Raw genomic sequence first — 551,399 nt, 5'->3', positions numbered from 1 at the left:
GGCTAGATCAAAACTACAATCCTGCAAGCCAGAAATGTACAGTTAGACACGGGCGGTTCTAGACAGGGGCCAACGGGGGCCAGTGCCCCTGTAGATCATGTCCTGGTCCCTGTTGTGGCCCCTGTACTGAAGACATAATACTCAAAGAAATTCCAATGATGATGTGTACTGGGACAGACATGGTTACTTAAAAGTCCTTTAGATCTATTTCAATTTTTTTGTGTGCAAATCCTGTTTTACTAGTTATTAAAAAACAATAAGGTAATAGCTTCAGTGGTATTGAGATAGGATCTCAGTTTTACTCTATTAAATCTTTTTTTCAAATGAATAAAAAAGAATAGTCAAATTTTTACAGATGATTTTCATCAGTTTTTCTTGAATTCAAATTCAGATTTTAAATAAATCTTTATTTTTAACTTAAGTCAAAAATAGGTAAAATTCCTAAATTATGAATGTTTTTATTTTTTACCTAATAAGACATAGAATTTTAATTAAACCTAATTGAATAGAGATTTCACTTCATACAGATATCTTAATATATTTGAATCCCTTGCCCTGTTTTTTTTTATTTCATGCTTTTCCGTGGCCCCCATGAAAACCCGCTGGCCCCCTCATGGCCCCCTGGTACGTTTGGTCTAGAACTGTCGCTGTATAAAGCAATCCTAAATTACATTTTCCTTGTAAGAATTACATTTCAGCTATTAGCAATGTATATTTTAGATAGGGGAAATGTTATTTTAGATATCTGAAATGTTCCTTTTGACTAGGAAGAAATGCATTTGAGACATCTATAACGTATATTCAGTTAAGCTAATAAATGTTAGAACGGCCTGCCATATAGCACTGCCCCGCCCTGCGCGCGATCGGAACCGACGCTTCTGTTCAAGATCGGATCAATTTCTCCATTCTAAAGGGTAAACAGCTCTGATCTGATCCGTGTTGCGAGTCCTGTAATATGTTAAAAACATAAGTCCGTCAGAGATGATTTAAAGTTTGCTTTTTTTTTTTTTATCCTCACAAAAAAAATTACAGTTATCCTTAGTCTGTGTAATACCATGAGGAAACAAATCTGCCTTTCACTATGACAAGAAAATAAATGATTTTAAGTTACCACAGGAAGAAAAAAAAAAACTCAAGAAAGTTAGTAGAATTTAACAAATAATATAAACTTCTATTTACATAACTGAAATAATTTTTAGGAAAGTATGTTTTCCAATTAATCTCAACTGATTTGTTTTTTATTGTTTGAATTACCTTTTTAAATCCTTATATTCTTCTGAATTCTTTTCATTTTAGTTTTTGTGTGTATTTTATCCAGTTTCATATGGACTGTAAGGAAATATGACACTAATGTCATGTTGCAGTGCTTATAAACAATGAAACTGTTTTCTGACAGATGTGAGAAGTAAATAATAGATATTGTCCATGTACACTGTTAATATGCCTGGTCATAAAAGGCAATTTCAATTAAAATGTGACATCTATAATGCCAACTATAAGTAATTATGAAATAAATCCAGCTCAGATTTGCTCAGATCGCATCAAAGTGATTAGTCCTTATTTCTGTTGCTTTCTCATTTCATTTTGCTTCAAAGGTTAATAAACAAGAATTTTCGGACAAGATTGTAACATATGTTTCTGGCATTAAAGCCCTTAAACATACAGTACACAGTACCATGGCAAAGCAACAAGAATTTTTAAAATCCAAATCATCTCTAGTAATATTTTTTGCAAAGAGTGCATTCTTGGAATTAATACTTTTGATTATCTTTGGGTAATTCTACCATACAGAAATATGCATGTTAAGTTAATTGATATTTAAATCATAGACTTGAGTGTCTGCATCATTGCTGGTTCTGGAAAGGGCCGACTTTTCAGTTTATTTTACCTGGTGAACAAGGAAGATACATAACTTCGTATCAGAATTTTCAAATTCAAGCTGAATCTAATTTATACGAATGATCAAAATAAGTCAGAACACTAAACATGGAGTACCTATAAGCACTATTTTTGGCACTGTGATGCCATAGCTGTTGAAATAAGAACTTAAAGGACTTGGGTAATTATAAAAAAAAAGGCAGACTGTAAACAAATGTTTCTTTAGTTGTACCAGACATTATAATGGAAAATAAATTAAGATAAAGTAGGAGTATAAGGTAGGAGTAATAGTATTATAATATTGCTTTACTGTAAAATAATATAGACTTATTGGTTATTTATTGGCATTTCTGTTTGGTTTTATCTGGCACAAATGATACTAAAAAAAAAATGTCCTTTCATGTTTGGACACACAGAATGTAAATAGTCACCGTAAGAAGTTGGCACAAACACAAATCCCAGTTCTCCAATTGGCAATTGCAACACATTTAACTCAGTGGGGAGTCGGGACACCAAGTCCAGCTAAAACTTCTGAGACATCCTGAACACGGCAATAAATATGTTAATGAAATCATACCCAGCCATCTTCTAGCTACAAGTTGGAAAACTAGTGAGATTTGGTAATAAATTTGATCAGTATCTTTTTTCATTTTAGAACATTGTGGAAATATGTACATTACATACTAAATAAAGTTTATTTAAATTCTAAAATGCCCTTTACTGCATGCAGATATTTTGTACATAGCTCTATAGGACCCAATATTCAAAGTATGGGTTTGAAAGTTATATAACACATCATAACTGAGAAATGAAATCGAAAAACACTACAGTTTTGTATATTATAGTTTATATTTTGTATGATTATAATCCATAAACAGAGGAGCCATGCAATGAGCATCAACACAGAAATGCATGAGTTATCCTTAATAGATGATTTCTATATTATTATAATAGATGGTCCACAAACACTGTATATGATTTAGATTGAATATATATATATATATATATATATATATATATATATATATATATATATATATATATATATATATATATATATATATATATATATATTCGGGGAGCTTATTGTCAGATAACACTTTTAAAAGCAGCCCCAAAAAATATCTTCCTCTGTGGTGGTGATTTATGCACCTCTAGCAACTGAGCAAAAACACAATACTTACACTGCCACAATGCATAACACAGCCTATACTATGCATTAATATCAAAGTATAAACACGTTATACAATATTGAGACGTGTTAATAGCAGGGGCAGGTCACAGCTTAAGTTATTTTTCACAAGTACATTATTAAATATCTAGATATATAATAAAACAAAACAAATTAGAAAGCCTAAGATAAGCCACCCATGTGCAATTGTAAAAGATAAAAGTTTGGCACTTTGCTACTGCTCTTATGCGTTAAAAAAGGGATATGTTGAGGAAAAAAAATACAGAAAAGTAGCATATGGCCTGGTATATTACCTTCCACTCTAGATGTCACTATAATAAACCTATAAATTATAGTAGCATTTGGGTACTGGAAAAAAAGGATAAGGTTTAAGCTTGGCAACCTTTTGCAAAAGTAAATCTTTAACAAACAAAAGCCCTCTGAGGGTGTCAACGAATTACAACTTCCATCTCCTACATTGTGCGACTTTTCTAAAATTATCAAAGCTGTGCAGAAACATTCAGCTCTTAACACCAATTCCTTGAAAGTTAGAGCCCAGTTACACTAGACAAAGACTGGCCCCCAACATTAAATATGAACCAGAATACTCTTGGTCACCAAAATATCTTGGAAAGATCCTTAAGCTAGCATTAAGAATTCAGAGCAGTCCCTACTATGTTTGATGAATTATGAGAGTCTGCAGATTGGTGACAGCATACAAATAAAAGAAAAGCTGGATATGTTTCAAGAAAACTGCTCACTATGCAAAAGGGTTCCCTGCTCTGAAGAGGCGCACACACCTCCAAACTGTGCATATAAGGCTGAGTGAAAGTGCACATTTTCCAGGCTATAGTTTAAATGCAGAGGGTTTTATTGTATCAATCAATTAAATGTCCTGGCATTATATTTAATGCGGAGGAGAAAAACGTGCAAGTAGTCACATATTGAAGGATTAATATCTTTTCATGATAATCACACCTCATTTAAAGAAAAACTAAACTTAATGGCTCAAAAAAATGGTGAAACCAGGTTAGAGTGAAGAGTAATAAATACTGATTGTAAATTTTGGGCACATGATGCTTTCTGACAGGACTTGCTAAGATATGCAGCCAAAGTGCTGAGACAGGTTAAAATGAATGTGCATTATTGGACTCTCAGTGGTGGCCAGCACTCTGTATAGAAAAGCCCCTGCAACGCATAATTTCATTCTGCCGATATGCTGATCAGATCCCTGTTTTTTATTCTTTTATCTTAAGCTGAAACTGCTAACAGAGGTGCAGAATCCTCCAATTATAGGAACATTTTGCAGTATGTAAAGAGAAATCCTAGAGCGTATGATGCCTGAGAAGCCTAGTAAAGCAATATCATACTTCAAAAATAGATTTTTCATATTCGCCATCAATCAAGAGATCCTGTAGGGTGGTCTTTATCTTGTGGAAATGGGCCTTAAGATCCAAAAACTCCCAGGATATTAAATGTCTCCCTCGTTCCTCGTTGTCAGTGTTTTTTTATATTGTAATCACACAGCAACTTAGTTATTTCATAATTTATCATTTTCAGAATACCTGAAAAAAAAAATATTTCTTAAGAAAAAGGACACATTTCATATGCTTTAACATAAGACACAAAAGGAAACTTTAACTTGACAACTGACACAAAATTCCTGGTATTTTTCAGCTTGATTCCAGTCGATGGCTTGCATATATGGTATTCCCCATCATGTCAAAATCTTTTGGAGTGCAACCACGTACTCAGTATGACTACATCTACAGTGTTACACCGGTTAATGCAGACTGGAAGAGAAGGATGTGGGTGTAGGACAGATACAGAGAGTGAGAGCTTGACTACAGGAGACGTTTGGGAGGCTTGGAGACATGGAAACACCCAGGCACTGCTTCATTTTCAGGTTCAGTAGGAGCTGGTGGCTGCTGCAGCGATTCTTTTCCCAATGTACACCCTAAAATAAAATCAGCAAATTGAACAGCCTTTGATTAAAACATAGAAAATACTTGGAGAATAACTAAAATGACATCATCCTAATTAATATAAGGTCTGTTTCATTTGATTTAAATGTATTTTTTCAATCAATGGTCATTGTAAATTATATTTTCTAATCCCTTTGTTTAAAATAATGGACATTACAATTACATTGTTTTCATTGTGAGAACCACTCATAAAAACAGGAAACCTTTAGGAAAAAAATGAGCAATACAGGAAAAGTGGGTTAAAATACTTTTAAACCAGAAACAGGTGTTCAAACGTACCCAAGTCCAAGAGCCAGCATGTGTGAGATGAGCAGGGAAGGGATGAAAACTTTTAGAAAGTCAGCAGAGAAGATTCCACCTTTCTTCATGACGCCCCTCTTCCTCATACTCAAAGAAACCGAGCGTCTGGGATGTCTAAAGTGGAACTCCCTGTGAAAAACAAACAAGCAACCAGTTAGCACTCCTTCCGATGCAGAGGAAAATATACTGAAGGCTACTGATTAGGACGTTGGCGGTCTACTAACTTTGGTGGGATGTTTTCAGGCCTACTGGACCAGTTGGCCACCCAATCAACTGCTTTGTTCATCAGAATGTCCTCCTCTCTGTCCTTGTCTGAAGGATCATCCTCTGACTAGAAATATAAAGGCAAAAATATGTGAAAAACAAACAGAAACTGCTACAGTCTGTTTATTGTATAGAAGGTGTGTAAGTTTTCATACTAAATTATATTTTTAATATATTTAAATTTGACATAACGGTAACAAAGAATTGTAGAGGTTGATACACTTTTCCAATTAAAAAAATCAAAAACTTTCTTACATTTTTACTCAATAATTTTCAGAATAACAGCTTTAAAATAACAGAAAATACAGCTACCAGTATTTTGGACTACATATACACTATATTGCCAAAAGTATTTGCTCACCCATCCAAATTATTGGAATCAGGTGTTCCAATCACTTCCATGGCCACAGGTGTATAAATTCAAGCACCTAGGCATGCAGACTGTTTTTACAAACATTTGTGAAAGAATGGGTCGCTCTCAGGAGCTCAGTGAATTCCAGCGTGGAACTGTGATAGGATGCCACCTGTGCAACAAATCCAGTCGTGAAATTTCCTCGCTCCTAAATATTCCACAGTCAACTGTCAGCTGTATTATAAGAAAATGGAAGTGTTTGGGAACGACAGCAACTCAGCCACGAAGTGGTAGGCCACGTAAACTGACGGAGCGGGGTCAGCGGATGCTGACGCGCATAGTGCGAAGAGGTCGCCAACTTTCTGCAGAGTCAATCACTACAGACCTCCAAACTTCATGTGGCCTTCAGATTAGCTCAAGAACAGTGCGCAGAGAGCTTCATGGAATGGGTTTCCATGGTCGAGCAGCTGCATCCAAGCCATACATCACCAAGTGCAATGCAAAGCGTCGGATGCGGTGGTGTAAAGCACGCCGCCACTGGACTCTAGAGCAGTGGAGACGCGTTCTCTGGAGTGACGAATCGCGCTTCTCCATCTGGCAATCTGATGGACGGGTCTGGGTTTGGCGGTTGCCAGGAGAACGGTACTTGTCTGACTGCATTGTGCCAAGTGTAAAGTTTGGTGGAGGGGGGATTATGGTGTGAGGTTGTTTTTCAGGAGCTGGGCTTGGCCCCTTAGTTCCAGTGAAAGGAACTCTGAATGCTTCAGCATACCAAGACATTTTGGACAATTTCATGCTCCCAACTTTGTGGGAACAGTTTGGAGCTGGCCCCTTCCTCTTCCAACATGACTGTGCACCAGTGCACAAAGCAAGGTCCATAAAGACATGGATGACAGAGTCTGGTGTGGATGAACTTGACTGGCCTGCACAGAGTCCTGACCTCAACCCGATAGAACACCTTTGGGATGAATTAGAGCGGAGACTGAGAGCCAGGCCTTCTCGTCCAACATCAGTGTGCGACCTCACAAATGCGCTTCTGGAAGAATGGTCAAAAATTCCCATAAACACACTCCTAAACCTTGTGGACAGCCTTCCCAGAAGAGTTGAAGCTGTTCTAGCTGCAAAGGGTGGACCGACGTCATATTGAACCCTATGGATTAGGAACGGGATGTCACTTAAGCTCATATGTGAGTCAAGGCAGGTGAGCAAATACTTTTGGCAATATAGTGTATGTTACACAGAAAACAGATTTGGGGTTAGCACTGCCCCCTATTGGTGAGGCACAGTACTTTTTTGCCTAAACCTCTCCTTTTTCTCTCTGAATTTATGGCAGATTAGAAACATTAAAAATCTCACTCATATTTATTACATATAAAGGACAGATTATGGAACATAGATGTGTTTTTTTGCCATGTGAAATCAAACTTGCAGGTTACCAAATAAAAGAGACTGTAATGGACAAAAATTCAAAATTCCTATACCATTCACTTAATGTGAGATAACGACACAAGAGGTGAGGCAGACCTATTCCCTGCCTCCCTGTAACACTCTTTTTTGTATTTTAATAATTTAAGCGTAAATTCAGGGATTTTGGCCAAAGAAAATCTTCCATTCATACAAAACCATTTTTATGGTACAGTTAAGAGTTGGAAAAAATAGATTTTTCACTCTCATCTAATCAATTACAGTCATGATAAAAGATGAAGTTAATGCTTTACCTGCCTTCCCATAAAACCCCTCACTGAATTGAATTCACACATACATAAAGATAACTTTGTGTAACCGGTTTACTGAAATGTCTTTTATAGGTTTGTGGGAGGAAACAGAAGAAAAAAATGACCCAGTTAACCTAATGATCTAATTTATTTCTTGTAATCTTAGTAAGTTTGGGTTTTGTTTTTTTAATGGGGAAAAAAAAAACCACAAAGCTTTTATATTTCCCACCAACCTTTGAATGCTCTATCACATAAAATGCATTCAACGCTGTTGTTTTAATATTTGAAAATGTGAAAAACTTTGAGGATCATTATTGCTTTAGCTGAGTCAAAGTGCTTTTACCTGACTTCCTCTTGGGCTGGACATCTCCACATCAAACATTATCTGGCCGTCATCCTGCCCAGGACTTGGTGGTCTGTGTGGACTGTCAATGCATTGGTTAGAATAAAAACAATGTAACACTTTATGCAATACAACTACTATTCATTCATTCTCACTCTTTATATTTCATTCATTCAAAAGTGTGACTTTCCCCACAAAGGTAAAGAACATATGTGGCCTACCTCTCACAGGATGAGTTACTAGGGCTGGACTCGTGCTGGGCATCCAGAAGTATTTTTTCCATGTCTCCATTATGAATAGAAGATGATGATGGCACATGCTCCAGTCCTCCGATTAGGGTTTCATCACTTTCAACCTCGTCTAAAGGCTGGACACTTTGACTCAAGCCTGCATTTGCGTTGATTTGGTCTTCAGCAGGTGCTGTAAGCAGACTGCTCTGCCTGCGCTCTGCCCCTGGATTACCATTCAGCTCCAGCTCTACCCAGGAGCCTTATAAACAGAAATAAATGTACCAAAAATAAAGAGAAAATTACTTTATTGGGCTTAAATAAAAACAAGCACTAGTGCTATCCTTTACATGAAAAGGTTTGATCTACATGTAAACCTCAATAAATCAGAACTATATTTGGTGATCTGAATTAAAAGGCCAATTTAAGATCTAGAAGGTTGCTGACTTGACGGTTGCCCAGCAGGCAGTGATGGACACTCTTCACAAGGAAGGCAAGCCATAAAAGGCTTTGGTTAAAGAACCTCGCTGCTCAGTCAGGGCTGCATTCAAGCAGAGGTTCACAAGCACACTGGGACATAGCATGGATTCTCAACTCAACAAGGACTGTGGAAATTTTATCCCCGGATCTTTGGTTAGGTACCTCTTCACTCTTCCCTCGGAGTCTGGAGTCAAAATTAAAGGAAAAAATACCTTTAACTGAAAAGAGGACTGCAGAGCAATCCTTTTTTTCAAGAGGTAATATGCTTTTGATGTTATGTTTGGCTCAGGAAGGACTCGTGAAAGTCACTTCCTGTGACGCCTCCTAAACTTTTGAATGGGTTTTTCTTCACTATCCACTCACCATTGTTGAAAAGTGTCTTTGGTCCAGTATGAATTACACAACATTCATCACAACCATCTATACTGGAGTTCTACTGACAAATTTATGGGGAAGCAGATTTTATTTCCCTGCTTAACTTGGCACATGTATGACATAGGTCGGTTCTTGGAGATTTTTTCCTAAAATGTAAGCGTATGTTATATTTCTAATTTCTGAATGGAGAATTTTGTTAGGATAATTATGATTGATGATGTGTGAGTTTATTACACCCTAATATTACCTGCCTGCTGTATGTCAGAATTAATGTTCTTCTATTTAGGACAGTTCCTCTGTCCGGATATACAGTTACCATCTTTATTATGTATGGAAAGAGAGCGGTGTGCTTGATCTAAGATATAGTGTAATATTTTTATAAGGCTGGAGCCATGGATGTGTCCTCATCTGCTAACGTGTATGATGTAATAATGTCATAATGTGGCAGAATGTTGTATAAAATGCTTCTCAAACTGTGAATCGTGGCTGCCTCATGAGAAGTGAGCCCGGTTGGTAAGCAGCTGCCTTCTGTAACTTAAAGCTACAGTGTGTAATTTTCAGCGACATCTAATGTCCAGACTGCAGACCGCAGCAACATGAACATCTCCCCCCCACCGCTTCTCCCCCCCAACAGTACGGCGAGCGTTACGGGACAAAATGTCTTCCACAACGGCATCACCTACCTTCTCAAGTGATGAGGTTTGTTTACATAGATAATTTTACAGATAGTATTTCATTAGTCTGTGTGTTCAGTACCGTCTCAGTTCATCTCTCTCAACTTGCCGTAGTTACTTTCGAGCGTAATGGGCGATCTCGCAATCGCTAGTTTGTTGGCTCTGCGCTGCCGTAGCGCAAAGATGTCTGCCTCCATGGCTGCGAGACCCGCTCCTATGTAATTATAAATAACGAATTCTAAGGCAACGCAAATATTAAGGTTAAGAGGCTGAGCTCGTAGATGATGATAAATAACATAGTTATGTATAATATATTACATTTCTGACTGTATATCCCTGTAATTATTACACACTGTAGCTTTAAAGCAACTTCTCCGGTCTGAGTAAGATTACAATTGCTATCAAAATCTGTTGTCATGTCTCATGGTTATTTAATACGCACACATAATGAAGTGTTATTTAAAGAGTTTGTCCCAAGTGATCTCTTTTCAGGAAAAAGAACCAGAGAGAGAAAGTTTCAAGGTGTAAACATAGAGCTTTACTTTAACAAAATTTCTGAAAGGAAAGTTTTGTTTGAAAACTACCATTTGAAGACCATATGACATTTTGCTTTATTAAAAAGAAATTAAACACTTTTAGATTTAAAAAAAATTCTCATTTATTCAGATGCACTGGTTGAAAGAAAATAAAAACTGCCAATTCATCCGAATAAACAGGAACCGTTGCAGCATGTATGGAGGTTATGGAAGAGGATTAGCGCCACTGAAAAAAAAAGTTAACTGATTTTTTTATTTTATTTCAGTTTAATATGAGAAAAAAGTCAGATTTCCGACTTTTTTCTCAGAATTCTGACTTTTTCTCAGAATTCTGACTTTTTTTCTCAGATTTCTGATTTTAATCTCAGAATTTTGGATCTTAATGTAGATGGGCACCATGAAGGGAGAGGTGTGTATGGAAGAGGATTAGGGCTTTCTGACTTTACTCTCAGAATTCTGAGAAAAAAAGTCAGAATTCTTAGAAGAAAAGTCAGAAATCTGAGATTACAGTCAGAATTCTGAGATTAAAGACAGAATTCTGACTTTTTTCTGACATATTAAACTGAAATAATATTAAAATATCTGTTAACTTTTTTTTATTTTTTCAGTGGCCCTAATCCTCTTCCGTAGGAGGTCGTTGTGCCACTGCCCCGCAAAGTTATGTAATCTGTTGAGGCCTGCACTCTATACAACGTCTCGACCTTGTGATGGCATCAGGTGCCTCTCTCTCCCTTTGAGCCAACCGTAAATTAAAAACATGCTGCTGAGTCGACGGCGCATCTGACCAGTTTGACATCACTGCTCTCCTGGGGTCTTGCATAACTGTGGTGAGCATTGTGAGCCAATCTGCGGAGATGTGTCGCTGCTCCGGCTGCATTTCAATACACACAGCTAAGCTTTCTCTCCTGACACACAGAGCAGAGTCCATTCAAGCCTAAAATACCCAGTGGCATATTTACATGCGTGTGTTTTTTAAGCAGACAGAATGCGACCACTCTTCATGTGGTACTTATGTTGCCATGAAACTGTCTTTTGAATAAGCGGATGTTTACATGTCGAGATCAAAAAGCTAGCATCTATTTGTGGACATTTGAGGAGGGCCAGAGACAATATTCAATCACATTGGCCTTTTGTTTCCCAACTTGTCTTCATGTTGGCTAAAGCTAAACCCAGCCCAGACCTCTTAACCCGATTGGCTGCTTAAGTTGTCAATCACCTGCGTTCTGAGCCATGGTTGGACTATTTCGCCGTGACGTAAGCAACACGTTATTCATCCCTACCAGAAGACAAGGAACTCCCACCACGAATATAACTTTTAACATAAAACCCGTACAACTATATTTTCAGACATTTGCGCATTTTAATTAATAATACAAAGCGGGATGTATTAAGGAGACACGTACCAGAAATGATGACGACCTACCTTGAAGTCCGGGATCTTCGTTATTGTTTTGGGGAGCAGGAGCGGTAGACATGTTTGTTGACTATAGTTCTGACGCTAAACACGGGTCTGCGCATGCGCAGCATAGATAATTCAACGACAGTCTCTGGATCAATGAGACCGCCCCCTCTTCATTTGTTTACTCGAAAGACTGAATGTATATTATGGAGGACCAACTCTGCCATATTTAAAAATGCAAAAATAAATAAATAAGCATATAATTAATTGCCCCCAAAATACAATAAACAAATAAATCTAGGTAGAAATAAAAACATATAATCAACTTTATTACTTATTTTTTAAAGTATTTATTTATGTGCATATGATAATATTTTTGTCTGTTATATTCTTCCTTTGTATTTTTTTTCACCCTATTTATTTCTTCAACGTTATTTCTGCCTGTCATTTTTTGCATTTCTGCCTCATGATGTAAATGAGGAAGGGCTGTGTCTTAGAGGGTCAACTTCTGCCCATTGGTTGGTTAGCATTTTACTGCATCGTCGAATCTACAGGAGGAGAGGAGAGTCTGAAAATATATCATGCACATAAATACTTAAAAAATAATAAAGTTGAAGATTATAGGTGACAATAAATAAGGTAATTATTACAAAGGCGAATAAATAAAGAAGCTAATTAAAAGAGATAAATACATTTATGTCTCAGTGTATAATTACATTTCTACCTATATTTATTGGTTTATTGTATTTCGGGGGGCAATTAATTGTATGCTTATTTATTTATAGAGCATTTATTTCTGTATTTATTGTCAAATATGGCAGAGTTGATCCTCCACAGTATATAGTTAAAGAATTTTCCTACAAGTCAAATGTATTGTATTTTTTTGGTAAATGTGTGCGATATGCTTGTACAAAAACATTTATCTTTGGAAAAAAAATCTTGTCATGATTTGAAAATTGATGTTCAGGGATGCCTCTCAGCTTAATATGAGTTTCTGCTAATCTGCAGATAATTTGTACAAACGTCAATCTCCACATGTGCTACTTTCTATGCAGTTATCACATACATTTCTATCAAATTAATCGTAACCACTGATCTAGAGAGGTGTACGATATTACTATAATGAATATCCTTGTGGGTCATGGTCCTAAAACCAGTATTTACTTAATTGAAGATGATTATGGAAGTTGTGATTTAACCCAAAATAAATTCCAAACAGTAACAATACAGTAGTACAGTAATTTAATTATGAATTCAAATGTGAAATCCTTTATTACATATCTAAACTGTACCTTATTCCATTTTACAAACAATGCTGTACAGTGAACCCTCTGTAGTTATTCCCAAACAGATCACCCAAACTCCTTGTCCCCTTTAAAATAACAAAAAGTAGATGTAATACACAGAAAAACAGTGCATTTTCTTTACCATTCTCATGACACAGACATGTATTAATGCTCTGTAAAGAGGACAAAATCTTTCACTTTAATATGCAAATTGGGCAATCTACTTAACCCTGGGTTGTTGTTTTTTTATAGCTATGTGGGAAAGAGTGTAAGACAGAGCAAAATGTGAACATTGTTTCAATTCTGAAAGTTCATTTCCTTGAAAATAACAATTTTGGGAGAAAGCAGCAAAAGATTCCCCTGAGCAGTCTACTGGGTGAACCAAGAAGGTTAATCAGTGTAGCTGATTATACTCTTATTTATTCATAATCCTACAAAAAGGGAGCAGGGGTCTTGTGAACTTCCATTTTGTTGACACCATCGCTTCGAATGAGAGCTGGTATGAAGAGAATTTAGCAAGAGTTATAAAAATCTTTTTGTTTTTAAATTGCAAAAAAAAAAATTTTTTATTGTTAGTAGTACATTTTAATTCATTTTATTGTGAAACAAGATGCTGATTTTCTCAATAAATGGAAGAAAATAGTTGCAATAGAAAAGATTCATTTATCCAGGAAAACAGCAGACAAAAAAAAAAGTTTAGCATTACAAAAAAAAAAGTTTCAACAACATAAAAATACTAGAAACTTATCTCACCATCAAAAGAAACGACCCAGAACCCTGAGAGACTGGAACTCAACAGTAGTTAATAATCATACTGAAAAAGGAGCGACACTTTCACAAATATGATCCAGTAGACGTAGTCTCAGTGGCTCGTTTACAAGACATATTTTACGAAGTGGAAAAGATAACCTTTATCTTCTTCATTACATTTTTACAGTTCACAGATGTTTTCTACTAAATATGACGGTGAGCCAGAATAGGTAACACATCAACCCTAAATTTCAACCGGTGACCCTTTGCTCCGATAACAAGCTGCACATGAAGTGCTTCACAGATTATTTTGAATAAAAGAAGAGCCACAAGTGTCGCATAGATCAACAAACATCACTTAAAAGTAGTCAGCTGATCTGGCTAGCCTTCAATGAAGAAAAAGACAGGGGGTTTTGTTATTCTAAGCCAAAAAAAAAAAATTATCCATCAAGCAAACCCATGGCACATAAACCAAATAGGTTTTACATTAACTCAAATTCTAACACTGAATCTTCTAAATAAATTAGATAGAAAACAACTTAATTGGCAAAAGTACAGTATAGTGCTCATCAGGTAGGAGGTACTGAAACCCGTAAATCCCAACCCTGCATAAACCTGATGCAAACCTTTGATTCATCTACCCGCTATACTGACCAAAAAGCAAAGGGAAACCTGACTTTGAAAAGACCCATCATGTAGTCAGCCTGAGGAAGATAGGTCAAGAAACTACAGTGATCAGACTGTAATATTGTCTTAATTCATAAAAAAATAAATCAGCTATAGGGATTCTTCTTCATTGATCAGGTATAGTACAAAACATTCTACAAATAAAATCTAGATGCAAGTAATAAGTTTTGTTTTTACTGCAACAGCGCATCTATTTTAGATAAACTAGACGCAGCACAAAGTTTTGGTGCCAGAGACCACATGAGAATACAAATAGGGCACGTGGGATCATTGAGGCCTTTAACACAGGTTCTGTCCTGAGTTTATAGTGGTTGCCCACAAAACAGCAAAGGGTGAACCTGAACCGCTGGATCAGGGGCACTTCACTGTGTGTAAAAACAGGACACTTTGGCATGATCAGCCATCGTCTAACCAGGCAAATTATGGTAATATGAGACTTCAATTACTTTGACAATACAAGGTAACCAACAGTTAGACTTGGGTTTTTATTAGTTATATTTACCTTTAGAGGAACGCATCAGATAGCATAAAATAAGCTAGAGTGATACCCATAATCATTTGCAGCTTTTTCTCCTCCAATCTCAAAATAAAATAATGACATCAGAGATTCCATCAATCCAATTCTTTCTTTCAATTGGCTCGGGTGGTGATAGGGAGGTCAACAAAGTAAAGAGGCAGACCCCGAACACATCAAAACTCAGAATTCCCACCATTTTCTGTCTAAGCAATGCATCAACCAGCAGAAAGTACTGTGACAAACTTCATTTTCTGTTACAGCAGCACGTAGCTCCTATTTTATGTATACTCCCTTGGGGAATTTGTGTTTAAAAGTTAACCAAAAACCGTCTCAGCAGGTTGGAGCAGCCAATGCCGGCTAGGAAAAGCAACATTGATCCATCTCCACCAAACCTTCTAGTTTTAGGTAGCCAAGAGCTAAAGTGTCTCCTACCTATACAATATAAATAAAAATGAGGAAGGATGCTCAGACAGGCACATGTAACCTGGCACGGGTAAAGTGATGTAAAGCCAAGCAGTACCACAAACAGACACACATAGAAAGGGAAGAGTTCAACAACTTCCATTTACTATAAACTCAACCACAGCAGAAATACAGTGATAAAACATACTTCTGTAGGAAAACCTGTCATACATTTTGGTTTTACACGCATTTTTTTCTCTAGTGCTGCCCCATAACCTGAGTGAATAAAAATATCAACGACATCTTATGGCTCTCCCTGTCACTGATATGGGTACGCTTGCATTAGACTGATTAACATTAACCCTGAATGACAGAAGACTTTAAGACAGACTCGTGTATCCTAAACCTCAGGGAAAAAAAAAGGTCAAAACTCTGGAAATAGAGGTTATAAGAATGTAAAATCACAGCCAGATTTTCATACAGAAGGGAGATGAATGTAAACAAGCAGCTGCAGTGAAGTTAATTTTTTTTTTTTACTTTGTTAGCTTTGATATCATTTCTCCAAAGATTTTAATGAATTAGCTAAACATAAAAATGGTTTGCTTAGTCCGTTAACAGTACAATCATACAGTACATCAGGAAAGACGGGAAAAAACTTGGCAACTTGAAACTCATTCAACAAATAAAAGGTGTTGACAGCTTGTATTAATCTATCAGGGCAGTACAAAAATGAATTTTGGGACAAACACAGAGAAACATTAAAGCCACAACAAACTAGTAGCGATAACAGATAACTTAATCAAGTCAATATGGCACAAAAAGTGATAAAAAGGTATGTTTTCCCTTTGGTTTGGGATGTAGTGGAGTTACAAATGGAAGCTCAGGAGGATGGATTGCTCCTAATGGAGGAAACTAACAGCAGACTGATGGCTGGGTGTATGGTACCATTTACAAAATAAGTCTTCTCACAATATTATAAGGACAGATTTGATCAATTTCTAGGGGCTTGGCTTAAGACGGATTTAGATATATTTTTTTCTGAGAGCAAAAGGGTTTAAGAAGAAACCGTGATCTGAAAGGGTTAACAAACTTTAGTTCATCTTATCCTGGAATATGTACAGATTGTTGGTAGTTGCCACGGCAATGATGTTGTCCAGCGGATGCCAGGCCGTGTGGAGGATCTTCTTGTTAAAGTCCAGACTGTCTACACTGATCTCATCCTTTTTACGCTTCCCACCTGTGCTTATTTTGCGAGGCTTCAGAACCGATCGCGGCTTGCTGTTTTCCCGCGACGCCTCAAAGGTCACGTCTTGTCGGTAGTCCCTGTCAAACATCCTGAAGAAGTTGTTGTAGGAACCAGTCATAACAACACTGTGGGAAAAAAATAATAAAAATCAGTCATGATCAGCTTTTTAGAAGCCGTCTCAATACAGATTGCATTTGTAATCCTTCACATCATGCCATGTCTGCTGTCAAGTTCATTGAAAACTGATACTAACCTGTCATTTCCATTCCAGCAGCATTCGAACTTGTCGAAAATGCAGTCGTTCTCATAAAGTGAACACAACTTACTCCTGAGATATTCATGCACCTGGTAAAACAGAACCGTGATTAGTTCTAATTCAGTGAAGCAAACCTGAAAACGACACATAGGTGTTTGGTTTCAATAAAAAAAAAAAAAATAAAAAAAAAATAAGTGATCTGGTAGAGATAAACAGAGAAGTCGGTTAGAGGATGAATTTGGCTCCGTTTGAGGTTTACAGACCTCAAAGACCTCAAGACCTCAAGAGTAAGGCTGAAATCAGCTGGTTGGAAATGGATTTTTTTTTTCTAATAATAGATTCTATCAAAACACTAAATGGTTCTGCCAACAAAGAACGGTTTGTTTAAATGATGCCCGAGATGACCATTTAAACAGGAAAGGGTTTACTAAACAGGAGAAGGAAAAAAGAAAATGGAAACAACAGTCAAGATAATAATCATTGTTTCCTAGAGAATGTTATTGGATTATACTATATACACATGGCGCCAGTGTACGGCAGCCTCACTTCTGTCAATGAGCCCCAGGACAGCTATGGCTACAATGTAGTTTGCCACCATCAGTGTGTGAGTGTGTGCATGAATGGGTGAATGACTGAATGTGGTGTAAAGCGCTTTGGTCTAGTCTTCTGACCTGACAAAGTGCTATATAAGTACAGACTATTTACCATTTATCACTGGGTTGATAAATATCCAGAAATACATAAAATACTAATTGCTATTAAAATTCCCAACACCAAATTATGTCTCTTTTTAATCAGTGAAACCATTTTTTACAATGACTGTAAAGCATACATTTCTGGATCGGTGCATCTTGACCAAAAAACACTTCCAGGGACAAACCTGATACGTCTCCACTGGCCGAGTTTCCATGTTCAGATCCCATATTTTGACGGACAGATAGTCTCGCGTCATCATGTAGCGTCCACTGTGGCTGAACTTGACATCAGAGATGGAAGAGATGATCTCAGAAAAGAATGAGCGGTTGTTCGGATCTTCTGGCTCCTCAAACACTTTGGTTAAAAAAAAAAAAAAGGAATGCATGTTAAGAGGATTTATCTTTTCTAAACAGCATGGTTTCATGTTAGAGCAACAACTGGATAAAACAAAGATCCGATAATCAATATTTAAAATAAGTTTGGAGGAGCTCTTTGTTTATTTACTACTTGAATATTTGGTAGTGATTTTAAAAGCATACAGATTTTTAAATGTGTCACATGTGAGGTTATCTCTTGTGAAAATGCATCTTATAGACAACATTTCATTTTTATCCACTATGTTGCCATACTAAAAAAAATGGCAACAGAACCAAACATCTATAATCTATTACAGGAAGATAAAACATTTTACGCTCTTTGATGTAGGACACCAAATCTTACAGATTAAAGTTAGTTCAGCAAACAAGCCAAAAAGTTATCGTATTATTGTTCATGATATGTAGTTATAAAAACCTCCAATCAGTTATGCTGGTCCAAACCTGGCAATGGGTGAGGGACGGCTCTGCAAGATGTTTACAGTTTATACATTCATTTCTAATAAGTTGAGACTATTTCTTGCAACCTTTTTATTCTATTTTACCAATTTTAGGCTAAGAAAAAAAAAGGCACAGTTTTTGAACCCAGTATAATATAACCACCTTATTGTCCAGCAGATGTAGCCACTGTAAGTGACTTACGTTTAGCATGCTGGTCACACAGTGCCGATGCCCTCATGTCACACAGACGGATGGTTCCTTTGCTGCTGCTGTAAACAAAAGTGTTACACTGGTCGGGGTGGAACTCTGCTGCCGTGATAACCTCTGTCAGCTCCTCCATATTGGCCGGCTTAATGTCAACAATATCTGAAAAGCAGAGGTTAAGGCCCAAAACAATGGCTGGAAAGAAAATCAAATTGTTAAGCTTTTTAACTACTTCAGCAACTGTCTGGGCATTTTATGTTGAATGGTGACTCCTGGTGGTGATATAAAGTATACAAGTCCATTATCACCTGTTTTTTTCCAGCTTGTAAAAAAAAAAAAAAAAAAAAAAAAGTTCAAATTATTAAACTGAAATATCCAAATATATAGAGTCTCAAAAGAACCAGTTTATTTATTGCCTTTGTGGATGTCCAGATTAAATTAAGGACCTGATTAAAGGGTGTTTATAATGTTGAGGACTAAAGGGCCTTTATCAAGCAGCTTAACTTTGAGCTTTCAACTATGTCATAATGCCATTTGTTATCAAAGTAGTGCACAAAGTGGTATTCCACTTGATTTGTGCAATTCTGAGTAATCCTCATGAATTTAACCAAAACTAAATTGCATCCGCCCACAAACAGAGTTCAGAACTGAGATCCGACCATTTATCCGCAAGTATCCCCATTTAAGACCCGCCTGGGACTGCACGGACCATAAATAATAAGGTGCAACCAGACACATGATCCAATGTGTACACAGAGTCGTTTATAATAATAGAGGCAGAAACGAACATTGCCTCACATCCAGTGCTTACAGATTAACAGCTGGAAATAGGCCGAAATAAGAAGGCTTGCCTTCATATACTGTTATCTGGATATTCTTGAATCAAGTTGTTTTTTTAAGATTTAGAGTTCATAAATAAGAAAATATAAATAGGTTTCATTGATGCTGTAACTCTTTGATACCTGCATTTTGTTCATATATATACCCGTGGATATACGTTTTATACGGCTACCCGACCCGGTGCAGGACTCTGATGTGAGGAAGAAAGAGAAGACTTTCGCTCTTATAATGCTGACAGCAATAATTTGTTTCGTCAGAAGCGGCATAATGCAGATGCTGCAGCTGGTCAAAGGCGACATCATAAAGTAGGCGGCACCCAAATAGAGAATCAGCGTCACAGGCAAGGTAAGCGCCTTTTATATGGGTTGGAAAAACAGCACAAGAAAACAACTAGTTTTAATTTGATTAACAAATTAAAACTCTTTAGTTCCAAAGCAATATTTTACTGAATGTACGCCTATAACTGTCTTATAGGCTCTTTCCACACCATTTCAATCAAACAACTCACATCTTTAGCTGTTTAGAAGAGCTGCTGAAAAATGCATTATGCATTAAATTGTATAATCTTTAAAGTAAGAAGTCAAGTAAGGAGCAGAAGTAGGGCTTCGTTTAAGTATGAATCGTTTTAGATGTCATTTCATTGGGGACAGGGTTGGACAATGATTCCTTGCTGCTTATTTAGGTTACAGCAACCAGGATGAAGAAACCAAAAGGATACTAAAGCTGCGATCAGTTATCTCCAGATGCCAGAGGTTTATCCGCAGGTCGTCTGCAGACAGATAGGTCTCATGATCACTGTTGACTGATATGGAGTTGATGTGGTAAGTGTGAGCATTTGCAAACACCCGTCTGGGGCTGGCTTCCACCATCAGGTCCATGGGCCTTAACACCGGTACCTGGAATACACATGTGACCTTAGTGCAAGGGAAACATTTTTTTTTCTTTTATGTGAAATGTAACAGAGCAGCTCCTACACACCCGTAGTGTTGTGACAGTGTTGGGATCTCTGTATCGCCCATCTTCTTCCTTCAAATTGTAGCCCTCTGGTCTCTTGTCACGCTCACTAATTTTCCACAGCTTGATTGTTTTATCTGCCAAGAAAGAGCAGATATCAAAGAATAATGTGCAAATATTAGCATGTCTGGAATAAAAGAACAGAAAACATCACAAGATCCTGTCTAAGGCAATTTCAATTATTCAGAAATCAAGTGATTTACTAACCATTTGTGGACAGAAGGAACTGTGCTGCATTCTTCTGAGGTAACCATCGAATCTTGTTGATCTTCTCTTCAATTTCAAGACTTTTCAGGTAGTCGAACTCAGGCTCATGGCTCTGGAAGGTGCTATAAACATTGTATTCTCCTCTGCACTGTGGCTGGTTTTTGCTCTACATGACAGACAAAAAAGTGTCATGAGGGAAAACAAATGTATTAAATACAAAATTTTTGTTGTTGTGTCTCGTTTATATTTGCTAAAAATAAAATTCTGACTTTGAAAGATGTTTCTGCCATTGATCTGTCTTGGAAAAGTTTTTACAACCTTGACATTTTTTACATGACATCACACTGTGGAGGCATCAGGGAAAGAAACACAAAGCATTGCATAATTTGTATGATTAAAAATCTGATTCAGCCATGTTAACTATCTAGTTCAACCAATAACCACTAGAACTCAGACTAGTTAACAGAGTCCCTTTGTTTATATTTTAAGATAATACAAATACAACGATTGCTGGAATGTGCAGAGCTCAGTGGAGGTACAGCAAAATGTTAGAACTCATTCATAATGGAGCCCAACTTCCATCAGGCCAGAGTGGAAGGATCATACAGGAACCATATGTATGAAGGATGTAATGCAAGGTCATAGTTTCTGTACAATCCTGTAAACACAACACTTTGTAATGCCCAAGAGGCAACCCGGCCTGTGCTAATCGGTCCCTGTTGCAATGCAATACAATGGATTGCAAATAGCGTCCTGCCTCAGGAATCAAGAAAACTTGACGTATATAAATAAAAAGTTGGCACCAACATCCTAAAATTCTAAATAAATCATATTATTGTTCTGTGGTGCATATGGGACAGCTTGGAGTCAAAAACAGTTCACGTTAGAGTCAGAGATAGGAAACACTTGCAAAAGTAATGTTTAGCTTAGTAAAAACTACACAAAAAAATCTGATTACTGAAAAAAATTTGAACATTTAGACCTGCGGAAGGAACATAACACAAAAGGCCAAGCAAGTGAAACAAAAATGCAAACAGGCCAGCTGACTTTTGGTGCCTCTGGAGGAGCCAAAAAGATCCACAACTCAGGAGGACAAATTAGTGAGTTGAAGACTGTCACCATACTTAAAATAAAACATGTGTTCTCTATTGTAAAGAAACTTTGGCAACATGATCCTGTAGAAATACTTTTCATCAGTTTCTGGTTATAGTTGTTTGAAAAACTAAGACGGACAGGTCAATGCAGCGTTAAACCCTCTACTCCCACAGTACACATTCTTAGACTGTTAAAAAGATAGTTGCTTTGATTTTGCAACGAAACCATGGAAAAGTTCAGTTCTACACAATTGTGTTTAAAAAAAAAAAAAAAAAATATTTAAAAGGGAGTATAGGCCTTAAAATTTGTGCAACTATGTCATATTTTTAATACATTCTGAGTTTTCAAATATTTATCCGTATTATTTTGTGATTTTATTGTTCATCTTTGGTTTGATACTTTTTAATGGCACATTTTATGTATAGATTTTTAATACTAGGGCTAAAGGATTTGTGAATTAATCTATGATAACAACTACTATGAGTTTAAGTGACCAAGCAAAAGTTTAGACCAACATTTAATCAAGAGGTTTTGAGTCCAACTAAACCATTTTTCAAAGGTTTCTCTAAAAAAAAAAAAAAAAACACAGAAATGTCAATACCTAAATGGGCAAAACAGGTAGATTACCCCAAAACACTGAAGAAATATACTGACTTCACTTGAAAATTCACACAACTTTCAGAATTTCTTCATTTTGGCTTCTGCTTAACAAATATGCACTAATTTGGGTTGATGTAAACTTCAAAGGAGGCCTTTTTACAGTTGTGGTTGTAAAGAGGAACTGCAAAAAAGTTCAAGGAGGAAGAATACCTTTGTTGGTGACTATAAATGAACCACATACCTCTGGTTCCTGCTGAAAGATGACAACACGACCTCCTTTGTCCCCAGTAGCAAGGAGCTCGCCAGTGTGATTGAATTCAACAGTAGAGATGATGTCAGCTGTAGAGGTAGTCACAATAATTAGACACAAACAAAACTGCAATGTAATTGATTTTATTTTTTAAGCCAGCTCTTTCTTAATTTCTTTATTTTCTTACTAAAACTAAACTGTATAAAATTACTCAACAGTAGAGTATTTTTTATCAACTATGATGGTAAAAACTAAATCAAGCATGAAGACACAACATAAAAGTGCAGCATTGACGCACTTAAGTGTAATTTATCTATATATCAGTGAACACAACTGGAAAAAAAAAATTTGATTTCCCATTCATGCATGGAGCATTTTAGAATAACGGCTTTTTAAAGTTCAGTGATGAAACTATTAATATCCATTTACAGGCTGGCACTAGCATATCTGAGAAACCCTTAATGAAGACAATAAGTGTTGTTCCAGTGCAGCGCACTAAGTGCCAGATACGACCCGACTCCGTGCAAAGCATTGTGTACAACAAAAAGGGGCTGGCAGAAGGAGACGAATCTTTGCAGGGTTTAAATACCTACGACTGTAGTGTCTGTGCAGTAAAAGCTGTCATGCATTGACACAAGGAGAAGCTCTCACATGTTCTTGCTTTCAGTAACGGCTTACCATAAACAACTATTGCTTCTTTGTTAGCTAAGTACTGAACACACACATATATAAACAGTTCTTTTCTGTATGCATTAAAGGGGATGAGAAAGGACAAAAGTAGCTAAACCTACATTGAAAAGATTAAAATCTGCTTGGCTATAAAGTAAGAGGGCAAAGCATGAAAAAAAAAAACACGCAAACAGTAGTAAATAATTTTAAATCTAATTTGCATCTGGATCTCTTGGACAAACAGATTAAAGGGATCATGGACGTCTGTAACTACTAGACCTTAAGAAAGTGTCCCTTTGAAGGAAACATAACTATCCTTCTTCAACATTTTGTAAATCCAAGTATAAATGTTAAACTGTTACATCAAAGATTGTTTATGATCATTAATCTCCCCACTTATTGAAAAGACACATACTCAGGACACAGGAGTGCAGCTATACCAACAATTACCTTTTGTTATATTTGTAATACTACTACAATCTCCATAGATTGTGGATTAGTAGGAAAAAAGCGCCTTTTAAAGATGTAATACCATAGTTTGAAAGAAAAGTAACATATATGCATGCAAGTATAAATATTAGGCACATCTGTGCAACCAGAGCATAAATGTTAGATCGGAGTTACTCTACGAAGAATAAAAAAGACTTAGAAGAAATAGTTTGATTGCATTTTTTTGTATGAAATACGTTGCTTGTGTTATTATAATAACCTTCAGGAAATATGTATGTTACAGGATTGCAATGTGATGGCAGGAAATGGGGGTAAAAATGGGCCCACATGTAAGTGCAGGGAGACAAACTGGAAGCATAATTTTAAATAAATGAGACACTAAAGTGCTTACCTTCAGCCACATCGTCATCCATCGCTCCTTTAACTTGAGAGAAGCACCACTGCACATCACCGCTTCCACCACCGGGCCCTGCACACAGCACCAACACAAGTTTTGACACAGCAACGCCATAGGAAACACATCCTGAACAGCTAGAAGCTAATACAAGGCACCACGACAACAAGGTCGTTTATGACTTGGCACAAACTGAACACCAAAAGTGCAGAGGCAATATCATCCTAGACAAGAAGTTGGGATATGTGTGGTTAGCTCACTTTGAAGCTGTTAGGAATCACACGGGATCTCGCACTAGCCTAGCTTGCTAGTTAGCTTCCTGCTATGGTTTACCACAACAGATGGACATTAAAGCAGCATATGTGCGAATAAGCATGATGATTAGTAAGAATGGCTCATACGTACGTTCTGACAGTTTTCTTTTACCTGCCATGGTGAGGGAATGGGCTCTCCGTAGCAGGTTCAGGCCCTGTACTGAAGCAGTGCTGCTGACCCGGGTCGGTTGGGCTAGTTCTGACCGAGCAGCAGTGGAGGTATGAGGCTGTTAATAACTCCAAATGCCCTCAGTCTGGAGGGTACTGTAAACGCGAAGCTACTTTTCTCCCCTTTGTTTTAACAAGAAAAAACAACGCACAGCGTATAGTACTGGTTTGAAGACTTTGTACTTCACTTCAAGATTTCCCTCGCATCTACCTCCTCCAAGCTTTACACTTTTAAAATGGCGCTACGCGAGCCGTGCTCGGCAGGAATTAGTAAGCAGACTGCACCCCACTCATTTTAAATCAAAGCCTTAGCAAAGGATGCCCCACTCTTGGCAGAATTTCCAAAATGCAACTAATAATGGTTTTGTTACAATTTTAATTGTTTATAACAAAAAGTTCACAAGACATTCTTATTTAAACAACATTATTAATAATCCCCGCCCTTGTAAACTATGCCGTTAACAAAATCGAACTAACCTTCTGCACACGCTCGAACCGTTAAACTCTTGTAAAGTTTAGTTCACTGAATTCGACTTCATTAGATATACTTGGAACTTCCAATTATATTAACTGCAGAATGAAGTTTATCAGCTATAATCTGGGAATAAAACGTATTGTTTTTAATTGAATGTGTATCGTCAGATTGTATTAAAATATATAGTGATTTCATTGGAGTTTAGTTCTTATGATGCACAACGTGTGAACACTTCTGTTGACCGGTATGCAAACTTTTTAATGCAGCTGCAGAGAATAGGAATTTTACTGAAGCAGCATCATCTCACAAAATAAAGAAATCCACAAAATAAAATAAAAAAAATAGAAATCCCACACTACTATTTAATACTTTGCCAAAAAAAAAAAAGAAACACACAGTTTGATGCATTAAAACTAGTTTTCCTTTATAACAATCATATGAATATAATAAACGCTCAAGGTTGGGGCATATAGAGGGAAGTAATGCCTTTGATGCATCACAAATACTCCATGGTTACATACCAGACCCACTTAATGCATTTTTTGCTCAAAATATTACTTTCATCATTCTCTCAATTTTTTATTTAGATCAGAAAACACTAAATGTTGCTTACCTTATAAAATCATCAGACATTAAAACAGCATGGCCTACTAACCTGAAGATGTAATTTTTTTCTGCAGCTCTTTAAAACTTGGGTTTAGATTCTTTAAACTGATAAATATAGGTGTTCCTTGAACAGAGTGACGAGGGACAAAAAATAGACCCTCTGTTTCGTATTTGTACCAAAAAATAAAAATAAGAAAATTCAAATTATGTTATTGACTTCAATAGAAAAGGAATTGGGACACAAAAAGGCTACTGAATTCTGATTTTATTCTTTGAATTTTGACCTTAATCTTAGAATTCTTACTTTAAATCTCAATCAAATGTTAAATTACTGAGCAATCTATCGCCAAATCCCAGGATTGACAATATGATAAGGTAGGAATATTATAAGTAGTCATAATTTTATAAGAATACTTTAGAGATTAAGGTCAGAATTCTGTGACAAAAGTGAGAATTTGTAAAAATTCTGAGATTAAAGTCACAATTAGGATTACTTATATAGCACCAATTCACAAAACATATAATCTCAAGGTGCTTTAGTTTAACCAGGTCATACAATTAGATTGTTTCAAAGTTTTGTATCTAAGGAAAACAGAAACAGAAATCCCTCACACTGAGCATGCATGGAGTGACAGTGGAGAGGAGAGACTTGCTAAAATAAAGTTAGAATTCAGAGATTAAAGTCCCAATTCAGAGATTTTAATCTAAATCCTGAGATTAAAGTCAGAAATCAATACTATTTCTTGTTTTATTGAATGCTTTAAACTGAAAGCATTATGATTGTTAAGGAGATAATTAATGGACCTCAATACTGGGTCTGTTTTGTTTTTTAGTACAGCTTGTTCCTATGGGAAAGGAAGCCTGGATTGGACCATCATCCACCTTGCTGAGATACTAAGAAAAACCATCTGGTTTAAAAGGGTTGCATTGTTGCGTCTGGTGTCTGTCATATTCTTCATGACAAAACTCTGCAAGTTCGGCAAATTTGCTGACCAACCGAGCACAAAACAACATGGCCATTAAAGCTGGTGTTGGTACCACTGATAATATGGGCAGAAGCAGCATCTCCATAAAGCTTGTAGGAGAAGAAGGACATTACATGGCTTGAAATATATTGTTGGACTTCAGAACCATCCATCCATCCGTCCCTCCATCTGTCCTTCCTTCTACCCATCGATCCATCATACCCACTTCTCTGTGGGGTTGTGAGGATGTTGATTTATCAATAAGTTATTTCTAGAAGCCCTGTTTTAAAAACCAATGGAAACAATTCGTTTCAACAGATTGTCAGGAAAACATTTTAAGTTCAGTAACCTTTTGCATTTAAAGGCTTCTCTGTCGCTTCTTTTATTGTAACCTCTTTGTAATTCAGTATTTTCACATTTGATTCTAACAAGTATTATGGTTTCAGAAACAACCTCTTAGATGTTGCTGCATTTTGAAGACCTAATTTGAAAAAGAAAAAAAAAGACAAATTTATTAGAAACATATAAAATATCTATTCACAACCATAGAAACATGTTTAATAGCATCCATTGAAGCTGTCATACAATACATGAATTATAAATTGCAAATGTGATCTCAACATTAACAATCATACATTACGTTGAAGCTGTAAAGGCCAGTTTAAAAAAAACACACAAAACAGAGTCCAAATTAGACATAGAGGAGGAAAATATCACAAATCCTTTTGGCTCTTTCTCTTATTTTCTAGCAACTGCATTAAACATTGACTCCCAGGAGGGCTGGTTCAATCAGTCTCAGCTCTAACTCCAAAAAGAAGACCATTCTTCTTTTTTCTCCTTTCACTTTCCCAATATAAAGTAAGTGGTCCACCTGGCCAGAAGCAAAGCACCAAATATCACTGTGTAGCTGAGGAGAACAAATTTGAGGACTTGTTTGAGTGTCCGAAGGAATCGCATGAACAGAGGTTCCACATCCAGGGGCTTGATCTTCTCATCTCGATTCATCCTGCAACACATATTTTATCATAAGGGAAAAAGAAACATCTTCAAAGGATCATGGAACATCTTGGAGGTCATAACATCAGAAAACAAAATAATTTACCAGAAAACTCCATGATAAATAGTACATACATTAATACACATTTCATTTAAAACTTTATACATTTCCAGACTCAAACTCCTGGATGTTTGAGTCATCTTTTAATAATTATAGCTTTTGTTTATCCTCTTGATATCCACCTTATTTTGGGAAATTCTCACCTATTTTGCATACCCAAATGGAAAAGCCATTAACTTAGGAACTGTAAGCTCAAATTAAATGTATGAGACATTTGAAAACTAACACCTTCTAGTTGGTGGACAGTGAATATATACATGAAAAAACGAGTGAGTAAAACACAGCCCAAGCTGCATCACTTCAAACATGACTCAAAGTTGTTTTTTTATTCTTGAAAATAATAGGTCTGTTTTGAACAGCAGTTATAAAGACATGCTTGCTTGTTTTTGCCGTTTTGTCATGTTTACATTTTGACATGTTGCTATATCTGTGGTAATTGTGCTTTGGTGCTTTCTGTGTCCATAAAATGAACTTGGTGGTTGAATTGTGGAGAATCTAAGCTTTCCAACAATATCTAACATGTCTATATTTGTAAAAATTTTACTGGTGTAATTTTCATGCATTCTGAGTTATTAATTTTAACCGCTGGTGACCCGGTGGGTTTTGAGAGGATATGCACAGAAATTAAACGTAATCATACTGATTCCTACAAAGATGTAAATTCCAATATTCTGACAAAGAAAGATAAAATTCACTTTGTGCTAAATTCATTTTAATTAAGCTGTTTTTTTTAATTCCACCTAATTTTAGTGACTTGATGCATTACAATGACGTGTTAATGATGTGGTTGTGAGAGTAAACATATGTTCATAATATATTCATCTTGTTTGTGAAAATGTAGCCTACCTAACAAGAGGAATTAACCATCCTGACAAATAGAGCTTTGACAGATTTGAGCCTGATCTTTTGTTTAATGACGTTTTCATACATTGTGAAGTTTCCTCTGCATTGTTTTTATGCTTTTTTATAGTGACACTACTTTTTTCTAGCAAGCTTTTACATAGCTGCATGATTTTCTGAACCTTTTAGTACAAAACATTAGCATTTTTTGAAGGTAGACTGTTCTTAAAATGATGCTGAAGTTCTGCTTGGGTAGTTTTATACTGAGTAGCTTCTTTGTTTATGTAGCATCAGGAACTTGTTAAAGCCAGTTTAGTTAGGAATAATTAAAATATTTATTAAAGATATTGAATTTCTGATGTCTGATGCTTTTATTCTGACTTTCAGAGTATAAAATTACAATTTAAATTCTTGGTTTGAGATCTAACCCTCCAAAATTCATCCATGGTTTTAGACGAAGCAAGCAGCAGTGAAAAGGTCCCAGGTTTAAATCCTCACCTGGGGTCTTTCAACTTGAACCTGGCATTTTTTTAAACTCCCGCTCATGGTGAAAAAACATACACTTACTGTTAAGCCACAGTTTCCAAAAAATAAATAAGGATGGCTGAAATAATTAATCCCTTTAATGATGCAGTAAATCATTGACGGTGTAAATGATTGATGGTGTAAATATTAAATACAAATAGCAGTCCTCTAAGCACCAACTCCCCTGCAGTTGGTGGGCCCACTGGGGGAATAGCTTGAGTCATCCCTGGCTAGGTCCCGCAGGGAAGAAGCCCACCACCAAACAATCATCAAATAACTCCTGACCTTGCTCCAGGGTGAGGTCCCGCCTCCATGTTACCAGGCAATATCACATTTCGACCAGGATGAGAATCAGCTCCCCCAAGTCCAAGGCCATGGTTCTAAATCTGAAAATTGGAGTTCATTGATCTGTTGTGTTGGTTTACCTTCCGAGCCTAAACTATGGTCATAAAATCTGGATCAAGACTAAAAGAGATCCCAGATAAGGGGTGGCAAGGCACTCGCCTTAGAGATAGGGTGAAGAGCTCAGGGGGCTGTGAGAGGCTTGGGAGTAGAGCCATTTCCCCTCCACATCGAGTGAATGCCGCAACCTAGTCCTGGATAAAGCAAAAGACAGCCACAATACATTTTCGAAGTTTAGGGTTATGGCCTTCAGCTGCTCAGCTGTCTGTAGGTGTTCAGTTAGTTTCTTTAGCAGAAATGCTACATTACTGCAGGTTTTGTTCTTAATATGAGAATCCGAAAAGGAGGAGGATTCCTAAAGACCTATAAGATCTGGATGCATTGTGTGATAAAAGCGTGTTCAGTGAATAAGCCTTCCATCCATCCATTTTTCTTCACGCTTATTACTGCTGGGGTCACGAGGGGTGCTGGTGCCTATCTCCAGCTGGGTGAGAGGCGGGGTACACCCTGGACAGATGGCCAGTCTAGCACAGTGCAACACAGAGACAAACAGGACAAACAAACATTCAAGCACACACTCACACCTAATGAGAATATAGAGGAGCCAATTAACCTAATGGTCATTTGTTAAAATGTGGGAGGAAGCTGTTGTACCTGGAGAGAACCCATCCATGCACAGGGAGAATAGGCAAACTCCATGCAGAATCGAACAGGAATCGAACATGGAACCCTCTTGGAACAGTGCTACTCACTGCACCACTGTGCGGCCTCTGTAAATATGTGTAGCTGTATTATAAAAGCTTATTAGAAACACTTTAAAAAACAACTTCTACATACAGATAGAGATTTGTGAAACAGAAATGAGGTATAAAATAATTCTTCAAAGTCTGCCCTGAACAGAAACAGATAAGCTCTAGCAAATATCTGATAAAATTTCAAGGGAACATTTTTTATGAGGTTTAAAAAGAGTATAATCAAATATGACGTCAAGATTTTTAATTTGTTTTCGATATTTTTTTGCTTTACAGTAAGTTTCTGTGAGGTTATAGAGTAACAAGGTGTGATTAATAATTTATGTTTAAATTGGACTAAGTGGGTTGCATTGATCCGCTTTGTTTGTGTGCAGTCATCAACAATGTGTTGAACATTGTTCATGTCTTATTTGCAGATAGTCGTAGGATGAAAATCAATGTCAAACACTGAGCTTTTGCAGAGGTTCAGAAATAAGGTAATATGTATTTATAGTTAGAATAAAAGCCATAGCTGAGCTGATATTAAATGTATTTAATGCAGAATACAATACACTGGTATAAACATAAGTTGTTGTTTTTTTTTTAATCAGGAAGAACTATTTAACATATTTATAGTACTGCAAGATAATACTTTATATGCAGCCAGAAAAATACTTAAAAAAAGTCAAAGGTTATATTAGTGTAAAGTAAAAACAATCCTACCTTGATTTTTGCTGGGAGAGAACAAAAGCCGACCAGATGCTGAACTGGTGTCTCTTCTGAAGTTCAACAAAGTGTGTCCAACGTTGTGCGTTTTGAGCCCTTATTGCAGAGGAGGAGCCAAAGGCAAAACAACTGATCTCAAGGATCTAAATCTCCCTGGATTGATCTAATGGGAGTTTACGTCTTCTTTGCACCTGCTCCAAACAGAAAGACAACTGCAAGATTTTAGCAATTGAAGAAAAAACAAATCAACCAAAGCAGCCTCTGAGCTTTTTAGCCAATCAACAAGAGGTAAATTAACTTTGCCTTGACAAGGGTCTTCCAGAAATAAATCTCAGCAGGTCTCTTTCAGTGTACAGTGTAAGGCAAGGAGAAGGTATTGACTGATACAGATATCAAACACCCTCCTGCTGCACAGTTATCCTCTACCGGAACATGGAGCAAATGGCCTCCTAATTAAATCAGCGTCCTGCTCTGTCAAATCATGGGCCGCCATGGGCTGAGCTCTCCAGACAGCGCAGGGCTATTATCGGCTGATCGGGAGGCCTGTTACTGTGCTAATTGCTCCTTCAGAGAGCAGGATCACTGCTGACGGATACACTGGCTTAAAAAAAAAAAAAAAAACTCTAAACAGGACAAATGGCCAAGCAGGTGTTGAATACTGTTTTATTTACCGTTGTTCTTCAGCAAAAGAGACGACAAAAAAAAAAAATCTTCAAATGCAAATGAAATTGCATCATTATTCACAGATCTGATCCTTGACAATGCATATAAATATATATATATACAGTATATCTGTGGTTGAGCAACCACGTAACAATAAAATAAAGTGTGAAGGAAGTGGAAGCATTAATCCAGATTTATCTTGTAAGATTTATTGATGACAGATCTTGACTGCATGTCAAGCTGAAAACATTCACACTATGACGGTCTCTTAGCATGGGCAGATTTTTCTCTGGTGGACGGGAATGTGTTGTAGCTTGCTGTATATCCCGGAGACTCAGGAAGTCTGGGATTGTGGTCGGTCCATGAGGGATTTCATCCAGTTTGTGCCATTGATGAGCTTTGTGGTGGCTATGATGTACTCCATCCCGCTGTCTTCCATCTGAGAGAGGAAACGCAGAGCGGCTATTTCTGCATACGTCACCCCACCCAGGAAGAAAACCAGCGTGGTTCGGTTTTCCCCCTGTTGGCCTGAGAAATCAAGCAGGAAAATTTAATCAAAGGTAGAAAAGGAGGGGAAAAAAACAAAACGTGTATCGAGATCATCAATCATATCCAGTCCTACCAACCAAACTGTTCTTGTCACATTAATACCACAAAGTTTGAAGGCATCTAATTAGTCAATAAGTGTATAATTCATTCTTAGCATAAGTCCAGCAGCTATAGAAAGGCCTCATAGTTTTGGAAAAGTAGTAAACAAATAGAATCATAAAAAGAAAAGAACCCAGAAGACAGATTAGAGATAAAGTTATGGATTCTAAAATAATATGCCAAACTTTGAACATAACATATTTAAAAGTAAAGTGTATTATGCAAAAAATAAAAGACTGCACAAACTGCAAATCTACCTATGAAAAAAAATCTATGCTGAATGGAAGACAAAGAATCATTTATGTTGTAGTTTACCACAAAAAAAAAAAAAAAATTACGAGACGCAGCAAAAATATGGAAGAAGGTGCTCTTGTCAGAGAAGAACAGAACGAGACATTTTATCCTACATGCAAGGAAAAATAACCCAGCAGCACATTATCTAAGTAGGTCAAACCTGATGGGAAGATTGATAGTTAAATACAGGAAAATCTGTAAAAGGCAAACGAGACTGGTTTTGTTGTTATTATTGGTTGGTATTATTCTACCAAAATGGTTGGTATTATTCTATTAAAACAATTAATAAATAGAAAAACTCTGGGTGATTGCAGACCTCCGACAAGCAGCAAAGGTCTGCATTTCCCCCGACATATGGAGACTTGACCTTAAGTTAAATACCTGTATTCACAAAATCTTTCAAACAATTACTGGATCCAGGTGGTGATCCAGATCCTCACTAAATGTAATGGATTGTTCTTTGGACTGAGACGCCCCTTTGGTAAAATCTGTTCATAACTTTATAAGTTATCCTGTACACAGACGGACAGAGGGACAAATGCTCCTAAAAACATAACCTTGGCAGAGATAATAAACACAAAGGAGGAGCTGCAGTAGAACAAGTTAGATGGAAATTGATTTATATTCTACAACTACTACCACTATTCTACAAAATATGCAAAGAGTAGTTTTGTTCTATTACATTAAACCCACTTCACACATACACACAATACAAACACTGCTAAGATCCAAGTGATAATGATTACTAAAACATCAAGCAGCCATATTCGCCTAAATTAAAATTTTCTATTATCACCTCTACAAATCAATTGTAAGGCATGTAAGAACAAGTCAGCCATCTGATACCCAAGCTCACACTTCTAATTAGCTCATTTTAAACCAAGCATCTAATCAAAAACAATATTTAGATTTTCTCTGGCGTCTAACATACACAGATTCCAGGTCCCAGCGTAAAAGCCTTCTGTTCATACATGTTCTAAGCTCTCTTCTCTTTACTGTGTACACAGGGGGAACCAAACACTGATGGCTACTCTGGTGGATTGTCAGGTCTCAGCCATCAATCTTCCACTGCTCAGCATTTAGCTTCACCAACACAAAGTCTGTTTCTTATCTACGCAGAGCAGGCAGACCACTGTTTTCATTCTGTGACGAGCAGCAGGGCGAGCGGCGGCCCGGCAACACGGTTTTTGTCTCAGCACCGTAATTCAAGGTTCAACTTTGGGGTTTTGCTTTTTAACCAAGCTGGATTACAGTGTTTACTTTTACAGGAAACCAAATAACACAAATGTGTTCAAGAGAAAACAACAGATAAGCGCACAAACACAGCCTACAGACATGGCTATTATTTTAATTAAACAATTAAATGAACAATAATTCAACTGCTGATCTGCATCTATAAAGCATTTTTATGAAGCCTGTCAAATCTATAGCTAGTTCTTCTATTTTATCTATTAAGGTGTAATTCAGTATTAGTAAAGGCTTCTTTCTTAGGAGGTATTAAGATTAAAAACCCATTTGTTTAGAGCTGCCTTTGAATATTGAAGTTAAACTGTTAACTGAGGTATGATTATAAGGTTGAGGTCCAACAGTTTTATTTGGTTTACTACCTGCTTTTATCACGTTTTTATCTCCATTTGATTTTATTCTGCCTCTATTTTATTGTTTAATTCGTTTAATGCACGTTGAATTGTTGTTGGACTGTGCGAAACAAATAAACCTGCCTTGCATTGAAACGATCTCTATATAAGAGTTTACTTTCTGGACAGTTTAAAGCTTAGATACAGATCAGGGTTCCTCACTGAATGGTGAACATTAAGCATATTTTCCTCCCTTTTATATTTATTTTACCTGAAAATTTCAGTACATGACGGTAATATTTAGGGAATCTAAGATGAGAAAAGGAAATATTTTGTGAAAGTTAAGTTAAGGTATACGAGCAGAAGCTCTGTAAGGAGAACTGAAATCAAGCAACATTAACATACCAGCTGTAAGCACATTTAAAGCGCTCTTCTTCTGCATTATCTAATAACTAGTGGAACAAAAACGCTAATAAAAAACCCCAAAACAATAAACAAAAGCTTAATATGAGATGGAAACTTAATTTTTAATGAATACAATGCTTTGATGGAAGCAAAAAACCAGAGGCATTACTTTCTTTCATGAGTATTTATTGTTTCAGATAGGGATGCACGATATAATCGGCCCCTTATCGGTATCGGCCTTAAAACTGAATATCGGACATCGGCCACCCCACCGATATTTAACCCGATATTTGATCAGCTTCTGAGTTTCTACTTCTTCTTCCTCAAAAACTTCTTTTTTACAGACTTAAAAACTTCTAAAGACGACGGAAAAAATATTGATACATTAAAATATCCCAATATCTTCATATGCTGATATATTGCCATTTAAAAACACCATATCAATCTCTTTTACTAATAAAATATTGCTATATGTCATCGTTATGCTACGAAATCCCCCGAAAATTCACGAAATTTTGCCATATTTTTATATTTTGATATATTGACGTGGTATCGATCTATTTTACTAACAAAATCTCACAAGAATTTGCAAAATATCACGAGAGTTTGTAACAGAACGATGAAATTTCACGAGATTTTGAAAGTAAAATAGATCGATACCGCGTTTTTAAAAATCAATTTGATATCAGCATATGAAAATATATTTGAGTATATTATTTTGTCAGAAATGGATAACAAAACTGCTATTTTCAATGACTACTTATTTTTGTCCAGCTTTAACATCGGTATCGGTTATCGGCTACATGAGTTTTAAAATATCGGCATATCGGATATCGGCTAAAATCCCAATATCGTGCATCCCTAGTTTCAGAGTCTAGGTAGAATCTGGCTGCCAGATTTGACCCAATGTCGTCTCATCTTGGAAACAGCTGAGTCCCGTAATGGAGTACTTTTAGGTCATTAACAATTTAATGTTTCATTGTCGCTGTGGGGCTCTTGGGCCACTGACTTGCGATCAATGCAGAAAACAATCCCTTGTCAGAGCAAATGTTATATTTATCTGTAATCATCTGAATGCTGCCACAAGAATACACAGGTGAAGATGATATTGAAAGCCTTGTAATTACATCGAAATTGTTTCCTTGTTTTCTATTTTTTTGCTAACTTAAGGGCTAGTTATACTCCCGCAGCAGTGTGTCGCAGTGAGCTTATAGTGGCTTATAGTATAAACCAGCCTTTAGTTCACATTTTAATTAGCAACATAAGTGAAATGCTTTACGTCACAAAAGTATTTCCACCGCTTGAACCTTTTCAAATGTATCCCGTCACAACAATAAAATAAAGTGAGTTTTATCAGGTGATGAACCAATAAAAAGTAGTGCATCATCCAGATGTGGCTTTAAGGATAAAAACGTGCATCTGTATTCAGATCCCCTGAGACAGAACGCTGCTGACAACACTGTGTATCACTGTAGGTATAGCATGTTATCAGGAAGGGAGCTTTCCATTACACGTTTTTTTCCTCCACATATTTGCAATAAGCAAATATGCAATAATCCATTTAGGTAATTTATGCAAAAACCCTCTTCCACCACATCTCACCTCTAACACCTTCATGGCTTGTTGCACAAAACTCAGTGCTTTTTTGCAGTAATTCAGCAACCTTGCTTTTGCTCCATAAAAGGTCAGATTTGTTGAGTCCCTAACTAGTTGTTATCCTCCCTGCAGATGCTTCTTCCTCCAGCATGACCATCTTGGCTGTTTCTTTGATAAGTGCCTTCTTTCTTACTTTAAAGCTGTGCCACACTGTTCAATTTTCAATCAGGAATGAAACAGAAATCCATAAAATAAAGAAGTGTAGAGATTTTGTTTTAAAGCTTAAACCATAGCTTAATTTCCACATAACTTTATTGCTGAGCTTTTTTTTTTTTTTTACCAGCTTGATTTGTTACAATAAGTTTATTGAATGGTGCAGAGCTACAAAATGCTCTGACACACCGCGCTTGAAAACCTGTATTTTGACTCTTTATCTGTCTTTCTCTTTCCTTCATTAAAATCTAGATGAATTGAAAATAATCCCAGGGTAAAGTCAATCCCCATTTCACCCTGACTCTTACGTTTCTTATGAAGTCCAGATGGGAGCTGCTGCCTCTCCTCGAAGTGAGGACCTGGGAGCATCTTTAGGACCTCTTCGATGCTACGCCATCCTGGTCTCGCCAGCACCTGAGTCAGTCGGATGCTGAGTGGAGCGTAGCCGCTGTACACGTACGAGATGTCATTCGGGTTCTGAGGACATCAACATACAGATATTAAAGGCCTACTCTTTAAAGCTACATGAGTTTGATCGTCACTTTTTCTTTTCTTCTCATTCACTGACCTGCTCGTTCGCGTCTTCCATCCACAGTTTAAGAGTCTTTCTGATAGTTGGGTAGTTATTTCTTGAAGCTGTCTGCGGCTTTAAAAGACCCGCCTTCTCCAAGTTGCTCAATGTTAGTATATGCTCATAGCCATACGTCTAGAAAAAAAAGAAAGAAACCCTTTTAGCACAACAGAATAAGGATTTTAAAATCCTTTTTTTTTTATCTAACCCCACCTGGAGGATCTCCCTCTTGTAGTAGTCCAGAACCTTCTGCTTGAGGCCATTGTTACAGACTGACTGCATGCACACCAGGCGCAGAATCTTGATCAGCGGATCCTTTTGGGCGATGCTGTCCTCTATGTATGTGTTCACCTGGAAAGTGGAGTTTGTCACAACAATTATGAGACTTCAGGGTCAATTTGGCACAAGCAGAAGCATGAAAATAAGGTTTATTTTACCTTGTCTGTGTCAACACCAGTCATAAACTCCTGCTCCACTGTCAGATTATCAAAGAAGGCCTCTGATGCTGAAACAAATAATCATCAGATTTTAACTCATGCTTTCACGTCAATACAACCAAAAAGTTACTTGGTTTAATTACCTTCTGTACAACACCCAATATTAGACATCTTTTTTTTTTTTTTTTATTCTTAAAGAAACATTTTTTAAATACTTTTATGAAATATACCAACAGAAACCACTGCAAAAGAAGCATTTAAAACATGCGGAATAAAGGTTTATTTGGCCTTCTTCACGCAGATAACCTTCAGCTGTTACATTCTTACACACCCTCCCGTTCCCTCAGGTCAGCTGATCAGTTGCTTCTGAGGGTCCCAAAGACAAAATTCAAGCTCAGAGGGGACCGTGCTTTTTCTGTGGCAGCTCCTAAGCTATGGAATGATCTGCCTCTGAGCATTAGACAGGCCCCTTCTCTTGCTATTTTTAAGTCCCTTCTTAAGACTCGTCTTTTTCCTTGGCTTTTGGCACAGTTTGAGAGGTTTTACTTTGTTTTATTCTGTTTGTATACTAATATGTATTTTATACTCGATCTTTTCTATTTTATTATTTTATTTTATGATTGTGTAAAGATCCTTGCCAGTGCATAAAGTGCTTCATAAATAAAGTTGGTATGGTAACACATTTTCTTTAGTCACTATATTATTTTCTGCCAGAACACAAGTAGAAAACACAGAAAGCAGGTCTAATCTGCAAAACTGAGCTGTCTGGAAAACAAAGTTTTTGATACACATATTTGACAACAAACTAACATAGATCAACCTGTACACATTTTTCCCACAAAGCATCACATGGGGTTGCAGCTAGAGCTGCAAATAACGCTTATTTTGCAAATCGAATAATCTGACGATAATTTTTTCCATTAATCGATTTTTTAATCGCATAGCCAAAAGGTTCCTTAAAGAAGACGTTTTACTAAATTGAACCAGATTAAAACATTTCCAATTGAGGAGTTCTGAGCATATTGACAGAAATTTTTTTTTTTTTATCTTAAATGCAAAATGTTTATATATATTTTTTTTTACAATCTTGGTATAATTACCCTTCTAAACAGGTCACTCTGTCAGCTAAAGGCACGTTTTAGAGTCTTTATACTCCAGTTAAGGATTAATCGATTACTAAATTAGTTAAATAATCGATTAATCCCGATGAATTGTTCCAGCCCTAGTTGCAGGACTAACTGTCGAGATACTTGTCTTCAGTAGGAAACAGAAAACTGGTTAGATTGATTCGATGGTAGAAGCTAAATTCAGTAAACTTGAGGAAAAACCTGCTAGAAGCGGCACATGATGGGGACAGGGGCTGATGTTTGAGCAGGATGGCGGTAAGAGCCAAGAGCTACTGTAGAAAAAGTTGGCAGTTTGGCCCAATCAAAAGCCAGACTACTTGAAAAACTAAAACTAATGTTGAATGACCATCTATTACAACAAATCCCAATAAAATTTAAAAAAATGGGTGATTTCAAAATGAAAAAACAAACTAAATAAAGACAACTAAAAGTGTATGAAAACTTTAAAGAAACTATAAGTGTGCTACTGGATTTTCAGATGCCAAAAGTGTAAAAGTGACAAAAATACCCATTTCAGTTTGAAGCTTGCTTCCATGGCGATATATACATACTTGTTATATCTTTAACCAGCTCAGCAATAGAGGTGTGGTTAGCCAGTGAGCTTCGTGCTGCCTGCATGTGAGGCAACTGAGACACGAACTGCTTTATCTCGCCAACTGTTTTAGCATTATGGCGTTCCTGGAACATAGAAAAGAAGGAGAGCAAGATATTTATTTTCCATCGATCTTGTTTTCATGTAAAGCTCGCTTTTTAATGTTACTATTTTGTAAAACTGTTATAAACTTGTAACAACTGATAACATTAAAAAGCGAGCTTTACATACTTCTCTGGCTGTTTTTGTAAGCATTAAATTCTCCTACGTTGTAATACAAGCAAAATAGAGCTGAAGCTAAAAACTTACCTCAAAGGCTGCTGATATAATTTTGGCTTTTTTGCTAAGTGCTGCACCAACAGCATTGAAGTTTTTGTCACGGATTTCAGCGTACAGCTCCTCAGCTGAGTTCAGTTGCAACTTCTTGGGCTCTGTGGGCAGATCTTTACTACCTTCACCTTGCTTCTTTTGTGCAAACTTTTCAGGAGGTAGCTTGACATAGCCTGTAAAAGATAAAAAAAAAAAACAGCTATTATATTTCATACCACTGTAATCCTCCCAAGCTCTAAGCTAGCTTAAATAAGCATTTTCTGACCATTATGAATTCCATAGATCTCATCAATAAGACCCTCGTAGGTGAGCTGTGTTGCAAGAGGGGTCAGCAGGTCAACATTACGGTCCAGGAGAAGAAGGGTATCGAAGACAGGGAGGATCTGATTCTGAATGCCGGCAAACTCTCTCTTCATCCGCAACATCATGTTTGCCACATGCTGGGGAAACACAGAACAGTACTTTTCAACAAAACGCTATGATGCACATCTCTAAACATCCAGTCAGATGATTCAATTCTGCACAAATCTTTACGTTAAAGACACTTACCCGTGCGCAGTCTCCTTTCCCAAATATCTGAGGGATGGTACCATAGAGGGCCTGTAAGGTCATGAGGCCTTTGGCTGTGTGGTACAAACTGGTCTGGTCATTTTCTAAGTAGCACTCCTAAACAAAAACAACAAAAAAAATCTTGGTAAATTGGCTCACCGGGAGGAGGCCGGACCCAGGACAGTGACTATGTTTCTCCGCTGGCCTGGAAGCGCCTTGGGATTCCCCCGGAGGAGCTGGCCGAAGTGGTTGGGGAGAGGGACGTCTGGGCCTCTCTACTGAAGCTGGTACACCCACGACCCGAGCCCCGATAAGCAGAAGAAGATGGATGGATGGATAATGGAAGATTTTCGCAGACTTTTGAAAATACCCGCCCACTCCACTTGAAAAAAAAATACACATGCACAATCCTGTACCCGCTCCTGAATGGAACGGCTATTAAATGCGTGCGAGAGCATGCACAAGTCCATTTCTTATGGAGGATCACTTATTTTGATGATCCACCCATAAAAAGAACATCCTCCACTATACCTTTAATTTATAGGAAACCTAAATTTGTGAGGATGCACTAAAACATTAACCTGACTCCGCCAGATGGATTTGCTCTGCGTATCCATCTGGAAACCTTCCGTAGAAGTAATTTTGGGAAGGGGCGAAAATACTGGTTAGCTGATTGGCCTATGTTGGTGATAGATGGGCCAAATAAACCAATCAGATCAACGAAGCATATGATGTACTAACAGAGCGACGATGAAAACACAACCACAAGCCAGGCTATTCTTGCCGAAACCAGTCGGGAGAAGAGCAAAAACATCTTTTCCTCTGAGAAAAGCCTCCAGAGCAGTGTTTTGCTCTTCTTTCAGTGAAGAAATACTCTGAAATTCTGATAAAACTTGCTCGATAGCCACGCTAACGCTAGTTTCATCGGCTGAAGCCGCCATGTTCTTTAGACTGAACTGTCGCACTTCTCGTTGCGTCACACCTCAACCCGCCTCAAAGCCAACGCTGATTGGACGTTCGTTTGGTGAACGGCTCCAAATTTTCTTTAACGGAGAGTCTCCAGACTGATTAGCGAGTGAAATCTTGAAAGCTCGCGAGATCAGGATGGTCTCACGAGGCTACTAAAACATAGAGACTATGAGGTTTTAAAGAAAAGTTAGTATTATTGTCGTGGATGCAGCAGCATATGCAGGGTGAGCTCACCCTAAAAGCACTTTCATACTCCATGGAGAGCAGGTCACCATCAAACGGAATCAGGTCCAGGATATACTCATCGATGTTGACGAAGGAGCCCAGCACTCCCTGCTCCTTCAGCCGCTGTTCGCACAGCATGCTGCGCCGGGGCACGAACAGAATGTGAAAATCACGTGCTGGATGCATCTTGTCTTCACTAAATATATTCTCAGCAATGATGTCCATAAGTTCCAGCCTGGGACGGACAAAGAAGATGATGTTTTTCACATCAGCAGGGGGGAGTCTGCCACCCTTCAGGGTAAACATCTTTTCCACTTCATGTTCCTAAAAACACAAAGGGTGTAAATTAAAACCATGGCTTCAGTGAGCAACAAGTCATTAAAATATCAACAGAATTAGATGTGAACTTTTGGGGTTTGGTGAGTTAAAGTTTACATATTAATTTACAGATGAGGTACTTACCTTAAGCAAAGAATACTGAGCTATCAGACCAAAAGGTCCAGTCAGGTACTCATCCCAAACTATGGCCTGAAAAGCATGAGAATGTGTTACTATGCAAGCTGGATGTTTCTATGCACTCAACATGACATGACAGCCACCATGTTTTAGGATGCTTTAAGATGCATTTGGGCTGCTTTTGTTTAAGGTGCACAGTTTTAAATTATAGATTTACCAAAATATAGTAGTACAATCGAAAGTGATAAAATGGGACTAAACCGATCGCACATAAACTAAAGAGTGTCTAGCAATCAAGAAGAGCTTGGCATGATTCCAGGCAGATATTTGATCAATCTTCTGTTAGGGAAAGGGAGATTTAATCGAAATGATTTGGTTAAACAGTTTCAAATCCACACATTTTCAATAGGGTGTAAGCCATGGCCTTTCCACTAGGGCAGGGGTCTTCAAAGTTTTCCAGGCCAAGGACCACCAAACTGATGGCAAGATGGAACGGGGAACCCCTAAGAAATTGTGTTACATTAAACTGGTCCTATAGTCACTCTATTACAGATGGAGTCATGTAACGAAAGTAATTTCTCCCTGTGATTATTAAAGTATTTCTGATTCTGATTCCTGGTTGATGGGACAGGTATTGTGAATGAAACGATGCCCAGCTTGAAAGAGCTCCTGTGTGTCGCTGAATGTGTGCATTGATCATGGGCAGTTCTAGAAAGGGGCCAACAGGGGCCAGTGCCCCTGTAGATCATGTTATAGCCCCTGTACTAAAGACATAATACTCAGAGAAATTCTAATTTGGGCTGGAACAGACATGATTACTGATAGGTCCTTTGGATCCTTTTCATTTTTTTCTTTACAAATTCTGTTTTACTTATTATTTAAAAACAATAAGGCGATAGCTTCAGTGGTGTTGAGATACGAATCAGGTTTTCTTCTGCTCAATGTTTTTTTCAAAACAAATTGCTATAATTTTTATGGCTGAATTTATCAGTTTTTCTTGAGTTCTAATTCAGATTTCAGAGAAAAACAATAATTTTAATATAAATCAGGTCAAAAATATGTAAAATTCCTAATTCATGAATGTTTATTGATCCAATAGGAAGTAGAATTTTAATAATTAAACCTAATTAAATAGAAATTTCATTTCATGCAGCTCTCTTAATATATTTGAATGCCTTTTCTGTTCCCCCATGAAAACACGCTGGACCCCCTCATACATTTGGTCTAGAACAGCCACTGGTGTCGAATTCATGTGTATTTAAAGACATTTCAATTAGTGGAAAAAATTGTAGGGGGGAATATAAAAAAAAAAAACTAACAAAGCAAAACTTTAGTGACCTCCAAGCAATACCTCTGTGGACCCTCTAAGGGTCACGGACCCTCTGTTGAAGACCTCCGCATTAGGGTAATGGATGAATACTTTATTCTTTTCAAAAACTAGAATATGTAGAAGTACATGCTGCTGTCCACAATGAAGTTAGTTCAATGTCAAGTGGCCACAGGTTTAGAAATAGGAGCCTGCTCCAAAACCATCATCATCCTTTTATTTTTCAAATAAAAAAAAAAAGGATTTATGGTTAAACTACAAAGCTATTTCTATCTCAGCACAATGTCAGGTGTCTTTTTTTTTTTGATGGACTCTTGGTAGGGGAAGCTTTCCAACCTCAAAGGGCACAGAATGGAATGTGAAGCACGGTGGTGGTAGAATCATAACGAGGCTCTTCAGTTGTTTGCACAGAGATAATGTTTTTTGCCTTTTGTTCTGTGCATTAATAAATTTTTAGGCATTTGGCCAGAACCTCAATATAATTAAAAAACTTTTTTTTTTTCTCTCTCATTTTCAAGGGATGGTTAGCAACCCTATGCACATCTGTTACAAAAGCGTTAAACAGTAAGAAAAAACCTTACTACTGTTCTGACAAATTCATGATTGAAAGCACAGATAAAATGCTGAATATAGACAGATAAAGCAGACTGAAATAAAGCGTCTGAAATAAGTCTTATCTCCAATCTTTAAGAAAATATATTGGACTTGGTGCAACTAAAAGGACGTTTTTAACCGAATGGTAGGCTTAAGATTCGAATAAACGTACACCTAAGTGAATGCAAATAGGAAAAGGTTTTATCTTAAAAAATAGGAAGTAAGAAAGCAGTTAATATGAAAGCTGATTAGCCAGGTTCTGTCACTCTATAAACTCGTATAATCCCTGAAAAACGTATTTGAATTAATATAATTCAGAATAAACTTGTTTAACTAAAAACTGTGCAGCGAAAAGCGATTAATGCCGTACAGGCTTGGTTCTGTGATGTCAGAGGAGATAAAACTGCTCAGTTATGTTTCATTTAGCATCTTAGTTGGAATCTGAAGGGAGACATCCAAACACAACATTCTGTATTTTTCTTTTGTTTAACCGCATTAAACGGCTGCGGAAGAGTTTCTCACCTTAGTTCCTGCACATTTGTCCAAAAATTCTCGAAGCTCTTTTCGTGCCGCTTCTCTCAAGATGTTTAAATTAACTCTGCCGTAGGACAGATGGGCCGCCATTTTTTCCTTCAACAACAACAACCTACTGAAGTCAGGTGACTCCAGCAGGAAGTCTTCTTCTTCCTCTTTGTTAGATTGGCGGATTGTAAACAACTACTAGGCGCATACCGCCACCAACTGTACATGAGTGTGTAGCTCTATAGTTCCACCTACTATATTCTATTTTTTTATTTTTATGTTATGTAAAAATAAAAACAATGCTTTGTTAATAATCAAAATTTCCTTTAATACTCCATTCTCTCCATTGTTGTTAAAAGAAAAAGTCTCCCTTTTTCTATAATTACTTTCCTCATCTTCTCTCTTTCCAGCAGGAAGTCAAGATTTTCTTCTTCTTCTTTTCTATTATTACGGATCGCAAGCAACTTTAAGTTTAATACCACCACCTACTGTACGTGAGTTTGTACCAACATGACTTCACATCAAATTCTATTTTTTTTTTTATTTTGTATTCTGTATTTATGAACCAGAAAGGGAGAAAATTAGAAGAATGGTTGGAAGGACAGGCCAAGAATGGAGTCTTAAAGGAATATTGGGAAATGAAAAAATATAAATGATATTTACAGATTAAGGAAAGCATTATTTATTTATCTTCAGAATACAACATAAAAATATAGAATTTGATGTAAAGTAATGTTGCTACACACTCGTGTACCGTAGGTGGCGGTATGCACCTTGAAGTTGTTTGTAATCCTCCATAATAGAAATGAAGAAGAAGAAGAGGGGGGGGGGGGGGGTCTTTCAGTAAGCGAGCGGTCAAGATAGTTCACACCCTGTTCCAATCAGTATAAATATAAAGTTTTTTTTTATTCTTTCCAATATGACTTTGCAATACAATGATTTAAAATAAATGTAAACAAATTAATAATGTAGTGCATTGCGGTTAAATATTTGCTGTTGATATGTCTTTTTGTAAGTAACTGTCTAAAATACCACAACTAAAAATAATAAAAAATGAAATATAATAATAATAATAATAATAATAATAATAATAATAATAAACAATAAAAATGAAATATATATAATAATGATATCATTATTATAATAATAATGACGTAGACAGATTTATTTGTCATTTTGTTTACACAAGTGTAAAACAAAAAGAAATTTCGTTTAGAACAGCTCTCTGGACAATTTCATTTTTTTTTGTGCAGCCTTGAAAAATTGTAAAAAAAAATATATAAAAACAGTAATATAAACATATGACTGCAAATTTACAGTTCTAACATTTTCATTTTTTTTATGATAAAATATAATAAATATAATTAAATACTATACAATAACCCATTTTACAAAACAGAGAAATGTTACGGGCTCGGGACACGCATAATAATAATAATATTAATAATAACAATAATAATAATAATATTAATGCATAACACATGAGTCTACTTACAAAAAAGGAAGTAGAATAGTGGAACTATCTTGGTAGGTCGGACATCTATGATCTTTTCTTGATGTGGGCGCGGCAGTTAGATGTGCGTAGAAGTTATTCTAACAAGATTAGTTATTAGTGGGGAAATTAGTTAGTTCACTATAGCATCAAATTGTGCCTCCAATTCGTCAAGTGTGCAATCTAAATAAGGCTTAGATAATAGGACTTCATTTTATGATGTAATAAAGAGTAGAAACGTTAGATGGCGTAGTGGCTCCGTTGTTCAAATAAACTCAATCGAAAATGTTTCTCTGTAGGATATCTTCAGATAGCCTATTTGTTTGATTAAAAATAGATAAAGTGAAAGCATACTTTCCCTACGTGTGTTTGACCAAGAATATGGGATTTAAGCAAATAAAGGAAGAAAATAAAAAATTTAGAACGTGTGCTGCCTGTAAGACACATTTAAATGGGTTCTATTATAAAACAGATAAACGTTTTCCCTCAGTTAAAGTTCAGATGCTGTGATAAATATGTGATAAATAACTATAAATAGTAAAAAAGAACTTGTTAGGCAGTATAATGCTGTTAAACCGACATTGATCTCTCAATAGAGCTGTCTGGATGCTGAGATAAATTTAGTCCGATCTTAGGAAAACTGGATGAGGTGCTGACTGCCCACTTAAGCATCATACTGTTATCACTTCAAATCCAGGGGTTTCCTTCCCACGGTACCAAGGGCTTTTCATCTTCCACGCAGGAAAGAGGACCATCTCCCCACGCACTGTGATGCAGGGTGCGTGTGTTCAGCCCCATAGAAGAAGGCATCTCCTGCAATCGATGACTAAATATATAATAAATAAATAAATCAGTCAAAGAGGCAGTGGTTTAGTGAGTGGCACCATGCGCGATGATTAATCAGTGTGTAGCTGGATCCTGGCAGCGCACAGAAATCCAGTCCGCATCATTCCCTGACAGCACTACGAGAGAGGGGAGGCAGAGGCACGGCTCGGATCTCAGGTAGGCTCCAGCATCTCATTGATGGCTTCTCATCCTATCAATTTTTTTAATCTTAATTTGTTTTATGCAAGTTGAATGAATGCATCACTTCATTCAGAGAGTGGGAGACAAAGAGAGAGGGAGACGCGCTGTGCAGCTCTTAGGATGGACTGCATCTCATTGCTTGTGTTAATTTGATGGAGGAAATCATTTGAGTGAAAAATTTATGAATGGGTGTATTACAATCTGTATGCACAACGGGCTCCACGGTTAAACCTGGAGCAGCAGCAGTGCAAATGTAATGCAAGCATCCTAACTCATGCAGAGGCTCTGATGCTCATTGACTCCTTAAACGTTGTCAAGTGCTTTGATTCTGGACCAAGTTTATTCACTGATAGCTGGTTGTTTTGAATGTAACTCACAGTTAAGCAGGTCATGCTTAAACTCAAGCTTTAAGTCTCCACTTAAAGAACCTAATTTCCTGATTAAGCAGTCCTTTCTTAGTGCAGATCCAATATGAGGAAGCAGCACTGGTCAGTTATTTTGGAGATTGAGTTGTTGCAGTCCCTGGGCGTTGCTGCAGGATTTTTTTTTTAAAGCACATGCTGGTGTTTGATCTGCTTGCAGCCTAGAAAGGAATGACATTAGTGTAGCCTCCAAAAATCAGCAGGGCAGCTTTAAACTCCAGCTGTGGCTCTGAACAGGTGATTCACTTGTTTACAAGTGAGCTCCTTCATTGTTAAGATTTTTGCACCAGAAGTGTGAGAAAGGCCCAGCATGGATCATTGACACTGATGTCATAATTGAAAAAACAAAACAATGTCTCCTCCATCATCTCCAACCTATGGACTTGAACTACTGGGATTAGATGGGGGAGGGGAGAAAAGACTGAATGAACAGTCGGAGGCATATCTGCTGCTCCCTCCCTTCACATGAGCAACCACAGTATGGGTACTGGCCGACACCCCTCTATATATTTCTTTGTCTTTGTGCTAGCCTCTTGTCATTTTGTGGACAGAAAGGGGTATACAGAACAAAAGAGCAGAGTAAAGACGAGCACACATTAGGGACAGGGAGCTTCTGTGAAACAGGAGTATTTGGGTAAAACATGGGAATAAAGATGGAGGGATGGAGTAAGTGCTTTGCACATCAACTGCATTATTTAAAGCTGGATGCCGCTGTACCCATAATCCCATGTTTTCACAGTGTCTTCCTTTAAAACCGTCCTCTTATTTCATTTATGCCAGCTGCATCTATGACCTGTTCTGTATGGGCTTTGAAATTAGGTGCAGGTAGCATGAAAACACAGATGTGTGGAAACATGGGCAGACACACATGTATGCAAAGCATTTCATCACTCCGACTGTCGTCTTTTGATTTTGCTGTTACCATGGCCACAATTGGTAAAGGTGGGTGACTCTGTTCTTCTGTGGTCCTCACTCTCCATAAAATATACACTCTTGATGTACAAATTGGGGAGTCAAACTTTACAGCTTTATAGATTTTTAGTGACCAATTTGTTAAGGGGGATGCATAATGTAATTTGTGCTGGAGTTTCAGTAGGGAGTGGCTTCATTTTCACATCTTAATAAAATAAATAGATAAAAAATCTACACAATATTTTGTAGTGTTTATTTTATACAAATTTCCCCCCTTTGTTAAATAGTGTAAATGACCAAAACTTCAACGTTTCCACAGTTATTTCTAAGACGTTTACGTTTAGAGTCAAATGGTAATCTTCAGTTATTCATTTAAATTTTTTCAAAAGCTGCACTAAAGCATTTCCAAAACGTTCTACAATGTGCAACCAAAAAAAAAAGTTAATAATCATCATATTTTGGTCTATATGCAACACTGTGTGGCTGGAAAAATGACAGCAGATCAATTGGATTTTATTCCACTATATAACATGGTATTGAAGGCAAGAGGGAACGCTGAAAGCGGCCAGAAAAAATCTATAAATAGACAAAAAAAACTTTACAGAATTACTTTACCTATATGGTTTGTCTTCCTCATTTTATTTTATGTCAAAAGCTGGGACAAAGCCTTCTTGTCTCCAGACCAGCTGTCAATGTAACATGCTTCTGTTGCCCCTTTTTTAATAATTTATAAAGCATTTAATCATATTGATGTCAGGTTTCAGTGGTGGTTTGAGGACCCAAAAGCAGAGGCAGAGGCTGAGAAGATTTCTTGCAGCTTTAATGAAATTAACAGAGGTAACAGAGGAGGGAATCCAAAAATCCAAAATCAAACATGAAAAATATAAAGCAAACCAGAACTATGGAGACATCTGGGGAAAACCAAACACGAGGAGCCAGGGAGAGACGAGGAACGTAGACCACAGCATGGGAAGACAGCTAAGACAAGGAACCAACAAAGAGTGAGAGCAGAGGGAGAGCATATATAGCAGAGAGAGACAAAGGCAGGGCTAACGAGCAGATAAGGAGCAGGTGTGAGGGGAGACAACGAGGGAGCCAAGGGGAAAGGAACACACACACAAGAGGGCAATAGAGGACAACAGAAAAACACGAGAACTAATATAAATCTAGAAATTACAACAAAACTGTAATTAAACCAATAAAACTAGAAAACAAGGAGCAAAGTAAAGAACAACAGAACCAAGACCATGACAGTTAATAATATTGAGCATTTAAACATTTACAGAGATTTCCAAATGAACATATCTAAAAGAGCATTAGAATAGAAAAGAAACAATAAAAATATGTTTATCATGTATGAAGTTTTGGTGAAGGCTGACTCTTTCAGTTCATAGGTCCGTATTGGTCGCCTGCTTCAGACCATAACACCTTCTTCTTATCTGAGCTCAATTCATTGAGTGTTTCCCACTTATTCAATACAGAAAACTAATGCTGCAAATCAGCCTGATTACATGGAGAAACCTGGTAGCGGCAGCAGCATGTGGTGAGGAAGCTTGTTGGTTGAGTGGAGGAGTTGTGAAACACTAGAATTACCACCTAAGTGACTGTTCTTTATTATTTATTGGATGGTTATGGATTGTGAAATGAAACACAATAGCAATCAATGTATTCATTAAACAAACTGGGATGGTATCCCATTTATCCAGTCACTCAAAGTTGTTGTGTTGTTTTCTCCAAAAAAGCAGAGTCGAAACTGCAGGAAGGTTAGTCTATTGTCTCGATAAGGAAATTCTGGACGGAGACTGTAAACTATTCTGTTTGGGCGAGCTTTGACATCTTGGAGAGCACCAACTCAAAGAGAGTGAGGTTTTATTATTTAACTCTTATCTGTTTGCATTGATTTTACCTCCAACGAGGACATGCCTTGTTTTTCCAGTGAAGGAGATGTTTGCACACATCATCACACTGCCTCCACATAAGGCTGTTGGGCAAAGGATTTTGGCTGTTTTTTTTTTTTTTAAAGGATGCAACCTACATGCACAATGCTACAGCTCAACTAGCAGATGGATTTTCCTTATAAATATTGCATAATATAGTCGGAAATAAGCCGATTTTTTTCAGTCTTGTGACACCAGTGGCCGTTATTAATCAGCAGCTTAAAAAGAAGAGGTGCAGTCAGAGAAGGGCAGGACATTCATTAAATAGTGCAGGGTTGGGAATTGAACTCATAACAGTTTTATGGAGGAACATAGGCGTCATTTATAGTACACCTGCTGACTGAGTCACGTCCCCCCTCCAAAAATAAAGAGGCCTTATTACGAAGAAGCATTATTATTAGAAAGAAATCAACCAAAATACATCTCTTTTTGGGAATGTTCATGATACAATCTAAAAAAAAAATGCACCAAATCTTTTTTCTAAAAACGTTTCACACTCTGAACTACATCAGCTTGCCAACTGAGATGTGTTGAGAAATACCCAGGGGTATTGTAACTGCTAGTTCATCTCCAGGGCTGGATGGAGAGTCGGATAACCCGCAGGTGAAATTTGCCAACAAAGATTCCCTGAATGTGGAGTATCTCCACATTGGATGCTTCAGTTTACAAGGGGAGCTGCTGAGTGTCTTTACAAGCAGCCCCTCTGATTTAAAGCTTCTGTCTGCTGCCTGTTTCCCAGAGATGGGAAAGGATCATGGGAGGGAATTAAAGGAGCCTGACTGACCAATTCATCAGCAAGCAGTCGTCAGAGTCCCACCTCTTCCCTCTGGGGCATACCAGAATGAATTACCATCAGCCCTGCAAATATGAGACTTTCTGCAGGCTCTTACTGAGTGCAGTTAATTCACTGCTTCATGTCGTATTGCTTTTTTCAGACACACTTGAGTTCCAAAGAAAGGCTGCGACACAAGTTCTTTCTGAATCACATAAGACTAATCCTAGAAAATGACGGTCAGGAGACATTTTCTGATACAGATCTTAGGTAAATCCTATTGATTGCGGTGCACAGTGTCTGATATGGATTTGCTGTGCATTGAGTTGCTTTAAGAATGAAAAACCTAGCAAAGTAGGTCTGTTAATTAGAGCCAACATTTGTAGCAGGGTAACAGCAGGGTAGATTGTTGGTCACTGGACGGTCTTTTCCTGTTTTTTCTCTAGCGAGGCATGTCCTGGAGCCGTGCTTGCCTAGCGGATGTATCTGTGTTTCTTAAAGCGTTACGGCTCCCTCACATTTAGAAGGTGAAGAGTCCTCACAGATGGTCCCGCAGATGGTCCCCGTCACACCAGCACTGTGAGCACAAAACATTGATAATTTGTCAGCGCAAAGATCAAACAGACTACCACACATACTGTCACCCAAAACAGAGTTTCTCAATCTGTGGCGCTCTATGATTCACCCTCCTTTCACCTAAATCCACTTTAAGGTGCAGAAGGCACGTACTAATGCTTTAAAGAGAGAACTTACTCAGAGCAAAGGGCCATGTGGTTGAGGGTTGTAAATAATTAAAAAATGCTGAGTGATGAGTTCTTTCTGCAGTGGAGGGCTCTGTGTGGTGCATTGCTTTACAGTCTTGCGTCGTTCCGAGGCACAGTGTGTTACCATGTTGGCATCTCAGCATTTTCTTAAAAGATGGAAGGAGCTTTGCCATCTCAGTGGGAGTGGATGGTTTCCTCATGTTGTTTTTCTGTCGTCTCCATCATTCACTCCAAGTGACTAATGTTTAAGCATTAGACATCAGAGACTAAATCTGTGAAGTTGGCTTAAAAGGCTGTAATGCCATTAGATGGATAAGTAGTCTTCCCACCCCCAGAAGTTTTGCTACAGATTTCAAATTTGATTTAGATCACTACTTTAACTAGACCTTTCTAACACTCTTTTTGTCAGCCACAATGGAAACTGTCCCTGCAGTCTCATGTGTTTGGCAATTGTTAAAAAAATTTCTTCACATATTGTCTTGTGTTTAGCGTCATCCATTTTCCGGTCAACTTTAAACAAACTTCCTGATCCCTGGTGAGGAAATGTATCCCCACAGAATGACACTGCCATTACCATATTTCGCTTTGGCAAATGTGGGTTCGAACCAATGTGTCATATTAGTTATCAGCTGCATATAGCATTTTGCATATAGGTAGATTAGATTACAGGGTCAGCTACTTTATTCAACACCATTGCTCTTCGTGATACTCCTCCTCAAAAGCCAGATTTGTGGATTCTTAGAAACCTAGAGCTATATTTTGCAGCCCCATCAGACTAACAATAATCCTATTGACTGGATCTCTATGTAAACACTTTCTCAGTTTTTTCATATGCATATTTTATGAAGAGAAACAGAACAACACACCAAAACATTTCGAACGGTTCTCTTCTTTTTTTCTTTCAGAACAACAAAAAAAAACAAAGATGGAGGTACCTTTTTACCTTGGCATTATCATGCTCAACAATTATTTACAAATCTATTTCACATAAAATCAGTTCGACATATTAAGTCAATTTCCAACAAGTTCTATAAAGCGAGTGCATTTGCAAATTTAGCCGAGAAGAAACTATTTCTATCATAGAAATTTCTTGTATAATGTTGATCCCACCCTCACTTCACTCTTCCACCGTTTTCTGGTGATGCCTCTTTTTTTCAATGCATTGTAAAATATATTGTAATTGTTTATCTCTCTTATTAAGGCCATCATATTACCAAGATACACAGTTTCAAAGGAGAAGTGGAAGACAGTGATGAATCCTCACCCAGTATTTCTCAATCATTTGACAGTTCGAGAAAATATGAAAAGGGTTAGTCCCATCCATGCCACATCTCCATATCATCTGTATCTTTTTGGAATTGGTGAAATGAAGAATTGCATTAAAACTTTTTTTCCAGCACAACTCCTGCCAGATCTTTGAATAAGTTGAGATATATTGAATTTCACATATGTGCTTTTAATTTTCTACAGGTATCATTATAATCCCTTTCCTCTCCCATTTTTCTTGCACATAGTATTTTCTCTCCCCCTTATTCCAATTATTTTGGAAGGGTATACTCATTTTATTAGTGCCAAATGTATGTGTTAGGCCTTGGTCAGACAAAGGTATTTCAGTCTCTGAATGAAATAATGTCTGACTTGCAGGTGTCTACAAAACTCAAGTATCAAATGTTTGGAGATCCCTGTTATGAACTAGTGAATTTTTATTGGGTAGCCCTTAAGAAATTCATGTTTTCAATTGGTCATCACATATTAGGAGTGAAATCTGAGGCATATTCTCCCTTTCATAGAGTTTTGGATTCTTCTAAAGCTCTTTCTATTGACAAGCACTCAGGAAGAAGCTCAGCATGTTTTGGTAGCTTTGCAGTTGAGTCATTTTTATTTAATTTTCTGATGCATTCAGATTGAACGGAGGTCTATGCTTCAAACTCCTCCACAACTTTATCCTGAACTTTTCTGTTTCCTTGATAAAAAGGAAACCATGTATACTCTAAGGTGGCGTGATATAAGGAAATGTATTGCTTTTTTCTTCATCACTATAATCTCACCACTTTTCATTAGCTTTAATATCCTACCCACCAAAAACAAGGAAACTGACAATCTATCATTTTTTTTAAGTGAAGGGGTGTGTTTTTTTTTATAAATTTGCGATAATCCTCCTCTATACATATAAAGGTTGTGAATATTTTACAAGGTTCTGTAGGATGTGGCACAATGCATTTATTCATTCAGTTTGATCAACATGAATACATAGAAATGATTCATTTTAGTGAAGCTAAAATTGCCGTTTGTTTATATGAAACCCTTTGATGCAGTGTAAAGCCTAAATAGAAGTCACTGGGCCGACTTTAATATTACCAGTGTGATGATATCTGATAGGTTTGATATTCGATGTGGTTGGTTATAAGTCAGCATGTTTGTTCAAAACATAAACTGTAGGAAGGACATTATTTAATTTCTTCTCAGGGTAAAATAGGTGCACTACGTAAAACAATGCCACCAAGCTGACAAGAGTTTACATTTAAACATGTAAATATTGCATATATCTTTTTGTTTTGTTGAACTGCTTCTGTGTAATAGTGATAAATGGTGTAAAATAATTTGAATAAAAGACCAAAATTAGTTTCCACACTGCAATCTACTGTTGTATTTTCCTGCAAATAGTAAAGATGAACTGTCTAGAAAAAAGTCTATAGTTAGTTAGTGAGGTTTAGTTTGACACAATTTTTTGCAAACACTCTTTAAATTTTAGTTTGAGCTAAAAAAGGTGGATAAATAAAACAAAAATGTTATATTCTGGTTACATTTTTAACATCTTTTAACATTTGTAAACCAGCCAAAAATAATAGAAAGTATTTATTTTTATAACATATCAAATACTAAAAAGGAAGAAAAAGGTGCATATAAATATATATATGTATTTTGTGTTATATTTCCTTAAAATTCTCTTTTTTATTATTATTAAATTGAAAGTATTATTTTTATATATTGATGCACATAAGCCTATCCTAACAAATCAATAACCAACCAATTTGGAGGGACAAATAAAATGTTTATCATGTTGCCTGGATTGGAGCATGATTATGTAAGAGGGCTGCAAGTCACAAACATATATCTATCTTCCTGGCAGGATGTGGATGTTCATAAAAAGTAAAAAGAGTTCCCAGCTGCAGTTGTGATTAATTAATGTCTTATGGCAGATCCCAGCATGTGGCCCATTTCTGCCCTAACACCAACTAATTTACCACATGTAGATTTATATGCGGTTTTATATCAGTGTGCCATGTTACATCAGTATGCCGCACAGTATGTCGGCCCTTAAAGCTGCTTCATTACAACAAAATCTCATGGAATTGATGTATTTTACAACCAAATTTACTGACACCTGTTTCGTTTTGTGTTTCTTTCATTGCACCCACCTGTTTTGCATGTAGCTCTGTACATTGTTGTTGTATTTAATAAGTCTTTTCTGTTCCCTTGCTGTCTGGTTGTCGTCCGTTATCATTCCAGCAGCTCCTGATTTCCCTTTGGATTTGTATGTTTACCCTCTTCATTAAAACATATCCATTCAAGATGAATCCTGCTGATGTTCTGCTGCTCATTTGTTCCATTTTCGTCAAAAAACCCATAAAACTAATGCCATAGAGTCACTGGTATCTCAGCATGGCTATTTATTTATTATTTTGTTCTAATCAAGGTTTGCTTTAGTGTTATGTTTTGGATTTTTTTTGTAGAATCAATGTATTGATCTTATATTTATTATAATTACAATGTAATTAAATTTATACAAAGTATTCACCGAATAAATAACATAAGATAAAATACTAAACAGAGAAGAAAGAATTTAGGCATCTGTAGGATCTATTTACTTATCATTAGTTACTTTAATCAAATTATTTCTTGTTTTACAAATAGGACATTAAATATTAATATTAAGGTAAGATCCTAGAACTATATCAGATTCCCAAATTATTTTGTGAGATGAGCTTTATTGTTGCATATAAACAATTTTTTCCGGGTTGTAGGGATTCTTTTTTATGACGTAGAATGATACATGGAGAAGGATGTAATTAAACATTTATGTTAACTGCAGCTTGAAAAATCTATAGCTGAACCCAGATTATTGAATCACACATAAAATAGATATGCTGTGTTGACATGAATAGAAAACACTCCAACATCAACTTGGCATCAGAAAATGGTTCAGAAGAAACTGCTGATGTGGAGCTGCAGGGATATGGCGTTGCCAATGATGAGTGCTGCTGATGAATAATTGGGTTTTTCTACTATATCAGAGCTTAAAGTCCACTTCAGTTGTACATAAAGTTTTACACCAAGGCATCAAATACCGACAGAGCCCTGATGAAAGTGAGATGAAAGTGAAACCAATCATTGGTTCCAATTCTCATTAACCTATTTTAGCAATATCCCTGGTGGAGGGTGAATGAATCTCAGGGAATTGAGAGCCATTATCATCAATACGGTTGCAAGTAGGACACATAGTACACACACACACACCAACTTCTTTCTCTATCTTTGCAGGGTCTTTCCATTGACTTCCATTAATTTCCACAGCCTGACCACAACCCTTACCCTTAACTTAGCCATAACGGGGTCAAGCCTAACACCAAACTAAACTTAGTTCACATTTTTGTCTTAAACGTGACCCCTGACCCTGAAGCAGCATTCCTCCAATGGGGTCCTGGCATTGGGTCCCACCAGGAGCAGTCGGTCCCCACAATGTGCTGTTTTTCCAGAAATGGACCCCACAATGTATCACATCCAAGAACACACACACCAGTTTGTATTTTTATCCATATTTAGACTTCACATTGACTTATACTAATTTTATTTACTGCATTTGGGTGGTGGTGGCCTACCGATTAGGGCATTGCGCTTGGGTCCCAGAAGCACTGATTTCAGGCCCCACTCTGGGTCCCTGAGCAAGACCCTTAACCCCACACTGCTCCCCGGGCACCACACTATGGCAGCCCACTGCTCCCCAGCGGGATGGGTTAAATGCAGAGAGTAAATTTCGTTGCTTCGTACTGTGACATTGTAATGACAATAATGTTGAATTCCTATATATTTTTGCCCTACCCTAACCAATATTAATATATTCCTAGCCTAAACCTTTAACTTATTTTAACTCGAATCATTCCTCTAAACTGACTATAAAGTTAGAAGTGGGGTCCAGCACATTACGACCAGCCTTTGGTCCCTATAATGCCCGCTGGTCATCAGAAGGTTTGTAAATATACCAAAAAGCATCCTAAATAGGTAACACAAACAAGTACACTAGCAGTTCTAATAACACTGGTTTAAAAGACGACAGAAACATTAGCATATTTTTATACACACACTAGTTATACCTGTCTTGAACCATCTTTATCTTTTAGAGCTGAATCCATTTTATGTAGAATATATTTGAAATGTTGGAAACATTCTCATAAAGTTTAGTCCCGTATCAGTAAGATCACAGATTTGCTGGCTGCAGTTCAATGACTCAAATCTTGTTTCACCACATCCCCAAGATGTTTTATAAAGTAGACATCTGGTGACTGTGGAGACAACTGGAGGAAAGCAAACCTGTTTTCATGTTGAAGAAACCAGTAGAGACTATTTGCCAACGTGGAACAATATCTGCTGGATATTCTAAACTATTACACCACCGACAACCTGAACATCTAAACCTAAGCCAGGATTGATTTATGCATGTTTATACAAAAACAAATCGGACCATAGCATCTATAAGGTGCAGCTGAAACTAAGACTGATTGGAGCACCATTCTTCTGCTGTAAACTGTTTCAGTTTCATGCTTTCAGCCAAATAAGCTTTATCTGCTGTGGTCTTCTGCTCCTAATCCCAATTTACTTCAGCTCTTAACATTTTTCTTCACTTATTGTATTTTTTAAACATCGGTTGTAAAAAAAAAAGTGGTTGCATTTGTCGGCCCATTTACCTCTGATCACTGACATCAGGAAGACAATTTTGATGCTGAGAAGAAAAGACACTGGTTCTGTAATGAAAATCACATGCATCCATTAATGAGTGAATAACATTATTTAAACCTGAAAGAGAGACTTTAATCCCACTTTGCTTGTTTCAGATTACTGCAGCGATTGTCTTTTTCAGATGTGGATGAAGAAAGACCTACAGTTTGCATCCACCTCAAACATCTCTTCACTGAATTGTTCATTTTAAGCACATCAATTATTTACAAAAACATAAAGGCATCCTAGTAAAACCCCTCTGTTTTAGACGGATGTCAATGAAAGGAGATGACGTCCCATCCCTTTTAAAACTCTTTGTGCTGTAATGATCCATGTCAGATCAATCCATCAATTCCCTGCTTCCCTGCCTGCTTTTTCAGATCTCATTTACTCCAGCATGTCTCAAAATCTTTAATTTCCCCACTGAGGGACAGTAAAGGATCATTTTAATCCATTCTAAAACCTTGAGCTGTCACCGTTTACATATTCTACACCCAGTGAGTCATACATGTGCTGCTGAGCACCATATGAACAAAATTATCTTTGCATGAACCTGATAAGACTTCAAAGTGCAGAGCTTTATTTCACAAATCCACACAAGATTGAACAGCGTGTGTCTAAACCCCACCTGGAAGCATATACAACATTACACATTAACATAAGGAGGTACATACAGACAGGTTCTTCTGCAGAGTGGTGCCCCAATAGATAGAGTTTGGATTGGCTGAAGACAGCTGCATGCCACATCAGTCAGAACTTTCTATTATTTTGTATTAATTTACTGGTCAATCTCATCAAATCCAAATAAAATGTTCCACTGTTGTGGCTTCATACTGACCTTTAAGAAGAGTTTTTAGGAGAATAAAAAATGTTGCAATTCACCTAAGATGTTTGCAGTATAAGTTAATGTGTGTTATGTGAAAACATCATCAAACATTATTTGGCTTTTACCCCACAAGAATATCAAACATTTATTATTGTTATGGGTTAAATAACAATATATTTATATAACGCTTTTCCAAGTCAGGAGACTTAACCAAAGTGCTTTAAACTACTTTCAGCCATTTACCCATTCACGCACACACTGATGGTGGCAAACTAAATTGTAGCCACAGCTGCCCTGGGGCTCATTGACAAAGCGAGGCTGCCGTACACTGGTGCCACCAGGCCCTGTGACCACCGTCAGTAGACAATGCAGGTAGAGTGTCTTGCCCAAGGACACGACAACACTGGAAGCCGGGACTCGAGCTGTCAACCCTTCGATTTCTGCTTTGCCTTTTTGTTTTTGCTTTGCTACCTCAAGATTATGGGTCCCCACAGTTACTGCATGGATCCACATACAGTGTTTAGTCATCTTTGTCCATCTGGTCTGTGCTGTTGTCGTCTCGCAAATTATCTGTGATGTGCAGTTGCTGATGTGTACTTTGGGTTTTATGCACAGGTGTTGTGTAGCTCCTTTTAAACACTTCTGAAAGCATCATTAAAAAGATCCCAAAATACTGTCATAAAAAAAAGACAAGGAGGATAAAGATAGGAAAATATTAACTGCTCTCCAGGGAGGAATCCACCAACTGACTGAGTCATCTGTTACAAGCAGAAGACATGATACAAGATGACTATGAGACTAAGTTAGGAGATGACGCAGATGATGCCTTTATGGTCTCTGTAGCTGAGGAGACAGAGTTTGAGGGCTGCAGTGATGTCATACCTGCAGAATAACGAGGTCCAAAATGACAGCAGAGTCTATTATAATTAGCTTAAAAACTGAGCAGGACCTTCCTGCAACTGAAGCATTACATCTGATAACTGCACAGGGCTGCAGAGGGCATTCACTGACTTCAAACTGCAGCGAGCCACCAGAGAACTCAAGCTAAGTTCACTCTGAATCCAAATTAATTCTGCTGTCTTTCCCCAAGACAATCACATTAGACAAAAGTGAAATAATTTAGCTTCGGCCGATGGAGAAAGGCAGCTCTTGAGACTCTTTAGCACAGTATGGTTGAGAAAATGTGTGATCTGTCAAGATACTGCTGGGAAAAAAAGAAAAAAGACAGAGAGACAGAGATAGTAGAAAATAGGATATAAACAGCTGACTGAGGCTCAGAGGAAGACTGATAAAAAAAACAAGGTTTAAAGGAAGTGAAACTAAGCTTGACAAAGTGGCAGTAGAAGAAAGGAAAGCAGACTGAGAAAAACAAGCCCAGAGTGGAAACAAAAGAACATTACAGAAACAAAAACGAGACATAATATAAAGAGAAATAAAGATTCACAAAATTTACTATGGGTACCAGAGAAAATAAAACTATAATGAAATAGAGACAATTCCTGTTTTACTGTAAGCAGCAGTAGCAGCATTGGAGGGCAAAGCCCCCACCCAGTGTCTATTGATAGCACATCTAATTAGCTGCTTATCTGTGGGCCCCAGAGGCTGACAGATGACAGATTAAAAGTCAAAAAAGGTATGTTGTCTTGCATCACGTTGCCTAGGCACAGACAGCTTTAGGATGGAGATAGTGGCACAGCCCTTGTTTTTCCCTTTTGGTATTATCTCCAAGGTTCCAGGGTTTTTTGTTTGACTGCCTTGTAAAAGCAGATATTCTTATCCATCCATCCATCCATCCATTTTCTGTCATGCTTAGATATTCTGATATCCATTTTGTCATGATTGGTTTCAGAGTAAACCCAATATGCAGAACACACATGGAGGCTGGATGAAAAGTTTAACAAGGTTTATTGAAAACACAAGCACAAGAATATTGCACTGGAGCTGGTACTGGTCTGGGGGCAGGTTCACTGGAGTCTGCAGGGATGACAGTTCAGTTAGCAAACAGACTGATGAGTTATGAGTCTTAGATATTTCTGAGGAATACCTTGAAGGAGTCCGGGTTTCTCTTTGAGAGAGGAAACTGTTGGGTCCAGAGACTGTTTGTTCATCAGAGTCCAATAATTGCTTCAGCGTCTTACTTCTGACTTTGAGGGCAGACCTTGATTTGAGTTTCCAACTCTTAGCCAAGAGCTGCAGGGGAATCCAGAGAAGAGTCTTCAGGTTTGGCTCACGAGGGCAGGCTCGGCAGGTTAAGCTCATCCAGAGCTTCAAGGAGAGACAGGATTCCTGTGAGGCAAAAACAAGGAAGAGTTAGAATCTTATCTCAACAGGAGAGAGCTAAGATTCTCAGGTTTACTAGGCTCAGGTTGCTAACCAAACTAGATCAACACTGCGGCGTTGAAGCAAGGTCTGAAGGCAGGTTATATAGTGCTGGGGCTCTGATGATGAGATGCGCCACAGGTGTGTTGGAGGCTCAGCTCAGGAGGACCCACGGCGCACTCTGCTGGAGGAAGGTGGTACAGCTCCAGATCCCAACACATTTCTTTTTCATTCTCACCAATATTATTCAAATTTTTAATTTTTTGCAGATTTCCCTTTAATCCTCACCAGTTTAAAATTATACTCAGGGTCTTAAATGTAGTCTAAAACTATTACTACTTATATTCAGATGCATAATTTTTAATATTAAATGTTTTTGCATCATAACTGTGAATTTGAAGTTGTAGAGAGAAATAATTTTGTTTTATAATGGTAGATTGTTCTTCTAACTTTTACAACTACAAATTGTTGATTCCAAGTAAACAAACTGTTCCTCAAGTCACAAATGAAAACCTCTAACATTTCTAGAGAAACTACACACTTTTTTGTCATCATCAAGCTATTTAGGCACCATTCTGGAGAAATATTCAACCACTTATTGGAATTGGTGCCATTTGTTAGATTTGATTGGTTTCTATAAATGTTCAATATAGCGGAACTTTTCTGTCATCTTAGGAGTTACTAAATGTTCTATATTTCTCACTTTTGTCTCGTCGGAGAGCTGAGTTTTGTCCAGACTTCTGTAGATGTTGATTTGAAGCAGGGAAGAATTTGATGATAAGCATCCTTCTTTAATTCCCTCACCATGATGCCACCATCACCATGCTTTTAACAGCTGATAAAGTGTTTTTTTATTTAAAAGCTTTGTCTCGAGTATATTCTTTTTGTGATAGAAGCCTTATGGCTAAATATTTGTCTAGTGCCTAAGAATAAAAGCTTCTTTCTGAAGACATTTGGCATGTCTATATGTGCAGCAACAGATTTCAGTAGGACTTGAAGGTTTCACTTTTGGAGGAGGAACTTGTCTCTCTAATTAACTGTTAATAATGAACCCGACAGTCTAACAGCATCTTCTGATTACTTAAAAGCTTGAACCCTGGGGGATTGTGTGTAGCTCTTTGACATCCTCACCTATTACCCTACATTTAAGTTAGACAGCTTTAAGTGGGATGACTAAACACTTGAACACAGATGGATGTTCCCACAGGAAAATGAGCCTTATCCTATAAAACATATGGAGTATGATTGAAGGCATGTCTCTGTGAAAATAAAACTGCCAGTGTCTATGTGCTCTACGCATCCAGAATCTGTTTCCTATAAAATTCTAAGTTTTTTAACAGTATACCCTCATGAAAGGGAATTTTTTCAGAACACCCTAAAATCCCTATCAACAAGAAAAGCATTCCTCCCTGAGACAAAAACAGCACTCTACCTTATATCTGAAACTCAACAGTGGCTTTGATCTCATCAGATTGATCTTGTTTGGGGTCTGCTGGCCTTTGAGTGTCAGTATTTCCCCTCAGGACACAATTCAGCTGCAGCCTCCCGCTGAGCGCTCTCTGGCAGAGACCTCAGACAGGCTTTCACTGGGGCTACTTGTGTACATGCAGCAGACTCGCCATATTTTCTGTTGACGTCTTCATATTATCCTCACCCCATCGCTTTGAGATTGAATTACGGTGCTGGTGTATGAAATACACTGGGCACTCACTGTCTCCCATTGTAATTATTATCACTCTGTCCAGTCTGTGCTTGAGGTTTAAATCATACAGCAGCTGCTGCATCATATTTTCCCTTTTTACACTAAATCCACTGCCTTGAGCGCCAATGCTTAACCCCAGATCTATATGTCTCCCTAAAAAACAAACAAATCCCCCCCAAAATTTGAGGAGTCAACAAATGTAACATATTCATCAGTCTGTGAAGCCATTAAAACTGTGAAAATAAAACCTAATAGCCCTACTTCCTGTCAAACTGGAAGTAATTCTTAGAATTTTAATACCAGCTGCTGAATTAATTGACCATACCTCTCTAATTTGCTCACCCTTATCTCACAGGCCTTATAAATTCAACTCTCTTTTCCTCTTTGGTTACTTATGCATCGCTTACCATCCACACAAGGTCATGCTCTATTAGAACAACTACCTCTAACTCAGGGAGATGTAAGCATACTTAGCCCTCACTGTGGAAAGCAAACACAAGATAACTACCTTAAATTTGTTTTTTTTGTCTGTGTTTTGGCACAAGTCATATGTTTCAGTGGAATTAATTTGCCCAAACAGGCTTGGCAGGATGAGATGGTACCAATTAGGCAGTGAATTTGGCATGAGGAACTGAGCATGTGCTCCCACTGAAAGCTGCAAAATCTTTCATTCTTGAAGTGCTAATTCATAGACAGTAAGCAGGCTTTTTCTGAAAGTGACACTTGACTTTTAGTTATGTTGTTGTTTCTGTTGAATTTAATAGTTGTCGCTTGTGGTAATCATGGGCTATCTTTTATGGCTCCATCACTGTTGCATCAGGAAGGCTTATCCTGAATCTTGGATGATCGTTAAGCCAGTGCTGCAGACTCAGGGAAAGCCATTGCTTGTGATCCAAACGGAGATTACCTCTGCTCAATGCGGACCTCTTTCTTTTCTGTTTTATCATTATCTTATCAGACTGTAATTGAGCAGCATGACAGACACAGTGATGAGTGGCGGATCAGGTCGCTGGGTGTCCAACGACAGGCAGAGGAACATGCGTCCAAGGTAATCCTACTTTGCAGAATTTCTATCTTTGTACCGCCTCGGAGTCTCTGCATCATGTTTAATGGTGTCATGTTTTGTTTCACCTGCTTCTTTTTCTGTCGTGTGGTCTGTGGCACAGTGATAAAGAGCAGTAAGTACAACAAGCTCATTTTTTGTGCTTTGAACGCTTCCATTGTTTGTGTTTTAAAGCCTTCCTCAGGTTTCTTGCCTTTTCTTTTTTCAAAAGCCTCATGTTAGAGAGCATCCACTATACTTACTGGCAGCTTGGCTATCTCATATTAAATATAATTTTAATATTTAATTGCAAATTTAACTTCATTAGGTGTGGAAAACTCTACACTAAGACATAAATAAATATTTCTGTCTGTCTGTGTGTGTGCATGTCTATATGTTTGTTCTCACCAAATATATAGACACTCAACACACAAGTTTTTGTCAGTTTTATTTTACTTTTTGATCTTTACCACTATGTCTTTTAAATCTTTAATCTGGATATAGTATAATATATATAAATTACGTTTTGTTTTGTTGTAGCTAACATGTAGTTAGTTCATTTCTAATATGAAAGTCTTTAGTGGTTTCTACAGGTTTGTGTATGCTCAAATTTTTCAGCTCAAAACACCTTAAAAAAACTGTTTTTTAACAATATTTAGAGTATAAATCTGATTTTTTTTCTTTTTATTTCATTACTCTTTGGCTAAAAGAGCCAGATGTCAGACCCACAAAGACAATCTTTAAAAAATACACAAACCTAATTTATAATACCACAAAAAACACTTTAAAAATAAATAAATGCCTGCTTTAACCATTAAATTCAGTTTTCCATGTAGTGAAATTAGTAAATGGATTTTACTTTGATTTACCTTAATGCTGATTAAATTATTGTAATTCAATTTAGAGGCACTGTCTTAGTTGATTTTATTTTTCATTGTAGTTTTTTTTTCCAGTTTATCTTATTTTAATATATATTACTTCTTTGTTGTCATCTGTCATTTTCCTATAAAAAATACTGCTGTTGCATCCCAAAAATATTCTTCCTTATGCAGCAAAATGGGAAAGAACAGAGTGAACGTTTCATTCAATTAAAGCAGATGTGTGCTGATTAAGAATTCAGGAGATATCTCCAGGAAAATATGGATTAATAATATACCTAACATTATCTACATAGTGCTTATATAGCGCTTTTTCAAGTCAGGAGACTTGACCAAAGCGCTTTACGCTAAAGTCAGTCACACTACATTCAGTCATTCACCCACACACTAATGGTGGCAAGTTACATTGTAGCCACAGCTGCCCTGTGGCTCACTGACAGAAGTGAGGCTGCCATACAATGGCGCCACCGGGCCCTCTAACCACCATCAGTAGGCAATCCAGTTGAAGTTTCTTGCCCAAGGGCACAACGACATTGAAAGCCGGAGCCTGGGCTTGAACCGACAACCCTCCAATTGCAAGGCAAACTCCTAAACCTGAAAAAACAAAGACAAAAGACAAAAAAATTGACTACCTAACATTATCTACCTAACATTACCTACAGTCAGGGCTATACTAAAAGGTTAAAACAGCTTGAAGTGTAAAAAAAAAAAAAAAAAAAAAAAAAAAAAATAGAGTAATAGTGAGATCCCTATAATAAAAGTCAATAGGATGATGGAGGTCAAAATTATTAAATAGAAATATATCCAATGTTCACTGTTATTAGCCTCATCTGCCCAAAGCACACTTTCTACCTTAAGTAAGGTGGTGACTCTAAGGAGCAGTAGGCGTGGTTCTTCTCCAGCAGCTCTCAGAAAACCCACTGGGACCTCCATGGTGCATCCTGTCAGTGAACACACACCTGACACCTTTAACACGCTTTTTGTTCTTCTCAGTCATTGATGCAGACAAACCTAAACACCACTGGACATCAGAGGTTTCACCGCTTCTAAATACAGCAATGGCTGCTTCCTAACTCACAGCCTGATGGATGCTGTCCACTAACCATACATAAACACTATTGATGTATTGTTAGTTTTGTAATTTTTACCAGTTGAAGATTACCTACTACCTACCTAACCTACTCATCTGCCCAAAGCACACTTTCTACCTTAAGTAAGGTGGTGACTCTAAGGAGCAGTAGGCGTGGTTCTTCTCCAGCAGCTCTCAGAAAACCCACTGGGACCTCCATGGTGCATCCTGTCAGTGAACACACACCTGACACCTTTAACACGCTTTTTGTTCTTCTCAGTCATTGATGCAGACAAACCTAAACACCACTGGACATCAGAGGTTTCACCGCTTCTAAATACAGCAATGGCTGCTTCCTAACTCACAGCCTGATGGATGCTGTCCACTAACCATACATAAACACTATTGATGTATTGTTAGTTTTGTAATTTTTACCAGTTGAAGATTTATATAAAAAAGTGAAAGTAGAATAATTTACTATAAAAAAAAAAAACCTTTTTCATGGCCTATTTCCTCACACCTACATCATAAAGGAAATCTGTGAGGTGAGCTAAAGATAAGAGAGAATTTTAAATGAGTTTGAGAAATTGGTCAATGTTCCTCTGTCTGTTTCCAAAACTGAAATGTTATTGGAGAAGTTTGAGTGTTTTACCATTGACACATAAAAGCTAATGTTAACCAGTGATTTAGTAAGGATTGGGGATATAAACCACTCAATAAATGCAATAAAATTAAAGCTATATGAAAAAAGTCAGTAAAGGCAATAATAAAATTGCTTTTTTTCCCCTCAATTTCTTTGGAAATGAATGATCTGAGATGTAAAATCTTAAACTAAGGTAAATATAGGATTGTATTACACCAACAGGGGGAATTGGACAATGCAGCCTGGTTCTGGTCCTGGTCCAGACCTAACAGATGAAGAGAAGAAGATTATAAACAATGTGATTGCCCGTGCTGAGAAAATGGAGGCCATGGAGCAGGAGAGAATTGGGTGAGAGACGCTCGAAGAAGATTTTCGTTTTTTTATTTCATTTTTTTATTTTAAGTTGAGCAAAATGAGTTGCATAATTTCTACCTGCAGTAATTACCAGTGGCTTTGTGAGTAAGACTTAACTGTGTGATGCTGCAGGCACCTGATAAACCGCCTGGATGACATGAAGAAGACCGTGTGTGGAGACGGGGTTTCTCGCTGTTTGTTGTGTGGGGAACAGCTGGGCTCACCTGGGGTCAGCTCCGTCGTTTGTGAGGACTGCAAAAAGGTAGCAGTTACAAAAGGCAGCAACTGGATGAGAAAGTGCAATAACTTGTAGTCTTTAAATATGCATTTGTATTAGCTATCTAAAAACAGAGCGGCTGTTATCTACTTTTTCCCCTGGATTGTGTAGAACATGTGCACAAAGTGTGGCACACAGTGTGGCAGCCGACCACACCCTGTGTGGCTGTGCAAGATCTGCAGAGAACAGCGTGAGGTGAGAGAAAAGCAAAAAGAAACAGAGTTTTGAACATCCTATGATGCTTCCATTCACTTCCTTTGAGATTTAACAACTAAGCTGTTCTCAGGTGTGGAAGAGATCCGGTGCCTGGTTCTTCAAAGGTTTTCCGAAGCAGTTCCTCCCGTCGCCCATGCCGTTGTCTAAACAGAAGGAGACAGCTCCTAAGGAGGCAGCCGAGCCTCGGAAGCCGACAGCCTCTGTGACAAGGGAGGCGACAACTCAGCCAAAACCACCTGGTAAAATTGTCTTCAGGCATTGCTTTGCTAAAAAAAAAATCATGACAAATGATTAACAATAATTTTCTCTTAGTTTCCAATCAGAGTCAGGCTTCAGCATCTGATGAGCAAAGTTCAGGCAAGTGTTTTCTCTTCTTTGTAAAGTTAATTTATTGGATCACTGCTGAAAAAGCCTTACATGTTATGGCTATAAACATCACGTAATAAATGTCTCACACTGCTTCCGGATCTCTTGTTGCCATCTGTCTTAAACCTCCTCCTTAAAAGTCCCCACCTACAGTAGGGCCTCAGTCTGCTCTGAATGATTGACTAATTAGTCAGATATTGTTAAGAGTGATCAGCTGCTTATTTTGTGTAGGAGTGAATGGAAATAACCAATACAGCGAGAAAATGAAAACATTCGGCATTGTGATACAAACCTCTTATTAGTGATCCACTAGTTTCCGTTTCCCTGGCATCTGAATATGAGAAGACACATAAACCCATTTGTTTTAGGTTTGACTGGGACCTATTTTGATCTTCCCATCACAGCACACAGCGAGGAGGAGGCTTCTCCATGTTTCCAAAGCAGTCTGTGGAAAATCTCCTTCTGTTTGAAGGAGAAGCTCCATTTTTACAAAACGTCCTGGAAGCTCACGTTAAAAGTTGGTTACTTCAGCAGAATGCTTAAACCATTTTCATTCAGTTTTTTTTTTATTTAAAAGCTTTCATTGATCCGTTAGATTCAATGATCCCTGGCTTATGTTTGTAGAGATGTTTGAACACTGTTCTTTGTTTGCTCGATCGTTTGTATTTTTGCCGAAAAAGTTTAAACAAAGACAAAAAGTTAACACCTGACAAATATCATTTTCAATGTTTTTATTAAAAAATATATTTTCTCTTCCTCTCTTAACACCAAACCATGTCCTCAATGAACTCTTCTAGGTTTTTTAAGGAAAAGATTACAATGAGGTATAACATGAGGTGATGTGTGTTTTCATTCATTTTAACCTTGTGTAAAACAGTAAAAATGAATGAACGACTGAAAACCTCTCCTTTTCTAATGTTTCACCTTACCGAATATATTGTGTTAGATTTTAACCCTTTACAGTAAATCTCAGCAATACAAGTGCAATAATCCAAGTCAACTACTGTGTAGCCTGTATAATTTTCACTTTTATATGGTCAGGACATTTCAAGGTGCAAGTGCAATAATGCAAGTCAACTACTATGTAGCTTCCTTTAGCTCTCTACTGTGCAGATATTTTTATATCTAAGGGAAACATATTCAAGGACATTACAACTTTTTTCTGTTATGCTTTTTTTTATATTATAAACACTCTTTTTATATTTTCTGTCATGTTTTTATCTTTAATGGCATTTTGCTTTAACTCTTAATATTAACTCAATATAGGTTTCTGGAACTGGAATTTCTCTAAAGGAGTAATCCCAAGGGATAAATAAAGTCTCTAAGTCTCTTTAAAGGAAATCCATTTTATAGATTTTATCTGATAACACCGTCACTGCTGTATACCAGAGGATAATATTCATAAATAATCATAACCATCTATTTCCTTTAAACAGTGGTGGTTTTAGCACTAATTGCATATTTGAAAAATCTCTCTGTCTGTCCCATTATAAAGGTAGATTTGTTTCTTTATCATTCAATCAAAAAAAGGTTGCTTCAATCAAAAAATATATTTTCAATTAAAAATGACCTTCACTTCAATGAACAAAAAACGTATTTGAATGCAAAAATATATTTGAAACTCAAAAAAATACATTTGAACACTGCTTTTCTTTGATTGAACATGTTTTATTTGATAGAAGTTCAGTCTTTATTGATTAAAGCAACTTTTTAAATTGAAGTAACATTGTTTTTTGATTGGACCATATAATGGGTAGGACATTTGTGTCAAAAAAGAAGTGGCTTCAAACAAACAACAGAATCAATAAAAAAGTAACTTCAATGAAAAGATAAACATTTTTAATCATAGAAAATAGTTTTTTAATGCAATTAAAATATTTGAGACTCAAAAAATTGCATTTGAACACTTTTTTTTTATTGTTGAAAATGTTCTCTTTGGTTGAAGGGATCTATTTTGGGTTTGGGCATATATGGGTAGGACATTTGCGTCTTAATCATTCAATTCCCAAAAAGTTGTTTCAATCAAAAAAAAAAAAATCAAAGAAAAAACATTTGAAGTTCAATTCAATTTATTTATTGAATTTGAATTTATTTAATTAATTTATTTATTTATTAATTTATTTGAATCACATTTTTTTATGTGCAAGAAGGTTTGAAGTTTAAATTTTTTTGATTGAATAGTTTTGACGCAAACGTTTTGCAGTGGGCGGGTGCTTCTCTATTGGTCAGACATGTTTGATTGACAAGTGTCTACACCAACGACATCTTTCTGACAAAGAAGTCATGGTCGCCACTGGCCAACAAGCTGTATGCCAGTGTTAAAATGTGTTTCGTCGAGCTGCGTTTCCCCATCAGACATTTTCAATCAAAGAAAAGCAGTGTTCAAATGTATTTGTTTGAGTCTCAAATATATTTTTGTATTGAAATACTTTTTTCTTTGATTGAAACATTTTTTTGTTCATTGAAGTGAAGGTTTTTTTAATTGAAAATATATTTTGTGATTGAAGCAACCTTTTTTTTTTTTGATTAAATGATAAAGAAACAAATCTACCTTCATATCCCATCAAACTGCCAAACTTTTTCTAAGGAATGTTTTACCTGTGTAGAATTATCTAGTTGAGAGGTGACCTTTTGTAAGTCTTATAAGTTAGTCTAAAGATAAGCAAATGTTCAGTTTTATAACCTTCCTGATCTCTAAAAAGACGTATTTCCTCTCAGTGCTTAAACAAATCCCAGTCCAACATAACAACACGTATATAGGCCATATTTAACCTACCGTACTCAGCATGCTTGTGGCGCCCTCTGGGCTTTGCTTCCCTGGGCAGTGTGCCATGTTGCCCATTTATAAAAGGAAAAAAAAAATTGCCACCACTTTCAGATTTTCAGTTTGCTGAACCAGATGTGCTGATTTGCAGTTAAAACTTCAAGGCCACTAAAAATTAAGCATTGTGTCGACATTTAGACACGGCTGTTGGAAAGAGAACTAAAAGTATGCTTTCTGGGTCTCACTCAGAATGGTAGAAAAGTTGCTGCATGGCTTGTCACCTTTATTTAAACATGTGCTGAGTCATTGTTGGGACTTATTCACTCTGAAAGAAAACACACACACTGGCAAAATATAGCTTTATTTTTTATTATAAGAGACCAATGTTTCTTGCTGTGTCATTTTTTACAGGTTTGTCACGGCTTGTTGGTTTCTTTATGGGGTTTTTTATATTAATGCACCATGTTTTATGACTGATCCATTTCCAATAGTCCTACCTTTTTTTCCGTAATTCCCCTAAGGTTGCAGTGCCACCTATTGATGCTGCTGACTGAGATGAAGTCCTTCAATTAGCCAGTCAGGTGTTGCATGCTGGGATTTGGAACAAGCCTCCATGTGGTGCTGATCTAATGGGTCAAACAGCTAAATTTCCATCTCAGTAGGATTTGTGTTGTTTTACCCCTCAAAAACACTCCTGTAGGCTGCCTGTAAAGGCAATAGCTCACCCAACTTACTGTCGTATATATAGGTCAACCCATCTGCAAGTAAAACTCTGTGGTGTTATGTCTCCAGGAGGCTTTTACAGAATACATTTAGGGGGATTCAGCATTTCGGGAGTCTCTGTGTGACATTAGTTTATGTTTACCTTTAGGTGCGCAGACACAGGCCCGTTCTGCTTATCCTCCTGTGGCTCCTAAACCAGCTATGCGTATGGCTGCAGGGGGGGTCGGCCCCGAAGAGGCAGGTCAGGGAAGTCCAGTGGTGATGAAGAAGATGGTGCCTGTACAAAGCTCCAGGGCACAACCGGTTCAAGCTACCATGTCCCAGCAAGGTGAGAAAAGGTTAATTTCTCAATAGAGGAAAGTGATTTTTTTTTTTATTGATGATGTGGGAGTCTGTTAAACCCTAATTATATCTACCTGTTGTTGTCTAACTAATGTTATTGCCAACCAGTTTAGTTAATTTGGACAGTTCCTCTGTCAGGATGAATAGCCATCCTTATTATGTAGGAGAAGATTTGGGAATGGAATGAAAGCCATGTCATGGATTTAAAAACATAGTGACTTAGACTTAGACAAACTTTCTTTTTTATTTTCTATACACAGACTGTATACAAAACAAAATGTCTATGCATAAAGCTTTTCAAACAGTGAATGAACAGCTTAACAGGGAAATGAACATTTCCATTTATAAAGTGCAGCAGTGATCAGAAGGTAAACAGTGTAGAAGAAAAGGAAAACCAGTTTAAAGTCATGTTTTAATGGCATTGATATGGAAAGGTTCAGTGCAGTGCAAAATCATTTATAAACTTGTATGATGTAATGATGTGATGATGTGGCAGACTGGAGTTGTATAAAATTCTTCTCTAACTGTGATTCGGGGCCGACTTCAACAAGAAGCGAGCCCTGTTGTTAAACGCTGCCTTCTGTAACCCTAAGCAATTTCTCTGGACTTAGCAGATTACAATTTCTGTCTAAATCTGTTGTCATGTCTCATGGTTATTTAATACATATACATTATGAAGTGTAATTTAAAGAGTTTGTCCTGAGTGATATCTTCTAAGAAGAGAATTTGAAAGAGAAAGCTTAAAGGTGTAAACACATTGCTTTTCTTTACAGAAGTTGAAAAGTATTTATCTTAAAAATCCTTAAAACTCCGGGGTTAAACATGGTGGTGGCTGCACCATGCTGTGGGGCTTATTTTCCTTCAGTAGGCACAGGAAAGCTGATGAGAAGAGGGTTGAAGTTTAATTTAGGTCGATCCTAAAGTTTTTGGTTGGAGCTAAGAGTATCAAAGTCTAATCTGCTTCAGCCTCGGTTTCATTTAACAAAATGTATTTGTAGGTCCTATGGCAGGAGATGTAGGTGCTTACGCTTCAGAGCAGAGAGGAGCGCCTGCTGTAAGAGAGGAAAGGAGGCAGCCCACACCCTATAGTGCACCCCCGCCCCGACATCAACCCCCTCCAGCTGATGAGGAGGAGGAGACCAATGACTATGACTCCGATGAAGCCAGTGAGTATGCCATGTTTTAATGCCGCAAAATGGTCAAAAGTGTCTTATTCAGTTTCTGTACAGATAATTCAGGCTTTAACACCTTTTCTAGCCGATGTCCTTAATGCAGTATAATCTCCACAACCTGCTTTGGGAATTTTCTACCTTGTCAACAAATAGGAAATTAAAACACAATATATGCTCACATATAAGGATATTATTAACAGCTAAATCACCAATGATTGTTCAATTATTCAGATATTTTCTATAAACTCTATTTTAATGAAAAAGAAAGGCATTAAGCCATCCATTTAAACCAAGAAAAGACTCAATTATTTCTCTAGGGAGATTTAATTTATTTTTATTTAGGTCCAGGTCTTTAAAGCTGTGCAAATAATTCTGGATTCAATCAGGCTATCGGGTTATAAATTCCCTTAAGTTGGGTCCCTTCCCTGGTGCAAAGAGGGGATATGGCAGAAATAGCAATACTTTTATGGACCTAATCTCTGAGGAGATGGGATGGTTTGAATATTCAGGTCCCTGGGGTGATGATTGGTTTCTGAGGCCCTCGTAAATACTGGAGAAATACGTTATCTTGGTTAAAGACTCCAATACTGTTATATACATGATGTTCAATTTAAAAAAAAAGATTAATGGAGCTTTAAAAACAAAGATAATAGGCACATGTATTTGGGCTGCTCAGTGTGTGAGTGTGTTTTTTTTTAAATAAATATCTTACTAAAGAATGGGCTGATCATGCTTGGTATGATGGTTTTTTAGATGAGCCAGCCTCTTGCTGCCAACAAAACCTTTTTGTTTTAAAGCAGGATTTTTATATGGAGAAATTGACTCACTTTTTAATATAAAGGAAATATATGAGTTCCTCTATTTACATCAGAAAATAAACATTGGGCGCCTGAACATGTTCGAACAGCACATGACCTGACAAGACCATCACGTCCTGGGAAGAGTTCTTGAATTCGCCCCATTTTCCAGCTCTGTCTTGGTAGATTATCCTCTCCGATTAGCACAACGTCTCCCACCTTCAGCAGAGAGGGCTGCTGGGAGTCGCAGCGATGGGCTGACTTCAAGTCCAGTAAATATTCTCTTCGCCATCTGTTCCAAAAGTTGGTCATAAGTCTCTGCCTGTAGCGCCACCTCCGTGTCATCTCCTCCTTATTTGCTGTTGGATGGATTGTTTCAGCTGGAAATGGCTTTGGGGGTAAACAAGTCAGTCTCTGACCCACCAAGAAGTGAGAAGGTGTCAGCGGCTGTGGTTCATCCACGTCATTGTGCACGTAAGTGAGTGGCCTCGAGTTTATTATGGCTTCAGCTTCAGCTAGAATGGTGCACACTTCTTCAAAGCCAAGTTTAGCTCTGCCAAGCACCTTCCTAAGAATTACTTTGACTGACCTTACAAGCCTTTCCCAGAATCCCCCCCACCAGGCTGCTCTTTCAGCGATGAACCGCCAGGTGATGCCCTTCTCTGAGAAAAATTCTTGTAGCTGTGGATCTTTGATGCCTTTCCAGAGTTCCTTCAGATCCTGATCAGCTCTCTTGAATGTTTTGGCATTATCTGAATAGATCACCTTGCATAATCCTCTTCTTGAGACAAACCTTTTCAGTGCCAGCAGAAAGTTCTCTGTTGATAGGTCTGAGACCAGTTCTAAATGCACAGCTCTGGTTACAGCGCAAGTGAACAGCGCTATGTACGCCTTGGTCATGGAGTTCTGTGTCTTCACATAGAGTGGCCCTGCGAAGTCCACACCTGTGATCTCAAATGGTGGTGACTCAGTTATTCTGTCCTTGGGCAGCGGTGCTGTTGTCTGTTGCCCAGCCTTTGCTTTGAATCTTTTGCAAAATACACATCTTGACACCACCTTCTTAACTACTTGCCGTGCTCTCAAAATCCAAAACTGTTCTCTCGTGTGCACTAAAGTGTCTCGCACCCCTGCATGCATTACCTTCTCATGTTGATAATGTACCAGCATTTCGGTATATCTGTGATCGCTGGGCAAAATCCATGGGTGCTTTTCTCTGTAAGAGAAGTCGGAATGCTGGAGCTGTCCTCCTACACTAAGCAGCTCATCTTGGTCCAGAAAGGGTTTCAGCTGTCGGATTCTGGAGTCTGCATGTGTGCATTTTCCTGTTTTGAGCGATTGAATTTCGGAGCTGAAACTCTGGTTCTGAATAACCTTTATCCAATATTTTCCTGCTTCATGCAGCTCTTCTGCTGTCAGTTCACCACTCATTTTTGTAGTTGAGCGGGCGTTAGCGATAAACCTTTTCATCCAAGCCGTCACTCGGAGCACGGTTTTCAGTCTACTGTACTTCTCTAGACACAAAGGAGGTTTTAAGAAGTTTGTGTCTTGATTAACAAGCTGTACAACAAGCTGATATTTGGATCTCAGCTCAGACTTTACCTCATCTTCCTGAATGTCTTCCTGACTGCTCTCTAACTGATCAGGTGATATCAAAGCACAAGGACCATTCCACCACAGTGTGCTCAGCTTCAAGTCCTGTACTGTTAGACCTCTAGTGGGAAGGTCAGCTGGATTTGTTTTTCCCTTACAGTGAGACCATGACTGTGGATCTGTTAGAGTCTGAATTTCTGTCACTCGATTTGCTACAAACTGTTTCCACTTGTGAGCAGAACTGCGAATCCAGTGTAGCACTATCATTGAGTCTGTCCATAGTCTCACCTGGGCCTTGTCAAGCCGCAGTGTTTCCTTGAGGGTGCTCCCCAGCCTGGCTGCTATTACAGCTCCCATCAGCTCCAGCCGTGGCAACGTCATTCTTTTCAGTGGAGCCACTCTGGACTTGGATGCAACGAGGCTTGTGGTCACTTTTCCGTCACTCGTTTCTCCCTGAAGATAAGCAACTGCACTGTAAGCCCTTTCACTTGCATCACAAAACACATGCAGCTTTAGATCCTGACCATTTGGCCGTTGTGTGTGTGTTCTATACCAACGTGGGATTGACAGCTGGTGCAGTTGGGGGAGCTCCGAACACCACTGTTGCCACTTCTTAGTCAAATCGGGCGGCAGCTCCTCATCCCATCTGAGTCCCCTCTCCCACATCTCTTGGAATAAACATTTTATCCTGATTGTGAAAGGGGTCAAGAATCCAAGAGGGTCAAAAATGCGAGCGGAGGACTGCAGAACACTTCTTTTAGTGTTTTCTCTCACCTTCAGAATGTCAAGCAGCCCTCTGAGGTCGAACACAAAATCATCAGTGGCAGGCCTCCACACCAGGCCTAGAACCTTCAGGACCGACCCGTGTGTTTCTGGCTGTGCAGTGCAATCCAACGAGATCTCCTGCCATTTTTCTCTAAGCTCAGGAGAGTTCGTCATCCATTTACACAGCTCCATGCCTGCCGCAGACATAATATTTTTGACTGTTGTTGTCACTGCCTGAGCTTCTGCCACCTCCTTTGCACTTGAGATAAAGTCATCCACATAAAGTGAGGAACGGACAATGTCTATCACTTCTGGGTGTTTACCCTCATATTGTCTCAGGTGCTTCCTAATGGTGGCAGCCAGTAAAAATGGGCTGGATGAAGCTCCAAACACCACTCTTGTCATCCTGAGGACACGCAGATTATCCTCCGTTGGTGGGCCTGTGAACCACAGAAATCTTACAGAGTCCCTGTCTACTTCTGAGAGTGAAATCTGTAAAAATGCCTTCTTAATGTCTGCCATGTATGCAATTTCATGCAGTCTAAACTTGATCAAAACACTCATCAGATCTGGATTCAAATTGGGACCTGTTAAGAGACAGTCATTGAGTGAGGGACTGCCATCTTCGTGGGATGAAGCATCAAAGACAACTCGCAATTTCGTTGTCACCTTATCCTCCCTCAGTACAGCATGGTGAGGTAAGTAGTAAATCCGACTGCTTGGTGGTGGTGTACACTCCTTAGGGACATCTTCAGCCATTCCTTGTGTTAAGTAGTCCTCCACCACATCATTGTATCTGCTGTAGAGCGTAACATCCCTTTGTAGTTTCCTTTTCAAACTCTCAAGACGCCTTTTTGCAATGCGGTAATTGTCTTGAAGTGGAGGATGAGTCTGTCGCCATGGCAACTCCACTTGATAACGCCCATCCTTAAAGATGGAGGTTTCTTCAAACCGCTGCAATGCTTCCACATCATCTGGATTCTCAGATTTCTCGCTTGTGATACCCAGGGACTCAAGCTCCCAAAATGCATGCAGCTGTTTGTCCATCTGTGCATCCTTGCTGAGCTGAATATGCATGCATGTTGTCTCTGTTATGCTGGACATGGCCACTGGGCCCTGTACTGCCCATCCAAAGGTGCTCTCAAGTGCCACCAGGCTCTCTGTCAGTCTTTCTACTCGGCCTGATACGATCTGCCAGTAGTAATCTGAGCCAATTAGCACAGAAAGTTCAGTTTCATCCCCTCCACCAACGAAGTCTGCGAGTTGAAGCCCTTTTCTTCTCATTTCGTTCTGAATGTGTTCACCAGGAACTTTCATCAATGCTGTACACACATTGGGGGTCACAACTGCTTCTATTTCAATTCTTTGCTGTCCATCCCAAACATTTTCCAAGCTGAGCTTCACTATGTTACGCTTCACCGTTGTGGGAGCAGAGGAGCCAAATGTGTGGAGGGTAAGCGTCCCTTGTCTGGTAATAGGTAGCTGCAGTGCCCTCACCACATTTTCATGCACAAAGCTTCCCTGGCTGCCTCCATCCAGCAAGCAGCGAACAATCTTCCTGCTTGTGGGACCTACCACCCATGCCTTGGCGGTTTGTAGCAGCACAGTGTTCTCAGTTTCAGTTTTGCCCCTTTTTGTTTGGGGAATTACAGAAGAAATGACAGTGTCCATGTTGGCAGAAACGACAGGCGGGGAAGCCTCATTTTTCTCACAGATGGCCACATGATGCCTGCCTCCACATGTGGCACATGACATGCCCTTTAACCTGCAGAACCTTGCAATGTGTTTGGGTCCCAAACAGATAAAACACCTGCCAAGTTTCTTCAGCCTTTCTTTACGTGCTGCCACCTGGTGGTCTGGGCAGCTTTCAGATTTGTGTTCAGCACGCTCACAGAACAGGCAGTTTTGTGTCTTCTCATTGGCAGCGTGTAGTGTAGCTGCAGATGTCATGCTTGGTTTCTTTAGTTTTACATCACAGGTTGAATATGATTTGCTGCATGTTTTGTGAGCAGACTGGTTCTCTCTCTGGTTGTATGATCTGGTCATTTGTAAAGCTCTCTCTCGGCTGTTTACCTCTCTCTGCAGAAACTTTAGCACATCTGGCACCTTCCACTCATCCTGTTCTCCTCTCTGTCGGCTGTATTCAAGAGCCATGTCCTCTGGCAGCATTTGGAGGATTATTGGACATAACATGCCTCCATACGTGTCTGATACTACTCCCAGTGACTCTAGGCTTCTGATTTGAATTTCACAGTCATCATATAACTGCCTCAGCGCACTGACATCGGATGACTTCTTTACAGGAGTGAGATTCAAAAGCTTTGACATGTGGGCATTTACAATAAGATCCTTCCTTCCGAATCTGCTTTGAAGTATATCAACTGCAGCATTATAGTTACTGTCTGTCAGTGTGAGCCCTGCTACTGCCTTTGCAGCCGTTCCAGTGAGGTAAGTTTTCAGGTAGGTAAACTTTTCTTTACTGCAGAGAGCCTCATTGTTGTGAATAGCAGTCTCATACTGACTCCAAAACTCCTGCCATAAACTTACGTCTCCGTTGAATTTCTCAATCATAAGCTTCGGCAGTCTTACGGTTGGGTTGCTGCGCTGAGAGCCAGCGGTGCTTGCGCTAACGTCACTTAGCCGAGCAGGTCGGGGGTCCTCTTTACTCACAGTCTCCTGTGCACGGATTACTTGGTGAGCCCGCGCCTTCATCTCGATGATACGGTCTCTGTATTCCTCTGCGAGTTCAATCTCCGCATCCATGGCGTCCAGCGGCGTGTATTCCTCCGCTATGCGGTCCAGCTCGCGCAAACTGTCCTCTTTCGCCGACAACACGGCTAACATCTCTCGCACACGGTTAATGTCCGGGTCTTCCTTTGATACTTCACCGTCAATCTGGTTCAGCACCTTCGTTGTGGAACTCCGTATTGTCCACCGCTTCCGTTTCGCTCTTTCAACCAGTAGTTCCTCAGCGTTCGGTTGCTCTTCGGTGCTTCTAGCTTCGTCAGCCATTATCTCCTTAATATTTCCGGGTTTTCGGCACCAAAAAATGTTATGACTTACAACCAAAAATGACGAAGCGAGACGGTCAGTTTCATTTGGTTTAACTTTAGTGAAGAACGGTGAAGGAAAAAAGTAACATACAACGTGCGCCCGTCAGCTCGGCTCAACAACACACTCTCCTTTTTTTTTTGCTCCTAGAGCATCCTGGGTAATAGAGTCCACTTCAATACAACTACAAATAAATGCAGTCCCAAATTTAACCACGGTTTAAAACATGAACTGTGTTATCAACATTAATGTTAACTTATATTTTTAACTCATGAACTTATCATTCAAAGGTTATGAAATAATAAGTCCTCAACAAATAAATTCACAACAGTCTTTTGATAATTTATCTCTAGGTCATGGTTATATAAGTAGGCCTAGGTGTGAGATATTTCCACAAGAATTAACAAACCATATTATATAAAAAGATTAAAATGAAAATGATAATACTAACCATTCTTTCCTATTTTTCTTATATAAATGCCTTTTTTTTGCAGTTCACAACACGTGAACAAGCATATTGTGTTTGTGCTTTGAATTTAAGCATTTACCCCAAACCCCCAAGCTTTTCACCAGATAAAACGGTGATTCCCTCCTCCATCCTTTAGCTCTGTCAAGGAATAAAACCACTCTAAATATAATATGTGTGGGAAGTATCCGCATTCCTTATACAACTATATGTATGTAAAGAGACAGACTTTTTCTCTGTGGTTTATATTTTTCATTTTAATTCACTAGATTAAACTTGTTTAATCACATTATGACATCCACATTTCTATTTTTTATCACCTAAAATAAATAGTCGATATTAAACTCTAATCTACTTTAATGCTATGACTGATCTGGGTCTCTTTCAGCAACTCTCGGCTCTCTGGAGTTCGGGCTGCTCTATGATCATGAAAGCAACAGCCTCCACTGTAGCATCCTCAAAGGAAAGGTAACGTTGGCCACATTCATGCTCACAAAGGGGACATTTCTGTCAAGTGGTTCATGCTGAAAAGCTCACTAAAAGCACTTTAGCTAAATTGCGCTTTACTACTTGTGATCTGATGAGCAAAATGGGCTGTTTCTCTTCAGGGACTGAAGCCCATGGACTCCAATGGGCTGGCAGATCCTTACGTGAAGCTTCATCTGCTGCCTGGAGCTAGTAAGGTAAAAGCCACGACTCACGGCTGTTACTTTCAGGGTCCTAAAGGGGACTGAAAATTATTTTTATTCCCTGAAAAAATTTCATCCATCCATCCATCCATCCATCCATCCATCCATCCATCCATCCATCCATCCATCCATCCATGCTTCCAACATCCATCCATCCATCCATCCATCCATCCATCCATCCATCCATCCATCCATCCATCCATCCATGCGTCTATTCCATGCATCCGTCCATCCATCCATCTGTCCACCCATCCATCTATGAATCCATCCATCAATCCATCCATCCATCTATCCATCCATGCATCCGTCGATCCATCCATCCATCCTTCTGTCCGTCCGTCCTTCCACCCAGCCATCCATCCATGAATGTATCCATCCATCCATCGATGCATTCATCCATCCATTCATCCTTCTGTCCGTCCTTCCATCGATCCAGTCATCCATCCATGCATCCATCCATCCATCCATCCATCCATCCATCCATCCATCCATCCATCCATCCATCCATCCATCCATCCATCCATCCATCCATCCATCCATCCATTTTGTAGAAATATCTGTAGTAAATTTGTCGTCAACATATGGATTTTTTCTTTGAAATCAGACCAAAAACAGGATATTTAAAATTAACAAAAAAGGTATTATTTGTCAATAAAAATATACAGGAATCCTATTTTCCATGGAAAATGAATAGAACCTTAATATCATACATTTTTTTAAATAAATGCATGACATAAGGGAGTTTTAGATCCTTTCCGCTTTGATGGGAACCATCTGGTGTAGCTCAAGTCTGACACCTTGTGGTGGTTTAAATGTAACAAAACCAAACATGATGACTTAAAGAAGTTTTTCTTTTTTTTGTATCTACTTGACAATCATTAGTCGAACAAGCTGCGCACAAAGACCCTGAGAAACACCCGTAACCCTGTGTGGAATGAAACACTCACCTATCATGGCCTGACAGACGACGACATGCAACGTAAAACCCTCAGGTGAACAACTGACCTCACACAAGCATGCCAACCAACCACTTCAGTAGCAACCACCTCTTTTAATTTGCATCCTTTATTGATTTGTCACAGGCTTTCTGTCTGCGATGAAGATAAATTTGGCCACAATGAGTTTATCGGCGAAACCCGCGTTGCACTGAAGAAGCTGAAGATGAATCAGAAGAAGACCTTCAATGTTTGCCTAGAGAGGGTTGTGCCTGTGAGGAAGCTGATTAAATAATTTAAAAAACTGAAACAAAGGCTTTCTTTTCTCTGCTTGTTTGAACCATCTAATGAACTTTTTTGGTCTTGTTTCTCGACACAGACTAAGAGAACTGCGACAGCCGGATCAGCTAGAGGGATCTCTCTCTACGAAGATGAGGTAGTGATCATTTCGAAGCATGTCTAAACGTGACACATTCCTTCCGAGGTTCATGCAGATGTTAATAATCAGTCTTTCCCCCCCTTTCCTCTGTCTCAGTCAGGGAAAGAGGGCGCAGAAGCAGAGGAGCGCGGTCGCATTCTGATGTCGCTCATGTACAGCACCCAGCAGAATCGCCTCATCGTGGGGGTCGTTCGCTGCGTTCACTTGGCTGCCATGGATGCTAATGGCTACTCTGACCCATATGTCAAAATGTAGGTTGAACTGGTGGAGGAAAATATCATTTTGCACTGTAATTAGCTGACACTAGTAAAGGCGTAAATTACATTGTGCCTGTGTTTAATTTGCAGATGCCTGAAACCTGACATGGGGAAAAAGGGCAAGTGCAAAACACAGATCAAGAAGAGGACTTTAAACCCAGAGTTTAACGAGGTTAGAAAGAAACTGAAGCATCAGAGAGGATTGTTCTCATCAAGTGATTTCATTTATACCAGTTTGTAAAGCCTTAATAACTGCTTCAATCTCTGGATCGCGTTTCAGGAGTTTAGCTTCGACATCAAACACAGTGAGCTGGCCAAGAAGACCTTAGACATCTCTGTGTGGGATTATGACATCGGGAAGTCCAACGATTACATAGGTGAATATCTGCACTACCTTAGCACCTTGCAAAAGTATGCATGTCCCTTTAACATTTTAGCTTCAATGTATCTAAACCGTCGCATGGAGGCCTTAGTTCTAATTTTGGGGATGCTTTGCTGCTGGAGGGTAAAAATCATCCCAAATCTATTTATTGCTATCCAACAAGGTTTTGTTTTTAAATATATTCCATACATCAACTCAACTTTAACCAGGTCTCTGCTGAAGAAAAGTATCACTACATCAGATGCTGTGACCACCTAATTCTATATTTCTATAATGGTTTGACCTAATGTCCTCAGCAGCTTCTCCTACATGCTTTTTTAAATCTACTACATGGATTGTAGTAGCCTTTAAACTGAGTTTCACATGGCTTTGTGGTTATGCCATGCCTCTTCCATTTTCAATGAAAAATTCCCAGATTGGAATTTTGTGGTATATTCTAACTCTGCTTTAGATTTCCACACAACTGTCTTCTGTAAACTGAAGCCTCCACAGAACACTCAAATTCAGATTAAATAAAATGAAGTTGGAATCTGTTTAGTGTTTGAGGAACTGGTCTAGGGAATTCATTGCATTTAATTTTTGTCAGGAAGATTAATCTTGAAATGGATCTGAATTACTTTTTATTTTTAAAATGTATACACAGTCATATATTGTAAGTAACTAAGAGTGAAATTTGTGGTTGTGATGTGCATAAAAAGTAATAGAAAGCGAAGGGGGGTATGAATACTTTTGGGATGTGCTATTTAGGATTCTGTGATGCAATGAAAGCTGGAATCTCTCACCTGCGTCTCACGTCCCCCTCCTATCTGACAGGTGGCTGCCAGCTGGGCATTACCGCCAAAGGGGAAAGGCTGAAGCACTGGTATGAGTGCTTGAAGAACAAGGACAAGAAGATTGAGCACTGGCACACCTTAGTGATTGAGAATCATGTCGCTAGTGATTAACCATGCACCAGTAGCGCACAACGAATCAGATTGCATTCATGTCTTGCTGCACTTTTAAAAATGAAGTTCTGGTTTTTTTTTTTTATTAATAATTGGATCATACCTGAACGTGCAGGCACTGTTTCTTCCTTCTCTGTATTCAGCAGTAATTCCCTAATTTTTCTTTGTAGCGCTTTCACTCCTGATACCCAATTAGCCTATGGCACAAATCCCATTATGTAAAAAATGAAAAACAAGTAAAGCAAGTTTAAAAAACTTTCATCAAAAAGGCCTTCAGATCCGTCAGAAATCCTTTGCAGAGACACATTTATTCGCTGAGGGAAATTAAGTCTGAATCGCACTAGAAAAGATCAGGAAAAGCAATATGTTATGGCATTAGAACCATCATCAGCGTTCACAAAGGCCATAACTCAACCCACAACCTAAACTCCTTACACAGTTGCTGTTTTAATCATATAGAGCTCTATAAGCATGCCAGGCCCCAGCTGCACTTTAAAATAAATCAGCTGTACGAACACACTGTATATTTACACAAAGAAATGTTTACATATGATACATTGCTCAGGTTAGGATAGACATCTGATTTAGATGATTCATATGTGAGTGAACTATGAGCTAGAATAAACCGTAAGCAGTTGCTGTTAATTTGTGGTTTAAAAAAGAAATAAATATGGCACACCTGTTTAGTTTGACAACTGTTTTTCTGCTGTGTTATTCAAGATGTGTGTGCTGTTTTATGTTTGTAGGGCGTAATATCTATGTGTAAAGAGAAACTGGAACCAAGATATTGATTCATTTAATTTCTTTACGGGGGGATAAAAAAAAGAAAACAAACAGAATCGCGTCCTGCTACCTCTGCTCGTTCAAAGCTCGCAGTTCACTCTGACGCCTCAGAGGGTTTTTTACTGTAATGTTTACACTGAACACAGACGGTAAAGTGTCCTAGTCGTTTACAGGAGAGAGAAGATGGAGCAAGTCATGTGGAAAGTATGTGCAGCTTTTACCTGCATGCACTGTGCTTGTGACTCTCATGTGCCTGGGGCAGCTTTAGCCCGCTTTTAGCCTGATCATCAGCCCCCCCCCTCTCTCTCTCTCCCTCCCTCCTCCCCACCCTGATTATCAAAAGCTTCAGTGAGTGTTTGTTCACTAATTAAAGCAAATTAAGCAAAGCACACCTTAAACAGTGGAATGACCTCTATTTATACAGAAAATTGTCTGCAAGTTATTCCAGTGTTAATACAAAGACAAAAAAAATCCTATGCATGATGTTATACTATATGTGTATATATATAATATACATATATATACATATATACATGTGTGTATTTATATTTGTTAGAAATAAATGCTATTGTATCTTCATTAATGTTTACACTCTTCACCATAACATTCCTTTTGACACAGAGGCCATACTCTGCATGACTATAACAATATCGACAAATCCAGATAAGCTGGTTTGCTAGTATACATGGGATTTAAAAAAAAAAGCAGTCACTGAGCATATATACATAGGAGGTCTATGAGTAGCAGATTGAAATCTTCATGTTAAACTGAGAGATTCTGTAAATGCACACATAAAGCTTACCAGTGTGTTGTTTTCTGAGTAAATCAATGCCCAGATGTGACAGTGACCTTGTACTACACTGTGCTACTTCAACAGCTGATCATGAAGATATGATCGATTGCTTGTAAAAACAAAACAACTGGCTTCTGCCTGAGCTCAAGTTATAGCCGCCTTCTACTTGATTCTGCCAGTTCAGTGGAATGTTCCTTAATCTCTGTACTTGTACATAGATAGTGCATGAAGTCGAATTCTGTATGTTTGCTAATGACTTTGCATGTAAAGGTTTTGCAGAAAGTTTACACAGACCAATAAAATTTAATGCAAATTGACGTGTCTTTGGAGTTTTCCTGTAAGATTTTATCATTTCAGCTTTTTGGAAGAAATCAAAACAAATGACTTTAAAATGTTGGACAATACGTAATAAATATGTTAGATAAGACTGAGCATTAAGTGAAGGCAATAAAATTTCATGTTCATCCTAGAAGAAGAGAAAAATGTGTCAGTTTTAGAACATAAAGAATATAAAAGCAAGGAAAAGTTTGTATTTTCAGATTTTATCTCATGCCTTCTTTGTATCCTTCATTCATCCATTGTGTCTTAGCTTTCTTCCTTGTATTCTTCTATTAATCGCCCTTTCCTTTTTTCTGCTGTATTTGAGATTTAAACATTACCGGACGAACTCAGGGAGGTTTGGGTAATTTGTTAATCCACTTCTGGCTCCAATGAGGATTTAGACAGCCCCAGTTTGATTAAACACAAAGAGAATATGTTTAAAGAAATAACTCAGACTACTTAATAAGCCATATTTGTGTTCAAAAGCTTAATTTTTATTCCTGTTTCATTTCTTCATTTTAAAAATTAGGGTAACAAACCTTTTTTACTGGATCTTTGGTCAGCACCTTAGTATGTCTTAATTTATGGCTCTCATCTAACCTAACACATTTTTTCTATCTAATGTTTAGTTAAAACTATACCCTCTTTACTCTCTCCTTATCTAGTTTATTTTCCCATTGTAAACGATTTGTAAGGTAGGGTTAAGTAACATTAATATTTTAAAATAAAAAATACAATTATAACAAAATACAATTGTAATTAAACTAGATGAAATGGAAATGTTTCTTCAGGGCAGAGCCAGAAGTGGTTATACTAATATATTTTAAATGATAAACTATTGCTCTGCTTTTGTTTCATGCTTTTCTGTTTCCCAGTGATAACACAGGCACACCCTTTATAAATCTGGTCCTGAACCACTGCTGCATTCAGCCATTTAAAAATAGATCCCCTACACCTGAAGCCAAATACATTATGGAGCTAATGTAGACCCAGATTCTGAAGTTTAATGAGACTGGGATGCTGGAAAAGGTAGAGATGGCATGAGTTAATGACAATAATAACATAACGTGATGATAAATTACTAATTAATCTCCTAATACCTGTGGAATTATGGATAAAGACCATATTTAATCTAATAAATAAGTCGGTGCAGGACAAATAAATAATAAAAAACACCCTTAAGACATGCAAAACTAGTTATTATTAAAACTAGTTTAGAATTTCAATGTAGATGATTTAGAGCTCATTCTATATATCAGCTACATAAATCATTAATTCAATTATTTGATTTTCATCTTCCACAAGAGCTACAAAATATTTTTGTTCCTAATTTCGGCATAAACAACCGGTCAGGTTATGCTGTGATCCCATTTTTAGGACCTCACAAGTATAGCCCCAACTAGAGGAATCATTAAAGGCTTACACAAGATTTCACAGCCTTGTGCGTAAAGTGTCAAATTTCTCCAAATCCACGGACCAATAAGAACACTTTGCATTTCTACGTTGTCTAAGTCAGAGAGACTGAAATTTAGGAGTGCTCTGCAAAAAAAGCAATCCCCAAACCAGGTATCTCAATCCTTGCAATAGAACATACCCATGCAGACATTAATTATAAACTAGGACTTGTTTGCCTATAGATTGAAATGGAAAACGGATGGTTCCTTACAGCTTTTTTTGTCTTGTCATGGCTCGCTTTATCTAAAGCACAAAACACACCTGGACCAGGTGTGTCCTGCCTCAGGTGGAGTCCTGCAGACGGACACATACTGCTCACCTTTCTGCACCAGGACCCCACCAGTGAGCGCTCTTTGTATCTCACCAAGTGGTCTGATGACCTGCGGCTTGCAGAGTGCGAAATCAATCCAAATCCAGATGTTACCGAAGGATATCACGCCTATTGCAACAGAACACAGACCTGGAATCGGGAAATTGTCCCCAGGTTTAACATCAGTCTGCTGCTGTCCCCTGATGCTCCGTGCGCTCTAGTGTCTTCCAGGAATGAGGAGACAGGGAGGAAAACCCGGAGGAAACGCTCCTGGATATTCCCAGGCACGCTGTGGTGTGGAACTGGAAGCAAAGCGGCCGAGTATGAACAATTGGGTAAGGTTGTTTTATTCACTTAAATACATTCTGACTTTGCCTCACTTATTGTTTTTTATTTATTTGTTTATTATTGTCTTTTTTTTATTCTTGCAATGTTTTCTCACATTATTATTGAATATAGTTTTTATGATAGCCTTGAGCCACATGTGCTCTGAATGAATGGAAAAACTCAGAGATTTTATTGACATTCCTCACTTATTCCGCATGACTGCTAAATAGTTTAACTACTTTTGCACGTTTACACAAGACACTGCAGTAAATCTAAAGAACAAACCAGCAAGTATTTCCTTTTTTCTTTTTTTTTTTTAACAAAAAACGTCTTTACAGTTCCTGACGTTTTCCATATTTGGTTATATTATAACCCTTTAATCAGGATTTTAGGTGTCAGACCCAAAAGTTGAACAATATGTTTTTCTTGAACCTTTCCAAAGATAAGAAAAAGCATGCATCCCTTTGGTGAAACAGGGATCAACCAAACACTTCTTGATATTGAATAACTGTAACTAGAATCCAACTTAGTGTAATTCAATCTCAACATAAATCTATCTCTGCTGTAACGGAGTCAGAGGTCTGTCAAAGCTCATGATTTGTTGAACACAATGCACCAATAAAACAAAATAACACAGCAGATGAAAATATAAATGTTTGAAGCCGGGTTAGGTTTAATAAAAAAAAAAAAAAACAATATCCAGAGCTTATAGTTTTCACAGAAAATCTTGCATCCAAAAACTGAAAAAAATTGGGAACAACTGCAAATCTACCCCAGGCAGGCACATCCCTTGATAAACCGACATGTTAAACACAGAGAGCACAAAGTAGTATCCATGAGGCCTATTGTAACATCAGAGAAGATGAATAGTAATCAGGACAGTTAATATTCCACAAATTGGGCCTTCAGATAAGGCCAATTGCTCCAAGAAAGACAAAAGGGGTCTATATCTGAGGCCATGAGAATATCATTAGTGACTTTCATCAGAGCTGGTTCAGTGCTATGATGAGCTCCAAAACCAGACTGAAACTCTTCAAAAAGTTAATTATGGTATAGTCACAGAGGTCTCACACTTGTTTGGCAACTACTTTCTCAATAATTTTAGATAAGAAATTAAGATTGGATATAGGTCTATAATTGACCAAGTCAACTGGGTCAGGAGATGGTTTCTTAAGTAAAGTTTTAATTGCACCTTAAAAGCCCGAGGTACATATCCCTGTAATAATGATAGGTTAATTGTAACTAAGATGGAGGTGGAAATCAGGGGAAATAGTTCCTTAAATAACTTGTTTGGAATGGGATCTAACACAAGTTGAATGCTTAGACGAAGATACTATAGTTAGGTGAGATGCTGCCTCACCATCCGGAGGTAAACCGATTATATTTAGAGGGGTGCTAATGATCTAATTTTTAATAGAATCAATTTTATTTATAAAGAATCTGATAAAATTATTGCTGCTAACCTGTGTTGTGGAGGACTAATAAATTTGGCCAGATTTCAAATGATAGATCAAATCAATTCAAACAGAATGCAGTGAAATTTTTATTAGTGACATTAAATCACACACACAATTAGCTTTTTAGCCATATAAACAGCATATTTATTGGAAAAAATAGAGTTGTTCATATTTTAAAAGACAAATATAATATGTTATATCTTAGAATTATCCTGAGACCCTTATCTCCCTTCTCAAAATAGCTTTTATTTAAAATCAAATCAACTCTTCGATCCTAAACCTTGAATTCTTGTCATGCAAACAGCTTTGAATCTCCTTTTCTTGTGCCCAGGTATGTTTGAGAGAGCGGATAAGTGTTGCCGTGAACATGACCACTGCTCGGACATCATCCCAGCTTTCACAGTAAATTATGGAGTCTTCAACCCAAACTTCTTCACTGTCTCACACTGTGAGTGTGACCTAAGGTGAGTCTCACAATGACCCAGAGAAACATAGAAATTGAGTCTGGATTGCACAGATGTGTCCCTTCCAGGTAAACTCCTGCAAGTGGTAAATCACTTCCCCTCATAATGCTCTGGAGGTTTAAGGAAATATTTGCTTGGAGCCAAATTTTTGAAAGCTTTACTTTCTCATATTACATGGCTGGAATGTGCCACATTATTTGTTTTTTTGGTGAAAAATTTAAAAGAGCTTTTAAATTTAAAAAATATCCTGGACTGTTATTGGTAAGTTTTACTTCATTCATTTAAATGAGTCTTTCAGGCATAGTTTTTCTTTACGAGTAAATTATTTTTATTCGTTTTATCATTTGCTGAGCATTTCTTTCCCCCCATAAATGTCATATATATTGATGGAGGTGCATATTTTGATCTGACATCCCCTCTAATAAATTACATAAATTGTTACTTTCCAAGTTAAAATTTTTCACAGTTGGTTATTCAACTCAAACAAGTAAGATCTTAAAAAAACAACAACAATAAAATAAGTAGCCTAAGGAGAGAAGAATTTTGAGGTATTTGAATGACTGCATAACTCCTTAAGCTTCTCCTGCTCTCTGTGTGTCAGGTTTCGACAGTGCCTTCTGGGCATGAATGACAGCATTTCGAGTATGGTGGGCTACAGCTTCTTCAACATCCTGAAGGTTCCTTGCTTTGAGCTGAAGCCGGTGAAGCGCTGCACCCACATGTACTGGTGGGGAATGTAAGGGAGACAAACACACTGTTGCTTGGAGCTATGATTGTATACTTAAAGGCATAACATTTCCTTAAGGGAAAACAAGATACTCTTTAATGTAGTGTAGTTATGGTTATGCTGAAATAGGTCATATTTCTTCAGAACTCACAAAATAAACTCCAATTAAACTATCTTGGCTCAATTACTACACCTGTAATCATGAGAATGATAAAAGCGTTACATCATTTTTGAACGCAGCAGTGAATCAAGTTTATCAAAAGGATACAAGGGGATCTGTTATTAGATCATGAGTGCAAGGGAGATTTCATATAAAGATGAAAACTCCTGGATTCTTTTATCTAGCTTATAAATAAGAACATTTAGGACAAGAGCTTAGATGTTTTAGTCCTCTTGTAGCCATCTCTTAAAAACAAACAACAGAACGTTTGCATGAAAGTAGTTTTTAATAAAGTTTTATTCATACTAAAAAGAAAAATAACATGAAAAATCAGATTAAAATTTTTTCATTAGCATCTTATATCAACAACTAGCAGATTTAGCCCTTCCTGTGTAATCCACACAATAGATACTTATGGATTTCCTACTGGCTGTCAATATTTCTTATTCCATGACATAAAGCAATTTAATGCTCAAAAGGACAAGCAGAGCAATGTTGCCTCATTCCTCCTTCCTGTTATCAACGACCACTCTCCCTCAATGTTAATCACACTGCAGTCATGTAGAGACTTTTTATACTAGTCATTTTTTTAACATGCTAACAGCTCTTTCTATATAAGTAATTTGAAATTTGGATGAATTTTAACCTCTTTGTTGCAAATAGTTGAATCATCAGCAGAAAGTCCTCCACCAGAGGAGGTGGAGGACACCGGACCAAAACACTGCATAATTGTACCATATATATTTAATGCTCTGAACTTCCATATCAATGTGTTGTTGTTTTTTTCACCATTTTTTCCCCCCACTGTTTACATTTCATCACTGCTGCACTTTAAGGAATGGAAATGTGATTGGAGCTTTTCAAAACGCTACATTGGCACAGTGCTGGGTGCAGCACTGCCTCTAGCTCTGGAGCTACAGTTGGCTCTTTAGACATTCCATGTGGCTCTAAAGAACTTTGACAAAAAAACAACATCTAAGCTTTATATTATTTATAAATATCAACATATTAACAAATTCACATAATAGCAGATTTATTTTTCGAAAACAGCACCAGAAAAAGTACCAGTCCCAGTCTTTAAATCTATTTCTTTGCAATTAGGTTGGAAACTCAGAGCTTTAACTATCTTTGCATAAATTTCAAAATCCTATCAAAAAGGAATTGTACCTGTATCCTCTGTTTGCCAAAATATTCTTTCTTTCTTTTTTCTGAAATAAAAAAAATACAAATAAAATAATAATTATTTAACAAATCATGTTGTTTTTCCTGTAGTAATTATTCAGCAATAATTATAAGTTGCCTTTTTTTGTAAATATCATTTTACATTAGTGGTTTTAAATGAGCTTTAATAAGCGATCTGAGGAGATTAATGGCTGATTGTAAAGTCTGCAGACCTCTGATATAATGCCTATCTGGCTTTCAGCCCTTCAAGTAGCCATCATTGACTCCTGATATTCTTTACTTTCCTTCTCCCTTCTTTTCTAGAATATGTCATACCCTATGAATAAAATCCTCTAGATATACAAAGAAAATTTAAACCATAACACTTTTAGCACAGTTTGTTTCTCTTCCCCATCAAAGGATCTTACTGGGGTCAAAAGAAGGAACCAGTTTTCTCCGGAGCTCATGTAGGGCAACAGTTCATACATTTAAATATCATCAGATTGCTCTAGTAAATTCTGCTTAAAATATTAGGTTTATTTTTTGCTGATAGTGTAGATATTGGATGTTAATGAAACTGAAATAAGCTAAACACTGGTTATTGTTTAAAAAAAAGATTGAAAAGTTCGACAGGTGATATTAGAACCTGTTTGCAGTAAAAGTGTGAAAAATTATGTGATTTTCTCTATTGAATCATTAAAAGCGGACAATGACAGTCTCATACTACTGCTACTACTACTACTACTACTACTACTACTACTAATAATAATAATAATAATACTAACAAAAATCCATTTTTTTCTTCATTAAATTGTTCGACATGCATCTTTTCTCACTCTAGGTGCAAAAAGGCTGAAGAGGCTCCATATGCCATCTTCAAAGCCGCCCTGCCTTACAACAGCTCTGATTTTACAGGCAAACATGTTGATAGCAAGAATTTAACAAGCAGTAAAGAGCAGAATGTATCTGAGACGCCTTTGTTAAACCCTCAGAGGAAGGCTTCAGAATCTGAACACAGATGTGGCCTCAGAGACCCACCCAGAGGAGATACGTTTCACCGCGGAAGGACAGAGGGAAGGGTCTGCAAAAGGAACAAGAAACTGTTCGAAAAGGAATCTTCTCAAGTGTCCACAAAACCCACAAAGATATCTAATTCTAAAAGTAAAAACTGGACAAGAGATAGAAAGAAGAATAGAAGAGATGAGTTTTCTGGTTTTACTCAGAAAACCAACATTCCAACAACCTTCCCCACCACCACCTCGGTTCAAATATCACCAGCAACTACACCGTCAAGTGTCTCAGCTTTAACACTGAGACCGAGTCCTCAGAAAGACTTAACAAAAGTTAAAGAAGAGTTAAAGAAAACAAAAAGTAAGAAGAAACAACCAAAGCAGAGTAAATGCTGTGAATCCAACAGGAACACGTCTCCCCTTCAATGCAGGAGCTGTTTACAACCTAGTGGATCTCCCTCAACAGCTGCCAAACCAACAAAAACAAAACAATTACCAGCCCATCATAAGAAAAGACATTTTAGAAATAAAACAGGAAAACCCAAGCAAGAAGCTCTGACCACTATTAGGAATGCAGCCACTTTTGCAACACCCATCACAAAACAAAAGAATGCATCTTCTCCTCATCCAAGGGGATCAGCTTCGAAGAAAGCAGGTCAGAATATCTTTGGTGGTAGTTCCACCCAAAGGAATCTTTCAGAAAAAAGCCTGGAGAAAAATAAGAAGCGGAATATAGCTGGTGAGTAAATTTGGCTGCTTTTTTCAGTCTCACCTTTAAAGCTAAACGTTCACAGGCCTATTGAATAGAAATAAAACCACATGGGCCATGTTGATTTCTGGTCTTAAAGTCTGGTCTTCCAATATTTGTATTGATTAATTATCTCTTTGAAGGTCCAAATAATTGTAAAAAAAAAAAAAAAAACCTTCTAATGGCCTGGCTTTTAGGAGTTATGAAATAATAGATGATCTGTAATTAAATCACATCAAAGTCAAATATTACATTACTTTTTATAAGCAGTATTTGGACCTTTTTTGTTTTATTGTAATCAGGTCAGGTAAAAGATCTTAGCAAATAATAATCCAGGATTCTCTTTCTAAATTTGATCTAATTCTCAATAGAATAAAGAGTATTTCTGACATGCCTACATCCTGTTGGTTTGAGCATTTAGTTCCCAAAAATTATGGGGCATAATTAGATGAGATTTCAGCATTTGACTTCCTCTTTTGATCAAAATCAGTTAAGGGGGAAAACGGTCTACTGATTAATTAAATGGCAACTATGAAAGACACTTTGACTACCAGAGTTTAGAGCTGTAAGATGATAAAGTGACAGGAATTTAGAGGGAAATTTTTTTCATATCAAATATAGGTTCATGACAAAGGCAGTTATTTTGACTTTATCAAGAAAAATCTAGAAAAAAAAACAAATAATTTAAATGTGTATAGATTTAAATGCATAATTTAATGCTTTAATTGGATTAAAGGAAGCAACTAAAAGTTATGGTTTCTTTAAACTACTTGGAAAACAAGGAATCTTTCATCTGCAGTCCTCCTTCAGTGCCGACTAGTAAATTCTGCCCTTCGGTCGCTGGTAAAGGTCTGTGCAGCAGCTATAATCAGCTAATTGGTATCAGTGATCAAAAGGCAACCTAAGTACAAAAATATGGGGGAAAAAAATATGTCTTACTTGCAGAGACCAATAATTAAACCATAATTTCCTCCAACTGGCAATTTTCTCTGGAACACGGAGTAAAAAAAAAAAGTCTTGTTACACAACCAAAAAATGAAATGCCTGCATATAAACCTTTATGGCCTGAGGGTTATATGTACTAGTTACACTTTTGATATGGGATTTATTTGGTAGATGAGTTTTTAAACACTATAAAAAATGTAAGAATTGCTTTAAAGAACAAAACATTATAAAACTTTGCCAAATTTTTTATTCTGACATGCACAGTCCCCAAAAATGCAAAAATGTGTACTTAATCATCAATAATTTTGTTTTAATTTGATGATTTAAAATACCTGTTGTTTTTTTTATTTGGTATGAGAACAGAAAAATGAATCCACAAAGTTGAAATAACAGTTTGCGTGTTTAAATGTACTGCAGATTTTCTCAAATTCACATACTACACAGCCCAAAGCATGTATCCAAGGTCCAATAAACAGGTTCATCTCAATATATTGAAGTGTGTTTGAATAGTTTGTTATCTAAGTAGCTTACCTCTATGAGTAAAACACATTATATAGAATAACACACAGACTGAGCTTTTAAAGCCTTAATTTTTATTTAAAAAAATGTTGTCCAAAACTAATGAAAAAAAAGCTACGAATATTAATTCAGACAAATGAAAGAAACTATTTATCACAGAAATGTTGATTCATAACAACTATGCTTATTCGCTTCAATTCAAAAATACTTTATTTTTACCAAAGATGTGCTCAAAAGTTATTATCAGTTTACTTTTAATTAAACTACTTTTTAATAACAACACTCATAAAGACCTACTCAAATTTACTTATATGCACCTGTTTATAGAGCCCCAAACCATATTTGCATAAATAACTAATAATTCTCTCCAGAAAGTGATTGGAAACATGTGAACAGCTGGTGATATCTATTGTGCTTTTGGACCTCATGTTTGGAATAGGTGCTTATTTCTTGATTAACATCCTCTAGGTGCATGCTAATGATAAACTTGATTCTCTATGTTTGAGTATCTTCCAATTATGAGGCTAAAGCCTCGATGGTTCCTGGTTTTTGCAGATAAACTTTTTCATTTTAGAATGACTGTTTACTTCAATGCCTGAATCTCTCTGAAAGAAAAACACGTTCATTTTTTCTGTCTGTTTAATTATGCCAGCAGGTAAAAACCTCCAGTGTAGAAGCCTCAAACACCTGGATGATTGTGTGCTTAAAATTCCTCCATTTGAGAAGAAATATAATCTTACAAACATGGGGTCCAAGACTGCTTATCACTGTGAATGCACAACCCGGTAAGATGCTTCTCTCACTTTTCTCTATATGGTGCATCTTTTTTTTTTTTTGCATTCCTTTATGTGAATTGATTAAATTGGCCCTTAAAACTTATTTATTGAGCAGATATCATTTTGAATGCCCTGAAAAAAGCCTGAAACTGTTGTCATTTAGCAGATAGCAACCTCCATGCTTTGAACCTGGAGGTTGTCTTGATGCCATTATGAATAAAAATTAACAGGGAAAAGATCCTCCTTTCTTTGTTAAATGATTAGAAATATCAAGCAGTAAACTGTAATAAGAAGTGATCAGTAAACCACGACTTAAAAGAGAAATTTCAAATAGCAAATCAACATATATTTTCTTGCAAAAAAATGAAATTTTGCACTGATTAATGATTATTTTTTCCCTTGCATTGTTTGCTGTCAGCCAAAAAAATGTGTAATCCTTTCTATTCTTTATTTTATTTGCTTTATAATGAAACAGTGCAGACATTGTTCATACCAGAGTACCCAGAGTAATCCCTAATTTCCAATCTTCCTTAGAATAACTTTTTTTTACACAGTCTAAAGTACAATTTGTTGTATGTTCACAAATTTATTTTGTCCATACAGCAGTATGCATTCTGCTTGAATTGTTCACTTTTTTATGAAAACACAATTGTAAATGCATTTAATTGGGATGTTTTTTTGGTCTGGAGAAAAAAAGCATGGTAATTTTTAGAATCACCATAAAGCAAGAAGGTCCTAGATTCAAATCTCACTCCAGGGTGTTTCCGTATGGACTTGCATGGTCTCTCCATACATAGGTGTGGGTTCTCTATTGATACTGCTGCTTCTGGTTAATATAAGTTTCCCTCAGGTATGTGTGCGTGCATGCGGAGGTTTATGATAAACTGGCAACCTGTCCAAGGTGTACATCCTCTCCTCCCCAAATACAAAAATAGTTCATGGTTGTGATTCCATAAGTATCATTATTTCTATAATACACCATGAGTCCAATACTTGCTTGTTGTATGCTTTCATTATTGATGACTTTATTGCTGTTTGTAAAAATTGTCAAATTGAAGAAAAAATTAATCATTTTTCTTGCATTTTTTTTTTTGCATCTCCATAGTTTGGCCGTTCGAATTAGAAGCTTGAAGGAACCAGGTCTTCTTCGCCCTCTCTTGGAGGAATTTGTCTCTCAAGACTGCTTCACTCTGTCAAAGGAGAAAAAATGTAGTCGCATAAAAAGGTGTGAGGCTCTGAAGTGCTTGTTTAAAGCTATGTCTCTGTTTATGTTTAATAAGAGAACGAGTCTTTTGTTGTAAAACTTTTTTTTCATTTCAATTTCTTTGAGGAACAATACAAGAAAGATTTACATTGAGATGTTAAGACATTTTAGTGCTCAAAAGGAGTAGGTAGAAGTTCAAGAACTTAAAAGGACCTACCCCCAACAACAATTCATGTCATGTAACATATAAGGTCTTGTGCTGAAAGGAGGCATTACAAATTAAAGCACAGTTAAACAAATACAGTGTCTTATTTTGAAAGCTTAAAATCTTTTCAAACATTTACAAACATTGTCTGTAAAACAGGTTATTAAGCTGGTTTAACTTTATAATTTTTGATATCTCTTTTTTCTAGATGTTCTGGAGGCTTCTCTAAAGCCTCTGACCTACATCAAGCACTTAAGAAGACAGAAGACAAAGACTTTGCTGCAATGAGAGTTTCAGCGAGTGGCAGGAAAAAAAAGATTCCCATTCATCTTTATAAGTATTGCCTAAGGCTGAAGATGAGAGCTGATATTATGCCACAGATCAAATGATAGAAGACTGAACTATGCACACTAACGACGCTGCTTAGATCTTCATCACATACAGAGCTATTATTTTGAAGATCATTTCATTTTTTACTATTAAAATAATGAGATGCATTTCCCTCATTTTTCCCTCACAGAAATGTGTTCATTCTTTTGATACCTATAAGACCATTGGCCGCCAAACAGATGTGTCCAGTGTTGGTTTCTTGATGTGAAGAGTGAGTCAAAACTTTGATGAGCATCTCTGATGCATACAGAAGGCCAGAGAGGCCAAATGACTTAAATTACAACTGATATTTTACACATCAATAAAATGGGAAAAGCTGCACGTCTTTGACCCAACTGACCCTCCATAAGGATGTTTTATCTTTATGTTGTCACATTTTGTGGGTTTTGTAGTCCAGTCCAGCACTGCAAACCAAAAAAACTTGCCAAGAGGTTTTCCAAGAGGATCTGTTTTTCCACAGACAATATGCTGTTTGCGTTTAACTTCAAACACATTTCTTTGCAGAATCATCAAAAAGAAAACATGTAGATAAAATGTAATTAAAGCAGAAACCACTTTGATTTTCGTATAAAGCTTATTTATACCCTTTTCAGGGGACAGCATTTACAACATGGCACTTTATATACATTGTAAAATAGCCAGTGCACAGCAAATCTTCTCTCCCATCAAAATAAGTCAACATATTTATAACCGCTGATGTCTTTTTTTTTTTTTTTACAAGGTCTCAGATGTGGATGGGGTTAGATGTCATGGCTTTGGTGTTTCGGCTCTAACAGTTTCTCATATTTGCAACCAGAACTGTGTAGAAACTATTTATTCACATTTACTTGAGTACACTTTTGAAAATGTTTTTTTTTATTATTATTTTTTTTTTAGGGGCTATGGTAGCACTGTTGCCTTACAGCAAGAAGGTTCTGGGTATGATTCCCAGTCCAGAGTATTTGTGCATGGAGTTTGCATATCTGCTCAGCAGCTTTGCTTGTTGTAATACAACCAATCAGCACACAGCTCATCTAAATATTCATGAGCATACCATAAAAGAAAGATTCTGTGGCTTTTAACCAGGCTTGCATTAGGGCTCATAGAACAGCAAATTTGCCATTTTCAGCCCAACCAATGTTACAAACCCTATTTAGAGACCTTAAGGACCAGCACCATATACCCTATAGAATCATTCTACAGTATCAATCCTTCAATATGCATCTGAGACTTATTAAGCCTTGAGCTTTGCACTCTTCTTCCATACACTTTATTGTCAAAAGTATTAGGTCTTAACACCAAATCAAAATATGTTCCAATTACTTGCTGTTCAGTGGATAAGGTTTGGTCTAAAGAAACTTGACTGGCCTGCACAGTCTAACCATAACCTTGTAGTAGAACAACTTTGGGACTGACTAAAGCAGAAGCTTGAATTCTGGTTTCTATGTCTAACTAGAAATTATATTTGGCCACTCTAACCACCTCTGATGGTAACTGGAAGGTTAGCATGGCACTTCAACTCAAAGAACTCTCTGAAGAGCTCTACATAAAGATAGCCATGCTGTAAGAGGGTTGCAACATCCTGAAACTGAGAGGCAACACAGTTGCCAAGACCATTAAACAGTTCAACAGGATGGGTTGACTTCAGACCAGAACCCACCATAGCTGACCAAAGAAACCGAATGAACAGCGTAATAACCACAGGTAAATTTTTTGAGAACAGATAAGAGCTACCAGCATTGCTCCGGAGGTTAAAGGGGTAGCTCTGCATGAAAGTTCCATATGCCACTCACTAGTTCATGCAAAAAAAAAAGTGCACAAGCAGTGTGCTAAAAACAAACTGTAGCCATGTCATATGGTCTGATGAGACCAAGATAAACTTAGTTGGGTTAGATGGTGACAAGTGTGTTGGGCAGCGATCAGGTGTCCACAACAATGACAAGTGTGTCTACGACAGCCTACTATGGTTGTGCAAGTATAGCTGCTGGTTGTTGGGAGCTAGAGTTTAATGATGGAACCATGAACTAACATGTACTATGACTTTATTTAATTAATTAGAAAATTACTTGTTGGAATGTTAGGATAAAATTATAAATTAATGGTTTATGATTTAGATCAACGTGACAAGATATTTATTTTATGGTTATATTGGAATTGAGGCAAAGATTCAGCAGAGGCATAGGCAGAAATTTTTTATAAGGGTGGCCAGGTAATAACCTATGTAAACTGGGGGGTGGCCAAAAGTTGATAGGCATCAGAACCTCAGGGTCAATCTACAACAGGAAAATTAATGGGCACAATAACAATATTTTCTAAATAAAGAATAACTATACTTTTCTACAACCTTTGCAGACAAATAGACACATAAATATTTAAACATCTGTGCTTTCTAGATAAAAGGTATAGTGGATACAATTCTGTGAGGTTTGAGTTTTGGACGAACATCTTTTCCATTGTCATTACTTACCAACTTTTATCAATAATCATTCTGCATAAAATTGATATTTACAAGTACTAATATCTACATAAATTGATTATGTAATACATTTTATTAAAATAGCTATTTTTCAATTATTTTACTGAGGACTCTGAGATGACTTGCAGAGATACATAATTTTCTCTTTACTTCATATAGCACAAAATATAGCTCTGAAAAAAGCATGAATTCTGTACTTATCATCTTGAATATTAGTATATTGATGTGCAGAATTAACCAGTGTTTTGCTTGTTAATATATGAAAAAAATGTAAATGTCGTAATTATTCCATATCCATCTGTATTAGAGGGAATAAAATGGTAGGGGTGGCCATTGATTGGCTAAGGGTGGCCATGGTCACCCCTGGCCCCCCATCTAGCTCCGCCCCTGAGATTCAGAGAAAGCTTTTTGATTTTTCTGCATCTTAACTCTGTTTTGAACAAAAAAAAAAATATCCTGTTTGACCTAAAAGTGTTTTCTTACTCCGGAAAAATATACATGCATAAAAAGCATCATAGCTTTGTCGTAGGTATGAATGAGTTCATGAATATTTGACAGCTAGACAACGATTCTTCTGGCGCGATGCATGCTGGGAGCCGCCATGGCCTGGTAACTGCCGTTTATCTTCTGCAGACTCCTGACACAGCGGCTGGAGCGGCACCGGAGCTTTCTTTGGTGATGGTTTAAAGGTGAAACGAGATAGTGAGAGATGCAGTTTGGGCCATGAATGGACTATTCTGCAAACAGCGACGCTGTAACGGATTTTAGAGCGAGTGTCACGCCCACTGTGGTCAGTAACATTAAAACGGTACCGTACGGTAAGCTAGCTCAGCTAATTAAGGCAACCAGGCAAAAGCAGCCCTTAGCTCGGCAGTAATGTAGTGGAAGTGGAGCTACCGCCCCTGGTTGCACACTGTCAGGCTGTCGTGTTTATTCCTCTCAGCGCCGGGTTCTGCTCCGCTGTCAGATAAGACTGCGACAGGGCAGTTATGTTATTGTAGGTGGCTAGCAAGCTGACTGGGGCGTTTCTGACTCTGTCACTGAATTTTTAATGTTTGCCTCTTTCGGCATCACTGTCGGAGGAGAGAGTGATGGGCTCCGGGGCTGTGGACTCGTCCCAATGGCTTTCGGTAAAGGAGGAGACGATATTTCTCCATGACGGACTCATACGGGTGACGGATCTGGCCGAGCTGCCCAGCGAGATCGGGGTGTCGGAACAGGGAGATACTGAGCAGGAGGTATGTGGACGCTGTCTCTCCCACAGCATGAGCCGCGCACTTTTATTTACATATAAGCGGACCTACGGGTTTTTTTTTTAGTTTATTACATGGTGAATTGATTTGCATGTTTGTTGCAGGTGTTATGTGATCACAGCGGTACCTACGTTAGCAAGTTTTCTGCTCTGCTTGTTATTGATTCGCTGTCATAGCCCAACTGTTCACTACCATTTCCTGCTGCTTTCAAAATAAAAGCCTTACCGCAATTGTAACTAGTTAACATTTTTCTTAGCGCTTACAAGCCACCATACAGATTCAACAAGCTGACAAGATTACTTTTTTATTTTCTCGTGCAATCGTTAAAAAAAATCCTATAAAATCAATCAACCCGTTACAATTAGAATGTGGGAATTATATGTTATAGGTATGGGTACTTTACATTAAATATAGAAATGGTCCTGTAGAATTTTAATGGTCGTCTTTATACAGATTTAGGTAGGTATTAAACAAAAATTCGTTTCGCAATTTTCTTTAGATCGTTATTGAACTGTAAAGCAGCACTTACTGATGATGGATTACATTGTTATAGCATGTTTTCCGTGTAATATGTACTTTTGGGCCCCAAAACGCATTTGAGTCAGTTTTAATAATTTAAAGAGTAGATTCTTATATCATCAAATTTTTACAAACGTTTACAAATAGGCTTTTATTTTGAAGCGAACCGGAAGCTATATAAACGGCTAGATCCGTCTAACTTTGTAATGATGACTCTTGAAACTTCTAGCTGCATTAACAATGCCATTTACAGCCTCGGTGTTTCTGCAAACTGCTTTAAAAATCACTACAAAGATGACTAATACCTAAAAAAACATGTTTATGTTATGCAAAAGGCCATAGAATGAAGTGCTTTATGAGGCATTGTTAGTTGTGCATCTCATTGTTATACATCTTGATCCAAATCTACTTCTATAAAGCATTAGTTACACCTCAGGTCATTGATTACTTTTAGCACATGTATGGGATTCAAACTCCTCATTTCAATATTCAAACCTCAGTTCATTTATTTGGAGCTTAGCTGCAGTTGCTGATATTATTTAAGGTATGTTAAGCAGTGGAAACATACAAAGGCCAGGCATTAGGTATCAGTTATAAACATGTGACACCATGTCCTTTTCTTAAGCGAGACATCACTCATGCCTATTTAAAAAACAACTTGCCATTTGTTTTACCTAATTTTGAAATAATAACAGTGTCCGATTGTGTTTTGTTTAAGTTACACGAATGTTGGAAGCAAAGTATTGTTGTGTACAACTATTTAGCTGGCTATAAATACCAACCTTTTAACTGGAAGTTTCTCTATATATGGTGCAATATTATTTGGCTTTTCTCCAACTTTTTATGTACCGCCTTCTAAATACCAATATTGTCGCCCCCCCCCCAAAAAATACAGCTCTACAAAATACAGCGCTACAATACAAAATCCATCAATTTAAGTTCCTGTTTGTAATCAAATCAAAATGTAATCAATAATCTTAATTTTTTAAGTAAGTCAAATTAACAGGAAACATCATGGAAATCAGAACTGAAAAAAAAAAAGAAAATAAATGGAAAGATGTGTCTCATCGATGCTGACACTAAAAGTTGTAATTTGCTGGATTTTTTTTCTTCAAAAATTAAGGATGAAAGCTCAATGAAGGTTTTTAGCAAATGGGCTAGTATCAGGGGTAAAAAACAAGTCTTGTTATTTCAATGGTTGTTTCTCATCTTTAGCTTTTCATGATAGACTACCATATGCTCATTTTGCTGATAGCTGAAACTAAAATCTCCTTTATGTGTGTTTGACTAAAGGCAGCCCACTCTGAGGGAAAAAAAGTTTTAAAACAGGCACATTGATGATGTCCATTTCTATGAATTATTCACTATCCATGTTGCATACAGCACAATTTATACAAGAGGGGTGGATTAGATATAGAGCATTGTTAAAGTGGGAGTGCAGTATTAGTTTGACATGAGTGCCAATTACAAGGCAGGCAGGCGATATTTGATCAGCTCACAGATACAGTAAATTAATTGCCCGTTATAAATAGCAAGACTTTTCACATGTAAACCATGCTTCTGAATTTTTGTCTTTCATGATTAAAAAATATATGTAGTGATTCATAGCATATATGAATCATGCGGGAGGGAGGGTGTATAATATAGGTGCTTTGTCCTCTTCTTCAGTTATTGTGAAATTCATTGTGTATTTTGCTCCAGTGTCCAGCTAAAGGTTTAGTCTTATAGTTCCCTTTTCGTAAGTGTTGTGATTCTGCCTATTTTTATCTGATGCATAAAATGAGTGGCAGCGGCGTTTTGCAGAGCAGGGTGGAGAAGGACCAGCATCCAGTTAAAGTGTTACTGTAACATAAGAAGCATTGCTGAAATCGAATCAATACAAATTGTGCCTGCTAAATGGTATAAATGGATTTTCTCTTCTGGTCTATGACTCGTGTGCTGCAAAATGTAATCAATATGTGAAATGCTGCCTAAGTGCACATTGTTTCACTTTTGATACACTATGCCTAATGATCTTTGCTTTCTCTGACCATTAGTCAAAAGACCTGTAGTCACAAGATTTTATTTCCTTGAAATGATTCCTTACCTTTGTCTGTGTAAATGGGTTAAGTTTTGGCCTTTTGCAAAGAATTGTCTTTTTTCTGCAGCATTCAATTGATTGCTTTGAACTTGTGCTAAAGTTTGAAGATTTGTGAAATTCTTATAAAAAACTTTTCTCTCAGCAAAAAAGACAGATACACTTTAGAACCCCAAATTAACTGGATATTTGACAGACATGTATTGATAATAATTTTACTTTTTTGCTCTGGTTCTGTAAGCTCTTTGTCCTTCTTTTTTTAAAATCATATTTAAAATATTTTTTTCTTCCCCAGATTCTTACTTTTGAGACAAAAAACCCTGTTGAGCTTGCAGAGCGTCTTCGGGCCGTCTGTGGGAATCAGAGCAACGCATACGCTCGTCTACTGGAGTACCGTCTCAATGCACTGCGTGGCCTGTGGGCGGCGCAGCGGCAGCTGGCCTTGGAGGAGCAGCAGGATCGTGAGGGAACTGGAGGGGCTGATGAGGAGACCCTGGCCTTGCTCAAAAGGCAAGGTCTCCTCCAGCAACCTGAGCAAGCTCCTTTTACTTCCCGTGTTGCCCTACTGCTGGTCTTCCCCCTTCTGCAATCCCAGACTCGCAGTGATCCAGCGCTCTGTGGGGTAACAGCAGAAGTACTTCTAGCCTGCCTCCGGGACTGCCAGCCTCTCAGCCTGAGCAAAGAACCTGCAGACTGTCTCAATGGCCTGGAAGGCTTGCTTTGCTCCTGGCTAGAAGATGATCCCCAGGAGTCAGGCCAGGCTCAGCCCCAGGCTTGCTCACAGATTCTTCACTCACACAGACAGCGGGAAAATGCTGCTGCTGCACTTGTGGCACTTGCATGCGCCAGGTGAGGCAATAACATCTGTTCTTCACGCTTGTCTTGTTCATTTCACTCTTATTTCTACTAACATTTCCTAAAGTTAGCCAGAAATTTTAATCTGATCAGGTATTTTCCACAAGAAATGTCTTCATATGTAACAATGCTTTAGTACAATTTTTAAACAGTCTATAAAATGTTGCCTTGCTTTGAAAATACGAGATGGGGCATTAAATTAATCATGTCCAAGTTTAAGGTAAAGAAATTTGGGCATGAGCGGACTCGCATGCTCCCTACATGCAGCTGTTCACAACCAAAGCTCTCCGTGTTCTGCAACATGCAGTCTGCTAAGCCTCTGGGACTGATTTACACCTAAATGTGTTGCTTCTTGCTACAGCTTTGCTCAGTGTTTTATAGAAAAATTATCCGTAAATGTGGGTTAATGTGTATGTGAGGGGTGTTGCCCTGAATAGCCGATTGTACTTGTTTATGTTCACATTATTTCTAAATGCTAAATTCTGTAGGTGGCAACAAATATTATCCAGTCATTTTCACAACAGGCCACTTTTTGTTTAACCTGTGCTGATGTTCACAGCTGCTCAGTGCCTGGTTTTTGTTATGTGGAACCATCCAGCTACAGCCCCTTTATTTGAGTTCAAGCTAATCAAAGAACAATCGGGTTTACGCTTCCTGAACTCTGATAGGGCTGGTTAGGAAGTCACTAAATGTGAGGGTTGCATAACCTCGTGGGCTCCACTGTATTGTGCTTGAAATGCTTTGTGCATCACAAGACATAAACAAGGTCACTGTTATTGGGAGTAAACATGTTCCAAATAAACATGTGAGACTTTGATTCATATGTTTAGATCTTCATGTCCACCTTTAAAGTGGACCTTTTTAAATGTTGTTTTTTAAGTGTTTTGCTCTATACATTATTGTTGCATAAACATAATTTGCAAAAATATTCTACTAGTTTGATAAATACTTATAATAAGTTAGGTTCATGCAGTCACTGATTGTTCAGCCCTAAAGAAATTCATTCTAGAAAATATCTTTCACATTAAAACAGTGTTTAGATTTTAATTGACACCATAAATGCCGTCCCTTTGGGTAGATATGTCTTCGTTTAATTGAGTACCTCTGCTTCTTTTTACCTCTTTAAAAGTTCTTAGATTTCTCACCTGTGTTTTTTCTCTTGGGTTTTTTAAGCTGTGGCCCAATTTTTAAATCTTGCTAACGATTTTGCAGGGGCTCTTTGAAGACTTTCATTCACACAGTTCATCTGCTGCAAAAACAAACTGATTTGGGCCATCTTCCTGTGTCAGATGTGCTTTACAGGTAGGACAAACCATTTAGGTTGTCTAGAAAACAATTCAGTACTTTATATAAAAATATAACCACTTTGTTTCTTGTCCTGCACAGACTTCTGCTCCTTGAAGGAGGCCCTGGCTCCCCATCCTGCCTCTTAGGGGGCAAACACAGTGTGTCTTGGGGTTTTGAGGATATGCTACCCACTCCTGATAATTCCACTGGAGGAGCAGAAAATAAAGGTAAATATTTGTTTGGGGCTATTTTCTGGTTGGTTATAAAGTTCAGTTTACTGATACCAGTTGTTGCCAAGCCCAGTATCTCTTTCTAAAATAAGAAAACATTTTTCACAAAGCTGTCTCCCTTAAACAAGTTATGGGACTCTTATAAATTAGCTCCCAGCTCCCTTCGTTTTCTTGCTTTCCTCATTTAAAAAAAAAAAAAAAAAAAAAAAAAAGCTCAGTAAAACAAAATCTCTTTAAAATAAAGAAGAGCTTTTTTCCATCTTGATAAATGATTGGAAATAGTTGGGATTTACTGCCTGATGCACTAGATTGTTAAATTCTTTCACTTATAACTACAGAAGTCTGTCTGTAATTGGTCATTCCTTTTTTTGCATTAAGACTTGAGGTATCATCACTCCCTCTGTGTGAAATTGAGGAGTCTATTGCACAGTTCTTTACTTAAACAAGATTTCACAGTTTGTTGATGTCCTCAAAGCAAAGCAACATGACGGAGTTGACATTTTAGACTCTTTAGTGTCATATTTTTGCCATTATCACGGTTTTCATTGCCAACTGAAAACAGCAGTCAACATGGATTTTAAGTGGAGTCATTTTTCAGTTCGTTTTTACTGAAAATATCTTTAATAAAGCCTTTTTATTTTACCCTTTACAACTAAAACATTGTTTTATGAGGCGACTGGCATCATCTATTTATATGCCTGTCACCTATTTTCCTTGATTTACCTTGGATCGGATGTTCTCATGTGTTGGGTGGATGTGATGTCAAGCGTGTCCTTGATGAATGAGTCAGACCCAACAAACAATCAAATGATTTTTTTTTCAAAATGGATTTTGTGGATATTCAAATGTGACCAGCATTCAGCTCTGAAACTTCGTAATGCCTATTTAAGCCCTGATCACAGCGATAGCGTCAGACTTTAAAAATCTTTGATCCGATTTTCTTTTTTTTTTTCCAGCTAATAGACAGGCAATAAAGGCTGCAATGTGGCACCTGACCACAGATCAGTAATGGAAGAACGTTTAAATGAATGTGTTGCAATTGAGCAAGTTGTTCTTACGTTAACATGTCAGCTAGTAATGGCAGTGTTGCTTCCGGCCATGTTTATGTGCATAAAAGAAACGTGGGAAGCAGAAGAACAGCAGAAACAGTTGATCAGTCGTGTAAGGTAAAACTTTTCTACATCGGAGCTGATTTGAAATTGTTTCCATCTCCAGATTTTTGCATCAACCCTTTTTTGCAAAAACCACCTAAAGCAAGCATAAAACTTTTTTGCAAATTTGACGGAATATTTTTAAATTTAGCCATACTGAGCATTAAACAAAGCTGATGGAAACACGCCTATTGAGTGTGTAAAGAGAGGCTCTCGCTACTCACAATACGCAGATCCCGATCTGTAAGATATTTTTTCACTTTTTTCTCTGCGCCTTATAAATTGAAAATCAACTCATATTTGCCTGGGTTGGATTAAAATTTATGTAAAAAAAGAAAAAAATATATTATCCATGTGATAATATCCCACTATTATTGAATATTAGTTGTTAGATCTTCTAGTGTAAAATTCCACACTAAGGAGTGTTGCTGTCACCCTGACATGCTGGTATAAAAATACAACTGCCTTTCTTTAAATTCATTCAGTTCTACACCCAGAAACCAGCCTGCTTTAGTTAGATCACTGATGAGATTTAAATTCTTGCATTTTAAAATTCCACCATTGTAGTTCCTTATTTCCCAAACAGTTCTTTTGATCAATATCACTACTTTTAATTTCCACTGCGTACCTCTTGTCTTGCAGACACAGATCTTGGGCGCTGTCTAGCCACAGATGGTCTATATCTGTACACCACCAATTCTTCTGGGAGAGGACTAAGCAAGCTTGGCTCTGGTTTACATGGAACACTTAGGTAACGTGACACTCATTCCACCATGCATCTCTTCATCCACTGAAATATGTTCCCTGATCCATCTGGATATTTTATTAAAAAACAAATATAAAATTAGATGCAGAGGAGATGCAACAATGTTCTTTTAAAGCTGACTGTAGAGGATAGTTTGAGTGAAATTCATTGCTGCAGCCTCATTTCTTCTAGCTGTTTCCAGCATTTTACAACATGACAGATTGCTAACTGTAAGTAACTTGTCACAACCGGTTCTTATTAAATAAAGTAGTCATTCTAGCTGTACACATAAAGAAAGCATGTAGGACACATTCTACACTGATAGTTTTTCAGTTATTTGTTCACTTATGATCATAGGCGGCCAGTCAAATTAGAGGGCCAACACAGTGACGCCAATCAGCCTACTTTCTAATAGAGATAACAGTTAAATCACTAACACTAAGCTGCAAAGGCTAAAGCAAATTAGAAATGTGTCATGCCTAATTGTAGAAGTCTCAGTCCTCCCAAAGTAGGACCAGAATGTGGGCTTAAACAGAGGACCTACATGTCACTTAATGTCCCTTATCACTATGATTAAATTGCACACATATTTGGAGGATGTGAGAAAAGGATAAAGGGAGAGAGATGTAGATAGAAGCAGCAAAACCCAAATAAGACAAGATAGAAACCAGATGCTCTACTTCTCTATGATAAACAGAATATGCAGCTTCTCCATATTCAGGAGAATTGCTTTGTACAAACTCTTGAGATAAAGGCGTATTAGGTCCCCGCTCAGAACATAACAGTCACACGATGTACATATTTCACACTTATTTTAAAAACCTTTCATAGCACTTAGCATAGTAATCACCATTAGTATCACTATGTGTAAGCCTCGCCTTCTAAATTCAAGATCTAATCTATTCTTCCCTTGTGTCAATGTCTTTCACTGAGGTTTCATCATTTCCTGATTCTTCATCCTTCATGGCTAATAGAAGTAAAAAAAAATGTATTCCTTTCCTCTGTTAACTGTCCTCTTGTTTTCTGGAATTCTTTCCCTTCTGTGGTTTTCTCCCAGGTTAATATCACTTAAGCGGTTTAAAATATTTTTCACTGCTCACAATGTTTGAACATGACAATTATCTATGTTGTTATTTCTTCTTTAAAATAATGAAATGATAAAAATAATATCAATTATTACAAATGCAAAGTGTGTATATAGGCCTATACCTTATTTAAGTTATAGAGATGTATTTGTATATTTTATTCATGTGTGTAACAATGTTTTGTTTTTCTGACATCTGAGACTCAGAAGTAAAACTGGTCAAATTTAATGCTTAGCAACAGGAGACGTGATATTATTTGATTGGGTTCTGAGTCGCCACAGATCTTTTAAGGAATTACCTTTTGAAATATGTAAAGTAGGGTTTAAGATTTAAGTAAGACCTAAGTATTTATTATTTTAGAAACTATAGAATTGGTTTAATTTGTAAGCTTCAAAGCCAATTAAAGTCTTATTTTGACATGTATGTTTTTGCATATGCTTGCAAAAACCAAAAATAGGTTTTCTTTGTTTTAATTAATTTGCCACATAAATGTTTATCAGGTGTGACTGAGGTTCTCAGTCCTGCCCTGTTGATATTTGCCTTATGTCTTTCCCCCCGCTTTAAACCAAAAGTCTTGACAGGATACTTTATTATAAAGGCCAGTAGTACCAAAACAAAAAAGCTATAAGTAACTTGTCCAAATATTTGCAGTACTGACATGTTAGCTCTGCCTATATGCAGGGGTTTTGTGTATTGTCGAAATGAAGAGTTGGAGCCAGGCTGGGTCGTGTTCAGCAGTGGCCGTCTTCTCCATCGTCCCTCTTCCTTTGATGCCAAGCCTCATCAGCTGTGCCAGGTTGTTGACCCCTTCACTCTCCAGGTACTGTCTACTTTAAGTTTACTGTGAAAAAATGTACTCTTAAATTTCAGTATTGCAAGTTTAAAAGGGTCATAGGATGATTCTATAGGGTATTTGGTGCTGGTCCTTAAGTTCTCTGAATAGGGTGTGTAACATTGGTTGGGCTGAAATGGCATATTTGCTGTTCTATGAACCCTAATGCAAGCCTAGTTAAGAGCCCCAGAATGAAACAAGGTGTTGTTCCTTCTGTGGTATGCTCATGAATATTTAGATGAGCTGTGCTCTGATTGGTTGGTTTACAACGAGCGAAGCTGCTGAGCAAAGACGCATCATAGCAACGAGCACTCACTCACTGAAACATCAAATTGTTGATATGGAAGGGGGACCAGATGTCCTCTTTTTCCCGGACATGTCTTACTTTTCATACCTAAAAAATTTCAAAATCGTCCAGGATATTGGTTGACTACAGTGATATATATTACCAGAATATGCAGAAAATTCAGAGTCTAAAAGATATGCTTTTGATATATTTTGTTAATTTAATTAATTTTAATTTTATTTAATTTCTACCAAACTCACCGTGGCTGGGGAAATCCCAAATGTTTCTTATTCCATTCTATTATTTGTTGTTCCCCTTTCAGGTGTGCCAGATTGTGCCCATGCCAGCCCATCACTTCCCAGTGGGCAGTAGCATGACCACGCTGCATCTCTGCTCAGATGGAACCTATCTCTACTGGGTCTGGTCCCCAGCAAGTCTCAATGAAAAAACTCAGAAAGGCCACTCTGTCTTCATGGATGTCTTTCACCTGTCGGTGAGGGCCACAGACATTCAGTATATTCTGTTACATTATTGAAAAAAAAAAAAAATGTATTCATCTATGTGTTCTTTATCTTTTGCATGGCACAGACACAGACAGGGTTGTGTGTTGCAGACATCTTGCAAGAAAGAGTTATTCTAACTCGCAAAGAGGGCGAGTCTTCCAAGTGCTTGAATGAACTTCTCTTGAGTCGAATGTCACGTTTCCGGGCCTCCCATTCTGCCACACTGGCTGCTCTCACAGGCTCCGCAGTCACCAACACCGTCAAAGAGGAACAGTCAGGTAAAGGCAGAGGATAAGACATGATGTAACATGTGTTTGCCCTAACCCTGTTTTTTAACCTGTCACCTTATTCCTCTCAAGCTGTAAACACTAGTTGCGGCCTCCCCCTGAAGACGCTGAGAAAGACCCCCATGTACGTGTGTGGCACCTATCTAGTAATGCTTGTTTCCCCCCCTGGTGTGTCTGGTAGCTCTGCCACTCGTTCCCTGTTTGGAGGCACCAGCAGCCTGTCTTCTCTTAAAAGTAAGCACAAATCCACCAGTTAGTTAGTATCTTTGTAAAGCATTTCTGTAAAGCATTTCTGACCTGTCAGGATATTCCTGCTATAGATTTATAATACGCTAAATAAAATGTATTATTATACTGTTTTTGTCAGTTTTCTAGAATCCCTTCAAACGGATGTCAGATTTTTTTTTTTCACAAGTCAGTTTGTTAGATGCGATCCAACTACCTAACCTGTATATTTTGTAAAATTATTGGTCAAATATCCATTGTCAAACTTCGTAAATGTAGTTATTAAATTCCAATAAATATACACAAACATATTCCTAATTTAATGAGTGTGCTGCGCATTAATCAGCTGTTTATTCTTCTCTCTGGCGAGATCTTCCCTCTGCTCTGGAGCAACATTTCTCTGAGAAATCCCTGTTGAGGTTTAAATCTCGGTCTATTGAGGGGCTCTATGGAGCAGGGGGGGTCGTGAAACTGTCTGCACGATGCTGATTGGCAATCATACTTAAGGATTTTTGAGAGTGAACAGACAACAAGAAGTTTTTCCTCATGAGTTGAGAGGCGCTATATAAAGAAACTGAATAGAATTATTACGTTTAGTATGTGCTTGTCCTGAAATTATATAAACATGACACATTTGTTTCTCTTTTTAGTTTTAGCTTCCAGCCTGGTTTTTAACTTGGCTGATGGCCAATTCAGCAGCCGCGCCGACCTCATTGATGCTCCTGGCAGTTCTCTTGGCAGGGGCGCCCAGGTAGCAGGGCTAGGTAACTTCAAATGAAGTCATTTAGATTGTTTAAAAAAAAAATATATATATATATATATATATTTATATGATATGAATTTATATCAATAAATGTGACCTTTTTGTTTTTCATCTGCATTTTTTGATTAAAGGAGCATGTTATGATGCATTGAACAACTTGATATGGACCTGCTCCAGTGACTACATAGATCAGTGGTGCAATCCTGGGAACCAAGCCTTTCATCATGTGTGCCATAGACTCGGTGTTAGCCATGTCATCAAGGAACCCAAAGGTAGACCCAATCAGAACCGACACCACTTCATATTTTTACAATTAGGTCAAACATGGGATTAATGCAGAAAAACATTTTTTTTTACAGAGGAAACAGTTGCCACTGGGGAGGTAATCAACCAGCTACTTCATCATGTAGGTGCTATGTGTATCCACCAGCTCAACCTACTGGCCGCCAGCAGCAACAGCCTGCCCCTGGAAGCACTGCTGGGTAAACAGCATCCCATTGAAGCCCGTCACTTTAGCAGCATCTGCGACATCATGGAAAAGGCCATGGTCAATGGAGATACTTGCATTATCCGCTGCATTTTGGTAGTTTTCCAGGTATGCTACAGAGCCGAATGACTGAAGTTATGCTACGTTCAGACCGTAAGCAACTGGAGCAGCAGAAACGCACGTGCTGCTTCCTTTTTAATGTTGTACAAGTTTAGTTCTGACGCGTGGCTGAAGCATCTGTGCTGCTCTAGCTGCACGATCAAAAAGTGGGTCTGATGCGAGTTGGGCGGAGCTACCTTCTTTCTTTGCCTGTAACAATGGCAGCTATATTTGCTGTGATCAGTGGGTAAAGTAGTTTTAATATGTTTTTAATTGAGAAAGTCCACCTGAAAACTTCATCTGTGCAATCAGTTCAAGATTACGATCCTGCCTTCAAATATTATCCTGCTGTTGGAACTGCTCAGACCTCATACACCGGCGGTGCGCTGTCACTAGGAATCCCTTCAACTGCAGCTTTTGGCCCGGCCACCTCTTTGCGGTTTTCCGCTACTGTTTGCTGCGGCCGGAATGCGTGTTTCACGTAAATAATCCAAACTGCGGGCACCAGAATAATAAAAGCGAACATATTTTGCCGACAGGTTTCGAGCTTTTAAGTTCATAAAAAGATCATAGCGATCTGCATCAGCAGCGCTACGACCGTCTCCCTGCCAGCCTCAGATCAGCTTTTTTGATTGATTTATCGGGTACATCAAGCTTCAAAAGTTACATTTTTCCAACTCTAGCAACTGCTGCTTCTGAAAGGCGTCAGATGCTCAGAAGTTTGTGAGACGCTGTTTCAGCTGCTCAGATGAGCTGCTCCTGCTGCTCAAAACGTGTTGCGGGACCTTTTGCTGGGCCTTGATGCGCGTCAACCATTGACCTTGCATGTAAACTAGCTGCTTCTGCTACTGTACCTCTGCTTCTTGTGGTGTGAACGTAGCATTATCCAAAAAGTGACTTAAGATTTCTTATAAGCAAATGGATAGGTTGACAACCATTTCTTTTATTGTTATGGTTGTGTTTTCTAGGTGGTTTTCAGGTTCTTTAATCCTCAGTCAGAGCAGGATAGAGAGAGTGTGAGGCGATCAGGCCTGCTCCTGTGGCAGTTGCTCATGGCTCCAGTTGATCAGATAGGAACAGAGATACAGAAAGAGGTGTGCCTGGCCATCAGGTAATTCTGCACTCACACACTATTTATTAATGGTAATTGTTATTTTTCTCTAACCAGCCTCCTTGTTCTCTCCCTATTTAGCTCAGGCCTAAACACTCTGTATCAAGGAGAGACAGAACTGAACAAACTTCTAAAACTGGTTCTAACTGAAGGTGATATTATATTAAAAAGAAGGGTTGTGCTTTTAATGGTGTATGATGGTACTAAGGCTCATGTTTTGCATGGAAAACTCAGGTGAAAGAAACGGTGGCCTGTCTCAACTTCGCGATGTAATTCTTACCAACTTGGCTGAACAACTACAGAAGAATAGATTTGGGAGTGAAGATGATGACCACTACAGGTTACTTATGTCTCTGACTCAATAAAATGGCCATTTTAGTTAAACATGATTTTTATTTGTATCCCATTTTATTTGTCTCAAATATCCCTTTATTTCCAGACTAAATGATGAGCTTCTGCATTGTGTCCTGAAGACCGTAGTCCGGGAATCCTGCCTCCTTATTACTAAATGTCAGACTGTCGCCAGAGATGATTTCCTGAAGCTGCTCTCCACTGTGCCAGTATGAAAAACAGTTCAGCGGCTCCTGAATGTCAACAATACAGACAGATGACATGCTTTGAAGTTTGAGTATTACTACTCATCTATGTGTTTTTTGCTCTTGTTTATTTTAAGGTGGTCTCACCTTGTCTGCGCTACCTCATGGCTGTTCAAAACCACCTCCTCAGTAACACCATTCTTATCCGCCCAGATGAAAGCGACGATAGCGATAGCTCCCTGCAAGGGGAAACAATGAAGGTACAGGTAAACATCCCCTTAAACTACCCTACCACTGTCTAAGCTTTGCCTGTCTTTGAGAAGCCAAGCTATGACTTTACGCAGTGGATGTGGCCGCTTTAAAGTTTTGCATTTGCAGCTTACTTGTTTATTGTAACAAAGTATTTCATGTAAATTGTATTTTAAAGCAAATAACCTTCTGCAGAAGGGATGATTTTTTGTGGGTTCTATTTGAGTGCTCCCTCCCAGCAGCTCAAAGACAAGTTAGTGGAGTTGTACAGTAGATATTGTGGAATATGACTTTATAAGTTTATTACAGTCTATAAAAATGTGTGATTGATTTAGTATCATTAAAAAACATTAAGGCAATGTTACGTAAGTCTGGGCCTATTCTGTGTTGTCCTCAGGAGCTCCAGAGCAGCATCTTGTCTCTTTCAACTAAAATCCTGGTGGGTTGTGATGAAGTATTGGAGACCCTGCAGCAGGTGACCACAGCTCTGATTAACAGTGACATATCTGACAGAGAGACCAGGTGAGTTGACTACAGATTTGAGCTACTTTCTCTAAATAAAATATTTTAAGAAGTGATGAGAACAATGTGTAGAATAGAATATGAGGAACAGAGGTGTGCTCTAACTCAGGGTTTTACTATTCTTTTAGACAATTTCATTATATAGTTGACTTTCACTCCCTCTGTGGTATCATCAGTTAGCAATTGGCATAACTAAATGTCGCTCTTCATCTGTATGGGTTGTATAGAATACAGATCTTTACATTGAATTATGTTTCCTAAAGCATGCTAACATTGATTTCTCAGCATGCTTCTTGAAATCCACGTGCTGTAGGTTAATCAGGAACTTTAAGCTTCTGGTTATCCCTTTCCCATTAACTTCTTTAGATATTGAGGCAAACGTTTCTACTCATATTTTTTGAAAATGATCTCCTTTTAAAAAGCTGGTTAAAGTTCTGGGCTTTTTAATTCTCCACTTTAAAAAAACAAACAAACCAAAAAATACTTCCTCATTTGTAAAATGGATAAGACTGAATATTTATTGTAAAGTAGCAGCTTCCACCCCGAAGACTATTGTTGCAGCATGATATGGTAGTACTTGTATATTGTCATTATTTATTGGGAAAATGTCACATTTGAGTTACTAACCTCAGCAGTCAGTCTCCCAGTGAATTTCTTCTGATATAAATTGTAACAATTAACAGAACCTTAACCTTTCACCCTTTTTTTGCTTAGCATGTAGCTTAGCTATGAGTGTACCTATTTCTTATATTTTTGAACCAACCACTTTTGATCAGTATTTTTTTGTAACAGGTTGTAAAATGTTTTTTCTTGCTTGTATAATTATGATACACCTTCTCTCCCTGTGTTGTTCAGGTTGAAGGGCTTGGAGCAAGTAACCAAGGCAACAATGCTTGGGCACCTTTTACCTGTGCTACTCACCTCCCTGATGCATCCCACCTTGCAGACTCTCACCCTGGCTGATGCTCTCATGCCTCAGTTGGTGCAGTTAGTACTTTATACCAGCCAGGTTAGTTTGGCCAATATTATAGAGTTATTTCATTAGATGGCGAAAGGGGGAGGATAAGCAGAAATCCATGCTCACCTTTTTTGTATTTCTTTTGTTTTGTAATAGACTGCCTTGCTGCTTAAGACTCAGTCTCTCCTTTTCATTGAGGATCCTCTACCTGTAGGCGGCTCTCTTGCTCAGGGAGCAAAGGCATGTGCTGCCGATGACAAGTGAGTTTCCCCATGCAGAGGAATAAGTAGAAAAATAATGAGCATTACTCAGTTTCTTTCTGTGTATATTACCACTTTAATACAACCAGTTTTAATATCTATTCAGCAGCATATTCACAATACTGTGCAAATATTCATAACCCCTGAACCTCTTTTCAGTTTGCCACATTAAACCACAAATTGACCACAGTTTTTATTTTAGGAGGTTAGGTGGTATACTAACAGGGGGTAGCTAATAGTTTTGAAATTGAAAGCAACGACACCTGGCTGTCCAAATTTACTGGGAAAAAAACCTCCAATGTTTAACCAAAGATTGTCACAAACCAAAAAATCATGGAATAATATGCAAAATGCCATGTGTTTAAAAAAAACCCCACCATTATCATCATTTGTGTCTTTGAAACAAGAATCCTTGATGAACGAGAAGAGGCAGGTTTCTTGACTGGGCTTAAGATCCCTGCTCCGTGGGCTGCTGGGAAAACGGTAGAGACAATGCATCCTGTGAGGGATAATTACAAGTTTAAAGAGACCGTTCACATCCCTGGAGCCCGCTGCCTGTACCTGCGCTTCGATGCTCGCTGTTCCTCGCAGTATGACTATGACAAGGTAATACCTCTTTATAGCTGTAATATTTCTCATTCTTTGTGTCTTCTTCACAGATTCTAAGCCATTTCTTACTCTGTATGTTGTTCTGTATTTTAGCTGGTTATCTATGCTGGTCCTAACACCAACAGCCGTAAAGTCACAGAGTACGGAGGAAACACTCTGGGGTATGGGAGTCGCAGTGTCTTAGGAACAGGATGGCCCAAGGATCTTGTAAAGGTAAATAATAATGATAATTAAAATCTTAAATCTGTGACACATACATGTTCTCATCAGGTGTTTGTCCTACATAGGTTGAAGGAGATACTGTTACATTTTCCTTTGAAATGAGAAGTGGACGTGAACATAACACTCCTGATAAAGCCATGTGGGGGTTCGCCTGTACAGTCAGAGCTCAGGTAACAGCTGGAAGTGCTTGACTTCCATATTCCCAGCTAGTTAGAAATGCTGGCAGTGCAAAAGTCATTCCTGATCATTTGTTTTGTTAACAGGAGTCATCTGAGGATGTCTCTGGGGGCCTTCCATTTCTCGCAGACCTTGCATTGGGTCTGTCAGTGCTAGCTTGCTCAATGCTCCGCATTCTTTACAACGGCCCAGAGGTGACAAGGGAAGAGGAAGCTTGTCAGGATTTGTTATGCTCAAAGCTTTTACAAAGGTGATGCAGCTAAATGAAAATCCATTTATTGACTGAAGTAATTATATAAGGAATATTTGACCTTATATGAAGTTATATGGTTAAACAGAGCAGAATTATTGTCTACAAAGATAATATGCTGACAGGCATTTCTTTTCATTTAGATGCCAATGGCAGGTGGAAACAAATGGTGCCATTTCGCCTGCTCTCACGCCAAGTCCCTCACCACTGCCACTCACTATAGAGGAGGACCGGGAGTTTACCTACCCCTCTGATGTGCTCATTCCTCCTCCAGGCCTCATGCCTGGGTCCTACTTTGATTTGCCTCGTATCCGCCTTCCTCCGGGGATCATGAGCAGGCTGAGGGAGGTCTCTGGAAGGGCTCGACCCCAGTTCCGCCCCAGCATTAAGTAAGGGAGTCATTCCAACACATGAAGAGGATGATTGGGTTAAATTCTTATTGAATAGCAGTAAGTTTACAGTATTTTCCAGACTATAAGGCATTAGGTTTTTTCCACACTCTGAACCATGCAGCTTATTAGGGGGAGTGTTGGCCTAGTGGTTCGAGCAGTGCGCTTGTGCTCTAAGAAGTTTGCAAATACCCGGTTTAATCCCCACAGCCTGCACTCCGGGTTCCTAACCAAGACCCTTAACCCTCGATTGCTCCCCGGGCGCCGCACAGTGGCAGCCCCTGGGGATGGGTTAAATGCAGAGGTAACTTTCTCCAATATGAGAAAGTTCAATTATTCTTATAATTTTTATTATAAGAAAGTACAGCTTTCCTGTTGATTTTTCCTAATTGCCAGTGGGGGAAGTCAAAGTTGGAAATGAAAGACTGTGGGGATAATTTTCATTTATCACACATTTTTCCCATTAATTTGCTGCAATTAAAGCTGCCGAGTGAATGAAGAGAATGAGCTCAACTCCTGCTGAGCTGAAATAAAGAGCTGACGAAGCCCCATCTTTGAGTAGAAGCTCTTACTGCTGTGAGCCAACAGAGCTAACGGGAGCTAGCATTTTTTCTTCATCCCTACTCCAGGGGCTTAATGTAGAGCTCCCCCTATAGGTTTGGTGAGGGATAGTTCATTAGATATCAGCGGCTTATAACCTGGTGTTGCTTATAAATTAAAAAAAAAAATTAAAAAAAAAAAATAGTGGGTGTGGCTTATAGTGAGGTGCCCTCTATAGTCCGGAAAATACGTTTAATTTTTTTTCCCTCAATTAACTTTTTCCCCCCTTTACGTTGTTGTACATTAGGGAGGTGATCCGGCCAGATGTCCTAGAAGAGGTCATTGTATCCTGCGTCATTAAACATCTGAGTCTAGTGGATGGTCTCCAGTCACTTGTGAACTATCAATATCGTGAAGATCACACTGAGGAGTATGACCTGGTCTGTAAGATTATGGCTGAGACCTTTAAGAAGATCAATGCAATGGAGCGTCAGCTGCAGGTGAGCCAAAGATTGGAAATTACTCAGCCTTATTAGTTTTAATGTTTACTGCTCAAAACAACCTGCAGTTAAACAATTTATTTAGAAATATTATTGGGATAAAGTTGATCAGATGCTGGGACAAGAAAAAGAAAATAATATCTTATGAACAACTCTTGAAAAAAGAAAAGAATACCAACTGTGGTTGATTAAGACTTCCTTTGCTTTCAGAGTGTTGCAGAATTGGAACAGAAGTGGCAGAATGAGGTAGAGGAGGCTCAGCAAGGAAAACTGGAGAATAACACTCCTTTCTTTCATGACTATCACTTCTTTGAGGTATCATGCACCATGTTATGCCATGCATATTTTAAGCTATTAGAAAGAAAATCGTGATTGTTAATTTCAAAGCTGCTAAAGTTGTATTTTTCCTGCTAGAACAAAATGAAGGAACTGGAATTACTCTGCTCACTGAAGGAGGTACCATTCGACTTCAGTGATCTAGAGAATGTTGTTCTGGCATTGAGGTCAGTAAAAAATGATAGTTTAAGACTATGCTTTTATATTAGGGGGACTAAAGTAACATAATGCAATGAAATCACACACATCATGCTTACTCCCTCTAAAATTTCCATATATACTTCCCATTTAGGGTGTAATTAACTCACATCATCAATGGTAATTATCCTAACACTAAATACATGTAATATAAATGCATGAGATAACTTGATTTTTGGTCTAAGTTATACATTAGACGAGTGGTGATACAAAAAAGAAATTAAGAACTGAGGAAAAAACACAAACACAAATAAAGATCAAAAGCAAGATGATTTTAGGGTTTAGGACCAAAAAAACAGTAGAAAAAAAAATCATATATATTTATTTGTATATTGGGGAATGTTGTGATATGACATGAGTTTACAAACAAACCATTAATAAAAAGTCTTCATGTCTTTACTCTTCGTGTTCTTAGCTACCATAAATTGTAGATTCAGAGTAATTTATTTATTCATCTCAGTATCTTCTCTTTTTATCCTTTAATTGATATTTTACCACGCTATTAACCTCTAAACCTTATACAGCATGTTACATTACACAACGATGACGGCCACAGAGAGGCTTAATGGATAATTATTGAATAATGGACTACTGCTTATTGCTGCTTTTTAAAAATATTACATAGATGGATGTTTCCATAAATTAGCCATGTATTGCTTTGCTCTAAATGCTTTACTGACTGAGAATATGAATTAATTGCAAAGAAACATAAAATCTGTATCTTGTATTGTAAATCTAAAGTTTAAGAAGTGTGTAAATAATTGATACAATTTAGAAAAATACTTTTTTATTGAAATTATTATTTAAGAGTGTGAATAGAAGTAAAGCCTTGATTTTATCTGTGGGCTTTACCCTTTAGAGTCAGTAGGTGGAGTTATCTGTAGTTTAATCAAGCTTTAGTTCTGAAGTGAACTTACTGTGGAGTGTTACTAAGTGTGATCGGGTCCATTTAAATAGCCAAAATTACTGCAGCTAAAACAGTCTTAAATCTTAATTCACTAATTAGTGAACAAAGAATCAGAATCAGAAATACTTTAATAATCCCAGAGGGAAATTACTTTTGTTACACGCTCTAGTTACAGTTTTACATGATATATACACACATCCAACTATACAATATAATAAAGATAAAAATAAGAATAAAAAGAGATAAAATATATATACACATATAGCTCTTCTATATATATATCTGTACGTATATCTATGTATATGTAAAAAGGTATGCTATTTTAAGAAACATTGAGAAAAAGAATGTACATTTCTTTCTGTATGTTATTTAAAGAATGTACATTTCTTTCTGTATGTTATATTAAGATGTTGATATAAGATGTTGAAGTGTTTTATATCAAGTTAATTGAAGGTATTTATTTATGATCATTGTGAGTCCTGCACTGACACCTTTTTTTTCTTCTTGCACACATAGAGAGAAGTTCTTCCAGGAGGTAAACAACACGCTCATCAGGGGCATGGTCCCACTGGCTAAAACCAAAATGCTTGTAAAAAGTCTGATGAACCGCTCCGAGCTACTTCTCCATGTCACCATCGCTCCACACTGCAGAAGCCTAACCACCACACCAGCTGGGACACCAGGTCCAGGTAGTCCACTACTTTTTTTTTTTTAATCTATGTATGTTCTTTTGATCCTCTGGAAGTCATTATTTACTGACACCAAGTGGTGCTGTTTTTGTGACAGCGTCCAAGTCTGTATCAGATGCCAAGACGGTGATTCCTTTGGTTAAGCAGCCGGTCTTTTTACGCAGCATGTCTGCTCCCTCTGACCTGGAAATGATTGCAAACCAAGACTTGGAGTTTAATCATGCTCAACAAAGGTTTGATTTTTTTTCAGGCTATTACAATTGATACAAACATTAATTAAAAGACTGCAGGTTGAGTGTTTTACTTCAACTATTTGCAGAAGGCGCCACCATCCGACTAGTCATCGGAGCAGCTCGTTTACTTTGCTGCAGTCTCTGGCTATTGAAGATGGCAGAGACAAGCCGACTTACAGTGTACTGCTGGGACAACTGTTTGCTTTCATCGGAACCACACCTGATCAGGCTGTAAGTGGTGTCAATTTATCGATTATCCCTCACCTGCCTGTTTGAAATGTTTTTTGCTGGATTCATGTGGTGAATTCGGGTGCGTAATGTTTCCCTATCTGGGGTGTGCTTCAGTGGCGCGGTGGTTAGCGCAGGACCCATGTACCCAGGCCTTAGTCCTTGACGTGGCCGACCCGGGTTCGAATCGGACCTGTGGTCCTTTGTTGCATATCTCTCCCTCATACCCCCTTTCCTGTCAGCCTACTGTTGAAAAAAATGAGCTACTAGTGCTGTAAAAACTTCAAAAATAAAAAGTTTACCTGTCTGGTTCAATAGGTGTCGAGCAGCAGTTTCCTGTCTGCTGCACAGACGCGCTGGAGACGAGGCAGCACACGAAAGCAGGCGCTTGTTCATATGAGAGAGCTCCTAACTGCTGCAGTCAGAGTGGGCGGGGTAACTCATCTGGTAGGACCTGTTACCATGGTGCTGCAAGGAGGCCCAAGGTAAGAAAAGATGACCAGCCAAGTTCTATCTTATTTCTGAAGCTGTTTTATGTGTTTATATGTCTATCATCTGTTCAGGATTGAGGAGCTGACCTGTGGTGGGATGGTTGAGCAGGTGCAGGAAGCTTTTGGAGAGACCATGACCTCTGTAGTGTCATTATGTGCTCGCTACCCTATTGCTTGTGCCAACAGTATTGGCTTGCTTTGCACAATTCCCTATACCAGGCAAGTCAATCAACTTTGCAGCATCAGGCTAAGACATGAATACATCAGTTTTGATGAACTAATCTAATCTGGTATTATAGGAGTGAGGAGCAGTGCCTTGTTCGGAGCGGCCTCGTCCAGCTCATGGATAAACTTTGCAGTTTAAGTGGTCAAAGAGAATGCAGCTCAAATGAGAAGCAGACCAAAAAGCAGAAAGTGGCCACCATGGCCTGGGCTGCTTTTCAGGTGCTGGCCAACCGGTGCATCGAGTGGGAGAAAGTGGAAGGTTTGTGATCTGCTAACAGGCAAACCTTATTCTATTGCTGTGGTTGGCTATGAAAGGTCAACTCATTCGATTTGTCTCTAAAAGGTGGTTCAACAGATGCAGTTCATTCTGGTCTGGCAAGGCAGGTTTCCAGCCTGCTGACCAATCATCTGGCCAGAGCAACAGAGTGCTGTGGGAATCAGGCAGCTGGCAATGATGCCTTACAGGATGTTCTCAGTCTGCTCAATGATCTCTCCAGGTAAAGCTAAAGCTCTTTTTGCATATCTTTAATTCGTCTTCCTTCCATATACCTATACGTTTCTTTGTTTTTATCACAGGAGCCACATAGGGAAAGCTATTCTTAGCCAGCCTGCCTGTGTTTCTAAGCTCCTATCCTTGCTGCTTGATCAGAGACCCTCTCCAAAGCTAGTACTCATCATCTTGCAGCTGTGCCGAGCCGCACTGCCTCTCATGAGTGTTGAGGACTGTGGTAATGTAGCCCTGCCGTCATGGAGTTACTCGATCAATACCCTGGATGCTGAGCAGCAGGATGCCAGTGACCCAGCTTCACGTATTGCTGCCTTGCTACTGGCTAAGCTGGCAGATTATGTAGTACCAGGTTTGTATCTACGGCCAAGGAGGAAAAAAAAAATGTGTCCCTCCTTTTTTGTACATTACTCTTGAGGTAAATTTTTCCTTTCTTGTCTCAGGTTGTCAGACACTCCTCTCCCCCAGCTCCTCTGAACCAGATACCAGTCTTTCCCGGGCAAGCTCTAAAGGAGCTCTCAAGACGGATGATATCGGGGAGGAGGCAGAAGCAGTAGATGGAAAGCTGTCGATTTTCATCCACAAAAGAGAAGATCAGTCGTCCCATGAGGTTTTACAGCCACTTCTTAGGTACTATTCATCTTACCAGATGATTTATATTTTTGTTGCCATTATTAATGTCAGTTTCTCTCAGTTAAACATGTTTTCACTCACTCCAATTTGTAGCAGCTCTGAGGGTCGACCATTTCGGCTTGGCACTGGGGCAAATATGGAAAAGGTGGTGAAGATGGACAGAGACATGACAAAGGCAAGTGTTTTGGTTTAAGATAAATAAAATAAGATATTATAAACTTGGAAATAAAACTCCATCGGTTTCAGCAACAACACACTGGAAAAAATCGGAATATAGATAAGTACTTTTTTCTAAAATAAGTGCGTTTGTTCTTGGATTGAGGAGGTAAAAGTGACATTTTGCCAATGGAACAAGACAATTTACACGTAATATAAGAAAACGTAATTGCATTGTCTTATTTCAAGCACATGTTATCTACTTATCTTTAAGAGTAAAAAAACTAATTCCATTGGCAAACTCATTTACCTACTCAAATTAAGGCTAAATACACTTAATTTAAGAACTTTTGCTTATTTCTAGATCGTTTTTCCAGTGCAATGTTTTACTTGGTATAGTGGAGGATTTTCTTTTTCTGGATGGATCATCAAAATAAGTGCTCCTCCTAATTTTCAATCATTCTGGTTATATGTTTATGTAAGGCGGTTCTACGTGCTCGTCTCCATTTTCACTACCGGTGAAGAGTCTGACATAGTGGAAAAATTGCAAATCTTCTTTTAGAAAGTAAGCTTGTATGAGCGATGCAACTGCAACTGCCTCTCGGAAGCAGGTACAGGGTTGTGCATGTGCATTTTTGTGCAGGCTTCCCTTCCCCTTGGTCCAGCTTCCTTATCTCTGATGGGAGGGGGCATCCCTTTAGTATGATGATGCCCTCACCATGTGTCCCCATCGGTATGGTGTGTTGAGGACGATGTTCAGAGTTAGATTTTTAGAACTCAGAATTAGTATTTTTTTTGCCAGCGTGACAATCAGTATAGTGATATCTGCTAGATTTCCAACTGGACCATACCCTTTTCATTTTCAGCTGGTTGATTAAGCAGTGCTCTTGTTAAATGTTAAAATGTTTTTGTTTTATAGCTTAACCCGGTGTTGAAGGTCCTCCTGACATTTCTGCTGTTTTCCTTGTTCTTGATGATGCTTTTGTCCACTAATGTTCTATTAGAAACCTATTAAGCCTTTATAGTCAGTGGATTATACTGAGATCAAATTACACACCAGTGAACCTTATTTACTAGGTACTTGTGAACACAAATGGGTTTACTAGCTCCTATTTGGAGGTATTAAAGAGAGCTCATACAAATGTAAGCCAAAACATTACTTTTTTTTTATCTAAACCACATACTAATCTCTTTTCCAGTAATAAGTTTCTTTGTTTTGGTCTATTACAGATAATTCCTGCACTGAAGATTGTGATTTCAACATGATAAAATTGGTTTAAATAATCAGAATCAGACATTCTGATACTTGGACAGAGCACTTAATACATTTAAAAATGTCACATATCTTTTATCAAAATTAGTTTTCTTGTTGCTTATTAACCTATTTATATTCTATTTTTTGTAGAGTGGAAGCTGTGAAGTCATCACTGAAGAGGCATCTGCTGCCCTGAGGAAGGCTAACAAGTGGGCTCAGTCTGGCCTGATAGTGAGTGTTGGTCCACCTGTGGAGGCTACGGCTCAGGAGGCTGCAGGGGGCATTACGACCGGTGACAAGAAGAAAACTGCACAGACTGCTGTTTGTAGGGACAGGAATGCTGAATTGGCCAGGTGCTGTTTATTTACTGTAGTGATGCAATATATGAAGAGTTCAATGTTAGGAATGTGCAAAAAAAAAAAAAATAATAATTTTGGAATCAAGTTTGTGACAGTTTTTGATTTAAACTGAGGTTTTACTTTTCTTCTTACTGCCCAAAATAGGTCAGATCCTGTCCGGCCATTCATCAGCGGTCACGTTGCCAACAGCATGGCTGCTGAGGTTATTGCTCTGCTGCATAGTCTGCTGACCGCTCCAGAATCCAACACTGCTCAGATCTGGACTAGTACTGTTGAAAAAGTAAACTTACTCATCCCTATTTTTTCATTAATAGTTTCCATGATTCATATTGGTACTGAAAGCTACACTTTGTGGATAATTCTAATTATATGATCTTCAGTTACTCTTACTGGGGTTTAGTTATTTATTGATTTTTTTTTTTCCTAAGAAATCATTCCTGTTATGCTTTTTGTTTTTTTTTCCCTCTTTATTAGGTTCTTTCCCGAGCGCTGATGTTTATTCCACAGCTGGGGAAGTATGCTGAGAGCATTTTGGAAAATGGTAGCAGCAGTGGCAGAAGACTAGCGAAACTGCAGGCCATTGGAAGACAAGCTGTTGCTGCACTGTGTGCACTTGGGGGCTTCAAGGAGACAATTAAGATTGGTTCTGAAGTCCAGGTCAGTAAGGCAGTCAAAGGGCTATTTTTGTTTTTCATTGTATCTCTTGTGTTGTTCTGCTTCTGTCTTTATAAACAATACCTTCACTGTTACCTACTACATTAGTAGTAATGACTAAAAGCATATTTAATGTCATTCTTCTTTTCTATAGGTGGTAGGTAAAGGAGTTATGGGAAGTGTGGGCATAGTTATGTCCATAAATGAGCAGGAGGGCATTGCTACTGTCAAATTTCCTTCCTGTGAGTACAGGAGAGCCTGCAAAGCCTCAGACATCCTTACAGTACCGATATCACGTCTCTGCACTCCCAGATCTGAGGTAAGTCTCAATGCTGTTCATTATATTACATCAAATACCAAACAGATTATCTCTTATCTTGCTTTTCCCTGTTTCTTGTCCCTACCAGGCACTCCCCATCTATAAGCTCTCCATTACAGAAAAGGTGGTTCAAGCAGTGCAGTCTATGCTTCTGCCACAGGAGGGCAGTCTCTCCATACATACATCGCTACCAGCTACAGGAGATGGCTCCAGTCCAGTAATGGCTGCAGTACGTTTGCTGGCTGAAATCAGGACTAGGTCAGGAAGCTCTATTATAGTTCATAAAAAATCATAGCAAAATAAAGTGGATGTAAAGTTTCCTTTTGAATTTATTGGACTTCATATATACATACATCTATATTACACTTGTGCTTGAAAGTTTATATATTTAAGAAGCCTGATGGAGCTCCTGAACAAAAATTTTGTTGAGCACTTTGAGGCAATCACTGAAATCAGGTGTTTCCTGAAATGTTCAGTCAGACTTCTGCACCTGTCAAAGGAACAGAAGGTATGATGGTTCACTGTTCATGAGCAAGGTACTTTAATGGATCAGTTTGTTTTTACCTCCACCAAGGACGTTATGTTTTTACTTGAGTTTAGTTTGTGTGTTTGTTTGTTTCCTGAATTTTTGACTGTCTGTATACAAGGTAAATTGAAAAGTTATGAACAGATTTTAATAACATTTTTAACACTAGTGAACCTCAGTCCAAGGAACAATTCATTAAATTATGGTGATGATCCACATCATAATCCAAATGCAGGAATTTTTCAACAGATTCTTTAACATTATTTGGCAGAACAAGCAATTCCCCCCCAAACCAAATAGTGGCAGCAGTGACTATTGACAGCTTCAGCTTCGGACTCCAAAAACTCCACAGGTATCATACTGAAGACAAAAACACAGGAAAGGTGAGCCATGCATCGCTCAAAGTCCCGATCTGCTGATCAAAGAAGAGAGCAAAGTGAATGAAGATGGTGAGAGCAGAAAAGAGACCAGAGGCTGAAGTTGTGCCTTATTTAGAAACTTATGAAAAGTAAGGCTGTTGTTACCAAAGGTGAACCTCGCACTAAGGAACAAAATTTGGTAATGATCCACAACGGTTTTAGTCATGGGCGTAGGTTTGCATAGGGACCATAGGGACATGTCCCTACCAAAATTTTGGACGGACCTATTTGTCCCTACCAATAATTGGATGTGAACAACATGTTTATAATTTACTATACAGCAGGCGCTTCTTTTCCTCTCGCAGCTTCTCTGCCTGGTAGCTGCAGCTGCCTGCTCTTTCCTGTCCCTTTCACATAGCAGCGCATCAACTGTGCTGCGCGGTTTAACTCTCTGATTATTGTGCCTTAAGTTCCACCTTCTCTCTCTCTGATTGCGTGTTTTCTAGTCTGTATGTGCGCGCGCGCGGGTGCTTGGAGCGCGGAAAAAAAAAGACGCTAAAATAAATTAATATTGGGCTACGAAACTAGTCAGAATTAAAAAAACGTATCTACGCTAAAACAGGCGAAAGCTTCTGATTGGAGTTCTGTAAAGAAGCAGGAGAGAGTTTTTTGATTTGTGGAACTTGAGAAATGTAAGTTAACAACGTTAGGATTTCTTTTATTTTATCTTTTAATCAGATAGCCAAAGGCTCCTTAAAGAAGATCTTTTATGAAATGAAACCAGGTGAAACGGAAACGTTTAAACGTTTCCTTTGGCGGAGTTCTGGATGGAGAATATTGACAGACAAAATCTATTTTTTTTAACTTCTTAAATGCAAAATGTTTACATATTTTTTACAATCTTGGTATAATTCCTGCTCTAAGTGGGTCGCTCTGTCGGCTAAAGGCACATTTTAGTGGCCCTATACTCCAGTTTACGATTAATCAATTACTAAATTAGTTCACGATTATTTAAATAATTTGTTAATATGATTGTTTCAGCCATAGATAAAATACATGAAATTAGCTACACAGAGTAACTACAGCCCACATGCACAACTTCTAATATTAATACTTTAAATGCTCAGTGTCAGTTCCTCTTCTAGTTCCAGTGCACATGTAAATACAATACATTTATTTGCCGTCCCTTGAATGTATTATTTTGCATGACCCAGAGAGAGCATATTAGATAAAAAAAAATAAGAGTGGGGTTTACCTCTGTTTACCTCTGCACAATTCTATATCTTCAGAAGAAAACACAGGATAAATCCACATATTATAGACTATATTTGGTTAAAAAGACACTGTCTTAGTCGCAGGTAAATCTAAATGCAATCCTTTTCAAAGTGGAAAAAGTCCTAATTCCACATTCATCAGAGCCAGTTATGCTTTAAATATTGATAAACAGCATCTAGTGCATGTAGTGCTTATAAGATTTGTATTAATGTAGCAAGAAATGCTGCTGTTCTCTTTAAACAAAATGAGCCCTGAAGCTCACATTAAGCATAAAAAAGAGCATGCATATTTTTTGCAAAGGACCAATGAAACTGAAGAATAGTGTCCCTACCAAAGTTGAAATCAAACCTACCCCCTTGGTTTTAGGTATTGGTGTAATTCACAACATGAGGCAAAACTTGCTTCTTGGTGGAGTTCTGTGTTCCCAGAGGGTTTTTCTAGTGTATAGCTATTTTTTAAACAAAAATTCCTATTCTATTATACTAAATTATCACCAAGTACATTTTAATTAATTATAGCTTTTTCAAGTTTGGTATTATTTGAATTACTGTTTCGAATGTATTATTTTCTTTTATTCTTGTATGTAAACTTTCAAGCACAGCTGTAACATTGACTCCATAAAACATCTAATAAGTGGAATTTATCCATCAGTTTCATTTGGACCAAACGAAAAGCTCTTTCTATCATGAGGTAATCGGAAAAAAAGCTTTTTTTTTTTATGTATTGAAAGGAACTATGGGGCAAAGTTCTCCTTTTTGGAATTTCCGTCTTTCATTTCGGTTCTAGAAACGGTCCAAGTTCTTAGAAAAGCAAACAAACATCTATCTGCTTTTTTTTGGCAGTACATCTTTTCAAAACCTTCCCAAATATTCCGTCAAACCTGCGGGCTCTGCTCCGATCAAGCAAAGTAAAACTGTGACATACAAAAATATGGTGTTTTAATTCATTAAATATGAATTATTATTCATTTTTTAGTTAATCAAATACATAACTTGGCGGCAGGATTAGAACATGCTGAAAATTGTGAGTATAATTTACTACACTTAGTCAACTGAAAAAACACAAAAGTTTGCCTGATATCATAGGAATGCTAGTGCTGTTAGTGTTGGTTTGTTCCCATATAAAACAAACTAAAATGCTCACTAGAAGTATTTTACAAAAAGCAACACTTAAAGGATATAGCTATAAGTTTGCCTTCTACCGGCCATTAGGTTTCACCCATTGTTATTTCAACCTTTTTATTCTTTGTCAGCTGAATGCCCGGTCCACCAAGGCTAAACCTATGAAGTCTGCACAAAAACTCAAAAGCTTGACCGATGTTCACCCTCGTTTTTTTTTTTTTTTTTTTTTTTCCTTTGCTTCAGTCTGAAAAATGTGACTCTTGGGGGGAAAAAAAATATTTCTGCATTACTGTAGACATCCTGTGAATGTTTTTTTAAATTATTTTTTTAATTTTGCGTTTTATTTTAAAGATTCGTATCTATGACCTTGAATGAAAGCATCAATCTCACTGACTGTTTCTATGCAATTGACAAGATATAACATTATATTTTAAAACGGCAGAATCCTGGGTTTAGCTGTGGAACTCTCTACGGTAGTCCTTTAGTAAAGCCTACATACTTACTAATCACAAACCACATGCTGCATTCATACTGGTGATGTTAGAGGCTCCACTGGTTCAAATATGTGCAGTTGCTTCATTGTGAAACCATTCCGCTTTGCGTAAAGTTGCAGTGCCCTCAGAAACTGAGTTTTTAAATGTTAATAAACATATGTTTCATATAGCTCATAGACCTATTCTAGATGTTTTAAGTGCCATAGAACCCCTTTAAAGTTAGTTAGCATCAAGTTTTTATTATTCTTTCTCCAAGTCTTTTTAGAAATCTTAATTACAGATGGTCCATTTAGTTCTTTTCAAATTGCAAACTTGAAACCCAAGCTCTTTAACATGAACCTTATTTATTTATTGTTTTATTTAAGTATTTATGTTAATATATTTTTACCTTGTTTAGTATTTGCCTTAAAGAAGAGAAGTTCTTGTCCAGTTTCATACTTTTTTATCTCCATATGCTTTGAACAAAGGGGATCAGGAGAAGAAAAAACCTTTATTAAAGATAATTGGCTTTTTTTGCTTCACAGTTGATTTTTCCAATTTACAGCAGAGTTGATTTAATGGACTTCCACTAGATAGAGAATCTGCAGCTAGACTCCTCTCTGGAAGTCTCCCTTCTACTCCTCAACGTTGATTTAATATTGAATAAAAATAAATGAATCTCAGAGTTTATCTGATATATTAATTTTTTGTCTTTCAGGGCATGTCTAGTGATGGCACAGCTCTTAGAGGATAGCTCCTTCTGTGAGGAGTTCATTCAGCAGTGTCCAGCTGCTGTGGAGGTTCTGAACCTGGTTGCCCAGGAGTGCAGCCCTGGTGAGTTAATGAGGAGCAGGTTCAGGAGCACTTTTCACCACTGGTCAGTATTTATCTGACGGACAATCTCTTTTTTATTTTGTGTAGGTGAGCGGCTTGGAATGGTTGAGGCTCAGTGTAAGAGAGTAAGAATGCTTTACAGGGACTGTGCTCGGCCACCGCCTCCACCGCTGCAGACAGACAGGCGGCAGGTAGGCGTTAATAAATGCACTTTACCTTCTTAAGCTGATATTTGACATAGAGAGAAACTTCATAATCTCACATAACACACATTTGTAGTTTATTTGTATAAATCAGAAAAATATCTTGATTTTTTTTTTCTTTTATGAGGCTTTAGTGTTAGCTAATCTGTTGTTATTACTAAAACAAAATCTTAATTAAGTGTATTTACCCTTACCTTTAATTTGAGTAGGTAAATTAGATGGTTTATCAATGAAATTAGTATTTTTGCTCTTAAACTAAGATAATTAGATAACATGCACTTGAAATGAGACAAGGCAATTATGTTTTCTTTAAGTGTCAATTGTCTTGTTTCATTGGCAAATTGTCTCTTTTACCTCTTCAATCAAAGAACAAATTCACTTATTTTAAGAAAAATGACTTATCTAGATTGCAATTATTTTTTTCCAGTTTGGTTAGCTGAATAAAAGTGTAGCATGGCATCTTAAGTTTACAGTTTTTGTTTAGAAGAAAAGAAGATGAGACATGGTAAACATCCTTTGCTTTTCATATGAGAACTTGTTGAAGTTGCACTTCTATTTTTCCAACCTCACTTATCTAGCTTTTTCTTGCCTTAATCTGCTTGTTTACTAGCCCAAAGAGATCACTTGGTGTCCATCCAGAGTGTTTCCTCCAGTCCGTGCATGTTTGTTCTCATCCCATCTGACCTCCGTCACTTTCCTGGCTGATCCAAGTGCAGGAGGAGGGCTGCCCCGAGGAACTTTCATCTATGCCACCTCTCCTGTACCAGTTCAGGTTACAAAAATTGTCTTGTTTTTATATATGCCATCAAAACGAGTTCTGTTGAAGTGATCTAATAGAATGGAAGTAAGGAATAACATTGTCAGTCTCTCCCCGTCTACCGCTGCAGGCACCATCCTTTTACTGGGAGATAGAAGTTGTTTCCTATGGAGACTCTGAAGAGGACAGCGGGCCAATTGTGTCCTTTGGTTTTGCCACCGAGGCAGAGAAGCGAGACGGTGCATGGACGAACCCTGTGGGCACATGCCTGTTTCACAAGTAAGATCAGCTATATAACAAATCTTAGACTCCCATTTGTTTAACCTGGTGTTATTTGCTGACTTATGTTTTGGTTATTTTCTCTTTGTGTTTTTATCTCCTGTCTGTGTCTGAATTAGTAACGGTAGGGCAGTGCATTACAATGGTTCCAGCTTGCTGCAGTGGAAAAGTGTTCGTCTTGATGTGGTCCTACTTCCTGGTAAGACAGGAGAATGAATATGCTTCTTACAGTGTCTGATTTAAAATCTATGTTTAACAGCTATAAAACCAGATGTTTTTCCAAAAACTTTTTTTTTTCTATTTGATATGGGTGATATCTGTGTAAAACAGTGTGGTTTATATTTCGCAGTAATATAGATGATGACCTTTTGATTTGGGTAAATACAGGCGACGTGGCAGGAATTGGCTGGGAGCGCTCTGAGGGCACACCACCTCCCCCTGGCCAGGCTCCTAAAGGAAGAGTCTACTTCACTTACTGTGGTCAGAGGCTCAGTCCAAGCCTTGAAGACGTAGCAGGTGGAATGTGGCCTCTCGTCCACATTCAGAAAAAGGTCAAATATACCCAAACAAGTTTAGAAGCAGTTTCTGTCTTTTTGCCACATGCAGTATTCATTTGGTTTTTCTCTATATTCTTTGCAGAATGCAAAGATCCGTGCCAACTTTGGAAGCCGGCCTTTCGCATTTGCAGAGGGCCAAGCACACAGGAATGCAGCCGACTTGTGTGTTGACCTGGCCGAGGAAATAAGTGCAAATTTTGAAGCACTCCCTTTTGCCATGGCCTCAGACAGTGATAATGATGCAGGTGCAAGTGTCACCTCAGACTCTGGCTCTCATGGTCCACCTTGTCGGATTGCAGCTGTTGCCGTTCCTCAGCAGCGTATGTGCCTAATGATCATCTCACGTTTCCTTTCAATCCTATCGTTTTAGCTAATGATCCAGTTTCTATTGCCTTTTTCGGTTTGTACAGAGTACAACAGTGACCTGTCATGCCATTATAAGGTGGAGCTAAGCTATGAAAACCTGGTTACCTCAGGGCCCGACCCACATCCCCCACCTATTGCTGATGACGAGAGTGATGATGATGATGACGACGATGTTCCTAGAGTAAGATTAGTCCTGAGCTCATTTTACTGGATCAAAACGCTTTCTTGCTGGATTTTGTTTTGTATTATTTGATCTGTTTGACTTTAGGAGGATCACTACGCCCTTCTAGTGAAGGCCTGGGAGACAAAGGTATTCCCTACCATCCGTAGGCGGTTCCGTAACGAAGCTGAGAGAAAATCTGGCTTGGATCAAATCAAGGGAGCCCTGCAGCTGGGTAAAGAATGAAAATCTTTTCAAACAAATTAAAATGTTTGCTATATGAGCATAAAACAATTCTGATAAAATATTAAAGCTACAAACAACAAATTAAGTTTATTCTCTTTGAAATCAATCTTAGAAAGTATTAGATTACACTGAGTCAGCGTCCATGTCGGATATATTTTCAGTAAATATTACAATATTTACTGAAAATACTTTAATAGTTGTTATTTTTCTAATAACATTTCACAGAAAAACTTAACATTGTAACACCTCAGAAAAGAAAAACATTATGAAGATAAATTAAATAAAATTATATTGGTTATATATCATATATATTTTTTAAATGTTTTTAAATTTTTTTATAATTATAATTTTTATTTTTTCTGACACTTTTTATGTTTTGTACGGTGACCCTGAGTGTCCAGAAAGGCGCCTTTTTAAATAAAATGTATTATTATTATTATTATTATTAAATTATACAAAAACAGAAATATTAAAATCCATTGCTGTGTTGCAAAAAGTAATATTCTTTCTAAATCACTCAGCGTTTCTCACCAAATACAACCCCATGATCATATCATACTTTACCTGTTGTGTTTAGATTTTGGTCATGAAAAGCTTTTGAACAGTCTGTGCATTTTACCAAAATGGGTTCTGAAAGCTTTTGATGACATAGATCCCATAGTTGATACCTATCAAGTTATGGTAGATTATATTATTATTTAGGTTCTGTACAAAGCAAATAAAAGAATGTTGCCATTTAATTTCCAAGGAAGGTTTGAAAATTGAGAAAGCAACTATCTCAGGCCATCACCTGGGATTCCTAGAACCGTAGTTCTATACGTAATTTTTCTTGTGTGCATAAAGTTGTTTCTATTTTGAAGTCACTTCTTAATGGTAATAGAAAATCAGTTGAAATGAAAATAAACACACACAATATAAACACAAGAAATCATTAATATTTTCTAAAAACTATAATTTTTTTTACCCTAGACATTTTTTTTTTTCTAAGGAACATTTCTTTTTCCATGAAAACAGGCATGGTTGACATTGCGAGACAGACGGTGGAGTTCCTATATGAAGAGAATGGTGGTATTCCTCGGGATCTCTACCTTCCTACTATTGAGGACATCAAAGATGAGGCCAATAAATTCACTATAGACAAAGTCCGCAAAGGTAAAACGTTGCATAAATAGAAATCCTGCTAAATTAAAACATGAATATATACTTGTATGTTATCATTTATTTGTACTGGATTAAAGCACTTATCCTCAGTTGCATCAGCTCAATGATTGTAATGCTGATACTGTTCTTCTAAACAGGGCTGACTGTGGTCATCCGCTGTCCGGACAGCAATAACACCAACAGCACAACTGGAGGAACAGCGCTGCCTAAGTTTGCTATCCGTGGAATGTTGAAGACGTTTGGTTTGCATGGGGTTGTGCTGGATGTGGACTCTGTTAGTTTATTTGTTCTTTGGCTTCATATCATCATAACAGATTTATCCATATGCTAAGCTGATTTATGTGTTTGTTCAGGTGAATGAGCTGGTTCAGGTGGAAACCTATCTCCGCAGTGAAGGCGTGCTCGTCAGATACTGGTACCCCATTGAGATGCTGGAACGCCCACCAGCAGGTTCACGACGCACTGCTGCTAACGGCTTGGTGTCATTGGACAGTAGTAATATTCAGATTCATAGGTACTTTAAATGCAGTGTTAACAAGCATGATGGATCTGAATTGAAGACCTGGGCTTCATGTCAATGCCACTGCTTTCATTTAGGGAGCTCCTTCGATGTGAAAGCGCGCTGGCTCGGTTATACTGTCGCATGGCCCTGCTCAACATCTTTGCCCCCAAGAATCCCCACACTTTCACTCGTCTCTTCCACATCCCCGCTATCCGTGACATCACTTTAGAGCACCTGCAGCTTCTTTCCAATCAGCTGCTGGCTCCACCTCTTCCTGGTAAGTGGAAAAGTACATTTTAAGTAACTCCCATTCTTTTGGTAGTTGGAATTTTCTAAACAATGCTTATTTCCACCTCTCCTACAGATGGCACCATTAGCTCCGGTTCTATTCTTTTGGCTCAGTCAGTGCTTCATAACCTCGAGGGTCAAAGTTGCTCTCCCACAGACCTGTTTTATCAGGGCAATGCTCATCCCATCCGGGAGTGGTTAACCGTGGCCATCACCCGTGCCTTGCATCAAGGAGAGGAAAGTTTACTTGAGCTCACGAAACAGATCTGCTGTTTCCTACAGGTTAGCTCTAAAGCACTGAATTCCTTACATTGCCTTCCAAATGCATTTACTCACCTTAAAGTTGCAACTTTTTCAATGCAAGGGTGCTGTTACACTTGGCTGATTTAGCCAGCGTATGCCCGACGTCCCAGAATCTCCTAAAATGCTGGCATACACTGAACTTTGTATGCATTTTTTCTATTTTGGGCATATACATAGCGTATTTATAACGAGTCCAGAACTTATCTCTAACGACAGCCTAACTTATACATTGGGCACTACAATGTCATGCACATGAAATGATGAACAAGAGATATTTCATGGACATTACAAAGCTTCAGATAAAGCTGCGGAACAGAGATGCGCCCGGAGGTGCCCGGTCTGCATAAAAAGATGTCTTTGATTGCAAAGAAAGAAGGTTTGCAGTCGCAGCAGACTCAGCATCACATCTGCTAGGAAGTTTGTCGGTCGTGGCCATGGGCTTGAACGCAGGGAGGATCCATCACACTATGTACAAGTTACTCATAGGTTCTGGATAAGCTAGACGCCACGATTTATGAGTAATTTACACTTAACATATGTCAACGATCAGATAACTTACCTGTAACTTATGCCCCACCTATGAGCATACGCTGGCATATGTTGGGAAATTTTTAGCATGCTCAAACACACGTTGCCATATGTCAACGTGTGCCAGCTTACTTCACCATGCTCATAACTAACTTACAAAACTGACCCATAACCTGTCCAACGTATGCCAGCGTCTTTGCCAGATTTTTCGTACATCAGGGATACGCTGTCTTAAATCGTTAATATGTGATGGTGGCTTTATAGCAACCAATCATCCCCCTCAGAGGCAGAGGGATGTTGCATTGAGGATAATATACATATAATTTTGCATGAAGCCTGAAGGCCAGGTGGGTCTTATCTTACTAGAGGACCTGTTTCCATGTATTTCTCTCCACTTAACAAATTAGTGAATGTAAAGGGAAGAAATAAGAAAAGACCGGAGTTTGAATGTTTTAAGAGTAATTCTGTAGTAATGTTTCTGCTCATCACTTAATAGACTTAAACTCTAATGTTGAATGTTTTTTCCAGAACGCTCCTGAGCAGTTTACATCAGAGGAGTTTCCTGTCACAGAGTCAAAAGTCAGCATGGATGTCAGTTTTCCTGGAGCTGCGTTTGTGATCGTCTCCTGCAAAGAAAGTCAACTCGGTTGCCGCAAAGAGTAAGCCCCATCAAATAATCAACGGCAGACATCTTAAAAACTTGTTCCTTAGCTTCACTTGTATGTCTTTGATGTTCTTTCTTATATTTTCCCCTCCTTCAGTTCTAGCTTGTACAAGGCTCCCTGGGCTCGCGTCATGGTCTATGGCTTGGGTCACAAAGTGCGAAGAAATGGTCAGCTGAATCTGATGGAGGCGGTATGTTATCCTCTAGATGCTTCTCCTACCAACACAGGCCTTACGCCCCCTCCCACCACCAACCAGTACCCGTCTGTCATCATCCCTACTGATAAAGTCCACATTAAACTGGGTGAGTATTTCATTTTAAGAAAAGCATTCTTAAAAACGAAGCACTTCTGAGTCAACTCGTGTTGTGGTTGTAGGAGTGTCGCCCCCTCCTGGTGCTGTGTTGGTGCTCCACTCATTACCGCTAGAGTTTCCTCTGGCAATGGCCTTTGCAGAGCAGCTGTTGACATGGAAGCTAGGAGAAAGCAGTGAGCGAACCGAGGATGAGTTGGACACTGTTCCCTCCTCAGTGCTGCTGCAGGTGGTAGAATTACTCGGTAGGTTTTCCTTTATTTAACCCCAATAGAAAGCCACACGTTGACCAACATAGATGCAGTAAATGGTTGCTATAGTTATTTGTAACATTAAAACCTTTATTTTGATTTTGTAAGCGTTTATTTGCTAAATAGTTGGATTTTTTTTACATTTTAGTTAAATAACTTTTATACTGGAATTTTTAAATTGAATAATAATTCAAAGATGCTACTCTTATAAAATTACAAGACTAGAAATTTCCTTAGATGTGAGTTTTCAAAATTCCTGTCTTGTCTATAGGCGGATTACTTTGGACTACAGATCTGGCTCCCTCCATCAAAGAGCTTATCTTTCACCTGTTAGCTGAACTTTTACGCAAGATCCACCACTTAGAGCAGCGCAAGAGCCCCGCTGGCCTTTCAAGCTCCATTGCTCTGCTGCTGAACCCCTGCCTGGCTGTCCTAATGGCTTTGCAGACAGAGCTCCGAAAGCTTTATGACAAGGAAACTCAGGGATGGACTGCAGGAGGTGCTGCAGGAGGAGGGTCGTCCTCTGGGGGCATTGCATTGGCTCTAGGTGCGGAACAGAGCCGGTTCTCTACCTACTTCCATGCCCTGATGGAAGTGTGTCTGGCTGTTGCAGAAGTGACTCTTCCCCTCAATGTTGGCAGCTCTTCAGTGGGAGCCCTTTCCTCTACCAGCGCACCGAACCGCAGTGACTCGTCTTCATCCTCTTCATCGTCCCCAGGCCAGACACCTCAAAGCCCCAGTCTGCTATCGAAGCGTAAGAAGGTGAAGATGAAGCGCGAAAGGGCAGCAGCTGCAGTGGCTGCAGCAGTCTCTGGGAAGAGAACAAGTGGAGGTACCAGGCTATCGGAAAGTGACAGCGCCCTTCTGAGCATGGCGGGTAGTAAACCAGAAGACATGCTCTGGTTCCACCGCTGCCTCACTCTTCTGATGATCCTAAGACATCTTGCCAATAAAGACCCACAGGGCTTAAGTGTGACCAGTGATGCAGTAACAGATGCTTGCCAAGCTCTGGTGGGTCCAACCTCTCATAGCCGCCTGCTGGTACTCTCAGGTATCCCTACGCACCTCGAGGAGGCAGTTGTTCGAAATGCCATCCGCAGGGCCTGTAATGCACATGGAGGACTGTTCAAAGATGAGGTCTTCATCCCTCTACAGGAGGAGGACCCCAAGAAGAAATCAGGAGCTAGAGTTTCAAGCCCGCTTGATGGCAAAGTTGCTGCAGAACCTGATCGTCCTTTTCCTACCAGTGGAGGACCTGAGAGTCCTGACAGCTCCAGCAGTGTCACTCCAGCTTTAAGTGTGAGTGCGTCAGCTTCCACCAGCCAGACCTCCATTTGCAGCTCCTCTCAGGGAGTCTCTCGCACCGTCAGCGAACTTTCTGTTGATCAGGACCTGTTAGCTGTTCCCTCGCTCACCCCTGCAGCTGCCGCCACTGCTGTAACATACCCCCAGCAAGGTCCTCAGGACTCTCAGACGGTTTCTAGCCAGGAGAGTCTGGACACCTCTCTGTGCAGCACAGGAAGCCTGGGGAGTCTCGGCAGCTTTGGGGAGCCGCTCGACAATACAGAGTCAGCATCCGTGTCAGATGGAGCCTCTATGCAGACAGTCACTTCTTTTGAGAGCACTGCAGCCAGGCTCATCAAGGGTTATGCTGTCATTGAGGTGAGATGATTTCAGATTCTTTCGGGTTACAACTTCTAAATTAAATGTATTTAAGTAGTATCTTATATTATCAATGCTATGCTGTGCTTAATTTTGAGGCTGAATGATACTTGGTTTTCTAAATTGTTTTACCATCTACTTACCCTCTGCTTTCACATACTTAAGTAAGAGCTTTTGTATTTAGAAAATTCAGTCAGTGTGCGACTAATTTAATCTTTATCTCAGAAGTCTGTTAGAAAGCATTGCTGATGAATCATCACAACGAGCAATAAACATGGCAAACAGATCAGATTTATCAATAATCTGATAAAAAGCTAAGGAGTTTCCAAGGAGCTGCAGAGATCCACAGCTCAGAGGAGAAATCTTTCTAACGACAACTATAAACCACTGCTCAAATAAGCCGTATACAGTCCTGTTTAAGTCTTTGCCACAAACCATGTAGGGAACACAGAAATCATGTGGAGGAGGGTTCTTAGGTCTGATAAGACCGAAATTTGGCATTAGTTGTGAGGTGGAAAACGAGCTCTGCACATCAGCCTAAAAACATGGCTCCAAGTATGACTGGGAGTTCTGACTGGAAAGCTGGACAGAGCAGATGGAGGAGAAGAGGTTTTAGCTGAATGTCCCTAAAAAGCAAAAATAGTTCCTATTAAATATCAATATTGATTTAGAATGTGTTCAAATGACTTGAGTCTTGTTAGGAATCTTTGAAAAGATTTGAAAATGATGCTCACTGGAGCTCAGGCAGTCTTCCAGAGCTGGATTTGTTTTCAAAAGAAGAGTGTGTCAAACATTTAATCTGTAAATGTGCAAAGCCAATGAATACATACAGTGTTATGCCACACTTTTCAGATTTGTTTATAGTTTCTTTGAGGGGGAAAAAACTCCTATTACATCACAATGCACTACCTTGTGTTTATCACCTAAAAATAAATATGAAAACAAAATGTGAAATAGTTTAAACTTTATTATTAACTTTATTTTGTAGGAGATGCATCAAAGATTGCTTGAATTTGTGATCTGATAATTATAGGTCCGCTCACGAGCCAAGGTGGAAAAGATCCGAGCCAGTCTCTTTAACAGCAGCGACCTGATTGGTCTGTCGAGCCTGGAAGGTGAAGAGGAACTGATGGAGTTGACCAACGTGGAGATCCTGACCGTTTCCAGTGTTAACCAAAGCCTCTTTGACACACAGGGAAGCTCTGCTTTAGAAGACTACTTTCTGGAGAAGTCAATCAAAGGTTGGTCTGAAACAACAAGTTTTACTTCTCTAACAGAGCATCTTTCTTTCAAAACTAATTTACCTCTTTGCTTCCAGGCGACAAACTTGTTACTGGGGCCAAAGATGTCCTCACTGATATTTTTAAAAGCTGTGTGCACTCGGAGCAGATGTTGAGCCTCACACCAGCTAAGCCTGTTAAAGTGTCTGATATTTACCTCAGCAAGGAGCAGATCAACTCTCAGACCCCAGGGAACCTGCTGCACACTTTCTTTACCAATGTTCGACCTCCTAAGAAAGTTCTCGAAGATCAACTCACTCAGGTATACCAGTAGATGCATTGCTGCTTCCTATACATCTCACATCATAATTATTAGTTTGTATCTAATACTGATAATACTAGATGTGTGGCATTAAGTGTTATCTGTAACTTCAGACTAAGTAAGTTGTCTGTGAGCGATCTGTAATGTTTTTGTTCACAAACACTGGTAAGGATGCTAAGAAGCAAAAATTGTCTTTTTTTTCAGATTTTGAGAAAGTATGGGACACCCAAGCCAAACAAGAACAAGTACAATAAGGCAGGAAAAGAACAACATCAGGGTAAAGTTGTGAGCACGAAAAGACCCATCACAAAACCCCTCACCAAGGAGAAATCGGTCCTCAACAGTGTTAGGTCTGTCCTTTTTTTTAATTAAAAACCTGCCTGTCTTTAGATGTGTAAAAATATTGCTATCATGCCTGAAACTCATTTGCTTGTTTCCAGGACTGCATTGAGTGAAAAGAAAACTGTGCTAAAGCCAAAATCTCCTGAGAAATCCAGACCTGATGAGAAAGACGTAGAAAAATCACCGGCTAAAAAAACTGAAGGTTGGCAAAAATCCTAAAAACCAATCTGCTGATTCCTTACATAATACACCAGAAATGTTCCTGCTACTTCATTTAGAAGTTTTTTTATTTTATGTCACAGCCTTTAAGTCCTTAGATTAACAAAGACTTAAATGGTCCATAAAGCTTTCCAGTCCATGTTTAGATTTTCCTTTTTTCTCTTAAAAGTAAGCTCTTTTTTGAAACAATGTTTTATAAGCTGTGCTACTTCTTGCTTAGCCACAGAAGAGAAGTACCTGACTCTGGAAGGCTTCCATAAATTTGCTGTCGATCGGGCGAAGCAGGACATCCGCAGCGTGTGGAGAGCTCTTTTGGCTTGTGGTTATGACCTTCATTTTGAAAGGTGAGGGGCTAAAAAGTACATTTTAAACCTTCTTAAATAAACTACCTAACAGGATTACTTTAAAGTGAATCATGCAGTTTCTTACTGCTAAATTGTTTCCTTTTCTTAACATCTGTATTTAGATGGTGATGTAAAGTGAAACTTGTCTTTATTTCTAAAGGTGCACGTGTATAGACACCCGGCATGCCCAGAAGGCCTGTAGAAAGTGGAGCTTAGACATGGATGTGGCGTTGGTGCAGTACATCAACAGACTGTGTCGTCACCTGGCCATCACACCAGCCAGGCTGCACCCCCATGAGGTCTACTTAGATCCCAGTGATGCTGCAGATCCTCGTGTCGCCTGCTTGCTCAGTAAGTAGCTGCTTGCTAGTTTGGTTAATTGTAATGAATGTATTTTTAAAAATTAAAGGACACAGAATTAAGGTCTGGCCTGCCAATTTAGATTTTGACCGTTTTCTTTTTTTCTAACAACTGAAATGTTTAAGAGTAAAAAGTACTGCAGGTTAAGGTAGGGGCTGTAATTTCCACAGAAAACTGAGATGTTTAGCTTTGGCAATAATGTCATGTTTGCAGATGTACCCGTGGAGAGCCTGCGCCTGCGCTTTGCTTTACTGCAGTCTCTTAATAACACCCTGGAGAGTTTCTTTCTGCCACTTGTGGAGCTGAGACAGACGCATACATATCAGAACAGTATCGCTGCGCTTTTGGGCGAGGCAAAGGGTAAGTATGACATAAGAACAACTCTAGCAGGCATAAAAAGCATGAGATGATGTCTAATGAAAGGGTGAAAGCTAGCTTATAAGTAAATTTGAGCAAATGAGCAAATACTAGTAACTGCTAATACTACTAACTAGGGAGACGAAATTAGGTGTCTCGATTCAACTTTTCCATATCCGATATGATACCCATATTGCAGCTTTAGAACTGACCAATACTGATATTGACCCAACACAAATCATACATGCTTTTATTAATTATTTTGTAATTTATTATTTAAAAAGGGCTTGATCAAATGACATTACTAAAACGGAGAACAACAGCAGGTATGAGAACAACTGACCCATGTTATAATAACCAGTGGGTTAAACTTTAAACAGAAGCCGTTTCTATCAACATGCCAATATTTGTGATTTTAGATGCCATTCAATAAAATCTGTTATAATCCGGTATTAGTTTTTTGGCCAATATTGAACCAATATCTGATATTAATCGGATCGAGACACCCTTAGAGAAAAAGTGCCTTGGTCTACCTTTATGTCCGATCAGTGGTGAATAGTTTTATTTTGTGGACTCAGTCCTCAAAATTTAGAATAAAGTTTTAGGCAAACCTCTACATTGGCATTTATAACAAAAACTATTAATTCTGAAATAGTTTCAAGTGAAGGATATCCATTCTTATAAAGTACTTTTATGTGTTGATATTTAAATAGGTTTTAGGTTAATTGAAATTACGGTATAATCTTTGTACTTCTGTCTAGATTCATGTCTTATTAACAAATTTATGACTCCATTTCTGCGTTGTCTTCTGGCAGGTTTCGTCTTCTACGACACCAAGTTGACTGTAATGAACCGAGTATTGAATGCTACAGTGCAGCGTACAGCTGACCATGCCGCTCCAGAGATTACACTGGACCCTCTGGAAATTGTTGGAGGTACACTTGCCTCTGTGTTATTTTTCTCCACTTCACCTTGCAGCACATCGGGTGAACTTTTCTGAACATTTCAATATTTTTTTCCCCACAGGTGAAATCAGATCATCAGAAAACACCTACTTATGCCAGGCAGCACGCCAGCTGTCCTGTGTACCATCATCTCAGCTCTGTGTAAAACTGGCCAGCGGAGGAGACCCGACATATGCCTTCAACATTCGTTTCACTGGAGAAGAAGTTCACGGCACAAGTTAGTAGTTCTCTGACACACTCTCTTGAATCCTGCCCTCCTGTTATCTATTTAAGTTAATAAGGTTTTTTTGTTTTTTTAAATGCCTAACTGCAGTTGTGATAAATGTGTCTGTCCAGGTGGCTCCTTTAGACACTTTCTGTGGCAGGTGTGTAAGGAGTTACAGAGCTCTGCACTCTCCCTGCTGCTCTCCTGTCCCAGTGCTGCAGCCAACCGTAACAAGGTAACAGTTAATTCAGCAAGGCTTATCTAGTTTAATTTTACTATTGACATGCATATACGCTCAGGCCTACTAAAGGCTTAAAAGACAACAGTTGAAACATTAGGTATAGACAACAGAATGACTGACTATCAAAATAACAATTCTTGGGTTGTTAAAATAAATGTGACCAACTAATAAAGATATAAATTAAACAACCATTTCATGTCAAAATTTCTATGGTAACTGACTGTTAGTTGTACAGTTTATCCACCTGTCTGAAAAATGCTCATGTCTTTTGGGGGAGGATTAGCCTAGTAAACTAGCCCCACCCGCCAGTGGCCAAAATCATTTTTGCCTGCGTTAATTTTGGTTTTATCAGTCTAAGGGAGGATCAGAAAATGAAAATCTGTTAGGCAAGGGAAGTTTATTAATATTTCACCATTAATACATACAGAATGTAAAGGGCTTTACAGGACCTCCAACCAGGAGCTAAAAAGAGGAAAATAAGAAGGACCTTTAAAGAGAGCTTAGGATGTCAAAGACATTTGTAAAATTGACTTTTAAAGGCTTTTAAAGAGCTGTAGGTCCTTTGACAGGAAACTCTACTACTATTCTGGAGGCTCAATATAAATGCCCACATTTCCTGTTAATTATTATTTTTTTAACTGTTTATCGTTTTCCGTTATACTCTGCTTTGTGCCGGTCACATTAAATCTTAATTAAGCAAATTGAGGTTAGTGGCTTTAAGTTGGCAAATTTTTAAAAAAGGTGAAAGGTAATTAATCCAAGGCTCTGTGTTTGTCACTGTGGAATCAACGTTCTCTCACAGTTTTTAGCAAAACGGATGGTGGAAAATTACTTGCATGCCTTCATGAAAAAATGAATTTAATCCTACCAGTTCTCTCTGTTGTTATTTTCAGGGGAAGTACATCCTGACTCCCTGCCCCATCAGCTATGCAGAAGAACAGTTGTTGCACTTTTTTGGTCAGCTCCTTGGCATAGCCATCCGGGCAGATGTCCCCCTTCCTTTGGATCTGCTGGGATCTTTTTGGAAAGGCCTCGTTGGAGAACCTCTTGACCAAGAGCAGGACCTGCAAGAAGCAGATGTGCTCACCTACAACTATGTTAAGAAGTTTGAAAATGTAAGTGTTGTAATAGAGTATTCCCAATTATTATCCACTAGTCTAAAAATATGTTCGTAGACAAGTACATTTTAGATAGAATAAAAAAATAATTTCTAGTTTTTTATTATGGTCTTGCAATGCTCATAGTAAATACATGCCATCTGAGTTTGTCAGCTAATTTCCATTTTTGCACTGATGCTTACTGTGATTCTGATGGTGTGTTCTGTTTTCCGTGCCTCTTCAGGTGACTGATGAGAGTGAGCTGGAGGCCCTGTGTGCTGAGATCTCCTCCCAGCACCATTCAGGAGAAAGCCCAGACTCCCCCAGCAGGCCCTGCTGCACTTTCACTTACTTCACTATGACGGGTGAAGAAGTGGAGCTTTGTCAGGGAGGACATGGCCTCAGTGTCAGGTACAGAGCAGCTGAAGATTCTACCTCCTGTTCAGTAACTTGGCTTTAAATCTGCTGCTGCAGCATATTTCAATTTTTTTTCTCATGCTTTTTGTCGTCATGAAGCTGGGAGAACAAGGACGTGTATGCGCGGGCGGTGAGGAGCCTCCGTCTGAGGGAGCTGGAGAATGTGGAGTGTATGACAGCAGTGCGTGCAGGACTAGGATCCATCATTCCTCTGCAGCTGCTAACCATGCTCAGCCCTCTGGAAATTGAACTACGCACATGTGGCTTGCCTTACATTAACCTGGAGTTCCTCAAGGTGGCGTGTGCATATCTGTACCTTTGTGATTAATTGTGATTCTCAGCTTTTTACCAGAATAAACCATCCTTCCCTTTTCTTCTTTAGGCTCACACCATGTACCAAGTTGGTCTGATGGAGACCGACCAGCACATTGAGTTTTTCTGGACCGCCCTGGAAATGTTCACTCAGGAAGAGCTCTGCAAATTTATCAAATTTGCCTGCAACCAGGAGCGCATCCCATTTACCTGCCCGTGTAAAGATGGCGGACCAGACACGGCCCACGTTCCCCCGTACCCCATGAAAATCGCCCCTCCAGATGGAGCTGCAGGTAATTGCTACCATGCTTCCTGCAGGGCAGTGCTCAGACTCCAGCTCTCCTATCTGTGTACCTCCTTTCATATCAGCAGTTATAAAAGTGCTCATCTTGTCATTTCACATAGACTTTAAACTTGACCTATTTTAATGCAAGTAGACAAACCGATCCTTTTCTACTACTTAGTTGTTTTTTTTCACACTAAGGGGATTAAGTTTGAGCTCAATGTTTATGTTTTATGGTAGATATACGATTGTTGATCTTTACTTTTATCTCCAAAACAGCCTGATTACACAGCCTTGCGAAAGTATTCACATCCCTTGAACTGTTTCCTGTCTTGTCTCATTATAACCTTAAACCATTCTGTATATGATGTAATACAGCAGCATAAAGTGGTGCTTAATTGTCTCCCCTCAAACTAGGTAACTTGTTGGAACAGATTTAGCCATTTGAAAATGTCAGCCATTTTTGCCTCTAGAAATTCATTTTGTTTTAGAAAAAATAAAATAGCTCAAGATATTCAGACATTAATTCAGAAGCTTTGTAACAGATTTTAGCTGGACTTTAGGCCTTAATATCCTTCGATGCAAACCATTCTATAGTAGCTTTGGTTATATATTTAGGGTCTTTGACCTGTTGGAAGGAAAAACCTCAACCTCCCAAAGTTTGTTTTGTTTCTTTTTAGGATTCTTCTATATTTAGATCCATCCGTCATTCCATTAACTCTAAAAAGCTTCTCTGTGCCTGCTTCATTGAAAGCCTTACCATACCATCCTGAGTTAAACAGTGTAGCTTTTATGTTCAGAATGCATTCTTTCATTAGTTTTCCACCACATAAAACATTTAGCATGTGTGCAAATAATGTAATTTTGGTCTCATTTGACCAGATAATCTTTTTCAACATTGTGCTAATGGTGGCGCTTCCCTATAAGGCCTTTAACAATACTTCTAATGCCTTTCTTTTGCATTTATGGATGGGCATTTAGAAACTTTATTGTCTTCATGATGTGTTGCTAGTCATTATGAGAATTTTTATTTATCATCTAAATGATTAATTAGAATAAATAATGGATAAAAACTTAAGAAACAGTCAATTGTCAAGAATTTTATTTTAATCTTTGTTCTTTTTCTTAATTTTTTTTCCATTGGGGTATTTATAAATTTGAAGAATATATCAAATGCATTTACTAGGAGATGTTAAGCGATATAAATTATACTTAATATTATAACCATGTAGATTTTGATTAAATAAGAGCTAAGACATTTCCATTTTTTCTCCAGGTCAGCCAGACTCGCGCTACATTCGAGTGGAAACATGCATGTTCATGGTGAAACTGCCACAGTACACTTCTTTGGATGTAATGCTGGAGAAGCTGCGCTATGCCATCCACTACCGCGAGGATCCTCTGAGTGGCTAAGAAGACTTGAGAACCAGACATTCCCAGGCAGTAGAACCCACCATTATCTTCTGCCCGCTCCCGGATCTTCCTCTGAGACAGACTGCAAGTCAACACTCTGCTTCAGCAGCAAAGTCAGACACTTTTATCTTAAAAGGAAGTCAACATTTTGGTTTTCCTCCTGTTTTTTTTGTTGCCATTTGCCGAAGTTCTGCATTTTCTTTCATTCAGGGAGGATGTATTTAATCAGCAGCTTTGGCTGCATATACTTCTGATTTTTGTTGCACTGATTGAGGAGGGCATTGAAGTGAAACAGCTGTGAAAGAGATTTGTTCCCATGTTCCTTTTACCTTTTTTTGAGCCAGCTTTTCAACTTTAACAAAAGTCCATATCAACCTTCAGAACAGCACTTTACCGTTTACATGCTACAGCCCAGTGTTCAAAAACAGAGCTCTACAGAAGCTGGCAGTGCCCCTGCTAACCCTTAGTGTTAGCTCCACTAAGCTAACCCTTAGTGTTAGTTTAAGGGCAGGGGTGCTCTGACCCTCTCCTTTGCTGTAGAAGCCTGTTGTGTGATGAGAACCAAATGGGTTTTGAAGGTATGATTACCAGTCTGCTGAATTTCCACCTAATCTACTGTAGGGGCAGGTGTGAAGAAGTGCTGATCAGGGCTTTATGTAGTTTACTGCCTGTTTAATTGTACGATCTGTTAAAGGACAAGCTAATTTACGCCAATAAAATAGTACATGTTAGGGAAGAGCCTGAAAAAAGGCTGTTCACTAAAAATTCTTCCTATTGTTTTAGTTCCATCTAATCCAAACACAGACATTTAAGAAGTTGGGAGTAAATAATCTTCAGTTCTTCCTCTTATTTATTAATTTTACTCGATGAAAGAAGAGCTCGTTTATTTTATTTTACCCATACTCCAGTGTTTTATTGTGTAATGAAAATTAAATAATAATCTAGAACAATGTAAATAGACTGAGGTAATGTTTGCTGGCAGTTTTTACTTGCTTCTCTTCACCTTCTGATTTTATTTATGAGTTTGCACTACTCTGAGAAAAGAATCTAACATGAGCAACTTAGATGATTTCTGTCGGATTTCCAGTTTGTTGTGTTGCTACTTTTTATGAATTTTTTGGGAATACCAATCTCCATCACCTTTGTCTTGAACTGAGATGGTTTGAACTTCATGGACATGTGGTGAAACATGTTCTGTGTGAGTAAAATCACCATTTTACTTTGAGAAAGCCACAAGACTGAGTGCGAATGCAGTGAAACTGTTTTTTTATTTTTGTTTTTTTTTTGCAGGATTTGTGGGGTTTGTTTCTTCTCTTTTAAAGGATGACATACCGCTGCTCTCTCTGTCTCTCTTCTGACTTCTCCTCCTCTGGAGGGGTTACATAGGTTACTAAAAGGACATATCCGTACAAAGAATTGTTGCGATGAAACGTGTGCTGTACATTTACTTGATATTTATTAAAATTATTTATGGTTGCATTAACTTAACTTTTACTGTCTTACCTCTGCACATGATACGTAACATATCTAAAATGGATTATACAGATGTAAAGAATGAATGGCATTTGAGATTTCTCTGTCATAATAAAGAAATGTCTTCATGTACCAACAGCTTCCTGTGGTTTGTTGAATCCTGTAGTCATGGTTACTGTGGAAAAAAGCACAGAGAGCACATTTCTACACAGTAGACATGATTAACACACGTCTGTCATATACTTTTACACTCATTAGGTAATGATGTTTTATCATGTGAACATATACCTGCAACGTAGGATTTGATATCCTTTACAGCATGTTATTAACATATGGCCCAATGACACACTCTGGTTGCATCATTGCAGACTGTAAACCAGACACCTTGACAGAGCAGCCAGGCCAGGCCAGATCCAACTGGATCCTCATTCATGTTGTTCAGGTCTTTATCAGCCCCAAATGTTCTAGTTTTACCTTTTGTCACGTTACAACCACAAAGTTCAAAGTATTTTGTTGGGATTTCATGCAACAGGCTGGCACAAAGTTGTGCATAAATGTGAAAGTTTGGTTTCTAAGTTTTACATGTTTTGCTGATTATCAGAAAATGGCTGTAGCTCAATCTTGTTAAACTGAATCTGTGAGCATCAAGTTTCTCCTCTGATCCTCAACTACCTTTACAGTATATCTGGACTTTGGGCCATTGTAACACAGTTAAGCTTATATCCAAACCATTGTATTCTTATGTTTATGGACTCCATTGATAGAAGGTGGAACTCTTACTGAGTCTCTTATTTACTTTCAACACATTTTCTTCCTCTAACTTCATTCATCATCCCAACAAGTTATATGCAGTCTATTAATGTATAATTTTCATCTTACCTGACCCAACCTCCCTCCATGTTATGTGTCTCCTACCTGATGTGCTAAACATCATCAGACTCAGACATACTTTAATAATCCCAGAGGGAAATTACTTTTGTTACACTCCAGATATACACACAAAATTATATAAATATAAATATTTACATATATAACTCTATATATTTCTATATATAACTATAGATCCAAATAAAGTAATAGTGACGTGCAAAAACAGTGGAAAGAATGAATTAATGTCAATTACAGGGGGGGGGGGTCTGAATCACTTGAGGGAGGCGTTGTAGAGAAGGCTGGACAGCATCCATCATGTGGTACTTATTCCTACTTTTTTATTCTTTTTAACAATGTTCACAATGATCAGATATCCTGTCAGCTGTTGGTTGCACGGCCTGAGCTGTGGATCTTTCCTGTTAAGACTTATAAGCTGCTACGATAAAGCAAATCTATCAAACGAGTGGGACACCACAATTAAATACTGCATTTAAAGAATGCAGTGACTATTTTCTAATTTGTATCTCTTCAGGTTTTCCTGGTTTGTTCCCAACCAAAAACATTTTTTTATTGTATTTTACTTTAAATAATAAAACTATTTTAGTTTGGATTGTTAAATAAAATAACTTCATCACTTGAATCAGGACAACATTTTCTAATATACTGTAGTGTATAGTGATATAATAGGATAAATATTCAGGACACACTGAGGTAAAAAGTTCAAAAAAATTTCTTAATTTGAGAAGGTAAATAAAATGATTTGCCAATGGATTCAGTTTTTTTTACTCCTAAAATAAGATAATTAAATAATGTGAACTTGAAGTAAGACAAAGCAGTTGTTTTTCCTCATTTTAAATGTACATTGTCTTGTTCAATTGCCAAGTGTCTCTCCTGCCTCTTCAATTCCAGAGGAAAATGGTTTAGATTCAGGAGCAGGAAGGCAAAGAGATAACAGGACAAAGAAATATAATTTATTGATCTGTAATCCAAGTAAAAAAGCTGAACAAAAATACACAAATGTTTTTACAAGTAAGGACATATAAAACAAGCAAAATGTGTCAGTTTTTTTATAAATGTCTGAACCTTATAAAACTGAACTGTCATTAGTAAAAAAAAAAAACAAAAAAAAAAACATTAGCATCTTTTTCAAGTACAAATATTTTCACAATCCCACCTCACCATTTTAGTCAGTTTAGGTGTTAATGAGAGTTTTTTTTTGGAATGATTGAATCCATGGAGCTCATGAATACCTGTGTTTAGAGAGTAAGGTTGGCTAATGGGCAGAGACACACAGAAACACAAAGGTCAGGAAGACCCAGGGTAGTCACTGACACTAGATCATGCTGAGCTGTTTCTTCAGCCTGTGAAGCTGCTCCATGCTGATGTTGTTACCACCGCACACCACCACCACCACTGGACCCAGGTGCTGTGGCAGCTTGTCCTCAGCCTGCAGCCTTTTGATAGTGTCACCGTACACAGCTGCCAAAGCAGCACCGCAGGCGGGCTCCACCAAGATCTTTTCATCATCTGCACAAAGAGAAAAACTGCACCGTTCAGCTCAATGCCACATGTGCCAGATATTTACTGTATACACAATGATTTTCCTGGTTTGGCTTAGATAGGATTATGACAGTTATTAGCTGTTGAGCAGACAATTTCCTTAGAAATTGATGGAATTGACTTGGGTTAGGTTTTTTGGATGTCCTTACGCAGTATTTTTATACTACTTAGCTGGATCTATTCATCTAGACTGTATTAGACTAGAACTGGATCAGCTGAGTCATGGTTTATAGCCACACTCCGGTTGAAGACCCAGTTGTACCAAATGTTAAACGTCCTGCAAAGTATTGATTCAGTATTTGACCATTTTATTTCCTTATTTTGTAGTTTTGAAAGTGAGCCAAACACCTCCACAGCATGATACTGCCACCACTGTACTTCACAACTGGCCTCTCCCTCTCTGAGTGGCCTTTCAGCCATCCCTTTAAAATGTTGATTAAACAGTGGTTAATGACTGCAAGACAATATGTAAATGTTAGTTATTTACATATTGTCTTAGGCTGATTCTGACATTTTGGGTCGAGAAACATTAAATTCTGAGACACAGAAACCTTATTTTTTTTCTTGAACAATATGACAACTTCACCCTAATGTGTGTTTTGAGGTTTGGGTGAACCATATTATATGGTTATTTCCTTCTTTCTTTTTTTCAGTAATGGAAATGCAAAAGGAAGGAGTGTTTTTAAGATGCTGCTTTAACCTACAACTACGGGAGGGCAAACATTTCACCCAAACGCTATGAGAAGCAGTATCAGAAGCTTGTGAATCACTGCAGAGTAACCTCACTCTTTGTGACTTTAGATAAGCTATTTTTTAAGGTCTTATTTGACTTTAACAGTAAAAGTTAACTATGATTTACTTTCAGACAGAGAGTTTTCCTTCTTTTTAAAGAAGAAATGTAGTGTCAGTTGATCTTTAACATAGGATCTGCTCTGGTACAGGTTCCTCTCACCTACAAAGCGTTCAACGGCTCTCACAGCCTCCTGGTCAGTGACCACCTCAGAGAAAACTGTGTGTTCGTCCACTAGCTTCATGGTCTGAGCAGAGACCCTCACCAAGCCCAGTGTGGTTGCAATGCTGTGGCAACAAACATTATAACCGTTGTTTTAGTAGGAAAAGCAGACATCCAATCCAGATAATGGTGCAGAATGGCCTATAAGCATATGCACTACCTTGTGATGGCAGGTAAAGTGACAAGCTCTCCAGCTTTCATGGCTGCATTCAGGCTGTGTGCCCCTATGGTTTCCATGGCTACGATGGGGACATCAGCCCAGTCGGCACGATGGAGTCCTTCCACCACTCCGTTCAGCAAGCCTCCGCCTCCCACCGACAGCACTATGGCTCCAGGCTTCTCCTTCAGATCATGTTCCAGCTCCTTCACCAAAGACGTGTGTCCTTCCCTTCACAAAAGGCCGCTCAGATTTACAATAATGTGGACAATCCGTAGAAACTGCACCCAGGTTTCAATTTTTATTTTCAATAAACAAATCAACTTATCAGTTGCTCCATTGTCAGATTGATTCACTTATGTGTTTGTTTGACACCTTGACAGTGATATTCAGAATGTGGGAGAACTATCTGACATGCAGTTAATGTTCGCTGTGTGATATCTGAAATATGGCCCCTGCAGCTGTTTGTGTGTGGATGAGGGTACATGATAAGCGTTAACATCAGTTATGAAAGCAGTCTGTTTCCTGATGGGTTGCATTTTCATTTTTATCAGCAGAAGGCCAAACCCATTTCTTTTTTCTCAAATCTGTTTAAATGCTGAAAGCTCGAACTTAACTGCATTTTATTGGGATTTTCTGTTGTAAAACACAGTGAGTTAACAAATAGTAGTTAATTCACAGGAAACATTGTGGATGGTATAAGATTCTGAAAATGTTCACTGCATTTGTATTTGGAGTTAAGTCATATGGCATCTCCTTCAGGGTGGATGGAGGCTCTATGTCCAGTTATTTGCAAATTTGGTCTCAAATTCTCATTCGGATTAAACATGATGGTGCTACCACCCATGCTTCAGCAGGAGGATGGTGTGTTCAGGATCACAGGGATCTTGTAAATGTTAAAATATCATCAATTAACATCTAACCAGAGCACCTTCTTTCATGTTTTTCAGCAAACACCATGAATGCAATTTAATTTAGGGTTATCTGATTAACAAGGTACTGTAGACACATTCACAGCCCTACTTTTTTATATTTATTCAAAAGAGAACATTTAAATCATCTGTCTTTTTCTTATTAATTTTCACATTTATGTGCTACTTTGTTAAAGTGTTTTGCATTAAATAGCAACAAAATGCCCTTATTGGTTTCAGTTTAAACATGACAACAAGGGAGGAGATTTTGAACGAATGAATATTCTTGCTCGGTCTCACCATATGAGAGGGTCGTCAAAGGGAGAGATGAAAATCCAGCCTGGGTTGTTTGCCACAAGCTGCTGCCCGTATTCAATGCTTTGATTCAGAGCCTTAAAAAACAACAACAAAAAAACAAGATGCAGCCTTATTTACTCAGTTAAACAGACAGAGAAGCCTTAGAAATCAATTTTTCAATATATATGTATATTTATTTTCATTTTTCATTTCAAAGTTCATATCATGAGCTTATTTTATACTCTGTTTTTGTTGGGTGTGAGAATTCATCCACACCTTGAATCCTTCATCAGATGTTTACATTTAAGTTTGTAGTAAAGCTATTGGCTTCTCATGTGATTGGGTTTTCTAATGCTCAATGAAATTATGAGTTATTACCTATTACTAACACAGCCTAAAAACTTGACATTATTGATCTGATTACTGCTGTGATGACAAACCTTCCCATGAATGATAACATTGGCCCCCTCGTCCTTCAGCCTCTCCACCGTCTGGTTTGGGGTCACACTTGGGACAACGATGGTTGCAGGAACCCCAAGCTGGCGTGCAGAGTAAGCGGCCGCCATGCCAGCGTTACCTCCTGTTGAGACTTTAACCCTCAGAATCACACATTCAAAAAACAACAGTGATCATACTTTGATAGAGTGCTTACCTGAGCAGCAGACAAATCTTTCACATCCTCGCTCTGCCCACTAAAAGAAAGAAAAACAACTGAGTCAGCACAAGTTCACAACAAGCCTGTTTGCACCACCTAAACAGGTACATACTGGTTCCTTTGCATCTGCTTCTTGTTATCATCATAAACTGGAGATTACTTACTGTTTTACAGAGGTGGCCGATGCCTCTGATCTTAAAGGAACCTGTAGGCTGGGATGAATCCAGCTTGAGGTAGATGGAGGTTCCAGCCACCTTGGTGAGAGCAAGGCTCTGTCTGACTGGAGTGGCAACGTGGAGAGGCTGCTGGGTCTTCATCTCACTGATAGCAGAGAAGAAGGAAAATGTTTCATGAGGAAAAATGGTGAAACACTCTTTTTTTTTTAAGCCTGCAGGGTCATTTGGATCATTTCTCCATCATTGCTCACTGCCTCCAGCATGCTTAAACTTACCAGACAGCGTTGATGACAGGGAATCAGCTGGGCTGAAGGGTAATTATCCCTAAAACTCTTACTCTAGGCTTCCTGTGTGTAAAATAAATATATATACCTGCTTTAAGAGTGGGATTCCCAAAAGAGACACACCTCCATCCAATCATCTGCAGGCATTCAGACAAGCAGACCCCTCCCAGTTATTTCCAGGATGGGATGGGTTGAGGATCAATGAGTTTATACCCAACACATTTTATCCCATTCATTCGGGCTAAAGGCAGTTTACTGAAAGCTTACAATATAAGACATATTAATGTATTTTTAAAAGCAATTTATTTGTCCCACCTTTCATCTTCACCTGCAGGGAACAAAAAGATAGATAAGAAAGGGTTTCTGGAGGCAAAGCCCATTTTTAAACGACTTCACCCTTGGTTGACTCAGCATAATCTTAACTACCCCACCTATGAAGGAATCCATGACAGTTTTACTCACAAGCATTTGCATGTTTTCCCTCCTCTAAAGGAATCATGCTCACAGCTGGCATTGCCAAAAAAAAGAGTTGAGACAATTTTAGCAGCTGCCAAAAGCAGGCTCTGGGCCGCCCCCTGAGCGAGTGGACGGTTCAAACCTGAATGAGCCGGAGTTCAGGCTGATGAGCTGGACACAGGGCTGTGAAATCTGTCTACTTGGCGGCTGAAAATATCTGTCCAAGCTAAAAGCAAATTTGTTTTAAACATGGTGCAAGCAGTGCTGAGATTTACTCAGCTTTTCAGTTCTGCGGTTTTTGTTGACATGTTGCATTTGCTTTGTCTCTACCTTAGCCCTAATTACGCCTTTTTTTGGTCTGCTAAAAAGAAAAAAAATTAAACAAACTCTATTAATACTTAGATAATAATATTCATATAACAATGCTTTATTTATGCCAAGAATTTTATGTATTTATCATTTATTAAAACATTATTTAGCAATTCAATTATTCTGTGTTAAAGAAAGTAAATTTGTTTTTTACTTATTTTGGAATAAATTTCATGCCTAAAAAAACAATTTTCCACATTCATTTACTCTGTCCTTTCTCCCAATGAAAAAAATTTAAATGTTATGTTAAAACTGAATGAATGATCTAAAACAGAGGTTCCCAATCCTGTCAGTCGGGCGACCCACTGAAAATAAATCGAATTATTTCACTATATAAATCTATACACATAAAGCAAAGTATTTATATACATTTTGTAAAATCATTTATTTTTAAATTGGCATTTAATCATTTAATTCATGGCTGTAAATATATTCCTAATTATGCAATGGAAAATGTATTTTGTTGTGCATTGAAAACTGAATAGTAATTTTTTTAAATAAATAAAGATTTCACCTATTTATAACTATAGTACATTTATTCCTTTCATGAGACATTCACATTACATATTTTATCATATCATACAGAAATGCCTCTAGGATCAGATCACAATGATTGTGGAAATCTCCTGACCCCCACTATGCGAACCCCCGCTCTAAACCACACTAAGCATCATAATAATTTATTAGAATATTTATGGAAATCCCACAGTATTGTTTAGATCATACATTAAATCATCATAGAAATGAATCCTTAAAAACACGGCTGTTAGATGTGTTTGATGGCATGGCTCATCGTCCAGAGCGATCTGTTCAGGTGGGTTTGGAAAGTCTGGGGTCTCCAAACCAGCGTTCTTCCCAGCGGCCCTGTTCATCACAACCAAGGTCCTTATTCTATATCATACGGTTATGTATGATATACTTCTGTAACATCTGACATGAGAAAATCAGAGGCCTTTTCTTCTAATCCCAGTGAGACAGCATTGATATTGAGAAGGCGCTAAAGCAAGTGGCTTCACTGGAAACCTACTGTCAAATATCATTCAAAAACATTTTTGTGTATTTTGTGTAATCTTTATATTTTTTCTTTTGGAACAGTTGTTCAGTTTAAAAAATTTGAATGAATTTAACAAATGTGTCAATGGTTTCGCAGTTAACGCTTCTCACAACCCCTCCTGGTGAGGTTCTGCATTTGCAAGAAACGTATTCATCTGATTCCATAATGTAATATACTTCATTAGTCCACCATATTTCCTGACATCTTCATTCCAGTCCAAGGAATGTGCAGTGATTACAGGTTTGACATGCAATATTGCAAATATGATGACCCGAAGCTGCTGTCTTACAGCAATTCAATTCAATTTGTTTATATAGAGAATCAACATGTCATCTGAAGGGTCTTTACGGTCATCAATCAGATGCCCAAGGTCAGATTGGTAAAAGTTTCTGTCTAAGGAAGACAAGCTGATTGCTACAATTGCATCATTGACTGCAGGATGGTAAGGGAAGCTTCTGTGTGACTCATCTCTGTGAGGAAATGTGCATCTGTTATTTTTCGCCTTTGTAGAATTTCAGTTTTTCTTTTCCATCTGCACATACCTAAACAGGGGAAATTATCAATCTAAGCTGAACTGAACTGGGAATGAGTGTTCATGGTTGTCTGACTTCTCTGGACTGAAATCCAGTTTGGGGTCAACCAAAGCACTTCTTTGATATATGAAAACAGCAGGGCGAATGTATGAATTACATGAAACCTTTCCATTAAGTGCATCTGCAAATCAGACCTAAAGTGGCACCTTCTGTATAATCCTTCCTGCATTTTAAGGCCACAGATCCTTAAACCACAGACCACAGCTAATATTATTTTAGGTACTCTCTTTCCATGTAAGTAGCCGTAAATGAAAAATAACTGCTTACTTATGTCTTGGAGACGAATGAGCTAAAGCAGCAATAAAATATCAACAACCATGAACACAGTTATCACAGCACAAGTCCTTTTTTATACATTAAACTGCTTGAACTGAGTAACCTTTACCTCTTCACACTACAAGGGAAGAATAAACACATAAAGTCTAAGAGCTTTAGAAGTTATATAATTTTTTTAAAGATTCATTTTATTAACACAAGCGTTTTCAATATATTTACCATGTATAGCAAGCATTTACAGTTATATTAAAAGTATTATTTTATTAAACAAATTTACTGATATATCGTCTCATAGACACACCATACAAGGAAGATGATTTTAGATTTTCTTTTTTACATCAAAAGAAAATATAAAATACTTAAAATATAAGGTTGGCTATATATAAAATATAAAAATAGAAGAAGAATAGAAGAACCTGTAAAGGGTTCATTTTAAGCTGGTCCAGGACGGTTCACCCCACCCTAGAGCCAATTCCATGTCTATGAAGGAGTCCCAGATTTTTTCAAAGATTGCATGACGAAAAATCCATCCATTTTTCGTCACCCTTAACCCAAGCAGGGTCACAAGGGGTGCTGGTGCCTATCTCTAGCTGTCTACGGGCGAGAGGCAGGGCACACCCTGGACAGGTTGCCAGTTCATCGCAGGGCAACTCAGAGACAAGCAGGACAAACAACTATTCACACACACCTAAGAAGAATATAGAGAAGCTAATCAACCAAACAGTCATGTTTTTCGACTGTGGAGGAAGCCAAAGTACCCGGAGAGAACCCACGCATGCACAGGGAAAACATTCAAACTCCATGCAGAAAGACCCCAGCATGGGAATCAAACCTAGAACCTTCTTGCTGCAAGGCAGCAGTGCTACCCACTGTACCACTGAGCAGCACTTTCCTATCACATTATAGTATCTTTTCAAGTGCCTTACTGATGGGGATTTCCAGTTATTCAGGATGCATTTTTTTCACTCCTGTGCAAGTAAAATAAAGTATTTCTGGTAATAATTCACAATAATCGAGCCGGTGTCCCTGAGAATCCACAGTTTTTGGTCCTATTCAATTTGCATTCCTATTACCTATGAAGTTATTGCAATGACACATTTCCAAAATTCTGAAATGATACAATTTTTTAAAGATTTTTGATGATAAACAATTTACATTCATTTGTTTACTTATCTAAGTAATATACATATTGAAGTTTTCATTTAATGTATGATTATGGATAAGACAAGTTCAAACATACAGTAGGATGTTGGATGTTGACTCATGTGAGCATCCATCATCTTATGACACAACACAAGACAACACAGGGGTGGATCTAGAAGGGGGGGGCGAGGAGGACATGGCCCTGCCTAACCAATCATTACTGCAGACAGCAGTGATACGATTGTGGAATGTCCTACTTTGAAAGTTTTGTATGTTAACCAAAAGCAACAATGATAAATTTCATTAGGAAAGTTTTCTGGAACCGGCAGAACTTCTGATTGATCTGTCTTCCTTTGAAACATTGAACTTGTTTTAGTCTAGAAACCAAGATAAAGACATGACTGAGACCAAGATGTCATTTTAAAAACCTTTGCTAAATGCTGCAGGATACCTCCCAACTTATCATAATTCAACACAATATGCATATTGGTATGGATAGGTTGACATGTGATAAATGTTAGCTTGCTACTCAAAAAGTATGCAGGCTTCTGTGCCTGTTAAAGTATTTAGAAAATTCATTCAGTGAAGTATCAATAGTTTGAGTGTTGCAAAATGGAAATTATTATGAAACTACAACTAAGTTAGACTTAGACAAGCTTCACAAAATCACTTTTGATGCATATAGCTTTAAACAGTGAATGAGCAGCTTACAACAGTGAAATGAACACTACCATTTATAAAGGGCAGCAGTAATCAAAATGTAAACAGTCTAGGAGAAAAGGAAAACTAGCTTAAAGTCATGATGCAAAAGGCATTGATATGGAAAGGTTCAGTGCTGTGCAAAATAAATAATTATGGTGCAAAATGCAGTAGAACATTTAGGTGTGTTCTATTAAAAAAGATTTAAAAAAAAACTGTCATTATGCTGGCGTAAAGATGAGGTTTTTAAGTGTGATGCAGAGTCTTGATTAGAGTTTCAACAGTTCAACATTCTGCTGACAGCAGGGAAGAAGCTGTTGCAGAACCTGCTGATCCTGCAGCAAATGCTGCAAACCCTCTTCCCAGAGGGCAGCAGAGAAAATAGTATATGCTGGGGTTGTGAGGGGTCATTAATGATGTTATGGGCTTGGGACACGCAGTGCTGGGATGAAATGTCTTTAATGGAGGGAAGAGGAGCCCTGATGATCTTCTCTGTTGTCCTCATCACTCTTTCTTCCAGTTCTTCCAGTCTGAGGTGCTGCAGCCTCCTCCTTGCCTGAATGCTAAAACTGCACATGCTTCACAGCAACTTTATCTAAACTTTTTTTTTTTTTGTTGGAATGAAAAATAAAATCAGTCTCTGGAAAAACTAAACACTATCTGAGGTCCATGCTTGCAATAAACTCAAAGCAGAAAGACATTTATATTCATTGTTTGACTTTATTGATCTCACATTGGAGAAATGTACTTGTTAAAATGGCTCAATAGTAAAAAAGAAGAAGAAAGTGCCAAAAGGAGAAAAGGGTGCATGGAGTATATACAGTGCATCCATATATATATATATATATATATATATATATATATATATATATATATATATATATATATATATATATATATATATATATATATATATTTGACAGCTGAAGTCTCTTTTTTAGCAGGATTATTATACATATTTATTGCACAGGGTATTAAAATGAGTATTTATATAGAGGAGTATTTTTATATATATAGCTATTGCACTGAATATCAAATATAAAAAAGGTTATTGCACAGGGTATTAAATAGTAATTCCACACTAGATATTGCACACGTTATTGCCGTTATAGTGTCACATTGCAGAGTCTGATGGCAGCAGGGATTAATGACCTGTGGTAGCGCTCTTTTTTTTTTTTTAAACGGGGTGTAAGAGTCTTTCACTAAAGGGGCTGCTCAGCTCCTCTACACTCATATGTTTTCATGTTTATTCATATTTTTTTTATAATGACACCCACGTCATTGCATTTTAAATGTTTTCCAAATAGTGGAAAGCCAGGTTCATAATAATGTATTTCTTGCTGCAAATGTTTGAAAAAAAATCTGCAAATGATCAGTAAGCCAACTTGAACAGTTCTCCAGACTAACCTCTCCCATCAGAAACTCTGCTCCAACATTTAGGTGAGGCCAAACATGTACAGAGGGAGCACAATTGATAGGCTTTATATGTTCAAGGAGTTGGTTGCATTTAAATGCACCAAGATACTGTGATCTGAACTCATACATTATGCATGTTTACGAAGACCAAGAGCTGAAAGATATTTTTTGACAAGACCAGTTTGTGGACCCAAATCTCCAGCACAACAGCACTAACTTCTGCTTTTCAAGAGGTTTCTGATGTTCAAAGACTTGACTTAAAGTATATCCACTAATTCCTAATTCTGATAGAAGGGTAGGTATTTATTTAAGCACAATTTTAAAATAATATTTCAGAAAAAAAAAAAAAAAAAAACAGTTTGGAACAAACGAAGCTTGGATATGATTTATAATGTTTTTGTCAGGTTGAGTGGAGGTTTTTGAGGACCCAAATACAGAGATGAGTTTGAACATTGCAGATTTAATAAGATAACCCAGGAAACTGGAAAAAACAAAACTAAAACCTAGGTGAACATCAAGGAAAAAAACCCATGAGGAGCGAGGAAACGAAAGAGCAACAAACACCACAACAAGAAACCAGCACGAAGTGAAGTCTCTGCTGCTCTTCCAAGCCCAGCACTCTGATGAGCTCCACCTGTAGCCTTCACCAGGTTCTACACAAAGATCCTCTCTTCAGGAGATATATAACTAACACATAAGATACTTTTTAAAAAACATTGTGCTTCTGTAAACCCTAAAATCCAGTGTAGTATTCTTTTTTTACTTAACATTTCTGTGAGGTTTGGATGAGGTTTTTAGGACCCAAATGCAGAGGCGAGGAAGCAGAGGTGAGTTCTTGTATTAGTAGATTTAATGAAGTTATCACAGGTAACAGAAGAAGGAATCAAAAAGCCAACATAAAAATGCTAAACAAACCAGAACCATGGAGACCTTAGGGAAAACAAGCATGAGAAGCCATGGAAAGATAAAAAAAAAAAAAAAAAACAGCACTGAGGAGCTGATAGGTGAGAGTTTAAATGGGAGACTGAACAAAGGCAGGACTAATGAGCTGAATGGCAGCAGGTGTGAACAGAGGATTCTAGAAGGGAGCAAGAGAAAAGGAGACCAACACAAGAGGGCAGCAAAGAAAAAAAAAACGAAGAACTCAAATATATCCAGTAAACACAGCAAAATCGGAATTAAACCAATAAAACTAGAAAACAGGAAATTCCTATAAGTCCCCTTTAATATCTGATGTCAAAAAGTCTGTCTAATGCTTCATTTATTGATATATACATTTTCCAATGAGCAGAGGAAAGCATCAAAGTTATTTTCAAGAGTTGAAGAAATAAAAACAGTTTCATCTAAACTCCTGATTAAATGATTTTATGCAAATTATTGAATAATCGGTATATTTTTTCATTGTATATTAATTATCTTGTGAGGGTTGAGTAGTTCAATGCATCTTATGCTCTCTACCTAAATAGACATTTGGAAACATCTCTGAAGGGGACTGAAAACTTGGACACTAATATCCCTCTTGAAATAATCTGTGCATCAACACAATTTAAACACTTTACATAAATGCATATCATTGTTTCTGCACACCTAACTGATGCATTTTATTTTATTCCCCTGACTGCAGACCTTGATCCTTCCCCTGCGTGCGCAGCAGATCCGCTATGGCAACAGGGGGAGAGAAGGAAGGAGAAAAAAGGAAGAAAAAAAAGGAAAAAGGTTTGACAACATGGCGCACTTTCCTAGAGGAAAGTTACTTTTGAACAGCGCATAGAACTGAGCTTTTTGTGGACTTCCTTTTTGCGCTTCTCTACCTCCTTCTTCAAAGCAAAGAGGACTATTTGGAGAAACATCAGAGCGCTTCTTGATGCAAGAAAAGCCCGACACTAAATCTGCAGAGATTGGGATGGGATGAGACCGATAAGCCGTTATACAAACACACGTAGTCAGCCAGGATGGAGAAACAAGCGACTCTGAAAGAAAAGGTAAACACCTTCCCAGAACAATAGATTTTTGCGCTTTCCATTTTTTTATCCCTCTGATTCCCCGCTTTATATTTCGCCTTGCGTCTTGGGAAGGAAATTCCAAATGAGCTCGTAAAATGGATCGATTTTCCAGCCGTGCGTCCTCAGCTGCGCACTGGACGTCCTGGGACTGTTACAACAGACACTATCTAGCAGGAAAGTGATTATGTGACCAGGAATTCATGCAAAACACTATTGTTTCAGAACTTATCATGACTTTTATAGCTGATCAGAAAGTTATCTCCTTGATCAATCTGCTGAGTGGATCTTTTGATCACTTTGTGCGTCCTTTGGTTGGTGCTGGCTCTTCACACTTCCTGCCAGTGCTGCCCACATACAGAAGGCAGCCCCCAGTTTGCTGCTGCAGATTCCTGGGAAAGCATGGAGACAAAGCGACATGTTCCTGAGCCTTGAGGCCACAGATCCATTATGGATCCTTCTTCTGACACCTCTTTGGGTGCATGTTGGCATGGATGTGGAGTGAATGCTACTCTTACCCCCCACCCGGCTGTGTTTGTGTTTTCTTCTGGCTTGAAACATTTGCATAGAATGTTACCCTAAGTTTTATAAAGGCTGTGAGTTTCTGACCAATATCCAGGAACCTCTCATGCAGAGAAATGAGTCGGGTCTTTTCATGTTGTCATAAAGCATTTTAATGCTGTATTGTAACTGTTGAATTTACTTGATCCACACAGGGCTCTCATTTCAGCTGGTCCTCTCTCTCTCTGTGGGCCTCTGGAAGTAATTACCAAGACTGCCCTATCCCACAATTCAGCTGGAGGAGGTGTGGTGAGAAAGAGGTGCACTGGATGCTGGCTCCAGAAACAGCAGGCCGGAGATTGATTTCTGAATTTAGTAACTCTTACTGGTTCAGTGTTAACAGATCGAAACTGTCAGTATTTACTGGTTGGCTTCAGGTACCAAAGGACTTGAGTCTGTTTAACTGCTCCTCATGTTAGGAAATAAGGCAACAGGGATAAACGGAATGCACCAATGCAATGGATGATTGTTGTGAGAGGAAATCCGTCTGTGTCTTTATTAAATTCAGCTTTATTCTGCTGATGCTTCTTTAAACAGTTGGAATTTGAGAAATAAAATTTTTGCAAATGGGAAAAGAAGAAGCATTTTGAGCTGAGCCGCAGTCTTAGGCAGTGTTTTATTGACATGGTAAACGTTGAAGGTGCGCTCCACATGTATTGACACCTGTGATATATGGAAAACATTAAAGTGAATATCTTTTGTTATACATGTGCCAAGATTAAAACCTACTGAAAAGTATTTTTATGTACTACAGTATAGATACACTGTATGTCATGGAGGAGATCAGGCTTTCGGGTTCTACTCAGGTTTTCAGGAAGGCCTTTGGCTTAAAGGAATAGTACACCCAAAACATGATTAGCCTTCATTTTCTACTCACCCCCATGCTGAACAACACTCTGGAGTACTTTTTTGATATCTCAAATGCATCTGGAGATCTGGGAGGCTTCTTGCTGTCTGCTGACATTCAAATAATGGAGGTCTATGGTGACCGAGACAGAAAGGTCCATAAAAGTCCACAAAAAACGTGTCAATATTCCTCCATACTGCTCGTCCAATGTATTCCAAGTGTCCTGAGTGGGTAGCATCCAGAATTTACTCGAAACGAAGTCATTTAGAATGTTTTTAGAGCACAAACAGTAGTGTATAGGATTTCCTGAAAGCGCGCACATGCGCGCTCACGACGCTACGGAAGCCGGCAGACCAAACCAGATGAAAGTGCGCATTCAGCGTCTGCTCTGCCAATAATGCAAGCGTAGAAGAAGAAATGTGCTGTTTACCTGTGCAAAGAAAGAAACAACGAAAGAAAAATGTCTGAGGACTTCAGTGTTGAGGAAGAGCATGAGTTCTTTGCCGAGCTGAATGCGCTGGTTTGGTCTGCCGGCTTCCGTAGCGTCGTGAGCGCGCATGTGCGCGCTTTCAGGAAATCCTATACACTACTGTTTATGCTCTAAAAACATTCTAAATGACTTTGTTTCGAGTAAATTCTGGATGCTACCCACTCAGGACACTTGGAATACATTGGACGAGCAGTATGGAGGAATATTGACACGTTTTTTGTGGACTTTTATGGACCTTTCTGTCTCGGTCACCATAGACCTCCATTATTTGAATGTCAGCAGACAGCAAGAAGCCTCCCAGATCTCCAGATGCATTTGAGATATCAAAAAAGTACTCCAGAGTGTTGTTCAGCATGGGGGTGAATAGAAAATGAAGGCTAATCATGTTTTGGGTGTACTATTCCTTTAATGCTATTGTTTGCTCTCTCATCTTTCTTTTGTAAATATCCTTTAGCTCGTCTACACAGATTTGGGTCAGGCTGGTTTCTGTTTAGTACATTTATGTCACTCAATAAAGCAGTAATTTGTATTAAAAAAAATCAACCAGCATCTCCATAAAGGATGACAACAGAAGGATGCCTCAAATGCTCCTTAGATTATATGTTTTTGTTATTACTGTATGTGTGGTTTAGGAGTGGCTAAACTATAGGACGGTTGTAGCCCAGGACCTGGATACATCTGGGTGTGGTGGCTGTTGAAGCTCGGAATGCAGCCTTAACACACAGCTATTAAATATTTACCAAACTCTTTATTGGGCTTTGCAATCATCTGATGCAGGGGTCTTCAAAGTCTTCCAGGCCAATGACCCCCAAACTGATGGCGAATGGAGTGGGGACCCCTAATTATATATATATTGTATGGAATTGTGTTATATCAAACTGGTCCTATACTGTAGTCACCCTATTACAGATGGAGTAATGTAACGAAAGTAACTTCTCCCTGGGGTTATTAAATTATTTCTAATTCGGATTCTGATTCCGATTCCTCGTTGATGGGATAGGTGTTGTGAATGAAACGGTGCCCAGTTTGAAAGAGCTCCTGTGTGTCGCTGAATGTGTGCATTGTTGACAAAAAGACATCTACTGCCTCCATTTATCTGTTTGCTACAGTGTGTTGAATTCATTTAAATGTGTATTTAAAGACATTTCAATAAAAATATAAAAAAGTCTAATCAACCAAAACTTAGGGACCCCCATGCAATATCTCTGTGGACCCCCTGGGGGTCACAGACCCCCTTTTGAAGACCTCTGATCTATCTCCTCTTTCTTTCATCTTTTCTCTTTTTTTTCTTTTTTCCTTTTTCTTCTTCTGTTTTTCTGCTCTATTTACATTGCAGTCTCCATATAAACTGTAAAACTCCCTGCATAATTATAATAAAGCAATTTATATGCATGAAACAAGTGGAGCAATATGGCAATTGCCATACTGTTACACTTGTGAAAGTAAAATCTGTTGGGCTCTTTTTGGCATCCAGACAATTATTCTTACTGCCACATTGCCAGACAGGACGCCGTAAAAAAAAGAAGAAAAAAAAGAAGACCTCTGATCTAAAGGGTTCAGTAATTTTTGTCACATATTCACCTTTTTCCTCGTACATTTTTTAGACTCACCAAATGTTTCATCAATTTGAGTGAGTGTGACAGTCTGCTGTCACACTCTGAAGCTGTGTGGTAACTTTCACATTTTTCATTTTCAAAATCAGTTGCACATTTCATATATTTTCAGTAGCCTGACTTTAAGTTAACTTTTTGCAGTGCACACATTTAGTTAACTTTATTTGGCAGGTTGTTTTTTTTTTTTGTTAAGATGCAATTGATTAATTTCTTTCTTCTTTGAGTTGCCAGTTTCCTTGAGATCTGCTGGTGGAGGGCTGCAGTGAGCTCCAGCTTTCCTAAATTGATGGTTGCAGGCTAATCAGTGGGTCAAACCATTTGTAATAGGAAGGGACATTTGTTTATCATTTGTTTAAATATTCTTAGTTTGGGTAAATTTAAAAAGTATTTAGTGTCTGGCCAGTATTTATCTGTTTAATTAAGTTTATTTGTTTATTAATTTGTTAGTCAGTTACCCCCCTTGTGTGTCAACAGTGGTCTGATCAGCCACTATTTAAGTTTCCCTAATGTCCTGTTTGTTAGGTCAGTTTGTGCTGGAGTTGTTTATGTTAAAGCCTGAATTGAATTCTGTTTTGTTTACCTCTGTTTTTGGGCCCAGTTTATCATTTTTTTTAAAAACATTTTTGGAATAAATTAAGACTTTTTTTGCAATATTTCAGTGGTTTTCTGGCTGGTTTGTGCAAATCCCTGACAGTGGGTAACCCACAAAGGGAACTGCATCTCTAATTAGCAATGACTTTTTTTTTTTTTACCCACCATTGACTCTATACCGTACAACTATCAAATCAGCAGCCCTGTCCACCTTTAATAAGGACATCTGAATTCATAAGGATGCACCTACAATACATATAACTTTGTGTTTGCCTTTGGTATAGATATGAAAAAAGTATTTTTCTGTTTCTTCTTCTTCATTAAGGAAAGGCAAAAGAGCCTGGCCTTCAATTAAGATCTTTAAATGTTAATAAAGGAAGAATTTGTCCGTAAGAACCTCATGCCCACCGCATTGGTGAAGTCTGTGACTCTATTGGGATGCATGGCTTTATGAATTCCTTGAAATACAAGAACATTTGGGGAAAAAAACAGTAACAATTCCCAGACACTTGAAAATGTTTTTTTTGTGTGTGTTGTTTTGACAGTGAATCAAAACACGTGGTCAAATCATCACAGAAATGATTCGACTAACAGAAAAAAAGCCCAAAAGAAATCTTCCTTCTTTCATAGCCGCTTCTGTCCCCAGACCTAGATTTTAAGAGACCATGTTTTAGCTGAAGCAAAGAGAGCGAAAGAGAGAACCCAGCACTGCAGGATCTCTGGGGAAAGAAGGGAGAGAATAGAAGATCCCGCTTTTTTACTTTAACCTTGAGAAATGTTATCGGAGAAAACACAGGTTCTCTTTTATTGGCAGAAAGGGTTTTGTAAAAAGCTAATCACTCGTATAAAAGGGGGGATGTCTATAACATGGGGTTGCATTGTAGCCCAGTTTTTAGAACCGCTGCCTTAATGCAAGAAGGTCCTGACTTTGATTTCTGGCTTAGGATCTTTCTGCCTGAAGTACTGTATGACTTCTCTCCGGCTTCTCCACACTCCAAAACACAAGTGTTAGGGTAATAGGTGAATGCATAGTTATTAATTACCCTACATTGGTTGACCAGTAGGGTAACCAGTCCAGGGTGAACCCCGCTGTTCACCTATAGATTGCTGGAGATAAGTACCAGGCCCTCATTATCCTGAGATAAGTGGCAGAAGATGAATGGATGTTTCTAAAACGTTCATTATGAGATTATGCTACTTCAAGATGATGCTACGTACTATAGTATTATTTTATATAATTTACTGGTTGTCTCAACAAATACTACGTCAAAAATGTGCTTCAACAAAGATGGTAATACTTAGATTATTTAAATGAAACAAGTTCTTTGCGACCCCAGCCGAGATAATGCATGACGGAAAATGGATGGATGGAAGAAACTATTTCTATAAGCAGAAAATAACTCATTAAAAAACTAATTTCTATTTTTAGGTAAACATTTTCAAAGTCTGTAAGTTGAAAGTTTCTGTAGTAATTAAAAATTTCATCCTGTATGGGTCTGTTTTTTTTATTGTTTTTTTTTTCCCAGTAAGCTTTCGTCTTTAAAACTGAAGGAGAACAGATGGAGAAAACAACGCCTCCACTTGGGTGTAGGATTGGGCATCATTTGAGGTTCATTAATGATGCTTTTGCTTTAACTTTGCAGCAAATCAATTCTTTTTTTAACTAAAAGTTCTAATTTTCCACAACTGTTGCAAGTGGGGAAGGAAGAATGGCTGAACTTCTTTGATGCTTTCCTTCATTAACATCCCCTCCCACTTCAGCTGCTGTTTTTGCCAGTGTCCATTTAGACATGAAATAACCAAAGCGTAGCACATTCACACAAGTTTATTAGGCGTCTCAGTAGTGCTCAGTAGTGGCTGGCTGTTGTAGTTTCTCAGGATACTCTTTGGAACAAGGCCTTCATTAACAAAATGAGTTCCACCTGAGCTTTTTGGGAAAATAAAACGTGCATGCTGTGTTTGTCCCACACTTCTTTCCAATCATGCCTGTTTTATTGTTTTCTGCCTGTTTCTCCAGTTTTCCGTCTTTGGCTCTCGGACGTCGGGAAGGCCTATTCGGAGCATTGCCAGGGACGACGGGCCTCGGTGTGGCCTCAGCAAGGCCGAGTTCATGGAGAAAGTGCGACAGAGCAATGAGGCATGTCAGAGGGGTGACTTCCAGGAGGCCGTGCGTTTGTACGGCGAGGCTTTGCAAGCCGATCCACAGAACTGCATCCTGTACAGTAACCGGTCAGGAGCGTTCCTCAAACTGGGCCAACACCAAGCCGCTCTGGAGGATGCCGAAAAAGCCTGTGGGCTCAATCCAAAGTGGCCAAAGGTAAGTCCTCCTTAAACTGCGAAAACTCACTGAAATAATCTTTCCAATGCTGATACAGACACACATTATAATAAATGGTTCTGCTCCCCCCCATATAATATAATTATGGGGTGTACCAATACACCTATATCACGATTCATACTCACTCTAGATATTGAGTCAAAATTCAGTGCAGTTAGAGTACAACAGCAAAATGCAGCTACCATTTACTTGCTTTGTTTACACTTAAAACAGGGAACATAACAGTAGCATCTAACTATGGGACAGGTTTGGTATCCTCAAATTCTCTTCAAAATTGTCTTTAGAAATGGGTAAGATTTTGTTACCTGCCAACATTTTCTACTTATAAGAGCAGTTAGCAAAATTTTGTTGAGCATTGTCTCTCTACATCCACTCCAGCTGCAAAGCCCCAAAACTCGCCTTCACCTGCTGCCCTACTGTATATGCTCATGTTTGCTAAGGATAAATACACAGTAACACAGCCTCAGAGGTAAATCTTTGCAGCCAGTTGTATTTTAATTTCCTCAACATACAATTTTATTTTCTTTTAATTATACTATCATTTTGGTAAATGAAAATTTTTTATGCTTTATGTTTTCTAAAAGTCGTTTGTTGTATTCCTTTTCCTATCGTTTGGAAAGTTGGCAGAGGGTGATGCTGCCTGATGATGGTGAATAAACAACCTGAAATGCATCCCTTCTTTTATGTGACCTGTCTGATAGTGCCAGATGTTATGGTTCTCCCCTCTAGGGACTTTGAGTTTTTAGTTTTCAGTTATCAGTAATTCTGTTTTGTTGATCTTTTGGTTTATTTAAGCAGTCTTAAGTTAATCTCTGTCACCCCCTTGTGCCTGTTTCCTTTCCCCTAGCTCCCTTCTAGTCTCCTCCATCCACACCTGCTCCATATTAGTTGATTACCCCAGTCTTTGTTCTGTCTCCCATATATACTCTCCCTGTGCATTTCTTCAGTGCCGGTTCCTTGTTGTTTAGTTGCTTTCTCATCTCTGGTTCCCCACGTGAGTTTTCTCTGACATTCTCTGGTATTTGGTTTTCAGTATTTCTTTTTTTTTTTTATGTTTGCCTCAGTTTTCTTCATTAAACCTAAAAAAACTCATCTCTGCATTAGAGTCCTCAACCAACCTCCAACCTCACGCTGACATCAGAAGGGTCTTCTGATTCATTCTTGACCAAATTTTGAAGTAAAACAGCCATTTAAAAAACATATATAGTTTGGAAGTAACTCATGACTTTATGAAGCTGCCAGCAAGACAACCTTACTTTGGGTAAATAATTGTCTTCAGGCAAATTTTTCAATCCACTGGACACACTCTCTGTCATTTTGCTCCTGAACTACACTACTCACTCAGCCCTGAGTAGCAGCTTCTTAGATGAATGTGAATGCACATGGAGCTGGCTGGATTTTAAACTGGTGGTTTCATGACACCACATTCCATCACATTAGGGTGTTTTTAGTTATTTTTGTCTAAAGTAAGAATTCCTGCCTCTTGCTCCATTAGGCTGTTTGGACAGTTAGAGTATCAGCGTCCTATAGAAATCTGTAAATCTTAAATCTAACTTAGAGCTCTTATCTTAACATCACTGGAAATCTGAGTCTCCCCATGACTCAGTGAGACACTGATTATAAAAGTATAACAGGAGGTCACATCTTCAAAGAATAGCTACTAAGGATGTCACTTCTGAAAATGGAAATATTGATAATCGTCACTGCGCAGTTACAGTTATTGCTGCTCTGTAAGTTATTAGGTTTGTTTTTCTAAACAGGTAAAGTCGATCCATCTTCACTTGCCAGTGTTTCAAATTCCAGTCACTCCTCAGCTGCCGCTCTGTGACGGCTGATCAATACGAACTTTTCTGGGCTCTTGTCTTTGATCATGTCCGGGCCACGAGCGCTAACCTGCGATGGATTTCACATTACTCGCCCGCAGAGATCACTAGAGCACCGATCCCTCTCAGTAATAGAAATGCATTGATTTCATGATTTAGAATGGAGGGATACTTTTGTCTTTCAAAAGAGAGATTGATGGTAATGTGGTGGAGTGCTATCGATGATAATTTGTCGCTACCAGTGATGCATCAGGTGCCTCCAGGAGCTCTGGTGGTTTTCTTACTCTGTGAAAAGGTTTAATCCCAGTAAGAGTTAAAATAGTGGTGTTTTTTTTTTTAAAGCGATACTAAGAACACTTATCCAAATATTAATGATTGTAATGGCTTAGAATCTTTGCCTTTGTGTTAAATTAAAATGTGTCTGGCGTATTTAAAGGAGATTTTATAGGCGGCTATTGCAGTGAGAACAACCTGTAATTGAAATTTCCAGCAAAAACAATTCAACTTCGTTTTTATATGCCATCCAAGTACAAAGAAGCCTTTGTGGTCTGACTGGGGGATGGTTCGCTTAATCTAGGCTGTGTAGCTGTGCTTTTTCCTGGATTTAGAGCCTGACAGCTTTGATGCTCGTTCGCAAGTTTGGATTATCAGGCTCGCTGTCAACATATAGCTTGACCCTCATGTTTTAGGCTCTAACATGAGGCAAAGGGATTAACACATCTTTGCTGTTGGCATTTGTGCACAGAGGTGTATATAATTCCAGTGAAGTTTCTTGCATCAACGCTAGGGGTCATTGTTGCACAAGAGAAGCAGCCAAACTAATTTTCCCAAAGCTGAGGGAAAACAAATGTCCTTGTGATTGCTGCTATTTTAATTTGAGAAAATATATTTTTAAACCTATTATAATTGAGGCTGTTATTTTTATACAGTTTCTCATTTTTATATCACTTTAATCATTGGTTTCTATTTAATACTATAAACAAATAGATACCCTCTCACTGGTTTATTCTGTCCATTTTTCTTTGCCTGTGTTAGATAATTTAGCATTTAACATATATATATATATATATAAACAAGATGAATACAAAAAAACAGTTTTAACATGTTTTTTATTTTATTAAAAGGTACAATGTTATCTAAAACAACTTTACACAGTGTGAAAAGGTAAAAAATTAATATTTCAAACTGAGATACTTCATGTTTTAATCCCCCCCATTTGTGTTTAGAGATTAAAGGGCCTGTTTAAGGTCATGCCACAGTGTCTTAGAAAGTCTAGACTTATTTTTTTTTTTCTTTAGACATTCAGAGATGGACATGCTGTGCTGTTGTGTTTTATATCATTTGTGTTTAAGTGAGCTGAGCTTTAAATCTCAAACTAACAATCTTTTTTTGTTTTTCTTTTTGTTTTGTTTTTTTTGCTTTGTTTGGGTGGAAGTCATAGTTTCATGAATTCTTCTGTGCCATTAAGGGGGAAAGCTGCCCCTAAACATAACACCCCCACCACCATGTTTAACTGCAGGACGACTCAGTAGGATGTACTGAGTACTGTCAGAAAAGTCATTTTTGAACTGGATGTAAAACCACACAACGCTTTCAGAAAGTTAAACTGTAGTTAGTGGGTAGATGATCTCTCAAAACTCAAAGCAATCATCACTTGATACGTCTTTTCATGTTTTTTGGTCAATAAGGATTTTGATCATCTAAGCATTTTTTGCCCAGCCTTTTTATAAAACAGAATCGATAAGTCCAACTCTATCTGGGACAGCTGAGGTCTGCAGTAGTTTAGATGCTGTTCTGGGATTTGAAGGAGTCCTTGATTTGCTCTGAGTAATCTTGCTTGGCCAGCAACTCCTGTGAAGGTTTACCACCATTCCATGTTTTCTACATTTGGAGATGATGGCCTTCGGTATGTTTCAACACAGTCTCAAAACACTGCAAAAAATGTAAATCTAAGTAATTGTTTCTTAAAATGAGTGCATTTTTTCTTGAATTGACGAGGTAAGTGAGATACTTTTGTCAATGTAATAAGACAATTTACATTTAAGATAAGAAAAACAAACGCAGACTCTTATTTCAAGTGCATATTATCTGATTATCTTATTTTAAGGGTAAAATGCTAATTCCATTGTCAGATCATGTTATTTTCCTACTCAAATGAATGGTAAATATTTAAGAGAGTTTTGCTCATTTTCAGAAACTTTTTGGAGTATATAGAAACAGGTTGCCAACCGTCCCCAGACTGTTAGAGGCCAAAGGCTTTGCTTCGCATCTATTATTAAAATATCTTTTATAAGGGACAGTATGTTGCTGTTTGAGATATTTTAACCTACTTCATGAGTTGCTTCCTGGTAATTTCATGATTCTTTTGTTTGGGCAGTAATCAGAAATTGGTATGACAACTGAAACTGATAGAAACTATTTGATTAATGAGTTAATTCTTGAATTAACACACAGAGCCAGGTTGGTTAAGATAGTAGTTTTTCTTAGAAACCGAAACCATCATTTCAAAACGTATCTATTCTGTCTACCAATGTTGTTTGGATCTGAATTAAAAAAGGAAACAAAGCTGAAAAAGAAAATAAACCCATGAGGTGTGTAAATAGTTCTTTACTCGTGTTGGAGCTCTTTATATTTTGATGTATTCTGAATGAGACGTCTCTGAAAAACAGTTAGGAATGTTGGTCTGGCTTCTGCCTCGGGGAAAGCAAGCCTAGATGTGTTACAGTCCATCTGCCGTGTCTGGATGTTTAATGAAGAAACGGGGATTAAATCACAGGAGTGTACTGGCATTCGGATCGTGCATGAGTACATAATCTCATCAATCATACCTTCCTGTGACTGCACTCCTGCGCTGGCCCATCAAGCAGTGACAGGCATGGCGCTGCTGCCCCCAGCACCAGCAAGCAGGCCCACCCTCCTGAAGCCCATAGCCAGCCTGTAAAGGAACTCCCTGTCTAATCTGTCACATCTCTGTGCTTTGACTGCCAGAAAACACATTCTGAGAGAAGAAAGAAAATGTGTGGTTAAATGACCCAAGACAGCTTTAGGCCCCTTTTGTGCCTCTCCTTCCTACTGAATATAAAAAGCTTAAATGGAACAAAATAGAGTGCTGTTTCATAGACAAGGGGCACACTTCTGTGTCTGCTCACATTCAGCCCATGCTGGATGGAAAATCTGTGGTGTATGACCAAGCTTTCCTTCCTGTGCTTTATTCATTTTGAAGTACAAAAGGAATGCAGACTCTTACACTTTAGCTTTTGGACTGATGGAAGAATGGGCCATTTATCTGTGGTGGGGGAGAAACTCAGCATTAGTTTGCTTCGTGATTCTTTGGTTTGCCTCGAGTGTCTTTAAGGTTCACATGAGTGATTGGAAGGACTGTGCTCTTTCTAGACTGAATCCCAGTGAGTTCTGCTCCTCCATCTGGTCCCTCCCTCTCAACGCTGCTGTTCCAGTGACAAGTTAAACAAACAGCCCTCTCTGCTATCACTCTCAGTCCCCAGCTTGAGCATTGACAGGAGGGTTTCAAGGGACCTGGAATAAAAACCTGGCAGCGCGGCATCAGGGGAAACATCACCATTACCATCATTTTCATAGCTTCTGATTATGGACTATAATGGTTCTCATCATGGAGCTTTCTGGCTCCAAAAATCTTCTTTTCAGAGTTGATGATGAAACCCAGTAATAAGTATAAAAAACACCATCAGGTCCTCTGTTTTCAAATGAGGTTCAAACATATTTTATCATTGATTGTCATCTTCTGGATCAATCTCTCTTTTTTACCGCCATAAAATATCAATTTACATCCCAGCAGAGGTGCCCTGGGTTTAACAGAGACAATGACTGTTTGCACTGGAAAAGGTCACAATGTGTGAAGCACTGAAAGGGGACTTTAATTACAGAAGCACCATATCCAGTAATTGTGCAGGGAATGAATGCTGACACCCTGATGGTGCATAAAGGGTATGTTTCTTGGTCTGCCGAGTGTCACAGCTGGATTCTGATTAGAATGTATGGGAATGGGGGGACTTATGTACTTTTATATTTACTGCTGATGCCCCTAAATAAAATAAACAACAAATTGGCTACAGAAATGCTCCAATTAATAAACTGAATCCAACTGCATTGAATTAAATCTCATTATACATCATCTGTTCTTGAAAGGTCTGTTGTTAAACCCTGAGGGTTTTGGATGTAATTTTCACAGAAAATACACAACTGAAATAAATCAAGAATAGTTCCACAGTTATTGGGTCTCAAGTAAACTGAAGGCAAAATAGATTATATTTCCACTGGATCAACTATTGGAAATGTGATGATATCTAAATTATTTGAGATTGAGAAAAGAAAAAGTGATTTTTTTTCTTTTTTTTCTTACTGTGCTAAAATGTCTTTGTAAAGAAACCCAGGAGGTGCCTTAGATTCTACGATTCAACATCTTGACTATAACTGCAGCAAATCATAATGAAATCAGGTGAAACATATTTGTCCCACAAAAGTTATGATTAAGGCAGAAAAAATGTTACTTTGTTTATCTATTTTTAGAGACAGGTCTCTATGATGCACGTGATTTAATTTCTGTTATGAGTAATGAAACCTCTATTACACACAGATGTTCCCTTCCCAGCATAGTTGATGCAAGGACTGTTGTTTATTGGTGGAAAAGTGAATTTTTACAGTTTATGATACCAAAAATGACTGTTTTAGCAAGAGGTTTAGTGTTTATGAAGCTTTTTTCCCCAGATAGCCATATATGAAGGATATTTAAATGTTCTCAGTGGTGCTTTAATTATGCAGAACTTATTTGGTCACCTTTGTGAGGGATTTACGAAAGCAAAGAAAGCAAAAGTTTGTTTGACCTACTTTTACAGATACAAACAAAAAAGAAAAGCAGGTCTAATATCCGTGTAAGAGTTAGCCAGATGTTTTAGTATGACTCAGATATCTAAGTGTTGAAATGTTTAATCAGAGTCCAGAAGTTAATCCAGCAAAAACAATCGTAGCAAGAGTATGAATTTGCTTTTTACGCACATCAATACAATCTGACTGAACTGGAGCTACATACTGGCATAAGTTTTAGCCTCAAGCTGTGTGAGTTGGTCAGGCCATTACCACCCTAGAAATAGAACATTTGGTTGTTAAAGGGAGTTATAAGTATTGACTAAAGGGCACTGAAAACAAATGCTTACCACACTCTTCAGATTTTTATTTTTATACATAACTTTCTTTCCACATCACAATAACATGCAGCTTTGTTACACAGATTGCCCATTATAATCTGTTCTATATTAGGTGTAAAGTAGTTTTTCATTGCAGTAGACTGAAGGCAAATTATACTGCATACAAATTATAAAAGTAAAACACAATGGACCAAAAAATCTAAAGAACTTCACCTGAAATCAAGGTACATTGTCCACTTCTATAGTAATAAGAAGTAAAAAAGAAAAAAAAATAGAAAAAAAAAAAAACATGTTTTACTTTTATCACTAAAAGATTCAATTGTTGATTTAGGGGCAACTTTTGTCCTGCACATAGGCTGTTTATCCTGCCCATTAAGCTCTAAGCTCCACAGAGATAAATAGCTTTACTGGACAGCCGTGGTTGGGCTGGGGAACACTAACAGATAAACTTTGCTTTCCCAGCAACACACCTTTCAGAATAATGTATTAGTGTTTAGTCCAGCTTATATATCAAAACCAGGGGAAATAAAAACATATTTACTAGATGCTCCCAGGTCCTAGCTGGACAGAATTCACTTGCAGTCACAGGAGTTGGGTAAGGGGGGGGGGTGGGGGTGGGGGGGTCTAACCATGTAAATTAGATGCCTAAAAAAAACCTAGAGAGCTTCAAAATCGCCCCCGGCTGGTATCTCCTGAAAATCTCTTCTCTCTTCTTCAAAGCCTATACATGCTGAAAAATGTTACAGAAATAGTCTTTTAAACATCTCTTGGCCTTTTCTCGATTTAATATCATTTTCCTGTGTCATCTTTACTCAACAGCAGGATTCACACCCAAATTGTTGCTGTAGTGCGAAGTATGGTGTCATTAATGATTGAACAAATTTTTTTTCTGTTCTTCACACCCATGTTCCACCTTGAGATGTAACTTCAGAGCTGTAATGGCACCAGAGCTCAGATGTGATCTAGTGATGAAACACTAAGACTGCAGTAAGTCCATGGGTGCAGAGAAGAAAGAGTCACTTTATGATCCTCTAGCATCTGCATCACCTGAGAAAGCAGTTTAAAAGGTGGAGGATGTTGTATTTTTGGGTGGATAATCAAAATAAGTGGTCCTCCTTATTGTCAATCATTCTGGTGAGACGTTTATGTAAGCCCATCCAACGTACTCGTCCCCGTTTTCACTTAGTAGTGGTGAGTCTGACAAAGACGTAGAGAAATTGCAAATCTTCTTTTGGAAAGTAAGCGTGGATGAGCAATGCAAATACAGCGTGCAGGAGGAGAAATTGACTTGTGCATGCTTATGCACACATCTTATAGTCCTTCCTTCTGGGCAGTACAGGGTTGTGCATGTGCATTTTTTTTTTAGAGGGCGGGTCTTTTAAAATATTCGCAAAAATCCTCTACTATAACTTTAATATTCAACTGATCTGATGAGGGTAACGTGTTCGGGATGGTAGGAGAAAAAATTTTGCTTTTATTCAAAGCACTAAATTAATCTAGACAGCCTGCATGGGGACCCCTTACACAAAGCTCACTGAATTCAGGGGAAATTTTTCAGGGGAATTTTACAGAGTTCTATTTTTGAGACCGGTTTTAAAAAGCAGGTTTACTCTATGTTTTCTGAACCTGATATCAGGAAAAACTGAGTTTCACAAAAGAGATTACTCAACCTCTTTAGGTTGCCATAGTAACATTCCCATAGAGGCAACCTGTTCTGGAGCAGGTTTTCTTCAATAAACTCTGTGACTTCTGTCCCCGCCCAACTCAAAGCCAATCACTTTGTTTTATTTCCTTTTTTAGTCCGGATATTTCAGTTGTACTTTTGTGCAAACAATAAAAAGAAAACCATTCACTAGTTCTGTTAAAGACATTAGGTGTTATTAGCGCAATTAGGCAATGAGTGCCATTAATTTGCAGAGTTAAATCATTATAAAGAGACGGTTCTTAGACCTTTCGTGTTCTGAAAGTTCTCTTGATGAGCGTCTGTCACCTCACAATCCGTCACACACGTCCACAACTTATCCGTTCTCACATTTGCAGCATTACAAGACTGCTTTAACAGATATTTAACAGAACTTAATATATAGAAAACATTGAGTGTGATAACAGTATTATAGAAAACAAGTGCACAGTCAGACAGCCACTTAGTATTTACTGTGAATGGGTATGTATTATGTAATGTAAGATGGAATAAAATGAGGAGGAACCCCATTCGATGATGCATAGATGCCCCCTGGTTGAATGTATTTAAACTTCATCTTCATCTGCTGACAGTTGTGCTTCTGTACTGTGAGATTTCACCTAAATATAATACATTGATATACCACCATTCAACCAGTAAACTAGTTTCCCCTGTAATGTTATTAGTTTATTTGAATATGTAATTTTGATAAATGAAATATGTTATTTTCAAAATGACATTCTTCAAATCTAAAATATAAATTCTGGAAGTCTAGAAATTAATTTGTAATAAATTATTTAATTATTTAATTCTAATCATTTTGATAAGGAAGAAATGTATTTCAGATATCATGAATACATATTCAGTCAGGTTCATAAATGTCAAAACTGCCTTTTTTTCCTGAAATCCTGTTTTTGCTGGCAAAAATGCAATTTAGAATATCCATTATTACAGTTCTTAGTAGGAGCGTGATTCTGATCAGGAAGAATCCTATTTTAGTGATCTAGAAATGGAACAACACAGAGGAAAGTGCTTTTAATAGAGGTTAAAATGGTCTGTGATATTCTTCTACTCCATCTCCCTCTCCTTTGCAGCTGAAGCCCTGTCTTTTAAATACATTCTCCATTTTTTTTTTATTTCTGCATTAAAATCTTTAGTTTAGTGTGAAATTGGCACTTCCTGTTGCCTGTTCCCATGGTGATTGTCAAATCCGTGCTCCACTGATAATGACTTTTCATAGTTGCTATGCACGTGCTCAACTCTGAGTGGACCTACTTAGAATTGATTTAATTAATTCATAGCAGCCTATATGAAACTGAAAACTCAGTGTTTCCAACTTTAGGCTTGATCAATTCAGAGTTGATCAAGCCTTAAAGTTTGTAGGGAAGTCATATTTAAATTTTAAATCATTCTGGCTTACACATGTATATAAATGTACTCTTTATCAGACTACAGTATATTGTCCCAAAAGTTAGAACATTTCTTTTTTTATTTTTTTTAAATCCTGTCTTAAGATAGTTTTTTTTTCTTCGTTATCTTATGCAGGCCATTTAGTTTAAAGTCAGCCAATCATATATCAATGTCAATGTCATCTGTTAATAAAAATTTTTCGGTCAAAGCATCTTGAGTCAGTTGAAATAAAAATCAATTTAATTTACCATTGAGTTCCTTCCCAGTGTTCACAGGGATGGACATCTGTGTCTTCAGCAGGTGTAGAGCTAACAGAACTGGCAGCGTTGCGAGGCAAAGGCTCAAACATGGACGGCTCTAAGCGTTCTACACCAAACCAAGCTTTATTCGCTTGTGTAAAGTCGGGGGAATTCTGAACTGCAACTGTTGGAAAAACTTTAAACCTGTGTGGTAAAACAGGCCCCGAGTTCCATGTTCCAAGTTTTATGTCAGAGCACACACAGTCTGTGTGCTCTGACATTGCTGACTCTGTCATTGTTATTTATACTTGGCAGAAGAATTATCCTATTTGTTCTATGAAATTATTACGAATCAATCAAATTGCTTAAGATGTTTTAAATGCAACAATACTTTTAAATCTGATAAATATTTCATCTGTAAAATGTCCTTTTATCGATGCAGTTTTCTTCCATCCTAATCAGATGTTTTTTACTACCTTTATATTTGATTAATTAAAAAAATGATCCACTTACACCCACACATTTATTCTATTAGTAACTTGTCAACATGATCAGATCAGTATTTGTTTATCGGGGTCAATGTAGGAGCTGCAGCAGTCCTCAGTATTGGAGTGGCATCTTTCTTGTGATCACCTTTCATCAAGGATGGTATAGTTTAAATGGGAGATGGAGAGACAGATTGAGGGCTTTTCTTTTGCAATGATCCTGCAAACTCATCCTGTTGATTATTCGGTTCTTCTATGTGGTCAGGGGATTTGTCTTACAAATAAGAGAAATGGATTCCAAATTGAAGTGGGTTCTCTCTAAGTTTGAAGGGCTCAAGCTTAGAAAAAGGATGAAGGTCTTGGGGGGAAATAAGATCCTAGATAATCTGGGTATCTGATAAGGATTCATCCGTAAGATTATGAAGGGTTGTATTTGGAAAATACAAAATGTCGTGGAAGCCTCTTTGGATTCCTCAGGATGAGTTGGAGTGTTACTTAGGAGAGGAGCACCTGGATTTCCCCCATGGACCTGTTATCCTTCTGACCTTATCACAGATAAGTGGAAGACGATGGCTTGCTGATTGGATAACTTGATAGATGGATCTTTGTAATGGTGGATCGATGGATGTATAGTAGTTTTCAATTTTTTGAATGATTTTTTTGGCACTACTGGCCTTTATTGAACGTTAATTTGACGTAAAAGAGGGTGGAGGGAGAAGGGGGAGACATGCAACAAATGGCGTGAGACTTTGAATAGAACACAGGACAGCGGCGTGGAGGGATATAACTTTTATATGGTTCGCCAGGTCGCCATGCTTCTCTTATAGCCCCTCTTCTCCAAAAATCTCCCCACATGCTGCAAGCAAACCCTGCAAACATTTACATAAAAAAATTTAATGATTTATCTAAAGCTTAAATGTATTCTGCAACAATTTATAACTGTCGCTCGAGCCACAGCGTTGTGGTGAAATATTTTACATTTTTGTTTTATTCTTAAGCAATATCTCATCTTATATTTTTTTCTGGAACCTGTGCAACAGGAATTCTATTGAATCTATTCTGCAATAAACAGCATTACAATACCATATTTTAAAAAGAAGCAAAGAGAATACAATGAATAGAATCTAGATGAGCTTGACAGATGTGGAGGGAAAATGATGGACTCATTATGATTTTATTGCTTAAAGAAATGTGTTAGGCTTTGATGGCCTAGAAAATCTAGCATAAGTCCCAGATTTAAATCCTTCCCCACTGTGTGGGATAATGAAACTGCATATTATATTCTGTGATTGAAGTCAGGATCAAATTTAAAAGAGTGCAAGGAAGAAGGAGAAGTCAGATTATAACACGCATGGAAAAGTAAATCACCTCCGCCAGAAAATATCATGTTATTCTATAATTTCTGGTTCCATGTTTGACTTCTTGTAAATAAACTGTTATTCCTGACTGCCTCTCCTTTTAAAAGGTGGGTTCTTTTTTCTTTTTTCAAAAAGAGGGAAAATCTTCCTGACAGCTTCAGCTTCCGACTGCTGCTCTGCTGTTTTTCACCAGAGCTTCCAGTGCTAACCATGGAGAGAGTGGAGTCATGAACCACTAATAAGAGGGTTCCGTTTTGCTTCAACCCAGCTGAGGCTTGACCTAATGAACAAATCAAATGAATGCCATTTAATTATAGGCCAGAGAGACCGGCACGGATGGAGGGTTGGCGCTAGTGGGCACAAACCTGATATTATTTGTCTGGAAAATCTGTGAAATGAGCGGGAGCAGTTCAATTCTGCCTTTTTTCCACTTCAACCTGCTAAGCAGTGCAGCACATGTGAGCTGGCCATGATAAAGGAAAAATGACCACACATAACCACACTCACACAAGTCTGCTGTTTTGATTTGGACACCACTTCCTTCCCACTCTCTCCGTCCTATAGTCCTATAATCCTCAGCTTGTCAGCTTGCTTTACCATGCTGTTCTTATCCGCTTGGTTTCCACAACACACCGAAATGTCCTTTGGTTTTTTCTTGCATTGTTTTCTTATTTTTTTCGTAATAATTACATTTCCACAAAACATAGATTTTAAATTACTCAACAACTTGTGGATTAGCTGCTACTCACAGTATTTGCAGCTGCATGCTGCCTATTTAAAACCACCAAGTGTATTTTGGACAATCCTTTGATCAACAGAAAGTAGTGGATATTTAGGAAGAATTGACAAATAATGCAAAGTTTTAAATAAAACGATATTAAAAGCACTTAGTGAAATAAGATGGAGTACAAAGACTACCTTTATAAGTCACATAGTAAATTTAGTTGACTCAAACTAAGTGTAATTGATCAGTGTAAACACAGCAGTCTTTAAGAGCCCAAGAGTTACATTAGTGAATGTAATCGAACAAGATAAGTTGGGAAATATCGCACAGGTCAATAATAACAAAGATCAATTTAAAGCAGTTAGATTATAAAACAATATTCAAAGGTTTGAACATATCTTCAATCCATCATCTGCAAAAGGAAGGAGTTGAGCACAGCTGCAAAACTACACTGAGACACAGTCACGCTGACAGAAACCATAAGGCTCTTAGAAACATGTATTATCAGAGAATCAACTTTTCCCAGAGGTGCTGGAAGATCTTGCTGACTCACATGTAGAATATGTGGCAGGATTCTCACGCAAACAATCTGAAATAAATGATCCCTATAATGAAACATGGTGGAGGGGGAATCATGCTGTTAGGATAATTCCCTTTTGCAGGAGTAGGAAAGTTGTTCAATGTTTATAGGAACACTGATGAGGCTAAATACAGAGTGATCTTGGACAAAAACCCTTTAAAGGCTGCAAATAACTTTAGAGCTGAACTACCTCAAAGCCAGACAATTGTCCTAAGCATAAAGTATGGGGGTGTTTCCTGAGGGTGGTTTCCAGGGGACACATCAGCAGATGCCTCTCGACGCAGAGGGGCATAACATTTACTCCGTTATAGTCAATAAGACGGTTTACACAGCCTTAGCAGGACAGTACTATGCTTACGGCCAACCATCCAAATTTCACCTTAACTGATTTCTCCTGGAGTCAGTTTGCACAGATCCCTTTGCACCAACAGAACATTGAACAAGCAAATCTGTGTTAATATATTTATAATTGTAAATATACAATAATAATACAAATAATTTACTGAAGTCAGAATAGATTTTCTTGAAGACTTTGTTAAATTTATGAAAATATGCATGTATTTGTAGTTATGCTGTTTAAGTTAATCATTATTTGTTATGCACAATGTACTCCTTTAATGCACCAAAAAAGACAGAACATATAGCTTCTGTGTTGTCAGTGTAGTCATGTACCCTCAAAAGAAAAAAAGAGAAAGGCGAGGCAGTTTTTACTCTTGTTCAATGACCCTCTTCCAATTGTTTTGGTCTGGTTTCTGCATTTATTACTAGGGAAGGGGAGGGGGTTGGTTTGGTGTGATTTGTGGAGACTTCTTAGACCTCCAGGCTGCAGAGCAAAGTAGATCAGAGTGCATGCTGGGTAATTTAGGACTGAAACGAATGATAGCAAAGTCTGGAGGAGAAGAACAGAGCTGCAAGCAGTGTGAATTGGGGGTTCCTTGAGGCAGCAACCAACCCCTGACCTGGGAAGTGCAAGCCACTGTTTTCTAGAAAGGGGTGGCTTACATTGTGTATTAGAATGATCCAGTCTAAGGTTAGACCTAATTCCCGCTGAGAACCTGCGGTAAACCCTGGAAATTTTTTACAGACACTTTCTAATCAGACTGAGCTTAAGTTATTCTGCAAATAGACAAAATTGTCAGTTTAGATATGCAAAGGCAATAGAGACATTCCCTAAAATGTCTGAAACTGTTACTGTAATAAATGATAATTTTAAAGAGTATTGACTCATGAAAACTCATTACGACACACTTTTCACTATTTATTTTCACATTTGAAAACCCATGCTCTTTTTCGCTTCAAGTTTTCTGTTATTCACTACTTTGCGTCAGTCTGACACCTTAAATCCCAATAAACCCCATTTAAGTTGTGGATGACACATGGCAATATGTGCAAAAGTTAACAGGAGAATGATTACTTTCGGAGCATACTCTATATGGACTCTCATGTTTAGTCTGCAGTCCAGGCTCAATATGTCACTGATGTCTGATAGGATTTCAATCCAGAACTGTGCTAATTTTTTTCTGCTTGAAAGGCTGATTTAAAATCCATCTTACCCAGGTTGTTGTTACAGAGGCCAAGTGGTTTTCCTCTCTGCCACCCAGGCGCCTCGGCAAATTGTAGTGTTTAGTAAAATGAAACTTGCTCTTGAGAAAGACCAGACTCAAAGGCAGAAAATTGAAAATTAGCCTGCTTTAGAGTTACATACTGTGAGCTATGTGCAATGCTTCAGAGCTGAATTGTTAAATGGCCTTTTAGTTTTTGAACGTAACTCTTTAGATGATGTAAGTTGATTTGAAATGTAGGTGATGACCCTCCTTTCACCACAAAGCAGTCTGTCTCTGGGCTGTCCAGCTCAGTAGGAGTGAGTCAGAGCTGATGTCACTCTATTTATAACTTGTTAGGTTTCTCAACACCCCATCAACACGTTATATCAGACTATTTCTGATAATCCCGTCTGAAAATATTTCTGCTATTCTTGTTATCTTCTGGCCCATTTGTAATATCTGCTCACATTACCTTGCAAGACTATTATATTGTTAGATAATTTTGTGGTCCTGCTGCTGAGGATGTTAAATTAGATTGTATTTTTGTCCCAAAAGGACTGGAGCAGGCTTAGGACGAAGTAAGCAACCCAAACGAGAAACTTTCAATCATGTTTTTGAGCATTTGCACCTACAAAGTGCTTTTTCTTCCAGAACAGCCAAATTGATTACCAGCTTAATAGCTTTTCTTCTGACTACTATGCGGGCTGAACTGTCAAAAGAGCTGGAGAAAGCAGCCTCATTGCCATGCTCATGGCATCACAGTCTGCAGGTGATAGCAGATCAGCTTTACAAGCTTGAGGAAATGAAGAAAACAATTACACTCTGCTCCTAGCACATGACCTCTTGGGTTATACACATGCTCCTTTTTTTTTTCTTACAGGGCTTCATCTTTCTGTCAGCCTCATATTGTGTTGCCCTCTTCCACCTGGGAGCTCAGCAAGACTCAAGCCCAGAGACCTGGCTGTCTCTAGATTTAGCACAGCTTGGCTTTGCTGCAGGGACCTAGGACTCCCATTGAGGGAAACGAGGAAGGCAATACCCATTAGTACACACTGCACAAAGTAGGATAAAATAGCAGAGCTGAGATTTATTTTTGTGATCTCCTTCTATGAGTCTTTTGTCTTCACCTCTGAGCCTTAGGTGACAAGCATACTCATTTCCTTCCTGTGACAGAACTAGCAGCTACGTCGTTAACTTTAATGTAATTCCACAGACACTATGTCAAAGAACATTCATGTTTTTGAATTGTAAATGTTGTTCTAGTTGTTAGTATATATCCATTCCTGCAGGTCAGTTCAGTGGCACATTTCCAAGACTTTTACACAGGGAGTTTTACTCACCTTTGCTTAGAAATAGACTGAAGACCTCTTAAGACTTTTGTGACTCCCTGCTTAACCAACGCAAAACTAGCAGATGTCCACATATAAGCCAACATGGGACCCACCTCTGCCTTAATACATGCGGGCAAATTCACTCAACAACAATGGCGGACTTGGGAGTTGCAGTGAGTTTCTGAAGCTTTTAAGGTTATTGTGGATTATGAACAAACATATTTTACTCTACAGCCTGTTTAGTTCACACAACTGTCTCGTTTCTCACTCCTAGAGGTTTTGTTTTCTCCCTGCCCTTCTTTATTCTTTTAAAGTCTTTACTTCTCTGCTGTGTTACTGTGCCCCTCGCTTGGGTTTCATTGCTGCACTCAAACTGCAGTGTGAATACAGTCTTTGGTGCCATATGGATGTTGCCTCTGAGAGAAAAAACTTTACCTCAAAATGTTGTCACATGAGCTAAATCCCCCCTCTCTGGGGTTATATCAAACCAGCTCATCATCAAACTGGTCCGAGATCCCTAAGTCTGTCAAGTATTTCCCTGAACAGAATTCCTTTGTAATCGATTTAAGTGGTGTCGAGAGGAACTCGTTTAGATTCTGAAGGCCTACTTCCAAATGTCACACCCTGCAACAAATTGAACATAGGCATTGAGTTGCCTCAGCAGCAACTATCCTTCACAACCCATAACTTTAACAGCTGCTATTTCCCATGTTTCACAACATGCACTTGGTCCCTTGGCTAGAAAGACTTTAGTGACGAGTACTAAGTCCCATTGATGTTGTTTTAACATGTTTTGGCTAAAGCAACCATTAAAAAACGTAATAATAATTTATGAACCATGCTGATGCTAAGGAACTTTAAAATGAGGCTTCAGGGAAAGGATGATCTCCCATATCCCCTATGGAATTACTCTCATGGCAAATTACTTGATTTCTTGGCTGAGAGGCAAACTGTAATTCATGGTCTCCCCTTTCTGAAAACAAGCGTTGATGATCAGGAATATGCCCATCTCAGATTTTGTGAGACCACTTAAAATTTGAAGAGGCTCACCCAAGCAGTCTAGGGCTTGTAAAGCGTCTTGTCTTCACAGCTCATTGGATGCTAGAGTGGAAGGTCAGAGGTTAACGAGTCGGGTCCCCCCCTGAATTCAAAGCAAGCTTCAAGCTCCCAGGCTGACAAACGCAGGTGCAGGAATATCAGTTGGGAACCAAAGCTCAGATGCTTGAGCAACCACAGGTGAAGTTATGACTGTCAACCCTGGAACAGCAGTTAATTCTGGAATAGTCAGGGTCTTTTTAATGACCAAGTCATTGTCTTTCTCCTTTTTAAGTTGTTTTTCAAGCTGATGAAGAGATGATCTAAATCTGGAACTACAGCTTTCCACATCAGGTAAAAACTTTTTGAGATAGAGAAATACCCTCAGCGTCCCAATCTACCATAAGAAAAGTACCCTAGTTTTGCGTTTTTCTTCTTCTTCTTATCCCTTTTTGCAGGCTCTGGGATGGGCTGTTTTTTCATCCTATTATGGACTGATGTTTGCTGATTGATCCATTTTATACATAATACCTTTTTAGCCTACCTTCCCTCACAGATGATATCTTCTTGTATTTGAAAATTCAGTTGATCCTGGACAAGGCAAGCTTAGCTTTCGCCTGCAGTCCAGTCTTAACTAAGCAAATTCCTCTTTGACACTGCGTTATCTGCAAGCTATAGCTACCTCATTCAGTTCAGTCGAAGTCTTCCTCTATTATTTTCTTGACTTTGTCCTTATTACTACATGTTCTTCCTCGAGAGTTCATTTTACGCAGATAATTAAATTCCAGTTGACAATTTCTACAATCAGTTACACTAAAATATGACAGCATACCCTTTAGAAAGTAGATAGTTGCCCCCTGGCACTACAGGTGAAGTTGAGAAAATACCATCTAGTTTAGACAGGGGCTCAATCACTTTGATAGAGAACAGTGACTCTCACCTGAGGAGCACGCCTCAAGCAGCAGGTACAGCCTAACTTTGCATCGCTTTCACCTACAAACAGACCACACTCTGTGCAGTCTGCCATCAGGTTGTTAGCACTCTGATGGTGCTAACAAACTCAACAGTTTCTGTCAAGGATCTGTTGTGTATCTCTGCTAAATGCAGTTATAATAGGGAGGATGATGTGTCAGTTTGCCAGCCTGAGAACAACATCACAACTGTGTGTACTCACTTTAAAAGGCCTTTTTGTTTTATTTATTAGAAGTCCACAGCACTTCTGGGATTGACATGACCAAAGCTGTTAAAGGATACAATGGCTATCTTTTTTTTTTTTAAATAATAGTATTTTTTTCCTAAATATTCAAATAATATTCTAGAAATTCATCTTAAAACTCAGTAGCAGCTTCCACCACAAAGACTGCAGTGATTGTGTGCAATCTGGTGGGAAACTGACTGGATGCATTTACTAAAGGAAAAAGATTAGATAAGATGATTCCTCCAGAGAAGATTTTTTATTTCAGTTATTTGTTAAAAATATGGTGCCCTTTATTTTTCTCCTTGATCTTTAAAGCATTTTCTTTATTTTGGTTGAATTACTTGTCTTTAATTTATAAATGTCTGGAAATTCTTATGATTTTGATTAATAAGGTAACCAAGACCAAAAACGAAATACAAACGGTTCTTGCTATATGCACAAAGCAAACATCAGAATGTGTGTAGCTTTCTGTGTAATTCTAAGGTTTTTCCATACAGTCCTCCACTTTTTTTGATTGGAGGTTATATATCTCTCACCTCCTTAAAGAGGTGTGAGGTTTGGTCTGGATTTACGCTTTAGTGGAAAGTACTCCTGTCTAGGCTTGTGGTCTGTTTTTATACAGCTCCCTTTCATGATGTAAATTCCCTTTGTGAATGAGTCATGTGCCTTGTTCCTCCCAGAGGAATGAAACAGTAGGGACGTAGGTGCCATTAATTTTGCTCCCAGGCGGCTGACCTTAGAAACAAAAGACCAGTCTGAGTAATAACCAAATAAATTCTCACTTTAAATGAATGAACTAATGGAAATGTAGATGCATTTTACCCTCTTACGGCACAGGTTTGATATTCTCCATTCATACTGCCTACAATATATCCTTATATTTTTTACGTTTTCTTGCAATTAGTTGTTTGTTATTATACGTTTTTTAAATATTACATTCCCTGAAATGGTCTGAGCAGTCTTTCCCTTATAAATATCTGTCTTTCTTTTTTTTAATACACAACCGTTGGTAAAGTATGTTTTATAAGACCACATATGTTAGTATAAATGAGGGGAACGGCTATCATTTATTCTATAGAATATTTTTAAATCACTTTTTTTAAAGTGGTTATTTTTTTAAAACAGATTTAAACCAGGTGAGGCTAAAAGTACACAACTTGAGCACTTCTGGGTAGATCATATTTACAGACAAAATAAAATTTCTCATCTTACATTGAAAATTTTCATATTTTTTTTACAGTTTTGGCTTAATAATTGCTTTGTGTAGGACTTTCTTTTAGCAAATCACATCTATCGCTCCATCTATCTATTCACTTTAATTATTGTTATTTCAAAAAGTCTTTAGTTATAATCAACCCAATAAATTTTTCATCCATATTATAAATGCTTTAAGGCACTTGTGTTTGGCTCCAGTATGCTGTTCATAACAGTAAAACTAACGACCCTCATTACTATTACAAACCATTAGCCCACTACTCTTCATATTAAAGTAGGCCAGGTGTAAAAATGTCGGTGCTCATTAATTGAATAGTTATATTTCTCCTCAAATGGGTAAATGCTTTATTCAAAAGCAATCAAAGTCTGTCACTGGAATACAAAGGAATATTTGTCAGTGTTGCTCATATGGAACCAAAACATGACATCTAATCAAGCTTTGGGTTAAGCATGACCTAGTATGTGCCCTGTGCTTGAGTGCTGCTTGGTCACATTTCTCCTGCAATTACTGACTTAGCTGGCAGGTTAATAAGATTAATGATAGATGATTGCTTATAAATAATTGATGTTTTAAAGGGAGACAAGGGCAAAAAAAGCAATATGAACAACATAATGTTAACTTACCTTGATGATAATCACAGATTCTCTCAGAAGACAGTGGGCAGAGGCATTTCATATTTAAATCTTACCTAGAAACTTTTTATTTATTTGAATTTTCTAGCATGTAAAGGCCTCTAACCCGACTCCTTCGTGTTAAGTGCTCCTTCAAGATCTCAGGGTTCTCTTTAGGTAGCTGAATTACTCATTTGTGCGATGTTATTGCAATTAGATGTTTTGAATGCTTGCATTGCCATATCTTACCTGGATACATACCTCCAATTCTACCTCCTCATTATGAGTTAGACAAGTAAACAACAGCAGATGCTGCAACAAAATTGAAATGCCTGGGGAGATGTATTTACACACGTAAATACACTACCTGAATTCCATTAATGTTCGCAAATCTCACAAATGTCTGGTTATGGATACAATCTCTGTTTTTGACTTGAGGCTTAACTGTTTCAGTCAGATGGTAAAATTGGTTTGCACACACATTTCAAAGAATTGCCATTTTAATGACTTATACAATTAAATACACTGATGTTTAAAGGTTTCCCCAGATTTCTGCATAAATATCACCTAAAGCCTTATTAGAATATTCTAACCTTTAACAGGATGAAAACAAACACACAGTATTTTGTCAAAATACAGTGTATTTTACTTTTTAGCCAACCTGGCCATTTGCAAAAAAAATATATAACTGCTGTTTTTCTTCAATTCTTAATTAACTGTTATTACTAAGAATTTTTTTGTCACAATCAAGAGTGATCGGTGTCTGGCATGAAGAATCGAGAAATCACATTGACAAGAGGTAGGCTTGATGATCTTTGAAAGCAATTTAAGATAAAACGAATTGACTGAGAAAGAAATGAGTTTGTCGTCTGTGATGTAAAAGACTTAACTACTGTCATGATGTTTCAAAGTTCTGACCCAAAAATGCAGAAAACCGAACAGAGAGACCTGGTAAAAGGTTTACTTGGTTTTATTGAAGAAGTAAACAGGGGGAGAAGTGTTGCTCAGAACACTGCTCAACCGGAAGTGCAAAGTTAGGGGAAGACACAGCGGTTAGTTCAGGCTCAGTGGGGAATTTGACTCGTGAAACTTGGAGAAGAGGTTTTGGTTGCCGACTCACGTTTCCAGTGAAGTTGTTGAGTCCTTGACTCCTATCAGTCTGCTGTGGTTCCAGTGTCTGTCTGATTCGGTGGAGGGCGGAACAGGTTTTACCCAGAATGCGGTTGATTGTTGGATAACGGAGATACTGACTGCCACCCAGATTTCCTGCGGTACTTGAACGGGTCGTTGTGGAGATTAATCCTTTTCTCAGTGAAAGCTCAAACGATCTCTTGGGGAAAGTGGATCCAAACCTCCTGTTTGTATCCCAGCTCAGTTTGAAGCTCAGTTTATCCTTCCAGGGTGTAAAGGTCCGAGAGATCCAGTTAGCAGGACAACTTCCCTAAACTGGCAAACACTCTGGCGTCGAAGTAGTGGCAGTCAGCAGCTTAAGAACACTCCGTTTAATGAGGAAACCATCCACAGGTGTGTGAGGAGGCGGACCAGAACCAGGCGCCTCCTGGTGGATGAAGGGAGACAAACACAGAAAACACAGACACAAAACAGGAGTCCTGACAACTACTAGTTAACTCACTTGCCACATGGTGGCTGTTGTTACCAAATTTGCATATGTAATTATATATGTACTAAAGAAATTCACCTTTAAACTCTTTAGAAGTTTTTCTGGGCTCTTCTGTTATCAATCATATTACCCATACTCTTTGATTTGTCATCCCATTTCCTCATGCGGTCACAGTCTGTGGATCTTAAATCTCTTAATGATATGTTAAACTGTCACAGGAACATCGAGCTGCTTGGAGATGGTCTTTTAGCATTTATGTTTAGCATGGTTTTCTGTAATTTTCTTTCTAATCTCCTGAGATAACTTTTCCCTTTGCTTCTGCTGGTCCATGTTGAGTGTGGAACACACCAGGTCACCAAACAGCTCAGTGACTACCTCTAGCCCTGTATATGGGCCCACTGATTGATTACATGACTCTAGACACCTGAGATGCCAATTAGTGGACAGAACTTGATTTAACACATTTTTTTGACTAAATTATTTTCAGTCTTTTCTAATAGTATCATCACTTTTTTAGGTCTCTCTCATGTATCTATACACTGGAAAAAATCTAAATCTAGATAAGTAATTTTTTCTTAAAATAAGTGCATTTGTTCTTGGATTGAGGAGGTAAAAGACATCTTGCCAATGGAACAAGACAATTTACACCTAAAATAAGAAAACACAATTGCATTGTCTTATTTCAAGTGTGTGTTATCTAATTATCTTATTTTAAGAGTAAGAAATACTAATTTTATTGGCAAATCATCTAATTTACCTACTCTAATTAAGGGTAAATACACTTAATTTAAGAAATTTTTACTTATTTCTAGATCGTTTTGAAGCATGATTGACCTTAATTTGCTAATTTTCACATTTTTCTTTTAGTATTATTACTTTTGTCAAATTCAAGTTAATTCTGTTTCCATTGTGGGTTTTCTTCCATTAAATGAGGGGTACCAATAATTTGGTCCACACGTTTAACTACAATTGACAGTGTTGTTTTCATGTTGCCAGTGTATCTGTAAATGAAATCTGTTTATTGTATATTTTTAATAATGCTACATATAGGAAGAATAGCAAACCACAACCTTTGCTTTACTTAAATCCTGGAATCATAAACTGTATAATCATGACCTCTTCAAACTCAGAAGTAGAAAGAATTAACCCCTATTCAGATGCAAAACTACTTAGATTTCAACTGTTTGTGCAGCGATGCATATGCACATAGCAAGCACCACTCATGCTTAAGGAGCAGGGTTTTTTTTTTTCTTTTTTGGATTTCTTAAACATTTTTTGTAGAGCTAACCCAAAAACAGAAGTTATTGTTAAACTGTTCTTTTCAGATTCACAGTTATTTGTATTGCTTAATTCAATAATAAATCAAACATTTTTATTAAGAAATGGGGAAAACCTCCATGCTTCAACGCATCTCTGACAATTTAAGAAGGCAAAATCAACAGAGCCAGATGCTAACTCACCAGGACATCCATTTTAATGGCAAATGACATCAAGAAAGTCAGAAGAAAAAGCAACATTTCCATAATCATAATGAATTTATCAAAGCCTCATTACACCAATCAGTCTGTCACCATGGGCAACAAAAGTTAAACTGCAGTCTGCCACTTCACTGGCTTCTCACCCCTTCCAACAACAGCTTTTTTCTTGTGAAAAATAGGGCTCCTCATTTGTTAGTGTATTCCTTTGAAAAGCAAATTGAAGGAAAAAAAAATGCTATCAATAATGCTAAAAAATCTATTTTCCCATCAAACATGAGAGAAAAGCAAAATGTGTTTTACATTTTGTTACTTAACTGTAAAGACCTGCTAGGTTGTAAATTTAAGTTGGCTCTTGTGAGGAGGCAAGTGCCTCAAAATTGCATTTTTGTAAGCTTTCATTTAACTTATCTCTATAAGGTTGAAATTACGCTTTTTTCCCCTCATGTCAGATATTAAATGAATAAAAAAGGTTTCCTATCAGTTAGTGTTACCGAAATTATTTCTATTTGGTAAATGTGAAAATATTGACAGACACAACCTCTTTAAGTGGCTCCAGGGTGGGTTGCAAATTGACGTCAGAACATCACAATTTACTTAAATAGGTAAATTTACTTAAATGTACTTAAAATAGTATTTTCATACTCTACAGCCAAAATAGCTGGCTTCTATTTTATTTTTGTTATTGACATCTTTCAGCCGGTTTGATCCATCAATGGTCTCACCAATCACACCAGGGGAACATTGTAAAGATAGAGAAAAGGGGCTGCACATAATCACAGGAAAACCACTCTGTCTTTGTTGAGTTATTGTTAGAAGATTTGAGCTTTTAGTAGGTAGTGCTTGTGTTTAGAGCATTCTTGATCCACTAGTGTATGTATGTATATATATATATATATGTATATATATATATATATGTATATATATATATATATATATATATATATATATATATATATATATATATATATATGTATATATATATATATATACATATATATATATATATATATAAATGGTAAACAAAATTCAATGTAGATGAGGGAAAACATTTGAAATTCATTCTGTTTGTTTTCCAATAAAAAAAAAAATGTTTGTTTATGTTAAACATTCAGGATTATGTTTACATGTGCTTGAAATTTTCAAAGAACGGCAGACGGCAATGTTCTGTCTGCAAACTTTCTTTTGGACTGAGATCAGGGCTTTTCTATAGCTGCTATTTTACTTCTATAGTACGTTTACGGTATTTGCCAGCCTGGAGGACGTGTTTTTACAAATTTCTAAGTTCCTGTCTAAGATTTTTCTTCAATGTTTAACAAAATATTCTTTCTGTATGATGTCATTTGTTTTGTGAAAGGAACCAAAACCTTCTGCAGCAAAATGCCCGTATGACATGTGTTGTTTTTCACAATAGGGCACATGTTAATGCACATGCAAATTAACGATAGTCAATGTGACCAAATGCTTTAATCTGAGTTTCATTAGACCATAGGGTATGTCTATAAATAGGGTCTTTTTCTGTGTGTGTATTATGTATAATCTAACAGATGGTATTTTATCTCGCTTTTGGGTATTCTGATTTTTCCTCTTAAAGTGACCGTTCAGAGACATGTCAGCACAGGACGTGTTGAGCTGGATTAATAAAAACTCTCTAAGCATCCAAGACCCTTTGCCTTTGTTTTGGGGCTTTATGTGCAGATGTGCAGAAAACATTAAACTCTGTATCACAGGAACTATCTGCTTCCTGGAAAATATGGAGGGTGGACATGCTCATGGTGTTAGTACTCAGTTAAAATTATTTGTACATATAAATTTATCACTTTTACCTTGGTTGTTATTTTAAGATCTCAGGCTTGTGTGGTATTGCATCTAATAAGACATTTGACATGGCTCCATATAGAAAAAAATTACAGCACACTCAAACATCAACTCCGTTCTCGTACATACTTACATCATAAATGAGCTTTAGCTTTATTATTGGATTTTAGCTTTTCTAATTTTCCAAACATAATAATTCACTATCTGTTGAGTTAAGTTCAGTGCTGTAGACACAGACTCGGCATGCCCCCAGGGGGTCAAATAATTATTTGCTGAATTAACGAGAAAATAAATTCCACTTCCTTAATTTATTAGTTAGTAAATTAATCTTTATCTGCAGAGACTCTGCATCTGGATAGCAAAACATAAGGCTTCTGCCATTATCGTCTCATCGGCATGACATTTGCATAGTGAATTTCCTTGTAGTAGCACATATGTGGGATATAATCAGCAGCTTTAGGTTATGGTGCTCCTGCAACATATTTTTTTCATGCACTACGAAACACAGTATTTAAGTTTCTTCCAGTATTATGATGTATACTGGAAGAAATAAAATTAAGATGATGATATTTTCCAAACCAGAGGATCATACATTAAGCTTTAGAGAAAGAGAAAATGAACACCGCATTTTACACACAACTATTTGCTATTCTGAACAATTGGAGCATGTAAAAATCAATAAATCATTATCAGTAAATACCACCTTATTGAAAACCTTTATTACTTAGAAAATACTGTATTAATGTTAAAACTAATGAAGGCGTCAGCTCAAGGTAGTCAAATTAAGGTTTAATAGAGCATTTTTCCAATATACTCGTAAGCTGCTTTTTGCTAAATTAATAGAAATCTGTATTTAAATTTGGATTTAGTTATCATTTTTATAACTTGAAGTAATGTTTACAGTTTATCTTCTGCATTTTAGCTTGCAAACAGGTCTAGACACGTCACTATTCATCTCCTTCCTTTACATCTCATGCACACAATGTACAGTTTGCAATTACTCTCTTTCAAATGTAAACCTTAGTGCTCATACAGCGCTTGTTATCGTATATTGGAGTGCCAAATGGGGTTCCTCAGGCTATATCCGGCCCACAAGCTCATTCCATCCAGCCAATAAAGTGTTAAAATATTAATAGATTACGCACAATCTGATAAAGGAATCAGTTACAGCTAAGACCGCAGCGCCTTGGCCAATCAGAGCCGTCTTTAACAACATGGGATTAGGTCCAACTGAGATTCTAAGGCTGCAGCAAAGGGGATTTAGCTGACATGGTTTTTTTTGGGACTAAATGAGCTACTCTTTGCTTAAACACCCTTTGAATCGTGACTATGCCCTGATTTTAGTGATTTCTCATTGGAGTGAAATCTATTTCAAGTAAAAAAAAAACATTAGTATCCCTATTACATGTTTTATTTAATCTGCTGTGTGTGATGATAGATTATTTTGAGTTTTGAGCAAGAACCTTTTTTTATTAATCTGTCTGACCAATATTCTTTTGTAGTTAAATAAAATAGACTTTTTACAAACAGCCAAAGCTTACAGAGCTTTTTCTCTCTGCCTCATTGAGAATTTACTATTACAGTAAAATCTTCCATATGGTGGGACATAAGTATCCATGAAAAATATGAAAAAGCAATCCAACCTAAAAAGAAAGACCCCATATCTCTCTTATTTATATTGAACAATGACTTGAATACCTCCATTCTGAGATAAAATCTTGTTTTCTGAATGATCTTTCTACAAAACAAACAGTAAACATCTCCATTTGCATTTGCTCATAGTAATGCTGTACCCTAATTATAACTCAACAGATTGCTAACTTTTCCAAATCAGCTGCTTCACTTTAATAGGATCAGCTTTCTGTCATCTGTCAAGGTCTCATTCCCTATTAATAAGTATTATTACAGCCCAGAAGCCTCTATAATAAATACACTCTCCTTTCTAGAAGGTGTTACATTTTTAAAAAGTCTGTAAAAAAAAAAAAAATCTTAATTAAAATTTCTCCCTCGAGTAAAAACTTCCACACCAAAGAGTTCGTTAGTAAGGATGTGCTAATCATCCATCTTGTCCAGCGGAGTTTAAAATTGACCAGTTCTAACATATATATCAACACCTCGTGTGTCGCACTCTAGCTCAAATAGAATTGGGAACCATCAACTTTTAATGCACCGGTCACACCTTGCCGATTTAGCCAGCGTATGCCTGCCGTCCCAGAATCTTGTAAAATGCTGACACATGCTCAAGTTTCTATGTATTTTTTCAATTTTGTGTGTATACATTACATACAGTGTTCATAACGAGTCCAGAACACATGATTTCTGCATAAAGCCCAGGAAATGTCACAAGCTAGTGTCCTGAGGGGGCAGCGATGCGCCCAGAGGCGCCGGGCCTGCATAAAAAGATTTATTTGATTGTGGTTCAAAGAAGGTTTGCAGTCGCAGCCGATTCAGAGTCATATCTGCTGGGAAGTTTGTTGGTCATGGCTGTGGGCGTGAACGCAGGAAGGATCCATCACACACACACTCACCTTCTTGCTCACCCTATGATGGGGAGGAAGTCTGGAGGAATACATACAGTTTCCTCCTGTGAACCGCCTTCTATACCAAAATGCTGCCAATACCTCATTAAACAGTAGCTGCAAGTTAGAGGCACGTTCAGCGGTCGTCTGGAACACATCAAATACGCTGATTTGCGTTGGAGATAAGTTCTTGCTAAGTTACGCAGAAGTTATGCACAAGTTCCTCATAGGTTCTGGATAAGCTAGACGCCACGACTTATGACTAACTTACACTTAACATATGTCAACAACCAGATAACTTACCTGTAAATTTTGCCCCACATATGAGCATACGCTGGCATACGTCAAGTCTCGACATACGGCAAGTATGTCGACGTGTGCCAGTGTGCGTGTTCATAACTCATACAAAACTGACCCATAACTTATGCCAGCGTTTTTTTCGCCAGATTTTTCGTATGTAAGGCATATGCCGTTTAAATCGTCAAGGTGTGACAGGGGCTTAACTAATATTTATTTCAATAAAAGTAAAAAAATACTAACTGATGTATGAAAACAGTAAAATTGGTTTTGCCAGATTGAATGTGTGACAATGTCGAAAGTAAGAGTTGAGTCCTAAACTAAGCAAACAAAAACCCTGCAGAACAAGCAAGAAAAGGAAGGGGAACAAATTTTGTCCTGCTGCACAGCAGCACCCAGGTATTTATATAGGGTGAATGTTAAACTCAGATGTTCTCAATCAATTTACCTGCTTCAATCTAGTTGATGGATCTGTTCCTTTGACAACCAAAAAGCTTATTAACCAGAAAGGCTAAAACACATCTTTAACAAGGAGATAACATCAAGGAGCAGGGAAAACTCTACTTACTGATTTAAAGCAGCACTAAGTAACATTTTTACCTAGGTAAAGTTCCTGTGATGGTAATCTAAGTGTTTATGGGAAGATTGAGGGGTCTGTTTTCCCCCCCTGCTGTCTTTGGCTGGAAAACCACACATGCAGTTTTTATGCCACTGATCTGGTGGCAGACTCACAGCTTTGTTCTTGCTTTCACGGAAAGACAAACAGCTTTACGGCAGCCCGATGTAAGGCCCTTGGCGTCAATAATCACATGCCCCTCGCTCATTTGCAGGCTATCATAGATAACTTTTGGGTTTTATAGGTTTATGACATGGCAGAGCCAGCAAAAAAAAAAAAAAAAAAAAAGACCAAGAAAACCTTTGTACAATGACCAAAGGAAGAAGACAGTGTTTCAGAATGGCAGGTGATCGCACAAACGTAACTTTGGAAAAGCAATTTTACTTCGTAGCAAGACCTCAAACAAAAACACAGATGCAAAACTGATATAGACGTAGCAATGTTAATATTGGACTTGAAAATACCATACTTGCTAACTTCTCTTAATGTAGCGACTTCAGAGTGATCAATACTTAGTAAGCCCCTTTAAAAAATAGAGATGCTCTACCACATTGTGAGAGCAATTAAAAATTATTTAATCGAAAGGCAGACTTACACTTCACTGACTTTACAAAAATCGATTTGCAACAAAAAGGCTACTGTACATCAGACAATGTTCATTACAGCTGCTTTGACAGTGATGTAAGTTTGAGGTGTGCGACTCATGGAGGGAAGTCTCTGTTTTCAGTAGTGCTATTTTCAAAAGGTCCTGCAAGGGGAGCGCCACTCGAAAATGACTTCGTGCTACTTTAACTACAGTGACTGAAATAGATAATATATACTGCTGGAAATGACCAGATATATGGCTCATCAGAACCTGGACTCCAAACTGTTTACTTTGGATGGATTTGGGAAGGATGAACAATTTAGGATCACTCTGTTCTGCCTCTTATTAGGCAACATTTTAAAACAGATGTTTGCTAAAGTATAAAACTCACATATTTCTTAATGGAAATTACAAATACTTGGAAATTCTGTAGTTGGGATATTAGGTTGAACCTCTCTATTTATGCAATACATTTTTATCACACATCTGTTGCTGGTTTTCTTTCTGTCAACATGTTTCCAACTCTGAGTGCGTTTTAGCATCCAACCCCCTATGGCAGACATGGGCAAACTACGGCCCCCGGGCCGTATACGGCCCGTTAGGCTTTTTAATCCGGCCCACCGAACTTGTCCAAATTACCCTATTTTCACGACTGTAAGGCGCACATAAACGTCTTTTTTTTTTTTTTTCTCAAAATGTGCGGTGCGCCCTATGTGTGTTGTAACTGCGACTTTTGAGACCACCATGCACCATGCAGAACTTCTCATCTCCTCATTGAGGAGATGATGAAAGCGTGGCTGAGGGAGGTGAATGTACGGAGACCAGGTGTTTTTTTCCACTCATCACCATCTCTGGTAATCTGTGACTCCATGCGTGCCCATCTCACAGCTGATGTGAAAAACATGGTGAAACAAATGAATGCTGTGCTCGCTGTTATTCAACCGCTTGACATCGGTGTGAACCGGACGCAGCAGGTGCAGCAGAAGCAGCGAGTTTACATGCAAAGTCAATGGTTGACGCGCGTATAGGCGCAGCAAAAGGTCCCCTAGCGCGTTTTGAGCAGTAGGCGCAGCGCGTCGGGAGCGTTTATCTGACGCGCCGGAAACGCGCTGCTGCTGCTCGAGATGGAAAAATTGAAGTTTTGCTGCTGGAAGCGCCGCATCAACCAATCAGAGAAGCTGATCTGGGAGCTGACAGCGAGACAGACACAGCGCTCTGATGACAAATGATATTACGGCAAATCAAAAAGGCTGGATGGATGAGGAGATGATGAAAGCGTGGCTGAGGCAGGTGTATGTGAAGAGACCAGGTGGTTTTTCCACGCATCACCAACGCTGTTAATCTGTGACTGAATGAACGCTGTGCTCGCCGTTACCCCGGGCGGTCTGACAAAGAAACTTCAACCGCTCGACATCGGTATACACCGGCCGTTCAAAGTAAGGCTGCGAGCGGCGTGGGAGCGATGGATGACAGACGGAGACCACAGTTTCACGATAAGTGGAAGGCAGCGCCACGCAAGTTACGCCACAGTTTGCGGATGGATTGTTGATGCTTGGGGTAACGTGTCTGCTGGCACGGTTGTTCAATCTTTCGCAAAAGCCGGCATTATTTCTGAGGAGCCGCCCAGCACGGAAAGTGACTCTGACAGCGAAGAAGGGGAAATTGGCATGTCTGATTTAGCGCAGCTGTTTAATTCAGAAACAGAGGATGATGACTTTGATGGGTTTGATTAATACTTTGTAATAAATATTTGAATAAATCACAATCATACTCAGTTTTGCTCCCGCTCTATTTTTCTACCTGAAAACTTAATTCAACAGCAGCCTCTGGGCGGGTCTCCTCCGGTTTCACCGCAGCGGCTGGCAGGTGTTTTTTCATCTAAATAATCTAAATCTTGCAGCTATATTTGATGCGATCAGTGGGAATAAAGTAGTTTTAATATGTTTTTAAGTGAGAAAGGCCACCTGAAAACTTCATAATTGCAGTCAGTTCATCCAGATTATCATCCTGCCTATACTATTTCTGTCTGAGGCGCTCAGACCCCGACATACCAGCGGTGCACCGCCAGTAGAAATCCCTTCAACAGCAGCCTCTAGGCCAGGCAGCCTCCGGGTTCACCGCGGCGGCTGGCAGGTGTTTTTCATCTAAATAATTTAAACTGCAGGCACCAGGATACCGGCAATAAAAGCGAACATATTCCGCGGCAGGTTTCAAAATTTTAAGTTAATTTAGGAGTGATCACAGCGCTCTGTGTCATCAGCGATGTGTCTGTCTCACGGCCAGCTCCCAGGTTTGATTAATACTTTGTAATAAATACATGAATAAAGCACAGTCATACTCAGTTTTGCCCCCGCTGTATTTTTAAATACGCAGTAGAGCTATTTAAAGGTAGTAGAGGACATGTACCTGTATATAAGAAAACCCTATAGTCCGGTGCGCCTTATGTGTGTGTTAAATACAGAAATGGGACACATAACTGAGACTGCGCCTTTTAGTACGGTGTGCCTTATGGTCGTGAAAATTGTCTGTTTTTTTATACATTTCAATCCCCAGGTTTAATTAATGACATTGCTTGTCCAAATGCTCCTGGCCCGGCCCTTCTGTCAAATTTTAGAACCCATTCTGGCCCGCAAGTCAAAAAGTTTGCCCACCCCTGCCCTATGGTGTAGCTGTTGCAGTAAGTCTGTCTGACTTCTAATGTCAGATATATTTTTGAATCCAGATTGGAGATTTATTGAACCTCAAATTTAAAAGCCTACTCTGTCAAAGAATCTTGCTACGCTATTAATATTTGTATACTGATATAGGTGACAGTATATTATCTATATATTTTGCAGTGCTAGTTATAACTGCCCTTGGGCTTCTGTGTTACTCTGCCATTAATTAAAAAAACTTATCCTATGATTTTCCCATATTTCAGCCATTCAGACAACCTTGTCTGAAGGACACTTCAGGCACATGTGTGAAATAAAGCTGTGAAAATGCCTCCATCCATAATTGTGGAAAGCTGAGCTACACTGCTTCTGTTTATTATTGATTCATCCTTTCCAATTAGCGGTTGGCACCTAACAATGTTGGTTAAATGATGCAAGTTTGTGAAAGCTAATTTAAAATCTGCAAAAGGCATATCATAAAAAAAAAAACCCATAATTTTCTTGCTAAAGACTCGGTTTCTGCAAAGACAAAATGATAAAGCATCAAAAACACACCAGGAAGGCCCAAAGGGCACATTTTTTAAAAGGGTTATTTAAAAACAAACAAATATCTTCTACTTTGAACATCTCACAGAGAATTATTGATTCCATCTTTTGTATGGAGCAAACTACAAAACTTTAAAACATTTACAGACATTTTTATTGAAAGAAATTAGCAGAAAGCTGTTGTTGTAGCGGTGCACACTGCACATCAGAAAGATGAGGCTCTGATCAGGAGCAATAAAACCTTATTTTCCACGTGCAAGCCGTTATTTCTTCTGCCAAACTAACTCTTCGCATCACCATAAATGCACCATGCCAATGGGAGCGTGAGGTGGTGGCATCATCATAATGTGTGGATGAGCCTCAGCAATTTTCGCATATTTACATATTCACAATACTGTTTTGGGGGGAAAAAAACAGTATAGTACTGTATAGCATTGTATGCACTGTGGATATGTACACGTCCTTGGAAAATTCATATCCAACAATGAGCAGAAAACAGGAAAGTATCTGGGAAGCTTGTCAACAAAGCTCGGAAATGACCTCCCTTAAGAACCAGGGTCACAGTTGTAGCTACAAAAATAAAATAACTCGGGAAGTTTTTAGGTTTCCCCTGATAAGGTTGAAAGAGGCCGTAGTAATTTAAGAATCAACATCAACCATTAGTGATGGTAATGTGTAACTCAGGATTTAAAGGTATGTCAGATTTATTTTCATGTATTTACAAATAAAAACACATATTGGGGACTAGAATATGCCTAATTACTTCCACAGTTTGACATTAATTGTAAATAGATTCAATTATGCATTAAGACTCAAGCATGTTTATTTATGATACAATCTTCTTTGAATGTTATATGTATGCTTCAAATAATTGCATATTTGCATCTGCAGTGGCACCATGGTTGTTTTTCCCCGAGCAGCTTTCATGGCGGAGCTCGTTCATTAATGCCTCATGGGATTCAACAGTCTCACGGTCTGGGGAGTAGCACCTAGTTTTGGGCTATTTCTAGAAAAGTACCATTTTTATTTAAGGGAAAATAGGTCAACAATTGTTAAAGCTACTTGAACTCCTAAGTCAAAATAAATTATTTATGAATGCATTTTATAATGAGCATATATGTCCTTTTTTATTATTTGAATGAATAACCCGTTTGTCATGGTAAACTGTTTGACTTTCAGCCATTAGACCACTGAGACAACAAAGTAAGTGACCCTTAAGAGCAATTGACATTTATAGCGATACCCAACTAAAGAGGATGTATTTGTGACCGTTCAGGGCCTCAGGGGAATAAAAGTGCCTTTCTGGTGACATGTTTGATTAATAAATAAGCAAATTTAGAAACTAATGAGATGTGCAGAGGTCAGCAGCCTCATTCAAGCTCTACAGACAGCAGCCACTTTATTGGAGCAAGACGTTTGCTTTTAAACCCCTCAGGATTTTATTGTGTGTAACTGTATTGTACAGTACTAGGGTGTAGAAATTCAATAAGGACTGTCGGGGGATGTTTGTGGCTTTGCAGCTATACTCAAAATCCACATTTCGTCTATACTCTCCTAGTTCTTGCAGGTTCATGGGGTGGGGATTGTGAGGGAAGCTAATTGCAAACTATCATTGGGCAAGGAGCAGGGTACCCCCCAGACAAATGACCGGTGTATAACTTGTTTTATTTAACAGCTAAAATTTGCAGGTAGATACTCCTAGGTAGAGAAAACATAAATATGAATTAAAATGTAAAAATTTAAAGTTTTAAGATAGTTTATTTTAGCAGAAGTCATCATACCTTCAGAATGCCTTACTCTCTCATTGTGAACTCTGCTACTGTATGTGCACAGAATCACCTGTATTTATAACAGCGCATAAATACATCCTGTAATTGCCTTTATTTGTTCAGTTGATTATATGCGCTGCAGTAATGTTCTCAGTGCACATAAAGCACCCTGATAAACTATGTGATATTTTGATAGAAAATTGATTCCCAAAAATTGATTCCCTTTTATTGCTTTGCTGCACCCAAACATGCCCATCTTGCTGCCCATCCTTGCAATAGAAAGGATAAAAGCTTTTTATTGCATTCCTTTCACTCTGGACATTGTTGATAAATCGCAGCACCGTGTTTTATTGCTCTGCCGTTTCTCATCTTTATCTCGGCTGTTGTGTTCTGGTCAGTACCGTGGACCATTCAGTGCCATTTCAGAGAGATGGGTTCCATTATGACAGGCAGAATTTAATCCATCTGTGTTCTGTCTGTCTGTAAGTGTGTTTGTATGAAGGTTAGTGTTTGTCTCCAAACACTGAGAAAAAAATCCACACAAATACAACACAGGTTTACTTTAAGTCGAGCTTAATAGATGTTTTTCTTCCTCTCTCGGTAAATACCCTCTTTGAAGTCACCTTTCTGAAGCACACATTTCCTCTCTGCAATTACTGTTGGCATTCAGGGATGCAGATGTTTATCAGTGTTGATGATGAGCCTATTAATTTGTTTTACTGACTGAAATGATGCATCTTATATTAGCTTGGATTATAATGAAATAAATGGCTGACACTTTATAGAGCCCATCCTTTTTCTGTCAATCCTATGTGATTATTTCTGAAGCCATAAACTTAGCTGAACAGATGATTGAGGCTATAGGGTCTGAAAACATAAAACCAAAGATGAAAAGATTGCTGCTGATGATGAACTGACAAACTGGTTCTAAAACATTTCTGTTTCCAAAAGGCTCTAATTAAAAAGGCATCAGCTTTTCTCATGAAAGCCTCTCATGAAGTCAGGGAGTTTTTCCACTGAGTCATTATGGTGTCATTAGCTAAGTGGCTTCCTTCTGATCAGCATGCTTGAGGCTATTCCCAAAATAATTCAAAAGTTAATTAGGCATCAGGTATACCTCTCCTGCATCAATATTTTATCCAAAAATTGTCACCTCTGGATCCTAAAATGCCAGAAATGACAACAACCAAATTACAAACTCAAGGTTTCTAAACAGAAGTCCACAAATCGATAAACCACATCAAACGCTCTAAAAGTATGACCTACCCTGCAACAACTGGAGAGATTTACCACTCTCAGGAGAGTGCAGAGTACAATCAATCTCATCGAAGGTCTTGTGTTGTCATACTTGGTGTGTTAATTTAGTGTTTTAAGACTCTCTTAAATCCTAGATGTATTCAACCTGTATGTTTTATGTTGAAAACGCTCTCTTCTTAAGAATATAAAAATCTAAAGGTCCTGTCTATCATAATCTCAGGAGAGCCAGTCATGGTCAGTAGCAGGATAACATTTTTGCTAGACATGCAGTTTTTTTAATCTTTTTTATTAAATGTTATATTTTTTTATGATGCATTTTATATTTTGAGTTCGCATGTCCTACTAATTTTAAAACAGTTAAAAGCTTCTTAAGAATCTCTACTAAGTAAATATCGTCTCTGCACAAAGGACCTATATTGACATTTCTATAAGGCATTATGTATGCACACACATAAATTTAAGAAGAGCCATGATGGGTTCTACATCCTACAACACCAGAGCTGTTTACTTTGTAATTATTGGGCAGAACATTAGCGTGGATTTTTCCTAACTCCAAAAAGAGAAACAAAATAAATGCACACTTCTGTACTGTAAAAACATTTCTGTAAAAACACACCCACCAAAAAAAACCCAAAAACAACTATAAGTAATGTAGTATTAGAAGTTGTGGAGTTCTTGGACTTGATAAAAACACTAATTTAAACAACTGCAGGAAATCTACCTTTTAAATTATTTTTATACAGACAAAACTAACATGTAGGAAGTTTGGCTAAAATTCAAAGTTTAAAGCCTCCTAATGTCCCTTCAGCTCTTTTTATTTATTAGACTATGAGTGACAGTATCAGTCTATTTTCTCAGGCGCCTCTATGCTGCTGCCCACTGTCGACCGGCTGGCTAAAAGTAGTTAGGCAACAAAAACATAGATAAACATAAAAGAAGAAAGAGAAATTATTTTTGAAATATTTTAAGTCAACAGAAATCCTGTTGTTGAAATTAAACAGGCACAACATCTCAGCTTATTAATATTATTTATTTCATTATTGAAATGTTAGCATTAGGGCCGAAAGAATTGATTGGATTAATCGTGATTAATAGATTATTGAAATAATCATCAACTAAGGAGAATAGAGACTCTAAAATATGCCTTTAGCTGACATAGCACCCACTTAGAGAAGTAACTTGACCAAAGTTGTGACAAAATATAAAAACATTTTTGATTTTGGATAAAAAGGAACCTTTTCTTCTTTCACTATGCTCCATCCAGAACTTAAAGTTGAAAAGTTTTAGTTTGACCTGGTTTAATTCTGTATAAAAACTTCCTTAAGGAACCTTTCCCTATCTGATTATTAATCGATTAATCAGTTATCAAAATTATCATTAGTTGCAGCCCCAGATATTATACAACTGAATTACTAAGCTGTAAAAATCTTTTGAGCAAAAAACAATTTACTTGAATACCAACTATAAAAATATTAATATAAATAAACATAAGTTCTAATTACAATGATTTAATTGTAATAATCATTTTGAGACACTGAATTAATTTAGGTAGGACTCAGTGTTGCTTTGGTGTAAAATAAAATACTTAACAAATCATTTTAACCCTACTCATTTTACTTAATGTCATATCATAATGTGTAAATCCTTGTCCCAGCCAATACATGCTTAAATATAAGCATATATAAGCCTATACATAAGCATATCTATCTATCTATCTATCTATCTATCTATCTATCTATCTATCTATCTATCTATCTATCTATCTATCTATCTATCTATCTATCTATCTATCTATCTATCTATCTATCTATCTATCTATCTATCTATCTATCTATCTATCTATCTATCTATCTATCTATCTATCTATCTATCTATCTATCTATCTATCTATCTATCTATCTATCTATCTATCTATCTATCTATCTATCTATCTATCTATCTATCTATCTATCTATCTACACTATATTGCCAAAAGTATTTGCTCACCCATCCAAATTATTGGAATCAGGTGTTCCAATCACTTCCATGGCCACAGGTGTATAAATTCAAGCACCTAGGCATGCAGACTGTTTTTACAAACATTTGTGAAAGAATGGGTCGCTCTCAGGAGCTCAGTGAATTCCAGCGTGGAACTGTGATAGGATGCCACCTGTGCAACAAATCCAGTCGTGAAATTTCCTCGCTCCTAAATATTCCACAGTCAACTGTCAGCTGTATTATAAGAAAATGGAAGTGTTTGGGAACGACAGCAACTCAGCCACGAAGTGGTAGGCCACGTAAACTGACGGAGCGGGGTCAGCGGATGCTGACGCGCATAGTGCGAAGAGGTCGCCAACTTTCTGCAGAGTCAATCACTACAGACCTCCAAACTTCATGTGGCCTTCAGATTAGCTCAAGAACAGTGCGCAGAGAGCTTCATGGAATGGGTTTCCATGGTCGAGCAGCTGCATCCAAGCCATACATCACCAAGTGCAATGCAAAGCGTCGGATGCGGTGGTGTAAAGCACGCCGCCACTGGACTCTAGAGCAGTGGAGACGCGTTCTCTGGAGTGACGAATCGCGCTTCTCCATCTGGCAATCTGATGGACGGGTCTGGGTTTGGCGGTTGCCAGGAGAACGGTACTTGTCTGACTGCATTGTGCCAAGTGTAAAGTTTGGTGGAGGGGGGATTATGGTGTGGGGTTGTTTTTCAGGAGCTGGGCTTGGCCCCTTAGTTCCAGTGAAAGGAACTCTGAATGCTTCAGCATACCAAGACATTTTGGACAATTCCATGCTCCCAACTTTGTGGGAACAGTTTGGAGCTGGCCCCTTCCTCTTCCAACATGACTGTGCACCAGTGCACAAAGCAAGGTCCATAAAGACATGGATGACAGAGTCTGGTGTGGATGAACTTGACTGGCCTGCACAGAGTCCTGACCTCAACCCGATAGAACACCTTTGGGATGAATTAGAGCGGAGACTGAGAGCCAGGCCTTCTCGTCCAACATCAGTGTGCGACCTCACAAATGCGCTTCTGGAAGAATGGTTAAAAATTCCCATAAACACACTCCTAAACCTTGTGGACAGCCTTCCCAGAAGAGTTGAAGCTGTTCTAGCTGCAAAGGGTGGACCGACGTCATATTGAACCCTATGGATTAGGAACGGGATGTCACTTAAGCTCATATGTGAGTCAAGGCAGGTGAGCAAATACTTTTGGCAATATAGTGTATCTATCTATCTATCTATCTATCTATCTATCTATCTATCTATCTATCTATCTATCTATCTATCTATCTATCTATCTATCTATCTATCTATCTATCTATCTATCTATCTATCTATCTATCTATCTATCTATCTATCTATCTATCTATCTATCTATCTATCTATCTATCTATCTATCTATCTATCTATCTATCTATCTATCTCTATATATATATATAGATATATATATATATATATAGGAATTTGTCACACTTAAAGTGATAAAAGGTATTTTTTCCTCCTGCCTACAATAATTCAGTTTGTAAGCACAGCTCGATGGGCTGTAAGGTAAAAGGAGAAATATCTATATATCTATCTATAAAGATGTCTCAGCCTCTTCTTTGGTACTTCCACATGAAAAGGGAGGAGGTTGGTTTCATTGTCTTATCCAAGGAGGATTTTATTGGATGTGGCAGACTAATAAAGAGTCTGACTTTAGAGTTGAGGTGAGGGGTCAGAGCAGAAGATAGGGGAGGGAGATGAGGAGGTATGGGGTTGTTTTTGTGTGTCTGTATGAGCAAGTGGGTATGCAGGATCCATCTTATATTCTATAAATTCTCAAGGGACTGAGGGGAGAACTGGACTGGGATTATAGCAGCCCAGTGCTGTGCTCCTGTCACTCAACAAGAGATGCATTCTATGCTGGAAGTGTCTAAGATGGATGTGTGATGTACAGGAAGACCAAGGGTGATGATGAAAAAGATATGGTGCATGTTATCATTGGAAAAAAATAATTTACAGATGACACAGTGTAGCAAAGATGGGATGAACCATAACATTTTAAACATAGAGACATCGCTTCTTATGTGACATGAGTGAACTGAGAACAAAATCAGAGTCTTCCTTGTCATACTTTGTGGATTAAGTGTGTGCTTTATTGGGTTACATTTGAGTAAAAAATGACAAAATCTGAAGTATTTGTAGAGATGCTATGTTTGTGTGACAGCTTACCAAAACATGTACTAGTTTTCTTCTAGAATAAATGCTAGAATTAAATTAAAGCAAAGCTGAATTTGCTTCTAACTTTCATTTCTGGCCTACATTAGCATTTAATCTGCTCATACATTATGCAGAACATTTTTTAATGATGATTTGAGGCTGTCATTACAGTATGCTCTAAATCACATTAGTATGGTTGCAAGATCTTAAATTTGTAAACTGCAGCAGGGACAGTTTCAATTAAAGTTAATTAATTTCTTTATATTTTTTCTATATATTATATTTATATTATATTTTTTCAAATCATCGCTCATTAGGGGCTGCTCAGTGGCGCAGTGGGTAGCACTGCTGCCTTGCAGCAAGAAGGTTCCGGATTCTTCCTGCATGGAGTTTGCATGTTCTCCCTGTGCATGCGTGGGTTCTCTCCAGGTACTCCAACTTTCTCCCACAGTCTAAAAACATGACTAATCGGTTAATTGGCTTCTCTAAATTCTCCTTAAGCTGGGCATATACTTTTCGAGAAGGTTTTCCAGTCATGCGAGAATTTTTCGATCTGGCTGACTTTCAGGCTAATCGTGGGTTGTGTAGTGTACAGGGGGTAACGAGGGGCGCTCAGCCTCTCATGACCACCTCCCGATCAGGAACCATGAGGTCGGGAGAAAATCAAACATGTTTGAAATTCAGTCGGCTGTAGTACGGTGGACATGGGCAAATGGCTCAGGGGGCATGTGCGAACAAGGACTCTACTTCTTCTTTCTCAGACGAAAACACAGAAGCATGACGGGGGTGCAAATGAAATGGAGTACTTTCTGTAAAATTGACAGGCCGTAGTTGCCATGTTTGCTTAGCCATGTCTTTGTCAAAATACGCCTTTTCTTTAGGGCTTTCAGCACACAAAATTGCACAAATTGCCAAGGCAGCACGTTTCTCTCTAGTGAGCTTCATATTCCTCTTCTACTCGTTTGGCTTCTGGAAAGTCCGAGTAGCAACATCTCACGACGCCCGGAACAAAATCTGCGGAGCTGATACCGACGTGGTTTTTAGACGCACAGTGTGAGCAGGTATATTGCATCAGGTCGCACAGTGTGAGAACATACATCATGAGCTGTGAAATTTGATACCTTGCGGTTTCGTCGTACAGTGTGAGCTGTAGCTGCGTGCAACAATAATGTATAGTGTATGCCCAGCTTTAGGTGTGAGTGTGTGCGTGAATTATTGTTTGTCCTGTTTTTCTCTCTGTTGCTCTGCGATGGACTAGCAACATGTCCAGGGTGTCCCCTGCCTCTCGCCCGTAGACAGCTGGAGATAGGCACCAGCACCCCTTGCAACCCCAGCAGGGATAAGCGTGACAGGAAATGGATAGATTGGAAGCAGGATTCGTTAGAGAAAACCACCTATTTACACATAATAACACCCAAAGGTTGCTAAAGAGCAATAAGGAGTTACAATGTTAGACTCTGTAACAATGAGTTACACAATACAAACTTCAAATTGGGTTCACAATATCAAGGTCTGCAGCTCAAATGTGAGCTCATAAAGTTAGCCATAGCCTGGAGACTTAATAAACCGACAGCCCACCCAGGGACTCAAGTGCCCTTTGGTGCATCCAGTCGGCCTGTAACTCACCATTGTCATGAGTGTCCAATTGTGAGACAAACTGGAAATCAACAAATACAATTCCTGAAGCATCGAAATTATTTTAATTGTTGTTCTGCCATTCATAACAAGGCACACAGCGGATCTGCAATTTCCGGTTTTCTAAAGTCTTTTTTCAACTGCGCTATAAAAATGGTACTGACAGTACTGTCGCATTTTCCAATTCTATAAGTTCATCTGCAGTGTAACAATTGGCCCTGAGTGCCCTCAACTGGTTGTTGTTGTTAAAAGATAAACAGCATCTAGCTGCAAACATTGAAGGACCTAAGCGTCCATAAGAAGTACAGACTGTTCTGTTCCTTCCTGTGGATGGTTTTACATTTAAGTCTCTAGTTTGGCCTGTTGTCCAAGAGAACTCTATAGTGTTTATACTCCTCCACCATCACTTCTTCTCCCAAGATGCTAATGGCATTCAGACAGCACCAGCAATTAGTACCTTTATTTTTAATGTGGTTCAAAAATTTAGGAAGCAAAATAGTTTAGGTAAATCTTGGCTTTGGATTCAATGCAATCTGTGCACAACAGAAGATGTTTTATGCTGATAAACTGACACAAAATGTAAAAAAAAACTTTAAAATACAGTACATCATACCTGGCAAACATTATGCTCACAAACATAGACAGTGTTATCTATGGTCTGGCTGTTAACTCACTGCTTGATCCATCTGTCCTCATCCTGCAAGTTTGGATTATACCTTTCATTAATCCAAGATTTTAATGGTTTTATTATCATTGAACACTTCCTAATGGGATATGTGTTTGAAACACTCCTCTTCTTTAGATTAATTCCACACATTTTTCTCAGCATATTTGAAAGCTCTAGTAAGCATGCTATCTATCCATACTGCTTATAGTTGTCAGTGAGAAGTGGTCGCACATGTTGAACATTGTTTTTGACAAAACTATTTATGTCTAGCCAAAAATGACAGGCTTCAGGGTAAAAAGAAAGACCCAAATTAAATTGTGTTATTTTAATTATATAACCAGTTTGGTGTTTATTGTACAAACATGTATGTTTCAATATTGTTGAAATAAACAGTTCTTACTTATTATTGTAAGTAAGGCCTGTTGGCTTATTGGAGGTGTTTTAATAGCATTTAATAGTATTAACTGTACAGCTCAATCATCAGAGGTTGCACTGCATATTTTCCTTATCATCAGTCCCTGGAGGTAAGAGGGCTGCTGCTGGTCTGGGGGTCTACAGGCACATAGGGTTAGACTAATTACAACTCCTCTGCAGTTTTTGTGACATTTTCATTTGCATGACTCTTTTGATAGCATCTTTATAAAAAAAAAAAAAAAAAAAGTTAGACATTGCCTTAAATTATTCACAACACAGTTGTTGAGCTGACCTTCAGCGACATCAGCCAACAAGAAATTCCAACAAGGAGCCTTCTGGATGTAGTCATATATGTGGAGGTAAAGATGCTTAGGATTTAGGAGCTTTCTTGTATTTCTGCTGTTGTTTAGAGCTAATTTCTCCTCTGTCTGGGTCCTGTCTATTCAAATGAGGTTACATTACCATACACGTACAGTCTCATTTATTAGATGAAGCATCGTCAATATTCAGGGGGAATTTCATTGCTGGAGCATCTTTTCGTGAACTCCCACTGAGGGACATGGTCATCAGTGCCACAGCTGCCCACCCAATTAGCTGCATTTGTTCTGTAATTGCTTGCTTTGTTGTCCTGTAATGAATATCCGTAAACAAATGAGAAATGTCATCATTTTTGGGTCTATTTGGGAGATTTATTTATTGTAATTTCTCCTTTGCTCCTGAGACTCTCCAGTCAGCTGGGGGTCCGGGGGGACAGTTTTTTCCTCGATGAACTCCTAACTGCTTTTTTTTATTACTTTGTTTTTATTGGTGTTATTGTGAGTCTGTTGAAGAAATCTAGGGTGGTGTATGAAGTGCTATTTGTATCGAAGAAGTCATTTTCGTTTACAAATAAGGGACAAGAGAAGGGCGTTATTATTAATGTTTCCTAATCTAATCTTACCTCCTTCTCCGTGTTTTACTATGCGGGGATATTAGTTCTGTGCCTCCCGGTCTGCATTTATGTATTCCTCTGAAGAAAGGTGTGGCGGTAAAGTCAATGATACAAGTCAGAAGATAAATTTGAGTACTCCTACAATTTAAGATCTTATTTATCATATTTTTCCATGCAACAAAGTCACCTCCCTTTGCCCTGAGCAACATTGAATCAGTCCTTCTGAACCATCCATCACCACGATGTTGCAGCCTGGTCAATAGAGGTCGCTTCCAAGCAGTTACCTGTTAACAGAGCTAATGGGGGTCTGTATTTGCATAAGTCTGAGTAAAGAGCTGGATTGCATACAAGCTGGGCGGGGTCTCTCTCTCCCTCATCGAACAAATGAGACCATTCATCACAGCTTTGTTTGCCTGTATGCTCCCTCTCATGAACAATTAATGTGCTGCAGACATTTGAGTGCTTTTCTGCTCCCCCTTTATCTTAGTTTCTTCCTCTCTTTGTCTCACTTTTAGGGACTGTCTCTGAAGTGCTAACTCTGCTTTAGATTGTTACAAAGAGTACATGTAGTTATTTTGTTCTCTATTCCCTTGTTTGAAAGTGTGATGGTTTTCCTTTACAGTTCAGAGGTTTCACCATTTTCTTCTCGAGGAGGGGTTCTATTGTAAAGAGGCTTGTGTGAAACTCCTAATCTGCTTTAAGCAGACACTTCAATGACTTAAAGGGTTTAAAAAAAAAACATTTATGTTTTAAGAAGTATTTCTTTAGGTGTCAGAAACTCCAACACACACAAGCTTTTTGTTTTACTTCCTTTAAGCCATCGATCTTTAACATCCAGTTAGTCACTGAGACTAGTGATGTGAAAGGAATTTCTTTTGAGTACACTGAATCACCACAATCAGCTTATTAAAGTAATGCGTTCAAAAGATTATTTTACCAATTACATTTTTGGTTTCACAGACAGTTGACTGGGCATTAGGCATGGATTTGGTTATTTTTGGATCTTTACTTGCATTTTCTGTTCATTCCCTTTAAAAATTGGAAATAAATATGGCTTTAGTGATAGATTGGGAAATTAGTTAATTAGTATATTTAACATAAGACGACATTTACTTAATGAATGCCAGTAATGTCAGAGCGGGTTTGTTGCCACACAGAAGGGAAGAGAGAGTTGCATCTAGCACGCATATCAATGAATGCAAATTTTTATGTGGTCCAAGTTAGCTTTAGTCGTTAGCCTGGAGCAGCAGATGCCACGGTGTGAGGCATAAAACATGGAAGTTCCACTTCTGACCGACGTGCCGACTTAAACTGAGAAAGTAACATGTGAGTCCATGGAAGTGATTTGCTTCAGTTTGTTCAAATAAATGAGCAATGTTCTTGGACTTGTTAATGTGCAACACAACACTAGTTCAGATTTACAGTGCACTGCCACTTGACCAGCTCAAATTTCCCATGCCTCAACCAAAAAAGTTCAGATCTGAGATTTAAACTTGCTCTCACAAAGTTGTTGATTTTCACTCAGATTCTCCACCTGTCTTCAGCGTATGATTAGATCATAAATGAGGCACTGGTAATGCATTATGATTCTCAAATTGAGCATTTCTTCTGAATGCTGCATTCGTTATGTACAAAATATCTGTAAATCTCAAACCTCTATTAGATGATAAATTACTGCGGAGGTGTCAGGAGCAACAGACTTCAGACAATTATGTCACTGATCGGTAATACGTTTTATTTTTTACTAAGATTGTATGAAACTGTCAATAAAGATTAGAAATACAGGAGCTTCAACAATTATTCACGACATATAGTCTGTGGCTTTTGTCTCCTTTATACAAAATAGTGTGGGCACCTTTCTCACAGAAATAATATACCCTTTTTCATTCTACAGGTTCAGAGCAGCTTTCAGTGGACATAAGTTAACTCTGACCACTCTTAAACCTCCCACTGGTTTATTGATTAGAAATATCTGGATTAATACTAACACCTGCAGACTAAAATTCTAGCTCCTTGGGGCTTAAAATAATGACCACAAACAGGTCAAGTGACTGACAATGATTATTATTATCTAACATTCCCACCAAAGGTTCTGTTTAATATTCAGCAAAACAAAACAAACAAAAACTGTTATTCTTCAAGGTTCATGTGAAACAAACAGGAAAAATAAGGAAGCTTTAAGATTTTACGAAAGCCAAACTGTTCTGGCCAGCAACCACAGCGCATGTATTTTGGCGTCATTTTCAGAAATTAGTTCAGGAATTGCAAACTTTCCACAGAATATTTAATCAATGTATCATCAATTCAGTCCAGGCTTGGTCTTTTTTTAATATTTGTTTGTGTGGGCTTTTGTATTGCAAAATAAAATACATAAAATAAAATGAAATGCTCCCTTTTTATGTTTTCACCAGCAGAAATAAGGTTTAAAAAGCTTAAACAAATTGTCATGCATATCTATGTATTAAATTATTTATTTCTGATATCCTAGCTCAATTTATCTTATATTTTCAGCGTATTAGAAAACAAATGTATTCCTTGATATACCCTTGTTAAAAAACTGTAAAAAAAACCAATAACAAAAAAAAAACACAAAACTTTGACTTGAGCTCCAAAATGAAGCTGCAAAACAAAATCCTCCCTTAAATGTTGTTGCTGGCAACAAATGAGTCAGCTGTGATACAATCAAAGACCTTATAAAGTGTGTGCCAGCCTTGTTTTTCTGCCATCACAAATTCTTGATATGACTTAATCTTCTTCAGCGATACTGCAGCTGAATGCTGTCAGTCAGCCTGACAAGCAATCTTTAACATTTAATTTTATTCTATCAATATCTCAGGTCAACAGCTAAGGAGCTATTCTTTTTTAGCCTAAAATACTAGTCTCAAATATAATGCTGTTCCATTAAAAGAGCAACTACTTTCTGAGGAAAAAAAGATCTAGTTTGCTCAGATATATCAATTGCATTACTTCATGGAACAAGAGATATCTCCTCACCTTGAAAGTGTGGAGAAAATGTACCTGTTAAATTGACAGTGGTCTTAAAAAGTTAAATTTGAATGAATAATTCTGTTCCATTAATTATAATTTATAGATGATGTTGTATCACTTCAAACTTCCAAAGACCTGATGAGAAAAGATTATGGATTGGTATTTCTTCAGACACACTATGTTCTCTGCAGAAGATAGGACCATTTCTTTTTCAGAATAAAACATTTTTGGTTTATGTTCATTATAATTTTGCCCAAGTTTTTCTTATACAAAATATGGTGTAGATGCTTCTGTATAACTCTAACTCATGCCACCTTTTCCCTTTCCACTGCTGGCTTTACTTTAAAGCCTGTGTGACCTCATCTGCACCTGTATAGCACACTAGGAGTCTTTAGGCATGTCCATTTACAACCGTGTATGCTTGTTTTCAGGTTGGCTATGCACAATGGTTGCAACTATAATAAGTGAGAGGGTGTCACTTGTTTTAAAGAAATAAAGTGAGAAAATATCTACTTTTTTCACAGTGTTGATAATCTATCCCTCATAATCACCAAAGACCCAAAAAACTGCACAGTTGTCCTGATGAAGAATCGCTTTTACTTTTCTTCTTCCCTTTTTATCGGTACAGAGCCAAACACTCAGTGTATTATCTTCCCTCTAGAGGCTGCAGTGAAAACTTTAAATCTTGGAGAAGAGTGCAGCTGTCCAGCTGACCCAAAAAGGGTGCGAATAGGATCATGTTTCTGTTTTTAATTTTTTATTTTTATTTTACAAGATCCATGCAGTTCACAATTTTTACCATAACAATGAGAAGTGGGTTAAGCCCCTCTATGATTTTATTAATGGATAGATTGGATAGATAGGTTGTCAGGGGTGGTATTTGATTAAAATGTATTAAATTAGATTTTAGGCAACGACTCTGTTCTAGTTATTCACTTTTTCTTTATTTCATAGACTTGTGTTTACGTGTGATCAATATATATGGTTAGATATTTACTGAGGCAATTTGGTTTAAGTGCTTTGTTGTCATTGAGGCTTCACTGACAGAAGACCACCTGGGAATAAATGCCAATATACTTTTAAAAGAGGTTGTCAGGATAAATCAGCCAACACTTCATGTTTATGGAAAAAAGAAAATCCATTCAAATATTTGCAATCTTTTGTTAGATTGTTCAATAATTTCTTAGCTGTTACTCTGAACAGCTTTTGTTTGTTCAAATATTAAACAGAAGAGATGAGCTGTCTGTGTAAATGGTGGCCATGTTTTCTATTCCCATCTGTGCTTGAATCTTAAAGTCATATAAATAAAGTAGTGGTAAACATTCTTATTTGAGTTTTTTTCCTACTAGCTCAGATAAGGCATATATAGCCCTGATGTGTCACCTAGGGAATTATTTCAAAATGATCAGACATTCGGTTTTACGAATGAAAGGGACTGAAGGCTGAAAGAAAAACTGTAGGAAGAAGAAGAAGAAACGGAAAAACGAAAAATTAGGAAAGCAAGGCGGAAAAATGAAGCACAGAAATAAATTATGTCAAATATAAGAATTGTAGATATTAGTACGATGTGTACTAACCCTCTTAGAAAAGTCATTATCTTTTAAACTCAGGTCATTTCAATAAATCAGTTACAAAAGTACAAAATATTTAATAAACACTGACATGTTTTGTTTGGCCGTTTACCTTGGAAAGATCACTAGAAAACTTTCTTGCATGTTCAAACACATGCGCCACAGACACAGTCGGTCTGTTCGGTGTCAGTTTCCTCTTCTTTGTGGCATTGTTCTCATCTATATGTCATTTTGTGCTACTGATCTGAGCGCTGAATAAGACAGATGTGCAGCATTTAAAGTCTCACATCCTCACTCAAAACCTCTCTGCCATGTGCTCAACTCTGACAAACTCTTCTCCGCCACCTATGCTCTCTTGCCTTAGTCCTTTTCTTTGCATGCTTGACAACATTTCTGCATGCTAGTTGTGCTGTTTGTCACGTCGTAAGATTCAGCTGTGTTGTTTTGGTGTCAAATGTCTATCGGCCGAAAATACTGTGCATACCTAGTTCATATAAATTTTAAATAAAGAATCATACAAGATCATTAGGGGCTTAAAAAATATATGTTATGTTTTAGGTTACAAGATCATGGAGAAGAGTTTAGACCTGACTTTGGGCAGCAGACAGTCATTACCAAGGAGCAACAGTAGAAAAGCTGATTGTCAGAAAGCCTGGCTATTCAGCTGTTACCTCACATAATAAAGAAAGGTATATCTAAAGATATATGGAAAGAAGATAAATGAGCTGGAGAAGAGGCATAAATACCAGGGATATATGCAGCCATGAGGTCATTGTCAGGTAACCGCCGTTGAAGAGTATTGGGGGGAGATTCATAAGGTGGGGACCGCAGCTTAAGTTAGCTGGAAGGAGTAACTGAGCGAGCGTATTCTTGAGATGGGCTCCTACTGTTGCATTTCTTGTGTTAGGTCACTTCTGAATCACCATGACATGAGGCAAATACAAGGACCAGTCTGTTCCCAAGATGCCAAGGTTCTCTTTTTAGTTGGAAATCGGTGCATTTCATTGGATAATTAAGGTCCCAGAGTTTGGAGGAACAGTAGAGTCACAGCATCCAAGCTGCTTGAATTTCACAGTGAATTTTCCACAGTCAGACATGATTTGTGGTGCCATGTGTCATCTGTTGGTCCACTGTGTTTTCTTCAGTCCACAGTCAGGACAGCAATCATTGGGAAATTTTAGAGCACTTCATGCTTCCCTTTGTTGGCGAGCTTTATGGAGATGCTGATTTCATTTTCCTGCAGGACTTTTCTGCTGCTCAAACTGCCAAAGTACCACTACTTGATTTAATGGCAATGGTTTTACTGTTCATGATTGTCCAGAAAACTTACATCACCTAAGAGCCTATGGATGATTTTCAGGAGTAGAATGAGAGACACTAGAGTCAACAATGCAGACAAGCTTCCTAGAGACCTAAACTAAAGCTACAGGCTGAGTTCCTACCATAGGAATTCATCTTAAATGAGAGAAGATCAAGTTTTGGGTGTGCAAAATTTACCGTACATGGAAAGAAAATCTTTTTTTTTTTTGCATCATTTGTTTAGGAGGACTGATTTAATATTTTTATTTTATCAGATACTGAGATTTAGATGCTTCTTAGAGTTATAATCATGAAAATAAAAATAAATAAATGCTTGTAATCTTCCATTAGTGCAAACAAATCTGTATCATATGCAAGCTTCCTCTTAATTGAATGGCTAATAGATTTCTTGTTGAACAATGTTATTCAGATGCTTGAGTAAATTAACTCCTCTGTAATTAATTCATAATAAACATAAAAGTAAATTAAATAAAAAGGTTATTCTTTCTTCAGAGTCGTGTGGATGGTTCTCTTATTTCATACTTTGCCCCCACCTTCCCCTTCTAAACCTCTTCAAGGCAGAGTGCTAAAACATGCATTCAGAGACCTTGGGAATTCACACACATCTGTGCCTTCTCTTTGGTACGGATGGTTAAACACATTGTGCAGACACAGATCTGAGGATGAAGCGTTTAACAAACAACTTACAACAGCTGTTTGAGCTCCCCGTTTCAATTTTTGGCACAAGGCGCATTAAAGCATTAAGCTTTATTGATGTTTAAATACCATGTTTTTTTTTTTTTTTTGCCATCTGAGCTTCAATTGCACTACAGGTACTAAAAGAAATATCAGTACATACAGAGGTGGAAAAAAGTGGGTTTGCTTTAGGCATTTTATTGAGGATCTCACAGCAATAAAAAAAGATTAAAAATCCTAGATTTGTTTCACAAAAGAAAGCAATTGATTTAAATGTCAGGGTGCATCTCTCCCATCCCCCTGTTCGGCTTTATTGGATATTGTCGCTGAGATTGTGTGCAGTGAGTGTTCCTAGGAGACTCAGTCAAGCTTGGAGATCCTTGCAGAAGGCTGGTTTGTAAGGGACTGTGGGAGGAAGGGAGACATGGTGCTAACATCAATAATTCACACAGCTATTGCTAGGGAAACAGGATGTGAAGGTATACGAATAAGACCAATGTGAAAAAATGAACCTCTACCACATCATGCAAATGAATTGCATCCAAGACCCACCATTTGTTTTCAAAGCATTTTTACTGCAGCATGGATGCATTGAGGCCATCAAAATGTCCAATGATTGCATTGATTTCTATGAAGCTGTTTTCCCTGCTTGAGTCCCACAAGTAGAGATTTTAATTTACTGGTGTCGAGCCTGCTGGTTTTATACACCTCACAGTTTAGAGAGGAACAGAAAGCTACAGCCTGGCTGAAAGAGCACAGGGCTATTTCCCAAGCCTACTTATTAGATTTCCAATCATAGCCTGTGGTGCAGTGGCATTACCAACATAAAACACCTTTTTGCAATGTAGCCATCTGGGCAGAAATTGCTATTGCTCAGAGGAAACTTAAGTGTTTCCCTAACTTTGATTTTTGTTGAGATGGGAGCGAGAGAAATAGAGTTTAGACTATTATTAAAATAGAGGCACAGAGGAATTCATATGAAGTGCACACATTAGCTGCGGCTTCTGCAGCCTCCAACACAGGTGCTGAGTGGGCTTTATGAAGCATTCCCTGTTGTGTTTTTGGCTGTTCATTTTCGCTGCCAGGAGCCAGTCCCTGTTATGGCTATAGGATCAATCCATTATTATGCTGATTGCCAATGTGATTTCTCTGACACCCTTCCCCAGGCCTGGGTCAATTACAAATCGAATTATAAATGCATCGGTTATTCATGGAGAGTCCATGATCAGATGAAGAGTAATAAGTCGGATGATTACCTATTTGATAACCGGTATATCTGATTAAAGCTTGATTCAATGTAGAGGTGATGAAATTTAGATTATAATTTTTATTTCATAGTGTAACATTAGATTACCTTTACCTGACATTCACTGCAGCCTTGTCTAGCTTCTTTTTCATCTTAGCCCCACTCCCTTATGCTTCTCTCCCTCCCCACTTACCCTACCCCAATTTTCTCATTAGTGATTAGAGCAGAATTTCCATTTCCAGCGTATTGACTGTGCCGTTGGAAGCTGAGAGCCCATTACATACGTTGCTCTCGCTAATTGTTTCCAGTCATAATGAAGTTCCATACGGTGGAGGACTGGTACTTAAAGAGCAGAAAGTTGTTGACACATACAGTGAATTATTGGGAATACAACAAACCCAATGTTTCCTCTCTTGTTCCCTTCATGGTTCTGCGTTATTAAAATATGGCCACAGCCATTCATGGTTGTATTAATTAAACACGTTCTCTCAGAAAAGCCAGCTGTGATTGGTTTTCTCCCCTCTAACGTTTCTGCTTGTAACAAAGATCCAACAGGGGAAGAGTGTCACATCGATGCTGGATGTTGGTGGAGCCCAAAGCCTTCAGAGTCGATTATTAGATTAAAGTCAGGCTGCGTGACAGAAGTTCCATTTTCTTCCCATTCTATTAGAGCGACTTAAAGTATTCCCAGTCAATCACAGCCTGTTGTTGTTCAGGATGCTTTATCTTCAACTACAAAAACAATGAAGTCTAATGTATTATTTTCATCTTCCATCCATCTGCCTATATGTCCACACAGCTACTCATTGAATTATCATATTTTTTACTTCATCCTATGTGTGGGTTTGAGTAGCTTTGCAGTTTAAATTCTAAATGTCCTATATATGATTTTTTGTCCCTGATCGCATCTGAGATTCTTCTGTTATTAGAATCAATACAATCATTGGTTTTGTCATGATCATAATATGAAATAAAACTGCTCAGTTGTACAGTTGTTAGCACTGCTGCCTTGCAGCAAGAAAGTTCTGGGTTCAAATACCAGCCCGGGTTCTTTCTGCATGGAGTTTGCATGTTCTCCCTGAGCATGCAATGGTTCTCTCAGGGTACCCTGGCTTCCTCCCATAGTCCAAAACCATGACTGTTAGGATAATTGGCTTCTCTAAATTCTCTTGAGGTGTTCCTGAATGGTCATTGGCCCTGTTTGCCCTGCGATGGGCTTGCGACCTGTTGAGGGTGGACCCCGCCTCTTGCCCGTAAACAACTGGAGATAGGCACCAGCACCCCTTGGGATAAGAAATTGGATGGATGGATGGATGGCTGGATGTAATAAGGAGATATTTTTACTTCTATGTCAAAAAAAAGTTACAATATAGATTTTTTGGCTAAGTTTAATCTCTGTTTAGATAAGACTGTGGTAATTTGAGTTTTAACATAATTACCAGTTCCAGTTAATTAGGGATCAGCAGCCTTCACTGGGCAGAAAGGGCTTCAGCTGCTATCAATGAGGGACCTTTCCAGGCAGCTGTTGACTGGACCCAGGGCATAGGTCAATTAACACGGTCAAAATGGAAGCTGCAGCCCTCTTTAGCTTTACAATTTCACTGCAAACACAACGTATCAGATCAACAAAACTAGCACTGCCTATAACAGGTTCATTTATAGATTAGTTTATGTGTTTTAAACTGCTGCTCATACAGACATGCACCTTGCTATGGTCAGCACATTATCATTAAATTGAAATACAAATAAGGATAAATATCTACATGATCAGTCAAATGTTATGTCCATATGATCTGATTGAGAGTTGGTCTACTCTTGCTGCAATAAAATGCTGACTAAATGAGACAAACTCTCCCGGACCCCTAAAGATGCTCTGGTATGTGGTACCAAGATGTTGACAGGAAATCTTTTAAGTTTTGTAAACACAGAACTGACGCCTTTATTACTAATTACTAATTTAAGTATTTATTTTTTATTGGCAAGGTGTATTTGTCGGTTGAAAGAGGCCACAGTCATTAGGAAATGCTATTTTAAGGTTTGATTGGTCTGCAGCTTTGCAGCCACTTACATTGTATCACAAGTCTCAATAAACCTGTCCCTGGTTCACCTCGATTCCTTCCTTTGACCATTTTAATAAACGTGACCAATGTTGACCAGGAAAAACTTGGCATTAAACTAAATGTTTGGAAATGTTTTTTTCTCACCCCTCGTGGGGTGGTATGTGTCATCCTCAAGCTCGGGTCCTCTACCAGAGGCCTGGGAGTTTGAGGGTTCTGCGCAGTATTTTAGCTGTTCCTAGGACTGCGCTCTTCTGGACAGAGACCTCTGATGTTTTACCTGGAATCTGCTGTAGCCACTCTCCCAGTTTGGGGGTCACAGCCCCCAGTGCTCCAATTACCACTGGCACCACTGCTGCTCTCACTTTCCACATCTTTTCTAGCTCCTCCTTCAGTCCTTGGTATTTCTCAAGCTTCTTGTGTTCTTTCTTCTTGATGTTGCTGTTGCTTGGGATTGCCACATCTATCACTACTGCCTTCTTCTGCTTGACCATCAACACGTTGTCTGGTTGGTTAGCCATCACCTGTTTGTCAGTCTGGATCTTGAAGTCCCATAGGATCTTAGCTCGGTCATTCTCAACTACCTTAGGAGGTGTCTTCCATTTTGACCTTGGGACTTCCAGCCCATACTCATGGCAGATGTTCCTGTACACTATGACAGCTACCTGGTTGTGGCGTTCCATGTATGCACTTCCTGCCTGCATTTTCACCCTGCTGTTATGTGCTGTATTGTTTCAGAGGCATCTTTGCACAGTCTGCATCGGGGGTCCTGCCTGGTGTGGTAGACCCTGGCCTGTATTGATCTTGTACTGAGTGCCTGTTCTTGTGCTGCCATGATTAGTGCCTCTGTGCTGTCCTTCAGTCCAGCCTTTTCCAGCCACTGGTAGGATTTTTTGATATCAGCCACTTCTTCTATTTGTCTGTGGTATACGCCGTGCAGCGGCTTGTCCTTCCATGATGGTTCTCCTTCCTCTTTCTTGTCCTCACTTTCGGTTTTCTCCTGCCTGAGGTACTCACCGAGCCATTTGTCTTTGGGGGCCATCTTTCTGATGTACTCCTGGATCTTAGTTGTTTCATCCTGGACAGTGGTCTTGACACTCACTAGCCCTCGGCCTCCCTCACTACGCTTGGTGTACAGTCTCAGAGTGCTGGATTTGGGGTGGAACCCTCCATGCATTGTGAGGAGAAGAAGGCTGGAAGCCAAGATCAAGGCAACACGAAGAGAGGTTAGTCAGCTCTCAGAACTGCAGAAAGGTGTAGGGAAGAGGTTACCTAAGTACAACAAGCTGTCGATTCCTGAGGCTCTGGAAACTGCCAAACAAAGACTCGCCGCCCTGGCCACCCGCCTAAAGAGATACAAGGGAGAAGCAGAAGCCAGGAGAATAAACCAGGTGTTCTCCACCAACCCATCCAAAGTGTACTCACAGTGGCAGGGTAATTCAAGATCAGATCCACCCAGGGCTGAGACTGAACAGTACTGGAGAAACATATGGGAGAAGGAGGCATCCCACAACACCAATGCTCAGTGGCTAGAAGATCTAAGAACAGATCACAGCAATCTCCCAGAACAAGAACCAGTAACCGTTACAACGGCAGATGTCCAAGAAAGAGCGGCAGGTATGAAGAGCTGGACAGCACCAGGCCCTGACATGATCCACACCTACTGGCTGAAAAAACTAACCGCACTTCATGCACGCCTCGCAGCACAAATGAACCAACTGCTGATGAATGGGACCCACCCAGAATGGTTAACCCAAGGACGGACAATCCTGATCAGGAAGGATCCGCAGAAGGGAACAACCCCATCCAACTACCGGCCAATAACTTGCCTATGTACAACATGGAAGCTCCTGTCAGGCATCATAGCGGCTAAGATGAATAGGCACATGGCTCAATACATGCACCCTTCCCAGAAGGGAATAGGCAGCAACACCAGAGGAGCCAAACACCAGCTACTAGTGGATAGAGCAGTCACCGAGACTGTAAGACCAGGCAGACAAATCTGTGCACTGCCTGGATTGACTATAAGAAAGCCTATGACTCAATGCCACATACATGGATACTGGAATGCCTGGAAATGTACAAGATCAACAGGACTCTAATAGCCTTCATCAAGAACTCAATGAAGCTGTGGAAAACAAGTCTGGAAGCGAATGCAAAGCCAATAGCACAAGTCACCATCAAGTGCGGCATATACCAGGGTGATGCACTATCCCCGCTGCTGTTCTGCATAGGCCTGAACCCCCTCAGCCAGATCATCACAAAGACTGGCTACGGATACCAATTCCGAAGCGGAACAATAATCAGTCACCTCCTCTACATGGATGACATCAAGCTGTATGCCAGGAGTGAGCGAGACATCGACTCACTGATCCACACTACCAGGATCTACAGCAACGACATTGGGATGTCATTCGGACTGGACAAGTGCGGTCGCATGGTCTCAAAGAGAGGGAAGATGATCAGAACCGAGGGGGTTGAACTACCAGAAGGCCTCATAACAGATGTTTAGGACTGCTACAAATATCTTGGGGTGCCACAGGCTAACGGAAACCACGAGGAGATGGCAAGAAAGACTGCCACAGCTAAATACCTACAAAGAGTAAGGCAGGTCCTGAAAAGTCAGCTGAATGGGAAAAACAAGATCCAAGCCATCAACACATATGCCCTACCAGTCATTAGATACCCCGCTGGTATAATAAACTGGCCAAAGGAGGAGATAGAGGCTACTGACATCAAGACGAGAAAGCTCCTCACAATGCATATATATATAAATATATATATATATATATATATATATATATATATATATATATATATATATATATATATATATATATATAATATTATTATATTAGGGATGGAACGGTTTATGAAAACAGTCCGAAGCGTTTGGTTCGACTGCCTCTGTTCGGTCCGCGTGTGTTGCGTTCGGTTCATGCGCTGCTCCATTTTTTTTCACAGGCGAAGCGCCACTCCAGAGCAGAAGGTGGCGGTACTGCGACCAAAGCCAACCACCAGTAGTAAACAAGAAGAAGCGAAGCAGCATAGCCGGGTGTAGCAGAAAAAAATCATTCATCCCCACTGTAGATGAAAAATGCTCCTTTTGCTCTTTGGAAATAGAAACATTAGACCATTTATTTTATAGCTGTTCACATAGCTCTTCTCTGTGGAATGATATGCAATCCTTTATTAATGGTCACTTTGGCTCAAACATACTTTTATCCAGTTTTCACATCTTCTTTTATTTTTCTGACTCAAACCCCTTTATACAATATATAGTCAAGTACTTTTTATTGTCGGGAGAGTACAAATTTAATTGCATTTGCCCGCCGGGCAAGTGCAGTGATCGCAAAAAAAGTATTTATCACTCAAAATTACTTTAAAATCACCGACATTAGCTGAAAACGACCCAGCCGGCGCCATTTTTGTTGTTTTGTACACATTCTCGCGTGATTTGCAAAAGACGTGTGATTTGCAAAAGACGCGAGATTTTCCGCCAGATGGCGTGATTTTTGACAACCTAGTGGTAATTTTGATGTAGTTACCAGACCGACAAACAAGCTAGAAAGCGCTATCATATGGCAGTCTTCTGTACAGTGGTCATACATAAAAAAATGTTCAGTAATTTTTCTCTCTCAGACATTGGAGAGGTGCATTTAAATGTTATAGAGCTAAACATGTTAAATTGGTGACCTGTTATGTTAATATTATTGTCTTGTTGCTGCATTTATTTCGTCAGGGAAAACTAATCCTGAGTCAGTTAAAAGTCAGGGAATTCTGAAATTATGTAAGACTGTGGAAACCCTGTATAAAATAACTATGTATAATGATTCTCTAGAAAAATCACATTATATTAATAGTATTATCTTGTATAAACATACTGTGACTCTAAAATAAGTTATTCATTTGTGACATTGACTTCTATCTTGTGATTTATCTTAAGTTTTTAACCTGTCAAGTTTTTTTTTTAGATTTTTAACGTTACAATTTTTATTTTTCCCAAGCACTCAACAGTTTAAAGCAAAGTTTAGTTTGAAAAGAATGTGCAGGAAGGATTGAAAGGCATGTTAACACGGTAATGTAGGCTTGAGTTCATTATCTGAGGCCTGCATATACACACCAGGATCCTGTAAACTTAAAAAATACTGAATTACAAAAAACGTTTAAATTGATATACAAAAATAAATATTAGGAACTATATTTATCAAACATTATACTGGGCAAGTAAAAATTGTTTGTAGGCAAATGAAATGGGAAAGTTTGGGAAAGTGGTAAAAATCCTTAACCTCAACCCCTGACAGGAGTTGGAAGACGCGCCAGCAGCACTTTATAGGTCTGCTGTATGGGACCACTTTGCATTTAGGGTGACCTACGATGACGGCGGAAAGAAAGTTGTGGATAAAAGTGCAACAATGTGCAAGCATTGTGCAACACGTTTTGTTTATGCTAACAGCAACATGATCAACATGTCATGCTAACCCCGAAATCCCACATACTCCGTCAGCGCTCCGCCCCGCTGCACTCCAGACCGCCTGCACAAAGCAAAGCCTACAGCCTCCACTGTGGCTCCTGTCCGCTCCGCTCTGAGTTCCTAGTAGATCGTAGAGGGCATGCGCGAGATGATTAAATACAAAGCAGCAAAACATGTGGAAATGATCCATGGTTTCCACGAATCATTAAAAATAATTGCAATTCATTAATTTTTTTGGATTTTTTCATTAATTTCATAAAAAAAAATTTTCATTAATTTTTATAATTTTTATAATTTTTTTTTATTTTTTGGTGTAACAATAAACATATACCGAACCAAACCGAAAACCGTAACCACGAAACCGTGAATCGAACCGTGGATTTTGTGAACTATTCCACCCCTAATTTATATATATATATATATAATATATATATATATATATATATATATATATATATATATATATATATATATATATATATATATTAGGGCTGTTTAGGGCTGTTTATATATATATATATATATATATATATATAAATAAACAGGATTATCCCTATTATCATGTCATTACCACATATAAGAGAAATGTGTATAGATTGATGCTGACATCCTCACATTATTGCCATTGAGTAGATTGATGGAAACTTCTTTTCAGTTCAGTTACCCTTGAAGCCATTAAAGCTGAAATCCTCGGCAGTCTTGAATGAACAATAACTGCATTTCTCCACTTCCAGTGTTAAACCTTTTAAAATGGTGTGAGAGCAGAATGATGAATTGTGTTTGAGTTCTCTGCTTAAAATATCTGAATAAATATATTTTTTTCCATCTGTGGAAGTTGTGAAAACAGTTGTGAAAACTTTACTGCTATATTGTAAACAGGAAAGAGGCGAATGACTATTTAAAAATTAAGGTTATTTACAGTCGTCTTCCACTTCAATCCATTTTAGACCATTAATCTTCTATTTACATTTATTTCATTTTACATTTGATATATCCCGCTCAGAACTTTAGGCTTTGTGTTGTTTAAACACAAGCGCTCTGGATGACTGGATAACAGGCTGTGGGAGAAGGCACAAACACAAATGCAAAGGTCGTTTTGAGATTACCCTCAAACATAACAAAACACATTCAAGTATTAACTGAATGTTTTATAACCTCGATCTCAATGCTGGCATTGAATCACCACTACAGATATCTGTGTGTTACCTACTATATTAACATATTTCACTCCCTCGTACTTACATTTCCTTTTGCACAGACAGACATTGTCATATGGGTATTGATAGATAACTGAAATCATACACCTTCTTATAGTCTAAGGACCTCATAATCTTGAACTGCATATATCAGCATAGCACTTCTAATCTCAGCATAGCTACAGGGTGGAAGCTGGTGAGCTGCAGTTAGAGGATGCAGTGCTTTGCTGTCCAAATGATTAAGTCTAGTATTTTGTCTTAGAAATGGACAGAGTCATAGTCTCATCCATCCTGCAGCCTTTCTTCATTCTTCCTTTACATACAGCCTTATCCATTTCTGCAAAAAAATGATAAAACTGATAAAACGGTGCTTTCACTTGTGCAGGTAAATAACCAAGCTAATGAATTATTGATGGACTATAGACCCCTCTCCCCCAAGAAACCCACATCCAATCTTTTACTTGAGGCTCTCGGTTGCAGATTTCCCTGCAGTGTAAGCATTTATTTTTGTGGCCATGTTTACTGTTTTTTATGTTCATCTGCATGAGCTCTTAGTTTAAAACTGAAGCCTCAATGTAAGGACCACTTGTTAGCGGCATGCAATGTTTTATGTTTTCAGCTTGCTGGGGATGTAAAGGGTTTGTGAACATTTCTTGATACAATGACATTATTTTAAAGAAAATACTATTTGTAGATCTTCAAGCATAGAAGTAGAATTTTAAAGCTGTAAACTGTCCTAGAATAGGGTACTGGTAATTATACAAGTAATGATGAAAAACTATTTATTACTTCCTTGTTGTTTTGTTTTAGGTTACTGTATGGCTTTAGCTGCGTAGCAAACCTCAAAATCTCAAATTCTGCTGTTGAAAATTGTATCTACACCAGTCACATAAAGAATGTTTTTTAACCGCTAAGTTGCAAATATCAACTGTATTTAATAATTTTTAAATGTATCTGTGCTCTGTCAAAACAAATAGTAAAAAAAAAAAAGTTGAAATAATTCCAACATTTCAGCCAAGGGGGTTTTTAGAGTTTCATTCACTTTAATTTGTTATGATCGATCAAAAATAAGAGATTTACTACAGCAAATGATAAGATATTTGTGGAGGATTTAACAAAGAAACATTTGTCTGTATGCTTTCGTCAGATTATAATGATTAATGGTATGGCGGTATTCTTTCTTATAAAGTGGAGAGGCTTAATTTACAGCTTCATCTTACCAATGAACTTTGTTACATCTTATAAAAAACAACTGAATTTGAAAATGAGCCTTTAAATTAGCAATAGTTAGTTTTGGTGTATTATGAGAGGAATTTAATCCCGTTTGACCTGACAACATAAAATATTTCATTTATATCCAATTACTACTTTTTTTTTAATTCAAACTACATCAGTTAGCCTAATTTATCAGGCCAGATGAAGTGGAGATTTACAATTAAAGTGACATCTAGCTCTTGTTTGAACAGCTTAACAAAAATAACCTACAATTGACAAATGAGAAAAGTTTTCAACAAATTTTCCATCACCAGTAGCAATCAAAATCAAAACAAGCACTACTGAATCTCTTTTTTATTTTTATTTTTTTTTATTTTTTACATTTTTGGTAGCTCTTTCTGTCTCTGTCAGTCAGCACCCTAATGCTTCTATGAATAACTAAAATTTCACACTGAGATAGAAATATTATATTATTAATATTAGAAATATTTGCTTGCTTTTCTGCTTTGATTTGCTGTCACACTTAAAGCAACCGTTAGCAAGGCTTGATTTCAGCCTGATTGATAGAATTGGCAAAGCACTTCAACAGAACCTGTCTGACATCATGAAGTAGGCTCAAAACACATCAAGGTCTGATCTTAGGAAGTATGACAATTGATTAGAAACAAAGTCATTGAAATTAAAGGGTCAGGAAATGACAGAAAAGTCATTTCTAAGGCTTTGTTATTGCATAGAACCACAGTAAGAACTGTTAACCACTCATGAAAAAATAAAAAACATGAAACAGAGCATTTCCTGGACCTGCTAGCCTGCTAAATGAGCATATCTAAGACTCATACAGGAGATCGTAAAAAAAATAAATAAAAAATCTAAGGCTCTCCAGGCCTAACTTGCCTCTGTTAAAGTCTCTATTCATGATAAAAAAAAAAAAATAAGAAAGACACTGGGCAAAAATAAATACATTTTGGAGTTCCTATGTGAAACATAAAAGCATGTATCAGCATTCTTAAAAGCTAGATGATCCCAGAGTTTTGGGAAAATATTCTGTGTACTGACTAGAAGCAAGTGTACATTTTTAGAAGATGCATGTCATGTTACATTTCTCATAAGAGACAGATGACATGGCATCAACGTTTGGTGGTGGTGTGGTGGCCTGAGGCTGTTCTGCTGTTGCAGGACTCTGACAAACTGCCTTAATGATGGAACCATACATTCTGCTCACTACATTTAGGTGTGGCACAATGGCAAAAACACAATTCTCCGTATAAATAGTGCATCATCACCAAATTAAAAAAACCAAAACAAATTGAGGTGTGTCCAGCAGCACATTTAAAAACTAAACTTTAAAGCATAATGTTGCATGCTCCAACTGACTTTTGGAGAAAGAGAAGATTAACTTTGGTCATGGGCTCACGTAATAGTTTGCCTTTTTGCAGGAATCCTTTGATGGCAGATAAATTGCCAGTTTTGCAGAATACAATGTTATACGCTGTTTTTGGGCTTAAAGCCCCGTTTTTAGATGAAGTAGTTCTGACAGAATGTTTTGGAGGGTTTTTGCAACTGCATCTTGTTATGTGTATGCAGTTTTTAACTGGAAACAGAATTTAACAGGGCAGCTGTGAGAAAGATGATCAAAAAGCTGATGCAAACGCTGACTGTAATTTAGAGCACTGAAAGAACAGCATTGTGTTGAGTAATTCTCTGAGGCTGATATTAGCGTGAACTGTTTTTCTCGCTCGCTGATGCAAGTAGAGAACTGTTTCAGCAATATCTTTCCACTTTCTAGCATATGTGCATTTAAAATTATGCAGACCTTTTTTTCTTACTGTACATTTTTTGCATAAGTTATATGTAGCCATGCAGTCTTTAGCTGATTGTTTGGTTACATAAATTCAACATAGAGAACTTATGTGAAAAGATAAATCACTATTTTTCTGTTTTAATGTTCTACTATTATAGGCTAATGTTTGAAACATCTATTAGATTCTGATATATGGGCTCCATGATTTAGCTGTTTATTTCTCACACCTTTTAGCCTCCTTCATTATAAAGACCCATGAAAAAAGGAGAACTCCTCACATGTGGGAATACATATCTTTTTCAAATTGTTGCTGTGTTCTGGATTTTAGTCTCGAAACACAAATAAATAAAAAGACAACTTAGAGCATGATCCAAATGTAAGCAGTTGGAATATGCTGGTGAAGATTCTCAGTCATAGTCATTCCAAAAAAATAAAATAAAAAACAATCCACTGGACATTTTTTCCAAGTTTGAAGACATTTCACTTCCCACCCAGGAAAGGTTTCCCTTCAAAATGTCTGAAATAGCGTTGAGTTTGAGGTTTTATACAGTAGCTCATCAAAACTGTGTTTTTGTTTTGAAAACATGCAAATTGCAACGGACGAAGAGGTCCACCCCTTTGGAATGGGAAGCCAGGCCAACAATTCCCTTTAAGTACCCTTACTTTCAGAGACTTAGACGGGTATGGGGAATTGCAGGCTAAGATAATAAGCCAGCCGGCCTGAGGTGGGCGTTGGGGTGGGGTTCAGGCATAGCCTTGAGTTCGAGGTTGGAACTCAGCGCTATTCCTGACATTTTGAATTGAAAAAGCTTCTTGGATGGAAAGCAAAATATCTTCAAACTTGGAAACAAAGTCCAGTAGATTTTTTTTTTACATTTCTTTATTTGTAATCACTGCTCAGTGGCACAGTGTGTAGCACTGCTGCTTCCCGGCTCAGGGTCTTTCTGCATGGAGTTTGCATGTTCTCCCTGAGCATGCGTGGGTTCTCTCCGGGTACTCAGGCTTCCTCCCCCAGTCCAAAAACATGACTGTTAGGTTTTTGGCTTCTCTAAATTCTATGTGTGTATGCATGAATGGTTGTTTGTCCTGTTTGTCTCTGTGTTGCTCTGTGATGGACTGGTGATCTGTCCAGGTTGTACCCTTCCTCTTGCCTGTAGACAGCTGGAGATAGGCACCAGCACCCCTCTTGACCCCACTTGGGGGAGGCATGACGGAAAATGGAATGATGGATGGATGGAGTAGTCTGACAATTAGGTAAAAGCTGTTGCCCTGATTCTCATTAGATATCCAATAGGCCAGTAATCAGTAACTTAACACAGGTGTGTAACTTGTTGTAGCATAGACATGGCTCCAGCAGAGATCTTCTGTTAATAACATTTACAACCACACCCACACAGGTATCCCAACTGATGTACACTAACCGGCCACTTTATTAGGTACCCCATGCTAGTAACGGATTAGACCCCCTTTTGCCTTCAGAACTGCCTCAATTCTTCGTGGCATAGATTCAACAAGATGCTGGAAGCATTCCTTAGGGAGTTTGGTCCATATTGACATGATGGCATCACACAGTTGCCGCAGATTTGTCGTCTGCACATCCATGATGCGAATCACCCGTTCCACCACATCCCAAAGATGCTCTATTGGATTGAGATCTGGTGACTGTGGAGGCCATTTGAGTACAGTGAACTCATTGTCATGTTCAAGAAACCAGTCTAAGATGATTCCAGCTTTATGACATGGCGCATTATCCTGCTGAAAGTAGCCATCAGAAGTTGGGTACATTGTGGTCATAAAGGGATGGACATGGTCAGCAACAATACTCAGGTAGGCTGTGGCGTTGCAACGATGCTCAATTGGTACCAAGGGTACCAAAGAGTGCCAAGAAAATATTCCCCACACCATGACACCACCACTACAAGCCTGAACCGTTGATACAAGGCAGGATGGATCCATGCTTTCATGTTGTAGATGCCAAATTCTGACCCTACCATCCGAATGTCGCAGCAGAAATCGAGACTCATCAGACCAGGCAATGTTTTTCCAATCTTCTATTGTCCAATTTCGATGAGCTTGTGCAAATTGTAGCCTCAGTTTCCTGTTCTTAGCTGAAAGGAGTGGCACCCGGTGTGGTCTTCTGCTGCTGTAGCCCATCTGCCTCAAAGTTCGACGTACTGTGCATTCAGAGATGCTCTTCTGCCCACCTTGGTTGTAACCGGTGGTTATTTGAGTCACTGTTGCCCTTCTATCAGCTCGAACCAGTCTGGCCATTCTCCTCTGACCTCTGGCATCAACAAGGCATTTCCGCCCACAGAACTGCCGCTCACTGGATGTTTTTTCTTTTTCGGACCATTCTCTGTAAACCCTAGAGATGGTTGTGCGTGAAAATCCCAGCAGATCAGCAGTTTCTGAAATACTAAGACCAGCCCTTCTGGCACCAACAATCATGCCACGTTCAAAGTCACTCAAAACACCTTTCTTCCCCATACTGATGCTCGGTTTGAACTGCAGGAGATTGTCTTGACCATGTCTACATGCCTAAATGCACTGAGTTGCCGCCATGTGATTGGCTGCTTAGAAATTAAGTGTTAACGAGCAGTTGGACAGGTGTACCTAATAAAGTGACCGGTGAGTGTAAGTTAGTGTAGCAAAATTTATTTTACTATTAAATTTAGTTGACTTTTCCATAGTTGTCTACAGTCTTAGTCCAGCAGGTTGAAGGGGTGGCTGGTACCAATCTACAGAAGTCATTGAGGGAAGAGGGTACTTAGGAGGGTACATAGAAAAAGGATAGAGCTTGAAAATAAAGCTCAGAAGCTATTTCCAGATCTACCAAAGTGCCTATGGTATCATTAGTTGCTTAAGTAGGGAGACATTAAGATCCGTGTTTTTGTTAGTTATATAACCCATAGAAAGAAAACAAGTCTGTGCATAAGATCTAAAAGAAAATCAGGGACTAGCAAATGGGGGCAATGGTATCCCATCAGTTCTGTCAACATCTCCTAACTGTCAAATGGACAAATGTGGAGCAGGAGTCCACTGCATTAGTATCAGAAATGCTCCTTTTTGGTTCTGACCCTATCTGGGTAAACATAGACTGTAAACAGAGCAGTACGAGTAAAGAGGGAAGGACTGTACTGCTGGTTAATGCCATAGTGGATATTTTAGAGTGAAGAAGCTGCTCTGCGTCCTCAGTATTTTCTTCTAATATTCACTTTTGACATTTAGGAAGCCGTTTAAATATCAGCTTTACGCTTTTCCTTGATCGTGTGAAATCATCAGCTCAATTGTTGCCAGGATACTAACCTAACACCCAATGCATTCATGACAATCTCTAGAGATCCGAGCCACACCCCTCAGTCCCTTTGCTTCACTTCCAGCTTTTCAGTAGCTTTTCAGCTGCTTTCAGCAGAAAGCATTAGATTATCGCATGGTTTAGCAGAAACACATAGACTTAGAGCTTTGAGAAGGTGGATGCAGGATGCTTGAGCAGGGATGCTTAGAGGCAAAGGTATGAGATGTGCTTTATGAGCCACATAGTGTGTAAAGAATTAGACTACATAAACATCTCCCCACCAGCACAATGTGGTGTGTTCCTGTTCACAAGCATGCTATTATCAGTGATATGAACCTCTGACGAGAGGGATAAATAGAAACTTAAGAATAAAAACATATTTAGAAGTTTTTTTGAAGTATCTTTAGTTTGACATAGAAAGAGGGAAAACAGATCCATCTTGAACTGAACAAGATTCATGATGTAGGGTTTAGATCAAGCAGATGGAAAGTTGGAGAAATCCAGGGAGCTGAAAATCTTGTATTTAACTAATTTAACCTTAAAGGATGATAATGATAATTGAGCTTTATTGATCTCACATTGGAGAAATTCACCTCTGCGTTTAACCCATCCCCTTGGGAAGCAGTGGGCTGCCATTGTATGGTGCCCAGGGAGCAGTGTGGGGTTGACGGTCTTGCTCAGGGACACAGAGTGGAGGCTGTGGGGACCTTCTCAGAGCACAAGCGCACTGCTCTAACCCACTAGGAAACTCCCCACTCACCATTCTTCATCCTGGGTGAGGTTACCCAGAAATTACAAGGATTTCATGTTGATATTTTTTTCTTCACTCCAAAAATGAAAATAAAGAGAGATTAACCAAGACCTTTACCCTAAATACTCCTTCTTCTTCCGCCTACTCTCAATACTCAATCCACAGCACTCAGTTTAAAAAGGAAGTTGTAGAGACTTACATTGAAATGTTTAGCGACTCCAGTTGACATAAGCCTTAGTATCCTGTATCATTTAAACTTCAAGAATTTTTATATTTTTGTGTCTCCTTTAGGGTGATACTTTTAAACCCATGGTTAATGTTTAAAGCATGTTTTAGAATTTGATGTTCTATTTCCTTTTCTGTATGAGCAGTTTTTGAATTTTCCTTCCCAAGCTGAATGGGAGCCACTGGTATATAATGAAGTAGTATGCCTTAAAAGACTACTGTACCTTACCAGTAGCAGTTCATTAACTACTTAATTATATAATATAATAACACAATAACAATAAAAAGCTGGGGAAAAAAATATTATTCTCTGTTGGCAACCCCAGCTGGGATAAAGTGTAACAGAAAACGGATGGATGGATTATTGTCTGTGTAATAAAAGCTGGTTAATTCTTTACCAGTGAGCCAAAAGGTCTAACACTCTTTGCTCACTGGTAAAAGAATTTACCAAATATGTCTTCATAGGATTGCACTACTATTAAACACTTCCACTTGAAACTGTAAAATTATATTGAATCTATTTGCTAAAACAATTGGTAATTAACTAATTATTAATCACACCATAATTTCTAATGATTAATTAGGAAACGAGAATGAGAAATATAAATTCTAGCAAAGAGGGCACATTCTCAAAATGAAAATTTGTATTATCTCCAGCTTAAGCTTTAAAATAATTATGATTTTCTAAATACCAACCTTATGACATGAGATAGTTGTGAAAAGAATGAAGAATGAGTTGGTGCCAAAAACCGGCCAAATTCAGGATAAAGAGTAGCTATCAGTTGGGTCAGATGCTTTTCAGGAATCAGCCTGGCTACTGCTCTGGGCTCTTTCTTTTCTGTCTGTCTCAGCAGGAAAGATTGTGAGTGTGATCTCTGCCTATGGAGGTTTCTCTGCGACTCAAAGGCTGTTTGATAGCCTCTCTTTGAAGTTCTGGATTGTATCACGAAGAAAGACGATGAATGTAATCCAATTTTCACCAAGTTTTTTTTTGGCTTGGTCAAGAAGCCCAACTTTTTGACTCTATGCTCCTCATAGCCAGTCCAGAAACATGTTTCCTTGTCTGGCTTCCCCTCACTTCACACCCTTTTTTATTTTTTCAGCTCTCAGCAGCAGACAGAAGTTACAGAGGAGTATTTTGCCTCATGTTTTTGAGACATGCCATCATACTGAGGCCAAAAGAGACTCTATTATCATCTTTGAAATATTTTTTGTTTACATTTTCAGAGGGAGCGTAGTGTTTCAGAATTAATGAGGAGAACCATCTGGAAGCAGGTGTTAATGTCTCAGAGTGCACTAAAATATTTAAGCAGGCTTTGTCATTTTTGAAATCATCCAACATTTTTCATAATCAAACTCTCCTTTAAACCTTTCCACAACTTGCTTACTGTCCTGCCTGCTGTTCTTCTGAAGGCAACCTGAAGGCTTGCTTCTCATTTTGTGTTAAACTAAAGACTGATGCCTCATAGTTTTCCTTTAGGTTTTTTAATTGTAAATAACTGTGAAATTTTTTTTTCCTTAATAATATGTATAAGAAAAAATATCTGTATAAGAAAACACACAAGTCTCTGAATATTCAGTTCAATTCAGTTTATTTATACAGTGCTAATTCACAACACATGTCATCTAAAGGCACTTTACAGAGACAATTCAATCAGATCATAAAGTCAAACTGATTCAAAGTTTTCTATCTACGAAAAACCAGTTGATTGCATCGACGCATTGACTCGAAAGCAATCCCTCATACAAGCATGCTTGTAGCGACAGAGGAGAGGAAAAAACTCCCTTTTAACAGGAAGAAACGTCCAGCAGAACCAGGCTCAGTGTGAGCGGCTATCTGCCGAGGCCGACTGGGGTTCAAGGAGACAGAAGCAGAGATACAGAAAGAAGCAGAGATACAAAAGGCAATTGTAAACCAGCTTCAGAGAAAGCCCCGTTCAGGAAACACAGCCAGCCAGACAAGCTCAGAGCCAGCTCCCATGTCAGGGGATGAAGAGAGCACACCAGCCAGTCACAGTCAGAGAAACAGGACTACACTGAAAAACAACATCTATAAACAAAGGTGTTGATGGTAGCAGCACAGATGATATTTCTCTCCAGGATGGTGTCATAGCCAAACAGCAACAGACCAGATGAAGCTGATTTGATGAGAAAAGCAGAGATAAAGTTAGAGATTTATCTAACAAATACTGCAGAATGTAAGAATGGAGATAGAATGCAGCAGAATGATGAAAAAGGGTCCCTATGTCCTACAGCAGTCTAAGCCTATAGCACGTAGGTCTTCAACAGGGGGTCCATGACCCCTAGGGGGTCCACGGTGGTACTGCATGGGGGTCGCGAAAGTTTTGGTTGATAACACTGTTTTTTTTATATTCCCCCTGCAATTTATCCACTAATTGAAAAGTCTTTAAATAAACATAAACATGAATTAAACACACTATATTAAACAGATAAATGGAGGCAAAAGATGTCTTTCAGTCATCAATGCACACATTCAGCGACACACAGGAGCTCTTTTAAGCTGGGCACCGTTTCATTCACCACACCTGTCCAGGAATCAGAATCAGAAATACTTTAATAATCCCTGGGAGAAATAACTTCCGTTACATGACTCCATCTGTAATAGAGTGACTATAGGACCAGTTTGATGTAACACAATTTCATTCAATATATATAATTAGGGGGTCCCCGCTCCATCTCGCCATCAGTTTGGGGGTCCTTGTCCTGTAAAACGTTGAAGACCCCTGCTATAGCAGCATAACTATAGAGATAGGTCAGGATAACCTGAGCCCCTCTAACTATAAGCTTTATTAAAAAGGAAAGTTTTAACGCTACCTTTAAAAGTAAACAGGGTGTCTGCCTCATGGACTGAAACTGGTAGTTGATTCCACAACTGAGGAGCCTGATAACTTAAAGATCTGCCTCCCATTCTATTTTTAGTAATTCTAGGAACCACTAGTAAACCTGCAGGTTATCTGTTAGGAACAGAAGGAACAATCTCTGATAAAAGATTGAGCTTGACCATATACTGCTGCAACATGAGGAAAAGTTCAAGAAGTGTGTTTTTGTTTGCCACACGCAGTAATTGATGACTCCACCAGACTGCTCTATAGTCTTAAAGAAAATGAAAGAAGAATGTTGAAAAGGCTGCCTCAAATAATTAACATCTGTGAAAGTAATTATCTGTACTGTCCTGAAAACAATAACCACTATCCTTTATTCTAATTTATATTACTCTGAAATGTAGATGAATCTCTCATTGGGTACTTGTTTTCAAATTATTTCTAAAGCGCTCTTGAAAAAAGACAGATTATTCTATGGTTAATATTGCTACGGTGTCAGTACGTTGTGTGGTGAACATTTTTTCCCCTGGCAAAATGAGTATTTCTACAACTGAAAAAAAAGGAAACATTTTTCTTAGCAAGTATTTTTTTATCTTGATTAAGCTCTGCTGGAATTATGAACACATTTATTTAAAGTTATCTCTAAGACTGCTTAAACGGCAATATTAGAGTACTCGGGGGCTATAATAATATCTCTCTACATTTACGGTATTCATATCCTTAATTGAATTTTCCTTCTCCGCCAATAATGCATTTCAGAGGAATGCATTGAGACAGCATTTGAAATTCATTATCTGTATGATAAACATTTTTTTGCATACATATTAAACCTTTTCGTGTGCTGCCTACCTGAGGTCCTCTCTGGGCTTTGCTTCATTTGCATGTGCCTCGTATTTGTTTTAGCCTGACGGAGCGTTGACGTTGGCTAATGCGATGCACATGAAGACAGACACCCTCACACGCCTGGCAGCTCCTCCGTATCCATCCGTCTGTCATGTTAACAACTTTAAATGCTGGCGATTAGAATTTCTTTCATGAAGGGTAAAGAGTCCTGTGCTGGTTTCCCTGTGGTGCTGTGTCTGAGAGCGATGAACCAGGATGTCTGTTTAATTATTTAAAATATCAGTTGATTAAATAACTTTGCCTTAAATTTTATATTGTTTTTTTTTACTATGCAGCTTGTGATTTTGATTGGCGAGTCCTGTAACGTATTGGCCTTTGTGCCCTACAGACTGCCTTGTGCTGCAGCATTTAGATTAGTCATTAAGTTTTATTACACTGATCATTTATTCAAACTTCTACTTCTACACTATTCTTCTTCACATGTGCTCTAAGCGGCTCGTTTATCCTTTTCCTTTCATTTCTTTTCATTTCCTTCTTTGGCAGAAACTCTCCCATTGTTTCTGGCTTCATGCAACTTCCTGGAACTGGAAGGGTTTTTGCCACCGGGTTCACACATTCTTTTTCTTTTTAAGTCTCTTTCACTTGTTCGCTTCACTTCGCCTCTCACTTTCCTCCCCTTTTCCACTCATTGTTCCTCCTATGAGTGTCTTGGCTACCTTTTCCTTCAGCCTCCTGTTCTTTTACCAGCCGGTATGAAAATAAACAGGGAGGCGGTTTGGCAGCGCTGCTAATTTTTAGTGGCTTGTAGACAGCACAGTGCTGCCTGCCGCTCCAGATGCTCCAGATCACACCGTCCGCGTTTCCTTTACTCGTTCAGACCCCTTGCAGCTGCTGCTGAAAGGCTGGGATTTCATAGACGCTCAGTCTGCATTTCTTACACAAAATTATGCTGGATTACTGCTGTTTCAGCATGCCGGAATCCTGCTCAGCACACTTTTTTTTAAAGACTACACTTGACACATTTGAGTAAGATAATGAATGAAGCAAAAGTGGGAGCTGTCATGGTGGGTTCACTAAGAGCGACCCAAGAATGCAGAACACCACTGACGGACACAAGGATGAAAGTTTAACAGTTTATTTATGGACAAACACACAGAATATACTGGTTCAGGTTCGGGGCCTGGATTCTGGTTCACCGGAGTCTGCGTGAGAGACAGTTCAGTTAGCGTTGTCAACGGAGGTTTGATTTCCTGAAGTTTACTGATTGTACCTTGAGGGTTCTTGAGGTTAGCTTTGGGAGAGTCACTGTTGGTTCTGGAGAAGAGTTCATCAGCAGAGTCCGTTTGCTGCTTCAGCGTCTCACGTCTAATTTGAACAGACCTTGGCTTTGGGTTTTCCAGCTCTAGTCCAGAGCTGCTTGGAGGTTCTCTGTGAATCTTCAGGTTTGGCTCTGAGGGTCGGCTCGGCAGGTTAGCTCTTCCTGAGCTTTCACAGAGGAGGCACAGGTTTCCTGGAAAACAGAAACAGGGATTAGAATCCAAGCTGGATTCAAAAGTCATCGAAATACTCTGAGGATCTAGGCTTAAGCGCTGACCAACTGGAACAACACTGCGGCGTTGAGGCAAGGTCTGAAGACAGCTTAAGTAGTGGATCCTCTGATGATCTTGACGAGCTGCAGCTGTGCAGGAGGCTCCCTCAGAGGATCCACGGCGGACTCTGCTGGAGAAAGGTGGAATTTCTCCAGCTCCCAACAGGAGCACAGATGGGTTTTTAATGTTTAAGTGCTTCACAAACACGACTCGGCCGCTAAAATGCAGATAAGTTCTGAAGGATGCTCTCACTTTGACGCTTGTTCAACCATATGGTCCCTACTTTGGGTCCAGGAAGAGCTCTTTGATGGGGGGGTCAGCTGGGTTTAACACACCAATTAATCCTGCCACTCATCAGGAACTTTATAGTGGAATTTGCTCCGTGCTAATTGGTCCTTAGCAATGACAGTGCCAAGGAAAAACAGTGAAGTGGAGCATTACTACTGTATGTCACAGTGTACAGAATAGAAGTAGCAAATGTAGTATTTTCAGGAGCAGGAGAGGCCTGCTGTCAGTATCACCTCAGTGGATTCTATTAAATGTATTCATTCATACTTTCTTCTTTACAAATGTCCTCTTTCCTGTGTGCCTTTCTCCATCCTCTTCTCCTCCGCCCTTCCCTTTTATTGTCACCCAGCCAGCCCTCTGGCTGTGTGCCTCACAGTTGCCATGGTAATGATATAGTTTCTCATCTCTGTAATGTGATGTCTTATTAGCTTTCATTGGGACGCGTGTCACTGTTTTATTTCACGCATCATTTGGCGAGTCTTGTGTTGAAGTGAGCAACGTGTTTGCCCAAAAAGACGCCAGTGTGTATGCGTGAGCAAGGGTCTTGGAGGAGCAGAGGAGGACCAAACTGGGAGAGAGAGAGAGAGGGGGAGATATGTGGGGTAGAGCTTCTCTAGCTGCATTACAGTTTTATTCCTGGTTCGCATTACAAAAAAGATAAGTTGCAGGATGAGTCTGACTTTGAAAAGCATTGTTGTCCCAGGAGATTTCTGCTCTCTGAGGCTGGCTCATCGGGGAGGGGTTTCAGCTGTTACCCAGCAGGAGGCACTGTGTGTGCTTTCAAGCATCCACTAAGAGACAACTGGAGTTGTAATGCAGTGCTTACTCTGTCCCCTTGTGTCTTCAAAGCCTGCTTTGACCATGTTTCATTTGATATTCTGTAGACTACAGATATTTTTTGGTTTAGAAGTCAGCGTTTTACAAAGTGCCTGCTTCTTTTACAGCCTTTGAATCTTTTTCACATTCTGTTTTATTAAAAACCAACAAACTTATATGTATCCCATATAATTATTATATATAAAACCAACACACATTAGTATGTAATTATTAAGTAGAAGTAAAAGAATAAATAGTTTTAGTAAAAGAAATCTGAACATAGAATTGTGGTGAATAAAAATGTTGAGCCCACCTGCCAATAGCAAAAGCCTTGCACATCTATAGACCCTCATTTTTATCTGTTCCACCATTGCAACATATTCCAAGCTCAGTCAATTTGGCTGGTGATGTGTCTGTAAGCATAGGTTTACTGGCACAGAGACTTGATTCAGGTCTGGACTTTGAGTGGTCCAATTTAACTCATGGATTTGGTTAATTCTAGACCATTACATTGCTGCCCTAAAATGATTGCTTTTTTTAGTCGTTAAAAGCATTTTACTCACAAGGGAAAACAGAGAATAATTTTCCACTACTATTATATAAAGAGGTAGGAGATCTCATTTTTTCCAACAACAAAATCCTTAAACACATTTTTATCCAAATACAAATGGATATTTGACAGTAATATTTGTGCATTTAGATTATAAAAGTTAAAAAAAAAATAAAATCAGAAATGTGAATAAGTTGATTATATTAACAGCTTTTACTACAGTCTACATGCAACTAACCAAACGGAATACTTTTTGCGACATAACATGGGAATAATTTTCGTTGTTTTGAAATTGAAGTATCCGGCCTCCACCATCATGTGTGTCCATAGAATTAGGATGGTGTGCAGTGACAGTTTTCAATCAGATTCTTACATGAAATCAATAACGTATGTTTAAGGGACTATGAGCACTTTTACAAGGCACTATTGTGAATTATTTATCATTTTCAACTTTATTTGTTTATTGTTTTATAATCCTGTACATTTGCATAGAAAGTCTGCGTGTTTGAGGAGAGCGATATAAGTCAGATTTTGTGCTGTGCTTACTTTCCTTCTCTCTTTATTTCACTGTGTGTGTCCATTTATACACAATGCTTTGAATGCATTTGATAAAAAGCTGTGGGAAGAGTGCTGCAATCAATAGTCGATCAATATAAGCCCAGATGCTACAGTCAAACACATCAATAGAGTTGCTCCAACGGCTCTTTGTATCCCTCAGTGTATATTAAAACCCTTATGTCAGCCCGAAGGACTTTAAAGATGACCTTTTATGCTTCATCTGTCCCTTCTGCGCAGCTGTGACCCACCAAAAGTAGCTTTGTTTTAAGATGGGGCAGTGACCTGCACTGTTGTGATCACTGACTCTGAACCTTCTATTGGGTAAAAATCGCATCAGGTAGGAGTTGTAGTTGCTAGGAGTTGTTCATTTCAGTATATATCTTTGATTTTTCTTATTAGTCATTTAAAATACTCCACTTTTTCAGTGGAGCCCCATTAGAGCTACATTATGATGTGAAGAATATGCTAGAATACAGTCTAGGTTTGAAAAGTTTAGAAGTTGCAGTTTTATACCTGTTTAATCGGTGTTGCTGGAGCACAAAAAGGGTGCAAAATAATGTTTTTTGTGTTTTGATAAATACAAAAAATGTTTAATCAGTTTAAAACTGTTTTAAAATGGCATGCCTGGCCTAGAGTTTTTCTGTTGTTGTAAGTCCCAATATTTTAGGTTTTGAAATAGAGATAAAATTGTGAAATTAGCCTTTCTGTGCAAACTGTGTCCTATAAATCCTGCCACACTAAGTAATCAAACAACTTTAGTGCTAATGTAGCCAGATGATAAGTCTCTACGGTGAGTTTAGTTTGTCTCATAAAGTCAGAGCTCTGATCTGGGAATCATATGAAACCTAAATTGAGGACCTGCTCCTTGAAGCCTGGATAACCAGTTGGGGTGGCAACAACTAGGATAAAAAAAATACTAATAATACATGTCTCTTAAGGTTATGCATTCAAACAAAAAATACTGTAAATATGTCTACATATAGCAATTTTATAAATTATTTGACTATTATTTGACAAGATAAACAAGATAAAACACTCCAAAGTACTGATAAACAGTCTCTGCCTATATATAACATATTCCAATTGTGTCATGCACTGAGTTTTTAAATTAATTTTTGCAATAAAGATAAATATTGGAAGCTCATGGTGTAAGTCCTTAACCAGCTCAGAACACCTGCAAAGGTTTCTTCTTAAGTCTCTATTTACACGGCTTACAGCTCTACTCTGCTACATTACAGTTTGAGCCACAGAATAAATAATATGTTTTTCCTTTTACTCTTAAAACTAAATTTTGTGTTAAATGATCTAACCAAAATAAATGACGGCTATGCTGTACATTTCAATATTTGTTTTCATGTAATTTATCTTACAAAAAAAATATTAAACATTCACTAATGGATCTTTAACTTAATATATAACAAAATATAGCAGTCAAAGAAATATATTAAAACATTTTATCGGCATCTTGTTTCCTCGGTTTTTCAACAAAACAAGTTACCCAGTAATAATAAAGTCCATCACAAAAAGTGAAAATATGACCTTTTCAGCCGTCTGCATCTTCGTAAGACTAACATATAATTTACAACATCTCAACCCATAAGCCAGCTGTGGTAGGAGATGGCTTTGAAGTTTTCTTTCAAGTATTTCTTAATAAAGCACTTAGAAACCTTCCTTTGGCACCGTCTGACAGGAGGCAGGTGACAGAAATAATAATGCTCACCACATGCTCACCACCATTATGATCTGATCCAAAACATACAAAAACATCGTTCAACAGTGTCCGTTCAACACTATGTGAAGGTTTGAATTTCTTCTCTTGAGGTGGGCTCCTTTTTGATGTATCCTCAGTAGGCTTATTGAGGAGGGATGATGTGCTCTGGATGACATCTGTTGTGTTACCTTCTCCTTCGGGGGCTGCAAGCCAGGCATGTGTTATTCAGTGCTGCTAAGATGAAGGTTTTTAATTTGTCTTGACACGCTTGCTGTTCACTCCTCTTCACTGGACCAATCATAGTATTGTGAGATGCTGACAGGTTATAATTCAAATCTACAGTCATCATAATACAAATTGAATGCTGTCCTACTCTATGAACCATATTTAACAGTACTTAACTCTCATTGCACTCACCAGAGACTGTATCAGCAGAGCTGTATCATTTGGGTCAGTATGATTATTATTATTATTTTTCTAAGATAATTGACTTTCAAAAAAATCTAAAATAACATTCATCATTAAATTGACCGTAGCTTTATGAATTTGAATTTCACAACCTGCCAGACAGACATTTTTATTTTTATTTGTTCCAAACGTTACTATAAATGCATTAACCCTTTATAGGGCACTCAGTGAAATACTTTGAAAATATAAATTTCAAGCCAAGAGTGTTATTGGAATCCAGGACACGACCTTAAAGGCTTCAAGTTCACACTTCTGTGAATTGTTTGGAAGACACTCAAGTGAAGACTTAAATTTGGGTTTCATTATACAGTTGAAAAATACACTAAACTAACCTTCTAAGTTTACAGCATATCAGTCAATTTTACTCGTAGACCAATAATTAAACACCAAGGGCTGAATCTTGGTTATGTTAATTTAATAGCATGCTTAAAACGGATGTATTAACTATGTGCGATCTGAGCTGCATGTCGAAACTGAGCAGTGCAATCTCTAAGTGTGTTTGCCTCTATGATATTGTAGAACAAACGCCAAAACATACAAGCTACTGAGGGAAGGATATGTAAAGGTAATTCCTTACCACCTATCAAACTATTTGGCAAAGGTAAAACAGGTTGTGGGGTCCATTTCTGCACCATTTGCAGGTTTGAAAGTCAGATGCAAAGTCACATACAGAAATGTCTGCAGTCATTGTGGTGAGAAGAAGTTCTAATGACAAGAGGATAGAGAGAGAGAGAGTCTATTACTACACTTGGGTTTCTTACAAGATCTGTGGTTTTTAGCTGACTGCTAAATTTAAAATGTGCAGATATAGGGCTAAAAACAATTTAGTTTGTTTTTTTCTTGTACATGAAGCCGATCTGGTGATAGCCCTTTGGGCACTGATAATATGGATTTACTCCCTATAATACACGGTATGTTGTAATAACCAACTTGCAGGTGTTCTACCAGAAAGGAGAAAATTATTTTAAACTGTTTCTTTCACCTGTAATTCAACAAATGCTATTCCCAACTTCAGAGTGAATATTTAGTTACATTTCTTAGTGCAGTTAAATGTGTAAAATCGTTCACACATTGTTGTCTCTGCCCTTGATAAAGCAAATTTAATTCTTAAAATGAAATACTTGCATTAGGTTGCAGATATTGCAGAACATGTATCTTTTTTCTTTTCTTTTTTAGCTGACCAAGATTTGAGCCCTGAGGAACACCAAATATGTATTTATGTTTGTTCAGGTGTGATTCAGTCACAAGTCTGGTTAAAAACCTGATTGAAAGCCTGACATTGGTTTCATTTGATCAAAAAAATAGTTAATTGTTTGTAAACTGGTCACTTTTTTATTTGTTATGTTTATGATATGTTATAATTTCTATATGTAATATTTATTAGGCTTATTTAAAGTATTGATCATTGCAGTTTAACTGGCTTGAGTTAAAACAAATTTTCTGAAATACATGATTTAACTCAAACATAAACAAGCTAGATTTAAATTGGAAACAAAAATAGAAAACAAGCCTGACAAGTCCAAAGGTGACCTGCTACACAAAATGGTACTGCTAAGTAAAATGAAAAGCTACATACCTTTTTCTAGTTTAATTTGATGCACTTTTAAATTCAATTAACACAATCAATTAAGTTAGGTGATTTCAGTTTCACATGTTACGTATATTTAAATCAACTACACAGACTAAATCCGTATGTATTTTTTTGTGGTATGAAATATAATTTATTATTTCTTAAACCCTGTATATAATTGGTTTCTTTCAGACCAAGCCTCATGTGGCCATATGAGGAACTACAATCTTCTTCCTTCTTCATCCTTGAAGGTTGCAGAATAGCCACAAAAACAAATAACTGCAACATCAAGATAATTTTTGCAGCTTTTCATGCTGAGCAGAAATTAATTGGGCTGTGAGCGTCCACTGCTGAGCTCTCTGCTCTGCACCAGAGAAGCAGATTTGGGTCAGGGAGATTTGGGATGGTGAAGAAGCTGAGGAGCTTGTTCCAAACCATAAAGGCTGCCCCTAACACCAGCTGGATGGTCTGATAGCGCTAAAGAGCCATTTATCCTCTTTAGAGTACTTTGTATCTCTATAGGAAGGCGCCGTCAATGTTCCTCTACCTCAGCTGCTCCCTTTTAAGTGACTGAAGTAAAGATCAGCTTCACTGTATACTCAGTTTTCATCACATTTCCAGTAATATATATCCAAGCTTATATAAATGTCTTGTGGTAATCACCTTATGTAAAATAGGTGCATCCCAGCAAATTAGAATATAATCTAAAAGTTATATTAATAAAATGATGTTCTGAAATTTGCATTTTGAAATGTATAAATTGATTATTAAAAATTACTGAGTGTTTTCGTTCATGTAAACCAAAGACCATCCTGGAATCTTGTAGGGGGGATTTACAGGGTTTGAACTGCAGCTGCTGTTAGCTCTTCAAGAATCAATCAAAACAGACCTGTCCAGAACATGGTCACATTTTATATGTTATGTCATATAGATTAGATAAATGCATTTTATTGGCGTTAATGGGGGAAAAAGACCTGTCCAATGATCTCATTTCAGATTTAACTTATTTTTTCGTTAATAGAGCTCATATTGAGCAATAAGTGCATATGCTGTTAAGATGTTTTCAATGTTTGATTTTTATTTTGTACTATTTGTTGTCTTTGGAACATGTTTTCATTTTGTTTATTTATGACAGTCACTTGGAGTCATATCAGTGGTGAGGTGGATGATAAGAAAAGGTGGCAATAACTGCAGCCTTGATGATGGAGCTGTAAACTAAAGACCATCCTAGAATCTTGTAGGGGGGATTTAGAGGGTTTGAACTGCAGCTGCTGTTAGTTCTTCAAGAATCAACCAAAACAGACCTGTCCAGAAAATGGTCCTATTTTATGTTATGTCATATAGATTAGATAAATGCAATTTATTGGGAGTTAATGGGGGAAAAAGACCTATCCAATGTTCTCATTTCAGATTTAACTTCATTTTTTCGTTAATAGAGCTCATATTGAGCAATAAGTGCATATGCTGTTTAGATGTTTTCAATGTTTAATTTTTATTTTGTACTATTTGTTGTCTTTGGAACATGTTTTTATTTGCTGAAATAATGAAACTAACAATTTGAAATTGCATCAGTCCCATGTAACGCCTGCCTTCCAGCAGATCTGTTAAATCACCTGAATGGTTTTCGGATGCTGTTCTATGTTACATTGTATATCTAGATGTTTATTGACCCACCTTTTTTGGCTTAGTTTTTTTTTCCTCTAAGCAGCTCAGCAGTCCCTTTGCTCTCCACTTTCTGTTTGTGCAGTCAGGCCTAGCATGTCCAGACTATTTCCACCGTGTGATCCAGGTTTCATGCTCAGAAACACCCTCACGCTTCAGTAACAGCTAGTTGGTGTGGATTGATAGAGCCAGTAGATTTCATATTGGCAGCTCTTTCCAGCTGCTGTTCCCCTGTCAGTTTTATGAAGATGGAATGCACCTTTTCTTTTTCACATTAGTATCTGACACTCAGTTAGCACTGAGAAGCACTGGCTTTGTTACCTTTTAGGTATTCTGCTCAAATTTTTTCATTATTTATGATAAACAGAAATGCTTGATAAAAAGAAAAAGATGAATAAATGTCCCTCTTTATTCACAAATCCTCTTTTTGTTAAGATGCCATTCATTATAGTACCGTAATCGTCGTTCAAGCACCACTTTCCATGTTCCTGTTGTGGAGCACTCTTTCAAAGCGGAAGGTGAAAATGAACATTCCCACCTCTCAATTAAAGCTGTGGCGTGAATTGGTGCGTTTGATTTTATCTCAGAGCGTTAATAAGTTTTGAGTCCATGATAATAAGCATATAATCCATGGGTAGTGCAGAATGCCAGGAAGCCCAGACAGTGATTTACACAACTTTGTAAAGGTACACTTTTAGCACTTTTATCTTGGCAGTTAAGCTGATAACAGAAGCGAATAACTTGATAATAAACAGATTTTAAATTTTTTTTATTATTAGACTTATTATTAAACTTCTTGACCAGTTAAGTATCTATCTTTTTAGGCATTCTTAAAACCCGCAAAGTTTTGCAATAAAGAATTTCTTAAAACTTAGTATTTATGTTGTTTTTTTTTTTTGTATTTTTTGTTTTCTTACAGCTTTCATTTAGTTTATGAAAGATGCCATTGTTTGCGCTTGTGCATTACGTCACTTTGCTTATCTCCGAATGGACCGCACACCCTGTGTTGTATGTGTGATGAAACACAATGGATGATTGAAGCACACGGAGGATTTGCACATCTGCTGTGCTTCACAGGGGGAGGTTTTTGAGGGATGCCTGACCCCTTTCAGCAGCTCTGAGATGTGGGAAGCTGCAGTTGGGTCACAGTGTGGAAACTGCAATTCTCAAACCCATCTTTCTGCAGCATTGCATCATATCTGGGCCTTTTTCTCAAACCACATCAAACATTTCCGAAGAGAGGCCTTCTATGCACTAAAGGCAAGTTGTTCAGAGGGCCTCTGGTTGATCCGAATAATCGTTTTCCTGCCTTTATGTTTTCTGGCTCTCAGAGACTGTATATATATATATAACTTAAACTGGATGTGATGATTGAAAGTTTAACAGTTATTTAAAGTCTGGAGCAGGAATGTCGGTTATAAACCAGATAAACAATAGCACTGCAGCAAATGTTCAGTAGTGCTGCTTCGATGGCAGAACAGAAGTCCCAGAATGGAGAGCTCAGAGCAAACAAACAAATAAACAGAAGAATCTGGTTTAGCTGCGGGTGCAGATCAGTGCAAAGATCTTCCTGTGTACAATAGACAGATGTCCCTTCACTCTAGTGTACGAACAGTTATACATTCTAGTTTTATGAATAAATCTAAATTTAAAGCAGCACTGAGTAACATTTTTACCTTAATATATCTTCTAAGCTTGATTGTAATCTAAGTGTTTATGGTAAGATTGAGGAGTCTCTACTGTCTCTAGCCGTGAATCTACACTGGTGACTTTTGTATGACTACTTTGATGATGGTGAGAGACCAACATTAAGCTCAACATACACATCATTATAATGTTGAAAATTCAGCTCAAGTCTAAAACTAGCTGCTGGTAGCTTAACCAGCCCTACAGGAAATTGGAGTCTTAAAGGGACCTAGTAGCATAAAAAAAACACAGATTTATCTAGAAACAGAATAATTAATGTTAAACATTTCAAAGTGTTTACTTGTCCTTTTTTTTAGCCCGGAGTTTATGACTGCTAACAGCAATCATAAACTCTTTTCCGCACCATCTGCTGTCTGCTTATGTTACCAGATATGAAACTTAAACAATGGCAAATATCATCATTGCATAAAGTATAAACTTATCTCCTAAGGATGGCATTATTATCACTTGTCTCAGTATTGTTTACTAACAAATAGAGCAAAAATAAAATGTAAAACAGTGAAATGAATTTTGTGGAGAGAAAATTTCATCTCTCAGTTTTTGATTATAAGATTCTCTTCTGTGGTGCATTGAACAGCAACTTGTACACTGGATTGTCTCAAAGAAACATTTTTATTTCAAATGCCAGAAAAGTGTCAGATAAAACCTCCAAGTCAACAGGATGAATTCAATTCAGTTTATTTATATAGCGCCAAATTCACAACACATGTCATCTCAAGGCACTTTACAGTTCAACCAGATCATACAGTCAAATTGATACAAAGTTTTCTATCTAAGGAAAACCAGTTCATTGCATCGACTCAAATACAATCCTTCACACTAAGCATGCTTGTAGCGACAGTGGAGAGGAAAAACTCCCTTTTAACAGGAAGAAACCTCCAGCAGAACCAGGCTCAGTGTGAGCGGCCATCTGCCGAGGCCGACTGGGGTTCAAGGAGACAGAAGCAGAGATACACAGCCAGGCAGACAAGCTCCAAGGCAGCTCCCATGCCAGAGGACGAAGAGAGCACATCCAGCCAGTCACGGTCAGAGAAACAGGACCACTCTGGAAAACAGGCCGATCTCCAACATCTATAAACAAGGGTGTTGATGGAAGCAGCACAGCTGATGTTTCTTTCCAGGATGACGTCACAGCCAAACAGGAACAGACGAGGCAAAGCTACTCTGAGGAAAAGCAGAGAGAACAGAAGGTTAGAGATTGAACTAACAGATTCTGCAGTTAGGAGAACAGAGAGAGAATGAAGCAGAATGATGAAATGGGGGTCCCTATGTCCTCCAAAAGTCTAAGCCTATAGCAGCATAACTATAGAGATAGCTCAGGATAACCTGAGCCACTCTAACTATAAGCTTTATCAAAAAGGAAAGTTTTAAGTCTAGCCTTAAAAGTAGACAGGGTGTCTGCCTCACGGACTAAAACTGGTAGTTGGTTCCACAGGAGAGGAGCCTGATAACTAAAAGACCTGCCTCCCATTCTACTTTTAGAAATTCTAGGAACCACTAGTAAACCTGCAGATTGAGAGCGAAGTGCTCTGTTAGGAACATAAGGAACAATCAGATCTCTGATATAAGATGGAGCTTGGCCATTTAAGGCTTTATATGTGAGAAGGAGGATTTTAAATTCTATTCTTGATTTAACAGGAAGCCAATGAAGAGAAGCCAGGATAGGCGAGATATGATCTCTCTTTAATTTTCATTAGAACTCTGGCTGCAGCATTTTGGATCAGCTGAAGGCTTTTAACTACAGTTTGTAGACTTCCTGATAGTAAAGAATTACAATAGTCCAGCCTTGAAGTAACAAATGCATGGACTACTTTCTCAGCATCACCCCTGGACAGGAGATTTCTAATTTTTGCAATGTTCCTCAGATGAAAGAAGGAAATTCTAGAAACCTCTTTGATATGGGATTTAAATGACAGGTCCTGATCAAAAATAACACCAAGATTTTTTACTTTATTATCTGAAATCAGTTTAATCCCATCCAAATGAAGTGACTGGCTAATCAGTTTCTTTTTCAGAGACTCTGGTCCAAAGACTATAACTTCTGTTTTATCTGCATTCAGAAGCAGAAAGTTAAGAGTCATCCAGGTTTTTATGTCTTCAAGACATGCCTGTAATATATGTAATGGGTTAGCTTCATCTGGATTTATAGCCAGATATAGCTGGGTATCATCAGCATAACAGTGGAAATTAATCCCATGCTGTCTAATAACTCTACCAATTGGGAGCATGTATAAAGTAAAGAGAATTGGTCCTAGCACTGATCCCTGTGGTACTCCACAGGTAACCTTTGAGCGTGTTGAAGATCTATAATTAACATGAACAAACTGAATTCGATCAGATAGATAAGATTTAAACCAGTCTAGTGCTGTTCCTTTAATTCCAACAAAATATTCAAGTCTTTCTAAAAGAATATTATGGTCAACTGTATCAAATGCAGCACTAAGATCCAACAGGACGAGCACAGATACAAGTCCATTATCTGAGGCCATGAGAATATCATTAGTGACTTTCACCAGAGCTGTTTCAGTGCTATGATGAGCTCTAAAGCCAGACTGAAACTCTTCAAAAAGTTCATTATGGTGTAAGTGATCGCAAACTTGTTTGGCAACTACTTTCTCAAGAATTTTGGATAAGAAAGGAAGACTGGATATAGGTCTATAATTGACCAAGTCATCTGGGTCAAGAGACGGTTTCTTAAGCAGAGGTTTAATTACAGCAACCTTAAAAGCTTTAGGTACATATCCCTGTAACAGAGATAGATTAATCACATCTAAAATGGAGGAGGAGATCAAAGGGAATACCTCCTTAAATAACCTGGTTGGAACTGGATCTAACATACAAGTTGAAGGCTTAGATGAAGACAATAATTTTGCTAATTCAGAAAGTTCAACTGGATCAAAGCAGTCTAAACCCGGTTCAGATTCCATGACTACCTCAGGTACAATCGCGGATAGAGGAGTGCTTATGATTTTATTTTTAATAAGATCAATCTTATTTATAAAGAATCCCATAAAATCATTGCTGCTAAGAGCAGGTGGAATGGACGGTTCAACAGAGCTATGGCTCTGGGTGAGTTTGGCAACTGTATTAAAAAGAAATCTAGGATTATTCTTATTCTCCTCTATTAATGAGGAGAAGTATGCTGCTCTTGCTTTACAAAGGGTCCTCTTATACAGCAGTAAACCATTTTTCCAGACTAGGAAGGACTCCCGCAGGCCTGTGGAGCGATATTTTCTCTCCAGTTTCCTAACATTTTGCTTCAAAGTACGCAGCTCTGCATTAAACCAAGGAGCAAGCTTTCTATTTTGAACGGTTTTCATTTTCAAAGGAGCTGCGTTGTCTAAGGCAATACGCAGAGAACTAGCAACCCCATCAACAAAATCCTCAACCTGTGAAGGGGAATAAGCTATGCTTTTGCACTCTGCAGCACTGCTCAGCGACACAGAGGAGAGAGAAAGTGAAGCAGATTCTTTAAAATTTATAACTGCACTATCTGATAAAGATCTACTAAAATTGAACCTTCTTTTGGGGGAGGAGAACTCTGTTAAAGTAATCCTGAAGGTTATTAGAAAGTGGTCAGAGAGGACAGGGTTGTGAGGAAATACTGTTGTTTCTTCACATTCTACGCCGTATGTCAGCACAAGATCCAAAGTATGAAGATGAGAATGTGTGGGACTATTCACATTTTGAACAAAGCCAATAGTGTCTAAGATAGCATTAAAGGCTGCTCTTAAGCTATCGCCTTCAATGTCAGCATGGATGTTAAAATCTCCCACTATGATGACCCTGTCAGTATTTAATACCAAATCAGAAAGGAACTCTGAAAACTCATCTAAAAATTCAGAGTAAGGACCTGGTGGACGATACAAAGTTACAAAAAGAAGAGGTTTTCTTGCCTTGAAATTTGGATCAGGGAAATTAAGGGTTAAATGTTCAAAAGAGTTGTAGGTATTAACTGTTTTGGGAGTAATCAGTAAGTCAGACTGGAAGATTGTTGCTACTCCTCCTCCTCGCCCAGAACTTCTGGGTATGTGAAAATTTAAATAGCTTGAAGGAGTTGCCTCATTTATGCTCACATAATCCTCTTGCTGCAGCCAGGTTTCTGTAAGGCAAAACAAGTCAATGTGATTATCACAAATCAAGTCATTAACTAGTAGACTTTTAGGGGAAAGCGATCTTATGTTAAACAGACCGCATTTAATTGTTTTAACTTTTTCCCCAATTGGAGTTATTTTGATTTTAATTAGATTATCATGGTTTACTCCTTTGGGAATCTTTGCTAATTTATTAGATTTTGGTCGTGGACAAGACACTGTCTGGATGGAGTAAAGAGTGGGTAAAAGTAGAGAAGCTGCAGAGATGTGTGTTAAACTACAACTCTGCTTCCTGGTCTGCACCCTGGGTGGTCAAGGTTTTGGAGGACTAATAAATGTGGCCAGATTCCTAGAAAGAAGAGCTGCCCCATCCAAAGTGGGATGGATGCCGTCTCTCCGAATCAGACCAGGCTTTCCCCAAAAGGATTGCCAATTATTAATGTAGCCCACGTTGTTTTCAGGACACCACCTAGACAACCAGCGGTTGAATGACGACATGCGGCTAAACATGTCATCACTGGTCAGATCAGGGAGGGGACCAGAGAAAATTACGGAATCCGACATTTTTTTGGCAAACTTACACACCGAAGCAACACTAATTTTATTGTCCTCCGATCGGCGTAACCGGGTGTCATTACCACCAGAGTGAATAACAATCTTACTGTATTTAACCTTATCCTTAGCCAGTAGTTTCAGGTAGGATTTGATGTCGCCCGTTCTGGCCCCCGGCAAACATTTGACTATGGTCCCTGGTGTCTCTAATGCCACGTTTCTGACTATGGAGCTGCCAATCACCAGAGTGGGCTTCTCAGTGGGTGTGTCACTGAGTGGGGAAAACCGGTTAGAAACGTGAACGGGTTGGTGGTGACCAGTGGGCAGAGATCCACGACTACGCTTTCTGCGTACAGTTACCCAATCGCCTGGCTGCTCAGGCACTTTTGGAGGACAGCTACGTGGGGGGCCTACTTTAACTCCTGGATGTTCAACAGCCTGAAGCCTGGATTCTAACTCTGACACCCTCGCCTCCAAAGCTACAAAAATACTGCACTTATTACACATCCCATTATCACTAAAGGAGGCAGAGGAATAACTGAACATCTGACACAGAGAGCAGGAGAGAGGAGAGGAAGAAGGAAGAGTTGGAAAAGAGTCAAGGGAGGGAGAGAGAGAAGCCATAGCAATGCTAAGCTAGCGCTAGCCTAGGCTAGCTACTCCTTGCTATCAGAAATAAAACCGTGTGAAACTGACAAGTGCTCAGTAGAAAAGTACAGCAGAAGGTGCTATGTTTTAAAGTAGTCAGTTAGAGTTACTTAGATACAGAGATATCACAGAGAAAATAACTTAACTTCAGATGGAGTTCCTCTGGACAGCTGAACAATTTCCACGTTAATTTATTGTTGTATAATACTTTTATTTTTGGGAAAAAATAATTAATTGCTCTACAGACAACTTTTTAATCCATACAAGTTGACCTTTTTATGCAAGAGCGTTTTAATTAAATTAATAATTGACATAAACCTTACCAGTCTTTGGTCACTATCAAATACGAATGTCCTCTTCTATTCCTCAGGGTACCAGGATACAAACCGACTCATTATCGCCCCCTGATGAGCTGTAGTAAAAACTAATCTTTGAGAGGAAAGGTATAGCTCAACTGAGCTAAAAAAACAAGAAGCTACTTGCATTCATAACCACGTAGAACAATTTCTAACTTAAGTTTCCAACATGTCACTGTTTCTGAAAAAAGCAACACCTCTGCATTCTTCAATGTGTATCTTCATCAGTAAAAGAGCAGTTAATAGATCCAAAGATATTGAAAAGTCAGTACAATCTTGTAGAAAAGCAGCACAAAATGTTCAGGAAAAATAACAAGAATTTGGAAGAACAGGTTAAGAAAAAGAAGTTTCAGATCAAATTAAAGTTGTTAATAGTCACAAAACAGCTAAGAAGTTGATTACAGAGTTGGATAATATTAAAAAAGTCCCTATACTTTAGATTCAGGATTTAAAACCAAAATCTGAACCCCAGGACCTGTATAAGGTCTGCCGCTCTGAATGACGTAAAGCAAGACGAGAGGAAACCAAAAACTTTGACAAAACTTGAGAAAAATAATTACTTGGGTGGTTGGTCTGCAGTGCAACAAACCCGGATGATTCAGATGATCAGATAATTCAGCAGATTAATATTTCAATTTTGATGACATATGACATAAATTTTCTTCAGAACCAGTCCAATATGAAAGAGAACATGTGCCTGCTTACCCAGTGGTCCCCAACTTTTTTTGCACCACGGACCGCTATATGTCAGACAATGTTTTCACGGACCGGCTGGGGGTGGATACGATCAAGTAAAATGATACGACTGGCATAAAATCAAATACAAACAGCATAAAAATAAAACAACAAGCTGGTCCCATCTAGGCGTAATCGGAGAAAATGACAGACGAAGTGTGCTCCTGATGCCCAGTCAGCTCCGTAGCTTTGTTTTGGACGCTGTAACTGCAGAAAATCCGGCTTCACAAAAGATAGGATGTTATAAAGAGGACGAGTCTTGAACTGAATTAACCTGTGTCAAGAGGCACAGATGCACCGACTGATGTAATTGGGAGAGAATGCCGCAATTTTTTATATTTTTCAAAATAAAACATCACTCAGACTCTGATCGTCGATAAATTATTTATATATATATATATATATATATATATATATATATATATATATATATATATATATATATATATATATATATATACCTTTTTCTGTGCGGCCCGGTACCAAATGACCCCCGGAGGTTGGGGACCGCTGTGCTAACCAACAAAGAGAGAAACAAGAATTTTTAGAGTCTGGTTACACAGTGTACGGCAGAAAGTGTGGGGAATCAGGCCTCTCAGCAGTAAGTGAGACACATCAAGAAAAACAATCGGAGCACTCAACAGATTAATATCCAGATTCTAAAGACATTTCAATCAACAGCTTTTTAGAACAAGTTCAATGTGAAAGGGAATCATTGCCTACTGATCCACAAAACATGAAATTTCAAATTGAGAATGTAAGATATTTGACAAAGGGTGTGGGGAACCGTGTGTGGTAAGGACACATAACGAACAAGCAGCTTTTAAAAAAAGACCCACGTAAAGTAAAGATACTCAAAAAATAATTTAAGTACAGTTGTCGTCTAAATATACTTTATTATTTTCCACCACTGCTAATGATCAGTGCCTGTTAGCACTTTTGTAGATATGGTGCATTTATTGACCAAGGTCCAAGACCTTTACTGAAATACCAGTCAATTGAATAAGCAAACAAAAAAACAAACAACAATAATGGAGGCACATGCACTCTCATCTGTAAACAGTAAGGTTGCTGTGCTCATTTCTAAATATAATTCCGACTGCAACAGAAATAGGGTGATAGCTCAGTTTTAAACAGAAGCATCATTAAGGATCTTAAAATCTTCTTCCTCTGACTGTCATCAGCAGCAGCTTGCCTCCTTCACGTTTGAGAGCAGCCTGACAGTAAATGCCCTAATCATCTTTTGCTATAGCCGTTATATCATTTCTGCACAACAGAAAGCAGAGACATCCAAAAGCCACAGACTCAGTGAGAGGAGATCAGGGTGGTAGGGTAATGTGTGACCGTTCATGCTAAACATTTTGATTGTAGAAGTGACAGGCTCTCCCATCTAACATCCTAGTTTTCTGGGATACTTCATAACCATTAGATGTGCGCCTTTCATGTTTTCAGCAACATTATGAGAAGCATTTGATCTACAACAAAGATTTGATTCAACCACTACAATAATAAATCTAGGGGATAAGCAAATGCCACATTATGTATGCATCTTAATATTGAGTTTCCTTGAGTTATAAGTCCCAGCAAAGGTTTATGGAGTGATTTAACAGATGGGTCTTCTTTCTTTCCTTGTGCCTTAGTCAGCTAGCGATAAAGATGTAGCGACGTGATGAATGTTTAACCAAGTCACACAAACTGTTGAGTCACAGAGGACTGTGTCAGCAACAAGGCCTTCTATCTGTTTCTGGCCAGGATGTAATTCATACCAGTGGGAGGGTGTGGAGGGGGAGGGGTTGGGTGGCGTGGAGGTGGGATGTTGGGGCTGTGAGAAGCGCAGAGTGGTGATGGATGAGGACCCCGCAAGAGAAGGACGTGGCATGAAATAGAATGAGGATGAAAGACAGAGAAGTCCTGGCCAAGCCGAGGAGGGGAGAGGAAAGGGTGAGACAGAGATGGAGAGACTGGGAGTGTGCAGAGAATGAGGGTCAGAGAGACACTAACCCGCTCTCAAAATTGCTGATGTTTGCTGCTCCCCAGCACTGCACTGTGATATCTCGCTTAAATTTACATTTACCCAGACAATATAAGGTGAGTCTTCTTTCTCAGTTGTTTGACCTGCCAAGGTCAACATGTCAGAGACGGACTGTGGTGGAAAAAACAACCTTCTGATAAAATCCCAGCAATCTGGCTGCAGTCCATTTAACTTCAGAATATGGCACCTTACAAAAAGCCTGTGTATCTTTCACCAGTTTTCAAACCAGTTTAAATAAATAAAATAAAGGTAACCGATTGCCATCAGAAGTCCCACAAATTATTAAACTGAGCAAAAACCTTGGTATCACAAACTTTCAACATAATATTAATAATAATTGATCTTTATTGATCTCATACTGGGGAAATTTACCTCTGCATTTAACCCATTCCCTCAGGGAGTAGTGGGCTTCCATTGTGCGGCGCCCGGGGAGCAGTGTAGGATTAAGGGTCTAGCTCAGAGAACCAGAGTGGAGACTGTGGGGATTGAACTGTGTAGATGCAACCTTCTGCTCCTCAGAGCACAAGTGTACTACTCTAACCAGTAGGCCAACACTCCCCCTGTGCTCTAATGGAGTACTAAAACAGAGGGGGTTGACTCAGATTTCAGCTTTAAAAACCTAATATGCAGCAATTGAGTTGATCCCTTCCTGCTATCATTGCAACCCCAACTCCCATAGAGGGGACCAAAACACCTCGCCTGTTTCAGCCAGGCCAACAGTTTCTTCTAACAACCATCTTTCGAACATATAGATAGGTATCAGGTATTGCAGGCTAACAAAGAACTCAAATGTTCCTCATTCCAAAGGGGCGGACCCATTCGTCCGATTCAATTTGCATGTTTTCAAAGCCAAAACTTTTTTTTGGTCCACTCTGTAAAGCCTCAAACTCAATGCTATTTCTGACGCTGGATTGAAAAAAACTTCCTGGAGGGGAAGCGATACGTCTTCAACCTAGGAAACAAAGTACAGTGTATTGTTTTTTAAATTTTTTTTTTTTGGAATGTCACCTGGAAATTTGGATAGCATGGGTCTCTACCAAGACATGGCTTTTCCCCTAAACAGAAGAAGTACATTTATCTTAGAAGCAACAAAAAGCCTTATTGAAACTTAATAGAAGCTGCATAAAACCAAAGCTAAGGAGAGACAATCAATTCATAGGACACCTGCTACCGCTGCACTCATTAAATCTGGTTTTATCGAGAAGCAGCACTGCTGTGTTCAATTACTGATTAGAGCAAACACAGGTTCTTGGCTGTTTCTCTCTTAAAGAGAAACCTGTTAGAAGAAATGCAACATATAAGCAATGCAGTTCAACTCCAGAAGTAAGCTCACGGAGCTCTCCTACCCTGCAGAATAACTGACTCTGCAAACACAAAGAGGTAGATACCAGGCTGAGATAGAAAACCTCAGTAGGTGGCCTGATCAGCAATTATTTTTTCCCCCTATCTTATTTCAAGACATTAGCACGTTCAGATTCTCTACAGCGTTATAGTAATGTAAATGTAATTACTCTACCATTCATATTTAAGCCTCAGACGAACTCTCCATCTGCCGTGTGGCTTTTCAGCTTTATTTCTAATGACCTTCCAAATGGTTATCTACAGTAGGAGCCCTGCTGTGGAGCTGCGATTTACTGCTGAATTGTGGATAAATGAAGCTTTTGTTCCGGCTGCGAGCTGTCATGATGTGTTTGAGAAATATGGGGATTGTATTCACGCTTGCGCACATGCAAACATACAGTACTGCACCCCACAATCTCTGTCTGTTGCAGAGGCACACATATGAAGCAAAGAGAAGAACAACCAGATTCATCAATCATTGAGTGACGATGAGGGTGACAACCTGAAGGTGTCCTTCCTGTATCTTCCAGTCCATTTCTTGCTTTCTTTCTTGTCCATTAGTTTGGCTGCCCCCCCTGTACTCTGTGAGTCCACTGCTGTCCCTCTTCCGGACCTCTTTGGTCTGGCCTGACCTTCTTTGGGTCATCGTCCTGTCTGCAGTCGGCCGGTAGGGGAGACAGGCCGGCTGTTAGCAGGGCCTACCAGATGGCTGGGTGTAGCCTGTGACTGGAGCAAAACCCACCGGCCAAACTGGTAGCAGACAGGAACACTGCGGGGAACAGTTACACCGGCGCTGCTGCTCCTGAATGTGATCAAAACTACTAATTACTCAACGCTTGACAGGTGAAGGAGCGGTTCTAGATTTTATGTTCAAGTTCTAGCATCAGTTTAGAGTTGCAGGCGATGATTGCCTCCGATGTTCTTTTGTTACTGGATTCTATCTGACAGGAGGCTTCCCTGGAAGCAGCTGAAGATGATTCGAGTAGAAAAGTCAAACCGATGACAAGGAGGTTTGACGGCAGGGGAGGAAGCTGGTGGGGCTGAGAGGCAGCATGTGTGAAGAGTTTGATAGGAAATGACTGGAGTGGTTCCTATTCTTGGAGTGGAGTCAAACCCCCCTACATCTTTCTGCTTCTGCTACTTCAGCTGCAGAGCTTCAGCTTGATGCGCATCAGTAGCGTGATCACCATTCATTTCTAAAAGAACTCACTGCAGCATGTTCATTCAGCCGCCCTTAATCTACAGCACCTTAAAAAAAAGTATTCAGCTCCTGATAAACTTATGTTGTGAGAAGACATTTTTCTGTGTTTTAGTGGCTTTTTATGTGATCGATCAGCATAATAGCAAACTGCTTAACAATTTAATCTCTAACAAGTGTAGCCCTTATACTCAAATACCCCTAAATTAATCAGATGTTATCAATTTAGTAATCAAAACACTAACATAAACTATATTTTTTTGCCTTTTAAATAATGTTTTAAGATCTTTAGAGCTTCGTTAGAGAACATTGCTCATTTCAGGGCCATTTTCCTTAGTGTGTTTCTGCTTTAGCACACCTGATTCAAATGATTGAATCCTCTCCTCAGCAGCATTTAAATGCTACAGAAGCCTATTAATCACCTATTTAATTAAGGCAGTTGAGATGAAGCAGGGAAACGCCTAAGATGTGGAAGGCAGTGGGCCCTAAGAACCAGGGTAAAAAAAAAATGGTTCAGATTAAACTTTATATATGTGTTAGAAAGGCCTATTCAAAGTTCAGACCTAAATATAAATGGATAATCTGTGACATTTTTTTTGCATTAAAGAAACAAGACAGACATTAAAAACACTTGGAGAAAAAATAAGGTAAAAATATTGAAAAACAGATGGAAAGCCCAAAATATTAAACACTATCAAACACCCTGAGAAAAAATAAAAAATTGGACGCAGTTGCATAGGGCAAAAAAAAAACTTTAGAGTCAAGCTCTTCTTTGTATAGTTATATCACAATACTCTAAAGTTGCTGGTTGTACTAAGAAAGAAATATAATCATGTTGAAAGGGTGTGTTTGCAATGCACTGTATCATCCTATATGATAATGATTGCTTCATGTAACCCTTGTTCGAAAAGAGTAGAGGAACAGCTGCCTGACTCAGCGCTCCCCAATCACTCTCTGCATTCAAATGAGCTCATCTAGCTGACATAGGTTACAGCGACGGTCGGTGTCTGAGTGGTCGACTTGAGGCAGACCAATTAATCCTAGCAGGGCAACAACAGCGCTGCTCTCCTGTAACTGAGCTCCTTGTATTTCAGCCCGTACATCAGGTGTTGAGATAAAAGAAAGGTCTGACTGTGCGACATCGCTAATTTAAAGGATTATCACCCGTTCTACTAATGGACATTAATCCTAATCCTGTTTTAACCCCTTTGAACTGAAGTCAGAGTGATTTAACGACTGGACTGACCTAATCCTCATCACGAAATCCAACAGAAATGTACGGGTGCTTGATTGCACACTTCATACAAATCCAACTGTTTCCTTTTTTATGCCTGCTTTACCATTCCATTTGTTAGCCTGCACAGGGATTGAGTTATTATCAAATCCTTTTGTGCATCGCTTCTTTCATGCCACTTCAAAAGTCGTAATTCTTAGTTGATGTGCTCTCTCAGGATTAGATAAGAACAGGCAGGAAAAGCTGCCATTGACATAATAAGTCCTGAGTATTAAAGTATTATAGAGTGGTAACTGATGAAAAAAAATTATTCAAGCAAATGTAGGCAGCCTCTGCTCTGGTCTGGCTTAAGTTAAGCAAAGCTCATATGTTCATTTTCTTTACTAATTACAATTTTTTTAAATCACTGCACTAACCAAAAAGTGAAGCTTTAAAGTAAGATAAATATTTGCAGCTATTTAGTGTTAATTGTTGTCTCTTTAGGAGATAATCTGTCATAAATTGTCCTTTTAATGCTTTAATGTGCTTATTATGGTTACCAGATTGTGGCGTGTGACTTGAGTGTGCATGTGCATAAGTGTGGGGGTGTAACACATGGAGACGCTTGATATGAGAGGGAAAGCAAACAGGGACTGTGGGAGAATGTTAGGATAGACTTGTGTGGTGATGACGGTGGGAAGAAAGGTAATTGAAAAAAGAGAGGAGTAAGTTTGGTTTTGGGGTTTTTCTAAATGAGGGACTAGAGATGGGTGGGTCAGACCGCAAAGTGTGTGTGTGCGTGTCGGTGTGTGAGTCTGATTCGTGAAATCAGATAGACACAAACACATGTGAATTCATTGTCCTGTTTCCATCTCTGTGTTTAGTGTATAGAGCTCGGAGGGACCACACAGGATCTGTGCCTCATGCGTCGGAGTATGTGGCAACACTATCATTATTGATCCTGCCGCAGACGTCAAACCCCAGCGCCTATGTAACTGCCTCTCTGATTGAAACAGCATGCTGGAGCCTGTTTCATCCGTGTCCAAAACCGCTGAATTATTAAACACAACTCTGAAGCAAAGGTCCCTCGCTTTGCTTAATGTCGTAACACAAATCTACTGTAAAGCGCCTCTAGGGGATAAACAGGCCTTTCTTTATTAGTGTGATTGGAGGAAGAAAAGGAGAGAGGGGAGAGGACTTAAGAGAATAAGAGGATTGTAATCATATGTCTTAATTACACATAATGATGTGAGGAATAACTGAATAAACTGCAAGAAGAAGAGCTACAGATGTTTCTTATAACCGCATCCTCTCATACACAATATCAAAATAGGAGGTGATTTCTCAGTGAGGCTGTTTTGGATACACCAGGAAAATAGAAACTCTCCAGAACCAGTGGCCAATATACAAATGTTAGATGTTAGCTTTTCAACAACATCCACTCAGAAATAACAAGTACTGTATATGCTTTTAGACAGAGCAAAATATAAAAAAAAAAAACAATAAAAAAAAAAAACATCAACAGAATAATACTAGTCGTAGTAGTAGTAGTAGTAGTAGGCCTTACTTTTACCATTTTAAGGTTTTTCTGCACACGTTGACAAAAGCAGGTTTACTACCTCATTTATTTTTTCCAAGTCAAATCTCAGACTGGGAAAAATTTAGCAAATCAGTATTATATAAGCCTGGTACTTACGTTGTATGTTGTGAACATGTGAAGATTTTGATCTTCTTATTGGAGCATTTAAATGTAAAATTCTTCATATTCCTTGTATAATTAGATTGTTTTAATATCATCAAACAACCTTTTTGTTTAAACCAAATAATTACCAATCTAAAAATAGTATAAGGTTAAAAAATATATATATATTCTACTTTTCTTTTACTTAGAAAGTAGCTTATCAGAACTTATGTATGCCCTTCTTTATAATCATTGGAAAAAAATGCTGGCCTTACAATAAACAAACCTTTTTTCAATCATTACTGTTTTCACAGGTTTTGGATTAAAAAGCCACCCTGCCCTTACCCTAATCTTCTGCTCTTTACTATAAATCTCTATTAGATTAAAATCTGAACTGAGGCTGGGCAACACCAAAACCTTAATATTACTTCCAGGCATTTTAAGCTTAACTGAGGTAAGGACATTTTAAAAGACTGGTGGTGGTTGAGTAAGTTTTATTGATTAGTTCGGTTTAGCATGAGTTATTCAGTCAAAATGTCTAGCAGACCTTTGCTGATTACCTACTAAACTACTTGTTTGCTACTTGGAAAAATTATTTCAGCATGAATGAATAAGCACTCTTCAATTTGTACAAAAAATACTTTCTGTTTGATCTTAAGAATGTTTGTGTCTTTTTTTCCTGGATGCCTTCGTGATTTCAGATCATATTCTAATGATCAAACTGAGCTAATCCATAGATGGAGAAAATGCAAATATAAACATTTAACATATGCAAAGACATTATGTAACTCAACTGCATCCGAGGTATTTGTGGCGTTTTTTTTTAATTACCTATGAAAGTCAGGGGAAAACACAAAAAAGAGGCATTGGTAAAATGCCTGAGGATGGAGAATATTCACATTTAAACATACCATAAAAAATTACTTAGTAATATTAATAAAGACAAAAGGTTGACAAAAAAATGTTGATGAAAAAAGGTTGATGATTTATACAATTAAACCAAATGAAAATGGACTGAACTTGAATATTTTGGAGTTTATATATAATAAAAGAGTATCCATGCGTAAAGCATACTCCCATTTTATTTTCTTCCAGTTTTATTCACAGTACATTGCAATATGCTAGAAGATGCATTATAAAAAATTGTTTGTATTTCCATTATTATGCTTCAATAATTATCATCATTACCTCCAACTACATGGCTCTGAACCTCATCTTTCTTTAATGGCCACTCTCAACTGCCAGTTGAAAACACAATCTGCTAGTTTTAATGGTCAAAACCAAATAGCTTTGGGCATATTAACATTGGACAGCAATCACCCACTTAGGGCGCATGCAAAAACAAATATTGCACATGCAATTAAGTGCCTCCTTTTGAAATCTTTGAAGATCAGGCTCTTAGTGTTTTACTTTTTTTTTTAAATGGATGATTTCTTCCAAAAAAAAGGCATTTTAACAATGTAGTGTCCATGACTTCTGACAACACACATGGACAGGGCACTGCATTTCCTAGCCCAATATGCACTGAAACCCTGTTAACAATCATTCTAAGGGAAAATATTGCTCTCAAATAGTAAGAAGATGCAAACATTTCTATCTTTCCTGGAACTACCAACATTTTGTGTGTGTTTCTGTTTTTTTAGTTGAGTCTTTTGATTTCTGACCTTTTGTATTATTTTGAAAGACTTAGCCCTATATTTCTATTTTACCTGTAGGAAGGAAAAAATTGAAAGCCTTAAAACATCACTGATCTTTTTCGAAAGTGCATTAAATCAACTCAAATTTATTCCAATCTAAGCTCAGAGAATGTTGGGAGCTGGAGAAATGCCTACTTTCTCCAGCAGAGTCCGCCCTGGTTCCTCTCAGCTGAGCTGTCGACGCACCTGCTCCTGATCATCTCATCTGGAGGACCAGACTACTTAAGCTGTCTTCAGACCTTGCCTCGACGCCGCAGTGTCTTAATCAGTTGGTTAGCACCAAAGCCATATCATGACAGAACACTGCGGCCAGACACAAGGCCCAGCAGATCACCTCCGCCGTCGTTTAGAGGAACAAGAAGCCCAAATCCATGGACACGCCCTGGCTCTCCGTGAGTTAAACACGCATATTGAGATGCAAAATCAGATGCTCCAAAGCTACGCTAACCATATAAATAGTGCAAATGCCATGCCGGCAGTTCAACCATTTCCGGGTCCAGTCCCACCTCCGAGGTCACCAGCGGTGACGTCATCCGAGTTCCGCCCAAGTCTTCCAGATAAGTTTTCTGGTAAAGTTAATGACTGTAAGGGATTTTTATTTCAATGTCGCCTCATTTTCCAGAACTCTCCAGGCAGTTTTCCCACGGACCACAAGAAGATAACCTTCATTCTTTCTCAATTAACAGGAAGAGCTCTAGCCTGGGCTCAAGCCAGATTTGCCTCTGATGAGAGCCTTAATTGTCGATATACAGATTTCATTTCAGAGTTTTCTCAGGTTTTCAATCAGGACACCGATCAAACCCTTGATTCACGAGCTCTTTTTCACTTAAAACAGGGAAATTCTTCAGTGGCTGAATTTTCCATAAACTTCCGGGTTAAAGCGGCTGCTTCCGGTTGGAACCAAAGCGTCTTAAAAGGAGCAGATTTTGAGGCATTAAACGAAAATATTAAGGATGAGCTGGCTACTCTCGATGAACCTGCTACACTCGAAGAACTGATTCATCTAACCATTAAGCTGGACAACCGGATCCGGGCTAGAAACAGCCTAAAACACAGGAATTTGGGGTTGTTTTCCTCTGTTCCCGCCTCAAATGATGTGACTATTGTTTCTGCTCCCACAGAACAGTTATCCAGACCGAAGCCTAAGAGCCAGCCTCTCCGTTTGCCTGTTCAGGCTACTCATCCTGGAGAGACTGAAATGGAGCCTATGCAGGTTGGACACACTAGGCTGACTCCAGAGGAAAGACAAAGGAGATTTCTGGGCAAACTTTGCATTTATTGCGGTGAGAGTGGACATTTCATCGCTTCATGCCCAGCAAAATCAAAAGCCGGGGCCCGTCAGAGGTTTTGAGGAGTCTGATGGGCCACGAAAAAATAGAAAAACCTCCTCGTCTCATGCTTCCTGCCACTCTGTTTGTTTCGGACCAGAGCCTTTCTTTCTCAGCCTTCATCGACTCTGGTTGTGAACGAAACTTAATTGACTCTAATCTCGTCCAACAGCTTCAAATTGATGCAGTTCCTTTAACCCAGCCACTCAAGGTCTCTGCGATTGATGGGAAGAAACTTCATCAAGTCACCCACCAAACTCAACCTCTTGAGCTTCTGATCTCAGGTAACCATCGAGAGACCATAACCTTCTTTGTTTTTTCCTCCGCATGTTCCCCTCTGGTGCTGGGTTTTGAATGGCTGGAGAAGCATAATCCCCATATTAATTGGACTGATCGTCATGTGGAGTCCTGGTCCACATTGTGTCATGAGACATGCCTCCGTTCTGCAGCTCCCGCTGTGGGGGCCCCTAGAGGTGGGGGGGAGATGGACGTCCCTGACCTTACTTCGGTACCTCCTGACTACCATGATTTGGCTCCTGTTTTCAGTAAGGTCAGTGCTTCGTCCCTTCCACCACACAGACCATTCGACTGTGCTATCGAGCTTTTACCCGGCGCTCCGTTACCTAGCAGTAGACTCTACAACATTTCCAAACCAGAACGTGAGACTATGGAAAGATAAATTAACGAGTCGCTAGCTGCTGGGATAATTCGCCCATCTTCATCCCCGTTGGGCGCAGGGTTTTTCTTTGTTGGAAAGAAAGATGGTTCTTTAAGACCCTGTATCGATTATAGAGGCCTGAACCAAATTACAACCAAAAATAAATATCCTCTTCCTTTGCTCGCCTCAGCCTTTGAGCCCGTTCAAGGAGCTACCGTTTTCACTAAGCTCGATTTAAGAAATGCCTATCATCTCCTCAGGATACATGAAGGGGATGAGTGGAAGACGGCATTCAAGACTCCCTTGGGCCAGTTCGAGTATTTGGTCATGCCTTTTGGATTAACTAATGCCCCTGCTTGTTTTCAGGCCCTAGTGAACGATGTTCTCAGAGACTTTCTTAATGTGTTTGTGTTCGTCTACATAGATGACATTCTAATCTACTCCAAGGATCTTTCTGAGCATAAGAGACATGTCCGCCTGGTTCTTCAAAGACTGCTGGAGAACAAACTATTTGTAAAGGCTGAGAAATGTGAGTTTCACCAATCTTCAGTTACCTTTTTGGGGTTTGTGCTCGAGGGCGGGCAGGTTAAGCCTTCCGAAGAAAAAATAAGGGCAGTTTTGGAGTGGCCAGTTCCAGAGAACCGCAAACAATTACAAAGATTTTTGGGTTTCGCTAATTTCTACCGGAGATTTATCAGAAATTACAGCCAAACCGCCCTCCCACTAACTGCCTTGACATCATCCAAGAGAGTCTTCCAATGGTCCCCCAAGGCTCAATCTGCATTTGACAAACTCAAAACCTTGTTTTCCAGAGCTCCAGTGCTGATCCAACCAGATCCATCCAAACAATTCATCCTTGAGGTTGACGCTTCAGACTCCGGCGTGGGGGCAGTCTTGTCCCAAAAACTCGACTCAGATCAACGAATCCACCCCTGTGCCTTCTTCTCACGTAAGCTCTCTCCCGCAGAACATAACTACGACGTGGGTGACCGAGAACTTTTGGCTATCAAGTTAGCCCTGGAGGAATGGAGACACTGGCTAGAAGGAGCTGAGCATCCAGTTCTTGTGTGGACTGACCATAAGAATCTCGCCTACATCCAGTCCGCAAAACAAGCAACTCCTCGACAGTCAAGGTGGTCTCTCTTCTTTTCATGTTTTAACCTCATTATCTCCTACAGACCTGGATCTAAGAATATCAAGCCCGATTCTCTCTCTCGTCTCTACGCTGTGGATCAATCCGAGTCACCTCAACCTGTTCTCCCTGCCTCATGTACAGTAGGAATGGTCACCTGGGAGATCTCTGATTTAATCAACGCTGCTCTGGCCACGGAACCTGATCCAGGTAATGGTCCACCTAATCGAACCTATGTCCCTTCGTCTGTTAGGTCTCGCCTCATCCAATGGATGCATTCCGCCAAATTCTCCGCTCATCCGGGGGTAAGCCGAACAGTTTCTCTGATTTCAAGACGTTTTTGGTGGCCCACTCTTCATCTTGATGTTAAGGAATACGTGTCGGCCTGCTCTACCTGTGCACGGAACAAGGCCTCACATCAACCACCCTCTGGTTTGCTGCAACCTCTCCCAGTGCCCACACGTCCATGGTCCCACATTGCAATCGATTTCGTCACTGGTCTCCCTGATTCCCGAGGTATGTCCACTATTTTCACCATTGTAGATCGATTCTCCAAGTCCTGTCACCTGATCCCTCTCAGAAAGCTCCGTACGGCCTTCCAAACCGCTCAACTGCTGATAAAGCACGTTTTCCGTCTCCATGGAATTCCACAGGACATCCTCTCAGATCGTGGTCCCCAATTCATTTCACAGGTTTGGAAGGCTTTCTGCTCAGCTCTCAATTGTAAAGTTTCACTAACCTCTGGCTATCATCCTCAGTCCAACGGTCAAACAGAGAGGATGAATCAGCACCTCGAATCAACCCTCAGATGTCTCACTTCCAACAACCCCACCGATTGGAGCCTGTATCTCACATGGATAGAATATGCCCACAACTCACTCAAGTCTGCTTCTACCGGTCAATCCCCCTTCCAGGTCAGTCTCGGCTATCAACCACCTCTTTTCCCCGCAGATGAGAGAGAGATATCGGTTAAATCAGTCAATCACCACATCCGTCGCTGCCAACGCATCTGGAGAGAAACCATCAACACACTCAACCGCTCCTCCGAGACCACCAAGAGGTTTGCCGACTCCAAGAGACGCCCAGCCCCCGAGTACTCGGTCGGACAGGAAGTCTGGCTGTCCACCCGGGACATTCCCCTCAAGGGGATGTCCCGCAAGTTGTCTCCCAAGTTCATCGGTCCATACAAGGTCATCCAAGTCATCAATCCCTCCGCCATCCGTCTTCAACTTCCCCCGACACTCCGAATCCATCCCACGTTCCATGTCTCTCAGGTAAAACCCGTCATTTCAAGTCCCCTTTGCCCTCCGTCCAACTCCCCTCCACCTGCCCTGGAAGTTGATGGACATCCGGCCTTCACCGTCCGCCGGATCGTGGACTCCCGTCGGCGATGGTCGCGGCTGGCAGTACCTCGTCGATTGGGAGGGCTACGGTCCGGAGGTATCACAATGGGTTCCTGGGTCCTACATCCTCGATCCTTCTCTTATCGAGGAGTATGAGCGCTCCCTCCCATCAACTTCCTCCGCACCGCCAAGAGGCGGTCGTTGAGGGGGGGTACTGTTGGGAGCTGGAGAAATGCCTACTTTCTCCAGCAGAGTCCGCCCTGGTTCCTCTCAGCTGAGCTGTCGACGCACCTGCTCCTGATCATCTCATCTGGAGGACCAGACTACTTAAGCTGTCTTCAGACCTTGCCTCAACGCCGCAGTGTCTTAATCAGTTGGTTAGCACCAAAGCCATAGATCCTCTGAGAACCTTGTTACTCCTGAGTCCTGTTTGGGTTCTAACCCTTTTTGTCTCTGCTTCCAGGTTATCTGCTTTTCTCCTGTGAAGCTCTAGAAGAGCTTAACCAGCCGAGCCTGCCCTCCGAGCCAAACCTGAAGACTTACTCTCTGGATTTCCAAACAGCTCTGGATACCGAGCTGGAAACTCAAGCCAAGGTCAAACTTGTCTCTAGAAGTAAGACGCTGAAACAGCTTACGGACTCTGCAGATCCAAATCATCTCCGGACCCAACAGTTCCGCTCCCAAAGCCTCTTCTACGCACTTCAAGGTACAAACCTGAACTCAACCAAGATCAATCCCAACCAAGCCTTCGCTAACAGAACTGTCTCTCTCACAGACTCCAGTGAACCAGTCCCAGACCAGAACCAGTTCTACTGTTCATTTAATTCATGCTTGTGCAACAATAAACTTGTTAAAACTTTCCCTCTGAGTCGTCAGTGTTCTGCATCTTGGGCCTCTCTGTTAACCCATCATGACAGAGAACAGTTTTATATAACTCTAAATATGTGACACTCAATGTTTAGATATGATAACACTCATAAGTAAATAGTTCAGATAGATGTCCACCTTGTTCTGGATAAAAACCAATGGCATCTGATTTCACAACAATAGTGATAGAGCAAACAAAAGAAAAGACAAAGATGGACAAGTGTGGCAGCAAACACAATAACATTTATTTGTAACTTGATATAACTTGTTTCACGAAATGGCTTTAGAAACAACAAAATATGGCCTTCAACTATATAAAAACTACTAGTTTAACAACAACTTTCAGCCGTAAAGCAAGGATACAATGACAGTAGATCACATCATCCCGATTCTGAAGTCCTTCCACTGGCTCCCTGTAGCTCAGAGAATATACTTTAAATTCCTTCTGTTAGTCTATATATACTGAATGGATCAGCACCTCAATACATTACAGATTTATTGTCAATGTTTCAACATCTCAGACCACTCAGGTCTTCTAGTTTCAGCATGCTCTGTTCACCCGAACCAGAATTAAACATGGAGAAGCAGCATTTAGTTCCTATGCTCCAATGATCTGGAACAAACTCCCAGAAGACTGTAAAAGTGTAGACACCCTGAGTTATTTTAAAGCAAAGTTAAAAACCCATTTGTTTTGAACCACCTTTAATTGTTAAACTGTTAACTGAGGTATTATAAGTTTAAGTTTGTGGTCCAATTTCTTATATTTGGCTTTCATTCTGATTTTACTTTCCTTGTATTTTACCTTTTAATTCTTGTAAATGACTTTGAATTGTCTTTGCACTGAATTATGCTATACAAATAAACTTGCCGTGCCATATCTAAAATTATTGGCTTTGCCTCTATGGTACCAAGGATGTACAGAGATCAACTGTAAACAGTTTCCACACTTGGGGTTGCTATCCCACAATTTTCTTAATCACCATAGCTAGTTCAATGTAATCATAGAAGTTTAATTAGAGTTAAATTAGATAAAGCATGTCTAGGCGGTAATTTTAGCTTGAAAACAATGCCCATCTGAACACATTATACTGGTGTGTTAAGGTGGTGGGCCGTCATTACATCCTTATATATCATTATATCCTGTTAAACTACTGTAGCGGTCTTTGCCTCTGTTATTTTATGAGTTATGAGCCAAACTTTAAGGAGACACACTTTTACAGTACCATTGTACAGTATGACGATGGAGGCATTGGTCTCCTCAGGCCTTTCAGTCCTGAATTTTTTTTTGCTAATTTTTTTGCTTAAAAATGACCCAACTTCCCTCCAGACCCTTCCTCTCTTCTCTTCTCCTCTTGCTCTTGGCTGCTTGTCTGAAGCTTCTTGCTGCAGGACGGTTTAGGGTTTTCCCCTTGCACTCAGACATTTTTATGTCAGATAAATTTCAGAAATAGAATCTCTCATGTGGGTGGAACTGCATAAATATCCCTATGCTGTTTTTATTTCTCCCTGCTTTATCTGGTTCTCTGAGTGTGGAACCTGCACACTCAGGGAGGGAGGGAGGGAGGGAGGGAAGATGAAGACAACATTGTTGTCATGGTTACAGTAATAACCTCTGCTTTAAGACAGTCATAGTGGTGCACATTCCAATGACCCATCCAGCCCTTATGCTCTGTAACGTCACACAACTTCCCACTTTGTTCCCAACAGGCAAAACTCATAATTGCTGCAGTTACCACAGGGCTTTGTCACACTAAGGTAAACAAACTCTGCTTTCCTTTTTACTGGAAAGAATTATACTTTTTTTTTTCCTACTGAGGGATCATTTCATTCTGCTTTTTTTTGTATATATTTGGAAATGTGTTCTTGTGACATTCCTCATTCAGTGAGATTGAAAACAGCAAATTCCCACTTGGGAAGGCTACAAATTCCATTTCCCAAAAATATTTTGGCTTCAGCACAAAGATCACTGCCGGCTTTTGTGCTCTGGTGAGCAAATGTTTAGCTTCACTCAACCTGTGTCCCTGCTGCAATGTGATTTTTTTTTTTCTCAGTCAGAGTGATATAGAATGTGATGTGACACGAAATGAGGCGGTTGCTGCTCATGTTGCTGCTGAGCATGCACTCTAATGGCTATCCTGGCTCAAACGGACTGTTATAAAGGTCTAAAATAATATAATTTTTACACTTAAAAAAAAAAAATCCTGTCATTTAGATTCATCCCAGTGTTTGAACTCTTTGTTTAACTGGCAGAGCACTTCCCTGAACAGCTTTTTCTGCTTTGAGTCGGTGTTCTGCCCTGACATTAGTCATCTCCCAAGATAAATTATTCTGCTCCCCATGGACAGAACAAACAAAGAGCAAACAAATACAATTTTGAATAGCTTTCAGAGCCTGTAACATCAACCTTTTGCTCGGGACACGTTGGGTGGTCAGTGCATGTGACCTTCTCATAGTGTGGCCCCATAACCCCCATCCATCCCTATTAGAGGGCACTCATCAGGGACGGCAGCCAGAGTGACACACTCCCAGCTGGGTTTCCCAGGAGAAAATATTGTGATGGGCAGGGAACGATCCTAACGGTGCGCTGAGGTTTGCGTGTGCGCGTTGCTCTCTGCAGATAGGACTCTGTGACTCTGAGATATGCACAGGCTCATTAATTAGAGGCTCTCATTATCCCCCCTCAGGCTCCAGACACTTAATCAACACCAAGCTCCCGCTAAGACACAACCATACATGCACTCACACACACAAATACTGGCCCATCTCACATATTCCACAGCAGGCCAAATTCTGACACAACATCATCTACCAAAACAGCTTTGTTAAAAGAGGTGAATGAATGAATGCTGATGAGGGTTATTTGTTTTCAGTGATGTACAGCACAGCGGAGTGTTGGGTGTCATTGCTGTTTAACACTTTCATTGTTACAGTGTTGTTAAGCGCTTCAAAACAGATTTATCCGGCCGCCATGTCTTTTTAGGGATGCAATCTATCAAATATTCTAAATTACATTCTGCTGTTATAAATGTTACGGCTGACAAAGGAGTTTATTAGAGTTTAAGGTGTAATAATTTATTAGTTGTGGTCTTCTCTGATGCTGGTTTCCAATAGATGTTAAGGGACAAATGTCATGTTTTAAAGTAAAAAAATCTTAAAAAGTGAAAATCAATAAAGGACAATCAATATTACTTTTTTTTGTCATAGTGCACAACTAATCCTTTGGGCCTTTAGGTGCCTAAAACTGAAAGATTTGCAGAATTTGGATGAAGACCAAATACGGTTTTGAACAGCCAACAGTCTATAGAAACTTAATGGAAATAGCTAGAAGGTGGATTACACACTCCTATTGTTATCCTGGGGACATTTTACTACTAATGCTACATTCACACCTAAAGCAGCAAAAGCAACAGGAACAGCTAGTTTACATGCAAAGTCAATGGTTGACGTGCATCAAGGCGCAACAAAACGTCCCGCAGTGCGTTTTGTGTTGCAGGAGCAGCGCGTCGTGAGCTCCTGAGCATCTGACGCGCAAGACGCGCTCCTAACGCAGCTGCTGCTTGAGTTGGAAAAATTGAATTTCGCTGCTCATTTTGCCGCATCAACCAATCTGATCTAGGAAATGGCTGTGAGACAGACACATTGCTGATTATACAGATCGCTATGATCCCTCCTCTGAAACGGTTTATTAACGCCTAAATTATCTTAAAAAGCCGAAATCTGTCGGCAATAGTTGTTCACTTTTATTATCCTGGTGCCTGCAGTTTGGATTATGCACATGAAAAACACCTTCCAGCCGCCGTGTCAAACCACGAAAAGGCGACCGGGCCTGAGGCTGCGGTTGAATGGGATTCCTAGTGACAGCGCACCGCCGGTATGTGGGGGTCTGAGCGGCTCTGGCAGCAAAATAATATTGAATGCAGGTTCGTAATCTTGATGAACTCACTGCACAGATGAAGTTCTCAGGTTGACTTTCTCACTTAAAAACATATTAAAACTACTTTTTACCCACTGATCACAGCATACTGTATATAGCTGCCATTGTTACAGGCAAAGAAAGGATAGGGTAGCTCCGCCCAATGGCATCAGACCCACTTTTCCACTGTGGGTCAGAAATAAACTTGTACAAGCATCAAAAATGAAGCAGCATGCGCGTTTTTGCTGCTCTTGCTGCTTGCGGTCTGAACGTAGCATTAGTGTCAAGATTTGGTTCTGGATTGTTGACCCAAATGCAGAAGGCTGAGAGGCAGAGGTGAATTTCTTGTTGATTTAATAATAGTTAACTGAAACACAGAGGTAGGTAATCCAAAAAATCCAAATATGAAACAAAGTCTAAACAAACAAGAAACCAGGAGTCCAAAAAAACATAAATCTAAACAAGAAAACAAGTCAAAATGAACCAGAAACCATGGAGACATCAGGGGGATCACTAACACAAGGAGGAAGGCTCAGAGAGACGGAGTTGGAGGAAGTTAGACGAAGTTAGAAAGAGGAACTGAAAAGAGAGGGCTTTTAAAGGAGACTGAGACAAAGAGAGGGCTAATGAGCAGATTGGGAACAGGTGAGCACGGAGCAGAAACAAAAAAGGAGCTAGGGAAAAAGGAGAACACAAGAGGGCAGCAGAGGGCAACAAATGAAAAACCTGGAAGACTGGAAATAACTAGAAAACACAACAAAATAATTATTAAACCACTAACACTAGAAAACAAGGATTAAAGCAAAACTGAACACTAAAACGAAAAACATCACAGAAACAGAAACCTAACAATTATACCTACAATGATAATGCAATATGAATTTGAGCAATTACAGCATATACTGGACTGGTAACAGAATTTTTATTTTTTACTTTGCCCACTTGGTGGACACACACAGATCATGTTTTCTAAAGAACAACATGAAATCCCCGGTTATGGTGCTGTTTTGTTAGGTCTCTGTGCTATTTCTTTTGACCTCTTAATCTTTACTGAATTCTTAAACGGATAGTTCGGTATTTTTGACATGAATCTGTATGGCATCCCGATCACCAGCGGCATGCAATCACACTGACTTACCCCTGGCAGCGTCCTGTGAGCAGAGTTATCGTCCAGTTTTGGTCAAGCCGAAAGTAGTCCTGCAGGTTTTTAGGTACAGCTCACGCGCACTGATACGAACAGAGAGAAAATAGGACCAATTGATAACGACGTGTGACTTTTTCAACTACAATGTTTTTGGGATGCGAAAATATCACTCTTTTGGACACATAATGTTTTGGGAAGAGAAAAGTTTTATTTCGCTGTTCCTAAAAACCTGCAGGACTACTTTCGGCTTGACCAAAACTGGACGATAACTCTGCTCACAGGACGCTGCCAGGGGTAAGTCAGTGTGATTGCATGCCGCTTGTGATCGGGATGCCATACAGATTCATGTCAAAAATACCGAACTATCCCTTTAAGCTCCATTTACACCACCCTTTTGAAACCGTGCCGAGATCGGACGGTAACCGAGATAACTGTTGAGTGTAAATGGCACGCACAACTTAACCAGACCGCGCCAGACACAACCGAACCGCGCTAATATGGTACTAGTTCATCAGTAGGGCTCGGCGCGGCTCAGTTCTGGCTCAGTTCTCAGCTAACAAAGCGCGCATGAGCAGACCGCGTCAAAAATAAGGATACCATACTATACCATACCATACCAAATTTATTTATAAAGCACTTTCAACACCCAACAGGACCAAAGTTCTATACACAATCATAAAATACAAATAATCAATCGTAAAAACAATAAAAAGTGGTGTACAAAAGTAAATATAAAATAAAAATCAGTAATAAGAAAATTGAGACAACTATCATTAGCTACAAACATAAAAAAACAATAGAACATTTTAAACTGTATTTTAGACACTCTTGACCTATTGATGTGCTGCTTTGTGTGCAACACCTCGACTTCATAGAATAATAGCAAGTCTTTAACTCTGTGATTTGTAAAATGTAGAAGCAATTCACTATGTGAATATATCCATCCATTTATAAATGAAGACACAGGTGTATTTGCAGTGGAATTTATTGCCCTGAAACTCCAGCGTTGGTAATTAAAAGGGCGGTGTTTATCCAAAGAGGGGACAGATAGCACACAAAGACACCCCAGTGTCATGACTTCCAATTCAGAGTCCGTGAAGTAATTAATTGTGGCTCTAACATTCAGGAGAGCAAGTGGAGCGATACCTGTATTTTCCCTGTAAATTATAAGGCTGTTGGATTCAGAAGCTGTTTTCCTTCAGGTTTTTCCTTTTAGTCAACGGTGCTGTATTGAATTTATTGAAACTCCAACACAGGATGTGCATCGCAGGTGGAGGAAACATGAGTTGGTGACGGGCCTAACATGAATCCATCTTAGTAATACTGCAGCTGCTAAGCTTAGTGCAGAGCAAAGCCTGCTTCAAAGAGCAGCTCACTCATCAGGCTCTGATCAGAACCTTCAGAGGAGACATTTTTGAGGGCGTGATTGGCAAGAACAAGAAAAAGGAAGCCCAAACTCTTGAACAGCCCCAACTTATGGAAAATGAAAGAGGTATTTTTTTTTTGTTTCCCTCTGAAGGCTGGAGTCTGATTTCCTGTGCGGCTGTGATTGGGAAAGCAGAGGCACGCATGGGGAGCCCGCTGCTGTATGGAGATGCCAGATGAATGGCTTCACTACGAGGAGAGGCTGTTACTTAACGGCCTGTGATTGGTCCTTCAAATGCTTTTTACGAAGCAACTTCTTGTGTAAACCTATTTTATATGTTAACAACGTGTGGTTGAAAGAAAACAACAGTGAGATGTTTAGCATGCCACTGGAGTCTTTTTACAGTAACTGTTCCATAAAAATTATGTAGTTAAAGACTAGTTTGGGAGCATAAAAAGCCGTAAAGCTACTGTAACATAACCCTACCCCCCCCTCTCTCTGTGCTTTAAGCAATGTGTCAGCCGTGTGTGCAGAGGTATTGTCAAACATTTGTTCCTGTTCATCCATGTGGATCACAGAGTGGACTCCCCGTGCACAGCAGGAGTTTGTCCATAAGGCCATATGGCAGCCTGCCCCCTCTTCCTGCTAGTTTTTTTTCATCTGCTTGACCCCAAGATGCACTGTGGGACCACGCTGACCCCTGAGAGAGTCAAGCTTATTGACCAGCCCACATCTCCATAGACTGAATTACCTAAACCAATTTAAATCACAAACCCTTTGTTGAAGCTTTTTTATCGACCATTTCCCAAATTCACTTTCATATAGAGTATAAGCTCCTATTAGTGAATTTGCGCTAACATGCTGTGCCTTGTAAATACATTTTTATTGTCCTTATATTGTATATTTTAGCTGCAAGTATGAAAAAAACACAAAATAGTCCATACTTCACACTTTTATTTTCTTTTTTGCAAATATTTTTGTGTTTAGGTTTGTTAGGTGTATACATTTAGTCTTCTCCGTACTTTGTAACATCTATGTATTTTAGCTTGACATCATCCATATTTGCCCATCTAGAAATGGACGTTTTAAACTATTCTCCGTTGCATTTGTGAAAAAAAATTACCAAGTCTTGCTCCAAATTTTGTTTTGGATTTCTGTCCCCACAGCATGAAGCTGTATTTCCTTAAACCATAAAATTACTCCAATTGTATTTACAAAATAAATTGGCTAAATGGAAACACTGCAATTTCAAAACAACTCACATTTTCCAATAAAACATTCTTACTCTTTGATGAGGTTGTATTTGTTTTGTATCGAAATTGTTGTATTCTGCAAAATTGCAATGGTCATGTGATCTTAAACTGAACCTTACCACCTTGTAAATAGATGGAGAAGTAGACTGCAAATAATTGGAGGATGATGTCGCCCACACCCGTGGCTAAAAAATGGATATATCTCTCATGTGTTTACATCCTCCGCTGCCATGTTGTTTACAGAGTTATCACATAAACAAACATATTTATGTGCAATTTTAATTATTTTTGTCATTTAATGGAAATTATGCAATTGTGAAACTTTTCATTTTCAAATTTAGCAAAATGTCGCCATCATTTTGTGCACATTAGTAATGAAAAGACAGCTACTGTCAGGTTTTACGGTGGTAGTGGTGTGTTCAGGGTTAGTTTTCTCCTAGCTGTAAAGTTTCTCACTAGTTCAGCTGAGGTTTTAACATGTGTCAGCATCTGTGGCTTCTGACTACAGTCCTCTTGGTCCAATGTCATGCATGTTATAAAGTGCCAATGCTTCAGCTCAACTCACTTTTGGCAAAATGTTGTCTAAGGCTTTGTTTTCATAAAAAACAGATTTGTAAAGTTAGAGCCAAACACTTCTTCTCTCAATAGATTCTTGCTGTGAGTCCCTGCAGCTCCACTTAGTTAGCGTGCGCCTCTTGGTTGTGTCACAGGTTAATGCTCTCTTTGCCAGGCCTGGAAGTTTACCTGGATGGCCGTATGTTGGTAGGCTTTTGTCTATGCCACTTACTCTGTGAGATGTTTGAAACCTCGTACTGCATTAGAGCCCTATCCCAAACCGGTTGGCTGTGATGCTGGATGTTCTCTGAGGCATCTGAGGTCTGAACAGAGCAGCTGGGCTTATATAGAGATTTATTGACAGACTTTATGTAAGACTCTCAGTGTACTTTAGGCCTAATACAAAGCAAAGCAGACTTCTCATACTATTTGCAAAAACAAAGAACCCGATCTTACTTTGTTTCACTATCATGAAGTGGCTGATGCTCATTTATTACATGGAAATCGAATCAAAGTACATCGGAGTTTGAGGTTGTAAAGTGACAAAACATGGACAAGTCAAAAGATTTTAAATACCTTTTTAAGGCACTGATTATTTATCCTCAAAAAAACAGAGAATCAGGAGCTCTGGACGAATGAATTAATGAACACAGTTTTGGTTTTGTTACTGTGATATTGATCCTTGTGAGCAGATTCTTATAAAATCAACCTTGTGCTCTGTTTTCAATTCTGTTCACCCTACAAAAAAGTTTCTTCTAAAGCGTGTCAGAGCCTTTCTCTCTCCACCCAAACAATGTCTAATAGAAATCCCTGGCAATGTTTTGTTTCTGATGGCAGTGTACGGTAAAATATTGCACTGTAAACTGAGTGTGACAGCAGCTCTCAGCAGAAAGAAGCAGGAAAGAAAAACTCTGTTTCATTTTATATGTGTCTCCAGGATCCAAGGTTCTCCCTCCTGTTTGAATTGTGCTTTTTATACATGAATTCAATCAGCTTTCACAAAAAATAACCAAGGACAGGAGCTACTGTTGATAAAGACCACAGAAGCATTGCAGTGGAGCATTGCAATGTGGCACTATGCATATCTTTGAAGCTAATTAAAGCCACTTAAACTGAAAATGTGCATTGCAGCATGTTAAGCAGATTCCACCCCCTTCTTTCATTTATTTATCTACTTGTCTTTTTTGACTGTGAAAAAAATAATTTATGAACCTCTGTAGCAAACATGGAACAATGTGAGCAGCTATCAGCAACAGCACCAATGCTACACCACATCTATGCCTCTATAGATAGTAAATACTAGAATGGTCTCATTAAGGCAACCTAATATAATAGTTTTAAGGTGGGCTGTAAAAAAAACAGAGTAATTATGGGTAACCCAGAGCGTAGATTAAAACCATAACCGTTACGTACAATGTGTTAACGATGATGGATACCAAAAAGAGCTACTTAAGTGGATTCCAGAAAAGAAAAAGGAAAGAAGAGCTGCTGGAAGATAAGATAAGATTCGATAAGCATCTCCCTGAAATGAGTTTTTGAAACTTGGGATGTCTGTAAGATGTGGTGGTGCGCTGTCACCAATGGTTCCATTCAAGGTACTCAGTCACTATTGTGCTGTGTGTGATGTGTGATCATATACTACTGAGAATTGCATAATTGTATCTCATTGGCCGATTTATGGAACCGTCACCATATCCTGAACCCGTATCACATGCTGTACTTCATATAGGGCCCACCCAGATAATGTTGATTACGCGCCTATTGTTGTGTCGTAACGTCATTGAACTAGAGATCTGCTGTTATGTTTGTAATATCAGCAATATCTTGGCAGACAGTATTTGATGCCATTGCTCTCTGTTAAATGCTCAGTTATGGTAAATATATGGCTGCCAAGCCAGAAATGATTAACTGTCTCTCTGGGTTGGTTTGACGTTTCTAGAAGTTGAAGTTTATATCTAAGAAAATTCAGCAGTCCTTTCCCTGGTCTTAAAAAAGTTGAAAGTAGAGCACAGCACTTTTCTATATAGATGAAACTTCTATACTTCTTTACTATGTTTTACTTCACCATACAATTTAAATTAGATATTTATTACACGCACATAGATTAACTTACTTATAAGGAGATAAAGAGACCATAACTGTTACTATAGATCCCCCACCTTAAAGGGGTTTTATTAAAAAGTATGGCCTGGTGTTATTTCACCATGGAAATAGAATATTACAAACTTATCCCGCATGGAAACCTCTTTAAATTCATTTTGTTATGTGATCCAGAAGCAGACTGAACTAACTTTTACTTAATTAAACCAAATTTAAACCTGAAGCTGTTCTGTGACACCATGTTAATCTGATCATGAGTCTCCCTCCAGCCTGGGCGCCTCCATCAGCACATTGCGTAAATGCAAAGCGCACTTTTTGGCAACTCGGGCTGCCGTCGGCGCTATGACCCTGCTACCTCCCACCTCCTCAGCTCAGCTCTCCTGCTCAAAGTCTGTAAACTGTAAGGCTTGTAGGAGCGCAGGGGGAGGAAGTCACTAAATAGCTGTAGTCCTAATTTGTTACTGTTGCAGGAATCAGGGTTTTCCTTCCACTACAACCTCACAGAAATTCCAAGGATTTTTTTTCCATGTGTGAAGCTGTACAACCTCCTTCCCGGGAATGTAATCTGACTGCTTGTCTCCTCCAGACTCTGTGTAAACTCTTCCTCCACTTCTACTTCCAACAGTGTGCATCTCCAGCCAGGGAAACGGAATTCAGTCACTGTGATGAATATTTCTGCATTTTACGCACGCGTTCCACCTTCTCGTTTCCTCTGGGCTGGAGAGGAAAGCCACTCTGAGCGACGCTGGACAGACTGTGGATCCTAGTTGGAAGCGACAGCCTTTTATTTAAAAGTTGAAAGAAAAATCGCTCCTAACAGACCGTGTGGATCGGTCCCCGGGGCGCCGAACCAAAGGAGGGGAGCGGGTTTAACGCACCGCTCCACTTTGGATTTACGCTTAGGAACCTTTCACCTAAATATAAGCAGTCTGTGATTTACATTTCCTCAACTGGATTAAACCCGCGGTGAGATCTGCGTTCACTATACTGTCGCCCAGCCTCATAAAAAGAGAGAAAACTGCTGCAAACCTGAGACTCTATCGCGCACCATCATGCACCACTTCTTGGAGAAAATCTGCTGCAAAATCGAGGGAAGTGGAGCGGCAGCATGACTTGCGCTCTGGATTTCTTTGAATCCTCATCCCGTCCTCACACAGCCTAATATATATTAATGCTGTTCCATTTTGGTTCACAAATATGATGAAATGGCAGCCCCGGAAGAAGGTGAGTGATGTTTCTGCTCCTGATCATTTTCCTCAGGTTGATCACAAGTTGGTAAGACACAGAAATCAGAGCTGTGCTGCTCTAAACTCCTCCTAACTGTATGGAAAACAGTTTAGAGCAGGGAGAAGTTTCTGTTTTTGAACTAATCACGGTCAAATGCACTGATTGTGACCACATGTTGTCTCCTTATCTATTTAATATCTAGCATTAAATGCGCATATATGGCTTTAAAACGCATGATCCTATTTAAAGAATGTGTTCACACTTTACTCTCTGTCATTAATCTATTTTTTTTTTCTGTCTGTGCTGCCATTCTGTGTAGCTCCACAGAGCCAGTCTAATCTGTGCTAATCAAGCCATCAGTGATTAATGCGTTTGGGAGGAAGCTTGTGGCACTGTTGGCACACAGCCTACTCTGTTCAAACCAGTGTCCAAAATAAGAATAACTCTAGGAATGAAAGCAAATTAGCTAAGTAATCTCACCGGTTCTTATGTCTCAAAGTTTGAAAATGAGATTTTTATTTATTCCTAGACAGCTTAAGGAGTGCCTCAGATGCATATTATCTATGGTTTGCCTTTTTCTTGTCTTTTCAAGTCGCTCTTGTCTTTGCTGTCTTCTGTTTCTGGGTTCCTTTTTTAAAGCCTTGGGGTATTACGGCATGGAAAATATCTGAAAATCATCTGGGGTCTATAAAAAAAAAACTGGTAGCAGAAAAAATGTCCTTGTTCTGCCTTTCTACCACTAGGGGGCGCCTGCCCCTACAAGAACTAGTCCTAAGATTAAAAGGGAGGAAGCACCAAACTGGTCACAGGAGAGAGAGAAAAAAATCCATGCATGAGTAACTCCTTTTGTTCATTTATCAGCCAGTTTATGTATTATTGTAACTTCTCTTGTTACAAAACTCTGTGTTTAGCACCCAGTATAAACACGGGTAGGCTTCTTTTCTTCTGACCCAGTTTCCTTTTTTATTTTTTTTACTGCTCAACAGTTACAATGTGTGTCTTTTTTTCAAAATATGTCACTGCAAAAACAGACCACTAGTAAGTTATTGAAGAAACAGAGCAGCCACTGAAACCACAGTATGCTGCTGTTTTCCAAATGGATCCAAATGCATCTGTTAGACTGCAAGTGTTATAAACAGATAATCTGATTCTAAATGATGAGATGTATTCGGTTACTACAAACCAAGCTTTTCACTGCCACATTATCAGCAGGGAAGATAAAACTGTGTGCATGTCTTAATAATTTCTCCAGCTGTGATCTGCCAGAGTCATCCATGAGACCCCCCTTTGAGGGCTAAATGCCTTTCCTCGCTACAGGAGGTGGTTTTTTAAGCCTCGCTGCAGTGTACTCAACTTGAAAATATCTTAGAAGTAACAGTTTTTCATTCATGGAGGAATTCTGATCAACTTTATTAGCTAAACTCATTAGAATGCCTACAGTATGTTGGTGCCGCTGTCTAGGCATGAGCAGGGACAGTGCTGTAAAATGGCTCTTTTTTTGGTTACATGTAAACAGATTAAGATGATCAGACAGATTTAATGCCAAACCAAAATAACCAGAGTACTTATCTCTGCCTGATAAGAATCCAAATGATGTTTCAAATAATGATTTTGATTTATTTACGGAAAAAAAATTCCTTTTTTATTTTTTTCGGAATTCTGCTTTTTCTATTGCGTTTCCTCAGTAACACATTTTCATTAAACTGAAAAGTACAGAAATATTAAATGGCAAAAAAAAAAAAATAGATAACAAAGGAATAGCCATAACATTCTGAATTAATGACTATGCTTCACTTTAAAAATAAAACAAATTTGAATAAATACAATCGTAAAAGTCCTGTAGAGTTGAACATGGAATGCCTCATAAAGAAGCATAAAACCTACAAACTAACGCTTTGTCCACACTTGCCTATTTAATGAGATCCATGCTTATTCTTACTTCTTCTAACAGCTAAAGGTATTTAAGACATATTTAACTTTTTTTAAAGCATAAACACAGTAAATGTGCAAAATAAACTCAGGCCTTGCTTCTGCAGATGTAGTTAAGCACAGAATAGTTTGCAGGCGTCTGGCTCGCAGTAGCTAGCTTCTTCTGCCTGTTTCTGATGTGACTCTGACTTTAAGTGATCATTACATGCATTTTTCCACGTCCACTCAATTGTTTGCTGACAAAACTTGCAATAAAGATGCTCTACAGATTCCTAAAAAAATCTCTATTATACTGTTCTGCACTAAACTTTACGCTAAGTTTAAATTTTTCTTATTTTTTTGGAGGACTTTAGTGTTTTTTCCGCCTCTTTGCCATGGCTGACCCGTACCTGCCCCACGTAACCAGGCAACGGCAGATACAGGAGTTGGCAGTGGAGAAAATAACTCACAGACTACTACATTTCGCCCCAGCTGGCGAATCCTACAAGATTCTCCGTTTTGCGCTAGATTCCATTTTACTTGCTAAATTGTGGAAAAATGTTTTGAACAGGATGGCAGCCCTGTTAGAATCCAACACAGACCAGGAACAAGTCTAATCTAACGCCAGCAACGGAGACCAAAAAAGGTTTTAGGTTTAAAAAAAATGACTTAGATCGTTAATCATAATTAGATCCTTAGGACCCTGATAGTGAAGTTATCTAACAGTTCCTTCTAAGCTCTTAATTGCCTACTTGGTTTGGCAAAAAAACTATATATAGCATATTTCCGCGAGTTTATTTTGACGTAGCAACGTTTGATATTAGCTGGTTTATTAGTTCTGCTTTTATCAAGTCTGCTGTTGTCTCAACTAGCTTAGCAATAGCTTTGAATGGGTGGTCCTACTGTTTTACCACATATCAGAACATATTCTTAATGACCAGAAATGCCAATCCAGACCATTTTGTCTTTCTTAGGAGCTAAACTTGAAGTAAATACTTTCTCTAGGCGTTTTCAACAACAGGTGGGGTAGGGGCAGCACTATGCTACTTTTTGCATTATACATGCGGGGAAAACTGACTTGAGAAATACTTTTCCTGCATTCTCACTTGGGATGAAATTATTTCAGTTTGGAAAGTGAACCTTTGTAAACCTTTCTATTCTTTGCACTATTAAGTGGTCTGTTTGCTCATTTGCAAAGGGCCTTAATATTTTAGCTGTTTTCCATGCTCGTAGTGTTTGTATGCCTGTTTTTGTATGTCTGACATTGTCTCTAGTTCTTATATTTGAATAATACACAAGAGCATTCTCTTACTTCCTAATAGCATCCAGGGCACTGAAATGAAAACAAAAACACACATTGTGCTCAACATTCTGAAGACACAAGCTTTTTTTTTAAGTACTCGGCTTCAGGTAAAAAAAATGCACACAAAAGATCTTTGATTTTTCCTTTTATTACTTCTTTTTTATTAGCCTTTTAATCTGTCTCCACGCTACACTTGTAGAGCGTTGTGAATCAATAGGAGGTGTGGGAGAATCATATTGATTCAGCCTGAGTGTCCAGTCCACCTCCTCATAATGGATTACACAAATGAGTCAAAATTCCATATGTCGAACGTCGAGCAGACGATAGCAATTCTCCTAATGCTGCTGGCAGAAACTTTGTCTGTTCTGGAAGAAGAACAAGAATGAAAGTGTATGATTTACCGACTTATCCCAAAACTCTAAGCAGCTGAGATTACCAAGAAAGGCAGTTTCTTGGGGTAAAAGTGTGAAAGATTAGCTTTGTGCTACTGCCATAGAGAGAAGCTGCATTAAAATGATGCTCAGTGTTCCTGCTTATGAGTTATATTGAAATGCATGCAGATGGATCCCTTTAATTGATCAGTTTGTGTTACATAGGACCTTGCTAAATTGTTCATACCCCATGCATTTATTCATGTCGACACATTAAAACTAGAAATGTTACTATATAACATTGAAATATTTGATCAACCCCCAAATAGTAAAACATGAATATTGTTCGTAAGGACAGCGAAAGATGGTGTTTAAAGTTTTTTGTCTATTAAAATCTATAAGGTTGCCATGTATTTGTATCTACTAGCTCTTTATGGATCATCTTTCATTACTGTATGTCTTCAAGCTTTACACATCTAAAGACTGAAATGTTTATCAATTTTCTCTCTAAGAATATTGGACACCAGTCACCATAAAAACTGTTTAAATGAAACAAAAATCAGCCTGTGAATTGACTCACTCCATTCTAAAAGTTATTATCTAATCCTGAACTTTAACCCAAACCATTGATCTCCAAAGTTAGTGTTTCAGGACCAGTGGTGCATGTTTGAGATTTTATCATAATTTGAATTAATTAATAAATACATTTTTAGTTTGGACTTTTTCTGCAAAAAAGGGGAATTAATAACACATTTACAGATATAGGGACAAATTTGAGATATAAAATAACAGGTCATTAACAGGAAAAACCTGATGACATGCTAGGAAGCTATAGATCTATTCGAATCAGAGGGTTGCTTGATACCCGACTGTGAGAATTTAGATTTTACTAGCATTGCACCGATACCAGTACCGGACATGGCCCCGATACTGCGCTAAAATGGTGCTATCGGTATCAGCGAGTACTGACAAATAGGGCACCGATACCAGTATCGGGACCAAAAAAATGGTATCGGTGTAACACTAGGTTTACCTTACTGCCATTCTACTATCACTGGCTATAATAAATACATCCGTACAGCATGATGCTACCAAGTTTATTTACAGTATAAAGCACGATTAAGTGCAAAGACGATAAAAAGTACTTTACATGAATTAAACAATAAAATAGAAGAAAAATAAAAGCAAGTAAAGATAAAAAACATGCTAATAGCTGGTAGTAAAGCAAATAAGAGTTGAACCACAAACTTAAACTAATGATACTTCAGTTAACAGTTAAACTGTCAAACGCGGTTCTAAACAAATGGGTTTGAGAACCACCGCCATGTTTTTTGGGTGAGTTCAGGGTTGATGTTTCCCCCAAATGAGACCATGATGCAAAATTTGAGTCTCTGAGCTGCTTCTGGTTATGGTTGTTCTTCATACTGCAGCAGGACTAAATGGAGAATTATTTCACACTTTTGCAAAGCATTGTATATGTTATTAGGACATATGAATATTAATTGTAAACGGCTTTTCTAACCGAAGCATACTTGAGCTGTGGAGTAATTCAATTCACCTCAGTTTATTTATATAGCACTATTCAGGACACACGTCATCTAAAGGCACTTAGTTTTGGTATTTTAATCACTGTTTCATGTGAATCTGTCTGAGGAAAACATCGCACGCCGTCTTTTCTCTGCTGTTCAAAGTGTTAGGAATGAGGTTAACAAGGTTTTCAAATCCTTACCCCGTGCTATGAAGAAGCAAATTGCTCAAGAGCTGTTAATGTATGGATCGGTGTCACATTACAAAGAGACTCTCCACCATTTGGGGCTCATGATGTGACCTCTGCTCATGTCTTCCACTCAGAGGGAATTTTCTGTTTATTTTTGCTGTAACACCAGATGCTTTTGTGTGCTGCTGACAGTTGACTTAACATCTTCTCACCTGAGAGGGACAGGATGGTCTGCTAAGGTTTCCCTGCCCAGACTTTTTAGGCCCCGTCCACACGAAGCCGAACCCTGGCCTAAACGCACAAATTTTTCACCAAACCAGCCTCTCATCCACACGAAGCCGGCGTTTCGGGGGTCTGTAAATGTTCTTTTTTTTATTCAGCCTTCAGAGTGGGAAGATTCTGAAACGCCGTTTTCGCGTTTCCATCTTTAAGCTCTAACCGCATTTTTTTTTACACGCATGCGTCATAGCGTCGCCTCTAAACACGCATGCGCGACACAGTATCACAACAACAATGGCGCCGTATTGTGTTGAATGGTTGCTGCTAATGCTACTCACCCTGCTGTCGGGCTTACAACAGAATCTTCTTCTTCTGGAATATCTCCAGGAAGAACAGAGCAATATAGACGACATAGTTCAGCACCTGAATTTGACTGAACCACGAAAATGGACCCGCAGGGCAACCATGTATAAATATTAGTGCGCATGCCCAACATTTCGTTGCCTATTTTTGCTTTGGCACGACAGCGCCACTTACAGGCCTTGCATACATTTTGCAGCGTTTTCATGCATCGTGTGGACGATCACATTTATTTTATGTCTCCGTCTTTACGACAAACGTTCTGGAAAATATAAGCGTTTCGTGTTCGTTTTGACTTCGTGTGGACGGGGCCTAAGTGAATGCTCTGCATTATTAGCTACAGTACATCTCTGAGTTTGCATTGACATATAACCTCAGGGATTTCTTTTTTTAATGCAGCTTTTTTTCTTTAATTGATTGACTTTTTTCTTAAAATAATCTATCAATGGTGGGGGTTATCTAGGGTGGCCATTTCTATAGCACCAAAAAGGAGGACATTGTGCGGCATATCAATAAATTACTACGGTGTACATAAGAATCGGGTAAAGTCACATTTATAGTACAATTCTTAGTAGTTTAAAGATGATGCTTGTGTAGTTGAATAGAACAAAATATTAAAGAGATGTAAAAAAAGAATTGGTTCCCAGCATTCGTATTTATTTAATACATTGTGGTGTTTAAAAAGTGACTATTTTTTGACACGATTAATTTGAGCAGAACTGCTGCAATTGATCATAAAGCAGTTGTTTGGAAAAGAAGCTTTAGGCGGAGAGAGAGCTAGAGAATAGGACAATACAAATGTCAAAAAGTGGCTGGAAAAGAGGAATTCGTGACATGGCTGCAGCCTGTCGAGAGTAAAGATGATTTCACCATGTTATCTATCTATCTATATATATATATCTATATATATAGATATATATATATATATAGATATATATACACAAACTTGAGTCATGGAACTCTGCTTACAGCTCCTTTTTTCATGTATACTAATAACTTGTGTACATGATACTTGTTGATGAAATTAAAATTATTTCTAATAGCATTAAAAGAGCATTAAATTAGAGTTCCTCATTCCGGTATAAACCCTGTGAACGTTTAATTTAATATGACATATTAAAAAAAATCCCCATTATCATCCAGCAGATGTTCAGTTTCTGCCCAAATATTTTCTTTCTGTTGTGGATTTTTGTAACAGGAATAAACAGGATCATCCATAGTTTGTATGAACTATGTTTGTTCTCCGCTTCCAAACTCATCATCTCTTCATCCATTCCTGCAATAAGAATTTTTTGGTCTGTTGAAGCACCAATAGTCTGCATCCAGTTATTTAATTAATTGCTCTTAATTTTGGGAATATATACGAACTATGCTCTAATTTCTAGTAACCGACCTGTTTTTACTATAATTTAATTTGACAAACCGGATCTTCTCTACATTCTTTATCCTGTTTGGTGCGATTGCAATTGCGGGTCTTGATCTGGACTGACGGGAGCGGAGCCAAAAAGAGCTCAGTTCCGTATTTTGACGGTGAAGGACGGAGAAGACGTACGTGGACAGAGACGTGCGGAGGAGTAGTGGAGGATGTGGAACAGCTCTCATTGATTTACATGACAGACAAGTACTCCGCACGACGTACTTGAGCGGAGCGGAGCACTGACGGAGTATGTGGAATCTGGGAGTAAAGGAGGACAAATACACGTCCGGCTGGATGCGGCGCCGGACGCCGGACAGTGCAATGAAAATCCGGACTGTCCGCCCTAAAGCCGGACATCTGGCCACCCTAGGGTTATCGCTACCTCCGGTGCTGCATTAGTCCCTGTAATGTCTTATTGTTAGCAGCAGCACTACAAGTTTTGCATGAATTCAAAACTGGAACAGAGAGCTTACTGACTGTGAAGGGTATTGCCTGAAGAAGCAGGCAGCACTGCTTGTAAAGAGGGTGTGAAAGTGGGGAGCAAACTTATCGGAAGCAAAGAGTGCCAGCCAAAGACTGAGATGTGTCAGGTAACAAATTAATGGGGGTTAGATTGTAGGATTGAAGGAAATAAGAAGTTAGCTGGATATTACAGAAGAGAAATGGGATCGCTGTAAAGCTGCTGAGGCTGATAGAATTTGTGATGGTTGAACTTCTAGGAAGAGAAAATAGAAAAGCGGTTGAGGCTCAGGGAATAAGATGGTGCAGGTGATAGAGATTTGGATTTCAGGAGTGAGAGACCCTAGAGGGATGCAGCCGGGATAATTAATGATAGGGAGTGATAGCACCTGCTGTTTCCGATGCTGCACAATATTTACGGCCCAGCGTGCCAAATGGAACGGAATGTAGATGTGGAGCTGTTCCCCTGGGCCGTTCTCTTAGGGCGTGAAAAGGTAGGGTGGGGGGCAGCTGCTTGGGTCAGGTAAACAGGGTGGTGAGGTGAGGTTAGGTAGTATGGGAAATATTAACTCAGCAATTCAGCACAAATTTATGAGCTGTACTGTTAATCTGACACCATTTGTTTCCTGTGGGAAAGCTGGGCAGAGATAGAGGACAAGGCTTCCCTGGAAGATTCACAAGCTGCAGGCATATGCCCACCAAGGCACTCCTGGGAGCCCATTGTCAAAATACAACAGCAGAGACAATAGTGACTAGGCCATTCTGTGCTCATTTATCCTTATTCCTGGTTCTGGCACCGTGCAGGTTGAAATAGGTTTTGTGGAAAGAAGATAATACAGAAATTGATTTATGTGCAGAACACTCTCTTTGTAATGTTTTCCACCAGACCTGAAAGCTCTCATTTTTGATTTGCTACACCTTTCCTTTCCCATTCAGTCCTTTTCTTTCAGCAAATTGACCAAGGCCGGAGTTTATTGGGGTCATTGTTCCAGAGGTGTTTTTGCATTGAATAAAGCAAACTTCTCTTGATGGAACCCATAAATCGGAACACATTTCCATGTTTTACGAGGCGGAACAGTTGTCTTCAAGGTTTAAGCACTATTCTCTGGTTAAGCCTCTGTATTATGTACTCAGTCTTCCGTTTACCAAAAAGAAGCAGTGTTTGCAACAGAGGATGGATAAAAGATGTTTGAAATAAGGACTGCCAGCAGCAATGTAGCCCCATCTCTTCAGCATATGGTCTGAAAAACATGCATACTTCTCCTTGTTTCACAACATTTATCAGAGTACAGCTGCCAAAACCGCAGTTCCTACATTCCTGTGTAACTACACACTGGACTGTTTCCCTCTGGCCCAGGCGTTGAATCAGCTCAGGCCCTGCAGCTGTCTCGCCAGCCAAAGCAATCTGAGCGTTTTGTGACAGACGCTCATCTCTTGTGTGCTCTAAAGACCGACTCTGATCCAGCCTGGTTGGAGACGTGAAGAGCACCGCTAATACTCCTCTGCTTTATACTGATGCTCCCAAATCCCACTAATTCCATCCATTCTTTTGTCAGAGATGGGATTCAACAGCCCTTCTTTGAAGGATCAATTTTCCAGGAGTGGGTCTATAGATAGCTGGTGCTGGGACTGACCGCTCCTTTCCATGATGATCGATTCTCAGATGGTAAAGAGGGTGGTTGGTATTTATTTTCCGGAGATTATTTATGATTATTTACCTAGAATAAAACATTTCAAAGTCTTGTCATTTGCTTGCTTACATTTAAGAAGCCCAGTGATAGAATAAAAGGATACATGCATCCCTTTTAAGGCACAAGTTTGTTGTTCAGTTTTCTACTATAAAAACAGAGTTCTGGAAGATATGACATTGCTTGATTATTTATTGTTATTTTTTCACATGAAAGGATCAACTGACCATCTAATATGGATGAACAATTATGGTTTTCATGAATTTTTGTTTAATTTTGGGCAGGAACTTTGATAAAGTGTTGGAAAATGTAGATTTCTATTCATTTTTTATGTCATATATTGATTTATGCTATTTACTTACTGAAAATGTTTTTACTCAGTCTGTTTTACCTGCAAGGCCACAAAATGTGTGAGTGAGGAGTGTTTGGGACAAGAAATATTTCTTCCCATAATAAGCCAGATTCTTTCTCAAGGTTTATTCATAACATGTTACTGTTTAACCGAAGTGTCTATTATTTGTTTGAACAGGGAAGAACATCGTGCATGCATGACATTTTGAATATCTTGTTCTTAATTTACTCAGCAAAGTAAATAAAGTGCCGACTGAGTAAATACATCGATCTGTTTATTTAACTGAACTTTATAGTTGAATACTTTTTTCACACGACAGTGTGACAAGGTTAAACCTGATATAATTATTTAATCCAAGGACCTAGATGTCTTTCATGACTCTAGTAATATAGATCAATGCATCTATATTACATACATACATGCATGTATGATTCAATCAAATTATAGTTTTGTTTAATTCCAACCCCATTTTAATTGGTGCCCTGTCTATTCAGTAGTTCAGTAATGGTTCTTAGGTTTTTGTTTTATCTGATTTTTATAGCTCTAGGAACAGAGATGAACATTAAATTATTATTCTGCAAAAACAACAATGGATTTTAAATACTTTCCATTATCGCTTTAAGCGTTGTATTAAATACTACAAAAAATTAATAATATGTAGTAATAATCAATAGTCTGCATTGCTAATTCTTGGCATCTAGGGGGAAACTTCATCCCTCTATTAGCATCCCTCAAAGATGTGAGATGTTTATTAGCCACAGTAATCAGAAAGTAGGTCAAGTAGGAAGTGTCTGAATGAATCTCTCCCCAGACAGCATGGAGTAACATGAGATGAAATGATGCTGATATTGAGTCGATGCTGCATTAAATAGACAATTCTGTAAGTTCTGTAGTTTTTGAACTGAAATGTTTGGTATGCTTGGTGTTGGGACGCTATAGGCTCAGTGGTCCACCAATAGCATAGTGTGCGATAAAGATTCTGATGCATATTAAGGCATTTTTTCCTTTGGGATTTTGTTTGTTTACTGTTGTAACCATGTTCTACAAAAGTGCTGTTAAAAAGTTTTCATCATGATTATCAAACACAGGTTGTCACTGCATGCTGCAGAAGCTCCCACCAAAGAGTGCTGTGCTCCAAGTTTTACTGTGTTTTGCTTTATTAAGATGTTTTCATCCCCTCTTTGTGTGAACAACATCAGTCCGCCGCATCCAGCAACTATTAGCTTCCTAGCAGCTATTACTAAACACATTGATTTATTGCAGCTACATGCAGTTTTTCATTTTGTCTAGCCTGTCTAAGTTTTTTTTTCAGGCTTGTAAGAGTTCTGAGAAATAATGTACAGGCTCAGAAGGTCTGCTTATTCTCAACAGGCCATTCAAAAAGAAGATAATGCAAGCTTTTATCCCAGACGGTTTCCAAGTGTCCATGCTGCAGAATGACTCAGACAGTTTTCTTTAAGTCTTTAACAGTAAGAGCTTTTAGTGTTTAGGGTATAAACACCTTCTGCATTAAAGACACAGACTGTGATACATGTGATGCATTGCATCATGTACACAAAATTGGTTTAGATTAGAGCATGAAGTAGTGCAAATAAGATATTTAAGATCTAATATATTTCTATTTAATATCATTCTGTTTGCAGGGATGGAACTTGAGGGGTGGGTCTTACTGTTGTTTGTCTAGTTTTTATTAATTAAAGTGGTGGTTTTTAATAACACTCAAAATATAAACATAAAGAGAGTCTCTCCAGGTGTCCCTGGAAATGTTAGAAAACATTATTTTAACCATTTTAGTGTGACTCTGGCCCAGCAGGCATTACTTCGCCTCACTGGCTTTACCACACTGGAAATGATGAGGTAGAAAACTACTGCTTGCTGTAAAATGCAGTGGTAAGGAATGAGAAACATCCCCTTGTACAGCTATAAACTTGTAAGTCTGAGTGTATTTCTATTCTGTGATATTTATGGCATCCATATGTTCATAGTTGCTGAGCTGTGTCACGCAGGAGGGTGTCTTTATCCACAGTGGATTTCTTTTTCTTTTCTTTTTTCAGAGCGGATTTCATAATTTTATCATACTTAAAGGGATAGTTCGGGATTTTTGACATGAATCTGTATGGCATCCCCATCACCAGTGTCATGCAATCACACTGACTTACCCCTGGCAGCATCCTGTGAGCAGAGTTCTCGTCCAGCTTTGGTCAAGCCGAAAGTAGTCCGGCAGGTTTGCTAGACCCAGCGAAGTAAAACGTTTCTCTTCCCAAAACATTATGTGTTCAAAAGAGTGATATTTTTGCATCCCAAAAACATTGTAGTGGAAAAAGTCACACGTCGTTATCACTTGGTCCTATTTTCTCTCTGTTCGTATCAGTGCGCACTGTCATTCTGACAGCGAGCTCAACTTTGAGGAGGGCAGGGAAGTCGCTGTTCTTTGTGATGCAGACAGCAGCTGCTGCAACTCCGACATCCTCATCAATGGAAAGGTTCTGTATCTCGGGCATTACTAAATCCCACTCGTGGCAACAGTAGCATCCACCTCTGTCTGCATTAATTCGCACTTAAAACAAGTGCACCATGATTTGTCGGCCACCCTGGATATCGCAGCTCCAGCTGAGGCTCCTGCGGCTCCGGCTTCAGCTTCCATCACTTCTCTGTCCACCCTCTCTCTTTCTGCCCGATCTAACTCCATTTGTCGAAGTTCATCGTCAGTGTACTCCGGTTCATAAAGATATCCCTTTGGCTCTAAGTGGAAGTCGATGTTTTCCTCATCGCTCTCGTAGTCAGACATCTTCCCCAGTAGTAAACAATCGCGAATCAAACAGGTAGGCCCTTAAGCTGACAACAGACAGATGCATGCCTCGCTCCGCCCAGCTAGGAGCTAGGCGGAGCGAGACATGCATCTGGCTGTTGTCAGGTTAGTAGGCCCTAGCTGTCAGGTCATGGTGTCACGCGCACTGATACGAACAGAGAGAAAATAGGACCAAGTTATAACGACGTGTGACTTTTTTTACTACAATGTTTTTGGGATGCAAAAATATCACTCTTTTGAACACATAATGTTTTGGGAAGAGAAACGTTTTATTTCGCTGGGTCTAGCAAACCTGCCGGACTACTTTCGGCTTGACCAAAGCTGGACGAGAACTCTGCTCACAGGATGCTGCCAGGGGTAAGTCAGTGTGATTGCATGACACTGGTGATGGGGATGCCATACAGATTCATGTCAAAAATCCCGAACTATCCCTTTAATAAGTTAGAAAGATGGATTCTGACTGACAAGCACATTGAAATGGATTCAATAATGAGCACTCCATATTAAACCTCTGTGGTCCACCCCCACATTACTCATTCACAAATGATCGCATGCCTCATAGATTTTATTTGTTTAACCAATATTTGTGCTGTAGGATAATAAAGATCAGTACCACCGTGGCTCCTTGGTTCAGATCAACAATCCAAGCTGTATTGCATCTTTCCGCTCATTGTGCTTTACAGCCGAATCCTCTGATCTGTTTAAATCAGTCCTTTTTTTGTCATAATGCTGTCTCAGCCTGTGAGTCAGATCTCCCTCAGTGTCAGGTGGAACATAATTGATGGAAACGGTGATTGTGAAATGCTTCCTCCTCAGTCCATCACCCAGCCTCCTCCCCTCCTCCACTGCTCTTATCTCCATCTTTATTCCTCTTAGCAGGGTCAAAGGGCACATTAGAGAAAGTAGAGAGCTCTCCACTTGACTCTAGGAAGTCTTAATGCTCTGTTTGAATATACGGAAAGGGGTTATAAACCAGAACAGAAAATATGACACCATGCCTTTGCTTTCAACTAGCCACGCTCATGCTGCTCTCAGAAAAAAGTAGGAGCAATTGCTTAAAATTATGTTCTTTCATCATCTTTAATGTTGTAGCCATAGAGCAGTATATTGATGCTTTTATAAAAATAAGCCTTTCAAAGCCTAAAGCAGCTCAACAGAGAATAGTGTTTTGAAAGGTGTTAAACTTAACCTAACTAAACTGTTGTTAGGGATCATTAGTGGACCTTAGGTTAACTTTAAGTTGCTTCCTCATGCGGTAACATGTTTTACGCCATCCGAAGCAGTTAAGCAGTTAAGAGACATTTCATCCCTGCGCTGCGTGTCCTGAGCCCTTAACATTATAAATGACCCCCTCACACCCCCACCATGGACTATTCTCCCTGCTGCCCTCAGTGCCATTAGGCTGCTGAATGTTGTATAAAATGGGGTTAAAAAACAGCAAAACAAACCGCTGAATGTTGGAAACTGTAAATAATAAACAAGTCTCATGTTTACATTTGATAACCATTTTTACATTTTATCATTTCTGCACTTTAGAAATGGAAATGTATTGAGAGCTGTGCTGCACAAAATTTCGTTTTGTATACATAAAGTATGTAATAAGTAAGTAAGAGTTATGTGCATGATAGACCATGTCTGTAAGATCATGTTTTCTTTTTATGAATGTTATTTCTGTAAAAAAAGAACATTTTATTTAAGCTCTTAAGACAAGTATAAAGAAAAGAGGATCTATAATTACTCTTAGAGGGAAACATTTCTCTTTGGCTTAGCACTGCTGCTGTAAAGCTTTAGCTGGGAAATTATCCTCCCTTTTTAAAATAGGGAGTAGATTTTAGGCTTATCTGTGTCTTTGTTTGAACTTTGGTATCTTATAGAGTTGCTGAAGACTGATTATTATAGTAGTGTTTTTGCCAGGAATAACAAAGCCAGACATTTTTCCCCTAATAATACAATCAATTTGTGCCATCAAGTAAGGATAGAGTTCTGGTTCAGTTCAGATCCTCCTGCTTTAATTCAATTCAATTCAATTCAGTTTATTTATATAGCGCCAAATTCACAACACATGTCATCTCAAGGCACTTTACAGTTCAACCAGATCATACAGTCAAATTGATACAAAGTTTTCTATCTAAGGAAAACCAGTTGATTGCATTGACTCATTGACTCAAATACAATCCCCCACACTAAGCATGCTTGTAGCGACAGTGGAGAGGAAAAACTCCCTTTTAACAGGAAGAAACCTCCAGCAGAACCAGGCTCAGTGTGAGCGGCCATCTGCCGAGGCCGACTGGGGTTCAAGGAGACAGAAGCAGAGATACAAAAAGCAGCTGTAAAAGGCGGCCCCGTCCAGGAAACACACAGCCAGGCAGACGAGCTCCAAGGCAGCTCCCATGCCAGAGGACGAAGAGAGCACATCCACTCAGTCACGGTCAGAGAAACAGGACCACACTGGAAAACAGGCCGATCTCCAACATCTATTAACAAGGGTGTTGATAGAAGCAGCACAGCTGATGTTTTTTTCCAGGATGACGTCACAGCCAAACAGGAACAGACGAGGCAAAGCTACTCTGAGGAAAAGCAGAGAGAGCAGAAGGTTAGAGATTGAACTAACAGATTCTGCAGAATAGGAGAACAGAGAGAGAATGAAGCAGAATGATGAAATGGGGGTCCCTATGTCCTCCAAAAGTCTAAGCCTATAGCAGCATAACTATAGAGATAGCTCAGGATAACCTGAGCCACCCTAACTATAAGCTTTATCAAAAAGGAAAGTTTTAAGCCTAGCCTTAAATGTAGACAGGGTGTCTGCCTCACGGACTAAAACTGGTAGTTGGTTCCACAGGAGAGGAGCCTGATAACTAAAAGATCTGCCTCCCATTCTACTTTTAGAAATTCTAGGAACCACTAGTAAACCTGCAGATTGAGAGCGAAGTGCTCTGTTAGGAACATAAGGAACAATCAGATCTCTGATATAAGATGGAGCTTCGCCATTTAAGGCTTTATATGTGAGAATTTAAGGCTTTATATGTGAGAATTCAATGAACTGAAACTTGGACATGTTGTATTTTATATAGACAGAATGTTTCTGGTTTGTAGCTGCAAAGCTATACAGGTTTTCCAACAGTACCCCGGAGACATCATTGTAACACAGCTATGCAGGCTGGCATGTGGACATGTGAAATTCTCCACGCCTGGTTCACTCCATGGACATAACTGTGTGTGTCTATCAGCCTCTTAGCAGCTGTCTCATCCTAAACATACGTGCCTTCATCCGATCCTTTAAGCAGCACAGCTGAACTTCCACAACAACATGCTAGCTAGAAGTATTTGGTTTCATTTTCTCCCAAACAACTGGGATGGTGTAATATTTATAGCACTGTGGAGCAAACAAAGCTCAACGGTGATCAGCTTGAAATTCATTTCATCTCCTCTAGTCCTCTGCAGCGTAACTAGTGCTGGTTCAAGATAAGCTGTTGACACTTAGCACCATCAGATCTGTTTCCTCAGCTTCTGCCACCCAGTTCCCCCAATACTCCATCCATGGATTGTGTTTCTGCTCCGAGCTAACAGAGCCGGGCCCTAGGCGGAGCAGGTGCTGGCTGCTGTGATGGCAGCACAGGGAAACACTCATGGGACGACGGTTGGCTGTGTGCAAATGGCAGACCAATGTTTTTTGCTGGAGAAAGAAAAGCTCTTTTGTATGTAGTGGCTGAGCAAGCAGGTATTAAAAATGAAATCTAGCTTCCTTGTGTCATTTATTTGGCTGTTTAATCTTTTAAAGTGGGCATTTAGATAGTGGGTTGAGTTCATTGATGTTTTACATTTAAATAAAAATAACACGCAGTTGGAATAAGTTTGATTTTTGCTAAGGCAACCTGACATGATTGGCTTTAGATATCTTAATAATTGAACCGAGCGTTTCGAGTATCGTTATTGTCAATGTGTTAATGTGCCAACAGTCATGTTTATTTTAGAAAAATATGGTACAACTTGAATAAAGACTCCCAACCTGCCAACTATCTGACTACTGTATCCAGAAGATTAATGTAACACTGAAATAACCCCTTAAAATGCTTTACCATAAGGTACAGGAATGTAACAAATCATATAAGATATGATAAACAGACGTCCTGTGTAGTCTGATCTTGTTCTTCAGTTTTTTTTTTCAGGTCTGATTGAGTTTCGAAAAAGAGAATAAGAATTTTTATTATAATAAAATTATATATTTTATTTAGATTTTAGGTTCCCAATTACAAAGTCTTGATTTCCTATTTAGACTTAGGAACCGTTACAAATAAATGTGGCTGTTATCATTTCTTCAATTTTCTTTCTTATTTTTCAAAAAAAAAGCACATAAAAATACAAGATTCATAGGTGACACCATGTTTGGCATTTTTTATGTATTTTAAATCAGAAATACAGAAAATATCTAAGTTGTTTTATGTTGTTATTATGCAACAAAAAGGTTGAACAGTAGTAAAAACTGTGTACACTCTTTAGGGCACTGTTGTTCAATGCACAAGCCTCACAAATGTTTTATTGAAAATGTAGTTTGCTAATCTTCTGAGCCATGTGTAGCAAGCAGACAGATGGACTGGCGGCTTGACAGATAATGGAGCTGTGAATGTGGCAGACTATTCTCCTTCTGCGACACCTCTTTGACTGTTATCACAGCCACTTGTCCCAGTTCCCATAAAAAGAGCCCCAGTCAGTTCCCTGTTCCTATTTCCTGCGGTGACGGAAATTGTCGCACCCGTGCTGGACCCGTTCCACCCAGACTTTTTCAAAACAACCTTAGAAGGATATTTTTTCCACACCTCCTCCTGCTGTTCACATGCAGAGCTTTATCAATCAGACAGCATCTCTGAGTAGAGCCCTGCTTAGGAAATTAGGGTCAAATGGTCCTGTTTGAGGGTCTGTCTGTTCTTGGCTTGTGTGGTGGTGAACCCTGGGGGATTTATGCTCAGATTTTAATCGGAGGTTGTTGAGATGACGCCTTGAAACCTTATTAGAATACGGCTTGAGATAATTAACTGGATTTTTTTTTCATTCCATCTATCTTTGTGTAGTCTAATTACAGATGGTGGTTTTCCAGTTCCTATTAGATGAAATGTAACTGGTCCCATGAGGCGTTACTGCACACATTCCTCCTCTATCTTCTGCTCTCATCACTGTCAAAAAGCTAAACTGGAGAGTTAACAGATGGGACATTAGGGGCAGTCAAGTTTTTTTTAAATCTGTGTATTTTTTGGCTTATTTCATCAGGTGCCATGAAATCACTCGTGCCTGTCAAACATGCCAGAAAGTGTATTTAGGTTTGCATGCAGTAATTCTAGCTTTATCTTGCCTTCTTTCTGTGATCTATCAATATTTACTTACAATAAAAAAAAGTTAAATGTTGCATATGAGAGAAGCAGGTATCTGTAAAATACAGATATTTGATACAAATATTTTAAAGCATGTAGAAAAATGATAACATACTGTCTGAATTTCCTTACCGTTACATATCCTTTGTTTTGTTTTTTTTGCCATTGAAGTAGATGCAAAATTATTTATAGTTCATCTGAATATAGAGAATACACTAGATTAGGGGGCTCCAACCTGTGGCTCCAGTGCCGCAAGCGTCTCTTTGGACCACCTACAATTACTACGATTACTCTTGATCGTCTAAAAAACACAAGTGAAATGTTGACTGTTTAAAATTGAAACATATCTAAATTCCTATTTTAGACATTTAACAAAAATATGTTTTTTTTCATTATTAAAAAGTCATGTGATATTTGCGTTTCTAATAGAAGTGTGTTCAGCTGCATTCAGGGAAAAATCGTTACAGATTCCTACACTATAATTGATTATAAAACCAAAAAAATAAAGTAGCCAAACAAAATTAAACCAAAAACTTAGCTGTATTTCATTCAGCCTTCCTGTTATCTGCTTTGAATTGTGCTCTCTTTAGCTGAGACTGAGTGAACTGCACAAGCGTTGCAAAATGTTCTGGATAATTGCTTTCTTTTTGTAAATTTCTAATAGCTCAGCCACTCAGACTTAATTTTAATAGCTTTTCTGATGCTGCAAATAACTAGCATCAATCAATTCTCTTTTTTTATCAGTAACAGCTTCTACGCTGAAGAGTATTGCATAGAGGCACTTATGCACATGAATGGTGGGTTCGTGGATCAGAAAAGATTAGATTTTCATTTTTTTTTGCTGGTTGATCACACACCTTTCAAATTAAGCTATTATTTTTGGAAAATTTCTGATTAATTAATTAACTTTAATGGGCAGATTAGACCATTGTAATAAATCTCATAACAGCCATATTATTACAATGAGAAAGCTTCAGCTCCAGATCATTTTAGTTAAACTAAAGTGCTTCATAATGATAATTAAGAACAGATGGTAACCCTCTGCTACTTTGTACCATCCCTTTTGGTTTCTAGCAGCTTTATTCTTTTGGCTTCTTTCCAAAATCCTTTGTATCTTTTGTCCAAACTTTCCAGAATGAAGCAAACTTCTTCTTGCTGACATGCGCTTTTGATGCTGCTTGTTGAATATCTGAGGAGCTCTTGTCATGCAGGCTGATTGGAAAGATCAAGAGCTGCTCCTCAATGCAGTCTCTTTGTATAAGAGAAGTTAAAGGCCAAAAATGCAATTCAAGCACTTCTTTTCCATCCTTAGAGATTACACTCATATTGGCGCCAACATCATGCTTCCCAGTCATCTTTTTTCCCCTCTTTTCTCTCTGCTGAAACCTCATCTGCTTCTCTACATCCTCTGTTCTCCATCTCTTCGCCTGTGTCTCTTAGGAGGAAACAGCCCTTAGCTGTAAATTGGCCCATTTCCCACTTTTCATTTGTAAAAGTTACGGCAGGTAAAAAGTGAGTTTGGGGAGAAGCTGCTAGCCAAGCGCATTGGTTGAAGTGTGAATTCATTAGTGTTTCTGGTTCCTTTTTACTGTCAACCCACCACCAGCATCTCCTAAAGAGGGCCATGAAATTAAACAGAAGCAGGAATTTAACACTGAACACTCTGCAGCACAGCAAGCAAAAAAAAATATATCAGGACATTTCCATTATCCTGCACTTTTGTAAATCCATAAAAGCATAAAATTAGATATCTGTGGAGCATTAAATTAATTCTAAGACCTCCTCAAAAGGTCAAATGATATTTTCAAACTAAAACCACGATAAGCTCTTGTTTGATGTACACTGTTAATGCTTGGTAATAAGTTAGCCCATGTGGAATTGGTACGGCCACTCACCCTTAATCCAGCTTTGAAGTCTATTAATTCTGTTGTGACCTACTAAGGATTACTGATGAATTTCCCATATAATTCTGACACACTCACGTAACATTTGTAACATGACTGGATATGCTGCCTTTGCAATCTGTGCCTTTTCCTCCAGTCACCCTTTTCCACTCTCCCATATTTGAAAAGTGAGTTTTTTAACAGACAATTACAATTATGTCTTTGTCCTATTGTAGGCTCTCCGATGTCTTTGCAAGAAAACAGTTGCAGGAAAATAAGATTTTGTTAAGATAAAGAAAATTGTGAATTTTACATTTTAGACCTTCTTCGGTATCTGATATTAGCAATTAGTACGATGGAGTATTAGGTCCAGGTTAGAGATTTTTTAAAATTTTTTATTTTGAGAATAAAGTCATAACATTACGAGAATAAAGTCGTAACATTATGAGAATAAAGTAATAAATTTACGAGAATGAAGTCGTAATATTACGAGAATAAAGTCGTAAATTTACGAGAATGAAGTCATCATACAACAACCCCTTTCAGTAAGAAAGCTTCGAGCTCCAACCAGCAAATGTCAGCCGACCAGCTCCACCATACAGCAACCTGAGTCCATTATGACATCCTGACCAATTTGATTCTGGTGTGCTAAAAAAAGTATAACTTCACATAATGCTCGACATTCCTTATTTTAGGGAAGACAGTGCTTGTTGTAAGAGTTGTAATAAAATACAACTTGTTTCTCCTAATTTAAGGTCTTTATTCTCTTAATATTATGACTTTATTTTTGTAATTTATGACTATTCTTATTGTGAAGTATATGTAAATGTAAATATGTATTTTTCTTGTAATATTACAACTTTATCCTCGTAATATTACGACTTTATTCTCGTAATATTATGGCTTTATTCTCGTAATGTTACGACTTTATTGTTGTAGTTTTATGACTATTCTCGTTGCGAATTTATTCTCGTAATTTTACCACTATATTGTCATATTTTTTAAGACTTTATTCTCGAAATATAAGAAAATCTTTAGCCTAACCCTCCATCGTAAATTAGCATGGTAAATACTGCAATTATTTTTTTTAAAACCTGTGGCTGTGTGTATCTACAAGATGGTTTACATTATACCTTAACTCTGGCGTTTTTCCCAAAAACTGCCACTGTCTCCATATCCAGTATGGTCCATGACAAAGGTTGAAAGCTGGAAAGGATAAATAAAGCCTTCCTGTTATCTGCTCTGAATCACTCTCTCTACCATACTCTCGATTAATGTCAAACATGTTTTAACATGACATAGAAAATTGTTTCATTTGAAATAGCCTGTCATCCCTCACCTAACCGTTAACTTTCTTTACTTACAGAAAGGAGAAGAGTGTAGTTGTCCGATCAGTAGAATACCAGATATTTCATTTTATATGGATATGCCACATGAGCAGTTTGTCGGTTTTAATTCCTGTCACAACCTTTTTTGCTCACGGTACAAAGAAAGAGAATCTGTTGGCAATTACAATTATATCTTTGACTCTGTTGTCTGGGAGGCAGAGAAATTTCTGTTAAACAGCAATTATAAACACATAAAAAGATGATTTCAGGTTTATATTTTGAATTCCCTTCGGCATCTGATATTAGCAACAGACTTAGTTCAATTAGCTAGCGTTTTATAAACTGTCTGTTTTTAAATCCACCTAGCTAGATCTTTATCTTTTGGGATTTCCAAAATGTTTCCATCATTTTCAGTACAGTTGTTAGGTATTGTAGCCATTAAGAAAAAGAGGTTAACTCAGATTGATTAAAAAAAACAACAACACATCTTTGCTTTAATCCTTCTTTTATCAGTTTGATTTTTTTCCCCCTCTCTTACTCTCTGGATGTTAAAAATCGCTTATTTTCAAAAAGCTTCTATTATCTCAGCTCTTCCTTTTACTTTATTTGGAATAAAAAGAAAGCTAATCATGAAAATAGTTATGAGTTGTCTGAACTCAGTAACAGGACCTACACTGAAGAGTGCTATTGGCCAATAAGTGTTTATCCTGCCTTATCCCAAAGCAGCTTTGGACTGTCCTTTATTCAAGCTGATACTTCTGAATATTATGACAATGACTTGAAGCACCGTTTTGGCAGGGCTCTTTCCCTCCAGTCACCACTTTTCATGCTTATAGATTAGAGAAAAGGAGAGTGTGTCAGCTTATTAGAGTTATAACTTTGTCCTGCTTCAGACTCCCTGCTGTCTGTCTGCAGTCCTCCCTTCAGTCAAAAAAAAAAAACACTCCCTCCCTTCTTCTGGCTTCCCAGTTTGTCAGGATCCGTCATTCGGACTGGTGTTGTTTTGAGTGGGGGCTGCTGGCTGCCTTTAGAGAGGGATGATTATGGTAAAAGCAGATGAAGAGGCAAAATGCAGATGATCCTTAATCTCTTTTTGGGGAGTCGTAACTCCTTTAGCTTTTCTTCCCCCTCCTTTATCTTATGATTCCATTTTCTCTTAGTTCAAGGTCCTCTCTGTTTCTCGATAACCTCCCATTTCTCCCCCAGTGATTCTTCTTTGCCTTGATCTCCTGTTTTCTTTCTGGTTGCAGTGGTAGCCATCTCCTTCCAATGACGCAGCATTGACCCTATGTTAATATTCATCCCAATATACTGTAAGCTTTCATGAATTTGTGTTCATGAATATTGCATGACTGGTCTTCATCTACAAACTTGCATCAGTTCAGTCTCTTCCTATGGTTAATTGAAAACCATTATGACTAACTACAGTCAGGATTCGTGCCTCAGAAAGATTTTTTCTCTGATCATTAAAGCTCACTGTGCCCCTGCAGTCAAGTCCAAAGCTGGCTTTTCAAACGGTCACCAATCAAAAAGCCTCTGGAAAAGGCAGAGCACGGTGCTTGGAAGTGAGGTTAAATGTGCTGACTGACCGACCTTCAGCATTGCAGCGCCCTACATATCAGAATCTGACAGACTGTGAGAGCGTGGAAGGAGAAAGCTGGATGGGATGACTTGTAATTGGACTGGGAGACTAGAGACTAGATGAAGCATTTAAGGGTCGGACTTGTCTATTTGCAGGGCATGAAGTGTGTGAAATGACAGATTCACCTCTGTGGTTTTCTAACATCTAATTACTGCACACATGTCTAAAAGTATCATGAGTAAACTTGAATATTTCACAAAGCAGAACTTTTTAGAACTGTAGCTACCTGTCATGCATTCATTTAAACCAGAAAAACTGATTTTTGGTGAAAACTAATGTACCACATGTCCAATGTTGTTTTATGAATTGAGAATTTGTAGAGACCAAAAAAGGGATTTTTTTTTTTTTTTACTCACACTCTTTCAGTCAAGATTTCTCTCTGAAGCTGAGGCCATTTAACTGTAGCCATGTGCTGTAGCAGATAATCAGTCAGAGAAAACGATCGAAGAAAAAAGAGAGAGGGCCTGTTTTTGTGGGATGTTCTCAGATTAATCATCTCTGCTCTCTGTCAGTTTACCTCTTAACCAATTTTGTGAGTAAAATCATTGTCAATAATTTCAAGTCTCCCTCTGGTTGGACCTATTGGCTAAACTAGTATAGACCTATTAAAAAAGGATTAAAAACGTTGGGCCCTGATCATATCAAATAAATTCAAATTGAACTCCAACACAAAGATATTTATTAAAAAAGAAGTGTTGGTTGTCAATGTGGCACAGTGTGAGATGACACAAACTTTTATTAAATACCATGAATTAGTAAACGGGTCAATTGATTAGCCTCTGCTTTTCTTTCTTTGTGATGCTAGTAATAATAATTTATTGTATTTTTAAGAGCTTTTAATAACACTCTTATGTCACTTTACAAATGACAACTAAAAAAGCACTACAATTGAAATTTACATTGAAAATTTTTTTTTTTTTTAAGGTAACATTTTTTGCATCATGCAGAAGCATAACCAGGTCCTGCTAAGAAGATCACTAGAAGGTCTGATTGAAATTAATAAAAAAAAAATCCAACAGAAATGCTTCAGATATTGTTAGTAATAATTCAGTGAGAGAAATTCGGATTAGATGGTAGCAACAATTCATCGCTTTATAAAAACAGATCCCATATTTATGCATCTATAAAAAAATAAAAAAGGAAAATATGAATCAGTGCAGATTTATATGTAGGCCTATCATCCTTTCTTTAGATTCGGTGGTAGAAGTCTATAAATCAGAATTGATACACAGAAGATACTGCTGAGTTGATTATTCCATGCTCTGCACTTCATCTTTTTTTCTCACTGTATTTCTTTATTCATTTTTTTTTGCTGCTGATGAAAAATTCAGAGCAATGTCTTTGGGGTGCTATTTTAAACAGGCCTCTGCCTTCCTATCTGATCTTTTGCTGCTACTTGGGGATATGGGGGATTGTGCAGAGTGTGTCGAGACTCTTTGGAAACAAGGTCCTCCATGTTGCCCCTGGTCACAGTCTCTCTTTCAAGCAGCTAATTTTATGCCACCCTCATCATGACTTTGGAGCAGAGAAAGAGAGACACAGAGAGATGGTATCTCCAGGATAAATAAGAAGAGGAAATTGAGTGGAAACTTTTACTACGCATAAGAAATCATCAGGGAAGAGTTTTCTCCCTCTCTCTCTTCTTTCCTCAATTTATTATATACCCCAAATCTTACTGTTGTCACTTCTCTCCACATCCCTTTTTTTTTCTTTCCCTGGCTTGTTTTATGTAGATTTGTATTATATGTGGTAGATAAAGTCCATCACAGATGTTTACATGCATTGTTTAAAAAGAAAGCCTTCCTTTCTACTTGTCTGACACCACATCAAACTAAACATTTTCTGCATAATTAAAGAACTAGTACTTTTTTTCTTAATGGCAAAATAAAATATTATTTTTTCTGCAGTTGCTTCTTTTTTTTTTTCAAAGTTACAGATTCCAATAGATTTCTGTAGGATTTGGTGGACCTGTTCATGAGAATCACCAGCCCTGCAAAGATGTTATCCTTCCAAAAGCTTTCCACACTAGTTTACTGTGATTTTGGCTCATTCCACTCAACCGAATTGGTATATTTGAGTCAGGTTGTCAGGTACAATTATAAAACCTTTGCAGTAATATTTCTTTGAGCCTGATATCAGTACTTTGTATTACCCTCTTTAAAATAATTGGTTTAATTTCCCTGTTCGGGTAAAACAAAGCTGGGTTGTCTGGTTTGTCTCTGTTCTTTTTTATTGAAGTTGTGAAGAGTAAAATAGTTTTTTTTCTATCTCTAAAAAAACATTTGTATTTAGATAATTATAGAAAGTCAACCAGAAGAATATTTCTGTTTTCCTTATAATAATTTCAAGTATTTCTATGGTAATTAGAAAACCCTCTGCAAGTCTCTTTTTAGTTTTTATTACATTGTAAACCTCAGAAGCTACTTTGACCACGTTTGTTGTTTTTTTCCGATTATAACACAAGAATAGCCATAGCAGTCCTTGCACATCCATCCATTTACTGTCACACTTAGCAGAGCTGTGAGGGGTGCTTGTGCCTATCTCCAAACATTTACGGGTGAGAGGCGGGGTCCACCATGGACAGGTCACAAGTCCATCGCAGGACAACACAGAGACAAACAACCATTCACACACATACTTACACCTAAAGAGATTTTAGAGAAGGTTATCTTTTTGGACTGTGGGAGGAAGCCGGAGTACCCAGAGGGAACCCATGGATGTTCAGGGAGAACATGCAAGCTCCATGCGGAAAGACACCGGGCCTGGGAATTGAACCCGGAACCTTCTTACTGCAAGCCAGCTGTGCTACAAGCCCTTCCTTTCCCTTATTTCTCCAAATGTAAGGTAATGAATGTAAATGTAATCATTATTGGCCCAAATATTCATTTCATAATTTGGCAGGAGAGGTTTCCAATGATTAATGGTTTTGTTCCTATTTCTAAACTGTAGTCTGGCTGGCAGTTATATTGCTTTTGGAGTAATGAATTTTCTCTTTCTTAGCTGACCTTCATCCCAACACTAATTAAATCATTTCACTCTCAATCGTTAGACCCTATGAACAGCTTTGAGTCTCACATTTTCCACCACAACCTATTTATCTACGGTACACAGAACCTGCCCTCAGTGTTGGGAAAGTTCTCCTTCTACGTGAACTAGTTCAAAATGCAGTTCACACATTTTAAAATGAACTAGTTCAGTTCATATATTTTTTTCATATATTGCTCAATTACACCATAGCCTACTGTAGAACCACAGACGGCAATTATTTTATTAGTTGTAACACTGAAACTGTGCGTCAGATTTCATCTTCATATCCAGTTTTGAATCCTTATCCAACCAGGGTTTACATTAGCATTGAGGGGACAGCATTTCCCCATTGTTGCTTTAATGCTTTGTTGCTGTCCATTCACTTCACACTAGTAGCAGCTGCAGCTTTCACCCCTACAGTATATTCTCAAAAACATCAGGAAAAATGTGCTGCTTGAATGGTCTTTTTTATGAGGAATTATTAAAAGAAAAACAGGAAAGTACTCTTTAAGGTGCAAATGTTTTTTTTATTTTTTTTTTTTTTATTATTTTTTCCATTTGAAATTTCATTTCAGTACATACTAAAAAGGAATACTGGAATCCTGGAAAATTATACCAGGCAGGTTTAAGTACGGATTTTTTTACTGAAAGCCGGCGGGCAAAGTTTGCAGAGAAATGTAAGATTGTTGCCATCATCCTCACCGACCACCTGGTCATAAAACTGTTATAAGTGATCATACTGCTGCTTTTTCGCATCCACGGTCGCCTCCATGCTGCTGTGGCTTCCACGCTGCATTTTGTTTTGATGACGCACGCGGCTGTAGGCTACAACACTGGTAGCTGGTGTTGCCAGATTGGGTGTTTTCCCCGCTACATATTAAGGCCTGTTTACGGTTTGATTTAGCCGGGGTTTCGCCCGGAGGGCTCTATAGAAATCTGGCAACCTATTGAACGGAGTTGAACTGAGAGAGCGTGCCGTTCACAGACACCAGAATGAACAAGTTCACAATAACGTTCATCAGGCAGTAATACAGTACATTCAGTTCACGTTCGCCCAAAATATGAACGAGTTCATGAACTTTCGTTCAATGAACGCGTTCAGGCACAACACTGCCTGCCCTCGTCCTGAACAGGTTCATGGCTGGACATTCTCCTTCTCTTTTTCCTATTCTATAATTTAACAATTGAACATATGAAGATGACACCTTAAGGCCTCTGGAAATAGCACCTGAACATGAACCAGATTTGCCGAAGTCCATAATTGTTTTCCCTGATAGCTCCCTGAAGAATTTTTCTTTATTGTCGTAGAAGGTCTTAAAATATGTCCTCAGGGATCCTCCAGTTTACTCTGATGTTAAGCTTACAAACCCATCTTCATCTAGCCTTTGTATAAATGTTTAAAGGCTGATAATCTATGTCAAATTGGGACTGTGACCTAAGAATCCAAGAGCTATTATAATTCTTGCTTGTACCAAATGGAAAAGATTTTATATTGTTTATCTTGTTTAGTTCAAACAGATAAGGTTCACGCTGATTGAATATCAGAAAGAGAGTAAGTATGCTTTTACATGTTCATATTAATGTTCTTAAATGTGCAGATCTGTTGTATTAAGCCAAATTGTTGGTTTAGAGGAATTTTAAGAAGGTTTCTTTTAAAGACCTGTCTCGTCTTTGTGATCTTTTCCTGCTCATGTGCCACATTTTCTTTGTCAGAAAGCTGGATTTTATTTCCTACCTTGACCTTGAGTATGTTCTCATAAAATATTTAATTTAACAGTATTTTTCAGGCTTGTTACTTTGGCAATTTCCTCTACTTGAGACAGGAAAAAAAAAGCACTATGCTTCGTTTTTCTTTTTCCCTCATCTCCCTGCTTCTCCTCCTTCTGTTTTCTGCCACATAACACTGCAGTGATGGCGGGTTTGCAGTAAGGCCTCAGGAATAGAAATGAGATGCATGGTGGCACTGTGTCAAAGAGCAGCAGATTGAACATTAGCCTGAATCGTCGAGCAAATGTTTTCAGATTTTTTTTTCCCTAATTCAAATTAGCCTGGGATTTTGGCTTGGGAGCCAAAGGGGTGTAGTGAGTGCTCTGCAGTGGACACCTGTTCTATTAACCCCACATGATGTGTTTGGGTGGGATTGCATGAATTATCTCAAGAGCGAGAGCATTCTCAGTGTGTGCTACTAATGCTCTCCTTGGTGTTCGTATATGTGACTCAGGAGAACATGGAAATAGAAAACAGAAAGTTAGATTTGGTTGCCTTCAGCAACAGATTAGTTGCTAAATGAAGGATGTCTGCTCCATGTTTGTTAATCAAACAGACACTTTAAACTTGAACACAGGGAGGGCTCTTCCACTCTGACATCAGAGAGGGTTATTTATGATGTATGTGGCTAGAGTTGGTGTTTGACTTATTGCAGGGGTCACAGGATGTGGGTGGATTTAGATGCTACTTTATCATTCTTACCTCGCCATTCTTAACCAAGTCACGTCCAACCCTGTCACTGTGTTGGGTCACCTCCAGTATCTGCATCTGTATCTATGTGTGTTTGCTGGTGCATGTATACCTTACACTGTATACTCGTGATACCACTTGATAGTATTGACTGGGACAACTCACACACAAACATACACACACACAACCTGTATTTTCATATCGAGGACACACAAAGTTAATGCCTCAATAATTCCGTCTCAGCAAGTTTCTGACAGCTGATTAATTACAAAACAAATTAGGGATCATTGCTCACTATTAAAGCATATTTCACTTTTCAACTAATCATTATCTGTTTATGTAATTTTATTGCATACTGATATGTAAATTATTCACATTTCAAAACATTGTAGTCAAGTGGTAAAGGCTTTGGAGAGATACAATAAAACTTTTCTTTATTTGTGCCGTTATTCATTTTTGTAGATTTACAATTGTAGAATATTTCCAATGTAGGTTTATTTCTTTTTTTCTTGCCACCTAAACCTATTCTCTGTCTAGGAATCATATTTCTTTTTGGGACCTGATTAAATCCTCAAGAATATCCGTTTTCATACTAATGTTTGAATAAAATAAGTAAATAGTAAATACAGGTGCTGGTCATAAAATTAGAATATCATGAAAAAGTAGATTGATTTCAGTAATTCCATTTAAAAAGTGAAACTTGTATATTATATTCATACATTACATACAAACTCATATATTTCAGATGTTTATTTTGTTTAATTTTGATGATTACAAATGACAACAAATGAAAATCTCAAATTCATCATATCAGAAAATTAGAATATTACTGAAGACCAATAAAAACAAAGGATTTATAGAAATGTTGGCCAACTGAAAAGTATGAACATGAAAAGTATGAGCATGTACAGCACTCAGTATTTAGTTGGGCCTCCTTTGGCCTGTATTACTGCAGCAATGCGGCGTGGCATGGAGTCGATCAGTCTGTGGCACTGCTCAGGTGTTATGATAGCCCAGGTTGCTCTAATAGTGGCTTTTAGCTCTTCTGAATTGTTGGGTCTGGTGTATTGCATCTTCTTCTTCACAATACCCCATAGATTTTCTATGGGGTTAAGGTCAGGAGAGTTTGCTGGCCAATTAAGAACAGGGATACCATGGTCCTTCAACCAGGTACTGGTAGCTTTGGCACTGTGTGCAGGTGCCAAGTCCTGTTGGAAAATGAAATCTGCATCTCCAAAAAGTTGGTCAGCTGCAGGAAGCATGAAGTGCTCTAAAACTTCCTGGTATGTGGCTGCGTTGACCCTGGACCTCAGAAAACATAATGGACCAACACCAGCAGATGACATGGCACCCCAAACCATCACTGACTGTGGAAACTTTACACTGGACTTCAAGCAACGTGGATGAAGTGCCTCTCTTCTTTTCCTCCAGACTCTGGGACCTTGATTTCCAAAGGAAATGCAAAATTTACTTTCATCAGAGAACATGACTTTGGACCACTCACCAGCAGTCCAGTCCTGTTTCTCTTTAGCCCAGGCAAGACGCTTCTGACGCTGTCTGTGGTTCAAGAGTGGCTTGACACAAGGAATGCGACAGCAGAAACCCATGTCTTTCATACGTCTGTGTATGGTGGTTCTTGAAGCACTCACTCCAGCTGCAGTCCACTCTTTGTGAATCTCCCCCACATTTTTGAATGGGTTTTGTTTCACAATCCTCTCCAGGGTGCGGTTATCTCTCTTGCTTGTACACTTTTTTCGACCACATCTTTTCCTTCCCTTCGCCTCTCTATTAATGTGCTTGGACACTGAGCTCTGTGAACAGCCAGCCTCTTTAGCGATGACCTTTTGTGTCTTGCCCTCCTTGTGCAAGGTGTCGATGGTCGTCTTTTGGACAACTGTCAAGTCAGCAGTCTTCCCCATGATTGTGTAGCCTATAGAACTAGACTGAAAGACCATTTAAAGGCTTTTGCAGGTGGTTTGAGTTAATTAGCTGATTAGAGTGTGGCACCAGGGGCCATCAATTTTGAACCTTTTCACAATATTCTAATTTTCTGATATGATGAATTTGAGATTTTCATTTGTTGTCATTTGTAATCATCAAAATTAAACAAAATAAACATCTGAAATATATGAGTTTGTATGTAATGTATGAATATAATATACAAGTTTCACTTTTTAGATGGAATTACTGAAATCAATCTACTTTTTCATGATATTCTAATTTTATGACCAGCACCTGTAAACACAATTTAAGCCCAACTATAAGATTATATGCATGTCAGGAATTAGGAATGTCTCAGAAACCTCCATGCCATGGAGAATTAGGGAACCCTGACAACAAAAAAGTATTACTTATGTGTACCTTATAAAGTAGCTAGTTGGAAGGTGTATGTTTATTGAGATTAATGTGCTTTTTTCTGAATTATATTGATATTGAACAACATTGGATCGGGGAGCAGCACTTCTATATTTGTTGACATCTAAGCAATAAGATGACTGATCTAAGAAATCACCCCTCCATATTGTTTTATTTGTGGTAGCCTGCACCTTTTCTCTTGCTTTGATCAGATATACACCTTATCAGTAGAATATGGGCTTTACATTAGACATAATTTTTTTTTCAAGCGTTTTATTGTCATCACACCGTCACAAGTACAAAGCAACGAAATGAACTCTCTGCATTTAACCCATCCTCTTGGGGAGCAGTGGGCTGCTATTGTGCGACTAAGGGTCTTGCTCAGGGACCCAGAGTGGCAGTCTGTGGGAGCGGGGCTCGAACTCAGAACCTCAGGATTCCATGCTGTATTCCGTAACCACTAGGCAGCCACTCCCCCCATTTTATTTGGTTTTCTACAATCTATCCCAATAATAAATGTTCTTTTCTTTTCTAAGAGATTAGGATTATTCAGTTCAGGACAAACCTTAGCCAACAAGTCTTTTGGCCAGCCTGGATCTCCAAGCACTTCACATAATACAGTATTTTATCCTCATTCAGTAAATGACTTCCTCCTCAGCTGCAAGTCATGCAGCTCTTTTAGCAGAGAAAGTTGCTTGTTCCTTTCCTCTTTAAATGTTATCTAACAGCCACAAAATGAATTAAAACGGGTGGGGGGGGTCACAGCTGCATTGTAGCTAATGTTTCCAAAAGACAAATGTTCTTTTTCTGTAACTAGAAAGACCAAATGAAAGAAAATCCAATTAGTAGTTCTTGCAAAAAGATTTTTAGACAGAAAATCAAATGTACCGTGGATGAAAATATTTTTTTAGCAATGAAGATACCCTATGCAGTTTGCACCAACTAACTGTGCATTATTGCACATCTGCTCTTGTGTAGACTGTTTAATTTTTCCATTGTACAGCAGCTTGGCTCCAGCCTCCCTCTCTGTCCTTGGCTGTGCTGACAGTGGTTGCCCTGTTGTGCTTTTAACCTCAATCTAAAGCCATGACTGATGGGACTCAGCAGCCTCCTGCCTGCTTCACCTCTCACAAATGATATATGTTTGCAGAGAGATTTACCTTTTCTAGTCTGTGTGTTTGTGGGAGGTTGTTTGTTTCTTTTTTTTGCTGTCTGAGTGTAGGCGTGCTGGATCCTTGATTCTGACCTACACTTGATAGAGTGTTGTGGCCTGCATTTCTTGCAGTGGGATTTGTCTTTGCGTAAATTAACCAGGAAAGAACAAGTGTCCTCGGCTTTCTATTGCATGCGTCACTTCACTAGGTCTCGGCTGACTAGATTTCATGCCAGCCGGGTATTAAATGTTTAATGCTTGTGGATGTAGGAGATTGCCTTCTACTTGTCCTGATTAAATATTTAGGAGTGTCTGAATAGAGTATTCACATTGCTAGGTGGGTAAGGGACCCCAAACGTGGTGTCAGAACATAACTGACTGCCAGCTGTCTATTTGGTGATGGCTGTGAATCTACTGGGAGCTTCACTGTGGAGCACTGGTGGCAAACAGAATTGGTGGTGAGAGGGCAGGTTATATTTATGTCGGTCCTCCCTCATTTATAGCTGGCGGTTTTGGTTCTCTGTGCAGCTCTAGCCTGGTTCACATTGAGAACACTGCTTTTCCTTATGAAAATAGAGGTCAGTAGACAAGGATAAAGCTAGCATATTCTAGACACCATATATAGAAGACATTTGTGAACTATGTATATGTCAGTTTACCATAACTGAAACCCAAAATGTTTCCCATTTAAAAATAATAAAATGGATTACAAAATGTCCATTAAGAAATGTTTCTCTAGGAAAGTCCTCCAAAGAAAATAAAAATGAGTTTATTTCACTTTCCTACTCGAAAGATCTGCAAGGCAGATGTACAAAGAGGGGCATTAAATTAATGCTTTAGAATCAAAGAGCCTTTTAAAAAGTCTGATTCATCTATCCGACTTAAAGTTCACTCTTAAAGTGAACTAAATTAAGCTTTTATTTCCAGCTTGCTGTTGATTCCTTGCACTCACTTTTTAAAAATGAGTTCACTACAAAAATAAGTTGGGGCTGACTGAATTAAATCCCAGTTGGGGTTCCCTGGCTTTTAGAAGATCAAGCACACTTCATCCCTCTGTAAAGAATACATTTCTCTGTTTGCGTTTTTTGAGTACTTTCTGTAAAAAGACAAAAACAAAAACGTGAGGGTTTTCTCTGCGTCTTGTAAAAATGTTCTGATTTTATATAGGGCTTTTCCAACTATACTTAGCCATTTATAGCCACATTCACTCACATTTATTCACCAATGCACAAAAAATTAGGGAACTTGGGGTTTGCACAGGTGCTAATTGGCATTTTTAAGCAGAAGCTGGAATTAAACCCACAACTCTCTAAACGAAAGAAACTGCTAAAACCACTATCCCACGGTCACCACATTTGAACCAATGTAATTAAAACAGGGTTTTATGTAAACTTTAATTTCCAGTAACAATTATGCATCAACAAAAACTTTAGAACGTTGTCATTCCCCTTAAACTCTTAACCTATTTTAGGTAACAGACAAACACAAAGGTTTATGCAGCAGTTCCTATAGTATTAATCTACTACCATCATGTTCTCTAGTGGGGATGTTGTGTTTAAGGTGATTTACAGAGTTGTTTTTTTTTTGTTATTTATTTAAAACAGTCACTGTTTTACATGCAGACTAAGAATTTAGATCTTTGTTTAATCTCACCAAACAGCCTTGTTTTAAGATACTGGCCTCTGGTATAGAATGTTAAACCTGGATACGCTCCAGTAGGAGATTTCTTCAAACAACCAATCAATGCAGGCAATATTTATGAAGTTCACAAGAAATATTTGTTTCATTAACCAATTATTTTACCTGAACTGTGGAACTCTGTGGATGCTCCAGAGTGAGTTGGGCCTCTTGGCTGGTTTTCTGATAAATATTCTCACTTTAAGTGCATTTCTTGCTTAATTTCTACATAAAACAAGAACTCATTGAGTACATTTTGGTGGAAACTGGTTGAAATATTACTGTATTGTCACTTTTTCAAATTTGAATTTACAGCAGATCCTTTTACTTACAAATATACACCCGCTAGTGGAAGTCTATAATGTGAAATCCAAGGTTTTTAGAAAATAATGCAACACATGGAGAAAAGGAGAATGTCTTTTGAAAGGCATTGTTTGCTCACACTCAACAAGGTCCACAGTCTGTCACATTGTTTTTCATATACAGGCAGTTTCAACTGTAGAACAAGATCTTAAAGTGTAGATTTCCCAGTGAGATAATTGTATGTTTCGTCCTTCAACCTTTGAGCGGTGAAGAAGAACAGAATCCAATCTTGACATTGGACCGTGGGATCATCCAAAGAAACACCTGGTTGCACCACAGACCACTTCTTAACACTGGCTCAAAGTGAATGCATTGTTCTTAGAGGCTAACATAAAAACAGAGAAGACATGAAGCATTCTTTTTGTACTGATCTTGCTGGCATTTTCCCCAGTATACACTCCCATTCACACATCCACAAGAAAAGGAGAATCCAATGGCATGCCATCCAAAACAGCTAAAGTCTGCAGCTGGGGAGATAAAGAGAAGGGAGGCAAATTCTGTCCAACTGGAGAGAACTCTCCCTGTTCAACACAGAAAGACAGAGCTTCAAGAACAGCATGTCTGACTTGGCTGGCCTTTTGGACGACCAACAAAGAGACAGAGGATTGATCAGAGAAGAGGGAAACCATCACAGTAACAGCCTAAGGGCTGGAGAACAACCTCCTGCTCCCCAATCAGATCTGCTTCTCCCAAAGAATGAAAGCAAGAGTCTGAGAAAAAGATGACTCCATGAGTTCAATAAGGACACACAGTGCTCCACTGGCGGGTGCTTGGTCCTGTAGTTACTGGCCTCACATTAAGTCATTGCTCAGCAAATAACTGTAGTTTATGGAGAGACATGCCTTCGGCCTTGTTGTGTGTGTGCTAAAGAGCAGATGTGACTTTCATGGATGGCCTAAAAAAAACTTTGGAGTGCAAGTTGTTGTGGTTGGTGACAAAATAAGCACACTTTACAACTGTCTGCACCCACTGTCTATTCTTTAAAATAATCCAGAGCTTTGTGGTTAGGCTGTAACGCTATTTTCATTGCATTGTTCTGTTTTTTTTTTGCTCTGGTACTTGTTAGTTTGTTGTGTCAGTCCTCTCAGGAATGTTCCTGCTTTTCATTAGCCGGACTGCATCATAGATTCTGACCCATGATTCAAACAGTCATCGGGAGCAAAGTTTTGAAGGTATTTTTCTAATTATATTGTTCTGTATCACAGTTCATTAGTCATGTTGTTATACTTCGTCATCTACTCAAGAATTTAGACTTAGGTCAGCAGCGTGTATGTTTGTTCAGCTGGTATTATAAAAAGATTTGAAAACTGCTAAAATTTTTCGTTACACCATTTTTTAAGATTTAAATTCCTGTTACATTGCTTTCACACCCAGCCTTTGGAATGCTTTGAACCATGACAGAGTCCTGTTTCTGGAATTGGTCTTGAGTGTGAACTGAGTCCAGGACCCTGAAATTGACCTGGAACCGTACCATGTCATGGTTACAACTACTTAACTGGTTAATCTGGACCCTAGAGAGGTGTGTCTTTAGTTTATATGTGTTCCAGGATTACAGCAGAAAGAGAAAATGTGACATTATAGCAGCATGTTTGAGCTGCTTGTTCAAACCATTTAAGAGCTTGAATCTGATGATACAATGGTGAAAAGGTGAATAGGCAATGGCACACAACCTCAGTACATTTGGAAAAAAAAGTACCAACAGAAAACTCAGGTTTCCTCTTATTGCTTTTGATTTCTCCTCATTCAGAACCTTTCTGGAACAACACTTAATAATCCCATGGAGCTGCAATAGGTTGTTTGTCTTAGTCTAAAAAATGATTTTGCTTCAGATTAAAGCACAGCTGAAATTGTTAATGTTCTCACTTTAACCAATCCATTGACCGATCCCTAGAGTGGATCAGCACTGTGAATGCATGTAACAATGTACCTGATACAGTTTTCTTGGCTTGGTGGTGCTTGTCAGTTGTGCACCTTTACTTTACCTAGCTTAAAGACATAGGGAAATCATATTTAAATGTCAAATCATTCTGGCTCAAATTTACCCCAAAATGTACCTCAAAATGTACCCCAAAATTTAGGAAATTTCTATAAAAAAAAAAAATCCTGTCTTAAAATCGGTGGAGTTTTTTTTCCCCGTTATCTCATGCAGGCCAGTTAGTTATACGTCAGCTTGTACACCTAAATTCGATCATATCTCAAAGGTCATCTGGCAATCATATTTTTTCGGTCAGAGCATCTTGATTCATATGTCGCACTCGCAGCTAATATACACAATGATTGAAGTAAGAAATAAGAATCATTTCCTTTCCCATTGAGTTCCGTCCCAGAGTTCACGGGGATGGACGTCTGTGTCTTCGGCAGACGTAGAGCTAACAGAACCGGCAGCGTTGCGAGGCAAGGGCTCAAACGTACGGCTGTAAGCCTTCTACACCAAACCAAGCTTCTGCCGCCCTGGCGTCCTCTTCCACAACAACTTCTTTCCCGCTTTCCTCCTCCTCAAAAAAAAAGTATGACGGAGAAGACTTATCCACGACCTCTGACATTAAACTATCCTTCTCTTGCATGTTTCCACTGTCCATAGCGTTCCTTGACAGTCTCCCAATATAATTTCCCATTGGGAACCTACTAGCACTAGGTTGCTAACTAGTTAGCAAGATGCTTCCGAGACACCGGCTACAATCAAACTCGTTTGCGAACCTTCCGCCACAACAATCTCATCCTCTTGATAAACGACTAATCACATTCACTTTATTCACTCGTATAAAGTCGGGCACCACTCGGGAGCCGTTTTCCTACGACTTTAAAAGAAATAAAAGGTAATTTGTTCAAAAACAGACTATGTTAAAACTGAAATTTATTTTTAAAAACCCCTTTTTAAACTTGATAAAATAAATCTGCTTCCAAATCATGCTGCTGGGAATTGCCTGAACGCAGGTAACATTGGTTACAATTTCCAGCATATATGTTTGGGGTGTCGCCTGATTCTGTCTCCTGCTTACTTGTACTTGGATTATTTCATTACAGCTCATAGTCATTTTATGTTGGTGTTTACCTATCCTGTTGGATCTCTGACATGACATTGGTGGGTACGCTTTAACCCCCCCTACTTTATGTCAAATCTTTTGACTAATCCTGAGATGTAAAGAAAATGATTAAAGCATAGGTTTGAAGGATGATTGAAATAGTCTTCATCTAAACCTCAAGCTCTATAAGCTAAATCTAGATGTAGATTGTAATCCTCCACTCATCCACCAGTCAAATTTCTTCTACATTTTAGGCTGCTTGCTGGGATACTAAGCTGACGAGGGAACCCAGAGGCTTTTTCCTCAGTACCACCTTCACAATCATTTCAGGGAAACCCCTGCATTAGCAGACAACAAAGCATAAATATATATATATATATATATATATATATATATATAGTTCCTCCATCGAGTTTTGTCTCTGCCCTTGAGGCTATTTTAAGTGATAATATGCCAAGAAAAGCAACAGTGAATTATTTTTGACACTTGTTGTTTGTTTGTTTTTTGTCCTGATCTATGACTGCAGGTGTTTTAAGACTTTATAGGCACAAGTAAATTGACAGCATCCTTTTTGAGCTTAATACCTACTTTTTTGAATTTCAGTATCCCTCTATCCGATTTTTTAAAATTGCTGTGATTTAAAATGGCTGACTTGGCTTTTAAAATCAATGCTTGTCGATATGTAGCACTCAGCTCTCTAACTCAGAGCAGCCCAAGGCATGAATGAACTGAGCTGCTGCTTAGGGCTCCAAACCATAGGGGGACTTCCATAAATGGCTGAATTGTAAGACTATAGATATTTCTATAATTTATTTAGAATTTGAATATAAATAAATACAAATTGTTTCAGCATAAAAAAATTTAAAGATTTTACATTCACAATTAAAAGGATTGCAAAGTTTACTTGCTGAAGCTACAGAGAATAATCTTCACCGATTATTGTGTTAACTACGTTAGAATCTGTATGAAGAAGTGTAACCTTTTCATGTCTTGCAGATCAATACATTTGCAAAATAAATAACAAATTTGATTGTAAGTGCTCTTAAGCTCAGCCCAATAAATCTTTCCCATTCTTCTAAGCTTCACTGAATCTGTATTGAAACACAGTAAGTAATGGTGATGCCCTTAACAGGCACCTTGGAAAATCACTGCTTGCATTAAATGTTTCTGTGTATAAAAATCCAGTTAGTTAATATAATTGATCATAGTCCAACTATAATATATAAAACAGTTTAGTAGCAGTAAGAGACTTTTTATATGTTCTCTTTTATCTTGATAACATCAAACTAGCTCAGCTGCTAAAGATTGGAACTTTATCCCATGGAAAACTGTATTAAATAAAAAAAAGTGGTTCTAATTTATGTAATAAATAAGACTTTCATATTTTCCTTGATTGCACTTATGATTTCTTAATGAATAGCTTCTCTTAAGGCAAGCAGGGACATTGTTCCTACTGTTGATGGAACCATGCTGGGTGGATCAGTGGTTAAGGCATGAAGTAGCTTCTACAGATCCTTTAACGGCTGAATGATTTAGTTATAATCCGATTTAGGAAATGGGGAGGGGAAGTGATGGCAGCATCAAGACCTCACATTCAGGCAACCAGTGTGTACACACCTGCCACTCCACTGTATCTGAGTGTTCTAGCTGATTACTGACAGTAATTAAAATGTCTAAATATATCTGAGTCGATATCAAAGAGGATTTGTAGAAATGTAGATTCTAAAATGGTTTTGTTCTGGTTTGATTATCTCATGTGGGTTGTAGCTGGAAATCTAGATATGAGCTCCTCCAGCTAATTGAAGTCCAACAACTCTGTTTTAGCACCTGCGAGGCAGCTTGTCTCTTTCATAGTCAGACATTATTATGTGTTGTCAAAGAGGTAGAACAAGGTGTACCTCTGCATTGAGAGGAGGTGTTTAATATAAATCAACAAAAGAACTATTTTAGGGCTTGAGGTTTAGCCAATAAACCACACAAAAAGCATTGTCAGGACTCCCAGATGGTAAAACAAGGCGAAAGCAGCTTCTTCCAACTGAATGCAAGAAACCAGTCGTGGAAAACATGAGTGGCAGAAGCAATCCTCTAAAAGCAATCTGCAGCAGCCCGTCCAACCTTGAAGGGAGCGTACAATAGCTTGAGCCGTTTCCTTAGCATTAGCAGTCTTGTGTGGGATGCAGTATAATCTACCTGCCAGATTAAGATGACATGGTCATTGTCTAGAAGGGGGAATTGAATTATGGCGTGTGAAAGGGGTTTAAATGTGATTATGCAGAGAGAACTCTTTCAGCATGTGTGAGATGTGCAAAGTCAGAGCCTTGGTGCGCTTACTGCTCCTAACTCAACCGTGCACACCTTTCTACTCGTGCACGCACACAGTGGGAGCTTCTTTGCATACCCGCGAACAAAAAAATATGCAAATCATGACAGCTACACATGCAAATGTCCAAAAAAACACACTTGGCCTACATTCATAAACCATACTGCATTGAGACTCATCGCTCTCCTCTGTGCTGTCTTCTGTTATGAAGAGATCATTATTTTCCTTCTGTTTTAAAGATAGTATATCCTCTCTCTGCGACTAGGATTGCTGCCTGGAAATGCATTCACAGTGTTGGTATCTTGCTTGGCTGGCGTTCCTCTAACATAATATTTAAGCCTAATCCTTAATACGATTGGTTTAAGCACTGTGTAGCATGGTTAGTTGAAGTATCTGCACTGTTTAACTGCTGCTTATCTCCTGACCGCCCAGTTCTCCTGTTCCTCCCTCTTTATGTTTACTTCTTAACTCCATCATCTTTGTTTCATCTTGTTCCTCAGATACTGTGTGTGTACATTTATCGGTGTTCCTGCACATCCCTATGTTCTGTAATGTGGTGTTTACAGTCACAGGTGGTTAATATGTGCACATATTTTTATATGCCTGTACTTCAGCTTGCATATAGGAGCAGGTTATAAATCCTATAATGATGTTTTTGCTCAGGGCAGTGATGCCGATAACCTGATGTCTACAATAGACAAGACAAAAAACAAAAGCCCCAGATTGTCTTAAAGGCACACCGCGGACTTTGTGACCTAAAGGGTTGAAGCATATGAGTTATTCTAAATGATTCCTCAGGCCAATATACAGTGCTTGACACTATCAATGCTACTAGCGGGGCTCCCCTCTTGAAATGCCGCCTATGCAAGTTGGGAGAAGTCGCACCGTCATTAGTCAGGTTATGTGAGCTGGAAGAAAGTTTTGCTTTACGGCCACAGGCTCTTATATAGTCATGGAGCTAAGGCTTTTGCTCTACTATTTTTCCGCCTGCCTGACTGGTGGTCATGGCTGAGGCAAGGAAAAAGTTTAAACCTTCTGAGGAGGCCTTAAAGATAAAACAGGAAAGGGATCGTGTGCAAGGAAAAACAAGAGTCCATTTTGGAAACGAGTTTGTTCGAAAGAAGAAACTCCTTTCACTTGTTCTTTACTTTATTATTGGAGTGGTAGGTTAACATTTTGCTCTTATTATCCAGTAATATATCTTTGTTATTATTTTCAATGTTTAGCAGAAGCAAAATACAGGCAGTTACAAGTCTAGTGCCCCTAGTGGACAGCCTTCATCAACAATAAGCCTGTTTGAATTGTGCTTTCGAAGTTTTTGGAGCAGCGGAGCTCTCCTTATAAAGCAGTGGACAGTTACCTAAACCAGGGATTCCCCTCTAAGCAACAGGGAGCTGCTTCTTCTGTCACCCGTGTTCACTTAAAAATACCCCCACGCTCCTAACAGCTCCCTCTCAACAGTCTGGCTTCCTAAAGTAATTCTTTTTTTAAACAGTTTGTCCAGCTACTGTGCCACTGCTTCATTTGGTGGTCTATTACCAGCAGTTACTGTGCTGGAGTGTTTATGCATAATCTTATACTGGCTATTAAAGGGCAAAGAAGGCTCATATCTGTTGCTTTGGTATCAGTCCATATTTATAAACAAGTATGAGTAAATTGACATCTTTCTGAGGAAGATTTTCTTCCTCAGAAAGATGTCACTTGGGGTAAAACCCCCCCTGCAACCCTGGTTTGCATTTGTATAGCTCACAGCATGTTCATTTACATGTTAAAGCCTCCCCTAGAATTCCATGGGGGGGAGGCATGGGGGGAACACTGCCTAAGAAATTCCACGTCAATTTCTGACAATTTACGGGAGTTTTCGACGAAGCCTGCAAATTGCCGTAAACTGCCGCTAACCTGAAGTTCCACGACAATCTACAGTGCCGTATATTGACGAAAATCCCACTTTTCATGCAGTGTATATGTTGCATTGGACCTGATAGAGTACAAATATCTGTATTGGTGAATCCAATTTCCAGTGACTGGCCAATTCCAAAACTTCATTTTTCTTTTCAGGGAGTCTTCTTTAATGTATTTGGAAGAATACTTAGTGTCATAGTGATCCTAAAAAATGCCATTCCTTTTCATAATGTTTTCTTTATGAGACACTAGAATTTTTGAAGTGAAAACATGTAGGTATTTGATATTGTCCTTAAGCATTAAAAGACACCCCCAAAGACTGCCATTGACCGAGTCTGAGTGATTGCAGGCAGGTAAACACAAGCACTACAGCCCTGCCAGCAGACAGAGAGCCAGCTTTGAGAGTGAGGTAAACACGTTTGGAAGGATTCCCAATCAGACAGGCCGTCAGGCCAAATTGACCAATGGTCAGGGTCTTTTCTTTTTTTCTTCCAGGTAAAAGATTGAAACAAGAAACAGGTCTGAGCTTATTTAGCAAAGAGATTAAAAAAAAGTGTAGCATAGAATAACCCTTGCACCCATCGCTACACACCTAGTGAGAACCCTAAGAATTATGCTATACCTCCAAGTGGTATATGAGCGTGATACTCTTTTGGTAATGTACCATGTCTTTTTTGCACCAAACACACTTTTACCAGGCCTGGATGTTTTCTTCTGAGAAAAATCGTTGATGTCAAACTCACTTCTTAAAGGGGAACACCGTTTTTTTACATTGGCCCCTTGATTTTATGTTATTACATCATCTTCCACTCATCCATATTAGTTTTGTGTTCTTTAGAGCTGTTTTGAATATATTCGCTTTTGTAATCCAAGTAATAAAAACTAAACTGTTCATAATTTATGGTACGCCAGCATTCATAACATGTAGGCGAATCAATGTCCCCCAGACATCCACGGTTATATTTTTTATATTTATATTTTTTAAAACAAAGCGGAGTGTGTATGACGTCATCTGCTCGCCGGCTACCTTTCATTCATCCTGTCCGGCGCACACATATCTTCGGAACAGCTCCAAATGACACAAAACTAATATGGGTGAGTAGGACATGATATAATAACGTAAAATCAAGGGGTCAATGTAAAAAAAAATATGGGCATAAATCAAAAAATATCTGCAAAAAGCTCACTGTGACACACTGCTACGGGAGCATAACCAGCCCTTTAGTCCAGACATTATTGTTGTTGTAGAACACCAAAGTGTATTTTGGAAATTCTTACAGCTTCTACACTATTTACTGTACGTCTTCCTCCTGGCAGCCTCATTGATTTGTTCATATAAGGAGACACTTTTTATTCAAATGCCACTGTTGATTTTTTTTCTCTATTATTCAATGGCTGTCCTCATAGTGGCATGGTATATAAATATGACCTTTTTTTGCATTATCCTGACTAGTACTTTGGTACAGTAAGATCCTTCTAATCCACTATAGCCTCTATGCAAGCAAAGTCTTAAACCAAATGTGCAAATGTGGAAAAAAAAGTCACGATAATCCATGTAGGATTTTATTTCAGCAAGGTACAATATAATTAATGGATGGTTTGAACAAAAGAAGACTATTTGCGGTAACTGAATCCAAAAGTATTTTAAGAAAGTATTTGTGTCAGCGGTACAATAAGGGCACCGTGCCTTTGCTCTCACCAACCTTCAAACATCCCTGGAGATTTGTCTGTAACATTAAACGTGGAAAAAGTTTCAAAAGGATTTAAAGTGATCTTCTTATAGCAAATGGCATTTAAGCAAAAGTGTGCACACTTTGGAGAGACACTCTATATGTGCCTCTCTGCCTATATATCCATTGATGCTGGATGGATTAGAATCGCCAGATGGACTGAATTTGCATTAGCCAACAGGGTGCTAACACAGACGGAGTCAATCTGTTGTGTAGGGCTGAGACCAGGTTGTTGCTCACTGGGGTAGAGCCAGGCCAGGACACTCTCTGTCTGGGACTCTGCAGCAGCAGTAGGGGGTCTGAATGCTGCCGCTCTGCTGAAGGCCAACAAGAAATACCTGCCTTTGTGTAACTCCTATATTAAATGTTCAGTTAAGGTACAATGCAGCTGAAATTGGATGATAAACTTTGAGGTTTTCACCGCTGATGTTAGGAAAGAGGATATGACTAAAACATGAAAGCGTTGAAGGAGGCAGAAGTAAAGTGAGAAAAGTGAGGGCATTCATTAAACTTTCACAGAATGACTATGACCTGGATGACTGAGAATCTCCATCAGCACATTCCGAGTGAACTTACGAATCAAAAATTGCTTTGGACTGTTTTGGATTCAATTAGTAATTATGATGAAGTCGTATTTTTCAGGTCCTCTTTGTTCTCTGGTTTCCTACTTAATTATTGTAGCCCCTGGCCTTCTGCAGGGCGGGTGGCTAAAGGATTGTTTTCCACAATACTCGTTAGAGTCAGACAATCAGCAGATTACCTGCAGGAAACAGACCATCCAATTTTCTTCCATTGTTTCTCTGCTTGTTTGGGAGATTTTCTTATATCTCTAACCTTCTTGTTTTAAAATAGTTACATTGAAGTAAAAATTTATAACTTAAGCTGATTGTAACTAATCCACAATCTTTATTTTAGGTTTTTGGTTGTGATAAATGAAAATACTCTTAGCATCATCCATCCTCCTTAGGGCACTGAATATGTGCTTGGAAGTTATATTTCCACAGTTCCGAAATAGAAATCCAGCAAGCGACGTCAAAGTCTGACTCAGATAGCAGAAGTATCTTCTACTAGTGGTGCATACCACAATCATTACTAACTACTATTCTGACTTGCAAATAAAAATTGCTCGACTTGGGTTTGATGTTCTTTACAAATCTTTTCTCGAACTTCTGAGGGAAATTAAAACATTATTTATAGAAACAAACAACAAAAAAAAAATAACCTCTTTGGTCAGGAAGTTTACAAGTTCATCACAGGGACATGAACTAAACACAGTTGGTTCCTTCTGTTCTTTATTAAACTAGCCCTGGGTTTTCATATGAGGTGAGGAAAACATAGGAAAAGGTCAGATGTACCCCCCATGTGTTTGCCTGACTTTTAGTGCTCACCAGGTAACAGGGTCATCCTGAGTGCCTCATCAGTGGTGCTTTCATATTTATCTGAAAACTGTGACACCAATACAATCTAGGTGGGTTTTTTTTTACAGTTTGGCCCGACCTTTCATGCCCTACAGCTGTGCTTCAAGCAACTTTAGACATTGTTGCTAGAAACCCGAATAAGCTGGGTCAGTGTCTCTGTTTTATTTTTATTAAGTCTAATAATAAAAATGTACGATTACTCCATTTATGCTGCATGTCTCTATTGATTTTAGCCTCCAAAGTGGGTCACTATTTGGAAAGAATTCCCCTCTGATCGAAAACTTAGATGGAGAATGGAAGAGGCATATTTTTTTTCTTTTTTTCTATGCCCCCATTACATGTCATCACCCCCAACTAATCATGTCCTGGAAATTGAGCCTGGGAAAGAATGCTGAGCTTGGCTTTAGCTCTGCTTTCCTCCCCCCTTTTCCTTCTGTTTCTTTCTTTCTCCCTCCCTCCTATCTCTTCACCTCTTTATCTCAGTCAGATCTGTAATTCCCTCTTACTCCATCCATATCTGTTCTTGCCTTTAACACTCGTCCTTCCTGCTTTCTTTTTTATTCCTTTTCCTTCTCTTTTCTTGCCTCCTTTAGTTTTTATCTCTTTTTTTCCACTGTTAACCACTCAGCCGAGGAATGGGGCCTCTGCTTTTGTACAGTGAATTGTTTGCTTTCCGACAAAGAAGTGGATTTTTCAATTATAGTGGCTGTCATTAGAAAGACAGCCCTGGTGCACCTCCGCTGAGCCTTGTTCCTAGATATTTTTCCCCCAAACTTAGCTTGAGTTCTTTCACTACAGTGTCTTGTAAAAATCTGTCCATGTTAGACATAGGCTCCTTATAGAGGAGTATAGAGGAGGACAAATAAATGGACTAAATTGGACTATATTTGTAAAAAACAAAACTAAACAAAAAACTTGTAAATGTAAATACTAAGAAACTATGTTTTTTTAGTTTTTTTTAACAAACAGTAGAACAGTAATTTCATAGAATCTCTTACTACGCTCTGCCTAAAAAAAAATCTGAAAAGAATAAGGATCATATGTTATCATTTTGCCTTCACCTCCTCCAAGATACCCATCATTAAATTCAGTTATAGATAGCTAAAACTGCACATCCTAACCAACAAATATGGTGGCTGCAGCATCATTTTTGGGGGTGCTTTCTGTTTAAGCTGGCACAACCTGGTTAGACTCAGGCAATCCTGGTAGAAAGTCTGTTTGTCTATCAAATAACTTGATACCAGGGTGGATGTTCACCTTCTAGCAGGACGACAACACAAGACAGTCGCCCATACAACAAATTACTAGGATCATAGGATAATTTTCTATTAGAGTGGCCTAGTCAAAGTCCATATCTAAATCTGAATGTGTGGAAAAAACCTGAAAATTTTTAACTTCAGTGAAGATGATCCTTTTTCAATCTTACCGGTGAAATTTTGCAAACAATAAAACATATTTTCTGCATCCAAATGCAGACTATCGAGGCCTAAGCTCCAATTTAAATGCATTCTTTGCAGCTTTAAACTGCTTGTATGTATATACTTCTCAGATGCAGAGCTCTGTTCCTACAGCTTTGCACCAGCAGACCTACTTATTTTAGCTTTTACAGTCACCTGATGTGAGTCTGCTGGGCTAAGACGCTCATTGAACTAGGGAACCCCTCTCTGGTAATTACATTGGTTCAAGAATGCTATCTTCTCATGACAGGTGGTCACAAGATGTGTTGGGATAAATCTCTGCATGAATTACTTTAGGTTGTGGGATGGCCTTTTGGCTAAATCAGGAGGTGCAGGCCTTTTTTAAGAGCATGAGCGATAAGCAAGTGAAATGTGATGGGATGAAGTAGAAGGATTTAACCATGATACAGCAGAAGCAGGGCTGGGAGTGGTAGAGCCCTCCAATCATGTGTTTGGTTCTTATCCTTCAGCATGAAAACACAAATAATTCACGTCTATGTGAATGAGTTTAAACACATAGGCCCTGGGGATAGACATCACAGAGATTGCATATCTGGACTATCCCCCAGGGGTAAGAAAAAATACGCTTTTACCCTATAACACTGTTGTTTCATACATATTTGATCTCCTCTTGGTTGTGATTACCGTCGTCTCTCCTCACTTTCAGCCTGTCTTCCTGTGCTAGTGTCTGTTGTGGTTGTTTGTGTGCGTTTACATGCACGGTTTGTGGCAAGAAGGGGGCCGGCTTTATTAGATTTGGCAGAGGCAGTACAATTTGTCTGACATGTTGAGGCAGAAGATTACGGCAGGGGGGGCACAAAATGTATTCACTATTACATCCTCCTCTCACAGCTGTAGCAATTGATTTTTTTATTTTTATTTTTTTAAGTACACACTGGAATGAACGGAGCTGTGGTCGCTGAGAAGGAGAGGTGTGGAGAAAAGTGCCATTATCAGGCCAGAGGGCTGAGTGCACACATGTTAAAACTCCAAATGTGAAGAGGATAAACAGCAATAATCTGTTTTTATGGATGGAAGTGTGTCCAAAATCATTTGGACGGGAAGCCGCTGTGTATGAATTTCTTCGCTGCTCTGGCTCATTGTCCTTTACCACATTGCTCGGCCTAAGCCTGGCCTCTGGGTCAGATTACTAACAAAATGCCTCCTAGCATTCCCAGGATTCCCTCAGTCTGGGCTTATCATGCTCGCACACATTCAGCAGCTACAGCGGTGAGCCGGGCCAATGTCTTAGTGCCGAAGAGTCCATGTAATGCTTGCTGGTTAACGGCGTAGAGGGAATCTGCACTAATACTGTACATATCAGCCATCTGGAAACCTCTACAGCACTGCAATAAACTTCCTGAGTGGAATAGATTGAAATATTAATTATTCCTCTCCTTGATGAGCAGGGCGCACGGCAGTGCAGCTTCTCCTCGTTGGTCATTGATGAGGGTGAACTTTAAACGAAAGCACCGGTCAATGTCAGCTCGTTAATGTCGTTCGCTGGCAATAAATGGTTTTTTAATGCTTAGTCAATTTTCCCACTTTTACTTGTAGTCCTCGTATGAAATGATTAGTGACGCATGGCCGTGTTATGAGATGGAACATCAATCACGCTTCAGACAAAGATTGCTTGGTGTCTCGCCTGTCTGACATGTTGGCAGGTGTTGATTATGTTTATTTCTAAGGGGGACAATGCACTTTAGAGAACTTACCAGGATAAGCTAGTTTTAATCTCCAGTTCCTAAAGCTACAGTGTAAATTTAGTAAATATAATTACAATACATACAGATAGCAAAGATCCTTCCATCACATCTGGAGCCATGATTTTAGGTTTTTCTAAAACGATCATGTGTTCTTATGTTTCCACACAATGATAGTGAGCTTCATACTTAAAGGATCGAGTTTTCTCTTCATTAATGCAACTGTTTGAGGGCGGTTAAAAGAAGATAGAAATGCCCTGGAACCAGAATCAAATGATTTCCATCCTGATCAGCAGGGTGAAAATGGGAAAAAATATATTTATTTTTCTGATCAATAAGCTCACTTTACTTAGCCTGATCAGATTGTAGAAACAAAAACACTCTGCTGTGTGGTAGATGTTACAGTTTGCTATTATTAGACCACTTAAGCATCTACAAACTAACTCAATTGAAGCACAGACGGTGTGGGAAGTTTTTAAAAGTGAAAGTTTTATTGTATATATAAGTACAATATATATATATGTTGGCTGTTCATTCAGGTTACTATAACATAGAGTAATACATCGCCAATTATAAGAATAAGGATCATTTAAAGGTTGAGCATATTAATAGGAAAAGTTAAAAGCAAATATAAGATGCTAAAGTCAGCAAAAAAGGTCAACTCTGAATTTTATATTTTCTCTCATTAGTTGGTTAAGTCCTGTATAACTGCTAAGCTTGCCAAACCATAATAGTAAATGTGTCATAAAAACTGTGATCATTGCATCTGGAGGGATGGTGATTAAAGCAGTAATCATTGAGTAATTCACCTAGAGGTCTGCAGTTTATGGTTTTATAAACAGTTTCTTGATCTAGTCTAGAGGTTTATTTCCTAGATAGCATCCTTTTGTCTGTTCATTTTCGTTGTCAGCAAAAAAAAGTTCAACCAATATAGATCTACATTATGTAAAATGTTGAAGTTGTGATATATTTAGAACCCTTGTCCGACCTATCCGTGGTAATATTTGTGTATATTTTCGGGAATGTTTTTAGAAAATTACAAATGAATTACTTTACAGGTAGAAATTAAATCGTTGAGAAGCTGCCATACTTCATTTGGGATGATGGAGTCTACTAAAGCCCTTCTGTGCCTCTGGGCTTGTTGCTTTTAATCAAATCTTTGTAAAATACTTTAAAAGTCACCGATCTAAGTTCCTTTCATCTAAAAGTTGACGGATTACATAAAATCCACTCTGGTTTTATGCTATCACGGCCACAGGGCCGTGTATGCCACAAAGCATATGTCAGCCCTTTTAACAGTTGATGTAATGCTTGTGTTGTGGTCCCCCCCCCCACAGACATTAACCTGTGCCTCTCGGTGAACCATGAAGCCTATCATGTGAGTGTAGGAAAAGAAGAAAACTCCTCTCTCAGCTCTCTTTGATCTGCCTGGAAAACTCAAGCCTGCTCCTGTCATACTGTCCCAGTGTGTGACTTTCACACAGTGTGCCTACCTTGACGGAGAATTGAAACTGACTTGGTAAAGCAATGTGACCCTCCTGGGCTTCGGGACAAAGCACTCGTGTTAGTAAACACATGCAGAAACTGCATTCTGTTGAGCACAGAGCAACAGATCGCACACATTCTCAGCCTGAGAGCGAGGGCAAATATTTTCAGCATCCCATAAGCTTTACAAGGCTTTGGAGAAACACTCCGGAAATACCATCTTTTCAATCCATCCAGGCCAACGAGTGACTTCCTGCTTTCTTCTTTTTAGGCCTTCAGATATTAATGTAGCTGCTATTAGAGCTCACACACTTCAGGTGAGCAGTGTCCTTTAAACATTAAATGTTTATCCTTTGGGTACTCTCCCATTCTGAGCAATGCATGTGGAATGGAATGGGTTTTACCATATACAGTTCACTTACCGTATTTTCACGATCATAAGGCGCACCGTACTAAAAGGCGCAGTCTCAGTTATGTGTGCCATTACTGTATTTAACACACACATAAGGCGCACCGGACTATAGGGCGCGGGTTTTATATACCGGCACATATCCTATAATATAGGGGTGGGCAATTCCAGTTCCTGGGGGCCGGTATCCTGCAACTTTTAGATCCATCCTTGCTCCAACACACCTGAATTAAATGGCTCGGTTACTTCCTTAGTATGTCACTTCCTCCAGAGTCCTCTCAATCATCTAATTATTTGATTCAGGTGTGCTGAACCAAAGACACATCTAAAAGTTGCAGGATAGCGGCCCTCAGGAACTGGAATTGCCCACCGCTGCTCTACTACGTTTAAATACTGTACCTCTACTGCGTATTTAAAAATAGAGCGGGAGCAAAACTGAGTATTTTTGTGCTTTATTCATGTATTTATTACAAAGTATTAATCAAACCCATCAAAGTCCTCATCCTCTGTTTCTGAATTAAACAGCTGCACTAAATCAGACATGCCAATTTCCCCTTCTTCGCTGTCAGAGTCACTTTCCGTGCCGGGCGGCTCCTCGGAAATGATGCCGGCTTTTGCGAAAGCTCGAGCAACAGTGCCAGCAGACACGTTAGCCCAAGCATCAACAATCCATCCGCAAACTGTGCCGTAACTTGCCTGCCGCTGCCTTCCACTTTTCGTGAAACTGTGGTCTCTGTCTGTCATCCATCGCTCCCACGCCGCTCGCAGCCTTACTTTCAACGGCCGGTTCACACCGATGTTGAGCGGTTGAAGTTCCTTTGTCAGACCTCCTGCAATAACAGCAAGCACAGCGTTCATTTGTTTCACCATGTTTTTCACATCTGCTGTGAGATGGGCATGCATGGAGTCACAGATTAACAGCGATGGTGATGCGTGGAAAAAAACACCTGGTCTCCTTACATACACCTGCCTCAGCCACTCTTTCATCATCTCCTCATCCATCCAGCCCTTTTCATTTGCCTTAATAACGACTCCAGCTGGAAAAGTCTCTTTAGGCAAAGTCCTTCTCTTAAAAGCCCACACTTCCCAACAACGTCCGCAGTAACAACATACATTGGGCACACCGCACATTTGGAGGGGAAAAAAATACGTTTGTATGCGCCTTATAGTCGCGAAAATACGGTATATTATTAATTTGCAAATGTTAAACATTTTGTGCCCAGCAGCAATTTCACTTTTGAGGAATTATGGTTTGCCTCAAGGTTAGACTGTGCACAGAGTGTGTAGAGGTCAGAGGTCGGGTCATGGGTGGATGGTTTAAGGCCACACGTTCTCAGAATCCATGTCACACTTTGTTTAGCTCAGTAGGAGTCGGTGCATAGTATATCCTTAATATGTACTCAATTACAGCCCTCTCCTCCTCTGAGCCCTCAGCTTAACCTTATCTGAGATAGCCATGAACCATAACTGATATAATCATAGACGCCGCCGTGTGGATGCGTTACCAGCACATTATCAGACGTTGTAAATCAGTTTATGGATTAATCAAATTTAGCCTCCTGGTCCTTAAATGGTTCTCCCCATCCTCCCTCTCCTTCATGCTTGTGGGGTTCCTCCTGCAAAGGAATCAGCTGAGCGCTCTGCCTGTTTCCAAAGCGCTGAGGTGTGGGCAGGCGTTTGTTGCTGACTGTTAATAGGAAAGCAATGTCTTCATATCAGCCCCCGCACTAAATGAATTAAATCAATTCCACACTGTTATTATTAAAATTGTAGCGCCTTGGTGTCCGCAGGAGCCTCTGGTGTTTGTCTAAGACTGAACTATCTGATTTCAGGGGAGATGTCTGTCCTTCCTTACTGGATCAAATGCACCACTCAAAAAATACACTTTCAGTCGGAGATGCTGGTTGTTTTAGGTATTAAGAATATGAAACTGATCATTTATCTGCTTCTTTAATGTGGAAAAAATGAACCAGAGGCCTTACTGTTTAAATGTTGAGGTAATTGCAGATTTCTCTTTAATAGGGGACATGAATATTTCACACAGATGTAATTAGAAGTCAGAATTAAAACCAGCCATTGCCTCTCATCTTTTTGTGTTTTAATGATAAAGCAGAGATAGACATGAAGAACAATGGAGGCAGACAGCAATAGCACACAAGCAGCCGCCTAATTAGGTATCTGGGTAGCCAGCAGCCGTGGATAATGAAGGAAGCGGTGGTTGGTGGGAACAGTTCTGACAGTGTTTTCACTGTTTTTCTCCCTTTAACATCGCATTCCTCATGGTCTAAATACCACTGAGATAAATTAGACCAAGTAAATGACAGTAATTGCCTTTTTCAGATTACATTTCTAACCTATGCACCTTGTTCGGTCCTCTTCTCTTCAAACGTCAGTTCTCCTCAGCACAGCTGCAGAGACCTGACAAGTTGTGTTACTCAGATGCACTTTTACTTTATTGAATTTGAGCAATCGCTCTGTTTGGCCTTTGAATGATTGTCATTTCACCCACTCCCTGTAACAGAAGCAGTCATCATCCTCTCCAGGGTACCGGTGTGAAGTGGCCAGAAGTGACACTGTTGGTGCTGTTTGCACCTTTAAATAGCACATTTCTGCCCCATGTGTAACAGTGATTCATTTTAAAATCTTGACAGGAATATTTCCCCATTTAAACCACAAAACCTCTTTCATTAATCCAATTTGAATGCAAACCCTAGTGGTAAAGTGGAGGTAATTGAATGATTCATAGTTATGAACACACATTTTTTCTATAAAAATCTGAAAATGTGGATCTTCTTTTATATGTAGCTTTTAATTTCTATGATATCCCTTTAGAAGTCACCTGCAATTGGGTCCAAAATGATTTAAATCCCCAGCAGTTTTGCATTCAAATAATTTTCATTCAGATGATGACTATTTGTATGATAGGAAAATTTGATTATGTTTTATATTTTTCTCATTGATAAAGATCAAAAACAATCAAACCCTTTCTATAATGACTGATCAGTGTTTTACTCATTTGAGTGTTTTTACTGATATCTGCAATTGAATGTCCTCCATGCAATGTCTTTAGCACCCTACCAGATTAAGTCATTACTGTACTCTGACTGGTCCACTCCTAAATGTTATCAGACAGAAAAAAATATGTTTGTCAAATTTAAAGATTGCTCTAAATCAGGCTTCCTCAATTACAGTCCTCCAGGTCCAAATAATCAGGTCATTAATTTCAATTCAATTCAGTTTCAATTCAGTTTATTTATACAGTGCCAAATTCACAACACATGTCATCTCAAGGCACTTTACAGTTCAACCAGATCATACAGTCATTAGCAGCACTTTGGAGAACTTAACTACACACTGCAAAGATAAATCAGCACTTTGATTCAGGTCTGGAAGTAGAGACACAACTAAAATGGCAGGACGCTGGACCTTGAGAATCCAAATTAAGGAAGTTTGCTCTAAAACACAAAGTCTGCCTGAGAAATGAATATTATTGTGACTAATCTAATAAAACATAACTGAAATCATTTTGTTAGAGGTCTTTTCTGGAAGAGGCCAAACTAAAATAAGTTTACAATAGGGTATATATTTCATTCTTATAACCACATTATTTTTATATAAACAAAAGCGAAAAATTGTCTAAATTTATCACTAATATAATATAGGACTGAAAAAATGTGTCAGATTAATCGATTATTGAAATAATCATCAACTAATCTATAAATCCATTAGTTGTTAACTGAAGAGTAGAAACTCTAAAACATTAGCTGACAGAGCAACCCAGTTAGAGCAGTTATTATATCAAAATTGTAAGAAAATATGCAAACATTTTGCATTTAAGATAAAAAAAAATGTTTTTTATCCATCAGTACGCTTTGGTCAGAACTCCTCAAGTGGAAAAGTTTTAGTTTCAATTGTTTTTTTGTAAAATATCCTCTGTATGGAAACTTTGGCTATCGAATTTTTAATCGATTAATCAAAAAAAATAATCAACAGATTAATCGACATGCAAATTAGTCAATAGTTGCAGCCCTAATGTAATGTTGATATAATCATTCAGTCATTGCATAAATACAGCTTGATGAAGACTGGGGAACAAACAAGAGTTCTGGAATTAAGTTGTGAAGATTTTAAACCAGTTTTCTGGCATGAAACAACATCCCAAGCTTTAATTGTCCTGCAGAGCACTGGAGGCTGCAATGCAACACTGCAAAATAAAATAACACCTCTGTAAACCTTAACTGGTAAAGCACTAAATGAATATTAATCCCCAAAGCATCTGAGATACCAAGTCAATGTTCTGGTAACTTTGGAGGATCTGGTGAGATTCCAGGTTAAAGTGTGAGACTTTGTTGTCATTAAAAGAAAGTCATTAGAAGTCTCTTTTGTAGATTTTCAGATGAATGATATTGATCTGGTTTGATGCGTCCAGAATTTGGCTTTTAGCCGACCTGCTGGGCACAGTAAATAAACACCACATATAGCCATGAAAAGGCCATTCCTATGGAGAAAGATATTGGTGCTAGCATCATTCTGTGGGTTTGGTTTTCTGCAAAAGTACTGTAGCTGTTTTTAGGAAAAAAGATGAAGCCACAGTTTTTAATAGTTTTTTATGATTATTTGCCATTCCGAATTTCTCCATAACGTAAAATCATAGGAAGCTGCTGAAATTAGTGTTTTTAACGTAACATAATATGGAACGTTCTTCAGAGGTACAAGTCATTGCAAAGCACTATCTAAACCTAATGATGCATGTGAACCACAGTAGGCCATCTGTGTGGTGTTTTTCCATCTTTTTGAGGTAAGTAAAGACGCATTGGGCCTCATGTAGACGAAGCAAAGTGATGGATACAGTAAAAAAGAGAGATGTAATGCTGGGTGAAAATATAAGCAAAGCGTGAGAGCAGGGAGGAACGAAGAGAGACGAGAGGCAGAGATGAATAACGGTTTGACAGGTGGAATAAGAAAAGCCGCAGAGGGCGTTCTGAGCTGTATGTTAGGAGTGTGCGCAATGTGGTATAGCGCTGCGTTTGGGTCATACATCATGCTAATACAGCAGGAGGACATAGCCTAACGCAGCGCTATGCAGAGCAGGGGGAGAGTAATGTGCTGCGCTTGCACCCGGTCAGTCTGATTGAAATACACAGCACAAGACGGTACATTTACTCACCCCCCACATACGCACTTTATAAATTTACTCTTGCCAGAATTTACCCTGTATATTCTGCTAGATACCTTTAAAATAGAAATAGGAGACAGACACGGGTTCTCCATCACTGTGAGGCGGGAGCCTCTCATCACTGTGTGCCAGCTTGCTTTGTATTTAGGCGAGGAGCTGCTCCTCCAGGCCAAGATGCATTTCAGGGAGGTGTAAGGTGTACAATTAAAAAAAGATTGGGTCATTAGGGAGAATGGATTTGGCTTATTATGACACATTGATAAAGCTTTATTAATTCACAAAACAAAAGAATGGGAGATTAATAACCTCCGTGATAGTCCTCCTTCTCTTCCACTCGCAGTAAATGCAGGCTAATTTTTGTCAGTAAATCTTTGTCTGGCTTTATTTCCTATTTGAAGCTTGACACAGGGATACAAGTGCTCCAAATTAAGGGCGGGGTGTCTTAAAAGCTGCTGAAAAGGAACTAAGAGTAATTATTGTACATGGCGGTAATGTTCAATGTTCTTGCTCCGTGCATGAAATAATGTTGAATTATTTAGGTTATTATAACCGGGCCTGGCTCTCTGCTCCTCTCTCTCTGTGTGCTTTTGATCACTGAAGCAAGATTTAAAGCAATCCTGAGGAGAGCCCAGAGTAGCGCCTTCATGCATCTGACATTTACATTATCCGCCCTGGTCTTTCTTCAGCCTTTATAATTAGCACCATCGCTGCAGTGCTGCAAAACGAGTAGGAAAATACACCACCGCAAAAATGGTGTAACAGGAGCTATGTGCTATCAGGTAAGCTGTCAGTTTTAGCACCTATGCAAGGCAGGAGAAAATAATGACATGCAGCAGATAAGCACTGATAAGCAATGTTGTGACATCCATGCACTGGGTGTGAGATTGCAATCCCATCTGGAGTGTATCTAATTGGCCGATAGTCTCCAAGCCTGCCAAGTGCTTACCCTATCATTAGCATAGAGTCGCAATGTCTTGGAGTTCTTACCTTTCACCTTCTTCTGGGACCTGGTGCGTGGGCTGAGCTAAGTTGGAACCCTTGGTTGTTGTGCCAATTGGGCTTCACAAGGTGATTAATTAAAGGGTTAGTTCAGGATATTTGAACTGAGGTTCTGCTAAATGGCTCAGAGCATTTTATATTTTACTTGTTGAATGTAAGTCTCTTGATCTCTTATTAGACTATAAATTTTCAATGGGGAGAACAAGAACGGCTCCTAAGGTCAGGGTTCTGACAGTTAAAGTGGGAGTTCACTGGGGAAAGCTGGGTTTGGTATCCAACACAGCTGCCTGAATGTAAAATGCGTTCCTCTATTTTAAAGATCTTCCTGGGTGTTGGAACCAATGGCAGCCAAAATGCTTCTAAATAAAGTTACATGCTCCTTTTGTATGTGAACACATAAGATGGAAAAATTTGTTATCAACATGTCTTGCTAAGAGTATTTGGCAAGACAACTCAGAGCAGATCCTGCTTTTTTTCAATGTGGAACTGGAATACTCCCACTTTGATGTGATGTCAATTCCAGCTTCTGAGACAGATCAGACAAAACCAAATGATCAGCTGAGGCTGACATCTTGTTCCTGAGTGACACATTTCCACTCTTTTTGACAGTCCTATTAATCATATTCACTTTTTTATTCACTGACAAAGAATCCCTCATTCATAAACAGTAACTAGAAGGTGGTAGACCTGGTAATCTTTCTAAGGGAAGCAAGTCTTAAAAAGCAAAATGGGATTTCTGGTCAGAGTTACTAACTGATGCAAAGAGAAATTGGTGTAAAAGTCTTAACTTATTGCAGGATTTAGCTGAATGCTTCTTTATCTTTTTTTAGGCTGCCTTACTATGAAATTAAAAAGAGATTGTGACTGGAGTTGACTAAGGCTGCAAAACAAAAGATTTCAGACTTGACTGAAACCTTTCCTTTAAAGACTCAAGCTTTAACTTAGATAATTGCATTAAATACTTAAGCTGCGACATAGACTCCAGGTCTCAGACTTTGGTTTCCAGAACAATTTTTAAGTTTAAATCATTACAGAATGTAAGCCTTTTAACTTAGACTATTACTGCAATTTTACTCTGTTTGATACAATTTGCTTATAGGGCTACAACTAGCAATAATTTAGTTATTGTGTATTCTATGTAGTATTCTGACCGTTCATCCATCCATCCATCCATCCATCCATCCATCCATCCATCCATCCATCCATCCATCCATCCATCCATCCATCCATCCATCCATCCATCCATCCATCCATCCATCCATCCATCCATCCATCCATCCATCCATCCATCCATCCATCCATCCATCCATCCAATTTCCTCGACTTATTCAACAGGATCATTGTGGGGCTGGTGCCTCTTGGAGTAAATACATTCAAATATGTACTTTAAGTATTTCATTTAACCACTTTTAGCTTATGTTATGAGTAATAGAGCACAGGACATGAAAAAGAAGATGTAAATAAATAAATGTTGAAATGAAAACTAATACCTTTTTAGCTTCATATGCAATAGTATAATATAACTTGTGTGTACAGTTTAATATAAGTAAATGTATATCAATACAGCACAAGCTACTGCCGTGTTGAAATGGTCACAAACATGTGTTACTTTTATGTTGAACTCTGAGTTTATCACATTTTTGTTTTAAAACAATCATATTCTTATCCTAATAAAATAGAGAAACTGCAGTTACAGAATTTTTTATTAATTATTTTCAAATAAACAAAATATTGCAGATAAATTAATAGAAAAGAACCAAACCCTCCTCTAACTGCGCTGTGGAATGGATGATGTGTTTAGGCAGGTTTAGTGAAGGCACTCTGTTGTTTCCAATACTGTGTAGCTGCAGCCAGATGCTGCTTCGCTTTCAGGTTTTACTCACATTTATACTACATAACATTATGAATCAATCTCACACACTTCCCTCACTGTTGTTTGGTCAGGAGAGCATGTCACCGTAATGTCTGCCCCCCTTTCTGTTTCACATAATGGTATGACTCTATGTCCTAACAGGTGATTATCTAATGGCAGCCAAACTGGCCAATCAAAACAAAGCACTGCTATGAGCTGGCTCTTTTAATTTACTACATCAGTTTTTTAAATAGTCCCCTTAAATAAACTGTTTTTTTGTATATGTGTGTGTTTCTAAATAATTGACATGAAATCATTAATAACATTCAAATTATCAGGGGGGCAATTTGGGCTTTTTACGGCTGTGGATGTTTCCTGTTCACATGTAGTTTCCTTAATGACATAAGTCTAGCAGTAAAGGCATTGCATTGTTTTATTTTCTTTTAAGTTTAAACTTTTTACATTTTTATTATTGATCTTTGCACCTCTTTATGACCCCGACAGTTTTTGCATTTTCCTTTCTGGTATAATCAGCAGCAAAAGTATTATAAGTGGAAGTAAGGACGATGTGCTGCACAAATACTTGTTCGGCTGGAGCGCAGTGCACTGAATAGTTAAATAGAATTTAGCAAAGCCTTAAAGTGGTAATCAAGATGTTCTTATCATTAAAGTAAAGTTTCTTTCAGCCATGAGTTAATGGCACCCTTTGAGTTTTGTGCTTTAGCCTGATGTTGTCATCAAGCAAGCATTTCAAAGCTCCAACACATGACAAGGGTGCATTTAATTTATTCACAGACTGTGGGGTGTTAATAGTTTTTATCATTTCGCCTCTTATACACTTGGAAAAAGATGATAAATGGACATGTGTTGAGTTGCTCTTAGAGGCAATAATTTGTCTTTATCAACCACAGCAAGTGTTTAAGGTACATCTGATATAATTTCAGTCAGTAGAGACTCAAAACCTGATTTGCACTTTGAAAAAAGACTTGTGATCAAATCTGGTTAAAGTCAGTTTTCTTCTTGCCGTGTTTCAGGCTAGCTGTGCTAAACTAATTTTGTTTTAGATAAAAATGCAATATGATTTATCTCCTGGAGTTTAGGTAAAAACTGCTTATGACATTTTAACAAAATTCCTTCAAAAATCTTGAGAGATCCTTTAATGTTTGAAAACAACCAACCAGATGATGCCAGCAACCCTCAGAGGTGATGCCATGAAGGGTTTGAAGCCTGGTCTGGAAGGTCTTTTAAGACCTTGTGGTCTTTGTTAGGGAGAGAAATCCCTCCATAAATAGGTCCGATCACCAGGGAGTTCACCAGGGTTGGTGGGGGTCTTTGAAGGGATTTAAAGGGCTTGAGGTTGCAGAGAGGGTTAATAGGCCGAGCTTTAATGTGGAACCCAGTTTTTACCTGGAAACTATTTTCATTCACAGGCTGGACCTGCTTTCAATTGCTTGTGGGAGTTATAAGGGACTAATGTGAACAAACTTTCACAGAGGTTGAAATGATGGTTTCAGTAGACATAAGAGGGTCCCTGGGGCGGTCAATTGGTCCTTCAGAGTGTTGAAGTATCTGACGGGGCCGCTGTAATTGCTCCACCGAGACCAAAACGAGTCAGTCTCATAAAATTGAGCACTTTTGGAAGGGATTCTCTCTTTTAACAGAGAATGAGATTCTACATGGATGAAGGGGGAAGGATAGGATGCTTATTCATTTGTATTAATAAATATATCTGTGGAGAAATTGGCTCAGATGCTTTTGTTGGTCATCTGGGATATAAAAACTCAATTTTCTGCTTCAGCTGTTTGTTATTTGAATTTTCCTTTATATCTGTGGTTGTGTATGGAAAAACAAGAGAATGAGGGCGATCTTGGGAGACCCCTGGGGCCAGCACTGGTGCCCTGTTTTCAGCATGTGGTGTGATGTTCAAAGGATCCTCCAGTTTTGAGCCAAGTTGAAAGCCAAGTGTTTAGGCTGATTCCCAGTAATGGCTGTGTGCCGGGTCATGGGAGCAGCTAGGGTCAACAGCAAAAGGAAAAATGTTTTGGGCTCCACTGTTTCAGGATAACTACCCACCAAAGGCTGTATTAGGTCTATTTCAGGAGGGTTATTGTTATATTAAAGAACTTGAACTGATTCCTTCTGTGAGCGGTTTTGCCTGGAGGCGGTGATAGATGCTCCTCACTTATAGACAAGTGTGTTGCAAAGCACTTACTCCTGTTTGTCTGCTTTCACTAGAAGATGCTTTATGAGTGATGGACAGAAGCAGCTGCAGAAACTGTGCTCCAGCATCTGCTGTTGTAAAATGTAGTCTGTGTGCATGTGTGTGTTTGTGTGTGTTGGATGTAGGGTCATGATGTTCAGGTCAGGCAGGTCAACACTAACAGGCTAAGGGTGGGTTTTTGATGCGCAACTTTTATGCTCCTTTATTTCACCAAGCACAATATTAACACTTGATAACCTTTGCAATTAGTGAATACACATCTTCCTGTGTAGCATAGATATATTCTGCATTAATAAAACCAGCCCTTCATGGGTGACTGCATGCAAAAAAGATCCCTCTCTATAAACAAAGCCGGCGTCCCCATGGGAAGAGCCCAGCTTTTGACCCATGATGAACTCCCGACCAGAAACTGCCACATCCTCCAGACTTGGTTCAGTGACAGCCTGAATTGGGACAGACAGACAACAAATGTCAGAGACAAACTGACAGTGTGACCCAGACAGACTGGAATGCAAAGCGGGGGATCTATGGAGCTTATGCTGCCTGTCAGAGAAGTCTGGTCAAAGAGATATGCGCTGTTTTTTCTTTTCATGTTTCAGACTGCGCTTCTACTGGAACGGATTTGTTGTCACATGCAAATAATTTACTTTTTCTATAGAATGTATATGAAAAACCTTTTTTGAAGTAGGAATTTTAGTTGGACTGAAAGAGAGTGCATAATGATATGCTGGTGGTGCTAACCTTATTCCGTTTTATCTGTGCCATTTTCAACCGCCTCCTTCTGAACTACCTTCCTGGCTTATCCTTTTATTCTCCTGAATACGTTAAAATGAGCCACACATAGAGCATTATTCAGAGATGGAAACAAATTAAAACTCTTAAGGTTTACTAGTTATTCCTTGTCGACGTGCAACTGTTAAGATACTACATTTCAGAATGAAGAAAATCCACTTGTTTACCTATAAGGGAAAACTTTTTTTTAGCCTTTTTTTTGTTTTTGCAGGTGCAAATATTTTCAAATTAAAGTGATTCTTAGGTTTTGCTAAAATCCTTAGGTTACTGTGTTAAAAATCCAGTTAACTGTTTAAAGCTGCATTGCAGAAGGCTTGCTACGATACATAAATAAGGGCAGATTGAAGGTCCTTAGATCCTTCCTTCATTATGACAGAGAAACGTTTATTGCTCAAAGGATAAAACAGCACATTTGCTGTACTCCATTTAGCCTTTCTGTTATGAGATAAAAGTCATGCTGTCTTGCAGCCTTAATGATAGCTCTGTCTGGAAATGTCATACGAAACACTATCTCTTTTTAATAACGTTATTTTACTACAGAGCTTCCCCTGACTTTATCTGTAACAGCTCACAGATACTGAAATCTCTAACTCTGTCTTTGTCTCTTACCAAAGAGAGTTATTCTTAGCGGTGGTTCACAATTTTCAACATTTTCATAAGTGTGCAAACCATACCTTTGGGGGGAGGAGGGGGGAGTCAGGCCGGTGCACATTTTCCCTGTATTGGTGCATGTATGTTCAGACAGTTGCTTTGGTCTATATGTTAGTTTTTTGGAGCATGTTTTAATATAGAAAATGTTTGATTATTCAGAAACAATGTAACTTTTACATAACAATAGCCAGATATCTCATAGGTTCTTATTCCCAGCTACAATAAAGTGAGAATGGTGAAAATCTATATTTTTTTGTATGCTTTTGGAGATAGGTTGTATATGGGTGTTGGCCTAGTTGTTAGAGCAGTGCGCTTGTGCTCTGAGAAGGTTGCAAGTATGCGGTTCGATCCCCACAGACTTCCACTCTGGGTCTCTGGGTTAAATATAGAGCTTCATTTCTCCAATCTGAGATTAATAAATACATTATAATTGCAATTTTATATATATATATATATATATATATATATATATATATATATATATATATATATGATCTGTACATTTCTTAAAAATCTTTGTGTTATCCAGTAATGGATTAGAATGTTTCGCTCGATGATTAGAAAAGTTTCTGATCAGCTGATTACCAATCAGGGTCAATAAAACAAAAGTATTCCAATTTAAGTCAGTTGGTTCTACTGATAATTACTTTTAAAACGCTTAGGGAAGGATGGAGAGTACAAGGAAAGCACACTTGGCAGCCACCAGAAGGAAGTTTTTTAAACTTGTTAAAAAAATAAAGCAAAACATAAATTAACATTTTGACAGCTGTTGTATTTGTTTTTAAATATTATATTTGCTTTAGGGACCTTTTTCTCCCTCCGCCCGTTTTGCTTCTTCTTGTTCTTGTTCTGTATCGTTGCTGCGAGGGGTTTTCTCTAAAACCATGCATTCACACTCACACAAACTCAAGACAGCTTTGGGGTTTATTCATCTTCCTTTCCCCTTGACTTACCGTTTTTTATTTGTCCTGGTTTCCATAGATGAGCAACTTCTCATGTGAAGCTAAGTTGTTGCTGCCTCTTTCGACCTGCCAGCTCCAAATTGGCAGCCTGACCTTCTTTTTCTTCCTCGGGGCGTCTGCACAAAGCCATACCTCTACCAGGAGGAAAAAATGCAATTAAGAAGTGACATAAACACTGAGCACTCGTTGTAGCTGTTCCCAAGAAGAAGGAGAAAGTAAGGCAGGTGCCACGGTGACATGCGTGCATAGAAAGTGCTCTATTAATTGGGCTTCATGCACTACAAAGTGTCGGTGGGGGTAAGCAGCCCTTATAGACACAGGATATGACATGATATGTCAATGGATGAGCCAATTGATGGAAAGGAGGTATTACATTTTATTCCTGCTCCCTGACCCTATTTTTTGGTTTTGTTTTGGTTCACATTTTTGTTGTGTTGTTGGACAAGAGATGCAAAGAAGGAATGTAAGTTTAATACTATTCTACTGAAGTTTGGGAAAGCATAATATAATTTGGTAATTGTTGTACCGCTAATGTCTAGGCCAGGGCACATGATTTTGTGTCACAAGATGTCTGGATGATAGGCAGCTCCTCAAAGTGCTGCTAGTTTCGTAAAGATCCATCCAGCTGATGCCAACATGCATGCTCCTCTGGCCTCAGTTTAAGGTATTTATGAGTTCAACCAAATATCTTAAAGGTGGGAGCTTGACACTATGTTTTAAACTTTTACTGTAAAATATGGAAGTACGTACTTCCTAAGTTGCCCTGGTGTGTTAACCCGATCAAAGCACTCATCAGTAGAAAAAAGGAGCAGTAACAGACTAACATACAAGATTAAAACAATTTGTTACAGATGTGGGAATACCATGAATGACTATTAGCTGCTAGAAATGCTAAGGTCTGCTGAGCAAGACACAAAAGATTTAAGCACAGTGGGAATACTGTGACTAAAAATGAGCTGGGTGCCTTTTAGCTGATTATGCAAAAGTCGCATGAAATATATTTGCAAATAATTATTAGCTAATGTTTCTTTTAGTCTGCTTCTTGCTTTTCTTCCAGCTTTTAGGGAAGTTGGAAAAAGTTTTAAAAGGTTTTACATTAAAATCTGAAAAACTGACTTAAATATAAGCTTGATTTTTTTGGGGATTGTGAAACCATGCTGTGTATTCTCATCTCTTCTGATTTATCATTAAAGCCATAAGAGCTACTTATTAAATTTCAAACCAAAAATACAATTTTTTTTCCTGAAAACTTCTATTGAAAACACTGATGAATAATAGTTACAAATTACTTTGTTTACCTCTGGTTTTTATTCATTCATTAATCCACTTATTTCGTCAGGGTCTTGGTGGGGCTGCGGTGTTCTGTCAGATGAGCATACCCGGTCAGACCAGCATTAGTCAATACCTGTTTATTCCTTTTTTTTGTACAAAAAATAGACTTTAAACTACCTCAACGGGCGTGCATCACTTTAGTCATTCAAAAAAAAACTATTTAATTACTTACTTGTTGGTGTTTTTTTGAAGCCTTAAATGACCTTTAATTGTTTTTTTGGTATATGAATATAAGGATACACACCGATCTAGGTAGTTTAGTCTATTTTTCGTACAAAACAAAAGGGATAAATGCAAATCTGACATCTTGTGCATGCGTATTGATTGATTTAGGTATGCTGGTCTGATGGGGTATGCTGATCTGACAGAACATGGATCTGTGGGTGTAAGGTGGGTCGCCAGTCTGTCTCAGTACTAGAGTTTTATGTAATAAATAATATAATAAGAGTTAGAATAAGAGGTTTTTGTTATTTTTCATCTACAGTAGCTATAAATGCCCAGCAGCCAATAAAAAACACCAAAACATTGTTTTTCATTTATATTCTATACAAAAACTCCTCCAAATATTACATTAAATATAACATTAGTGTTTATAAGTACATTTTTTTGTGAAGGGAAGAGTTTATAATATGAAGTGTTATGACATCATCTGCCCAAACTAAATTAAAAAAAAGGCGCGCTGTTTTGCTTTACTTTTAAAACCTGTTTTGAATTCTCTGTAAAACAAACTGTAGTTTTACCATACAAAACTGCTTTGTTAAATGTGTATTTTGTTCAGATGTGTCTTCCAGTGCTTTATTTGTGTTTTTTTGTCATAGTGTCTACTCTGATGTGTCTTATGTTCTGTGAGTCATCAATTGACTGAAACCTAAGATTAAAGGCAGAACAATAGAAAATCATATTTTACTGCAACAAAGACTCTAAGTTGACGTCTCCAAATTCAGTTTATCATTCCTCATTGCATTCGTTAGACATATTACTCATGGCCTGAATGACTCAGCTATAATTATCTAAATTAAATTCTCTGGTTTATGATACATTTCTTTTTTCTGTTTAAAATAAGATTACATTTTAGCTTTTTTTTTTGCAGCTAGACCATTAAACCAACTACAGAGGGAAGAGTTGTTTAATTGCCAGTCGAGGTGGGTGACATTTGGAGGAGCACATCAAATTTGGCCCAAAGTCCAAAAGGTGTGAAAGGCTGAGTAATTACCCTGGTTTCTACCAGCAAGTGGTTTAATACGATGGCTCGGTGATCGAGTCACATCACATAATTGGGCAGAAAAACGTCCACCTATCAAATCATCTGTGGAAAAAAGGAAGCACCCATTTTACATAGGTCACATCAATTAGACTGTTGTGATAACACGTCCTTTTTGTTATGTAGTTTAGGCTATATTTAATAATCTAGGGTCTTTAATGCCATAATATAAGCATAATTATATTTTTCTGAAACACAAACAAAATGCACAAGTTACACACACATAGATTGGGGTGATCATAAGCGGCCCTTACCATCTCAAATACTTAGAGCTTATCATGACGTGCTGTTTTTGACCAGTCTTTAATAAATGCAAAAAAAAAACAACACATTTTTTTTCAACTTCAAAATAATTTTATTTTCCTCGAAGATATTTTTTTCTCTTTCATAAATCTGCCAGAGGTACGAGTAGTTTCTAGATAATTAAAAATTGTATTCTGTACTTCTGAAATTGAGGGTTTAAAGTCAATGTAGAACAATCTGGAGTAGGGAGGAACTATTTTATGCACTTACTCTATTCCTTCACACAATATCTAAAAATGATATCTAGCCATCTGAGAATCCAACCATCCATCTATCCATTTATTTCACTGTTGATCTTTGTTAATAATTTTTTCTCCTTTTTGCCATCTCAATTCTTCAATGCATAACTTCACTGGGTTAGAACCACACATAGATAAATAAGAACAAGAACTCTGGAAATCTGGGTCCAGATATATCTGGGATCTTAAGATATGTGTAGGAGTATTTAATAAACATAGGTACTGGAAGTCACACAGTTCTTTGCTAGTTTTAGTTCCATTTCTAAAAATAAGAGTCACTTTTAGTCCATGAGAGTCTGGGAGAGTCATCATCAGGAGTGATCTATGTGTTTGCTTAGCCCTGTAAACAGCATGCTGCTCCATCCTGTCTGTGCTTACCATGTTTGTGCAGTAGATGAGTGGGCTCCCTGGCCTTCTCCTTGAGGTTGTTTAGCTTTCAGACCCATGACAGAGGCGGAAAAACACTCCTGAGGCAACATGAAGCACGGCAGGTTGAATGAAATTCTCTCTGAACACTCCAAAGCTCTCTTCATCCCTGCAACCTCTGGGGAAAAAAGCAGCTGAAAGAGGGTTAAAACAGGATGCTTAATCTAGTATCATTGAAAGCTGGAGCAGTGTACCCTTTTCCCTTCTTTTCACCCAAGAGAAAAAAACACTTAAAAAAAAAGCCTAGCGTGATAGGTCAACATAATGAGCCATCACTGGCTGATATTAGGAAGTTTAGTAATAGAGGAGCAGCAGGAGATGAGTAAGAGCAGGATGTTATCTTAATGCCATAACTTGATAAATGGTTAAAGGGAACGGGTGTTAGAAAACAGTTCAGAAATATGTGTTGTGCCAACATTTTATTTTTTATCCAAGGATAGAGTGCAGAAACATTTGTTTTAAAGGAAACGCAAAGAGCCATATATTTATGGGCTGCTAAACATGTGAAATAAAGCCAACCAGGGAGAATCCTCTTAACCGAACGTTATTGTTAGAGTTCACACAGAGCCAACTGTTGGTAAATTATGAAATGGGGTCCTGAACTTTAGTTGGTGGTGCTTTTGAGTGCAAGTTATAGTCTCACAGGAGCCTAGTGGCTGTGTAAATGATGATGGCAGCAGTGAGGTCATCGCTCCAGGTCTAACCTGCTAGCTAATTCATCCAACTTGAAATGGATGCAGGGGTAGCTGGACTTTTTTTCTCCACACCACACTGGTGTTAAACAAGCCCCCCACTGTTGCTTAGGTAAACTGTTATTGCATGGAAATGCAGAGTTTGTGTCATTACAGACTAAGTGGTGTCCTCCAGGTTTCTCACTGTGAGGATGAGCGCGCGCGTCAGCCAGGTGCGGACAATGTGCTAATTTGAAATTGCAGGTTCCTCGATGTTCATTTGCAAACGACAGTTGCAGTCCCGCTCTTTGCTTGGGGTGATCATTAGCACAAGAGAGGGGATTTAGTATTCAGCTCAGCCGTGGCACTGATACCGAAGGGTCCCTGGGTTCTGTTTCTATTAGAGTCCAAGCCCGCGGCTACACAGCCAACACTTGAATGAGTGCTTTCACTGCGCATGGCCATTCACTGCTGCAGCTGCTGCCCTTCTCACTCAACCTCTTTATCCTATGGATAGAAATATGACTCTAGAGAACACCCCCTGGTATTCTTCTGCCTCACCCCTCATCTTTTTTTTCTTCAGCTCCCCTCACGTTTTCACACCTAATTTTCCCATCGCCCCGTGACACCCATTCCCTTAAGACCCCCGAGATACAGCGAGATCTCTGGTCCCCCTCTGTGAGTGTTGTGTATGTGCTGTGTTATTGATCAGAGTTGTGTCTTTGTGGCACTGGGCTCCTGCTGCTGTTATCAATGCAGTGTGGAGGGTGGGGAGGTGGGACCGTGGTTCAAAGCACTGACAGCTTCAGGGCAATACATGTTATCTGTGGGGAATTACAAGATTTTAACTCCAGCTTCTTTTCTATTTGCTGTTGTTTTAGCAACATTTGCTTTAACTATGTACAGAGTTAATCCAAACTAAATGATTGGCTGTTTGATCTGACAGCTATCCAGCTGGCATAATGTAACATATCTTATCCAAGAGTAGGAGGAAGATGTCTGCAGGCATAAGATCAGAGCTGGATTTATCTTTGGATTCAATATTTTTGATAAGAGGAAGACGATGCAGTGCCATGCAAACATATTCTGCGAGTTTATTACAAAAAATGTGAATGTATTTTATCAGGGTGGTATGATTTTGACCAAAAATTAAGGAATGCAGTGTCGTATCTGTTTACCAGAAAATATTGGTCTTATCTGATCAGAGAAAAGGGATGCATGCATCCCTAAAATATTATTTAAATTCTTTAAAACAATTAAAACAGGAACAAGTGTAACATGTAAATAAAATTCAACACAAAAGTTAAAGGTACCATTGCATTACGAGATCAAGTAGATCTAAGTGGATCTTCTAGAAATGAAATCATAAATACAACTTGATGTGTCAACAAATGTAAGGGACAAACATCACATAATCCTTTCAGAATGAGGCTGGGTGTCACGATTCAGTACAGAAGACCCAGTATTCAGGCAAGACAGACAGTGACATTTTTCAAAAAAGCGTTTATGACAATAACCGGGACAGGAGCTCAGATCCGAGCATATGACGGAAGGCAGGATAATCCAGAGGGCGAAGTCAGGAGACAGATCCAGGTATAGTTCACAAATATAATCCATCAGAAGACCGGGGATGGTTCAGGCAAACAGATCAGAACAGGGATAGGCAGCCTCAAAGGTCCATAGACAAAACGGGTTGGGATCAGGCAACAACTGCTAATGCTAAAATAGTTCTCTCACCAAAGGCTCAAGAATAATCTGGCACTGACGACTGGGAGCAAGCAGTTTAAATAGAAGCTGGAAATGTTGGATATGATGAGTGGTAATGAGAAACTGGGAGGAGCTAGGAAGGAGAATGAAAAAAGTATTTAAGCCAGTCATCAGTGACAAGATCATGACACTGGGATATTTTTAGTAGTTTAAGTTCAATGTTTAACCACATTGTACAAAAGGGCACAAAAAGTTTTTTTTTCCTCTTTTTGCTTTCTTCATATTGTGAGCTTTACATACATTTACTTTATATTTTGTTGGATTTGTTTGACTGTGTGACTTGGGCCCTTTTTTGCATGTGTTTCTGCAATCTTCTTGTCGTAGTTTGCCGGAAGTTTGTCCCACTTCCCCAGACAGAATTGATGTAACTGAGTTACGTTTTTAGGTCATCCTGCTCATACACAGCTTTTCAGGTCTGCCCAGCAACTCTTCGGGAAAGGGATCAAGTGATGGACACCAAACGTTGACTTAACGGCACCCTTATAATGTTGGTAATCTCTGTTCATTTACCTTGAAATGTTGATTAAATATTTTCAGATAATGTTCTGCCATGATATCAACATTTGGACCTTTCTCCGAGTTTTTGAAAAAAATTGAGATAAAGTGATTTAAGTGGTCCTAAAAATTATCTCTCTCATTCTGTCATCAAGCAAATAGAAATAAGTGTAGCAAACCTAGCTGACCATTAGTATCTGCTTTAAGTTGCATATAGATAAAGTTATGTTATTTTCCTCTTTCTGTGCTCAGTAAGTGTATATAGGGCCCTTATGATGGATTGTATTACTGGTTCTCATGAGTGCATGCATAAGGATGAATGGGTCCTACGTTAATGTTCATCTCTTTCCTCCCTTCGTTCTCCTCCATCTGCCAGTGTTCTTTTTCTTAACTTTTCTCCACCATCCTGCCCCATTCTTCATGTCTGACTTTTGCTGACCCGTGTCCAAAGATGTATGCCGGGACTCGCGTATACGCACACGGCCATGCTGACTCACTCAGTAGATAGTTGTAGCACTCAAGGCAGCAGTCCTCTGTGGGCGCAGAGATTAATTACTTTTAACAAAGCAAACAGAGTCTTGCTTGTCTGGATCAATCTTTTCCCTGTCGTGGTGCAAACTGCTGTCGCCAGTAATTGCCTAAACTCAGTGTTGTATGAAAAGGAGGGCAACATGCACCCTCTTCCTGGTCCCAAGAAAAGCATTGCCTCAGTTTGCTCAGTTTTCTCAAGCTTTGATGTCCCTATTGAACAACCCTCCACCAAATAACCCCCCCTCCCCTCTTTTGTCTTTGGAGCTGTGCCTTTTAAGAAAAAAAAAAAGCAGTAGGGCGGGGAGTTATGCCATCTCATTTTAACCTAACCATTTATAGTAGCTGCCGTAAGCTTTTAGAACAGTACATAGAATGAAACATCCTGCCTCTCCCCATCCATGCATACTAATTGGCATTGCTCCGCCAAGTTGATCAAACACCATTAATCTATTTGCAGTTTATATTTGTTTCCAAATGAGAAAATTAATACATTCCGCTGCTACAGCCAGCTGGGTGCGGCGAGCCCCATTGATTGCTGGCATCCACAGTATGACTCATAGCTACAAGCAAGAGTTTTTATTTTGGCTTACTGTGTTTGTCTGACTGTGTTTTATGTGTGTGCTTTCGGGCGGTAGATTACTCTTCTTTTAGGACCGTTTTGGATATGTTTTTAGATATGCTTTTTTCATCATACATGAATCTTCCCCAGGTAGGTAAAGCAACTTACTCAGCCGATCTTATCACTGGACCCTTCATTGAGTAACCATGGAGTCAGACATCAAAGCCAGGAAAAAATGTAGTGATCGTTATAAGCAGGTGGACCCAATTAATGATGCACAGTGATGGCCCATGAACGCTGAGAGAACTTGTTGTTTAATGAGCAAACCCAAAGACGGTGCAGATGTGTTACAGGGCAGTGCTGTTATCAGACGCACACGTCTCCCTTTCTTTAGAGCGACTCCAATTAGTCTTGGCTCTCGTGGTTTCAGTCTAAAAGAAAAGAGTACTTGTAGGAAAAATTTGCATTTGCGCCAACGTGGAGAACATATAATTTTTATTCCTTTTTCTTCCTTTTTTGAAGATGCAGCATGTCAACTGTGGATGCAAAAATCTGATATGTTCAGCAGATTTTCTTATTGGTGCCACCAAAGACGGTCTGCAAAAGAAACAATCTGTGGGTGTGTTTTATTCATTTTTTTTTTTTCAAGGAAAAGCAGGAACTAACTGAGCTTTGAGTTTTTTAAATGGCAACTTAATATACATAGTTTTTTTCACTACTTTGCATACACCTGACCTAAATAAACGGGCAATTAACAGGCCTCTGATTGGTGCTGTGGAGGAATGCAATCATTTACCATCTACCTGAAGACAAGCTAAGACTTATATGCAGAAGTACTTCAAACTAGCATCCTTGCAATGTCTGTAAACAGATTAGAAAGATCCTGGAGTGAAGATATTTTAAACTTTGTGCAGTTCTGGGATTACCACATCTCTGCAACTTAATCTAAGACACTTACGTCGCTGTCCAGCCCTTATAAAAACAGGGATTAGCCACTCAGTAAAAATACAACACTCTACATCCTGTAGACAGGTACGGATTAACATTCTGTGGCAGATTAAACCTTTTTGAACCTAAAAAGGTTTGATGTTAATAAGCAAATCTGGAAAATGATTGCAATAAGAAACAAATACTGATGCCTAGCTTTCAGTTTTAGCTGCCTGAGTGAAGAGCTGACAGGGCTTGGAAAAATCCAGCTTTTTTTACATGACTTCTTACACCAGTTGTCCATTTCTGTGCATCTCTTGAAAATACTGTTCAGCTCAGCTGCGTCTGAGATTAACCAATAACTCCCCAGAAGGCAACTCTCGTCATTAATTATTAATAAAGCCAAACTGGTTCCTCTCATAATCCTACTCTTGTCAACTTCTGGTGTGTTTCTCTGCCCTAGCTTTGTCATATATATGATAAGTAGTGGAGCCAGTCTGCGCGGGACTCATCAAACACTTAAATTGGTACGGCATGAAGTTCATATTGCATTGTGGCCAAGGGGGAATTAGTTAGTCTATATATAAACCTCAGCTGCATGTGTTGTGAATTAAAGTGCATTTATCTGATAATCACTGGGGAGATCACTGTGTGCACAAGCACGATGGCGGGGCTGTGGGAGCTGCAGCCACAACAGCACCAGTTTACAGATGCTGCTCTGGAGAAAGGGAAGGAGAAATAGGTCATTCACAATAAAGAGCTGTGATAGCTCGGATGGAGGAAGACGTGTAGAGTTGACGAGGAGGGAATAACAAGAGGCCTCCTTCATGTGCAAACCTTTTTCTTCTCCCTCATGCTCTCCTCTTGCCTTCTGTCCACCTACTTGATGTTTTTGTCTCACCCTCTGGGCCGTATTAGGATAGACTTTCCTCACCCTGCTCTCTCCCAGACCTCTCAGTGCCTTCTTAATGATTGAGCCTGCCTTTACTCTGTCATGAATATAGTCGAATCAAAAGCAGGCGGGGCCCATGCAATGCTTTCATTAGAACTTGATAGCCAACTGCGGCTCATTTGAAGTTTGCAGGGTTGCTCTGGAGCGGCCATGCTGTTGGCCAGCCTGCTGCTGACTTGCTTGAAGAGGCAACTTTCCACTCAGACCAGAGAGCTCTAATGAAGTGCTGACTCTGGCAAAGAGCCCTGCCTACTGTGTGTCACACTCCAAGGGGGTAATGGCTTGGTGGATTCTGTTTCTTGCTTTGGCTTCTTAACTAACTAACAAACAAAAAAGAGCAAGCTCAGAAATCTGATTTTAAGACCTCTCTTCTCTTTCCAGACAGAAAGCGCAGAGAATGTGGCATTTTTTACTTAAAATACACATCTCTGACTGCAAAGTGAATACATGATGAATCGATCCGTTTGATGCTTTGAAGAGTCTGTAAGACAGTCTGTTGGATTGTCTTGATTGTTTCTCTTATAGAGAAATTGTTTCTAAGCCAGTGTTTTCTAACAGAGGGACATTTTTTTCAGTCATCATTGAGTTCACTGTCAAAGGCAATTAATGGAATACTAATGAAGATGGATGACATAGCCCCCGAGCCAGCTGAGCGCAGAACCCGGTCCAGGTAGTCTCTTCCTTTATTCATGTGATGCTTAATATGCAGTGCCTAGCAAAAATATCATCACCTTCCAGATGTTGCATTTTTCTCATAATTTAAGGGCTACAAACCTCACTGTTGTTAGTATTTTATGTGATTTTCACCAGGAAATATTGTGTGATCTTTAGGATAAAAAAGCATTGTTTTTAACATCGTATACAAACTAGATCAGACGATTTAAGCCTGAATTTAAATTATTGACGCTTTTTATCCTCCATCCCTGGATAAAATCCAGTTCAACTCATTTCCTTCAAAAAACACCTAATCGGTGAACAGTCCACATGTGTGTACTTTAATCACAATATAAATACAGCTGCTCTTTGAAGGCCTCATGTGAGACCTTCATTCTGTTTTTCATCTGGAAATGATGATGATGAATGAAAGAGAATGAAAAAAGCCTCGTCCAGCTGGAAATCTACCAAGACTGTCAGTTCACCTGAAATGACAGTCCAAGCAGGGACATAAGTCACAGCCAAAGACTTGCTGTAACACTGAAGGAGCTGCAATGGGAAGGATTATTTTTATTATCAGGGAAAGAGTGGCTGATCAGAGTTAAAGGAAAGATAAATACAAATATTGTCAGGGAAACCTGTCAGATATTTAAAAAAAGCAAAAATTGAGGCAGAGCTTCACTTTCTAGAAGGACAACATTAATCCTATAAAGCAAGACATCTAATTTTTGACGGTGTTATAAAAAAATCTGAAAACTGATAAATGCACAGAGAAAACTTTAGAATATTTAAAAATAAAATCTGTTTTTGCTGATCATTTAAAAACTTTTACATTATACAATTTCAATTTTAAAAAGTATACATTTTCTGGCCAATTTTTGCAAGAGCTTTATTTTAGTGTATATTAACACTTATGTGTTAAAATAGTCCTGCCTAAGTGTGGAGATAAATCCTATATAGAATCTGTGACAAGTTTAATACCTGTCATTTTTAGATACTCTCTGTCCATTCTGGTTAAATTTAAGCTGTTTTGCAAATAATTTTATAGGGCTAAAACAAAAACTAGACCAAAAAAAAGGTTTTCTGTGTTAATATCCAGTAAAGATTTTGTTTTTTTACTTTATGTCTGTTTTTAACAGAGAAAACGTAACTCCTATTTAAATCTAAGGGGATTTCCTTTTAATATCCCCTTACAGTGTGGTCGGTTTGGAAGGCACTCCGGCTGGCTGGAGGTTGCTCTCTTGTTCAGGTTCGCCATCTGGCCTTGATTGATTAAAGCTCCTGTAAGTAATTAATGCCTACTTTAATTGAGAGCCAACGCTTGTGGCTGCGGGTATCTTGTACAGAGCGAAGCCAAGGATCTAGTCAAGAGGGGCATGGAAATCTGTTTAGCACCCTGACCCTCTCAGCCACTCATCTAAAGGCTCTTAAGATGTTAATAGAAATGCTCGTATGCAAGCTGCATCCATGTGACAAATCGAGCCATAAATCACTGTGTTAGTGTGACACGACTTTTCTAACATTGGGATTAACATACTGGGAATGAGCTCCAGGCATGCTGCAATTTTATTTGTGCGTTTATCACTTTCCATTGGTCTGTTTCCTTTGTGAAAATGGTGTGTAATGGTGGACCCAAGCAGATCAGAAAGAAAATTGAGTTTTTTGCCGAACAGTAAATTGTGACAGCATGTCACCACACGATGCCACGGCTTGCCGCCATTATGCTGTTTCATTTGCTGCTGATGGATGAACAGTATTAGTCGTTTTTTTCCCGCCTTGTGTTTTACTTCTGGTATCACAATACAATGTATCGCGAGTCATGACCTTTTTTTCTTTTGTTGAAGGTTCTCTTTGTCTTTTGGTAATTGTTTTTAGTAAACATTAAACCATCCCCCAGTCAGATAATGTGAGACACAGTGAATACAGAGTGGTCAGCATTGATTCCAAATACCGGACTATGACCTTTTCCAATCTAAAGTCCTGCGCTGGCTGCCAGTTTGATGTGAGCTGGCTAATCAATTCCTCTCGGTCTTGAGAGACTCTCCCTCTGAAATCTCTCCTAGGCCACCTGGAGTTTACCTGGATTTCATTGCTGCCACTCACTAAATAATGAAACATTTACCCTTCAATTTGCCAGCTCCACAAAGAATAATTAATTTGCTCTCATTAAAGCCATCTAATGTAATGGCCTCATTAAGGGCTTTGGATGGAACGGCAGTCAACAGAGTCTACAACGCCCATTAGGAGAGCTACATCAATGGATCATAAATATTTTACTACCTCTACCTGAATTGAGATTGTAAGGCTTGTCTGTTTGACTTGCACACGTATTTAACAAGCACCTTTGCTTGGGGCTATAACACTAACAAAAAATAAAGTGAGCTGAGTCAGTTTTGCAAAAGGAAGTGTTAGTTTAGAAACAGCATGCCTTGAAAATAACATTTTCTATCATCTAGCTGTATAAAGAAAAGGCTCACTCAGTAGGAGGAAAAATTAGTCTGTCAATGTTTTTTTTTTTTTTCAAACATACTTGGATAGGCAAACATGATCGATATGGGTCACTGCTGTTGGCTGATTTAGGGTGGGGTCTTATTAGATTGGGGGATTGTAATAGACAGGCAGCTTTATAAGGCTTCTCTCTATGTGACCTCAGGGGCTAAAGATCCATGTTTGACCCAAGGCAACAATTGTAATGCTCCCGCTACCCTCCAGGCCAGGATAGCCTTAAACCTCTTCAATCCTAACGGATAAAGATCCATACCTGCAAGGGGCTTTTTGGAGATTTATTGAAAATTATGTTAGCTTCAATCAGACTTTTGGAGAGCTGGGTGTCCAAAACATGTTTTACTTTTTTGGTTCCTTTTGGCACCAAATTTAAAAGTCAGCTGACAGGAAGAGGGGTTGAGAAAAAAGAATGGAGACAAAGGTTAACGACTGGGACTCAAACCAGTGATGGCTGAATGGAGGATAAGAACCTCTGTAAAGGCTTTACACCTGCACCATCGGCACATTAATCTGGAATAAGCCAGATAGATGCTGTGTAGAATTCACATTGCACTACACCTATCCATCTGGAAAGCCTCATGTTGAAAGTGTTTGCATAAGGGAGGGACATTCAGTATATTTCTTTTTGCTTGTTTTTTAAAAAAAGAAATGGAGAATATTCCAGCTAACCGCAGCCATCTTTAGGTTGCTTAAGTGTTCCGCCTCTGCTTGACGTGTTGATTTCATACCCGTCACTTCATTTAATTGGGACAAAATATTTCTGCATCAAGGAAAATGCATCTGTTGGCTTCTGGCAAGTTGTATTTTGTGGAGTTTCTAGATTAACAAATTTCTCGACAATTCACCTTTCTTGCAAGATAATTAGCATGCCCCGATTTCTATTTATTTCTATCTAATTTTACTATATTAAGCACCTGAATTTTGGTAAAACCTATGAATCAACTTTGTGAACTCAAAAGTATTATCGCAAACTCAGTTTTAAACAGTTTTAAAGATGCATCCAGGGATTTAGGTACCAGTAACATATCAATTTAGCCCATAAATTTAGACATCTAGAGGGCTAGAGGGTGTGAAGATGAATAGTCTAGACATTCAAGCCGAGCATCAGAATGGGAGAAAAAGAGGAAAGAAAGGACTTTCATGGTTTGGGTCTTGTTGCCAGACGGGTTGGCATTATTTCAGAAACAGCTGACCAGGAATGGTCTTAAAAAAAAAATAAGATGATCTCCAATAGTTGGAAGGTGAGTTGACAGAAATGCCTTGTATGATTTCCAAGGTAAGAATGGGCTAGTTTAAGATGAAACAGAGGTAACTGTACTCTTTGTCACCACTTGTCTGAGCAGCTTTAACAACCTAATGGGTGAAAATTTAGGGTTAATAACATAAAATCCTGAACCAATATGCTGTATATTAACAATTTGAATTACTGCTTTCCCTTTAAAGCATATGGTGCATGAGTTGTGATGCTGATGCCTCATTTAAATGCTTTGTAGTTATTATATGATGGCTACTCCCACCTATGTCAAAAATGTTGCATCATCTCAAAATGTTTAGTTGAACATTACGATGAGGTCCAAAGATAGACCATAATCCATAAAGGAAGTTTCTGACACCTTTTTTGATCTGTGACAGAAAAAGAGCTAAGATGATTCTGTAAAAAAAAAAAAAAATGAGAAAGAGGAGCAGCAAGGTGTTGTTCGAAACATTGATTTAAATCTCCATTTTGAGTTATGATACATGCCATTGCAACAGGAGCTGCAGTTAAAGAGTAAGGAAACAGAGAGGAAAATGCAGCAATCTTCCCTGTCGTGCTGTTAGTTTTAATGCAATCCCAGCTTCCCAGCCTGACTCCAAAGCTGATTTCAAGCACTACTTGTTTGTTGAAGACAGATGGGTGGTGTTCTGTTGGAGATATTGACATATCTGTGCTCAGTTTTTATTTGTGTGTGTATGTGCAGTGTATTTGCAGCCTGCTGTTCCTATTTGATCCTCTGATTTTGGTTCTTTTTTGTCGGCAGTGGGGGCTCTTCTTAGAGTGAGTGTTTGAGCAACCACTTGCCCAGTTGGTGATCAGAAACCTTCTGCAGCATCCTGAACACACCATAGTGGTGAAGGGTGTGGCGCAGTGTGAAATAAGGTACCGAGGCTTGTATTGATTTCCACATTGGAGTGTATCTTTATTATTGCTGATCACCGATCAGGGAACAGAAAGCGGGGCAAAGCTGTAGGCAACAGCTGGAGGTGTTGCTGCAGTAAAAGGTTCCTTTTGTTGTGTGCAGGGGATCTGGCTTTTTTTAAATTTATTTATTCTTTATAGAAAAGCATTTTGAGTAGCCTGGGTGAGATTTTACAGGGAAAGATATATTGTTTTTTTTTTTATATCTGACATTTACACATTGGTTCTGGGAAGAACCAAAGATCAAAGGAAACAAGCTGAACAACTATCTGACTGTGTTTTATCACTGAAAAATAGTTTAATGACATTTATAATCAGCAGGGAAGGTCAACATTGTTCTCTCTAACAGACATGAAAAACTTGCAGTTAATAGCCTGATGAGCTAACTGTACTGTTGTGTTTTTAGGCAAATGTATGTAAGAAATTAAAATTTACTCTTAAATATAAAAGTTTAATTTGAATTTTAATGAAAAATGTGACAATTTGAAAAATGAATGGTGTAAATATAAGCAAATCACATGCTTTTTTTAGGCGTCATCCTCAAACCATGACACTTCAGCCATTGTGCTTAACAGTCGTTATACTCTTAAAGATCTTAGGATTGTAATTAGCTTGACATCACCAGATAATTGGCAATGAGGAAACTCCCGCTGCCCATTGTTTTCAGTGATTTAATATATCAGCACTGCTAGTTGGGATTTTAAATTCTGTCTTTCAGTATTTTTAAGGCAGCATCCTTAACAGGGACAAACAAGTGCAAACAAAGACACGTACCCCGGGGCCGAGGAGACCCATGAGGTTGCAGTGTGCTGAGAAGGAGCCTAAGAAGGGGGTGCGGACATATGCTGAGACATTAATCTGCTAATACTAAGAAAGAGCCTGAAACAGCTGCTGTTGTGCCAAACTCACAATCTTAATCTTGTAAACTTTCAGTTCAGCTGCTCCAACTGTGAGCCTTATTGTGAACAACAGAGCTGTCACTGGAAGAAATTTGTCCATGCTTCATTGTAAATGTCTTGTTAGCGTAAAACAGAGCACACGCAGAAGTTTGCAGGGCTGTTTTTGTGTGTGTATGCGTGTCGGTTACCCAGCAGTGTGTATCACAGTATAATAGGGAAATTTCTTTGCATCATTTCCCCACTTCCTCCAAAGCATAAAAACATGAATATTTAAAACTACATCAAACAAGCATTCATGAAATATTAAAATGTTCGAGACAGAAGAAAACCTTTTATCCTCTTTCATTCTTGAGTATTTGTAGCCTCCTGCATACACACCAACACATATTAGCACACGTGTGCAAATGGACATGCGCATTATTACCTGAATTTACCCACGGGTAAGAATGACAAGTCTTCCTGCTAAATGCACCATTCTGTGGCATCAGCACTTGCTGCATTAAACAGCTGCAAAAAGCAAAGGTGCAGCAGGGTTTTAGTCCAAATTGAATTTTAAGCGAAGTTCATCCTGGGAAGTATTGGTTTGGGGATGTCATGTTGCAGCAGAAATGGATGAGAGGCGTCTGATTGCAGGAGGACGTGCTCCTGTTATGTAAAAACCTTCAAGCAGAGATTGCAGCTTTGTGTTTAGGGAGCTGTTTGTGTCTAAAAGATTAAGCAGTCATTTATACCATTTAAGGCTTTTTTCCCTCTCTGATGCTGTATGTTGACAAGGCATAGTTAATCTGTGCTCTGCTTGCTCTTTTTGCCTCCCTTTTAACAATCTCTTTCACTTAGTTTTCCTCTGTGGATGGCTCTGAGCAGACACTGCTGTGTTTTGTTTTGTGGAAAAGATCCTATTAAACATGAATTAAAGAAATGTATAGGGGTAAAATCTGCTCCCACTTAACTTGTTCAGACTTGTTCATGTTATCGCCTTCTGGTATAGTTTGTGTTTTTATTAAAGTGAGGTGCTTTGAGTGGTTAAGAGAGTAATTCCTTATATTATTTAAACTGCACCTTACCTAATATATTCTAAACTGCAGTTTTGAGGCTTAAACCCTAAAATGATCAGTTTTCCTTTAGCAACCCTCTGAGGTACTAGTGCATTTCATTAGCATTAAGCCTCTGTGATGCAAATTTTGCAGATGAATCCTCTATTCTAAATTGACTTATTGGATTATGCACAGGCTAAGGGTATACCATGCTTACTATTCTTTAGCCACATGATGTAATTTAAAGGAAGATTAATGAAATCCTTTATAAGACTATTTAAATTGTTGTTTTCTGACCATGTTTCTTTAGGTTCTGCTTATTTTAACTTGCTTTTATTTTCTTTTAATGCCCAATCCGCCAAATCTAGAGGGCAGAATGGGGTTACAATAAAGGAACTTAAGCTGATGCTATTTCTTGATTGAAGTAAGTTTCATTTTATGTATCCTTTTTCCCCTTTTCTTTCCACAGTTGCTTCAATTTGGCCCCTTAAGGGAATGACAGGAGGGCACTCATATTATAGGGCAAATCTAATCAGAGGGAGAAGTGCTTTTAAATGTCTTCTTTTCCCCTGGGCAAAATGTTTTGTGGGACCACTCAGTTCTTACTGGCGTATCGTACCCAAACTCCACCTTTTCAAAATGCAATTAATATTGAGCAGGTAGCCAGGCTTAGGTTCTCCGTCATATAATAACAATGTTAGAACAAAGGTTAATGCTTTGAATTGAATCTCTGTCCTCGTCATTTTTTTGTGAAGTTGCGTTGCAAGTGAGGGGAGGTGGGCAGAAGGTCTGGAGAGTGATTTGTAGTCAGTGCGGGGCTCAGACGGAAGCAAAATTAATTACTGGTCTCTATAAATTCAATGTCATGTCTCATTTTGTTTAATCCCCCTCTACTTTCTCACTTCCTAGTGGTTCTAGTAGAGAGGCTCAGGAAGACTAATGAAAAGGCCTCTTAGATGCTAATGGCAAATTAGCCTTCGTGTCACTTTTGGAAGCTGTGAGTGGAATGACTACCTACTCATTCAGAATATGTTGAAGTGGCAGCTGGGCCTGCAGCTCCTCTTCCATAAACACACAGCATCTCCAAAAGGCATCTAAAGATGACAGCTTTCCAATACATTCCTTCTTCTTTCTTTTTTTCCCATGGTTTGCAGATGTAATAAAATACTTTTGAGATAAATAGTGTTGCTGCTGTTGGAGACAGTTTGCCTTTTCCTTGGAGGATTTTGTGTTTTGGATCTTGAAAAGTGAGTTGAGTCTAATTCTTTAAGTCTTTGTGGTTGGTATTTAACTAGACCAGATTCCCATTTAACTACTTACTTGCATTATTGTGTGATCAGCCCTCGAATAAAAATCTATTTTGTGTCAAACGTCTGCACGGAACCTAATTTTTCTCTTTTCTATGTCCAAACAGACATGAAAAAAAGTCTGACTTATTGATGGGACTTTAGATCTCACACACGCCATCTGTTTTAGATTCCCCTCTGCTAAACGTTTCAAAACACTTTATTCTCTTATGGAAAGAAATAATCTTTCATAAGCTTCATACAGTTTGTGTGAGCTTCTCAGCTCTATAAATAAAAGATTAAATGAAAAATCAGTTTGATTTTTAACTTTTTGAAGGACCCAGTCTGCTGCCAGTTTTTCAGCTTTCACACCTACATCCTGTCAAAGTGAATTGAATATAGTTTGCTGTATAGATCAGTCTTGTTTCTCTAAGACTTTGCAATGTGTATTAGAATTATTAGAATTTTAATTTTATGAGATTAAACCCAAGGTAGCTCACACACATATATATATATATATATATATATATATATATATATATATATATATATATATATATATATATATATATATATATATATATAAAGTAGAGATAGGATTTTCATTCAGTTTTTAAGTAGAAGAGTCAAATTTTGGAATGCATTTAATTTTTAATTCCCCTTATATTGATACGCCAATATTAAATTAGGTGCAGCAGAAAACCGTGGATGCTGACAAAACTTTAATGCTAGGAAATAGATTTAGTAGAATGACAACCCTTAACGTACTGTTGGTTTATATAAAGTTGTTTAAATCAAAGCATCTCAGTGACTAGAATGGCCTAGTCAAAGTTCAATTTTAAATGGAGTAGGCAATCTATAGTTTTAAAATAAATATTCAGTCAAATCTGGCATGAGTTATTTTAGAAATTAGAATAGAAAATATTTTATTTTAGTCTTGCAAATTTGGTAGAAAAAAAAAATTGTTTATTAAATTCCATCCATATATTTATTGCATAATGAGTATGTTGTGTAAAGTTGTGGAGGCATCTTAAAAAAAATGAAAAATGTTTGCAAATACTTGCATAGCTGTGTGAATACAGAACTTAAAATCCTCCAGCAGCTGCCCCTGAGAAGGCAACCATCCAGAGTGTAACATGTTTCATTTATGTAAAATTTCTAATCCAATTAACAAGTACAAAAAAACCCCACTGATTATTCTATAATGGGAGTACAACGCAAAGAGGTCCCATGTTTGGGAAACCGCCCATGTGGAAAAAATGCAAATGGCGTTAAATGAGTGTTTCTGGTAATGTGTTTGAATAAAGCCCCATGCTGTGGTAAATGACCGAATCCTTGATAACTCTTTCTGCCTCCATCTCTTGCTTGTTTTTCAGGCATACTTCCGACAGGGTGTTGCCCTTCAGTACCTTGGTCGCCATGCAGATGCACTGGCCGCCTTCGCCTCTGGGCTGGCTCAGGACCCCAAGAGCCTTCAGCTGCTTGTGGGGATGGTCGAAGCCGCCATGAAGTCTCCGCTACGAGGTGAGATTTGTAGCAGCTCAACACCCTACACTTCAGCGTGTGTGTTTTAGCAGATTTTCATGTATATTTCACTTTCTTCATTGCTTCACCATCTTCACTTTTGTCCTACAGCAGTCTAAATAACTGCCTCACAGATAATCCTCGTTCTGTCAGTCAACACGCATGTTGGGGTGACTTTATCTGTCAGTTTTATTCAGTTTTTCAGCCAGCAGGCCTCCTTTCTGTCAATCTATTCCTTTTTCTTTGTTACCGTCTGTTTTTGTTGAGCACTTACCTTCCGGCTCTGAGGCATGACGTCTGCAGCTTCAGCATATCTTATTGTCACTCAGCCTGATCACACACACTGATAGCCTGTTATCTAAATGAGCATCCAACATTAATGCCATTGTGTTTGCCTGGCCTTGTGTAAGCCTTTTTTTCTGAAGCTGAGTGGATCTTAAAGCAATGCATCGGAGCCAAGATTGTGACTAAAGAACTGATTATGTTGCTGGCTATTATACCCTGTTGGAGTAGGAAGCTATCACTTGCAAGACAAGCTAAAATGTTTACCTCTGATAACCCAGAGGATATATTAGAAACGCACCGATTGTTTAGAGATCACAATCTGTTAGTCATCCAGTAATTTGTCCTAATCCCTGATTAGCAACTCAGGATCTTAAAAAATCTGATTATCTTTTAGTCATATTCCTGTAATGAATTGCTTGAAAACAAAACAAACAAAAAAAACCTTTCAAGAGAAAGCTCAGCTCTGTACAGGTGTGTTTCTCTAAATTATAATTGATTTCATTTATTTTGTTCATAAAATGTAATCATGTATTTGACTCATTTCACAGTGATGCATTTCATTTTGTCCATTGAGGCTTATTTATGTTTTAATCTAAATTCATTTTTGATAAAATTGCAATATTATGAGACCACTAAGAGTAATTTTGAATTGAGAAATATTACATTAGAGCCCACACATTTATTTAAAAGACTGCTGACTTGGCAGACCTCCATCAGGTGAATACAGACAACCTGGAAACTGCAAACTGGCTTGACCTAAACATAAGAAAGGATCTATGGAGTGTTGTTAAGGAGGAGAAACGAGACACCAGAGCCAACAATAAATTCAAGCTCAAGGCTGCAACCAAAGCAACCTGGACTTTCTTAACACCTCAGCATATCCACAGATTGATCTCATCCACACTATGCTGCACTGAAGCAGTAATTCATTCAAAAGGAGCCCTAATAGATGTTTCAGTTTATATATTTACAGAAATATGGACATAGGCTTCATTCAGTAGGCTAACATATACTATATAACATACTGGTCTTATCCAATACTCCAAAATTCAGATAAATGGAAGATGGGTTCGGCTTTAAGCCTTAAAGCAACACTGTAGAACTTTAATATTTTATGTCCTTATGCAGAACTTAGCATTCATCGATGCTCTGTGCCAAATACTTTTCTCAAAAACAATCTGAGAGCGTCGGATCTGTCACTATATGAGTCATATAACCCAGAGCACCACTACATGTAGCACTTTGTGATTAGCCATATCATAAAAGGATTTCAAATTTAGATTTTGGAATGCTTTAAACATCTCAGTTACAGTCTGGACGGGCCTTTTTTATTGTTTAATTTACTGTTTTTGTTTTTACCAGACTATAGCAAAACATGGCCTCTAAATAAATATGGTCTGCTTTGTGTGTGTGAATGAGATCTGTTGCTGTAGAGATTTGATCAGTGAGATTGTGAATGCAACAAATTTGGGTGCAGATGCAAGTAAAAAAATTGAAAAAGGCATAGGGACCAAAGAACGCAGTGCCGATCTTAGCCAACGTGAGCTTTTCAGTCTGCAGTTGGAACCAAAACAGAAGCAAAACAAAACAAATTTGGGTGGAAGCCCAGACGGGTCCACGGTGGACCAGAATGGGTGTTCTCAGTAGGGGAAAAACAATATTTAGGCCAAGCCACTTAATTCCCTAATTGTTTACCCTACTTCCATAAGTGCCAGGCAACCAAGGGAAGACCTAATCCAAGGTGTTGAGGAGAGGTAGCTAGGTCAAGGGATTAAAAACAATGATCCTCTCAGTGGGGCTCTTGGCACCTGGGGGCCATAATCAATATTACGTCGGTAAACAGGAGGGATAATCTGTGTTACACAGTCAAAGTCCCAAAGGAAGTGAAAGCTATGGGAATTGCTTTTAGGATGACAGAAAGCACTATGTGATCAGCCTTAATGTAGCACAGTACCTTAAAAAAAGAGTACAGACAGGTTCAGTACGTTATTCTAATCGTACTGCTTATAGGTGGTAATGATTGTCACATTAGGTTTTTCTACTTGCTACATTTATAAATAATTAAAGGGTTGTCAAGCCAGAAAATAACATCCTAAATACAAGTTGATACAGTTTCTGTATGATCCCTATTCAGAAAGGTTTCTGTAGACATATGTTATTGCCTTGTTATAAATAAAAGGCCAATAAAATCTAGTTGTGACTGAAGTGCATACTTGTCTCACAAATTTATCCCAATGCATAGAAATTACTCAAATATATTTTCATATGCTGATATCAAATTCATTTTTAAAAACGTGGTATCGATCTTTTTTACTTTCAAAATCTCATAAAATTTCATCGTTCTGTTACAAACTCGTGATATTTTGCAAATTCTTGTGAGATTTTGTTAGTTAAATAGATCGATACCGCGCCAATATATCAACATATAAAAATATGGCAAAATTTTGTGAATTTTCAGGGGATTTCGTAGCATAACGATGACATATAGCAATATTTCATTAGTAAAAGAGATTGATATGGTGTTTTTAAATGGCAATATATCAGCATATGAAGATATTGTGATATTTTAATGTATCAATATTTTTTCCCTCGTCTTTAGAAGTTTTTAAGTCTGTAAAAAAGAAGTTTTTGAGGAAGTAGAAGAATAATAATTTTTTTTTTTTTTTAGACTTTAGAAACTCAGAAGCTGATCAAATATCGGGTTAAATATCGGTGGGGTGGCTGATGTCCGATATTCAGTTTTAAGGCCGATACAGGCCGATACCGATAGGGGGCCGATTATATCGTGCATCCCTAATATATATACATTTAGATTTGCCAGATATTTGATGAGGAAATAATTAAACTCTTGAAGGTCATGTTTATATTTTATGAGTTCACAAATTCTCTACACAAGGTTGGCATTGCAAAAATGTTAAAATAGCAAATTTGAGAATGAGACAGGAAAAGTGCTAGGAAAGTACAGCGTGCTATGGACACATGTCATCTGAGTTTTATTGTGTCCTTCCCACCTGTCTCAGGGTGAACTGGTACAATTTCACCTCCAGCTGTTTACTCCTTTCTTGCTTCGGTGGCAAATTTTATCTCTGTTGTCTCTCATATTGTTTGTCATCTGTCTGTATTGTGACAAAATATTTACAGAATATTTTTATTGTGGTTTCTGTCAGTGAAAAAACAAGTTCATTAAATAAAACATAAATAATACATTAAAATAAACTTCTTGAGTAGAAGATGGATATTGTAATGTCTTCTAGATTTACAGCATGATTTTATATTTTGAAATGGAGGTTATACTTTCATCTTTCAGTTTGTGTTTTAAATTTAAATTAACTGCCTGATTTTAGACTAACTTCAGAAGAGATTTTATTTTGAAGGACAACTTCTGATGGAAAAAAATCCTTAAGGAAAATATGAAATGATCTGATACTGGTATTTAAAGAATAACTTAATCACTATCTAATGTTATTTGTTGCAGCTGCAAAATAATCTAAAAGTTAATATTGCAGACTTTGGAGGTAAATCAACATGCATTTGCCAGAAATCACTCTCAGAAACTTTTAAGGAAGTAAAAATCTTTAGTTTTTTATCAAAACCTTGCAGAAAAAGGGGTGTATTTGAGCTGAAAGCTAAGAAATGCCGTAGGGATTCAGCAAAGAAAAAAGCAAGTCTGCAAGTTTATTGTTGACTATGCTCCATACCATTTTAAGGATGGATCCCTTTTTAGAGGCATAGGCCATGATCGGATATTGCAGGCCAACTACCACCTCAACAGCTCCCCATTACTGAGCAGTGGACCCTTTTTGTTCAATTTGCATGCTTTCTAAGCCATAACAAGGCTTTATTGGGCTACTCTATAAAGCCCGGAACTCAACGCCAGACATTTTAAATTAAGAAAGCTTCCTGTTTGGAAAGCGAATCGTCCTCTTTTTTAACTTCTGTGGAAAGAGTTACAATAAAAGATGTAATTTTAAAAGCAAATTAGGGAACAATTTCTCAAGATGACTCTTGTTGTAGCATGGGTTCATCCTATTGAAGTATCAGATCGTAGGTATATCAAGGCTTGCCTAAAACCAGCTCCAGCATCTAGTATTTCTGTGCCTTTATTGTTTGTAGTTAATAATGCACTCCTCTGTTGTCATATGGACTTGTTTATAAATGTAACAGCCCTGACAACCTTTTTTTTTTTTTATTTAAAAAATAGCATTTTTTCAGTGTTTAATTTATGATTCAACTCTCTGTGTCATTTTGAAGGCAATTACAAGGTGTGAATGGATATAATATGCATGCACTGTCTCCATAAGCATGCCATTCTGCCAAGTGCCGGAACAGAAGATATGCTCTTGAAAGAGCATCATCAGTTATGCTATTGTGTGTTCGTATGGGGATGCATCTCATACTGTATTGTGTGAGCATATGAGTGCATTTGTGTGTGGGTGCATGTTAGTGTGTATGTGGATGAATAACAATTCCAGAAAGGCTTTAAGGTACGCTCCATTTGTTTAGGTATTCCTGTGTTTCAGTTTGTAAGTAAATTCCTAACACTTGCAGAAACTTTGATCTGATAAAAAAAAAAGTAAATTAGACACAGTTGAAAAGAGGAGATTATCTGTAGTGTGCATTGCTTTGATCTAATTCGACCAATTCTTTTCAAAGCTTTTACAGTTCAGGGCAATGCTTCTTTTCTACCAGTAAATTCATTAAATATTTTTGGTCTATCACAATGTTTTTGGGTGGGTGAAAGCAAACTGATTCACGTTTTTGATACTTCTTTACAGAAAGGGCCTGATCTGTGTTTTTGCACACACAAAAAATAAAATAAATGAATTAATTATAAACTGTACTTGCAATGGACATGTGGAAGGGCAGAGGTCACGGATTAGCAGACCACGGTCCGGATCTGGACCCACCTGCTGGCTAATCCGGACTCAACCTGATTTAAAACATTTATAAATTACCACGTTGTCCGACGACAATGTCTAAATGTCACTTGCTCTGCTTTTCCTGTTACCCGAAATCCCACATCCTCCGTCTCCGCTCCGCCCCGCAGTGCTCCAGACCTGCTGCGTAAAGCAAAGCCTACAGCCTCCGCTCTTCCTCCCGTATTGCTGTGCTCCGACTTCCTCTGAGCTTAAGGAGAGCAAGCGCGATATTATCATTAAATTCGTAGGAGCAAAACATGCAGAAATTATAAGGCTTAATTTAATATGACATATTAAAAAAAATCCCCATCAGCATTCAGCATATGTGCGGTTTCTGATTGAGATGAGAAATCTGCTTCCTGGTCTGTTGAAGAACCAATAGTTTGCATCCAATCTTTTAAAGAAACGGTGTTAGTTTTTTTTAAATATATATAAAAATTGTACTCTAATTTGTAGTTCTGATGTGTTGTTAATATATTTTAATTTGACAAGCCGGATCTTCTCGGCGTTCTTTTTCCTGTTTGGTGCAATTGAAATAGATTGCAATGGCAAATCTTGACCTGGCCGAACACGAGCGGAGCCTGAACATTTAGAGTATGTTTGGCTCAACCTGCTGCTGTGAAGCAGGATTCTTCACCATGAACAGAATTAAAAATAAATATTGATCCAGGCTCAAAATGAGCACCTTGATATGTGCTTTAGAATAGCTTTGTCAGCATTCCAACCCAGGTTTAAAGCCTTACCCGCCTGCCTGAAGCCCACTGCTCTCATTAAGCCAGAAGAAAAAAAGAAAGAAATTACAAACGGTCAGTTCAGGTGCTATATAAAATATGTGAATCAGTAAATTGTCTATATACCAAGCTGAACGATTGTTGTTCTCTACTTCAAAAAACACTTTGGATTTTTAAAATGAAAAACTTTTCTATTTTTTTTATATTAAAATTTCAATGTATAATATGGATGCATAAACACCTAATTTTATTTCAGTGTTAAATTCTGTTTAAAGTAACAGATTATAATTAAAAACATTTACTGACATTTACTGGTTGATGATTTTCTTTATTCAGACCCCACTGATTGTTAACTGGTTATCCCTGTTGTAGGCGATCCACTAAGATCATATGTGGAATCCACAGGTGCAAAATTGGTAAGAGCGCCTGTGCTTAAGGTTCAAACAATCAAAACCATTGTTTTAATTTCTAACAAAGATTGTCTTTCAGAAAATGTCCTTCACATCATCTTTTTTTACACTCCTAAAAAAAATAGAGATGGGAGATTACTTCTTTGTAAGAAGAAACTTTTTTCTCTTTTTTATTGTAGGTGATAATGTTGTGTTTAATCTATCAAAAAGAAAAGAGGAGAAAAAAGATTTGGTTTGCAAGTTTCCCCAAAAACTAATAAGTTTCAATAATAAGAGTAAAGGAGACAAAACATCTTATTTTCCTCTTACCAATTATCACTACTTCAAATGCATGACTGAAAAAGAACAAAAAGCAGGTGAAAATAGCTGCTCCTTACTGGGATTGTTCAGCACCACAGCTGTGTGAACAGCGACCCTGAGAGAATAACATACAGAGAAGCTCTTTATTACGTGATATAATACTTATAATATAATATTAATTGCTGATTACGACAGAAAATGTTTCACTCTTCTGCAGAAAAAAAACAAATTGTCTGAGTGCTGCTGGGTGCAATTGGTAACAAGAGTTATTCCTATTTTAAATAGTGTCAATGCAGAAACCACATCCATGCAATCTGATCGTCAACATGTTCAACATAATAATGAAGGTAAACAAGCTCAATAGATTACTGTAAACTTTCTGCTTCACTCCTTTCACAGGCCCAATTCTAACTGTACTCAGTTTGTAGATCAGCTTTGCATGTGCTATCAAGTTCACAAATGTTTATTCACACAAACCTTTTGTAAATCTGGCCTATGAAGAACTTGAAAAGTGTGGTAAATATTTTGGCTCCCCCCTGAAAGTAATTGCTGAGCTTCCTTTCGATATACAACAGCAAAAACCTCCACTTTGTAAATCTGGTGACTATTAATTACTATTACTACTACGACTATTAATTTGACCCTTCCTACCCTTTAGAATTGCTGAAGCTCAAACATTTTGGGTAAAAGACATCTTGTGAAAAGCAGCTATGAAGCTTTGCCAGATAGTTTTTATTGGATTAGGGTTTGGGCTTGTACTGGTCGATTCTAACATGTGTTTTTTTTCCTCTCTAAACATTGCATTTTCTACAGTAGATTAACATGATGGTTAAATTTGGAAGCCAAGCGCAAACCTGCAAGTTGCAAGATTTTATTATCGGTCCAGTTCAGAGATGTGACTTCTTATGGCTTTCTTTACTGGTCGCTCTCTTTTTGCTACTCTTCTATAAAGCACAGATTTTGGGATTGTAGAAGCCACCTCAGCTGTGGCAGCATATCTGGCTCATTTACTTCTTGACTTGCCTATGGATTTAAATTAATAGTTACGGTATATCTTTGGAGCAAACCTCAGCATACATTTCTCCTCAGCTTTATTCCTTCTGCATCTGCTGTTTCTTGGTCTTCATGGTGGTTTTCTTTCTGATTTCACAAAACTTCAGACAACTTGATCAATCTTAAGATTAAATTATATGGTAATTAAGAGATACAAAATAAATAAGTTCCATTGTTTTTCAAGTATCAGAACAAGGTAGGGAGTGTCAATGTGTGCTATAGTTTTCTTGTTCTACTTTGTGTTATTTCTGTAAAGCTTCAATAAAATACATTTATTTACATTTAGCTTTATAATCTGAAAAGGCTGTAGATCCTCATCCCCATGTGGTCCAACATTGATTTATGTCATTCTGTGATTTTCAGCCTCTTCAGAGGTCACCTTGTAGGTTCCCTTCACTCTGTGTTCCTCCATTAAATCTCTACTACACACAGCCATGAGCTGCTTTTGTTTTCCCATCATGCTGTCTTTTTAAGGTTAATACCCTGCTGCTGCTTTCTCAAACAGTCATATTACTTGAAAAAAGGCCGGAATATTGGAATAATCTCATTATGTCGCTCGTGAGAACGGTTGCCGGCAACGGTCTAAACATTTGTCATCTTATATGCAGTGAAAATTGCTTGAGATTACCCAAGTCAATGAATATAAAAAAAATAGCTCATACAACGCATTGAGTTATTGTTAAATCGTCAAGGACAGACGTTACTTAGCTGTGATGCAGGTTATGATTATAAGAGCAGTGAAAAGCTGCCATTTAAAGGAAGCAGAGTGTGAGTGAAGACAAATGCCACCTCTAACAGAGCTTTCTTTTCAGTAACACATTACCGTAATCTACCTAACAGGTTGTTGTCAATCAGCCTGGCAGCAGTATGTTTTTTTATGCTCTGGCATCATTTTCAGTCTGTTTTAACAATTTTTTTTTCTCACTCTTTTCAGATTCTCTAGAGCCCACATATCAGCAGCTTCAAAAGATGAAGCTGGACAAAAGTCCCTTCGTGGTGGTGTCTGTGATTGGCCAGGAGCTACTGACAGCAGGCCACCACACGGCTTCGGTGGTGGTGCTCGAAGCCGCCTTGAAGATTGGGACGTGCAGCCTGAAGTTACGCGGCTCCGTTTTCTCCGCTCTCAGCAGCGCCCACTGGTCCCTGGGCAACACAGAGAAAAGCCTTGGATACATGCAGCAAGACTTGGAGGTGGCCAAGACCTTAGGTATGTTGCTGGGATGGGGGCATCACGGTACTATATGTTGCTCCAACTAATGTTACATTAGTTAGTTAATGTTTAACGTTGCTGTTTTAAAAAACAAATTAATGCGGAAATAGAATATTCTTTATTAGCTGATTATTAAAATTTGCACTTGAAAAAAGATATTTGACTTGATAGAATATTGAAACGTTACTGACGTTACTGATAAGCAGCCTTCTTAATGCATAATAAAACTACCAGGTTTTGAGACAGAGATCAGTATCTTTCCAAAAAAGACGAAACATAATCCATATAAGATGAGATTAACTCATTATTTGAGAGTAAAATTTTGATTTATAGTTGTTTGGGTTTTTTGATTTTCTCGTTATTGTAACAATTTTAGGGGGAGTGGTGGCCTAGTGGTTAGGACATATAGCTTAGAATCCTGAGGTTCTGAGTTCGAGCTCCACTTCCACAGACTTCCACTCTCGGTTCCTGAGCAAAGAACCTTAACCCCACACTGCCGCACTATGGCAGCCCCTAACCCCTTGCTCACACTGGCTCCGGTGCGGTTACCGAGCCGACGGAGACCGCAACTCCCGCACACCCCCTCTCACACCGGCCTTTTGACTACGGTGCGGTGCGGCTCCGGCAACAGGTCCGGAGATTTAACTCGCGAGAACAGAAGTTCACTTGAGTTCACGTAACTTCACGCGATAACATGGCCCAAATAAGGATATTTGCGAGAGCTTGTTGCGGAGGGCTCCGGCACGCCGCAAGGATAGCTTTCTTGCGGAATTTTCTGCAGCGCCGGAGTGTCTCGGTAACCGCAGCCGGAGATGGGTTAAAGGGGATGGGTTAAATGCAGAAAGTTAATTTCGTTGCTCTGAACCTGTAACAGTGTAAAATAAAGAAAAAATTCTGCCAATGACAAAGTTAGGATAAAGTGGAGCATGACCATTCAGATACTGAAAGCTATCGGATAAAGGCAAGGTAAGGCAAGTTTTGTGCAAAGCACATTTCAGTACAAAGACAATTTAAAGTGCTATACATGTATTAAACAATAGAACAGAAGAAAAATAAGCAAATGAAGATAAAAACATGAAAAAAAAACCAGGTAGTTAAGCAAATAAAACAGGTGGACCACAAACAAACTTATGACAAAAGCAGTCAGTGTTGAGCTGGATTTATACTTGACGCACGTACGTTCCGGTCAGAAAAAAAATGTGCAGACTCAACGCCTGTAGCCTTTATGCTCTGTGTGGTTCTTCAGCTTGTACCTAATATTCTGGAGAGCTATAGGGAGTCCGCGGTAAGGGCAGTGGATCTACAAAGTATGTAAAATGTGCAGGGAATGGTGGCCAGCGGTGAATCCCATGCGGTCATGGCGTTCACTGCTCTGCTCTCACCTTGTTCTACTAGATAGAATTGAGGTGTTGTCAAACAGCAGCACGGAGAGCGGAGCTGAAGTGGAAACTTGCTAAACATTGTGGCAACCATTCAGGGACCGGTTTGCAGTTGTGATGTAGATTAAATAAATGCAGCTGAGGCAAAGCTTTTTTCTGTTAAAATTAAATGTGGTGGAAAAATAATTTTAGCAAGGGTAGAGGATTTTATGTCACTTTAAAAAAGCAGTTTTAACTTATCTCTAGAAGAACTGCTCATCGTCCTCCCTTACCTTCAACAAAGACCTCAGGCTGTCGCTGCCCACTGCTCAGCATCGGTGCTCTCTGGAAGGGTAGATCTACAAGAAAGTACAGCTGAATCTGACTGTCATCCAGATGCAGCTCTGGATCAACCAAAGTGGACTCCTTTTTTCCCCCCAGTGCTTCTAGAGCTTTTCCAAAAATTGGAGCTGATTTAGCAGATGTTTGTGAAGTTTCATTTCAACAAATAAACACAAATGACAGTTTTACCGGGACAAATCAAGTAGCACTAAAATGTAAACAATTATATTAAATTCTGAGCATAATGGGGGAATAGTTAACCTCTAGAAGACCTAACAAATAATCTTTAATATCTTTGAAACAAAAGTAGCAGAGATGAGTTTTAATATTATTTATTTATTTATTAATTTTTTACAAATGATCATTTAACCTGTCCAATCATTCACTAACCAAGTTTTTCCACTTAGGTGGGGAGTCAGCTTCTCACAACCGAAGCTCCTCCTATTTGATGATGTGGTCCAGTGTGTAAACATTGTGCATCTGAAATGCAGAGCAGTGAACTCCATACTGTGTTCACGGTGATTTAGTCATTTTTTGATCTAGAATCACCTTAAGAGGTTCCTGGATGAGAATCCAGAAAACATACACAAACCTTTCTGGAGGTACTGAACTAAAAGTGCCTTTTTTACCCATCAAACCTCATTCTAAGAAGTGTTTTTGTCACTGTGACCTGATAGGACTTAAAGGAATAGTACACCCAAAACATGATTAGCCTTCATTTTCTACTCACCCCCATGCTGAACAACACTCAGGAGTTTTTTGATATCTCAAATGCATCTGGAGATCTGGGAGGCTTCTTGCTGTCTGCTGACATTCAAATAATGGAGGTCTATGGTGCCCGAGGCAGAAAGGTCCATAAAAGTCCACAAAAAACGTCTCAATATTCCTCCATACTGCTCGTCCAATGTATTCCAAGTGTCCTGAGTGGGTAGCATCCATAATTTACTCGAAACAAAGTCATTTAGAATGTTTTTAGAGCATAAACAATAGTGTATAGGATTTCCTAAAAGCGCGTTCACGAGTCTACGGAAACCGTGGCAGACCAAACCAGATGAAAGTGCGCATTCAGCGTCTGCTCTGCCGATAATGCAAGCGTAGAAGAAGAAATGTGCTGTTTACCTGTGCAAAGAAAGAAACAACGAAAGAAAAAATGTCTGAGGACTTCAGTGTTGAGGAACAGCATGAGTTCTTTGCCGAGCTGAATGCGCACTTTCGTCTGGTTTGGTCTGCCGCGGTTTCCGTAGACTTGTGAACTTGCAGGCGCGCGCTTTTAGGAAATCCTATACACTACTGTTTATGCTCTAAAAACATTCTAAGTGACTTCGTTTCGAGTAAATTCTGGATGCTACCCACTCAGGACACTTGGAATACATTGGACGAGCAGTATGGAGGAATATTGACATGTTTTTTGTGGACTTTTATGGACCTTTCTGTCTCGGGCACCATAGACCTCCATTATTTGAATGTCAGCAGACAGCAAGAAGCCTCCCAGATCTTCAGATGCATTTGAGATATCAAAAAAGTACTCCAGAGTGTTGTTCAGCATGGGGGTGAGTAGAAAATGAAGGCTAATCATGTTTTGGGTGTACTATTCCTTTAAGTAAGGTGCAAAAAGAAATCAGATTTTTATAATTTGAACATTGCTGATCAAACTGATGGGTGGATGATTTTCTTCACCTGCAGATTTCTTAGATTACCTCGGACCATAAAAAGTCTAATTTTTACTGGTTTTTTGTGTCTTAGTCCACCATTGAAGTTACACCTAAGTATTTAAGAACTCACCTACTTCAACTCCTTATAATCGATTTTCTTCCTCTTTTTCAAGGATTAGATAACATGTTTTGATGTAATATATCAAAATGACTCTTTGCATAATCTGAACTCAAACTGTCATCACATCTTCTATTATTAACATTCAAATGTTCGTTCTTTATTGTTTCTTCTCATGTTTTATGACTGACTCAGTCTTCCTCAGCATAGAGGAAACCAGTGCTGCGTATATTTCCTGGGAGACGTTCTGTCATTCTTCAAAGGAGACGTAGATGTTTGCTGGAAGGGTTTTGTTGTGCCTAGTTTCTTTAAAAAAACAGTTGGAAGTTATTCAGCAGTCATATATATACATGCGTCTACAATTATGTTACCCCGTTTATGCAGAGATGGCCACATATAATCAAACGCCTACGTCCGTGCTTCACCGTCACTGTTTTGTAAACCATATGGTAGCTTAGCTGGCCGCCTAACAGACATACTGAACCCAGTGTAATCTAAATTAATCTTCTCTGTTTCATCTTGCAAAAGGGTAAATCTCAAAACTCAATGTCATATTTATCAGTTGACTTTCTTAAAATCTGGTTCATTTTGAGTGTTCTTTTAATTTATTAAGATTCTTTGAACTACAAAATGGTGTTAGTTAAATGTGAGTAAAAACAACTACAAATATCTTACTAATTAAAATTTTTATATTTTTATAATTTATCTCAGTGAATTACAGCATGGCTTTGATTAACTCTACCAGTATATTAAACTTTTTAAGATCTAATTTGTCTTTTTTTTAAGTATATAAATGTGCATTTGATGGGAAAAAGAAACACAAAGTTAAGACACCCTCATTAAAAAAGGGAAGAAGACTGATTGGCTTCACTCTTCTTTCCCCCACACATTTGACACGTGTGTGGGCAGAGCAGCTGCAGATAAGAAGCTGACGTTCTCAGGTGGGGTGCAGAGATTTGAGCTTTTCTTTGGCCCTCACTGTCAGACAGAAATAATAAGCTCTCCCCTTTAACCCTTGAGATGAGCACCACCAGTTGGTGAAGAAGCTCTTCTGCCAAGGAGAACGTAGAGCAGCCACTTTACCATTTAGTGATGGTGTGGAAAGCATGCAGCTTTTATGTGGTTCATGACACAGTGGGGCGATGTCATGTAAACAGCAGCTGGAGTCTAATTTTGCACCACATACTGCTACGGTGTCAGTCTTTTTTTTTTTTTTTTTTTTTTTTACTTCATATTTCTCGTTTTTTTCTTTTGCAGGTGACCAAACTGGGGAATGCCGTGCTCATGGGAATCTGGGCTCTGCATTCTTCTCCAAGGGGAACTACCGTGAAGCATTGACCAACCATCGCAACCAGCTGGTTCTGGCCATGAAGTTAAAGGACAGAGAGGTAAGTAGTGTTAGAGAGGCTCTGAAATAGGCAGAGCAGGCCAACTGTCACAGCAGAGGATAATAAATCGACACAGATTTTTTTTCTTCCAAGAGTCTCTTATCATGTTGGAAAGTGCTGGATTGTGCTGTGCCTAGAAAAATCCCTCTGTTCTCCCTGTTTGGAGGACACATGAAGGGGAAATATGAAGGACACAGAAATGCTGCTGCTCTTTGTCATTTCAGAAAAAAATGAATGTGAAATTGGTGCGGAGCATGCATAGGGGAGTGGTGGATGAGTAATAAGATACACATAATGGAGAGCGTTAGCTGCTGCTGCTTCTGTTACCGTTGCAAACTGTTAATGCAGATCTTATTCAGATGAATACCTGACTTTGTGGCTTTCAGACATGCACCATTTTGGAAATGTCATTTGCAGAACAATAATTTGGTTTGGAAGGAAATGATTTGGTCAGCCAAATCCACTTCCAATCCTGTGGTGCCCTCTTTCTCTGCTCTCTGTCTCTCAGCTCTCTCTGTCTCTCTGCCTGACCTTTGTGGTCATTGTTGTGGGGTGACAGGTGCTTGTTCCTACACAATTCCCGTCACACAGGGAGAGGAATGGATCCCGTTTCCCCTTCCTTATCCTTCCCACCAGACTGGCAACGCTGCTTGTTTTTGTTCTTTCATATCGTCAGCCATTTAAAGCGCTCAGTCAAGTGCCGCACAGTACACCAGGATAGAACAAACTGTTGAGGAATGAGGACAGAGGTGTCCTTGATGTATTTTAGTCCCAAAGGTCACATGTATGACTCTGCGGTCCATGACAGATACACTGCCCTGCAAAGGTATTGATAGCTCTTGAACCTTGTAATATTTAGTCACTTTACAGCTATAGTCTGTAATTTATTCCGCTGAGCTTTGAACTAATAGACTAACAAAATTAAAATGATGCAAATTTTTTTATTAATTAATTTATCTTTTAAAAATAAATCTGAAAACTGTGTAGAACCACTTTGCTAAATGGCCGGTACTTATATAGCACTTTTTTTTAAAGTCAGTGGACTTGACCAAAGTGCTAACACTACATTCAGTCATTCACCCATTCACGCACACACTGATGGTGGCAAACTACATTGTAGCCACAGCTGCTCACTGACAGAAGTGAGGCTGCCGTACTCTGGCGTCACAAGGCCCTTTAACCACCATCACTTCTAGTGATGGTGGTTAAAGGGAGAAGTTTCTTGCCCAAGAACACATAACGAAACTAAAACCCGGATCCGGGGCTTGAACTGTCAACCTTTCGATTTCAGGGCAAGCTCCTACATCCACTGTAGCCCTGCAACATTTTTCAGCAGCTACAGCTGTAGCTGCTCGTGGTCTGGAAACTAAAAGTTTCCCCATTCCTTTTGGCAACATAGCTCAAGCTCTGTCAGTTTGGAAAAAGAACATCTGTCTTGACTTTACTCCATTCATTTGGCTTCTTCTGACTGTTAGGTATTCTTCATTTGGGGATTTAAAAGTACATCATGCTGCAGTTTGTTTAGCAGATTAAAAATGTGCAACACCTCACATTTTTTACATATAAAGACTTAAAGTGATGCATCATTTTCTTCAAGCTTTATATTTATATACTACCTTGAATTGCTCTATCAAATAAAATCTAACTGAAATTAATCCATTCAAATATGCTGAGATTGATAGTATTATGGAAAGAAAGTGAACCATCTTGCACGTTTTATTTACCACTGAGGTATACACACTTTATGTGCAATCAAGAACCATTTCAGGGTGGAGGGTTTGGTAAACATTCTGGTCTCTGATAATTTGTTCAGTGGAAAAAAAGCAATCTGGCTCTATGAGGCACATGTGCTGTATGAGTTAGTGGCGTCCCCTTTTTAAAGAGGCTCTGTTTGTACACATGGTTTTAAAAGAGGGTTAAGCCTGATAGTCAAAGCTGTTCTGTTACGTCTCTTTAAGGGGAAGCAATAGCCTAACTGTCCCACCACCCAAAGACACTTTCAAAATAAACTCTCCACTTGTGAGTACACCCCCCATTCCTGGGCCCAGCTGAGGACAATGAACTCCACAAATGGTTGCATCATATACAAAACCTCATGATTGGCTCCTTCCAGCCCACCCTGCTTCCTCCCTGTTCATCTCCAGGCCCCCTAATCAGAGTCATATGTGTGTCACACCACCTGGTCTCCTTCAGAGCACACTGGAGCCTGGTGCGCAGCTCATTAAGGCCAGCCGGGTGTTTTTGTGTTTCTGATGTGGACTTTTTTATCTGGCCTCTGTGAAGCTGAGGTCACTTCCTAGGGGCCCTGGGACAGGATGCTGTTTCTGATGGGATTTCCCATGTGCAGCCTACAGTCTATGAGCTCTGAAAAGATACAGCGGTCAGTTGATGTAAATATGAGAAAGCAATATTTATTTGTGATTTGTAAGATCACTGCAGCGATTAGTCATATTTTATGGAGATATTTGCATAATCTTAGAATAAACAGGTTTATGTAAATGTCTGGTTGATCATCCAGCTATCAATACAGCATAAGATTCAAGTTTCTCTTTTTGATTTAAAGATTTCAGTCATGTGAAGTCAACCAAGTTTAGATTGATCCTAAATATGAATTCATTTTTCCTTATTTATTGTACAGTTTAAGTATTTTCTTTTCTTTCAATATTAAATAATAAATTAAAGAAAAAAAAGAAACAGTAATTCCACAAGGATGTTATTAAGCCCTCCGATTATAATTGTGTAGTGCTTATCAACTCAATTGCTAACATCTGGGGATGTGGTGACATCACTGAATAGAAGTCAGAAGAGTGACTGAGGTCAAGTAGCCAGATGATCGTACTGTAGGTTTAACTATAAAAAAAACTAAAGAACAACAGGGGCACTCAGAGTCCAAAGCTCCAAATGTGATTTGCAGATAAGGTCAAACGTTCGGAACAACTATTAGTCAACAGATTCCCTTTATTGGATACATTGTTGAGCAATGTAAAAGTCCCTTCTCAAGATAAGCTTTCACATGAGCCACTGTAATTTTTGACAATATATTAAATTAGGCACTAGAAATGTAACTTAGTTCTTTTACACTTACAAATACAGCGTAGTTGGTTATACACAAATTATGGGAAAGATAAGCTTGTGTGCCTTCTATTATTTGAAATTAATTTTATCCATCCATCCATCCATCCATCCATCCATCCATCCATCCATCCATCCATCCATCCATCCATCCATCCATCCATCCATCCATCCATCCATCCATCCATCCATCCATCCATCCATCCATCCATCCATCCATCCATCCATCTCCCAAATCCTTTTTTCTTGTAACTTCTAAAAAAATCTGGCACTCAAAAGTTCAATTGAAAATGAACCAGTATCAGTTGAAACTATTTCAATTTGTTTGAAGCTCTAAATACTTATAAAAAGTTATGTGGCTTACAGCATACTTTGCATTGCTTACCTTGTATGAATCCACTTTATATGCACTGCCAGAACAAATACTGCATGGTAGTGTAACTGTTACCCCCCAAAAACTTAACTAAAGTTTATAATAAATAATCAGAGAGAGATATAGAGCATCAGACAAGTATTTCTTTTATAATCAAGCAGCAATCCAGAAGGCTTTCCTGTCAGAACTTCAATTTGTCTGGTATAATTGGGATGATTTCTGTGCTCATCTGTATGGAAAAGTCAACCGCAGTGTTGAACTTTTTTTCTGTAGATGGACGGTGGACTCTATGACACTAATGGATCGTTATAACTCTATCTAGGACACTATGAAGATGAAACACTGAGAAGAAAAAAATGAAAAGCAAACAGAGAAGCAGGCCGAGTGGTGGAAAGACTCAAACAGAGAGCGCTCTGTCATCCGCTGCTGCGATCCAAACCAGTGAGGTCATGGGCGAGCATGAAGTTGGTGTTTTACTTTAGCCTTCCAGACTTATGGACATCTTCTTTGTGGATTTTCAACACTCATATGAACTGCAGCTAGAACATGAAAATGACCGCTTTTTTTGTAGGTGTGTGACTTTTCCAGCTTTTGTTATTTGTCCCAGTTTGAACACCTGCCTTCATCCGAGGGCCTTCCAGGAACTATATTTACACAATCTGTGTGTGCAATTGGGAATCAGAGCTGTTTAACTAGGGTTTTCTTCTGCATGCTCTCTTACTCCTCCTTCCTTTTTGTCTGAAGACTTTTTTTTGGTTATAATAGTAGGTTGATGTAGAATGGGGTTAGCCCTAATTTTGGGTGTGAGTATTCAGGTGAAGATAAATGCTCTGGCAGGAGCTCACTTTGTAATTATGCTATGTGTGATGCTAAAAAGATCCTCTAGCAATGACTTCCACTAACCCTACCCATGATTTAAGGAAAGTTTGAATAAACTCTGCAATTCAACTTTGCTTTTGTTTATCTAAACTCTCCTTCTTTCACTGTTTATGCATCAAAGATTTTAATTAACCTTTATCTATTTCTCTGAAACTGACTGAGGTTTAAATACAGTTAATGAGTAGAACTGCAAGGTTTTTTGTATAGAAGAACATGGTTGAATGCTTGGATGCTATATCCTCTTTTATATGTTGTTGCTTGTGTACTAATGTTCCTAAACAGAGTCAGAAGTTGGTCCTAAAGACTTTCAAAGATTGAAAATGAGTAGAAAATACTGTAACAGAATGACCCATTTTGGGAAGTTCCCTTTTTCTTTCTGGGGGGATCATCTTTCTGATTGTTAAACACTCCATGGATCCTACCTCAATGTATCTTGTGTGAAAAGGCTGTGGGCTGAAAGATGAGCACCTAAATAAGGAGGGAGGTTGTGAGCTAAATGTGGGTGTTCAGTTGTCAGGGTCAGAGTTTGTCAGTGTTTGTCAGCGCTCAGGCAGAGGAGGGGATCATTAAGGAGTCATTAGTGTATGGACGTGTGCCTCTGGTGCATCTCTTGGGGCTTCTGCTGATTGAGGATGGCAGAGGCAGGCGGGCTGGGGTGTTACTTGGTACCCGTGTCTCTCTGCTCTAGCCTCCACTGATTTTGTGATTAGAATAGAGACTTTCAGGATGATTAGATGGGCTAATTTAGCTGAAACGTTGGGCAGTAAGAGATAGATGTCCAAATGGATGAAAAGCAGCACATATCTTGCTTAGTGTGTACTTCATAAGGTTGGGTAGTCTGCAAATGCCTTTGGGTGTTTGTGTTACTTTTCAAACAGAAGCAATGTGATCCATAGCTGTTTCCTCAGCTCCTCTGGTACTAGACAAGAGGAAGAGTTTTTCTTAATGCAGCTGCTCCAGCAGCATGTCCAGCCCGCTGCGCCTTAATGGCACACAAGCTTTTCTCGGCCCACTGGTTTAGAACTGCTCCACAGCGGCTCGCTAGGCCATGAATCATGAGAGATGGACGGCAGGCATCAGCCAATGGGCCATGACCAAAACTGGGGGAAAAGGTTGCTGTGTGTGTGTGAGAGTGTGTTTTTCTTGTGAACACACATCTGCGTTTCCATGTCCCAGCGTCATGTGAATGTGTCACGTCCATTTAATGTGCGTGTTTGTCTTGGAACATTTGCCTGTGCAAACATATATGAAGGAGGCCATTTTTTTTCATGAGAATGCAGGGTCGTAAAACAGAAGAGAAATTTAGAATAGCTTTCCTCTCTATGGTTGTTTTCTAAGTGCTTCTGGGATTTAGGCTTGCAAAGCTTGCAGTTTAATGATGCCCTCGCTTGTCTTAGTGCACAGGCAAACCAAATTCAGGGCTGACAAACGTTTCCTCTGTCATTGTTCGTGTATGTAAGCATGTTACGTATACTTTGCTGTGCATTAGCTGCATTTGCGGTGACGCAGCTTTGTGTCTCCCCCAGCAGGATATTTGGAAGCCTGTCAGAGAGATGAATGGCTGCTGTTATATCGACTACTCTGCTGGCTCTTCTCTCTCTTCCTCTGCAGCATCCCGTGTTCTGTGTCTCTTTACCTCCACTATTCTGCATCACTTTGACTTCCTTCCTTATTTTTTCTACCATCTTACCACCTCCATATACTCCATTTCTATGTTTCATTTATTTGAATTTTTCCAATTTGGTTTTTAAGGTACCATCTTCTTTAGTTTTATTAAACTGGATTTTTGAAAAGCAGGCAGTCCATGATTTAAGGGTTATGTATTATTACTGCTTTTTTACTGCACTGACTTTTAAAGCAGAATATTGCATGACTATTCAATGCCTTATTAAAGATTTTAATGAGCAAGCAGCTTCAAATTATACTTTCTACTATGCAGAGATGCATGAATTTTAGAACCAAGTTTCACTGTTTTTTTTTCATAAACGCTACTAAACAATAATATATAGAACAGCATTGACAGTACTTCTAACCTCCATATTACTGTTCATAACTCATTTGAGGGTCAGAGGTGCTGTCACAGTGTGTGTGTGTGTTTGTTTTTGTGTCATTATGAGACAGGGTCAGTAAACTAATATAGTTTGTAACTATGGTGGTAATATCTAAACCATGGCCAGCATTAATAATTACTAATCAAATAACTAATAAAAAATGGATAGGCCTCAGATGTAATATTTTACACATTTTAGCATCTTATGATAGTCGTTGAGGGGTTAAACATAACAAAGATATAAAAAACAACAAAATTTTAACGGATCTTCACAGATTTGTTCACAGTTATAATTATCCTATATCATGGATTAGAAGGATTAACTTTCCAATTTTTTTTTTTGTAACAACTGACTCAACTACAGAGTTAATAACCAACGTATTACTAATCTCAAATTAGTAATAAGCAGAGGTAGGGTTACTAAATCTTTAGAGGAAGCAAAGTCGGCATCTTGAACTGCTGGTTTCAAAATCTGGTCCTCTACGGTCAGTGCCCTGCAACTTTTAGATGTGTCTCTGCTTTAACACATTTGAATCAAATAATTAGATAGTTAATAGAATGCTGGAGAACTTAACTACATGCTAAGGAGGTCATTTGGCAATTTGCTTCATAGATGTTGGACTAAAGATATAAAACAGTAGAAATCGACCCTTGAGGATGAGATAAATACACCTTAACTGTCCGGAACATATTATGTCAGAGATTAGCAAGGAATAGATACATTTAGTAAAACCAAAGTCCTTTTTTTAGAGAGTATATTTACTTTAGCCCTGACATTTTCTAAAAAGCTGGCAACCTTTTTAAACTTAACCTGTTCTTACATAAAAAAAAAATGAAATAAAGCTAAATGTTCAAAACTAGATTTACTGAAAAACCTTCTTTCTCTATCTTACATCTCGCTCTTCTGCATCCAAAATGGATGGCAGAGATACCTGACAAAGAAAAGTATTTCTTTTTAAACAGCTTATTAATTGTACTCTTATTTATTTTTTATAAACAAAATTGTCACTAAAGGTAACCAACATTCATCCACACCAAATATGTCTATTAGTATCAATGCGTCCAAGTACTATTTTTGTCCATTCAGCCAGGTTTGCAGTTTACAGCCAGCAAGTTGTTGGAGCTGATCACCTTAAAAGTGTCATGAATCAGTTTTAGTGAATCTTTTATTTTTACATCTTTAACTAAACACTGCAGTAGCTTGTTTGTATTTAGCCATTCCCTGGAAAATAACATTATTCATCTTGATTAATAATTCCTCTTTTCCCAATTTGTTACCCTAATGAATAACACCGTCGCAGGTCTGATTAGATGAAAAAGTCACACTGCATGGTTACAGTACATGTGATTCCTTTCCGTTCTGATTTAGATAGTGTTCATCAAAGGACTGTGCTTCCATGATCTTTTCATTGCACCATGGGGCAATTCTAATCACCATGAAAATCAATCATTGGGAAAGAATTCAATGTTACATCGAAGGAACTTTAAAGACCGAAAGTGTCAAGCAATCATCTTTAGATAAGAAGATAAGAGAGGGACCCAGCAAGTGGAAACGTTCTATCGTACAGATTTGATTGAAGGTCCTGAAGCACTCACACCTCTACACACCAATATTTTACAGCATCCTTTCAAATAACTGGCAGTGGCATCTATGGAATATATGTTTAAAAACTTTTAATGTTATTATTAGATATTAAAGAACCATTTTCACATAAGAATATTGAAAACATTAAAAATTGAATGGATGTATTCAGTGGTGCAAACAGTCACACAAAAACAGCAGTCTCTCTGTTGATTTGGATAATTTAAGTGTCCTATTATTGTTAATAAGTTTGGATTGAATGCTCTACAGATGATTGCCTTCAAAAGAGAAACTTGTACACGGTTTCACTGATTCTCTACGGTAATAAACTGTAAGGCATCATTTTCATCATTTGTTTTATGGCAAATCCACCTAGAGTGTTTTTTAGTAAAACCTCAAAAAGGTTTGAAAATGACCAAAAGAGACAATTCCTTTAAAGTTCATTGCTGTGTAGCAAACTCCACAGATTTCAGATGGTAAAGATAAAACATGAAAGTCATGTTCTTAGCACATGTTGAACCTATTTTTATGGCATTTAATGGTTATCCGGATTATTCAGATCAGGTCAGGATTTCTCTAAGAGTGTCAGTGTGAGATGAGGCTGCACCAATGAAATTATAATATTTTTCACTAATCTTAATCAGTAGAGCTAGGTATTATGAATGACATTGTTAGTACTTTTTTTCTGTTATGCTTATGGAGAGATTGCAAGTGTACCACAGAGACAAGATAACATGTTTGTTAGGTCCTCTGGATTAATTTGTTATCTGATCGCATGTGTAACTCGTTTTACAGAGATTGTAAATTATTTTAATGCAAATTCCGATCTCTGCCAGAGGGCCAATCTAAGTGTTAGTCACTAATTGGCCAAAAAATATACAAAAAATAAAAAATGCATCAGGGGCCCCACTTTGGGCAGACCTCCTGGTTAAATCTGGAACTCCCTACGTCTCCTCCCCCCTGGGCCGAGTCCACCCCAACCCTTGATGAGACTGACCACAGAGCCATTTAAAGCTCTGGAACTGCATCCCTTTCGCCTGCCCGATCGATAGCTGAGCTGTCAGCAAGACGAATGGAGGCTTTAGGAAGTCCATTTTAATGAAGGAGAATTAAAGAGAGGTACTTGGGGGGGAAATGGCAGCAGAGGGAGAGAGGCAGGTCCACTGGAGGCAGTTATGTGGGAAGGAAAAGAAGAAATGATGCTGAAACAGAATCTTATGGTTGTATTTAGTGAATCTGTGTATCTTTTTAACGTTTTTTTATTGTGTAATAGTGCCTATAGATTGGTAGGGTTGATTTTATGTACAATACGGCCTATTTCTAACCCAGCTGTGTGAAATGGCTCCTTCGTTCCATTAAGTTGAAAAGCAAGCCAAAGCACAAACCTATATTAAGTGGACTGAGGGGATTTCATCTGGCCGACAAAACCAAACCACATCAACTCCACCGGCTCATGAATCATGTCAGTGGGTCTGTGGTAGAAAAAGACATTGTTGTGACAAGGGAAAGGCTGCCAGTTCAAGGCAACTCCCCACACAACTGCCCTCATCTCACATACCAGCTTGCATCAACAGATTTTTGCGCATTTGCATTTAAAGAATATCCTTCGCAGCAGGCGTTCAGCCAAGGTGTTTGTTTGTTTACATTCTAATGTGGCACCATTTGTCTTACATCAATATGTAGAAAAGACTGCATGTTAATTGGTGATTAGGGCTGGAGGTCAGAGGTCAGATGTGGGCAAACAATCCCCACCAGACAGTGACTCAACCAAACTTACTGAAACATTCAGTGTCCTGTATCATTTGCACAGCTGAGGGAAACTATTACAGATTTTTTTGCATGTGAGCATATATCTTTATTTGGACAGCAAAATTGTTGTTGTCTTGATACAGATACTGACATGCTAAGAGAAGAAGGGATTGAGGATTTGATGTTTAATAGAAGAGTTAAAATTTAATATTTCCTCTCCACTTATTATTCTATCAATGTTAAGTTGATTCTTTGTTATTTATTGCATTGCACCTCTGAGCTAAAATAAAGGGAAAATTTAATCTGAATTTACAGTAAAACAAACTAAAAGTCTTAGGCCCTAACGGCTAAAGCACATGATTGTGGTTGCAGAAAGTAAAACTGTTCACTGTTGCTATTTTCCACACAAGCACGCAGCTCGCCAATAGGAAACAATCTAATGGCACTGTTTGTTAGGCAAAGTGGGATTGCTGATTCTAGAGTTCATCAGAGGAACAATGCTGGTCTAAAGCAGAGAAGAGATTACTGTACATCCATCTGAATGCTGTCAGATTTGGGTTTGTCTGAGTTTTAATTTCTGTCATAAATTGCTATAACTTTAGTCGTGAATTGCAGGCCGGCTGGGGGGTATGGAATGTCAGTTTTTTTTCTTTCCAACTAGAGTCTGTCAGACAGCATTTCTCTGCAATCAATCTCCCACGATGGAATATCATACAATATAATATCATAACTCTTTGCGACTTGTGATTTTTTTCTGAAATTGTTGCATACCATTCAACTACCATGACTGAAACAAAACTGAAAAGGGCAATTTGTGAAACTAAACTTATTATATATGCCTCTTAAGGAAAGCCAGATATTATCTAACTGATGAGTGGGAAACATGCTAACAATTCCTGATTGGATGTGTTAGAGAGTATGAGAAATGTTGGCTGTGTTTCCTGATACCTATTTCAATAAAAGAAAGAGGGAAGCTTATGTTTTTACATTCCCTCGCTGGAACATATTTGTTCTTTTTTTTTCTACCTTTATTTTTTTCTACAGGAGCTTAGACTAACAAGTGATGTCCCTACCCGTCTGTGGATTTTTTGTTTTCTTTTTAAAAGTAAAGTCAAACACAGGAATCAGCCCTCAGTGCTCGACCATCTGTAAATTGAAGAAGAGCTTGTCCTTACTGATAAGGTGAAATTCAGATGGTGCGATGGAGTTTTGGGAAACATCCATGAGTGTTTGGAGAATGTTTTTTACATTACAAGGAAATATGAGGTGTCTCATGGGTGGAGAGGTCAGAATAGTACCAAGTGTTTGATGTTTGCATTACAGCTTCAGCACACTCCAGGTTGGAGCCTACATTTTTGCAGAGTGAAGAAATGGTTTTCTGCATGGCTCTCTGACATCATGCCAAAAATGGAGATTACAGTTCCTCAGTTTAGCTCGGCTCAGGCATGCTAACAGCTCATGTATGCTGAGATTTTCTCTTTCTTTCACTGTGTCTCATCCCCTCTCATCTGCAGCTTTTGTCCGGCGTTACAGCGGTGTCAGCATTCTTGTCCTTATGGCATGGCATCCAGACGTTCCCCCGGTTTTTACTTGGATGGACGCCCTGTGTCTGTGTGAAGGAGGTGGAATTTTTCTTTGTGCACAGCACTGAGAGTAGGCAATAAAACTGAGAGAAATACGAGGCCCCAAGTGAGTGAAATGAAAGCACTCGATCTTAGGAGGGGACGGAGGCCTGTGGGTTCTGCCTATACTTGACCTTCCAGCAAACACTATGGTCTCTAAATAACTGTCAAGACAGACTGTCTAGAAACTTCATTTTTCTGTCTGTAACATAGAAAGGGACCAAGCAAAGTCAGCGTTGTAAAATATTTAGTATAGGCCCCAAAGCTAAACAGTACACTCATACATTTCAGTGTAGCCCTTCTCATTTTGGACTTTTGTTGTTGTTGTAGGCGCTGTCAGCAGATTTATTTCCTTTTAGTGGCTTCAGGCTTGTGGCAAGTCTAAGGTTTTTCTCTCATGGAGCCATACACACAAATATAGACAAGCCCCATAAAGGGAAATAAGGCCATTCAGTGATTGTATATCAGTTTTATTAGCTAATACAGTGCTGTGGAAAATGGTGCAGTGAACAATCTTGAGAATCATAAAAATACATAATATTCTTTCTGACCAACTAGCCCAAGGTGAGTGCCACAGTTATAGTTGCCTTACAGCAAGAAGATCCTTTGTTCCATCCTCAGTCTGGTCCATACCTGGGTTTGCATGAAAATGTGTTAGTTTGCATCTAAAATTTGCCCTTGGCTTAGAGGTTTTTCATTTATGGATATACTCTACGACTCTCTGTTGCCCTGCTATAGACTCATGATCTGTCAACATTATACCCTGCTGACATCTCTTTATTCATCAAAATTATAGTATCATTTGTTTTGAATTGTTTCCTTATTGCTCTGACTGTATATAGGCATGAGTTTAAACGAATAGTAATATTCTAAATTTTATTAATGAGCCCATACATACAAAACTGTTCGTACCTCCCATTTAATGAAAGAAAAATCCACATTGGTCACAGAAATAACTTGAATCTGACAAGAGTAATGAATACAAATTCAAGAAAAATGCACAAACGGAAGTCAGGCATTGCTTTTCAACCATACTTACACAGAATGATTTTGAAAAATCAATTCATAAAAAAGCCTGGACAAAAATGATGGTACCCCTAGAAAAGACTGAAAAAATGTGACCAAAGGGACATGTTAAATAAAGGTCTTTATACTAGCATCAAAGGTGTGTACACCCTTGTAATCTGTCAGAGGGCCTATATACGGGGCTACAGGTAGTCATTGTGCTGTTTGGTGACATGGTGTGTATCACACTCAACATGGAACAGAGGAAACGGTGGTCTCAGGAGATCAAAGAGCCAGGTAGGACCCCATTGTGGAAAACAAATCATAAAAAAGCCAAACTGGAATTTGTGAAACAACATGTCAACAAACCACAAAGCTTCTAGAAGAATGTCGTATTGACAGATGAGACCAAATTAAGGCACATCAGCTTTATGTTCACAGATGGGAAAAATGGAACATATCAAGAAACGAAATCTACTGTGAAACATGGAGGCGGCTCTGTTATGTTCTGGGGCTGCTTTGCTTCATTAGAGCAGAGAGTACAATGAAATCTAAAGACTATCAAGGGATTCTAGAGAGAAATTTGCTGTCCAGTGACAGAAAGCTTGCTCCAAGTCATAGGTCATGGGTCTTCAAAAGGACCCAAGAGTGGCTAAGAGGAAAACATTTGAATATTCTGATGTGGCCTTTTAAGATCCCTGACCTAAAATCAGATTGAAGGCCTGATCAGATCACAAATTTGTCATGTAAACATCTCAGATTGAAGATTCTAATCCGATTGGGTCGATTTGAAAGAAATTTTATTCCAATTGAGAGAGGTGGATATTTCTGATCGCCATTCCTATTGGTGTCCATGTACATACCCATTCAGATCGTTGGTGTAAAACCCTCTCGTCTGCGCATATGTGTGTCTGCATGACATTTTACTCTTTACTTACTGGCTCTTGGTCCTCGTTGGTGGAGGAGGTGGCTCTAAATATAATGTGAGGAAGAACATGCCATCCTCTCGTCTAACCCTGTAGCAAAGGAGTGTTAGCAAAAGGTAACACTGAGCCCTTAACTTATTTAAAATGACCAGCAGAAATGCATTGTATTATATAAAAGCAGTCTAAAAGAAAACAGCATGGTTGACTCTGGAGGAAAAACAATAGAAACAGCCTCCATAACCCAGAGCGAACTCATGTTATAGAATCGATTATGTTGGCCATCATCAGTGGTGCCAGTGATTTTGTGAAAAACTATTTTTTTTAATTCGTTTTTTATTCTAATTGCCAAATCCTATCAGTTTAAATCCACTTTTTTTTTTTTGAAATGATGCAGTGGTGTAAGGTTAGTACAATAAAAATAACCCAAAAATAAATTTTAAACTGCTTTACCAGGGATAACGACAATAACAACTAGAACTGAAGAAGATCTTCTCGCAGATAAATCCAATATTTTTTGCAGCTCAGTATTAGATTTATGAGAAGTTTGCAGTAAATATGCAGCAAATCATATGCTTGATTAAAAAAGCAATAATCTCCAATGATAAATGGTGTTACACATCCTAGGTTAGAAAATCTTAAGTCACTTCTGTAAGTATAAAAGATAAGTGAGCGTATTATGAGCTAAAGGTGGTATAAGTAAAGGAACATTTTGTCAGCTGAACAGCAACGTAACACGGCTGACATATTTTACTGAGGTAATTAAAATGAAAATCTTAACACTGGGTAGCAGCGAGGAGATAACATATTGTTTCCACAATTGACTCCAGAAGTGACTCTTAGATTTTTTTAATTTCTTGTAAATTGGCCATAATTGGTTTGCATTGTGATCGCTATCAGACCTGCTTTTACAGGCTGCACACAGCTGCTGGTGTGCGTCTATGATTGTGGAGATGAAGAGGCCATCATGCGCATGTGTGAGTGCGCCGCACAATGCAATAAGCAGGACATCTGTGAATAAGTGCATGGGCACGTTTTTGACTTCATTGCCATTCAGAGAGGCTTAGCGTGATTAGAGGAGTGTGATCCTCTGAAGAGTTAATGATGAGAGAAGCAGTAGCTCCACAGAGGCCAATCACGCAGCAGCCTCCGACTATGTGCAGAGGCTTATCTTGCGCTATGTGTTGTGTATTTGTCTGACCGTTAATATGCAGCTGTGTATGCAAGTCCAGCCTGTTAAGGCGTGGAACATATATGATGAGATTTTGGCTATCCTTTCTCACAATGATGATGCTTATCATTTACAGTACAGCAGAGAAATATGCATAATTTCGTTGTCTGGATGTTTGGCATTTGGGGTCTATGGGCATACTAAGCAGAATCTGTAATCATATAACTTCATTATGCTGGTGTCAGACAGGCCCGGCTTTCGCACAGGAGGGATTCTTGGTTCCTCTGGGTCTCGTTCAAGACCGCTCACCACACCGAATAAGGCCGCTGGCGTTTTCCCCTTTCCCCATTCTCTGTGGATCTGACTGACAGTCTTAATGACACTGTTGAGGTTGCGGCGCGTCTTCAGCTCATTTTTCGGATGTGATTGAAGTACGCAGCGGGTAGCTTTTCATCACTGTTGAGCAGACAAAGGGGACCTTTTCATTGTTGTCTCTGTATGTGTGTTCTTTGGGTGTTTTCACGTTTCTGCCTGCAGCTCAGAACAGATGCACAGGAGAAAAATTACTCCACACTCGTTATTAGGGCTGTGCAAGAATCTCCCGCAGATGATAAGTTCTGCAAGGACCTGTCTCATGAGGGCAATTTACGGTTTTATTGCATGCCATATATATAGGCTTTGTGGTTTGTCAGACAGAATGAACACTGGATACTGCACAATTAAGATTTTATGTTTGGGTCAGTGGGTCATTAAGCCAGGTTGCCTTCTTTCAGTTCCCAGAATATTCAACAGACACAATTCTATACAAGAAAAAATGTCAGAGCGCAATAGTTCAGTTTTCAATGGTAGAAACAGAAGGCTCAGGACATTGTTTCAGTGCCAGGCTTGAAGAAATGACACTGGAGTGTGTCCCAACTATCAAGGGATTACACGTTTCTTCTCCTCCCTGGGAAAACTTACTCCAGAGTGTCAGAAAAGTGGCAGTGACAAGTATTGGGCCTCCTTACCAAGAAGAGCAGCTAGTCTTTTGTTCTGATCTCTGAATAATGGGCCAGATCTTTGCTTTTGTATAACTGGTGATGGAGTCTTGAATGTTTGGGTGCTTAGTCCACACGGGCTTTGGGGATTTGATGGCTTATGACCGTCTCACCATAACAATTCTGTTGGGGACTTTAACAGGAGATTGCAGTCCTATGGATGATTTTCCTCTCAACTCTAGTCACAGCCGTGTTTGCATGCCCAGCATATATACATATATACAATACAATTTTTCATTTCCGATACCTATTGCAGCTTTAAGAATTGGCCGATACCAATATTGACCCAATACCCTATTAGTATGGATCATACCAGCTTTTATTTCTTTTTATTTTATACTGTAGAATGATATAAAAGGCTTGGTAAAGTATTATTACTTAAACAGGGAACCAAAGTTGACAACAAAAGGTATGAAAATAACTGACCCATGTTAAAATAACCAATGAGTTACAGAAATTTTTAACAGAAGCCGAGAACATGAAACTATTGGAGATTTTAGACGCTGGCCGATATCCGATATATTAAAGATCGGGACATCACTACAAATTAATGCAGTCATTTTAAGCCATGATTATTCTTGAACAGAAAAAGCAGTTTGGATACAAGGCTGAATCATCAAAGATGAAAACCAGCTTCTTTAAGTTGAAGACAGGGTTTTCAATCTGTGAAAATGTAGAGGGTTCACCTTCACTTGGTGATTCGTCTGTATCTTGAAGGGAGGAGTACAAGTATGTTGGTGTCTTCTTTAGAAGGTATTGTAGAACAGTGCATGAGATGAATAGAAGGATTGTAGTGTCATCAACAGACAGTGTATGCGGGAGCTGCTTTAGTAGGTTATGGTAAAAAAAGAGCTGAGCCGATCTGGGAGGGTTCTTAACCTTATGTATAGAAAGGAAAAACAGATCATGATCAAAAGAACCAGCAACCATATACAACCATTCAGGTACAGCCTTAGTCAGAGGCTGAATAGCTGACTGGATGGATGGCTTGATTTGATATTCTAATCTTCTAAGAAATTAAACCTGATCCTTATTTGTTGAAAGTGGAAAATTATTTTAATTAACAAATGTAGGCTTGTGTTTACATAGTGAAATTAGTTACTGAAATGAATAAACCTGTCTATAATATTCCAGTATATTGAATATAAAGGTATATTTTAAAGTTTGTTTTTGTAATAGAGTGAAATCTATTGTTTTAACATAAGAATGAATTGTGAAACATCTTTCCCATAAGAGAAGAGCTCAATACCAAATGCTCCATTTAACAGTAGTTTTTAGTCTTTAGCTTTAATATATGAGCAGGAAAATGTTTTAATATTCATCCTGCAAACCATCAACATATATATGATGCACTAATTAATCAGTGCTTTACTATATCTATAGCATTTTTATAAACAGTACCTTTTATATCACGCAGAGCTACCCTTTTAGGCTCATCAACCTTACATTTAGGGTAATTTTTAAACGACTGCTGTTTTGAACAAATGTTAGTCTTGTTCCTACTGATGTTTTCATGTGGAGCAGCTTGCAGAAGCACTAATGCTACCAATTTTGTCTCCTTTTGTTTTGTTGACAATTCAGCTTCTAGCATATTTATTTTATGGAACCAGTGAGTCATGTTCCAACTAAACTGCAAAGGCGTTTTACTATAAATGTCTGAATTTTTTATGATGAATTTTGCAGCTTCGCTCTGCATTGAATGCATGTTTCTCAGCTGGAATAGAAAGCTCAACGTCAGCTGAGTACAGTAGGTTGCGTCACACAAAAAGACATCTGTAGCAACTAATGCAATATTTTTCTGAAAAAATTAGCATTTATCATATGCATCACATATCAGTGCAGTGGTCTAGTGTTGTGGAATGATTCGTTCTCTTTTGCCTGGGCATGTTTACTTTTAGCAGATTTGCAAAGTCATCCCATTTTTAGCAAATTTTAATGGAGCAGTAGGCATGTACTTAAATTGGCTGGAGCAATGCATGGAGTACAACAGTCATTCTTTTTTATCTGTTTGCTGAGCTCCTACATGTGGGTTGTTATTTCCTTTTATATTAGGGCCACATAGGTGTGTTTTTTGTGTGTTTGAAAATGCCAGAGATCTCTGGATCTTAGGTACATTGGAAAGCCTAGAAAAGCTGTAATATTTTCTTTAATTTGTTGTTACATCATTCGAAAGGGTGATGATGATGCTGCAGAGGTTGGCCAGATATTTATGGAAGCCCCCCCCCCAAAAAAAAATAACTGCTTACTCAGAATCACCAAAGATTGCAGAGGTTGTCTTTGCTCTTCCCTCATTTAATGTAAATGTTGAGATGGTGTCGTCATAGCTGCAGAGCAAGCAGGCCAAGGAGAGCAACCTGCTTTCTGTTAAGTCACCGAAGGGGATGTTAAAGACAGCATTTGTTTCAATTTTTTCTTCATCCTCCTCCTTCTAAACCTAAGTATAGAGTGTCTCAATGTGACTGCAATATTCTAACTGTTGAAAGGAAGAATATTATTTCAGATTTTTTTTGTATTTTTTTGTCGATGACTCAAAATGTGAGCCATAATGGTTACAGGTTCATTTCTAACAGAAGTGTCATCAGTACCTGAGTTGAGGGGGGTGAGAGGGGTGGCATCCCCCCTCTTAAATGACCATCCCCCCATACTATCCCCTGTGACATTTTTTTATTGAACGTGTAAAATTTCTACTATATATTAACAGTAGTGGCCCTTTCAACATTTGGCAGGCTGTAGGCTTATGAGTAGCCTGAGCAAAATAAATAAACCATGACTATAAAGCTGATCCCAGTGGGAAGTTTGTCCTCTGCATTTGTCCCTAACTATGTAGGGGCAGTGATAGCCATGCCAGTCCATGGACTGTCTGCAGTTCTACTGTAAGGTGCCTTGGTCAAGGTCAATGAACGGCGTACCTGACATGTAACAACCATACCATGCATGTTGCTTTAGGTTAATAGACTATATTAATTAGGCTATCTATGCTTACAAAAAATTATAATATTTTCTTTTTTACAAGTAGACTATTGAGTGTCATTTATTTATCATACATTTTTTAAATAATTTTTATACTTGTGACTTATAAAAATATGGCTGCGATTTAGTTAACTTTTCTTTCTAACCTTACAGAGAATGTATCTTTAAACACTTTAAATTTGTTATTTTGAGTAAAAAGAGTCTCAGGAAAGTTTTTCACAAATGAATTTAACATTCTCTTTTTCGCAACTTGAAAATAAAGTCCTCCCTTGTCATGAGGATTCTTACAGGGGTACCCTGCAGTACATGGGCACTTAGAAAGAAAATAAAATAAAAATAAATATAAGATCTATGGGTGCATCTCCTTTCAGTTTGATGGCAGCAATTTCACAAAGACAAAAAAAACCAACTCTTTGTTTAAAGCCACCCTGGTGTTTTTTTATAGCCTTTCTTTGAGTTAGACCATTTGAAGTAGAATTCCACTGGTGTTTATGTGACTGTTTTGAATCAGCTGGTATTTTGTGAGTCTTACTCAAAGTCTAACCCTACCCCCAACCCCCCCAACTTGCAGCAAGCCTCTTTTACTTTCAGCTTGTCACCAGAGGGGAGACCCTAGCGAGGCCAAGTATTCCTCCTACGCTGGCATATCCCCCTCTGATACATTGCGTGACCTGAACACAAGAAGCATTCCAGCAAAATCAGGCCTTAAAATTCCAACTCGGTCCCTGCAGAGTTTTTGGTAAACATATTTTCCTCTCTGCTATGCGTCTCTTTCCAGCTCTGCCTCTTAGTTCCCCTGAACTCCCCGTCTCCTCTTAAATTCCCCCAAAGTATTTTTCTTCATTAAGAACCCCCCCCCCCTTTCCTGGTTATGTACAAGAGACAGATGTCTGTAGGTTTCTTTGCTTTTGTTGTTTGTTTATTTGGAGGATGGGTCGGTGATTCGGAAACCAGCTCTCAGCTAACGCTCTGTTGGCATGATTGAGATGCCAACTTAATTTGTGGCTGAAGGGCCTTTTACAAAAGCCAATCACCCGTCCACCTTTACCGCTATTCTGCCAGAGGTGAGCGATACAATCGGGGCCCCTGCTAGCAACTATTTACCCTCTCTGTCAATCAGAGTACTGAGGCGTGCGCTCACAGCTGGAGGCATCACTGGCAGGTGGCCTTGGATTTCTCCCTGAAAACGGGTGTTCAAAGGGAGCAATTATTTCCAGATAATTTCCTCCTCTCTCATCAGGATCACACCCGCAGTAAAGGCCAGCATGCTCTTGCCATCATCTTTTTTCCCCATCCTCCGGCTTTGTACAGTCCTAGAATACCTACAAATGTACTGCAATAATAAATCTTTGCTTTCCTGTCTTGGGTAAATTTCAATGTAAGGAAATTAATCAAGTTATTTGGATTTTGATCCCTCTGCCTCAGAAGACAATAGGATATTTTATTCCAGGAGATCTTATAGTGAGCAAGAGGATGTTCTAGGACTTGTTTCTGTTTTGTTGCACTCAGAGAGCTTAGCATTGTGTTAAATTTGTGTTGCAGAGGTACGTAGGTTTTTCGTGGGTGTTTGTTGACATGTCCATAATGTGTTTCTAAATGGTTTTAACAGGCCACTGCTAAAATCCTCTTTCTAGCATTTATCAGGCAAAGCACCTCTGTCCACCTGTGGCTAAAGCGTGCAGTAAGGCCCAGCAGGGCCAAACGCATGGGGTCACCAAAGGAGTGACAGTCTAACAACCAGTGAGGTGCAAAGGTGTGTCAGAGGAATAAAAGCTCCCCTGCATTTTGATCCCACTAAGAGTTGGAGCTGTGCTCTGCAGGCCACCCAGGCCCAAGCGGCTTCCCCTGCCAGGCTTGTAATTACAATTTGGGAATAGAGGCACAGAGGGAGGAAGGAAGGGATTTAAATGGTTGGTATGTTGGACTGGAGGTAGACCACGGTCCTTTCACTCTCTCGGCTGTCATCACTGATTTATATGCACCACAGTGCCAAGCGTGATGACAGGACTTGTTTTTAGGGTGTGATAGAGCAGGTTATTTAGCTCACAGAGAGGTTGTTTTGATGCATTCAGAGTCTGTCGAGGACATCTTTTTGAAGATGAACATTCAATCAAGATAAATACTGAACTGCTGATACTGTTACACAGGTGGGTAAAAGGTATCCCATGTTTCCCAAGAATAGGTACAGGTGTGCATTTGAGCTACAAGACACGAGAGTCGAGTCAAACTCAAGTGACAATTTTATGACTCAACTTGATAAAATTACAAGATGATTTTAATGCCACACCAACATCGTGTGTATTAACTTGGACTACAGCCAGCTGACTTTAATTGTTTCTCCAGCATTAAAGAAAAAGCCAGTAACTATATAAATTAGACATTTTACCCTGCTGTACACTTCTGGCCATTTGCCAATATTTTGTCCTGCTCTTGTTGAAACATACAAACGTGCTGCTCTGCTTGGTTTGCTTCTGCATCATAAAACAACAATAAAGTCACCGACCATTGTGGAAAAAGGGTTGTATTCCAGCTAACTTGTTTGTCAAAAAAAACGTTAAAAAACTCCAGAGCTTTGAAGGATAGGCTACTATGCAGCATTTCTCTGCATATGATGTTTAGGTGCTTTTAGTTACATAGAAGCTACTTAAATTTAAGGATTTTAAAATTATGAGTTGTGACATTTTTGTTACTGTAAGCAACATCATCTATATGTTGATAAAGTATAGTGAAGCTCATGGTGTCTTTACCTAATCCACTACCACCTGCAAAAGCTCCATCAGGGTCAGTAGGCTACTCAATCATGGGAAAGTCTACTGACTGGACAGATTGTCCACTAGTTGGTCAATGACACCCTCCACCCTCACAGACAGACTTAGAAAGTCGGGTAGCCATGTCATCTGCTGGTGTTATTCCACTCTGCTTACAAGCTCAACATAGCCATCCTCCAGGAAATGCTAGAGCACTTCATGCTTCCTTCTGCTAGTAAGCTTTTTGAGACGCTAATTTCATTTCCAGCAGGAAAACGGCACCAGCTTACACTGCTAAAGGTACAACAGTGTAACTGGGCTTTCATTGCGTCTCAGCAGTGTCACAGGCTGATCGCCACACTGCACTAATGCAATAATTCATGCAAAACGAGACTCAGCTAAGCACTGAGCAAGTAAAAATGTTCATACTTTATAGATAGTAAGAGGAGAAATAAGCATTTATAGCAGAAGTTTCTTGTTAAGATGTTGAGCCTTTTCACAATCATGTAGTTTTTGTATCTGCAGTTTTGTATCGGGAGTCTGATACCTTGCTCTCCATAATAAGCTATGGCATGACATTTTATATTCAATTGATAAACATGTTTGCATGATAAAAAAAGGAAGTCCTGACATGTGATATTGTATTGCAGAATCTGTTACATTTTTTGTTTGCTTTTTGAGGAGCCATTGTTAGATTGGAGGAGAGAGGAAAATTGTTAGAGACTAGTTGGTTACATGGAGAAGAGGGTTATGATAAGAAGTCAAGGCTGGGACTTCAACAGTAAGAGGTGAAAGCCATCTATGTTTGTGATGCAATGAAAAGCATCATCTACAAACCTCAAAGCTACCTTTCTGTTGTAGTCTATCTTTTAGTTTAGTTTTTTTGGCTGAGCATTTAGTGTACAGTTGGTTTCTTAGATTATATCCGTGAACAGCAGCTGCTTTGTTGTGCAGTAAACAGGTGTTTTGAAAGACGTGTTAGAGGCTTAAAAGCTTTGTCTTCAAGTGTGAATCATTTCTTTCATACAGTGACTCAGTCTTCTCATCAATGTGAGTTTTAGCATCTTCAGAGAGGTTTGATGAAACCTTTTGTGCTTGGCACAACAGCTGTCTTTGGTTTATGTAAAGCTGAATTTGTCTCACAAAGCAAAACCCCCAACAAGAAAGATCTCTGTTCTCTCACATCAGCAAGTTCATCATGTTAACTAGGAACGTTGTCTTTTTCATTGCTTTTGACTTGAAAAGACTTGGGAAGGTGGGAGGTTTTTGTGTCAGCATATTTTTATTGACTTTGGGAGGATAAAACAGAATGCATACATACATAATTGTAGAAAAGTGGAAGTTCAATAAGACACCCCCATTTGTGGCCTGCACTTGAGGACAGCTACATTTCCCTTACAGATAAAAACATACATCAGATGAAAATGTTGGGTAGTTAAAGTACCTTCCATAAACAGTCACACACCTTAGGCTTTTTATCTTTTTTTTCTGTTAGAGCTACAACTATTAACATTTTACTAGATCAATACAAAAAGATGTGGATTATTGCGAATTTTCAGGATACTTAATTCGACCAAAATAGCCACCTTGGCATATATTCTTAAGAGCCAACATGCAAAACACTGTAGATGGCAAAGACTAACACTTATTACTATCCCAAACACTTATGTGTCAGAAATGTTGGTAGCATCATTGAGTAAGGAAGGTGTTCTTCAGCAGTGACAGTTCAGAGTTTATGGGAAGATTGAGGTAAATGTAATTCAAGCTGGAATAAAGCTTGGGGCTGATAAAGAAAATGAAACTGGGACGAAAGTTAACGTTCAATCAGCAAAAAAAAATCAGTCTGAACAACGTTCTGATTATATTTAAGTATATTTATGCGTTCAAATGACCAAATCAAATAAGCTGCTCTGAGATTCTCTTCTCCTAATCTAATGGAGCTTGAGCTCCTTCACTTAAAGGAATTTACACACACAGCTTTAGTTTAACTGAAAAAGGTTCAACAATATATGAAGTCAGGATCATCTGAATAAGTAATGCATGCTTCAGTTTTCAGATTTGTCTTAAAATCGGTTTTAAAAATGTGATTTTTAGTATCACAATTACAGTTTCGCACTGATTTGTTTTGGCCTATTATATAAATCTCAATAACAGAAATTATATTAGCATTTATGATATCCATCAGTTTGGCCGGCCGTTCGGCAGCATTTTCTGCATCTGTCAAAAGCAAATCTAATTACACTAAATAATCCGAACTTTTACTTCATCTTTGACAAAAAATGCCAAATTACTCTTTCTCCTTCTTTTACAACTGTACTTGATATTCTTATTCTCACTTTTTAAAATCACAAACAGGTTTCTCACATATTACTTTAGAAGTAAAAAAAAATCCCATCTTCCCTTCATTTCACAGAAATCTGCCGTGGTCTAAACCTATTAGGCACGAGTTGCTCACAGGTTTAGAAGGCGCCTCCACAAAGACCCTGTCACCTTTCTTGGAGAAAACCGTGACGTGTGGAAAGCCTGGACACTTGGTTGTCACTCTTCATTTCATTCATTGTGTCTGGCTGCTCCAAGCAACAACTCTGGCCAGCTCGTATCGATCCGGGTCCTCAGACCTTAACCTGTGTGTTCTTTAATCTCTCCTCCCCTCCCCTCTTTTGTGTACCATTAAAATGATGGAACTCTGTCTGTCAGGCCTGATTTGTCCAGCTATGTGCTCCGACAGGCGCTCTGCCTTCCTCCCTTCAGCCTGCATAGCGCCTCTTAATAACCCTGGGCGTTTGCGTCCTTGGATTGACTGCTGCACGGACCGCTGAGCGCTCTCAGATGGACGTACGGACCCAAGAGCTGCGCTATATTTGGCAGTGTGTCCTCAAACCCAGCAGGAAGCCATGATAGCAGCTAATTAGCTTTTAATGAAAGCACTTTAAAAATGATGTTGATCATCAGTTGTTTCATCTATCTCGTTTTTCGTCTCTGTATCACACCTGCACTAGCTGTGTAGTGCCGCTATGTTAGAGGAGTTATCCTGTACCTCTTGCCTGAGGCTTTGCAAAGTGGCAAATGTGGATGTATGCCTCGCTCCCTCATCTCAAATGACTTTGAAACACCACTGTGATTTCCCTTTCTGTCACAGCAAAGTCTCTCCAGAATTGATTCCTTACACCAGCAGGCGTCACACGGCTTTGCCTGTGGAGATTTGACTGTAGTAAAGAAATAAACAGCACTGCCGTACAACCCTTTTGAGGCCCTGCTTTGATTTAGAGTGCATTAAGTTTCATTCACAGTGCCCCACTTCCCTTGCTTGTTACCGCTTCAATTTCCTCCTCAAGCAGACTTTAAATTCACGTGTTTATATCAGATGGCAGCAGAGCTGTTTTTGCATTTGAACAATGCTGACATCCTGTCACGGGGGACAGCCACTCTGAGACAGGATCTATGGGGAAGCCTAGTCACTCCGCCTTGCTCCCCTTTGCTTTCCTCTCACCATTAGGTCAGTTCAATAAACAGTGTTTTGTCTAGCACAGTGTAGGAGATAGGCACCTTGAAATATCAGACGCTCACTGCGCCGTAAAGGGAACAGTCAAATTTTCTGCTAATACCATTGGACACTGTCAGGTTCCATTTTTCTCTCTGCGTCTGTTGTGTCTTCCCGTCTCCCTTGTTGCTTGTTTACCATCAACTCAGAATATATGCATACAGGACGATGTATGTCTTTTGTGCACTAATGGAAAAAGTAAAAACAACCTTTGCACATGTCTGCAAAACGCAGAAAAAAAAAAAGTGTCTGTGTGAAAAGCTTTATCTCTCCATGGGTTCAGGTGCTCTGATATAATGAGACAAGATCCGCCATTTGTTTATTGTGAAATCATACATAAATATATTATATTTTCAATTCCAAAGCAGTGACTATCTTGTTACTAAATCCATAGTTTGATGCTTTGTGATTTTATGATTGCATTGCATTTATGTTGGCGTGTTAAGGTGTGTGTCTTTACCCTAACCCTCAGTGAAGATCTGTTCTTTACTGATGTCTTGTAAGGCCAAAAGCTAACAACTGCTAATATATCAAATTAGATGCAGGGATTGGTTAAATTAGTTTTGTTGTTGTTGTTTTTTTTTAGTAAAAATGTATAAAAAATGAATTTGTTCATTTTAAGCAAGAACTTCTTAACAATCTAAAAGGAGGCGTGCTGTATGGTTCACTATCCAGCACACTATAATCCTACACAAAGGATCACTAAATCTAAAGTGTTTGTGGACTCAGACTTTTATTTATCCAACTGATGAATTTTAATAATTTAATTCCTTTAATTTGTAACAAATTTGGTTACCATGAAATAAAAAAGTGCTCCTTCCTAAAATTGTCTTCTTTTTCTCATCCAGATTTAGACCATGTATTTAAAATCATTGCTGGATTCAATGTACACAACAAATTAAAAGCTTTCATCTTCAAAATCTTTGAAATTTTTAGTCATACAATTCGTATGATTGAAAGTATAAAGCCCTTTAACGAGATGTAAGTGTTTTTTGTTTCTTTTTTGGCTACTGCTGTCCTTCCCCTGGTTCTAAACTGTGTTGGTTTATCTTTTAAACTTTAAAATATCAATGTTTGGAACGTAGAGTTGACACATTTTGAAACCGCTTATCTTTAAAGCAAACTACCCAACACTATATATCTGAGTTATTCTAATGACATAATGTCTAATATATTGCTAAAATTAAACTGAACCTGCTGCAGGAGTTCTATTCCGGTGTTTTTGGCATTTTTCAAAAACATTCCCAAGAGCTTTCTGGGTTTTTGGAGCAAGGGTGCAGGCAAATAGTAAAAATAATTTCATATAAATTATAGTTTATAAACGTTTTTATAAACTGTCTAAAAGAGTTCAAGATGACAAATATATATTTTTTGAGGAGTCTTTTTCTGTGAATGGAAATTTTTCTGCAGCAACATTTGCTGTTTTAATCAAGATGTAGCAGAAGTGTATAAAAAGTGGAACTATGTTAATAACAGAGCTGGTTTGCATGAGGACCTTGGCTTAAGGATAAATTAAGCTTAATTCATCAGCTAAAACCAGTGGCTTTAAAGAGCTCCTCAAACCCCACCAACATAGAAACAATATTGACCTTTTTTAGAAACAGAAGGTAAAGCAAGCAGAACGGAAACAGTAATTTATTTATGGTAGAGCTCCTGCTACTTCTTCTGACCTTCCCTTTTTATAGCATTTATAGAGATTCTTGACCTTAATTTACTGTCTGGAAATTATCGGGTAAATTGCTTCACTTGCTGCATGACCAAATGAAGATTTGTTGCAAGGTCTGTACAGTGTGGGTAAGGCTAAAATTATGGACTATAATTACATCATTAAATGGCTGGAAAAGCTGCTAAGTGTACATTATCAATCATTTTTCAGAGCTAAGTTCAGGGATCAAATATGATAAGTGAAAAAGCTATGATCAAAAAAATGAGGCTACGTTTGAGGATCATGGGCATGTTGTCAAATCCAGGTTATGCGTTCTGGAATGATAAAAATTACAGCTGTGTGTGCAGGTGTGTGTTAGTGTTTGCCTGTAAGTGTGCATGGAGGAGAGCAGTCAGGCGCAGCTGTACCTGCCCTCGCTTGGCAGAGCACAGCTTTTGCCAGCTTAAAAAGCAGAAGGTTTTGATTTGCCAGAGAAGCAGTCATTTGGCAGATCTAATGGTGGCTCCCCTGGGGTCCCTATCTCTTTGCAAACACAGAGAGGGGACAGCGAATGGAGTATAGACCCATAAAACCACCGGAATATGTTGGCAAATACCATCCCCACCCCCAGCCTCTACTCCCCCCCCCCCACCCCCCTTGCATATCTCCTGTAAATTCCCCCTTTTCTCATTCATTCAGACATTATTCGCACTCACCTATGTAGATATCAGCAAATGCACCAGAGAGCATCTTTCATCTTTCTGTAAGATCATCTCTTACTGGTCTGCTCTGTTTTACTTGATTGCAGCTAATCTGCTCCCTTTTTTGTCAATATACATTGCTGCAGGTGAATGCAGATCTAAAGGAAATGTCCACCTCAGGGATGTCTTCAATATTCTCATCTTTCAAAGACAATTTCTCCTGAAGCCTTTCATGCACCCCCCTCTGCTCCCGTGCAGCTCCAGGCTCCCACCCTTTTCCTTTTAAATGGGACTCAGTTGCCTTCCAGCATGTGCCTCAGCCCAGCTTGTTAAGAGAGACACTGGTGCATGATCTTTCTTACCTTCCCACTCCAACTCCTTTTAATTAGACCTCTGTTCTTTTGTGCATGTGTTTACAACGGAATATATTGGTGTGGGTGTGTGTCTGTAGGTTCCCTAGCTGCTGAAATCACAGAGGCTTTGTTTGTTGTTCACTCAGTTACCAAAGCATTTAAGAAGTGCAAAATACTAAATATTCCCAAAAACATTTATTAGGCAAAATTAATGCTCTAGTTTTCTTTTAATTTGTAGGTAAAGTTTTCTTTTTCTGCTCTATCTATCTATCTTGAATATCTATGCTGTCTATGTCTATATATCTATGTTTCAGAAAATGATGCCTTTTTAGTTGGAATTTTTCTCTTTCTGGTTGATTAGTAGCAAAGCATCTTGTCATCAACTGACAATTTGAAATCTATAATACTGGATCTATCTGTCTGTCTGTCTGTCTGTCTGTCTGTCTGTCTGTCTGTCTGTCTGTCTGTCTGTCTGTCTATCTATCTATCATCTATCTATAAAATCGCACTGGGTATATATAGTAATTTCTGTCGTTTTTTTTAACACTTTTTTTTTTAATGTATATAGGTTTGTCAGTATATAAGTACCCCAGGAAGATTAGCTAGCTGTAAAACTCATCTAATAGCAATCTGAATAATAAACAAAGCACAATTATCTTTGGTAAACAAAAAATAATTTATCCTAATTCATCATGAAAATAGATGAAAATCTACAAACTTTCGTATTATTCCCTTTTGCTATACAAACCTCTTTCTCCATTTAAAGCAATGTTTACTCTCAAAATGACTTGTTTCACACTTTTTCTTTTACTTTTTACTCTCTCGTACTAATTTCTAGTACTCCACAGTATCATATAGAACCCCAGGCTGAGGCTTAACACCCATATTGGTAAATTGAACAGTGAGGTTGCTCTCACCTTTGTGGTAATAGTATCAAACCTGCCGTCTGTCTCCTCTTTACAAGAGAGAGCAGCCCCTCTCCTTCATATCCCATTAACAGCACTTTGCTGAAATGGGGTCTGCCCTGTTTTTTTCTGGAGCGTGCTGTTTGGGCAGAGAGCTGCCTGCAAGGTTTTTAACACCTTGATCTCTCAACCCATTCTACAGGATCTCTGTTGTTTTCCCACTTTCTCATTCATTGTAGATGATTTTCAGCAGCTTCACATTTGGTTTCTCATTATCATCTATTCATATGCATTGCTTTATGGAAAATATTCCAGCCCCTTGAACCTCCTTTCATTTTATAATGTTACAACATTGAATGTTATGGGAAGTTATAAATATTAGGGAAGTGGAAGAAAAAGGGCAATTGGTTTCCAATTATTTTAAACATAGAGATCTGAGGTGCAGTCTGTATTTATATTGAGCCACTTTCTCTCCTAAACCCAGTTGTAGGTGGAACTCAAGATTCAAACTATAAATCAGTCACCAAACAACAATCAGAGAAGACACATCTGTTTACATACCAACATGAGTTATACACTAAACAATAAAGGAAAATAATTTTTGAAATGAAGCCTAAAGATGTTCTTTTAACATTTTTCAGAGGATAGCAAAACACTTTTAATCTTGCATGCGAAACACTATGTGGATTAAAACACAAATTCCTCAACCTTCTAAACATAATATCTCTGTGTTGAAACATGGTGGTGGTAGCATTATGCTGTGGGGATGCTTTGTTTATATGGCAAAACTAAAAGGGCTCTAAAGAAAGATATGTTTCGTATTTGAGGGAGTTTGAGGTATTATCTTGTTTCTTTTAGTGTTAAGATATGAAAATCTAGTTGAGACCAACCCTAAAACATTACGCTGCAAAAAATTTAAATAAGTCATTTTTCTTAAAATAAGTGCATTTTTTCTTTAATTAAGGCATTAACTGAGACACTTTGCCTATGGTACAAGACAATTTACATTTAAAATAAGAAAAAACAATGATATTGTCTTATTACAAATGTATATTATCTAATTATCTTATTTTAACAGTAAAAATACTCATTCCATTGACAAATCATCTTATTTACCTGCTCAAATTAAGGGTGAATACACTAAATTTAAGACATTTTTTACACGTTTTTAGATCAATCATTTTTTGCAGTGTAGCAGCTGTATTTGCCATTTAAGGGTGATCAAAGAAGTCCTCAGGTTGAATAAAAATGTATGCCTCACCTTTGTTTTTTTTATCTGCAGAAAAATATCTGTAAACTTTGTATAACTTTCTTTCTACTTCACAAGTTTACATTACTTTGTGTGATTTTTACATAAAGTCTAAACTAATTAAAGTTTGTTGTTGTGACACAACAAAATGTGAAAAAAATCAAAGACTATAAATTCCCATTAAGAGAACTTAGTCAGACTTTGACTTTCATGATGTTTTGAACTTACATTTCTAACAGCTGTGATACATTTCCAGCTCTTCCGAAGCTGCTGACTCTTTGATTACTTGTCCATATTAAATTTATTTACAGGTCTAAACTTCTAACAAGAAATCCCACCAAAGCAGTCGGTGCTTGTTTGTTCACCTGCTTACATTTGTGTTTTCTTCCCTTTACTGATTCAAAGGGAGGTTCCACACCCATATTTTGAGCTATCTTCAAAGGAGACTGTCTTACAAGTCCAACCATAATCCAACCACTAAGGTCTCATGACAGCAAGGGCTTGTCCCTTAGCCTGAGCCAGGCTGTGATGATAGCCTTGGCTGTTTGGACCTCAAAGGTCCAGTATGAACTAAGAAGGATTTTCAAAGACATAGTCGCACAGCTGCGAGCTGAGGTACAACCACAGGCAGCCGTAAGGCTGTGGGCAGCACTTTGTTCTAGAGGAGAGAGAGAAAAAACAGTCAAGGAACTCAGAGTCAAAAAAATCACTCTGATGCATGAAGTCTGGACATCGGGCAGAATTCTGCTGCAGGCAGTGAGAGTCTAATCATTAGAGGTTATTTTTCCCTTCAAAGATATGGGTTGAAAAAGCACTTAATTTAAGCTTACATCAACAGGCAGTCCGGAATACAGTTTCCTGCAGAACTATTCACACCCCCATTAGAACTATGCCTTCTTTAGAAACATATCAACTAACTTTCATGTAATTTCCTAGGAAGTTTTTGTTGCAGACCTGCAAAAAGGGGTTCAAAAAGCACATATGAAGTGAATTAATGATTTGCATAATCACTTTCAAAGCAGAAAAAACATTGCGTGTATTACTCTGAAACCCCTAAATAAAATCATCTTCTATAAGCAACATATTTAATTCACTATCCACACCCCTTCTCTCAGTTTTTTATATGTAATATAAACTGTAGCTGTCCTGAATTGGATAAAGATGACTAATATTTTAGGAGACTGGCTTTCCTGAATCTACAATCTCATCCCTTCTTGTCTCTGGTCCTTCAGTTATCCTTTCAATTAGGTGAGCTTTAGTCCAGAATGTTTTAGCTGATTAGAGCCAGTGGTTTATCAACAGTTTATAATGGAGGGTGGTAGGATTAATCAAATCCACACACATCCGGAGAAAGGCTGGACTCTGTAAACACAATCAGGACTGACTTTGGAAAGGAATGGAGAGAAGCGTGTGTGGGTGGGTGTGATTATGTGTGAGGAGACTGGGAGGGAGGGGTCAGAAAAGGGACGAAGGAGCGATAAGAGCAGAAAAGAAATTGAATGTAATTAGAAATAGGTCACTTTGGTGGAAATCAGACATTTTGTGAAATTAAATTTCCTCTGGGTAGAGTGTTACTTTGTTGCATGAGTTGGGCAGGGAAAAGGAGCAGCAGCTTTGGGATGGGGGTTGTATTCAGGATACAGACAGAAACGCATGGTCCCAGTCTGCCTTCCTGGACCAAAACACAGAGTATCCTCTGTTACTGGAAAGGCTGTCTCCTCATTATCTGCCTATCTTGGCTCCCATCTGAGGAAAAAATGCAGCGTTGCAATATCACTTTAGAGGGACACTGATCACAAGAGCAACTCATCTCCACTGAAATAGATTGCAGCCTCCCTCTTCGCGTACCTACCTTCGTCTCCCACTGTGCTTGGCTGAAGACAGACAGAGATGAGGAATCTTCTGTGTTTTCTGCTCGGAAAAGTGGAAGTTTGAGCCGGAGAGATGGAGCGAAGCTTCAAAAGGCACATGTAATTGAGCAGCTCTAGATAGGCTATCTGGGAACATGAAACAGCAACAGTTGTGACGGAGGGTAATTGCCTCCCCGGGCTCGTATAATGCCTTGTCGAGTCTTTAAACTTGAGCAAACTGCTGGAAGTTCTTATGTCAGCAGGTAATTGGTTCCAGGCATCAGCAGCTATGTGGAATGAAGGAAAGATGGGATTTTGTGTATTTGTGCATTTGGAGAAAGATTCCAAGAAAGATCATTGGAAAAAGGAAATGTCTTTCAAAAGGTCTAAACTAAAGATGCTCTGATCAGAATTTTGGGGCAAACTGCAAACCTCTGGATTTATAGGTATTTGACCAAGAAATTGCTTCTTTCATTGGTATAATATACAAATTGTGGGAGAACGGCATTGAAAATATTTTTTCTGGCCCCCTGCCATATGCAATTAAACATTTTTATATAAGGGGCATTAGTGACATCACATTGTGATTAGTACAGTTAGTCTGGCTATTAAACTTGGTATTTCAATGAAATTTATAAGAGTTAACGGTTGAAACAAATGGATCAAAAGAGCAAATAAGATGGTCTCAAATGTCAAGATCAATTTTTTTTATTTGGAAAAGTTACAGATATTATTGATATCTCTTCATTTATGTTCAAACAGGGAAAGGCTGTAACCCAAGTTCATAAATCGTAAAATGAATCCTGATTTTTCTTGTTTTTCCAACATGAAAGCAATTATTGATATATTCTAATCTTATATCCTCAGTCCCTATTTGCTATTAAAGAAAAATAATCTAAATTAACAGAGGAAAATACTTCTAAATATGAGTCTGTGTGAAATAAATTCTATAATACTTTTCAATTTTCAAGTTTTTAGACTTGACCAAATGAGACAAGATTGTGCCATGAAACAAAAAGCTATTCTGTTTAAAACATGATTCAAATGAAGCATTCTAATAAAATCCAGAAAATTACATAACTTTATAAATATACTATCAATTATTATGTATGATTTTAGTGCCGAAATGTACTAAGGGAGGGCTGCTCAGTGGGGCAGTTGGTAACACTGCTGCGTTGCAGCAAGAAGGTTCGGGGTTCAATTCTCAGCCTGGGGTCTTTCTGCATGGAGCATGTTCTCCCTGTGCATGTGTGGGTTCTCTCTGGGTACTCCGGCTTCCTCCCACAGTCCAAAAACATGACTGTTAAGTTAATTGGCCTCTCTAAAATTGTCCTTAGGTGTGAGTGTGTGCGTGAATGGTTGTTTGTCCTATTTGCCTCTGTGCTGACCTACGACAGAATGGCGACCTGTCCAAGGTGTACAGCATTAACAGTTGGATATAGGCATCAGCACCCCTTGCGAGAGTAATTGTAACGTAAAATGGATGGAATGTACTAAGCTGTCCCAATTTAGAGGCATTCCACTCTGGTCATTGGTTTTCGTCTTGGCTCTCCTCTATTTAGTGTTGTTTTTTTAATCTTTTGCATACTTAACTAACGGGTTCTATAGTTTAGCTTGCAATATTAATACATCATTAGACTACCCAGCTTTGTTCTGTTGGACTAAAGTTTAATATCATACCCTGATTATGTCATAACCTGAAGTGAATAAGTGGATAACAAACTGACGTCCTGTTTATGATATTTATGCTTCGAACAGGAATTCTTGTAAACTTTGAACCACAATAGTCAGTAAAAAGAGGGTTTTATGATGACCGTGAAGCTTTTTATGAACCCATTCTCTTGGGGTGGGTAACCACACAGTTTCTAAAACCTGAATACAGAGAAAATCTACTGCATATGCTGTATGTTCCTTAGCATACCTTGTTTTGCTCTAAATAATACAACAGAACAACTTTGCTATAGTCTTCATCCTCCTGTTATCTGCTCTAAGTCTCATTTTTTTTGACTCGCTTTCTCAAACCTAAATGAAACCCAGAAATAGCATTTCCTATCTGATAGATTCATGAAGCTCTGTGCTCCATCTGACCTGATTAATAAACTCCTTCCAGATAACTATATCTAATGTTGAGCCTTCTTTTCATATTGGTGACTACACAGAAGAGTGTTTTAGTGCTTTAACTGAATTTTAAAAAGATTGGAATTTTGATTTCCACTTAACGGACACTAAAAGTTGCATTATTTTAATAGTATGTGTTTTCTCTCTGTCCTAATTTTCCTAATTGCTTAAAGCTGCTTTTGCTGACTTCTATGTGAGGATCAACGGAAAGTTTCAAACTGACTCTCTATTAGCAATGTTTTTACGAACTTATTTTCCTGGCAGAAATGTATCCCTCAATGTTGCTGACTTCAGAGTTTTTGGAGTCCTAAGCTATGCAAGATTATGGCCTTAACTGTCAGGATGGCTCACCTCTTTGCTGGCCTGTATCCAAACCCCTTCCTGGCTGGAGTTTGCAGAGTGGGACATTGGAAAGGATATGCTTTATTTTCTGCCTCCTGCATGATTAATTGAACATCTGTTCACTTCATGACAACTGACCCCAATTCCCCACTGTTTATCCTCTATATAAAGAGTTAATAAACCTGCAGAGAATGTGTCGCATAAGAGGTCAAAAACCTCTTTTTGCCAACATTTCACTGCTGCCGCGTCAGTTTTTAGGTCTAGTTTGGTTGCTTTTCCCTTTCAAATCCTGGTGGAGAGAATTAAAGAGTGAGTGGAGTTTTTTCCACTTGATAGGACTTGTCACCAGTTGGCTGCCCCCCCACAGCTGTTGTGTGAAGCTGAAACCTCCCTTCTCTCCCTCCTGATTAGCAGAGTCTTTGTTCCGTTGGTGGTGGCACGCCATGAGGCATGATTGCAGTGGGCAAACTGGCAGCTTTAAAGCAAGCCTGCTGCTATGCTGATCTGCATCACACTTTACCCCCCTCCTCTCTCAGCATAGGCGAAATCAAATCAGGATTTGTTTGTTGTTTGGTCTCTTTGCATTAGGCGTATCCCAGTTTCCCAGTTCACTTGATGTACAGCTATTCTGGGTAAAGAACCTGTGAAGCACAGCCAATATAATTACCTCCTGTCTATGAGGCATTGGTATAATTAATTTTTCATTTCTTTTTCTTTAGCCTTCTGATTTACTGATTGGTATCTTTCTTTCTGCAGGCTGCTTCGATGGCGCTAAGCAGCTTGGGCCATGTATATACAGCAATAGGAGACTATCCCAACGCCCTCGCCAGCCACAAGCAGTGCGTTCTGCTGGCCAAGCAATCCAAGGATCAGCTGTCTGAGGCCCGTGAGCTAGGAAACATGGGAGCCGTCTACATCGCCATGGGAGACTTTGATAATGCTGTTCAATGTCATGAGCAGCATTTAGGGATTGCTAAGGCCCTGGAAAACAAAAGAGAAGAGGCCCGCGCTTACAGTAACCTTGGCAGTGCCTACCACTACCATCGTAACTTTGACAAGGCCATGTCCTACCACACTCATGTTCTGGAGCTTGCCCAGGAGCTGGAGGAAAAGTCCATCGAGATGAGGGCCTACGCAGGGTTGGGTCACGCCGCCCGCTGTATGCAAGACTTGGAGAGGGCCAAGCAGTACCATGAACAGCAGCTGTCAATCGCTGAGGGACTAAAGGACAGGGCTGCAGAGGGAAGGGCGTCCTCCAATTTAGGTATGTATGCTAAATATTTGTGTTGCTCAGTAAGTCACAGAACGGGTTTCACATTCTTCAAGAAATATATCAAATTGACTACATTTAAGTAGAGCTTTTCTAGGTACACCAACCCTCCAAGTGTTTCATACTAGAGCCATAATCCCCTCGTTGACAGCTTGGGGTGAAGAACATGACATACTGTTTGAGAAGCGCAAATCTGTTTACTTACTGAGTTTTCTTCCATTTTAAAAGTAGCAGTTTCTGCTTATGTGGGATTTTAGGAAAATTCCTAACTGAACCCTTAGTTTAACTTATGCATTATTTAACTTCCCTTTTTTATAGTTTCATCACATTTTTTATGGGTTTTAGTCATTTCTAGTTTTTCAGTTAAAATCTATCGTTTTTCTAGCCCTTGTGCTTTCTAATTTGCACGTATAGCATTAACAATATAACACTCTTCTGTTCCTTACCTTAAATATGCCATGTTTAACTGAGGTTTGAAAACTCAAGAACATTAAGCAGATCAACTTTAGTGCAACATCATTATCCTTCATGCTATCTACTGAAAGTCTCACTCTATCCCACTGTCTCACAGCTTGATTGAGCTGCTTATTATCGTAACATGCTATAGGAAATTGTTTCCTTTCAGGTTTTTAACATCTCTGCACTTCCTCTCACTTCATTCACACATCTGATATGGAAAGTAGCTGACATGGGGCCCTCTTCATTAACTCTAGGAGCAGTTTTTGTCATTCAGCTCCCACTATTTTTTTGTTTAGACCAGCTAGCCACCTGTCAGGTCAGATCTGGGTAAAGAAATGTCCAATTCTGGCCACCCTTTGATTTCTCAATGCATCTCTGTCTAGGGTCAGCAATTGCCTCAAGCTTTTCCAGAGAGATAATCAAATCAGCCACAGAGCAGAAACAGTATACTTCTTTGTGAAGGACCACTGTGTACAAGATCCTATTTATAAATGTAATCCAACCAGCCTATTGCTCTAAACACAGCAGTGTGTCTTGCTTTCTAAGACATCAAGGTAGGTAACATAGTATGTGGTGCGTTTTTTACACCTCTGGAAAGTTGTTAGAAGAAGATTCACACTGTTTTCTGTCATCAGGAGGCCCAATGTTCAATAAACCAGCTTCTATACAGCTATAAGCTCTACTGAAAGAATTTCTTCAAAATATGGTTTTATTTTACATTTTTACTCAAAATAGGAAAATAAAAAAGAAACTTGTTATTTCTGTGATATAGATGAGAAAATCCAGGGTGGCATTATATCGTTGTACACAGACACTTTAATGCAGCATCATTTAAAACTTGTACTTAAAAAATGAAATTGAAAACATTCTGACGGAGATGAGCAACCTTAAAAGGACGAAGTTCTCATATATTGATCTGTTTTTCATAGTATAACTTTTAAAAAGAGTTAATGATTTCTAGTTAACAAAGGTTTCTGAAAATTAGAATTAACCACTTTGTTTAATACTATTCGTTTTTGGCCTTTCACTTCTATCACTATCATTTAGTGTACAGCCATTTACTTTACCTTAATAAAGCCAAACCACAAAAGTAATTCTGGTTAAATATTGTTCATGGTGACAAGCAAAATGGGATAATGAAAAAGGCTACTGCTTTTTTGCTAATTCTCCTTTAATTAGAACCAGATATTAAACATAATCCAATAGAGCATCCCATTAACTGAAATAAAATCCAAATATCTAATATAATTCTATTTATAATTAAATATAAAATTGTCAGAAAGAAATCCGACATAAATAAAACTTATTTTAACTTTCTCCTCAAGCTGCCAGTTGTATTTCCCTCCCTTCAGCATCTGTACTGAGCTGTTAGCAGATCCTCTGTGATGGCGTCACTCAGCTTTCATCCCTGATGGCTGGAACCAGTCATCTTCACTCTTTGTAGTGATTTTTAAAGCAAGGATTTGCATTTCATCAGTTACCTGGAAGATGGCAGCAGTGTGACCTCACAGCCTCTTAGCAGACATCTAGAGCTAAATAAGGAGAAATATCTGAGCATTTTGGTGTTCTAGTAATCTAGCTTGATCCTAAAGATCGTTTGCATTTACTGCACCTGTCTGCTCTTGAACACAGCGCCAGGTTGTACCAAAATTAACCATTCACAGTTTAATTTTGTCAATTTAGAGCCCCATCATTAATCCTAAATAAAAATGTATATATTATATATAATGGTAAATGGCATGTACTTATATAGCGCCTTTATTCAAGTCAGCAGACTTGACCAAAGCGCTTTACACTACATTCATTCACCCATCCACGCACACACCCACACACTGATGGTGGCAAGCTACATTGTAGCCACAGCTGCCCTGGGGCTCACTGACAGAAGCGGGGCTGCCGTACACTGGCGCCACCGGGCCGTCTGACCACCATCAGTAGACAATGCAGGTGAAGTGCCTTGACCAAGGACACAAGGACACTGAACGTCGGAGTCGGGGCTTGAACCGTCAACCCTTCGATTTCAGGGCAAACTCCTACATCCAACGCCACTGTCGCCACTGTTATTTATATATAATTTATATATTTATAAAATAAAAAGGTAGTAAAAGTCCCATACATAAAAGGTTAGACCTTGGCTACTACCCTTCTGATTATTTTTATAATTCTGAAGAAATTATAGTTTGCATATGATTAAAAAGTAAAACATTGTTAAAAATGTGCAGCTTTTCAACTATTTTGATCTTAGGTTACAGCAACGGAAACTTCCTTTTGTTTTATGTCTGCAATCCACATATTTAATATCATTCCTCTAGTCCATTTAATATTTTCCTTGCAATGTATGCAATATTTTACAGGTGTGTGCAAAGGGCCCACACAATTAGTAATGATTGTTGAACACTTCAACAACTGTTAACAGTTTTAAAAAATTCCCAGACTGATTTGTTTTTAAGGAGTCTTGGAACCATCAACATGCTGCAGCTTTCTATGTAGGATTTTCTTTTTCTTTACCTTCCTCACCATTAGCTTCAGTGTGTATAGTTCATGACAGTTAGCCCTTTAAAGCCTAAACTGTGAAATAATTGTCAGATAATTCATTTTTAAGCTAAAGGTATAATTGATTATTCTGACAAATGAAAGAAACATCCATCTTAAAACCATTACTTTAAATTAAAAAGGTTATTTGTATCACTTGTGATACATTTGGCACTTCTGGGCAATTTATCATACTTTTTATGTTCACTACATGTATCTGAATGTATAATTCGTGTAAAAAAAAAAAAAAGACTGATGTGGAGGTGTCACTAACACCTGTTTTAAATATAGCGCACTTAATGTTGAAGGTTTAAGGTCATCCCGCCTTGCTGCTCACTTAACTTTGGTTTTAATCTTTAATTCAGATCTCTGAGTGTGCAGTTAAGCGTAAACACATTTTCATTCAACCATGAAGTTAGTTTCTGATAGAAGATTAGATGTGTTTTATCAAAGACAATAAACATAGAGCCTCAATCATGAATAAAAAATAAAAAAAACATAATTTCATTAATTTTTATTTAAAAATTGCCTGTCATAGATGATTTTTATTGGAATTGTATCAATTGATCTTTTTATTTAGTAGCTAAGCAGCTTTTTGCTTATATGATGATGATTTATCTTGTTAAGCTCCTAGTCTTTGAGCTTGGAAGGCCTTTTACCATCACCCTAATCGTTAACTCCCTCCATTACCCAAACATCGGTATCGATTCCAGTCAGACAAGCTGTGTGTGAACGGCAAAAAGATGACTTTAAACCTGAATCTACAAAAGGTGCAAAATAATTTGGAGTTTAACTGTGTATATGGGGATGTTTAAGTGAGCAGATCCTTTCCTGTAGCCATACCTGACATATTAAACGCAGTACATCTGTCTTACATGATTGTTCTGTAATCTTGTTTTTCCCATTTTAAAACATAGCTAATGGCTCTATGCTGCATCATATTTCTGCCTCAGGGTAACAGATAGTTAAAATTTAAAAGGCTGTTTTTATCAGCCTAAAGAGTATAGCATGTATTAAAAATGTGCTACAGGTACATCTATGTTATAGGAGTTGTAAAGGGTGCCAGTAATTTGCTATGTTACTGTGTCAAAAAAGCAACAACAACAAAAAAACTGATGCCTAAACTGCAATTTTTAATTGAGCGTATGTTCTCAAAATCAATTTAGATTTTTTTTATATAATTTAATATTAGAGAAATGTTTACTAAATAAATGCTGCAATGAATTTAAACCACATGCATGTCTTCAGCAGGAATAAATATGACAGGAAGCCTAACAATAACATATAAATTGAAGCTGAATATAACTCCTTCACAGCAAAAGGAAGTCCTCTCGAGAAAATGGACAGTGTAGAGAATGTGTGTCTTATTTTATGCCATCTTGCAGCACCTCCTTAGTGATGATCAAGCTTCTAATCATAAGATTGTTAAGCATCTTGCTGGGTGAGAGCCGGTGTCAAGTCTTTATTCATTTCTGGCACAATCTGGCCACCTTGTAAATTATTCCATGTTTCAGCCAGCTTGATGTAGTGAGTCAGGACAAGAAAGGACGACTATCAAGGATGAATATTAATGCTCAATAAAAAAGGCTTTGTAAGCTTTCTACTGTAATTATGCTGGAAAACTAAAGTCCAGCTTGTTCTGTTTTCGTTTAGGTTTTACAACATGAGGGTCTTCATTTCCTGTAAACATTTCCAATATGCCTCTGGCTACATTCCTTTATCTTTATTTAAATAAGCTGTTTACTTATTTCTAAGATATTTATGGTCCATAGAAGAGAAATGTTTACGCTGCTTTCAGGAGAGACAATCAGTATGTTGCAAATAGTACAATTACTTCGTGTTCAGCTGTTTGTATGCAGAGGATGTGAGGGTTATACTGACTCCTGTTGATGAAAGAAGTTTGTAGATTGTGCAAGATTAGTTAATAGAGAAACAGCAGAGTAAGCTAAAAGTTATGTTGAAATCCAATGCAAACTATAACAAATCTCATCAGTGCATAAATAACCCTATCTTAAAAAAAAAAAAAAACTGCGGATAAATGTGGTGTTCTTCAAAATGCAAAGAATAAAACCGCTACGATGTGAAAAGTTGCAAGAATTTATAGACATAGTCTATTACTGTCACTGTGGGGGTGAGGTTTGACAGTAGGACCCAAATGCAGACTGAAGCTGAAGGAAGTAACATGAAGATTTATTATCCGAAAAAGTTCAACAGAAGCAAACATCCAAAAATATAAATCCACAAAACGAGAAAAAGGAATACTCACAACCAGGGGCAAAGAAATTACCAAACTCAGTCACTGTTGCTAAACCAGCAACAGTGACTGAGCAGTAGTGATGTTATGAGATGAGACGAGGCTTCGAGGCGTGTGTCGAGTAATGGAGGGGGCGTTTCCCCGAAACGCGTGTCGAGGCGTGATTCATTTAGAGGAGGGGCCAAAATTTATCACGTCTGAAGCCTCGCTACTGTGATACCTTCGGGAAGTGGTTCAGAAAAAGCAAGAACTTCGATAGGCATTTAAACAGCCTCAGTATTCAGTCAAGATGTGAGAGTTTGTAGGAGAGTAGCTGTCAGATGGATAGAGTTTGGATATATTCTAAGAATAGATTGGTTGGAAAAACAACCAATCTAGTTGGTTAAAACTATCTTAATTAAACAATGTTACTATCTGAGCAAGCTGCTGGACACAGATGTAACTTTAGTATGAAGTACTGTTGCTGTCAATTGGACCTGAACTGTGTTGGTGGCGTCAGCTGAAAGACGTTGACTCTCATTCCTGAGGTTGATAGTTTGAGACTCTCTTTGGATTTTTGAAAGTTGCTATTACTGTATACTTAATTATTTTGGCTAATGTGACTAATTAGTATTGGTTTGCCCTAGTAAAAATAAAGATTGGTTAAAAACACTGCCAAATCAGATTGGCCGGTTTAGCACAAAGATTGGTTGAAAACAAAACTTCCAACCCAATTAAAACCAAAACTGTGGAAAAAATATTATGTTTAAATAAAAATGACTAACACCTTTCATTTTGCTCATCATTTCCCAATTTCCACAAGCACTTTCACTGTTTGCTTGAGCTTATTTCACCAAAATGGCAGAAAAACTGTGTACCTAAAATGATTGCTCTCATCTAACAAAAACACACACAAAAATTTTATTATACCACCAATCGTTAACAATTTCAAAAGGAACTTAAATGTGGAAAAAACAAACAAGAAAAGAAATTGCAAAAATTCCCAGATTATGTTACTAACTGTAGTCATGCACTCCACCAGTAGGTGGTGACATGTTAAGGTGGAGCCTCATGAACTGTGGGGATCGTTGAAGCAATTTGTCCAAACGGTTCAATGCCTCATGAGGCTTCATCTCACCAGCACTACTGAGCAGGAGGTGCATATATGGGACAAAGGAACAAAGACCATCCTAATTAGCAGATTGGGAGCAGGTGCGAGCAGAAGACTCTAGAATGTAGCTAGAAAAAAGGAGACTGACACGGGAGGGCAACAGTGGGCAAACAAGAAATACCTAAGAGCTCAATACAATCAAAAATAACTAGAATAACACAAATTGGAAATAAAACCAATGAAAAGTTAAAACACAACCAAAACCATGAAAATTGCTAGATGGTAAAGAAAACATTTCAGGTGTCTTTTTTTACAAGCTCCATCAGAGTTTAAAGACTTGAACAAACATATTATTATTTAAAAGTAAGATTTAAAACTAGATTTTATGCATTTTTCACAGTTTTACCTGCCTGTTTTAAGTCGTGCGACGTTAATATTGCAGTTATCCTGCATCTAACAGTTTGGTCTCAAACCAGACAATCAAGTCAAATATGTGTGATCTCTTTAAAATCAAGTATTAAAAATGGTTTGTTTTCTTTTTATTGTCATGTTTTCCCATTTTTCATCTTTCTACACAAATATTTATTCTGAAACTTTATTTGATTGGTTTCTATTATTTAAATTGTGTATTTAAATACACAATTTAAACCGCCTCTTCTTTGTGATTGCATTAGGAAACTACAGAACTGTGGCAAATCATCCAGAGCACCTTCAAGTGGTGATATTCAAATCCTGTTCTGGTAGAATGCTTTTCCTTAGTCAACATACTTTATCAAAGGAGGAAAACTGCAACGCATGAACTGTTACTTCAAATCTGTCGTAAATTTCAACACTTTAAAAATCTGTTATACCTTGATTGGTTTTCCAAACATTTCATTTCCATTTAGCTTTAGTGTTCATGTTCTCTTTTATTGCATATTGTTATCATCCCCGTAATCTAGTAGTGACATTTAATGGCTTTCTTTTATATTTGTTACTGAACACGTTTTTCTGAGGTCTTTCTTTTTTTAGCTTTGTTATTTTCTTAAACAGAATCTTTACAAAAGGAAAATCCCAACAGGGACCAGATCTCAAAGAACGCTTACAGAAACGGCAATACTTACTTTATGACCTTTAAATTGTGCTGCCTCTGATAAAAAAGAAAGAGATAAATGAATGAATAAAGGTAACACTAGCAAAAATTCAACGAACTATTTCTAGATTTCACAGAGGCTATTGGAAAAACAGGTAAACTTCATAAAATCATAACTTTTACAGGACAGGTAGCTGAAACATAAAGACCTTATGTGTCCGTGCAAGCATAGAACTGCAATGCACAGAATGTGCCTCAAAGACAATCATACTCTCTCACTGCTTTAGCTGAGCACATTCTAATCCTAAATAATCTAATATTGTCATAAAGCCCACCTCTAATCTCTCTAATCAAGTGTTAACACCTCAATTTGCACAAAATTAAATTAATTGCAGAAGAACCCTTCACAGTCAACTATAACGTATAAAGCTGGAGCCTCAGGGTGTAAAAGTGTCCTTTGGCTTTTTAGTATCCCATTAGATATATTAGATCAGCAGTTCCTCAATATTTAGGCCAGCAATTACAACCAGAGCTGGATGACTTATGATGGCCATTTAGGTGATGGTAAACCTGACTCTAATGGACAACTAAAAGGCACGATAATTCCTTCCAAATGAATTATTCTTTAACCTAACATCTAAAACTGTGCAGGCAGACAGTAGGGTTAATCGGGCAAACATAAATTGAAGCTGTGCTCTGCTTCGCCCCACCTGATGGTTACACACATCGCCTCAGCTGCTTTTAGCTCCGGCACCAGCCTAAATTTAACCCAAGACCTGGGAACAGGTTGACATAAATTAGATGCTTCGGCGAGAACATTTTTTTTATGATTCTTCACTACATGTGAGCTTTATTACGAGTGGGCACTCTATGTCAGGTGGAAAATTTATTCCCCCCGCTGCATGTGGTGTGATTGCACGAGAGAGTGTGAGAGTACTTTTATTCATCATAAACTGTGATATTACAGTTCTTCCAGTTATGACAGAGCAATGATAATCCAGCTGATTTAGTGTCAGGACCTTCAGCTGATGACGGAGCACGTGATCAGTGGCGATGACGCCTGTTGCTCCATGGATACGAAACGGACGGATTAATTCTTGACGTCCAGGGGAGCCTGATCCCTGTCTGTCTGACTTGGTTCTGTCTTTGCACTTCTGGTCCGTTTTCTCCCTCTTTACTTTTTTCATGCTTCTTTCGTTCCCTCTGCCGTTCCTCTCACCCCCACTGATTCCAATCTGCAGCTGTCAAGCTCCCAGTAATTGAAACTGACTTGATGAATCGCTTAATTACCTTTAATAGCTGATTCGAGAGGAACTGAATAATGAAGATAACGCAGAATGAAGTGGAGGTTGCGAAGCATCGGTCTGTAATTGCCCCATTGTTGTTGTTGTTTTGTTTATGGCAGGAGGGCGTGCGTTGTTTTTTCCGTCATCTGCGCCCGCGAGGCTGCTTAGCACAAGAAGATATGGGGCTAACAGGATGTTGCTTCTAGCTTTAAGAAGGAAAAATATCACACCACAAAGGAGCAGATGATCAAGTGAAGATTAACAAGCAATGGTAACGGCTGTAAACATTGTGGCGTTGATGGGAGGGGAAGTTGCAGAAGCAAAAATGAGCAAACGTTTATTATAATTGCATGCGGGGTTGGTGACATGGCTCCAAGGAACGGCTGTATAGAGATTGCAATACTTTAATATCTAACCATGATGCCCAGCGGTACCAACAGCCCTGTCTCAGCACATGTTGACCTATAAAGGATATGGAAATGATGCTTTCCAGTCCCATTTATTTTTCATTAATTGGCTAACTTTGCCCCAAGTCAGCAATATTTAATATGTGAGACAGGACATAAGCTTAAGGCTGCAATGTACGCTAGGAAAAAGTATTTCCCTCTCGAATGATTTCTGATCTGTTTTTTGCATCAGAGGTTTTTTTTTTTCAGATATACAACCAGACATTAATACTGGAGAAAAATGAGCTAAATCAATACAAAAAGTAGTATGAAAACCTTGATCTTATCAATTAAGGGAAAAAAGTAATTTTGATTGAATCCTTTTTAAAATCCTTGATAAACCGAGTTGAAACTGAATTTCACTTTTTCCTACTTTGTTTCAATGAAGTGAACACTAACTATGATATACTGTAGCTCTGTGTTTTTACTGCAATACATCAGCTGGGAGAAACTTTATGTTCTTGCAGTAGCTGCATTTTGCACTTTTAAACGACAGGCAGATGGTGGGGGGAGCAGTCTGGTTGCTGTCAGTGGAATTTTAAGACTTTGCTCTATCAGGTGCATAAACTTACAAAACCCTTCCAAAATCGCAATGCTTATTGCCAGCATGTGTATTTTTTAAAATCATGTTACAAATGTTTTCTTGATGGATCATTCTACATATTATCTACACATTATACTATTACTTTCCTTGCAAATGCCAGTGAGGCTTAACTTAAAGGGGTAATAGAATGGAAAACCGAGTTTACATTTTCATAGATGAATAACGATAGTTAGTGGGTGAAATGGACGTACAGAGAAGTTCAAACCTCATCGACACCTCCTTTCTCTGAAAATCTCACAATTCTGAACTTCCACCATAAAACAGGCGAATCCAAACGAAGCACCAAATTGACGTCTATTCGGGGATGTTGCCTTATTTGGTTCTGGCCTGTACTTTTGTCACGCCCCGAAAGTGACAGACTAGCCCACTGGTTCACTGGCCCAAGGGAAGGGGAGGGGTATGAAGTGTCGACTGCTGGGCCGCTGACTGGACCAGACCTCAGCAAAGAGCCATGAGTCGCCTGTGTTGAGCTGGAGGAGGGGGGCTGGGGGCCGGTAACAGACATCCAAAGTCTCCCAGAAGTTCCGGGAGTCTCCTTGATATAGATAGTTGTTGACGGATGCCCGTGAGTTGGATAAATTATCCCAGATTTTAGACAATGCAAGGTGGTGTTTTTTTTTTTTTTTTTGTGCACCATGTGCGGATTAGAACTACTTCGATTGCGCAGGCCCAACAAGAGAGAGAGGGGTGTGAGGAGGAGGTTGCTTGTGAAACCTGTGCGTACCTGTCCAAAGCGATGCTCTGTTCAACAAACGTTCCAGGCGACTGATTATCAGAGAGCGCGCTGTTTGGATTTGTCAAAAAAAGTAAGCCAATAAGTTTCAGTTTACTCTCTTACAGTCACCTAGTTACCATTCAAAGCCGTGCATCCTGTGAAAATGGTTGAATCCTCCAGTAAAAAACAAAAATGTTAGACAAATTTAACAGCAGAATATACTAAAGTATGTCCACGTCTAGTGAAGGTGAAGAATGATGATGTGTGTATGTATGGGGCACGGTGCGGTTCAGTTGTCTTCGGCGGCAGGCGGGGGGGTTGCACTATATTCAACCAATATCCCGGACAATTTTAAAATTCCCCCCGGACATTTTTTAGGTATCAAAAATAGGACATGTCCGGGAAAAGAGAACGTCTGGTCACCCTATCAACAATTTGATGTTTCAGTGAGTGAGTGTTTGTTGCTATGATGAGTCTTTGCTCAGCATCTTTGCTCTTTGTAAACCAACCAATCAGCTCATCTAACTATTCATGAGCATACAGTAAAAGGAAGACTCCGGGGCTTTTAACCAGGCTTGCAATAGGGCACATAGAACAGAAAATATGCCATTTTCAGTCCAACTAATGTTAAGCACCCTATTCAGAGACCTTAAGGACCAGCACCAAATACCCTATAGAATCATTCTGTGAACCCTTTAGGAAATTCCTTTTTAAAGGATGTTATCAATTAATTAAATTAGGTCAATTTGATTCCAATAAAGCATTCATGGACAATTATTTGTTAGCTCTTTATTTCTTTACGTTCCTTCTTCTTGAGAGTGGTTGGCATAGAAACATGACAGAAAGTTCATAGTTGAATCATTCAGGACGCCACAAAAAGGACACAGATAAGCACGTTAGATATCTGAAGTATAATTAATGTTTCATCTCATCAAGATAATTTTCTCTTGGATGGATATATATATATATATATATATATATATATATATTTGGTTCCCCTCTCTGTCCAGCTTTAGGTAGGCATTTAACAAGCTGTTTTTCATGACTTGTTCCTTTGCCATCATTGGCTTGTTGTCCTGGAATCCTACCTTCTCATATAACTACGTTTATCATCGAAGTCGCAGGGAAGTGTTGACACCATCAGCTCAAATGGACAGAGAAAATAAGCCTAATTAAACTTTTTATTCCACATATTTTCTTTTTTACTGCATCTCCAGGGATTGGTTTCTGCTGATCTGAACAACAAAACAAAAGAAACAGAAATAGGAAAACAACAGTGAGGGGGAGCTCAGAAAGGAATTCATAATCAGACAGCGTGTACCAGAATGCTCTGATCTTATCACTGGTGTCAGAAAAACAGAAAACAGTTTCCGGTCGACAAGGGAAGTACTTTCTGACCTTGTAGAACAAACTCCTTGAGCATTTAACTTTTCTCAATGTGAGCTGCCACAGTTTTGCAAGGCACAAGAGATTAAGCTGTGGAAGGCAGCCAGAAAATCAGTTGTATAACACTGCTCTGACCAGACATCTGATCTACTGGGTTTACAGCATGTCTGACAATGAGGCTGTTACATGACCAATGCAGAGGTATGTTTTTATTGGCAACATGTGATATAAGTTACATTTAATATGGTCACACTAGTGTGATTAATAAAACCCTGCATATTGAAATAAAGCTTGTCAGGTTTTTGAAGTACATACTGTATATGGAGAAAAAGCATGTCCACTTTTTTGGTTCAAAACAACAACAAACTAGCTTAGTAAATTGCCTACAATTGGCTATGTTTCAGAAAATCATGCCTTTTTTAGTTGGAATTTTTTTCTTCCTGGTTAATTAGTAGCAAAGCATCTTGTCATCAACTGACAAATTCAAATCTATAATATTGGATCGAATGATCTATCTATCTATCTATCTATCTATCTATCTATCTATCTATCTATCTATCTATCTATCTATCTATCTATCTATCTATCTATCTATCTATCTATCTATCTATCTATCTATCTATCTATCTATCTAAAACCTATCACAGGTGGGGTTTTTTTTACTTTCTCTGGTACGGTACATACAATCCTCAAAATTACAAAAGCTCAGATACAGTAAGCCAGCAGAAATTAGTCCACACATTAATAGGAAAGAGGCTACAGGCACATGGCGTGCAGAGCAGGATCACGATCCATACAAGTGTTAATGTTGGGCCCTCGTCAGATTTAATCTGTATGTGTAAAATGTTCAAAATGTACTGGGCGAGTATTTTATGAATGCATGACTTAAATAAAAACTGCTTGTACGATTATTTATTACATGTTTGCCCTTTTGGCAGCTTTTTGACTTCATATGCCTAATAATTGTGCACATAGCAATCTAAACTATTTGAAGTTGTAGAGCTTTGTCCAGTAAGCCTGACCTCTTAAAATCTTTACACAACCGTCAGGTTCTGATAGACCCTTTTACAAACACACACACATCTGTACACCATTAAACAGAGTGTTAGGCAACTTGGGATTAAGTGCCTTAGTCAGGGACACATTGACACGTGGCATGGAATAAACCTGTATCTTCAGTTTGCTGAGTGTCAAACACACTTTTTCTATTAAGCCACAGTAAATGTAGCAAAAAAGAAATACATGTTTAAAACTGTTGTCAAATCACTATATATCTGTAGTACATAAAGATGAATTGAAGTGTATTTTCTTGTCGCTGTTATGTAGCAGGGAGCACAATCTAATTAAACAAAAGCTAAAAGCATGGTTTAAAGATATCGAAAGTTGACCAATAAACAGACCATGTTTTATAAGATAAGTGAAAGTAGATTAAGAGAACATACAAATATGTGATCAATGATGTTCCTAGGCAAATCCAGGCACCTTCACTACAGTTTTGCTATAATTGTGCAATATGAAAATTATTATTGCAGTATAGTAAAGCTGATATGCCAGTGAAGCAATAAATTAAAAATTGAAGATGGGTTGCCCTGTCATGTTTTAGGGTCTCTAAACTCCAGTTAACGATTTATCGATGATGAAATAATTTGATGATTATTTCAATAATCAATTAATCACGAATAATACGATTAACTTTTTCAGCCGTACTCGTATCCATCATTTTCCATCTGAGAACGGTTCAGTCTCCGGTTTCTCCAGGGGAAGCCAGAGGCGTTCGAGGGCGAGCCACGACAAATAGTACTTTGAGTGGGTCCAGGGCCTTTCCCTGGGACACTTCAAGAAGGAACCAACCACATGAGCACAAAGCATGGACAAAACCTGCTGGTCCCCAACCAGAACCTATCTGGCCCTTGGGTTTCCCAATAAATTCTGTCCACAAAGGTTATAAACAGGACCGGTGACAGCGGGCAGCTATACTGGTGTCCAATATGCTCCAGGAACAGAGCAGACTTAATGTCAGTATGGATCAAAATCCTGCTCCTCTTGTATAGAATACGGATGGCCTCTAGCAAAGGGCTCCTGACTCAAAACATGTGGACCTGTAAAGGGTGTGGAACTGGTCTAGTATTCCATGGCCGGGACTAAAACCAAACTGTTTCTCCTGAAGCCAGGGTTTAAAAATCAGCCGCACTCTCCTTTCCATGGCACAGGCCTTCCTGGCGAGGCTGAGAGCTGTGATCCCCTTGTAGTTGGAACACAACCTCTGGTCCCCTCTTTTTTTCTGATAAAAAGGATCCCCTCATCATGATAGTACCGCTACCATGTTAGGATAATGTTGTCTGGGTGGTATGCAATGATTGTTTTCCACACAGGCCTTCAAAGTTCACCTTAAGTTTCATTTCAGCCTATGAGGCAATAGCCCACTTCCTTCAACGTGGCCCTATTTACTACTTTGTGTTCGTTCCGTACATAAAATGTCAGTAGAATACATTCAAGCTTGTGAAAAATTACATTTGTATGGAAAGCAGTGAAGCCATTCTGCATCCAAACAGCCAAAATAATGAAGAGAAAGTAAATACCCCTTATCGCTCCATGCTGCAGCTGGTGCATCATCATCACCGCATTGTGGTTGTTTGCACATAAATCTTGTACTTTTCTAGCCTTTTTCTTTTCCTTTCAACTGCCCACAGCTGGAGCAGACCAGAGCAGGGACCAGACTTGCCTGGAGCACTGAAGAATAGAGATTATTCTGTTTTGTTCCTAAGCTGCTGGAAGCAGCAGTGAGTCTAGATATATTATTAGTCTGACGAGGATGGGGAGTATGAGAGGTCTGGTTTTCTAGTGGAATTTAAAGAGCTTAATTGCTCAGACAGGATGAATGAAAGAACGTTCTGAACAGACAGTGAAATGAGTTGGAGAAACAAAAAAAAATGCCCTTTTCTATGGGTCAGTGACAACCTTCCATCTTTAATCTAGCCACAATAAAGGGGGTAAATGCAACAGTGCTCAGAAAAATGGTGTGATAGGGAAATTGCAAGTATGCTGGCCATGTTATCCTGTTTGTGTGATTTGTCCAGATGGAGTTTTTTTTTACAAGGCCTCAAACTTCTGTTTGGTGGAGAAGGAAGCAAAAACGAAGTGCCTCCCTTTTTATGCCCCCTTCCTCATAATCTGAGGACTGAAGTGAGCTGAAAAATGGAGTAGAAAAGTTCAGTGTAGCACAATCTCAGTGTTTGTCCTCAGCAAGGTGCTGTTCACCATATCCAGCTATTATCTCGCTTGCTGCAGTGCTATTAAATGTAACAAAAGAGCTATGGCATTCTTCTGAGCTAAGCAACTGTGCCCTTTTCCGGGAACATCTGCAAATTCAGCATGAAATGCAATCTGCAGGAGATGGTGCAGAGCAACAGAAAAAAGTTGACTCTGAACACTGTACTTTTAAGCTTTCGTTGGAATCAGGTATGGTGTGGTTGTGTGTGTGTTTGGGCCTAACAGATCAGGGTTGTTGGGTTTTCCCCCCCCCATACAGTAGGAAGAGGGGTGAAGGTCAGTAAGAGTCAAAAGGACAGCGGATTAGCTGGAGGACTCTGCATGTTGTTATTGGCAGACCACCTACAAAGCAATCTCCATTTGTCTTTCCTCTTTTTGTATTTCTCCTGGCTGTATGTTCCTGTCATATCATAGGAGATGTCTGTGCTTATAAGTAAGGATTTAGTTCCTTTAGCCAAGCTCACTCACTTCTACCTATTTCTGCAGAGGCAAGGAAGGTCTTACAGGTACTACCTTTCCCTATAAAACAGAAGATTAAAAAATATCCTGGACTGCAGATTCCTTTATAATGCAACTTAGAATTTAAAAAATCAGCAGTGGAGAGATGCTTTATAGTTATGTTTGCCTTAACCATAGCTCATGGTTTTAAATATTGTTTACCAATAAAAGTTTAAAAATAATAGAGCATCATGCTGCAGGCATGATTTTCAGCTGCAGGGTTAGGGAATATCGCACAGAGCTGTGGGGAAAATTGAAGGATCTCAGGACAGTGCAGCCCTTTAACTCATTTAAGATTGAAAATGATTAGAATTGTAGTTTTAAAATTTGTGTTCTTTCTGCACAAAAACAACTTTAAACATAGATAAAATTGTACTCTATTCACGTTCACAAAATTGAATAAGGAACCCTGTCTTAGATGTTCCCAAATAAACATTACTGACTCCTAGAAATTGAGCTTATTCGAGGATTTAAATATACAACTCACTCAGGTTGTTTAAGGTAATCCTCCTTCCTCTGTTCTTAAGTGGCCTCCGTTACCTTAGAACCTTCCTCGCAATAAAAATGACAGTCATTTATTCAGAACATAGCACCGTATCTCAAAGTCATCACAACACTCCTGCTTTTATGAAAAATCAGCTCTTTAATGAATAGCAACAAAACACTGTCAAGCTTTTAATGTCTGAGGTTGAACAGGAATGATTATACCACTCTGTGAATGAAGTGATCATGTTAAGTCACATGCATTTATAACACACCTCATGCATAAAATCATTAGGTAATAGATCAGGTTTAATCAGAGGATTGTTCCATTCTCAGGCCCTGGTAGTGAAGACACAATGTGTCATATTAGTTAGAGCTGTATTTGGAGTTGCAGCTGTTATTACTGTCACGTTTGAAATGGTTTTATTTGCTGTTCTAAAGGATGCCATTCCCCTAGGGCTGCATAAACCTCTTACCATATAGGAGGTATAGAAATATTTTCTGGCTTCCAGTCTGGCTCCAGGCATAGCCTGGGGCTTATGGTGTTTTTGGCAGCATCTTCCAAGCCCCCAACCTGAAACCTGCCCAAACACCCCCAGCCTCAAGCCTGCCTGCCTGCTTCAGACCATGACCAAGCCCCGGGTCCATTTTTAGCCTGCAGCAGGGAAGAGGTTTGTTGGTAATACATCAGTATGCATTATGTCCTCAGTAACATCAGTGTCTGTTGGGGGAAAGCATAACCTTGGGAGTGACTTTGTGGCTGTCAGCGCTCCCTCATTCAGCCTTGAGTGAATCTTAACATGCTTTCAGAGTCCAACCATTGGGAAAGCTGAGGATTATGTCCAGGCTGGAAAAATTTCTGAGCCTTAAAATGTAACAAAAGCTTCTGTTTTTGTGCACAAGTTAATGTTACATTTTGCAATAGGAGAGGTGCAACTCATACTGTATATTAGAGAGTCTTCAGTTAAGAATTTCAACTTTTCTAATCCAGTCTCAGATATTACATTCTGTTTTTTTATTCATAAAATCTCAAATTTAGAGCAACATTCACTACTGTTTCGGTACAACGGCATATTTGGGCCAGGCTAGAGATTTTCGAGAATAAAGTCATAAAATTGCGAGAATAAAGTCGGGAAATTATGAGAATAAAGTCGCAAAATTACGAAAATAAAATCGTAATAATATGAGAAAAAAGTTACAATGAGAATAGACATAAAATTACAAGAATAAAGTCGTAACATTACCAGAATAAAGTCAGAAAATTATGAGAATAACACGGAATGTTGCATTTTAAGGTCTTTTTTTTTCAGCTGCAAAGTTTAAAAATGTAAATAAAGGATGAGAGAGTGGTGGTCGTAATAGAGCCAAAAAGGCCCCTTTGGTCTTTAACTGATGTTCAAAAGGTCGGAAAGTTTCCTGCGTTCTACATTAAAGTACTTGATGCAATAGTAATATACCAAGAGGTCACGTTACACTGTTTAAAAAACTGCAGAAAGAAAAATAAAGCATGAGTGAAAAACTGATCTTAATAACTATATTTATAATAGGCCCCAGCAACACTAACAGTCTTTTCTAGATTTTGAATGGTCCTGCTTGGTGTTGAATGTTTTAACAGGCTTTCATTTCTAAGTTCTGTAAGCTTCATGACTGACCTATGAGGGATACAGTTAAACAAAGAAAGTTAAACAAGTTAAAAGGGGAGTTCTACAACAAGCTCCTGTCATGTATTTAAACCTTAAACCCTCAGCCAAATCTAAAAGGCAGCAATATAGATATAACATCTGCTTATACACAGATAATGATATTGTCAGATGTGCAGCATTGTTTAAGAGCTTAAGCCTTAAGAGTAAGATGAATCAGAATATGACCTGCAGTAACGCTGGAATATGTTGTCTGGAAAGATGGTTGCATCAGTGGATTCAGTACAATATCTGATCCAAAAATGACATCATCATATGATCATAAACTGATACTGGATTGCAGGCCAGCTGGCAGTCTTGGCTGGATTCAGGACTAAAACATCCCAAACCCTCTTTGGCTCCATATCTAAGTTATAAATCAAGCGAGATAATGACATTGTGAAATAATTAGTGTACCCCATGCCTCTGTAATTGGACCCTTTATCCCAATAAATAAGCTTTATGCAAAACCGGTACATCAGTGTGCTTCAAAGATGTTACAGGACTCGAGTTTACGCTAAATACCCTTCATTTCCTCATGTTTAGACCCATGCAACATCTGTTGTGCTTGATATGCCAACAAATGTGTCAAAATAGAAAATAGTGCAACAGATGCTTCAGTCCACACTCTGATTTAAAAATTTAGAATTTGTCTTTGCAAAAAAAGACTTTTCTCTTTGCATATTAATTCATGACCTGATGTCATGAATCCAGATAACTTGTATCTGGATGAACTGTCACACAAGTTGAGAGCTTGTCACACTGGTTGTGTGGCTGGTGACTCGATACTTAATAACCTGATGTATGCAGATGATTTAGTAATATTTAGCCCTAGTACTGCTGGGTTACAGCAACTACTTAACATCTGCTCTGAGTATGGTCTGGAACACGACATAAAGTACAATCCATCTAAAAGTGTGATCATGATCTGTAGGAGTAAGGAAGATAAATCTACTGAGTTTCCAGATTTTCTGCTGTCAAATACTGTGCTGGGTGTTACAAACAAAACTAAGTATCTTGGGCACATCGTCACAGAAAATCTGTCAGACGATGATGATATTTGTAGACAATATAGATTGTTGTATGTTCAAGCTAATACCCTTGCTCGTAAATTAGGTTCATGTACTGATAAAGTCAAAGTGGAACTGTTTAATGCATATTGTACCTCTCTGTACACTGCTCGCCTATGGACTACATATAGAAAAGTCAACCTGCTCTTTCTATCTATCTATCATCTATCTATCTATCTATCTATCTATCTATCTATCTATCTATCTATCTATCTATCTATCTATCTATCTATCTATCTATCTATCTATCTATCTATCTATCTATCTATCTATCTATCTATCTATCTATCTATCTATCTATCTATCTATCTATCTATCTATCTATCTATCTATCTACTGGGTCACCTTAGTTTGTTTGTTTTTTGTTTAGCATTCAACCACAGAATGTAAGTGAGCAAATAAACAGCAGAGCAGATATGATTTGTCAGCAAGTCTTTGCAACATGATTGGTTGAATGATTATCCTAAGTGTCTTTGATTAAATTTTATCACCTACAAAGACATCCAGTTCAGTCATGTTTAATTAATCAGCTCCTTTACACTTGAATGAAAAACTGATGATGCGTATTTCACGCATATTGATTAAATATTTGGAATAATCACAGCACCTGAGAGCAAATCGTAACATGACTGTTGGAGGAAGGTTTTTTCTATATATGGAAGCAGAGCAGGAGCTGTATGAAAATCTTTGTTCTCAGATGTCGTGTTGAAGTACAATAAAGAAACAGACATTTTGCATTAAACAAAAACAGGCCTAAAGTAGATCACATGATTAACCTGACAGAGAGGAAGACAGGGCTTCCAAACTGCATGGAGGCAACAGCTGTCTAACTTCTAATAAAAAGTAATAAATATAGCCTGAAAAAAAGTTTAAAAACTTTTTCCTAATCGTGCACACTTTCTGTTTCCTCTTCCTTTCTACAGCTAGTTGTCTAAAAGGTCTTGGAGACGGATCTAGTTTTATAAAAATTGCAAATTGAATTATTGCCTCATGCTGAATTTATATTGAACATTTCCACAGTAATTATTATTATAAAGTAATTTAATATTTTTAGTTGTTTGACTCGAAGGGGCCAACAAATAAAAATAAAAATGGGCCGTATCATAAGATAATAAACATCTATAACCTTTTAACAACAGACATCAGTCAGACTTTGTCAGACATAAAGTAAACTTAAAAGTTTACTGTTAAAAAAAAATTGACACTGAAAACTATCGTAAACAGTGTGATTTTTCTTTTTGTTGAACTGAAATTATTCAGTATTGTTTTCATATAGCTTCTTACTTTAATCAGCTGTTTCCACTGTGTTAGGTTTGTTTTATTACAAACTGCATTGACAGTGGTGGGAGGTTGCAGCTAGGATATTAAGTCTGTTTTAATAGACTGAATTCCCATTAAAGGCAGCATGGAAAATGTAAATGTTTTATCCCAACTTGTTATTTTTACTGTGGTCAAATCCCTTTTTTATGCTGTAAGTCACACTGTGTAAAGTACACTGTATGAATGTATGAATATATTGATATTGGACTAAACCAATGCTCAGGCCACACCACAGCATTTTCCTATTGCCATTGGCTGTCTTCAGACCCACGCAGCATAAAAACACACATCTATGCATGACTTACGTAGTCATAAGGTTCGCCTGTTTGGATCCAGTTAAAATTTTTATTTACTCTGCATTCAGGCCCATGATGTGGCAGGTTTCGGATGAGATGAATAGAAAAACACTGGTAGCTGTAACTAATTCCCAACATCACCATCATCATCACCGCAAGCCGCAGAGTTTCTCTCCACTCCTGACTTCTACCCACTTTGGCTCCGAAGCTGTTCTCCTCCCTTGTGTACCAACAGTGGCTGTTTTCCCACATCCTACAAGGCCATTATTCAATGGTGATACAGCAAGGCGAGGATGATCATTCTGTAAACTGAATGAAAATAGAAGGGTTTTTTTTGTTTTTTGGGCACGCTGCTAGTTTATCTGTCTTTATCAGTAAGCCAAGGAAAATGCAGAATCTTCACAGAATTTAGAAGAGTCTGAAAAGTGGGGGATGGGCTTTTCTATAACCCATCAAAATATTGTGTGGAAATACTTTCATTTCAATGCTTTATTCCTTTTTTTGCTATTTAAAATGGTTTCTATCCTTCTATCTTTTCATCCATCTTGTTTCTTTCAGGTTACTTATTTAAAGCCGAACCTCTGTGAGATTATCTACCATCAATCATAGTGAACTTTCTTATTTGTCCTTTAAAAAAATATGAATAGAAATAATAATAATGGAATTTTGAAACGAAAAACAGATGTAAGCTCCCTGCATGATGTCCAGTAAACCTTTTCATCGTTTGTACTGGATGACATATTTCAAAGAAGAATCATACAGATTAACATCTCAGAAGGAAAAACTGCCCTGGCAGATGAGCTATGATGTCTCTTTACAGCTTGCTATGTATTTGTCTGTCTGCATTAGTATACAGGTGTGGGCACACATTTGTTTGCTTAGTGGGAGACAGTATGAGAATATGCCAGATGGCTGCCTGGTTTTGGAGTAAAGCTATTATTTTTCAAAGCATAGTATTTTATCAGAGAAAATACGCTCACTGCACTGGCTGCTCCATTATTTATAGCTTCTCCACATTTATCTCATTTTTTCTAAAGTTGTTTGCTGTGCTTTCCGACCGCTCCTCTCCTACTCGCTCATTTTCAGTCCCTCTGTCTTTAGTTCTCTCCCATACTTCCCTCCACCCATGTGGAAAAGTTGTTGATTTTGGTAAAATCCCTAGAAGACACAGTCATCAAAGAGTGTTTAGACCATCAAAAGATCTAATTTTGATGTTGTAGCAACTCTTTTTGATTGCACTACATTTAATGACCATAATTCTGTGGGCGATTGTGTTGTGTAAGCAGAGAACAGATGGCTCAGAGAGCGTATTTAACAACCAAATGACTTGTTTTTTACATGAAGAGCTGACAATGCACTTGAATTTTATGTGATTCTAGTTTTAGTCTTTTGCAGGTCTTTAACATTTCTTTTTTTCCCTCCCCTCTTTCCTTAGGCATCATTCACCAGATGAAGGGGGACTATGAGACTGCACTGAAGCTACATAAAACACACCTGGCCATTGCGCAGGAGCTTAATGACTATGCCGCCCAGGGCAGGGCGTATGGCAACATGGGCAATGCCTACAATGCTCTTGGAGCCTTTGACCAAGCAGTTCGTTATCACCGACAGGAGCTGCAAATCTCAATGGAGGTCAATGACCGTGCCTCCCAGGCCTCCACCCATGGCAACTTGGCTGTGGCATACCAAGCCCTTGGCGCTCATGACCGTGCTCTACAGCATTACCAGAATCACCTCAACATTGCTCGAGAGCTCCGAGATGTCCAGAGTGAAGCAAGGGCTCTTGGAAACCTGGGAAACTTCCACTGCTCTCGAGGAGAGTTTCCTCAAGCTGTGCCCTACTATGAGCAGTACCTCAGACTTTCCCCTGAACTCCAGGACATGGAGAGTGAAGGGAAAGTTTGCCACAATCTGGGATACGCTCACTACTGCCTGGGAAACTACCAAGATGCCGTCAAATACTATGAGCAGGATCTTGCTTTGGCCAAGGACCTTCATGACAAACTGAGCCAAGCCAAGGCTTATTGTAACCTTGGTTTGGCTTTTAAGGCCTTGGGAGACTTTACTAAGGCAGAGGAATGTCAGAAGTATCTTCTATCACTAGCACAGTCCCTGAACAATGCACAGGCTCGCTTTAGAGCTCTAGGGAACTTAGGAGACATATTCGTCTGTAAAAAAGATGTGACGGGGGCCATTCAGTTTTATGAGCAGCAACTGGCCTTAGCTCACCAGGTAAGATCAATATTTGATGCTCTGATGTAGTTTGCCTACAATGAGATGAGGTAGTATTCACAGTTTTTGTAAAGTCTTTCATATTTATATATATCTTTCTTAAAAACACCTGGCTGTAGTTTTGGCACAGAAGCAAGACGACATTTTTTTTAAATTATGTTTTATACCACTGATTTCCTGTTTAATCCATTACTGAGCATAATCAAGCTGATATCAGCGAGCCCCAACCTATACAGATACTTTGTCCAAATGCATCTAATGACACATAGTCAATGTAATCCGAATTAAATTATCAATTTTAAAGGAAACAATACTTGCTTCCGACCTATGTAACATGACTTTAGTTAAGCATATACTTATTTTGTCACTTATTTCATAACCATATTCATTAATTTAACTAAATGTAACAGTGCTTATCGATTAACTCATTAACTGCCTGGTCAACTTCCATTTGGTTGACCTGGCAGTTTAAGGGTTATAGCAACCCATTTTTTTTACCTTCAATACCTGAAAAGTAGCTGCCTGCAGCACCAAACAACCCCTCCCAGAGACTTCTGTCTTGCCAAAGCAGCACCCAAAAGTTTGATTTCCGTTTGTAATCTGTGTTGTTATTTAACCTGAATTATTTTACAGTATTTTTTGTGTTGTCACAACTCTTACAGTTTTTCCAAAAGATCACACACCATTTGTGGAGCTTAAATAGCACTACACATGACTGAATTATTTGAAAAGTGACTGACTGTGCAGCGGAGGAAATCTACTTACAAATCTACCTACAAAGCAGAAAATTTAAGGATGTCAATATTTTAGGTTCTTTGTGCAAATTTCCTGTAAATCAAATGCATTACAATCTAATGCAGAGATGGGTAATCCAGGGTCAGTAAGTAAAATGCAGCCATTTGCATTTAAGTCCCACAGCTCGTCGGTCTTTGGGGACAGGTGTTCAGCCACTTTTAGATGCATCTCTGCTTTAACACACCTGACTCATATATGCGCATGCTAGCAGAGCGCTCAGCTCTGTGGTGCTTAACTCCATGCTATTGAGGTAGTTCAGCCATTTGATTCAGGTGTTTGAAGCAACAGACATATCTTGAAGTTGGAGGACTCTGGATTGAGGAGCTTGGATCTAGATTTGAGCTTGAGACCACTGGTTTAAAATCATCTGGAGAGCAGGGTTTTTTTTTACTTTATGAAGCTGTGTTTACTGACCTCTGCCCAAATAACTTAAGTGCCAAAAGTATCAATATTTTATTTTAGCCCACAAAGATCTGGTGTTTATCTGCACAAACCTTCCTATGTAATTCTTTAGCTCAATTTAGTTCTTATAAGAGGGAACGCGCTTTTGTGTCAGAGCCTAGAAAGACCCTAGAGCAGGAATCAAACCCACCATGCAGCACCTTAGAATGAAATGTTATCTAGAATGTTGCGATGAAGACATGTTTCTCCTCTTCTTTGATCACTTTAGAACATCTGCTGTATATATAGTTGGATGGAGGCCAAATGATCCAAAAAGAGATGCATATTGCTAAGATCTGTTGAACATGAGGCCTGTTTTTGTGTTTTGTCCTTCAGGAACTCTGCCTGCAAAAGAAAAATCCAATATTGAGTGCAAAATTGTTAGATAATTTGGGAACATTGCAAACAATAACTGTCCTTTACTTTTATTATAGGTCAAGGAACGCAGAATGGAGGCCTGTGCATATGCTGCCCTTGGGGCCACCTACAGACTGGTGCAGAAGTATGACAAAGCTTTGGGCTACCACACCCAGGAACTTGAAGTATATCAAGAGCTCTGTGACATCTCAGGAGAGTGCAAAGCCCATGGCCACCTGGCAGCGGTGTACATGGCCCTGGGCAAGTATGCCATGGCCTTTAAGAGCTACGAGGAGCAGTTAGAGCTTGGACGCAGGTTGAAAGATCCCGTCGTGGAGGCTCAGGTTTATGGAAACATGGGCATCACAAAAATGAATGTAGGGGTGATGGAGGAAGCTATCGGCTACCTGGAGCAGCAGCTAGCTACTTTGCAGCAGCTGAGTGGAAATGAAGCAGTAATGGACCGGGGCAGGGCCTATGGAAACCTTGGAGACTGCTATGAGGCTTTGGGAGACTTTGAGGAAGCCATCAAATATTATGATCAGTACTTGTCAGTGGCACAGAGCCTTAATCGCATGCAGGACCAAGAGAAAGCCTACAGAGGCCTGGGTAATGGGCACAGGTAAGTCCAGGAAACCATTTTCAATTTTTTTCAAATGTTTATGTAGCTATAACTCAGGTTTTACGAGGAAACCAAGTACTTTTAATTCAATTTATCTCTTTATATGCACATTGTCAAGACCAGAAATAGTTAGAAACGACTTTGATAAGAAGTGCTTGGATGTGAATCTGGTACGAGCTGCGTCAGCAGAAACCTACTGATTCTGGTATTAAATATATGCAAAGAGGTTTGGTGAGCAGATGTCTCTGAATAGGGAAAGCTCTGCTATTTCAAAACAAGTTCCTGCATATTATGTCTGTTTTCTGCACAGAGAAACATGGGAGGCTACACAGCAAAAAGAAAAACACAAACAGCTTTTCTCCCAAAAGCCTCATTTCAGAGGTGATTTTCTTCTTATTGTGCTGCATGAGCTTGGCACTGCAGCAGTCACACACACGGCTGTATTTGCCATGCATGAGTTCAGAAGGGAATAATAGACATCACATGCAAACCCTTCTCATCTTTCCGCAGCTCTCAGTCAAGCAGATATGTTATCACACAATGTTAATTAAGCTGAAGGCTTTTCTTCTTGTAATGCTTCATTTTAACTGCCTTCCAGCAACCAAGAGTGCGTTTGAGAGACTGAATAAAGTATTTTTGAATGCAATAAAGATAAATAAAAAATGTTGAGGAAATGAATGCCCTATAAGATATTACCGGAAATAATGTCTTGTTAAAAGATTCACCAGTTTTTTTTTTTTGTAAAGCTTTGACCATTTTTGTACCAGCTGGAGCCACTTCTGCTTTCTTTTTAAACATTAACTAACAGCATTCAGATTGTTATTCATATCATTGCTGTCATACATGGTTGCTAATTATCTAGAGGCCACTTCACTCTGTCAGTGTTAGAAAACGGTCACCCTTATGGCTGCTGTAGGTATTGGTTAAAAATGTCAAGAATTGATTAGATTCCGATTCTCAATATTTAGAATACTTTTTTTTATCTGTTCTGATTTCAAATTAGATTTGTGGTTTTAAAAATATATATTTTTAGCCATTACCAGAATTACATGATTGTTTAGTTATGTAAAATATTGATGCTTGTATTATATAAACATTCTAAAAACATATTATTGACATAATTGTAGTCAATGGTGGCTGAAAGAAAAGTGGATAATTCATAAAAAAAAAAAAAAAAAAACTGTTGGATATATAGAAATAGAAAATCCCTTTATTGTCCCACAATGGGGAAATTCTGGATTTATATATGAATCAATCTCTATGATTTCATATAAGAATCAATTCCTGACACAGCTCTTGTCACCCTAAAACAAATGTAGCTGTCTTTGTTTAAACAAAGATTCTAATGATTTTTTTGGTATCTTACATTACAGGATACTAAGAATGGCGTCTTTAATGTCACTCAGGGTTCATTTTTATTCTGATTCTTAATGGTCAATTAGATTTATTTTCAGGAATTAGATTTTTTTTTCCGTGTGCATGTTCCCACTGCTTTCAAAACGTTTTCTATATCTGACATCAGTGTAAACTGTGGCTCCAAACTGACCTGCATGTTCATAAGAACAATAGGAGCATATTCCCCAGCAGGACTACAGTAAACAGCGAAATAGGTGTTATGGTTTAAGTGCACCACATAAGCAATTTATTGTGTCAGCGGGTGCTGTTTGGAAAACACAGGACTAAAAGGGCAGTGAAAATCTTTATTGTGGCATTTCAGGGAGATGACTGCCATTTTAGCACAATGCACTGTTTGGATGTGGAGATGCAGTCAGCAGCTGTGGGGCAGGAATTTTAACAACTTCATAAAGACCGAGTTTATTACGAATTTTAACATGTTGAGGACAATTTTTGAAAGTATACGTCAGCGCCTCTCTTCTCGAACGCTAAAGGCAGAAGATTAGACAGTAGCAGATGATCACATGCCTGTAAGTCCTCTGTTTGTATGGTTGTATATTTTACAATACAAACAATGTTCTACATCCAGACTGTTCCTAAAAGCCTTTCAATGGGGCTTAAATAAGGTTTTAACTGTTTATTAACAAGCTCCTAGGTCTCACTCTTTCTCCACTGTACAGTACTCTCAGTGCTCATGTCTGTTTTGCTAACTGCTACTGTTTTCTCCTGGGTGGTGCACAGTATTGGGGAATGCAAATGTGGCTCCAATATGACTCAAAAAAGTCAGATATTGACCACATTTAAGTGTTTCAACTCAAAAGCCTCACTTGATAACTTGACTCCAAGAATATCAGAATTGCCTTAGTGGGATCAGGGCCTAAGATTTTATAGTGTGAATTTGATTATCCTTAAGAAGAAAGATTCTTATGTTAAATGTAAGGTTTAGATTCCAACATTCAGCTGATTATAATTTTCCATGGTAGACAGACAAATGCTCAATGATCAGAAAAGCAATAACAATTTTACTACTACTATATTCAATTTATATTAGCCTTTCTGTTGAGCAGTTAAATTCTTGCTCTCTCTCCCACAGCCTAAATGAATCTCAGGCATGTCTTGGTTGCCATTGATACAAAACATACACTCCTGATCAAAATCTTAAGACCTGTCAAAAAATTGCAAGAATTTGCATTTTGCACTATTGGATCTTAAGAAGGTTCAAAGTAGAGCTTCACAATGTTAAAGGAATAAGAAAAATGGACATCAGTTCCAGACAGTGGATGCCCTTCGTGAAGCCATCTTCAACACTTGGAGCAACGCTCCCACTAGCCTCCTGGAAACACTGGCATCAAGCATGCCTAAATGATTGTTTGAAGTCATCAACAAGAATGGTGGAGCTACTTGATGACTTGGAGTCCTTTTTTTTGACACTTTGATTTCTATTTTGGAGGGTTTTCGGGGTTTTTTGAGCTATGGTCTTAAACTTTTGATCAGCTGAAAAAAATCATGTTTGAGTGTAAATGCAGTTTTCAATTAATTCCCCGCTCAAAGGTTTTTGTCTATTACGCTGATTTCTTCTTTTAACATTGTGAAGCTCTACTTAGAACCTTCTTTAGATCCAATGGTGCAAAATGCAATTTCTTGCAATTTTTTGACTGGTCTTAAGATTTTGATCAGGAGTGTAACTTCGGGGCTTTCTCAAATAATAGTTTTCTACCCTGAAGAGTGTTGTTGTTTCCACAAACTAGTTGCACTGAGTACCTGTGCATTCCCTGGTTTAATAGTTGGATTTCTAAATGGTCAGCTGGCCAGATGATAAAGCTGAATCCAAAGATTTTCTTTACTGGAGAATTTCTCAATTTTTCTCCAGTCATTTAAAACCTTAACTTCTTAATATAAAGACTCAATAAAACATGTCTGATGATTTGTGTAACCAATTTTTGCTATTTTTTGTTCTTCATCGTACTCATGCTGGCTGTCTGCTTTCATTCCCAGGGCAATGGGCAATCTACAGCAGTCGCTGGTGTGTTTCGAAAAACGACTAGTTGTGGCACATGAACTGGGGGAGTGTGGAGGCAAGGCCCAGGCCTACGGCGAGCTAGGCGCGCTCCACAGCCAATTAGGCAACTACGAGCAGGCCATTTCCTGCCTGGAACGTCAGCTGGCCATCGCACGCGAAACCCAGGACAGACTCCTGGAGGGTGATGCCAGCTGCGGCTTGGGGGCAGTGTACCAATCCATGGGAGAGTATGAGACGGCCCTGCGATGTCACCAAAGCGACCTGGAGATTGCAGAAGAAGCAGGCAGTACCACACGTCAGGCCCGGGCCTATGGCAACTTGGGCCTTACCTATGAGTCACTCGGCAATTATGAGCGAGCAGTGGTTTTCCAAGAACAGCACCTAAGTGTGGCGGCTCAGACTAATGACCTGGCTGCCAAGACACTGGCCTATGGGAGCCTGGGGCGAACACATCATGCACTGCAGAACTACTCACAAGCTGTCATGTACCTGCAGGAAGGTAAGTGAGCAAAAGGGGAGCATAGGAGATGGTTTCCTTTGTCGCTTGAGCTTATAGGCTTAGAGGTTGTGAATTCATGAATATAAAATCCTGAGCCTATTTATTGTTAAGCCTTTGCAACTCTTTTATTAGGATGTGCCCGTGTTTGGGTGTTTGTGCACGCTTGAGTGCATGTGTGTTTTGTGCTTTTGTACTTAAGCGACATACGTACACAGGAGGATTTTGAGTGCGCTTCATGCATCTGTGTTTGTCTTCAGAGGTACATAGGTATAGCATTTGAGTAGGTCTGTCTGTACAAACCCATCGAAATGTTCTCAAAGTATTTCAGCTATTTACTGCCCTGTTTTCCTCACAGTTTCACATCTTCCTTCTCAGAGCTGCCAAAAGATCATTTTCAAACACCGGCTGTCAGACTCCTGCCTCTTATGCTTCATTTTCCCCTTATATGTTAGTGAGGAAAAGAAACCTGAAGCATGACCTTTTAAAATGTTATTTTAGTGACAGTGCATAAAGTTCTTGTTCCAAAGGTTTGCAGCATTAGGAATGCTGTGTATGTCCACATTAGAATTTTAGGGTGTGAGAAATCAACTTACATTTTAGAATGATTTTTCTGGAGTGCCCAAATTTGTTCATAATTACAAAAATAAAAAAATGCACCTGGTTTTCTTAATATTTAGTAGATACTAAATTCAGGAGAAATTGTTAATTTTTGTGAAGATGCTGAAATTTATGATGAAAATTAGTGTGGAGAGGAAATTGACACGGTGTAAATTTGTGGTTACTTCATTTTCTATACAGCTAAAAAATCACATCTTTTCTGGCATGCCATTGAAATGCTGTTGGCTGAACAAAGACTCCAAAAAAAATGTTTTTATCAAACCTCTAGGGCTTGATACCTGAGACCATATATTAGAGATATTTATGGGCTTTAAATTCAAGCACAACTCTTAGACCTTAACATGTGGTTAAACCCAAGAGCACTGGAGCCTTTCTGAAAACAAGATTTCTGCTTTTAAATCTGCAGAAAGAAAATAATGCAGAGGGACAAACACCTTCCATCTTTCCACCGTCTTCTCTAAGAGTTAGGTGGGTTTTCTGTGGCCCACACACTCACTGCAGGCCTTCTTGCTGAGCTTTAATGGAAACAAAGAAGACAGGCCATTCTGTCTCCACCCAGTCCCAGTGTTGTCCCCCCACGCCGTCCTTGTATTTTTTTCCCTCATTTTGGCTTTGAACAAGAACAGCGCCTTCACTATCCTTGACAGCCAATTATTCCTGGCCAACCTATCCAAGCTGAAAAGTTGCCTTATTTTTTCTCTCTCAGTTACTATTGCTTTTTTTTCTTCTTTTTTTCAATTTTTATGCTTGTTTATGTGTTTTAGAGAAGAACACGAGAGGAGCTTCTCGTAACTACTGAAGCTACAGCTGAAATTACTTGACCTTCAAACCGCTGTGTGTTTGTGTATGCTTGATGGCGATTCTGTGTCGGACAGAATCCCATAATGACTAGCCTTCAGTAGGCCACACAACATTATATAGAAAACTGCCAAGGAGATAATACAGCTTCTCTTGTAGTTTTCTTGTAATGACAAATTATGTTAAAGAGTTTTTTTTTTTAACACCAAGATGAATTTAGCTTTTGACAAGATCAATACTGTCATTAAAGCAGTGCAGTCCTTGTGCCAACTATTGGCTGTTTTACAGTTTCCTCATGGTTGGTTCATTGAATAACTAACAAAATTTATGTATATTCAGTCACTAACCATGAATAAAACTACTTCATTAGAAACAGACTCATCTAAAACTTAAATTCTATTTAAATATGCATTTTTTTTTTTTTTTTGAGCAGAAATAAGTTGAATCTTAGAGTCTAAACGGTCTGCATTGTCAGAGAGGTTAACATTAGAGAAGGGATACTCCAAAATTCTTCATGTTGCTGAAAGCATCCATAGGTATAGGGTGATTGTTTAAAAGTTTTAAGTGGAACGCAGACCTGACAAAACTTAAACCACCTGACAAAACAAGCTTATATCTAATGTCAGGTTCTTCCTTTAATCAAGGATCTTGGGTTTTATTAACCGGACTCCGCCAGATGGATTTGCTGGATTTGCTCCGCATAGACATCTGGAAACCTTCCGTTGAAGTAATTTTGGGAAGGGGCGAAAATGCTGGTTAGCTGATTGGCCTATGTTGGTGATAGACGGGCCAAATAAACCAATCAGATCAACGAAGCATATGACGTACTAACAGAGCGACGACGAAAACAGAACCACAAGCCAGGCACAAGCCAATCGATAGATCAAACTCTAGCCGAAACCAGTCGGGAGAAGAGCAAAAACATCTTTTCCTCTGAGAAAAGCCTCCAGAGCAGTGTTTTGCTCTTCTTTCAGTGAAGAAATACTCTGTAATTCCGATAAAACTTGCTCGATAGCCACGATAACGCTAGTTTCATCGGCTGAAGCCGCCATGTTCTTTAGACTGAACTGTCGCGCTTCTCGTTGCGTCACACCTCAACCCGCCTCAAAGCCAACGCTGATTGGACGTTCATTTGGTGAACTGCTCGAAATTTTCTTTAAAGGAAAGTAGCCAGACTGATCTGCGACTGAAACCTTGAAAGCTCGCGAAATCAGGATGGTCTCACAAGGCTAAGGTTTTATAAAAAATATTTAACAATTATTCAGAGCCTTCATATCTATTTGGTGAAGTCATTTTCTTAGCTTTTTATTGTTTTGAACAAATTGTAAGCATCAGAAATTCTATTTATCTTTTAAAAAAAGCATTTTATTGTTGACAGTTTTAAATAGGGCATACCCTGAAAAAGAAGTTGCTATTCTCAGTCTTGTCTCTGGTGGGTAAATGAAGGTAAAACTTATCATTTTCAAAAAATGGGTTCAGTGCCCAGTTGAGGCATTTCATCAATGGCTGCTATGTGTATCAAACAGTTTGAATATAGTAGAAATAAAGTTAATAAAAATGTCTGATGCCTTATAGCAGGCAGATTTTTGTCACTGATATTTCAATGATTATTTTTAGGCTGTAGTGGCCTTTATTTTGTTATTTTTTAAGGTATAGAGATAGAAAAGTGGGTCGCAAGAGAGGGGACCGACATTGGGCAAAGGTCAGCAGGACTGGGACTCAAATCTGCGACAGCTGGTATATGGGTGATGTGCTCTACCTCCACACCATAGCAGCAACCCTGTGACTGATATTTCATCCATTTATGAAACGTACTACTCCTTTTTTATTAATAATGCAGCAAATTGTACAAACAGACAATGCATCCTAACCAGAAGGTTCTATGTCTAAAGTTAGCATCTATGGAATTTTAATACAGTCAGGACAGGTCAGAAACAAGAAGCATTGCATTTGATACTTTTGAGGGAAGAAGAGGTTTGGACATAACACATTAAATTTCAATGAGAACTTTATCCGCTTGATGGTTACACTCAGTTTTAAATCAATACTGCTTTGGGCTTTCGCTGCAGCCAGGAAATATTCCATTAATAGAGAGAAAAATTTGAAGAGTAGCAACTTATCCTCCCCTAACATCATAAAAGTACCTAGAGAAAGACCTTTTTACCAACAGAGTATCTAACTGAACATGTAGCCTTGTGCAGAAAAAAAAAATACAAGCTCCCTACAACTCAAAACTGCTAAAAAATGTTATTAAAAATTTGGTTCCCATGTTTTTTTATGCCCCTATTTTTTTATTTCCAACCTGTAAAAGCTGGGAATTAATAACAAGGTCTTTCTGAAAACTTTCAGAAACTTTTTTTTTTCCATGTTTCTCAAACATAAGGTCATTGCCATGGATTTCTGCACTGCATTCCTCAAACCCTCTACTTCTTTAAAAAAAATAAAGATTACTGCTTAAACAACTGAACAAAAAATTGCCCCTAGTTTACACTTCTCCATTTGATCACACCAATAAGATACTGATGTTTATAAATCTCTTTGCAAAAGTAGGACTCCTGACACTTGATCACATTTGTGTTTTATCTGGTAATTTATTTGTGAGACTAAAAAAGGGGAGAGAGTAAAGAACTGTAAGCTGGAATATGAGATAATGATGACTGGTTTTTAGATATTTTTGTCAAAAAGGATGTAGCTTCGTTACTCTTAAACTCACACATAACATACTGTGCAACTTATTGCCTGTTGGGTTCACCTTGTTAGTAGATATGATGGTACCAGTTTTTGTCAGTAGATGGGGAAAATCTATGGGCATTCCAACATCAGCATGAAGACCAAGGCTGATAAGACAGTTGAGGGATGTGAAAGGGAGTTCAGAAGGATTTGGTATATATATATATATATATATATATATATATATATATATATATATATATATATATATATATATATATATATATATATATATATATATATATATATATATATATATATATAAGGAGATGGCAAGAAAGACTGCCACAGCTAAATACCTACAAAGAGTAAGGCAGGTCCTGAAAAGTCAGCTGAATGGGAAAAACAAGATCCAAGCCATCAACACATATGCCCTACCAGTCATCAGATACCCCGCTGGTATAATAAACTGGCCAAAGGAGGAGATAGAGGCCACTGACATCAAGACAAGAAAGCTCCTCACAATGCATGGAGGGTTCCACCCCAAATTCAGCACCCTGAGACTGTATACCAAGCGCAGCGAGGGAGGCCGAAGGCTAGTGAGTGTCAAGGCCACTGTCCAGGATGAAACAACTAAGACCCAGGAGTACATCAGAAAGATGGCGCCCAAAGACAAATGGCTTGGTGAATACCTCAGGCAAGAGAAAACCGAAAGTCAGGACAAGAAAGAGGAAGGAGAACCATCATGGAAGGACAAGCCGCTGCACGGCGTATACCACAGACAAATAGAAGAAGTGGCTGATATCAAAAAATCCTACCAGTGGCTGGAAAAGGCTGGACTGAAGGACAGCACAGAGGCACTAATCATGGCAGCACAAGAACAGGCACTCAGTACAGGATCAATAGAGGCCAGGGTCTACCACACCAGGCAGGACCCCCGATGCAGACTGTGCAAAGATGCCTCTGAAACAATACAGCACATAACAGCAGGGTGTAAAATGCAGGCAGGAAGTGCATACATGGAACGCCACAACCAGGTAGCTGTCATAGTGTACAGGAACATCTGCCATGAGTATGGGCTGGAAGTCCCAAGGTCAAAATGGAAGACACCTCCTAAGGTAGTTGAGAATGACTGAGCTAAGGTCCTATGGGACTTCAAGATCCAGACTGACAAACAGGTGATGGCTAACCAACCAGACATCGTGTTGATGGACAAGCAGCTGAAGAAGGCAGTAGTGATAGATGTGGCAATCCCAAGCGACAGCAACATCAAGAAGAAAGAACACGAGAAGCTTGAGAAATACCAAGGGCTGAAAGAGGAGCTAGAAAAGATGTGGAAAGTAAGAGCAGCAGTGGTGCCAGTGGTAATTGGAGCACTGGGGGCTGTGACCCCCAAACTGGGAGAGTGGCTACAGCAGATCCCAGGTAAAACATCAGAGGTCTCTGTCCAGAAGAGCGCAGTCCTAGGAACAGCTAAGATACTGCGCAGAACCCTCAAACTCCCAGGCCTCTGGTAGAGGACCCGAGCTTGAGGATGACACATACCACCCCACGAGGGGTGAGAAAACAGTTTTTTGTTGTTTTTATGTGTGTGAATTAAAACTAACTATAAAAATCAAGTTGAACATAACACCCTACTGTGAAACATGGAGGTGGCAGCCTCATGCTGTGGGGATGCATTTCTGTGGCTGGGACAGTAAAAAAAAAAAAAAGTTAATCCCCTTATTGTTCCACAATGGGGAAATTCACTCTCTGCATTTAACCCATCCCCTTGGGGAGCAGTGGGCTGCCATTGTGTAGTGCCTGGGAAGCAGAGTGAGGTTGAGGGTTTTGCTCAGGAACCCACAGTTGAGGCTGTGGGGATCGACCCAGGTATTTGCAACCTTCTCAGAGCACAAGCGCACCGCTCTAGCCCACTAGGCAGACAATCCCGGTCATTTTGATTGTCAGTTTTGATTTAAAATTGAATGTAACAAAAAAAGCAGGGCGATCCTTGATGTAGGCTGTTAGAGACAGCAGAGCCGTTAAAACGTGGAGCGAAGGTTTAGCCAGAGATACGATGAAAATATTTTAAGGAGTTTGTGACCCAGAGGTTAGAGCAGCCCGTCTGGTCTTGGAAAGGCTGTAAATTCTCTAGTTCAAATTCCACAGACATCCATTCTGGGTCACTCAGTGAATTGCTTAGCCCTAGAATGCTCTTTGTGCACGGCACTATAAAAACGTGCACAATAAAAACCCACTTCTCCTAAAGGGTTGGCTTGAAAACTAGAAGACAAATTTCTTTATAATGTACAAATCAAACATAGATGATTATTCTGATTTTCATTATTTAAGCCTTTTCATGTGTTCGAATGGGTCAATCAAACTCCAGACATATCTTTAGCGTGAGAATTTGCAGCAAGACTTAAATTTTCTGTCCTTAGATGTTATCCACTTCCTCAGAGCTGGAACTCTTTTGTAAAGAATAGGAAACACTTTAGTATCTGATAGAAATGAACCATACAAGGCTTACAACTGCATTTGCTGCACAAAGTTCAAAGTATTTACTCTTAGAGGCTGAATCCCAACATATCCTGTTCTTCACTGATTTTTGTTATTAAAATATTTTTGTTTCTAGTAATATTTTTGCCATTAAATATGTGAGAATCTGCCATTCTTATTAGTTGTTTTGTATCAGTTATTTGTTATTTATTTCTTATATTGTGTGTAAATTGTGGGATAGTGATATTTTTGTTTTTAAGCATACGCACTGATTGATGGCGCTTTTTAAAATTTCGTTTTTCTTGTGACAATGACAATAAAGATAAAGAAAGAAAGAAAGAAAGAAAGTAAAAGATTATATGAATCATGAATGTTTCCCTCTAGTACAAAAATTTTGCATTGCCTTATGTTCCCCACATTAAATCCCAATAAAGGACACTGAAGAGTTCAGTTATAATGTGGTAAATAAAGCTTCGATTGCTTTTGCTAGGCACTTGTCTGACATTTAGACTCTCACTGACCAGCAGCATTGAAGCGGGAGTCAGGCGAGATATATCTCTTTTTTTCACCGGGCTTTAAGCTGTTTGTTACATGTTTTCATCCCCACAATCCTGACAACAGAAGCAGAGCTTCATCCCAGTGGAAATAGCGTATTGTTATCCGCATTTTCCAACAATATCCCAGCCACTGTTCACTGTTCCACACGTGGTTATGATCAAAGGCCACTTTGCTGTCGTGCGTGTCATGTTCATGCACGCGGAAGGTGACTTCTCCAGGCTAACACATGATGTGTGCATGTTAAGACCCTTAGGTGTGTGTCTGTGTGTGTGTGGGCCTTGGGGCAGCAACATTGGATCTGTCCCTCACCTGTCAGGCAGCCCTTAAAGTGTTCTCCAGTTGCTCTTCAGGGTGCAGCCAGCCACGGCCGCATCCTCGTGTCAGCCGACGCTATGTGACTGTGCCTGCCGGGCGCTCCGAAGGCTCGCGACGTGACAGTGGCAGACACTGACTGATACAGAGCGGGAGAAAAGAGGGAATGAAGGCGCAATAGGCAGGGAAGAAGATGTAGCATGAATAAAGAAGGTTTGGCAGGCAGACGGAGGGGAAAGGCTGAGATCACTATGACTCATAATTCACATGTATTTTTCACTGTCAGCTGGAGAATAAAGAAAACATAGAGTTGGTTGACATTCAGGCTTGATCATAAAGAACTATCACAGAGGAGCTCAGAGAAAGAAGGGATTTTTTTCGGGTGTGTGCTGTGGGATGTGTGTGCGCAGATGAAAGGCTCAGAAATGGAGTTGAGAAGAGTGAGGGGTGATGCTGTCAGATAATGAAAAGGATAATTTAGATCTGTTTCCTCTCTCTTGCTCTGGCGCCTAATGAGCCCTAAGCAGTGCAGAGTCACTGCTCGTAGTGCCGCCGCAGGAAAGATGAAACAGGTAGAGTGGGGGGCGGTGGGGGACAGAGGCTCGGAGATGAGAGGACTAGGTACAGGAGTGCAGCAGATGCATGGGGGGAGAGGACATGCAGTCAGAGGGAGAGGCTGAGGGAGGGTGTGCGCAGAGATAAGGAGAGAGAAAAGACCGTTGCAGACTTTGCTTCAAAGGCTGCCAACTTGCACAGCCATGAAGGAGCCATAAAGTCTAAGGCTGCTTGGTGTGCCGGACTTGCGGAAAAGCCTGCCATTTTCAGGTCACACTCTCTGTTCTCAGCTTATCTGGTCCACCCACAGGCGTTTTTCTGGGAAAGCGGAGTAAAGTAGACTTGGGACTAGACCGGCTTGGCCTAGTTTTTCTCTCCTCCTTGACCGAAAGCATGTTTTGACCCTTCCGTCACACAGCAGGTTGAGGGAAATAGACCTCAGAATACAGCACCGTGTTAAACAGGACTCTGCATGGGAAGTAGCTTGTTGTAAACGGCAGCACGCTTAATGAGCTTTTTAGCACCTGTGTGGCTCAGACGCTGCCATTTTTTTCATCATTATCCTGCAGAGAGGGGCATTTTCATCTCTGTAATTGGGCAGAACTGAGTTCTCTGCAGACATAGCGAGGAAACATGCAAAGATATGATGTTGGCCTCGCTGCTTGATAAATTTAAAGTTAAAAAACAAACTGTGCTCTCAGCAGATTATCTTACACACAAACTGAATGGTCCGAGTTTACAGTCAGAAGCTTACATTGGGTAAACCTAATATGGGTTAAGGCTTCATTATTGAAAAAAAATTGTGCAATGAATAAGGCTTGTATTAGATTTTTAAAAAGCTGAGGAGCATAACTTTTATTTAATCTGGGCTCTTTCAATGTGACTCTTTCTTTTCTATCACTATTGATAATTGCCAGAATTTGTCAAAACCTTTTTTATGGCAGATTTCAGGCTTTCAAGTCATGAAGGATACAGATACCTAATGTTTGCCTACTTAAAACATTCTAAAACCAAAATGAATGCCATTTTGGGATCACTATCTTTGGTGACCAGTCCTATGAAACATATCCTCTGCATACCTTTCTTTATTTTGAAAGCCTCTATTTGAAGCATATTTATGGTAATTGTGTCAAAAAAAAAATCAAATTTTTTTCTTATCTGACAATAAAACATTTCCTCAGAAGGTTTGTGGTTTGTCCATGTGAGCAGCTTCTCAATAGTGATATCTGATCTAGTATATAATCCAATATATAATCCACCTAGAAAAAGAACAGCCCAACTGCATCATTAGAAAGATTTATTTGACATCTTTACAGATTTATTGACTATGTATACTTCTGACCTTGTGTGTGTTTATACTAGCCTCCCTTCCTTACACTATCTCCCAAACACAATATCCCAAAGTATACTTCTGCTGTGTTTGCATAAAGTCCATTAGAGCCCATCAATGTGCTTGCAAATATTTGTCGATGTCTTTTGTGATACCCTTTAAACCATCATTCCACGCCTATTTGTGTTTGCTCAGCCACTCAGTTCTCTGCATTGATTACCGTGCGGTCCGATTAGTGCTCAAATGCTTTCCCTCTATGCCCGAAGCAGCTGCATGCTTAAAACCCTCTGCACAAACTGTTTTCTTGCAACTGAGGCCAAAACTGCAAACCTGTTCGCTGTCAGAACATCAGTACCACGCTACGCTTACATCTGTTACTCACAAAGATACACAAGAGTCAGTCTGCTCAAAGTATTTTCTGCTCTGTGCTCCCTCTTCTCATCTGCCGCCGTTTCCTTCTCTCCTGACAGGCCTGCGGCTCGCCGAGCAGCTGGCTCGGCGCGAGGATGAGGCGAAGATCCGCCATCGTCTTGGACTCTCCCTGTGGGCCAGTGGGAATTTGGAGGAGGCCCAACATCAGGTAAAGCATCTTTCTCGCTCTCTCTACTTCCTCTGAGTCACCTTGACTCATTTCCTCCTTACATCTCCTTGATCTGGACTCCTTCCAGCTATTCCACCCCCATGTAGTTAAAAGTGACCTCCAATAAGCCCACATCTGTTGGCTTAGAGGTTGGCTACGCTTACAAATGAGAGGTGGAGTTAGATGTCCAAACACATAAAAGGTGGGAAATAAGCTCTCAGTAATAACCTTATGGTGATAGAAGGAGCCCGGAGGTGCTGGAGCAGCAGGAGAGGAGAAGAAAGGGAGCATGAACACTGCTGCTGGCAGTATGCTAAGGATTCTATAGAGCTGGTAAACGCTATCATCTCAGTAGACAGGTGACAGATGAGTGAAGATTTTTTTACATCTGTGAGCATTGTCACTGGAGCCCCAAACCTCTGTATCATGCACACATGCACTCCCCTTCAGCCCACTGCCCACCTGGCAGGCATGGAATATCCCCTTAAACATCTTCCTCTCTCTCTCTACAGTCTGTCCACACGGTGCAGCTCAAGATTTAATTTTTTTTTTTCTTGGCTCGCATATGCTCACACAAGCCTGACAGCCAGCCAGCCGCGGTGGCTGTCACATGTGTCTGTAGGGATGGTTTTCAGCTGCTTTCATTTTCAAAGATCTAGCCAAAAAAACACTTTTGTTTTGATACACATGCGTAAATACAATCATAGTGACCCAGATAGCTTTTTTGTTTCCTGGTCTCTGCATCATACTTTTCAAAAAGCAACTTTGTCTGTTTGCAATTATCTGAAATAAGAGCTTGGAAATCAAGAGCGAACCGAAGTAGTGACCAGAGCAGAGCCTGTTTGCTCATGTGTGAGTCATATTGAGGAATTTGTGTTCAATTAAAGCAAAATATTATTCTAACATCCAGAGAAACAAATTTTCCTCTGCACATATCATATTGTTTTTACATTTTTTTTTATATATTACAGTGTCAAACCTAAATGTACTTTATGTTTTGTTTTTTTTCCTCTATGATAGAGCAACAAAAAGTAGTAGTAGTATTTGTGAAGTTCCATATAGGCCTGCTTAGGGGAGCTGTGGGCTGCTCAGTGGCGCAGTGGGTAGCACTGGTGCCTTGCAGCAAGAAGGTTCCGGGTTCGTTTCCTGGCCTGGGGTCTTTCTGCATGGAGTTTACATGTTCTCCCTGAGCATGCATGGGTTCTCTCCGGGTACTCTGGCTTCTTCCTAACAGTCCAAAAACATGACTGTTAGGTTAATTGGCTTCTCTAAATTCTCCTTAGGTGTGAATGGTTGTTTGTCTCTGTGTTGCCCTGCAATGGAGTAGCGACCTGTCCAGATAAGGGTGTACCCCGCCTCTCATCCGTAGACAGCTGGAGATAGGCACCAGCACCCCTTGCGACCACACTTGGCATTAAGCGTGTAAGAAAATGGATGGATGGATAGGGGAACTGCCTTGGTAGGTTACAGCTGTACTCTTTTGAAATTCAGACAATTGGTTGAAAAAGGGACTAAATACAATAAATGTCTAGTTGTTTTTAGTATTACTTCCTACTTAGTGTTGGTGTATCAGATAAAATGGTCTGTCCCCTTGGCTACGTTCACACTGCAGCCTGAAGTGACCCAAATATGATTTTTTGGCCCATATGTGACCTGGATCTGATCTTTTCATGACAGTCTGAACAACACAGATCTGATGTTTTCCAATGCGACCAAGACCACTTTGCTATGTGGTCCTGAATCTGATACCAATCCGATCTTTTCAAATGCAACTTGTGTCTGAACGGCCAGGTCACATTCATCCGACCTTAACACCATTAATACGTGACAAAGGTCACTATTCTGCTTCTTGCTAAACAGAAGCGGCAAAAAAAACAACAACCATGGAGGACGGTGATGTGGAGAGCAGTATTTTTTTAACCATCTTGAAAAGATTGAGGTTTTAAGGTTTGGAAACAGCGCCAGATGCACTCCAGCAGTACATCCATGTTTACATCGGTAAACACGAAGCACGCTGGCTTGTGACGTCATTACGTCCTCTACTGCGCATGCAGGACACTTAAGCTGTATGAATACAGTATACACAGGAGATCACATACAAGTCGCATATACTTGGAAATGTGAACGGCAAAGCATTTCCAAAAAATCTGAATTGAGCATCAATGCCTGCAGTGTGAACATAGCCATAGATTCCTAACACTGTAGCTTCTTAGTATGTTGTCCTTGTTGTAACTGGCATTTCTTTCTTTTTATTTTTTCTCCGTTGCCTGTCATCCTGTATCTCTCGAGGTAAATCTGTGGTGGAAAGGACACTTCTGTCCTCAGAGTATAAATCAAATGATTATTCATGAGCTGGACTGTCGGTACATATAACCTTGGTAAATGACTTGGTTTTTTACCACAGCTGTACAAGCCTGTATTCAGATTCCAGAAGCAAAGTATCAGCAAAAAATTGGGAGTACCTGAGCTTATGTTGCTCGTTCTCTGCATATTTAAAGTCTGTTGTCTACTATAGCCCCATCTGTGAGCATCTCTGACTCTGTGATTGACTAGTCCTGATTCTAATCAGCTATTTCCTCAGCACCTACTCCCTCTGAGATGGGCTAACGTACGTATCACTGCGACTGTGAATCAATAAATTGTGCCTCCTTAAATATCACTGGACTACTGTAGATTAAGCCTGTGTGTCTGATTGTATCTGCTACAGAGGATGAGACCTCCCCCGAGAGGTTATTTTAGGGAGAAAAAAATCATTAGAGGTATGCATGTAGCAAGTTCTGCTTCCATTACTGATTAAGCTTGACATTGATATTCACTCTACATGCCAGATAAAAGCCGCATTGTGTCAGTGACAATGTAGTGCAATCTGAATTGGTAGTTGTTAGGCAAGCTGTTAGGTCATAGGATATGTAGACGTATCAAAGAAAATTCTGATAATTAGGAGATTTTCTCTTAAAATTAAAAAATTGATCTCTTGAGAAACCATCTTCTCTGTTCATATAACCCAAACACCATTTTTCTGGGGGAATATTACACAATTGTCCCCACTCATGGTATCATACTTAAGCTCCAAATATCAAGATGTATATTCATCCCAACAGCTGCATTTCCATTAACCAACAAATTGCTTAAATAGAAATCAGGGTAAAAAGTAGCAAAATGGAAACACTGCATTTTCTAAAAAGAAATGAACTACAATTTGTAATTAAATTTTTTTTAGCCTTGATGAGGTGGTTTTTACGGTAAGTTGTATAGAACAACTGCTATAGAAACACTTTTTTCGCATCAGATGAATCCCCTGATCTACTACTACTAGACCTTACCATTGTGTGAACAAACATATTCCCATACACTTCTAATCGTCTTTGTTATTTCATGGAAGTGTAGAAATTGCAAAAATTTGCATTTTTTTAAATTAGCTGAATATCGACACTTTTTCATTTTGAAGGTTGAAGGTTGTTTAATGAGAAAAAATCTAATTCCCAAAACATCTACGGTTCCTGTACTACTATTCATGACCCTCCGAATCCAAACCATACATAAGAACGCTCACACAGCTTCAGATGTTTATTGACTATTTTAGTTTATATGCAATTTTTTTGCAGGTATGGAAGTGTAATGTTTTACTTACTGTAAATCTATGTGTTGGTTATTTCACTTTATACTTAAATTATAGTTTGTTTTTTTCCTTGATCTGTAACTTAATTAACGCAGTTCTTGTTAATGGTGGCCTGGGAAAATACCCCCATCTGCCCGTTAAATCCCCCTTTGCTCTTTGTAGTGTTTGAACATCATAGAAAAAAACCACACCTGATTTAATTCAAACAATTTTTTCAGAATGTTTTGTTGTTTGTTGTTTGGTTTAGATAAATTAAAGAAACTTTAATTGAGAGAGAGTTTCCTAAACCAAAACAAAAAAAAACACTGCATGAAATTTAATTTGATGACTTATTGCACCTAAAAGATCAAAGTCACTTAGGTGGTGAGTCTTATAGCTTACATCAAAAAACAGCCATTTAACTGGAAAGATTCACCAGTTGACTTTCGTTTTAAAATCAAATCACAGATGAGGTTATTGATTTCCCTCACCTTTTAAGCTGAAAATATATTTGAGATGTTTACCTAAAAATGACTGTGGTGTCAAAGAAAACATTTTCAGAAGAATCCAGAGAACGTTTGTGACGATCAAGCAGTGTTCATTTAAATTTAGACACATTGAAGCCTGAAGTTATTTTCTGCCAACAAATCAAACAAAACACCTTAGCATCTTGTTGAGTTGTACCAAAGCCTTCACCTGGATGCTACACATATCCTGACATCTCATCTCTTTACAAAGTCATCATAGATTAAATCATGGCTTCAGAAAAGAGTTTGGGAGGAGTTGTCTTACATCATGTACCATATACATGGTTTTTTAAAAACCTATTTGATAAAGCATTAAACACTCTATTATGCACCTTAATGGCCTGCCATACTTTTCTTAGGAATTGTAACTCACACCACAGCCTCTCACATTGCTGTGAATGCAGCACATCTGGGCTTGCTTTCCTTGTCATCTGTGATACTGGAAATGATCAGCCTGGAAAAAAGATGCTGCAGGGAATTAGTTTCATTCAAAGGCGAATGTTCACATCCCTAACAGATTGACGAGCCACAATCAGCCCAGAGCCCCATCAGTGAAATCAGCCTCAGACGAACCACTCTGAGCCGAGCACTAATGCGGCAGAACTCTCCGGTTCCTCGTCGTTCCCCTCCCTCTCCCTCTTATTCTCTCTGACATACTTTTCTGCATGACCTTGGCATACGCCACATCAGCTAGAGTGAATCTGTGCACAAGTGCTCAGAATAAAATTACTTACCTTTTTCATCCTTTTACTTATGAGAGCTGCAGTTATCCTAAAATGAATGTTAAATACTTATCAGTAACCTTTTATTTGTTTTGAAGCTTTTTGTGCCGTATGAACTATGGTCAAGAGGTGTTTTTTATCTCTCTGCTTGCTCTGGACTCCTGGAGAGCAGTCCTGTAGCACTACCAGCCATCCAACTGGGCTGCTATAAGTGCAAAAATAGGAAATCAATAAAGGCTCACATGAAGCAGCACTCCTGATCAGCTCTACTGGGTTAGACTGCCAGATGCCCCGCCTGTCCATTGTCCACCTCCTTTCCTCAACCTCACAGTCGGACCCCGTTTCGTAACACAGCCTGGCTTTTAATCTCTCAAAGCATTTATCTTACTTATAGGTAATATTTAGCATCATGTTTTCTAGAGCCAGATGCAGGTAAATAGATGAACAGGTTTATGTGTTTGGCAGTCATTCACCAGATACTGTTAGTTCAGAAGGGAGGCAGAATTGGAAAGAGGGTTGAAAAGTGATGACCTCTAAGGTGAGATGCTGCCATCTAGTGGATAAATTCCATCCTCAGCTTGTAAAATGAAACCCATATTCAAAGGTATTGAAACCTTACTCAAAATCTATTTAATAGAGAAAGATGACTGCTAATGTGTTATGTGTAGGTTTGAATATAAACAAACATTAGTGGATGTCTGTGTTGTGCCTAATCCACGTTCTGATCAATGGTATAACTATTGACTTTTTCTAAATGTACATTTCCGCTGTGATAAACCATTCATGGTGCTGTTTACCCGCAGCTCTACCGGGCATCTGCACTGTTCGAGACCATCCGCCACGAGGCCCAGCACAGCACCGACTATAAACTCTCCCTGTTTGACCTGCAAACCTCCTGTTACCAGGCTCTCCAAAGAGTCCTTGTCAGCCTAGGTAGGTCAAAAACATGTTACGCTTCTATGTAGCTGCTTTTGTTGTTACATTTATCATTGCCTCTTTTATTTATTAATAACAATTGACTCATTAACACCTCAGGCCACCATGACGAAGCCCTTGCTGTGGCCGAGCGGGGTCGCACACGAGCCTTCGCTGATCTCTTGGTGGAGCGACAGACAGGTCAACAGGACTCGGACCCCTACACACCTGTAACAGTGGAGCATATCTTGGACACAGTCAACAGTCAGAGAGCTTTGGTGCTGTATTTCTCAATGGCAGCAGGTTATTTGTACAGCTGGCTTCTGGCTCCAGGGGCAGGTAAGAATTAACCTTGCTTGGTATAATTACAGTAGAAACATTTCAATTACAAATGAGCACTAAACTTTTCTGCAAAAGTAAAACAATAAACACTTATTAGAACTTTATTTTCCCGGGTGGATCATCAAAATAAGTGGTCCTCCTAATTGTCAATCATTCTGGTGATATGTTTACGTAAGGCCGTCCTACATGCTCCTCCCCAGTTAGCTATCTTTTCCTATGCATGCGCACTTTCACGCATGTGGTGAGCTATGATTACAGAGAGTCATGGAAGCTCACCTTTCTCACTGGGGTTCTTTGAAAATGGCCGAGGGTCTTAAGAGAAAAAGTGTCTACTAAGTGTATGAGAATAAATGAAAGGCCTCAGAAGAGGCAGATATATCCCAGAACGCTTTGCGCGGAGAGCTCTCCTTGCTGTTTGGCATAATAACAAAGATGGTGCTGGCACCTCCTCTAGGGAAGGAGGAGTTACATGACCAACAGGGAGTAAGAAGCATTGATCGTCCGAACGGTCCATTATTTTGATTTGATTTTTTTGATTATATATACTCTAATAATCCCAGAGGGAAATTACTTCTCTGCATTTAACACATCCCCTTGGGGAGCAGTGGGCTGCCATTGTGCGGTGCCCGGGGAGCAGTGTGGGGTTAAGGGTTTTGCTCAGGCCCTATGCCCTAACCAATAGGCCGCCACTCCCCCTTAGCCGAGTTAACCGAGTTCACTATTAAGTCTGCAACATAGTCCCCGCTCTATATAGTGATTGAGGGATTTAGGGATTAGGGCAGACGTTCGGACACAGTAAGCTTTTAAATCGGGCTTGTGGAGAAATGGGCTCATGCACGCTCTTGCACACGTTTAATAGGCGTTCCCTCAAAGGTTATGCATGTGCATTTTTTTTTTAAGTGGAGAGAGCGGGTCTTTTTAAAAATGTGCGAAAATCCTCCACCGTACTTTAATTGTGTGGCTCGTATAATGCAAGAAAAGTGTTTCCGTTGTAGTTTTGCAAAAAAAAAGCAATTTATTTCACCCTAAACAATTTAATCATGAACTTTTTTTTATTATTGTTTTTTTTTTCAAAACTCGTCTGTTTCCATTGAAGCCAAAGCTACAACCTTTTCAAGTAATACAGCCACAGAACATTTAGAGTGATGCGTAATAAAAGTATTTATTTTATTAAAGAGGGGGAAAAAAAGTAGAAATACTTGTACTCCTATTCTTCTGCTTTATGCGGGACTGGGCGCGAGGGCAGCAGTCTCAGCAGAGACTTCCAGACTTCCCTCTCCCCAGACACCTCCTTCAGCTCTTTGGGGGGAAGCCCAGTGCAGATATAGGATGTGTTTAAATCTGGTGAGGGCGTTTCTTTTCAAAACCTCTGAAAGACCTGGACCTCTTGGACTGGGTCATTCCAGGTCAGAAGAGTCCGGCTATAGATTTTTACAGGTACCGCCTTCTCCGACCGTCACCACCCCTTTACAAATAATCAGCACTGGCGGAAATGCTCTGAAACATGCCACCTAGTGGCCTGGAGGATTAAAACTTAGAGCTAGCTCATGTGAAAAACACTTGACATCATCAGTAATCTAAAGACCCCACAAATCTGGCTTCTCTTAAAAAGTGTCAAGAAGGCAGTGGTTGTTTAAAAGCATCAGTAAAAGACTGGTTTGATATGATATTGTTTTATCACTGACCAGAAAGATATGTATTTAGAAACAACAATTTCAACATAGAAAATGCATCCAGCTGACAAACTGAGACAAGGTTCAACCTGACGGTGTTTTGCATTGGATTGCAAACATGTTGGTCTCTAGACATGCAAAGCTGGTTGGACCGTGCTCAAAAAGACCTGCAGCTCTAACTACAGCTGAAAGTCTTTCTATAGTATTACTTTTCATAAATTTATCAACCACCGTCATGGAATCCTGGGACTGAAAGTTCACTGAATGGAAAACTGCTTAAATGCTTGAGTATCTATGAATACAACATTTAATTTCATATTTAAAGGGGAATCTTTTGTTGTACATAACTGTAATTTAATGGCCACACACACAAAATAACTTGAATCAAATCAAAGCAGAAAAAAGGCCCTGAAGGCTTCCTTTCAGGTGACAGAGGGTGAGCAGATCAGATCTGACACCAAGTGGCAGTGCCACCTGCCTCTCCCATGTTAGGCTTCGCCCCCTGCCTTGCTCTTCACCCTAGAAATCATCAGCGAATGAAGCGTATTAACTAATACGGACACATATTGTAACATGGCCAAACCTGAGTAACAACTTACCACAAGAATAAATATATTAAGATTTCTCTCTGGATTTCCATCTCAAGGCAAATCTTTGCACTCTTCCTAATTTATGTATGTTTTAAGCAAAACAAACATGCCTAGATATCCAGGTGAAGCCCTGCTCCCCCCTTTCGTCACATTTCTCTTTAACTAAGGCAACAGAGAAAGATCTGGGTTAATTAAAATGCATGTCACATGCCTCCTGTGGCTGCCATACTGTTAGCTCTACTTTAGTCCCTTTTGCTGCCGTTGTAAGGAAAGGAAATGAGAGCAGTGACTCATGTCCCAAGCCACAGGCCCTCAACATTTGATCAAGAGGAGCTTTAAGGCAACCAGCTGAACTTGACCCCCCGGCGGTAGTCTCGTAAGCAGGAAGAACACCATAGAGAGCAGTGTAGCTCTTCAAAGCGTTAAATATCACCCCAGGCAAAGAGAGTGCCACTTGCTCGCTAATCGCCTGTCTGTCACTTCCTGGCATCCCCTGGCATCCAGCTGGCACACAAACATGGCCAGCTCTAAAGAGGTCCATCAATAACAAAAGGGGGTTTAAAACTAAGATTTCTACATTTGTGTAAAATGTGCTTAATTCAAACCAGCGTCTGCATGCAGCAACTGGTAGTTGATTATTTTTTTGCAGGTTTGCAGATCTGACACATGCGCACACACACATAGCATGCAGTCCATCCCACCGATTTTCTCCGATCTAGCAGATGGCAGTGACAGCCTACCCTTATCTTTTATTGAATATTTGTTTGTTTTATTCATTTGGTTTCACAGATGCACTGCTGCAAATATCCTTACCCACAGCTCTCAGTTTAAATGATCAAACATTTCCTGGTGTAGTGAACGAGTCACAGGAAAAAACATAGAAAGAGATGGCATGAAATGAAAAAATAAAAGAAATTCATGTTTGGTTCTGTCGCCCTGATTTTCACAGGAATCCTGAAGTTTCATGAGGTTTACCTCGGTGAGGGTGTGTCGGAAGGGGGGTCAGACTTCCAGGACGGGGGTAGTGGTGGGATGGTTAGCGGCTCTTCGCTGGAGCAGCACATTGCGAGCGCTCGGGAGGCCCTTGGAGTGGAATCCTACTACAGCAGGTAGGATGCTTGTATCTGAATGAACGATTAACCCTTCCCTGGGATCAGAGCCTTATGTTTTGCATGTTCAGCCTTAGGACTTGGGGTGTCCCAGTTCTTTTTGAGTAATAACCGGAGGGCAAGTGTGTTGGTCTTTCTTCTCATAGAAACTGGGAAAACTTGAAAAACTGTGTTATATTGTACAATTTACCTTTCACAAGCAAAGAGTGAATTGAATATTTTTCTTTTAAAATGTTTTCTCTAAATGTTCGATCTGATGTATCTAAGCTCTGCGCTCTGCTGAAAGTGAGAATTTAAAGTAGCAATTATATACTTCTTTAAAGGATCACCATATAAATTACATAAAATGCATTCTAAAACAAGTAAAGTAAAGAGCAGACATCTTCCCATCCACAAAGGAAAAATCATGTGCTTTTGCTCTTTTTTCAAAAAGAAATAGAGGATTTTCCAGCTAAAACTAGTGCGGCCATCTTTGTTTTACTTCAACCTTCCGCCTCTGGTTGTCGTAGTGATGTCATACACGTCTCCGCATTTCATTGGTTCCAAACATTTCTCTAGGTAAATATGTATTTTATGATAAAGCAGCTTTAATTAATGATGAGACACGAAGAATTAAAAAAGCTTAATAAAAGGTGACTATTTTTGAAGTTCCCTGATTGTTTCAGCATTTTTTAATATGGCATCAGCTTTCATTCTTTTCATCTCAGGATAATTAAACTTGTAGGGGGAATTACCCTATACAGCAAGGGTTTTCATTTGACGAAAAATAAATAAATAAAAAAAATATAAATAAATTAGTAAAAAACAAAGTTGAAAAAAAAAAATTTCTTTGTAGTTGACAGATTTTTATTTATTTATTTGTTACTGTTTTTGGGTCAGGTTGGAGTACATAAAAGTGCATAAGCAGAGAACAAGAGAGAATCCTTATTCATTTATTTTTTAGTTTAGAAGCTAGTTTCCTTTAACCTGGCATAAGCCAGATTGATAGGTATAGCTCAATTTGAATTCAACATAGTATCGATCTGCTAAGGCTCCGGGGGAAAGTGTTGGCAAATGGGAGGGACATTTAGTGCAGTTCCTTGAGCTGATTGGGTAAGGGTCACTAAGGGGCACATGCCTCCATGTCGAGCAGCCATCTTTCCATCCACAAAGGCAAAAATCATGTGCTTTTGCTCTTTTTTTCCAAAAAGAAATAGAGAATATTCCAGCTAAAACTGCCGCAGCCATCTTTGTTTTACTTCAGCCTTCCGCCTCTGGTGGTCGTAGTGATGTCATACACGTCTCCGCATTTCATTGGTTCCGAACATTTCTGTATCAAAGCTAATGCATTTGTTGCCTTCCGACCAGAGGTTTGTGAATTCGCACATCTTCTGACAATTCATCCTACTTGCAAGGAAAAGTTTCCTTTATATTTTTGTATAATTGCCTTTAAAACTCACTAAATTTTTAGAGTATCTTTCTACATGCTTCTTACAATATGTTGCTGGGACTCCTGACAGAACTGGGATAGCAAAGTCAGGCTTCTATTTGCCAATCAATCTTCTTTGGGAACAAGATGTTTGTTCTAACTTATTTGGCAACAAGCTTAGGATTATCAATCATTTAGAAAACCTGTTTTCAGAATCAGAATCAAGTTTATTGCCAAGTAGGTTTGCACTAAAAGGAAATTGACTTGGTGTTGATGATGCAGACATATTAGATATATATACAGAATCTATAGCTACCGGTATATACAATATAAAACATACAATTTTTCTGCCTAATGTAAATGTACAGATGTAGCTCCTTGAGATTTAGCTTTCTCATTTCCACATTATGTTTTTTGCGTATGAAGCTATTATTGGAAAGTGCGCCGGATCCTTCTCTAGAAAATTGACAAATATGAACTAAACCTTAAACTTGGTTTAACTCCTCTAATATTGTGTTGAATTTTTATCGTAACTCTTTAGTGTCAGGTTTGATTAACCCCACTTTCACTAAACTCATGAGGCACATTATCCGCAATACACAGACCTGAAGGACTTCCACCATGCTGGAAAAAACCTTTCTATCACACATGAAGGGTTTTGTTTTTAAGTCCTGACCTTTAGTATATTGCCGATTAGAATAGATTCTCTTAAACATAAAAAATTATATACATTAAAACTATATTGGGCTGCATTGGACAACTTCTATGGGTTCATTAAAAACTACTTTAGGGTCTAGACCTGGACTACAGCTCTCCATTTGAGAATCTCTCCACTTAATCCATCTACTTTAATTAAATAAATGGACAAATACTCTCCTCTCATTCTGTTTTTTTTTTTTTTGCAACAACTCCTCATCCAAGCTACTGCTAGGACAGGCATGAACACAATTCAGTAAATAATAATGCAGTTTAAACATTTTATCTAAATCATTTGCTCATTTCTTTATAGAATGCTATATCACTCATTGCTTTTTGAAAACACAGGTGTAAAACTCCTCATTGTATCATTGGAATATTGAATTTTAATGAACTCTCAATCACAGATTAACATGCTTTATTTGTAAAAAGTGAAATCAAATGATTTTCTGTCCAAGCTGTAGCCAAAACGTAACATTTGTATCCTCAGAGCCAGTTGAATGGTCATTTTTTCTGTGTGTAAAGAGTCTTATTCTGCGCCACTGAATCCTTGGATGACAGGCTCCCCACCACCTGCCTGAAAGAGTCCCCCTCCCTGCTCCGAGGAAATAAATGAGATGGAATAATGGCTCTTTGTATTGCAATGGATGGTGAGTCCGCCCGACAAATAGTGCATCAGAAGTGAAGCAAAAGATAAAGGGGGTTACTCTGAGAATCAGAAGCAGTAAAAGACTGAGAAGAGGCGATAAAATCAATAGGAAGGAGTCAAAGAAGCCAAGGTTGGTAAATAAAGACCAAACACACGACAGGGGAAGCAGCCTGAGGAAGATGGAAGATGCAGCAGTGTGAGATTGAAAGTTAAAGTCGCCCACTGTCATCCTTTTTGAAGCTTCTCTAGTTGGTATTTGATGCATAGTGCCCAGCTGGTGCGCCCTGTGCCTTTCTCAAACGCCAAAGCAGCTTGGCCCTCCTGCACCATTATCAGCTCATTTTCTACTCCAAAGGGAAGTTGCACACACACCACTGTGCCTGGATGGGCACAATATGGCACCACTTACCAGCCCATTCTCTATCTGGAGTGCAGACAAAGGGACTGCTTCACTCTGAAATGACTGGAGACTTAAGTGAATGAGGTGGAAGTGAAGTGGTAAGAGAATGTGTGCAAAACAAATACGGACAAAGGGAAGTGAGGCTTTTTTGACATAATCTCTTATTGTTGCCTTAATTGAAAACCTTCAGTTTGATGCTCATTACATCCAATAACAATGTGATTAAGCCAGTGTACCACAAAACCAGACAGACAAGCAAACCAGGCAGACAAACAACCTGCTAGATTCCAGCAGTCCACCTTGACGTGTTGCCACTGGGACTGATGTTTTTGGTGTTTTTCCCTCTCACACCATCAACATCCACTACACACGTCACTTCTAACACTATAGCATATAATTGTTTAATAATTGTTGTACTGTTCTGAATGAAGATGTTTGATATGGCTTTTTAGAACCTTCCCCATTCATTTAGACATTATTTAGCTCAAACCAACTGCAGGAAGCTGCAGTTTTTCACCCATTGTACTAATAAAAAACAGCTGCTCGCATTGGTGCAGTCTCTTAGTTGACAATTATTATCTTTTATATGATAGATATGTCCAAAGTAGAAATGATTTTCTTTAGCTGATACATGAAGCACCTTGTGGTATCATATTTTCAAGATAGATGTTTTCAAGGTGCTATAAGAACACCTTGAGCTTGAAAATCAATCTGCCTCAAATAAGAGCAGTGATTAAATGAATCATAATTTTATTCTTAACAGTATATCCTGTGGTGATGAAGGATAACGGTTTTCACAGTTGGATATGTATAAATTATCTTTAAATATGAACACTACCTCTTTGAATCTTTGAATAAGTAGTGTTTTTTATTATATGCATGCACCTTGGAACAGTTTGATTTATCTTCATCCAACGAATGTGTTTTGGTGTTTTCAGGTTCTTCTGCTGAGAAGGTTTTCCACATGTCTTAACAGAGATAAAAGCTAAAATTTTGCTTGTTTTAAAACTCTTGGTACATCGGGGAAAAGATCCAGACAGAAGAAGAGTGTGGAGGGGGCGGCTGACTCCCCACGGACTAGATCAGCATTACCAGCATTATAATGAAAGGATTTAACTGTGCTTATCATCTGGGTGTCGGCTCAAGGCTGGGAAATTGGGCCAAGAGTGTGGGTTGAATAGTGTGTATTTATGGCAGGTCAGGAGTGTGTGGAGTTTATTTAACTGCGAAAGAAACAATGTCATTCTCCGCATTGTCTTCTGTGCTCGAGAGGGTTTATTTTTTTGCCTGCCAATATTTTTTTTTTACGGCTGAGAAACTCTCTGACTCTCATCTCTTTCCGTCTCTTTCAGGGGTTGCTCGAGCAGCGAGACAGAGAGCGAGGCGGGAGACTTTCTGGACCAACAGTTTGAAGAACTCAACAACAAGCTCAACTCTGTTACCGACCCAACAGGCTTCCTTCGCATGGTGTCCAGAAACAACCTGTTCAACAGGTAGGAGGTGGTTGCACATCAACAGAACGTTTCCAGCGCTCTCTGACTTAATCACCAAATTCGGCTTAAAACCTCTTCCTCATAAAACAAGAAGGATTAAAAATATGTCCTTGGGTAAGGAGATTCGTGGGTATTGTGGCTCATCTGTGAAAGGAGTCTCTTTGGCATTGTCTTGCCGGCGCGGAGGCAGCATGTGAATTCTCCTTATTAAATAGACGGAGCAGAGCCAAGCTGCTAAAGCCCTTATCAACTCCCTCTGATGGAGCTCTGTGTGTGGATGTTCATCTGTGTGCACACATTTGTGCGCGTCCTTTTTCCCAGACATCAACGAGGCCAGTGTTTGAGCTGTCTATGTTTGTTGTGCAGACTTATTAAATGTCCATCGCTGTCCTGTTCAGCATGTGATTTGTTAGCAGAACCCAGACTATTCGTGTACATTGCATTGATAGGTAGTGCCTATCGGGAGTAAATGCACTTCTGTGTGTGTGTGTGAGGGTGGGTCATATTTTCCCTGTCCTAGTCCACAGTTGAGCTGCTCTTTGATGAAGGGGTAATTCCAGCTTTAATTGAGTCTCTGTGCTCATTAGGCCCCTTTAATGGGCTGCTGGTAATAATCCTCTCATTGTTTCGAGCCTCAAAGAATGTGGAATTATAAAGCTGAACATGTTAAGGAGTCTGTATTCTATCATAATACATAAACCAAAGATAATGAGGAAAACTCTTCAACACCTTTCCCTCGAGGTTTGTCTTTACACCATTAGTGTGCTTTCTAAGGCTTTCTTTGCCTTTGTTCCATTTTTGTTTTTGTTTTTTTGTGTTGACATTTTGTAGCAATTTTTAACACAAATCGTTATTAGGGAGAAAAATCAGAGGGAATAAAATGTTGAAATTAGACTTTTTCCTCATCACAGATTTTCTTTTTTTCGTCAATTTCTGAACATAGATCTGTGTCAGTTCTAATCTTTATCACAGCATTATTAATGGGGATAAACCATTTTTTTTTTCATTTCTGCATCAATAAAATATTTCAGTTTATTTCTATAGCACCAAATTCACAACACATGTCATCTCAAGGCACTTTACAGTTCATCAGATCATACAGTCAAATTGATTCAAAGTTTTCTATCTAAGGAAAATCAGTTGATTGCATTGACTCATTGACTCGGATGCAATCCCTCACACTAAGCATACGTATGTGTAGCGACAGTGGAGAGGAAAAATCCATTTTAACAGGAAGAAACCTCAAGCAGAACCAGGCTCATTTCACTCTCTTAACAATACAATTTGTTTTGGTAAAATCAAGCATTGATTTACCCATAAACTCGCTATCAATAAAAATCTCTAAATTGACTCAAATCCTCTATTACCTAGTTATTAATGACTTTACAAGACAGATCTTTTTTATTTTTTATTTTTGTGTGAACCTGGAAATAGCTTCACTCTACCAGCAGATAGGACTTTTCTGCCAAATATTCTTGAAATAATTAACAACTGTCTCAAAATTAAAACTTAAAACAAGTTCTTATTTACTGCCTCATATTATTAAATCTTTTAGTGATTTATTCAACCTATTCTGCAGCCTTAGAAACCCGGCTTGTTAGGATAAATCTTTAATTATTTGTAGTAAGAGCAGCTCCAAGGGTACACAGTGTAGGAGAAACCACACAGCTCTGCAGTTTGCATGCTTAACTCCAGGGAAAGAAAAAACTATTGGAAAGTTCACATTTTAAACTGTGTGTCATAGGGCTGGGAGATTTTACTAAAAATAATATAAATGTTGGTTTTTGTATCTTTCTTTTTTTTTTTTTTTTACAAATACTGATTTTAATTTTGTTTTACTCTACAGTAACCACAAGCTATAATTGCTCTTTGCATAACATGTTTTGCACAAAGGTGTAACTAAAATAAGTAATTTTGAATCTGTTTAGATTCAAATGTTATTAAAGACAATAGCTGTTCTTTACAGCTGATTGGGAAACAGTTTTGTTCTATATTGCATGCACTGATCTGCTTGCAAGCTGCAACTCTCTATAACCTTCTGTGTGGCGCTAGACCCACTTTAAGTGTATTACTGCCACCAAAGGGCTGAAGTGAGAAGTGATTTGTCTTAGAATTTTTGCATGTAACCTTACAAAAAAAATCAGTGCCTCTGTGATTTGTAAAGTTGTTAATTTAAACTATTGCGGCTGCATTGCAGATGAAATAAATTGTCCAACCTTAATGTGAAGCATCTTATTAGCATTTGGGATACAGGGCATTTTAACGTTACTAATTGGAGTCTGCAGCCTATGTGTTGCCTGAGTGTGAAGCCATTCACATGCAACACATACTGTAGGCTGCAGAAGGAGTCTAGCAGATGAAGCCATTAGACTATGAGTTTGCTAACAGATTTTTATTATTGCAGTTTTTTCTGTAGTAGAATAACTAGACGCTTTAAAAGAAAAACAGATCCACTTTGCTTTAAGTAGCACCATAAATGACTGGGGGATGTGCCTACATGGAAAAAAAATAACAAATATTACTGATGCAGGTAATACATTTTCCAACAGAAGCACTGACACTGAAAACTGTGTATGTATGCAGTGTGTTCACTAATACTTAAAGGAAATACTTAGTGTCCCACCAGCTGATTACCAATGGAGTCTTTTAAATGAAAATCTTGCTAAACTCCAACCACCACTCCATTTCTGTGCAGAAATTTCAATTCCTTGTAAATGAATACTGTTATAACGTTGGCTCAGAAATAAAGCAGTGAGGATAACAAAGATTTGTCAGTTTCCCTCTTTTATCTCTAATCTTTACAGAGTGGCTTGAATGGATTAGTATGGCAAGGTGAGGATAAAAGTCTGTCTAATCCGATCAGAGCATAAAGGTCTTTATAGACCGTCAACATATCACGAGGTTGTTTGATGATCTTCATGAAGCAGTTAATAAAACATTAAACCCAGATAAAGTATGAAGCCTTGTTTTTTAATGAATCATTTAGTAAAGAACAAGCATATTGTTTTATTTAGCGAGTATGAAAATAGGTCAGTGTGTGCAATATTTTCAGCCTTTTGATCCTTTGGGTTGTGGCTTAGGCAGTGAATTTGGTCTTTACCTTCAGCCTCGTTGCCTGTTGTCTTTTAAATTCACTGCTTTGCTCTGCACTCCACACCTTCACTTGGCTTCTACCTTCCCTCCTCTGTCTTTGCTCCTGTCAGGCTAACAAATGATTGTTTTGCTTTCCTATCGAGGCTTACGCCAAGGCCTCAGAGAGAGAGACGGAGAGCTGAGAAGCTGGAGGGAAGCCTGTGGCCTGAGGCTACCAGAAGGGCAGGATAGATGTCTGTTGGCATGGTTCCGGAGGACACTCTAGTGGAGCAGATGGAGTTAGTGACAAGTTCAGACATAAAGCTTTAACCCAGAGGGCCAAGCTGAAGGTTTCTAACCCCTAGGCAACGATTAGCACAGTTCTCAGAGTGCAGGGTGTTGGTGGGGCTGAACTGGGAGCTTTAATCTCCACCACACCATAGATATGCTGCAAAAGAAGGGTCTTTCAACTATTTTTTACAAAACTGTAGCGCAGTAAATGCATTGCTTTGATTTTTGCATGGATATTAGGAATAATATATATAATATTATATATATAACTCTAGAAGAGTTCCAGTCTTGGAGTTCTTCAGAAGTGCAAGGCTGCCATCTAGTGGAGCTCTTTATGACTGTATTAAAGTTTCAGTAGGATGAGCATAAATTGTATTTAACATCGTATACTCTTGTCTAATTTAAGATTTGCTTCACTTGAATGTTGCTTAAAGCATAAAACACATATTTGGCTTTCTGCCGTTGAGAGTTGCCAGCTCATCCATGCTTCTTTTTACCTAAAAAAAAAAATACATAGGCATGATGGTAGGGCAAAAAATAGTAGAGGGTGTATTTATGCTCACATAGCAATTTGAATACCAAATATTTGAGTTTGTTTTTTTTGTGTTTTCTTTGCAGAACCTTGTTTTTTCACAGTTTGGGATCATATGGCAGCCTTAATGTAAAATCCCTGTAAGATAAAATAGGCTATCAGTATGTTGCTTAAAAAAACAGAAACCCTCCCTCAATTTAATCATTGCATGAAGTTAATGTGAGGCCAGGTTGGAGGGATGGAACATCCAGGAGGCACTGCAATAATAATTAGTAATATTTTCTTGAAATAATTACATTTTCCTTAACTGGAGAAAGTAAGGAAGAAAATTTGCCACTGGAATAAGTTTAGTTCTAAATTAACAAAAAACCATTGTGTTATCTTATTGCAAGTGCATAATTTCCAATTATCTTCTTTTTAGGGCCTAAATAAAAGGCAAATATACTTATTTTAAGAACATTTTACTTCATTTTAGATAAGTTTTTGCCATCCTTATTTGCATGAACATATTTCCAGCCCATTCTGGTAACTCCCAGATCAGTGGCAGGCAGAAAGGAGTTTATGATTCTTGAAACAAGTTCTATGTTGCCCCCGAGGTTTTCTATTAGAAGGAATTTCCATAGGGAAGCCCCCTCTGAAGATAACAGAGACAAACTAGTTATTACAGAGGATTAGATGTTTAACTTCATTCTCCTCCCAATGACAAAGTCTCAGGCTTTTGTCTCTGAGGCTAAGTGTAGCAGTTAGACAGTAGTTGATTTTGGCTGTGTCCCTCACTCTGTCAATCCCTCTTCTGTTCATCCTACATCACTAGTGAATGACATGAAAGGTATTTTAACTCCTGCAGTAGCAAACTGTTCTAATGCACAAAAGAAACCGGGATTTAAAGACCCACCTGAGCCACATGTAAGCAAAGATGAAGCCCTGAGGTTTGCAAACTGTACAACCTCCTGTCCAAAGCAACTCCTATCAGCTAACTTGACTTTGGGCTGAGAGTGCTGACACAGTTCTTGCTTTAGTTATTCAAGGATGAGAAAATGCTTCCAAGCTCCAATGGGATCCCATACTTCTGTATCAATACCAAAAAGTACCACAAGGAACATGGTCCTATTCATTCCAGAGATCCACAAAGCTCAGGTGGACAGAACCGCTACCAAGAGCCCTTCAGATGATCTATGGACACAAAGATCTAGTTTACTGTTCCAGCAAAACAATTAGTGGGAGTTTCCTTCAAACACAATGAAGTAAACTTCTGAGGGAGCCTAGGAAGTTCAGCACACTCTTTGGTTTCATTTTCTGAATAAAAAGAAGAAACTTAAAATCAAAAACATAAGATGAGACATTTCCATAAACAGTCTTCTAGCTGCAGTGTTACGGTAAGACATACCAGATAAAAACTCTGTTGCTTTTTGTGCTGTCTGTTCAGGAGCTGCCAGAGCATGACCAGCCTCTTCAGTAACACCATGTCTCCTGTCAAAGATGGTAACTCTTCCCTGCCTCGTCGCTCCACAAACCTTGGCAAACCGCCACTGCGGGCACTTTACGATTTACTCATCGCACCTATGGAGGGGGTAAGTGCTGCCGCTCTGTCATTTGCTGCATCCATAATTATAAGAGTTAACCAAGCTGTAAAAGCCCTAAGAGAAAAATAATCACCATAAACTGACAATCATTTTTATATCGATTTTTTTTTAAATTGTCATTTCATTTGTCTGGCAGGGTCTGATGCACTCCAGCGGGCCTGTTGGCAGACATAGACAGCTGGTGATGGTCCTGGAGGGAGAGCTGTACCTCATCCCTTTTGCTCTGCTGAAAGGAAGCTCCTCTAATGAATACCTGTATGAGCGTTTCAGCCTCATCGCTGTGCCCTCCATCCATGGCCTTGGATTCAGTGCAAAGGTTGGACTTCTCAATTAGTTTACTTGAATGAAATCATGTATTTTAAAGTCTTTTATGCATATCTGAGTGTCACGTTTTTGTGCAGAAACATAAACTGTGTTGCTGTTCATGCAGACTCACTCGCGGCGTTCTGGACCAGCTCCGTGTGGTGGCGTATCCATGGCAGCAGTGGTTGGAAATCCTAGACTGCCTTCACCTGTGATGGACCGCTGGCTTTGGGGACCCATGCCCACCGCTGAGGAAGAAGCTCTTATGGTTGCAGAGCTGCTGGGGTGTCAACCTCTTACTGGCTCATCTGCCACTAAGGAGAGGGTGATGGGAACCCTCACGCAGGCTGAGTGTGCTCATTTTGCCACCCACATTTCTTGGAAACTGGCTGCTCTGGTGCTTACCCCAAACCCAGAATGTGTACCTGGCGGGTCAGGATCCACTGTTGGGGTGGGAACGATAGGCAGAGGAGCGAGTGGAAGGAGAGGCAGCGGCAGTCGAGGGAGGAAGGGCTCTGTTGGCAGCGGCTACACCATCCCAGAGTCTCTCAGCATGCAGGATGACAACAGCGATGTGGAGAGTATCTGTGACAGTCCGCCCCTGCAGGAGTTTCTGCTGACAGCGGCAGACATATTGGACCTGAGGCTGCCTGTCAAGCTGGTAGTGCTGGGGTAGGTGTGGAGACCTGCAGAGCCTTGCAGTTGCATTTATACCATTTGAACTTTTCCACATTTAGCTGCACTAAAACCACAAAATTGTACAACATCTGTTTCATATAAACCAACAGAAACTTGAATTTAATTATTATTTGAAAGGAATGTGACACGTTTTTAAAAATGTTCTAAAAACTACCCATAGGCATCCTAGCTGCGTCTGTGATCAATGTGCCTCTTGCACAGCCATGTCTTTAAAGGTTTGCAGTTGTGGCATTCACTTCTTCTTTTTAGATCTGGTGTTGAGCTGTGCTTTGTGAGTTGCTTGCTAAATCTGCTTTTAATTCCCACAAAGCCGTTTTTTTACTAATGCTCTCAATGAAAACTCTGAGGCCTTTACAGAAGTCTGTTTTTGTACTCAGATTAGAAAAAATACATGTTTCCTTGGGTTGATTTAAGGACATTGCTGTAAAAAGTTCTGAATACAGAGGTTTTTCTTACTTCATCAATTATTATTTTTTTTTTTTTTACTTTATTTTTATAGATTTTCTACAGGTATATAACAAAAACATGACAATGATTAATTTTCATGTAGTTGTCCATTAGTGAATCCTTTAGCATTTGTCACAAAAAAAAAAAAAAAAAAAAAAAAAAAAAGCATTAGACAAACAATAAATAATATTATATAAAACTAATTTACACATTTACACTTTGGACATACTGAAAGTAAAAAAAAAACAAAAAAAAACCACACTTTATGGAGTTTCAACCAATCAATTAGGAGTGTCCACACCTTTATTCATAAAAAATGAGATAAAGTAGAACAAAGAAAAGAGGGGGAGATGGGGGTTCTTTATGGCTTCAATTGTTCTAAAATGGGTTTCCAAATTTTGTAATATTTTTTCTATGTGCAAGATTCCTGTAAATTCCTTGATCCAAGATTCAAAATTAGGTGGTCTGTCAGCCTTCCACTGCTTTAATATGCATCTTTTGGCTATCATCATGCCATAGGAGACCACTGTTGTTACATCACGGCTAAAATTTGTTAAGAGTGTCCGAGACACCAAAGAGGGCTGTTTCTGGATTGGGTTTTATGTTAACTTTAAGGGCGCTAGAGTACCATTCAAATATTGAGGTCCAGAAACTTTGAATATTTGGACAAAGCCAAAATTGATGTGCTAATGTGCTGTCCCATATTTTACATCTGTCACAGAGAGGTGATGTTTGTGTGAAAATTTTGCTTAACCTTGTTTTTGAGTAATGTAACCTATGAACTACTTTATATTGTATTACTTGCAATCTTGAGTTCACTGAGCAATAGTGTATGTCACCCAGTGCTCTGCTCCATACATCGTCTTTGATTGTAATATTGAGATCCTCCTCCCACTTTTGCTTTATATTTAACGCTGAACATTCAGACTTATTTAAAAAATAGCGAACCAGTGAAGAAATTAAACCCTTGGACTCTGGTGGGCCGAGCATGATTTTGAAGAAATCATTATCCAAAGGGAGAGAGTCAAAATTTGGCAAATTATCCCTAACATAATTTCTTAATTGTAAAAATCTAAAAAAATGACTCTTAGGTAGACTATATTTTACTTCTAATTGTTCAAAAGAACAGAATTTTTTATTTATATATATGTCTTTGATTGACACCATACCTATACGGGACCATTCTCTAAAAACGGAATCTGTAAACGACGGAGGAAATGCATGATTATGCCATATTGGAGCATGAATGGACAGATTAGGAAGTTGGCAATATTTTCGAATCTGTAACCAAATTTTATCACATTGCTGTATGATAAAATGTTCTCCTCGTGTAGAGGTCCGGGGTCTTGGTGATGCAAAAAGAAGTGCCTGAAGAGATGATTTTGGAACTGAGCTATGTTGTTAGCCAAGATGGGACATTTTCTGAAGTAGCTAAATCTGGATTCATCTGCCAGTATATAAACACTCTGGCATTGGCAGCCCAGTAATAATGTAGGAAACATGGTAGGCCCAAACCACCACACTTCTTTGGCTGTTGAAGATGTGTTTTTGATATTCTATGTGATTTGTAGTCCCAGATAAATGGCAGGATAACCGAATCAATCAGCTTGAAGAATTTTTTTGGGAGATATATTGGAATGTTCTGAAATAAATAAGTAAATATTGGGAGGGAAACCATTTTAGTTGTATTAATCCGACCAATAAGTGACAGAGGCAGTATTCTCCATTTTTCTATATTCTCTTTTAAGGAGTTTAGTCTAGCAGTAAAAATATACTTAAAAAGAGAATTTGGATTTTTTGTTATTCTGATACCTAGATATTTAACTTTATCTAAAATGTTGAACTGAATTGAGGATAGAAACGCAGGATCTAAATCTGCTAAGAGAATCATGAGATCACTCTTTTGCCAGTTTATAGTGTAGCCAGAGACGGCACCAAAACCATTTATTACATCCAATAGTGTAGGGATTGAGAGCTCAGGATCAGATAAGAAAATGGCAATATCATCAGCGTATAATGATATTTTATGATCAAGTCCTCCAATTGTTATGGGTTTAATACCTGGGTTTTCTCGGATACTGATGGCTAGGGGCTCGATGGCAAGGGCAAATAACAGTGGCGAGAGTGGGCACCCCTGCCGTGTGCCTCTTTCCAATAAAAATTGAGTAGATCTATCTTGATTGGTGACAACTGAGGTAGTCGGGTACATATAAACTAAGTGTACCCAGGAAATAAAGGGTTCCCCCAACCCAAATCTTTCAAGAACCTTGAACATAAACCCCCATTCAACTTGATCAAACGCCTTTTCGGCGTCTAAATATAGTATAGTTTGTTTTGAACTTGCTGGAAATTTGTGATATGTGATGTTTAGCACTCTTCTTGTATTAAAAAAAGAATGTCTGTTAGGGATAAATCCTGTTTGATCTTTGTGTATAATTGATTCAATACAAGAATTTAATCTGTTGGCCAGAATTTTTGTAAAAATCTTACAGTCTAGATTCAACATAGATATGGGGCGATATGATGCAGGGTTTGTGTCGTCTCTATCTGGTTTGAGTATAAGGGCAATGTTTGCATCATATAAACTGGGCGGAAGCGTTTTTTGTAGCCATTGAGTGAAGCAGCATCCTATGCAAGAATGGAGATATTTGTCCAACAAACTTGTTATAAAATTCAGCTCCAAACCCATCAGGACCTGGGGCTTTCCCAGAGGCGAAGGATTTAACAGAATCAGAGATCTCTTTTATGGTCAGTGGTTGGTTTAAGACCTTTCGAGTAGGAATCTCAAGCCTTGGGATGGGGACTCCCTCTAGCCAGGAATCTATGTTCCCCTGTGCTTTTTTTCTGTATTATTCCTTGTAAAACTCTGTGAAACATTTGTTTATAGATTTTGGAGTAGTAATAATTTCACCTGTATTGGACCTAATTTTGTGTATTGCTCTACTGTTCTGTTGGCCTCTTAGTTGTCGAGATAGGAGAGTATGTGGCTTGTCTCCAAGCTCAAAATAACACACTCGTAACTGAGAAATTTGGTAACTTACTTGCTTTGTCAAAATGGTATTGTATTCATATTTAACAGTAAGAATTTCTTGCAGTGTAAAACTATTCATATTTTTTTTATACCGTATTTCTAATTCCGATATCTTGTCATTAATCTCCTTCAGTCTCGAGTTTCTAATTTTTCTTTGCGATGCCTCATATGAAATAACGTGTCCCCTCATGACTACTTTAAATGTTTCTACTTTAAATTAGTGTTTAGAAAATCATCTATTTTCTGTGACAAGTATTTACAAAAATTTATATCATTAAGCAAGTATGGTTGTAATCTCCATGTTGAGCTTTGTTTTGGAATATTAAAATTAAAATTTGTACTCGTGGGCGCAACTTCATCAATTATTTACATACATTAAAGTTTATATTTGTAAAATTAAATCATGAAAAAGTCTAGGTCTTTAAACAGGGTTTATGTTTATGTCAGTATTGTATAAAACATATAAAATCATCAATTTTTTGCTTCTGCGTGACTGTGTCTGCAGGTCGTACCAAGAGTCTAGCAGCAAGGTGACAGCAGATGGTGTTGTGGGACTAACCAGAGCCTTCCTGGCTGCTGGTGCTCAGTGTGTTCTGGTGTCCCTGTGGCCTGTACCTGTTGCGGCCTCCAAGGTTTTTGTCCACGCATTCTATTCTGCTCTGCTGAATGGGACCAAGGCTAGTGCAGCTCTTGCAGATGCCATGAAGACCGTGCAGAGCAGCAAGCAGTATTCTCATCCCTCCAACTGGGCAGGTTAGAGATGTCATTCATGCATTAATTAAGTTGTAGTCAAACAGAAATAATGATCATAAAATGACGTCTTCACCTTGCTTTATTCCCCCTGTAGGATATATGCTAATTGGCAATGATGTGAAGCTAAACAGCCCATCTTCCCTTATTGGCCAAGCCTTGGCTGAGATTTTGCAGTATCCCGATCGAGCTCGCGATGCTCTGAGAGTTTTACTTCATCTGGTGAGATATCAGCACAAACAGTACAAAATGTGACAACCAGCAGCACATGAAAACACTGACGAATGGCTGTTATTCTATCTCCAGGTGGAGAAATCTCTTCAGAGGATACAGAACGGCCAGCATAATTCCATGTATACATCACAGCAGAGCGTGGAGAACAAGGTCGGTGGGGTCCCTGGATGGCAGGCCCTGCTGACAGCTGTGGGCTTCCGTCTCGACTCTGCAGGCACCGGTCTTCCTGCTGCAGTTTTCTTTCCCACTGCTGACCCAGGAGACAGGCTCCAGCAGTGCAGCACTACGCTACAATCACTGCTCGGTATGTGGAGACAGCTCAGGCAGATTCAGGATGTGCTCTGTTGCTTCTTTGTTATGTTTCTCTTCTAAATTTTCAAAGTGCAAATGGAGAATAAAAATCATTTTGAAAATGGGAAAATATAAATAATACATAACTGACCGTTATGTTAAGTAATTCATTTTCATGTCTGTTTCATTGATAAATGAAATCTGTTAGTTTAAGTTTCTGTCATTTCAAATCAGGTACTTCTTAATTTTAAGGATGAATTTCTTGTATGAATAACAATGATTTCCCTTTGTTCCCATCCCTCAGGTCTGCCGCCTCCAGCTCTCCAGTCTTTGTGCAAACTCATCACAGCTTCAGAGGCAGGAGAGCAGCTCATCAACCGGGTAAAAGCCTGCTGCTTCAAACAAACGCACCATATGAAATTGATCTTGGTATTAAATGACATGCATCCTTTTGAACTGAATAAGAACAGTACCTTGCAAAAGCATTTACTTCTTTTAAGTTTTTTCTTTATTTCACTTTACATATTTAAACCTGAAAGGGATCATATCTGCGGCCGCATTTACTCTGACACTGTGAGAGAAAATTATTAAAAATCTTTAATAGGCTCCCATGCTTTGGATATGTCGCATATTGTTCTGTTTTTCATCAAAAAACTTTTTTACAAACTGTAATCCTACCACAACAATTTACAAATCTGGACTTTCTGTGAGGGTTTAAAGAAAAAAAGTCATAACACGGGCCATTTGTGGTTTTCAGTAGCCATGTTAATATATTTTATTATATTTAGAAAGTAGCTTTAATCTGACAAAATGTAGAAAAAAACATGTACTATTAGATCAAGGCTACTTCTTTATCGTCACTTTTCGATGCTGTTTGTGTCAGAAAGACATCAGTGCCCACACAAAGTTATGTCACGAATACACACTAATGAAACAGCAAATCCTTGTGTATCCTAATCTGCTGCAAATAAGCCTAACCAGCAGCACAGGCTTCAATGCAGGTTTTTTCTCTCTTCCACACCAGTAGAAAAACTGTTACACAGCAGAGTTTCTTTCCTGTACATGTGTCACGTGTAGCACTCACATGCTTGGACTGAGAAGCAATGCAGTTAGGATATTTTTCAGTTTTGGTGTAGAAAATATGAAACATTCTTTAACTGGCCAATGTGTACTGATTACACCTCAACTGTTTACATTAATATTTTTTACATTTCTTTTTGCTGCTTCTCTTCTTATGACTGAATTTTTTAAATCTTTGTCTGCAAACTTTGTGCATGCATTAAAACATTACTTATTCTCTTTTCCCTGCTCCCACGCTGTGGTCTGAAGGCTGTTAAAAATATGGTGGCCATGGTAAGTGAGCATTCTCCTGCTTGTACTGCATCTCACTCTGCTCTGCTTCAATACTCTAAACCCATTTCCTTTTTTTATTGTACCTTTTTATTGAAACACAAATAAGGCTAACTTTGTAAAGAAGTTGCAATTAAATTGTTTAAATCTGACGTTGTTAGGTTGCATGGCTACATTCAGAATCAGTATTTTTTTCAATTCCCATTCTCTTTATTTTGCTTTATTGGATTTAAACCACTAAAGGATTTCAGTCCTGGGTTATTGCAGGTCAAAGAAAATGTCGGGGTAGTTGCAGGGATTAAATCGTGATGTATAAGTCCAGGCTCACTTTTTCCTCCTGCACAGTTACTCCACACCGACAAAGCTTCCTCTGTTGTTAGATATGTAATCCCTAAACAAAACGGGCAAGTCTTCTCACAGTCCTCATGAACATTCCCACAAAGGTTTATTTCTTTGAGTTCTAATTCTCTGAAGTTGTTTTTTAATCTAATTTACTAAGAAATATAATTCACTGCAAAAAATCTAAATCTAGATAAGTCATTTTTTCTTAAAATAAGTGCATTTGTTCTTGAATTGAGGAGGTAAAAGAGACATTTTGCCAATGGAACAAGACAATTTACACTTAAAATAAGATAACACAATTGCATTGTCTTATTTCAAGTGCATATTATCTAATTATCTTATTTTAAGAGTATTAATCATTCCATTGGCAAACTATCTCATTTACCTACTCAATTTAAGGGTGAATACAATTAATTTAAGAAATGTTTACTTATTTCTAGATAATTTTTGTTGTTTATTTTTGTTGCTCATTACGTTGTTTTTTTCTGGAATAGCTTCAATGGACGATCATAAAGAGATTTGAATATAATGATCAGCAGCTTAGTGCTGATCTTAACATTAAGGATATTCAAGTTACTAGTTAAATCATATTTCAGGATATTATAAAATTATTAAATTTCATAGTCTTTTCTTCTTTGTTCACCAGCTGCACCAGGTGCTAGTCCAACTCCAGACAGGAGAGAAAGAGCAGGACTTTTCCCTCCTGCCCATCCAGGTGTCCATTAGTGTTCAGCTCTGGAGATTGCCTGGGTGCCATGAATTTCTGGCTGCTCTTGGTGAGTCGACTGTTGACCTGTATCTGCAAAACCATTTTGCATATAGAATATAAACAATGTTTGCATTTATACAAAAATGTAATACAAATAAAATAGAAAACAATGTAAAGCTTGTTCATGATGTCATTGATGGCATTTGGTAATGTATGTAAACTATTTAATTCTATTAATTAGATGGACTGTGACCTCCAAATAATGAAAACCTTAAATTCTATATCAGAAATAGAGGGGATTTTGGTAAAGAAATGTAAGCTCTCCTGAACAGAATGCCCATGTCCTGTATAGCATCTGCACCCAATACTAGGTTGAGGCTCTTTTTGCATGAAGTGATGAATGAATACATATGTGGTCCTGCTTAGGTGTTCGACTGTACGACAGAGTGTTAGGGTCGGGCAAGAGATTTTTCTTTCTATTTCAAGAAGTCATAACATTATGAGAATAAAGTAATAAAGTGACAAGAATAAAGTCGTAACATTACGAGAATAAATTTGAAAATTACAAGAAAAAAGTCAAAACGAGAAAACTAATAAAATCACAAGAATAAAGTCGTAATATTAAGAGAATAAAGTCCTTAAATTAATAGAAACAAGTTGTATTTTATGACGACTCTTACAAGAAGCACTGTCTTCCCTGAAATTAAGAATGCCAAGCTTAATGTGAAGTTATACTTTGGCTCCGGTTTGACAAACAAGGGAAATCTTTTAGCAAACTGGCATTAAGTTGGCCAGTATTTAAAAATGGACTCAGGTTGCTGATTGGTGGTGCTGGTCGGCCGTCATATGCAGGTCAGAGCTCGAAGCTTTCTTTCTGAAACGGGTTGTTGAATGATGACTTTATTCTCATAATATTACAACTTTATTCTCGTAAAGTTACGACTTTATTCTCAAAATAAAAAAATAAAATAAAAAAAAACTCTAGCTTGGCCCTAATACTCCGTCGTATAACTGCAGTGTTGGCTCTAGGTTTTTGAGTATTTATGGAACTAGAGGCTTGCTTTTTTCTTTTGGAGAGTAGGCTAAGAGACATTTGGCAAAGGACCACAGGTCGGATTCAAACCCGGGTCGGCCACGTCAAGGACTAAGGCCTCTGTATATGGATTGTGTGCACTAACCACTGTGCTATTGAAGCAAGCCCTTGACTTGACTATTTTGAATAAATTATCTATATGGTTTAAGGTTAGGCAAGTTTGATTTCCAATCAAACTGAGCAAACACAGTAGAATCTTTAAATTTGTTAGGCTACTGGTACTTTTAGAATTCTGGGCTGGGGAAAAGTGCTGGTGGGAAATAAGTTAATGCTATAAAATCCCCTGATGGACGTCTGCCCTGACTTTGGGCCTCATAAAAACATAGTGGCAAGGTAACATGTCTCCATAAATCATCAATGACCAAGGAAGACGTACATTGGACCTTAGGCTCCTCCTAACCCTGGTACGACACTTTCTCTGGTTCAGACGTTTGCCTTGGATACATCATGCTGCAGTGGCTTTTAAGTGCTGACAGTATTTCTGTATTAAAACTGAGAAACTGAATTTAGGGTTTTTCTATTAGCTGTGATCCATAATCATCCAAAAGAATAGAGATAACTCTTTATTAAAATGATTTGCTGAAAAAGAAATCAAAATAATTGTTATGTTTTCTAAACTTCCTCTGTTCATCCACCCTCAATACATTAAGTTGTACATGGAGCTACTGCTGCATATGATTTTTTTTTACAGGACATTTTGCTGTTATTTTCTGTTTCCAGGATTCGATTTATGTGAGGTAGGACAAGAAGAAGTGGTGCTAAAGACGGGCAAGCTGGCTAACCGCCGCACCTTGCACTTTGCTCTCCAGTCTCTGCTGGCGCTGTTTGGTAAATTTGTTTATTTGTTTGATTGTAAAATTTGCAGCCTTAGGTTGTTATAGGAATACTTTTAAATTTCTTTTCAGTTAATTTATTTTATAACCTTATGCATGCATCCATTTGTTTTCTTTTCTCTCTTTCAGACTCTACAGAACTGCCCAAGCGCCTGAGCCTGGACAGCTCCTCTTCCCTTGAGTCTTTAGCTTCTGCTCAGTCCGTCTCCAACCCATTACCAGTGGGATACTCTAGCCTTCCCTTCTCTCCACCTTGCCTGGACAATCAAGCATCAGATGCCATCTCTGTCTACAGCCTCAGCTCTGTAACATCCTCGATGAGTTTTGCCTCTAAGTCAGACTGTGATTTCCTTAGTCATCGACAACGAGGTGGCGCCACTGCACACTACACTGTTCACAAACACCCACATGTTCCACGCAGTCGCTCTTCTCCGCATGGTGCGGCTGCTGCAGGAGCAGGAACAAGAGGCGATGATGAGGAATATGAAGGGTTCTCCATCATCAGCAGCGAGCCACTGGGAAGCCATTGTGACTCTCTGCCATTACCACCAGGCCACAGTCGGAGACACCACAGAGGAGGCAGAGGGGTTGGAGGCTCCACGGGAGCAGGGAGAGGCTACACAGTCTCAGTGTCATCACGGGGGAGTGTCAGCACCCCAACGTCTCCTGTGAAAACCTCTCTTGTTCCCAGCCCAAACTCACCGTTCCAGAAGGTGGGTAAGGTGAGCAGCTCAGATACAGGCGAATCTGACCAGTCTAGTACCGAGACAGACAGTACTGTCAAGTCTCAGGAAGAGAAACCAATTCACCTTGATCCGCAAGAACTTGCCCAGAAGATTCTGGAGGAAACTCACAGCCACTTACGAGCCGTGAGCAGTCTTCAGCGGGCTGGAGCAGATGGTGGAAATAGTCCAGCTGAGACCTCAGGTCGGAGCGGCGCGTTCCGGTCTTCTGAAACTAGTGCATTCAGCCGCCCTAACAGCAGCGCCAGTGGTCGAGTTCAGTCCTCCCCGAAACCCAAGCCTCCCTCCCGTTCTTCTTCCCTACAGAAGGTTAGCTCTGGATACAACAGCCCTGCGGTCTCTGAGTTTTCCCAAAAAGACGGCAGCCATCCTTCACCCACCTTGGACAGCCACGCTCAGTTCAAACTGAAGTACCCAAGCTCTCCTTACAGCGGCCACATTTCCCGTTCTCCGAGTAATGTGTCCCCCAGCTCTGGACACCAGTCGCCAGCTGACAGTGCTCCATCTCCTGCACTGTCCTACTCCTCCACAGGATCTGCCTGTTCTACATCAGCAGATGCACCAGACCTTGATAGGCTAAGAAGAGGGGTCATCGATGAAAAAGTCCAAGCTATCCACAACCTGAAAACATTCTGGACTAATGCTGCAGGTCAACAGCAGCAGCATCTAGGTCCTATTAAAGCCATCCACAGCAACTCCGGGCCTATTGCTCCGGCCAATAGAGATGTACTGAGCCTTCTGAACCTTTCCCCACGGCACTGTTCCCCTCATGACCCCCAAGACAGCCTGGAGCTGCGGGAGCTGGGACTGCAGTCACTGGATAGCGGTACCAAGAATTCTTCCAATGGACACCACTGTTCCAACCCAAGAAAAGTTGCCCCTTCGCCAACAATTTCCACAAGCAGTAGCCCTGGTGCTCGTCCTATCCGATTGCCTGCCGGCAACGGATATAAGTTCCTCTCGCCAGGAAGATTTTTCCCTTCTTCCAAATGCTGAAACATTGACAGTGGTTCTTTAATTTACCATCCTGTGTGCCAGAGGATACGGGCACATTTTCAGGACCACTGTTGGTCCGTTAAACCTGGCTTGGCCTGAGGGATTTCTGTAGTTTCTTCCTGAAGAGACGGATGAATGAATGGTTTGGAGACTGTCTTGTCTTTGTGCCCATAACACTGTAAATGGCAATGAGAAATACTCAACGACCTGATACTGTGTTTGTGTGTAACTGTGTCAGGTAGCTCTAAATGCAATTTGATTTTTTTTTCCCAAAAAAAAAAAAACATTGCTGTTTGTGTGGGCAAAAGATGCAACACATCTTGTTTCCCTTCATTCTACTTTTTGTTTTTAAATTTAATTATTATTGTTACTATTGTTTGTTATTGTTGTTAATATTAAAAGAAATATTATTAATATTATTATTATGTTTTGTAAATTTATTTGTTTCACAATCAGTATTAACTGTTTTTATAATTGAAAAGTGAACAAATCTGTACCTTGTAAAGATGGATAGAGTGGGAAAAAAAATCAATATTTTTTATTGAAATCAAGAGGGCATTTTGCCTGATTTCTTTGTGATCTGAGTGTCTGCTCTGAAGCATGGATTCTCTTGCTATTCAGTGTTAAGTACCACGTATGACTTTTTAGCCCATGATTTTTGAGATTGAACATGGCAGTTTCACAGCAACCATCTGTCATTTATCAGTAAACTGTTTCAATAAAAACATTGTGTTTACTTTCTTGTCTTTCTAACTTGGCAATGGTTTTTCAATAGTAGGACAGACAAATAGACATATTACAGTGAGGAAAAGTCGTTGTTGTTTTTTAATCAAGAGTTTTATTTTTGGGGACCGGTTTTAAATATGTCATACAAAAATTTCTTAATGAAGATCATGCCCAAAGTGGTATTTAGTCAGATTGATGTATTGAGCAACCAATTAGAATTCTGCTCTCTAAGACTACTGTACGTTCAGACAGCAGCCTGAAGTGACCCAAATCCGATTTTTTTTTTTCGTAACAGCCTGAACAACACTGATCTGATTTTTTTTTTCTAATGTGACCCAGTTCACTTGCCTATGTGGCCCTGAATCCGCTACATATCTGATATTTTTAAATGCGACCCGTGTTTAAACGGCCAGGTCAGATTAATCTCCGACCTGAACTACATTAATTCTGAACAAAGGTCACTTTTCTATGTCTTGCAGATTGTGTTGTTAATGCACTGGCTGAGAATGGTTTCCAGAAGGGTGACCCTAATACAAACCACAACTCAACAACCGTAGGTGAAAGAAATTAAAGATTGCAAATGTGCTCCAGCACCAGAGATGGGAAGTAACGAAGTACAAATACTTCGTTACTGTACTCAAGTAGATTTTTCTGATATTTTTACTTTACTTTACTACTTATTTTTATGGCGACTTTCTACTTCTACTCCTTACATTTTTACACAAATATCTGTACTTTCTACTCCTTACATTTTAAAAAATTGGCTCGTTACTTTAGTTTTGAATCATTTCAATGGAGTTACCGTTATTATTTTTCACGTCATCAATACCAAATTCAATTTAATTGGATGGGAATCTACGTTGCATTTGACGCACCGCTACAAGCTGCGGTGTGTTAACATGTCCACTTTCACTGATCAACAAGCGGTAATGTGAGCTAGCGTGTGGTCATGAGGTGGAGTGGGTATTTTATCAGCTAATCTGCTCAGTGAGAGCGATTGTTGTTTCTTTATCTACTGTCTAAGTTGCTAAATGTTTCTTTCGTCTAGGGGGTTTCAGACTGTGTTCAGCCTTCCTAAAGAAGAAAGTCTAATCGCCGGAAGTACTGTGAAGGAAAACGTTGTGAAATGGGCTATATATATATATATATATATATATATATATATATATATATATATATATATATATATATATATATATATATATATATAGTACAGACCAAAAAGAGTTTTCTTTATTTTCATGACTATGAAAATTGTAGATTCACACTGAATGCATTAAAACTATGAATTAACACATGTGGAATTATATACTTAACAAAAAAGTGTGAAACAACTGAAAATATGTCTTATATTTTAGGTTCTTCAAAGTAGCCACCTTTTGCTTTGATTACTGCTTCGCACACTCTTGGCATTCTCTTGATCAGCTTCAAAAGGTAGTCACCTCATACAGATAGCGAGTATTGTTATGGACATCTAATGAAAATGTCATGTCAGTAGCACCTCTAGAAATATATTTACTGAGAAAAACGGTGGCATGTTCAATACTTATTTAACCCACTGTATATGTAGTACAATGGGTAGGGAAATATTCAGACCCTAAAATTTTGCAATATTTTTTATTTTAGCAAATGGCAGCATTGCAGCCCATGTTGACAGAAAAAAAACAGAAATGTAGACATATTTGCAAATTACTTAAAAAAGAAAATTGAAATTTTAAATGGTCATATGTATTCAGACCCTTTGGTGTTATACTTTAACTCACATGCTGTTCATTTCTTCTGATCCTCCTTGAGGTGGTCCTGTTCCTTCACTGGAGTCGAACTGTGTTTAATTAAACTATTGGGCTTGATTTGGACAGGCATACATCTGTCTATGTAAGACATTACAGCTGACAGTGCATGTCAGAGAAAACGATAATCATGTGGTTGAAAGAACTGCCCAAGGAGCTTAGAGACAGAATTGTGGCAAGGCACAGATCTGGCCAAGGTTACAGAAGAATTTCTGCAGCACTCAAGGTTCCTAATAGCACAGTGGCCTCCATAATCTTTAGGAAGAAGATTGGGACGACCAGAACTCTTCCTAGACCTGGCAATCCAGCCAGACTGAGCAATTCTGGGAGAAGAGCCTTGGAGAGAGAGGTAAAGAAGAACCCAAAGATCACTGTGACTGAGCTCCAGAGATGCAGTAGGGAGATGGGAGAAAGTTCCACAAAGTCAACTATTACTGCAGCCCTCCACCAGTCGTGGCTTTATGGCCCTGACAGAAGCCTCTCCTCAGGGCAAGGCATGAGAAAGCCTGAATAGAGTTTGCCAAAAAACACATGAAGCACTCCCAGACTATGAGAAATACGACTCTCTGGTCTGATGAGTGTATATATATATATATATATATATATATATATATATATATATATATATATATATATATATATATATATATATAGATAGATAGATAGATAGATAGATAGATAGATAGATAGATAGATTGATTGATTTATTTTGTCGTTTTTGTACACACAAGTGTATATACTGCTTTGCAGCAAGAAGGTTCGATTCCCGGCTCGGGGTCTTTCTGCATGGAGTTTGCATGTTCTCCCTGAGCCAGCATGGGTGTTCTCCGGGTACTCCGGCTTCCTCCCAGACTCTCCTTGGGTGTGAGTGTGTGCAAGAATGGTTGTTTGTCCTGTTTGTCTCTGTGTTGCCCTGCGATGGACTGGCGACCTGTCCAGGGTGTACCCTGCCTCTCGCCCGTAGACAGCTAGAGATAGACACCAGCACCCCTCGTGACCCCACTTGGGATTAAGCATGTCAGAAAATGGATGGATGGAAGAGTATATACAAAACGAAACTTCGTTAAGTACAGTTCTCTAGACTTTATCCTATTTTAAAGTGCAGCCTTGATAAAGGTAATCAGCAGTGATAAAAACTTTGTGATGAAAAAAAAACACTGTGGTGAAAAAAAGGATATAAACATAAGACATCATATGTGGAATAAACATTCACAAACCTGAAAGTTGGAACTGTATCTATAGTTGCAACATTAAGATTTTTAAAATTTTTTTTAATAACCCATTTTATATAACTTTTAGCCGTCTAATGGCAAAAACTGTTCTGGAATCTGCTGGACCTCCATAGCATGCTTGGAAGTCTCTTTCCAGAGGGCAGCAGGGAGAACAGTCCATGTTGGGGGTGTAAGGGGTTTTATATATATGTATATATATATATCCATCCATCCATTTTCTAACACGCTTACTCCCAAGTGGGGTCGCAAGGGGTGCTGGTGCCTATCTCCAGCTGTCAATGGGCAAGAGACGGGGTACACCCTGGACAGGTCGCCAGTCCATCGCAGGGCAACACAGAGACAAACAACTATTCACGCACATAATCACGCCTAAGGAAGATTTAGAGAAGCCAGTTAACCTAACAGTGATGTTTTTGGACTGTAGGAGGAAGCTGGAGTACCCGGAGCGCATGCTCAGGGAGAACATGCGGAAAGACCCCAGGCCGGGAACCCAGAACCTTCTCTCTGCAAGCACTGCACTGAGCAGCGTTTTATATATATATATATATATATATATATATATATATATATATATATATATATATATATATATATATATATATATATATATATATATATATATATATATATATATAAAAACCTTTTTTGTGTTTCTTTAACTTGAACAAAATGTGCTAGGTAAAGACATTTTAAAGAAGTGTCCCTATAAAAGGTTTGATTGGTTGATTCTAATTAGTGGGGGTGTCCATCTTGTTTCTACCAATCACAGCTGTTGAGGCTGGGACGGGGCACGGCTCTAAGAGCCAATGACGTCAGTATCAGACAGCGGCGGTGTATGGGCAGGACCAGCGAGACCAGAGAAGTCAGCAACGATGGTTCTCATCAAGGAATAGTAAGTTTTCTTGGTCTTATCGTACAAACTCTGACTTTTCCTTTATATTTATTGAGTACTTAGTGACACAGACAAGTTTGGCTTTGTTAAACACTACTTTTTCCCCTGGTCAAAACTTTATTTTATCTCGCTTAGGGACACGAGGAATTGTTCAGGAGCTGGTAAGGCCTACCGGCTTTGACAGCGGCTTGTGATTGTTTGGCAGCTGTTGCTTCTCTTAACTTGAAGTTAAAACGTTGTCTCTCATAAAGGCGCAGGCTCCATTTAATCGGTATTAGAAGCTCTTAAACCATTGCTATGAGTGGGTAAAGAATCGAATTTAAAACTAATTGCTAATGCTAGCTTAGCTAACGGAAAGCGTCACCTGGATAGGGAAGTCGTTGTTCTGTCAGTGATATCACCCAGACAGTATTTACACAAACAGGCTGAAGCTGAGGCGAGAAAAAAACAGTTGATGGGAATTTGTCTGAAGGCAAACCTTCCCTATTTACTCTTATAACTTTCACTCATTAAGCGTTTAATGCCTGCGTGCGTAATGTAAGTTAGATTTACACACTCAGTCAGCAGGATAATAGTATTATTTGACAAATCACAATAGATTACGTGGCATTATCTTGTAAACCTAACCCGTTATCTGTGCCTTTTTGCTTGTGAGAACTTGTGTGTAATTTCCACATGGATTATTACGTCTTAGTCTTCGAAAGGGACAAAGATAAAAGGTTTGATCTGTGAAGGAATAAAAATTTGATTAAAGAAAATCTCTAATTGGCTGCGTTTTTCTCATCTGAAAACAAGTGGTATTGATTTGGTAACAGAATTTCTTAAAAACACATAGAATATGCAGTGGAGTTTCTAAAGAAACCTTATTGTCAAAATGTAAAAAAAAATATGTGAGCTAAAGTTATTACCAAAGAGGCAATACAGTAATTTTGCTAGCTGTTATATTAATGGGCCTTAAATGTTTGATGGGTGAAAAACGTTATTGTTGCCCATTAAAGGAATAGTACACCCAAAACATGATTAGCCTTCATTTTCTACTCACCCCCATGCTGAACAACACTCTGGAGTACTTTTTTGATATCTCAAATGCATCTGGAGATCTGGGAGGCTTCTTGCTGTCTGCTGACATTCACATAATGGAGGTCTACGGTGCCCGAGACAGAAAGGTCCACAAAAACGTGTCAATATTCCTCCATACTGCTCGTCCAATGTATTCCAAGTGTCCTGAGTGGGTAGCATCCAGAATTTACTCGAAACAAAGTCATTTAGAATGTTTTTAGAGCATAAACAGTAGTGTATAGTATTTCCTGAAAGCGCGCGCCAGCGCATTCAGGACGCTACGGAAGCCGGCAGACCAAACCAGATGAAAGTGCGCATTCAGCGTCTGCTCTGCCGATAATGCAAGCGTAGAAGAAGAAATGTGCTGTTTACCTGTGCAAAGAAAGAAACAACGAAAGAAAAATGTCTGAGGACTTCAGTGTTGAGGAAGAGCATGAGTTCTTTGCTGAGCTGATTGCGCACTTTCGTCTGGTTTGGTCTGCCGCGGTTTCCGTAGACTCGTGAACGCGCTTTTAGGAAATCCTATACACTACTGTTTATGCTCTAAAAACATTCTAAATGACTTTGTTTCGAGTAAATTATGGACGCTACCCACTCAGGACACTTGGAATACATTGGACGAGCAGTATGGAGGAATATTGACACGTTTTTTGTGGACTTTTATGGACCTTTCTGCCTCGGGCGCCACAGACTTCCATTATTTGAATGTCAGCAGACAGCAAGAAGCCTCCCAGATCTCCAGATGCATTTGAGATATCAAAAAAGTACTCCAGAGTGTTGTTCAGCATGGGGGTGAGTAGAAAATGAAGGCTAATCACATTTTGGGTGTACTATTCCTTTAAACCAAGAATGGGTTTTCTTTTTTAATCTCTCAAACAAAACAAATACACAAAATTGATTTTAACCACATACCCCCAGATTATGTAGGTAGATGGATGGAGAAAAAAAGGAAGAATGTGGATAAGGAGGTATATATATGTATATATATGTATGTATATGTATATATATGTATGTATATGTATATATATGTATGTATATGTATATATATGTATGTATATGTATATATATATGTATGTATATGTATATGTATATATATATGTATGTATATGTATATATATATATGTATATGTGTATATGTTTACATTTATGGCTTCTTAAAAATCATTTGTTTCTTTCTCTAGAAACTATTTGAATTAGGTATGTAATGTTGTGAATATCATAGGAATGTATTGTATCTCTGAACCATGTAGCTTTTATTCCATTAACCTTACTGTATGATGAGAAACAAAGTAGAAAGGCACTCATCCGCAAGATCCATTACTGCCAATACTTTCTAAAAGTATTTAGAGCCTTGTTCTATTACACAATTCCTTCTAATGCACCATCATTCAAATTACCTTATGGTGCATACGGTTCAAGTCATATCTCTGTTATGTATAACCCTGAATTTCCCTGAAACCTTGATGATATGAGAACTAAGCATCACTCGTTCCGCTTCTTCCTGTCTTTTAACCGCTTATCTTAGGGTGTCATTTAAGTTTAGCCTTAGCTGGAAAAACAGCACAGCAGTCAATCTATTTGGGAATTATCTCACATTTTTCTGTGTTTGTTAATGCTGGAAATGAAGTGTTGGGCAAGAAGGCCTTGCTTTGGATTTAAGCTGAGATGGAACTTCCTTTTTTTTTTGCCCTCATTGGTCAGAGAGGAGTAACTTCTTGCTCATCACATTTAATGGTGCAATGAATTAATACATACTCTGAGCTCTTACAGGATTGGTACAAAACATTTTGGGTTCATTAAATATATAATCCTTTGCAATTAGATGTTTTAAATATTCTAAAATTTTTACTTTTTGTTCCTCCTCCTTGCTCTATCATTAACATGTATTGCACAACTTTAAATTAGAATTTCTATGGGTTTGTTGTCAGCCATGCAACCCTTTTTATCGATGTTTTTGTTTTGAGGTATTTGACTTTGAATTTCCATTTAGTTCAAGCGAGCAGTGTGTTTATTCTTGCGGTCGTCCGCAGGGTGTAGTCCAGCCCAGGAGCAGTTTTTTATTTTTTTTTTTCCTCCCTTAATTTCCTCCTTTACTTTATGGAGTTTCCTCATTAGTTTTATGTTTTAGTTGTTTTCTTTTTTTCTTTTTTTGATGAGATGTTGGCAGCATGACTCAAGTCAAATCAAAAACAGTTTATTTTGCATGCGATTGGGCTTTAATGTTTCACAAGCTGAATTTGACATCAGGAAAATGTTACCAGAGTTAACTAAATCCAATCTTCTTTAATTTTAGGTTATTCAAGGACAGAGCCATTAAACATACCTGGTCCTATGATTTAGAAAAAGAAAAAAAAGCCATTTTCCCTTGAACCTAATTTTTCCAGAATTTTTTTTTTGTTTTTGTTTTTTTTTTGTTTCTGTAAAACAGTATCTTAATCTTTCCTAAGTTCTGACTTTGATAAAACCCAAATTCTCTGTTATTGTATTTCTTTGCTTTTCATAGGCCCATTCTGAGGTAGACTTGATGCTTTGATTCAGATCATTTTCCTGTTTTTGACCCTAGAATGCTTGAACTCAAGGTCAGGAAGTGATGGGTGAAGGATTTTCTTTTAGCAGACAGTGAAGCAGCCCAGGCATTGAAATAAGTTGTAATTGATTGGCAAACAGTTCTCCCTGGGAGAGCCACTGGCATAATGATTGAGAGTAGGTAGAAAACAGATTTTAGCAGCTGAATTTAAGAAACTCCAAAAACCTAAAGATAAAATTGCCATAATGGGGACCTTAAAGGAATAGTACACCCAAAACATGATTAGCCTTCATTTTCTACTCACCCCCATGCTGAACAACACTCTGGAGTACTTTTTTGATATCTCAAATGCATCTGGAGATCTGGGAGGCTTCTTGCTGTCTGCTGACATTCAAATAATGGAAGTCTGTGGCGCCCGAGGCAGAAAGGTCCATAAAAGTCCACAAAAAACGTGTTGATATTCCTCCATACTGCTCGTCCAATGTATTCCAAGTGTCCTGAGTGGGTAGCATCCAGAATTTACTCGAAACGAAGTCATTTAGAATGTTTTTAGAGCATAAACAGTAGTGTATAGGATTTCCTGAAAGCGCGCACATGCGCGCTCACGACGCTACGGAAGCCGGCAGACCAAACCAGCGCATTCAGCTCGGCAAAGAACTCATGCTCTTCCTCAACACTGAAGTCCTCAGACATTTTTCTTTCGTTGTTTCTTTCTTTGCACAGGTAAACAGCACATTTCTTCTTCTACGCTTGCATTATTGGCAGAGGAGACGCTGAATGCGCACTTTCATCTGGTTTGGTCTGCCGGGCTTCCGTAGCGTCGTGAGCGCGCTTTTAGCAAATCCTATACACTACTGTTTATGCTCTAAAAACATTCTAAATGACTTCGTTTCGAGTAAATTCTGGATGCTACCCACTCAGGACACTTGGAATACATTGGACGAGCAGTATGGAGGAATATTGACACGTTTTTGTGGACTTTTATGGACCTTTCTGTCTCGGTCACCATAGACCTCCATTATTTGAATGTCAGCAGACAGCAAGAAGCCTCCCAGATCTCCAGATGCATTTGAGATATCAAAAAAGTACTCCAGAGTGTTGTTCAGCATGGGGGTGAGTAGAAAATGAAGGCTAATCATGTTTTGGGTGTACTATTCCTTTAAGCTGAGACGGTTATGGAAGGCTGCCAGTTGTCAGTGGTCAGGACCTTTTTATCTAGCCTGTGGAAGATGCACCAGTAAACATTAGGGATGGGGATTGAAACCCGGTTCTATCAAGGACCCGGTTCCACTTTTTTAAAAACCCGAAAATCAATAACGTTTGGGCTTATCGATGCCACTATTGAGTCTGGTCGGTTTTTTTTGTTTTTTTTTCTCTTGGAGGTCCTGTAACATAATTGTGTGTGTCTCGAGTCGCGTCACAGCATTTAAGTCTAATCAATCCAATCACTGCAGCATGTCCACCAATGTTTTGGAATGAAATTGTAAGCAAACAGATAAACGTAAACAGATAAAAGTAAAACAAGTGAAGTCTGGCAGTTACTGTAACTTCGCTCGCGACTCGAGGATGGCTGAACGTACGAAAAGGTCTAAAGTTTGGCTTAATTTACCAAGCTCAAAGATAAAGAAGAAGCGAAATGCAACTTATGTTGCAAAATCATCTCTTGTAAAGGGGGGAACACAACCTCAATGGCCAAGCACATTAGTATTGTGCATCAAATAAAGGCCAAATGCAGTACCTTCGACTGTCTCCGGGTTGAAAAGACTCCTCCTCCTGCTGCTGCCCCGCCGCACCACAGTCGGGCCCGTCTTCATCATCCACTCAGAATGCCACTGGTAAGCGCGCACACAGACTTTGTAGCTTGTCCGGTCAGTTAAAAATAGTAATTGTGAAATCCGTGTTATAATCGGCAGCATACAAGCTAGTTAGCTTGAAAAGTAAATTGTTTCAGACGTGCTGCGTGATGATGTGTTCGATTGGCTCAGTAAAACGACAATTAGGTTATCATGATGCGTTCAAGTGTAACGCAAAGAAAAGGGAAATTGAGTTTTTGGCGAGAAACATGAGTAATACAGTTGTATATTGCTCTAATTATTTTAGAATATATAATTAAACTACTGATGCCAACATTTATTAAAAATTACATTTAATTTAAAATACAATTATTTATTTGCTAAATATTTTCCTAATCACTAAAAACATGATGAAAAGTGACAGTAGACAATACATTAACCATTGTAAATTGTGAAAAAAATGTATATATTTCTTTAAACCAAAGGAAGACATTTCTTCAAAATAAAGGACATTTCTTCAAATAATTTTTTTCCCACTTCCTTTCTGTCTGTTAAAAACATTGTCGCATCGTCTTTCGACCAAATGACAGAAAAGTATCGATAAAGACTCGGATCGATAAGGAGTATCGATAAAGGTATCGATATCAATAAATATTAACGATCCCCATCCCTAGTAAACATACACCATGGACTACAGGACGTAGAAGTGTTGTTCCCAAAAGATTCTTTCAGAGAATTGTCAGAATGCACTGAATGAGTGCATACTAGTACACATATTCTCTCTCCATTGTCCTAATATATTGAGTTTATATTTAACTGTGTCATCCCAAAGTTATTGCACTTTCAGTTTCTCCAAAATATGTCTGCAACAGAGATTTTATTGATGGGCTTTTTTTTTTTTTTTTTTTTTTTTATTATTAAGGATGAAATATATATTGGTATTGACTGATGTTGGCCATTTGTAAGCATATCAGTAACTGGTAAGTAAAGGACCAATGTTAAAAATTTATATTTATTTACATCAACTTGGTGTATCTGTTTTAAAAGGGAGAGGTTTGGTCACGTGATACTGATTGGTGCATCGTGGGATTCTAAATATTAACTGAAGCAGAGAGGCAATGTCGACACTGTAGTTTTTTTTTCATGGTGTTAAAGTGATAGTGAAGGGTATAATAAAAAATCTCAATAAATATTGATATCATGTCAATATTAGTCCAGAGTTTCAAATCTGTGCATCCCCTAATTAAAATCAACAACCTTAGGCAAAACACCCTGAGCTTTATTAACTGAAGCTGTGGAATGATATTCATTTGTCTGGAAATAACTTGCATGTTTTGTTGATTCAGCTGAATAAAATGTTTGGTTAAAATGACAACGGAGGGACATGAGGGTGAAAATAAGAGGGAATCCAGGTGGAAAAAGGGTCTCAGCGTTCTCCCGTACCTCGCTCTTCTGGCGATTCCAACTTCACAAGTCGTTTTCCACAATGGCGTTCATACAAACAACCTGTTATGGTACCAAACAGGAAATACAATTTTGGAGAGGTGCAGCAGAGTGTCTGCAGAAGGGGCCGAGGCATATCTGCGACACACACGCAGACGACTTGGTTTCTGAGCATAAACCAGGCTTTAGAGTTAGACCAAAATGCCTCATTAAATGCAAAAGATACACTTAAGTTTATGGCCGAAAATTAGGTAATTGTTTAAAAAGGTCAAAGTTTATTAAGAAACCCAGTTTATATTATCTAGTGCCTATTACCTCTGGGTCTGATTGTATCTGACATTTTATGGCTCTGATGTTTGATTTTGTATGACTCTTTTCCTTTTTTGTTTTTTTTTCTCTTTTACGTATTAAGAGATATTTTATTTTTCTCATCAGTGGTGGGAAAAATCTGGAGATAAAACACGACATCGCTGAAATTAGGAGTAAACGGACAATCATTGGGTTGCAGGGCAAACTCCTGCATCTGATGCCACTGTGACCCAACTTTATGCCTGCTTACCGGAGTAATCATAACCCAGCAATACTATTGAAGAACATAAACTTTAAATTCAGCTTTTTTCTAACACCATTAACATAAAGAACACCATTTACATCATGGTAACCACATTTAATCATATCCTATTACAATGCCCAAATTAGAATGACAGAAAAATAGCTGAAATAAAAGTTTTTACACTTAAGTTTCTGGAGTTTTAAATCATCACTTATTCTAATGTATTATTTATGTGATAAATCAAAGTACTTATGTCTAGAATCTTTTCACAATAACTATAAATGCTATGATAAATGCCCACCCCTAATGGTAACTTATGTTGTTAAATATTAAGATTAGAGTTGAGTTGAGAATGTAGATATTGAATAGGAGGTGCACCTCAGATTAACCCAAGATTGGGGAACAGCAGAGTTTTTTTTTTGTTTGTTTGTTTTTTCCCCCTTCCCCCACAGTTTTTTTTTTTCTTTTTTTTTTCCCCCTGGTCTTTGGTGTTAAGTTACTGACACAAAAAGGTATCTGTCCTTTACGTAGGAAAGTTTGGACTACAAAGGTTGATCCAGTTTTCCAGGTACCCTAGCCGCAGTGTTGAATGCTGCACTAAGGTCCAACTTTAATTTCAAATAACCAGTTTTTTTGTTTGTTTGTTTTTTGTCAATAAAATTTTATCAAAATCGGTTCTAATTGGAGAAAACTTTGCTGTTCATGTAGTGACTGCTACTTTTTTTTTTTTTTTTTTACAAACAAATCCAACAAAAACAAAAAATCTGTGGGGTTGATTACTTGCAGGTCATGGTAGAGGAGTTAAGATGCAACAGTTACAGGAGGGTTTGTTAGCCTTGACCGAGGCAAATAAAACACAATTATGTTTTTTATGATAATCTCTAAGGCTGCAACCAACTATTATTTTGGCAAATCAATTCATCTGTTTAATTTTTTCAACCAATGATTTCCTAAAGAAGACTTTTTTTTAAAGAAATTAAACCAGGTTAAACCCAAACTTTTCCACTGGAGGAGTTCTAGACCCAGTTTATATGATTTAGTGGCTATTAACTCTGCATCTGATGGTATCTGACATTTTATGGCTTTGATGTTTGATTGTTTATCACTCTCTTTTCCTTTTTAGTTTTGTTTCTTTCCCGTATTAACAGATATTTTATATTTCCCTTCTGGAAAAATATGGAGGTTATGTTTTTAAAACTCAGAACATGTTTTGATTATATCTTTTGCCTTCAATATCATTTCTCTTAAAATAGTTTGGTTTAATTTGTCAGGTATGTTGTTGCTTTTTACAAACTGTTTGAAGAGCAAATTGCAGGTTTAAGGTTTAGTTCTTGCCAAAATGCAAAATAATAGATTTTATTTAAAAAGTTCATTTAGGATTTTAAGTGTTTTGGTGATATTCCGTAGCAATGTCCCTAAAATTTACTTTTTTCTAACAAGTCGTGTCATTTGATTTCACGTCAATGAGTCAAATATTCTGTGCTCCTTCATCTGTGGAGATGAGGTAGTTAACGGGTAGAGTGGATGTGTAATTGGTTTTGAGGTGGATTTTATTTATCATAAACATGGTAAAATGTAGCTTTGATAGGGGGCTGCTCACACTCTGAATAATGATGGTTAAATTGATGAAACTTGTTCCCTCAGAAGGACTAAAATAAAACAACGCTGTTTCAATCCTTATGCAAACATTCAGAGGGCAGACGGCTCAGCAAACAGGAGATCCTGCACTCATTTGCTAGTGGATGGCTGATTGAGAACTGTGATTGAGGTCAATGCTACACAAACCTTAAATAAAAGGAAGAAAACTGGATCTATTCTCTCTGCCAGAGCAAAGCTAGTGTTTCTCACTGCTTTCCACCAGAGATTTTTATCTGTGATCGGTTTTCTAGTTGCACATTTTTAAAGTATGTTGTCTGAATTAGCATTGGCATCCATCGTTTACTACTGGAAAGCTAAGTAAACTCCCCAACGGTTCGTCACTTCTGGTGCCCTGTTTTAGATACGGAAGTCAAATTTTCTTACAAAAAGAACCCGAAAAACATAAAACTACAGTTTGATTAAAAAACCAAATTCTCAAATATTTTTCTAAACACCGATAGAAGTGAGGCACTAACCTGCAATCAGCTCTTTAAGTTACACTGAGTAAAGCTGATCCATTTGTATATCTGGAATATCTTAGTGTTTATTCCAATTTTTATTTATTACATCCTTTATATTTCGGTTACTGTAAAGTTTTGTTTAAAATTGCATATTAACTAAAGCAGAATTGAGAGATTCTAAGCCGAATTGCCTATAAATGACTGTAACCCTGAAAACTAAATCTATTTGTTTTCTTGTTTTGCAGCCGAGTGGTTTTACCCTGTAGCGTTGAGGAGGTGAGTGACCTTTTTTATTCTCTAGAATCACTCACTAGGATGTTAATATCCCAGATGTAGAATTCCTGCATGATGTGGACAGATCTGAAAGTATAGAAATGCAGAAAAAGGAAACGAGAGTAAAGACTCTTTCAGTTGTTTGTTAAACTTTACTAAAGCTCTGTTTTACTGTATATACAAAATAATGTTCTCTTGAGCGATCTTACTGCAAAGTAGCATAACATTTTTACTTTCACAGTGGTAAATAGTAATATATATTCTTCTAAAGAGTGGATTAACCTTAAATATTTTCAGGTGAACTGCTCTATAGAGAAATGACTTTGAGCGTAGTTGAATGTCACTGTTTTTTTTTTTTTTTCAGTATCAAGTTGGCCAGCTGTTTTCTGTGGCAGAAGCAAGTAAAAATGAAACAGGTGGCGGTGAAGGCATAGAAGTACTGAAGAATGAACCTTATGAGAAGGATGGAGAGAAAGGGCAGTATACACACAAAATTTACCATCTAAAGAGGTAGGTGTCTTTTTATCCATAAAACGGATAATATGATGTGCATCATTTCTGGCATGTAATAGTGCAGTACTACCAGGAAGTGGCAGTGTTGTCTTATTTGTGAAGCTGTTCCTGCTTTCTGTGCTGTAGATCCTAGAAACCTGAATTGTCGTCTCTTTTTCCTTGTCTACCCCTGTCCTCCCTCACACTTCAGTAAAGTCCCAGGTTTTGTCAGACTCATTGCCCCTGAAGGCTCCTTGGTATTCCATGAAAAAGCTTGGAATGCCTACCCCTACTGCAGAACCAGTGAGTTCCCCTCTGATTACTGCTTTGCCCAAAACAAACATACTCACTTGGATAAAACACACACTCGGTTATTTGTCATTTTCATTGTAACCAGTAATACTTAAAACATTTTCCCTTTCTTCTCCCCTCTCGGTTAACCTTGATGCAGTTGTGACGGTATGTATGTCTAAAAAAAACCTTTAAAAAATGTAAAGTTGTCAGTGAACTGTATATTCTCATAGTGAATTTTCTTTTGTTTCCTCTTCAGAATGAATATATGAAAGACAGTTTCTTCATTAAAATTGAGACATGGCACAAACCCGACATGGGAGAGCAGGAAAATGTAAGCTATCACATTTTAACTTAATTCCTAAATCAAATTTGAACACCTTGGAGAGAAAGGAAGTTGATGATCTGTGTATTTTAAACAGGTGCATAAACTTGACAACTCAAAATGGCAGAATGTAACCGTTGTTCCCATCGACATTGCAGACAGAAGCCAAGTGTCTGCTGCTGTAAGTAGAAATCTTTAAGATTTGATGCACAGTGGGCTTTGATTTAGTGCCTCCATGTGGCAGCTTCACATCATTGCACACTATTACACTTCATAATATATGCCTCTTTTGCTTACCTGGGTTTGCTAATTATACATTTTTTGTCACACATTTTGAGAAAATGAAACAATTTTGTAATGGTTACAAAAGCTTTTTTTAATGATTTTTTTGCCTTTGTGAAAAAGGGAACAATGTGATGCTAACCTACTCATTAAAAGAGTAATTACGTCTAAATTAGAAATTGACTGTACCTTACCAAACATTTGGAAATCAAGGTTTTATCAGACTGAAACTGATCTGTAAATTCAAGTAATCTCTTTAAATGGAATCCATTCATTGAAATGTACCGTAAGTCTTATAAAAAGCAGCATCAAGAACAGATGAGAAACAATGTCTTCTATTTGACTGGAAATGGTTACAGAGCTATTTCCAAGGCAGCGGACTCCAGGGAATCACAGTTGGAGCTATAATCTATGAAAGGGGAGAACATGCAGCTGTGGGGAACATAGGCCAACCTTTCAATATCCATACAAGATGCAATGACGACTCATACTGGAGGTCACAGAAGAACCCAGAACAAACTCTACCTCACTGCAGATCTCATTTTCTGAATTAGAGTCAGTGTTTATGATTCAACAGTAAAATCTGAGCTGCCCAGAGAGAACACAAAGATCCTTCTCTCATTTAATAAAAAGCAACATGAGAATTTTCATCCTATTTTGTTTACTAACCAGGCAACAGTAGAAAGCATTGGAAATGGTGAAGCTAGTACATTTCAGAAAAATAAAATCCCAAAGGTACTTAAAAGGGCTGCGGAGCTTCAGAAAATGGTTGACTTGGTGTAATTTCAGGAACCACAAAGTTGCCTTACATCTGAAACATAAAGCTTATTCCTGTTATGCAGCAGAACGTGGACGGCTTCCACCATCTGCAACTATTAATGTCTCTAAGGCCTATTCAAAGCTCTGAGAGAATCATAAGCCCCATTTACACTACCCTTGAAAAAGCGATCCATGCCGAGAGCGGTCCGAGCTCTGATCAGTTCACCAGGCCGAGCTCGCTTCTGACGACCGTTTACACATCATGCTATCTCGGTTCCTCGCCTCCTAGTGACGATCTGCGGTATTACTGCCAGTATTGAAGGAGGAAGTCAAGCAGTTGGTGGCGGTAATGCACCAAAAGTTGTTTGCCAACCGCCATTAAACACAAGAAGAAGAGGACGAAGAAGGAGGGAATCAAGCAAATCAAAATGGCGGCACCCGTCACATTCAGAAAATTAAGCTTGATTATTATTGCTGTACTTCAGTGTTATTATTTAAAATGCCATTATTTAAAATGTTGCGTGGAGAAGATTTCGATTGTTGTTTATAGTTGAAGAAGAAGTTGTTCTTCTGTTTCTGGAGGGGCATTACTGCCAACTACTGGAATGGAGTGTGAATCGCAATGGAGATGACGCGTTCTGCTCTTGCGCTCTTGTTATCAGAGAACCGAGCCAGGGAAAAAACGAGCCGAGCCCACCTCTGGAACTGGTCTGCAGTTAGCTCGGTTCGGTTGTGTCTAGCTCGGTTCAGTTCAGTTTGCTTTCCATTTACACACGATAAGTTATCTCAGTTACTGAGCTCGGACCGGTCTTGGCACGGTTTTTCAAGGGTAGTGTAAATGGGGTAATTGTGACCTAACAGACTTATATCTGATTATTGGAAATGTTTGCAAATGGTGTAGGCCAAGCTTGGGATGAGCTGTTCTTTGGTTGTTTTGGTCAGCCATTTATTTTCATCGTTTTTTGTCTTATTCTATATTATTTAATTGGAAAATCTAAAACAAACAAAAAGCAGGCTAACTATTTACTAAAAACTCGTCTGACATTTAACTGCAACATTGTGGAGCTACTATTAGCTTTAGTTGGAATATTTTCACATCCTGATTTTTACCTTCTTTCCTACTGTTGAAATTAGTAAAGCTGCTTTTAAAGTAGAAGTTGTCCATTGAAAGCTGGAGGTGTGACCTGATTAAATGGTTACCTTTTCAGAACGTTTATTTTTGGGAGAAGTTGATACCAAAGAGCTTTGGTATCTCTAACAGTTGTTAAAGGATTGCATAATTAATTATTTTTAAACAAATGCACCTTGTTACTAAATTTGAAGATTATTCCCCAACAAAGAAGTTTCTTGGTCTATGAGTAAAACTCAGCTTGTTCCATCATTACTTTAAACCCCCTCACTCCTCGGAGATATAAAACCGATGTTTTGACATTCCTGCTTGACAAGTGATTCAGCACTGATGGCAAACCATTGTTCTTCTGCTTGTTGATTATTAACTCACTCAAGATGATAATGTCACATTTTGCTTTGCAGTTGAAATAAGTAATAAGCAACTTTTTAGGATGCTTCAAGGTGTTCTATAGTTTCTAAATACAAAGAGTAAATTTATTTTTTTGAGCCTTCTGAAATCTTATTTGAAGATGTTGCACATTATTGCCCAAATCTGACATCCCATTGCCTCATTTCTGGGCCACAATTAAATGTGCTGCTGCTTGAGAGAGGAGCATTGGCTGCTGTGTGTGTACATGTTTGTTTGCTGCGGGTAGCTAACGAGGCGGACGTGTTTGCCTTGCTGAAGGAGTGTGTTGTGTCTCAGGGCCCTATCAGCCCTCAGCCTCGGGCATGACTGCAGGGCCCAGGGCGTACCGCCAGCACAGATGAGTTTGTTAGCGTAATTAAAGCTCACTGTGCGGTGTGCAGCGGAACTCCACAAACGCACACATGCCTGCGTGGCTAAGCAAGCTCTTTTACTTGAGAAGTAGCTCCTCTTCGTGTCCCCCGGCACATCGATTCACAGACCTCATTAGTACCGCTGTGTATTGTTATAGAAATGGAGCTCTGAGCATTAAAACAACCAGATTATTGTGGCTGAATGTGTGCAGCGCTGTCACGTGGCTGCGTTTCCATTTCTCTCTCTGTTTGGCATCCTTCTGTTGAGAAGTAACCCTGAAAAAAGAATCTTTTTAGCTGCAGGCGTATGATGATTTATTTAAAATTACTGGGCACTCGAGTTGTTGTTAAGCTGAAAACCATTCATTCTTTTTTTTTTCTCGCTTGTATTTAATGACGTTCATTTTTGTCATGTTATGCTAATCTTTTAGATGTGTGTTCCGGTTCTTAGAACCAGGTTCAGCTTTATAATGGCACTATGAGTAGTTTCATCAGATAATTTGTGCCAGACTGAATAAGCTTTATGCGTAGCCCACCTTCTCATCAATCCACATCATTTAGCACTGCTGGGTATCTTTCTGATATCTACAAATACTGTACTTTAATATGCGTTGTTACATAATTATTTCCTTCCTTCCAATTTTCCATTGTGAAAAACAGTTTATGTTGCACAACCTGGGGGTTTTTGCAGGTTATGTAAAATTTTTCTGGGGTTTGCAACATTAATTATTGAAAATAAAATTCTTTCCATAGGACTACAAGCCTGATGAAGACCCAGCCATATTCAAGTCGGTTAAAACTGCCAGAGGACCCCTGGGGCCAACCTGGAAGGTAATAATATAGTAGCATGATATAAAACACAAATCAGCTTGCAGAGGCATTCAGTTCATACCCTTTGAATGTTTTCATATTTTATCAACTTGCAACGCAGTACTGTACTTTATTATTTGATGTGAAAGAGCAACACAAAGTTGTGTGGAACTGCAAAATGGGGTGCATAATGAGATTTTTGGTTAAAGTTGTGGAAAGTATAAAAAGGATGGCATACTAAACAAGATTCCAAGCTTTAAATACCCAACAATGCATTGTTCGATGTTTTATGTAAAAAAAAGGGAAGATTTTGCAAAACCTCAGATCTACTAAGACCTGAAATATGTTGGGGTAGCATCATTGCATACAGGGCAGTCCTGGAGAATAACCTGTCTAAATCTGCAGAAGATTTAAACCAGATTTTTTTTACCTGCAGAATACTTTTGATGTTAGACTGGCTCACAGTCAAAAACTAAATCCAGCCTGGAATCTGTGGCAGACTAGCCACCTGAACTGGAGTCTTATGCCTTGGCCACGGGGTATGAAGTAGCTAGACATGTTGTAATTTTCTTTGGCTGCAGCTCTGTAAACTAAAGACTCTGCTCATTATTGTACTAATTTATCACCAGATGTAAAGCTGCTGCTAGAATCTCACTCTGTCTGCTGTTTCAACCACTGGAATCTTTCTAAATTATTCAGTTTCTTATTAGATTTGCTTCCCTAATTAATTGCAGTTTGCACTCCATACACCCAGAGAATATAAACACAGTTAGATTGACTTGGCACAGTATACCTGGGATGAGTCGCACATTTAAGGACTAATTCACAACTATGGTAAGCTGCAGTGAATAGCAGAAACACAGACTATAACAAATTCAGTGGAAGGTTAATGGTCTCTTTTTAAACAGTGCTTGATTGCCGAGTTACTGTTCCCTCACGATTTGGTAGTGAATTGATTATAAGGAGATATTAATTAGATTGAAAAGCTAGAAAATCAGCATGAGACTTCTGTGCAGAGAAGGCTGGCTTGTTGGATCTAAATTGAACAGATGTTTTGAGACACAGACAGAAAAGCTCTAAATAGAAATGTTGCTGCTTCTTGCTACATTTATGTTATCAATTTACAGTTTTTAAGTATTCATACCCAATTAAACTTGTCTCATTACAACCAAAAACTTTATATGACTGGGATTTTATGTAATGCACTCTAAAACTTAAGAGGTTTTCTTCCAACACCTCTATATAAAATGCTGTTTGGCCAACTGGCTTTCATAGTTACCTAATTAGTTTAATGAACATGGGAATAATTTTCACAGAAGTCACTTTACAGACCAGGGTTATGGTTCTGGACAACTTAACAGCAAGGTTTGGTTGCAAAATGAGTTTTAGGCACCTCATGGAACACATCACTATATGTCATCTGAAAATCAAGAGCGTATAGATAAAATCCACTGCTGTCCACCTGTGGTTAATTGACCATAACACAGAGGGGCACAGAGGCAAAAAACTTGCGCACACACACACACTCACCTGAGGACAATTTAGAGAAGCAGTTGTGTTTTTGGACTGTGGGAGGAAGCTGGAGTGCCCAGAGAGAACCAACGCATGCAAGGTTAGAACATGCATAGTCCATGCAGAAAGACCCTGGAATTGAAACAAGAACCTATTTGCTGCAAGGCAGCAGTGCTACAAACTGTGAAGCCTGTATAATTCTCCATTTCCTAATTATGCTCTACTCTGTTACATGCTAAATGTGAAAGTAAAAGGGAAACAGATACTTTTTATGTTAATAGATGATGATGTTAATGTTCTTATGAGTCTAATTTAAAGATCACTATTCTTTCTTTTTTTTATTCAAACTAGAAACCAAAAACAAGAGGAACAGATGCTCAGCAAAGCTCCAGACGTTTGACAGGCAGTTGTCTGATTTGTGTTTTGGCCCATTTGAGGCTGCATGGGTGGAGTGGAAGAACATTAGGTCCTTATTTTCTTAAAACCCAAAATAATAAAAAAGGATAAGCTTTTTAGTTTAATTTCAGTAATGAAATAGATTTGTTTGGTGTGTGGGTTTACTGCATTATGATGTTGATGTAGTCTTGCAGCAAGTTTTCTTGTACAGTAGCAATTTTAATTACAGTGATAAACTTTGTATTCATTGATCAAAGCTAAAAGCCTGGGATAAAGTTAATGAGTAAGAATTATCTTTCCTAAATATACTTAATCAGAACACTTTGTCAATGGTTTTCCCAAGTGTTATCCTTTACAGGTAAATAGAGGGAAGTTAAAGTATTGCCGCTGTTGGAAATCGATGAATTATTTTTAGTCCAAGATACACTATATTGCCAAAAGTATTTGCTCACCTGCCTTGACTCACATATGAGCTTAAGTGACATCCCGTTCCTAATCCATAGGGTTCAATATGACGTCGGTCCACCCTTTGCAGCTAGAACAGCTTCAACTCTTCTGGGAAGGCTGTCCACAAGGTTTAGGAGTGTGTTTATGGGAATTTTTGACCATTCTTCCAGAAGCGCATTTGTGAGGTCGCACACTGATGTTGGACGAGAAGGCCTGGCTCTCAGTCTCCGCTCTAATTCATCCCAAAGGTGTTCTATCGGGTTGAGGTCAGGACTCTGTGCAGGCCAGTCAAGTTCATCCACACCAGACTCTGTCATCCATGTCTTTATGGACCTTGCTTTGTGCACTGGTGCACAGTCATGTTGGAAGAGGAAGGGGCCAGCTCCAAACTGTTCCCACAAAGTTGGGAGCATGGAATTGTCCAAAATGTCTTGGTATGCTGAAGCATTCAGAGTTCCTTTCCTTGGAACTAAGGGGCCAAGCCCAGCTCCTGAAAAACAACCCCACACCATAATCCCCCCTCCACCAAACTTTACACTTGGCACAATGCAGTCAGACAAGTACCGTTCTCCTGGCAACCGCCAAACCCAGACCCGTCCATCAGATTGCCAGATGGAGAAGCGCGATTCGTCACTCCAGAGAACGCGTCTCCACTGCTCTAGAGTCCAGTGGCGGCGTGCTTTACACCACCGCATCCGACGCTTTGCATTGCACTTGGTGATGTATGGCTTGGATGCAGCTGCTCGACCATGGAAACCCATTCCATGAAGCTCTCTGCGCACTGTTCTTGAGCTAATCTGAAGGCCACATGAAGTTTGGAGGTCTGTAGTGATTGACTCTGCAGAAAGTTGGCGACCTCTTCGCACTATGCGCTTCAGCATCCGCTGACCCCGCTCCGTCAGTTTACGTGGCCTACCACTTCGTGGCTGAGTTGCTGTCGTTCCCAAACACTTCCATTTTCTTATAATACAGCTGACAGTTGACTGTGGAATATTTAGGAGCGAGGAAATTTCACGACTGGATTTGTTGCACAGGTGGCATCCTATCACAGTTCCACGCTGGAATTCACTGAGCTCCTGAGAGCGACCCATTCTTTCACAAATGTTTGTAAAAACAGTCTGCATGCCTAGGTGCTTGAATTTATACACCTGTGGCCATGGAAGTGATTGGAACACCTGATTCCAATAATTTGGATGGGTGAGCAAATACTTTTGGCAATATAGTGTATATGTCCTGATCTTTGAGTTGTATTCTTTTGTGGCACAATGTTGATGTAAAATTGATAAAGATTCACTTTAAGGGACAATGATTGTAAATTTGAACTATTTTTCTGAAAGCCGACACTTTTGATTAAAAGGATTTGATTTAGGCAAACATATTTATGTAAAAAAAAAAACAAAACAAAAAAACTGGTTGCGTTAATGGAGCACTTACAGTCTGTTCTGCAGTGGATCCCTTAAAGTGCACCATGGGAAAACGTTCCTCTGCTGCAACATTTTTTTTAACATAACAAAGACATCCTAACTGCTTTTAAAAGTGAGAATAAAGAGCGTAACTTTTTTTATTTTGTTATTCTTAATTGGATCACTTTCCCGTCCGCTGCGGACAAGGAAAAAGTGTTTTATTATAAAGGTTGGGGAGAAAAAAAAATTATAGTTATGTGACAACAGAAGCATAATTTTTGCCAGCTTCTCAGAGCAATAAAACTGTTGTCTATCTCTGCATGCACACATGCTTGCATATCGGCAGGCCTTTGTATTTCTGAAAACTTGTGCTCCTTTGAGTGGGGCACAGAGAGGGAGAGAAGAAATGTCACCGTAAGTGTTTTGATGTAGAATCCGTTTCATGTGAAGTTCTCCTTTAGCGATGACAACTTTTCTAAACCCACTGCAAATTTAGAAATGTTTCTCATTTCGCCTCTCTCGCGCTCCTTCATGATCGCTGCATCAAACGGCAGCAGGATGGGGCGTGATTGAGGCGAGTCTGTGGCATTTTCCACTTGGAACGCTGAGCTGGAATGAAGTGATTAATTAAACAGGTGTTCTCGGAGGGAGAGCGTGCGCCTGTGTGTGTTCTTTGGAGGGGGCGAGCAGGTCCTAGGTGTTAATAATGTAACCGGCTTTGCACCGCGACACCCTTATCGCTTTATGAGCACCGTTTTATCTGCCTTCTGTGGCCACAAAGGCGCGCCTGTCGGGAGCGGTGTCGCTGTCAGGGCGGAAGCAGGGAAATGGTCCCTTCATCTAGAGTTTATCCACTTTGCTCTACCCCCCTCCCACACACACACACAGTGCCCCCCCTCTCTTGTCTTCTCTTCTTCAGAGGCAGGCACATCGCAAGCAGCGATGGATGAATTTAGAAAGTGTCTTGTAGATTAGGGCGCTTTTATCTTCGCACAGCACAACTTCATATTGATAATTATTTTAGTAAGCTCCAAACCCAGCGCATTATGTATTAATGATTTTTAGCTTTGCACGCATCTAAGATGAGTCTAAAGCGGCGTTCTCTTATCCTTATGCTGTTTTTTCACATTTAGCTCAATGGAAAGTTTGTCAAGTTTTCTGTTTCCTTATTTAGTTTGATACTTTTTAAAGGAGCGGTGCTTATTTTCCCCAACAGAAAGAGCTGCCGAGTAAAAGTGACTGCCCAAAGATGTGCGCCTACAAACTAGTCACAGTCAAGTTTAAGTGGTGGGGGCTGCAAACCAAAGTGGAGAACTTCATCCATGAGGTTAGTGATTTTTGTTTTTCACAGTCACCGTTACCAGGGTTCCCGCGGGTCCTTGAAAAGTCTTAAAAGGCATTGAATTCTTCAAAATAAAACTAAGGCCTTAATTAGTATTAAAATGTCTTAAATCAGTCTTTCGTAGCTCTTAATTTTTAAAACATCATAAATAGGATTATTTTTATTACGATTTATTTTTGTAATCTAAATAAAACGTTAAAATTGACCTTTTTTTTTTTTAAATAAAAAAAATAACTGCTCGCCATTATTGGTTCTGTCCCGATAGCGGAACCAATAAAAGCGTTTTTGTGGCCGGGATATTTGGGAGATGCAACATTAACTTTTTGTCTGGAAAATATGAGCAAGTGTAAATGTAACGAAAATAGGCTATTCAGCCAAGAGTTTTCTCCATGGTTAAAACCAGTACCAGGGAACACACATGAGGCACAGTTTATTTTGTGCAAGAAGCGATTCAAGCTCGGAACGATGGGAATTAAGGCAGTGGAGTCGCACATGCGAAGAGCGAAACACAAAGCTTCAAAATCGAGTTACCGAGAAACAGCCGGTATTTCTCGGTTTTGTTCGACCCTTGTCTCTGCAACGCCTCCACTTATCACCAAATCAAACGTACTAAGAAAAAGATACAAAGAAAAATAGCTGCAAAAAAGACTTGGCACTGGTTATGTTGTGGCTTTAAAACGAAAGTTACGTATGTAACTACGGTTCTATGAATCCCGGATGACCGCCAGAGGGCGGTGCTGAAAGCACTGAATGTTCCCTTCGGGCATGCGCAGTTCGAGTAATTATACCAACAGAGTCACACCTGTGACACCGGATGACCACTCAGAAGCTATATAGCTTGGTGTCATCCTTTGCTCTGCTCCTACAGAATCTTCTCGCAAAAGCAAGGATTCTGAGTGACAGAGAAGCTCTGGCGGTCATGGGTCATCCGGGATTCATAGAACCGTAGTTACATACGTAACTTTGGTTCTATTTCATCCCTACTGACCGCCAGAGGGCGGTGCTGAAAGCACTGAATGACTAATGCCAACGATGTCACAAGGAATCCTGAGCACATACCTCACAGAGGAGGCCCAGCAGAACCTTGTAAAAGGACCTGACCCAGGGGATGAGGGGCAGCCACATTGACACTGTAGAACCTGGTGAAGGTGGTTGGGGAAGCCCATGAAGCAGCAGCACATATAGCTTCCAGCGGAACCCCCCTCAAAGCAGCCCAGGAAGCGGTGACGCTCCTGGTGGAATGTGCTCTCACACCGACTGGCAGGGAGCAGTGACCTGCAGCGTAGGCGTGGCAGATGACACTCACAATCCAATGGGACAGACGCTGTTTAGAAAGAGGACAGCCTAACCTTGGACCCCCATAGCATAGGAAAAGCTGGTCCGAGCGTCTCAGATTGGCGGTGGCTGCAATGTATGCCTCCAACGCTCTTACTGGGCACAACAACTCACTCAGTTGTACCAGATTGAGGCTGAAACCGAGCCAGCCGCAATGGCTGGTTACGGTGAAAAGGAGACAACACCTTAGGAACAAACGCAGTATTAGGCCACAGGGTAACACCAGAGCCATCTGGATTCCACCTGTTACACGTAGGGCTGACAAAAAGAGCATGCAGCTCGCTGACCCTCTTAGCTGAGACGATAGCCATCAGGAAAGCAGTCTTGCAGGAAAGCCACTTGAGTTCTGCTTGTGCCAAAGGCTCGAATGGAGGGTGGCACAGAGCTGTGAGAACCAACGGCAGATCCCAATCTGGGGCTCGTGGGGCTGGCTGCTGGCACAACCTACGAGCACCACGCAGAAAAAGTGAAACCAGTTCATGGCACCCCACTGTACGGTTGTCAACAGTTCGGTGAAGACATGAAATTGCTGCAACATACACTTTAAGGGTCGAAGGAGAGCGGCCCTTATCAAGGAGAGACTGGAGGAACTCCAAAATAGTGGGCACCGAGCAGGAAACTGGGTTCTCATTGTGGGCAGAGCACCACTGAGAAAAGAGGCGCCATCTGTTAGCATACTGCAGCCGAGTGGAGGAAGCCCTAGCACTCAATACGGTGTGTCTCACGGTGTCTGAACACCCAGTCAGCCTCCCAGGGGCCATGCCCACAGCTGGAGACGTTGAGGGTTGGGGTGCCATATCTGTCCCCCCAACTGAGACAGCAGATCCCTCCTTGCTGGAAGACGCCATGGAGTACCGTGACACAGACTCCAAAGCAGCGGGAACCACGGCCGCGATGGCCAGAACGGAGCTACCAGCAACACTCTGTGGCCCTGCTCGAGAACCCTCCGTAGAGTCGGCCAAATCAGTGAGAGGGGTGGAAAGGCATACAGGAGAACCTGCGGCCATGGATGAGCCAGTGCATCCTGGCCCAGTGCGCCCGCCATCCCGGTTAGGGAATACCATAGGGGGCAATGGGTCGACTCCTCTGTGGCGAACAGATCTACCTCTGCCTGCCCAAAGAGGTTCCAGATTATGCGCACTACGTCGCGGTGAAGAGACCACTCTCCCGGTACAGGTGCTTGGCGGGATAGAGGGTCCGCAACCTGGTTCTGCCGTCCTGGCAGATACGCTGCGCGCAGGGTACACAGACGGGGAAACGCCCATTCCAGGAGATCCCTCGACACCTTCAAGAGACGTGCTGACCTGGTGCCACCTTGGTGGTTTATATGATAAACAACAGAGGTGTTGTCTGTCCGAATCAGCACGTGCCTTCCCTCTAGGTGGGGCAGAAGGCACCTGAGGGCCATGTGCACAGCCGCAGCTCCAGCACATTCATGTGTTCGGTGCACTCCCTTGGGTCCCAGAGACCCCGAATAGCTCTGTGTTGCCACACGGCACCCCAGCCCATGAGGCTGGCATCCGTGGTGACCACCTCCCTTCGACACACTACTAGCCCCATTGGAACACCACTGGACAAAAGGGTCCCGTCTCGCCAAGGAGCCAGGGCATGGAGGCAGCTCCTGGTCACCATTAGCCTGCGATGCCTGTGCAGCCTGGCGTCTAGGCGAAAGCTGTTGAGCCATCGCTGCAAAGGACGCAGAAGGAGCAGCCCTAAGGGCACGACACGAGTGACTGATGTCAGTTTGCCCAGCATTCGCAGGAAGATGATGTAGGGAAGCTCCCTGCCCAGTCTGAATCGACGGACAAGCTGGAGTATGTCGTCCACCCTGTGAACAGATGGACGGGCCATCATGGTAGCAGAGTCCAGATGCATCCCAAGAAAGGTGGTTGTCTGAGATGGAACAAGACAACTCTTTGCCAAGTTGACTTTGAGGCCTAACAGTGACACATGAAGTAGAAGCTGGGACGTATCCTGAGAGGCAGCTACCTGAGAGGGAGCACAAAGAAGCCAATCGTCCAGGTATGGCAGAATCCTGACTCCGGAGGCCTGTAGAGGAGAGAGGGCTGCTTTCACGCATCGAGTAAACACCCTCGGGGAAAGGGAGAGCCCGAATGGGAGCACCAGGAATTGCCAATGGCGCCCCCGATAGGCAAACCTGAGAAAACGGCGATGTTCTGCCGCAATAGGCACGTGAAAGTAGGCATCTGTCAGATCTACTGATGTAAACCAATCTCCCGCCACAATGGTCTGAAGGACCTCTGTTATGGTGAGCATGTGGAAGGGAAGGACCTTCAGGTACCGATTCAGTCCCCTTAGATCTAAAATGGGCGAAAACCGGCGGTCTTCTTGGCCACAAGGAAGTATGTGGAGTAGTAGCCTCTGGGTTGCCGCAGAGGATCTACAGACTCGATTGCCCCCTTGCCCAGGAGGGCGGAAAGCTCCTGTTCTAGTGCCTGAGATTTCACCGGGTCTGTGATGACAGTCATCTTGACCCGGTGTGAGAGGGGGAGCCGCCGTCGGAACTGGAGCCTGTAGCCATTGGTTAAGGTGGCAACCACCCATGGATCTACGGCATGAGCAGCCCAGAAATTCAGCTGCTGATGGGAAAAATGTCCGACGGCTGGCCCGGTGGCATCATCTTCTATCCCTACGGCCCCTGGGGGCTCTGGGGGGAGGGCGTCCAGGATTTGAGGCCCGGGTCTGTCTAACAGGGCGGCAGACTGGCTCACGAAAGTCCCTCCTCGGTCTCTGCCGCACATCATGGGGATAGGAACCAACGTGTCTGCCACCAGTCTGAGGTCGTGGCTGAACGCTGGGGGTAGTGGCAGGGCGGCCCGAATGCTGGGGAAAAGCAGGTATGCTCCTGCGAAGGCCGGAAAGCTGCTGGCTAGTCTGACGTGCCTGAGCAGTCCGTTCCAGCGCCTCCAAGGCAGCTGATCCAAACAGCTCCCCTGGTACAACCGGGACACCCCTGAGGGTCCTACGGCATGCTTCAGTCAGAGGAGATTGTGCCAACCAGACCTGTCTACGAGCTTGGACAAGGAAAGACATGACCCGTCCAAGCTCTCTGGTCATCAGCGCGAAGGCCTGCAGCGCTGCGTCACTATAACCAACCGCCGCACTTGCACCACCAGTGTCCTGAACAGATGCAGACAGGGCAAACATGAGGTGCGCCAGAGAATTGCCAAGGCGGCCAGCACGCGCTCCTGCATTGTACGCCTTACAGAGGAGGTCATCTGTAACCCGACATTGAGTCCGCGGGCACCGGACATCAGGACGCAGGGCTTCATCTGGTGACACAATCAGTGAAGCAACAGCTGGTTCAATTGCTGGCATACGGTCCAGGCCGGCCTTCACCGACTCATGCATGGCAGCTAATACACGACCATCCGATGAGACGCGACAGCGCTCTCGGTTCCCGCCAACAGGCGTGTAACTCCTTCAAGTACTCCTCTGATGGAGGTACAGAAAAAGGAGTAGGAGCCCTTCCACGTCTGAAAAAGGCACTGCCGGAGCTGGATGCCTCTCCTTGTGGGAGTTCCAGCTGCAGCTGCTTCAGGGCCATAGACATGACCTCCTGCATGGAACCGTCACCGGCCTCTCCAACCGCACTCTGAGATGAAAATGAACCAGCCTCAGAGGCTTGAGAGGACCCTGCCTCCTCCTCATCTCTAAAATGAGAAGCGGAAGCAGCCAGAGAGATAACGTCATCCTCTACAACCAGCTCGGGCATTGGTGGGGAAGAGAGCCCAACCACTGGGAGCGAGGGATCAGATTGCCGTGTCTGCAACAAGGACTTCATCTCTGCCAGCTCTGCTGACAACTGCTCCACCCTTGTGGACAGGCCCTGGTCAGGTTTGGCCCGCTTCCTCCGGTGGAGGGGCACAGATGCTGTGGTCCCACCACGGCGCTTAGAACGCTTGGGGGGAACCACCTGCCCAGAGGGCGGAAGGTCCGAGCCCTCCTGGGGGCACAACTGGGCCAACCGGGCCACCCTCACTGCATGGGGCATAAAGCTGCAGTTCATACAGGGGTTCTCAGACAGCGCCTCCAAAAGGTGCTCATGTCCAAGGCAGGTAGGGCACAGGTCGTGGCCATCCTCTGCCTGCAGGGCAGCCCCACAATCCATGCAGCTGTGAGAGCCATCCATGTCGAAGGCCGACAAGGCTTAAAGAACAGAAAGTTATCGAAAATCGGGAGAGGGGGCGCAAACGCAGCCGTCACCAATTACAGCAGAGAAACGAAAGAGGCTGCGAGCACAAGGCAGCCGATACTGGGAGAGGGGGCGAGAACCGCTACCGTCACCAGGTATAAAACCAATAAACCAAAAAAGCTAACAACGTTAGCTGTATGGAAACTTAAGTTGGGAGTAGGAGCGAACAACGCTGCCGTCACCAATTAAGAGAGCAGACCAACGAAAAGGCTGCAAAAAAGGTTGATTTTGGGAGAGGGGGCGAAAACGCTGCCGTCACCATTCATAACTAAGCAGACCGATGAAGAAGGCTGCAAACAAACCAAAAAAGGCTAACAACGTTAGCCGTCTCCAACTTCGGCAAACGAAGTAGACCACACTTGGTTGGGAGAGGGGGCGAAAACCGCGGCCGTCAGTAATTATAGCAGCGCAGACCGGTGAAAAAAAGGATGCAAAAGTAGGGAATATACTGGGAGAGGGGGCGAAAACCGCTGCCGTCACCAGGTATAACACCAACAAACTAAAGAAGCTAACTACGTTAGCCGTATATAACTTCGGCAGTGAAGTTATTCACACTGGGAGTAGGGGCGAAAACGCTGCTGTCACCAGTTCGAAACAAAACAGCACGAAGCTGTAGGTAAAAAGCTAAAGTCGTGAGCCGGGAGAGGGGGCGCGGACGCTACCATCACCAGCAAACAACTCACTTACCTTCCGTAATCCTCAGAATCGACCCGTTGCAGCCCTGGGAGGGCGGAGAATAACCGCAACTCCGGTCAAGATACAGGGGCTTCAGACAACGGGGAAGTTAGCGAACCGCTTGCGAGAAGAAAAAAGGAGCAGAGCAAAGGATGACACCAGGCTATATAGCTTCTGAGTGGTCATCCGGTGTCACAGGTGTGACTCTGTTGGTATAATTACTCGAACTGCGCATGCCCGAAGGGAACATTCAGTGCTTTCAGCACCGCCCTCTGGCGGTCAGTAGGGATGAAATAGAACTGATTTGTTTTGTTCCCTGCTAAAACAAAGTTTGTGAATTCCGTTAAATAATCGTTAATATATATCTGTCATTTGTGTGTTTTTAGCTTTCTTCCTGTGTGGAAAGTTTTTCAAAATTTTAAACATTAGTGCAGTGGTTTATGTTAAAATAAACCTTTGGGCTAAGTTGTCGCAAGCGGGTTTTTCTTGTGAATTTGGTCTTAAATTTTTATTTCAAGTGGCATTAAAAAGTCTTGAATTTAACGTGCCTTATGCTGGAGGAACCCTGGTTACAAAACGGGGTCTATTTAGGGTCGTACTCTTTAAAGGTTCAGCTGCTTTCTCCTGTTGGGTGCAGTGAAAATGCGTTTGAAATAGTGTTTGACTTTCTATTTCCTCCTTCCTTGATTAAAGGGAAGTCTTATCAAATGTGATTCATGTTGGTAAAAACATGGAGGGATGCCTTTCAATTTTAATGTGAATATTTGATTCATTACTGTACGTGAATGATCACTGGTCGTTACTCATGTTGCTCCTTCAGCAAGAGAAACGGATCTTCACCAACTTCCATCGCCAGCTCTTCTGTTGGATTGATAAGTGGGTGGAGCTGAATATGGATGACATCCGGCGAATGGAGGCAGAGACTCAGAGGGAGCTCGAAGAGGTATGTGTGCAACAAACTCCAATCACTGAAGTAATTGGCATTTGTATGGCCTACTTATGAAACCGGTTTTAGGTTGGTTTTAAATTTTCCTTTATTCCATCACGTTAAAACAGGAGAATAGCTCAAGTATACCTCATTTCTTAAAGATAGGGAGACTCAACAGGGTTTATTTCCTAGTAATTGTGCATGAAACCTTTTTATACATTTAAAATTTTAAAGGGCAGGTTAGACTTGCGCAACTGCATACATCAGATGTCGCTTGCGTCTGGTCGCGAACCAGTTTTGTTGCTATGCTTCTGCTTTGTCGGCCTGGAATTTCTAGGGACGCACAGCATTTTCCCGCCAAAGCTCAAGAGGGAGTCTATTCGAGAACTTCCACGGATTGTACTTCCGAAACTCCTCGATTAACCTTTCGTCGTAGTTTTCCATTGGTTTTTAAAAATGGCGCGCCCCGGCACCGAATCAAGAAAGACGACCACACAGACGGCCGGAAAGGCATACCAAGGGCCAATCACAGCTGCTTTTTGTATGCGTGGGTTTGCCACCGTCCAACACGTAGTCAGCATGTTTTTGAGGAGCTCGACGACGGTTGCAGAACCTCTGTGCGGGGGGTTTGATCGCACACAGAGAGATTTGACAGTTGCAAAGGCTATGCGCCAGAAACATAAATTGGTCTTAAGAGTTCCGTTAAACCCAATACTATTACAAATATTAATGGTCAGATTCAACCTTTGCATCGCTGCTGTAATTAATTCAAAACTCTTCAGTCCAAATATATGAACAAACTCTTAAGAGGCTGATTATATGTAATATTAAAATCTTTGGACTTGATTTAATTGTTCAGCCAATTATTGCCATTGAAAAGCCTCCCCATATGATGATCCTGCTGCCACCACCATGCTTGACTCTATAGATGCTTTTTAGGCAGTAAAGAATTCAGACCTGGTTGTTCAATCTTTTTCCCATCAGACCAGAGAATGTTGTTTTTCATGATCCGACTTCTTAAGGTGCTTTTCGGCAAATTCCAGACAGGCTGCCATGTGCCTTTTATTAAGGAACTGCTTTAATTTCGGCACCCTAGCATTCAGGCCTACCTACAAACAGGAAGCTGTAGAATGCGCTGAAAGATGATCCATGGAAACGGTATGCTCCTCCAGCTCTGTTTGGGCTTAATGGAAAAGGCTGTGAATAGTTAGATATTAATTCATAGTTTTATATTTTTAATCAATATATAATCTCAAAGAGAATGTTTCCCAAATGTCGTGTGTATAACTTTAAGTAAATAGAACAAGTAAAAACGAATTGGAACAAGGCTGTAACAACTATATATAGAAGAAATGCAGTGCTATGGAAATTTGCACTGTACTCCAATTCATGCGTCTTATAAGGACCTACTTTACTTGTCATTTGTTTTATTTTTGTCCAGATTCGAAACAAGGGTTCAGTACGAGGTACACTGGCTGCAGAGGGGTAGCAGGCCAGGTTTAGGTCTATGTGTTGCTTTGCAAGCTGTTGCTGGTGCAGGCAAGTCTCTTAATGTTTTTTTCCACTGGGCTGGCTTAGGCAAACTGCGGTGTAAAAACTGTTTATGTAATGCAAACCTCTGACATGAAGTAGCCGACTGTCCTCAGCACTGCACTGTGCTTTTAGATCCTTTTTTTTTTTTTTTACTTCCATATGATTTTATGCTGATCATTTTTTTTCTGTCATCACATAAAACCCACATACGAAATAAAATGAACTTTTTTTTAATGCTAAATTAATGCCTTCCACGGTATTCCATGTTGAATACTATGAAAGTTGCGTTGTTTTTTTCCTGCAAGTTGCAGAATAGTGAAGAGTGTCTGTTTGTGGCTTGGTGCAGGAAACCCAACCCCTGTGTGGAAAAAAAAAAATTCACTCTTTCTCATCTCTGTTTGGGTTTCCTACTCACTCTGTTTTTCGGGTGTGGCTCTGGGGTTTTACTCCACATTTCCATGTTTGACTTGTTCAGAAACAGACACAGTGTGGATGGTGTGTTATAAGGTTTTCCTTTTTAAGACATAGTGAAAATATGATGTCATGTTTTCTCAGTATTTGGCTGCCATTTTCTAACGCCAACAGAGGAACGTCCTTAGAACCAACTGACCATGGCCTCCAAACAAGAAAACTTTTCACAAGAGAGTGTTTTCGTCAAAATAACCCAAAGCGTTTTTAAATAACAGAAGCTTCTCCAAATGTAAGTTTGGGAGATTTTGTCCTTACAAGGAGCGCCAAGAAGGAATCTGGATTAGACTGGCCAGAGTGGGCCAGTCTTAAACATTCCTAGCGTACTACCAACATACTGCAATTTGTGCTTTGCCTTTCCCCCCTTCAGAAGATCTCGGCCAGTTCGCCATGTGTTTCCCATTTTCCACTGGAGCAAGTAAACAGGCGGGTGCCATCAAAGAGGGCTGTGGTGAGGCCGGCAGTCCAGTCCTGAGCCTCCAAGCTGCGGGGTTAGCAGGGTCACACATGAACTGTACTGAATGATGTGCAACGGTTCCACCAGTGCGGTGCAGTTGGTGAAGAGTAGGGATGCATGACAGGGATGAGGTGTGGACAGGGTGCTTCACGTCGACTCCTTTTCTCCTCATTAACATACAAATGGAATTCTGCTGTTGAGCCGAAGTCCGGCCCGTGATTGAGAAAGAGAAGAGAGCGTCAGAGGAAGCGGGGAGGAAAAAGATGGCGAAGCGGGAGGCTAAATCCTCCTATTTCATCAGCTCCGTCTTTTCCCCTGTTTAGAGCCAATGTTGGTTTTAACCGTTTCATTTGAGCTCTTGGGCTATCAGATTCAAACGCTAATTGACTTTCCAAAGCCATCAGCCTCAGGGTGGGAGCATTTGAAAGGGATGCTTTTATCTACCTTGAAGAAAAACAGCAGGAGAGATAAGTATTGTTAAAGCAGACTTTTAAGGAAGGCCAAGTTTCAGCTTGCAGAAAGCAATTTGTTTGGGTTTTTATAAAGTAAAACCTCAGGAATATAATGAATAAAAACCTCTTAGTGAAGCTTTCAAAAGGTTATTTACATTAGTCCATCAAAGCAAATTGTCCCTGACCTTTATTTGATGCTTATCATCATGTTTAATTATCAGAGCATCAAACTGCATATTGATTCCTGGTTTTGATGCCTTTTTATTGATTTAACTATTTGTTGTTTTGTTTTGATTCCTTTCAGAAGCTTAGAAACAGGACTGTTCTAAGCGTGAAAAGCAGCTTTTATCTACTCGTTGAGCTTTCCATAGCATCCACTGTCTCACTTGTTTAATGTAGATTCTAATGACTTTTTTTTTTTTTTTTTTTTTCATACAGCTTCGCAAAAAGGGTGAAGTACGGGGAACCAGTGCTGCAGACGAATGAAAAGGAACAGGATTAAAAATGGCCGCAGTGCGTGATGGTGTCTGCTAAAAATGCTCCTTTGTTTGCCACTTTTTACCTTAACTGATTTGGGCTGCGGAGGAAGGAGCACAGCTGCCTGCGATTGATACTCAAGGTCCCTGACTTGACCTCAATTATAGACATTCTGTCCACTGAAGAATTAGTTTTGTTTGGTGTTCTTTTTTTTTATGTCACTTACACACACGATCCTTGCTGATAAGAGTGCTTATTTTTGATCATCTTGGCCATTCATGTAAATAAGACTTGGAAAAAGTGTGTGAGGGTATGTGCCGTCTGAATTATTACAGAAGGAAATAACCAATCCTAGTCCCACGCCAGAAGGACCAAAAATGTCCGACTGTAATTTATATACATTTTTCACATTCCTTTCAAGCTGATGTCGGGTTTTACCCTTTGCTATCCTAACTGTAAACTGTGTTTTCAATTTGTCAAACTTCTGTTTCTACCTGCCTCAGCCTCCATTAAGTGATTACTAACGCCCTCTGCGCCCATGCCCATAACAACCCCCGCTCACCCAACTCCTGCCCCACCTTAACCAAAGCACTGCATCTTATTATCACTGACAATCATGCCCGTACAGGTGTTCTCTCTCTCTACTGTTCAGACCTGGTGGGGAAACGCGCACACCAGTGACGCATGCATCAGAACCTGAGGATGAACATGTGAATTCACTCTTGAAGGTGTGTGAACAGGCACAGGTGTGGATACCTTTGCACTGACTGATCTGTTACAAGCTCAAGCTGGGCAGATCCACACAAGCTCGTTCACCTAAAAGATGTTAACACCCCCCCCTCCATGCTCTCTATTCTAAAGACATTTGTACATAACACACAGTACAGCGTTCATCCCCTTTAACAGATGTCCCTAGAGGAAAAAGTGCACTGAAAAACAGCTACAGATGGTGCTGCACCCCTCCAGCCAAACTTCGCTGCGTTGAACCGGCTCACGTCCAAAGGCCAGCTTTGCTCATCTGGTTTCCTGAGGAGAGTTTTCCCCCCCCCCACTTTTCACTCTCCAGTTTCAAAGCAGCCATGTTTACAGGTTCACAGTTGGTTTATTTGTACCCAGTCAACACCAACACCAATCTTTTATATTTAACACCTCTCAGCTCTGCCAGCTAGTGCTAGCTACCTCTTGTTTTCTAACTGGCAGCTTTCCTGATTCCTAAGGATTACCATTAGCCTTACCATTTGCTGCTGCTGCTTCCTGGGACAGAAATCTTAGCAGATAGTGCTTTATGAGTGACAGTATTTCTGATTAATCTGGTTTTTGGAGGAGCTGCAGGTTTTGCATGCCGTACAGCTAAGTAAATGGGGTTGCTTTAACATGTACAAGAAATGCAGCCTGTGTTCTTTGCTGCACCAAGATGCTGCAGATTTCCACGTCATGTTGAGCTGATTCACCATATTAGATTTCATAATCACATTTTCTCTTTAGACTTTGAAACCTCATGGAATAAGCCTAGTGTGGTTGTTGTTACATGAATGACATGAACTTTTACTCATTTGATCCCTGCTGAGTTTTACGTTCTAGTTGTTGTGTTTAATCATAGTTTCTTTACAGAAATCTCTATTTTTACCAAGGAGAATGGAAATGACCTATTTTTTTTATTCCAATCGTCTGACTGTAAAGTTAACATTTTCTGTCCAAAGAGTCAAGTTGCAGATTTGTCATGTTTACATGTTTTCCAATCATCATAGGAAATCGAAAGCTAATAAATGATATATTCTCAGGTGAATGATATGGGTCAGAGCTTTAACCGACTGTTGCTCCCGCCTCCAAATTAAATGAGAAAATAATTAACTCTTGTAATATGATGCTGATAGGTCAGAGTTACGACAATCTCAACATGCATAGCTTTTTCTTTTAGAGAGCAAAAAACTGCAGTGGATATTTGGTGGCACTGTGCATTATAAACCTATTGTTACCGAATATATCAGAATGGGTTTGGAAGAGTTAGCGGGAGATGTATGTTTTCCAGAACTTTAAGGACTGTCAAGATGACTGAAGAATATTTTGAAGGAACTGTATCTTATGTATGAAACACACAACACCTTAAGGCTTTTTAATGGTTTTGATCAGATAGTGAAAATCAGGGGTTATGATGGTGACTATATGAACTATTGTGCCTTTATTTTTTTCTAGAAATCTCTTGTATGACATATGCATATTGTATTTCCAGTTATCAATAAATTGTCACTAAATTATACTGTTTTTATACAGAGTTGTCCTTTTCCTCAGAGGGTTTCTGCTTCTTGGCCTCTTTGTCAATTTAGTAATTACCCATGTACCTGTAAGCCGTTTTACTGTTTTGTTTTTATCTTTAGATTATCTCTTATACAAATTAATATGATCTGAAGCTTATGACATGTACCTAATCAACTTGCATTTTAAAGTACAATGCATTAAGACGGTCTTCACAGCCTTTGTCATGAGGCCTTCATATTGAGCAGTGGTGCATTGTGATCATATCTTAAACATTGCTTAAATCAGGAATCCCCAAAGTTGGTCCTCAAGGGCCGCTGTCCTGCAGGTTTTTGAGATTTCCCTGCTTGAGCGCAGCTGAACAAAAGCCTTTTAATCAGCTTTCAATTAAAATCAGCTGTGCTGGAGCAAGGAAACCGCTAAAACCTGCAGGACGTTGGCCCTCGAGGACCACCTTTGGGGATGCCTGGCTTAAGCAGACACCTGTAAGGTCCTAAAGTTGTCTGGGCGCACAAATGAAGTATGAAGTCACAACGCTTGTAATATATCCACTAGGGTTGTCACGATACTACGGTAAACTTTTCAACTCGATACCGATACTAAGTAAAATATTCGATACTCTATACCCTTTTCGATACCACAAGAATAAAAACATGACTCTAAAATTCAACAAATATTTTCATTACTAAAAAAATACAAGAAATAAATAAAATAATATTTTGATTTTGTATGCTGTGCACAACATTAAGCAAGCTTGATAAAAAAATTAAAATTAAGTGTTCCTTCCTTGGCTATGTTTTGCAGACATAATGACACTGGCCAAACCAGTTTAAAAAAAAAAAATTATCAGCAGCTGCACCTGTTACAAAAAAAGTCTGAAACTGAAAAATACACAGAATTATTCAATCACACAGTGTTCTGAAAGTGTATCAATAGTTTTTAAAATGAGTATTGTATCAGGATACAACGTTTCAGTAACGATACTTTTTTGAGTATCGATACTTTTGACAGCCCTAGTATCCACACCTACCAGATATTTGCCTGGTGATGAACGGTTCCTGGTTTCCTCCAAACCCGAACCCAGGAATCCACACCATGAACTCGATCTTTGCCTCATCAGACCAGGGTTTTTTTTGTTTCTCGGGGTCAAAGTTCTTATGGTGCCTTTTTGGAACACTCCAGACAGGCTGCCATGTGCCTTTTATTAAGGAGGGCTTTTTGTCTCCCCACTGAACCGTACAAGCCTGCTTACCTACATAACTATTTGACGTGTAGGAACATACCAGGGATAATTGGTGGAAACAGTATGCACCTCCAGTTCACTTTGGTCTAATCGCAAAGGCTGTGAATGCATAAATTAGTTTGCTATTTTTTAACTTTTCCACAATTTTATATCAATGGTTGTATGTAAAATTTTAAGGAAACAGGGTCTAATACCATTTTGAATACAGTTGTAAAATTACTGGATAAAGTGCGCCACTGTAAATACGTTTCAGATGCACTTTTTGTATTTTTAGCTTATTTTATTTTATGTGCTGTACTGCTATGATGCTGTACGGTATGCTATGGTACGGTACTGCTGTTTCATTCTTAACTTTTAAAGAAATAAGCTTTTATTTAGAAATTACATTGCAATCATGGCTTCCTCAGATCATTAACCCTTTTTGCTCCTGATTAAAGGGCTTCTTTTCAATAAACCATCTTAAAGCTACAGTGTGTAACTTTTAGCGACATCTAGCGGTCAGACTGCAGACTGCAGCAACATGAACATCTCCCCCCCACCGCTTCTCCCCCCCAACAGTACGGCGAGCGTTACTGGACAAAATGTCTTCCACAACGTCCACATCACCTACCTTCTCAAGTGATGAGGTTTGTTTACATAGATAATTTTACAGATAGTATTTCATTACTCTGTGTAGGGTATAGATTTCATGTAGACTTAAGATAATAAATATACCCGTTATTTTTTCTACATCGTTGTGAAATTTTGGCGATCTCGCAATCACTAGTTTGTTGGCTCTGCGCTGCCGTAGCGCAAAGATGTCTGCCTCCATGGCTGCGAGACCCGCTCCTATGTAATTATAAATAACGAATTCTAAGGCAACGCAAATATTAAGGTTAAGAGGCTGAGCTCGTAGATGATGATAAATAACATAGTTATGTATAATATATTACATTTCTGACTGTATATCCCTGTAATTATTACACACTGTAGCTTTAAATACTATTTGGATCCCAACCTTTTACACTTTCATACATGCTTTTCTCACCCTCTTAAGTGTGATTCAGTGATATTTCATGTCTGCTTGATAAGTTGTATATGAATCTGAATATTACACAAGCCAATGAAAGCGTTTTAATTTAGATATCTGGTTTGAAGAATCAAAGGAAAGAAAGCTGACTTGACTTGTTTCACAATTGCAAATACACAAAGGCAGGATGTTCAAAATTGTGTTCTTAAGCATATTTCGCTGGAAAGTTGAGTGAAAGGAAAAGCCTAGGAAGAAACGGGGTTAACCTCTGTTTTGAGAGTAGTGTAGAATGAATAGCATTACAGCAGTGGGGGCGACTCAGAAGCATGAAGCTTGAGTCATACGTACTTTTTGAGTCACCAGACGCAGATGTATCCTGGACATGGATCCAATTGTCACATTCCTTGAGGCAAGCCATTCCTGAAGCAGACGGCTCAAGGCCAGTATTGCGGCAAATTGGGCTGCTGAAAGTTCAGCAGAGCAACGGTGGATGGATGAAGTCATTCACGCAGAGAAGCCCTAGAATGTGATATGCATTTATAGTACATGGGAATATAGTTAGCAGACATTTATGCATTAATTTCATTTTTCATTGTTAACAACACACCAACCGAGACCGAATTTTCCCATTAAATTCTTAATTAAAAATAATTAAGGTCTTCAGGTAATATATACAGACAAAAGTGGTGTTTTTTTCATGCTTATGTTTCAGAACTACAGGATTTTTCTTGAAATCTTGACTCTTTTCATTTGGCTTTTAATTTTCCCCAGATCCATAAAAAAAACCAATCTCAAGTTGTTTTTTAGACTGAATCTAAAAGGCATCTTAAATCTCAATCTTTTGATTAATACAATACACACAATCTGAAATGTTTTGGTCTAATCGCAAAGGCTGTGAATGCATAAATTAGTTTGCTATTTTTTAACTTTTCCACAATTTTATATCGATGGTTGTATGTAAAATTTTAAGGAAACCAAGTAATCTAATACCACTGGGAATACAGTTGTAAAATTACTGGATAAAGTGCGCCACTGTAAATACGTTTCAGATGCACTTTATAGTTTTAGCTTTTTTTTTTTTTTTTTTTTTTACGTTCTGCTACTGTACTGCTATGATACTGTATGGTACGGTACTGCGGTTTCATTTTTTATTTTATTTTTTTCGTTCTTTTCATTCTTGACTTTTAAACAAAGAAGCTTTTATTTAAAAATACATAGCAATCATGGCTTCCTCAATTCATTAACCCTTTTTGCTCCTGATTAACGGGCTTCTTTTCAATAAACCATCTTAACCCTTTAAAGCCCGATCCAAGAATAAAACAAAACAGAAAATTACTTTTTTTTGGTTTGAAGTCCTTATTTGGCCTTTTAACAAAATATGTAAAAATAAATAAATACATTTTTGATATTAATAATTTATTACTATGCAATAAGTCAAAATTATTTTTTGTGTACTCTTCTGCCCTCAGTTATCAGGTATATCTGATTGTGTACAATAGGATTTTGAGCAAAGTTTTTAACAAATTATGCAAAATGTGTCAGACGCAAAACATTTCAGAAACCGTATGTATCAAATATGATACATTTGGCATTACAGGGTTAAATACTTTTTGGATCCCAACCTTTTACACTTTCATACATGCTTTTCTCACCCTCTTAAGTGTGTTTCAGTGATATTTCATGTCTGCTTGACAAGTTGTATATGAATCTGAATATTACACAAGCCAATGAAAGGGTTTTAATTTAGAAATGTGGTTTGAAGAATCAAAGGAAAGAAAGCTGACTTGACTTGTTTCACAATTGCAAATACACAAAGGCAGGATGTTCAAAATTGTGTTCTTAAGCATATTTCGCTGGAAAGTTGGGTGAAAGGAAAAGCCTAGGAAGAAACGGGGTTAACCTCTGTTTTGAGAGTAGTGTAGAATGAATAGTATTACAGCAGTGGGGGCGACTCAGAAGCATGAAGCTTGAGTCATACGTACTTTTTGAGTCACCAGACGCAGATGTATCCTGGACATGGATCCAATTGTCACATTCCTTGAGGCAAGCCATTCCTGAAGCAGACGGCTCAAGGCCAGTATTGCGGCAAATTGGGCTGCTGAAAGTTCAGCAGAGCAACGGTGGATGGATGAAGTAATTCACGCAGAGAAGCCCTAGAATCTGATATGCATTCATAGTACATGGGAATATAGTTAGCAGACATTTATGCATTAATTTCATTTTTCATTGTTAAGAACACACCAACCGAGACCAAGGAGTACCGAGATGAGGCCAAGACCATATAAGATCTTGGTCTCAGCCTCGGTTGGTGTGGTCTTCACTATAACGCTGCCTCTAAGGTCCAGTAGTATATACAGGTGCTGGTCATAAAATTAGAATATCATGAAAAAGTAGATTGATTTCAGTAATTCCATTTAAAAAGTGAAACTTGTATATTATATTCATACATTACATACAAACTCATATATTTCAGATGTTTATTTTGTTTAATTTTGATGATTACAAATGACAACAAATGAAAATCTCAAATTCATCATATCAGAAAATTAGAATATTACTGAAGACCAATAAAAACAAAGGATTTATAGAAATGTTGGCCAACTGAAAAGTATGAACATGAAAAGTATGAGCATGTACAGCACTCAGTATTTAGTTGGGCCTCCTTTGGCCTGTATTACTGCAGCAATGCGGCGTGGCATGGAGTCGATCAGTCTGTGGCACTGCTCAGGTGTTATGATAGCCCAGGTTGCTCTAATAGTGGCTTTTAGCTCTTCTGAATTGTTGGGTCTGGTGTATTGCATCTTCTTCTTCACAATACCCCATAGATTTTCTATGGGGTTAAGGTCAGGAGAGTTTGCTGGCCAATTAAGAACAGGGATACCATGGTCCTTCAACCAGGTACTGGTAGCTTTGGCACTGTGTGCAGGTGCCAAGTCCTGTTGGAAAATGAAATCTGCATCTCCAAAAAGTTGGTCAGCTGCAGGAAGCATGAAGTGCTCTAAAACTTCCTGGTATGTGGCTGCGTTGACCCTGGACCTCAGAAAACACAATGGACCAACACCAGCAGATGACATGGCACCCCAAACCATCACTGACTGTGGAAACTTTACACTGGACTTCAAGCAACGTGGATGAAGTGCCTCTCTTCTTTTCCTCCAGACTCTGGGACCTTGATTTCCAAAGGAAATGCAAAATTTACTTTCATCAGAGAACATGACTTTGGACCACTCACCAGCAGTCCAGTCCTGTTTCTCTTTAGCCCAGGCAAGACGCTTCTGACGCTGTCTGTGGTTCAAGAGTGGCTTGACACAAGGAATGCGACAGCAGAAACCCATGTCTTTCATACGTCTGTGTGTGGTGGTTCTTGAAGCACTCACTCCAGCTGCAGTCCACTCTTTGTGAATCTCCCCCACATTTTTGAATGGGTTTTGTTTCACAATCCTCTCCAGGGTGCGGTTATCTCTCTTGCTTGTACACTTTTTTCGACCACATCTTTTCCTTCCCTTCGCCTCTCTATTAATGTGCTTGGACACTGAGCTCTGTGAACAGCCAGCCTCTTTAGCGATGACCTTTTGTGTCTTGCCCTCCTTGTGCAAGGTGTCGATGGTCGTCTTTTGGACAACTGTCAAGTCAGCAGTCTTCCCCATGATTGTGTAGCCTATAGAACTAGACTGAAAGACCATTTAAAGGCTTTTGCAGGTGGTTTGAGTTAATTAGCTGATTAGAGTGTGGCACCAGGGGCCATCAATTTTGAACCTTTTCACAATATTCTAATTTTCTGATATGATGAATTTGAGATTTTCATTTGTTGTCATTTGTAATCATCAAAATTAAACAAAATAAACATCTGAAATATATGAGTTTGTATGTAATGTATGAATATAATATACAAGTTTCACTTTTTAAATGGAATTACTGAAATCAATCTACTTTTTCATGATATTCTAATTTTATGACCAGCACCTGTATATCATGAACCTGTATACAATGTGTCTACTATCTATAAGCCAGGACTCGATGTTAACCATTGCCCGATCTCCCGGGGCAAGTAGTTTTTATTGTCGGGAGAGTACAAATTGACAATGATCGCAAAAAAAAATTATTTATCACTCAAAATTACTTTAAAATCACCAATATTCGCTGAAAACGACCCACAAGCGTTGCCGGCACAATTTTTGTTGCTTTGTACACATTCTTGCGTGATTTTCCGCTAGATGGCGTGATTTTGCTCTTGGGGAGAGAATTCTGCAGCAGCTGGATGATGAATTTAATCTATATTATAATACACGGCTAGATTAAAAATGATCAGTCAGGGATTAGTAAAATAATAATTGTATGCGCACAGTGTAAATATTTCTATCATATGGCAGTCTTCTGTACATTAAAAAATGTTCATTCAATTTTTTCTCTTAGACATTGGAGTGGTGCATTTAAATGTTATAGAGCTAAACTTGTTAAATTGGTGAGTAGTAGTGTAAGTTTTTAACCTGTCAAGTTTTTTTTTGATTTTTAACATTACAATTTATATTTTTCCCAAGCACACAACAGTTTAAAGCAAAGTTTAGTTTGAAAAGAATGTGTAGGAAGGATTCAAAAGCATGTTAACACGGTAATGTAGGCTTGAGTTCATTATCTGACGCATGCATATACACACCAGGAACCTGTAAACCTACTGAATTACAAAAAAACATTTAAAAAACAAACATGTTTCATTGATATATATACAAAAATGAATATTAGGAACTATATATATCAAACATTATACTGGGCAAGTAAAAATTGTTTCTGGGCAAATTAAATGTGAAAGCCACTTGCCCAAAGGGCAAGTGGTAAAAATCCTTAATGTCAACCCCTGTATAAGCAATCTTCTTTTTTTATATATATATACATTTTTATGGTTTTATTGATTGTTTTTTTTTTTTACTGTAACCTACCTAGTCAATTTCTGGCATTTTACATTTATTGTACCATTAATTGAAAATAATTAAGGTCTTCAGGTGATATAATCAGACAAAAGTGGTGGCTTTTTTCATGCTTATGTTTCAGAACTGTGCAGGATTTTTCTTGAAATCTTGACTCTTTTCATTTGGCGTTTAATTTTCCTCAGATCCATAGAAAACAGCCAATCTCAAGTTGTTTTTTAGACTGAATCTAAAAGGTATCTTAAATATCAATCTTTTGATTAATACACACAATCAGAAATTTTTCTTTTTTGTTTTTATAATCTTGAACAGATTTAAGAGGGTCAAATACAGCTTAAGCAAAGGATCAGTGCAGTTATCTGATTCCAGCATGGACAGGAGTCCAAGCGACTCACAGGTCAGAAGAGTCACACAATAGCAGCGGAATCTGTGCTAAAGAGCAGGAAAAGCTGCAAGTCTGCTGGCTGAGATAGCTGCCTTTTTTTTTTATTGTTTTTGGAGAAATGGTCACACTGGCTTTCGGCGAGGAAACCAGTCATTTCTGCCACTGAGCGCACACAAATAATGCTGTTTCTAAATGGGGAGATGGGCAGACTCGCCCACACACCTCCTGTTAAGTGGCAGCTCGCAGCAGTCTGCGGTAGGCTTGCATCCATCCAGCCATGTGTCTCTCTCGGAGACGAGATGAAGGGACATGTCAGGAGTGAGTCCCCGTCGTTTAAATAGATTCGACAACAGATGAGGAGATGAGATGAAGCTCAAGACTCGACGCAGCGGGAGATCTGGGCATTTTACCAAAAGTGTTGAGAGCTAAAATTCATTTTGTGAATGTTAGCGACCAACTTGCTGCTCCAATGGTAGAAAATCGACAAAGAGTGGCAAAAAATATGTGCATGCAGGCCTGCAACAACTTCTATGTAAAAATAGTGGTTTCTGCAATAAAAGTTTCTGAACAAAGTTGTGAGGACAACTCTGAAGCTATGCTTTTGTGTGTGTCCCTCCCTAGGAGGCTGCAGGTTTTCTTGGACACATTTATTTCTGTCTCTCCTAGGCAGGCAGTGATGTCACTAAAGTTTCCTCATCCTCCAGGCATGGGTCAAATTTAGCTTGTGAGATTCTCCTCAGTCTTTCCTGTTGTTATGTGTATATGGTGCAGGGATCTGTCGCATCCCCCTCCCTCAAATACAATGGTGCTTCTCTGATGACAGATGCTGCTTAACCTGCCATGACCCAGGCAGCCCTGATGGCTCCACTGACTGACAGGCCTATAGAGGACACAGTGAGCCTCTGCTCCGTTGCCTGAGCCGCAAAGGATGCTGTATCCCCACCAACATGGGAGGGAACTGTCTCTTCGTTCAAACCCCCAGAGTAATAAATGTCTCACTGAGGAAAAGCCTAATGCCCTGAATTAAGGCTAAAAGATAGCGCCCACTTCTGCTACCTTGTCCTATTGAGTGAAATATTGAGACAAATTGAGCTCTAAATCAAAGCAGAGAGGAGTGGGAATTTGACAGTGTTGAAAAGCTGTGGACTGTCCATTGTCATGACATCGCCTTAGTGAATACCACTCTGGGCTACATTTATCATCACTAGAGGCAATAGAGAGGAGACATCATAGCAGTCTGTCATAGCGTTTCTGAATCTTATGGTAGATTAATCAGTTTCATCATCAAGAAGAATAAAATCATTATTGTCTTTTTTGTCTCCTGTTTAATTGATACAGAGTGAGAAGAACAATATTTTTGTTGATCAAGAGCATCAAGAAATAGTAGGAATATATATATATATATATATATATATATATATATATATATATATATATATATATATATATATATATATATATATATATATATATATATATTCGTGTGTGTGTGTATTTTGGCTTGAAAGTTTACATACCCTACCATTAAAGAAAATGATGTAATTCACACCAGTAATTCAAAAAAATAAATAAATAAAGTAATAATAATAAATAAAAATGTACTAAATTATGATTTCATAAAATTATATATATATATATATATATATATATATATATATATATATATATATATATATATATATATATATATATATATATATATATATATATATATATATATATATATATATATATATATATATATATATATATATATATATATATGTGTGTGTGTGTGTGTGTCTGTATACACACACACACACACACACACACAACTGTCTGGTGTGCACATTATTTTGGGAATTTGAATTTAGAATAAATGTGAGGTCCTAATGTTTTCTTTAGCAGAAATTTCATAGACTATTTTTTTTACTTTAAAAAAAATTAACTATGTTTTTAACTATTTAAAAAAGAATCTAAATTTTGAAGACTTCAGTATCTATTGGTTGTTCATTTCATGTTATGTGTTTCAGATAATAAAACATGTATTACTAAGACAAAAACCTTACCTGAGTAAATGTAAACAAATAAAAAAGCAAAAACAAACAAACAAAAAAAAAAACTTTTATTAATTAGTAATAAAAGTTCTTCTAACCAGCCTGGTTATAGGTGAATCAGAAGCTGCCTTCTAAAGCTAAAAACACACTTCTTTAAAGAATTATTTAAATTCAGTCATTTTCTTTAAAGCTGTTTACAGGTGGACGTAATACTAAACGTTATCTCAGTGTCAGGTTTAAGCCAAAGGCACTTAAGTTTAAAATCATTAACTTTTTCAGTTTTATGTCATGTTGACACTGGATATTTTTGGATGGAACTCAGCCTTTCAGTTGTTGTTCATGTTTAGTTTTTTTATTCACATCACATTTGATTGACCTAATGTAACATTTATTCTGAGTATCATTCAAGGCAACCTACATACTACAACAAGTATCTGTACCGAGGTTTGAGAACCATGGGATTAACTATATGAAGGTGGTGTATGGTATGGTGATATCAGGGTGTTGACATTCCTCTCCCATCCTCCTCTGCCACTTCTTTCTGCCTAGTTTACTCCACGTCTCTTACAAAACACAAGCACTGTCTTCCCCTGCCTCCTCACTCTGAGCTGAGCTGGGAAGAAGTGCATTTCATTGTCAAGTCCTGATGGGTTTCTGGCTTACCTGCAGAATGCAAGCTTGCTTCCTGGGCACAGAGCAGGACATATTGTAAACATCTGCAACCCCATAGTTTGTGTTATCAGTTTCCTTCCCTTATGGAATTATTTCAATTAGCAATTCAAATAAAAATATTTCCTGGTGTTGACTGTCTACAAAATGACAAAAAAAAAGCGAAAATAAGTTTTACATGCCTCTTAAAATGTTTTAGTTATGAATTACTTAAGTGATCATCTTTAATAACAATATGTTATAATGTAGTTGCACCTAAAATGAGGATGATTTCCTGAGGAACATTCTCCTGTGGTCCTCAGCTATTTTTCCTATTTATTGTATAGGATATAATTTTACTCTTTGAAGATTAATCCAGTTCAGTTTCAATTGTTTTTTTTGGGATGTAATAAATGTAAAATAGGTAACTTTAACAACAGTTCAACACAAAAGGGAATGCATTATTCTAATGGTTTATCTAAAACTTTATTGATCATCATATTGAGATCATAAGGATGTTTACTTTCTATTTTCAGATTCATTTCCTAAGGCTTCACTTTAAGTGAATTTACCTGCAACCTCTGCGTCACTGGCCGCTAGGTGGCACTGTGTCTGTTTGATAAAAACTTCCTGGATCTCTCTCTCTCTCCCCCTCCCTCTCTTTTTTTTTTTCTTAGTAAAGGCTCTGAGCTTGCAGCCACCAAAAATCCCCCCCACCCCACTGACAGTGTTGGGTAGAGGACTGGTGTGGTGTTCTCCTTTCACCAAAGAAAATAATCAAGGAGATCAATGAAATTACCCTGCTTACACAAGAAGGCTCTACCTTTATCTCAGCTGATCAGAGTTTATACAGAAACAGGCCTTTGCACACTGCTTTCTAAAAGCAATAAGTTTAGTTTGGCAATAGAATCATCAAATAAAAAATAAAACAACATAAAATATGAAGAACATTTAATAAAAAGATCATCAAATTCATCACTGGTGAATTGTGAATCACAAGACAGGATAACGCATTTGGATTTCACACCAGAATAACACTAAAGGAAAAGTTTAACTGTCTTTTTTTGTTAGATATGATTTAGATGTATTTGGGACTTGCTGACTTTGCAGTACCGGCCCCATTGTCTCATGGCTTTTAATAAATGGTTCATGTCTTATCTTGGGATATCGCAGCACTTAATTTCACACAGATAACCCAGCATTGTGCACTCACATTTAATAAACCTTAAAAAACCCTCAAACTTATCTAATCTCTCTGCATGTTAAAAGACTGCAACAGTAACAGAGTAGGCCTACTATTGATCATTGGAACTAATGGCTCAGTATCATTCCCATGATTTACTTTGGATGGATTTTTTTAAGGTGGATTTTTCCCCCACCCAACTAAGGCCAAGTTCTCAAACAAGAAGAATTGTTGACTGCTCATAAAACCAGTTTGAAAGGTTTCTCTGTAACAATATGCCTACTTTCTGTTGGGAGCACCTTATCAAAACCTGATTTTGCCATCATCCTCTGCAGAACATAACGTGATGCATGCTCTCCATTGTAAAAAAAATACAAATAAAATACAAAGAATGAATCTGGTGTGCAACCATCTGAATTTTTCCAAGTGCTCACCCTGCCTGTGGTTAATTGATGCCCTTTGTGGGAGCCTTATCACAAAAACACTGTCATAAATGGCTTTTTGATTTAGGACTTGGAGGTATTCTAGTATTTTACTGGAGTTGTTATATGTTCAGGCATTAGTAGGAATTTGATTTCCTTGAAAGCATCATGTGTGATTACATTAGTTACACATTTTTTTAGAGGACTTGAAAGTTAGATAGTTTTCTGTTTCTCCAAATATGTGGTGACTTAAAAAACAAAAACAAAATATAATTTCATTCTAGACAAAAAAAGTCTGAGATGATATCTTAATGGTTTAAATGATTACTTTTTAAGTGAAAGCCTAAAGCTGAAATCTCATTGATTCTTTAAGACCACCTTAACGGCGTTCGTCCCGCCCCTGGAGCTCCCTTTGGTCTCTGCGATTGGCTGAGACCTTTTGGATGGAAGTGGCTGCAGAAATGCAAAACTTGTTGCTGGCTCCTCTGGCCGCGTTGATCTCACACAGCGCCAAGCGGCAGAACGGAGTGTGTGATTCAGTGAGTGGATTTGTGAATCGCTCCGGAGCGCGCTCAGACCACACCAGAGGACGGACAGAGCAAAGTGGGGAAACGGAGGGAGGCGCATGTGAAGAGCAGAAAGGGGCGCACAGATACGGAGGTTCCTCCACCGAGCGCGCAGGCGGCAGCGCGGTGAAGGATGCTGTCAAGCCGCTCAGTGGCTGTGGAGCGCCGGGGAATGCACGCCGCGCCGCTCCTGGATCACTTTTTATGAATTGACGCTCTTATTGGAGAATTATCTTTGTGGACTTCCAAGTAAAACTGGACTTTTGGTGTTTAAATCTGCAGAAACAATATATATTTTTTCTCATTTCTTTTCTTTTATTTCTTTTTTTGTTTTTTGGTAAGGACACCGGTTCGCAGAAATTTGTCCAAGAGAGACGCGCACACCACAGAGCGCAGACTTTTTTTGTTGCTATTTCCAGCATGGGACTTTATTCTTAAAAAGGGTTCTGGGACATTTTATACGGGGTTGGGAGAAAGAATTAAAGGAGAAAACTGTCAGATCTGCGCTCATCTCCTTGAATCTTGTGCGCTCTTCTATTTTCCACCCAGCGCTGTTTCTGTTTGTCCCAAAGAATTGTGCTCCAAGAACAATAACTTTTGAAAGACGTAACTTTTAATTAAGATTTTTTTTTATATCACTAAGAACTGATAGGAAAAGCTGACATTTCTACCTATTAACGCTTGGAAACATAAACATTTGCCGCGCGCATTTGGACACTATCCCTCTCTTCTCCGCGTCCTTGGAGAAGTAAAAAAAATCCTTTTTTATTCCTAGAAATGAGAGCTTATTCGGTGAGTTGTGTCGTTTAAAGTCTACTAAGCATATTGATTATTAGCTTGATCCACATTGCGTATCTTTTTTTTCTCCTTTTTTGCTTTTGAGGACAGACGGAAAAATACAGAGTCTGCCGATGTCTGGCAAACTGGCCGTCATGTGGGATTGATTGCTGGGGAGTATGTTTGGGCTGGAGCAGTTTGGTTCTCAAATTAATATCAGAAACCCTGGCCAGTCAGAAAGAAACATAAACCAACAGAGACTGAATATGGGCTCACATTATAAAAGCCCAAACTTTCATGCTGGAGGCCCACCTGGGGCAGTGGAGTCCGGCATGGGCCCCATGAACGAGTCTCAAATGCTGGGGCTCAATATGAACATGAACGGTGAGCCCTATGGTGGATTTCACCCCCGGGGACACCCAGATATGCACACAGGGGGCGGAATCCAACAGCAGCAAGGACCCATGCATGGATTTTTTAACAACCAGCAACCTCATCAAGGACACTCGCATGCCCATCAACCTCACCCCCATCAACATCATCCTCATTTCAGTGGGAATTTTGGAGGTCCGGATCCAGGGTCTTCATGCCTACATGGAGGAAGGCTTATGGGCTACAGCGGCAATGGCATGGGATCGCAGCAGGGCTTTGGAGAGGGTTTTGATCCTCTTGCTGAGGGACAGGCGGGAGAAGGCTTTCCCCAGCAACAGCCGCAGCAGCAGAGGCCCGCCAACATACCTGAATTTCAACATCACGGCCCTCCCAGCAGCAACCATCCTGTCCCTGCTCCCTGTCTTCCCCTGGACCAGTCACCTAACAGAGCAGCATCCTTTCATGGTCTTCCATCTTCTTCATCTACATCATCTGAGCCTCACACTATGGAGCCTCGACGGATGCCCAACCAAGCAACCGTGGAGGGACTAGAGTACAACTTCCCAAGTGAACCTCCAGCTGGACATTTTGATGTTCCTGTGTTTTCCCCGTCAGAGTCAGAATCTCAGCTACCACATTTTGGGCCAGGCAGGCCTGTTCCCAGTGGAAATTTCCCAGGGAACACTGGCATGCCTCGGGCACCGGGTATGCAGGGCATTTCTAAGGGACACCAGCCGCCACAGCCCCAGCAACCTCAGCACGGAGTGTATTTTGAGCGATTTGGAAATGCCCGGAAGATGCCTGTGGGAATGGAGCCGGGGGTCAATGGACGACATCCCCTCATGCAACCACAACAACAGCCTGGCTTAATAGCTAGACAGAACTCGTGCCCCCCTGGCCTCCCCCGCCCCCCTCAGACTGAACCTGGCAATACTAACCCCAACATTCTGGACGGAGGGGTCATGATGCCTGGCCAACATAACCAGTTTGAATATCCCATTCACAGACTGGAAAATAGAGGTTTGCACCCCTATGGGGACCCCATGTTTAATATGCAACAGCCACCTCCTCCTCCCTCCCAGCAGCCCCCAAATCAAAGACTGCAACACTTTGACTCTCCTTACATGAACATGGCAAAAAGACCCAGATTTGATTTTCCTAATGCACATGGCGGCGAAGGTTGGTGTGCCAGTATAGATAGCCACCTATCGCCCTCAGCTTACCCTGGCCTGCCAGGAGAATTCACCCCACCTGTGAATGAAGGTTTTGCACCGGGTCCCCTGCAGCATCCGGGGCCTGAGCCCCAGTCTCTGCAGCAGCGCCAGAATGCAGCCATGATGATAAAACAGATGGCCTCTCGCAACCAGCAGCAGAGGATGAGGCAGCCGAGTCTTCAGCAGCTAGGTCACCATGGGGACGTCCCTCCTGTCCCGATGGCTCATGGAGGTCCAGTTGGGAACATGCCACAACCCAATTTTGACAGAGAGAACAGTGGCAGAATGCCCAACATCGATGGACAAAATCCTCATGTAACTCAGGAGAACTCTTGGTTTCAGGGTTCCCACCCACCAGGAGAGATCATGTCCAGGCGTATGGGTGGTGCAGGTAATGATTCTGGGCCAACCGATATGGGGATGCAACAGAACGGGGCTGGGATGATTTTCAGGCCAGGTATGGGTATGCAGGAGCCCATGAGAATACCAGGAGACGGACATGTGCAGACACTTCATTCTCCAGGCATGCACTCACAGTTTAGTGGAAACATGGGTAACCTCTCACAAATGCAGTCTCCAGGAGCTGGAGGAGGACATCCAAATGCACCAGCAGAGAGGCGACCAGCTGATTTCCCTCCACCTCCAATGGGAGCACAACCAACCTTTCCCTATGGGGGTGCTAACCGCCAGGGGCCTCCTCACAATGCTCCCCAGGGGGTTAACACCTCACCAGGGAGCTATCCTCCACAGTCTGAGTTTCCCTCAGGCCAGCGGTCGTCTGTTAGTAAGCTAGGAGCTCTGTCTCTCGGGAATTTCAGCAAAACCAGCTCTAAAGACAGCGTGTTCGGTCAGAGCTGTTTAGCGGCCCTGTCCACAGCCTGCCAAAACATGATCGCTAGCCTAGGGGCCCCCAATCTTAATGTAACATTCAACAAAAAGAACCAAAATGAGAGCAAGCGAAAACTAAGTCAGACAGAGCAGGACATTAATAGCAGCACGTCTAATGGGACTGGAAGTGCTGGTCCTGAATATTTTCAAAGCAGTACTTCCCAGAACAACCAGATGCCTAGCACCGGGAATAGCAACTCTAAGCCTGTAAGTCAAAGCCAGCCGGTGCAGGGGGAAGCCAGTGCCCTCTCCCCAAACTACAACATGGACGCTACCCCGTGCAGTGAGGGGAAGGCAACAACAGGGAGTGGGAGAGGGAGAGGGAGGAGAAAAAGAGACAGTGGACATGTGAGCCCTGGAATTTTTTTTTCCTCCGATAATGGTAACCCTGTTGTTAGTCCAGGCCAGCAGACCCCCTCGGCTGGCACTGGGGAGAGGGGTGGGGGCACACCTAATGAAAAACACCTTCACTCCCCGTCTTGGGGGAAAGGAGGTGACCTAATATTGGGGGACCATGCTGACCTTATGTCTTCTTTAGACAGTGGCATTCAAAGTGTTGCTGCCAAGTCTGACAGCAGCTCACCAAGAGTGGACTTCCCTGACGATGTCAGCACCCACTATGGCAACGAGGACGAGGTGTCATCCAGCTCAGATGCAGGAGGGGCTTCTGCGAATAAGCCCAATCGCAGCCCTATGATCACAGGCTCACCCAAAATGCAGCGGAGCGATCACAGTTTATTAAATGGACAAAAGCCCCTTGGCACGGGCATAAACAATCATACTACCTCAGCACCAGACAGTTATGGACTGAACTCTGGTGTGAGCACAGGGGCCAGCGGGGTGAGCCACCCTGGCACTCCTGGGGTGGAGCAGGTACGCACTCCATCCAGCACCTCGGGCCAGGAAGAAATCCACCCTCTGGAGATACTCCAGGCCCAGATCCAGCTGCAGCGGCAACAGTTCAGTATCTCAGAGGACCAGCCCTTGGCTATAAAGAATGGCAAAAAGAGCAGTGACTGTCCCTCGCAGAACGGAGACAATGAGCTGCCAGGCTGCAGTCCGGATGCGGGAAAGAGCTCAATGGGCACTATTGACCTTGACGCCCTCATGGCAGAGCAGCACGCCACCTGGTACGTGCCCAGTGACAAGGCCATGATTGATGGGTCAGAGGATGACAAGGCCATGGGACCCTGGGAAAAAAATAAAAGCCAAAACAACAGTAAAGAAGGTAAATAATTCCTCATTCTCCACTTTCCCTCAGAATTTTCATTATCAGTTTTTTTCTCTTATATAGTTAAATATGCTATTTCAAGAAACTGACTTTATAACGTTTCACTTATACTTTTGTCGTACGTGTTGTGCGTATGAAGTTTACATCCCTCTCTATTCCACTGTGATCTTAAAATTTTAAAGATTTAGTTCAGAGAAGTGAGATGAATATGATATTGTTTTTATTTATGTAGAAACATTATATATATTATTTTTTCATTTGAATGTAAAAATTTTATATTAATTAACAATCTAGTAATGTGTAAATTCAGTATTTCCTTTAACGTCCTCATTTTTAATCTTAGCCCACTGGCAACCTAAAAAAGAACAGCAGAAGAAAAGTAAACATTTCCTGTGGTTCTTTATCTCAGTTTTCAGGGTGAACAACTACATTGAGAAGATTAATAGCTTTCAGAGGATTTGCGTTTGCACAGCAGGGGGTTCCCTCGCTTGTTACGTGTTTGTTTTTGGCATTACCATGGGATAATACTGGCCTGGTCAGAGTAGACAGATCTTTTTGACAGGGTTTTGTGTGAATTTATCCTGGTTTAAAAAAAATACTGCTGTTCAATTTTAGATTTTTTTAAATTTTAAACAGTAAATATGTTAAAAAGCATTCTATCAAATGATTGATAGATTCTTATGGTTTTAATGTGGTTTTTGGATTTATTATTTAACTCGGTTGGAATCTGTGTAATTTTCATTATATATATTCTAACAAGTTTCAAAATATATTGACTTGGAGGTGTTTTTTTTTTAAGCCAAAGGACAAATAATATAAAGTGCAGTTTGTGTTTAACAGTCTTTTTCTTTGTTTTGCAACATCTTTATAAGAATACTAAATCTAAAATTTATATACATCTTTTCTATAGATTTATCAGAATATATATATTTTTTCTTTTTAAATAACAATAGAAATTTATTTACATTGGTTAAGTGGTAACTATTATGGACGTTTTACTTCTATGTGATCTAGTTTTCTGAGTTCTTTTTTTTCAATATAACTCCATCATTTATTAAGCCTGATTATATAGTTTTGTTCATGGTGCCTTTTTGCGTCTGCAGTGTCTCTTTGTTCTGATCTGTGCGGGTGCAGAGTGTGACGGGGGCGCGCGTGGTGCCGACTCTCTGCGTCCAGGCACGTCGGTTGTGTGTCGGGTGTCGTGTTATAAATAATAATGCCATTACACAAATGGAGCACTCTGTTACTGCGTAGACCGTGGGGGTGTCCTTTGTCTTGGTACACTCTTAATGAAAACTGGTGAGACTGTTAAAAAATATAATTATTTTCTTAATAATAGTGAGAACCTGCAAGAAATTAAAAAACATATTTATAATATTATATTAATATGATATTAATATAATATTAACGTTTTTTAAAAAGGTAAACCCAACAAAATATTGTTTTTTTTAATCATTTTTATATTTTTTCAACAGTTAATTCCACTATTGCAATTATAAATGAAAAAAAAAAAAAAAAAATATATATATATATATATATAAAAAAAAAAGTATTGTAGTTTCTCCTCTCTCGTCTGTTTTACTCTCCTCAGCCCTCCCTGTTTGAACACAAGGCATACAGCTCTGGAGCGATCGATAGCTAGTTAGCACAAATCACAGGTCCTGACAGTTTCTCATTTGAGTGCCTCGGACAGCAAAGATGGAAAAGAAGAAAAAAAAAAGAATGCATGGATATATATATATATATATATATATATATATATATATATATATATATATATATATATATATATATATATATATATGATGTTACTCCACATTTGTAGTGACATTGCATGATGATTTAAGATAAGTCACAGCTCACAGCGTAAAAGCAAATCAAACATCCCACAGACGTATTTATTTATATCACACACACAGACACACGATAAAGGATCCACTTTGACCGCTTAGTCTAGTTTTAAGTCATCAGTCTTGTAAACAGAAAATCTGCCACCGCAAAGAAAAAAAAACCTCTGACATAGATTTCAAATAATGCATAGAAATTTGGTTTGGTTTAGTTAGGTTAAAATCTAATATTTCTTAAACAAAGAGTGACATCATTCTAAGGTGCATAAAACTAAGCTATAAAAAAATCTATTGACATAAGGTTTGGAACTTATTCATTATTATCTTCTTATATTGCTGCTTGATATATCTTAATTTTTTCAAAATTTACTTTTAAGAGTTTTAGTTTAAAAAGCTCATATTTTAAGTAATTAAGTAGTTATAGTAGTGCAAGCAATAAAAAAATCTTATTAATTTCTTGTAAAACATGCATACCATTAATTTCCTTTCTTTTTCCATTTTCTTTTTATTTACATTTTTTCCTTTTATTGCATTGGAGAATATCTAAGTGCAGCCTGCACTGATGAGCTTATGGTTTTAAGAGTCAAAGGTTTAAAAGTCAGTTCACTTTATGTATGTTTTCTTACAGCTTTCCTGAAAAAAGAGCAAAGTCATGAAAAATGCAATAATTGTGTTTATTTTAAAACTGCGGCCTGTCGCTGCTCCATCAGGAGAGAAGCTCGCTCGGGAAACAAAACAAAAAGACAAAGAGCAGATATTCAATAACTTCCTGTGAATGTGTTAATGTGTCGACAGATAGCTGATAAAACTTCGGCCGTGCTCTCATGAACATTCGCCTGGTCTTCCCTTTGCTCCCTCTTCGGCCGTTTAAAGTGTTGCGTGTGGCAGTGATATCCTCTTTTAGCTGCTTCTTTGCCCTTTATGTTTTTAGTGAAATTATGCTCCTATGTTTCTTTAAATCTTTTTTTCACAATATGGAGTGCTTCATCATCTCAATGACTTCAAGTCAAATTTTTGTCGTTCAACCTCCGTTTTCACTACCTCCTTACAAAAACTTTTTGGTTTTTTGCTCCCTCCCTTGAACATACTTTAGCCAGTAGATGACAGTTAATGTGGAAACTCATGCACAGTCTTGATAACAGGCAACCAGCAGGCGTAGGAAGTGATTCAGTTATATTTATTTTTACTTTTCACTCTGGTTTTTTGCCACTTAGTTGTGTGAATTTTTTTTCTCCTCACATTTAAACATTTTACTGTTGACCTTGTGGATCAGTTTCAGTTTTGGCTTTCCAACAATTCAGTCTTCAAACAAGCTCTAATAATAATCAAATCTTTGTCACTCCGACTTTGACAGCTCTGGAACAGAGAGGGGGGGGACTTGCATCTAATCGCGCTTACTAGAAAGCAAAGAATTGCAACAAAGGCTGAAAGTTTATTGATATTCCACTGTGAAAAGAGAAGTCCTGTGAGATTTACCTGGCTCTGACATTTTTAGCACGACAAAAGTCCCACAAGTAACACCAGTAATTTCTCTCTCCCTTTTTTTTCTAAGAAGGAAGAAGGTGATTGGCACGTGCTGGAAGGTACTAAAAACAGCTCGGGGCAGTTTATGTTCTTTACCTGTCACTACAAGGTGTTTCATAATTGACGTCTGCAACAACATTTATCGCACTCATCTCTACTGCAATAACCATTATGAAAATATATATTTTTTGATTTGAGTAGTTTACAAACAAAAGTCAAATCATTAAACAGTTGCTTTTTTTTCGTTTTGTGTCTCTAAAAACAGAAGAATAGAGCGAACTCAAAACTTGTTTAGTTCCAATCTCAAAGCTAAAGAGATTAACAAAATTCATGCAAAAATCAGAAATGACTAGTTTTCCTTTGTTTGTCTCTGATCAGTGATCGGCAGCTCAAAAAATGAAAAAATACATTTAAAATTTAAAACTCTCCATTTTAAGTCTTCAAAACCCCGGTTTTACCGACATTTAGTAAAAAAAAAAAAATCCTTTGATGCATGAATGGTAATAATGTAACTCCTTGCGTTTCTGCTGGACTCCAGACAACTAACAAACCTGCAGCATGTATTTGCCCTTTAATTTGCAACAAATCATAAAAAACAGAAAAACTCTAAAGTCAAAACATAAATACTTAGCTCAGACCCAAAAGAAAATTGGAAATAGATATCTGCCTGAAAAAAAAAACAGATCTGTGCAACCTGAAATAAATCAATCAGTACTTATGATCAAAATATTATTTTGCATAAAACATTTTATTGAATTTTGTGTCAGAGCTTTACAAATGACCAACTTAAGAAACATTAAAAATTTTACCATAGTTGTCTCAGGTTAAACAAATGATTAACATGTTCTATTCATAAATATAAAATTTTATAAATAAAGCTTCCTCCCTGATCTCAGTTATCTGTGTAAAAACGTTCACATTTCATTCCAATGCACTGCAGAACTCTACGAGTATTTATTTACTCTGATTTGCATTTTAAGATTAAAAAAAAATTGTTTACAAGTATATTTTTTATGAGATGCTCCGAGCAATAGGGACAGTCAAAAAAGTATTTTAAAGAAGCTTTAATGTGACTAATAAAGGAAGAAATTGAAGGTGTCAAACCTTTGGCTTTGCTATTTCTTTTAACTCTTTAAAATAGAAAATTTAATTTCCTCAGAAGCAGCTAGAAATGCAATAGATTGTGAATCTAAAGGTAAAATAGTGTCTAACATGTTGGGCTGTAGAGTGAGGACAGTGGGCATCATTTCCCATAATATTGGTTGGCAATAAAAATAGTTTAAATGAAGTGCGAAAGTATATATTTTCACTTTTTTAGAGGTGTGGATATTGTCGCGCTGCCAGTAACTGTTATGCTATTTGCCATACAGGTAGTCGTCAGACGCTGTTTAATTTATGTTGAGAAATTGACGAATGAGTTATGACACTGAGGCTGTTTCTCTTGGGAGACAGAAGTGGAGACTGATGGAGCACGAGAGGAGGTACAGGAGGCAACATGAAATAAAGAAAAGAACAAATAAAAGGACAAAAATGACTGCTTACTTCCTGCTCTGGAAACAAATTGGTTGCTAATAGCTACCATTTGTGCTTTTGGAATCGCAGAGAATTTTAAAAGCATACATTTTTTTTTTTTTTTTTTTTTTTTTTTCCACAGTTGTCGTATGTTTGATTGAATTCAAGCTGCACATATATTATTAAACTTTGTGTATTTAAACACATGATTTAGATAACTGTTCTCCATTGATATTTATTTTAAATGTTTTTAAAAAAAAGGTTGCTTTAAATCCACTAATATGTCCAACATTCTCTGTTTTTAACTTTTTAAATTAGAGGCAGAAGAAAGGGCTTCAGTAACTGCAGCACTGTCCCTCCCACACTAGTTGCTAAATACTGCCAGCATGACGGCTCACTGAGAAAATTTTATGTTTGTTTTGCTCACAAAAAAAGAGAAAATGTTAAATATTTTTACTAAAGAAAAACAGTTGAGGTGTGGGGACTAAAAGTTCTCTAATAGTCAATCTTATGAACGTTGCTTTAAAAGTACAAATGATGAGCTGTCAGCAGGCTCTGCCTAATGACTCAACTTTTTAACCACATTAAAGCTGTTTTTTATACCTTCGGTTTTAAGTTGAGAAGGAAAAAAAGTGAAATAATCTGTAAAATTAGCATTTGACTCCTTCAAAACTAAGAAATGTTTATTTTAGAAAGTTGCTTTAGTCTCTCTAAAATCTTATAGATGAACTTATGCTAAATATGTTGTTTTTAATCAGTGATATCACATTGTGAGGATCTCACATCAACCTATGCCTAGTGCTTCCAAAAATACATACATTATTATTATTCCTAGAATATTTGTCTTTTTAAGCAGGTCTTATATTTGCAAATTTCACATTTATTATTTTGCTAATATTTTCTGTTAAAGTTAGTGTAAAATATGAGTCGTTCTAATAAAAAAGTGCAAAAAAAAATCAACAAGAAGTAGTTTGTAGAAACAAAATAGAGACAGCAAACTAGATCAATATGTCACTGGTTTGGAAGACGTGCTGGACAGGTCCTGGACATGGCTGTGAGTTATGTAGGAGGCACTAAATCACTTCCCATGTTCTGATTTGTGTCTGGTTTTCTAAGCACCTCTTGTGGCTGGAGGGGGAGGTGTGTGTGCGTGTGTGTAGGGTTTTAGGGGATGGGAGTGAGTGTGTTGCTGAAGAGAAGGTAACAAATGCTGGGGGCACTGCCTGCTCAGGCAAGTTTTTTGTTTCTTTTTCCTTTTTTTCCCCCTTCTTCATGTTCCAGGGCAGAGAACAGAGAGGAAATTCAAACCAAAATAACCCCTGTGCCCTTGCCTGAGAAATGTCCCCCCTCCCTCATCGCTCTCTGCAGATATCCTCCCTGCTCTGAGGGAAAGGTCATGCTACGGCACTGGGTGGAGTTAAAAGGGGTTCTGGGGAGCCTCACATGCCCCCCATCTACCTCAAGGCATGGATATCCAGGACAATACCTCACTTAGGCCTATTGTACTTCAATATAACTCTTAGAAATATCTTCAGATTAATCCGTTTAGTGGTTTGGTTAATGTTAGTAGCTTTGGCTGCAACCTGGATTATTAAAGCAGGGAAAAATATATATCTAGTTTATCCCGTCCAAGAAAATTTCCATGAGTTACATCCAGTTGCATGTTAAACAGACATTTCCCCATCCTCTTTCTCTAGGTTTAGTTTCTTTTTTTCCTTCATGGATTTTAACCACTGTTTTGTGCTGAGTCTTCACATAGAGCCGCAGCGCTAGTTGTTATGTGAAAGGAATCTGACCTGATGTCACACACTGTCATTGGAGTGAAGGCCTTTGGGTGTTTTTGTCAGCTAGCGCAGAAATCTGATTGGTCTGGTTTGTGTTCAGAGGGGACGGGGTCGTGGCCTCGGGAGCCTGAGGTTAAAGGTGAAGTGTCGTCATGGAAGTGTTGGGATCGGGATAGAAAGGGCGCAGGCCTGCCTGCCGCATGGGACTCCAGGGCCTGGGAAATCACTGTGACAGAGGAAACTTAAAACCCTCCAACACAGACTTTATTTACTATTACTCTTATTTTAGCCTTTTTTAGTGATTCTTTAAAACAGGCATGCTACAGGATCAGAATTTACTTATATAATACCTAGAAAAAAAAAAAACAATCCCATGGCTTTAGGTTATTAATACACACTTCTACAACCAATGAATAGTGCCACACATTTTCCACAACAGCTTGTACCAGAGGAGACTTTTAGACCCAATATAGAAAAGCTGCTTTTCTTCATACAGTTTTGTCTTAAAATCAGTTCACACATTATACTTAAAAATTTTCTAGTTTGTCTAACTTAGCCATTAGGTCATTTATTGTTACTGTCTCATTCTATACCACCTACCTGGCACACTTCATAAGAAGTAGGCTCTAGAACTAAATTTGTCACATTTACATGTTGGTCCTGAAGAGCCAATTTCAATTAATGGGCATTATTCTATCCATCCATTTTCTGTCACGCTTATCCCAAGCGAGGTCGCAAGGGGTTCTGGTGCCTATCTCCAGCTGTCTAGGGGTGAGAGGCGGCGTACACCCTGGACAGGTCGCCAGTCCATCGCAGGGCAACACAGAGACAAACAACCATTCACACACCTATGGAAAATTTAGGGAAAACCAATTAACCTAACAGTCATGTTTTGGACTGTGGAGGAAGCCAGAGTACCCAGAGAGAACCCAAGCATGCTCAGGGAGAATCCACAAACTCCATGAAGTAAGAGCCGGACCGGGAATCAAACCCAAATCTTCTTGTTGCAAGGGGGTAGTGCTACCCACTGCACCACTAAGCATTAATGCATTTAATTATGATATTCATTATTTATTGATAATGAATAGATAAAGTAATTCATTCATTGAGCACATGAAAAGTATTTTTGGTTTTGATAAAAAAATAGTAAAAAACAAATATCTTAAAGAGTAACAAGAAGTGAAATATGCTGTTTTTCTTAGTTTAAATATCTGTAGCTAGCCTGCAGTCTGCTGCTTAACAGATATACTTTTTGTTGCTTGCAATCTGTAGATTTAAAAACGTTTAATTTTGTGACAATTTGTTGTGCATTCGTTTCCACTCCAAGACTTTATTTGTTTTCTTAATAAAAAGAATGTTAACAGGAAAATTTTATTTACCTACTTTGAAGCAGCTAACTGCAGAGCCTGCCAACAGGTGGAGGAAGGATTAAGTCTGTTCTTTAGCCCTCTGGACACCCTTGGTTGTCTGTTTTCTAATGAAAAAATTTTCTAGATTTTGTGAAAATGCTGTCCTTTCCGGAGGATTTTTAAAAATCATATTTTTATGTATACCTATCAGTTCATGCTGCAACCTTTCAAGCCCTCCATATTTCTTTTGTCACCTTCTTTTGTTATTCAAATCATTTAGCGGCGCTGCTTTAAGATTAATTTGAAAAATTAATTGTACTCTGTAACTGTTAATACGGAGCTGGCAGGAAAACGCTCTCCGAGCAGCCTTTGTTTACCTTACTGTGCTACTCAGAGTGTGTGCAGTTTGACATGTAAACCCGTGTCAGACCGTCAGCTCCCAGACACATTGGTGTCATCCAGACAACCGGAGCTGTGCGCTGTGCTCCCTGCCTTCATGGCATTCAAGCTCAACTCATCTCTGTAAATCGTTTCTGGCTGTGTCTGTAAAAACTGCTTCACAACCCTGCTGATGCTACTACTCCGTGTGTGTGTGTGTGTGTGTGCATGTGTGTGTGAGCATCATCACCAGGCACCAAATAAAAATATACTGCACTTGGGGTGAGAGATATGGCCGCATAAATGCATCACTTTGAATTCAGTATTTATTTAGCGCATGTCTTTGGTAATCCTTTGTGGCTGTAATGTGGTTAAGGATATTAAGGTGTATTTGTGGCTGAGCACAGCTGCCTGCGCTGTTAGCGTTGCCCCTTTTTTATTAGGCATTTTCTCTCTCGCTGGTTGGAGCTAAGCGCTCGTTTCCTTCAGGTGAATGGGCTATTATTGAGATATTACCGTGGATATGAATTCTGCGTGAGTCAATGAACAACCGTAGCCAGGCAGATTTTATTGAAGAAAATTCCTCCTTGTAAAATGTCATGGTGATTTGGGATTTAGACTTGTGTGATTTTTGAATTTCACACTGCCGTCTTCACCTTTGAACACAAATCTACTGTCATGGATAATTTAAGTATGGCATCTTGATTTTTATTTATTTTTTTTAATGGTTTTATATATCTGGAGGGAATATATTTGTGAATCCTCCCTGGCCTTGATACTTTTTATATATATATATATATATATATATATATATATATATATATATATATATATATATATATATATAGCTTTTGTATTAGATATATTTTAACACATCTTTTATGGAAAAACTATTTATTTGGTCCTGAATAGCATCTAAAGCAGTCTAAAGTTCATTAAGATTGAGTGTAGGTCTATAGAATCAGGGCCAAACTTTTGTTAATTCTTTTGATTTCAATAGTGTATATTCTAATTGAATAAAAGCTCAACAGTGAAACTGAAATGAATGGTTTTCAGCTTTAAAATTAAAATCAGTTGATCACATAATTGGTAAAGGGTTTCTCTATGTATGGGAGCCTATCTCATTCCAAAAAGACTTTTCCATCTTCCAGAACACTATAATCACCATCTGGATTTTATTGCAGCCATGCGTCTTGTCGCTGATAACTGGCCAATACTTCACAGTGTGGAAAAATACTAACTTATTTTTACAAAGCTGGTTTAAAAAACCCAAAATGTATAAATTGAGAGCACAGGATAAGAGCACTCCCCCTTCCCCACCTGTTGCTCTGCCTGTCAGCTGGCTGAAAGAAGGCCACTTCATCTTTACCTCATTCACAACAAAAGCAAATTTGACTTTATTATATTTAAAGTCATTAAGTGCAAAGAATAGCATTTATTCACACACTGTGTGGAAACTAAAAGAGCTGCAGTCTATTAAGGTGACACTGTTTAAAGACCACAGCTGGGAAGCTATGAGTTGCATTTTGTTCTGCGGCGTTTTTTAACCCAGATGTCAGAAAATATTAGTTGGTTACTTTCTATTCTGTTGCTCTATTTCAAATTCCAAAGAACGGGGGGTAAAAGAAAAGATGATGCAATATAATGTAAAAAAAAGAAAACTGTAATAGCAATAAAAAGGATCTAATCTGTTCATTTTGTTTGAATTCTTATTACTAATACAGTGATTTGTTTTCTTATTAGACTGAAGGTTATTGCACTAACTCAAGCCTAGTTGAATAAAAAAAACAAAGAAAATCCCTTGAACATGAATACTGGGATTATTCTAATGCTAAATATGAGTAAGTTTGTGTGATCTTAAAGATAGGAGTCATGTCTGGTTTTTATCCATGTGTAGTTTCTTCTGTGTTATTTTCCACCGCCGTCCTTGCTTTGAAGCGGAGTAATATGTCTTGCTGTGGTTGTATGACAGTGTGTGTGTTTGTGCATGCATGTCCTTGCTTTCAGGTTCTGTGTGTGTGTGTGTAGCAGCAGCTGAAGGCTGGTGTGAGTATGGCAGCGGTTGGTGTGCTCTGTGTTTTTGGCTGTGCGTTGTCAGTTTGCTGTGTGTCAGCAGTGAGCCAGGGGAACGCTTGGCTGCCTATTCAGGCCGGTACGGACCCTGCTGTGCCCAGCTAGCATGAGCTGCTGGCGGGTGCTTGAGGGCACAGAGCTGGGATGAGGGAGTGTGAGGGGATGTGGGGGTTGAACTGGCAGGGGGTGGTTTTTTTTGGAGGGTGGGGGTCAGCCGTGCTGAGGTGTGTGACTGGACCCTCTGGCAAACGTGAGATCTTGTCAAAGCCACCACCAGCATTGCTCTAAAATCCTCTTCCTGCTTACCAAACGACCAAACACACCATATACACACTTCTATCAGGCCCCTGGATCGAGGTAGGAAGATGGAGAGAAATCCTACAGAGAGCAGAGGTGATAGAAGCAGATGAAAAGAGGAATAACAGGAGACTTGGCTGCCTGACCTTTCACCAAATCCCTGCACTTTTCCATTCCACTGGTCGCAGCCCAGACTGGCTGGGGGGTACGCCTGCATGTCTGCCTCTTTCAGTTGCCCTGTATTTTGGTCGTCCCAGTTTTGTTTTTTCATTCTATTCTGCCACAAGCTTTATGGAAAAAAATGACAACTGTGAATAAAAAAAATTAAAAGATACTAAATGGATTAGCTGAAAAGGAGAAGTAAGCTTGCAGATGCTACAGGCATGAAGGGCTTTTTTGCAACAGTTCGCTCTTCCCTCAGGTGAGCATCACCCTGACTGGAGTGTTGTGATCTTGAGCTTCTCTGCGCCCAAACTGTCGTCTATCACAGCCTGGCCCCCCCACCGTCTCTGACACATGTAACTCAGCTTGTCAAAGATGTTTTCCACCTGCCTCTGCGCTCACACACCAACTTGTCCCTGAACCTCAAAGCTTTGTGTCTTCTCACGGTTGATCTGGTGTGTTTGAACCATCCACACAGAGAAAGGCAGTGGTGCAGTTTTGTGCTGAGGAGATGGGAGATTAATCGGACTGATGTAAACCAAAGATCGCTAACATCTTCACTCGCAGTTTTCTCTCTGCTTAGGGCTTGCTTGGAGGCAAAACCCAAAAGCACATGATGCTGTATTAGTGGCATACATCACATAGCCCCACCACCACTCCTTCTCTGTTTTGATTGTGTCCTGATTAGATCTCGTTAAATTCTACCCTTTTTTTTTATTTATTCTTAGCAGATAGATATGAGGAGGTGTGAAGCTGCACTCAGGACGTTCACACTAATCACCATCTTCTCTTTAGCAGTTCATTTCCTCACATAGTACACATATTTCTTCACATGTGCTGTGTGCTTGTTGGGTGTCTGTCTATTCCATCTTTTTTGTGGAGATTTATATACTGTAGACAATTTTTAATCAACAATTTATATGTATATATATATTTGAAGAAGTATAACTGCAATTTTTGCTATTTTTCTACTTTTTGCAAAAAAAATTTAAATATAAAATGAAAATAAAGATATTCCTATTAAATAGACAGGGTTTTACTCAACAAGTACGTCAAAATAGAGGAGATGCTGCAGTTTAAGTGTGGCGTCTTTAATTAAAACTTAAACAAAATTACTTTGTCTCCGATTTAAGCCTTTAAAATACAAATTATGTCTCATAATGCTTTGTGTTTTTTTCCGCTTAAATTTTATTTCTCAAAGGTACTTTTAAAAATGCTAAAGCTGTTAGTAACTTCTTACTGTAAAATACTAGCAGTAATCTAGAGGGAGCAGTTGGTATTCCACAGCGCTGCAGGATTTCACTTTCATTTGGTGACAAAAAACATTAAGATAATAAACTTTAACTGTGATATTTCCACGAGACTGTCAGCATGGCTTAATCCAACATGTTAGATGACAGATTAGAACTGGATTCTTCACAATGCTAAAAAATAGCCTCTTTATGCTCATATGTTCATCTTCATTTTAATGTCAAACTCCTGGTGTCTGAATGAACATCCTACACAAAATCAGTTGCCTTTTACTTTATATAGCTTTTGTCCTTCCCCCTGAGTTTGTTTTTAAACATCTCATTGATGCTGAATATATCTAGATAGCTCTTTTCTCCCTGGTAGCAAATTCCTTACTGAAGAGTGATGTTTGTGACCAGCTTGTGCTGAGGGATGGTGCCCTGACTGATCAGATTATTCCTGATCAGCCGAACCAAAATCAGCCAGTCAAGGATAAAATCGACCAATTCCAGTCACCAGCTGATTTTTTTGGTGGACCTCTGGTTTTCACATAATGTTTAATCAACCTATCTATGGATTTTTCCACAACTGTTTAATAGGAGACTTCACTTTGCTGACACAAGGTCGATACTGTGTCATGGTCATTATGCCCATAAATCGGGTCAAGCAGATTAAAAAAAGGTCAGTCTCCTCCGAGCCCTTTGACCCACTGATTGGAGGTCATGCAGCAGTTTTTTTGGAATTTGCACGTTTTTATTTTTGTGCGCGCCTGTTTTCACACTCTTTCAGACAGTGAGGAGGTGGACTGTGAGAAGAGGAGGCTTTGCTTACAGGCTTCATTTTTGGTCTTATTGACGAAAACGGGTGATGGTGGAATGGTGTTGAATTAATTTCACAGTGCAGACTTAGAGTGGGATGTGAAAATAACACTGTTTTTTTTCTTTATAATGTGTATGTTTTAAATGTTTTATCTCTCTAAAGAGGATGTCAGCTGCCTGGAGATGTTGAAGCCTTAATTAACCTTCTACTTCCTGTGCTTCTGTGCAGAATCCGACCTCTCCCAGAGTAAGACTGGTGCTGCACCCCCAGGAGCCGCAGGAGGAGGAGGTGGTGGGAGCAGCGGTGGGAACCACCTGCAGTGCCTGTCCGTCCACTGTACAGACGAGCTGGGGGACAGCAAGGGCCGAGGGGGACCAGTCTCCTCTTGGCGCTCCATTCACTCTGACATCTCAAACCGATTTGGGACGTTTGTGGCAGCTCTAACTTGAGCAAAAAAAAAAAAAAAACTTGGAGAAGGAAGGATTCAAAACCAGAAAAAAAGAACAAAAAAATAACTGAAGGAGAACCTCAGAGACAAAAAAATGAATAAATAAATAATGATGATGATGATGACAATATGTCTACGAGACAGCTGTGTGCGGCTCTTGCCTGTTCAGGGAGAGAGACATTTGCGCTTATAAACGCAAAACCACGAACGCGAGTTACATGAACACTCACACACAGAAACAATTGCCATGTTTTTTTTCCCCCTCTTTTTATTTTTCTTTTAGACACATGCAGTCACGAGTTAAAATTTTGCTGGACAATAAAACGTGGGTCTGACTTGCTGCTTCCCACATCTGGAAAACCTCAAATCCACTTTTTTCTTTCCCTTTTGATTTCATTGTTGAAGAACAATAAAGATATGTTAAAGGAGGAGAAGAGAAAAGCAGGAGAAACAGAGGAACAGATGTCAGTTGTCATTGGCTTTGATTGTATACCAGTGTTTAAGTATTGGTGATGTGAAATCGGCTTCATCGCTTTTTACTCTGTTGCTATTGCAGCCTACTGCTCTTACCTCGGTTATGGCTACACCTTTAAAGTTGACCTTGGGGATGGATGTTTGACCAATGGTGGGCTAAATTTTCTCTAAAGATGCCTGCTGGTTCATTAGACAAAGCCAGAAGAAAAGGACCCAGAAGAAGGCTAGAGGAGGGGCAGTTATGCATGAATGTACCTCAGCATTTTTAATCTTTTTTTTTTTTTTTTTTTGTGAACTCTTCTACTTGTTAAAAAAGTTTTGAATTCTTATCATTTGCAGCTCAGTCATTGAATTCGTATTTCTCTGTTGGTTAATTTGCTGAAAAGGTTTTTTTTTCCTCTCTCTGTCTCTCTCTTCTCCGCTGTACATGTGAGCTCAACCACTTGTATCCAATTCAGCCAATGGGAACTAAAAACAACAAAGAAGGTCGAGGGGTTTGTTTGATAAGGGAAAATGAAAAAAAAAAAAAAAGATTATTGGTATTGCACATGTATAATAAGAGAACATTTTGCTGTGTGTTAGGCAATCTTGTAACCTTTAATGCTTCTGTTGAATTTGAATTTCTTGAACAATAGATGGAGGACTGTGACGGCAATTTACAAACAGGTTTTTTTGTTATTGTTTTCCTTTTTTTAATAATATGTAAAGTGCAGTCGTCTGTTTTCCTGCATATTGTATATATCTGTATATGTTTTATTGAGTAACTAAATAACAATAAATATGATGTTAAAGGTGGAATTCTGTCTCTTTTGTTAAGTGCTTCAAAATGCTCTGGGTCAGGTTGTACCATTTCATATCTGTACTTTACAATATTTTCCTTCCCACTTCAGTATTATTTCTTTACAGAAACCATGTGCACCCATGTACTTTAACCCTTTATAGGGCAAGTTACCATTTTTGATCACTTGCATACCACCCCTTACAAATGGTGTGCCATTTCTTTTACTCTCAGAGTGTTTTTCATGAATTTCTTATAGAAGCACTTTTGTTATTTTGCTTAATATTTACAGGCAAATTGGTGTTTCTTGTTTATTACATTCACATTAATTTATGCCACCAAAATATGCATCTTTTTGAACGTTACAAAGGTAATGAAGTCTTGTCCATGATTCCAATAACTTACTACAAAAATGATCTATAAATTAGGGAAAATGTCTTAAAGTAAGTGTATTTACCCTTATTTTGAGTAGGTAAATAAGAAAATCTCCCAGTTGAAGGAGTATTTTTATCCTTAAAATAAGATTATTTGATATTATGCACTTGAAATAGGAGACTGCATTTCCCCCCTTTATTTTAAATGTAAATCTTCTTATTCCATTTGCAAAGTATCTTACTTACCTGCTCAGTTCAGGAAAAAATGCACTTATTGATGCACTTATTTTAAGAAAAACTGACTTACTTAGAGTTAAGTTTTTTGCAGTGTACTCTTTGCTTGAAATTTAGAGGTTTAAAGTCTTTCACTGAATGCCTTATAAAGGGTTAACTATATTTTATTCGGTGTTTTTGTTATTGTAAATCCACTACAAAATAAAAGCTTAGCTTTTTAGAATCTACCTCAAGCCTTAAGATAAAAACTAACTAATATTTAGTTAGACCTCATCAAAGAAATCGCTCCAACAGAAAAAAAATGTAAATGTCACTGTTTTCCTTCCTATCTGATGCATTTTCACTTTATACTGTATTAAAGGTCCCATAATATGCTACATTTGAAAAAAAAAATAATAACAATGAGGTCCCCAGAACAAATGTTTTAGTCGTTTCTACATTTCCTCTAAGATTAGGCAGACAGCATGTATCAAACAACTCCTCATTCAGTCCTTTTAAGCGAGCTGTTATGGCTTTCCATGTCTCCATCCTTCCGAAGGCCCCGCCCCCACAACCTGCAACCATGACACCAGTTTGTAAAGATAGTCTAGGTGCACAGAATACTTCTTAAAATGAAGGCCATACCTTGACGGATTGGCTGCTACAGATCGCTCTGGACAGCATATTTCCTCTTATGACATCATAAAGGGCATGGTTTTTAAACAGATAATTTTGAGCACACATTAGATAAGATATGAAACAGT

At 38.8% G+C, this 551,399-nt stretch overlaps 10 protein-coding genes and 1 long non-coding RNA gene across 20 annotated transcripts; 6 read left to right on the top strand and 5 right to left on the bottom strand.

Annotated features, from left to right (window-relative positions):
* Window positions 1-3,897: 3,897 nt before the first annotated feature.
* Window positions 3,898-11,832, bottom strand: bnip3la (BCL2 interacting protein 3 like a). Its single transcript, XM_038285735.1, has 6 exons — window positions 11,724-11,832; window positions 8,230-8,497; window positions 8,009-8,090; window positions 5,559-5,665; window positions 5,314-5,463; window positions 3,898-5,006 (listed from the first exon to the last, which is right to left on the bottom strand). Exons 1-6 carry the CDS (start codon window positions 11,773-11,775, stop codon window positions 4,958-4,960), a joined length of 708 nt encoding a protein of 235 aa, XP_038141663.1. The 5' UTR covers window positions 11,776-11,832; the 3' UTR covers window positions 3,898-4,957.
* A 3,652-nt stretch (window positions 11,833-15,484) lies between these two features.
* Window positions 15,485-24,812, bottom strand: ppp2r2aa (protein phosphatase 2, regulatory subunit B, alpha a). 2 transcript variants are annotated; one of them, XM_038285663.1, is made up of 10 exons: window positions 24,483-24,812; window positions 24,075-24,152; window positions 22,556-22,653; window positions 20,620-20,785; window positions 20,377-20,489; window positions 20,117-20,294; window positions 18,556-18,720; window positions 17,724-17,893; window positions 16,841-16,932; window positions 15,485-16,712 (listed from the first exon to the last, which is right to left on the bottom strand). In XM_038285663.1, exons 1-10 carry the CDS (start codon window positions 24,508-24,510, stop codon window positions 16,433-16,435), a joined length of 1,368 nt encoding a protein of 455 aa, XP_038141591.1. In that variant the 5' UTR covers window positions 24,511-24,812; the 3' UTR covers window positions 15,485-16,432. The 2 variants fall into 2 exon arrangements, with proteins under 2 accessions (XP_038141591.1, XP_038141592.1); XM_038285664.1 differs by having other exon boundaries at window positions 24,504-24,812.
* A 2,327-nt stretch (window positions 24,813-27,139) lies between these two features.
* Window positions 27,140-31,383, bottom strand: LOC119783923. The gene is made up of 2 exons (XR_005280876.1): window positions 30,944-31,383; window positions 27,140-27,611 (listed from the first exon to the last, which is right to left on the bottom strand). It is a non-coding gene; the product is annotated as an uncharacterized LOC119783923 (long non-coding RNA).
* Window positions 31,384-31,796: 413 nt separating this feature from the next.
* On the bottom strand, window positions 31,797-44,194 carry vps33a (VPS33A core subunit of CORVET and HOPS complexes). Its single transcript, XM_038285780.1, has 12 exons — window positions 44,042-44,194; window positions 41,605-41,670; window positions 41,152-41,466; window positions 39,949-40,065; window positions 39,665-39,839; window positions 39,379-39,572; window positions 39,029-39,155; window positions 37,351-37,418; window positions 37,127-37,264; window positions 36,911-37,048; window positions 36,651-36,819; window positions 31,797-32,137 (listed from the first exon to the last, which is right to left on the bottom strand). The coding sequence occupies exons 1-12, from the start codon at window positions 44,141-44,143 to the stop codon at window positions 31,944-31,946; spliced, it is 1,803 nt and encodes a 600-aa protein (XP_038141708.1). The 5' UTR covers window positions 44,144-44,194; the 3' UTR covers window positions 31,797-31,943.
* A 2,048-nt stretch (window positions 44,195-46,242) lies between these two features.
* On the top strand, window positions 46,243-84,261 carry LOC119783965 (rabphilin-3A-like). Of its 2 annotated transcripts, XM_038285748.1 has the most exons (19): window positions 46,244-46,535; window positions 63,166-63,255; window positions 63,374-63,385; window positions 66,062-66,187; window positions 66,326-66,455; window positions 66,582-66,665; window positions 66,757-66,925; window positions 66,999-67,043; window positions 70,688-70,867; window positions 71,880-72,047; window positions 79,111-79,190; window positions 79,331-79,405; window positions 80,294-80,403; window positions 80,494-80,620; window positions 80,726-80,782; window positions 80,882-81,036; window positions 81,133-81,214; window positions 81,323-81,419; window positions 82,238-84,261. In XM_038285748.1, exons 2-19 carry the CDS (start codon window positions 63,182-63,184, stop codon window positions 82,366-82,368), a joined length of 1,902 nt encoding a protein of 633 aa, XP_038141676.1. In that variant the 5' UTR covers window positions 46,244-46,535; window positions 63,166-63,181; the 3' UTR covers window positions 82,369-84,261. The 2 variants fall into 2 exon arrangements, with proteins under 2 accessions (XP_038141677.1, XP_038141676.1); XM_038285749.1 differs by lacking the exon at window positions 63,374-63,385 and having other exon boundaries at window positions 46,243-46,535.
* Window positions 84,262-85,792: 1,531 nt separating this feature from the next.
* Window positions 85,793-96,469, top strand: LOC119783914 (group 3 secretory phospholipase A2-like). Of its 3 annotated transcripts, none has more exons than XM_038285653.1 (7): window positions 85,793-86,365; window positions 88,146-88,278; window positions 88,880-89,014; window positions 91,168-92,075; window positions 94,204-94,333; window positions 95,430-95,549; window positions 95,942-96,469. In XM_038285653.1, the coding sequence occupies exons 1-7, from the start codon at window positions 85,909-85,911 to the stop codon at window positions 96,120-96,122; spliced, it is 2,064 nt and encodes a 687-aa protein (XP_038141581.1). In that variant the 5' UTR covers window positions 85,793-85,908; the 3' UTR covers window positions 96,123-96,469. The 3 variants fall into 3 exon arrangements, 2 of the variants coding, with proteins under 2 accessions (XP_038141581.1, XP_038141580.1); XM_038285652.1 differs by having other exon boundaries at window positions 94,201-94,333; XR_005280875.1 differs by lacking the exon at window positions 94,204-94,333 and having other exon boundaries at window positions 95,942-96,041.
* Window positions 96,470-99,154: 2,685 nt separating this feature from the next.
* On the top strand, window positions 99,155-146,170 carry LOC119783929 (probable E3 ubiquitin-protein ligase HECTD4). Of its 2 annotated transcripts, none has more exons than XM_038285674.1 (76): window positions 99,155-99,816; window positions 102,723-103,276; window positions 104,495-104,584; window positions 104,669-104,796; window positions 106,593-106,701; window positions 108,462-108,600; window positions 109,221-109,391; window positions 109,487-109,679; window positions 109,761-109,922; window positions 110,564-110,677; window positions 110,808-110,948; window positions 111,036-111,271; window positions 112,231-112,373; window positions 112,455-112,525; window positions 112,608-112,713; window positions 112,813-112,933; window positions 113,047-113,169; window positions 113,556-113,680; window positions 114,536-114,689; window positions 114,795-114,898; window positions 115,306-115,504; window positions 115,601-115,720; window positions 115,795-115,899; window positions 115,993-116,156; window positions 116,300-116,545; window positions 117,393-117,585; window positions 117,796-117,900; window positions 118,000-118,088; window positions 119,543-119,715; window positions 119,813-119,948; window positions 120,035-120,179; window positions 120,495-120,661; window positions 120,740-120,886; window positions 120,967-121,151; window positions 121,236-121,389; window positions 121,469-121,749; window positions 121,841-122,027; window positions 122,124-122,205; window positions 123,592-123,794; window positions 123,945-124,080; window positions 124,275-124,457; window positions 124,609-124,773; window positions 124,862-125,031; window positions 129,246-129,361; window positions 129,449-129,552; window positions 130,175-130,336; window positions 130,452-130,600; window positions 130,720-130,799; window positions 130,988-131,151; window positions 131,240-131,477; window positions 131,568-131,704; window positions 131,792-131,918; window positions 132,944-133,081; window positions 133,228-133,364; window positions 133,444-133,604; window positions 133,688-133,869; window positions 133,957-134,162; window positions 135,240-135,370; window positions 135,473-135,678; window positions 135,752-135,931; window positions 136,209-137,599; window positions 138,633-138,840; window positions 138,918-139,141; window positions 139,346-139,491; window positions 139,582-139,685; window positions 139,923-140,046; window positions 140,207-140,397; window positions 140,620-140,766; window positions 141,579-141,698; window positions 141,790-141,945; window positions 142,065-142,168; window positions 143,068-143,289; window positions 143,516-143,682; window positions 143,788-143,983; window positions 144,071-144,293; window positions 145,560-146,170. In XM_038285674.1, exons 1-76 carry the CDS (start codon window positions 99,670-99,672, stop codon window positions 145,694-145,696), a joined length of 13,344 nt encoding a protein of 4,447 aa, XP_038141602.1. In that variant the 5' UTR covers window positions 99,155-99,669; the 3' UTR covers window positions 145,697-146,170. The 2 variants fall into 2 exon arrangements, with proteins under 2 accessions (XP_038141602.1, XP_038141601.1); XM_038285673.1 differs by having other exon boundaries at window positions 113,047-113,175.
* Window positions 146,171-148,988: 2,818 nt separating this feature from the next.
* LOC119783927 (L-serine dehydratase/L-threonine deaminase-like) lies at window positions 148,989-153,214 on the bottom strand. The gene is made up of 8 exons (XM_038285670.1): window positions 153,083-153,214; window positions 152,796-152,952; window positions 152,629-152,668; window positions 152,417-152,556; window positions 151,980-152,071; window positions 150,772-150,999; window positions 150,552-150,676; window positions 148,989-149,566 (listed from the first exon to the last, which is right to left on the bottom strand). The coding sequence occupies exons 2-8, from the start codon at window positions 152,946-152,948 to the stop codon at window positions 149,373-149,375; spliced, it is 972 nt and encodes a 323-aa protein (XP_038141598.1). The 5' UTR covers window positions 152,949-152,952; window positions 153,083-153,214; the 3' UTR covers window positions 148,989-149,372.
* Window positions 153,215-160,790: 7,576 nt separating this feature from the next.
* Window positions 160,791-482,086, top strand: LOC119783915 (tetratricopeptide repeat protein 28-like). 3 transcript variants are annotated; one of them, XM_038285654.1, is made up of 25 exons: window positions 160,791-161,079; window positions 167,217-167,516; window positions 362,136-362,283; window positions 370,916-371,188; window positions 375,919-376,049; window positions 410,690-411,197; window positions 433,099-433,895; window positions 435,566-436,110; window positions 439,501-440,024; window positions 449,817-449,926; window positions 455,577-455,706; window positions 455,809-456,027; window positions 459,243-459,402; window positions 463,908-464,048; window positions 469,370-469,514; window positions 469,663-469,842; window positions 469,957-470,501; window positions 474,512-474,759; window positions 474,854-474,978; window positions 475,063-475,294; window positions 475,586-475,662; window positions 476,611-476,634; window positions 477,620-477,749; window positions 479,496-479,603; window positions 479,738-482,086. In XM_038285654.1, the coding sequence occupies exons 1-25, from the start codon at window positions 161,050-161,052 to the stop codon at window positions 481,345-481,347; spliced, it is 7,440 nt and encodes a 2,479-aa protein (XP_038141582.1). In that variant the 5' UTR covers window positions 160,791-161,049; the 3' UTR covers window positions 481,348-482,086. The 3 variants fall into 3 exon arrangements, with proteins under 3 accessions (XP_038141582.1, XP_038141584.1, XP_038141585.1); XM_038285656.1 differs by lacking the exon at window positions 476,611-476,634; XM_038285657.1 differs by lacking the exons at window positions 160,791-161,079; window positions 167,217-167,516 and adding an exon at window positions 279,923-280,788.
* A 3,790-nt stretch (window positions 482,087-485,876) lies between these two features.
* LOC119783964 (phosphatidylinositol transfer protein beta isoform-like) lies at window positions 485,877-518,481 on the top strand. 2 transcript variants are annotated; one of them, XM_038285746.1, is made up of 12 exons: window positions 485,877-485,987; window positions 495,707-495,737; window positions 496,099-496,244; window positions 496,438-496,529; window positions 496,678-496,685; window positions 496,777-496,851; window positions 496,940-497,023; window positions 500,527-500,604; window positions 505,558-505,668; window positions 512,730-512,852; window positions 514,279-514,376; window positions 516,186-518,481. In XM_038285746.1, the coding sequence occupies exons 1-11, from the start codon at window positions 485,902-485,904 to the stop codon at window positions 514,324-514,326; spliced, it is 882 nt and encodes a 293-aa protein (XP_038141674.1). In that variant the 5' UTR covers window positions 485,877-485,901; the 3' UTR covers window positions 514,327-514,376; window positions 516,186-518,481. The 2 variants fall into 2 exon arrangements, with proteins under 2 accessions (XP_038141674.1, XP_038141673.1); XM_038285745.1 differs by lacking the exon at window positions 514,279-514,376.
* Window positions 518,482-530,801: 12,320 nt separating this feature from the next.
* On the top strand, window positions 530,802-550,065 carry mn1b (meningioma 1b). Of its 2 annotated transcripts, XM_038285712.1 has the most exons (3): window positions 530,802-531,683; window positions 531,780-535,370; window positions 548,577-550,065. In XM_038285712.1, exons 2-3 carry the CDS (start codon window positions 531,848-531,850, stop codon window positions 548,795-548,797), a joined length of 3,744 nt encoding a protein of 1,247 aa, XP_038141640.1. In that variant the 5' UTR covers window positions 530,802-531,683; window positions 531,780-531,847; the 3' UTR covers window positions 548,798-550,065. The 2 variants fall into 2 exon arrangements, with proteins under 2 accessions (XP_038141640.1, XP_038141638.1); XM_038285710.1 differs by having other exon boundaries at window positions 530,802-535,370.
* Window positions 550,066-551,399: the final 1,334 nt, after the last annotated feature.

Source organism: Cyprinodon tularosa, unplaced genomic scaffold (genome assembly GCF_016077235.1).
Source record: "Cyprinodon tularosa strain WSP-4 unplaced genomic scaffold, ASM1607723v1 ctg214, whole genome shotgun sequence".
Classification (NCBI taxonomy): Eukaryota; Metazoa; Chordata; class Actinopteri; order Cyprinodontiformes; family Cyprinodontidae; genus Cyprinodon; species Cyprinodon tularosa.
Note: the sequence above shows the minus strand (reverse complement) of the source record. Positions and strands in the feature narration are given on the sequence as shown.

Coding starts and splice junctions, on each gene's coding strand:
- bnip3la (XM_038285735.1), bottom strand. CDS start 11,775: ATGTCTACCGCTCCTGCTCCCCAAAACAATAACGAAGATCCCGGACTT. Junction 8,498..11,723: donor CGAAGATCCCGGACTTCAAG/GTAGGTCGTCAT, acceptor TCTGTTTATAAG/GCTCCTGGGTAGAGCTGGAG. Junction 5,007..5,313: donor ATGCTGGCTCTTGGACTTGG/GTACGTTTGAAC, acceptor ATTTTATTTTAG/GGTGTACATTGGGAAAAGAA.
- ppp2r2aa (XM_038285663.1), bottom strand. CDS start 24,510: ATGGCAGGTAAAAGAAAACTGTCAGAAC. Junction 22,654..24,074: donor GGATGACGATGTGGCTGAAG/GTAAGCACTTTA, acceptor CTACCTCTACAG/CTGACATCATCTCTACTGTT. Junction 20,295..20,376: donor ACACTGTCACAACACTACGG/GTGTGTAGGAGC, acceptor TGTGTATTCCAG/GTACCGGTGTTAAGGCCCAT.
- vps33a (XM_038285780.1), bottom strand. CDS start 44,143: ATGGCGGCCCATCTGTCCTACGGCAGAGTTAATTTAAACATCTTGAGA. Junction 41,671..44,041: donor ACAAATGTGCAGGAACTAAG/GTGAGAAACTCT, acceptor CATGCTTTTCAG/GCCATAGTTTGGGATGAGTA. Junction 36,820..36,910: donor TGGAAGACGCGAACGAGCAG/GTCAGTGAATGA, acceptor TGATGTCCTCAG/AACCCGAATGACATCTCGTA.
- LOC119783965 (XM_038285748.1), top strand. CDS start 63,182: ATGACAGACACAGTGATGAGTGGCGGATCAGGTCGCTGGGTGTCCAAC. Junction 67,044..70,687: donor ATCTGATGAGCAAAGTTCAG/GCAAGTGTTTTC, acceptor GTTTACCTTTAG/GTGCGCAGACACAGGCCCGT. Junction 80,621..80,725: donor GCCTAGAGAGGGTTGTGCCT/GTGAGGAAGCTG, acceptor TTCTCGACACAG/ACTAAGAGAACTGCGACAGC.
- LOC119783914 (XM_038285652.1), top strand. CDS start 85,909: ATGGAAAACGGATGGTTCCTTACAGCTTTTTTTGTCTTGTCATGGCTC. Junction 89,015..91,167: donor CACATGTACTGGTGGGGAAT/GTAAGGGAGACA, acceptor TTCTCACTCTAG/GTGCAAAAAGGCTGAAGAGG. Junction 92,076..94,200: donor TAAGAAGCGGAATATAGCTG/GTGAGTAAATTT, acceptor TAATTATGCCAG/CAGGTAAAAACCTCCAGTGT.
- LOC119783929 (XM_038285673.1), top strand. CDS start 99,670: ATGGGCTCCGGGGCTGTGGACTCGTCCCAATGGCTTTCGGTAAAGGAG. Junction 116,157..116,299: donor TGCTCAAAGCTTTTACAAAG/GTGATGCAGCTA, acceptor CTTTTCATTTAG/ATGCCAATGGCAGGTGGAAA. Junction 121,750..121,840: donor GGCAGATTATGTAGTACCAG/GTTTGTATCTAC, acceptor TTCTTGTCTCAG/GTTGTCAGACACTCCTCTCC.
- LOC119783927 (XM_038285670.1), bottom strand. CDS start 152,948: ATGAAGACCCAGCAGCCTCTCCACGTTGCCACTCCAGTCAGACAGAGC. Junction 152,669..152,795: donor TCGGCCACCTCTGTAAAACA/GTAAGTAATCTC, acceptor TCTTTCTTTTAG/TGGGCAGAGCGAGGATGTGA. Junction 151,000..151,979: donor TTTGACGACCCTCTCATATG/GTGAGACCGAGC, acceptor CCTTTTGTGAAG/GGAAGGACACACGTCTTTGG.
- LOC119783915 (XM_038285654.1), top strand. CDS start 161,050: ATGGAGAAACAAGCGACTCTGAAAGAAAAG. Junction 362,284..370,915: donor CATGAAGTCTCCGCTACGAG/GTGAGATTTGTA, acceptor CACTCTTTTCAG/ATTCTCTAGAGCCCACATAT. Junction 476,635..477,619: donor TTAAAAATATGGTGGCCATG/GTAAGTGAGCAT, acceptor TTTGTTCACCAG/CTGCACCAGGTGCTAGTCCA.
- LOC119783964 (XM_038285745.1), top strand. CDS start 485,902: ATGACGTCAGTATCAGACAGCGGCGGTGTATGGGCAGGACCAGCGAGA. Junction 495,738..496,098: donor TACCCTGTAGCGTTGAGGAG/GTGAGTGACCTT, acceptor TTTTTTTTTCAG/TATCAAGTTGGCCAGCTGTT. Junction 500,605..505,557: donor CCCTGGGGCCAACCTGGAAG/GTAATAATATAG, acceptor TTTCCCCAACAG/AAAGAGCTGCCGAGTAAAAG.
- mn1b (XM_038285712.1), top strand. CDS start 531,848: ATGTTTGGGCTGGAGCAGTTTGGTTCTCAAATTAATATCAGAAACCCT. Junction 535,371..548,576: donor CCAAAACAACAGTAAAGAAG/GTAAATAATTCC, acceptor GCTTCTGTGCAG/AATCCGACCTCTCCCAGAGT.